At 50.6% G+C, this 542,955-nt stretch overlaps 174 protein-coding genes and 2 non-coding genes across 176 annotated transcripts in view; 84 read left to right on the top strand and 92 right to left on the bottom strand.

Moving 5' to 3' along the window:
- The window catches only part of J4E78_008957 (uncharacterized protein), a gene marked incomplete at both ends in the record, with an annotated part of 2,739 nt that extends 235 nt beyond the window's left edge, over positions 1-2,504 (bottom strand). Inside the window, one exon of the mRNA XM_049369555.1 lies at positions 1-2,504. This exon is cut by the window's left edge and continues 235 nt beyond it. Coding sequence (XP_049218879.1) covers positions 1-2,504 — 2,504 coding nt within the window.
- Positions 2,505-3,343: 839 nt separating this feature from the next.
- Positions 3,344-5,053, top strand: J4E78_008956 (uncharacterized protein; the record flags this gene model as incomplete). Its single annotated transcript, XM_049369554.1, has 3 exons — positions 3,344-3,346; positions 3,412-4,908; positions 4,964-5,053. 3 exons carry the CDS (start codon positions 3,344-3,346, stop codon positions 5,051-5,053), a joined length of 1,590 nt encoding a protein of 529 aa, XP_049218878.1.
- A 665-nt stretch (positions 5,054-5,718) lies between these two features.
- Positions 5,719-7,137, bottom strand: J4E78_008955 (uncharacterized protein; the record flags this gene model as incomplete). Its single annotated transcript, XM_049369553.1, has 1 exon — positions 5,719-7,137. The coding sequence occupies one exon, from the start codon at positions 7,135-7,137 to the stop codon at positions 5,719-5,721; it is 1,419 nt and encodes a 472-aa protein (XP_049218877.1).
- Positions 7,138-9,808: 2,671 nt separating this feature from the next.
- Positions 9,809-11,459, bottom strand: J4E78_008954 (uncharacterized protein; the record flags this gene model as incomplete). Its single annotated transcript, XM_049369552.1, has 2 exons — positions 9,809-11,422; positions 11,451-11,459. 2 exons carry the CDS (start codon positions 11,457-11,459, stop codon positions 9,809-9,811), a joined length of 1,623 nt encoding a protein of 540 aa, XP_049218876.1.
- A 1,476-nt stretch (positions 11,460-12,935) lies between these two features.
- On the bottom strand, positions 12,936-13,797 carry J4E78_008953 (uncharacterized protein; the record flags this gene model as incomplete). The annotated part of the gene is made up of 2 exons (XM_049369551.1): positions 12,936-12,994; positions 13,596-13,797. The coding sequence occupies 2 exons, from the start codon at positions 13,795-13,797 to the stop codon at positions 12,936-12,938; spliced, it is 261 nt and encodes an 86-aa protein (XP_049218875.1).
- Positions 13,798-16,312: 2,515 nt separating this feature from the next.
- On the top strand, positions 16,313-17,190 carry J4E78_008952 (uncharacterized protein; the record flags this gene model as incomplete). Its single annotated transcript, XM_049369550.1, has 3 exons — positions 16,313-16,449; positions 16,505-17,006; positions 17,077-17,190. The coding sequence occupies 3 exons, from the start codon at positions 16,313-16,315 to the stop codon at positions 17,188-17,190; spliced, it is 753 nt and encodes a 250-aa protein (XP_049218874.1).
- A 576-nt stretch (positions 17,191-17,766) lies between these two features.
- On the bottom strand, positions 17,767-18,823 carry J4E78_008951 (uncharacterized protein; the record flags this gene model as incomplete). The annotated part of the gene is made up of 4 exons (XM_049369549.1): positions 17,767-17,780; positions 17,812-18,291; positions 18,313-18,598; positions 18,653-18,823. 4 exons carry the CDS (start codon positions 18,821-18,823, stop codon positions 17,767-17,769), a joined length of 951 nt encoding a protein of 316 aa, XP_049218873.1.
- Positions 18,824-19,239: 416 nt separating this feature from the next.
- Positions 19,240-20,505, bottom strand: J4E78_008950 (uncharacterized protein; the record flags this gene model as incomplete). Its single annotated transcript, XM_049369548.1, has 1 exon — positions 19,240-20,505. One exon carries the CDS (start codon positions 20,503-20,505, stop codon positions 19,240-19,242), a length of 1,266 nt encoding a protein of 421 aa, XP_049218872.1.
- Positions 20,506-20,964: 459 nt separating this feature from the next.
- Positions 20,965-22,323, bottom strand: J4E78_008949 (uncharacterized protein; the record flags this gene model as incomplete). The annotated part of the gene is made up of 1 exon (XM_049369547.1): positions 20,965-22,323. One exon carries the CDS (start codon positions 22,321-22,323, stop codon positions 20,965-20,967), a length of 1,359 nt encoding a protein of 452 aa, XP_049218871.1.
- A 3,002-nt stretch (positions 22,324-25,325) lies between these two features.
- On the top strand, positions 25,326-27,140 carry J4E78_008948 (uncharacterized protein; the record flags this gene model as incomplete). The annotated part of the gene is made up of 6 exons (XM_049369546.1): positions 25,326-25,641; positions 25,691-25,869; positions 25,918-26,024; positions 26,075-26,200; positions 26,251-26,340; positions 26,393-27,140. 6 exons carry the CDS (start codon positions 25,326-25,328, stop codon positions 27,138-27,140), a joined length of 1,566 nt encoding a protein of 521 aa, XP_049218870.1.
- A 6,781-nt stretch (positions 27,141-33,921) lies between these two features.
- Positions 33,922-36,848, top strand: J4E78_008947 (uncharacterized protein; the record flags this gene model as incomplete). Its single annotated transcript, XM_049369545.1, has 2 exons — positions 33,922-34,066; positions 34,120-36,848. 2 exons carry the CDS (start codon positions 33,922-33,924, stop codon positions 36,846-36,848), a joined length of 2,874 nt encoding a protein of 957 aa, XP_049218869.1.
- Positions 36,849-37,300: 452 nt separating this feature from the next.
- Positions 37,301-38,464, bottom strand: J4E78_008946 (uncharacterized protein; the record flags this gene model as incomplete). The annotated part of the gene is made up of 1 exon (XM_049369544.1): positions 37,301-38,464. The coding sequence occupies one exon, from the start codon at positions 38,462-38,464 to the stop codon at positions 37,301-37,303; it is 1,164 nt and encodes a 387-aa protein (XP_049218868.1).
- Positions 38,465-44,187: 5,723 nt separating this feature from the next.
- On the bottom strand, positions 44,188-46,038 carry J4E78_008945 (uncharacterized protein; the record flags this gene model as incomplete). The annotated part of the gene is made up of 1 exon (XM_049369543.1): positions 44,188-46,038. The coding sequence occupies one exon, from the start codon at positions 46,036-46,038 to the stop codon at positions 44,188-44,190; it is 1,851 nt and encodes a 616-aa protein (XP_049218867.1).
- A 3,903-nt stretch (positions 46,039-49,941) lies between these two features.
- Positions 49,942-56,076, bottom strand: J4E78_008944 (uncharacterized protein; the record flags this gene model as incomplete). Its single annotated transcript, XM_049369542.1, has 5 exons — positions 49,942-51,121; positions 51,173-51,776; positions 51,824-53,250; positions 53,296-55,905; positions 55,994-56,076. 5 exons carry the CDS (start codon positions 56,074-56,076, stop codon positions 49,942-49,944), a joined length of 5,904 nt encoding a protein of 1,967 aa, XP_049218866.1.
- A 532-nt stretch (positions 56,077-56,608) lies between these two features.
- J4E78_008943 (uncharacterized protein) lies at positions 56,609-57,779 on the top strand (the record flags this gene model as incomplete). The annotated part of the gene is made up of 3 exons (XM_049369541.1): positions 56,609-57,122; positions 57,173-57,690; positions 57,741-57,779. 3 exons carry the CDS (start codon positions 56,609-56,611, stop codon positions 57,777-57,779), a joined length of 1,071 nt encoding a protein of 356 aa, XP_049218865.1.
- Positions 57,780-59,854: 2,075 nt separating this feature from the next.
- J4E78_008942 (uncharacterized protein) lies at positions 59,855-60,850 on the bottom strand (the record flags this gene model as incomplete). The annotated part of the gene is made up of 2 exons (XM_049369540.1): positions 59,855-60,382; positions 60,443-60,850. 2 exons carry the CDS (start codon positions 60,848-60,850, stop codon positions 59,855-59,857), a joined length of 936 nt encoding a protein of 311 aa, XP_049218864.1.
- Positions 60,851-61,887: 1,037 nt separating this feature from the next.
- Positions 61,888-63,308, bottom strand: J4E78_008941 (uncharacterized protein; the record flags this gene model as incomplete). Its single annotated transcript, XM_049369539.1, has 2 exons — positions 61,888-63,165; positions 63,300-63,308. 2 exons carry the CDS (start codon positions 63,306-63,308, stop codon positions 61,888-61,890), a joined length of 1,287 nt encoding a protein of 428 aa, XP_049218863.1.
- A 2,265-nt stretch (positions 63,309-65,573) lies between these two features.
- On the bottom strand, positions 65,574-67,332 carry DML1 (mtDNA inheritance, partitioning of the mitochondrial organelle; the record flags this gene model as incomplete). Its single annotated transcript, XM_049369538.1, has 4 exons — positions 65,574-65,841; positions 65,936-66,501; positions 66,552-67,211; positions 67,261-67,332. 4 exons carry the CDS (start codon positions 67,330-67,332, stop codon positions 65,574-65,576), a joined length of 1,566 nt encoding a protein of 521 aa, XP_049218862.1.
- Positions 67,333-69,563: 2,231 nt separating this feature from the next.
- On the top strand, positions 69,564-71,513 carry J4E78_008939 (uncharacterized protein; the record flags this gene model as incomplete). Its single annotated transcript, XM_049369537.1, has 2 exons — positions 69,564-71,021; positions 71,067-71,513. 2 exons carry the CDS (start codon positions 69,564-69,566, stop codon positions 71,511-71,513), a joined length of 1,905 nt encoding a protein of 634 aa, XP_049218861.1.
- A 730-nt stretch (positions 71,514-72,243) lies between these two features.
- On the top strand, positions 72,244-74,163 carry J4E78_008938 (uncharacterized protein; the record flags this gene model as incomplete). The annotated part of the gene is made up of 2 exons (XM_049369536.1): positions 72,244-72,264; positions 72,325-74,163. The coding sequence occupies 2 exons, from the start codon at positions 72,244-72,246 to the stop codon at positions 74,161-74,163; spliced, it is 1,860 nt and encodes a 619-aa protein (XP_049218860.1).
- A 98-nt stretch (positions 74,164-74,261) lies between these two features.
- J4E78_008937 (uncharacterized protein) lies at positions 74,262-74,972 on the bottom strand (the record flags this gene model as incomplete). The annotated part of the gene is made up of 1 exon (XM_049369535.1): positions 74,262-74,972. One exon carries the CDS (start codon positions 74,970-74,972, stop codon positions 74,262-74,264), a length of 711 nt encoding a protein of 236 aa, XP_049218859.1.
- A 1,189-nt stretch (positions 74,973-76,161) lies between these two features.
- On the top strand, positions 76,162-78,822 carry J4E78_008936 (uncharacterized protein; the record flags this gene model as incomplete). Its single annotated transcript, XM_049369534.1, has 1 exon — positions 76,162-78,822. One exon carries the CDS (start codon positions 76,162-76,164, stop codon positions 78,820-78,822), a length of 2,661 nt encoding a protein of 886 aa, XP_049218858.1.
- A 4,595-nt stretch (positions 78,823-83,417) lies between these two features.
- J4E78_008935 (uncharacterized protein) lies at positions 83,418-84,569 on the top strand (the record flags this gene model as incomplete). The annotated part of the gene is made up of 1 exon (XM_049369533.1): positions 83,418-84,569. The coding sequence occupies one exon, from the start codon at positions 83,418-83,420 to the stop codon at positions 84,567-84,569; it is 1,152 nt and encodes a 383-aa protein (XP_049218857.1).
- Positions 84,570-90,598: 6,029 nt separating this feature from the next.
- Positions 90,599-91,013, top strand: J4E78_008934 (uncharacterized protein; the record flags this gene model as incomplete). The annotated part of the gene is made up of 2 exons (XM_049369532.1): positions 90,599-90,719; positions 90,775-91,013. 2 exons carry the CDS (start codon positions 90,599-90,601, stop codon positions 91,011-91,013), a joined length of 360 nt encoding a protein of 119 aa, XP_049218856.1.
- A 377-nt stretch (positions 91,014-91,390) lies between these two features.
- J4E78_008933 (uncharacterized protein) lies at positions 91,391-92,247 on the bottom strand (the record flags this gene model as incomplete). The annotated part of the gene is made up of 2 exons (XM_049369531.1): positions 91,391-92,105; positions 92,165-92,247. The coding sequence occupies 2 exons, from the start codon at positions 92,245-92,247 to the stop codon at positions 91,391-91,393; spliced, it is 798 nt and encodes a 265-aa protein (XP_049218855.1).
- A 306-nt stretch (positions 92,248-92,553) lies between these two features.
- J4E78_008932 (uncharacterized protein) lies at positions 92,554-93,642 on the top strand (the record flags this gene model as incomplete). Its single annotated transcript, XM_049369530.1, has 1 exon — positions 92,554-93,642. The coding sequence occupies one exon, from the start codon at positions 92,554-92,556 to the stop codon at positions 93,640-93,642; it is 1,089 nt and encodes a 362-aa protein (XP_049218854.1).
- A 1,110-nt stretch (positions 93,643-94,752) lies between these two features.
- On the bottom strand, positions 94,753-95,336 carry J4E78_008931 (uncharacterized protein; the record flags this gene model as incomplete). The annotated part of the gene is made up of 2 exons (XM_049369529.1): positions 94,753-94,859; positions 94,934-95,336. The coding sequence occupies 2 exons, from the start codon at positions 95,334-95,336 to the stop codon at positions 94,753-94,755; spliced, it is 510 nt and encodes a 169-aa protein (XP_049218853.1).
- Positions 95,337-96,276: 940 nt separating this feature from the next.
- On the bottom strand, positions 96,277-97,344 carry J4E78_008930 (uncharacterized protein; the record flags this gene model as incomplete). The annotated part of the gene is made up of 1 exon (XM_049369528.1): positions 96,277-97,344. One exon carries the CDS (start codon positions 97,342-97,344, stop codon positions 96,277-96,279), a length of 1,068 nt encoding a protein of 355 aa, XP_049218852.1.
- A 1,419-nt stretch (positions 97,345-98,763) lies between these two features.
- J4E78_008929 (uncharacterized protein) lies at positions 98,764-100,469 on the top strand (the record flags this gene model as incomplete). Its single annotated transcript, XM_049369527.1, has 2 exons — positions 98,764-98,854; positions 98,905-100,469. The coding sequence occupies 2 exons, from the start codon at positions 98,764-98,766 to the stop codon at positions 100,467-100,469; spliced, it is 1,656 nt and encodes a 551-aa protein (XP_049218851.1).
- Positions 100,470-100,755: 286 nt separating this feature from the next.
- J4E78_008928 (uncharacterized protein) lies at positions 100,756-101,723 on the top strand (the record flags this gene model as incomplete). Its single annotated transcript, XM_049369526.1, has 2 exons — positions 100,756-100,792; positions 100,855-101,723. The coding sequence occupies 2 exons, from the start codon at positions 100,756-100,758 to the stop codon at positions 101,721-101,723; spliced, it is 906 nt and encodes a 301-aa protein (XP_049218850.1).
- A 1,193-nt stretch (positions 101,724-102,916) lies between these two features.
- J4E78_008927 (uncharacterized protein) lies at positions 102,917-104,432 on the top strand (the record flags this gene model as incomplete). Its single annotated transcript, XM_049369525.1, has 3 exons — positions 102,917-103,093; positions 103,544-104,221; positions 104,289-104,432. The coding sequence occupies 3 exons, from the start codon at positions 102,917-102,919 to the stop codon at positions 104,430-104,432; spliced, it is 999 nt and encodes a 332-aa protein (XP_049218849.1).
- A 1,250-nt stretch (positions 104,433-105,682) lies between these two features.
- On the bottom strand, positions 105,683-106,721 carry J4E78_008926 (uncharacterized protein; the record flags this gene model as incomplete). The annotated part of the gene is made up of 3 exons (XM_049369524.1): positions 105,683-106,328; positions 106,379-106,543; positions 106,603-106,721. The coding sequence occupies 3 exons, from the start codon at positions 106,719-106,721 to the stop codon at positions 105,683-105,685; spliced, it is 930 nt and encodes a 309-aa protein (XP_049218848.1).
- A 2,174-nt stretch (positions 106,722-108,895) lies between these two features.
- J4E78_008925 lies at positions 108,896-108,981 on the top strand. Its single transcript has one exon. It is a non-coding gene; the product is annotated as a tRNA-Asp (tRNA).
- A 1,202-nt stretch (positions 108,982-110,183) lies between these two features.
- J4E78_008924 (uncharacterized protein) lies at positions 110,184-112,655 on the top strand (the record flags this gene model as incomplete). Its single annotated transcript, XM_049369523.1, has 1 exon — positions 110,184-112,655. The coding sequence occupies one exon, from the start codon at positions 110,184-110,186 to the stop codon at positions 112,653-112,655; it is 2,472 nt and encodes an 823-aa protein (XP_049218847.1).
- Positions 112,656-113,235: 580 nt separating this feature from the next.
- J4E78_008923 (uncharacterized protein) lies at positions 113,236-114,958 on the bottom strand (the record flags this gene model as incomplete). The annotated part of the gene is made up of 2 exons (XM_049369522.1): positions 113,236-114,824; positions 114,874-114,958. 2 exons carry the CDS (start codon positions 114,956-114,958, stop codon positions 113,236-113,238), a joined length of 1,674 nt encoding a protein of 557 aa, XP_049218846.1.
- A 2,636-nt stretch (positions 114,959-117,594) lies between these two features.
- J4E78_008922 (uncharacterized protein) lies at positions 117,595-119,222 on the bottom strand (the record flags this gene model as incomplete). The annotated part of the gene is made up of 2 exons (XM_049369521.1): positions 117,595-118,739; positions 118,793-119,222. The coding sequence occupies 2 exons, from the start codon at positions 119,220-119,222 to the stop codon at positions 117,595-117,597; spliced, it is 1,575 nt and encodes a 524-aa protein (XP_049218845.1).
- A 2,170-nt stretch (positions 119,223-121,392) lies between these two features.
- Positions 121,393-122,571, top strand: J4E78_008921 (uncharacterized protein; the record flags this gene model as incomplete). The annotated part of the gene is made up of 1 exon (XM_049369520.1): positions 121,393-122,571. One exon carries the CDS (start codon positions 121,393-121,395, stop codon positions 122,569-122,571), a length of 1,179 nt encoding a protein of 392 aa, XP_049218844.1.
- Positions 122,572-123,115: 544 nt separating this feature from the next.
- Positions 123,116-125,902, top strand: PAN3 (PAB-dependent poly(A)-specific ribonuclease subunit 3; the record flags this gene model as incomplete). The annotated part of the gene is made up of 5 exons (XM_049369519.1): positions 123,116-123,755; positions 123,808-123,867; positions 123,917-124,111; positions 124,164-124,264; positions 124,352-125,902. The coding sequence occupies 5 exons, from the start codon at positions 123,116-123,118 to the stop codon at positions 125,900-125,902; spliced, it is 2,547 nt and encodes an 848-aa protein (XP_049218843.1).
- A 766-nt stretch (positions 125,903-126,668) lies between these two features.
- J4E78_008919 (uncharacterized protein) lies at positions 126,669-127,667 on the bottom strand (the record flags this gene model as incomplete). The annotated part of the gene is made up of 3 exons (XM_049369518.1): positions 126,669-127,058; positions 127,130-127,506; positions 127,556-127,667. The coding sequence occupies 3 exons, from the start codon at positions 127,665-127,667 to the stop codon at positions 126,669-126,671; spliced, it is 879 nt and encodes a 292-aa protein (XP_049218842.1).
- A 909-nt stretch (positions 127,668-128,576) lies between these two features.
- DRS1 (nucleolar DEAD-box protein required for synthesis of 60S ribosomal subunit) lies at positions 128,577-131,053 on the bottom strand (the record flags this gene model as incomplete). The annotated part of the gene is made up of 2 exons (XM_049369517.1): positions 128,577-129,329; positions 129,380-131,053. The coding sequence occupies 2 exons, from the start codon at positions 131,051-131,053 to the stop codon at positions 128,577-128,579; spliced, it is 2,427 nt and encodes an 808-aa protein (XP_049218841.1).
- Positions 131,054-131,896: 843 nt separating this feature from the next.
- J4E78_008917 (uncharacterized protein) lies at positions 131,897-132,995 on the top strand (the record flags this gene model as incomplete). Its single annotated transcript, XM_049369516.1, has 2 exons — positions 131,897-132,739; positions 132,789-132,995. 2 exons carry the CDS (start codon positions 131,897-131,899, stop codon positions 132,993-132,995), a joined length of 1,050 nt encoding a protein of 349 aa, XP_049218840.1.
- Positions 132,996-133,804: 809 nt separating this feature from the next.
- On the bottom strand, positions 133,805-135,779 carry J4E78_008916 (uncharacterized protein; the record flags this gene model as incomplete). The annotated part of the gene is made up of 5 exons (XM_049369515.1): positions 133,805-133,882; positions 133,976-134,096; positions 134,144-134,258; positions 134,310-135,577; positions 135,625-135,779. The coding sequence occupies 5 exons, from the start codon at positions 135,777-135,779 to the stop codon at positions 133,805-133,807; spliced, it is 1,737 nt and encodes a 578-aa protein (XP_049218839.1).
- Positions 135,780-136,789: 1,010 nt separating this feature from the next.
- Positions 136,790-137,967, bottom strand: J4E78_008915 (uncharacterized protein; the record flags this gene model as incomplete). The annotated part of the gene is made up of 3 exons (XM_049369514.1): positions 136,790-136,868; positions 136,922-137,765; positions 137,820-137,967. The coding sequence occupies 3 exons, from the start codon at positions 137,965-137,967 to the stop codon at positions 136,790-136,792; spliced, it is 1,071 nt and encodes a 356-aa protein (XP_049218838.1).
- Positions 137,968-138,580: 613 nt separating this feature from the next.
- J4E78_008914 (uncharacterized protein) lies at positions 138,581-139,518 on the top strand (the record flags this gene model as incomplete). The annotated part of the gene is made up of 2 exons (XM_049369513.1): positions 138,581-139,321; positions 139,375-139,518. 2 exons carry the CDS (start codon positions 138,581-138,583, stop codon positions 139,516-139,518), a joined length of 885 nt encoding a protein of 294 aa, XP_049218837.1.
- A 329-nt stretch (positions 139,519-139,847) lies between these two features.
- On the bottom strand, positions 139,848-140,460 carry J4E78_008913 (uncharacterized protein; the record flags this gene model as incomplete). The annotated part of the gene is made up of 2 exons (XM_049369512.1): positions 139,848-140,291; positions 140,353-140,460. The coding sequence occupies 2 exons, from the start codon at positions 140,458-140,460 to the stop codon at positions 139,848-139,850; spliced, it is 552 nt and encodes a 183-aa protein (XP_049218836.1).
- A 704-nt stretch (positions 140,461-141,164) lies between these two features.
- Positions 141,165-142,462, bottom strand: J4E78_008912 (uncharacterized protein; the record flags this gene model as incomplete). Its single annotated transcript, XM_049369511.1, has 5 exons — positions 141,165-141,414; positions 141,464-141,495; positions 141,549-141,849; positions 141,901-142,366; positions 142,438-142,462. The coding sequence occupies 5 exons, from the start codon at positions 142,460-142,462 to the stop codon at positions 141,165-141,167; spliced, it is 1,074 nt and encodes a 357-aa protein (XP_049218835.1).
- Positions 142,463-143,452: 990 nt separating this feature from the next.
- Positions 143,453-145,509, top strand: J4E78_008911 (uncharacterized protein; the record flags this gene model as incomplete). The annotated part of the gene is made up of 5 exons (XM_049369510.1): positions 143,453-143,797; positions 143,850-144,565; positions 144,628-144,801; positions 144,892-145,067; positions 145,163-145,509. 5 exons carry the CDS (start codon positions 143,453-143,455, stop codon positions 145,507-145,509), a joined length of 1,758 nt encoding a protein of 585 aa, XP_049218834.1.
- Positions 145,510-145,973: 464 nt separating this feature from the next.
- Positions 145,974-147,066, bottom strand: J4E78_008910 (uncharacterized protein; the record flags this gene model as incomplete). The annotated part of the gene is made up of 3 exons (XM_049369509.1): positions 145,974-146,449; positions 146,506-147,015; positions 147,063-147,066. 3 exons carry the CDS (start codon positions 147,064-147,066, stop codon positions 145,974-145,976), a joined length of 990 nt encoding a protein of 329 aa, XP_049218833.1.
- A 620-nt stretch (positions 147,067-147,686) lies between these two features.
- Positions 147,687-148,457, bottom strand: J4E78_008909 (uncharacterized protein; the record flags this gene model as incomplete). The annotated part of the gene is made up of 4 exons (XM_049369508.1): positions 147,687-147,712; positions 147,773-148,180; positions 148,240-148,300; positions 148,347-148,457. 4 exons carry the CDS (start codon positions 148,455-148,457, stop codon positions 147,687-147,689), a joined length of 606 nt encoding a protein of 201 aa, XP_049218832.1.
- Positions 148,458-150,441: 1,984 nt separating this feature from the next.
- Positions 150,442-151,651, top strand: J4E78_008908 (uncharacterized protein; the record flags this gene model as incomplete). The annotated part of the gene is made up of 2 exons (XM_049369507.1): positions 150,442-150,751; positions 150,810-151,651. The coding sequence occupies 2 exons, from the start codon at positions 150,442-150,444 to the stop codon at positions 151,649-151,651; spliced, it is 1,152 nt and encodes a 383-aa protein (XP_049218831.1).
- Positions 151,652-152,199: 548 nt separating this feature from the next.
- On the top strand, positions 152,200-153,974 carry J4E78_008907 (uncharacterized protein; the record flags this gene model as incomplete). The annotated part of the gene is made up of 2 exons (XM_049369506.1): positions 152,200-152,400; positions 152,460-153,974. The coding sequence occupies 2 exons, from the start codon at positions 152,200-152,202 to the stop codon at positions 153,972-153,974; spliced, it is 1,716 nt and encodes a 571-aa protein (XP_049218830.1).
- Positions 153,975-154,192: 218 nt separating this feature from the next.
- On the top strand, positions 154,193-156,469 carry J4E78_008906 (uncharacterized protein; the record flags this gene model as incomplete). The annotated part of the gene is made up of 3 exons (XM_049369505.1): positions 154,193-154,749; positions 154,804-155,882; positions 156,045-156,469. 3 exons carry the CDS (start codon positions 154,193-154,195, stop codon positions 156,467-156,469), a joined length of 2,061 nt encoding a protein of 686 aa, XP_049218829.1.
- An 835-nt stretch (positions 156,470-157,304) lies between these two features.
- J4E78_008905 (uncharacterized protein) lies at positions 157,305-159,256 on the bottom strand (the record flags this gene model as incomplete). Its single annotated transcript, XM_049369504.1, has 4 exons — positions 157,305-157,516; positions 157,569-158,146; positions 158,335-158,537; positions 158,588-159,256. 4 exons carry the CDS (start codon positions 159,254-159,256, stop codon positions 157,305-157,307), a joined length of 1,662 nt encoding a protein of 553 aa, XP_049218828.1.
- Positions 159,257-160,200: 944 nt separating this feature from the next.
- Positions 160,201-161,315, top strand: J4E78_008904 (uncharacterized protein; the record flags this gene model as incomplete). The annotated part of the gene is made up of 2 exons (XM_049369503.1): positions 160,201-160,735; positions 160,792-161,315. 2 exons carry the CDS (start codon positions 160,201-160,203, stop codon positions 161,313-161,315), a joined length of 1,059 nt encoding a protein of 352 aa, XP_049218827.1.
- Positions 161,316-161,988: 673 nt separating this feature from the next.
- Positions 161,989-164,442, top strand: J4E78_008903 (uncharacterized protein; the record flags this gene model as incomplete). Its single annotated transcript, XM_049369502.1, has 2 exons — positions 161,989-162,708; positions 162,787-164,442. 2 exons carry the CDS (start codon positions 161,989-161,991, stop codon positions 164,440-164,442), a joined length of 2,376 nt encoding a protein of 791 aa, XP_049218826.1.
- A 464-nt stretch (positions 164,443-164,906) lies between these two features.
- J4E78_008902 (uncharacterized protein) lies at positions 164,907-166,145 on the top strand (the record flags this gene model as incomplete). The annotated part of the gene is made up of 3 exons (XM_049369501.1): positions 164,907-164,956; positions 165,011-165,446; positions 165,534-166,145. The coding sequence occupies 3 exons, from the start codon at positions 164,907-164,909 to the stop codon at positions 166,143-166,145; spliced, it is 1,098 nt and encodes a 365-aa protein (XP_049218825.1).
- Positions 166,146-166,966: 821 nt separating this feature from the next.
- Positions 166,967-168,576, top strand: J4E78_008901 (uncharacterized protein; the record flags this gene model as incomplete). Its single annotated transcript, XM_049369500.1, has 2 exons — positions 166,967-167,649; positions 167,700-168,576. The coding sequence occupies 2 exons, from the start codon at positions 166,967-166,969 to the stop codon at positions 168,574-168,576; spliced, it is 1,560 nt and encodes a 519-aa protein (XP_049218824.1).
- A 197-nt stretch (positions 168,577-168,773) lies between these two features.
- Positions 168,774-169,532, bottom strand: J4E78_008900 (uncharacterized protein; the record flags this gene model as incomplete). The annotated part of the gene is made up of 1 exon (XM_049369499.1): positions 168,774-169,532. The coding sequence occupies one exon, from the start codon at positions 169,530-169,532 to the stop codon at positions 168,774-168,776; it is 759 nt and encodes a 252-aa protein (XP_049218823.1).
- A 642-nt stretch (positions 169,533-170,174) lies between these two features.
- J4E78_008899 (uncharacterized protein) lies at positions 170,175-170,760 on the top strand (the record flags this gene model as incomplete). Its single annotated transcript, XM_049369498.1, has 2 exons — positions 170,175-170,426; positions 170,494-170,760. 2 exons carry the CDS (start codon positions 170,175-170,177, stop codon positions 170,758-170,760), a joined length of 519 nt encoding a protein of 172 aa, XP_049218822.1.
- Positions 170,761-170,920: 160 nt separating this feature from the next.
- Positions 170,921-171,964, bottom strand: J4E78_008898 (uncharacterized protein; the record flags this gene model as incomplete). The annotated part of the gene is made up of 1 exon (XM_049369497.1): positions 170,921-171,964. One exon carries the CDS (start codon positions 171,962-171,964, stop codon positions 170,921-170,923), a length of 1,044 nt encoding a protein of 347 aa, XP_049218821.1.
- Positions 171,965-172,769: 805 nt separating this feature from the next.
- Positions 172,770-174,335, bottom strand: J4E78_008897 (uncharacterized protein; the record flags this gene model as incomplete). Its single annotated transcript, XM_049369496.1, has 2 exons — positions 172,770-174,276; positions 174,328-174,335. The coding sequence occupies 2 exons, from the start codon at positions 174,333-174,335 to the stop codon at positions 172,770-172,772; spliced, it is 1,515 nt and encodes a 504-aa protein (XP_049218820.1).
- A 1,010-nt stretch (positions 174,336-175,345) lies between these two features.
- J4E78_008896 (uncharacterized protein) lies at positions 175,346-176,030 on the bottom strand (the record flags this gene model as incomplete). The annotated part of the gene is made up of 2 exons (XM_049369495.1): positions 175,346-175,561; positions 175,629-176,030. The coding sequence occupies 2 exons, from the start codon at positions 176,028-176,030 to the stop codon at positions 175,346-175,348; spliced, it is 618 nt and encodes a 205-aa protein (XP_049218819.1).
- Positions 176,031-181,145: 5,115 nt separating this feature from the next.
- J4E78_008895 (uncharacterized protein) lies at positions 181,146-182,219 on the bottom strand (the record flags this gene model as incomplete). Its single annotated transcript, XM_049369494.1, has 2 exons — positions 181,146-181,825; positions 181,979-182,219. The coding sequence occupies 2 exons, from the start codon at positions 182,217-182,219 to the stop codon at positions 181,146-181,148; spliced, it is 921 nt and encodes a 306-aa protein (XP_049218818.1).
- A 918-nt stretch (positions 182,220-183,137) lies between these two features.
- On the top strand, positions 183,138-184,716 carry J4E78_008894 (uncharacterized protein; the record flags this gene model as incomplete). The annotated part of the gene is made up of 2 exons (XM_049369493.1): positions 183,138-183,581; positions 183,631-184,716. 2 exons carry the CDS (start codon positions 183,138-183,140, stop codon positions 184,714-184,716), a joined length of 1,530 nt encoding a protein of 509 aa, XP_049218817.1.
- A 410-nt stretch (positions 184,717-185,126) lies between these two features.
- J4E78_008893 (uncharacterized protein) lies at positions 185,127-186,075 on the top strand (the record flags this gene model as incomplete). The annotated part of the gene is made up of 3 exons (XM_049369492.1): positions 185,127-185,222; positions 185,274-185,849; positions 185,908-186,075. 3 exons carry the CDS (start codon positions 185,127-185,129, stop codon positions 186,073-186,075), a joined length of 840 nt encoding a protein of 279 aa, XP_049218816.1.
- A 1,166-nt stretch (positions 186,076-187,241) lies between these two features.
- On the top strand, positions 187,242-190,730 carry J4E78_008892 (uncharacterized protein; the record flags this gene model as incomplete). The annotated part of the gene is made up of 3 exons (XM_049369491.1): positions 187,242-187,903; positions 187,953-190,353; positions 190,404-190,730. 3 exons carry the CDS (start codon positions 187,242-187,244, stop codon positions 190,728-190,730), a joined length of 3,390 nt encoding a protein of 1,129 aa, XP_049218815.1.
- Positions 190,731-191,637: 907 nt separating this feature from the next.
- Positions 191,638-194,081, top strand: J4E78_008891 (uncharacterized protein; the record flags this gene model as incomplete). Its single annotated transcript, XM_049369490.1, has 2 exons — positions 191,638-193,230; positions 193,296-194,081. The coding sequence occupies 2 exons, from the start codon at positions 191,638-191,640 to the stop codon at positions 194,079-194,081; spliced, it is 2,379 nt and encodes a 792-aa protein (XP_049218814.1).
- A 132-nt stretch (positions 194,082-194,213) lies between these two features.
- J4E78_008890 (uncharacterized protein) lies at positions 194,214-196,642 on the top strand (the record flags this gene model as incomplete). The annotated part of the gene is made up of 2 exons (XM_049369489.1): positions 194,214-194,221; positions 194,476-196,642. 2 exons carry the CDS (start codon positions 194,214-194,216, stop codon positions 196,640-196,642), a joined length of 2,175 nt encoding a protein of 724 aa, XP_049218813.1.
- Positions 196,643-197,193: 551 nt separating this feature from the next.
- Positions 197,194-198,276, top strand: J4E78_008889 (uncharacterized protein; the record flags this gene model as incomplete). The annotated part of the gene is made up of 3 exons (XM_049369488.1): positions 197,194-197,242; positions 197,422-197,732; positions 197,857-198,276. 3 exons carry the CDS (start codon positions 197,194-197,196, stop codon positions 198,274-198,276), a joined length of 780 nt encoding a protein of 259 aa, XP_049218812.1.
- A 1,753-nt stretch (positions 198,277-200,029) lies between these two features.
- On the bottom strand, positions 200,030-201,205 carry J4E78_008888 (uncharacterized protein; the record flags this gene model as incomplete). The annotated part of the gene is made up of 3 exons (XM_049369487.1): positions 200,030-200,831; positions 200,884-201,145; positions 201,193-201,205. 3 exons carry the CDS (start codon positions 201,203-201,205, stop codon positions 200,030-200,032), a joined length of 1,077 nt encoding a protein of 358 aa, XP_049218811.1.
- Positions 201,206-203,585: 2,380 nt separating this feature from the next.
- J4E78_008887 (uncharacterized protein) lies at positions 203,586-204,609 on the top strand (the record flags this gene model as incomplete). The annotated part of the gene is made up of 2 exons (XM_049369486.1): positions 203,586-203,590; positions 203,742-204,609. 2 exons carry the CDS (start codon positions 203,586-203,588, stop codon positions 204,607-204,609), a joined length of 873 nt encoding a protein of 290 aa, XP_049218810.1.
- Positions 204,610-205,018: 409 nt separating this feature from the next.
- J4E78_008886 (uncharacterized protein) lies at positions 205,019-206,056 on the top strand (the record flags this gene model as incomplete). Its single annotated transcript, XM_049369485.1, has 4 exons — positions 205,019-205,025; positions 205,240-205,291; positions 205,410-205,993; positions 206,034-206,056. The coding sequence occupies 4 exons, from the start codon at positions 205,019-205,021 to the stop codon at positions 206,054-206,056; spliced, it is 666 nt and encodes a 221-aa protein (XP_049218809.1).
- Positions 206,057-207,793: 1,737 nt separating this feature from the next.
- On the top strand, positions 207,794-210,084 carry J4E78_008885 (uncharacterized protein; the record flags this gene model as incomplete). The annotated part of the gene is made up of 6 exons (XM_049369484.1): positions 207,794-207,798; positions 207,902-208,240; positions 208,715-208,747; positions 208,801-208,905; positions 208,962-209,739; positions 209,800-210,084. The coding sequence occupies 6 exons, from the start codon at positions 207,794-207,796 to the stop codon at positions 210,082-210,084; spliced, it is 1,545 nt and encodes a 514-aa protein (XP_049218808.1).
- Positions 210,085-210,714: 630 nt separating this feature from the next.
- Positions 210,715-211,767, top strand: J4E78_008884 (uncharacterized protein; the record flags this gene model as incomplete). The annotated part of the gene is made up of 2 exons (XM_049369483.1): positions 210,715-211,374; positions 211,462-211,767. 2 exons carry the CDS (start codon positions 210,715-210,717, stop codon positions 211,765-211,767), a joined length of 966 nt encoding a protein of 321 aa, XP_049218807.1.
- A 160-nt stretch (positions 211,768-211,927) lies between these two features.
- On the bottom strand, positions 211,928-214,791 carry FOX2 (bifunctional hydroxyacyl-CoA dehydrogenase/enoyl-CoA hydratase fox2; the record flags this gene model as incomplete). The annotated part of the gene is made up of 4 exons (XM_049369482.1): positions 211,928-212,715; positions 212,766-214,193; positions 214,243-214,579; positions 214,630-214,791. 4 exons carry the CDS (start codon positions 214,789-214,791, stop codon positions 211,928-211,930), a joined length of 2,715 nt encoding a protein of 904 aa, XP_049218806.1.
- A 3,325-nt stretch (positions 214,792-218,116) lies between these two features.
- J4E78_008882 (uncharacterized protein) lies at positions 218,117-219,346 on the top strand (the record flags this gene model as incomplete). Its single annotated transcript, XM_049369481.1, has 5 exons — positions 218,117-218,383; positions 218,473-218,498; positions 218,561-218,970; positions 219,105-219,142; positions 219,203-219,346. 5 exons carry the CDS (start codon positions 218,117-218,119, stop codon positions 219,344-219,346), a joined length of 885 nt encoding a protein of 294 aa, XP_049218805.1.
- A 2,354-nt stretch (positions 219,347-221,700) lies between these two features.
- J4E78_008881 (uncharacterized protein) lies at positions 221,701-222,823 on the top strand (the record flags this gene model as incomplete). Its single annotated transcript, XM_049369480.1, has 2 exons — positions 221,701-221,892; positions 221,945-222,823. 2 exons carry the CDS (start codon positions 221,701-221,703, stop codon positions 222,821-222,823), a joined length of 1,071 nt encoding a protein of 356 aa, XP_049218804.1.
- A 275-nt stretch (positions 222,824-223,098) lies between these two features.
- J4E78_008880 (uncharacterized protein) lies at positions 223,099-225,598 on the bottom strand (the record flags this gene model as incomplete). The annotated part of the gene is made up of 2 exons (XM_049369479.1): positions 223,099-223,650; positions 223,709-225,598. 2 exons carry the CDS (start codon positions 225,596-225,598, stop codon positions 223,099-223,101), a joined length of 2,442 nt encoding a protein of 813 aa, XP_049218803.1.
- Positions 225,599-226,097: 499 nt separating this feature from the next.
- Positions 226,098-227,500, top strand: J4E78_008879 (uncharacterized protein; the record flags this gene model as incomplete). Its single annotated transcript, XM_049369478.1, has 2 exons — positions 226,098-226,406; positions 226,454-227,500. 2 exons carry the CDS (start codon positions 226,098-226,100, stop codon positions 227,498-227,500), a joined length of 1,356 nt encoding a protein of 451 aa, XP_049218802.1.
- Positions 227,501-228,518: 1,018 nt separating this feature from the next.
- Positions 228,519-229,565, top strand: J4E78_008878 (uncharacterized protein; the record flags this gene model as incomplete). Its single annotated transcript, XM_049369477.1, has 2 exons — positions 228,519-228,523; positions 228,560-229,565. The coding sequence occupies 2 exons, from the start codon at positions 228,519-228,521 to the stop codon at positions 229,563-229,565; spliced, it is 1,011 nt and encodes a 336-aa protein (XP_049218801.1).
- A 3,584-nt stretch (positions 229,566-233,149) lies between these two features.
- Positions 233,150-233,917, top strand: J4E78_008877 (uncharacterized protein; the record flags this gene model as incomplete). The annotated part of the gene is made up of 1 exon (XM_049369476.1): positions 233,150-233,917. One exon carries the CDS (start codon positions 233,150-233,152, stop codon positions 233,915-233,917), a length of 768 nt encoding a protein of 255 aa, XP_049218800.1.
- Positions 233,918-236,583: 2,666 nt separating this feature from the next.
- Positions 236,584-237,842, top strand: J4E78_008876 (uncharacterized protein; the record flags this gene model as incomplete). The annotated part of the gene is made up of 6 exons (XM_049369475.1): positions 236,584-236,752; positions 236,803-236,989; positions 237,039-237,183; positions 237,233-237,401; positions 237,453-237,725; positions 237,778-237,842. 6 exons carry the CDS (start codon positions 236,584-236,586, stop codon positions 237,840-237,842), a joined length of 1,008 nt encoding a protein of 335 aa, XP_049218799.1.
- A 1,021-nt stretch (positions 237,843-238,863) lies between these two features.
- J4E78_008875 (uncharacterized protein) lies at positions 238,864-239,577 on the top strand (the record flags this gene model as incomplete). Its single annotated transcript, XM_049369474.1, has 1 exon — positions 238,864-239,577. The coding sequence occupies one exon, from the start codon at positions 238,864-238,866 to the stop codon at positions 239,575-239,577; it is 714 nt and encodes a 237-aa protein (XP_049218798.1).
- A 153-nt stretch (positions 239,578-239,730) lies between these two features.
- On the bottom strand, positions 239,731-242,231 carry J4E78_008874 (uncharacterized protein; the record flags this gene model as incomplete). Its single annotated transcript, XM_049369473.1, has 3 exons — positions 239,731-241,083; positions 241,138-241,815; positions 241,866-242,231. The coding sequence occupies 3 exons, from the start codon at positions 242,229-242,231 to the stop codon at positions 239,731-239,733; spliced, it is 2,397 nt and encodes a 798-aa protein (XP_049218797.1).
- A 2,001-nt stretch (positions 242,232-244,232) lies between these two features.
- J4E78_008873 (uncharacterized protein) lies at positions 244,233-245,414 on the top strand (the record flags this gene model as incomplete). Its single annotated transcript, XM_049369472.1, has 1 exon — positions 244,233-245,414. One exon carries the CDS (start codon positions 244,233-244,235, stop codon positions 245,412-245,414), a length of 1,182 nt encoding a protein of 393 aa, XP_049218796.1.
- A 280-nt stretch (positions 245,415-245,694) lies between these two features.
- Positions 245,695-247,569, bottom strand: J4E78_008872 (uncharacterized protein; the record flags this gene model as incomplete). Its single annotated transcript, XM_049369471.1, has 1 exon — positions 245,695-247,569. The coding sequence occupies one exon, from the start codon at positions 247,567-247,569 to the stop codon at positions 245,695-245,697; it is 1,875 nt and encodes a 624-aa protein (XP_049218795.1).
- A 2,905-nt stretch (positions 247,570-250,474) lies between these two features.
- On the top strand, positions 250,475-251,939 carry J4E78_008871 (uncharacterized protein; the record flags this gene model as incomplete). The annotated part of the gene is made up of 4 exons (XM_049369470.1): positions 250,475-250,587; positions 250,636-250,701; positions 250,763-251,540; positions 251,649-251,939. 4 exons carry the CDS (start codon positions 250,475-250,477, stop codon positions 251,937-251,939), a joined length of 1,248 nt encoding a protein of 415 aa, XP_049218794.1.
- Positions 251,940-252,759: 820 nt separating this feature from the next.
- On the bottom strand, positions 252,760-253,461 carry PYR1 (Orotidine 5'-phosphate decarboxylase; the record flags this gene model as incomplete). Its single annotated transcript, XM_049369469.1, has 1 exon — positions 252,760-253,461. One exon carries the CDS (start codon positions 253,459-253,461, stop codon positions 252,760-252,762), a length of 702 nt encoding a protein of 233 aa, XP_049218793.1.
- Positions 253,462-253,817: 356 nt separating this feature from the next.
- On the top strand, positions 253,818-254,618 carry TIM23 (Mitochondrial import inner membrane translocase subunit tim23; the record flags this gene model as incomplete). The annotated part of the gene is made up of 3 exons (XM_049369468.1): positions 253,818-253,825; positions 253,887-254,517; positions 254,571-254,618. The coding sequence occupies 3 exons, from the start codon at positions 253,818-253,820 to the stop codon at positions 254,616-254,618; spliced, it is 687 nt and encodes a 228-aa protein (XP_049218792.1).
- Positions 254,619-257,028: 2,410 nt separating this feature from the next.
- Positions 257,029-258,083, top strand: TIF35 (translation initiation factor eIF3 subunit g; the record flags this gene model as incomplete). Its single annotated transcript, XM_049369467.1, has 3 exons — positions 257,029-257,045; positions 257,193-257,977; positions 258,034-258,083. 3 exons carry the CDS (start codon positions 257,029-257,031, stop codon positions 258,081-258,083), a joined length of 852 nt encoding a protein of 283 aa, XP_049218791.1.
- A 361-nt stretch (positions 258,084-258,444) lies between these two features.
- J4E78_008867 (uncharacterized protein) lies at positions 258,445-259,394 on the bottom strand (the record flags this gene model as incomplete). The annotated part of the gene is made up of 3 exons (XM_049369466.1): positions 258,445-258,772; positions 258,828-259,191; positions 259,247-259,394. The coding sequence occupies 3 exons, from the start codon at positions 259,392-259,394 to the stop codon at positions 258,445-258,447; spliced, it is 840 nt and encodes a 279-aa protein (XP_049218790.1).
- A 1,525-nt stretch (positions 259,395-260,919) lies between these two features.
- Positions 260,920-264,070, bottom strand: J4E78_008866 (uncharacterized protein; the record flags this gene model as incomplete). Its single annotated transcript, XM_049369465.1, has 5 exons — positions 260,920-263,240; positions 263,289-263,379; positions 263,481-263,759; positions 263,804-263,896; positions 263,948-264,070. The coding sequence occupies 5 exons, from the start codon at positions 264,068-264,070 to the stop codon at positions 260,920-260,922; spliced, it is 2,907 nt and encodes a 968-aa protein (XP_049218789.1).
- A 383-nt stretch (positions 264,071-264,453) lies between these two features.
- Positions 264,454-264,885, top strand: J4E78_008865 (uncharacterized protein; the record flags this gene model as incomplete). The annotated part of the gene is made up of 4 exons (XM_049369464.1): positions 264,454-264,469; positions 264,516-264,533; positions 264,586-264,692; positions 264,742-264,885. The coding sequence occupies 4 exons, from the start codon at positions 264,454-264,456 to the stop codon at positions 264,883-264,885; spliced, it is 285 nt and encodes a 94-aa protein (XP_049218788.1).
- Positions 264,886-265,012: 127 nt separating this feature from the next.
- Positions 265,013-265,806, bottom strand: J4E78_008864 (uncharacterized protein; the record flags this gene model as incomplete). The annotated part of the gene is made up of 2 exons (XM_049369463.1): positions 265,013-265,665; positions 265,713-265,806. The coding sequence occupies 2 exons, from the start codon at positions 265,804-265,806 to the stop codon at positions 265,013-265,015; spliced, it is 747 nt and encodes a 248-aa protein (XP_049218787.1).
- Positions 265,807-266,264: 458 nt separating this feature from the next.
- J4E78_008863 (uncharacterized protein) lies at positions 266,265-267,177 on the top strand (the record flags this gene model as incomplete). The annotated part of the gene is made up of 4 exons (XM_049369462.1): positions 266,265-266,396; positions 266,450-266,564; positions 266,644-266,822; positions 266,872-267,177. The coding sequence occupies 4 exons, from the start codon at positions 266,265-266,267 to the stop codon at positions 267,175-267,177; spliced, it is 732 nt and encodes a 243-aa protein (XP_049218786.1).
- Positions 267,178-268,471: 1,294 nt separating this feature from the next.
- Positions 268,472-271,737, bottom strand: J4E78_008862 (uncharacterized protein; the record flags this gene model as incomplete). Its single annotated transcript, XM_049369461.1, has 5 exons — positions 268,472-269,733; positions 269,779-269,789; positions 269,838-270,574; positions 270,641-271,020; positions 271,671-271,737. 5 exons carry the CDS (start codon positions 271,735-271,737, stop codon positions 268,472-268,474), a joined length of 2,457 nt encoding a protein of 818 aa, XP_049218785.1.
- A 6,996-nt stretch (positions 271,738-278,733) lies between these two features.
- Positions 278,734-280,443, bottom strand: J4E78_008861 (uncharacterized protein; the record flags this gene model as incomplete). The annotated part of the gene is made up of 1 exon (XM_049369460.1): positions 278,734-280,443. The coding sequence occupies one exon, from the start codon at positions 280,441-280,443 to the stop codon at positions 278,734-278,736; it is 1,710 nt and encodes a 569-aa protein (XP_049218784.1).
- Positions 280,444-280,804: 361 nt separating this feature from the next.
- J4E78_008860 (uncharacterized protein) lies at positions 280,805-281,055 on the top strand (the record flags this gene model as incomplete). The annotated part of the gene is made up of 2 exons (XM_049369459.1): positions 280,805-280,810; positions 280,879-281,055. 2 exons carry the CDS (start codon positions 280,805-280,807, stop codon positions 281,053-281,055), a joined length of 183 nt encoding a protein of 60 aa, XP_049218783.1.
- Positions 281,056-284,380: 3,325 nt separating this feature from the next.
- J4E78_008859 (uncharacterized protein) lies at positions 284,381-287,944 on the bottom strand (the record flags this gene model as incomplete). The annotated part of the gene is made up of 1 exon (XM_049369458.1): positions 284,381-287,944. One exon carries the CDS (start codon positions 287,942-287,944, stop codon positions 284,381-284,383), a length of 3,564 nt encoding a protein of 1,187 aa, XP_049218782.1.
- A 670-nt stretch (positions 287,945-288,614) lies between these two features.
- Positions 288,615-289,872, bottom strand: J4E78_008858 (uncharacterized protein; the record flags this gene model as incomplete). Its single annotated transcript, XM_049369457.1, has 3 exons — positions 288,615-288,978; positions 289,038-289,376; positions 289,625-289,872. The coding sequence occupies 3 exons, from the start codon at positions 289,870-289,872 to the stop codon at positions 288,615-288,617; spliced, it is 951 nt and encodes a 316-aa protein (XP_049218781.1).
- Positions 289,873-290,361: 489 nt separating this feature from the next.
- Positions 290,362-291,702, bottom strand: J4E78_008857 (uncharacterized protein; the record flags this gene model as incomplete). Its single annotated transcript, XM_049369456.1, has 2 exons — positions 290,362-290,469; positions 290,557-291,702. The coding sequence occupies 2 exons, from the start codon at positions 291,700-291,702 to the stop codon at positions 290,362-290,364; spliced, it is 1,254 nt and encodes a 417-aa protein (XP_049218780.1).
- A 566-nt stretch (positions 291,703-292,268) lies between these two features.
- On the bottom strand, positions 292,269-293,956 carry J4E78_008856 (uncharacterized protein; the record flags this gene model as incomplete). The annotated part of the gene is made up of 4 exons (XM_049369455.1): positions 292,269-292,886; positions 292,931-293,413; positions 293,459-293,729; positions 293,778-293,956. 4 exons carry the CDS (start codon positions 293,954-293,956, stop codon positions 292,269-292,271), a joined length of 1,551 nt encoding a protein of 516 aa, XP_049218779.1.
- Positions 293,957-294,175: 219 nt separating this feature from the next.
- Positions 294,176-295,228, top strand: CDC21 (thymidylate synthase; the record flags this gene model as incomplete). The annotated part of the gene is made up of 1 exon (XM_049369454.1): positions 294,176-295,228. The coding sequence occupies one exon, from the start codon at positions 294,176-294,178 to the stop codon at positions 295,226-295,228; it is 1,053 nt and encodes a 350-aa protein (XP_049218778.1).
- A 224-nt stretch (positions 295,229-295,452) lies between these two features.
- Positions 295,453-297,004, bottom strand: J4E78_008854 (uncharacterized protein; the record flags this gene model as incomplete). The annotated part of the gene is made up of 2 exons (XM_049369453.1): positions 295,453-296,691; positions 296,996-297,004. 2 exons carry the CDS (start codon positions 297,002-297,004, stop codon positions 295,453-295,455), a joined length of 1,248 nt encoding a protein of 415 aa, XP_049218777.1.
- An 822-nt stretch (positions 297,005-297,826) lies between these two features.
- Positions 297,827-299,185, bottom strand: J4E78_008853 (uncharacterized protein; the record flags this gene model as incomplete). Its single annotated transcript, XM_049369452.1, has 1 exon — positions 297,827-299,185. One exon carries the CDS (start codon positions 299,183-299,185, stop codon positions 297,827-297,829), a length of 1,359 nt encoding a protein of 452 aa, XP_049218776.1.
- A 984-nt stretch (positions 299,186-300,169) lies between these two features.
- Positions 300,170-301,680, bottom strand: J4E78_008852 (uncharacterized protein; the record flags this gene model as incomplete). Its single annotated transcript, XM_049369451.1, has 2 exons — positions 300,170-301,125; positions 301,212-301,680. 2 exons carry the CDS (start codon positions 301,678-301,680, stop codon positions 300,170-300,172), a joined length of 1,425 nt encoding a protein of 474 aa, XP_049218775.1.
- A 1,207-nt stretch (positions 301,681-302,887) lies between these two features.
- On the bottom strand, positions 302,888-305,031 carry NOG1 (Nucleolar GTP-binding protein 1; the record flags this gene model as incomplete). The annotated part of the gene is made up of 3 exons (XM_049369450.1): positions 302,888-302,929; positions 302,985-304,830; positions 304,949-305,031. The coding sequence occupies 3 exons, from the start codon at positions 305,029-305,031 to the stop codon at positions 302,888-302,890; spliced, it is 1,971 nt and encodes a 656-aa protein (XP_049218774.1).
- A 470-nt stretch (positions 305,032-305,501) lies between these two features.
- On the top strand, positions 305,502-307,231 carry J4E78_008850 (uncharacterized protein; the record flags this gene model as incomplete). Its single annotated transcript, XM_049369449.1, has 4 exons — positions 305,502-305,633; positions 305,686-305,965; positions 306,347-307,123; positions 307,188-307,231. The coding sequence occupies 4 exons, from the start codon at positions 305,502-305,504 to the stop codon at positions 307,229-307,231; spliced, it is 1,233 nt and encodes a 410-aa protein (XP_049218773.1).
- Positions 307,232-307,383: 152 nt separating this feature from the next.
- J4E78_008849 (uncharacterized protein) lies at positions 307,384-308,151 on the bottom strand (the record flags this gene model as incomplete). Its single annotated transcript, XM_049369448.1, has 1 exon — positions 307,384-308,151. The coding sequence occupies one exon, from the start codon at positions 308,149-308,151 to the stop codon at positions 307,384-307,386; it is 768 nt and encodes a 255-aa protein (XP_049218772.1).
- A 623-nt stretch (positions 308,152-308,774) lies between these two features.
- J4E78_008848 (uncharacterized protein) lies at positions 308,775-310,404 on the top strand (the record flags this gene model as incomplete). The annotated part of the gene is made up of 5 exons (XM_049369447.1): positions 308,775-308,846; positions 308,898-309,033; positions 309,084-309,267; positions 309,319-310,133; positions 310,187-310,404. The coding sequence occupies 5 exons, from the start codon at positions 308,775-308,777 to the stop codon at positions 310,402-310,404; spliced, it is 1,425 nt and encodes a 474-aa protein (XP_049218771.1).
- A 420-nt stretch (positions 310,405-310,824) lies between these two features.
- On the bottom strand, positions 310,825-312,690 carry J4E78_008847 (uncharacterized protein; the record flags this gene model as incomplete). The annotated part of the gene is made up of 1 exon (XM_049369446.1): positions 310,825-312,690. One exon carries the CDS (start codon positions 312,688-312,690, stop codon positions 310,825-310,827), a length of 1,866 nt encoding a protein of 621 aa, XP_049218770.1.
- A 2,963-nt stretch (positions 312,691-315,653) lies between these two features.
- J4E78_008846 lies at positions 315,654-315,757 on the bottom strand. Its single transcript has one exon. It is a non-coding gene; the product is annotated as a tRNA-Glu (tRNA).
- A 1,109-nt stretch (positions 315,758-316,866) lies between these two features.
- Positions 316,867-320,490, bottom strand: J4E78_008845 (uncharacterized protein; the record flags this gene model as incomplete). The annotated part of the gene is made up of 1 exon (XM_049369445.1): positions 316,867-320,490. One exon carries the CDS (start codon positions 320,488-320,490, stop codon positions 316,867-316,869), a length of 3,624 nt encoding a protein of 1,207 aa, XP_049218769.1.
- Positions 320,491-321,188: 698 nt separating this feature from the next.
- On the bottom strand, positions 321,189-324,417 carry J4E78_008844 (uncharacterized protein; the record flags this gene model as incomplete). The annotated part of the gene is made up of 2 exons (XM_049369444.1): positions 321,189-324,064; positions 324,111-324,417. The coding sequence occupies 2 exons, from the start codon at positions 324,415-324,417 to the stop codon at positions 321,189-321,191; spliced, it is 3,183 nt and encodes a 1,060-aa protein (XP_049218768.1).
- A 2,055-nt stretch (positions 324,418-326,472) lies between these two features.
- J4E78_008843 (uncharacterized protein) lies at positions 326,473-328,034 on the bottom strand (the record flags this gene model as incomplete). Its single annotated transcript, XM_049369443.1, has 2 exons — positions 326,473-327,789; positions 327,843-328,034. 2 exons carry the CDS (start codon positions 328,032-328,034, stop codon positions 326,473-326,475), a joined length of 1,509 nt encoding a protein of 502 aa, XP_049218767.1.
- A 419-nt stretch (positions 328,035-328,453) lies between these two features.
- Positions 328,454-329,713, top strand: J4E78_008842 (uncharacterized protein; the record flags this gene model as incomplete). Its single annotated transcript, XM_049369442.1, has 2 exons — positions 328,454-328,703; positions 328,755-329,713. 2 exons carry the CDS (start codon positions 328,454-328,456, stop codon positions 329,711-329,713), a joined length of 1,209 nt encoding a protein of 402 aa, XP_049218766.1.
- Positions 329,714-331,624: 1,911 nt separating this feature from the next.
- J4E78_008841 (uncharacterized protein) lies at positions 331,625-333,606 on the bottom strand (the record flags this gene model as incomplete). Its single annotated transcript, XM_049369441.1, has 6 exons — positions 331,625-331,989; positions 332,055-332,385; positions 332,453-332,960; positions 333,019-333,081; positions 333,132-333,354; positions 333,402-333,606. The coding sequence occupies 6 exons, from the start codon at positions 333,604-333,606 to the stop codon at positions 331,625-331,627; spliced, it is 1,695 nt and encodes a 564-aa protein (XP_049218765.1).
- Positions 333,607-334,809: 1,203 nt separating this feature from the next.
- On the top strand, positions 334,810-335,579 carry J4E78_008840 (uncharacterized protein; the record flags this gene model as incomplete). Its single annotated transcript, XM_049369440.1, has 3 exons — positions 334,810-334,888; positions 335,074-335,424; positions 335,485-335,579. The coding sequence occupies 3 exons, from the start codon at positions 334,810-334,812 to the stop codon at positions 335,577-335,579; spliced, it is 525 nt and encodes a 174-aa protein (XP_049218764.1).
- Positions 335,580-336,755: 1,176 nt separating this feature from the next.
- On the bottom strand, positions 336,756-337,520 carry J4E78_008839 (uncharacterized protein; the record flags this gene model as incomplete). The annotated part of the gene is made up of 1 exon (XM_049369439.1): positions 336,756-337,520. The coding sequence occupies one exon, from the start codon at positions 337,518-337,520 to the stop codon at positions 336,756-336,758; it is 765 nt and encodes a 254-aa protein (XP_049218763.1).
- A 25,483-nt stretch (positions 337,521-363,003) lies between these two features.
- J4E78_008838 (uncharacterized protein) lies at positions 363,004-363,403 on the top strand (the record flags this gene model as incomplete). Its single annotated transcript, XM_049369438.1, has 2 exons — positions 363,004-363,014; positions 363,076-363,403. 2 exons carry the CDS (start codon positions 363,004-363,006, stop codon positions 363,401-363,403), a joined length of 339 nt encoding a protein of 112 aa, XP_049218762.1.
- A 2,100-nt stretch (positions 363,404-365,503) lies between these two features.
- J4E78_008837 (uncharacterized protein) lies at positions 365,504-369,746 on the bottom strand (the record flags this gene model as incomplete). The annotated part of the gene is made up of 4 exons (XM_049369437.1): positions 365,504-366,163; positions 366,215-366,963; positions 367,014-369,449; positions 369,506-369,746. The coding sequence occupies 4 exons, from the start codon at positions 369,744-369,746 to the stop codon at positions 365,504-365,506; spliced, it is 4,086 nt and encodes a 1,361-aa protein (XP_049218761.1).
- Positions 369,747-370,210: 464 nt separating this feature from the next.
- Positions 370,211-370,759, top strand: AIM41 (Altered inheritance of mitochondria protein 41 mitochondrial; the record flags this gene model as incomplete). The annotated part of the gene is made up of 1 exon (XM_049369436.1): positions 370,211-370,759. One exon carries the CDS (start codon positions 370,211-370,213, stop codon positions 370,757-370,759), a length of 549 nt encoding a protein of 182 aa, XP_049218760.1.
- Positions 370,760-371,760: 1,001 nt separating this feature from the next.
- Positions 371,761-373,411, top strand: J4E78_008835 (uncharacterized protein; the record flags this gene model as incomplete). Its single annotated transcript, XM_049369435.1, has 3 exons — positions 371,761-372,693; positions 372,739-372,820; positions 372,867-373,411. 3 exons carry the CDS (start codon positions 371,761-371,763, stop codon positions 373,409-373,411), a joined length of 1,560 nt encoding a protein of 519 aa, XP_049218759.1.
- A 706-nt stretch (positions 373,412-374,117) lies between these two features.
- Positions 374,118-376,077, bottom strand: J4E78_008834 (uncharacterized protein; the record flags this gene model as incomplete). The annotated part of the gene is made up of 7 exons (XM_049369434.1): positions 374,118-374,624; positions 374,683-375,018; positions 375,064-375,470; positions 375,520-375,692; positions 375,746-375,769; positions 375,817-375,887; positions 375,934-376,077. 7 exons carry the CDS (start codon positions 376,075-376,077, stop codon positions 374,118-374,120), a joined length of 1,662 nt encoding a protein of 553 aa, XP_049218758.1.
- Positions 376,078-377,970: 1,893 nt separating this feature from the next.
- J4E78_008833 (uncharacterized protein) lies at positions 377,971-378,698 on the bottom strand (the record flags this gene model as incomplete). Its single annotated transcript, XM_049369433.1, has 2 exons — positions 377,971-378,583; positions 378,634-378,698. 2 exons carry the CDS (start codon positions 378,696-378,698, stop codon positions 377,971-377,973), a joined length of 678 nt encoding a protein of 225 aa, XP_049218757.1.
- A 1,959-nt stretch (positions 378,699-380,657) lies between these two features.
- On the bottom strand, positions 380,658-382,568 carry J4E78_008832 (uncharacterized protein; the record flags this gene model as incomplete). The annotated part of the gene is made up of 4 exons (XM_049369432.1): positions 380,658-380,962; positions 381,839-381,998; positions 382,045-382,280; positions 382,328-382,568. The coding sequence occupies 4 exons, from the start codon at positions 382,566-382,568 to the stop codon at positions 380,658-380,660; spliced, it is 942 nt and encodes a 313-aa protein (XP_049218756.1).
- A 574-nt stretch (positions 382,569-383,142) lies between these two features.
- On the top strand, positions 383,143-383,999 carry J4E78_008831 (uncharacterized protein; the record flags this gene model as incomplete). The annotated part of the gene is made up of 2 exons (XM_049369431.1): positions 383,143-383,557; positions 383,665-383,999. The coding sequence occupies 2 exons, from the start codon at positions 383,143-383,145 to the stop codon at positions 383,997-383,999; spliced, it is 750 nt and encodes a 249-aa protein (XP_049218755.1).
- Positions 384,000-385,331: 1,332 nt separating this feature from the next.
- J4E78_008830 (uncharacterized protein) lies at positions 385,332-386,040 on the bottom strand (the record flags this gene model as incomplete). The annotated part of the gene is made up of 2 exons (XM_049369430.1): positions 385,332-385,463; positions 385,522-386,040. The coding sequence occupies 2 exons, from the start codon at positions 386,038-386,040 to the stop codon at positions 385,332-385,334; spliced, it is 651 nt and encodes a 216-aa protein (XP_049218754.1).
- A 501-nt stretch (positions 386,041-386,541) lies between these two features.
- On the top strand, positions 386,542-388,599 carry J4E78_008829 (uncharacterized protein; the record flags this gene model as incomplete). Its single annotated transcript, XM_049369429.1, has 3 exons — positions 386,542-386,735; positions 386,789-387,900; positions 387,950-388,599. The coding sequence occupies 3 exons, from the start codon at positions 386,542-386,544 to the stop codon at positions 388,597-388,599; spliced, it is 1,956 nt and encodes a 651-aa protein (XP_049218753.1).
- A 3,478-nt stretch (positions 388,600-392,077) lies between these two features.
- J4E78_008828 (uncharacterized protein) lies at positions 392,078-393,193 on the bottom strand (the record flags this gene model as incomplete). The annotated part of the gene is made up of 2 exons (XM_049369428.1): positions 392,078-393,039; positions 393,190-393,193. The coding sequence occupies 2 exons, from the start codon at positions 393,191-393,193 to the stop codon at positions 392,078-392,080; spliced, it is 966 nt and encodes a 321-aa protein (XP_049218752.1).
- Positions 393,194-393,498: 305 nt separating this feature from the next.
- J4E78_008827 (uncharacterized protein) lies at positions 393,499-394,526 on the bottom strand (the record flags this gene model as incomplete). The annotated part of the gene is made up of 4 exons (XM_049369427.1): positions 393,499-393,626; positions 393,679-393,966; positions 394,014-394,047; positions 394,095-394,526. The coding sequence occupies 4 exons, from the start codon at positions 394,524-394,526 to the stop codon at positions 393,499-393,501; spliced, it is 882 nt and encodes a 293-aa protein (XP_049218751.1).
- Positions 394,527-395,097: 571 nt separating this feature from the next.
- On the bottom strand, positions 395,098-399,054 carry J4E78_008826 (uncharacterized protein; the record flags this gene model as incomplete). The annotated part of the gene is made up of 3 exons (XM_049369426.1): positions 395,098-395,190; positions 395,277-396,687; positions 397,703-399,054. The coding sequence occupies 3 exons, from the start codon at positions 399,052-399,054 to the stop codon at positions 395,098-395,100; spliced, it is 2,856 nt and encodes a 951-aa protein (XP_049218750.1).
- A 1,030-nt stretch (positions 399,055-400,084) lies between these two features.
- On the top strand, positions 400,085-402,457 carry J4E78_008825 (uncharacterized protein; the record flags this gene model as incomplete). The annotated part of the gene is made up of 1 exon (XM_049369425.1): positions 400,085-402,457. The coding sequence occupies one exon, from the start codon at positions 400,085-400,087 to the stop codon at positions 402,455-402,457; it is 2,373 nt and encodes a 790-aa protein (XP_049218749.1).
- Positions 402,458-402,666: 209 nt separating this feature from the next.
- Positions 402,667-403,191, bottom strand: J4E78_008824 (uncharacterized protein; the record flags this gene model as incomplete). Its single annotated transcript, XM_049369424.1, has 1 exon — positions 402,667-403,191. The coding sequence occupies one exon, from the start codon at positions 403,189-403,191 to the stop codon at positions 402,667-402,669; it is 525 nt and encodes a 174-aa protein (XP_049218748.1).
- Positions 403,192-403,773: 582 nt separating this feature from the next.
- On the top strand, positions 403,774-404,405 carry J4E78_008823 (uncharacterized protein; the record flags this gene model as incomplete). Its single annotated transcript, XM_049369423.1, has 2 exons — positions 403,774-404,128; positions 404,224-404,405. 2 exons carry the CDS (start codon positions 403,774-403,776, stop codon positions 404,403-404,405), a joined length of 537 nt encoding a protein of 178 aa, XP_049218747.1.
- Positions 404,406-406,471: 2,066 nt separating this feature from the next.
- EXG1 (exo-1,3-beta-glucanase) lies at positions 406,472-409,000 on the top strand (the record flags this gene model as incomplete). Its single annotated transcript, XM_049369422.1, has 4 exons — positions 406,472-406,532; positions 406,583-406,768; positions 406,819-407,942; positions 407,999-409,000. 4 exons carry the CDS (start codon positions 406,472-406,474, stop codon positions 408,998-409,000), a joined length of 2,373 nt encoding a protein of 790 aa, XP_049218746.1.
- A 915-nt stretch (positions 409,001-409,915) lies between these two features.
- Positions 409,916-411,949, bottom strand: J4E78_008821 (uncharacterized protein; the record flags this gene model as incomplete). The annotated part of the gene is made up of 7 exons (XM_049369421.1): positions 409,916-410,337; positions 410,497-410,769; positions 410,822-410,891; positions 410,942-411,288; positions 411,347-411,414; positions 411,469-411,567; positions 411,618-411,949. 7 exons carry the CDS (start codon positions 411,947-411,949, stop codon positions 409,916-409,918), a joined length of 1,611 nt encoding a protein of 536 aa, XP_049218745.1.
- Positions 411,950-413,473: 1,524 nt separating this feature from the next.
- Positions 413,474-415,263, top strand: J4E78_008820 (uncharacterized protein; the record flags this gene model as incomplete). Its single annotated transcript, XM_049369420.1, has 4 exons — positions 413,474-413,477; positions 413,531-413,677; positions 413,729-413,918; positions 414,402-415,263. The coding sequence occupies 4 exons, from the start codon at positions 413,474-413,476 to the stop codon at positions 415,261-415,263; spliced, it is 1,203 nt and encodes a 400-aa protein (XP_049218744.1).
- A 453-nt stretch (positions 415,264-415,716) lies between these two features.
- On the bottom strand, positions 415,717-416,732 carry HPT1 (hypoxanthine-guanine phosphoribosyltransferase; the record flags this gene model as incomplete). Its single annotated transcript, XM_049369419.1, has 4 exons — positions 415,717-415,768; positions 415,839-416,267; positions 416,343-416,449; positions 416,700-416,732. 4 exons carry the CDS (start codon positions 416,730-416,732, stop codon positions 415,717-415,719), a joined length of 621 nt encoding a protein of 206 aa, XP_049218743.1.
- Positions 416,733-417,444: 712 nt separating this feature from the next.
- Positions 417,445-420,669, bottom strand: J4E78_008818 (uncharacterized protein; the record flags this gene model as incomplete). Its single annotated transcript, XM_049369418.1, has 1 exon — positions 417,445-420,669. The coding sequence occupies one exon, from the start codon at positions 420,667-420,669 to the stop codon at positions 417,445-417,447; it is 3,225 nt and encodes a 1,074-aa protein (XP_049218742.1).
- A 1,302-nt stretch (positions 420,670-421,971) lies between these two features.
- J4E78_008817 (uncharacterized protein) lies at positions 421,972-422,546 on the bottom strand (the record flags this gene model as incomplete). Its single annotated transcript, XM_049369417.1, has 3 exons — positions 421,972-422,286; positions 422,346-422,459; positions 422,514-422,546. 3 exons carry the CDS (start codon positions 422,544-422,546, stop codon positions 421,972-421,974), a joined length of 462 nt encoding a protein of 153 aa, XP_049218741.1.
- A 1,518-nt stretch (positions 422,547-424,064) lies between these two features.
- J4E78_008816 (uncharacterized protein) lies at positions 424,065-425,004 on the top strand (the record flags this gene model as incomplete). The annotated part of the gene is made up of 2 exons (XM_049369416.1): positions 424,065-424,888; positions 424,971-425,004. 2 exons carry the CDS (start codon positions 424,065-424,067, stop codon positions 425,002-425,004), a joined length of 858 nt encoding a protein of 285 aa, XP_049218740.1.
- Positions 425,005-426,017: 1,013 nt separating this feature from the next.
- J4E78_008815 (uncharacterized protein) lies at positions 426,018-426,964 on the top strand (the record flags this gene model as incomplete). Its single annotated transcript, XM_049369415.1, has 2 exons — positions 426,018-426,135; positions 426,213-426,964. The coding sequence occupies 2 exons, from the start codon at positions 426,018-426,020 to the stop codon at positions 426,962-426,964; spliced, it is 870 nt and encodes a 289-aa protein (XP_049218739.1).
- Positions 426,965-427,308: 344 nt separating this feature from the next.
- J4E78_008814 (uncharacterized protein) lies at positions 427,309-428,195 on the top strand (the record flags this gene model as incomplete). The annotated part of the gene is made up of 3 exons (XM_049369414.1): positions 427,309-427,432; positions 427,485-428,070; positions 428,123-428,195. 3 exons carry the CDS (start codon positions 427,309-427,311, stop codon positions 428,193-428,195), a joined length of 783 nt encoding a protein of 260 aa, XP_049218738.1.
- A 193-nt stretch (positions 428,196-428,388) lies between these two features.
- Positions 428,389-429,480, bottom strand: J4E78_008813 (uncharacterized protein; the record flags this gene model as incomplete). The annotated part of the gene is made up of 1 exon (XM_049369413.1): positions 428,389-429,480. The coding sequence occupies one exon, from the start codon at positions 429,478-429,480 to the stop codon at positions 428,389-428,391; it is 1,092 nt and encodes a 363-aa protein (XP_049218737.1).
- A 763-nt stretch (positions 429,481-430,243) lies between these two features.
- On the top strand, positions 430,244-431,824 carry J4E78_008812 (uncharacterized protein; the record flags this gene model as incomplete). Its single annotated transcript, XM_049369412.1, has 2 exons — positions 430,244-430,303; positions 430,358-431,824. 2 exons carry the CDS (start codon positions 430,244-430,246, stop codon positions 431,822-431,824), a joined length of 1,527 nt encoding a protein of 508 aa, XP_049218736.1.
- A 182-nt stretch (positions 431,825-432,006) lies between these two features.
- Positions 432,007-433,074, bottom strand: J4E78_008811 (uncharacterized protein; the record flags this gene model as incomplete). Its single annotated transcript, XM_049369411.1, has 1 exon — positions 432,007-433,074. One exon carries the CDS (start codon positions 433,072-433,074, stop codon positions 432,007-432,009), a length of 1,068 nt encoding a protein of 355 aa, XP_049218735.1.
- A 1,075-nt stretch (positions 433,075-434,149) lies between these two features.
- Positions 434,150-435,160, bottom strand: J4E78_008810 (uncharacterized protein; the record flags this gene model as incomplete). The annotated part of the gene is made up of 1 exon (XM_049369410.1): positions 434,150-435,160. One exon carries the CDS (start codon positions 435,158-435,160, stop codon positions 434,150-434,152), a length of 1,011 nt encoding a protein of 336 aa, XP_049218734.1.
- A 979-nt stretch (positions 435,161-436,139) lies between these two features.
- Positions 436,140-436,935, bottom strand: RPL17 (60S ribosomal protein L17; the record flags this gene model as incomplete). Its single annotated transcript, XM_049369409.1, has 4 exons — positions 436,140-436,295; positions 436,343-436,530; positions 436,654-436,867; positions 436,933-436,935. The coding sequence occupies 4 exons, from the start codon at positions 436,933-436,935 to the stop codon at positions 436,140-436,142; spliced, it is 561 nt and encodes a 186-aa protein (XP_049218733.1).
- A 416-nt stretch (positions 436,936-437,351) lies between these two features.
- On the top strand, positions 437,352-438,653 carry NOP1 (Small subunit processome complex component; the record flags this gene model as incomplete). The annotated part of the gene is made up of 4 exons (XM_049369408.1): positions 437,352-437,368; positions 437,610-437,837; positions 437,891-438,300; positions 438,349-438,653. The coding sequence occupies 4 exons, from the start codon at positions 437,352-437,354 to the stop codon at positions 438,651-438,653; spliced, it is 960 nt and encodes a 319-aa protein (XP_049218732.1).
- A 316-nt stretch (positions 438,654-438,969) lies between these two features.
- Positions 438,970-439,502, bottom strand: J4E78_008807 (uncharacterized protein; the record flags this gene model as incomplete). Its single annotated transcript, XM_049369407.1, has 3 exons — positions 438,970-439,023; positions 439,072-439,278; positions 439,326-439,502. 3 exons carry the CDS (start codon positions 439,500-439,502, stop codon positions 438,970-438,972), a joined length of 438 nt encoding a protein of 145 aa, XP_049218731.1.
- Positions 439,503-440,382: 880 nt separating this feature from the next.
- J4E78_008806 (uncharacterized protein) lies at positions 440,383-441,255 on the top strand (the record flags this gene model as incomplete). Its single annotated transcript, XM_049369406.1, has 1 exon — positions 440,383-441,255. One exon carries the CDS (start codon positions 440,383-440,385, stop codon positions 441,253-441,255), a length of 873 nt encoding a protein of 290 aa, XP_049218730.1.
- Positions 441,256-441,995: 740 nt separating this feature from the next.
- J4E78_008805 (uncharacterized protein) lies at positions 441,996-445,025 on the top strand (the record flags this gene model as incomplete). Its single annotated transcript, XM_049369405.1, has 1 exon — positions 441,996-445,025. The coding sequence occupies one exon, from the start codon at positions 441,996-441,998 to the stop codon at positions 445,023-445,025; it is 3,030 nt and encodes a 1,009-aa protein (XP_049218729.1).
- Positions 445,026-445,143: 118 nt separating this feature from the next.
- On the bottom strand, positions 445,144-446,149 carry J4E78_008804 (uncharacterized protein; the record flags this gene model as incomplete). The annotated part of the gene is made up of 5 exons (XM_049369404.1): positions 445,144-445,154; positions 445,249-445,417; positions 445,466-445,597; positions 445,713-446,083; positions 446,143-446,149. The coding sequence occupies 5 exons, from the start codon at positions 446,147-446,149 to the stop codon at positions 445,144-445,146; spliced, it is 690 nt and encodes a 229-aa protein (XP_049218728.1).
- A 2,051-nt stretch (positions 446,150-448,200) lies between these two features.
- On the bottom strand, positions 448,201-451,026 carry J4E78_008803 (uncharacterized protein; the record flags this gene model as incomplete). Its single annotated transcript, XM_049369403.1, has 6 exons — positions 448,201-448,830; positions 448,886-449,091; positions 449,407-449,793; positions 449,843-450,009; positions 450,066-450,343; positions 450,457-451,026. 6 exons carry the CDS (start codon positions 451,024-451,026, stop codon positions 448,201-448,203), a joined length of 2,238 nt encoding a protein of 745 aa, XP_049218727.1.
- Positions 451,027-452,049: 1,023 nt separating this feature from the next.
- J4E78_008802 (uncharacterized protein) lies at positions 452,050-454,178 on the bottom strand (the record flags this gene model as incomplete). Its single annotated transcript, XM_049369402.1, has 5 exons — positions 452,050-452,241; positions 452,290-452,484; positions 452,596-452,977; positions 453,362-453,776; positions 454,079-454,178. The coding sequence occupies 5 exons, from the start codon at positions 454,176-454,178 to the stop codon at positions 452,050-452,052; spliced, it is 1,284 nt and encodes a 427-aa protein (XP_049218726.1).
- Positions 454,179-456,975: 2,797 nt separating this feature from the next.
- On the bottom strand, positions 456,976-457,648 carry J4E78_008801 (uncharacterized protein; the record flags this gene model as incomplete). Its single annotated transcript, XM_049369401.1, has 3 exons — positions 456,976-457,232; positions 457,292-457,433; positions 457,562-457,648. The coding sequence occupies 3 exons, from the start codon at positions 457,646-457,648 to the stop codon at positions 456,976-456,978; spliced, it is 486 nt and encodes a 161-aa protein (XP_049218725.1).
- A 2,223-nt stretch (positions 457,649-459,871) lies between these two features.
- Positions 459,872-463,552, bottom strand: J4E78_008800 (uncharacterized protein; the record flags this gene model as incomplete). The annotated part of the gene is made up of 1 exon (XM_049369400.1): positions 459,872-463,552. One exon carries the CDS (start codon positions 463,550-463,552, stop codon positions 459,872-459,874), a length of 3,681 nt encoding a protein of 1,226 aa, XP_049218724.1.
- A 3,851-nt stretch (positions 463,553-467,403) lies between these two features.
- Positions 467,404-468,669, top strand: J4E78_008799 (uncharacterized protein; the record flags this gene model as incomplete). The annotated part of the gene is made up of 4 exons (XM_049369399.1): positions 467,404-467,747; positions 467,798-468,099; positions 468,150-468,229; positions 468,289-468,669. The coding sequence occupies 4 exons, from the start codon at positions 467,404-467,406 to the stop codon at positions 468,667-468,669; spliced, it is 1,107 nt and encodes a 368-aa protein (XP_049218723.1).
- Positions 468,670-469,818: 1,149 nt separating this feature from the next.
- J4E78_008798 (uncharacterized protein) lies at positions 469,819-475,500 on the bottom strand (the record flags this gene model as incomplete). The annotated part of the gene is made up of 3 exons (XM_049369398.1): positions 469,819-469,929; positions 469,982-474,930; positions 474,981-475,500. 3 exons carry the CDS (start codon positions 475,498-475,500, stop codon positions 469,819-469,821), a joined length of 5,580 nt encoding a protein of 1,859 aa, XP_049218722.1.
- Positions 475,501-476,747: 1,247 nt separating this feature from the next.
- J4E78_008797 (uncharacterized protein) lies at positions 476,748-483,057 on the top strand (the record flags this gene model as incomplete). The annotated part of the gene is made up of 2 exons (XM_049369397.1): positions 476,748-481,923; positions 481,973-483,057. The coding sequence occupies 2 exons, from the start codon at positions 476,748-476,750 to the stop codon at positions 483,055-483,057; spliced, it is 6,261 nt and encodes a 2,086-aa protein (XP_049218721.1).
- Positions 483,058-483,444: 387 nt separating this feature from the next.
- On the bottom strand, positions 483,445-485,233 carry J4E78_008796 (uncharacterized protein; the record flags this gene model as incomplete). The annotated part of the gene is made up of 2 exons (XM_049369396.1): positions 483,445-483,870; positions 484,091-485,233. 2 exons carry the CDS (start codon positions 485,231-485,233, stop codon positions 483,445-483,447), a joined length of 1,569 nt encoding a protein of 522 aa, XP_049218720.1.
- A 623-nt stretch (positions 485,234-485,856) lies between these two features.
- Positions 485,857-487,423, bottom strand: J4E78_008795 (uncharacterized protein; the record flags this gene model as incomplete). Its single annotated transcript, XM_049369395.1, has 2 exons — positions 485,857-486,275; positions 486,325-487,423. The coding sequence occupies 2 exons, from the start codon at positions 487,421-487,423 to the stop codon at positions 485,857-485,859; spliced, it is 1,518 nt and encodes a 505-aa protein (XP_049218719.1).
- Positions 487,424-488,716: 1,293 nt separating this feature from the next.
- Positions 488,717-489,643, bottom strand: J4E78_008794 (uncharacterized protein; the record flags this gene model as incomplete). Its single annotated transcript, XM_049369394.1, has 2 exons — positions 488,717-489,141; positions 489,196-489,643. 2 exons carry the CDS (start codon positions 489,641-489,643, stop codon positions 488,717-488,719), a joined length of 873 nt encoding a protein of 290 aa, XP_049218718.1.
- Positions 489,644-490,338: 695 nt separating this feature from the next.
- Positions 490,339-492,312, bottom strand: J4E78_008793 (uncharacterized protein; the record flags this gene model as incomplete). The annotated part of the gene is made up of 1 exon (XM_049369393.1): positions 490,339-492,312. The coding sequence occupies one exon, from the start codon at positions 492,310-492,312 to the stop codon at positions 490,339-490,341; it is 1,974 nt and encodes a 657-aa protein (XP_049218717.1).
- A 1,099-nt stretch (positions 492,313-493,411) lies between these two features.
- J4E78_008792 (uncharacterized protein) lies at positions 493,412-495,068 on the top strand (the record flags this gene model as incomplete). Its single annotated transcript, XM_049369392.1, has 3 exons — positions 493,412-493,925; positions 493,972-494,910; positions 494,959-495,068. The coding sequence occupies 3 exons, from the start codon at positions 493,412-493,414 to the stop codon at positions 495,066-495,068; spliced, it is 1,563 nt and encodes a 520-aa protein (XP_049218716.1).
- Positions 495,069-495,155: 87 nt separating this feature from the next.
- Positions 495,156-498,189, bottom strand: J4E78_008791 (uncharacterized protein; the record flags this gene model as incomplete). Its single annotated transcript, XM_049369391.1, has 2 exons — positions 495,156-497,947; positions 497,994-498,189. 2 exons carry the CDS (start codon positions 498,187-498,189, stop codon positions 495,156-495,158), a joined length of 2,988 nt encoding a protein of 995 aa, XP_049218715.1.
- Positions 498,190-499,046: 857 nt separating this feature from the next.
- Positions 499,047-500,866, top strand: J4E78_008790 (uncharacterized protein; the record flags this gene model as incomplete). Its single annotated transcript, XM_049369390.1, has 3 exons — positions 499,047-499,152; positions 499,227-500,162; positions 500,217-500,866. 3 exons carry the CDS (start codon positions 499,047-499,049, stop codon positions 500,864-500,866), a joined length of 1,692 nt encoding a protein of 563 aa, XP_049218714.1.
- A 432-nt stretch (positions 500,867-501,298) lies between these two features.
- J4E78_008789 (uncharacterized protein) lies at positions 501,299-502,651 on the top strand (the record flags this gene model as incomplete). Its single annotated transcript, XM_049369389.1, has 1 exon — positions 501,299-502,651. One exon carries the CDS (start codon positions 501,299-501,301, stop codon positions 502,649-502,651), a length of 1,353 nt encoding a protein of 450 aa, XP_049218713.1.
- Positions 502,652-503,968: 1,317 nt separating this feature from the next.
- J4E78_008788 (uncharacterized protein) lies at positions 503,969-505,069 on the top strand (the record flags this gene model as incomplete). Its single annotated transcript, XM_049369388.1, has 1 exon — positions 503,969-505,069. The coding sequence occupies one exon, from the start codon at positions 503,969-503,971 to the stop codon at positions 505,067-505,069; it is 1,101 nt and encodes a 366-aa protein (XP_049218712.1).
- Positions 505,070-505,900: 831 nt separating this feature from the next.
- On the top strand, positions 505,901-506,834 carry J4E78_008787 (uncharacterized protein; the record flags this gene model as incomplete). The annotated part of the gene is made up of 2 exons (XM_049369387.1): positions 505,901-506,062; positions 506,118-506,834. 2 exons carry the CDS (start codon positions 505,901-505,903, stop codon positions 506,832-506,834), a joined length of 879 nt encoding a protein of 292 aa, XP_049218711.1.
- A 370-nt stretch (positions 506,835-507,204) lies between these two features.
- J4E78_008786 (uncharacterized protein) lies at positions 507,205-507,929 on the bottom strand (the record flags this gene model as incomplete). Its single annotated transcript, XM_049369386.1, has 2 exons — positions 507,205-507,827; positions 507,881-507,929. 2 exons carry the CDS (start codon positions 507,927-507,929, stop codon positions 507,205-507,207), a joined length of 672 nt encoding a protein of 223 aa, XP_049218710.1.
- Positions 507,930-509,046: 1,117 nt separating this feature from the next.
- Positions 509,047-510,939, bottom strand: J4E78_008785 (uncharacterized protein; the record flags this gene model as incomplete). The annotated part of the gene is made up of 1 exon (XM_049369385.1): positions 509,047-510,939. One exon carries the CDS (start codon positions 510,937-510,939, stop codon positions 509,047-509,049), a length of 1,893 nt encoding a protein of 630 aa, XP_049218709.1.
- A 2,307-nt stretch (positions 510,940-513,246) lies between these two features.
- Positions 513,247-516,679, top strand: J4E78_008784 (uncharacterized protein; the record flags this gene model as incomplete). Its single annotated transcript, XM_049369384.1, has 3 exons — positions 513,247-513,409; positions 513,466-515,249; positions 515,297-516,679. 3 exons carry the CDS (start codon positions 513,247-513,249, stop codon positions 516,677-516,679), a joined length of 3,330 nt encoding a protein of 1,109 aa, XP_049218708.1.
- A 1,004-nt stretch (positions 516,680-517,683) lies between these two features.
- Positions 517,684-519,429, top strand: J4E78_008783 (uncharacterized protein; the record flags this gene model as incomplete). Its single annotated transcript, XM_049369383.1, has 3 exons — positions 517,684-517,890; positions 517,943-518,958; positions 519,009-519,429. 3 exons carry the CDS (start codon positions 517,684-517,686, stop codon positions 519,427-519,429), a joined length of 1,644 nt encoding a protein of 547 aa, XP_049218707.1.
- Positions 519,430-520,186: 757 nt separating this feature from the next.
- Positions 520,187-520,609, top strand: J4E78_008782 (uncharacterized protein; the record flags this gene model as incomplete). The annotated part of the gene is made up of 1 exon (XM_049369382.1): positions 520,187-520,609. One exon carries the CDS (start codon positions 520,187-520,189, stop codon positions 520,607-520,609), a length of 423 nt encoding a protein of 140 aa, XP_049218706.1.
- Between the last annotated feature and the right edge of the window lie 22,346 nt (positions 520,610-542,955).

Here is a 542,955-nt window from a genome sequence, read left to right as displayed (position 1 = left end):
TCTCCGTCTTGGGCGTCGGTGTGATCATGTGCAATGGCCGGCATCTCTGAACCCTCTTGAGCAAAATCCGGGTCGGCGTCCCACTCAGGATTGTTTTCCAGATCCAGGAAGTCGTCCGTACCGTTCACATCGTTGCCATCCGTCACATCGGCGCCAGCAACGTTGAACTCGTCTCCATTCATAAAGTCCAGATCTGCCTGTTCGTCCAGGTCCTGGTACTCTTGGGTGGCGAAGTCTTGGTTAGTGTCGCCGTTGTATGCGTCTACACCATAGTCATCTGTTCCATCCGCTTGAAAGTCCTGGAAGGGGTCTTCTTCGTCGAAGGCTTGCACAAAGTCCTGGTACGACTGATCATTGTCGTCGTTGCCTTCGGTCTGGTCATGTACTGCTCCGCCATGAGGGTCTTCGCCGGCTTCCGCAGCGTTCTCGGCGGCATTCTCATTGTGGCTGAATGAGCCTACGGTGGAGCCATGTCCATCTGCGTTGGCAGATTCATCGTCTTGGAGCGTCGCGGACGAAGGCGAGGGCTCGTTAGCCGAAGCAACTTCAGCTTCCTTGACATCCACGGCCGGTTCGTCTTCTTCGTCACTGTAGTCAATCAGGTCATCTTGCTCCTGCAAGCGAAGGGCTTCCGATTCGGCATCGGTCTTCTCGCTCGGTTTGGGACTCTCTTGTTGAGGTTGCTCTACAACTTCCTGAGGCTTTGTGGACACGTCACTAGGATTAGCAGCTTGCACACTGTGGCTTTCGTCAGGGGCCGGTGCTTGCTCCTCTTCTGGCAAATGTGCAACCTCAACCTCCTCGCGCTCTGCATCCTCCACGCCATCACCCTCTTGAGCATTCTGCTCAGTGGACTCTTCGTTTTGATCAGGCTCATCGTAAGAAGTATGATCGACCGATGTGTGCTCCACTTCGTGCACATCCACTCCCTCGCCGTCATGGGCCTCTTGCTCATCTTCTGCTTCCTCATGGTCATGCTCGCCGCAGTGGGCCTCTTGTTCATCATCTTCTTCGTTGTGGTCACCCTCGCCGGCATGTTCTGGTGCCTGTGCTTCAGCATTCGCAGACTCCGGCTCCTCAACATGATCGCCTGCTTCTTCTCGCTGCTCACCGTACACTTGATCCTGCTCCTGGGTGTCCCACTCAGTGGGCTCATCACTTGAAGCCCCAGCAATCATGCCAGCGAAATGTGTCTCACCAGCGATAACGGCAGCCTCAAAAGCAGAATAGCCGCTCCCTTGGTCGGCATATTTCGCAATATCTGAGAGCAGAGTAGCGAAGCGCGGTCGCAACATCAAGGAGATATAAAAGGAGTCTGGGTTGTTGTTGCCATCTTGTGCATGGAGCGAACGGTAGTATCCCACAAGACGCTCAAGCGAAACAGCTACACATGCCGTGTTGTCTTCGAAGATTTCCAGATTCTGCAAGTGCTCAAATTTGAAGCCGATCTCTGTCTCGTTTGACACATCTTCACACAGGGACATACGGCATGCTTGGAAGAGGTCTGACAAACTAGCCTTCGCAAGCGAGATGTCCTGAATGAGCCAGTCTCCACTGTTGTCGTAGTCATGCTGTTTGAAAAGCCAATACTCTTCGCCATGGAGGTTCACGGTGACAGATGGAAATTCAGATGAGTCACTGTCATGATGCTCGCTGTCATCAGCAGTAGCTTCCTGTTCATAGCCGTGGTGTGTCGAGTCTTGATCTTGGGTTTCACCATCTGCATGTTGTTCCTGGCCTGGCAACATGACACCGCCGTCACCATCATCATTCTGACTGTCTTCTTCGTTGTCGTCGACCGATTGCGGGTGGGGTGAGGGTGCGGCTTCATGCGCCGCTGTGCGCATCGGGCTGTCATCAGCTACGGTCTGGGGCTCTCGGTGCGGGCTGGGCGACTTGTTATCTGCAGACATGGGAAGTAGAGCTTGCAAATCAGCGGGTATCTCATCTTGCTGTTCAGTGATCTCCTTAGGCAGTTCGTCATGTACCGCCTGCGCGTCCGAGTAGTAGCTTGCGTAGCTTTCGGTTCGCAGCCACGGTGAACGTAGCTCGGGGTTGTGGTAGTCATCGCCTTCCTCTTCGGAATAGTCAATCAGGTCGTCATCTTGATGCGATGTGTTGGTCTGGATCGGGGGGAGGTTGACTGCGGCAGGCTGTGGTGACTGTGTAGGCTGTGCGGATTGATCAGGCTGTGCGACAGGTTGGTCAACAAGTGTGACGCCTTGATCTTCCTGGAAGCTATAATCCTCCTCGATGACGTCCTCTTGGTCGACCATGAAATCGTCCTGCTCGCCAGGTGCGGCCGGAGCATCCACGTCGTTGACCGAGGCCGCATCGTTCATGGACATTTCTTCGTCCTGGGGCTGGGGAGGCGGGGGGTCGAGATCTAAGTCGATGTCACCATCGTCGAAGTCGATGCCGCCATCGTCGGAATGTAGATCCATGTTGTCGTCGTCGGCAGTTGAAAATGCAAAACCTGGTGTTGTGTGTGCTGCGGCAGCCATGATATGCGATCAGGGGTGCAAGTGAGGCGTTTGCAGGCGTTGGTTTGTCGGTCGAAACGCGTAGAATAAAAGGAGTGTGGGAAGCGCGTCACAGCTAGGTGCGAGTCACTAGGTGGGTGGCGATGCAGCAAACCGGGGTTTGTGGTGATTGCGCAGCGTCGCTCAGAGGCTAGAAGGGCATGGCGATGAGTTTCGCACGGGATTTGCGATGGTGAGAGCCTGTACTCGGTGAGGATGAGGAGGCTTGTCTGGAAATTGGACAAAGGAAGCACGGTGGTGTTCGCGCTAAGATGGGAAAGTGCTTTGGCGCAAGCGGGCAAGTGGCAGGTGCTAACGTGGTTTCACTTACACCTGACGCGGATGCACTGTATAGTTTTTGAATGTTGCTGCTCGCGACGGCGCAACAGATATATCGTATAGAAAAGCGGGAGAAGTAGTCAAGTCGCGGCTTGCAGGTGTTGTCAAACAGGCCAGCGGAGGGGAAGCTGCGTCAGTGAGGATTTGCCGCTAGGCAGACGGAAGCTGCACGTGACTACAGGTGTCCACTTTGGAACCTCCAGGTGTTGCGACTGGTGCAGTTGGGCTGGCTCAGTGACCTGTCCAGCTCGAGTCGTTTTCTTGATACAGTCGTGTCGTGTTCTTGTTTCTTCGTATTGAACACGTCTTCTCGCCCTCTGTAAATACAAAAGGCGGAATTGTGTTCCTTAGCAACTTCCTGACGGACAATATTCCCCTCCACATTCGACAACGCGGCCTCAAGTCCAGGGACATTGTACACGAAGCCACCACACCCCAAACAGCGCCGTATACTCTTGCGACCCCTACAAACTCTAGACACGATGGTATGAGACTACACAGAAGACAATTGGGTGCGCCTCCCTCCACTACACCAAGCTGACGAAGCCAGGTGGTCCTCGCAGCTTCGATATGCACCCGAGGCGGCAAGGCGGTCGTCTCCCGCCAATTCCGCGAGATGCAGCGCTCCCGTATTGAAGCCCTCCTCGCATCCTTCCCCAAGCTCGCCGATAGCGGAACCCAGCACACGACCTGCGAACAGGACAACGTGCGCTACGTATACCAACCCCTCGACGAACTCTACATGGTTCTGATCACCAACCTACAATCCAACATTCTGCAAGACATCAACTCGCTGCACCTGTTCGCCCAGGTTGTCTCTTCGATATGCAAATCCCTCGACGAGCGCGAGATCCAGAAGAATGCCTTTGAGCTTCTCACTGCCTTCGACGAGATCGTCACATTGGGTTACAGGGAGAACCTGACCATGAGCCAGATCAAGACATTCCTGGACATGGAATCGCATGAGGAGCGCATCCAGGAAATCATCGCACGGAATAAGGAGCTCGAGGCGTCAGAAGAGCGCAAGCGCCGGGCCAAGCAGCTCGAGATGCAAAGGAAGGAGATGTCAAGATCCCAGCGAGCAGGTGGAGGCATGGGAGGCGGTATGGGCAGCGGAATGGGCGGTGGCATGGGCGGTCGTTCACCTTCGTATCCCGCCTTCACACCCAGCGTGCCTACGACCAACGTCACCGACACGTACGACAGCTACGAAGCCGAGAAGAAGAAGGCCACCAGTAAGCCGTTGGCTCTGGGCAAAAAGGGCATGCAGCTCGGCAAGAAGAACAAGACCAACAACATGTACGAGCAAGTCACTGGCGAACAGGCGCCAGCAGAGGAGGAACCGCTCGTCGCACCCAAGCCGTCTGCTCCCGCTGCCGTCGCACCAGCAAGTGCACGCCAATCTACCTCGACCGATCGCGAGGCCGTACACATCACGACCAACGAAACCATCTCCGCCCGCCTAGATCGTGAGGGTCTTCTCAAGTCCTTCGAAGTCAAGGGCGAGATGCAACTCAAGATTACCGACCCATCCCTCACGCAAGTCAAGCTCGACCTGGCCACTGGTGACACTCGCGGCGCACAGTTGATGACACATCCCAAGGTTGATAAGGCGGTCTTCAGGAATGACAAGGTTCTTCAGTTGGCCGATACAAGCAAGGGCTTCCCTTCCAACATGGGCATAGGAGTCATGAAGTGGAAGCTCGCACCACGACCCGACGACATCTCCGACCCACCTATCACCTTCCGCGTATGGGTCGAGGACTCAGGCAACATGTACAACATCACTGTGGAATATGAGCTCACCGGCGGTGACTCATTGAAGGATGTCACCGTCACTATCCCATACCAGACCGATGAGCCCAACGTTTCGAGTTTCGACGCCGTATACGAAGTCAGTGGCGACAGCATCGAGTGGAACATTGGTGCCGTGGACGATGCGAACAGCTCCGGTAGCTTCGAATTCGAGGCCCAGGCTGGCAGCGATTCTGAGTTCTTCCCAATGAACGTCCGGTTCAGCAAGGCTACACCATTCGTGGACGTCGATGTAAGTCATCTCCTCTTAGATATTGTAAAACTCCAAAAGCTGACAAACATGGCAGGTCTCCTCTGTAACTCTTCTCTCCATGGGCCAGGAGATCAACTTCTCCAAGGACGTCAAGTCTGTTGCTGAGAACTACACAATCTCATAGAAGTCGGAATTATACGGTGAAAGTGCTAGAGTTGGACGATCAAAGAGCTAGTCGGAATGTCATATCGATAGCTCTCACTCCTGGAGATGACTGCTCAGATAGACGAAGCGGAATGAGAATACTTACACTGACCACTGCACTTTATGTGATTTCTCTTCCTTCACCCAACCACTGAACAAAACCCTGAACATTGAAGCTTCTCCGTCAAGAAAAAGATATATCTGCAATCATCAACACACAAGGAAGAAAGAACCATTATTTTTAGATATCTTGATTCATTCTCAACACCTTACGACGCTACTATCTACTCTCTCAAAACATCATTCTGTATCTATCTGTTCACACTGTCTCCATATCTCCTCCAACCTCGCACAAACGTAGGTGTACGTGTGCATGGTATATCATTGATTCAAGTAAGCCTCCCCTGCAATGCGCTGCTAAGTCGCTAGATAATCGCGTCGATGGTATCTGAAAACGTGGGAAAAGAACAACAAAAGCCGAATGCTGTACATGAAAAAAAGGCGTATCTGGGAAAGGCGAAGACGCAGAGATCTATTCGGCCGTAAAAGAAGCTGGAAAAGGCGGATCTGTCGCGAGAAGATATGCGCAGGTAAATATCGCGGACGTGGTAAGCTGTGCATCGATGCCGTAGACGGGGTTCATGTTCAGATAACAGCATCACCGAGGAAGGCAAAATCCTCCATAAGCGCATGCACACCACTCATCGAACTCTCCCTCTGCACACTAATCGTGCGCTGCAAGCGCTCCGTCTCCGCAACGACCGTCGACTCCGCAAGCGTAGTCTTACTCCCAACGTCATGCTCGGGCAGACTATACTGGAAGCCAAGTCCAAAGCAAGCCGCTTGGCGCCTTGACGAGCGCCGCGACGACGCGTCAGAGTGGTGCGACGCGACTTTGAAGAGGTCGGAGCCGAAAGTCGAGATGCGGAGTTCGTTGAGTTGGGGTGGGGTGGAGAGGCGGTAGGGGGATTGGACGTCTTCTTCTGACTCTTCTTCTTCTTCGTTGTCGGTGGTGTCGGTGGAGATGGTTTGGATTTCAGGGACCGTGGACGTGTGTTTTGGGGAGGTGGCTTGCCGGGGTGAGGCGTACGAGTAGTGGATTAGTAGGCCTTGGGGCGTGTCGATGTCGCTGTCGTTGCTGGTGAGGGAGCTGAAGGTGGGGGAGAGGATGGCGTCGTCGTTGTTATCCGAGATGGGTGAGTTGTAGCCGATGGAATCGTTGCTCCAGGTGGAGAAGTGGCTGCGTGCTTTGTCTTGAAAAGACACGCTGAAGTTGTCGAGACGCTCGTCGTCTTCGTCTTCTTCGAACTCGTTTTCGGGCTCGCTGGCTGGTAGTTCACTGATTGTGGCTCCGTTGCATGCGTAAAGTGGTGCAGGTATCAGGTAGCGAGGAAGGGCTGGAAGCTCTTTGTCGAGTGGTGACTGTCGAAGATTTGTGTTTTGGTTGCCACCGTGGCTTGAGGTAGGTCGCTCATTAGACATAGGAGCACCGAGGAAGGTCGACGGGCGTGAGAGTACAGGCGCAGATGGGGTGTCATCCTCCACTACGCGATCCTCCACTTCGAAGTCTTCTTGAAGCTTAGGAGACGAAAGCCAAGGGTCATTAGAGAACAGGTAATGCTGGGTTCGCCTTGTGTCGCTAGAGTTGGCACGAAGGCGACTTTGCTCGACCTTGAACTCGCTTGTGATCACAGTTGAGGGAACGTGCGAGCGGCGACGCCTGGTAGGGCGCTCATCAGGAGTGGGCAGCTCTGCAGGTCCAAACAATGAGTCGTGGACGGGATCAACAGGATGCGATGCCAGCGGGGAGAACTCCCTTCGGATGTTCGGTACTGCGCGCGACGTTGTTGTGGTGGGTATCTCCACCTCTCTGATAGACTCGATTGAGGGTCGGTACACGGACAGCGGAATGAGGTTGAGCTCCTCTCCTCCACTGACAAGTACTGGCGCACTGATGTCTAGCTCTCTGGTCTTTGACCCGCTACGATTCCTCGAAGCGGATCGTTTCGATGCCAACTTCTCTTTCAGAACCTTGAAGTCTGGGAAGATGGGAGTAGACGGCATGTAGGGGGATGCTGATGCGCTTCGGGCATGGCGCACTACATTTGGAGACAGTAAGCCTTCTGTGGGTGGATGCGTCGCCGACTTTGGGGTCCAAGGTGAAGGTAGAGGCAAGGTGTAAGCCTCATTACTGCTACCTGACCTCGAAGGTAGTCCAGGCCTTAGACTCGCAGGTGGTACCGGAGTCAGATACCTATCTTTGGGGTCGCGTGTGAAAGCGGAAGAGGTATCTGAGATGCTGCGGCTGTGTCCCCCTTCGCGGGGCACATCCAGGACATTAAGGCGCTGCCCTGGCAAAAGAGGGCAAAATGTCGTTGACTCCTCGGAAGGATTGTGGCATTCATCATCCTCATCGACCTTGTACTGCATACTGTCAATAAGTACATTCATCCTGCAGTGTAGCTAACTTACGTAGTACCAGTAAGTCCCACCCATCTTGAGAAGTCCGTCTCGCTTGGGTGTTTGTTGGTCTAGATCTCCGTCGCAAATGATATCGGAAAAGGTAAAGCAGCCTTTCCAGATATTTCGGCCCCCGCGTATGTCGAGTTCTAGTGGATAGGGTCGCGAAAAGTTGTCCCAAGATCCAAATAAGACGACACTGCGCAGTGCAGCCGGGCAGTGACTTGATGCAAGAATAAGTGACTGCCTTAGAGTGAGGCACAGAGGGGGTAGACATACAACAGAAAAGTGTGGAGCGTAGTGTTGTCCATGGCCATTATGTCGGGTTAACCTAAGCTGATAACAGCAAGGACTACCGGCGTTGAAGCGCGTATGCGTCTAAGCCCTGGCCACCTCTGATGTGTCGCATAGAATCGTGGGTGTCAATTATAGAAGTGCATGCAGGTCGGTGAGTTGGATGTTTTAGCCTGCTCCTTCTGTATGGTCGCGTCGGCGAAAAGTCCAGCCAGCAAGTGAATGATTGGTGCGCAATAGCAAGCGTTTGGAGAAAATGCTGAAACTGGCCTACTGCGCGTATGTATGATTATGGCGAGGTTGACTAGGGACGTCGCAGTCCGAGGAATCAGATCAACTCGGAGAATTTGTGAAGCAAACAGAGGCCGGTTGTTTTATGCAGCTCGTCACCGGCAGACAGTAAATGTTGGAGTGTGGGGACAGAGCCTCAGTCGCGGTGGTTCAAGATTGGTCGGATTGGCGCCTGTGGATGGTGTTGGTGTGTAGCGTGGAGGATGCAGCCTCAGCGCTTAGCATAGACGTTCAAATCGCTGAAATGTCGTTTAGGTGAAACACGGTATCAGGAGGGGTCCAAAAGCGAGTGAATGCTGTGTAATTTGGCGTATGAGAAGAGAAGAGACAAAAAGATGGGTCGCAAGTCAAAGATGTAGTTCGGTACTAGTCGGGCAGGAACCAAGCGGATGACAGCCACTGGCGCTTTCTTGCTGTGATAGGGAAAGAGTAATCGTGAGGGAAGAATCGGAGATGCAGCTGAAGAGTTGATCCCAAACACGCCAAATGCGAGGCGCATTATTGGGCTTATGTCATGGGCTTCATTGGCCGCCAACGCTGGCCGAAGAGGAGACACTTCAGCTCCTTCATTTCCTCAGCCGTCCAGTCCATCTGCGAAGATTTGGAGGGAGCTGGGGACCGTTGCAAAGTAAGGGACCGAACCGCTAGTTGCTGTTCTCCTCACTTGACAAGACCGGTTGACCAGCATCATGCCGCGCTGCAGTTTCGTAAAGGCACCGGATCTCGACATCGTGGGTTCAGGACATCGGCATCTCGTTTTCGGGAGCAGGAAGCAGATCGCACGGCAGCTCCAGTTCCCCTGTCGCAAGCAGCCAACGGCATGCCAGACACGACTCGATTGAGCGCGCGGTTACTGCTGCGACCGCCACACGGCCGCTTAATTCGCGGGCCCCTGACACGATCGTCGGAGAAGATGAAGCGACCCACTCACAGCCCTGCCATCTTCCACGAGGGCTTCCGCGCTAGATTCCTTCAGCTTCCTTGGTGCATGCAATCGTTCGAGCATGGCGCATAACCAGGTGCTGCATGGTTTGTCGTTGCTAGGGGAGTTCGTCGTCCGGATCCTTCTTCGTACCTTACAACAGGTATTCGGTGCGCGAGAGAGCGGGGGAACCACCTGAGCACCTGAGTACCTGCCATCGCGACAAAACCAGATTTTAGTGCGACCCACTGGGCACCGAACTCTTCGAACCAAGTTTTCTCAGAGAGCGTCACAATTCCGACACAGCTCCTAGCGCCGGTTGCGGCACAGCCTTGCAGATAGAAGTGGAGGCCATCGCCAACCACGACCGTCGGAGAGGTGCTGCATGCTTTGGAAACCCCGGGGCTGGTTCCTAGCGGCATCGGTTGCACCGCGATGACGGCGGATGAGCTATCATTTAGCGATATACAGCAAGCGAGCGCATGTTGTTTTCTTTGCCGCAGCGTATACAAGTTTCAAAGAAGGGTTATGCAGTCATAAAAGATCTTGCTTATTTCATCGCAAAGGGTTGGTGGCTGAAGGCGGCGTGTCCAGGCGCCGAGGGCATGCAGGGCAAAGTTTGAGCAGGAACCAGCAACGTGATACGACAGTGATGACTAGCATTGCATGCGAGATATCTGACAGGCTTTCAAAGCTTTGCACTCCCCAGCGCATGCATGGTGCATGTATGACCAGCATCTAGTCCTTCCGTCTAACCCTCCTCAAAGCCTACTGAAAACTGGTTTCGAGAATCTCAGGCTTGCGCTCCTCCAAGTCCAGTATCATCTGTCCAAACAGCCCATTCGCCCACGAGAACCACTGCCTCGTCCAGTCACTCTCGTTGAAGCTGTTGATACTCTCGTGGATCAACCCCAAGCCATCCGTACTGCTCACTATCTGGGCTAGCTCATTCACGATCTCGGCCTCATCGTCACTCGTGAAGATGCGAACAATGGAAGCCATCGGCCAGGCCATGCCCGGTCCCTGATGTGGCCCACCAATGGCGTTGATCACGGGACCTCTCATAAAGTAAGGGTTCATGGAGCTGAGCACGAGATCGCGCGTGTTCGCATACGTCTCCTCGTTAACTGGGTACTTGAAGAACGGCGCTGAGAGGAGACCCGGGATGTTGGCGTCGTCCATGATGTTGCGCCCACCGAAGCCATCGACCTCGAATGCATAGACCTTGCCGTATACCGCGTGGTCGACGGTTCCGTGCGTCTCGATAGCGTTGCGCACCGATTCTGAGAGCCCGGACATTCTCTTCGAAAGTGCTGCAGAGTTTGTGTTATTAAGTTTGCCCATAATCTCAGCCGTTGGAGTAAGGTATGAGCTAAACATCATGTTGGCTGGGATGTAGAGCTGGTAGATAGTGGCATCGTCGCTCGGTCGGAACGCGCTCCGGATCAAGCCAGTGCCGTTGGCAACGGGGTTGCCGATTCCGTCGTTTGAAAGAGTTTCGGTCGCTCGGGTGGTGGTTCTCTCCCATGTATATGGACTCTGCAGCACTGCTCCGTCTGCGCCGTAGGTAGGAAGCATCATGTCCTCGGCTACATCCAGTACCGCTTCGACAGCTTTCACCCACTGGAACTTGCCAAAGAAATCGACGTCGCCGGTTTTCTCGTAGTAATCGGCAGATATCTGTAGAAATGCTGCAAGCGAGTCGAGCTCATACTTGCATTCGAATACGGTGCTGTTGTCAATCTTGGGAAAGACGATATCTTCGTTGGCAGAGTCGTTCTCTGCCGGAGGAACACCGCTTTCGGGAGGCGGTTGGAAAGAGTTGCAATACGGCGCTGCAAGTAGGTATCGCGCCTGAAGGTTGATGACTCCCCGGTACAAGCTGGCGATTGAGTTGGGATCGGTGCTGGCGTTCAACAGCGGTAGGTAGCTTTGTAATTGATTCGACGAGTCGCGTAGCCACATCGCGTTGATGTCTCCAGTAATGATGAACGTCAGCTCCTCCTCTGTGTTGTTTGCAGCGTAGCCCTTCCATTTGATGGCCGTGTCGAGCGTGTTGGGATAGGCGTTCTGGAAGAGGCGGTACAGGTCCGGATCCTTGATTACATTTTCCATGCGCGCAACAGTATCCTCCAGGCCTTGCGATTTGAAAGTTCGACATTCTTCGGACGGCCGTTGGTAGGCGAGCTGGTTTTTGCCGGAACTCAGAGGTTCATGAACCTCCAACGCGTAGTCCACGTATTCTGGACATTGCGCTGAGATCAGCAACGGTATATTGGAGAGCGCGCCGAGGACCATGAGGTTGCGCATCTTGTCGGATGATAACAAGGCAGTCTTGAGGAGCCAGAGAGAGGTACCGAAGACAATGGACAGCGAGGACCGCTCTAGAGTATATGTTCGGGGCTATGACGGCACACATGGATCGTCATGGTCACCGACTGTCTTTGCTCCATTCGCTGCCTGTTCCTCCGAATTGGAGGTACCCCGCTTATGGATCTGGTGAGCATCGACAGCTTGGCAACGGATGCAACATTCACTGAAGCTATTCGATGGACCCACGAGGTCGAAAGCACGGCGACGTCATTTAGCTCGTGAGCCGGGCCGAACGGTCAGCGGACTGGAAATTGCTATTCAGAAGAAGAAGGTATCATGAGAGCTCACGGATGTGACTCCAGGTACGTTGTTTGTCGATTGACTCCAACGCGTAAAGTGCCGGCAATTTGCGAGGTCATAGCTGGGGTGCATGGAGGTTTGACGATCTGCGGGGTGGCTGGCGCACCAACACCTGCAACGAAGACATCTAATTTCGCAACACGTTTCTGAGTTTGACAGAAGAGCGATGCTCGAATAGACTTTTTGGAGTATTTGGAAATGGTTAATGACTTGCTTTTGACAGCGTAGACATAGGAAGCCTTCCAAAGTTGAGTGAGAGCGCTCTGTGCCTATGTGCCACAACAGGCTAGCGCGCCTACCCCAAGGAAGTGGACCGAAAGAACGCTGAGCTTTCAACGCTCTATCACTAGCCTCGTAAAACCTCGCGCTTCCCCATATTTCCTCCATCACGGTCTCCGCCTGGAACTCGAAACTTACACGAACTTTGCCTGAACTCTAGAAACGGACATGATGAATGTCGATAGATGCAAACCAAAGTACAGCGCATCCTCTACACCCGCCGCCTTCTTCCAATCACGATAGCATGCATGTGCCCAAGTCTTGCTCATCTCGAGACGCAATGGTAAGCTGACACCCTCAATTGGCGCGCGCGATACCGGCCGCATTGAAGATACTAGAGAGCTTGATGCCATACGAAGCTTCTGTCTTTTTGGTACAGCTGCAATAATTCCTTCTTTAATGAGCAGTCCAGAAGAGTGCCGTTCTTCACCTAAACATCTAATCGACTAGCATGGTCCAGGCGTTAGCCCACAAACCCTGACTCAAGCGTACCTGGATGGAAGAATGCTCCACTGGGAATGTAGAGTAATCATCATCTTTGTCCTGCGGTGGGTTCATCCATAGAGCGGAACCTTGCGGCCTGTGGTCGAACACAGCTGATAGCTCATCGCTGCCCCAGACACGGAACGGCTCACAAGGAGTACAGTCTGGACTCAAACCAGCGTACAATTAGACTTTCGGACCCTGTGCATATCAGTAAACGACTGCAAGACTCAGCTGTGGCTGTGGCTGTACCCAGCTTCGTGGGCATCTCTCGGCCGTTCGGAAAACGGAATCTTGGTCGTCCGAAGAGGCTTCAGTGGCCCAATCCGTCTTTCGTGCTGACATCTGAGTCGTTTCCATGCTCGGGAAACATGGCAAGAAAGCACGGATATCCCTTGCACGTCTTGTGATGTCGTCTGTCAAAGTCACCGGGGTGTTGCGGTTTGGTACCAGTTCACGCTCATGGCAACGACCGCATGCGTGGTAGAGTGAAGAACTTGCACTGCATTGTTCGGAACACTACATCAGTCAAGAGGTATAAATCCCTTGGAAACATCAATCTACCCTTATGGAAACCATGTCCCGGAACCCCGCCCCAGAACTATCTGTCCGTCTCGGACCACCCCGCTTTCCCGGGAGGTTGACAGTATACTGATCGTGAAGTACAGATTTTCCCCTGTCGATCAGTGGCTTCGCAGCCACTTCTCTTCGATCGTGAAGTATCTGGAGGAGGAAGGCTTCGACGAGTGGGGTCCGTCAGGCCGGGAGTGGTGGTTGATCCGTCGAACGCTTCTTATCACCCAAACAAAATTCCGAACATCTCTCATGAGGTCTAATCCAATACAATTGCAAAAGTAGTGCCTCTCGGTCGTTTCGTAGTGTCGCGTCGCTGTTTATCCTGTTGTAGGGCCTCACGCCCTCTCAGGCCGCATGTGTTGCAGTCTTTTTCGGCATCCACCTCGACGAGGCTGGAGGGTGCTCGTTTTCTCATCCGTACGTAGTGTTGCTACCGCTTATTCAAGTCAGCTTGAGGCTACGTTCACAGGTGAAGCGACGTCATCTTACCTTGGACTCATCGGTGCGTGACCTAGGTTGGACTGAAAGTAGGGCTTTGGCATACCCAGCTGGGGTAGCTTGCGCCAACTTCGTTCCCGCACTTCTCGCATATAGGAGTCTTGCTCTGGGCTTCTGTGGAAACGTCTTGAGTCATCTTCAGGCTCTCCGCCGTAGAACCGGTAGACAGCGAAACCGCAGCAGACGAGCGCGCCTGCTCCGAGGATAACGAGGAATATGATGAGGGCTGGGGCGATGTCGAAGCCCATGTTGTTTCTTTTCTGAAGATACATTGTGACTGCGGAAGAAGGGGTATATGCTGTGGTACAGAATCTCGTGCGACGGGAGCGGGTGATATAGGGATGGAGTAGTGTTTGCTGCGGTGACACGCTCACGATCAACAAAGGTAAGGCAGAGAGTGAGCCTAATGCGCGGAGGTTCCGGAAGCTGCAGGAGTGACAAGAAAAAGACCGAGGGGATGGTCAGCGTTGCGCTGACGACGACGAAATAGTATGGTGTGATGCGGCAACGTCCCACAGACACCGAGTTGCGAGACCCTGCGTGCCACAATCACTTACCTATATACCGTTGCACCTATCGCTTCGGGAACCGCAAGGTCTTCCAGATCGTGCGTCTGATGCGAACCAAAGACCCAATCGGTTGCTAGGAGGATGCGACCCTTTCACCATGCTATTGGCTGCGTCACATATTCACGTGCCTGGGCAGCCAGTAAAGCTGCGTTACCCCACCTATCGACCACGTCTAAGACCAGTTGGCACTCGGAAACGCGTAACACCCCAGCTTCGTCTGCTGCGTAGACACGCGTGGAAGTGTGGTTTCCGGACAGCCCGGGGAGGCTATGTTGGCTGGAAGGTTTCGGACCTGAACTTGGCCCGACTCTTGGAGCCTCTGGTTTCCTTAGCTTTGTATACTGCGATATGTCCTCCTTTTTCTTCTGCCTCTGGGCGCAATTTTGATGCGAATATTTCTGTCTTTTGGGGCTGTGAATGTGAATGTTCGCTGGGGACGCCTGTGGTGGTACGGTCTTACTTAGCCTTGGTGACGCGTCATCCGCACCTTCCAGGCATGCCGAGCGTCAGATTCCCCACCTCCTCAGGCCAACAGCGAGAGCATCAGCTTTCTTATATGAAGATGCGACACTCAGTGACGCAAACTTTGTTCCTGGACGATGCGCATCGTTCGCCGATCGTGAGGCACGTCAGAGCGACAAATTTAGCATAACAGCGATGACGTCGCACCGTCCCTCGCGCCCGCCCTGACGATCCCTTGAGCCCAAGCTTATTACACCTTCGACGTCCTTCTTCTGGTCCTCCTCTTTGACACTCTGGTTGTTGAGATGAGATTTTACTGATTCCCATGGTTGCGATACACTGAAGCCAATGCTTACATTCGACACGTCATCCTCTTTGACGCAGATGCGCATTCTTCAGTAGCAACACATGATGATACCCAGGTATGCGCTCCAGCAAGGGCGGGCGTGGTGGGCGCGCGACGGACGCAATGGTTTCAAAGACCGAAGCGCCAGTCGCGCCGGCGACGTCCATCCTACCTGACGCAGCAAGAGAATGTTAATGGGATCTCTTATCGAGAGAGATTGTCGATGCTACCTTCCTTCTGTTGAGTCTCCAGGTTAATCTGTTATGGCCGGACACACACCGAGCGACGAGATTCTGGACCTAGAATTGGTAATGGACATTTACACCAATCAGCGTATCTACTCTTCGAAAAGACATCAAGAGACGGAGAAGTTGGGCAAACCAGTGCTTAAAGAATCGAGGCTACATCGTGGTAGGAGTAGATGGAATGCCTTTCTAGATGAGTTGCACTTCGTGTGACCTGAGACGTTTCAGAGATGCACGCATCGATCGCCAGCCTTGTGCAAGAGATGCATCGCCACAAAGTGGGTTGACGTTCGGGTTTGCGGTCCGTGATTAATCTATATACATTAAACGCCCTGGGTTTTGACGCCACCGGATATAATCGACTCGGATGCAGCAACACTTGCAGCAACACTGCAAGTATGTCCAAGTCCCCACGGGGTATTAGTTACACTGCATTTCGGTAGCCGTAGGGCTTACATTATGACTGCCGTAGATCCGTGCTGGTTCCCGTGAGCTGCTGAGTTGCGCCATCAGCGGAATGTTAGGCATCGCATCGTTACTCTCGGCTGTTGAGTACCTGAGCATGCAGCTTGATACAACAACGACAATATTCTTCGTTGAGTCCCGTCAATACACCGAGAGGTCCACATCGCCCAGAGTTTAAGTAAACAAAGTACCACAACGTAGTGGCTGAAACTCGCACGTGGTTGGTGACCACCTGGACGGCGGCAGTGGCCGCAGCCGAGGATAGATTGCCCATCACCACTTCAAGGACAGCACTGCGTCTCATAAATTAATACTGGAGTCATTGAAATTCTCCTAGCCTATCGCAGTGGTTTCACGCCGTCACCAGACTGGAAACACCGCTGGGCTTCCAATGATCCAAGAGCTCGACGACCAGGGCGTGTTTCCACGAGCGGATGGCGTTCAACTCAGAAACCAGGTCGACTCGTGCATGGAGATGAATTTTTTGATTGCAAGGCTTCGCCAATACCTGGTCGTGGGAAAACGTGGGCGCCAGTAGAAGGCCACTAGAAGACTTCAGAGGAGTATATGAAGGGGCGTTAAGTCCCAGGTTGAAGTTCACTCTCGACAGCAAGCCCATCACTACACAGCTTCAATAATCGCTTCTTACAAGTCATTCACTTCGAATACCATCAACATGCTCTCTTTCCTCCTCCTTCTCGCGCCCCTTGTGGCAGCCCACGGCCACGTCGACAAGGTCGTTGCCGACGGCAAGGAATACCAGGGCTGGAACGCTGCTCTCAAGTACCAGACCCCCATTCCCGCCACCGTAGGGTAAGTGACTCTGTACGAACTGCACGGGAAACGTACACTGACTCAGTCCCAAAAGATGGCAAGCCGACAACCTTGACAACGGTTTCGTCTCCCCCGACAGCTTTGGCACTGCCGCCATCGTCTGCCACAAGCAGGGCAAGAGCAACGGTGCCTACGTAACCGTCAAGCCCGGCAGCAAGGTCACCTTCAAGTGGGACACCTGGCCAGTCAGCCACGTCGGCCCCATCCAGGAGTACATTGCGCCCTGCAACGGCGACTGCGGCTCCGTCAGCCCCTCTGACCTGAAGTGGACCAAGATCCAGTCCAGCGCCTGGAAGTCAGGAAGCAACCCAGGAAAATGGGCTACTGACGACCTCATCGCCAACAACTTCGCCTGGGACCTCACCTTCCCCAACGTCGCCCCTGGCAACTACGTTGTCCGCCACGAGATCATCGCTCTGCACGCTGCTGGCCAGACCAACGGCGCCCAGGCGTACCCCCAGTGCGTCAACTTCAAGGTTGAGGGCTCTGGAACTGCTAAGCCCAGCGGCGGTGTTGCTGGTACTAGCTTGTACAAGGTAAGATCTCCCACTCGAATCGTACCATGCTTGGGTGCAATATCGAACATGTGCTAACGAGACGATTTAGGCCGACGACGCTGGTATCAAGTTCAACGTTTTCCAGTCCTTCACCAGCTACCCCGTCCCCGGCCCTGCTGTCAACAAGCTCGCCAAGCGCCACCCCAAGGACCTCGAGTACTAGATACGAACACGAATAATGAGATATGAGATGTCTGGAAGGCATGGGATGAGATGAGTGGTTCATGGGTACATACTTCTTTTGTGTCGCTCGTTAAGGCTTGCGAGACAGTGTATATAGAGCATTGGTGGAGTGTATATAGCATTTTGGAATCACATTGCGTTATCTTTGGATCTTAATGCTGCCGGATAGCGCTCAGCGCCCTATGATTGTGTATGTGAGGACCTGATTAGCTACGTGATAATCTTCAATCGAAATAAGCATAGTGAAAACTGGGAGGAGATAGCTGCTGAACTAGGTCAAGAAAACTGTACAACCTGTCAAAAGAAAACACTTTTCGCCCCATAGTAAGTCCGGTTCCCTGCAAGTCCTGACATTCCCGTCACGCACAAAATACACTCAATGCAGCTAAACATGGCCGACAGCGCAACGCCCCTCCGTCTGGGCACTCCCATAAGCCGAATTGGGCCGCACTTCTCTTTGTATGACATTGTGGACAAGGCTCGTTTTGATACTCGACGTGCTTCCATCCAAGGTCGATACTCTCATCTCTGAGTCGCTCTTCGTTCCCAGGACCACCTACTTCTTGGAGTCTCTGAGCGTGAATTCGCCGGGCTTGCTCACGGGCCATGTGCTTTCGGAGGCCTGATGTCATGGACTCCTCGAGTTTAGGCTTTTTAGGGGCCGTTTCGTCTTGCGCATCCTCCCTATCACCGGGGACTGGCCGCTTCAGCGACATAGAGAGCTCTTGTTGACGACGAAGTCGCTCTTCAGCAGCCTCAGCATTTCGCTTCTGAGCGTCAGCAAAAACCTTGGCCTGCCTCTCGTCGGCTTCGCGTTGCTTTCTGGCAAGCCGTTCATGTTTTTGACTTCCTTCCTGGTTCGGTTCTGGGGATTGCTCGTCGTCGATTTCGCTTGGTCGGGGTAATTCATCCTGTGGTTCACCATGGTCCTTAGCGGAGTCCCTTCGTTTCTGGGCTTTTTCCCAGTCAGCTTTAACTCGCGCCTCTTCCTTAGCTCGCGCCAGTCCTTGTCGTCTTCGTTCCTCTTGTAGTTGCTCTTGTACGCGCCGTACTCCCTCCTCTCGCCGCTTGACTTCCTCCTCTTGTTTTCATTGTTCCTCACGCCGTAATTTGTCTGCTTTGATACGTTCTGAACGTAGTAATGCCGCCTCAACAGCTTTCTCCTGGATTTTCCTCGCCTTCTCCCTTTCAAGCTCGGCCTCCTCTTCGAGTATCTTTCGCTGTCTCTCTTGAACTCTTGCCTGGCCGCGTTTATTTTCTCGTTCAGTGGCTTCCCAAGCCCCCAATCGCACGCGATAGACATTCCAAGCGCCCCGTATCTTGTGGTGATCTTTGTCGTATCTGGCCCTTTCCTTGCTGCTCTTCAGCGCCTTCCACGCAATACCAATCTAGACATAATACTTAAGTCAAGTAAAGGTAGTCAACAATGTGTAGGTACGTACGTTCTGGAACAGTTCCGTGCTGGGTTTCGCGTCGGCGAACTTGCTATCCGGATGGTGAATGAGTCGCAGCCTTTTGTATGCTGCATCTACTTCAGCAGAAGACGCACTCTCATGCACGCCGAGCAGTTCATAGTAGTCCAGGCGGCCAGGTGGTTTCGGTGGCCCGTCCATTGTGTAGAAGTATTAGAGGCAATAGCTATGTTGTGAGATAGACGAGAGGTGTAAGGATATTAGAGTGTGGTGTAGGAAGGATACCTAGAGAGCAAGTAGTAGAGTAGTCTTATATATACGCTTAGCGTCTCTCCTAATAGGCGGTCAGGGAACGGTCTCTTAAAGATGTAAGAGAAACAGGTAAGAGGCGAGAATGTTTAGTGCAGGTAAAGGTCGGCAAGTATAGACTAGTACACGATGGAATAGACATAGTAAAGTAGTCATGTTAACATGACATCTAAGGTGAGCGTACAAGATAACTTTTTGCGAGTGTTTCTCTAACAAGATATAAAGATTAGCTAGAGAAACAGACAACGGTAGATACCTTCTACCTTTACCTTCAGTGCCCTAGTACACCTCGTAATTTACCTTTACCTTTACCTCTGCATCGGATGATCACCAAACTGACTTCGGTTCCCCATCTGCACACCGTGACTTTGCATCTCTTTACCGTAGTCCATTACTTCTTCCTCCCACTTCTTCAGCGCGTCCATTCCTCCTCCTCCGATAACCTTCTCGACAGCGCCAGCAAGCTTCATCGCGTCTAAGGCAGCCTGGTTTGTACTCGCCGCTGTATGTGGTCTGAATCCAGCAAGTGCATCGCCAAGCAAGAGTACTCTACCGTTCTCCAACAAGGCAGATGGCGCGATGACATCTGTGATGGCTTGTACGAAGGGTACCTCAGTCTTGTTGACAAGCTCAGCGAATTGTGGTGGGAGTATCTCATTCGCGAGGGCCTTTTGCCGTCTCCATACATCTTCTTTGATTCCACCCGGCGGTAATGTGATGTGATGTCTCTTCCCCTCGTTGTCTGTCATGAGCTCGACGTGCTCCGGCGATTCTTCCTTGTAGTTGACGTACCAGACCCAGTTCAGCAATCGCTCACCAGGTTTGGTTGTCCCGCTTTTCCCTGGTATAGTATATGCTAGTATCTGGATACCCTCGGTGTGGTAGAATGGGAACTTCTCGACGAAGACATCGGTGGCAGCCTGTGAGACTTGCGTTTCGGGTACTGTGCCGCGCCATGCTACGTATCCGGCGTATGTTCGCTTGACGTCGGGGAAGTATTCGGCGCGTATCTTGGAGCTGGGACCGTCGGCTGCGATGACGAGGTCTGCTTCGGTGGAGAACGTCTCTCCGGATTTGTGTTGGATTGTGATCTTGACGGGCTCTGAGAAGTCCAATCCCGGAGATGATGCTGGTTTTGGTGCCGCAACACTCGTAACCGTACACCCATACTCATACGATGTCTTTCCCTCCCCTTCTTCCGTCGGGGGTACCTTCGCGTAGTCGGTCTCAGTACCATCGTAGTTGGTTCGTAGGAGGTGGTACAGCAGATCCCAGCTTGTCATGCGCTGCTCCTGATTGTGACGGCTTATGACATGGCCTTCTTTATCGAGATATAGCCGTTGATGACTCGGGATTGTCAACGTGGTTTGACTTCGGTCGTGCGCTTTGAAGAACTTTTGTACGTCTTGTCCGGCCACCACACCAGCGCCCTGATCCTGCAGAAGCGGCGTCGGATTGCGTTCGAATATCCGGATGTTGAGATCCTTGCGAAGGCGCTTCAATGCGACACCAGTTAGAAGGCCGCCTAAAGATCCTCCTACGATCACTATATCTTTGGGCTTTGCTGGCGCCATGGTGGTACCTAGATATGTTGCGAAGCGTCGAGTCTGGGTCAGAGCGGTTGAGGTTGAGCCTCCAACGCAATATGGTGGATGCTACATTTTGAGTACTGGGTCGATCATGATCTGCTCAAGGATGCAGCCTTGTATTACCGTTCGATGACATGTTCGAGGATTCAGTCGACGCGGGTGCCGGTCAAACATCGCAACCAACGGCAAGCCTCGGCAGTTGAAGCAGTGCTTATGTCATCATGACGCGCACTTATCTTCCACTCTCACCCGGGCCCTCTCACGAAGTCAAGGTACGCACACACCGACTGATAAACACCTGGTCCCTTATGCAAATGTGATTCTCGCGTCTTTATTATCATTTATCATTTATGTCTACAAAGCAATAACAGCTTACGCACACCTGGGTATCCGCCAAAACAAGAACTGAACTAAAAGCTAATACAAATCATCTCACACGCAACGCTAAACCTCCTGAAAGACCCTCGAGGGCGATGCAGAACTCATCGTCACCTCTAGCGCACCGCGCGCTTCGCTCTCTCTCGCCAATTGACTCGCGAACTTACTCTTCGCACGAATCGCCGGACCCTTAAAGTAAAAGATGTATACCGGAAGACAAAACAGCGCTGTCAAGCCAAACAGTACCAGATACGACCTCTGGATACCTAGATTGCTGTACATGGGCTTGGTATAAAGCGCACATAAACCCGCAAGCAGATCTCTCATGAAACCGTTGCCACCAGTCGCAGACGCGCTGTGTGGTCCGTAGGCGGCGACCATGTAATCGATGGACGCATAGTAGATGGCGAAGTTCGCGACTCCAATGAGGAGAGTGGCTATTATGACGCCGAACCAGTGGAGTGGCGGCCCTGTTGCGACGAATGCGCAGATAAGCAGCCCAGCAGGGAGGAGGGTGACGAGCCATAAGAGTGGCTTGAGACGTGCCTCAGGTGCGAGCTGTTCGCCCCGGCTACGTCGAGCGTTGTGGCGGGCGATTATGGGGAAAAAGGTGAAGTAGCCGATGATGTATGACACGGCTAACGCGACGAGAGCAAGCGAGATCTGCGTAGGCGTGAACGACCATTGTTGGAAGACGTAGCCGAAGCTCTCGAAGAAGGAGAATATGAGCGCGTCGGCGAGACCGCTCAGCAGCGACAGGAAAAGCACGATGGGCTCAGTCAAGAGCAGCTGGTATGGTCGAAACATCGTGGTGGCAACTTCCTTGTAGTGCAGCCTGTCTCTCCAATTCTTGTCTTCGTTCGGTCCCCGGATGTTGAGATTACCGCTCTTCCGCTCCTTCTTCGCAGCGTTGTCGAGCATCACAGGAGCCAGAGTCTCTTTGGCAATGACCCCGTGAAGCAGCTGGGTCGATACTCCAAGGATGAGCTGGATGTAGAAGTTCCAACGCCAATTCATGAACTGCTCGAGTGGGCCTCCGATAATCCCTCCGATGACTGCTCCTAGACAAGAGAAGAGCGAACACCACAAGACAGCATATTGCTGCTCATCTTTGTGGTACATGTCACCGACCATGCCCATGGTGACCGATCCACCAGCCGAAGACAAGCCGCCCATGATCCTGCCACCGATGATTCCGGCAAAGCTATTGGACGTGGCGCAAATCAGGACCGAGATGTTCGTCAGCCCAAGAGAAGCTTGCATGACAGGCCAGCGTCCAAATTCCTCAGAGAACGGCGCCCAGAATTCGCAGCCGAACGCATATGCGACGAGGAAGGCAGTCATCCCCAACCGGGCGTTTGTGATGCCGAAGTAGTCGTTCAGCAGAGGCACGGCGTTGGAGTATACCGAGGCGTTGAGATTCATGCTGATCTGACAAAATGCGACCACGGTCAAAAGGCACCACTTTCGTTTTGTGGACCAAGCGTGCGCAGTGCGTTCGGGCGAGGTGTGTTCGTTGAGGATGATGGTGGGCGCGAGGCTGGGGGCCGAGCGTTGTGGCGCCAGTGTGGTCGAACTATCCAAACTGGTACGCGACTGCGCTGGGGAAGAGTTGGTGGAAGTCATATCAGAAGACATGAAGTTTTCTGTTGCTGTTATTTGTGTGTGGTGTATTGGATTGTATGATAGTAGTGTCTTGAGATAACTATCTCAGAAAGGGTTCACTGAACATGCGAGATTATATACTAGAACAGTAGGATTTCACGATGGATACTCAACTTTGGATCGTCGTGAGTCACGTCAAAGTACTGTGGTTCTGTGGTTTTGCTCATCATAACTCATCCTATGGGAGAGGGTACATACTAAGCGAAAAGCTGAAGACCGACCACATGCACATCACAACCATGGTACGCAAGTAACATCCAGTAAGTAGAGTAGAACCGGCATCGTTCGTATATTCATTCCACGATACTGCTAAATTGTAAGTATTTGCTGGTAATGCACCATGGGTGGGCGTAGTGCTCAGGTGGGCGTGGACCCTGAACGTCACCTGACTTCGTCTTCCGGCAGGAGAGTAGTTGAGACACGGTTCCAAAGAAGAGTAGCAGGTTCGCTAAGTGTTGTGTTCAAGATCTTGAGTAACAATCTCTATGCTCAGCGAGTGTCTCTAGTACCAGCGATCAGTGCCCAGTAGGTAGCACTTTGAGTTACAGCAGTCTTGTACGCGAGAGGCCCGCTTCCCCACGAAGCAGTATCTCCATAGATCCAAGACCATGGCCTTTGTCCTCATTCTATACAAGGAAAGAGATGAACGAGTCTGCAGCCTACATTAAGATGAAAATATGCAAAGTAGATGATCTAACGTCAACGTAGGCTCTAGGGTGTTCAGAAAATTTCCTGAACGGGGTGGGCGCATGATATGATGTCGCGCGGCAACGACACAGTGATCGGAGATCCTGAATACGTTGCCGGATTGATGAACTGCTCATAGAAATGTCACAATGTATTCTTTATAATGCGTGGCAATGACGGTAAGATTATGTTTGTGTTTAGCAAGGTTAATTCGAGACCATTTTAGTACATGACACCAATAATACTAGACGTGCGGAAGTCCGTCGAACGTACACAGTACTTAATCAGTATGGTTTCGGTAATGACATATGATCTTGTTGAGTGTGAGGCGAACTCAAAGTCAAAGTGTTAGCGCGTCAGCGCGTCATTTCGCCAATGCCACATAACAACGGCAGGGGGTCGGGTTCGCGGGTAGGTACACCACGATATGTAGCAACCCAGCCTAGAACTGTGTTTACACGTGAAGTAATTGGGCCTCGAGGTCGTACAACACTCAATCTCTCGACCGCATCCTTGTACCTGATCACGTTCGCAGAAACCAGACGGAGATCCCGCCCTTCTCGGTCGGATGCTGCATCGATATTCAGGTAACCGTAATTACGCGGTCGGCATGCTACTGGAGGTTGCAGCCTTCGTTATCGAAACCATACATCCTTCATGGTGATGCGACATGCCGATGGCCGGAAGGCAACGACACCCTGCCGCCACGGTACAGCCACAGTGGGCATTATGTCCTCCCGCACGCTTCCCCGCACTAGGTGGATATGGTCGATCAGTAATGCGTGTATCTTGGCTTGAAGGTTTCCGCGGCTCGTTGCATAGTCGACATGTGCGGAGGTACATCCTCAAGCGGACGGCGTGCCCGATGGACAGCTTGTGACAGCTACGTTGAAGCATCCGCGACAGGAACATAGGTGGCCTTCTAGAAGTTTGACATGAAACCTCTGAGACTGACAGAAGTGTTGAGCATGACTGGACGTAGCGCGATGTTTTCGAAGCCGCGAAGGATAAAAGAACGCATGAACGTCAGACTTTCTGCCGGTCAATGGGAAGACGTGCGAAAGCAGAATGAAACGGGAGTACTGCATGGATATTCCTGTGTACACAGAATCGAGCTGCGTCAATAGTCCAAGTGCTATAGTCGCAGAATTCGGCGCGTGCGGTGCTGCAACGCGGCCTGCGAAGGGTAGAGCACAGCACTGTACCTGCAGCCGCGGCATGCGGTCATTGCCGCCAGAACGAAGCGTTCGAAATTGGAGTTACAACGGAAGGAAGCGGCGTGATGGTATCTTTACGCGTGTGTAGCGATGGAAACGCTTGCAAGCACGAAAACGTTGACGTTGGTGTGATGGTAGGAGCGAATCCTGGGGTACCTGGGAAATTGCTGGAGTGCCGAAACCTCCGATGTCTGATCTCGGCATGCGACGATCCAGCCCAGCACGAACCAGAACATGATCTACCCCAACTTCGACACTCTTGTCTCACCGGGTTTCCTACCGTTCACACATCAGTGGACTGCATGCTGACCGGCATGTTTGGAGGCGGACGTCAAATTGCTCTCCGCGGTCGCAGCCCGACAAGGTAGCAGCCTGTACCCCCGTGGTAGTCGTCGTGACACATCTCTACGCCATGGCGTTCACGCGTTCTGCTGCAGTCCTGCAGAGGACGCGATCCCTTCCCGTTACACTAAGAACAGTGACTAGCCCTGGTGGCTCAGTATCATCCGACCCTGCGATACACCTCTCATCGAGCAATCCCTTGCCGCTCAGGCCTCCCCGAGCCGCAGCTAACCTCGCCCTGTTGTATCTTTTACCAGACCCGACCCATGTGCAGGGCAGTTCTAATACCTCTTACGTCTTCCCGCTCTCCCTAGCAGTTGTGTGCCGCCCTGTTCGCCGATGGACATTTGGCATAACCTGTCCCGCCCCCTCGGTATCAGCATCCTTCAATCCTTCCGCTACACGGTCCCACTTTCGTTCTGTTAAGTAAGAGGAGGAGCCTGACTCTCAAATCCTCATACTTCACTGTCAATCGAAACTATCACTCCCGCTTGGTCCCCACACAGCATGATCACCATGCCGCCTCTGTTGCGCCCACGAGTACTCGATGGCACAACAAGGGCCAATCTCGACCGTCTCGGTGTCGCTTACATTGTTGTCGCCGTATTGTACACGCTGATACTGAGTGTCGAGCTTTTCTTCCTCCATCGACGTAGGGAGGCTTTTTGTTTGCAGATACGGAATATCAAGATCGTTTTCGCAGCGGTGCTTATGCTGCACATCTATCTCATCCTTGTCCTACTCGTCTATCCGTGGAACGGTCTCTTTCCATGCTCAGCCGAGTTCTGGATTATGTCAGTATTTCTTCCATCTGGCATGGCATTCTTCCAAGGTAAGTTTGAGGTTCAACGCAAGGTCCGATGCATACTAAGTCCTCACAGCATGCAATGCCAAGGTGCTCACAGCCTACGAGAGCCAGCGCCGTATGACACGCAACTTTCTGGAGGGTGCGCGCAAGAAGCGGATGTCGTATACCCCACTCGGCCTTCTCGAAGCGTGGCGCGATCTCGATGCGGCGAAGAAAGTATACTTTGGTACTTTGGTTGGACTAGTCCTTTCGGTATGTCATGTTGTAGTGCGTCCATGTGTACACCACTGACCGCAGCAGTTCCTGCCCGCTATCATGCTGTTCTTCGGTTCTCGCCGCTTTCACGATGCGTACGGTTTCTTCGGAGTTCCTACTAATTACATTGAATGCCGAAGAGGAGGTGAATGGTATGTTATCATAACGCAATTGCACGAGTCTTTCACTGATTGTGAATCAGGATTCCGTCGATCTTTGTGCAGCTATTCTGGACAATGATGGTTGGTCCGTGGATACTATGGAAGATCCGCAACATCAAGGACGTTCACTCGTGGGCCTGGCAAACGAGACTTGCCATCATTGCTGGGTACGTTTGTTCGCATCGACTTCATTCCATCCTGCTTACATTGCTTTCAGTCTTCCAGGAACGCCACTTTGGATCGCCTTCACGTACTCAAAGATGCACCAGATCCAAGACATCAACAAGGTGTTTGCACCAGCCGGGTGGTAAGTGAAGTCGCCTTCTCTGACCCGTTTCTTAGCTGACACCCCGATGTAGGTTTATACCATCACTGGTCGTTTGCCAACAGGTTCTCATCATCATACCACTGCGAGACGCACTGAGGGCCCAACCGAACAGACGATCATCAATCTCCGACACTGATTCGCTCACCTCCAACCACTCGCAACTATCCGGGAAATCGACTACCATGATCTACACCAAGGAGATCAAGGCCAAATCGTCGATGCAGACACTGGAGTTCACTATCGAGCAGAACATCGAGCCCCTCATCGCCTGGGCTGCTGCACGCGAGTTCACAGCCGAGAACTGCATCTTCCTCCGTGAAGTGCGCAACTTCAGGAAGAAGTGGGGCAGCCTCAAGGTTGTTACCACTGCTCAACGGCGACAGATGTTCAACGAGGCGTCTCTGCTCTTCTACACACTTATCAACCCCTTCACCGCCGAGGCTCCGATCAATATCGAATACAAGATCTTCAAAACTCTACAAAACATGTTCGCCGAAGTGGAGTTCGACCCGTATATGCCGCGTGCCCAGACACCAGAGGAAGCTAAGTCACCCGTCGCCAGAGACAATGTCGTATGCCCATGGGAGGACACATTAAGCCGGCCAGCGAGTATCGACTCCAACATCACCTCGTCCTCAACATCGAGCACCAGGTCGATAGTCCCGAGCGAGTTCACAGAAGAGGTGTTTGACCCCGCCTTTGAGAGCATCAAGTACCTCGTCTTCACCAACACCTGGCCGCGCTACGTGGAGCTCGCAGGCAAGCTTCCGTCGGCATGATTCAATGCCTGCGAATTATCGAAGCCTGATTGTATCAGTGCCTTGTAGAGCCACACATCTCATTTCCTTAACACTTTTGTCGATATAAAAAGGGTACACAGTCCTTATACACCACCACGCAAAGCGTGGCTGCGGTAATCTCAGTCTCTACCATAATCATTCTCCGGATAAGAATGCTGTTATATAGTTTCCTTGGTTCGCTTCTCGATAGAAATACCCTCAATGACATGGCGCATCTTCTTCTTACGTTCCATCTTGGCTACGTCACATCTTTCCACATGTGTTACTTCACAACGTTCACTCACACCGACACAAACATGCTGTAGCCTAAACAGCAGGCGCCTAAACGCCTGACGATCTAGACAGCCGTGGATCGTGAGGCTTGTTTGCCGCTCCACCCCTTCCATTCATGCGATGAGCAGCATACGCTGACATTCCGGAACGACAACGATCCTGCTACCTGACACATAGCACGTCAGGCCGCGTTTGACAGGACCCCTTTCGGCCGGCTCTTAGCCCTACACGCCAGTTTCGACGTTGTTTTGACAGCTGAGCGGGGCGACCCAGCCAACAACGGAAGTCTACCAACTGTAGATCGTAGATCGCTCTCACACGACTCGAACAACCTCACGATGCTGATCGTCATCTCATCTCACAACGTCAGCGGACTCGCCGACACAGCCAAAAACTCGCTATCATCCCTCCGACTTCACCAGAAAGTCTCATGCCCCGCGGGCGGGGGAAATAACTGCCGCACAAAGACCGTTCCTGGCTTCGCTAACGCACCTCTGCGACCTACGCCGCAGGCCCCCAATGTACTGCTACGGCACAGCACCTGGGCACCACGCCACCAACAGCGCCTTTCCCTCTCTCCCTTCCGTCCATCCCTCTCCTGAGCGAGCATAAAGACGGGTCGCGTTGCTGGGACTCGGCATCTGAGATTATGCAGTGGGCGCGTGCGTTGTTCGGATGGAGAGAGATACCGGCGCTGTGGTTTCGCGTCTTGGGGCGTTGGGTGTCGCAGGTTGTGGGTTTGAGAAGGGACCGGGACCGAGAACCGGGATTATGGGCTGCGGAAGAGAGAGGATGAGGTTCAGTTAGTGACTGGAGACGAGTATAGGCTGTTGTGGTTGTGATAGTTGTGTGAGTTGGTGAGTGGTTTCGCGTGTTGTTTGTAGGAGCTGCCCGGGCGGTGCCAGCTTCATCGTGGCCGCAAGCACGTTGAAGCTACGCGCGCTATTGGTATCGGAGAAGCAGCTGTAACGGGCCTCTCAATGTCCGCTGCAGAATCCTGCGCACGCGTTGCCCATGTGGTGGTGCCGATGTGGCACGGTGGTTGGCAGGAAGCGCGATGTGCAACGACTCGGTATACACGCTAGCATGACTCATGGCTCCTTCTGACTGCGCGGTGCCTCAGCGTCCAACTCCATTGCCAGTCAACTTCCCCTCATCGTCATCACCAGCCATCGACGTGATTTAGAAAGTCATACATAGTATTGGTAGAACTGGGTCATGTATATTGGAGCATTTGCGACACCTCGCCTGCTCACTTCGGAACCGTACCTATGTACACAAATGCCTCTTGATGAGCTTCCCTTCATCTCCTCCACGTCTTCTCCGTCTCGCATCGCCATTCCACCACTCCACATCTCTAACCCCCCTCGCCTTCCTCACATGATGACGCAGCCACTACTCTCTTTCTTCCTCCCTTCCGCTCGCGATCTCTGAGTCGGCGCCCTTGTCATCGGCCGCGGGTACGTTGGCTGAGCCTCCGCGGTGGCCCGATTGTGGTTATCTTGAACTGGACGTTGGCTGGGCTGGCTGGGTGCCGCTGATGATTTCAAAGGATCTTCTAGACCAAGTCGGAAGAGTCCGCATTGCCAGCAACATCCATGCTTGCAGTTCTTGCACGCCGTAATGCGTGTGTGGTCTTCTTGAGATGCTCCGTCGCCGGCGTTCGGGGTGCCGCAGGTGCAGCAGTACCAACCCATCGCGGGATCGAGGCTGGTGCTGGGCGTGTGAGTGGTATATGCTGGGATCAGCTATGCAGGTAAGCGACACGCAGTACGCTGCTGTCTTAGTGGATGCTCAGTAGACGAGTTAGTTCCGTGAGTTGGCGTATAAGAAGATATAGAAAGAGGAAGCAGTACAACGACGACGACGGCTTTATGAGAGCAGAAGCATCGCGCGCATTCACATTGCGGATTGCAAAGTCAATTGGCTTGTTACTCTGGAAGCTGCTGCTAATGTCGGCGACGAGCCATGCGCATCCATGGGGAACGTGGTGGTGATATACATCTGACGGCCATTGAAGGAATGCTCATAGCACGATGTCTCAATCGTAAACCCAAGATTGATCTCATTATAATTCGTCAACACTTCAAATCTGACCTCCACTAAGGACGTCAGTCATCCAGCTTCTCGAGACGTCTTCGCCAGCCACGTGACTGAATACATCACCGCCCTGCTCATTCTCATTGCACGACACATCCGGATACCAACTCCTTGATCTTCTTGTTCCTTTCCTTTTTCCGCTCTTCCCTCTCGTTCAGTATTCTCCTCTCCGCGCGCAGGGGCTCTTGTGCTTTGTCCATTCGCTCTGCCTCTTCTCGAACCGCCCCGGCCCTTTTCTGGCCTACTTTTCCCCATGCGCCTATCGATTGCGTCGAAGTGTAATTCGCGTCGGCTGTCTTGGAGGGAGGAGCAAACGTATTGTGTTGCGGGTGTTCGCCTTCTCGGCATGAGAGGTTAATGTGGATGTCTTCGTTGATGCAAGTGCACTCACTCATTTTGTTTCACGCCCGGATATCCGATCTTGTGGCAGAGACCCGGTTCACAATGTTGATAACGCCTGTAGGCTCACGTAGCGACTTTCGAGCGAACAGTATAATCGCCAACGAGGGGGTATGCCGACAAGTACTCGCAATAGAATCTTGGGTTCGTAGGACTACCGTTAAATGGTACACTGTACGGATGTTACAGCAACAGTTCTCTTAAATACTCAAGAATACCGTTGACCAGTCACTGTTGGCTGTCGACACCATCATGATGTATACACAATACGAGTCACCACCTCACAATGAGTCCAATCCTCCTAAGTCTCCCACGCTCGAGTGGTGCATTGCAAACTACGCATGTCTTTCGCCCAGTGCGTGATGCTCATAATAATCAGATACAGACTCATTGCATATGCTTTTCCAACGCCTTCTCGGCCAAATTTGTTGCAGACTGTGGGTACGCTTGCAACCTGTGTTTGACGAACGCTCTCAAACCGACTTCCCAGATGACGAACACACACCAACAGTCACTGAGTTTCGGACTCTCTTATACTTGAGTATGACGTGTTTAGACCCAGTCACTGTCAATACTCACGACCTCGATGAGTAATGAGTGCATCGTCATCCGCGCACGAGCCAAAGGCTCGCCGCATATAAGTTGCGGGGTGCCTCACAAGAGCTCTTCGATCTCACGGCCAGCCCTTCGTCTTCTGGGTATTATCTCCGCATCGCAAAGTCAACAAACACGTTCTCATAAAATACTGCAAGCTTTCTTCACAATCATGCATATGTATATTCCTCACTGACTTGTAGTTTACCGCCCTTGATGCTACTACCGTCCTAAGTCCACAGTCTCAACTTCCCTGTCTGCATTCTAACCAGTTCTTCTACCATGATCCTCTTCCTACTCCTCTCTTCATGCATTCATGCAGACCTTTCGCTTGCTATCCTACTTCTTCTTGAAGAGACCCTTCACCTTGTTCACTGCACCTTTAGGACGAGGAGGGGCAACAGTTGGTGCATGTGGCCCGCAACCGGCACAGCGCTGGTGAAAGCACGGCTCTTGTAGCACGAATGTCAACGCGGGGCATACGGCTGTCGTCAATGGAATGGGGTGTTTCCCACATTTGCAACAGTTCCACCATGTCGTCATACTTGGAGAGGCTGATACGGTGGGTGAGGACGGGAGGTCGTATATGAAGTGTGGAAGATAGATAGGTCCGAGTCTGTGGGTTCTTAGTTTCACGTTCAACGTGTTAGAGTGGTCGATAATGAAGTACTCTCGCGTAGTATTGTTCGTAGTGCTGTGCAGGGGGAGTGCGTATTTGTTGGAGAGAGTTGCAGCTCCCGAAGACTCGGTAGTTCGTCGCCGATTATTGAAGGATGTCGATCAACGACGTTGGGAGGTCGGAATAGGCGTGTATGTGTATGTGGGTATTTGTTGTGATGGTGCAGGCTGTTAAACAAGATCTTGTAGATCTGGAGATGATGTGACTATGTGTTGGCGATAAATCTAGGAGAATAGATATCGACGCATAACCTTATATAACCTCATGGCAGTGGCAGATTCACATCGTGTTGCTTCACGGACACATCGCCATCAAGCATCAAGTATCAAGCATGACAACTGTGACTCAAGCCGTGTTGTGACTGCGATGCAAACCTGGAAGTGCATAAGGAATGCGCAAACCAATATCCTCATAGAAAAATCGCATTGCCGTGTAAATTACATGATCTTCCATCACCGTTGTGAAGGCGTTCGCAGTCTCGGGTGGTAGTGTTCGCGCATTGTTATGAAGACGCTGCGGAGGTCGCAATCGCCCTTTCGATACTCACATGCACATGTCGCCGCGAGAGACTTATCTTCAAGTCACGCGTTTGCCCTCTTTTGTAAGCCATCTCTTCCCGTTTGTTATTCTATCCCCCGTCTGATTGAGCCCTGCCGGGCAATCCGACCATTGCACATCAACGCCTGAGTAATCATTCACATCCAGGAGGTAAGTGTTCAATACGGGAGCTATCACACTTGGCAAGCAGCGCCTCGTAGGGTCTCCAGTGATGATCGACTGTTTTGGTATTGTGGTTGATGGAGGTTCCTGCCTTCTGCCGCGATCGAGGTATGAAGTGGTAGAAGTTCCTGAAAACTAACAACCCGATCCGGCCGCTACCCTGGAAGTCAGGGATGCAAGTGAACTCTGCGTCTTCTTCCTCTGTCGATATGATGTGTTCTAGCGAAACTAACGGCAGTGTCCAGTCGCGCTCGAAGATTGGCAGAATGAATCGTAATAGAAGTCGAGTCGGGACCTGGCGCACCAGCTTGGCAAACTCTTGATCATCTCGGACCTCATCTCCACGAATGGTATAGCTGCGCAGGGTAGGGCATAGTTCGGGAAAGCAGACTCCTTGAGTAAATAATGTAGTCAGATCCTCGTCGCAAATTCTGTCGAGCACAATGCACAGGCTCGTCAAATGCGATGCCCGAATGCGGAAGTCGGAAACTTTTCGGGTCCTCAGTGCAAGTGTTAGATGACGAAGGTTGTCGTAGCTCAAAGGAATGAGGCTTTCAGGGATGTCGCCAGTGTGTTTGAAATTGTGTTGGTGTTCACTGGACAGGAGGTACATAGATTCGAGTCTTTCTGCCAAGTGTGTATCTCTGAGGACGGTTTGAATGATCTGTATAGCTCATCAACACATGTAAAGGACCCCCAAGCAGATGATGGAGGTAAAATGCAGGCAAGTATTCAAAAATGACCATTGGACGGTTGAGGAGTCGGACTTACGTGCATAGGGTCAACAGCCTCGCTGTAAACCGTGCCGACCCACGCCTTTTCACCTGCATCATTAAATGTAAGGCTGAGGCTTGCGATGACACAAACCAGATGGCGGATCTTGGGGGCCAGGCGAATGATTGCGACCAGTGTTTCCGAGCGGGTATCTCGAAGCCATGCGCAATGCGCATGAAATTCGTCTCTTCGAGAATCGGCGATGACACTCAAGTGATGCGTGTAGCCTTCTTCCGTGAAGAGATGGTAAGGTGAAAGAGTTAGATATGTGAGCCTAGTCGAGATTTCAGGTAACTCGAGAAGGGCAGCTAGGTTCCGCAATGTCCCTTCTTGGCACTTTGTTGGGAGATCTTCCAGGATCCAAACGAAGGTCTGCCACGCCGCCGTACGTAGACGTCGACAGGTCAACCGAATGTTGTAGATGTCGGGCCTCTCTGTTTCGTTCCAGTAGTCAGGGTCGAGACAAGCGAGATTTTTATGGCGTTGGCGAGGTACGAGGTATGCGAAGATTTGCTCATGGATTTCCAACGGCAGGGTTTCGAGGCTCGTCATGCCGAGGGAGAGCTACTTCGGTGTTGGCTACCGGGTTGAGGCGATCAGACTACACAGAACTTTGTGAGTGACAAGGAAGATGATGGCTCGATGTGAGAGGAGTGTCAGAGTCAGCTCCAAGCTGTGGACGTTGCAGTGCCCTAGGTATGGCGTGCAGATGCAATGCCGGTGTGCGGCACAGCCCTGCTGGCAGAGTCATCATGCCAAGAGGTGGCATGTAGCTTCGCGACTGAACTCGATCGGATCTCGCAAGAAGCGCTTTCTCGGATGCTCTAGCATTGACGCGAGCTCTAGGTGGACAACGTCGAGTGGAAGCGCTGGAGGTCATGGTGAGGTGGTAGTCACGTGGATGATGATGAAACAGGGTTAGACATACGGGGAGGCAGCTGCGCATCAGCTCGGATCAGCAAACATCACGTCGGCCATCCTCACGCGTCGAGACATCTCCAATAGGACGCCCAGCCTCGCTCGAGTCGCCCCTTCCTCGCGCACCCTCGCACTCCCTCGCGCACTGCCAGAAGCACCGCGGGCATCGCGCGCACCTTTGCGCCTGCCCTCTCTCCGCCGTCTGCACGCCGCGCCGCTGCCGGTCGTGGTTCCCCAGGCCGAAAGCCCGTCCCACCGCCGCCCCACCGCGAGTCGACGAACTGCAGCGCCGTCACCACCATCATGTCCGGCCCAGTCGCAGTTGCCCGCCCAGCGCAACCTCCTCGCCTGCGCCGCGAGTCTCAGCGCCCGGGAGTTGCGCGCACTGCCACGCGCCAGTCCAACATGGAGGACGAGGGCGCGAAGCACGACGAGGCCAGGAAATATGGTATATTCACTCTTCGCTACCGCTTTCGGCACACGCGCTAACATATCTCGCAGTCTACACGCAGCAAGACATCCTGGCCAAGCACAAGGGCAAGCCGCCGTCGCTCCGTGTATACCTGCACCCCAAGCACTTCCGCCTGAACGACTCCCAGGAGACGCTGTCCTACCAGTCGCCTATGCGCGAGCTGCTGCAGGCCATCCGCAACAAGGAGGTGCCGCACAACATGGTCGAGGAGCTCTACGAGTTCAACACGCCTTGGTACGACGACTGCCTCATCGTTGAGCTTCACGACTACCGCTCGGCCGGCGTCAAGCCCAAGGATGACACCAACAGCACTGGCGAGGCCGGCACGAGCGCCTTCTCTATTCATAATTACAACAACTTTATCACACCCTCTCCATTCGCACCCTTTCCAGCCAAACAGGCCGATGCGAAGGCCGCCCAGGCCAACGCGCAGAGCAAAGACGGAGAAACCAAAGAAGACAAGGAGAACATGCCCGCTCCTGGTCAGAACGGGGCTCTGACCAAGCAGCCAGGCATCGCTAAAGTCGGCACAGTGGTACTGTTTCCAACGCAGCAGTCGCGATTGGCCGACATGCAGCTACTGGCCACCACGCCGGTACCAGACATGGCTACCCTCAAAAGAATGCAAGCCCAGGGCAGAGCTGGAGGCATGCCGCCGACTCCCATGACGGCAGTACCCTCCACGCCCACCTTTGCGAACGGCCCAAGCCCGAAACGCCAAAAAATGGTCCTCGATGATAGCAACGTACACGAGTTCGAGGCCGAGTTACTGAGGGCCACCTGCCCACCCCTCTATTTGGAGCCCACTAAGAGCTTCGGTGAATCGCTCGCACTTATGGATGCCATCACACATCCGAACAACAAGAACCCCGCCCCTCCACGCAAGACTCGCAAGAGGACCACCGCCGAGCTGGCTGCAGACGAGGCAGAGGCTCAGGGTCTACAGCGCTATATGTTGGCGGGCGACGAGTACCAGAGCAATATGACGGCCACAGCCGCCGGCAACGACGACAACGCTGTGCGCGCCGCTGCCAACTCCCAGACATTTGCCCGCTTCAAGACCATTGCTAACATCCGCGCAAACCATGAGGAAGCCGACCGGAGGAAGAAAGAGGAAGACGCTCGAATTGCTCAAGCTAAACGCCAAGCGCAGATGGAGGCTGAGATCCAGCGGAAGAGAGAGATCGAGAGCAGACAGCAGGCCGAACTCGCGGAGCGTCAACAGCAACAGGCTCTTCGCCAGCAAGCACATCAAGCACATCAAGCACAACTGCAGCAGAACCAGCAGCAGAATGAAGCCTTGCGAGCCGCAGCCGCAGCACAGCACCAGATGTCGAACGCGGCAGCCATACAGGCTACTCAGACACCTCAGTCGGCTACACAATCTCAGTTTTCGCCCACCATACGCCAGCAAACACCGATGGCCGCCGCTGCAGCCTCGCCATCACTTGGTGGGCAGGCTGCGCATCAACTTGGTGGCACCCCGATGGTACCTACCGCTTCGAACCAGGCCATCAACAGTCCTGCTCGCCCACCATCTGCCGTCTCTAATCACCAGAACATGATGCGCTCCGTCAGTCAGCAGCAGAACTTGAGTCGCACAGGCACACCGCACATCGTACAAGGAACGCCTGTAATGAATGCCTCCATGCCGAATCGCAACATGACGCCGACCCCGAGTCGCATGGGCCAGGGCAGCCCATCTATGGCCATGCAAGGGCAAACGCCAATGATGATGCAGACACCTCAGCCAGGTCACAACATGACGCCTGAACAGGCTCAGCAGATGCAACAACAGCGTCTGCAGCAGCAACTTCGCATGCAGCAAATGCAGCAAACAGGATCGCCAGGTAACCAGCAGCAACAATTCCAACAGCTGGCATTCCAAAAGGCTACGCAGCAAATCCAGACTCAGGGAGTTCCGCAAGGCCAGAATCCGCAGGCATACCGCAACCAGCTCGCGCAGCACTATTTCCGCCAATTGACCCAAAATCAGCAGCAAAGTCAACAGCAAATGGCTATGCAGAATATGTCACCTGGAGCAGGCATGCAGCAGAATGGCATGCCCAATAATCAAGGGACCATGACTTTTGCTAACCTGAATCTCCAGCAGATGCGCGCGCGCTATCAGCAGCACAAGCAAACGGTCATGCAGAACTACGGCCAGAACATTCCTCCCCAGGTCATGCAACAAATCCACCAGATGGAAATGCAAATCAAGCAGCGAGAGCAGCGTGAACAACAGATGCAGATGGCACATATGCAGAACAACATGGGCGGCCAGATGAACGGCGGCCAAATGAACGGCATGCAGAACGGCAACACCCCCAACCCCATGCAAATGCAACAGTACCAGCAGATGCTCCAACAACAACGTGCAAACGCCGCAAACAATTCTCGACTCCTACAAATGCGACAACAAGCCATGGCAAGCGGTGGCCAATTGCCTCAGGGCATGATGGGCAACATGAATACCATGAACAGCATGCAAGGTGGCGGCATGCAGGGCATGAACATGGGTAACATGGGCAACATGGGTCAGGGTATGAACATGGCGCAAATGAACCAGATGAATGGAGGCATGGGCGGCATGCAGGGCGGACAGATGAACGGCGGTATGCAGGGTATGCAAGGAATGCAGCCCATGAACCAACAGCAGATGACCCAGATGATGATGATGCGTCAAGCTCAGCAACAAGCCCAACAGTTGGGACGGCAGGGTGGACAGCAAGGTGGGGATATGGGATGGACCGGGTAGTGCCTTTGCCAGTCTCCCCACCTCTCCGCTCTGAGCTTGCACGCACAATCCCGTCTCCTTTCTCTACATGGCTGCACGCATCATCACGGACTTTTGGACTATCAAGCTGTGGATTAACAAGGTGTTTTGGGCGCTGGGAAAAGTGTTTGGTGTGCATTCTTTCTAAAGATACCCCCGGTGTTGGGTTGGTTATTTTATCTTTATTACTACTTACGATAATCATGGAAACGGCATGTTTGGGGTGCATTCGGGATGGCGGATTGGCATAATTGGGTGGGTCTTTGGACTTGTCGTTATTATCCTTGTCTCTTGCAATTGTATCTGTAAGGCTCTTATCAGAAATCCCATATACTATCATGATCTTGGCGTCTTCTTTCTGACGTGCTTCTTATAGACAATCCTACTATACTCGTGCTGTACACCTTCAGTTGTATCTTGCGTCATACATCACCTCACTTCTTGCCTTTTCCCTTCCTCTTGCCCTTCTTCCCACCAACGTTCTCCCACTTTTCCCCTGCGACGCTCTCGCCACCCTTCTCACCCTCATCCAACACGTCCGACGTACAAAACGACAAACCCATCTTACACGCCTCACACGCCACAGCGCCCCCCAGCGGACAGACAAACGCATACAATTTGACAGTCTTGTCGCAAAAGTCACACGCCAGAGAGCATACTTTTAAGTCCCAGCCAAGCTCTACATACTCCCCTGCGAGATCGGGAACCAAACCAGCAGACGTGAGAGAGTTGGCGTAGGAGATGTGGAGCTCGCGCGCCCATGTTCGTGCTATGCGGGCGCGGCGTTGTTTCCACTTTGTTGGATCGCAGAAAGGATCACTTGAATACTGTGGGTGAGAGCGAGAGACGTCTCGGGTCCGGCGCGCCTTATCATAGGCTTCCCGCTCCGCGATGAGTTCCTTCGCTTTGACTTCATGCTCTTTGCGTGCCACTTCTGCGAGCTGGCGTTCCTCCTCCTCTTTCTCTTGCGCTTTGGTCTCGGCTTCCTGCTTCGCAATTCTTTCCCTCGCTTTTGCTTCCTGCTCTATGCGGGCCGCTTCTGCGACTTTCGCTGAGCGGGCTTCTGCTTCTTGTATTTTGCGCAGGCGCTCTTCTGCTCGTCTGCGTTGCTCGAGTAGAGCGTGTAGCACCGCCCTGCGCGATTGCTCTGCTAAGAGCACCTCTCTTTCTCGTCGTATTCGCTCACGGCGAGCCTCTTCGACTAATACCTCAGCTCTACGCTTTCTCTCATCTTCTTGGCGCCTTATATTTTGTAGTATGCGCGCTCGTTCTTGTTCAGCTTTTACAAGCGCCTCATTCTCCAGTCGTTCGTATGCTGCGTGAGCGCTGCGGTAAGAGAGCCATTGCCATCGCACTTGGTAGTACAGTACATCGTAGGTGCCTCGGGCGAAAGGGTCTTTCAAAACGTCAAACGCTTCTCGCGCCTGTCTGAACTCGGCGGCATCCTCGCTCTCACAGGGCGCTTTCTTGTCAGGATGGTGTAGTAGCGCTAACTTGCGAAACGCTTTCTTGATCTCTGCTGCTGTAGCGGACTGCGGCAAGCCCAAGTTGAAGTAGTGGTCAGGAGTCTGTGGCGGTATAGGCTTGTAGTTCGGCATCCTGGCTGATGCTTACGTCGCCGCTCTCGTCTTCGTTGCTTTCACTCTTCCTCCCGAAGGTATGGCCTTATTGCAGTGCTCCGCTGTGCGTAAAGTGTTAGCCTCGCGCGCATCCGCGACAGTATGCGAAAGGTTGTTGACAGTTCGGCGAGGCCCGACAAAGGATTAGAGATCAGATATTTGGAGAAGAGTGCAGCCTAGTCGATTCGTGTCAAAGGTCACCCACGGGTGGGCCTTTGACGCGCGCTCACGTGCAGGAAAGGAAGGAACCTTGGAACAACAAGGAAAGAGCAACCGCGTGCCGCCTATCAGAGCGATAGTAAAAACCGTTACCGCAAACCCCGGAAACGTGAGTACTTTACTCTCATCTATCTTGCAGCCAACTATTTCCGATACCACATCCTCGTCGTCTTCGTATGTCTAATCTTTTTCTGCAACTGAAAGACGCCATATAACAACGCCTCAGCCGTCGGAGGACAACCCGGAACATAAATATCCACAGGAATAATCCTATCCACACCCCTCACCACACTATAACTATAGTGATAGTACCCGCCACCATTTGCGCAACTTCCCATGCTAATCACCCATCTGGGCTCTGGCATCTGATCATAGCACTGCCGAACAGCAGGAGCCATCTTATTGGTGACTGTGCCTGCGACGATCATCACGTCCGCCTGGCGAGGGGATGCGCGAAAGATGATGCCGAGTCGGTCTTGGTCGTAGCGCGGCGTGGAGCAATGCATCATTTCGATGGCGCAGCAGGCGAGGCCGAAGGTCAGTGGGTGGATGGAGCTTTGTCGAACCCAGTTGAGTATTTGATCCGTGGTCGTTCTGGAGTCTTTCAGTAAGTGTTTGAGTATGTCTGGGAGAGTGGCTTACAGGACGTGTTCCACTACACCCCTGGGTTTGGCGACGGCTGATGGGAGGAGTGTCTCGCTGCGCTTTTCATTTCGCTCTACGGTCTCGTGACGGTGGGAGCTGGTAGATATGCTATTAAATGATGAATGACTGAGTCGAGGACTTCTGAGGTGAGGTCTTGGTGTAGATGCTGGGCACTGTCAGTTTGATTGATTCAAGATGGAAAGAGTGGCATGATACCGAATGTGTAGTAGCTTCTCTGACTTAGAAACCTTCGCAGCTTTAACATGGCGACATAAAGTATTTGAAAGAAGCAGACTCATTCTTGCAACAGGAGTGCTGATACACGACGGTATGGGGAGAGCATCGATGCTGTGTCACGTGGTCGGCCCTTTGCGGTAAGGTGGCCGCAGTTAAAGCCCACATGGGCGGAAAGCCCACATCCTGAAAACCCACATTCAACCTTGGAAAGCCCACATCATGGGCGGCCGCGTCAATAACGAAGAGCCAGTCAATGCCAGACGCTATCGATACGGACGCAGGTAGCACATCCTATAGATGTAGCACGTGCAACAAGTTCTTTTCGAGTAACAGCCACCTGCGACGGCATGAATCGGCTCGTGAGTTCACCATGCGAACATGCCGCTTAAAGCTTACTTAACGCCAAAAAGATACTCGCAATCGTCTAAACACCTGCAGCTTCTGTAATCGCACGTTCGTCCGCCAGTAGGTTTTCGCCTGTGTTGGGTAAGCTCGTGAGACATTGACGTTGACCTTGCTTAGCGACGTCCTCAGAAGACACTCAAAGTCATGCCAAAAGCGAGGCGAGCACGATGAGATAGCCTCTGCCAAACCAGGACGACGAAGCCGGCTCAGAACGACCGAAAACCATGCACAGCTGTTACACGAATATGCGCACACTACCAGTGCCAGTCATTTGAGCCGCGATACCACGGCTGGAGTGGAAAACGCTCAGAGTCTTCCTCCCTGTCCCATCACATTCCTATATCAATATACAGACCCTCGTCGCGAGTCGATACTCAGTGCTTTCATCGGCGATCCATTGACTGTACGGTCGTCCAGAAGTCAAGAAAACAACGATGCAGACCATCAGCTTTTCGACAGGGATGTGGCACTCTTCGGCATCTTCTCAGACTTCTTCGTGTACAGCGATATAGACATCAGTGCTTCGATACCACCGGCACCCGGGAGACCCCAGACGACCACGCTTCTCCAACCTAGGATCGACGAGCTATGTTCTCAGCTCTTTATTTATAGCCAAACATGTCGAACGCCACACTTCAATCCCGAAGGCGCTTTCCCCGTGGTTGCCGCGAAAGCAGTCTTCACAGCAGAAAACTTCGAAGAGTGTATCTGGGCTTATTTTACCGTCTTCCATCCCCAGCAGCCACTCATTCACTGGCCGACATTCGATATGCATAAAGTCTCGTTACCCTTGCTCCTTGCCGTCGCCTTTGGAGGATCGGTACATTGTACACCCACAGACGGCGCCCTATCATCTCGTTCCTTCTTCCATCTGGCCGAAGATTTCATCTTCGAGCATCTACGCGATGTAGTCGCAAAACCCAATTTCGGACACGATCCCCGCGCTCTGGAAGCCGTCCAAGCTGCATCACTCATAGTAGCTCTGCAGAGTACTTTCAACAATGAAGCCACGCGCAGCCGAGTCGAAATATCTAGACATCCAGAAATCGTCGCTGCAATGAGATCGCTCAAGTTGCTCGAACCAACCGTCACTGTGAGGTCTCAAAACCACGTACCGGAGTGGAATGCGTTCATAGCCGAAGAGTCTAGAGTGAGAGCTGTACACTTCATCTTTGCTATGGATTGCATGGCCACCTTCTTCTTCAGCTCGGTTCCCAAGATCGCTATTGCAGAGGTCTCTCAGACGCTTCCGTGCAACGATGTGCTTTACGATGCGGCTACGGCTGAAGATTATGCTCGTTTACGTACACAGTCGAAACGCTTAGCGAGACCGAAGCCCAGTATCAAGCAACTGGTTTCTGCGTTGATGAGCGAGGACTGGTCCGATGAGCAGAAGAGTCCGCTCATTGACGTCCTTGAACATCGGCTGCTCATGATTTGCATATTCGGTAGGTTTACCCATCTGCATCGTCAGCATTCGTGGTCTCAAGCTAAAGCATAATTGCAGCACTACATTCCATCGTATTCGTATCGCGAGCCACTCTTTTGGCTCCGATGGTACATTCTAATCTAACCCGTGCCACGAAACGCTGGAAAGAGCTGTGGGATGCTCTACATGCGAAACGTGAAGCAGAGGAACAAAGACTGTTAGGCTTTGTCAAGCATGGACTAGAGATATGGTGGGTGACATGTAAATATCTCGAACTGGCACATACCGGCGATGTCCAGAGTCGCTATATGGCGCTCGCTCCGACGGACTCGTTGGTACATCTACATGACTTCTTAAAGCGGTATGCGAATTGTGTGGAGAGGTAATGTGGGTAGATGAAGACAAGACTATAACGAGAAACGCGCACTGTGTTATGATCACTTGCTAAGAAAATAGCAGCCATATATCCCCCACGCATCTACTTGAAGCAAGACATCAACGTGAAATTGATCATGTTGGAGATGTATCATAGGTTTATAGGTGAGAAGTACACTACAGTACCTTTCCCATCAACCTTCATCCTCCTATCCCATCATCCAACCCCCTAAACAAAAACCAGCGCACCATCCCTATTACTAATCCTCTCATCAAGATTAACCTCCCTCATCCTCCAATGCCCCTGATACTCCAACTCGCCCTCCAACCTCTGCCCCCCATCCGCCAACCGCATCCCCCTCGCCGAACTCCCAAACCCACCACCCCCACGACTGCTATTGCCACCGGGGACCTTGAGATTCTGGCCCGGCCAAATCTGGTCCGGGTTAGTGATATTGTTGTGGCGAGCAAGATCCTCGTAGGAGCAGTGCGAGAAGCGTGATGCAATGGCGCGGAGCGTATCGCCTTGTTGGACAGTATACGTGTTTTCGCTGCCACCGCCGCCGCTGGAGTTGGAGCCTCCGGACCAGCGGAAACTGCCGCCGTCGTTTTCGAGGATGCGGTTTAGGGATATGGAGGAGGATTGGTAGGAGCCGTCTGCGCGGCGGCATTGGGCGTGCAGCGTGTAGTCGCCATGAGCGTCGAGGCGTATGTCGCGCGAGGAGGCGCTGAAGTTGCCGCCGAAGTCGCCTTGCGTGCGCTGGTTGTTGGTGTCTTGGTGGTGTTGGATGGGAGGGGGGCCTTGGTGTTGCTGTTGGCCGTATTTCTTGCGCTTTTCTTCCTCTTCTTCTTGCTTCTTCTTTTCTTTGCGCTCGTCCCATTTGTCTTCTACGGCGTCTTGGCCTTTGTGGCCTGCGAAGGCTCCTGCGAGGGCGCCGATTACGGTGCCGGCTACGCCGTGGCCGGCTTTACCACCGAGGGCATGGCCTCCATAGCCTCCGGCTGCTGCACCCGCGAGACCGCCCATGACACCACGGTCACCTTCTGGGTCGCCCTCGCCGCCGTATTGGTTCTGATGACCTTGGTTCATCGAGTTGCGACCGGAGTTGGATGAATGGGCTGCGGCGGAAGGGAGTTGTTGGTATTGAGGAGGTGCCGCGTCGTAACCTCCTTGTTGACCATAGGACTGAGGGCCTCCTTGACCACCGTAGTATGCGCTGGCAGCACCATGGGGCTGCTGTTGGTGGTGAGGAGGCTGCTGGTGTCCACCGCCGCCATTGTAATTGTCTTGTCCATAACCACCTTGTTGTTGGTAACCGCCTTGCTGTCCGTATCCGCCTTGGTTGTAGCCGGAGCCGTCGTATCCAGACATGATGTTGTGTACGAAGGAATAAACTTAGATCTTGATAACTAGGTTACAATAGGTAAGGTTGAGTGTATCGCGATTTGACTCGAAGATCGAAATTCAGCGGGAGCGGGAGGGTCATTTAAAGTTGAAGGTAAGGTTCTCGACAACGTCACACTGTTTGGACAAGCACGATCCCCGCCGAAGTAGCACCTTCTTATTTATACACACCCATGACACAATACGATGCAAGTCGCGACTGCAGTGAACCAGCCACAGTGTCGTCACCGCCACTTTTCGGCGCCAATGTGGGGATGCACTGTGTATTGAGTTGGCCGAGGGTCCACTTCACGTGGTGTCGGCCAATCATTGGCGTGCACGGATAGGTCGGCGGTGTGCCCCTGGTCGACTAAGCCACATATCGAGAACGTAGGACCGCGATTACGTGGACCTCCGAACAAAGGAAGTGGGGGGAGTGACGACTTGAGTGGGCTTAGAGGTGATGAGTGAAGGTCTGGATCAGTAGCCTGATCAATACCTGAGGCTTAGAGATCTACCCTTGTTCCCGATCAGTAAACACCAAGAAGACCAGTAGTTGCAGTGTGCGAGCAGATGAAGGAGATAAGGAGAAAGGACGAACTTTTGGTAGATGATATGCGACTGTTATACACAAAGCTACGCTGAATATCTACAAAGACCCTGACACGCTAGCAAATGCATCGCTCATAAAACGCCGATCAGAGATTCAAGGAGAGACATGACAAGTATGAGACGGTGACATATTGGACAAGAAGTAAAGCATTAAGTAGGAGGTATTTACAAAGAAGTGAACAATGCGGATGATAAGAAAGGTAATGTTTTGGTATAGTTATGTGAGTTCTCGACTGGGTAGTAGACGAGAGAGATGATGTACAATGTACCCGGGTGTGGTTTGCCCAAGGTGGTCGAGCATAAGCGTCGTGCACGATGCGGTGCGATAGTAGGCGATGAACAAGGAATTTGTTAAGCGTAACGTTGCCAACAGTATCGTACATTGACCAAGGCCTCTTAGTATGTGAAGGCCTCCTCAATGAAATCAACGCTACCTTGCGTAAGGAACGGTCGAACCGCATGTCTTACGCCATCCGCCATACCGCCCGACGCGCACACTGTGACAGCCATAGCACCGACACGGTTCTTGACCTCTTCTTCGATCAAGGCCGCGTGTTGCGGACGACCACTGTACATCTTGACTGTCTCACTGCTGCTCTCAACGCGACCCTTGGGTCTTGAGATGAAAAGCTTGATGCGGAGACATTGCTTGCGGCCCTTCATGCGGAGGACCTCGTCCATCCAGGGCCGTACCCACTCTAGGCAGTCGGATGTGGGGACTGTCCAGATCAGGACTATTCTTTGTGTTGCGGTGGTTCCGTTGTTGTAGCCGTTGACGAGGTGCTTCAGGTACATGACTTGGTGGGTGATGCCTACACCGCCAGCGAATAGTACTGCGGTTCCGTAGGAGTCGAGGCTGTGGTGGCCGCCATATGGACCTTCAATGAAGCCAAAGGTGGTGAATTGCTCGTTGGGGCTCTTGCAGGCCTTCTCGTACATGTGACGGGTAAGTCCAGTACGCGCACGGCAGACCAAGCTGATTTGCTTTGACTTTTGGGGACGGCCATGCATCGCAAGGACATCGCCTTCGAGCATGGGCAGTGTCATCTCCTTGGAATCTGGGGTGAGTGTTGCAGCCCACGCGACAGAGAAGGGATGCGAAGACCAGAGGGAGAGAGCTGGCATCCACATGTGCACGTGGCATCCTGGGCGAGGAGTCCATTCGCGGACCATGTTGATGGTCAGGCGAACGGCCTCTCCGGGCATGGCCTCGACGGTGATTGATGATCTTTGCCTGAGGCCGATGCCGTAGTAGAGGATTGAGGCCCATCGGCAGGCCCACTCGGCAGCCCAGAAGAAGAAGACCAGGTGCATCCAGGGGACTTGCGGGAGACTGTGCAGCTCCAGATGCTTGTAGAGACCGAGAAGCGCAGCGATGACGCAGACACGGTGAATGTTGAGGAAGGTCTCGTAGAAAGCGTGGCGGAATGGCGACCATGCCTGGATACCAAGGAAGGTAAAGGCAACGGTTCCGACCATACCCCAGCCGTACGAGCCCTCAGTGTGGAGAGCAGCTGTAACGGCAGGCCATCCTGCTGCGAGCTTGGTGTTGTACAACCAGGCAGCAGTGTGAACGATTGCTTCTGCAATGGTGATTCGCGCAGCCCAGCGATGGAACAGGTTGAAGTCATCGTACGAGACTTGGAGGAGGGTGATGAGTGGGTTGTTGCGGAGGGCGAAGAGGACGGTGGGGATGAGGTTGAGGGCAGCGAGTGTTCCTGAGCGTCCACGGAGCGCGGCGAGGGTCTCCTTGTGGTCGAGGACCTTGTAGGGGAGAGCCACACACCAGGCGACGTTCAGGGCTACGTAGATGACCAACATGATGGTGTGCCATCTGCCAGGCAGCGTTCCGTTGTCGATGGCGCTGCTGATCTGAAACTGAGCGTTGTGCTTCTTCTTCCATAGGGGTGCCATCAGGACATGGCGGTTGAGCCACGGCCACCAGCCTGTCCGGTTGACTTCCCAGTACTTTTGCTTTGGGTTTCCCATGGCGCTCAGATGACGGCTGTGTTTCCACCACATGTTTGATATCCGCAGGAGAAGGAGGATGCCGGAGATACCTATTAGCAGGTATAGGAAGGTGTCGACCCACATGTAGTTGCCGACTTGGTCGACACCCTCCAGACCGTACGAGTACTTGAGATCATCGAACTCAGCGGCGTCCCAGTCTGAGAGGAAGTGGCGCTTGGTCATTGGCGCGGTCGGTTGGGCGCCACGGAGGCGGAGGAGATATCTTGTGAGAGACATGTCTCGGGTATTGTGTTCGGTTGTTGAGTAGTACAGGTCGCTCGCGAGTCGGTGCTCACGAGGGTTGCTAGCTGCTGGTTCTCGGGTGTGCGAGGCTGTGTGATGCGACGCGATCGGTGAATTGTGTTGCGCACTACCAGGTGCTGTTTTCGGTGACGGTAGGTTCTTGAAGCAGGAGTAATGGCGCGACGTCGTTGTCAATGGACCTATATCCCACGCGCGCTTAACGAAGCGGCAGATGTTGACAGTGTGGGGCGAGGTTGGGTCGTGGTCACCGTGAATACATCACAATGTGTCGTGAAGGAGCCGGTGTGTAGGCACAAAGATTGAGAGAACCGACAGTGCGCTGCACGTCGAGGTGGTGAATGGGGTGGTGGTGTTGAAGACGAGACGCGGTCCAGTCCGGTGGAATTAGTCGACAGAAGCGTGAGGCGGCGATTGCGATGTGCAGTATCGATAGCGATAGTAGCGACGGTGAAGGCGAATAGGGCCGAGGAAATCGAAAGCGACGTCAATAGACTTTGTCTTCACTAGGGGCTGAAGACGGGAAATAGGGGACCAGAAACCGGCTCGAAGACAGTGTGAGAAGCGAATGTAGGCGGGTGTTCAATGTTGCCGTAGCGAGTGAGCAACAGTTGGACAAGAAACGAAGGTATGGAAACGACACGACAAGGGACGGCGAGCGTGAGGTCAGAGGGGGAGCGAGGGAAACAGTGGATATGAAGTTCGCAACATGGGAGGGTTGGTGAGGGCCTGGCAGGGGTTGGGAATCGGAACAGGCGGATGATTGGCTCCGCTGCGCCCGGACAGTCTAGGCGCTGAAACGACACGAAGGAAGCCGGCCACTCACATTGGCGTGCCTGGATGCGCCATGAAACCAAGCCTCAGCTCACCGTCTGTCCACCGCCAACGGGAATGGCCGAGTGCCTGACGGTGGGACCTGAATCCAGAACGATGCCGAGTCCCGTGCTGTGCGACTGTCGACGGGATGGTTGATAGTTTACGCCTGATGGCTGATCAGCTGACCTGTCCATTCGCCCCAGACACCACCAGACACCACCAGACACGCATTCGTCCTATCGTCCACTCTCCAAAACCTTCATCCCATCTCTTCACCACCATCCCATGTCCGCCACACCCGCTCCCATAAATCACAATCAGCCGTCCAATCTATTTCTGCCAATACGGGAGCCAAAGCAAGGTCCCTCCCAAGACTTGTGCGGCTCCAGAACTCCGGCGCCTAAAGTAGCCGCCCCAAAACAGAACAACAAGCGAGTCAACCTCATCAACAACCTGGGGAAAATCATACCCATCGGTATTGGTAAAACGGCTTTTGCACGCCTCTCATGCATCTTGACATTTCGGTCAGGCCGCCGAGGCAAAATTGTTCCTTGGTGCCGCCACGCGCTGTCCTGATAAAATCTCCACTGTGCTATTGCGCGAGCGCGAACCGGAGGAGGATGAAGAACCCTGCGCGCGAGTCGGTGTCGGAGCAGCAGTATGATGAGGCCCTGAGTTTGAGACGCGAGGGTTCTTCCGTCTTGTCATGTTGGTTCGGTCGTCGGGTGAGTCTCATGAGCAGCTGTCATGTGAAGTTCATGCGATGGCAACAATCCATGCGCTCATCGAGACTGCGCCACAACAAAGAAAACACGTGCAATGCCGCGGCTGCCTTTACTCGACCGACCACACGGTCCGCCGTCACTTCCTCCTAATTATTGGCAATGCTAACCCTATCACCGCATCATTTCATTGAATTTCACAGCACTCACCTCATCTGCGCGACAGCAATCCTGCCATGAATCACTAAGCCCGCAGGCTGTTATCGGAAATGACTTGCGACAGTTCTCACCCCGAGCGACTCGCGCCTTCCCGTGCCTGATGCGATTCAGACTGACACCAGGGTCCCTTCCGTCTTGCGATAAGATTGAAACACCAAGACACCAAGACATCGGTTACCCGGGTCTCGGGAACACGCCCCTCGACAGCGAACTCAAGTTTGCCCAGTCGTGCTAGGCAATAAAACCAAAGATTGGCCTAATGATCGCCACAAGAACCCTACATGATCTTACACTGCGGTCGTACCATTCTCAGAACACTGCTTCTACTACGATAATCTGCCATTTGGTACCTCCGACTTGGTGTTGCTTGCATGAGCCCCGCCGTGTTGTTGCCCCTCCGTTCTGTCGTGTTTCAAACATGCGATAGCTTCGGGACAAACGCCTCCTTCCGTCATCGCTCACGGTACCTCGCGATAACGTCGAAACAGGCCTCTTTGCGCCCGTCTGCCGTGAGCAATGCGCTGCCCCGCCGGCTGTCAAACAATAGCGCCTGTCAAACGGCGTAACGCCCACATGTCCGATCCTTCGGCTGCGCATGAACTCCGTACTATACCCACAACACACGAGAGGAAAATGCTGTCGCAGGTGAGGTCCGGAAAAATTATTCTCTTCCTCAGGGTGACTGTTCACTGCGGTTTCACATTACTCAAAGCGCCGAAGAATCTAGTTGCGTCAGTAGCTGCGCGCCTCAGACGTGCTGCATACTGCATCTACACCTCGCATTCGCTTTCCAGTACTGAGTGCCCAAAATTCGGTCCTACGCCGTCATGGCACCAGCTACCAAGAAAGCCAAAATCCAAAAGCAAATTGTAGACTACAGAGCCTAGATCTGACCACCTGGTAGCCGATCACGAAGTCAGATTGAAGATTGTCCCTCGAGCCGCTGCACGGTCTTGTCTCATCTCATCTCATCGCATATCCAAGACACCCGCAAGCGTGCGCTATACGGCCCTTTACTACACATGCTACACAAACCACAACAAACACACGATCGCATAGACAGGTAGGTATACATCAAACCTCTCTTCACTCCGATCACGATGCTCGTTGCCACGTTTACTTTTTCCAAACCACCGTTCTCACAAGCGTACCGAACTATCGTATTCCACAACACCCACCCCACTCCCAATCCACCACGTGCATGAACACCGATAACAAAATCTGAAAACTCGGAAGCCGGAAAACTCGATCGATGGAGTTCGGGTCTTCGCGCTACCCGAACACCATCAAATCCATCATCTTCACATCCTGCTACCTGTGCGGCGGGTACAGTAGTACGTTGTAGTATATTTCCCAAGAAACGGACCGATGAACTCCACTACATACAATCCGATGCTTCCAGAACGCATTGAAAATACCAACCCCGCTTCACCTTTCATTGAACCCACCAACAACATGGCCACCTAATCCAACCCAACCTAACCTAACACCCTCCTAGCCACCCGCCAACGCTGTCAGTGAGATCAGTGTCATGTCCCACCACCAAACGAACCTGTTTCCCGCGCTCCCTCCCATGTCGGAAAAGCTTGACACCCTTCTGAAACACCGCTAGCGAAATGACAGCAATTGCAATCCTGTGTGGAGTTGGCGTTGGGTTGGGTTGGCGTTTACGGACGCCACAGCGTCCCTCATCAGAAGCAGGTTGGCGTGCGCTCAACATGAAACGCGAAGGTCCTGCAGGACCAAGACTTTTTTGCAAGACGGCCTCGGTGGGGTTGTCGGTGAGTGTGAGGTGTTGGTGTTGGAATGGACTGGGCTGGAGCTGGAGAATAACCGTCTTGACTTTGGGGCGTGGGAGATGATGAGTTGGGAGACGGGATGGGAGCAGGATGAGAATGGTACGGTGGAGGTGGATGGGTACTTGAAGGAGCCCCAATGTCGACTTCGACTTCGACTGCGACTTGTTCCTTCGTATCGCGCCATCATCAACATACCATAGCTCAACTGATGCCTCAAATGCCCTGATCATCCATCATCTTCATCAAACACCGCAAAAACCCAACATGACACTAACATGAACACAACAACTCACATACGCTAGTTCATTCATTGTTACCACCCACTACTGCGCATGACTCCCCCCAGCAGGCCCAGGCCCGCCAGCGAAATTCATCTGAGCCAGAACATCCCTCCTCCAACTATCATCTTCGCTCTCACTAGCCGTAGAATCACGGTTCGCAACACGCAAGCCACCGCCTCCACCGCCGTTCCCACCCGCTCTGCTATCGTACGAGCCATGGCTGACGTATCGCGTGACTTCCTCGCCGCCGCCTGCGCCGTATCCCGCGTTGTAGCCCTGGCTGTGTTGCGAATCCATTGTCCAGGTCTGTTGTTGTTGGTTCTGCTGTTGTAGCATATTGGGATCTTGTGATGCGTTATCGTAAGAAGAGTAAGGCGTGCTATCGCTGTAGAAATCTCTGTTATTCCACGTTCCGGGGTTGTTTGCGTCGTCCGAGGGTCCTGGGCGGAGTACGTCGGGTACTTGGCCGCTTAGGCCACTACCACTAGACTCGTATTGTTGCTGTTGGGGATGGTATGCGTTTTGGTAGTTGCCAGGCTGGTGCTGGTGTGCGTTTTCGTGGAAAGGTCCGGCTCGGTCAAGGGGAGAATAGTCCATTGCCCCACCGTCGTGCAGTTGTAGGTTGGGGAGGAAGGACATGCGGTTGTCTATTGGGGTGCGGTCGCTGGGGTCGTGGAGTTCGACACCCTGGTACTGGCCGCCTTGTGGGTTTTCGGGTATGCTTTGTGTGTAGACGGAAGATTGTTGGCCTGGTTGTGGGGTCATGCCAGGGCTTGTTGACAGCTGTTGCTGTTGTTGTGATAGCGAGAGGCTGTTCATCGTTGCTGTCATGCCGAGCAAGCTGGGTGCCCGAGTGGAACTTGCTTTCATACTTGCTGGTCCCATCCGGCCCATGCCTAACATGCTTCCGCTCATGCTGGCGCGGCCTGCACCAGGCTCTTCGCTGATCATTTGCGCATCCGAGCCGTTGGGATCGCGGATACTGTATTGCGCGATTGTGCGCATCTTCCTCGTCACCCAACCAGCTAGAATCTTGCCTCTTTGTTTCTCTCCGAGCCTGGACCGGTGGAAGTCTCCTTTTTGTACGAAAGATACGATATCGATGACGAGTTGATGTTCGTTCAGAATGGCGTTCACGATGACGGGCACCATGCTGGCGAGGAAGTTGCGACGGAAGATCTCCACAACGATGACCACGAGGCCACCTGCTTGAAAGACGGCGCTGGAGAGAGTTAGTATGTGTAGAATGAGAAGATGTTTGAAGGGTACGTACCATCCGCCAGGAACAATATTCCGGTGGCAGCGCTCAACAGACTGCTCAATGTCCATCGAGAAGTGATTGAGACCGTTGACTTCAAAGGTATCACCAATGCTGCCTAGAACAAACAACACTTGCATATCGACTGGCGCACCATTGGGGCCTATCGGACGTGTGACGTTGTGTAGGAAGCCCAGATCTCCAGTGCGGACATATCGTACGTTAGGGTCTCCGTCGACAGTCCTGCCATTGAATCGCTCGGCATCCAAGCGTTCTTTCGAGCCGTAGAAGCTGTGTGCGTTCGCTTCTGACTGAACCCAGATCTCACCATACTCGCCGACCAGACAGAGCTGATTTGTCTCCGGGTTCACGATTGATATCTGTGTACTAACAGGAACCATACCCGAGTCCTGGACTAGTAGAGCACCGGGTTCAGTGTCTGGGTCGACAGGCATGATGAGACCTCTTCGGAGGGCCCCAACATCGAGATGTAGCTCTATTGGTTCAATGCACATGTATGACCGCGATGCGACCATGGGGTTCAGCACATGTGAGTAGACGGTGTTTATCGCTGTCCGGTCGAGACTTGCTGGGGAGAAGTGTACTCGTACGCGCTGGTCTGACAGATGTTAGTGACCATATATTCATCAACATCGTAATACTTACAAACATCGACACGTGGCCGACCGTCAGTCGCAATCATGAGGTTCTTGAGCTCGTGCAGAGCCATGTTCTTTCCAGCGCCTCGTGCAATAGCGTGATCCAACATTTGGCTCGTCGCATACGCATCTTTGATCTTGTATCTCGACAAGGTCTGGAAGAGGATGTTCGGATTTTGCGCAAAGTCGACAGGCGAGACGAGGTATGTCGGTGCTGCAAGGAAGATACCCATGACGCAGGTGTGTATGAAGCCAAGTCCAATGGTACTGCGCACACAACCGAGAACCGGCCTCGTGCTCGTCATCTGACAAGTTTCTTTCTGGACCTTGCACAACGCCATGATCTGGCTGTGGCCCAATTGCACAGCTATGCGTCGTTGATCAGGTGTCCAGTACGTCCATACCAGAACTGGGAAACCAGATTGTATCCAAGCGGGTCGTATCGTCAGCTTAAGATCGCGACAACCACTAGACTGCTTAGGTGGTTTTGTGGTATTGTACATGTTCGGTACGCTGATCTTGAGGATGACTGCTGACTGCTTGATGTGTTGCGATACTTGCTTGACCTTCATGAGGTGGTCAACATCAGCGTTGACGAGAATAGCCTTGACTTTGAAATCGGCAATGATGTGTAGCAGTGCAGGAGCATCTTCGTTCAGCCTGTTCTGGTCAATTGGTGCCATGGGAATGCATACAGCTCCAAGAACAAAGCACGCATGGACAGCATAGACAAAGTCTTCCGAATGCGTATACATCAGAAGCAGGTGGTCACCGGTCTGAACCTTGACCTTGTTCTTCAGGTACATTGCGACACCTGCAACCTTCTGGTCGAACTTCTTCCAGTTGACGCCTTTGCCCTCTTTGCCGCGGCCATCGACAGTGCAGTAGGCGAGCTCCTCAGCCTGCCGTGATACACGCCACTGCATAAGGTCGTGTATGTTGGAGAACTGGTTAAGAGGTGTTGACGTTCTATCGTCAATCACGACTTCTCTGTGATCCACTCCGGAATATTGCTTGTCCTGCAGCATGAGGAACTGCTGGCGTGCCATCGATGCCTCGTATGACCACATGCCGCCAGCAGGGTCGTCGCCTAGCGCGATGTTCTGGACTGACCTCTCAACACCAAACTTGACGTGGACGCAGGGTAGTGAGCCATTGTCGAACTCTCTTCGGCAAAGCATGTTTCCAATCTCTCGTCGACCATTCTTAATGACTCGGGGAAGCGTATTTGGTGCTGTGATCATCACACAGTAAACGCGTAGGTGATGCTCTTGATACAGCACTTCCATGCATCGCTCAGATAATGAGTCCAAGAAGGGAATGTCAAGCTGTTGCGGTGGCCCGCCTGGGTTGGTGGGCGCAGTCGATGCGGCTTGTGTTTCGATAAGGATGATAGGCAAGTATTCGCCATTGACGTACGAGTCGAAAGATGAACTACACGGTGTTAGTTTGATCACGCGTGGATCGAAATGCACTTACCAGTCGTAGATCTTGGGCACCGCCTTCATAATGCTGGTGACAAGATGCTGCACGAAGAAATATCGGTGTTCGGCCTCCAGCTGACCATGCTCTACCCATTCGACGCGTTGTCTGATACGATCCTCGTACAGGCCCAAGACGAAGATTTTGCCTTCCACTACGCATCCGAGTAATCCAGTGCGTAGGAATTCGAGTTCGAGCAGTTGTGGTGTAGGGCTTCCCTCTACGAAACGATATGGCCGGGCGTGGAATATGGTTTCCGTATGCTTCTGCAGCTGCCAGAAACCTCCAGATAATGATGGCGAGTCTACCCAAATCTCTCCTATCGAGTAAGGGGAGCACAGAAGATTAGTCTCTGGGTCTACGACGGCCAGCGTCGCATCGGGTATCGGGTAACCAAAAGCGCCAACTCTCATAGTGCCGGGCTCGTTCACACGCTTGCTCACTTCCTCTCCTATGGCCAAAACCACGACTTCATTCAACTTCAATGCTTCCTTGTCCAGCAAAATCTCGGTCAATTCTGTTGGGCTCTTCTTTTTCTTCTCCTTGGTGTTGTTCGTTGTACCCCCACCAATAAGACTAGAATAGCCATTGGCTGCCGCGGCTTTGTCGTCGACCTCGTCTTCGTTGTCGGATTCCTCTGACACTATGCTCAATGGACATCCCATGCGCTCTTCGCCGCCTAGCCAATCGCGTACTGATATGATCATGCCACCGTGTTCAGGCAAGCATAACATAGGCGCAATCAGCTCTCGTGCTCTGGGATTCCGTAGGGGCCTAAAGTAACGATCTCCAAGAATCTCGTGGAATTCGCAATCGACAGTGAGTGTGTCAATCAAGCATATCTTAACTGAGCCAAAGTTGGGTTCCGTGTTCTTCTTGAAATTACGAGTAGCCATAGGATCCTGTTGGTAGTTGTATGCAGCGCGCTTGAGACCCGGGTAGTCGGCGATCAGTATGTTCGACTTGTACTTGGTAATAAGGTGTGCGTATAGGCCAGGTGTCTCCATGGTCGGCGTTTCCAGCCAGACGGTAGTATGACCACCATAGACGGCGAATAGGACACTCAGGATGAGACCAGCGCTTTCACGGGGGTCGAGGTAAGAAAGAATGACTTCGGTAGGTGCTCTGTTCTGTACTGGCGCGACAAATTTGCCGGATGAGTCTCTCAAGTTGCCGTTGAAAGTATCCTGACTATTCGGGTTGTTGGCGGGTATGGTGCTGACCATGGCGCTGATGCAAGCCATCTGATGCATGATGGTGCGATGGCTCAGTACAACACCACGCAAGTCGCCGGTTGGCGCGCGAGAGAACTCGATGTATGCTACCTCGGGCACTTGCAGGGCGGGCGTGTCGTCATGCTTCTTGGGGTGGTAACTTCCAAACTCGTTCGTCTTCCACCATTCGACGCCACTCGGCCACTTGAGACGATTCTGGCTAATGTCACGGTGGAAGGCTTTGAGGTTGTTGTCCGTGGTCAGTGCGAGATGCGCTTGGGTTGTGGTCAAGAGGAGGATGAGTTTCTGATAGTCGTCGACGCTATTGATGGGAACTGCTACAACGCCCGCGATGAAGCATCCCATCAAAGCCACGACAAACTCGATGATTTCCGTATCCCTGTAGACCAGCGCCACGCGATCGCCCCGATAAAGATTGCTCTTGTCCCTAATAACTTTGGCGACCTTTTCGGCGCGACTGGCCACCTTCTCCCAAGTGATGGAAGCCGTTTCTTTGCCCTTCGCGTCTAACACCCAGAAAGCGGTAGTCCTCGGCTGTGTACGAGCGCGGTAGCGTAGTACAGCACCGATGTTGTCAAACTTGGACATCTTGATGTTGTGGTTGTGAGGGTCGTATACGTCGAAGGGCAAGTCCCGCGGTTCCAGTGGCATCATCGTGTCTGCAGCGCCCACAGGCAGATCGCTTGGGTTCATCATGGGCGGTGGTATCGCAGCGGTCGGGGAGAAGGCGTCGCCCGTCGAGTAGCGGTTCGGTCCGCCGTACGAGTCGCGCTGGTCCTGCATCTGCTGCCCTGTGAAGTCGGAGAAGTAGCCCTGGTTCACGTCCAGCATCGTGCTCCTCCTGCTAGCCTCGCCTGGCGACCCATAGCCATTCTCAAAGCCTTGCTGGGTGTCCGGGTTGAAAGCGTAGTTGCCCATCATCGTGGGTTCGCGCGAGTAGGTGTACTCGGGCGTCTGGGGTCGGGGTATGAATGTCTCGCTCCCTTGCGACAGCTGGGAGGCATTGCGCTGCAGTGAAGTTGTGCGCAGGCCCAATTGCTTCTCCTGGAAGCGCCCTACTTGGCTCGGTGGGTATGCCATGTATTGCGAGTTGCCGCCAGCGGTGCTCGTCGAAGAGCTGGGGTAGTGCATCGACGAGCCCATAGTGCCCTGCGGCGAACTGTCATGGTACGAGTCGGGTCGTGGGAGTTCGATGTGCGGCGTCTGTTGGGTCTGCTGTGGGTTTGGCCCAGAGAGGGCGGCGAGGGATGCGCTGCGGGAGCCTGAGCCCTCGCTCTGGGCGGGGCTCTGTCCGCGCAGGTCATGCTGCAGTTGCGCTGAGAAGTCGGGCCCCAGGTACTGCGAGAGGAGCACTGTCTTGCGCTTTTCGTAGCTGTGCGACTCGTTAGCGCACGTGGGGGAGGATGCGAATGCGACAGCGGCAGTAACCGTGAAGATAGATGCGGGAGGAGAGTACCAACCCCTTCTGTGTGATGTCGCCCTCCTCGAGTTCGTGGTCCAGCTCCTGCAGCTTGGCCTGCAACTCCGGGTTCGTCTCGGCCATGGTGTCTCTTTCCTCCGGCGGCGCAGTCAGGTGGAGCGAATGTTGTTAGGCTATGCGGTGGCAATCCGCGACATGCTAAAAGTAAAGATACGAGGCGCCGTGAGCCAATGCGAGGGGGTGAGGCAGAATGCGCGCGTGAAGAATGGCCAAAAGGGAGTCCCAGATTGGAATAGACCCTGTTGTCGAGTGCCTGAAAGCGCACATTGGCCTTCAAACAAGTCAGGTACGCAGGCCACCACCGGACATCCAGTATGACGTTCCTACCCCAGAGCAGCCGCGCCTTCCTCTTGGCGCTCAGTGCCCTCCTCACTGGCCGCCTTAGTCAGCCGTTCGTCGCTGCCCCTTGCGCGTGGTGGTACCTGCTGCGACATGTGGGTTTGCGCGTTATGCCTCGGCTCGAGGAAGCTGAAGGTGTGCCGGGACGCGCCCGAGTCAAGTAGAGTAATCACGAGCACGCTCTCTTCTCATCTTCTCCTGGCCAACTATCGCTAGACCTCACTACTTGCTTGTCCAGTATCCATAATCCGAGACCATGGCGACACTCATCCGCCCGCCGCCCATTGACCAGTCGCAATCCGAAATCGAAAATGTCCTGGAACTGACGCAACTGTCCGACATCGACCCTGACCTCTTCACCAACACGCGTCCACTATGGCATCCCCCGGGTGCGCGCGGCATCTTCGGCGGTGCTGCCATCGCCCAGACACTCGCTGCAGCCCAGAAGACGGTTGACCCCGAGTTCACTGTGCATTCCATGCACTGCTACTTTGTGCTTGCCGGCAACTCAGAGATACCACTCATATACCACGTAGAGAGAGTACGATCAGGAAAGTCCTACGCAACAAGAACAGTGCAAGCGCGCCAACGGGGCAAGGTCATCTTCACGACCACTATGAGTTTCGTGCGCCAGAACAGTGGAGGAGCGAAGAAGGTCGAGCATGTGGTCCCAATGGCCGATGTGCCAGGCCCAGAGGAGGACTCGGACTCGGAGATGCATCCCAGCGGCCACAGTCCGTTCCAGAGCCAAAGACTGGCGACCGAGAATGGTGAGTGCTTTCACATGTCAAGCGTCACAGCCCAGCCTAACCCCCTCCAGAGGACTCCGACAAACCTCACACCAAGAAGTGCCGCCAATGGGTGAAGGCACGCGGTCGCATCTCCCCCGCCGGAGGCCACGAGGCCCACCTCTCCGCTATCGCCTACATGTCCGACAGCTACTTCATCGGCACCGTCGCGCGCGTCCACAAGCTCTGGCGCTATTCCTCACAACGCAAGAGTGCCGCTAAGTCCAGCATCGGCGAAGACGTGCTCAAGACACTGCTGGAGATGGACGATGCCGAGTTGAAGCGTCAGTCCGTCAGCGAGGCAGACATCAAGCGCATACAACGCATCAAGAATGGAGAAGACCCATCCAAGGTTGCGGATGACGTGCCAGAGATCGGCATGATGGTCAGTCTGGACCACACCATTTACTTCCACAACCCCCGTACCTTCAGGGCCGATGAGTGGATCTTCACCGAGACTGAGACGCCCTGGGCTGGCGACGGTCGTGGACTAGTCTTCCAGAGGATGTACACGAAAGATGGAACCCTTATCGCGACCTGCGTACAAGAGGTAAGACTCCCAGTATTCAACCATGCAGTCAGCGATGCTAACCTGAACAGGGTCTTATTCGACTTAAGCAGAACGACAGCAAGTTGTGAAGACGCAGTCATGTTCCGGTCTTCTTATTTGCGTTCTCACCCACCCGCTTGCATAGACTTACATCCTTTATTGATAGATCAATTAGACCTGACCTGACTCTTTGATATCTCGCTCCCTTTTTGCACGCGTTCCCATGAGTCTTCTTACATACCCAGGTCGGCCCGCTTTCAGCGAACAATTATGACGTGCTTCAGCTTACCCGCTTGATATTCACGTGACGACCAGTGCACATTGATACCCACGAATGAGTATCGAGATCACGATGACTGGATGCGACCAACGAGAAAAGGTCTAACGATCTAGCACACGTGTTACCGTAACCCGTTGGCCCTAGAGAAGCAGAACAAAGGACCAGAGCTCACAGCACCCATAGCCCCTTCCGTCGGGCCCAGGAATGAGGACTGTGGCTTCCGTGGAACCTCACGCCCCACACCACGCACGTGCGATGAGCGGAAGCAAAGGCTAGCGTGGCTTCCTTGACGCATACTTAGGATACACAGTCGCCGCTGCCTTCTTGACATGACGCTTCCCATAGCTTTCACTCCTCGATAGCGCGTAGCCATCCTCACACAAACTCACTCATACGACGCATCTCACTATCGAGCCCGCTCGAAGCATGACTACCGACACCTTCTTGCCCGTGCTTCGGTGGGTATGTCGCAGGACTCACATACAACATGGGTGGTGACTACAGAGTACGAGTGGGCGTCGGGCTCTCGCTGAGCCTTCTCCTACGAGGTCATGGCTCTGTATGAGTCGGAGGCGAGTATAAATTCTTACGTTCTTGATGAAGATGTGTTTCCTTTCTGCACGCAGAGTCCGGTGTTTACTATCATTGTATACAGGAATTACGAGCAGCTACAAGCGATAATCGGCACAGCACGACGAACCTAACACTCATCGACTGACCAATTGAGAAGAACGAGCTGCCAGATTCACAAAACCTCGCAATGGCGGAACCCCAAGCAGAGACCTATTCATTTCACTCAAAGGAATGGTTCGATGCAGTTCCGACAGCAGAACAAAAGGATTTCTACAAAGGCCCTGCGAGTAACTGGATCACGAGCAGTTGGCCCAACATCACTGGCGATCCTGACTATGAAGCTGCTCGTCGCTTCGGACATACGACTCATCCCGGTTGGATTCGGAAATTCTTCGCGTGGTCTTTCGACGGTGAATGGCAGGCATCCGGGACTATCGAAGACGAAGCGACTCTCAAAGAAAAGAAGAAGAAAGCCGTCCTTCTTCCGAGCGTTCCTGGCGATTTTGCACCCGTTTCAGACAACCAAAGGGTAATGAGCTTTTGGGTCTCTAGCGATCCAGATCGCTTGGGCTTGAGGATGATCGATTCGACAGGAACCATTCCACATTGTGACATTCAACTTGGACGTGTGTAGCAATACTGGCTCCGAAATTCAAGACTGGGTACTGACTGACCGCAGTGTTCGTCGCCTGCAAGATGTACGAAAAGAGAGAACAATGGATCAAGAACGACTTTGAGTGCCAGACAATCACGCGAAAAGAATTGGGCCTCGAAAGGTACATAACTAGTCGCGAAACTGAAGGAGACAAAGACAGAATCAAGGCATTTCTAGACAGCGTGGAGAACGGAATTCCAGAGATAACGATCAGAGGGCGACGTCATGAGCGGACGTCAACACCAGAATTGGCGATACTGACAACGTTCACGGCAGCTAACACGTACGAATACTTCAATGGGCTCCATCGACCTGAATAAGGAGCAGTGATTCTCCGCCCCCTGGCTTCTGGTCACATCTTACTCTTTCTTATAGTGTGGCAGCATGTTGCGATACTGTCTTTACCGAGTTGCGATCTCCTATGATATGTTTCCAAAAACTAGTGGTACCAAAAGTTGAGACGATAGACCAGCTGTTTCCACACCGTCTTTACCGAGTTGCAATCTCCTATGACATGTTTTCAAAATCTGTTTGCACCAAAAGTCGAGACAATAAATCAGTGGTCGCCATACGCGCTCAACCATCGAAGCGAGATCGGATCTTCATGTTTCAAATTTCATTTCATATAATTCATTACTCGCACCATCATCATCATGCTAATTCGTAAAATCCTTCTTCGGCGCCTCCCCCTCTTCCTTCCCACTCCCATACTTTCTCACATGCTCCTTATTCGCCCCCTTATCCTGTTCAAACTCCTTCAACTCAGGCGCACTCATATGCTTAACCACATTATCCGCCTGCCACTTCTTAAAGCTAAACCCGACCCCCTCATGACTATAATCCTTATCATTCGCCTGATCCTTATGATACTTGACCTGCATAAACTCCGTATCCGCCGTGTCAGGATCCAGACTCAGCGATACCAGGCCCGTGATGGTGGCCGTCTTTGGGATGAGTTTGAAGGTCCAGGACTGCTTGTTTTTGAATTGGATCATTTCCGAGTCGGAACGGATTACTTGGTAGGATTCGTTGATGGAGGCGTTGAAGAGTTTGGGGAGCGCGAACCATTGGCCGGCCATTTTGTAGCGGTCGTTGGCGTAGACGAATTGGTCGTCGTAGACGCAGTCGGGGGTGTAGCGTTTTACGCGGGTGATGGTGGGTTGGCAGGAGTAGAGGGCGATGATCTGGGGGGTGAGGTGTTAGTTTTTATGTTTGGATAGGTGATGCAGGAGAGGTGGGCTTACATCGTCGACTAAGGCCTGGCGTTGCGGGCTGAGCTTGATGCTCTTGCTTGGGTCGGGCTCGTAGTCTTCACTCGTAGCCGTCTGTCTGGGCTCAAACTGCTCGCCGGGCGCATCGCTCGTCTTGGGGAAACCTGAGTTCGCACTGCTGACGATATCGCCCGTGGCCTGCCCGGTCGTTGAAGTCGACATCTCTGCTCTTTGCTGTCCGGCTGCTAGTCGTGGAGGCGGGTTGCTACCGCTTGGATTGGACTGCTGCTCTGCGTTCCAAAGCTGCACGGTAAGTGCTTTCTGAGGATGCTTAAGGGCGGGTTTACTGAGAAAGTTCTTGAAATTGGTTGAAAGGAGCTTGGAGCGAGAGCCACTGGTTGCTGCAGGCATGGAGTTTGGGTTGTCGGAAGCGGAATCCATTGACGCGGTTGTGCACTATATACGTGTTGTACTATGTTGACGCGTGCATGCGTGAGCGTAAGATGACGACAGTGTTAATTGACAGCGGTGCTAGATGCGGGAGTCGATGATTCATGGACTCGAAGATCGGGAGATCCAAATGTTCACGCGCGCGTTTTGGTGTAAGGAAAAGGATGGGGGGTGGGCGCCGTGACCTGCATCTTGATCTGGGCCCTGACATGGGATTTCAGGGCAGATTTGTGGAGAAGCGTTGCGTATGCCATGGGATTTGGATGTGTCGAGGGGTGCGGGTAAGGCTGATCGGCATCTTTCGGGTGTTGCGGCATGACGTACGGTAAACTTCCTTTTCAGGCAACTTCGGATTGCTGTCGATGGCGGTGTTAGCGTGTATACGCGCGCTGACCCCCTGGAGCGATCAGCCTGATCCGGCCTGCCAGCCTCGCAGCACCTGCGCGCTCCCTACGCGTCGAAAGAGCCAGAGTGACGATAACGATTTGAGTCGCCATCAACGTGAAATACGGAAGCCACAAACAAGCTATACAATGGAAAGCAGCGCAATCGACTCAACCAACAAAAAGCGCGTCGCGCAAGTCACGCACTCAAATGTACTTTCTCAGAAGCCGGTTAACCTCGTGATAGATTACTACTACAGTTACATGAGCTATCTAGATTCCAATCAGAAGGCCACCGTCATTACTTTTCGTTCGATACATTACTCCAAACCATTCCGCGCAGTCTCGTATCGCAGGACACTGTAATAAATGCTTGCTGATAGGGCGCATACAAAACGCTCATAGCCAAGTCATGTGACGCATTCGCCATGACCGGGCCACGCCGCCGAAGAAGAGTAGTAAAGGTCATTAGTGATTACAAGAGAACGTCGTAATGCGTTGCCCGTCTATCCTCCGTGTGCCCGTGTCGTCGTTGTGTGGGGGGATTAAAAGGGGGTTGGGTGAAGTCTTGCGATGAAGGAGAGTAAGAAAAGCGAAAAGTGTGCTTTTGTACATCTTGTACAAAGTGTGGTAAGAGTCGACCGCTTAGACGAAGTAAGCGAGAGCGGCAGCACCGGCCATGAAGGCAGCGAGGGGCTTGGTGGAGCTAGCAGCGCCAGTGTACTCAGGGTAGCCGGGGGAGGTAGCGGATGAGGCGTGTCCCATGGATGATGAGGCGGTACCGATGGGTGTGGAGGCGTGGGAGGAGGCAGGGGGAACAACGACAGTGGTGGTCTCCTCAGCAGGAGGAGGAGGGGCGTATCCGGAGGAAGACGCCTCGGGGACGACGGGAGTGGAAGTCTCCGGGATGGGGACAGACTCAGTGATAACAGGAGGGGGAACAGCGTATCCGGAGGAAGACGCCTCGGGGACGACGGGAGTGGAAGTCTCAGGGATGGGGAAAGACTCAGTGATAACAGGGGGGATGGGTACGGACGAGGTGACGACAGGAGGGACCACAGGGTAGGTGGAAACCGCTGGGATGGGCACAGACTCAGTGATGACGGGAGGAACGACTGGGTAGGTGGACACCTCCGGGACAGGTACAGACGAGGTGACGACGGGAGGGACGACTGGGTAGGTTGAAACCTCCGGGACGGGTACAGACGAGGTGACGACGGGAGGGACCACAGGGTAAGTGGAAGCCTCGGGTACGTAAGGAGTGGAGCTGGGAGGAATGACAACAGTCGAGGTGATGGTAACCTCAGTGGTGCTGGAGACCTCTGGCACGTAAGGCTTGGAGCTCGAGTATGGCACGTAGGGCTTAGAGCTCGAGTACGGCACGGTGATGGTCTCAGTCTCCGGGCAGGGAGAGCTGGAGCTCACGGGTGGTACGTAGGTGGACGTAACGACCGGGGGAGTGTAGGTAGAAGTCACAACCGGAGGAGTGTAGGTCGACGTAACGACAGGAGGAGTGTAGATTGACGTCTTAACGGGGGGAGTGTAAGTGGAGGATGGCACAACAGGTGTGCTTGACTCCGGGCACGGGGTGCTGGAACTCGCGCGCGGGGTGTAGATCGAAGTCGACGTAACGACCGGAGGAGTGTAGGTCGATGTCACAACAGGAGGAGTGTAGGTCGACGTCTTCACCGGAGGAGTGTAGGTGGAGGACGGCACAACAGGGGTGCTCGACTCCGGGCAAGGTGTGCTGGAGGAGACATGGGGGACGCTTGAAGACTCATGGACCGGGTAGCTGGAGGTGACGACAGGCGGGACGTAAGTCGAAGAGGTCACAACCGGAGGCATGCTGCTGCTCTCTTCCTCGCAAGGAGTGCTGGACGCCTCGTAGGGCTTGCTCACAGATGGAGAGGCACCGTATCCGGACTACATATTGTTAGAGCTGAACGCTTCAAAAGCTAACAGTACTTGTGTTAACATACAGAGGAAGGCACAGCGTAGCCGTCGCTGCTGGAGGCGCCGTAGCCGCCACCGTAGGGAGCAGCGTAGACAGCGCCCACAAGGGCCATCGTTGCCAAGGAGTATCTCATCTTGTTCTGACGAGAGGTGTTGGATGTATTAAGGAGTAAACAGTATTACTAGGTAATGGGTGCGAAGCGAAAGTAACAGAGCAACCGTAACGAAAGAGCTGCTGTGTTGAAGATCGAAGACTTGATGAAGCTTGAGAGGCACGATATATGAGACTGAGGAGGAATGCGAACCTAATATACTCATTAGAAGAGGCGGGATCTTCACACCCTACCAGCCTTCTGCTCTGCCCTACCCATGGGAAAGCCACAACAGGGTCGCATCCACGCACGACGGTTGAGGGGCTCCGAAGTAGTTCCCCACATTCATCCGGACGTTTTTAGTTCCAAATCACCTCAAGTCGATCACGTTCGTAGTCTCGGCCATACCACGGGATGAGGCTCTCTCAGTATGGCAGGCGTCTCTAAGAACGTTTGCTGGCCAAGTTTACCCTAGCAACCGGCTGCAAAAGATCGCTAGTCAGCGAACGACTTACCTAAATCGTAGCTGCATGCATAAGGCTACCAGGATAATCGGCGGTTAGGAGAACACGACGCCCTGCCTTCTCATGCATGCTGACTTGGTGACCGTTTTGGTAGCCGCAGAGGTTGGAACTTACAGCTGTATTCCAGCCACCCCACAAACCAACGGTGAGTGGCAGTGACATAACGTTGTCCAAACATGGCATAAGTCTTCAGCCGCACCAATGAAACGCCATCGAACCGTTTTCCTGTATTCAATGTGTCACCGGGTAACACGAGGGTCATTCTGTGAGTCCGAAATCCAAACAACCAGGTATATTTGCGCGGACTGCAGGGCCGCTAAGACATCGTGGGCTTTGGTCTGTCGTGAACACGAGCTGTGCACCAGCACAGTGGGACTTCGGCTGACGGCGGTCTCAGTGGAAGCTTGGAAGATTGTCTATACTATTGTCCTAGCATGATAGCGATAAACAAGCTTCCTTGGGCGTATTGTTGAGAAACTGTACAATGTTGCGACCCTGCACTGTAGCAAGGATTATCTTACATCATCCCGAGAATTGCGCGTGTATTGGGACGCGCTGACCAAACTTTCCACCTCTTTGCACGCGACAGAACTGTAGTAATGAGAGTTGTGCATGGCGCGGACTCTCCTCCGTTTGTTTGCCGTCCTTGGGCGCATGGCCGGTCTCAATCAATAGCTTTGAGCGTTTGAACCGGCCACTGTCAGGAGCTAAGACGGTGGCTTGCAGGCGTGTTTATTGAAAATCCAGGGTGTTTCCATATCGTGAACTTTTCGGCGCATTGCAATTGGCGGACTCATTGGAGGCTGGTAGTGTCCCAGCCAGACTGCTGCAACGTTCGCATGCCTCGCTACCCCGCGTTACCCCGATCAGTGGGCAATCGCAGTAAGAATCAGAGTTTTCCTGACTGTCGTTGTACGACCGGCTGCGCGTCAGCTTACGGCAGCTGTAGATAGTTCCTGCAGCAGCTGCCGCCGCCGTTCGGAAAGTCATGAGCTGATTGCGACTGGCCCCAAGCTAGCAAGGACGCCCAGCCGTATCGTGCATCGCAGTCAGATTTGGGTTCCAGACGACCGTTGTTGTGGTGTTCGGGCGAGCAAGAGCTGCCGCGCACACCTGCAGTTTAGCTACCCGGCGCTTCGTACAAGCGTCCGCGAACGCGTAAAGGTTCAGCGGCAGGCTCCACCCTGCATACGCGCGAGGCAGTAAAACCTTCACCAATATCACCAGGTCATGTCTTGGCCCACCAGCAGATCGCGGCCTTAATCCCGCTCAGTCCGAAGTTCGGCTTGCGATCAGGAAAGAGAGGTCTCTTAACAGCGCAAAACTTGCAAAGGGTTGCCCTGGCGATCAAGCCCGAACTGCGGCGTAACGAAGCACCATGCATAACGACTTGTTCAGTATGATGTCAGTATGGGGTTTCGTCGCATGCTCTTCCTAAGCCGAGCTCGATGGGGTCTGATGCCTTCCACGTTCGGGGTTCCCTGTACCGTCGTGGCGGCAGCTCAACATCCGTCAGATGTCGCAGTGCTTGCTCAGTGATGAAAAGTTCTTCGAGCACAGAAATTCCGGCCCTGTACATCCGCTACGAATCGCGCAAAGGTATGTGTTGTATTGGTGTCACCAGAGTGTTGTGTCGCAGATCAATCGGTCGTGTCTGACGGTAATATCCTTGTGTATTGAGGCCGGGAGCAGACGCGCTGTCATTTCCATCAAGACACTGCGCGCCAGCCACGCGTGAAAAAGCAGGCTCGTTGCAACGCGACTAATCGTCGTCATCGCTTTCTGATCCACTATCCCAGCCTTCATCGTATTCTTCCGCGAGGGCTTGTAAGCCGTTGCATAGCGCTTCCTTTTCTTCAATGCCGCCCATTCGCTTGACGATCTGCTCGACTGCTCGGATCTGATCAGCGACAATGGTACTTGTCGTCAGCCCCGTGTGTACAGCAAGCTTAGTGGAGTGACCGGACCCTACGTCCAGCATCGAACGAGGAAAGCTGTCAAGTAGAGGAAATAGTAGCGGTGCAGCAAATCTGAAACGCGTCAGCCTGTATTCCACGTTTTGCGCCCAATTTGCAAGCGCCGATAACACAATATACACATCGTTGGTGATGAAGTGACACATACCTTTGCACTGCTGGTCCACTATCGAACCTGTCATGAGGATCACGTTCGTTATCTTCAGACAGGGCCCACTCTCCACGAGAAGCCTCCGCTCGCCCAAAAACGTGCTCTTTCTTTCCTCTCCTGGTAGCCGTCCTGTAATCGCGAGTGAAGGTATCAATGTCGAAATGGCTTAGTCGATCGTCGCCCTCACTTGTCTGCCTTGATGTCATGGAACCAACCTTTTCCGCTTTCTCGGCTTCATCGAAAGCCTTATCAGACAGTACCTCCGGATCTGCAGCACTCATCTCGAGCTTCGCTATACGTCGTTTCCCGGTACTGTTGATAGTGTTTTCCAAGTCTTGAAGCGTTCCGCGTCCGCCCAAAGATGCTCTCAAACGTGAGGATATGGTCATGCTTTCCAGACCCATGACTTGTAAAGCTGCAATATGCCAGGGAGAAGTTACATCTAACGATAGATAGCCCGGTAATTTAGCAGGGCTGTTTGACATCGGGACGTACACTGACGACTGTTCTCCAAGTATTTGAAGAGATCGCGCAGAGTTCGCTACTTGTTGTATGCGTCTTTCCTGCTCCATGTTAGTCTTTACTCCTTTCCAGAAACTTGAATAGAACCTACTCGAGGGGTCGATGAGTTGGCACCATGGTCACCTAAGCCCCACGTCCAAATGCTCATCTTGCCGTACTCGTCTCTGAGCCTCTCGAGCCATCCCGAAGCCCAACCGCCCCAGGCGTCATCAACACCCGTGAATATCTGGAGCCCTTGAATGCCATCACATTCTTCGACGAATGGTCGTAGATCTCTGTCAACCAGATCTACTTCCCTTTCAAGCTTCTCGAAAAGCTCCATGCCTACGTCCCAGCTCTCAAAGGGCATGAGCTTGTCGTTGACGTCGAACTCCGACAGCTGGACAATGGACTTTGGATGATAGTAGACACGGCTATAATCTGACCAGTATCTGACAGACGATGTGCTGAGTGGGGGAGGCTGTAGGCCGGCATCGAGGTGCTCTTGATAGGTGGATTGTGGGATAGTCTCTGTTGCACGCTGTACAACAGGCTTCGATGGCCAGACACCGTTCTGATCTAATATGCTTCTGTCGTCTTCGGCCTCGTACAGGGCATTGATCTTTCTCATGCTACCAAAAGCACCTTTGAGATCGTATATGAGCGTTCTTGGCGTGAAAGTATCGGACCCATCTGGAGCAACACCCGGCCTAAACAATATGTCATGATTCACAGGTGACTCTGGCTCGGGCGGGTATGTGAAGTAGGACTCCTGCGATAATATTAGATGAGGCGGCGGGACGCTAAAAATCGCGACTTACTTGTGTGTTCCAGAAGTGAGTGCCCAGGTAGTTGCTCTGCTTGCCGAACTGTAAAGTCACGATTTCGTGCATGGCGACGAATGAGTAGTAGTCTGTTCAAGGGAACGGATACATATACGATGCGTTGCTGTTGATGTACGAGCGAGAGATGAGCTGACTGGCGATGGTGCAGACGGAGATAAACGGTGATTGGTGAGATCAAGCTCTGTCATTTGCCCCGCACGTGCACACGCGATGAGGAAAGAGCGATACCCCACCGCGACGTCCCAATCCACAACCTATTATCATAAGACTCGTTTTCTTTTGGCTATATCATGCCTTGGAGGTGCACACCGTGTTCCAAATTAACATAGCATAAATAGTGTTGTGATGGTATCCTCATGGTATGCTATGGATGTTAGGTGCGATAATGAAAAGGCCATGTCTTGATGAATCTTTCCGTAGAGTCCGTGAGGTCTACGAGGTCTGCAGGCCGATCATTCTAGATGCTATTGAGAGCAAATCGCTCGCTGAGCTGGATGACCATGACCAGGGAGGGCGCAAAGTACTGGCGGTAGCTAAACCCTGGAAGCTCCTGCTAATTACAGAGCGGTTCAATGTTCAGACACAGAACTATCAGAGAACTCATTAGCGGGCATGATGAGGCGGGCAAAAGATCGGGTTTGGGGTGATTTACACATAGTCCATTCGGAGTGTATAGTATGAAGGTACGCCTACCAGAGATCGAAAGGCGCTCTCTCATCAATCACGAATGTATCAGGTAGACCCATGCACACTCTCCACCCATGTTCATCACATCGTTCCCTCTTCGCTCGCCAAATCGTGCTCTCGTTATATAACCGAGCAGGTGGTATCGACGCTCAGCTGGAACTTGGTATCGTGTCACGAGTATGCCTGCGCGCTTGCAAAACGATCGTGTTCTACGGCTGCGAGTGCGGTCTGCGAGATGATCAGTGTCCCGGCTACATTTAGTGCTCGGTCTTCAGAGAAAGCTTGGGCGATAAGCCCTCTACCGTCCACTTGTCTGGCACGTAGCATCCATCAGGCAGTTGCCCGACTGTAGTCCATGCCATGTCCTACGACAAGCCAGCGGCAACTGTGTACTACAGGAGCACTTACAGCGGCGCGTCGCTACTCTAGCATGTGCGGAGACCAAGGCCAAACGGCAGGTCGTCTCCACGGTAGTGCGTACCCTGTGCAGGAGAGCAAGCTCCTCAAGCCTATAGCGACAGTGGCTTTTCTACGCGCCTAGCCGAAGCATCGACCCATAATCCCAGCGACATGGCTTTGTATATGCCCCGAGACCTGTTCTAGGCGGGTTGCGCTGGCCAGCTTGCGCGGAAGTTGTCATTCTGGTCCAGCTGCACTGTCGGCTGCCGAACCGACACAAGGTTCCCGCATGTCATGCCCCATGTATGGTTGTAGACCCGCCATTGCGGTCTTTGTCAACACAGGGTGGATCTTGCGGTGTCCACCCGATATCGCGACGTATCAGAGGCTGTGTCCCGTTTGTGACAGGTCGTTTCGACGTAGGTGTTGAGCGCGACGCGTCTTCGCGCACAGTAGACGCGAGCGAGACGCGCCATCGGTAGTCACAGCGAGTTGTCGTCTTTTCCAAAGGTCCGGCGTCCAATACGAAGGATGGTTCGCCTGTATATCGTACGTCATTCGGCGGTGTGAAGGGGGGTTTGATGTCCTTTGGTGGTGTGCCTGCCCGAAGTGCCTGTCTTTCGCGCTAGCGCCTACTCGTTAGCGCGACAGGTATCCCGCTCCAGGTCGTTTGCATCTCCATCACTTGTCTCATACACGAGCACATTCGGCCTATCACAAGATCGACTTACATCTGGCATCACTGCAATGTCTCAGGATCCCTGGCGGTCAGGCCTGAACGGCTGCCTTGACGCGTCCGATGGCGCCCCCATGTCCCAATTGCCCTCTCTTGGCACTCAGATTGCCCGTCACCAATTGTTTGTAGGTGACTTAATCCAAAGTCGCGGGCACCCGTTGTTGTGATGACGAAACTCAAACTTGCGGTCACCGTCCATTTTAATTGACTCAACCTACTGCTTCTGCATTACTCAATTCGACCCTGGCATGCCTGATCTCTGCCACTCTCGCACTCTGGTCTAGTCACCTCCATTCTCTGGTCCTGACGAATCGCCCACGAGTTCAGCAAGTCTTGAATGAGAATATTACAGATACAAGAGCTGACGTTTTCGACTCATCACTCTCATCGAAATCACTTCCCCCGTATCATGCGCCAGCCGACATATCCCCCTTCGCACCTCGCCACAAACCGTACCATGGTCTCAGACAGCAAGCCGAGTTGCCATTCCAGCGGAACAAACAACAAGGCTAAAACATTCCCTGTACATCATGAGGCCTTGACAAGACTTCGCGAGGTCCTTCCCGATAAGCTTTGGCCGGAGGTGCGCCCAGCACTCTCAGAAGACGTATCATTCGGCAAAGCAGAGCTTCAACACGGGAGGGTACTGGTCGGCCACGTCGACCCAGAAAAGAGCCAGGGACAGGATACTGCGGAAGAACGCGCCTTGTGGGCTCATCTCTGGAAGATTGATTGCAGAGGAGGTGCTGTACTCAGCTTCTATTACAATACCCACGAGGAGCTCCGGATCGGCGAGCCAAAGTTCCGCAAGGTCGAGTTCCAGAAATGGTGTTGCATGATCGCTACAGATCAGTCACCTGTAGGCTCTTCTGGTGGCGAGTGGGAGAAGCGTCTCAAGACGGTCGTGAAGATTGCTCTCCTTGGAGGTGGATACCTGAACCCAAAAGATTATACGTTTCCAGACCTGGCAACAATCATCAGTGTCATCAACAAGCGCAAGCCTACCCACCAAGCCAGTTCTTCTTCAATGCGCAACGCCAACGGCAAGCGACCGTCGGAGGGAGACTACCTAGACAGATTCATCGAACAGATCATGGAACCTGAGTCTGAGGACGACTACTTGGATAGAGACAACGAGGATGGTGCACCCCTGGCAGATTCTAGCAGTCCTGCCTACGCTCCTTCTGCAAAGAAGTCTGGTATGAAACCATCTCATATACAAGAACTACAAGAGGCATTTCCGCCTACAGTCTGGCCACGTGTTGAGAACTGCAGTGAAGACATCGGCAACATTTACCCTGGAAAAGTCTACCTAGGATTTGTGCCATCTGCAAAATCGCCGAGTGGTTCACCAAAGGAGGTGTGGGCGAGGGTCAAAGGCAAAGCGTCCGTCAAAGGAGAAGCGTCCGCCAAAAGGTCTGGACACATTCTGTGCTACTGGAACGACGGACGAAAGGCAAACTTGAGGGATGAAGATCTCGTTAGTAAGATAGATTTCGACAAGCCTTTTCGATATCTTGGAGACCCTGAAGCACGCGACAAGAAGAAAGACATACGCGATCCCTGGCGGGCCTCGGTAGCCATTTGTGTACGGGCAGCGCTCGTCCACGCGGGAATGATTGACGGAGACGAGCTCTCAATCCAGACTAAAGCACCACGAGCCGCCGAGATCATTCGCCAAAACCGGAACAGACTCGACACCAGCACCGCAAGGCCCGCTGACGTAGAAGCCTCGGACGATATTAATGCTCCATCCAGTATTGATGTTATTTACAGTTCTCCAAGCATCCCGATTGCAGACATGAGGCCCAAAAAGCGTCGTATGGCCTCTGATCACGAAGCTGGCAATGATGCTAGAGATTCAGTCTCGTTGGCCACGACACCAGCCCCGAGAGGATTTTCGACCGTAAGCTCGGTAAGTCACTAAACAACTCCTAATACCCTTCTAACTCTCGATCAGATATCGCCGTCGATACAATTTCTCAGGAGAGCTCGTGAGACTGGGCCAGGATCTCTATCTTACGAGCTTGCCGCTTCCAAGAAGAGATGTGCGACTCTCGAAGCCGATGCCGAGCGACAAAAGACAGAGAACGAACAGCTTCAAGAACTATGCAAAGAGAAGACTGTTGGCGCTGTGACTCTGCGAAGTGAGTTAGCCGTCGCCCGCGAGAAGATAGCAAAACTCGAGCGAGACGGCGCGGAGCTACAAGCGGAGATGGGCAGTCTCAGGAAGTTGAGACAAGCGCATGTAAAACATGCTCAGCCCATTCTACTCGAAGTCATGGCTTTCGACATTGGTGATCAAGATGGAACCGATCCAGAAACGGCAAACCGAGACGCTAAGAGGCAGTACGTCGAGACATACGGTATTGAAGTTGAAGGCAGAGCGCTGGGAGATATGGCTTGAGTGCGTCTAAGAGTTCTGACAACTCAGCGATCCTGACGATGCTACTCCTATTTGGTTGTTGCTTGCTATGCGCAAAAGTTGTGGTCCTTGGAAGCGCTTCGGCTGTTAGTCAGGCTCTATGTGCCTATACATGACACAGCCGATTCTGTGTATACAGCCTATACAGCACAGTCAGCAGGTGGTGGAGTTATCTGTATGTAATTTTCCTTTTCAGGTCGCTTTCCAAAAGTGTGCATTTACTACTTCCTCTCTATCCACTATCAGGACAGCATTTGGCTGAGCCCGTTTAGTTTCTCAGGACCGAGCAGGCTGTGTCATTTGTATGGGCACAAAACAGTTTTCGGATTAATTTGCGCAATGCAGTGAATATATTTCTCGTTTGTTATGATCTCCCAGGTACTCCAACGACGCTAGCCGCGTTGGTCACACAGTGCGCCCTCTTTCGTCTGCTACAACTTGTACTGTATGGAGACTACGCTATCAATCTGATCACGCACAAGCACACCGGATATACAGTCGCGACAACACAGAGTCTTGTCTATAGCGCTTTATCTACTCAAGTAGATTGTTACAACCTAGAGACCAGGTAAGTCCCTTCTTCCAAGGTTTTCTCAGACGCAAAGCAACACCCCAATAAGCTGAACTACTCTGTAAAGTACAGAGACAGGCGGAACATCAAGGATGTAACGCGATAGCAGTTACTAACTACTACATAGAGCAACTTACCCGCATGGCGCCCACAATTCAAGAGGTTCGCAGACTAGCGCATCGCGACATACACTCAGCTCATGGAGGCTAACAGTTATATCAGCCCACTAAAGATGTACGCATCAACAAAGCGGTACTCAAAGACCAGCAAAACAAGCACCCGGCCGTGCTCGCGAAGCTACGCAACGCCATCCCAACCGACTGCTATCCTACAGTAGAAGCCTCACAACAGGACATATACTATGGACGTCCATTCTACCCCGGTAAAGTACTCCTCGGTACAAACGATGGTACTCGCGTGTGGGGCTATCTGCGCCGGATAATGAGTAATCACAAGACAACGATGGAAGTACACTACGAGGACAACCGCGGCGGCGACAATACGGATCATACACCATTTGCGCAGTCTCAGTTCGTACCATGGTGTCGTTTTATCGCAGACGATGCGTGTCCACTTGGTACTGCAGCTTGGGAGGAGCGATTGAAGATAGTGATCAAGATCGTGATGTTGGAGGCTGGCTACTCGGAAGCCACGGTATCTGGTATACCCGCCGACCTACTCACATCGATAAGGAAAAATGTCGAAAAGGGTCGAAACAACGTATCGCAAGCAGCTAGGCCAAGTATACGATCGTCGGCGGGCCTAATAGCAGCTCCTGTTGCATCGGCTTCCGCCCCCAGGCACACTGTTGAGGCCAAGAACAGTGTCGCACTCAATATATCGAAGCCTCAACCGCAGAAGACTACAGCGACACACTACATCAAGGTACTGAAAGATTACATCCCCACCGACCATTGGTTCCAGACGCGTCCCATGGCGGCCCATGAAGAACGAGCAGTCACCTTGTTAGAGCCAGACAGCAAGGAACACTTCGCCCTATTTCCTGGTAAAGTCCTCCTAGGTCATCTCCGTGACGCCGAAAACACACCAGTATGGGCAGCGTTCCGCCATCCCAAACCCTCTGCCAAAATACAGACACTGTCGGGACCGTGGCGCATGTGCTTCTTCGATGATAACCTATTCGAAGTCGCACTGCCCGAAACACTAGACGACGCCATTGAATTCGCGCCTGCGTTCCAACTACTCACTGAGAGTAAAGACAACGTCGGTACACGCAAGATCTGGTTTGCTAGAATCAGCACGTGCGCGCGTGTTGCGCTCATCGACGCTGGACTCCAAGACGACGAGGGCTTTCAGACTCGAGTAGACGCACGGCCTAAAGAGCTGGCAGCAGTGATCAAGAAGGCGTGGGCGCGACTACGACGGACACTTCAGGGAGGCGGACGGGAAGAGGCTTTGCCGACGCGATACCGCCAGTACCGTACAGCAGACGCTTCTGCTGTAGGCGCTATAGCACATGGCCAAACACAAGCGCCTACAGATACCCAACTCAGGAATGACGAACAGCAAGCAGAGTCGCCCCCTGGAGATCTCATCCAAGATCTCATCGAGATATCCGAAGACGAAGACGACATCATGGAATCGGGCTACCAACTCCGCGCATCCAGTCCCTGGCCCACTTTCCCGAAGCGCGAGCTCTTCACCCCGGCGCCCGTATCTTCCGCCATGAACAAGAAACAAAAGATCGCATCGTCCGACCGTACCTCTCTGCTCGACTTCATCAACCTGACTACTGCCATCGACACTCCGGATACTGCTGCGCTCGAAGAACAGGTCCGCGCATTGACTGAAGCCAAGATATCTCTGGAAGACACTGTTTGCGATATGAAAGTACAGATCAACGACTACAAGACGAAGAACCATGAGTTGCAGGTGTTCAAGGCGAAGCATGTTGAGCACTGTCAGGCTGTGATGCTCAAGTTGCTAACGCAGAGGAATGTGCGGAACGGAAGTAGCGAGGTGGATGCGGAGAGGGATGCGAAGACGGAGTATACTCAGGTCTACGGTATTGCTATTGTGGAGGACATTGGAGGAGATTGAGAAGAGTACTGTTGACTGTGTTGATGTAGACTGTATCGATGTCAAGAGTTTGGATTGATGTCATGGGAAAGTAATGTCTTGTTCACAGAGGTCTCCGCTCAGAACCCACCAAGACCATCATCGCTATCTTCGTAGTCGTAAGACCAGTTATGATTAGCGTCTCTTTCCACCCGCTCTTCTTTACTACCCGTCAACTCCTTCCACTCCCGTTCCTCCACCGCTTTCCCCAGCCCAATAGATAACTGCAAATCCTCGTCCTCCCCCTCAAGCGCATGGTAGCTCCACACATAGTCCACATCCGAAATACAATGTGGTTCATTCACAGCGCCAATGCGGCATTTTACTTTCAGTAGCTCGACTGCAACTACTGAACCTTCTTCGCCAGGGGAGGCAATGTTGGATGCCGAGTCTATCCGGCGGAAGGGTAGTTGAACTTGTTGCGTTTGCGGGGTTTCCGTAGCCTCGGTTATGGGCTCGTGTGACACGGTCGCACGCTTGTGGCTTGGGGATTTGGAGGTCTGGAGGCCGGTGACGAAGTAGATTGGCTTGTTTTGTTGCGATAGCTTGCGGAGAGAGTTTTGTGTGCTGGTGTCGTTGCGTAAGGTGTCGAAGAGTTGCGATGCGTCGGTCAGGGTCATGTGGGATGTGGACTCTACGTCTTCTTTCTTCGAAAGGGCTGCCTTTTGTATGCAGTCGGAAGGTACTGAGGGCTTGATGGTGTCGGAGGAGGGGCTCAAAGGGTTGGTAGTGATCTGCCCTAGGGCGATGGATTTTGATGGTAGTGGTTCTGGAAAATGTAGAATCGACATGTTTGGAACAGATCTGTATTGAGATTTGCGGTTGAACTGGGTATCTTGTGTTAAATAGAGAAGTGTTGCTGAGACTAAGACGGGGAGATGCAGGACATTCAAGTATAAGAGCTGGGAAGGACCAGCGGTGAAGTTATATTTCGACGCTGTGGACTTGGCCCAGTCTTCAATCGCACCATGACATAACTGATGCTGCTCATGCGTTAGCATAACGTCTCTGCGCTCGATGCTAGTTCTGTGTGACGTCGGTCATTCGTCGTCGCCCTGTCGTCGGTCGTACGGGAAGGGATGATCATTCGGCGCGAGAGTATAGCTCGGCTAACAAAGGGTTATGAGGCCCAGTATTTGCTCCACTAAGGGTTAAGTTACTCAATTGGCGAACAAAGCCCGCAAACTTGCGATTGCGTTACTAAGATGCAGCCGGGGTGGTCTGATGGTGATCGGCTGACTTGTTCCTGAGTGCGATCCGACCTCGGGCTCGGAAGGCTAGATTGCATGCATCAGCGGGAGGACGCGGAGCCGCATGCTAAGATTTTCCAGAGATTTTGGAAGATCGTTTCGCGAGGAGCTGCATAGCCATTGAACTCTTCGTGAAGAGATACCACACGGAACCTAATATGCCGTGGGTATCTCGTAGGGCAAGAAGGTCCACATCTTGCGTGCAACCTTCCGAAACCAGAAGAACAACAGCTATCGCACTGGCAAAAGCGCTCGCGTGTCAATATACGACGATAACGAAGGATGGATATTGAGATTGCTGATAACGAATGTGTGCTATAGTGAGCCGCTGCCTCGGGATGGTTTGCAAAGGATGAGGGGTGATTCGTCATGTGAAGAGCTGACTAAGGACGAAACGTGGCGTCGTGGCGCGTGGGCGAGGCCTGGCGTGACGCGATCGACATGACACGCTCTTGGACGTGACATTTGCCCTTGGTAATATATGCGTCGCGCTTGCCGTCATTGCACCGTCGTCGCCTACAATAGACCGTCGCTCGTCCGTCCTTGATATCGAGATGAAGCTGGGTCGGATGACTGGGATGGTCGGCCACGAATGTCGCTGCTTTCGGCAGCGGGCGGAAAGCTGACACTGCCACACTGCGGGAGGAGCATGTACCGTAAACATGACAACGCCAACTTTCGGGCCACTTTTGCAGCCCAGACACCTACCAATTCCTACGGCTAGCCTGCCATGGCAGAGACATCCATAGCCCCTACCCACCACCAGCGTCGCCAGAGTGCCCTCGCCGACATACAATTCGCCTCTATCGTCGACGATGACCTCACACCCTCCGAAGACGAGTCGCCGGAGGAAAGCGCGTTCGGGCTCGAAACAGCACAGTCAGCAATTGGAGTCAGTATAGGAAAGCAGCAGACGCGTCTGACTTCGCCGAAAACGCCGGCTGCGGAAAAGGCTGCTGCCCTAGAGGACACGGAAGACGGAGCCTTTTTCGAGGGCTGGCAGGAAGCTACCGATGCCACACCGGAACTGAGAAAGACGACACCGCGTCCAGAACCGAGCAAAGATGTTCAAAAAGCTGACGTGAGGCCGAAACCCACGCACACATCGAGCAATGACGACCGCGAGCGGCAATCCGACCCTCAAACGCGACTTCCTTCACCATGGCGAGCAGGACCGAAGACATTCCACAAGGAGAAGGCGGGCGACCACAGAGCTACACTCCGCGAACACCTACAGATTGGAAGACGGCGGGCATCCTCGAGCGGCTCCATGGGGGACACGATGCGCAAATACATGCCCTTCACCCTGCCCACGTCCATCACCAAATCCTACAAAGACATGCACTTTTCGCTCCCGAGCTTGTCAGCACTTTCGCTCGATACCGAAAAGCCACGCACCTCTGACAGGCGGAGGAGAGATACCTTCGCCAGTAGCGGACCAGCCCGAGACATACCACAGCAGGATGGCGCCAGCCATTCCACACCCAAAGAGTCGAGGAGCGCATCGAGAAGCCTCGTACAGGTACCACAACATCCCAATACCGCTCCGATACCCCAACGAGAGTTCAGCGACGAGAGCACCGATACCCTACAACCGTCCCCTAAGATTTCGAGCGACCGACCGGCGCCTAAGTTACGGCGGTCCAATTCCGAGGGCTCTTTGCTCGTATACCGCACAAGGTCTTTTGCGTCTTCGCTCGGCGACGACACGCGCTTCGAGAGTGTACAAGAGCAGGTCAACAGTAGGCTGAAGGCCCTCAGAGACAGCTGGCAAGACTCGAATTTCAAGCTGCCAAGCCCTTCGTTCCCAAACTTCAACCTATCGTCCAGCAGCGAAATATTCAAAACCCGCAACGCCAGTATAGCGTCTAGACTCCGCGAAACCGACAACGTCCGCGCAAACGAGCCTGCACCGTCCGCACGTCGCGACTCGATAAGGAAGAAGCGCCTGCCGTCAAAGGGTGGGGACAGCGACTTTGAGCCACATCCGTACTTCACACAAGCTTTGCAAGAGCTTGAAGGAGACTTGGTTGTGTTGGGGGGCTATCGAGGTTCCATCTTGCGCTCAGCCGAACCGCCCCATCGACAGCTCTGGGTGCCCATAAAAGTCGGGCTGAACCTACGCAAGGTAGACTTGGAGGTACCTTTGGACCCAGACGCGGATGAGCGCATGGAGGAGAGCATTATACCCAGCGGCATGCTGACCCATATCGGCCCTGTCGATATAGCCAAGCGCCTGTTCAAGCGTCTGAATGCATGCGATAATGTCAAGGATGGTAAACTCAGGGTCCACAACTACGGTTATGACTGGCGGCTTTCTCCGCACTTCCTCAGTCGACGGATGATACAATTCTTGGAGTCGCTGCCCTGTAATCAGCCAGGCGTTCCTCCAGAAAAGCGTGGCGCCGTTATCGTCGCACACTCATTAGGCGGCCTGATCACGCGTCATGCTATTAACCAGCGTCCCGATCTAGTAGCCGGTGTTGTATATGCCGGTGTGCCTCAACGCTGCGTGAATATCCTCGGTCCATTCCGCAACGGCGACGATGTCCTCTTCTCCTCACGCGTGCTAACAGCACAAGTAAACTTTAGCATCCGAACATCCTACGCTCTTCTGCCTCTCGATGGAAAGTGCTTCATCAACAAGCGCACGAAAGAAGAGTACCCTGTAGACTTCTTCGACGTAAATACCTGGAAAGAACACCGCCTCTCACCATGTATAGCAGCACCTCTGCCCCGCCCCGAACAACCCAAAGACAGCAACTTCAGCGTTAGTGGCCTGATGAACGCCGTCTCCTCATCACTCCCAACCTTCTCCACTCGCAAAAGCAGCACTGCGAAAGACGCAGCCGACGTAGCTCGTAACGCCGCGAACAATGTCACAGAAGGAAGCGCAGAACAAGCAGGCATGGGACCACAGATGGGCCACGAACACAACATCGAGACCTCCAAAGAGCCGAACCCCGCGACCGATGTCACGATCCCTTACGACAAAGCCGTGGAGTATCTCGCACGAACCCTCGCTGAAGTCAAAGCCTTCAAACAAGAACTCGACCACCGCCCAGAACACACAACGTCGAACGCATACCCACCCATCGCACTCATCTACGGCAAGTCCACACCGACGGTATATGGCGCAAAGGTAGAGAGTAAAGAAGCCATCAAACGTGCAGACGTGTACGACGAGCTTGCCTTTGCGAGCGGTGACGGTGTGGTGCTCGCTCGTGCGGCTATGGTGCCTACTGGGTATAGTGTAGTTCGCGGCGGTGTCGTCTCGAGCGACCGCGGTCACGTCACGCTTCTCGGTGATTTGGAGGCTGTAGGGCGGTGTCTTTGTTCTGTTGTTCATGCGAGGAGGAATGGTGTTGGGATGGGGGCTGGGGCGCGGTGAGATTATAGAGGCGCCTACACATTTCTACCTAGAGTCAATGAGATTAGATCAAGTTCATGGATACGGTGCTTCGTTTCTTGTTATGTGTGGATGTGTACTCGTACTTCGATGCAATATCTCTGTGCTATGTAAAGGCAGCAGTCTTCTTGAGCAAAGTGTATGATCCTCCCGCCAGAATCCTCAACAGCCCTGACAAAACCACACGCCTCTCGACCGCCATCACTCAATCTCGTCGCAGCAAACAACGAAACCACGCTGGTCTTTGCCAAGCCATCTGCCCTTCTCCAACAGTCGCGTTCCTCGTGTGTCTCCATCGGCCCTTCTCTCGGCGCAATCCCCTCGTACAGAGGCTCGCTGGGCGTCGCGATCTGCGAGTGAACGGTGGAGCGGAGCGGAAGGCGGCTACAGGCGATGCGACGCGACGGACGGTACGGGCGGGCCATCGTGTGCGCGGCGTTGTTGGGTTCGAGTTCGTAACGAAGTCATGTTTTGGTAGTAGGTGCACGTACCTAACTGGCTTTGTTACGCCCTTGATGTAACATCGTCTCGTGGTCTTCGCGCTGGGGTCTTGACTAGGAGTCTTGACTAGGACGTGTAGATGGTTCGGGGATCGTGGAGGGTTCGCAATGGTGTTGCTTTTTGTTAACTGCTGAAAACTTGGGAAGACCTGGAATGTACATCTTTTTTGAACGGGAATGAGCGTTCGAGAGCTTCTGAGTGGAGAAGAGATGGAAAGGCATCGCAAACAGATGTTTACTTGAGGACTTCGATTTCTCTTGATGATGCTGACGTCAATCGCGCCAGTCTTGCCGTGTTCAATGACCAAGCTGATGATTTCAAACCAACTCAAGAAAGACGTGGTGGGAATTCCAAATCTATGACCTTCGACTGAAGGGTTCCCCCATGTTGGGGTTCCGCAGTAAATCGCTCAGTTCCAAGGCCGATACCATTCTGGGCTCATGCACTTAAGGAAAAAGCAGAGCTGGTTGATGCAAGTTGCTATAGTGCTGCGATTGACCATGAGTCACAGAGGATTGCTGCACTCGAATCGAGTCAAGGAGTACATGTGTAGTTAGTAAAGGGGGATGTTGATCATATTGCTCAGCTCGATCGAGATGTGCTGAGCCACACACATCGCCATTCAGCACCTCGTGCGAGACACTAGACTTCTCTGTAATGGCATCGCGTCTTCCCAACCACGGCATGGACGACTCGATATTCGAGAGCACTCTATCGTGACGAAGTTCTGCAGTCTGGTACATCGGCCATGTCATGTAGCACTAACTGATCCCTATAGGCTGCGCTTAGAGTGTCAAGTCAAAATCTACCCTGGAAACGCGCATGCCGCGTGACGGAATGCGAACAGAAAGATCAGCCGGTGGGAACAGTTCCGGTGGTGCGCACAGCCAGATCCATGGATTGTTGCGTGCGAAGAGGTCCTTTCCGTTTGAGGCTAGTGTGCTTGGCATTGCCCGTTAGGCCATCTGGTACCGTACCCCAGCCTTCCGCTAATCTCACTCGGAGCCTCCGTCTTCCCCATCATCGCGATCACGTCGCCAATCGCTCTATCTACCCCATCTGGATCAATTAGCAGCAACAGCTCCTACTGAGATCGATTTCAACCAACTCAGGTTCGCTGCAGCGAAGCGAGATTTCGGCCTCATATTCGTCACGAAGTCGCGATCCTTCATTTAAGCGCGCGTATGCAGCTCTGACCATCACGTCACATCATCAACCAATCCTGGACTGTCACGCGATGATGTGCAGCGGGGATAAAACTGTCTCGTCGGGGATGCGGTAACAGACAGTGCACTCTTTAGCATTCCGCACTGGTATCAATGCGGGGGTAAGGAGCTCGTGGCTTCGGTCGCGTCTGACGGCTGGGGGCCAGCCTCCAAAACTTCGCTTTGCCTTGTTTCTTCAAGACGAGTCATGATCAGATGCTGACAAGCCATCCACGTAGTCATACGGCACATCCGAATTCTTGGGAATCGTCTCAGATGCGCAGGTGTATACACGCTAGAGTACGGAGTTATTCCGAAAGGACTCTGTACCCCTCCGATATCACAGCACCACGCGTCATTTCTTGCTGGTACCGATACACTGCTAGTTTCTCGTGCTCAGCTACTGCTCGATCGACCAAGGAAAGTCACTCCTTAACAAGTTCATCTCACTGCTGCTGCTCATCGCCTATTCGATGGACAACCAGCCCTGACAACAATCTGTCCTGTCGTCGATTGACATCTAGGCTTAATTCGTGTGGGAAGAGCCTCTCAGGCGCACAAATTCAGCACGCCTCGCAGGGGATGGCTCAACATGGCCCTACCACAACGGAATCCTTCTGTCGATGCATTCCCCTCGAATAATTCCCGTTAGCGTCAACGGAGATATCGTCTTATCGTTCTTGCTGAAAGCGGAAGGTGGAGAGTGCAGTCAAACGCTCGCAACAAATCTAGAGCAGCCCACACACGTGATGGGCCGGTTCATGCGTGGCGTCGACTGGCCAGTGACGAAGCTACCGCTTCTCGCGAGTGTCAATACACGAGCCGCGCTCCTGTTGAATGCCGTCAGATCAAACACTTGTGAGTGGCGGAGGACGCATGATCGTCTCGAATAATCGACCACTCAAGCTGGTCAACTCACCGTCACGTCCAGGGTAGGGGCCTTCGGCTGACGATTCAGAAAGCTAACCTTAGTCTACCTGCGGCACGCGCTTCCCCCGCGGCTGCTCAGACCAATTCTTTGCATTCGCTCGAAATTGCCATCTTGGTACTGGGTCCTTCGATACGACACTTGGGGCCGGATGTCATCCAAGCCCAAAGACCCACTGCTCCCGCTTTTACAGTCTTTGTAGTTTGGTCCGCTACCCAAACTCTAGGCCACAAGTTGACAAGTTGTGGTATCCATGTACACAATCTAGCTGAATCTGGCTGGTTCATTTCGCACACAACGTACGTCGATAACCTCGACTCCCTGTCGTGGCCCAAGGAACAGGCGGCCAATACGCCGCTCAGTTGGGCTTCCGCGACTGAAGATGAGATCAAGCTGGGGTTGTAAAGTGTCGATCAGCTGCTGACTCGAAACGATCTCCGCTACGATGATGGAGCCCCCAAACTGTGCCGCATTGCAGCTCGTATCGCATCGTCACCTTATGCAAGATTGCAGTGATTCCTTTCAGGTCAGAACTACGGTGGAGACATGTATCTCACGAACTGCTTCTCATGGGACTGCCAGGTTGTACCTCATAACGATCCAAAATATAGGATCATTCACGTTGACTCTGCAGGTTTCCAACTCGAACTGGGCAAACATTCTAACACGAGCGCTTATGGCACAGCGGCTACTGCTCAACTCAGTACAGACAGTTACATCTCCACACCCTTTGGGATTCAACATATTTCAGGTCACGACCAGGATTTAATCATAGTACGGCGCGTTTGTGAGATGCCAACTAGCTCGAGAGATGTAGAGGACCAGACACTCCCACGTTGACCACTGCCGCCAGCTATCGTGGTGAGAATTGGTTCTAACATCATCTAGAATAGGTGGAGTTGCAAATAGTATGTGTGGCTGTAGCATACGCCTTTGAAACAAGTTCGCCGCAGCATCAAAGAGCTTGGGTTGAGCACGGCCTCCAATGCAGGAAGCCCAGGTTCGTCTACCCCAATTGGTAAGCGACGGTAGGTCCCTGCAGCAGCGACCAGTAACCAGCTGTCAAACCCAACACTTCTATCTTCGTCACAGGCGTGCGTCTTCTGCATTCCTAAGGACTCACCACGGTTAGCTGTATACAACATCCGCACTCTGGGCGCTCGAACCATCTTTGCCACACGTCAAAGCACGTATCTGACGCTGCCCCACGCTAAATAACGGTTGAGCAAAAGCCACCAGGCGAGCGCACCACACCCACATCGAGACCCTGATCGGATGGATCTTCGTGGCCAACTGAAAGCTTAGCCCCTGCTGCTTGCTGTACACATTTGAAAGGGTGCCTACCAACCACCATATTAGAAGCGTGCGTCTGTCGGATGGGGCCTTATTCAGGATATTGGAACTCGATGAAGAGCAACTATCAAGAAAAACATGAGGCACTTTGCGACTAGGATACATGCCTGCAAAACTTCGGTCGTCTAACAAAGCCCGAAGCGTTCAAGACTCAAGTGCTCGACTACGCCGTACACTAGCTCGTCTACCCATGCTAGCTCGAGCCGTTGTTCGTTCGCGGTCAGGCTGTGCACGCACGCAGCGGCATGCTGGCATCGAGTACGCCAAGTCGCTCAGGTACCATCCTGCTGGGTCTGTCGTTTTCACCGATCGTTAGCATTCCTTTCTCTGCTGAACCCTATGAACCACTCCTCGGAGCCTGTGGCATGGTTGAGCGCTCGCTATTGCATCTGATCTATATTATATTGGCGCGGTCCTGCCAGTGTAACAATCAGCCTCAGGTCTCACATCCACCAAGCACTCTACCATACTCTTGTCTTTATACGACTCTCACATTGTTCATTGCATATTCATATTCTACCTACACAGTATGTCTATGTACTCGACACCTGTGAGCATCACTGACTGAGCATTAGTCTTACCACGCCATCATGGAGCAACGACGTGTCCAGTCCTTCACTTCGAGCCCTTACCAATACGTGGTGGACTATCCTGGATCGCAGGATCTCTCCCGATGTGATTCGCATGAGCCTATCCCCATGAAGCATGGTAACGGATCGTACGATGAACGGATGTCTTTCCACCACCTTGCTCGCGAGACATCAACTACGCGATCATTGAGCGCTCCGATAGACGCCTTCGATCCATGGCTACTCGAGGGACCAGGCTGTGGCAGTCCAATGTCCACAAGTTCTTCGATAAGCCACAACGAGAGCCTTCCCACGCCACCTTACACCGGCATGCCAATGTACGATAACGTCGAAAGCCCGGCATTCCATCATGTTCGCTCTCCAGTCAACCACGAAGCCTGGGCAGCAGAACCAGAACATGTCTGGAGACCGAGTTACCCTGACCTTCCCACATGGGGCTCGCAACAGTTTTCGTTGCCTTACCACGGTGGTCCAGCCTGCGATCAGATGTCACTGCAACCGGTTCAGCAATACGTCCCTCACTCTGGTCCTTCAGTAGCCCCGGCATACATTCCCTACCACGCGCCAGCTCCCTTTACTACTGCCAGGGTTGCTAACCCAGGGCCCTTGAAGAAGGAACTGCCTAGTGACGCTGGGCACAGTGACAAGGAAAGCGACTCAGAATCCGAAGACTCTGAGAGCGATGATGAAGCCTCGTTGCACGGTTCGTCATACTCGTCCTCCCGGCGGTCTGGAGCGAATGCCAACGTCATGAAGCTCGGAAAATGGGGCGAGAATCCTGCTTCGTATCCCCTCCATCACACGCTTGACGTAAGGCACTGGCAATGTCCTCTAGACGACAAGGACCATCCTGGAGTCCCATGCCCAAAAAGATTCCAACGACCGGAACACCTTCGACGCCACGTCAGGACTGTCCATGGCAATGACAGGTGCCACTTCTGCAAAGTGTGTCCCAAGACCTTCTCTAGGGGTGACAACCTTCGTGATCACTACTGGACGCACGTGAACCGTGGAGGCAGAGCAGGGAAGAACAACAAGATGAGCATTCCTGAGTTGAAGGCAATTCTCGGTCCCAAGGAGCGGCCGCTCATCAGACGTCTCAAGATGAAACTGAACCTGCTGAAGGAAAGGAACATGAGAGCGAAGCTTTGATTGAAAGTAGTGCGCTTCATGTCACTGCTGATGATGTTTACATGATTTCTTCTTCTTATTTTACATTACTTTTTGAGGGTACCTGGCGCTGGGGAGGCAAGTCATCATCGTGCTTCGGCATGCTTCTGTACCATTTCTTCTAATTCTCCACTGTTCATAGATCTCTTTAGCGCGCATAGCTGTATGAATGACTATAAAATCTTAATGAACACCTTGCTGTCTTGTCGCAATCTTGACCCTCCTAGGTGACACCTGAAAGGCCAGAAACAGAGTTTTCGACACGCCCACCTAATGACCAGTTGAACAGCGCCTCATGAGGCGTTTCGCTTAACATTACTCGTTATCCGGCCCCCAACACCGAGGATGGATTTCAGCGTCTTTCGTTGCGCCTAGCGAGTCGTCCCAGCATGGCAATCATCGACGACTTGCGACAGCTTGGTCCGACTACACGCTAATGCATCATTCTGAACTGATTCCTCGATCGAACATGCATGGAAGGAATAAACATCGGTCAGAAGATCACATACAGCCAATCATATTTATTCGCAGAAAAAGATTGGGGGCACCCTCACCGATTACACACAGCCCCGAGGACAGGGAGAGGCGATATGCAGGTGCTTGTCAGCGGAAAACGCCCGGTTCGTTAGATTCCGTGGAGAGGAGAGACGTGCGGTTTTAGCTAGCTCTCTGACTTGCCGGATAGATGAGCACACTGCATGGCAGCAGGGTTGTACCCTGTGAGGGATGCCTAGGTAAGCTGTCAATGCTCTGGCGAAAGCAGGAGTGAACTTCCAGGAAGACGAGTTCCCGCGCACTGACCACGATCGAAGGATGATCTTTGACTGAAGGTGTCCTGTACGCTGTATGTGGACGTTAGTGTCGTACGATTTACGATTCCAGATGCGATCTTACGATGGGAGGAATACCAATCCAGATTGCAGGTCCTTCACCGATACTTGTCTCCCCGCATCTGGCAAAGCGAAATTGTAATCGCTGAAAGTCTGCATCTCCCCAACCTCAACCTCGAGAATGCGTTGAGATTGGGAATGCATGCTCACCGGAACAACATCATTGGATCGACCAGCATAATCGCGGTGAAAGAAAAGACACTGGTCTGCCATTGCGGTTCGTGCGCCGCTCGAATCGACGTATGGGAAGGCATATCAGTTTTCCGCGCGCCGCAGCGCTTAGAGGAGCCAACGAGAGTGCGGCACAGCAAGCCACAACCCGGCGCAGCACCCCTTCTCAGATTAGAATCTGCAATTCACCCGCATTAACCGCCTAGTCTGAGGGCTCACTCATGCACGCAGAGTAGTCTCGTGCGGAAGTAGGGCATCGCACAGTTGTTGTAGGAGTAGGATGCATTTGTAGTAGAGAATGACAGGGTTTCTATTCCAACGGCGACGTCACTGGCGCTGTAGTCGCATGTCTATACGTGGAGCTTGTGGTGGACATATTGGAAAAAAATGGGCTGCGAAGACTGTAAGAACACACGTACATAGGATCAGTCTGGCGAGGGAGGGGGCAAGAGCGCCTCTGGGCCACACCATGATACGTAGGAAGGACAAAGAATGGCGTCTACTTCTGGTCACCCACGAAGCGCTTTGTCCAGACATATTTGCTGACATGAAAACACTAAAATGACATATTATAGACGCGAAACATCGAGTAAGAACGATGATACCCAACACGTCCTTCACACCCCCAAAAAAGACCCCAACAACAAGCACATCCTGATGTAGAGCGACTTTGCCGTAGACGTACAGTTTCTGTTGAAAATATGTCCGAAAGCGTCGAAAATATGGGCAGCTCACCTATATCGCCTTCCCAATCCGAACTGACCGCGCTTCTGCGCTACCTGCTGGCAGATGACCCACTACCCCACACTCGAAACTGACCTTACAGATTACAACAGAGAATTCCAGTGATTGGCCGTTCATCGTTCGACACAACACCCGCTTCACCGTTCGGCCCGGGGCTAGATAGGACACTGCCGGCCCTTTGAGTTGAGGCAGGTACCGACCGTAGCTTCAACTCATCATTGCCCTTGCATACGATGGATTCACACAGTATGCGGGCTTTCTGTATGAGGTTTGACAACCATCAGAATGATGGTTGGGCACGCGCGCATCTCCAATCTTCCACTGAGCCCCAGACATGCGCTGAGCATGATGCAGCAAGGCCCAAGCTCTTGCATGATTCGAATCGAGATATGATCGAATCGAACGCATCACACCAATCTTGACTGGCTGCGTAAGTCTGTGCCCCGCCCAAGTCCAAGGCCTCCAGGTAGGAGGCAGCATCTGCACATGAAGCCTCTGTACATGGGTCGACTTGCTACACACCACTAGCTTGAGCTGTATTGGCGATCAGTACCTCGCGCGACATGCGGTGTAGATTTCGTGTCGCACCTTCATTGAGCCATGATGACTTCTTCGATGCATCCTGCAACATCATCATCCAACTCCCCGCTAGCGATAGCTTCCGCTGTGATTGCCGGGATTGCCGCGCACCCGTTTCGTCACGCCTTCGTAGACGGCGTCTACCCCTCAACGAGGTAATGATCCTGCGCTCTTCCTTCCCCTCTAGCGTGTAGTACGGATCGTCTGATCAACATCTCCTCGCTTGCAGGAAGGCGGTCGATAGACGCATCACTGACGAAAGGACAAAGCCCTTGCGTAGACGTTTGCAAAGACGTTCCATGCTACGCATGCAGGCGGGCAGTCGACCGTTCGGCGGCCCGAGCAGAGTTGGTGGAGGAATGCCGGTAGTGGCTGCCAGTCGTAGTGGTCCAGTCAGCCGTGTGGTCTTCCAGACCTTCCAGCTTATCAACGCTAGGAAGTGGACTGTGCGACTCCAAGTTTCTAGCCTTCCAGAACAATGATATCTGCTAAGCTGTGAATTGGAGCTTAACAATAGAACCAACAATTTTTCTCGAGGTGCGATGACGTTCACTGTCCCTTGTTGCTGCAATGGATGGCTCATGTGTGTATGGGCAGGCGTGCATGCGACACCGCCTGCTTCGCCTCCACACCTCCTCGTCCTCAATCGTAAGGTCCAACACACCACCTCAGCTTGCAGCACGCCAACAGTGCTATTATTACCACCGCATGACGACTATTGTGATACAATACGTTGAGATGATGCTGATGGAGGTGGAAATGACCATGAGCTGGGAGACGTTTCTTGGACACTGAAGGACGTTTGCGTGCCGACGGGTAGTCCAGTGATCGGTGTGGTCGATTATGTGCCGCTTCCCGGCATGAGAGTTGTGCTGTGATCGAACGATAGATTCGGGCGCATCGATGTTGCGATGATTCGCTGCGTTCACGTTTCGGGGCAGGCCCATGTTGTCCTTCGCTCAGCCGCGATGGCACTTTGGCTACGCAATATAGAGGACTTGACGCTACGAAAATTCGGAAGATACACTGTGCAACGATGACCTCCTGAGTGTTAGGCCTAAAACCTAAAGACGGATTCCAGGAATGCCACAGCCTTCCCTAGAGCCATTCAACTGATGACGAACTCTGTATCCATGTAGCTTGATCTGTCTTGGAGGAATTCCCCCTCCATTATTCCTTCCACGTAAGCAGCATCGACAATGATGTACGTTCCATCATTCTGTGGTCTTAAAACCAGTGGTAGGAAACATCCAAAAAGGATACACAATACATCACCGCTTTGAACTTCCATACCCGCAGATGCAACATAGCCGCTTGTCGTGGTGAAAAGACACCCTTTCCAACGTGGGTATATACTAAAGATGCTTATCATGTGACGGTATAATGACTTCGCAATGCTGAATTCTGGATCCTCGGCCAGACCCCTCTTTTCTTGAGAAAGCATATGTCGCCAGGTGTCGAGCGCTGAATACCGCTGTAGGACTGTCCATTCATCCACGACAGCTTTGGGCATCGGTTGCTTGATGCGCGACTTCAGGTTGTCCATACTCCGTCCATCTAAAGCGACACGCCAGACGTCCCCTCTTTCCACCTTTGCGTTGACCTCGTCTGGCGAGAAGCGCTTACTCCATGCTTTTCGAGCGATATGAGTAAAGTCTTGTAGTGTCTGTAAAAGCCAGGGCACAAATGCATTCAGGTGCTGACGGAGGAAGCGCATGTAAAACATACCATTGTGCTCATCCTCGGCCAATTCGCTGTAGCAATCGGTAAAAATTGTCTGGGATTCTGCGACCGGTCCAACGATGGCGCCAGTAATCTTGATAGTACCCGCCTGCGCGTCATGTTGAACGCCAGAAAAACTGCGTCCAGTGCTTGCGCCTTCCTGCACTAGGTCGTAGCGGCGAAACAGACCGTACTTGAGGCGGGTGGACAGCAGGAGTGTACGCTCCGTGAAATCGTGGGCCCAAGAAGGCTTCTCAGTGAAATTCACTTCAGATCGCCGTACCACAATGTTCAACAAGAATTCCAGGTCTTTCCGCTCTTTCATAACTTCGACGACGGCTTTCTGGAATGCCCACGTAGATTTCTGCGTATAATCAGGCTCGAAAGGTTCGAGTGGTTGTCTTTTCACGAGACCAAGAAGAGCATATACGAGATCCCGGGGATCGGACGCCGATCTTCCATATGACGCGTATATAAGATCCTCCAAAGGTATCGTCCCAGAGAGCCGGTAACGCTGGTAAACTCGTGCGAACTTTGAAACTGGAAGTTCATAAGGTCTCTCGGGATGACGAACTTGACCTAACAAGTTCACACGTTCCACTAGGTCGAAAAGACTTGCCCACGAGATCTCTCGAGACCCCCAGAGTACGAGCGAGTGTTCGTTGGCTACTACACCTTCTTGAATAGTCCAAACACGTTTCCACCACTTACAGTCGAATAAAGGTTCCGTTCTAACTTTAAATCTGATCTCTTCCTTCTCGATACCCTCAAAGCCCTGGTTTTGCAAGCGTTCTAGATAATCCATAACGTGATTTATCGCTTCAATCGACTCTTCGTCACTCATCCAGAGTTTCTGATCATTGGAATCCCTCGTACGCGAGGGTACCTTTGTACCCAGCCAGATAAGCACCCTTGACGCTGACGAATAGATTTGATGCATCTTTCGGACTTGCTGAGACTTCTCTTTTGGACTGCTTTGGTCGATACACACCGCATCTATCCACAAATCTCGTGTTCGATCTGTATATCGTACGCGTCTCAGAACGGAAGCGAGGTTGAAGGTTATCACCAATTCGTTATCATTGACCTCGAGCAATTCTTCTCCTGGTCTCTCCGCCCAAACATACGAAATTGTTTCATAGACTGGCGGAGTTGGCAAGAACTGTGCGGTGTGGAGCTTGCCTCGCAATGGCGCATTATGATCGGATGCTGGAAACAGATGGAAAACGCGTATTTGTGAAAGGCCATCGTCGAGCGCCTGATAACGAAATGTATGCGCCATATCGCCGGTCTGGAAGTCACCTCGCGCACCGTGGACATGCGGGAGGCGTGTGGATGGTGGTGCGAATGTATCCTCTGCAACATACATGGGACCCCGCTTTCATTGGATGAGACGGCGCTAACCAGAATGGGACGAGATCCACTACACGTCCAGTCGCTATTACCATACCTTAGTATATGTACACCACGCATGGACACTCACATTCACGCAAGCAACCGAGAGAAGAGTACCGAGTCTGATACATAGGCATACAACGTTAAGTTCGTCGAAGAAAGACTCCGGAAGTCAGACAATTTGAGTCTACATGAACTTTGAGCAGGGCGACATCATCACCTCCGACTTGTTTGTATACTTCAAGCTAATCTTGAGATCACACCTCAACAAGCCTTTGAATACATGTATGCTGTTGAATCCTGTGATAGCTTATGTAGATTGTTCGCATGTTCGTCAACATCCTCCACGCTACCGTGACGAGAGTCAGTCGTAGTCACTCCCACGCAATGTCACTTCCACACAGTCACATACACACATTCACACCAAAAGACTCACCACCATGATCAAAACCACTGCGCGCGCTACCATGTATTCTTTATTACCAATATACCCTTCTTCGGATACTGCACATGCCCCGGACAGCGTCCACAATACCAAACGCTTGCATTGAGCAAACTGCTGTCGTCAAGAAGTCCACATTGAGCAAGGAGGACGAGGCAAAGGTAGAGCAATTGTCGGAGCGGATTACCGGTGAGTTTACTGGCCGCTTTCTATATCGAATTCCTACTAACGTACACGTCTGCAGACATTCTCGGCGAAGCTCCGTTCGACGAAAATGAAGAGTCGCCATGGCCTCAAGAAGAATACGAGGTTGGAGTCAAGGGGAAGGACGGCCAAAACATCGCTGTAGTCTACATCGTGGGCGGCACAAAGAAGGAAAAGCGGAGAGGTCCGGTTGCGCCGGACGTAGTGACCGCCTACGAAGAACTATTCAAGGAGATCGAAGCCGAGAAGTCTTCCAAACAGCAACGTCATACTGTGTAGTTTGTGGCTACAACAAGCCGATATGTTGGGAAGGCGAGTTCGCATGGTAGACTTTGTTGCTACAACGAGGGAACAGTTCGCGAGGGCGAGTTTGTGCGGTGGGCTTTACGGCGACAAGGAGGTGAAGGGAGGGGACATCACACGCTGCTGAAGCATGGAGACGAATTCGAAGCTTGATAGCGACTCGATAGACTGGGTGATGCTACGATGTATCTGTCAACCTCAATGTTAACTCATCCTACGAGCGGTCATAGTGACTCACCGGCTTCAAACGGTGACTCGGTATTTCGTGAAGCTGCTTGCTTGGGCGCCATTATGGCTTGCGCCGCGTCTGAGTCGCAACAATAGCGTCATGACTTCGCAGTCAAAGATTTGTACTACCATCGTCCCCGCCCTCTGCCTCGATCGCGCCAGTCATCTCCACCTCCTCGTCCCCCTCTGCCCCCTCTTCCAAAACCTAGCTCTCGATCTGGTGGCGCTTCGCCTCTCCTCCATTCACCAAAAGGCACGCCGCCTCCACTTAATCTCCGATCGTCGAATCTGCTTCCACCTCTACCACCTCTTCCGAAGCCGCCATAGTCTCCCCGTCCACCGAAACCGTTCTCACGTGGCCGTCCGCCATATGGTCCTGAAGGCGGTCCTCTACCCGGTCCAGAGAGCGGCGGAGGTGCAGCTGGTACACTGCCATCGGGTAGCGGCGGGAGGATGGCGCATGCCACATAGTCGCCTATCATAAATCTGACGTCCCCCAGTGTCTTGTCTGCGTCGCCGTCCAGCTGCTTGAGAGCCTCTGTGACACTTCCTCCCTCAACACCCTCCATATCAATGTCCTCATCTCTTGGTCGCGCACCCACAATGACGGAGCCTATGTCGCGTGATATGAATCGCCCTGGCGCGCCTGGTCGGTTGGAGCCTTGTATGTCTGGGTATACGAGTCGAAATGCGATGCGCGATCCAGCGTACGGTTGTGGTAGTAATGTTGGTACTGCGCTCAGGAGTAGTGTGCATAGCTCGCGCAGACTACAGCTCTGCCATGTGTAGATTTGGACGTTGGTTGGGAGACGTGGTAGTGTTGGGTCAAATTCGTCCAGTCTTTGAGCTATCAGTACGTGTTTATTTCATACAATCTTGAGACTAGGAGCAATGCGCACCTATGGAACGAGTTCTGCTTGAAGAAAAGGCGCAACAGGAAGGGCGTCGTTGTTTGACGGTCAATCTTCGCGGGAGCCGCCATTGTGAGGTCTGCAGCCTTGTGGACTATCAGGCTAGTCAATGTATGAAGATTTTTCGAAATTCGCAGGCACGTAGCGATAATTCGCTAGGAAAGTCGTGAGGAGGTGACGTCAGGCGCAAGATGTGAATGTGTTTGGAGAGTTTGGGGAGGAAGGAACGCGACCGGGACGCGGAGAGCTCCCACTAGCGCCTTCCTCGGCACGTACCTTCCACTGGAAGGCGCAGGTGAGCCTCCACGTCGCAAACAACACTGACTCATCTTCAACACGTCGACTCACTTTAGACCCCGAACATCACAGTCGCCAACATGGATTTCGCAAAGTTGATGTCCGCACATATCAAAAAGGGCAAAGACACAGCCTCACCAGCCGAACCGACCGAGAAAAAGTACCTAAAGCGCAGCGAAATCGAAGCGCAACGGCAAGCCGCATACGTCGCCGAACAAGAAGCCGCGGAGAAGGCACGGCGAGAACGTCACGAGAAGAAGCGCAAAGCCGAAGAAGATGAAGCCGAGAGGGAAGCCGAGCGCCGGGAAAAGCGCATGCGCATGGCCGAGGAATCAAGACGCATAAGGGAAGAAGAGGAAGAGGCAGAAGAAAGACAGCGGCGAAAGCGGCTAGGACTTCCTGATCTTCCACCTAAGAAGAAGGACGGCGAGGGAGATGGCACACCGGTCCCCGAAGACGAAGACATCGAGGACGAAGAGCTCGTCGCAAAGCTGAGAGCCCTCGATGAGCCAGCGCGGCTATTCGGCGAGACACACAAACAACGCCTGAAGCGATACAAGAAGCGCGTCGGTGCAGATAGCCTAGCAGCCATCATGACGGACGGTCCGATACCCACAACACTACAACTCGTGCCGGAGAAGGACATGAAGGTCAGCCCCCAGGTACCCAAGGACAAGGAGGGTCGCGAGTTTCTGTTCAGACAGTTGGCGAGCTACTTCACCATGGTGCTGAAAGAATGGGACCTCACGCTCCTACGTCGAGACCCCGAAGTCAAAGAGAGCTACCAAGGAAAACAAGCCTACGCAGCCATGGTACAAGCGCGCGAGAACATGCGACCACTGTTCAAGAAGCTAGAGAAGTCTGATCTTCCAGACAGTATCGTCGAGCCCGTTGTGGAGATTGTGCACGCTGCACAGGAGCGAAGATACGTCGATGCGAACGATGGTTATCTACGTCTCAGTATCGGCAAGGCGGCGTGGCCCATTGGTGTTACCATGGTGGGTATCCACGAGAGAAGTGCGCGAGAAAAGCTGCACGAGAGCGATAAAAATGCGGCGCATATCATGAGCGACGAGATGACGCGGAAGTATCTGCAGAGTATCAAGCGATGTTTGAGCTTTGCGCAGACGAGGTGGCCGCCTACAGATCAGCTGCAGCTTATGGGCTAATCGAGTTGATGGATGAGCGACGATTTGTAGGTAATCGAATCACTGGTTACATACCACTGCTTTACACCATGATGGCATCCTCACGTACCTTGATCTTCGTAATGCGGCTGTCGAACTCGAACTTCTCCACTTCACCACGAAGTTTCGTATCTTCCTGTTCCTGTTGCGCACTCCCGGCTCGCAGACCGTCCAGCTGAGCGTCTGTGTCTTTGCCCCGTTTGCGTTTGTGGAGGAGAAGGGAACATGCCTGATCCGGGCTTAGCATCATAACGTAGATGGCTGTGAAGACATGATGCATGCGTAGCTGTTGCTTGCCTTGTTGTCGGCCTCTTTCGCCGTCTCCTTCTCTCCCTTCGGTATGATCTCAGCCACCAGGACTTAGGAAGTCTTATCAGGGGATGCGGAGGCACTTGTGATCGGGGTCGCGCCGTTGCACCGGGTTTCTGAAAAGAGGCACACATATCCTACTTGTGTAAGCTTAGGACTAATCGCTTCTTGTACAGCGCAATGCTGGATATTATACAAAAACTCGTACATGGAAGTAAGGAAATGAAATGAATGACAAGTTTGGAGAATACATTTGCTTCCAACTTCTATCCTGTATCCTCCAGTATTGATTGACGCGAAGCTATCGTGTCAAACTCCCATCTTTTGTCGAACCTACGAAGGATGACTTTTCACGAACACCTTGACTTCTTTCAACAGATCCTTGTAAGCCCTGTCTTCAGATTTCACCCAGCCACCACCCTGCACAATCTGAATGCCTTTGTCCTTTCGCTTCACCACTGCTTGATACGGCCGGGATGACCCTAGTCTCGACTCCATCTTTATACCATAATAGTCGCGCCTCTTCCATTCTAGTAATTCGCCTGTATAGTGGTCAACACACACTCTCACAACGACCTGTGAACGCATACTCAGAATCTCCTCTCTTTGTAACAATCTCTTATAATATACTTTGTCCTTGTTTTGCTGGGGTGCTCGGAGCGGTGCCACGCTTTCGCCAAGATACTGTTTCTCAATCGCTCTATCAAGACGATAAAACGCTAATTCCGGGGTCTCGCGATGGCCCCCTTGGTTGCTGAAAAGCTCCTTGTTGTCACGATCATCTCAGACAGTGGCGATGAACTCGTAGAACGCGTGAGGGTGTGTGTCCAGGACAATCTCTGCGCGGTAGTTGTTCTCCGAGGTCCCCGGGGGCCACACCTTTGCCACAGCTAAGTGAGGGTTCAGTAGCTGTAATATCCTTTTCATTTGCAACACTCACTTCCTTTCAATTTATTTAACTCACGTAACTCATCAGGCTGTCTCAAAATCTTGGTCTCGGCACCAAACGTCGGTACGCCTCGAGCTTCAGAAATGAGGCGTACCTCCCACTCGTCGCTATTGGAAGATATTTGTTCCAATTTCACGGCCGGTGCGGGTATTCTTAATTTGGTCGCGTTCTTGATCCTGCACTCGTTGACCTGCTCCACGACCTTTTCGATGGATATCTCGGTGGAAGAGACTGACTCTTGTGTCTCAGTCGCTTGCGGGATCTCCACCGGAGAACTTTCGAGTCCTGGTGTCGCGAACGTAACGGAAGGTGTAGGTACTTTTCCCCTGCGTGCTTTTATATTCGGAGCACTAGAGCTCGGAACATCTGCGTTGTCCGTGATTACGGTCACAACGAGTTTGTCGTCGTTTTCTGGCATTGCGACGCGATGGCTGGCAGTAGATGTTTAGTATCAGCCTCGTTGCATAGTCAGTTTTTGGTGGTAAAGCAGAAGATTTAGAGCAGTCCGTTTTCGCGTTTTATACTGACACTGACTCTTCTCAAGAGCTGTCGCTGGTAATGACTTCCCATTTGTGCAACGAGAGCCGTTCATAGTCATATAATTGATTCATACGTGACTCCAGGTAACTTTTCTTGCTTTCAAAGACTCGACGCAGCGATCACCGTCGATATGAGTATACAATTCAGATAGATGCGGGCAAGGAAGTGTCTTTGGCGAGTCCGCAGTTTGTGTAACATGAAGTACATGACTCAGAGGCGGTGACTTCTGCTACTTGGTCAGAGCCGAACACGTCGTCACTGAGACCTCGTTGCGATCACCATTAATGCCCGTTGGTATCCTGCCATCCGCAATAGATGCGTCGCGCGTAAGCAATACTCACGCGAACAAGAGTGCACACCGTATACACACCTCCTATGGCTTCTGATCGACTAGATTTACGAAGAACTTAGAAATGGATCGGACAGACACTGCCTTGTATGGTAATCTCAGTGCCTTCCGCCTCTTCGATCAAACCTGTCTATGAAGACCTTCCAATGATCCTTCGCCGGCTCAATCTCACATCTAAGAAGTCTTCAAGTAGTCTCGCCACTTCTTTGCATGGACCTGAAATGAGGCGAAGCGCTCATAGGCCGGCCCCGAGCGCAAACGGGAACATCTACGCTGGCTTTAATCCTGTAAGTAATGGATTAGATGAAACATACGATACATTGTAATACAGCGACGTCTAGCAATAGTTGAAGAAATGCATATTGACATCAAGTAGCTGTCTCAATTCCAGTCCAACATTAGATTATAATGATGATCCAACCCCAGGACCTGCTGAAAGGCCCTCCTTTCCCCCGGCCAATGTAAGTTACTACTGCTTCCTTCGTCTATGACCTGTTGCCGGCTCCACATGGAGGCCGAGCGGAAGCTTTATCTTCGGCTGATAGACTTTATTAATTTGCCTGCTCAACCAAATCTGGGCACTTACTACGGGTTCATATTTATCGTTCTCAAGGATGTCCATTTCCGTTTCTATCCATGTTCGAACGTATCTCCATGCATCAATTTCTGTTGGGCAGTATTCCCGATGAACATCAGTCACTTGCGGTCTTCCCCTCGGGGCACGCGTGATGATGCCAGCCCATGACCTTCCTGTGCGATGGGACTCTCGCACTTCGGATTTGTATGTGTATTTGTATTTGCGTTTAGCGGGACCATTTGCACGTTTCTCCAACTCCTTCTCGTAGTCTTCGACTTCACATCGTACCCTCAGGATGTTCATAAATTTGACCAACTCAATTATAGCCTCGTGTTCACCCACTTCGATGTATCTGGATTTGAATTCTTCATTTCGGTAATCGAGAACGGTGTTCGTAGTATCAACAACCATGGCAATGAATCCGACGTCAGGCTGGTGGCGTCGCTCGATGCGTACGGAGAATCCAGGTAGAGGTAGCGAGCCAAAAAACCGTGTAAGTAGAACTACTCTGATCAGCTTCATGATTTGTACAAAGTATCTGAGAACCTCACTCGACAAATCTCTAAACTCGTCAGGATATTTCTTAGATTTAACCAGGTAAGCACCGTCCGTGGATCGTTGCAGTTCGTCCTGCATCCAACGCAAGATGAATTCGCTGGCGGCGGTCTCGTTGTCCAAATCCTGGACAGTTCCCTTCGAACAGCTGGTTCCCCTCTGATCTCCGCCTATAATCTCTGCCTCCCAGCCTCTCTTGGTCGGTGCGATTGTCATTTCATAGTGAATGCCTTGTGGCAAGTTTCTCAGTGAATCGCGACAGAGGCTGGCCTGGTTCATGTTGTCCTCGACGTGAAGCACATCAAGCAATCCTCTCATAGCTAAATCTCGACCCATCTTTAAGATTTCTGCTCTGTCCTCGAAGATTGTCTCGCGGCTGCTGTCGACGACATCGGCGTGGAACATGTTTTCGTGGGGATGGTACGGCCGGATACGAACAGTATAAGTGCCGGTGCGTAAAGGGAGTCCTCGGACAAGAGCTGCGACTCGTTAGCTGAGCAGTCCTTGTCCGGGTAGGAGGGGATCTACTTCTCATTTCAGCCGCTTCATCGGGGTAAGCTACCTCGAGGGTAGAAGGGTCGAAGTTCACATGGATGTTGTTCCGACGTTCGTCTGCGTCAGTGATGATGTGTGCATCCATATCGACGATTCAAATTCTGGGAATATCGGTTGCCGCTCAAAGACCTGCGCTTGGGAATGTGTAGGAATCGTCAACTAAGCGTTCGCCTTTGGAAGTGGTATGCGGGTTGCATGGAGCGAGCCTCGCGAATGATGAAGTTGTGCATACTGCATCGTGACTCCGAAGCCAAACCCGTAGTTCTCGAGACCCTCTGGGCGCTATGTTGTCATCGTTTCGAATCACTCATGTATGCGATAGTGACTATATGCTATGTATGGCGAATGTGAAGGAAGAACGATTGATGCGTCATGTCCGTATGTGTCGATTGATGCTCTGTCGGTGGTAATACTAAACCGTGCGTCGCATGACTCCACGTTGACTGTTTCTGCATATGACTGAGTCGAAAACAAGAGGCGACACCACCCGTCTCGCAACATCTTTTCCAAGTCCTCAGATAGCTGCTTTCCGTCAACATGTCATGTGTGCGTCGGTGTCTACCCAAGTAGCCCTTGCCCCATACGAAGGTCCCACAATCAAACCTTCCGAGCGGCCCGAGCGGGCAGGTTGCATGCGACAAGCTTCCCAAGCTTTTTCACGCAATCTCGCCATCCGCGATGCGAGCAACAGAGGGGTCGAAAGAAGAAAATACTGGAGTTAGGATCTGGGTGACTGACGCAAAGTCACAAACTCAGCCGCACCTTCCGCTAACGTTGGGCTTCTTCCTGACAGGCCGGACCCCTCACGATGCAACCTCGCCACACCTTCAGCTCGCCGCCGATGTCCCAAAATAACCACGCAACGACCGCCACGCACCCAATCCGTCGGAGCGATGATTCTTAAGCTTCTACGGCCATCGACCGGCGCGAGATCTATGCGCTCATAGCGGATGCGAAGAGGTAAAGCGCCCGCATCTGGGCGATGGTTTAGGCCTGCGCACGCTCCACCCCGTAAACGGCGTCATACCTCTTCGTGTTCGGTGATGTCGGCTCCAGCTTCACGCTGCAAATTTGCTTAGCATGGTGGTACTTGTACATCACCGTGCTTTAAAGCTCGAGGCTAGGGTAAGCGTGCTTGCTAGGAGCTGAGGGTGAGATGGAATGCTTAAAGTCAGCCTTCGGCCTTGTCACGGCAGGAGCTATAGCCTCGAAACATAGGACAAACAACACCTCCGAAATCAAAGAGAAGGCATCATGGTAGCAACTCATATGTTGAAGGTCTTGTTACCGGTCGCTGCGTTCGCGAGCTATGCTGCGGCAGAGCAATGCGCTGGTGGTGAATGGGATGTCATTGTCGTTGGTAAGCTCACAGATCATCCAAAATCTGACATCAAAGTTGACATCCTCCAGGTTCTGGTCCAGCGGGTATCGTTACAGCGGACCGCATGAGCGAAGCCGGCAAGAAGACTCTACTCCTAGAGCAGGGCGGCCCGTCGTACTACGTGACCGGCGGTCGTGCTCGCCCAGAATGGCTAAATGGAACTGAACTCAGCCGTGTTGATGTTCCCGGGCTGTACAAGTCCATCTTCTCGAATTCCGGTGAAGGAAACTTGACATGCGCGTCTGATGTCGTCAACGCGTTTCAAGGATGCACCGTCGGTGGTAACTCCGCAATCAACGCTGGGTTGTTCTTCCAGCCACCCGCGAGCGATTGGGATCGCTACTTCCCCCAGGGCTGGAAGAATGACGACATGCAATGCGCAATCAACAAGGTCCGAGCGAAACAGCCAAACACAGACAGTCCTTCAAGAGACGGCAAGCGGTACTTGCAGAGCGGTTACGATGCTGCGAAGCAATGGCTCGTTGATGGCGCGGGTTTTGCAGAGGTCGGCCTGAACGATGGCATCGAGAACCACAACAAGACCAAGGTGTTCGGCCACCCGATCTGGTACTACGAGAATGGGCAAAGGAGCGGTCCGGTCAAGACATACCTGCAGTCGGCCCTGGCTCGCTCGAATTTTGCCTTCCAAACTGGCACTAAAGTCTTGCGTGTTCGTCGAGAGGGCGACGTAGCGACTGGCGTCGACGTTCAGACCAACGGTGCCGAGAACTCTTCGAGCATCTGCATCAAAGAAGGCGGCATGGTTATCTCTTCAGCTGGTGCTCTCCTCAGCCCTCAGCTGTTGATGTGGTCTGGTATTGGCGAGGCAGCGACATTGACAAACCTCTCGAAGAACGGTCATGTTACAGTTCCTTCTCAAGACTGGATCAACAACACCGCTGTCGGCAACGGTGTCTTCGATAACCCAAACACCTTCATCGAGCTCCAATCTGATGAGATTGCCTCGTATGCTTACGACTACTCCAACCCACCGCAATCCGACGTCGATCTATACCTCAACGAACGATCTGGTCCTTACACGTTCGCTTCCCAGACGAGCGCCTTCTGGGACTACATCCAGCAAGGCGATGATGTAGTGGGCTGCCAGGGCACCATTGACTCTGCCGGAGCAATGGGCCTCACGCAGAACGGAACCATCACACTCAACGTCTACGGCACCTCTGGTCTCCGATCTGTCGGTCGCGTAAACCTTGATGCCAGAGGCATCGCGCTTCCCTCATCAAACTTCTACGCCGACCCCCGCGATGCGACCGCTATTGCGACGTTCGTCTACAACATCTTCCAAGCTCTGCCGGCTACTCTCAACCCGCTCAACGTTGCAAAGAACTCGACTATCGAGCAGATTGCGACTTATCTGACCACGCCAAGCGCGTTCACACTTGGCAACGTACAACATTGGAGCAGCAGTTGCAGGATGGAGGCCTGCATTGACACGGATACGAAGGTTATCGGGATGCAGAACTTGTTCGTCATTGATGCAAGTATCGTGCCGCCTCTGACCACGAACCCTGTTATGGGTGTCATGATCGCGGCGGAGAGGGCTGTTGAGAGGATATTAGCGTTGAGCAAGTGAGCGCATGGGGTATAGACTTAATTAATTTACGAGTTTCATTTCACCTTCATACAACGCGTTTCCTTCCATGATAACTGCCGAATAGCTATGTCCGGTAACTCCTTGCATACCGGTATGATCCTAGTTTGCATCCTGTGCCATACCGAGTGGGGGCCTAGTTTACGTCATACAACATCTAGTTCTGCAGGACTATATACACTGCCATCACACGTACCCTTCTCGAGCGTTGAACGAACATCTCGATATTTGCTACTTTGTATCACTCCTGAATCCAGCAAGACTCATCATGTCCAAAGATTTCGGTGAAACCCGCGCCTCCAATGGTACTCAACCTTCACTCCAGCCTTTCCCCATCGCCAGTACGCATCTAACACACATCTGACAGGCTTGAATTTTGTCGCCACAGACCGTCACGACACTTACCCATACATCTCCCCGTCCAACTTCAATCTCCAAGGAAAGCACGTCTTGATCACCGGTGCCTCAAAAGGCGTCGGCCGTGCCACAGCCCTCAGTTACGCAAAAGCAGGTGCCTCAGGCATAATAATCGGCGCACGATCCGACCTCTCCACCGTGGTCAAAGACGTCCAAGCCGCAGCCAAATCCGCAGGTCGCTCAGAGCCACAAGTCCTAGCACTAGATCTGGATGTCACCAGCAAAGACAGCGTAGACGCTGCTGCTAAGCTCGTCACCGAGAAGTTCGACGGTCGACTCGACGTCTTGATCAACAACGCGGGCAGTCTCGCCTCTTTCGCCGGCATCCCAGACACCGACCCAGAAGAATGGTGGCGCGACTACGAAGTCAGCGTAAAAGGAAGCTACCTCGTAACCCGCGCATTCTGGCCGCACCTCCTCGCCGGCTCCAAGATCATCATCAATATTACATCCATCGGCGCCGTTATGGTTGTTCCGCAGAGCTCTTCGTACGGGCCCGCCAAACTGGCTTCACTCCGGTTGACCGAGTTCATTGACCACGACCACGGGGAGGGTAAGGATGGTATGCTGGCTATGGCTGTACATCCGGGAGGCATACAGACGGAGTTGGCGCTGGGTATGCCGGGGCACATGCATGAGTGGCTTGTTGATACGCCGGAGTTGGCGGGCGATACGTTGATGTGGTTGGGGGCGCAGAGGAGGGAGTGGCTTGGTGGAAGGTATGTTAGTGCGTGTTGGGATATGGAGGAGTTTAGCGGGAAGAAGGAGGAGGTTCTGGAGAAGGATTTGTTGAAGATGAGGTTGGCTGTTGGTCCGTAGGTGGGAGGAATTGGGAAGGTTCGGTGGCAGAAATCTTCATCTTGTTGTGTGTCGATGTGACTATGTGCCAGATTGGCTTTTTCTCTTCGTCTCAGATGCCTTGCTCCTGTAGTCTGCCATCGTGAACAATGAGCACCGTAGGAAAGGTCTATCAACCTGATACTAGTAAGGTAGGTACAGCGAACCGAGGTGTGGGACTGCAGGAAAAAACTTGAATCTCCGTCGTTCCTTCTTCTCTTATTTCAGAGATCTAGAAGGTACCTCACAGGTATAGCAGCGTTCCAATAGATTACTACGTACGAACGGCACGACGTAGCAAGCCGTGGTGTCGAGCGGTTTTGTTTGGCGCAGGCGTTCTTAGATTGCGAAATGCAGCCATTATATGTCGTGCTTTTAGCTGCATGAGTAGCTGTGGCTCAGAGTCGTCAGAAAGATAGGCCTAAAGGCGCGCAATAATAGTATCCAACGATAATGCGCGCGATGCGCAAACGGCACTGGAAAGGGATAGAGTTTGGGCGAGGGACCGTCGGCACCTCGGGCATGGCCATGCTAGTGAGGGGCACGGCACTCCCCACTACGACACCTTCCGTCCACCAATCCCGCCAGTGACATCATGCATGCTGCTAGAAAACACCATACGAACCCTTTTGGCCAATTCCACCCTGGCATCGGGACAGGGCAACCGCATTACCTGCATTGCCCTCACGCCACGTTCGCGGGTGTGACTGCCGCCCATGTGAGGCGTCCATCCGGACCCTTTGATTGAAGCTGCCAACACTGCATGGTTGGGTCCGCTAGTACCTGTTAATCCGTGTTGCCGGTAGGGATTGCTGCTCAACGAACAGCAATTGTGGGCTCCATCTAGCAATCGTTGATCGGCGGCAGTTTCTGTCTGGGGCTCAGGTATAAGAATCTGCTAGTGCCCCTCTTACTTTTCGCGGTAGGTGCGTCGCTGTTCAGCTTGGAATATATCTGGACTTGTTCTTCACCAATCCCGCCGACTGTATTTCTCAGTCGCCTCCCTAGGATACTTGGAATACAGATCCTACCAGAGTCGAGAAGCCGCGACGATGACGAGCAAGCCTATCTTTGTGGCTACTCATCCGAGGGCCTGCTCGACGGCCTTTGAGCGGGTATGCTTGGCTTCGCCGTATCTCGCCCAATTCTGGGTTCTGACAATCTTCTAGGTGTTCATGACCCGTCACGACACACTGCAATGTGTTCACGAGCCTTTCGGCGATGCCTACTACTTTGGGCCTGAGCGCCTTGCTGAGCGTTATGAGAATGACCCCAAGGCCAGGAAAGAGTCTGGTTACGAGGACAGCACATACAGGACCATCTTTGATCGCATTGCGAGAGAGAACTCCGAGGTTCGTTCACTAATGCTTTTTCATGTTTCTCCTCAGCTTCGTACCATTTCCCCTCACCTTTTCGTTCCTACGCATCCAATCGATATCTTATATTCGCAATCTCGTCATCTTGGCCGCTATTGCGTGTTGTGTGCCTCAGCCATCCGCCCGCCAGTCAGATCCCAATCAACCCCGCCCCTACTGCGATCATCCCACACGTTCTTTCGAGCCTATCCTGCACAATCTCTCGGCCTTTCAAAGCGAGCGCACCAATTTCAATGAGTCCAACACGACCCCTCGGCTTGGGAACCTCAGGAATGTGGTCTTTCACATGCCCGAAATACCACCGAAGCATTCCGCTTCCACCAACTCTTATTGCCTTGACTTCAGCCTTACGACAGCCCATTTGACGAAGACATCGGAGGCGCAAGATGCAGCCTCGTAGAAGAAGTCCATGCTCACCTCTTACAGGGCAAGCGCGCTTTCATCAAAGACATGGCCCAATACTGGATTCCTCCCGTCGGCAAGCCCGCGACCATTGCACCATCTCTATCCAACTACCGCCGCGGCGTAGGAACAAACACCACCGAACTCTCGCCTGTCACCACTCGTAGCGACCCTTCCAAGCCTCCCTACCCATACGACACCAAAGGCGAGCCCAACAACCCGACCGTTATTCCGAAGGACTTGTTGGCAACCTACCACTTCACCTTCCTCATCCGCCACCCGAAATTCTCCATCCCATCTTACTACCGCTGCACCATCCCACCGCTAGACAAAATGACTGGCTTCTACAACTTCCGTGAGGATGAAGCCGGCTACGACGAGCTCCGCCGCCTGTTCGACTACCTGCGCTCTGAGGGCCAAATCGGTCCCAAGTTCGCGGGTCAAAAGGAGGTCGACGCCAACGACCAGGCAAACGGTCACACCGGCGGCGTCGAGATTTGTGTCATTGATGCAGATGATCTACTCGACAACCCATCCGGCATGATTGAGGCATTCTGCAAGACGACAGGAATCGAGTGGGACCCGAACATGCTCGTATGGGACACTGAGAAAGACCAAGACAAGGCCAAGGAGGCGTTCGAGAAGTGGAAGGGTTTCCATGAGGATGCTCTAGACAGTGATCGTCTGAGGGAACGCACACACGTAAGTTTTGACAAGCTATATCATAACAGGATCAGTTGGAAAGAAGACATTTGCTAACAACGAGTAGAAGAAGGAGCCAAAGAGTGACGAACAGCTCTTCGCTGAGTGGAAGGAGAAGTACGGCGAGGAGGGCGCGAAGCAGATTCGAGATACTGTTGCCGCTAATGTTGAGCATTACGAGTACCTGAAGCAGTTTGCTATCAAGCTATAGAGGATTGTAAGGAAGGGAGGACGGACAGAAAGGGTATTTCAAGGCTTCGAATCATTACCAAAGCGTATGGTAGATGATAGACTTAGAAGCATACAATAGGTCGAAATAGCGATAACGAGTTCCATTAGCAAAACACGCATTCGACTGTTATTCGTGTAATTCTCTGCGATGTAGTATGATGTACGCTCCAAAAGCCTTTTCAACCTCTACACCGCCACAGACCTTCACCAGACGTCCACACTCGCCTTGCCATCCAATCTACCCACGCGCTCGCTTGAACGTCAGCTGACCCGTCCACCCTGCATCGCGGATACGTGCTTACGCTTACCACCTTCATCTCGCATCTAGAACCCCGCCACAATACCCATCTGCCCAAATAACAAGAGCCTGTTGCGGTGAGTCTCCCCGCCATCAAATCAATCCAATGCCGTATCGCGGAGAAAGCCGCGCAACGAATGGTTGCACGATAAGAAACATGACATAGCAACATAGCAACAAAGCCGGATCAATGTGACAGACCCCCCATGTGCCCAAAGATCACCGAGTCGGCCGCCCCGCCAACATGGCATGCCGGTTTCCCGATTAGTTTCCCGATCATCTCCTGAGGGTTACAGAAGCGGCGGCCCCGAGAACGTGATTATGTGATTATGGGACGGGGGGCTGTTGATAAGGCTGCTTGTGGTTGCAGATGCGGTCGTTGCGATAGGGGGCGATTAGCCTCGTTCTGGGGTACGGGAAAGGAGAATGGGTGTTTCAGGATGATGAGGTTGTTCTTTGTGTGTGTGGATGAGGCCCGAGGTGGTGGACCTTGGCTTAATATTTAGGAGGAGGTTTGGGGCCATGAAGATAGGCAGCCGAGGGAGGCGAGTGGTGCGAGTGGTGCGACGGTCGATAGAGACGCTGGTAGTATTGTTGACATCAATGGAAGCAGGACGTGACAGCGACCAAAGCACGTCGGTTGTAGTAAAATCGATTCCAACTAGATAATAGTAAGAACAACACAAAAACACAAAAAATCTACTCCGCCATAATATGCCCCAAAGCAATCATGCAACATGTACATCGTCCCCCCAACCTCCCAGATAGTCCCAGTATAATGATAGAAATACACAAAGGTATCAACTCCGCGAAAGAGAAACTCCAAAAGCGCCGAGCCCGGAACACCGACGCTTATCCGTGTGCGTAGAGAATGCGTAGTTTTGCGTGAAAGGACGATAGAGATGAGAACCAAGCCTAAAGACAAGAGGTGATCATACGCGTATTTGACCAAGTTCGATCTCGCGCCTCCGTTCTTCCCGGCTGAGGTTGCGCGAGTGACTGCCTCGTCCCTCTGTACTGGAAGGGCGGTTCTCGCTTCGTCCGCGGCCATATTGTGTCCATTGTTCGCTGAGACTATCGGGTCTGCTGTCTGACCGGTCGCGGCCCCAATCGCCATGTGTTTGTGCGGGCGTGCCCACCAACTCCTGACTGTGCTGGTGCCTTGCCTGTTGTTCCCTGTCTTCTGGCAGGTCTATCCTGAAAGTGGTGTTTATGTCAGGACTCGGTCGCGGGTCTCCTGATTTGAGGAGGAGAGCCATTTGCTGGTTCACGCGGTCGTCTTCGGAGTATAGGGCGGCGGGTGGCTGCGAGGGCGAGCGCATGGCGGTGGGGTACATATTTGGGATGAAGTTGTTGTAGTAGTTTTGGTCGGACCAGAGGTTCTGGCGTGTGTCGGTTTGGCGCTTGGACTTGACTATGCGGCGGTATGTCCAGAGGAGGAGGGAACTGTAGAGGATTGTTCCGGCGGCGCTGATGACGGTGCCGCTTATGGCGGCATTTCCCCAGTGGTAGTTGGGCGAGGAGACGAAGTTGTAGGCTATCGAGATAAGGCCGAGTGCGGAAGATGTGAGCGCAGGTCTACACATATGGTTAGTATTCCGCTGTTGGTGGAGGCATGGAGGCCTTACAGGAAGACGCCGTCGGCTTGGAAGCGCTCATTGCGACAGGCGAAGCAGAGCAGTGCTGTGAACGAGTAGCCGGCTGTAAGGAGCGCGACAACGAAGACGGATAGGACTGCTCGGCTGAACTTGAGCTCGTAGTCTTTTCTGTAGAGGCCGGGCAGTATGAGGTAGCTTCGAGGCGTTAGCATGCTTTCGTCTGGGCCGCCTCGAGACGCATGGCAAGCACTCACCCTCCGAGTATCATCCATGACGCAGCCAGGGCTATAAGGCGCCAGTACCACGGCGTGCCCTCTCTCTTCTCATGGCCCGACTCGCTGATGTTGTGATAGCTCTTGTTGCTAGAGCGCATTGAGTCGGTGGTTCGCGCCTTGCGCGGCGGGGTGCCTGGTTCGCGTCTCGGGTAGTGCCTGGCGTCTCTGCTATGACTCTCGCGCAGTGGGAGCGAGTAAGCAAGAAGACGTCGGCATGCAGAGCAGAAGCGCGTGAATGAATAAACGAGTGACTGTGGCAAACGTCGAGTCTAGTTATTGTCGAATTCCAGAATGCGATATGAGCCTCACTGGCGCCTGGCTCTCTGCTATTCAGCCTGACGCGGTGCAGATCGCTTCGGTCCGTCAAGTGCAGGTGGATAGCCGGGGCGAAGCGGCAGGTGCACGGCGCAATGGTTCCAGCTGGTGGGAAAAACAACAACGAGCGACCAGGACAAGATGCCGTTCGTTCTTATTGAATAGCAACAAGAGCAGAGCAGTAGCGAGCGAAGACGTGGGCTGAACGGGCGGTGGGAGAAGAGGGCGCCAACGTGCTCGTACTTCGCTGAGGCGGAGGACGCCTGCATGCCCGCTCAGCCACTCGACGTCCTGCTGAGCATTGCTGCACCCCTGCCGACATGCCCCCCGTAGATCAAGATGGCAGTGAGCATCTTCAATGCAGTGCATTTGACATCGCAATAAAGACTTGCTTGTTGATCAGCGGCTGGGCCTCTCGTCGCGACCATCGCGACTTCTTCCGACGCTCCAACAACACCATGAATCAAGGCATCCAGCCCGCGACTCCGCTTCTCTTTGTCTCTCCCGCCTGCCCAGGGCGACCCCAGATTCCAGAACGCATCACCTCCAATTCCCAGCCAAGCCCTCTGCCCATGTCTGCTCAATCTCGCTGACCCGCGCCGCACCTTGGGTAGTGCAGCTTACTCTATGAGCCACCGCTTCTTCTCTGATTTGCCTGCTTCCATCCTTCACTTTCCCTTCTGTTGCAGCGCTAGCGAACCTGTGCTCTCCGGTAGAGACTGTTGCCGGTCAGACATGACGTCGTCGCTCCTATCGCAATGGGAAATGTTGCGACCTCATCATTGACCTTTTGTCATGGTGTTGCGAGTTGTTGGCGGTATGAGTCGGGGTCATGGCACGGGCAGTCTGCCTGGGTTGGTGTCTACGCGGTTCCGCCTACAATAGAACAACTCGAACGGCACAGCGTCAGACTATTGATCTTGAGCAGAAGCGCATCGCGTCTAGGCTCTGTTATATTACAGGACGCTCTCTCGCAGATTTGAGAGATTCACACACGTCGCGTATAAGTCGCGTACAGCAACTTTAGGCCTACAGCCCATTGCATAGCCTCGCGCACGTAGTAACCCAGCGCTACATCGTGGCATAGTACAACATCACACGCCACGAGAATGCTGTTCCACGCCGATAGGACACGGCCTGAGCCGACGGTTCAGCCTCCACGATACCCGGATGATGGTGACGGACATGCGCGAATGGGCGTCAACACTGCCTTTTCTGGCAAACATCTTGTGCGCGCTCCCCTCCCCACCTAGGCAGAGTTGATAGATCTGCATATCTCGCAATGAGAACACACTGCACCTTTCGTAACTCAACTTGAATTCATACAATGACGGAGCGTTCCCTAGATTTCCGTTCTACACAACACACGCATGCGTATGTGACAAGATGCGGTATCATTCGCGATGCTGATCCGTGCACCTGGTTCGAGCTGCAGGGGCAGCTTCCAGTGCCTCACATGGGCATGCGTGTCATCGGTAGAACTACACCGCATCTTACCTTACACACCTATCATCTTATCATCTGTGGTTCGTTTTACGATCTCACTGCCTGAAGATTCGGGATCATTTCTTTCGGGGTCTCCACGAAGAGACCCGTCGGCGCTTCGGGTTCAGGGGCAAGACACTTGCGTTGATGTCGGGTAATCCGAAGAAGAGTTGGTATGGAAAAGATGTAATGATTGGAGTAGGCACCGGGCATCGATCTTGTCGCTGTTGTGATGTTGTGGGTGTTTGTCACCGTTTGTGAGTGCCGAGAATTTGGGGCTGGGAATGCAGGTGCCACCGGTCCGGTTCATGCCCCACCTGCACGCGGGAACCACGTCTTCTTTTTCACTCGATAACGTCTGCGTAGACCAGCACAGCTCAGCGTCGGAGGTAGAATCAAACGCACAAATTCATAAATTTGATTGTTGATATTACTTCCATCGATCCACCTACTCAACCATCTGGTTGATCAATCTTCAGTAGTATAGTGGTCAGTATTTCCGCTTGTCACCTATCAGGCAACTCGCGGGAGACCGGGGTTCAATTCCCCGCTGGAGAGCTCATTCTTTTTGGATGTTTTTGCACCTGTATGGAACATAAGAAGGCACGATTGAGGTGAGAGTTGGAGCTTGTGGTTCGCCTCTTCCAAACCTCAACCACTGCAATCCTCCACCATGCCGGTCGCTACACAACGTCGGCCGCCTTTTCTCTTTTTACCATCAACAGTATTATCTGAAGATGTCGTCGGATCCCAGAGTACTTCTGCAGCACACGCGATGTGACCCGGCATGCCACATTTTGCTGCGCCGTGCTGACGAATGCCACTGCATCTGGGCAGCTTCTTCACTCCATCGTCTCCTTTGGCATCCCCTCGTCGGCGCATCGACACACACAAATCCATCCGAACAGTATTGTTGTCACGTTCGGACACGAGGAAGCGTTCTTGAGGTTTCGTAGGTCTCGTCAGCTGCAGCTGGTCTTCCTATATGGAGGAACCTTTGGTCACACACCCAGCATGTAGTTCAAACTGCCGAGCACTCCATGGCATGTCCTCGATACAATGCGGTTTACGTGTCTCTCCGGCGCTAAACGAAGTAATAGCACCTTGAATTCGCCCTAGTTCTAAACCGATATGGATTTCACATCCACCGCAGGTGAATCATAGCCACCGCGATTACACACGATGTTGACTATACCAGACGCAGTCGCTTGCAAGATGATGCGGCTTCTATGAGACTCAGCCATGACAGTCTAACTCAAAGTTGATTTGTCTCTTTACAGCTTCGAGCGCAGAGAGACGACATATGATTGGGGACACCGCCTTGTCCAAAAGTACCTGGCGAGTGCGGACTAGTCTACCATCCTGCAGGTAGTCGTCGCGTTGTCAGTGAAAGCTAACACCCGTCACCTGTTGTTTCATTAACGCATAGTCGGGTCACGGTCTAGCTTTCTGTCACTACCTCAAGCACGAGCTCCATTCACGCCTGGTCTGAGCGTTTAGTGGAGTTTTACACGCCTGTTCCATATAAACACCCCCTTTTGGTGAGCAACTCTTACTACACGAGCTCTCTCCTCAACTTTCATAAGGGCAGATCTGAGCAATACTTTTATTCCCACCCATACGGAGCAACTGGTTTGTTTCACACTCAACTCACTTATTTCAGAACCCTTTGTTCATAGTCCTGCCGCAACTCAACCAGGCCCAGCTGCACAGTAACAAAAGTCGAAAGCTTTCAGCCAGTCACATACGCAGTTAACAAGATGTCTGCTATTGACACTACCCCTGATGCATCTGGTGCGGTCACCGTTGACAGCACTAACACCAACACTCCTGTTGACGCCAAACAAGAAGCTCTCCAGAAGAAAGCCGCCGAGAGCGAGGCCAAACGCATTGAGAATCTTGCGATCCAGCGGAAGAAGCTCGAAGCCGCTAAGCAGAAGGCCGCGCAAGAGTTGGCATCCAAGGGCAAGAACGCAGTGCTCAAAACCCAGCCTAGCCGACCTACACGACGACCTGTGAAGAAGAACCGGAAACCGCTTCTACCTCCTGCCAACCGGACTCACGAGATTGAAGCGACTATTGAGAAGACGAAAGCTAGCGCTGAAGAGAAACGTCTTGCCCCTCTGCGGATTGTACGCCCAAGCTACAGCTACAGCGACATCGTCGAGCAGCGCGTCGTAGACGGTGTAGTTGAGCGCATTGTGCATACCAACCATCCTGCGCATGAGTCTTGTGTCGCCCACAACCACGACGATGGTATCGAGCAGCGCATGGCAGACGGCGTCACTGAGTCTACCTTACAGTCCGCTGATGCGCCCGAGACTGTTCAGTCTGACACCGACGTTGAGTCAGATAGGGCCACGGAACCCTATACTGAGTCAGACGAAGACGCTCCTCAGCTAGTACAAGAGCTTGCCTCTCCAGAGCAGGTCACTGTCCTTGAAGACGACGACGACTTTGCCGAAGCTTCCAGTGTTACTACACTACCCCAGATCTACATCACTGCTCCGATAGGTGATGCGGATGAGGAGCCTTCGATGACTGAAGATCTGGCTGAGGCAGTCGACACGTCGTCCGAGCCGACCAAGGTGACTGGCGCTGAAAAGTCGACCTGTAGCCCTTCGGCGATCCTGTCGATGCCCAACTCGGCTCTTTACCCTTCGCGCCTATCCCGCGACGAAGAGGCTAAGTTGGTCGCCATGCACGTTACTCCCATTGTACTGCCGGTCGCTGAAGCCAAGCAGCAGAAGCTTAGCAAGGCTCAGAAGAAGGCCGCTAAGACATCTGAGGCATCTAAGGAGGTGGCCACGACGAAGTCCGATGTGGTTCAAAAGCTTCCCGAAACCGGCTATGCCCAAATTACCTTTGATGATACAGAGCCCAGTGTAATCCCGGATGAGTCTGATCACGTTGCTATACTGCTTGCCAGGCCCAATGGCTCTGGTGTGACCACAGAATCTCGCAACCTTCACGAGAAGCTCGTCGCGCTTCATGTCGCTCCACCTTCGCTGCCAGTCACTTCTCACAAGCAGCAGAAGACTCCAACAGCCAAGTCAAAAGCTACTAAAGCTGATCAGAAGAAGACTGTCACTGTTGAGAAAAAAGAGCAGAAATTTGTCGCTTCTTTTCTTTCCAAGCCTAACGGCCCAGGCGAGACCAAGGAGGCGCGCGGCTTTCATGAGAAGCTGGTTGCGCTTCATACCACTCTTGTCTCGCTGCCGGTCACTGCGCCCAAGCAGCAAAAGGCCTCAAAGAAGGACCAGAAGGCTACTAAAGCTGAAAAGAAGAAGATTGTCGCTACTGAGAAGAAAGAGCCTGACTTTATCGCCTCTCTACTCTGCAAGCCCAACGGTTCGGGTGAGACCAAAGAAACTCGCGACTTTCACAACAATCTTGTGGCTATGCATGTAGCGCCACTCGAAGTTTCGGTATCCATACGACAGAATAAGGATAAGAAAGCTGAGAAGGCCAACAGGTATATTGAGACTTGGACCGCTGACCCCGATGCCGTTGATGCAATGTTCATCAGCATGGTGCCTCCCATTACCGAGGAGCCTATCTCTGCTGTCGAGGAGCTGAGTACAGACGATGCAACGCGCGACGAGCCGTCTGTCGTCATTGCGACTCCTAACCAGGGGTTCTGGCAAACTGTTCTTTCCAAAACACCTGCCAACGAAGCCACCACCGTCGAGCAAACGGTAATCATCCCGGACTCCGCCCCAACCACCACTCCTCCCACCTCCTCCTACGACGACTCATCCTCGGAGTCCGACACCATCAAGTCATACAGCTCCAGCCACTCCACCCCATCCATCCGCCGCGCAGCCTCAAAAGCACGCACAACCTTTCTCGGCGCCACCTCCCTAGAAACCTTCATCACCACCCTCGACTTCGAACTCTGGGACGGCACAACGACCAAAGACGACATTTGCGAGGCCTTCGCTTCCTTAGCCGGTCACCCCACAACCACAACAACTAGTCTGAATACCGCTAAGATCCAGCGGAAGATCAAGTTGGGTAGTACTTCACTATACGCGTTCCTGCGTCAGATCACGTTCATGGAGGATGAGGTGACGGTTGTGGGGGAGGTGATGAGGGTGTTTAGGAAGGCAGCGAGGAGTCAGGTGACGGAGACGAAACTGGAGGTTGCGCTGTGGCTTGCGGAGGAGACGGATGAGGGCAGTCAGCGAGGCAGGCGGTCAAAGCGGGCTTCGATGGCTGGTGGGGTCTAGGTGTGATGTTGTGGAGGTGGCTTGGATGCTCGCGATATGGGCGTGGGCTATTTGGCTGCTCCTTTCCTTTTCCTACCAAAAGTCATGCACGGGTGTTTTTCATTGTTATTGTCATTGTTATGGGGCAGGTTATCATGGTTTGAACGAGCGAGGCGTTGGGGACGACGTTTTCATATTACTATCATCGCTCTAGGGTACCGAGGCTAGTCCTCCACATCGGTTGAGCTTTAGGCTTTGACTCACCTGGCGCCGGGTTTGAGTTGGCTTGTCGCTCCCTACTGTGGATATTCGCTTAGCTATCCCAAGAGGCTGATGATCTTTCGGTCGAAGTTAGGCTTTGTTTTAGGAAACATAGGTATCAATTCGACTGTAAAAGTTTGCATGTCTGATGGAAGTAGGGTGTAACCAATGCGATCGTAAATGTGGCAGTTGTAACCTGTTGGTATATTAAGAGATTGTTAGACGTGGACATGCATGAGAAAAGGTTCTTTGTGTTCATAACTTCATTCATATACATCCAGCAACACTATTGATGTGTGCGATGCTATATACAGGGTATTCATACGACTGCCTCAGTGGCCTAGACCTTCTGCTCCACGCGGTGGGTCTGCTGCTCAGCGCCACCAGCATTCTCCATCTGGTACTCAACAGCCTTCTCACCCGACTCATCCATAATCTCAGCCATGCCACCAGAACCCTTTGTAAGCTCGGCACCCTTGCGACCAATAAGGTGCCAAGGAAGGTTGAACATCTCGTCGAGAGATTCGAGCGACTTTCCAGAAGTCTCAGGCAGGAAGAAGTACACCCAGACGAGACCGACGGCGGTGACGCAGGAGAAGAACAGCATAGTGCCTCCGTGGGTCATGGAAATGAACATGAGAGGTACAGCCTTGGAGTTACCGTACTGGTTGACAAAGTGGAATGTCATGGCGATGGAACCACCGAGAGCACGGAGACGGAGAGGGTAGATCTCGGAGTTGATGAGGTACTGGATCGAGTTCCATCCGAGCGCCCAACCGAAACCGGAGAAGTAGATCATGACGATGGCGCCCATGGCAGCGTGCTTTTGGCTGGAGCTCTGGGGTACGCCATCGGCAACACCGGTGTCGATGAGTAGGAAGATGGCCATGTAGAGCATGGATAGGAGTTGGAGTGTGATACCGGTGGCGAGAGAGCGCTTGCGGCCGAGGAAGTCGATCAGGAAGAAGGCGCAGATCATGGAACTGACAAACTTGACAACACCGAAGATGGCTGTGGCGAAGAGCTTCTCTTGTTGACCGCTGGTGCCCATCATCTCAAAGTACTTGGGAGCGTAGATTGTGATAGAGTTGGCGCCCGACCATTGCGATAGCAGCTGGGACAAGACAGAGAGCTGAAGGCGGTAGAGATTGGCCTTGCTGGAGAAGAGCTCACGGATGGGTCCGAGCCAAGATGTACCCATAGTGGCTTCGCGTTCGCGGTTGAGCTGGTCGTTAATGTCCATAATCTCCGAGGTAACGTAAGGGTGGTCAGCGGGGAGGTTGCGGAGTTGTGCGAGGTTGTCGAGCGCCTCCTCGTGGCGGCCGACCTTGATCAACCAACGGGAACTCTCCTTGGCGAACCAAGAGAGGGTGAAGATGAGACCGGCGAACATGATGTGCATGCTGTTGGGTACGAGCCATTGAGCATCAGTGGCAGACGAGATGTGGATGGAGGAGCCCCATGATGCGAAGTAGGCAAGCATAATACCGATGTAGACTGATCCAGCGAAAGCGCAGACACAGAGACCACGGATGGCCCGGGGCGCAGTCTCAGCCAGGTAGGTAGGTGCGACGACGGTGGTCTGTCCGATGCCGATACCAGCAATGAAGCGGCCGGCGTAGATTTGTCCAACAGATCCAGTGATAGAGCTGGTGAGGAAGATGACGATGCCGATAACCCAGACAATGCAAAGTTGGCGAGTAGCCCAGAGACGACCAATCTTGTCGGTGATGAAGAAGGCAATCAGGGAACCCAAGATGGAACCCATCTGTACCATGGATGTGATGTTCGATAGGAGCTCCGCGATCTCGTGCTCGCTCTTGCTGCCGTCTTCTTCGAGTCCGAACTTGCGTTTGAAGGGGTCGAGTTCGGCTGTAGTACCGATGAGGCCTTCGTCGATACCACGAGCAGCGCCCATGAGACCGAAGACTAGGACGAGTTAGTTGGGTAGAGTCTAATAGGAGGTGAGATAACTTACCGAAGACACCATACCAGAGACGCCAGTTAAGGCTCTCCTTGGGAGTGTGCTTCAAGTTCTCCTTCCATGGGTTCCAAACGACCATGATGGGCGATATTGGTATAGGTAGATCGAAGTAAGGTCGTGATTGAGCTGCGGAACCTACGTCTGTCGGACAGGGAGGAAAGGCAGTGACGACTCAATCGTACAAAGGCGCATGTGCCTCTTATACTTGAACTGATGGTGGGGTACGAGATGCGGAGATCCTAGATGCAAGGCCTGTTAAATCACACCATCCATGAGACCCCAGAGTCAACCCCGGAAGCCTCTACTCCACGTTTGTCCATCGCCAGTAGCGGTCGGCGTCGGTCTTCCGAGCCAGGAATGCCGGATGACCTTCCCAACTGTGGTTTTCCCAACGTTCAATAGGTCGACCCGTCTCGTCGGCCATTGCAGGCGTTGAAACTAACCCTTGCGCAGTAAGCGGACCGCTGATCGTCTGATCAATTACCGATCAAGCGGCCACGCCGGTCGCCTCTCGTGTCTCTCACGGCAGCGCCATCTGCACGTAGGTTACATGCCCAGTAAGGAGGCGGAAAGGTTGGCAGGCTTAGGTGGAGAAAGCTTCCTTGTTCGTGCGTCTTGTGGAGCTTGGGGCCGAGCTAAGGACGAGTCAAGAACCTGGCCACCACACGATGGGAACCCCGCATTATCCCCCAAACGCTCTCGTGTCCCGGATTTCTCTTGGTCTCCCACGTTAGCTGTCAGTCGAGGAAGAGAAGCTTGTCAAGCTCCTCGTAGCGGCCGGGGAGGTGCCGTAAATGCATGCCGCGCTATTGGCTGGTACCATCCCGGGAAAATCTCGCACGCGGGATAAATTACTACGCTATTCTGACGCTGCCTCGCGACGAGACCGTTCGCCGGCAGAATTATGACCGAGAGGAGCGTCGGAGCAGGGTGTCGGCTTCTGAGGTCAAGCTCCTGGACGAGACCTCGTCTCGCGGCGGTGTGTCGACATAAGCGATGCGGCTCCAACTCCTTCAGCCTTTTCCAGTAGCGCCCGCGTTGTGACTACCCCAAATGGTATCCCGTCCCTCCAATGCATATGCCGTGTGGACTACACTATCGGACATAGATACGGCGCCTGCAGGATATTCTGGTAGAGCTAACGGTGCGCAGGTGTGAGAATGTGTCGCTTCTTCGGTCGCTCTGGCGCTGATACGAGTCCTGGTTGTCGGAGCCTCTGATGGGTCGTAGGACAATGATCCGACTCTTGGCTCTGTACTTGGCTCTGTACCCCAAAGTCCAGCAGGAAGGTTGTATTCTGCCGTAGTGGCAGCTGGATCGTTGAACCCACAACGGCAAGCACAACATCTCCAAGCGCTTTGTTGTCTTGACGAAAGCCCAGACCGCGGGGGTTCTTCTTGTCTCCACAGAGCTTTGCATTCGCAGTGCATCGTGTCATGCGATGCGAAGAAACAGACAGGTCTAGAGGTGTGATACGTCCACCACCCCCGGTCGGAGCTCCGAGGGTTATCGGTGCGAACGCAGGCGCTTTGACTTGGGGTCTCCACACACACGAGGTGCGCGTGAGATGGTTAGCGAAGACCAAGATTGCCATGCCTTCACCAAGTGCTTGTGAACAGCGCAAGCCGTTGTGCCAAAGGACGCCCAAGTGCTTGTCCTAGACGTCAACAGAGCAACATTCTTGCTACATCGTCTTTCTCGTAGGCATCATCGAAGTCATGTCCTCTCCTCTTAAGCGCTGCGATAAATTTGAGAATCATGCGGGCATCCTTCTGGTCCACAGCGGGCGAGATTGATCGGCTGGTCGGCGATGCCAGTGGGTCTAATCCTTCCTCTTATGCATCGTGTATACAAACGGCTACCGTCGAAGCCACAAGGATCCAAGTGTCGGTGATTGCCGTGCATGAGACATCTACTGAGGTGGTGTTGTGTTCAATCCCCGTTGCCGGCTAGGTCGCCCTCAACAGACATTGGCTTTCGTTCAACACATCTATCCAGACATCGTGTGCGTATGTCCGCGGGCGGAGGTGTTGAATAATCGGGTGGATACGGACGCTGACAAACGCCTCTGAACTGATTAGCCGCCTTGGAAAGCATATGGGGTGGAAAGCACGCACTTACGAGCTCATTGTGGGTATCAACCAAGACGGACCAAGGCGCCAATGTTGGGGATAAGACCCATTTATACGTCTTAGAAATACAACAACTGATTCAAGCCGTGCGGAGAAATGAGACCCGGGGTACGAGGTTCACATGTCACTTTGACTGGACGCCTGAGGGGTCCAGTACGGTTATCCGGAACTAGTTGTGGGGAGAGTGTGACTGAACGTTAGATCTGGGGTGATGGGAGAATGTCGGTGTGTTGGCGGCAAATGAGATGGCGAGATGTCTGTAGGCGGCAGTTAAGCGATGAAGCACGTGTTAGCATTGTGCCCTGGCCCTGAGGGAAGTGTCGACCAGGGAGTAGGCGCGATAGAGTGAAGGACAATCTAAGGCAGGTGCGATAAGACTACGGCTGCGCAACAGTGCGCAATTATCAGCACATCGTGCCTTCGATTCAGAATTTGGATACTTGTAGTTTTTTTTTCTATGCCTAAGCTGCCTAGGCATCGGATCAACTGCAACATCATTGACAAGGCGATAGTGTGCCGTGATGTCGACATCGTGCCCGGATTCCCGGAAAAGGCAACCGCGGACCCTCTGTGCCGAGCTCGCTCAATCCTCCTCAGAGTCCCCCTCAGCATCCTCTTCCTCCCCCACAAACCTAGCCCGCTTACTCGGGCTAACCTCACCACCATCCTCGCGCCCTCTCTTCTCAGCCCTAGGAGTGTCTTCCTGCTCCTGCGCCCACAGTGCCAACTCCAACTCCTCTATCAAATCCACATCATCAGCTACACCCTCCCCTTCAGCCTCGTCCCTGTTCCTAGACTGCTCTATTGCCATCTCTAGGCCCTCGTCAACCCGCGACGCGCGCTGTCGGTAGCAAACGTTGCCGTTCTTGCTGTGTTCGTGGTATCGCTGGCACCAGGCGCCTTCGGTGCTCTCCTCGATTTTGAGCGTGAGGTTTCGTCGGACCATGCGCAGACTTGTTTGCAGGATGTCGAAGAGGAGCTCGGGGTGTAGAGCGAAGCCCTTGCGCGTGACTTTCCCGATGATGTGCTCGGTCTTGTCGCCGCCCAGGGCGAGTGCGTCGGCCCAGAGGAGTCTCGCTCCACATCTAGGTGATGTGTATGTGTAAAGCAAGTTGAGGAGATCAGTATGGACCGACGTAACATCTTTGTCAAGTTCAGGATCCGTGACCTCCAAGTCGTAGTCTCTAGGAAACTGATCAAACTCCGCCGGGATATTCTTGCCCTTCCGCCACGCCTGTTGTGCGACTCGCTTGCGCCGATTGAGCGCTCGGTTCGGGAGCCAGATCTCCTCTGTTTTCTCTTCTTCTGTTTTCTCGTCCTTTTCCTTATCTTCTTGAGCTTTTTTGCGTTGGTCGTGGAACTTGCGGATCCATGTGTCGGCTACCATGTCGCAGAGGTCCCAGAACTTCTCTTGGTAGCAGACAATGTATAGCTGGGTGAGGGTCTTGGCGCTGTAGGGTAGGGCCTGGTATGGGTTGGCGGCATCGGTGAGGCCGGGAAGGTCGAGGCTGATTTTGTCGTTGCTCTTGAGGTTGCTCAGGATGAGGTATATTTCTTTGTCTGCTATGAACGGGGGAGGCACTGCAGGGGACGCGAACATCCCGTATTGTTCGACTGATTTCCTAGCTGCGGCGCTAAACGGCGTGGAGTTCTTGGGCGGACGACCTCTTGGCTTTGGTGTCTTTGGTGGCTGCTTGATCTGCTCTTGGGCCTTGTGTGTAACGTACGCTGGAATGAGGTCAGCAATCTGTGATCATAACACAAGAGAGAGGAGCACTCACATGGATCGCTCGCCATAGACCCTCTGCCATCGTTTCTAGCATCTTCCTCAGCCTGATCAATGAAGGCATCGATCTCGCTACCCTGAGCCGCGTCGTACTGGTTTGGCTTGTTGACTGCTCGTCCGGTGCGAGTTGTCACCGGCGCCGCCTCTCCGGATTGCTGAGGAAGGTCGTCATCTTGATCTTCGCTCGCGCCATATCCCGGTGTCGCGTCGCGCTCCTGCGCTGGGCTGTCCGATCTTCCCACCGAAGGCTTGAACAGTAGCTTGGGTCCCGGTCTATCGGGCGCAGCTTCTGGCGCTGACGGCGCTGGGGTAGCTGACTTCGAGGCTCTGCCTTTCGGTCGGCCGCCACCACGACTACCACCTTTGGCGCTACCGCGAGGACGTCCCGGCGGCTTTCCCGTCGTGACTGTCTTCTGTTTTCCCATCGAGCTGTTGATGAAGGTTTCCTGATGATGTGAACCCGCGGTGAGGTCGATGAGTCGCTAAGTATGTGATCGGTCTGCGGTTGAGAACGAGGGAGTAGTTGCGTTGGTGTTACAGACTAACCGTTGTAGAAGAGAGAAACTAAGAGAACCTTCGTAGCCTGTTTTGCTAAACTGTAGTGAAGGTGAGCGGTTATCGCTCGATGCGTCCAGGCACGCTAGGCTCCGAGACTGTAGAACAATAGGACGAGCAGACATGCGACAATAGTGAGAAATCCAAAGCGATGCAACCCCATTGGCATAGTGAATACCGAATAGGCACAGGAGCTTGCGCGCTCCCGAAGTGAGAGCGAGATTCTGACCTCTGACAGACACGTCATCAAGACCAACGGTCGTGCGCTTTCATCACCATAGTATTGAGAAGAGGAGAAATTGATCTACGCCACTCTACAAGAATGGAAAGTTCAATCAAGGTCTATCATGTGCAATGCCCAAAGAATGAACGAAGAATGGAACCAATAACAAACCTAGAAACCAAATTCAGCCCCCGGCCCGGGGTAACCTTCGCGTCTCACCTGCAACTCCTTCTCTTTCGCCTCATACCTCGTGTAAAGCCGTTCCGCTCTCAAGACGCACTCCTGACAAAATATAACGCCGGAGTCCTTGTTGAGAAGAAGTGCCAAGGGATGCGTCGGGCAGGGCTTGTCAGACTCACAGTTCTGACCACAAGGTTGCTGAGCAACACAGTAGACCTTGTGGCCACAATGTAAATTGTGCTCTTGGAGATCTGGATTGGGGAACGGTGCCGCCAATATGTTGTCGACCAGGTCGTTCGGGATCTGGAGAGCCGCTACAATTTCACCGCGTGTGAGGGCGAGAGAACGTCGACGGTATTTCTGGAAGAGGTAGTGGTCTACTGGAATTCCCTGACAGACTTCGCAATAGAGAGGTTCTTGACGCGGCCGAAAGTCAGTGGCCAGGATACTTATGTGCCTTGGACTAGGAGAGGATGAGTTAGCGATCGACAGAAATTAAAAGCTTCGTCGATAACATACGCCGTAAATGACTTTACGAGGGTCTCTGAGAACTGTGGGTTGGCCCCATTTATGGGGTATCGGCAGTTGCTACCGCATCTCGTATCCGACCCATCGATAACGACAACATGGCCGCAGTCGAGGAGGTGAAACATGTTCGGCGCGGTTCGACCGTGGTCGTCTACAGTGCCGCTACATGGTCTGATCGTCCGTATCGCACTTGTGACCCTCTCGACGCTGTCTTGTGGTGTGTCCCGCCTTTGTTGCTCCGTTAGAGCTGGGGCCCAGGGCATGTTGAAGGGTAGCGAGGTTGTAGATAGCGGGTAATCGTGATGGTTGATAACTTTAGAAGAGGATTCCCTTAGTACAATTGTCTGTCGAGCGTCCAGTAACAATATCGATAAATGCTTGCGGGGCGGTTGTTAGACAGCCGAGTGACCACAAGGTGCAAACGCGCGTACGAATAACGTGAAAGTGAATCGAAGAAGTGGAAAATCAGGCAGCAAGTCCGAGCTCCCCAACAATACTCTTGCCTCCAGTTTCATTTTCGCGACAGCTCTTGACTAACTTTCGAACACCGCCGGAAGTCGCAATGGCAGCGAATCAAGAGGAGTTCATCCGCATCGGCTTGCGCGCGACGACAAGCAGCGATGATACACCGACGCTGTGTGCAATCTGTCTTGATGAGCTACAGTCGGGCCAGGAGGTCGACGAGATTCGCCGTTGCGGCCACACTTTCCACAGACATTGCTTGCTGGCCTGGCTCAACTCATGGAACACACAACATAGCAGCTGTCCGAACTGTCGCCTGCCGCTCTTTCCGAGTCGCCACCCTCTACCTGTAAGCATTGTTTACAGAAGTAATCCACGCGCATTCACTAATCGTGACGACGCAGCCACCTTTGAGTGATGTCGATGAACAAGGAGATCTGGCGGGCCTATTCACGAGCTTAGACGAACTAAGTAACACCGTGTCCATGCTGGGAGACACTGTGGTAGCTTTTCGCAACCACAACAACCTACTCCTGAGCGAGCTTAGGCGCCATAACCTTGATGTTCCTGATGCATCGCCAAGCGATCCTCGATTCCGACGTGCTTTAGAAGCCGTTCACGAGTTGAAACCGGTGCCTTCATGTATCATGCCCGACCCGGCAACAGGCGAATACACACCTATAGAGGAGCGTTATCGCAGACTAAAAATCTTGGAAACAGACCGAATTTCCGGCGTCGCTCTCGAGGACCGCTGGAGGAATCGCTCTGCCTTCGTGCGCGACCTGGAGCGATTGGAGCAGCTTCGTCTCCATCTTGGTCCCCAACCGGCTTCAGACAACCGTCCCGAGCCAGGTCTAGACCAGACAAGGTTGCTTATCGAATATGGCGCCCTCTTGAACAAACTCATGCCTGACAACTGGCACTTCACTCCCGACGAGACCGGGGCTATGCGCAGCGAATGGCTAAGAAGTGCTGTTGTTGGCAGCTTTGATCGGGAGCTCCTGCAAGAGACAAGGTTGTTCTCACTTCTCTCGATCGCAACTGAAAGGGACACCAGGCAAGCGCTTGAGGGTATTTCGGAACGAGCAGTAAGGTTTATGCTTGCAGACTACAGACACAATTGGTTTGTGAACGCAGGCATTTTCCGTCACTACATGGCCAGCGAAAGCCAGTTTGGTGGATCATCGACTGTCGTACCTACACCACAGGCGTTCATGGTAGAACGTCCAGCACGACAGCGAGAAGTGTCTTCGTCGCGTCCGGGCGAAGGTAGTAGATGGCAACCCGGTATGTCGCCGTTCAGGTCCTCGGCCGCTCAGAGCCAGAGTATGAGAGTTAGTTGGTTCGATGAGATGCCGCGTGGAGCCAATGCAGAAGCTCTGCTTGACCCGGAGTATCTCCAGTGGCGGCAAGGGCAGGGTGAACCGTCAAGATTCAACAGTCCCATAGCCGTGGGAGGAGCAAGCCGTACCATGAGTGCTGAACCTGTCGCTGCACAACAACAGACCCGGCCCGTCGTCAATGGGGGTAGCAGTACGTTCACACAACTGCCTCGTACACCGGACATGGACGAACTTGTGCGACCACCCCAGAACAGAGAGCCAGATCTCCACCCGGAGCAGATGAGTCAGCGGGGAGAAATACATGAGGCCATCTTCAGCGAGCTGCAACCGCTAATCCCTGGACCCCAAGCGCAAACAGAGGCATCCAGACAGTGCCCTCGCCAGGCCATTCACGACCGCAGCGTGCAGACCAATGCGAACGCCATGGGTGCTCGGATGATTCGCATATTCCGACACACTCTTCATCGACGCCGGTCAAGGTAGAAGAATACATTGCAAACGGCGAAGATGGAAGTCATGAGGGAGACGGAGGGCGTTTGAGTGAGGAGTCAAAGGTGTGGGCGACAGACGAGATCAGGAGAGGCGAGGGACATGAAGGTATAGTGACCTGCAATATTCGTGAAGAGACGAGTTCCAATGCAAGTAAGGCCTCGTGTTCAGTGTCTGATGTTGACCTCAGGTGATGTCGTACCTAGGTGGTGATGTGTGAAGCATGCCGAGGGGGAAGTCGGATGACTGAGCGGATGACTAAGCCACCAGCTGCAAACGCGCCAAACAACAGGGAAGGCGGCTGTTCGCTGATAGGTGTAGCCCGCAGCTATCACACCTCACTCACCCAGCGCGCCTGCTCGTCTAGTCTGCCTCGACATCTGGACTGTGCCTGCTAATGGAGACGCGGCTGCTGCTCCTACAGGACGCTGGACTCGCTGGGGGTGGCTCATAGCCCGCAATTCCGAAAGGTACCCATCCAATTGTCCCGCCCCAAGCATGCCACTCTCGTCGGCTATCGCGAAACATCCCGCCCGCCATGTCTGACGGCGGCCCTGGGCACCTCCAGCCGCCGTCTCTCTCTGCCCACGACGTGTCGCCGCTGATGGGCTCGCTCTCTAATGTGCTCGCAGGAACTTCTCACCACGCCGGCCACAGGTTGCCCACCATTCAGCCTGCATCGCCGCCGAACAAAGGCGCGCCGCACGCTTCCACGACGCCCCCGCGCCCTGCCTTCTTTTCCGTAGCCAGGGGCCACCCACATGCGACTGCCATTGCCAGCTCTGGCTCCTCGACTACCGAATCTTTCTCCGAGTTGACGTCGTCGTCGTCACGGGACTCGCTTCCCAATCCCCCCGGGCGCAACGCCCCTACCACGCCCCAGAAACAGGCGCGCACCACCAGGCGGAAACACTCGAACAAGTCCACGGGCCGATGGAGTAGGGGAGGCGGCTCGTCAGATGATACCGGCTCCGACCGCAAACCCCCCACCTCGCAGCCCGTAGAGCCCGCGCAGAGCGCTGCTCGCTCACCCCCGACTGCGTCCAAGACGCGCCAGCACCCCTCTATTGCTACCAACACCGCCTCGACGAGCCAGCCGCGATTCATGGCAACAACCTTTGGCGGTCCTTCGGGTGATTCGCGACGGGGAGTCGTCTCTCCTCGCCCTAAGGGACGCGGTATGACGCAGCCACACCCTATACACATGTCAAGTCTGACTGGCCCATGCAGAAGCGAAGAACACCCTCTGCCGCAATGTCACCATCTACGGACACTGCCGGTACGAAAACAGTAAGTGCTGCTGGCCGCACCTGCCGAATCCTGTGGTGACCCTGTCTAGCCTGCCCCTACATCCACGACACCCTCAAACTGGGCCAGAATGAGAACGCCAAAAAGAGATTCAATGTCGACTCTCCCTCCTTCACGCCTCTGCAGGCGAGCACCAATGGATCTGTGACCCCGTCCTCTCGCAGTGCCGCCATCTCCCCCAAGGCAGCCAATGCTGCAGTCTTCACTCCCAAATCGCAACGCTCCGGTGAGTCCTGAGCATTCGCAAATGACTTCTATATGCATGCTGATCGTCTCAGCCGTCACCACCCCGCATATGCACGCGAAAGAACCCGCCATTGATTGGAATTCACATGACTTCCAAGATTTTGTCCCGCAGTCTTTTGAGGGTCAGCAGATGGTGCGTGGCTTTACTTGATATATCTGTCTTCAATTCGTGGCCTTGTAGCACGTTCTTACATCCAGTTCTCGACTCACAACGCCCTAGGTGGACCCTAATGTGGGCTACGATCCTTTCAGCACACCGTCCAGCATCTCTACCCTGGCAGGTGCAACCCACCAAGCTGCTACCATCAACCCGTATGCACAAGATGCTTCGACGACGTATTTCCAGAACGCCAACGCGTTTCAAACTCCCGCATACCATCTGTACTGGCCGGTAGGGCCTCAGCCGACGGGTCTGCTTGCTTACCAGCGCACTGCACATGATTTCTTCATACCTGACGCTCTTCGGGAAGAGTTGCAAAAGAAGGCGGATATTGCACGTCAGGTCGCGCCGAATAGTACTTTGCCGGTCATTGAGCAGTTTCACTCCTTGTTTTGTTTAGACATGTCACCCCAGAAGAACACGGCTCCATTTGGGTACGCCAGCTGGATCTACAAAGCTGTGTCAAGCAAAGATGGCAAGACGTATGCGCTACGCCGCCTGGAAAACTTTCGCCTTACAAGCGAGACTGCAATTCGCTCCGCCCAGCCATGGAAACGCGTTTTGAACGGCAATGTGGTTACAATCCACGAAGCATTCACTACTCGAGCTTTTGGCGATAGTTCTCTAATCTTAGTCACGGACTACCATCCAAATTCGAAGTCACTTGCTGATGAGCATTTCAAGCCGGTGCAGCGTTTCCACGGAAGGCAACCTGCATCATCGCACGTACCGGAGCAAGTGTTATGGGGCTACATTGTTCAAATTGCATCGGCTCTGAAGGCCATACACGGTTCGGGCCTCGCAGCGCGCCTCATCACGCCTTCGAAGATACTATTGACTTCGAAGAATCGGATACGACTCAACGCATGCAGTATCATGGACATTGTCCAGTTCGACAATGCGCGTCCCGTGCCCGAACTGCAAGCAGACGACCTTGTTCAGCTAGGACGATTAATACTTTGCATCGCAAACAACAACGCCACAGCCCATTTGCAGATGCAAAAGTCGATGGACTATATCACTAGAAGCTATACAGCCCGTCTGAAGGAATGCGTGCAATGGCTGCTTAACCCCCAGCCAGCAACAGGAGCTCCGTCGTCTCCCACAACACCAGCGCCGATGCAGAAAGACATTGACACCTTCCTGGGAGGTATTGCCGATCAATTTGCATCGGTCTTCGACAGCGAGCTACATGCCCAGGACACGCTTACAGTGAACCTCGGAAAAGAGTTGGAATCGTCGAGACTGGTCCGTCTGCTGGTCAAGCTCAATATGATCAACGAGCGACCCGAGCTAGACGCTTCTCAAAACATGCCCGGCAACAGCGGCGCAAACCCGTCTTCGGTATGGGCAGAAACTGGAGAGCGCTACTACCTCAAGCTGTTCCGCGACTACGTCTTCCACCAAGTAGACGCCAACGGACACCCAGTCACCGACCTCGCGCACGTCCTCGACTGCTTGAACAAGCTCGACGCCGGGACCGACGAGAAGATACCGCTCGTCAGCCGCGACGAGCAAAACGTGCTGATAGTGAGCTACCGCGAAGTAAAGCGGGCACTAGAATCAGCATTCCAGGACCTGGTCCGGGCGGGACGTGTTTCGGGGAAATAGGATTCCTCAACCCCCAGTCCACCCGGCTAGCAGCATCGTTATGGATGGACGGAAGAAAAAGGGTTTCTCATTAAAGGGGCTGCGGCGAGACTTGGGTCGCAGAAGGACACAGACGACGCGAATGTGATTGTTGTTTGTGAGAAAGACACGATTGGATGGACAAATGAATTGGAATGGGTTGGAGAGGGGCTGTTGGAGATGCTTGCATGAGTTGCGTATTACTGTTGTATCGAAGGAAAACGAGATGGGGATAGTAGGGATTAGAGGAAACACGTATTATTCATAGCACAATGAAAACGCAATTCTAGCTTCACATCACATCTGTTTGTAAGAGTCACTTCCATCATCCAGTAGTTCAGATATATACAGCAGACGACATATTATTATACTGGCGTACAAAGGCCTTGTCAAGACTTTGATCTTTTTCTTTTCTCCGCGCCGCAAAGCCTGGAACCATCTATAGAGGCAAAAGAGATGAACACTCGTACAAGATAAAAAGCTAGAAGCTTTAAAAAAACGAATGAAGAAAGTTGATGAAGCAGACAAGTGAAGTCGCAAATCACTACAAAATGAGTAGGTGAAAACAAGAAAAGAAGGAAAGATGAAGGGAGAAAAACCGCATACAGAAGATCTGATCTGTACACATGCATGCCCGCCGAAGATAACCCCCCAGGTGAGCGGTACTCCTCATTACCCACGAGTCTGTCTGTCCTTTCGCCAGCTCTGGACTTCAGACCCGCTTGCGTATCCGATAAGAAGAGAACGTCTATTGACTCTTCTTCGCGCCCCCCTTCCTAGGCAAACCCGCCTTCCTTCTCGCCTCGCGATCACCCTCCGCGAGCCACTGGCTCGCCTTGACCATCTGCACAATGTTTATCCACTGCTTGACCGCCATAAAGGGAGCGGAAGTAAGCATGCAGATCCAGGGCACAGTCGAGTCCATCTTGTTGGCACGAGCCATCTCCATGGCTGCGGCGGAGAAGGGGCTAGCGAAGAACATGGAGGGTTTGGGAGCAGCGGGCGAGCCGGGCTGGATGGACGAGGGGTTGTTGAGGTCGGAGAAGAGGGTCGGGGAGAGGAGGGGCGAGCTGAAGGAGAGGAGGTAGAGGGCGATGAAGAAGATTTCGTTCATGGCGCAGAGGGTGAAGAGGACTTTCTGTGGGTGGGTTGTTAGCATATGGCTTTGCGATCGTGCTACACACGAGACTCCCAGTTGAAGTAACGTACGTTATTAGAGTAGTACTGCTTCAGCAACCAACTCCTGCTCTCATTTACGTTCTTGTGGCTCTGGCCGCTGCCGCCCATGCTCAGCGTCGCGTACATGTGCATGTAGTGGCTAGCCAAGTCGAGGGAGATGAGGCCCTGGAAGACGATGCTGAAGCGCGGGAAAGCCTGCGCCAGGAAAACGAGCAGACACGTTGTTGTACACCTGTCCGTCACCATGTCGAGCACAGCTCCAAACTTGGTGCTCTGTTCGTAGGCTCGCGCGGCGTATCCGTCGAGCGCATCGAGCAGGCAGGATATGCTGTAGAGGAGGGTGCATGTGCGTGGGTGGAGGGGCATGTAGTAGAGCGAGATCAGGGCGAGGAAAACGCGCGAGTAGCCTGTGGGATGGTCAGCTCGTGTATGTTGAGTAGAAAGGGACGCGCTTACCGATCAAGTTTGGGATGAAGAGGAATATGTTCTCGTACGCGCCCTCCTTCTCCGCCTGTGCTGGCCGTACCGCGGCGCCGTTGCCGTTGGCCTGTGTTTGTACCGATGCCATGGTGGTCGAGATGGAGTACGATCCGTCTTCCCAGTTATCCTCAATGGAGACACTAGCTATAGCTGCGTGTCTTTGTATACACGTGTACCCCGCTGCGCTGACTGCAGAGAGTGGAGGCTCGTATGCGCGCTCTGCTGATGCTCAGAGCACTAGGCAGCAGGTGCTCGTATGGGATGACGTGCAGCTGTGTGAAGTCCAGCGCTGGGGCGTAAACGGACGGAATCGTTCGGAATGGGCGTGCAGGAAGCCAACAAACGCTTTGTCGGGCTTGCAATAGCTGTTGAAGCTGTGCGGGTCCAGACCAGAAAGTTGTCGAATGAGCCGCCGATAAGCCGAGCTGATAACGAAACCCTGTCGCGAATGCAGGTGCTTGGTAGTACGGCTGCCAAAAAAGTAAGACCGAGATGGACGAGAAGGCGTAGTTAGAGGTGTTGGAAGGAGCGTACGTGTCAGGAAACTGGTGGAAGCAAAAGTAGTTGTGCCTGGAAATTGAGGTACCATAAATCTGCCATGTTCGTCCGCCAGCTCCCGGTTACCCGCCTAGACCGAAAAGGGGGTGAGCTTGGCATATGAGGTCAATCGCACATCAGTTCCGTCACCGGACCAAACGGACCATGTGCCCTCATCAGCAATGGACATTGTGAATTTATGGTTATTGTTTTCACACCATCTGCATGGCCTTGCTGCTGACGGTAGTATCTCATGTTTCATGCAGAAGGGCAATACAACAGTGGGGAAGTCTTCAATGAGAGTCTGCTTGCGTAACGACCTACGAATATGTCTACGTATTCGTCAACCCTCTTCATGTATTTTGTATCTCGCACTCTTCATGTACCTTAAGAGGCAATGAATCGATAAATCGTGATCAGAGGTATCATTAAGCTATGTAATCACTCCCGAATGAACCACCTACTCCTTGAAGCCCTTGAACGACCCGGTCTTCGCGGCGATCTTCTTCGACTTAGCCTTCTGGTGAGCCTGCTTCTCCTTCGCTTTGCCAGTACTGAGACCACGATCCGCCTTGCCCTTCTTCCAAACCTTGCCTTCTGATCGGACGTCGTTCATCTCGAGCTTCTTGCGGTCTTTGCCACTGAGCTTCTTCCCCTTCTTGGCCTTCATGGCTGCTCCGGCAGACTGGGAAGATCCGTTTAGTGCAGCAGCACCCTTCTCTTTCTCTGCCAACTTGTCCTTCTCGGACTCGAACCACGTGCGCCTTGGCCGAGACTTGATCTCATCTTCGTGCTGGATCAGGTTCTCACCTCGCTTGAGGTCACGTTCTGTGACGCTCATGGCACGCTCCTCTTTCTCTTCGGCGAGGACCTCCTCAATCTCGCCTTCAAGATCCTTGATCTTCTTCATCCACCTGTCGGTTTCTTCTACGGGTACTTGTCGACTAACAACCTTGGCGCCTTGGTCGCGCGAAGCCTTGACGGCCTGCTTGACGACTTTGCGGTCAGGTTCTGCGGCAAGCGTACAGGCACGACCACTTCGTCCTGCACGGGCGGTACGACCAACACGATGCATGTAGATATCGTGACTTTGCGGTGCTTCGTAGTTGATGACTACCGCGACGTTCTTGATATCAAGACCACGCGAGGCGACATCGGTAGCCAATAAGTAGGCGGACTTGCCTGATCGGAAAGCCTCCACGGATTGAATACGCTATGACTGTTAGTATTGCATCAAACGTTAAATGTTATTGAGTTGCTTACCTGCTCTTGGCTCATGTTACCATGGAGCTCACTAGCTTTGAGCCCACAGAGAGCGAATACAACGCGCACCCTATGCGCTTCCTTTTTTTGCCTAAAGAAGATGATGACCTTCTCTGTGTAGATCTTTTCGCAGATATACATCAAATACGCAAGCCTCTTATCTTCCTTGCCCTGCCTCAATCGCACGAACTCTTGCGTAAGACCTGCTACAGTGTGCTTCTTCGCATCAACCATCAAACGTACGGGCTTGTCCATACCGATACGGATAAGCTTGTCGACTGAGCTCGTCATGGTAGCGGAGAACAGCATAGTCTGTCGTGATTTCGGAATAGTCGTCAGAATCTCGTTCAGTTGGGTCTCGAAACCCTCTTCGAGCATACGGTCGGCTTCATCGAGAACAAGAATCTCGAGATGCTCAACCTGGAAGGCAGCTGTGTTGTGCATGTGATCGATGAAACGACCAGGTGTGGCAATCACAACATCCGGTCGGGTCTTCAGCACAGCCTCTTGGTCGCGCGTTGAGAAACCACCAGCCATCAGTGCGAAAGTGATATCGGTGAAGGACGCAAGCTTGGTCGCGACGTTGAAACATTGTACCGCCAACTCACGAGTAGGCATGAAGATGGCGACGCGAGTGGTTGGAACCTTCTTTGGTCGGTAGAGCAGACGTTCGAGGATAGGAATGAGGAAAGCGGCCGTTTTACCAGAACCAGTCTCGGCTCCTCCAACAACGTCCTTGCCTTGCATAGCAATCGGAACTGCTTTGTTCTGGATAGGCGTGGGCTCGGTGAAACCAACAGATGCCAGACCTCGTAGAATGGGTCGTGAAAGCGACATGGCTTGGAAGGAACCAGTACCGCCTTTGGCCCCCTTCTTCTTCTTGATCTGCACGCTGTCTTCGGGGGCGAAGAAAGCGGCTGCCTTCTTCGCCTCGACGGCATCCTCTTCCTCGCTCTGATCTTCATGGTCTGTTTCGGCGCCCTCAAGGTCCATGGGATGTGGTACATGCGGTACTTCTGCTTCTTCGTCTGAGTCGCCCTCCTCTTCGCTTCCACTACCCTCAGCCCCTGAAGCCTCCTCCTCGTCTTCCTGGTCTTCCTCCGAGTCGCTTGCTGCGCCCATGCCGAACCCGTCTTCAGCCATGAGCTCGTCGTCCTCGCCGAAGCCCTCAAAGTCGCCGTTGACAGAAGCCTCGGGCGACTCCGTTTCTATGACTGCTTGTGCGCTCTTCTTGTTCCGTCTCCGCTCGATAATGTCGTCGACATCGACTGCGGTGCCCTTCTTCTGCGACTCCTGCGCCACTGTGCCATTGTCGTTGCCCCAGCCGTCAAACTCCTCCACGAATCCAGTATCTATGTCGCCGACCGCAAACTCGAAGTCGCTGGCAATGTCGTCGTTCTGTTCGACATCTTCAGTCGGTTCTGGCATCGCGTTGTCATCTTCGATTTCTGGAGCGGGCTCCGCTCCTTTCTTTCCCTTCTTTTTGTCCTTCTTCGCTTTCTTCGACGCGACGTCTTTCGGCTTAACGTTGAGATCAGGGTCTTCAGTATATTTCCTCTTCTTTCCAGCGCCAGCTAGTTTGGCCGTTGCTGCAGCCTCGTCGGCACCACCGTCGTCGGACACATCCTCGTGGTCGGAGATGGTGAAAATAAAGTCGTCGTCCTTAGGCGCCATGGTTATCGTGCGACGACACCTCGTGCACTGGGGTAATTGCAGAGATAGTTGAGCGTTCTGCGTTTGCAAGCGTCGCAAAAAAAGTTCGGGCTCGGGGGATCTGTGCTCAGCGCACCCCTGCAGCCTAAAAGTGGGGTCGCTGCAGCCGTCGCGACTGCGAACAGCTTGGATCTCCGAGTCGTGGCAAACATCACTCGGACGTCTACATCATCTTAGATTCTACTTAGTTATTAACATTTAGTGGTGTGTATGCAGCAAGATACACACAAAATCTAGCCACCAGGATGCTCGCTAGCGCGTTGATAGCGCGATGACAGCCTACCAGGCATCAGAGACGTTTGCGACAAACGAACATGGTCCAATGACGACTGACGAAATGCGCCAATAGATGACACCAGGTCTCACACTGAGGCCGTTCTCTCATGTGATATTGTATAGGTCCTGATATAATACTGCTTACTACTGCTGCTAGCCTTATCCAATAAGATATCTAGGTATAGGCTGAGCAACACACCCATTTGTCTGGCTTAAGCGTCCACGGTACCTATATGCCAAATTACAGATCTCAGGCTACAATCTTCCTACTAAACGGCTGAGAAGTTTCCCGTGAGTCACTGCCTGCCAATTGAAGCCAGGCATCCACAGCGCCTTCCGGTTCCATACCGCCAACCGACGTCAGCTGCAGCCTCAGCCTGATATAACTAGCCTTGTCAGTCACGATTCGGTTGAGGCTCCTTCTATCAATACCGCGCTTTTCACTCTCCAATCTACTTTTACTTGGTCGCTGAATCACCACTAATCACACACTCGTACCACCACCCTCACTGACCACCTCACTCCACCATGCGTCGAGTGCCCCGAAGAGCAGCCGCACCCACCCCAACCACCCGAGTCCTCCGCTCGCAAACTAAACAAGCAGCTTCAGAAGCCCACGCCACCAAAGTCACCAAGCCCACTAGGAAGCGTCGCCCACGTGTAGATCCCTGGGCAAAGAAGCGCAAGCCAAACCCCAACCCCAAGCCGCGCAAGCCACCGCCAACCCACTTCACATGCCGTATCTGCATCGAAGAGCAACCCACCGATGAGTTCGTCAAATGGGTACCACCGAAGCGCGGCCGCTGGCAGCAACACCTAGACGTCCCCTTCACCTGCATCGCCCACCTAGCCCGGAACCCCAGCAAACGCAAAATCGACCCCGTCTGCAAGACATGTATCGGCAACTTCCTCTCCGCAAAGATGGACACGCTCGGTGTACGCCAACTCGGCGCCGGCTGTCTAGAACCCGGTTGTACGGAGCCCTGGGACCACCACTTCATCCTGCGCTACATGCCTCCTGGTGATGCGCTCGAGAAGTTCAACATGGAGATGCTGGAAGTGTGGAAAGAAACTGCGAGTCCCAAGCCCATGACCTGTCTCTCACCTACATGCACTGCGATTGGTCTGCCAGATGCGACGGCGGCTGGATACCCGCAAGTCGCGTGCAACGACTGTGCTTTCCGGTCTTGCGCCCAGTGTCTTGTCCCGTGGCACAAGGACGTTACGTGTGCGGAGTATGCGGCGAAGCATGTGGATGAGAAGATGAGTGATGCCGAGAAAGAGACGCTCAAGCTTATGCAGGGTAAAGATGGGAAGAGGTGTCCGAATTGCCAGTTGGTTATCGAGAAGGATGGTGGATGTGATAGCATGGTAAGACCCCATCTCCCACTTCACGATGCTTTGCTAATTTTACGGACAGTTCTGCGTTGGTTGCCACAAGTACTTCAACTGGGCAAGCGCCGCTTCAGCGTTGACTGGCGCTAAGAAAGCCGAAGCTCCTTACATCCGCGACATGCCGTACTGGCTTCACGATGGTATGGTCGTGTGCGAGATGGACGGTATCAATGGACTGGACGGTACTACTGGCGCGGTTGCTGCGGCCCCGGACAGCATGGTAGAGGGATGATGTGCAATGTTGAATTGGCGAGGTTATGACTGTTATGGTTACGAAGGGAAATGCATTATCCACATGTTATGTACTTGCGACATGGGTCCCGGCATGGAGCGTAATGGGTTTGGACAGATGTTGTTAATGTCCAACAGAATATTATAGAAGAACTTCAGCACATCACAATCACTCATACACAACGATACCGTCCATGGATCTGCCAGAGCACTTAGGCCCCAAATGGTGTAGATTTTTGGTTGTACAGAGTTTGCGTATTAGTTACAGAATCCCAGCTCGCAGCCACGAGTTTCCTCTCTTTCCCGGTGTTTGTAAAGCAAATTGATCGCTCCCCCTCGCTCTCTGTGACTCCAAATCGCGCGGACGAATACCACCTGTCCCGCTCGTCATGAAACGCCATGTGAATGCATTTTGAACGCCAACCAACGCCAACTGCAGAATGGGGGAGGTGATGCATTATGGTAAAAGTGGGTGATCAAACCTTCTTGTAGTGTTTTTGTGACGCGCTCTGCGGCGGATCTTTTCCTACTTTTTTTTTTCTGGTTTTGTTTGTTAGAGGCCCTCGGATGTACGGATACGCACCTGCACCTGATGCGGCGTCGGATCGCAAGTCCGGAGGCGTCTCTAGTTCGATCGATAAAGACCCGTGTAATCAGGCAGGCAGGTTGCTAACGAGCCGTACCTTTGTCGGCGCGTGAGGAAGCAGCCGGAACTGAAGAGAAGAAGAATGTCAGAAACCCCAAGAATATCAAGTGAATGATGGAGAGTATAGAAAAAGCGAACATGTGCTAGCTTAGCTGAAAGCGAACTTATGCTGCCGCTGGAGTAGCGACTCCATTGGTAGCCAGTTCGGCCTGTCGACGCTTTGCTGCCGAATGCTCGCTGTCCTGTATTAGCACAATCGTCAGCATAATGGCGTAAGATTACTCTCGGGGCGCGGGTGAGCGTCGAGAGGATTTAGTGAGGCGTGAGTCACGCACGTCAATGCCTGTATCGGCGAAGTGGCGCTTAGCACTTTTCGCGTCCTTCTTCTTCTTGTCTTTGCTAGGCTTCTTTGGTCGGGTCTCTCCTTCGACGAAGACATCATCAGGAAGCGCAGTGCTGACAAGTTAGCAATTGCCTTGGAAATGGATGAGCGTTATACTCACTTGCGCGTATGGACCACCTTGACCGACATCACTTTATCATCGTAGAGGTCGGAGTCGGTGATGTAGCTCCTGAATTGACTCACTGGGTAGGAGATGTCGAGCGACTTGGTAGCATCTACACCAAAGGTTAGCTGTGCAACATGCTGGATAGTTTCGACAAACGTACCTGGGGGCAAAGTAAGACCAATGTAGAAGGTCGTCGTGTAGATGATGTGTGTCTCGCCATTCGCGGGCTCAACACCCTCAGCAGGAACTTCGGACGCCGGAATCATATACTCGAGGGAACCTTGCGTGACCTCGTGGAACTGATCGTCTTTGCAGCGGTGGAAGCGTTCAAAGTAGTGAATGTACGGGCGGGCGGTGTCGATGCCCGTTTGTCCATCGTCGATGCCTTTGACGATATGACGAATCTTCGACTGTACCAGTCCGGAGAAGGTCGAGTTGGCTTCCTTAGTCCGACTCGCGGCAACGACACTGAGGTAGTATTTGTGGTCTTTGGTAAAGAAGGAGTGGCGCTCGAAGAGTGAATCCCAGTCCTTGGCGCCCGAGAAGATATGCTGTAGGATCTTGTCCGCTCGCCCGAACTCCTCCTTCATGATTCGCAGCGTCGATGGCATCACCGTATGTGTAGCGCACATGGAAGGAAAGGCGGGTGTGATGATGGGCATGAGGTGGGCGCGATCGCCGCCGTAGACCTGGGGATTCCACACCCGGAGACCCAAGTCGCCCTCTTCGATGTGCTTTAGCATAACAGGTCGCGGCCAGGTCCATTTGTACATCAAGCTGAAGAACTTGGAAACGATAGTAGCGCCGTTCGCCATGGGATACAGCTGGCAGATGCGCGCAACCATGATAGCCCACGCAACTCCGCCAGGATACCCGAAGACTGCACCGTAGATGCCGCGGCGGTTTGACCAGAGTTTGATGGCCCTCAGCGCGTGTCGAAAGCTGACCTTTTGCGGCACCGCATCCAAGAGTTCGTTGGTGACTCGTGTGCCGTTCACACTGCGTGTTGCCGACTCGCCGAGACCTTCCAAATCTTTCTTCTCGATTGTCTCCATTGTTCTTGGTATCGACGATCTCTTCGGCAAGGACGCGAATAGCAGGTCTATGCTCACGCCGCGATATTCCATCTTGATAATGGGGACAAAAGCATCTTCGACGGGCACGAATTCGGTGATGTCTTCGGCCTTGGACATCTCTCTGAAGGTCGGAGGGAAGTTTTTGAAGAATTCGTCGATGGTCACGAACTTGGGCGCGACAACGAGTGTATCGATATCCGACGTGGGACCGTGGACGCCGAGAGCGTAACTACCGAAGGTGAAGATCTTGCCGCCGGCGGCATCGAGGACAGGCTGCTGCACACCCTTCTGTTTGCCGACGCGACGGACAAACTCTTCGACGACCTTCTGAATGTGGTCGATGACCTCCTCCCTGCGAAGATTAGCTTGGCGCGACTACGTGTTCAGGGACTGCCGTACCTCCTGCGGTTGCCCTCGGGAGTCTCGAAGACATTCTCAGTCTTCAGCGTCTCGATGAGTTTGTCGTTTAGCCGGATATCGTGTTCAGTCGGCGCGGCCTCTGATATGGCGCTGGTGACTCCAAACTGCCGGGTGGGCTTCTTCTGGCCGTCCATGGTGAAGGGTGAGAGAATCGGGGTTGAAAGAGTCGCGCGACTTCGGGGGTGCTGCGGCGAGCTGGCGCGGAAGAAGTCGCAGTCGGGCGCGTGTCGGGGTGGATTGTCGTGAGAGACGGCTGGGAAATGAGTGTAATAAGAGATTCAGCGCTCCCACATGGCGACGCGACCTTTCCCGAGTTGAAGTCTGGAAAGTAAATGCACAGCGATCAGAAGTCGAGGATGCATCCGTCTTTCGAGCAGCCCGTTGCCAAGCCGCTAGTGCGCCACTGTGGCTCAACCTGGAAGCGGCGGCATTCACCCGTCGCCATCGCAACATTGGCAAACCTTGCCAACTCAACATCACCATCGCCTAACATGGCGAGACAATTACCCTTGCATCTCTCCCACAAGAGTGCACTAGTGCTATTGCCTCCCGCTAATATCGCTGCACCTATCGAAGGCGTCCGACGCACGCACGACAAGAACTTCGAGCGATGGCCTGCGCATATAAACCTGCTATACCCTTTCCTATCGTCACCTTCTGAAACTAGCGGGCAAGGCGAGGACTCGCACTCGTCTCTCAAACCTGACATACGTGTCCGTATCGCAAGAGCCGTTCAAGACATACGATCATTCCACATAACGCTCAATGCGGATCCACCCGGGTTCTTCAGCCACGGCAAAGGGGGCAGCAAAACAGTCTGGCTAGGTCCTACTACAGACAATGTCCAACGGCTTCAAGCAGTTCTGCAACAGGAATTTGCTGAAGTAAATGCAGATCGGCGGCCCTTCGTCCCTCACCTTTCTGTAGGACAGGTGAAGAGTGAGGTCCGCCTGGATGAACTCCGCACACTGATTAGAAAGAGAATAGCGGAACATCTGGATCACAGCCCAAATGATGAATTCATGCCTGCAGCTTTAGACTGGCACGTTGATCAAGTATGTGTTATTCAACGTAATACCTACAATGATCGTTTCAAGGTAGTCGAGACTATCAAGCTATAAAACCAGTAGCATTGTTTACGAGATCAATTCTTCGAAAAGAACTCCCGCATTTGGTTATCCAGCCATTTCACGTCTTCCGTCGACTGTCCTGGTCCGCCGGCCCTAAGTTGCTTGTCAGCTTCACATGTTCGATACATTCGGGAGAAAAAACACACCAGTGGCCCCAGATAGACGGGAAAACCTTCAATGTTCCCACGCCTGGCTTCATGTTCTGAACCTCGATTTCTGAATCTTCTGGTGGGAAATACAGATCTGTCTTCGCTGGCAGGACAAGTGTCTTCGCCTTGATACCCTTCATCGCTTTCTCAAAATCGCCATTATACGGTTCTTGCTGCGAGCAGTCACCAGCTTGCCATGTATGCGCCATGACCAGCATATTCTCTGGGTCTTTCGAGAGTGCCCAAGCTTCCCAGAAGTTGACAAGAAAGTCGTCCAGATTCTTGAATCCAAGCGTGGGTGCTGTCTCATATAGCTTCTCACGATAGAATGCTTGTGAGAAGCCCCAGCCAGCATAAACGCGTCCAAGAGCCTTCAATCCGACCTCTCGGTTCGAGGATGCGAATTGCACTGTTTTGCCTTGAGCAGCCAGAAGACTTGGCTTCGCAACTCCGGCTGAACTTGTTCCTATTGCAGCGTATAAGGCGCTCTTGACGCCTTCTAGGAAGACCTGGTTATGCAAGCTCGTCTTTGCACTTCCACAGAACGGGATTGCGAGGTCCATAAAGTCGGGGAACTGCGTAGCCCACTGGTATGTCTGTCCTGCACCCATGGACCAGCCAAGGACTGCACGAGCATGCTTTACACCAAGATGTTTGGTGACGAGCTCATGCTGCGCTCTCACGTTGTCGTAGAACAGCACTTCTGGAAACGGGCGCAAATCTGGCATGTTGGATGGTGAAGATGACTGCCCGTTGCCGAATAAAGCAGGCATGATGATGTAGTATTCAGAAGGGTTAAGTGTCTTGTCTGAGCCCGTGAGCCAGATATTGTCGGATATCGCTACATCATCGTGTTAGCAGCTGCCCAGTAATGGGTGCCTGGGGCTACGCATACTCCCAGAATACCATGTTGGGTATATGATAGCAGGTAGCGATGGATCGCCTAGGGTCTTGTAGGCGATGAAAGCGTCTGGAATCTCCCCACCCGACTTGAGCTTGAAGTTGCCTAGCTTGTAGGTTTGGTAATCATCGTTTGAAGACATTGTGGGGTTCAAGAGAAAAGGATGCGACGTTATTTCAGACAGCTATAGGAGCGTAGGTCTCGTTTATCACCATTTGAAGACGTGCACATTTACGCGGCCTATCTATCGTCTTCATGCCCCTCAGTACCAGCTTCCGTGGTAGACCCTGCCACTAAGCTCTGGCATGGTTATCGTTCATGGCGGGGTAGCTGAGAGACATGGTGGGGTACATGACGTTAACAAAGCCGTCCCTTGCGGCAAATCGCCGTGTGTACCCGTCAGAATGGCCATGGACAAACCTTCTATACGGGCCAGAAACATATATCTTCTAGCAGCCTCAATGCAAATAGAACTTCTTAGTTCCAAGCGGCCTACCAAGACCCGTACAATGGCCGCTCGAAGAGCCTCGGTGGGCGTTCCGCGGCCGCCCTTGTGTGAGTGCAGGCTCGGAATTATATCCGCCATTTGCCGTAGAGCACTTTTTTGCGCGATTGATCATCTTTTACTAAACGGCAGTTGCACCCATAGCTAGGTATCGATATAAAAACATCGTTCCCGTGATCACCATTACAGCACGATTCGCTCACCAACAATTCTTTCCCCAAGCCACAACATCCAAACTACAGACCTCATCATGGCAACCGGTCGAGCAGATGCCGAAAAGGAAATAAAGCGCAACCCACACGGCGACTTCAAAGCAGTCGAAGCCTCGCGCCCACCCTTCGACACAAGCTCCTCCTTCCACTACACACAGACCCCGAAACCCAATTGGACACCTGGTTCCGGTCCCAACGAGCCCTCGAGCTTGCAAAAAGCGCACCGGTCCATCAACCCCTACGAAGAAGGCCGACCCGTAGTACACAACTACAAGCTGCTCATCTCCGCCATCGTCCCCCGCCCAATCGGTTTCGTCTCAACCATCAGCGCAGATGGAAAAAGCACGAACCTCGCTCCGTTCAGCTACTTCAACCTCGTGAACCACGACCCACCAATGTTCGTGCTGGGATTTGCAGGCGGCATGGACAAGGCTAAGGACACGCTCAAAAACCTGGTTGATACCAAGGAAGCTGTTATCAACATCATCACGGAGGAGTACGTCGAGGCGGCGAATTACACAAGCATCAATGCGCCGGCTGATGTGAGTGAATGGGCGTTTAGCGGGCTGCATGCCGAGAAGAGCAAGTTTGTCAAGCCGGATCGGGTCAAGGAGGCCGTGTTTAGTATTGAGGGAAAACTGGTGAACACGGTGGAATGGACGAGTAAGAATCCTGCTACGCCAGATAAGAAGACGGGTGTTACTGCGTTTGTGGAGGGTGTCAACTTTTGGGTTCGGGAGGATGCTGTTGATGAGCAGGGTGTGCTTGTTGATCCTGCTGTAAGTATTGAGTGTGAAGATTGTGGGTGTGGAAGGTTGCTAATCGTGCACAGGTTCTCAAGCCGATTTCTAGGTTGGGCGGTATTACGTATGCGAGGTCGACGCAGGCGTTTGAGCTGCCGAGACCGGAGTACGAGGAGGTTACTAAGGATCCTGAGGTTGCGAAGTTGGCGCAGCCGAAGGGTGAAGGTCAATAGAGAGTCTTATCGAGGCCGCAGGGCAACAGAAATGTACTGTGTGCATGAGAAGAGGGAGGCGCATAGATCTAAAGGTATAGACGAGTAAATACATGGCCAATACAAGAAGACATCACTCAATGAGAAGAGCGTTCTGTCGTTCGCAGCTCATAACTATGCAGAAAAGAAGCAGAGGTATCATAACTAAAACTCGTCTACAAATTCGGATGCCGTTCCGCCTCACGTGGAAATCTCATCCCTAGCCAAGGGCAGCCCAATGAAGAAATTTAAACGACCTGCCCTGTAAATCCCATCTCCTCTAATCCAACTTCAACCTTTCGTCCCAACGCTTACAAAGCCATGACACCGGCGAATGCGGCAGCAAAACCAGCGCCCATCACGCCAACCACGTTGGCCACGGCGGCACCGGTTCCGGTCGCAGACGCACTCGCACCTGTCGCAGACGCACCACTGGCACCCGCTCCAGTGGTAGTAGCAAGAGTGCCGTTCTCGCCGAGGATAGCCTGGTTGACGAGCCTCTGAACCTCCTGGTTGTACTTGTCGTAGTAGCTCTTCACATCGCTGGGGAGCGCGCTGTACCAGGCCGGTGTCTCGGAGAGGGTCTCGAGTGCGCCGACTTCGGTGACGCCGCTGGGAATCGAGTATGAAGCGGTAGCAACGAAGGATTTGAGACCATCGTGAGCGGATTTGGCGGCAGCGAGGTTGGAGGCTTGGGTGAGGGATGCGAGGCCCGTCTCGACTACGTTCAACACGGACGAAGCGTAACCGTCGATCTTAATATCGTGGATCAGCATTGATTACACAAGGTAATGGGTGGGGTAGACTGGAACATACATCGGTGAGAATGTTGAGGTTGGTGGGGAACGGCGTGGTGATGATAGCGAATTCTGCGACAGCAGTGCCAGCAACGGCAGTGAGGAGAGCGAGGTTCTTGAACTGCATCGTAACGGTAATTGCGAAAGTTGTGGAGAACGTTGGTAAAGAACAGGTGAACAGTGCCGTCTAAAAGTTGAAACTAAGATCGAAGAATGCAAGAAATAACGATTGACAGAAGCAAGAGCGAGGACCTAGGAGCAACAAAACGCGTGGGAGAGCAGGCAGCATCCACTTTATGTATACTTCAATTTGTGCATCAACACCCGAACGCGTATACTCCGCCACGAAACTCGGCTCCAGCGCATGGGTAATAATGTCGTGTCAGCCCGTCATCTTCGCTGTCTTGCGCCATGCCGTGGTATTTTTGTTTTTAGTAACGAAAACCGTTGAGCGCCTTGCAGGTAAGCTGAAGATCTGTCAAACGGTGCCCCCCAACATGATCGTCACGTCAACGCAAACCATCAATCGGGGGACCCACAAGCAAAAGATCAACGACACGCGTTCGATGTGCAAACTGCAATGAGGGCCACAATCTCAGGGTGTTTCGGATGATATTCAGGGGGGCGGTTATCTTGGATTCGGTGCGGGAATGTTTGGGACGGCCTAGGCCTCGTTTAGAGTGGGTTGCATTAGGGCCCACTTTGGCCCGAACAAGCTTTTTCCCTCAATCGACCCAGTGAGCTGACAGCGAGGCCTCCCACTAGATCTATAAATACGCTCAACACAATTTCACAGCCTCGATATTTCGAGGCGACGATTTCTCACTTCGTCTAATCAACCTCTCGTACAGCTGTCGTAGTTGTGATGCCTTCACCGCTCGACTTCTTTCCTGTGGTTTCGCGTTCATCGCTGGAAGAAATGCTCTCGGCTTGCGCGCTTTGAGGGGGGCTGCTCTTGCTTTCTTTCCACCCTAGGAACCCGAAACCGATGATGACGACGAGCCAGTATAGGTTGTATGAGATGACGGAGCCGTAGGTCGCGCTGTTTTGCCAGCCGAAAAGGGAGTTGAAGATACCCCAACTGAGCCGATGTTAGCGAGGAAACATCTGGATGAGAATCCATCACTTACCCGCCATCGCCGTTTTCCAATGGTGAGCAACACTGGTGTAGCAGTCAGCACATGATCTCCGGCTACTGTCAGAACAATGACCTACGTTGACATGCCACACGCTCTTCCTGATATCGTAGCTACCAGGACCGGCACCGGCTTCTGCAGCACCCTCGCCAGCAAGCTTCACCCAGGCATTCTGTTCGAGGTTCCAGACACCTTTGGAGAACAGACCCGCTGCAACCAGGTAAAGGAAGCACGTCGAGATGACGAGAAAGATTTGTAGAGAAGTCTTGTTGCCGCCCTTGTAGATGAGGAATCCGACTAAGGCACCCGCACCGAGACCACAGAGTACGGCGAGAGGGAAGCTGGTCGCTGGTGCACCGAGTCCGACACCTGCGATGAACCTGGTGGACTGTTCAGTTCTGCGATGCAGGGGCAAGACTGAAGTAACTTACAGCACTGCTTCAATGCCTTCGCGAAGCACGGTAACGAAAGGCAGGATGAACATGGCGTACTTTTCCGACCATCGCTTCAACCTACCCTTGATGGGTAGTTTCGAATCCTTTTGCTCCAGTACCTTGGAAATCTTCACACGCCATTTGTCTTGAAGCTTGCTAACGCGGAGCAGGGCAGCTCCCATCATAGTGATGATGACACTTGCAAGGATTGCGAACGCGCCTTCCCAGATGTTCTCTGCGGCTTCGAAGGCATTGCGTCCAGCAGTGTAGAAGGTGCCAATGACGCCGGCGCAGATGACCAAGCAGATCAGAACACCTGCCCCAACGCCATACCAGACCTGGCGCACGAGTCGTTTGTGGACTGTCGCGTCATGTTCAGGGCCGAGGGTTTGCTTGAGGAAGGCGAGGAGCACAGAGACAATGATGCTGGTTTCCAGACATTCGCGGAAGCAAATGAAAAAGACTTGCTCGACGTTAGCAATGACGGCGTGGTCTGCACCACAAAGTGGAAGCCGACTGTTCTCGCATACATACCTGGCACAGCAAAGACGTTCGGCATCTTGAGGGACCTTGGAACCGTAAAAGTTGCGTGGTTTGTTACCCTCACTGGGTATTTGATAAAGAACAGAGGACGGATCTAATCAGATGGGTGGACATGCAGCGACTCCCGAAGCTGAGGGTGGCTAACACGTGCCTGCCGTTCGTGTCGATAGCGTTAGACAACAGCCGAAGTTCGGGCATGCCCGCGGGCACGACGACCCTGCCTCTTAATTTGAGTTTCTCCCGGTATCACGACGGACCGATCATGCTTCAGCTTTGTGCTGCGTCGGCTGCGACTCCGACTGCGATATCTCTGGTTGTCGTTTCCTGGCGATAGGCAACTACACCCGACCTCAGTCCCATTTCTCTGCTCTGTTTCCGACGACAGATGCTCCAACGCCTTCTCCAACCTCCGAGTTATCTGATCCGCACCTTCACATGCCCAGCACGCCAAATCCAACCAAGACTTCGTGGCGCGGACTAGCGCAGGCTTATTGGTCCTTCGGCGCCGTCGCTTACCCCATACCCTGGCCGATCATGGTCCAGATTATCAGATGGACCGATAACACCCGGTGAATGTCACCCCACAGCAAATCAAGCTCGATAAACTCGCTAGTCGTTACCCAAGACGTGGAAAATTCAATCTGATACTGGGATGATCAAACACGTCAGGCCGAGGTAAGTCTAGTTCGTGAGGGAAAAACACAGAAGCCCCGCTTTGCGACACTTTGTGGCCGCCTTCAGACCGTCGAGAACATGGGCTCATGATCTGATAACTCGGCGCCGAAGCATGGGGGCTTGAGATGGTGGAGGCTAAATGCTTGGAGACTCTTATCTGATCTCCGCACGTCGGATCTTACGTCCTGCGTCTGACGAGAGTGTTCTTGCATCGGCACTAACGTGGGTGTAGCACATGAACTTCCTTAGTACAGTCGTACTCACAGCAGCCTGATCATCAGCGACGAGGTCCGACTGCATCTGATTCTCAGCACTCGCCTCGTGCGCCATCATGGCACTCTCACTATCGAGCCTCCTCCTTCCGCTCTCCCTACTACTATCAGTCGCTACCTGCGCGACCGTCACATATGACTTCGACATAGCATGGACTTATGCGAACCCCGATGGGCAGGAAACGCGCCCGGTCATTGGCATCAATGGCCAATGGCCTTTACCACCCATCGTAGTCACAAAAGGCGATCAAGTCATCGTCAACGCAAAGAACTCTTTGGGAAATGAGTCGACGAGTCTGCATTTCCATGGCTTGTACATGAATGGAACTACGCATATGGACGGCCCTGTTGCTGTCACCCAATGCGGTATCCCTCCGGGCAGCTCCTTCACATACAACTTTACCGTGAGTTGCGCTGTCACTGATGGATAGTTATTGCAGTCTTTAACCTGACTAGGTCGACCAACCCGGCACATATTGGTACCACAGCCATGAGCGCGGCCAATACCCAGATGGTCTTCGTGGCCCTCTCATTGTGCATGATCCCGAAGACCCATTCAAAGATCTCTATGACGAAGAAGTCGTCATAACACTTTCTGATTGGTACCACGATCTCATGCACAATCTCTTGGACGAATTCATCAACATCGCCAATCCTTCCGGCGCGGAGCCCGTACCTCAAGCCGCATTGCTCAATGACACTCAAAACTTGACTGTCGCCATTCAGCCAGGAAAGACGTATCTCTTCCGCTTAGTCAACATGGGTGCGTTCGCTGCCCAGTACGTCTGGTTCGAGGATCATACCATGCGCGTTGTCGAGGTCGATGGCGTATACACGGAACCCATGGAGGCAGATATGATCTACCTGACCGCAGCGCAGCGGTACAGTGTTCTCGTCACTGCCAAGAACGACACCAATTCCAACTTCGCTTTTGTAGGAAGCATGGATCAAGACCTGTTCGATGCTATACCCGATGGACTGAATCCTAATGTCACGGGATGGCTTGTCTACGATGATAAGAAGGATATGCCTGCCGCGAAAGAGATATCAGAATTTGAGCCTTTTGATGATTTCGCTTTGGTACCACACGACAAGGAAGAGCTGTTTGATCATGTTGATCGTTCCATCACCTTGGACTTGAAGATGGATAACCTCGATGACGGGGCGAATTAGTGAGTCGCCGATCTCCTGTCCCATGTTTATACTTGGACTACCAAGAACTGACATACGCCAGTGCGTTCTTTAACGACGTAACCTACGTCAGTCCCAAAGTACCCACGCTGTACACCGTCCTGTCCACCGGCTCCAACGCAACAAACCCCACCATCTACGGCAGCAACACAAACGCATTCGTCCTTGCTCAGAACGAAGTTGTGGAGATTGTGCTAAACAACGATGACCCTGGAAAGTGCGTATACCGCTCTAATGTGCCCATCATTCTCTCTTCATGCCATTTTCGAACTGAAGATTATGCATTCATACTAACATCCACTCCCAGACACCCCTTCCACCTCCACGGCCACGCCTTCCAAGTCGTAACCCGCAGCGACGACGACGCAGGCTTCTACGACCCCACCAACACAACAACACCCCCTTCAACACCCATGCGACGCGACACCGTCCTCGTCCGACCAAACGGACACATCGTGCTCCGTTTCCGATCTGATAACCCTGGTAAGCAACTCACTCCCACGCACCAAAACCAACCTTCCCATCAAGACGTTATCCATGCGCGATCCCATGCTTCCACCTACTAACATCCCCCCAAGGCGTCTGGCTCTTCCACTGCCACATAGAATGGCACGTAGCCTCCGGGCTAACCGCCACCATGATCGAAGCCCCGCTCGCCGTCCAAGCCCAGCTCTCGCCTTCTTCCTCAAACGCAATCCCACAATCGCATTGGGACGTGTGTGAAACGGGTCATGTGCCCACGCAAGGGAATGCAGCGGGCAACACGGTTGATTACGAGGACTTGCGGGGTGAGAATAGGAGTCCGGGGCGGTTACCGGAGGGTTTCACGGCGAGGGGGATTGTGGCGTTGGTGTTTAGTTGTTTGAGTGCGTTTGGCGGGATGGGGGTTATTGGGTGGTATGGGTTGAAGCCTATTCAGGGGTGAGATGGGAGGGGTGGGGTGGGGTGGGATGTGAGTAGATTTGAGGGAGATGTGATACCAAACAGATAGGTGTGGATATAATAGCTAGCATGGCTTACAGCTTGAAGATGTTGTAGGGTAACGAAGTCTCACTGATGCGACATACTCTCATACAGCGTTAATGGATGATACTCAGGGAAGCAAGTGAGCAATTGAGTCTGTTTATGAGGATACTCCGGTGAGTAACATCATCAACAGACTCAATTGCTCACTTCCTTCCCTATTTATTATCTATTACCCTATATCACCACCTTTGTATGAAACCTTATACAGCGGTAATGGATGATAATTAGAGAAGTAAGTGAGCAATACAGTTTCTCCTCCAAAGTTTCATCCTGATATGAAAATTTACAGGAGAAACTGTATTGCTCACTCACTTCCCTGATTACCACCCATTACCTTATATCACCCTCCCCTGCATCACCCCCTCACTCCTCCCAATAATAACTCCACATATCCGTCCCCATAAAATCATCCGCATAACTCCTCCCCTTGCTCCCCGCAGCCGCTCCCGCAGCAACAATCAACGGCAAAAAGTGCTCCGCCCCACCCCGCGGATGCATAGTATAAGCCCCCGGCCAACTTCTCCAATGCTCAAACTTGCGTTCCCTCTCCTGCTCGCTCTCCGTCATAGCCGCGTCCGTAACAGCACCACTCCACTCCTTGTTCAGCGCCTTGAACTCTGGGTTCCGTGACGTGCCATCGAACATGAGACGCAGGTTGTGGAAGGTAGCGAAGCCGCTGCCGATGATGGCGATGTTTTGGGTGCGGAGCGAGGAGAGGGCGCGGCCGATGGCGTAGGATTGTGTTGGGGACTCGGAGGAGAGGACCGAGAGTTGGATGATGGGGATAAGGGCGTTGGGGTCGATGAGTTTCATCGGGACGAAGACGCCGTGGTCCCATGCTGTGATGGTGTTGTTAGAAACTGTAGGTAAAAGAGAAGGTTGAGGGAGGACATACGTCTTTTGTCGTCTTTCTCACACTCGATACCGGCGTCTTTGAGGGCTTGTGCTACTTGCTCTGCGACTTCAGGACTGCCTGGCGCGTCATGCTTGATCTCGTAGGACTCTGGTGGGAAGCCGTAGTAATCGTAGAGGAGCTCGTGTTTGGAGCCGCTGGATACGGTCACTTTGCTTGTGCTCCAATGTGCCGTTACCAGCACGATGGCTTTCGGCGCTTCAGGCGTCCCCAGTTTGAGTATCTTGGGTACCTTTGTCTTGAGCGACTTGGTGATGGCGGCGTGCGAGGGGTCGCCGAGTAAGGGCATGGGGCCGCCGCCGTGTGAGAGCGAGATGACGGGTGCGGGACGCGTCATATTGGAGCTGTAGGACGAGATTGGGAATTGCTGGATTCCTTGGAGGGGATTGAAGGTCGTGTTGCTGGATGAGAGGTCCGCTGATGTGGTTCGTTGGAGGCCGAAGATGGTTGCGAAGAATGATGAGGTGCGCGTGAATCTCATGTTCCTGGCAGCTGTAGGGACTGAAGGCGGCATATATTCATGCTCAGAAGGAAAGAACGCATTGTCGGTCTCGGCATTTGAGTTGTCAGCGTACGAGTCGTGGGCGTGGATGGCATGTTGGGGGTTTGTAAGATGGGGTTGAGAGCGCGGAATTTCGCCGTGATACAGCTTTGTGCGGCTGGTCCGTGTGCCTGCTTAGCACCACAACGCCCGCCGCACGTACAGCAATATGCAGATACGAAATACTACCCTCTTTTTTGCTGCTCTTTGCATTCGAATATACAGGGTATAGAAGACAAACGCGACAGCAACCATGCCCGTAAAAGAAGGTACAGCAATCACGGCACGTTCACGAACACACAGAAGTGGAATGTATCATCGTTGATTCGACCACGCGAAGAGTGCGTGCCATACCCAACAAAAGACGTCAAAAGCCCTCATAGCCTTAACACCGGGGTATCAATCGTCATATCATGCCATACCATCCACCCAGAAACTCCTTTCGCCAACACACAACCCATTATATACCCAAAGGACACACAATGCTATCGTGCGCAACCCAGAAACTCCTGTTGATGTAAGAATGCAGTTCACCGATAAGTACAGTGACGTGGCAATGCCTACCATTTGCGTGTGTACAACGTCAGGAACCAAGAGCGCCTGCAAGAAGTGATGAGCGTCTCTAGATGTCGTCTTCCATCTCGCCGCCTAACTCACTGTCAGTATTGTTCAACCAGGTCTCAAGGTTTTTGAGGTGGGAATACTCACCGAGACCGTCGCCGCCGTCGGCGGAGTTCTCCGCGGACTTGTCCTTGACGACTTCTTCCTCAGAGGCGGGCTCCTTCTTGGCTGCCTTCTTTGGGGCGTTGGGGCCCTTGACGGGAACGCGCTTCTTGGTGGGGCCCTTCTTCTCTTTCTTGGCAGGCGGAGCCTTCTTCTTGGAGTCGGACTTCTCGGCCTCAGACTTGTCAGCAGCAGAGGGAGGAGCAAGGTCCTTGGTGCTATCTTCAGCGTCATCGGGAACCTCGTCTGCAGCCTTGCGCTTCTTAGTGACCTTGGCGGCAGCAGCAGGCTTGGAATCACCACCGGCAGAAGCAGGGGCGGCGACACCGGCTTGTCCTAAGTAGGCGGCGAACGAGGGATGGGCCTCGAGAGCCTTCTTCTTGACCGGGGGCCCTGCATGATGAAGTATCTCATTAGCGTAGTTCATATGCTGCTGACGTTATATGACTTACACATCTTCTTGAGGGAGCCAGCGGTGTTGCCTGTAAGCGTGGCCATCACATCGTAGTCGAACTATTCAGGTTAGTACACAATAGATGTGATTCGTAATGTGACATACCTTGTCGGGAGCAGTAGAGCTCAGGAAGGCTGCGGCCAGCAGCTTGGTTTCTTTGTCCAAGAATCCGGAGAGCAGGGCCTCACCCGCAACGACCTCTTTCTTGGGAGGCATCTTGACGATGTATGTGGGAGTAGTTTTGATTGAAGAAGGAAGAAGTAAGCTGCAAAGCGCGGAGTTTGGAATGAAGCTGTTGGAAGCTATGGGTAAAGGGAAGAGGGAAGGAAGAAGGAAAGTTGTTGTGAGGGAATAAATGTGGGGTTGTTATTGTGGAAGAAGACGCAGTGAAGTTGGAATTCGCGCAACGCGCAAACGGGAAATTACCTCTAGGTTGTCAAGCTCGAATTCCGACGCTCTCATTCGTCGAGTAGTCGTACTTCCATTGCTGTTGCCTATTCGAGGTGAGGAAAGGTATGGTAGTGATGGGCAACATGAAGGTCATGTGTGGACCTTCGCATGGCAATGCTACGGTGACTACGATTGAGTACCCACGAACACCAGAACATAGCCAAACAATACTCACTAGGGTATATTTTGATATGAGTTGACGTGAGTCGAAATGTATATCTTCAGGCTGTTGTAAGAATAGTCGCAGTACTGCTACACCATATCGATAGAAGAAACATGCCGCCACATTAGAGACCTGTAGAGATTGGCATGATGAGTTTGAGACGAGTGGTATGTTGTTTAATAGTGATGCTTTCGTGAAGAGAAGAGACGATGGTAAGCATACTGAGATGAACATCGAAAGCCGTGGAGACCTACAGGCTTGTTGTGATGGAAAGAGAAGTTGAACTGAGGAACGACGTAGCAGACTGGCAACCTACAGACCAGACAATAAGACACCTTTGGATTTGTCAGGAACGCCCATTTGACGCGTGTTCTGGGCTTCTCATTTCCACATGTTTTCGTCAGCTGTAGAGTTCACGATCCGAACAAAATGAAGCCGAGCGAGGGTTCCTTGGCCTGATATCGTTTACCACTACGGCCATAACAGCGGCGGGATATCTATCCTTCCGAGGCGAACGCAGCACCAAAGCGACGGGAAGCAATATCAACAATCAAGCAACGGACCGACCAACTCATCAGAACCGGGGATCGCGATGCGGGCATGATACGACGTCGCCTCTGGGCCCCACTTTCCGATGGAGCACACGCAGGCAGCACACGAATCGGGACTGTTGGCGAGCTGCAGGCGTGCAGCCGTTGCCAAGGTCTTGAGTCGACGTGTTGATATCTCGGAGCGGCGCAATTGAGGTTGAGCAATTCGGCGAGGAGGCTGCAATAATCGGATGACAGGCGTAACGTTGCGGTGGGGTGTCTGGCAGCACTACGGTGGCGCTTGAAGCGTTGGCTACGGCATGGTGGTTTACAGCGGGATGGTGGCTGGGGTAATGACAGGAGGAAGCGACATGCAGTCGGTTGGCAACGCTAGCAGTATGGCCGAATAGCCCTGAACGTGAGTAAAGCGCCGGTCAGGAGGCGGTGCAGGATCGCGAATACGAGGTGGTGAAGCGGATGAAGTGGTTAAGAGACAGCTGTTGCAGGCGGAGGGAAGTGGAGGCTCATCCGGTCAGTGCAGAGGTGCATGGCTAGGCCGTGGTGCAAAGAGCGGTAGCCGGGCAGGCCGCAGCTTGGGTGGCATTTCTGGCGTCTATGGGCGGTCGCTGGCTGCGGTGCATGACGGTTTCGGTTCGAATGCGCGTCTAGACATGATCTGCGACCAGCGCTGAGCGGGCCGTGCCAGGAACAGGCGCAATTTTTGTGCGCACTGCCTGTCGGCGCCCGCGTCCTCGACCTGCGACGACGGGACCGTCGACGTTAGCCTTCCATTGCTATATTTCTGACTTGGCTGCTATTTCCCCTTCCTTCCTGGGTGGCTTTCTTTTTTGTATAACACGCCTCATCGCACCTGCCGATCTGTCCATCGCTCCTTCCTCCGTCGACAGCAGTGCCCCTCACCAGAGACATCCCCGCGGAGACACTCGCCAAACAACACCACGCTGCCGATCCATTCCTTCACGCGCGTTGGCTATATATCGGCCCTTCTCAAACACACAAGCCAAAATCCGGCGGGCGTCCATCACCGATCGCCGTCATGTCTTCCCACCCGAGCCTCACCAGCACGTACCGTGCGCGCGCCTCACTACCCACGACCGGGCCCTTGGCTTCATACCTGCTGAGTCTCATATCCGTCAAGCAGACGAACCTCTGCCTCTCCGCCGATGTCGAGACGTCAGCCGAACTCCTCCAACTGGCCGAAGATGTTGGTGACTCAATCTGCGTGCTCAAGACGCACTGCGACATTGTCGTCGACTGGTCAGACAGGACAGCACAGGCACTGAGAGAGATTGCCAAGCGGAAATGGTTCCTCATCTTCGAAGACCGAAAGTTTGCGGACATTGGTGGTATGTCATGTTGGCTCGTAGGATATTCACTGGCGGGGCAGTCTCTAACACAGCACAGAAACCGTACAGAAGCAGTACACTTCTGGACACCACCGCATTGCGCTCTGGGCCGAGATCACCAACGCGCATGTCATTCCTGGCCCAGCCATCGTCACCGCGCTCGAGAAGGCTGCCGATGCCACCATCGCCAAGTACAACACGTCCGTAAACACCGAAATCTCTGCCACACGGCAAATCAATGGCCTCGACGACGATGATGACGAAGAGGACGATCAATTCATACAACAACAACGAAACTCGGCGATTGAGTCACCCATCGAGATGGAGGGCGAGGAGAGGCGGCTGAGCATCAAGGCTGCCGACCGCAAGCACAGCGTCGTCAGTGTGACAACCTCGATATCCATGCGGACAGAGAGCATATCGCCGCGTCCAGAGCCAAATGCCAATGGAGAAGAAGTCTTCAACTTGGACGTAGCAACAGAGCTCATCCGACTTGGTCCACCACCGTTCCTCCGGTCGCTTCTGTTGCTTGCCGAGATGAGCTCTGAGGGCCACCTCATGACACCCGAATACCAGAAGCGGACCGTCGAGATCGCACGCAGCCGTCCCGAGTTTGTCATGGGCTTCATTGCGCAACGAAGCTTGAACACTGAGCCAGAGGACAACTTCATTACCATGACACCGGGCTGCCAGCTCCCACCGCCAGGCCAGGAAGGCAAGAAGCTGGGCGATGCTCTAGGCCAACAATACAACACTCCTCGCAAGCTAATCTTCGAGCAAGGCTGCGACGTCATCATTGTCGGGCGAGGCATCGTGCGCGCACAAGACCGCAAGGCGGAGGCAGAACGATACAGAAAAGCTGCTTGGTCAGCCTACGAGGAAAGGATCAAGAAGGCGTAGATGACTTGCCTACGCGCTATCTACTATAGCTGATATATACCCCTGCGATTCGCAGTTAGCATGCTGCCTGGAGCATTTGTGTACCTTGGTGCCTCTTCAACTACAGAAACATCAGATACAGGATATTTTGGGGGCGTTGGAGGTCATTTCCACATACATGAAAACGCATATCACGGCGTTATGATTGCTGGCTCACGTATGAGAATACAACACCACCGTGCATGCACGCGGCATTGGATTACGATTTATGCTCCCAAGATGACCAGATAACCCGTTGTGCTGCCATCACACATGAGCATGGCTTGTTGGCCAGTGGTATTTTCGAACAAAAATGTCATTACTTGCCTAGCAATGCCGCGTGTCAAAGTTTCGTGAAATCATATCCTGTCTATTATGGGTAATCTAGCAGCTGCGTCGTATCGCACATTCACGAATGCCTACGTCGCGTGGGTCCAGGCGCGCGGAGATGTGTGGGGAAAGAGTCGGAGCTCGGTCCTAACGCCAAAAAGTTCGCGACTCTTCTCTCGCATGCGCATGCGACAGCTTCCATGTCACTCTACTACGAAGCCGCGGCGGTCCTCGCAAACACCGAGAACACAGGCGGGTCTCTCAAGTCGCGTATATACGGCAAGAAAGATCTGAAGAGCACACCAGGCCAATTGTTTGCGCTCATTGCGGAAACGTCAAAATGGTCCATCGTGCTCAAGGATGTGATTGAGAAGACCAAATTGCTTGCTGAGGAGAGGAAGGTGGGTAGTTTACTAGCAATATTCTGTGTCGCATCCTGATGTTAATGTGTTTTAAACAGCTTACGCCAATCCTCGCTCTCCTTCTTACCCACGATCTGTTGCTCGCAAAGAACGGTGTTGCCGCAGCCGCCAACCATGTCCTCAAACTTGCCATCACCAGACACAAAGCCCGTCTGAGCGCCGAGCTCACGAAAGCCCGCATACGATACGGATACGCGACCATAGAGGCATTCAGGGAGGCTGTGAACGATGGCGAGCTTGAGAAGGATGAGGGTGATGCGCCCAAGAGCCGCCATCCACGCTGGGTGCGGATCAATACCGTCAAGACGACGTTGCAGCAACAGCTATCGACCACATTTGCCGGCTTTGTCAAGACTGAAGATCTGAGCGAAGTTCTTTCTGCGCCTAAGAAGTCGAAGATATACTACGAAGACCCTAACATACCGAACTTACTCGCGCTACCCTCCAAGATCGATCTGAGCAGGTCAATCGCGTATACGAAGGGTCAGATCATCTTCCAAGACAAGGCTTCGTGCTTTCCAGCCTATCTGCTAGATCCGCAGCCTGACGATGGCGATGTTATCGATGCTACCGCGGCACCAGGAAACAAGACAACACATCTGGCAGCTATCGTATCTGACCGGAGGCGACCGGGTGAAGAACAGAAGGTCATTGCATTCGAGCGCGACAAGGGTAGAACCTTCACGTTGCAGAAGATGGTCAAGCTCGCATCAGCGGACAGCATCGTTCAGGTCAAGGGTAGTAGCGACTTTATCGCTGCGAAGCCTGGATCCGACGAGTATGCCAACGTCGGTGCTATACTGCTCGATCCCAGTTGCTCTGGTACTGGCATAGTTGGGCGTGACGATGCGATCAAGATGCATCTACCAGAGTCACCAAACAGTCGCCCAGCACCGCAAAAGCCTGAGAAAGGAAAGAAGCGGAAGAGAGACGACGAGCCTAAGGAAGCTGACCCTTCAGCGACGCTAGACTTGGATATGGATGAATCAACACCTGAGGAGACGCCAATGCACGGCAAGCTAGCCGAGCGACTGACAGCTTTATCATCCTTCCAGCTCCACATACTCAACCATGCTATGCGATTTGAAAACGCGCACAAGATCACGTACTCCACATGTTCGATACATTTCGAAGAGAACGAGGGCGTTGTCTTCCAAGCACTGGCCTCTTCTGTCGCAAGAGAACGAGGCTGGTCCATTCTCAAGAGAGATCAGCAAGTCGATGGGATGAAGAAGTGGCATAGACGCGGGGTGTGGGAGGACGAGAAACTGGAGATTGATGTGGATGAATCTTTGAAGAATGACGTGTTGGAAGCGTGCATTCGGTGTGATAAGGGTACGGAAGAAGGCACAATGGGTTTCTTCGTGGCTGCCTTTGTCAGGGATGGCAGTCCACATTCGGCACCGATCATGGAAACTGCAGCTGCTGAAGATGAAGATGAGGAATTTAATGGGTTTAGTGGTGATGAGATGGTTCAAGAGACACTAAAGCCTGTGGAGACACCGGCAGCTGAAGGGACTGAAAAGCGGAAAAAGAAGAAGCGCAAACACTGAGATGTATGAAAGAAATAGGAAGGCGGTCAACTCTAATGGCAGAGGAAAGGGCAGCTGGTGCCAGGACCCTCAGACCTTGAATCAGTACGAAAGCCACTCTTTCACTACACCATTCAATACACTGGCCGTACCTATTCCTTCTCCGCCAAACCCTTACCATTATTCAATGCAACACGGCTCAACATCCTGACTTACCCCAACGCACCAGTGCCAACACCATGACACCCGCCCTCCGTGACAGCCTCTCGAGCCCCCTAACCATATCCACAACCCACACCGCCGCCACCTTCCCGGTCACACCCCCCGTCCACCCGGACCTCTCCCGCCCCCGCCTCAAACAAATCGCCCGCTGGATCCGCGACGAACTCGACCTCCGCGTCGCCCGCGACGGCCCGGACGTCCTCCGCCCAGACGACGTGCTCACCCTGCACGAAACGCTCGTCGCCCTCCGCCAAGCGCAAAACATCACCATCTCCGTCCTCCGCGCAACCGGCATCCACAAAGCCGTCCAAGACGTTGCGGGCGTGGCAACGCGGTGGCCGAGCAGGTTGTGCGACGACTGCGACAAGATTGTAGACAGTTGGACGGCGAAGTTTGGGCCGTTTAGCGAGATTCACCCGTTTTTGTATGGGAGGGGGGGTCGGTTGGAGGGGATTGCTAGTGTGAATGAGTATTCTAGGGAGGCGTTGCTTAAGCGCTGGGCGGAGACTTGTCCCGAGAAGATTCATCCGAAGAGGAGCCATAAATTGGGGGATTTGGGGTTTGTGGCTGGGACGTAAGTCCATTCCCTCTGTTTCATCTCCTGTAGGTGTACTGATACCTATTGCAGGTGGTGGATCAACCCTCTATTCGCACACCATGCTGGCATCATCGGGCTTGAGGCATGCGATGGCGGTACGACGTACGACAAACACGGTGCATATGCTCTTCTACTCAAGGATACGGGCGAGATTGAAGCTTCGTCCGAAGAACGCTTTACCTATCGTGTTCCGCAGAATGACAAGGGTAAGTTCCGTCTTACCTCTGCTACACCCAAGAGCCGAGATCCTGTGAGGGTACTTCGCAGCCACAGCATCAACAGCGTCTGGGGACCAAAAGCAGGTGTGAGATACGAAGGCTTGTACAGCGTCCGAGGCTGGTCCATCAAGCAAGCCAAAAGCAGTAACCTTGCTGGTGGGCAATGGAAAGAAGGCGATATCCTATTCGACGTCCTGTTTGAGAGGACCGACTCAGTGCCCATGGCGGTAGTCACCAAGCGACCCACAGCAACCGAAGTCGATGATTACGCCGAGTACAAGCGTCTCCGCAAGGTGAACCGAGACGGTAAACGCAAGTCACACAGCACCCTTCCCGTAGGCGCCAACAAAAGCGATTTCTCAACCCCGCTCAAGACAGCACCACCAGTCACACCGCACGTAGTCCCCAAACCCCTCCCAACAGAACCCCCACCGTTCGAACCCCGCAAAGGCATATTCAAGCACCTCCACTTCGACGAAGAAGCCCACGTCCACGTCCTCGACAAAGAAGACGTCATATCCCCCAAATCCGTCCCCGAAGCCGACCCCCTCACCTCCACCGCTACAATGAGCAAAAGCAACACGCTCCTCGTCCCAGCTAAACCCAGCCGCACAAACACTCACAGCAAAGCCGATGTATCCACAACAGGCGGCGAACCGCGCAGACACGCCAGTCCCGCGGGTTCAAACGCCAGCAGCGCTCATACCCACGCCTCAGCTACCACTTTCCCCGGCATCAACATCCGCGAAGTCGCACCGTGGATTGACTACGATGCTGACTTGTCCTTACCTTCGCCTCCAGAGGACTCGACGATTGTGCACCAGCGTCCTATCATCACTCAGTCTATCGCTACTGATTCTATCAAAACGAGTATTTCAAGGGATACGTTTGGTACGCCGGTGGAAGGGGATACGTCGAGTCCGGTTGGTGGTGGTGGGAATGGGAATGGGAATGGGAATGGGAGTATCGATGGGGGCAGGCACGGGAGAAGGGGAGATGTCGAGTTTGGGGATAGTCTTAGTCCGCATGGACATGGACATGGACATGGACTAGGGGTGGGGAAGAAGGATGGAGGCAAGAGGAAGAGTATTCTTGTGAGGAATCGGAATCCGGTGGGGAGGTTGTTTGATGGCGTTGTTGAGGAAGAAGAAGTGGATGAGAAGGCAGGGAAGTGGAATACTGTAACGACACCTCCTATGTTCCACGACTTCGCCGACGTTACCTCCCTGGAGGACCCTTTCATCGCGAATCCTCCTCCACGCATATCACGACGACCCAGACGGCCCTACGCATCAAGTCTGGATCTCATCTCGCGATCTCGCATCCTGACGCCTGTGGGCAGTCCTGTCTGTATCCTCCATCCTGAGCGCGTACGGGAAGTACAGAAGGAACTCGACGAGTCAAAGTCAGAAATGGAGTTGAGAGCCATAATGAAGAAGGTGGATGGTGTGGAGATGGGTCGTTGGCGTTATTTCTAGACATCCGTGAAGCAATCCTACTATTATCTTCATAGAGATGGAGATTCACTCACTCTCAGCAGCGACAAACCCTGTCGATCTATACATATACGTTCCGAATCTATTCCTACTCATTCACATCTCTACCTCCAAACCTCACTCATAACGTCACGCCCTTACCTTGGTACCCTAGCGCCAGTACATCCAACCTTGCGAGGGTCCAGTACAATCCAGTCCAGCCCGTCCAGCCCGTCCCAGAGCCCGCCATGCCAGGTCACTGGAACCACATTGCATTAGCGGCGAGCGGGACTGTCTAGCGGAGACGCTTGCGAGCACCGGTCCCATCAAATATTTTCGCGGCTGTGCTGCGCTTAACTACAAATGACGTATGGGTCGGGTTCACTAATCACTGATTGAGATGGTCCCGGTATTGGCCGAAGATACAGCGCCGGGGCCTGATGGGGGCGGAAATGGGAACATGGAGCCTGCTTGCGACTTTGTGGACTGTGTGGGCTTTGTGGAGGTAGTGACATATCGTGGACATGGGACTGTGGAGGCGGCGCGTGCATGGTGCCGTTTTTTCCGCGGGTCCGATGGTCAAGCTTTTTTTGCTGCTTGTAGAGATGGGGAGCTTGACGTCAAGCTTGTGAATTCAGAGGCCCAGACTTACGACCACTTTGGCTAGACATTAAATGATGAAGTTGGTCTTGAATGCTCAAAGAATGAATTGGGGTATCGAATTTACTATCGCGGAAATATACATGTGGATCAATGTTCGCTTTAGGTGTTCGTAGCGAGACAGGAGACGGCTCATTAATCTGTTCCGCCTCTTGTGTCATCTAGATTCTGATGGGTCTTAGCGACTGGCCATGCTGGCTCTCCTAGCCTCGAGCACGGCATCCTCGTGAGTGGGAGGTCCCTCGTAGTTCTTCTTTCCCCAGACGAAGTACCAGATGGTGGAGATGACGACGACGGCGGCAAGAACGACGGAGGCGTAGTTCATCGACGCAGGGGTAACCTCGCGGAAAGTGGGCATGCAGAACAGAGGGGTTGCAAGGGCGGACCAGGCTGTTTGTTGTTAGCGATTGCGCCAGGACAGCGAAATAGTGATGTAACATACCAAGGGCAACGACGTTGCAGAACGTGCCGAGCATGCCGAGATGGAACGCGCCATCCTTGACCTGCTTACGGCCAGTCATGAGCGAGACAAAGATGGGGGCAGCGTAACTCAATGTCAAGCAAATGACACCAACACCAGAGAAGGCGTTGAAAGCGGCGGCAGCACCGAAGTAGATGAGACCGAGAGCGATCTGGACCACCATGCTGAGCATCATGGCGTTGACTGGGACATCGAGGTTGGTGTTGACGACCCTCCACAGCTTGTAGCCGGGAATGGCACCGTCACGAGAGAAGGCCCAGGTAGCGCGAGACGCAGCTGTCGTGCAGCCGATACCGCAAAGCAGACCGAGGACGAGGAGGGGAACAAGAAGTCCGATGGCACCAGCGGAGGACCCTACGGCTTCCTTGATGATGACAGGCGTAGGCTGGCCGGACAAAAGACCTGCGAGCATGGCTTGGTCGGGCAGTACGAAGACGAGAGGGATAAGGAAGACGAGGCCGGCAACGGTGTTGAACGCGACGGTCGCGACCATGGCCTTGGGGACTTGAGTGGCAGGTTCGCGAACTTCTTCGCACATGCTACGAATGTGTTAGCGTTTGGACAATTGTTGTTAAGAGTTACCGCTTGTAGACACGTATAATGTCGCGATGGAGTGTGTTGCTTGGGATGTCGCTTAGGAAATGTCGCATGGGATAGTCGCTTGGGAAAGTGCATTGGGCAAGGAAAATCTGCTGCAAGTTGCTTGGGCAGAATAGGGGAGGCTCACGAGATGATCATTCCGGTCGATGAAGTCGCGTAGGCTGCGTGCAGTAATCCGACCATGAAAGACCATCCTGGGATCCATCCGGAGTTGGAGGGGTCGAATTCAGTGAAGACGTATTCGGCGCTGTGGCGACCATTTTTCGCAATGGCAAGGATGCAGACGATAATGGCAATCACACCAGCAAAGGTCCAGAAGATGGCAAAAGTCTAGATATCTGTAAGTAACACATCCGGTAGCCGTTTTGGGGGAATCTCACATCCAACCATGGTAGGTACTTGTTTCCAAAGGCAGACACAGCGTTGCAAAGAAGTGTGATGCCAAGGAAGATAAGGAAGACCTGGTAGGGTGATCCTTCCATGATACCAACACCAGGTTCGCTTTCGTAGACATTGACGCATGCCACAAGGAACAGCGCGGTAGCAAAGTTGACGGATAGAGTAATGGTAATGTTGCCAACTACGAAACACCAGCCACAGATCCACGAAGCGATTTTCCGATAGGCGGGCGGCGTGATCATGAAGGTCTGGTAGTAGACACCACCACTGGTCGGGTAGACACTGGTGATCTCACCAAGGGATGCGGCGACTGCGAGAATGATAAGCGATACGGCGAGCCATCCCCAGATGATGTTGGTGGGACCTCCGCCAACTACAGGGTAGTAGAGGGTGGTAGCCAAGCCGTAAGGGACGGAAGCCAGGACAAAGGACATGAAGGCCACCTGGAGAGTGGATCTTGATCGGATCAGTTCCGACTTGTAGCCCATGGCAGCCAGAAGGTTGTCGGCATCAGCGGGAACGACATCGTCTCCGGATCCAGAGTAGGTGTTGCCCAGCTTGGTCTCTTTCTCGGGCGCGCCGTTGCGCAGAGAGTGGTCGTGCTCAGCGGCATACGCATCTGACTGCGTGCCGTACCTGTAGTCGGACATGAGGGGCGTGTCGCTTTGGTCCTGGGTCTGGGGGCCTGAGAGAGAAGGAGAGTTGGGGAGTTGTCGCAAAGCAAAGCTCTGGGACATGTCCCCAGCGGCGGATCAGCGCAGGCTTTGAAGGGCTGCAGAGGCACGTCAGTCGGCGCATGGTCCAGGCCCGCTAGCCAGCATGTAGACAAGTCGCCTTAGACTACCCACCCGAATTTCAGATGGCAACAGACGCGGAGCTTGGCGGGCCAATTGCTGGTGGAGGGTGGCCGGATAGGGCTGTTTTACTGCGCCGAGAAAATCACCGACTGAGTGGGAACTACAGTCTAATGCATCCGCGTTCCGTCGCCTAGGTGTTGAGGTTTTTTCTAGAAGTGGGCCAGAAGCTGAGCCGCCGTGTGCCGACGAGCAGCCGGCGATGAAAGGACCCTGACGTGGTCTTTGGAGGTGCGCACGTTGCTGAGCCTCACTCGGCTGTTGCAGAGTTTGCAGGGCAATCGCAGTGAACGCGTGGGGTGATGTTACTTCTATTGCCAGTTGCTGGCTTGCGCGCCAATGGGGGTCGCCGATGGCTCGAGATTGGCGTCGTAGCGGGCGTCCAGCGGGCGTCCATCTCGGCACACGATCCGTATTCGTGGGTAGAGTCCGGGGCACTGGTCGCGTGTGCATAACGCGCTGAAAAACACATGGGAGGCGTTTGCGGAGCCAGCCCAGATATCGAGATAGGGGTGAATGGAGATGTCAGTGTCGGCGTGCCAGAGTGGAGTCGGCTTTTGATGCTGCAACTGCCCAGCGCATTCCCCTCGCTCCTTCGCTCCTTCCGTTGACGACGCGCCCTAACATGTCGCATGCGGCAGTAGCGGACCCAGGTGCCCAAACTTGGCAGTATGAGGCGTTCCATGGCCAGCATAAAATGGCGATAATGGGCGTCTGGAGCAGCGCCAGCCTTGCGCCGAATGCTGTGTAACTGTGTCGCCATGCATCACGAGATTGTAGCCCTTGAGGAGCATCAGCAGCCCCTCCCCATCCACGGATTCACCTTCCCAGCCTCCACAACCCACAAACTGACAGCGTACAAGACCACGTCGACTCGTGAAGAGCTCCACTCGCGCATCCACGATGCAACGATAATCATTACTACCACCATTAAGCTTGATGCCGAAACATTGCGCCCCAGTGTTACTCCGAACCTCCGCTATATTGCCATATCCGCGACCGGAACAGACCCTGTGGACCTGGACGCCTGCCGGGCCCGCAATATTCGCGTTACAAACTGCCCGGGGGCAAACCTCGACGCGGTTTCGGAACATGCCATAAGTCTATACTTTGCATCCAGAAGGCGCACCGCCTTGCTGGATCGCATCACTCGTGCGCACCCCAGCGAATGGAAGACGGCGGGTAGCGTGAAGGACCACATGCGCCTGCCGGACGGCATGCCTCCGATGACCTGCAAAGATGAGGTTATGGGCGTTATCGGCTATGGGGGCATCGGTAGGTCCTCATATCCTAATCAGGATGAGAAGTCCTGCGCTGACACGCGGTGATAGGCAAGCGAATAGCTGCGCTAGGGCAAGCATTGGGCATGCGCGTACTTATCGCGAGTCGAAAGACACCAGCGACGCCTCCCGTAGACACCGGGCTCCCAGCCCCTGACGCCTCTGACGACCGCATACCCTTTGACCATGTGCTCCGCAACTCCACAGTCCTCGTCCTAGCTCTCCCGCGAACCCCCGAGACGCTCAACCTCATCTCTACTCCCGAGCTCGAGAAGATGCATCCGTATACCGTCATAGTCAACGTCGCGAGAGGCGGCATAGTACACGAAGCTGCTGTAGTGCAAGCCCTGAAGCAGAGGCGCATAGCCGGTTATGCGACCGACGTATACCAGGTGGAACCTCTTGGTGGACCTGCAGATACCCCACTGTTGGAGGAAGACGTGAAGGACCTCAACATTACTCTGAGTCCGCATGTGGCATGGTTTTCGACAACGTCGATCAAGAACCTTGGTGAGATATTGAAGGCGACTGTAGAGGGCATGGTGAGCGGCAACGAGATCAATGCCATCCTGTAAACGGAAGATATCGCATTCGGAGGATCCCCAAACACGAGCACATATGCTCTCGTGGGGTACCTTCATCATCAACATTGACGTCCGAAATCCAGTGAGAGTTATACGCACGTCTAACACTGGCCATGTCCGCATCAAAGGCTCTTGCACTTCTACCAAAATCCTCACATCTCAGGCATGTCCCTGGACCATACCTTATAAGCGTATGGTCGTATCAAGGCATAAACTTCAAAAGGTATGCGAGTTGGTCAAGTGTGGTGCGCGGTTTTCGTACATGTTTTTCTCTCTTTTCACTTTCACTTTCACTTCAAGACGTGTGTTTTCACTGCGCGTGGTTCTTTCGCGTTTCGTTTGACGTGCTCCACTCCACATGCGTTCCAATGGATGCCATTTCGCTACCGTTCTTTTCATACTGGACGCCCACTCAGAGCATGCCAATCGATCGAAAAAGTCTTCAAAACTGGTACGAGCGTCTCCTGTCACCGCTCGTTGTGCGACAGGCGGAGTCTGTCGGCCCGTGGCACTGCAACCGTCCCCTTCGTATGAGACCCTTCGCATGAGAGCGACCTCCCGCACGCGCCCCCTTCCCCGTCCAGACACGCGACAGTCCTGACCGATACCCCCGTCTTGTGGATAAGGTCAGCTTATGGTAACAGCATAGACCCCACTGCGCAACATGGCTTCGTCGGGCGAGAGCTCTAGCGACTGCTCCTTCGAAGGTTTCTACACCAATCAAGATGACCTTTGGAGCGCCCATTACCTGTTCCCTAAGATCGGCAAGGAAGCCAGCGAAGAATTCGTCCAATTCTTTCGGGATCGGGGCATAACAACGCCTACGCTAGACGATAGCGCCGAGCAATATCTCAAGCTGCAAACGACGCTCTGGAAGAAGCCCTCTCGCGTTACAAAGCCAGGCCATCAGTCTTTGAGGTTTATGGACGCTGCCCAAACCTATCGCTGGAGCTGTGATCAGGTTCTCGCTGAGCATGCAGAGCTTGTCATACAGCTCCTCGAAGGAAGAGGATCCGGAACACGATATCAAATAATGTGCGACGTCGTCTTCATCTTCAATGACAATTCCAAGGAAACCTGCGGCAACCCCTCCTGTCCGGATACAGAGAGAAAGGCCACTGGACAAGCTCAACACTCTCGCGTCGTCACACTCGAGCCGCTGCTTGACTGGGGAACTGTTGAGCCGGCCTCAGATGTCATCGTAGCTGCCGGTAGGATCTTTCCATTTCGCCGCAGCGGACCAAGGATGAAGGATCCATTGTGGACACAGGTGGTTAGAAAGCTGGTGTCTCGAGGTCAGCAGCTGCCCACCTACTGTCTGGGCTGCATCGGAGAGCTTGTTGACAGGCATGCGGAGGTGCGTCTCGTCGAACATCCTCTATATGTATGTTACGGCCGATTACCCAACGTCATGACAACCTTGTCGCATGCATGAAAGCATTTACTGACTTTGTCTACAAAGGGGCTCTTCGATCAACCTCAAGGAGCTGGACACTTCCACTCCCTAATCCGGCCTATTCGGCGTCCTACATCGAAAGAAGATTTGTACGATCTGAGGGAGGGTGACGACTTGAAGGACGATTGGAGCGTTGAAGGGCTGGCCTGTTCAACTACTGGCTCGCTATACCTGGATGGCGTCACAGACGAAACTCCGCATACAGAGCCTGTTGATTACACGTCTTATCACAGTCTCAGAATCTTCCCTACGCTCAAGGATCGCGAGGCCTCATGGACAAGTGCGTACAATGCCCTCTTCGTTGGGGACAAAAGGAGCGCTGGTGAACCGGTTTCTCCACAGTGCTCTCCACGCTCTTTCACAACTCCGCTGGATTCAACTAGTCTCAACTGTGTCTACTCCCCACGCCCATCCTTGAGCTTCCCTTACAACACCCCGCCGCCGACTCCTGATACCCCAAAGAAGCGCATCTCAAAGACGCGCATCTACGTCCATCGAGATCCGGAGTCTGTACAACACGAAGATTACGAAAAGCTCGGCAGTAAGACACTGCTACCAGACAGTATCCCGGATTTCGGCAGTGGTAGTCGCAGGTTCGGTCGCGACGTCGATAGTAACGCTGTCCGCGGCTTCTTCACCAATCACCGTATAAAGCGAGAGAGTATGGCCGCAGCGAAGGGCACCGACATCCGCAACTTCTTCACGGTAATAAATCCTCAGGGTCCCTCGACACCTCAACGCGCGGTCAAGACCAAAGACATCGATGGCGACGACACGGACTTGAGCGATGTACCATCCGACATATCAGAACAGGAATATGACCCAGATGGACCGGGCGGCGAGTATACGCCTGCGAAGAACAAAGGCAAAGCATTGTCAAACAAAAAAACGCCAAGCCCTCCGTCAAAACCCTCAGGCAAGAAACACTCACCGAAGGCGCCCATGTACCGCAAACGCGACCCAGCCGCTGATTATACCGCGCCATTTGGCGTCACCAAAGAAGCCTTCGAAACCCACCTCCAGCATCTTCCCGCCAAAACCGACCTAATCTGCTCCTGCCGCAAACCCGCTCGCACCAACGAAGTCCAAATCACGCAATGCATGAACAAGGACTGCAGAGTGCGCTGGTACCACAAGGACTGCCTCGATAGGATCGGAAAGTTGAAAGCTAGACATGGAACGTACTTTTGCGAGCAGTGCCAGAACGAGAAGTACTATGCAGATCTATCTCAGGCCAACGGATGGAGTACGAAGAAGTTGGTGCAGAATGAGATTGGGATGCCGTTCACAGGACAAGAGGTGGCGGGCACGTTTGGTAATACCGGGGACTTCCAAGCTACGGAGAATCCGTATGGTTTTGGGACGTCGGCTTCAAGTGCGCTATCTCCATCGGCTGAACCTTTCGTCCCGAACAGTGCGGCTGCTTTGAGTCGTCTGGCTGTGGGCTCTGAGCCTTCTCTTGGCCTGGCGACTTCGCGGCCGTATTTCGTGAACGAGGCTTATACCCGGGGACAGGATCATGCATGTATTGCGGACGAAGACTATGATCACGCACAGCTGTATGGATGTTACCCTGAGAGGTGGGATGAGGATGGTAATGACGGCGATGACGAGGACGGTTACGGTGAAGATGAAGATGAGGAGATGGATCAGACATCATAGGAGAGCTTCATGGAGATGGTTGGATATACGGTTCACACATACGATGCGAGTCGCTGCTTCCGAGTTGTACCTAATGCCTGAATTACACGCCTAAGTTGTACACTAGGATATACTGTGTCGGTAGGAATCATGTTGAAAACATTTAATGCCGTTCTCTGCGTGATGCCAGATTCACGGACATGGATTTTGCAAGATGGTAGACAACCCGAGATGTTGAATGTCAAGCGCGTCCGGACGAAATGCGGAGGAGCTACGAATGGCGTCATGCATGCCACGCGACAATGACGCGACACCAATCGGCTGTACCCGCTTTGGATGCAGGCTACGGAAACAGCGGAATGTACAGTTATTCCGCTGTTTGATATATGAAACTGGTACGCATTCGCTATTTTGAGTAAGCATCTGATTGCTCACCGTTCACCGTGCTGACAATCCTCCGAAGTCGCGTGCCGTACTGACCTATCATGGCCACCTCACAAAAGCGCATCGGCCTCATTGGCCTGTCTGCTAAAGGGTACGATCGCATCGTTCCTGAAATGATGAGCATCGGTAGTTGACACAACACCAGATCCTGGGCATCGAAGTCCCATCTTCCCTACCTCCAACGCAACCCGCACTATGCGATCACCGCCCTTCAGAACAGCTCTCTCGCTTCAGCTCAGGCTTCCGCCAAACAGTACTCTCTAGACTCCGTATCCACGCACGACTCTCCCAGCTCAGTCGCCCAGGATCCTAACGTTGACATTATCGCTGTTAGCGTCAACGTGCCCCAACACTATGATCTCATCCGTCCGGCTCTGGAAGCGGGAAAAGACGTTTTCTGTGAATGGCCTTTGGCTCGCAATGAGAAAGAAGCAGAAGAATTGACGGCGTTGGCTAAAGAGAAAGGTGTTAGGACGATGGTGGGCTTGCAAGCACGCCAGAACCCATCAATTTTGAAGGCGAAGGAGATTGTTGAGTCGGGGAAGCTGGGCAAGATTTTGGGGACGACAATGTTCGGTCATGTGAGTTCTCATGTCTACCCTTCCGAAACTGACTGAAAAGCATATGGTCTATGGGATGAACAAGCTTGCTAACGCAGAAACCAACAGGGCATGATATTCGGCGGCACAACTATGCCCTCTTACATGTACATGCACCCCGTGGAAAACGGCGCAAACATCCTCACTATCCCCTTCGGCCACGCCGTTGACGCTCTATGCTACGTCTTTTCCAGCGAACTTCGCTCCATTTCCGCTGTGCTGTCGAACAGATACCCCGAGCTCGAGCTCGTAGACGAGAACTACAAGCCCCTTGGAGAAAAGAAGGCGAAAACCTCTCACGACTTCGTCTCCATCACCGCAGAACTCATCAATGGCGGCGGAAACGTCGACGTGACATATGCGCCAGGTTTTTCACGCACCGGACGGGACTTTTACTGGGAGATCATCGGATCCGAGGGTACGCTCGTGTTGGAAGGACCGAACGGACATGTGCAGATGTTCCAGCCTACAGTCAAAATTGCCCTGGGCCAAGAGGGATTGAAAGAGGTTGAGGTCGAGAAGGCTGCAGACCCTTCGTTCAATGTGGGTAGGGCTTGGGATGCATGGGCTGGAGAGGGCAAGGGTAGTGTTACGACTTGGGAGGAGGCTGTCGTGAGGCATAAGATGATTGAGGCGATCTATCGGAGTGCGGAGAAGGGAACGAAGGAGAACTATGTGTAAGCGGCCAGATCAGAGGTACATCTATAGGTATGTGTAAGAAGACCGGAACAAGAAGTTGATAAGATCGGGACAAACAAATAGAGTTTAGCGTCAAAATCCTCGGCTACATCCCGGCCCAACGTCTTCATCGCATCTCCTCAACCATCACCATCCCTCCCATCGCCAAAACCTTCGCAATCCTCCAAAGAACCTCACTCATCATGTGCACTAATCCCATCCCCAGGAATCTACGATCTTAGATGCCCCCGCCCCACAATGCCAGACCGACGGCCCGCCAAGCCAGCGCTTGCCTCGCTTCCACTTTTCGTTACGTTATAGTTAACAAGGCCGCACGAGCGATCCAGTGAACTTAGTCAGGCATGTTATGAACCGTGATGTCAGCGAGAGTCAGGTTTTTGTCTGCACCTCGCATGGTGATCGCCGAGCAAAATGGGGCGAGCTTGTTGTTCGTCTCCATACTCCACTCAACTACCAAGCTTCAGACAACATCGGTTTCTTGGGTTTGGTGCTTGTGAAAGCTTATGGTCTGAGAAGGTCTTTTTCGGCTCATACGAATCCTGAGATCTGGGGTCTCATTGTGAAAAGAACCAAAGGAAGTTTCTCGGGCAAAAGGCGCGTGCCGCTGCGGATAGCTGCATCTACGCGTCTGGTTACATGAGTCGCACTCGAGCTACAATAGCATATTACCTGTGATTGGACTGGGAAGGTGTGTGTAAGCATTGGGTGACTGCTGCTTAGTCGCACCCTCGCCTCCAACAACCCGACTTATAAGCCAGACCCGGCAACGCTAGGTCCGTCTTAGCCGTGGCCTCTACTCCATCATGGCTTCTCCAACACCGACTTCGACATCTTCGACAAGTCTAAGCTCTCAGACGACTGAAGAAAAGCGAGATCATCGACCGAACCAGGATATATCAGGAGCATCTACACCACCGCCCACCTCAAAGTCCGATCCTACATTCATCACCTGGACCTCACCAACGGACCCATCCAACCCCTTCAACTTCTCTCCGTCGAAGAAATGGCGGACCACCCTTCTAGCCTGTACCATGACCTTCGTCGTCCAAGTCTCGGGAACAATGCTCACATCCGCCGCCGAGCAGATCAACACCAGCTTCGACGTCAGCGATGAAGCGTTTCCGCACTCGTACTGGCCGGTGTTAAGCTGGAACCTAGGAGGCGCCGCAGCACCATTGCTAGGACTACCTCTAATGGAGAACTTTGGTGTGCGGTGGAGTTACATGGCCATCTACGCGGTATTGATCATCTTCATCATTCCGCAAGCGCTGGCCAAGAACTTCGCGACGTTGATCATAACGAGGATTATTACTGGGTCGTGCTCGGGTGTCCTTGCGAATATCACGTCGGGGATTGTAAGCGATATCTGGAGGGATGGGAGAGCCAAGAGTTTCGGGACGTCGCTTTACATTTTCGCATTGCTTGCGGGGCTTAATATGGGGCCTGTGTTTGGTAGTTTGGTTGTACAGTATACGACTTGGCGATGGTAAGTCATGCTTTAGTTGCTACGCGGGGCCCTGGCTAATTTGGACGTAGGATCTTTCTGAGTCAAATCATCTTCTACAGCGCTCTTATGCCGGTACTGTTCTTTCTTCTCCCAGAGGTGCGACCAGATGTCATTCTCGCCCAGCGTGCACGTCATATTCGTGCCAAGACTGGGAAAGAGGTGTATGCCCAGGCCGAGAAAGAGCACACAAGTTTTGGCGAAATTCTCAAAGAGACGCTCGTTCGACCAACGCGTATGCTATGCACTGAAGGCGTCGTCCTTTCCTTTGGGCTATGGAGCGCTTTCTGCATCGGGACGGCCTTCATGTTCACGCAGTCCATCGTACAAGTCTTCTCAGAGCTGTACGGCTGGACATTCTTCGGCACAGGCCTCGTGCAATCCGCCGTCGTAATCGGAGAGCTCATCGGCCTCATTGCATCTCTAATCCAAGACCGCGTCTACTTCGCATCCGCGAGACGCAACACTGAAACCCCAGGGCAGCCGATCCCAGAAGCGCGACTTTATCTCAGCATCCCAGCTTCGTTCATCGGTCTGAGTGGTGGACTGTTCTATTTCGCATGGACGTCCTACTCTTCCATCCCGTGGATCGTACCCAGCATATCGCTCGCTTTCGTGGGCTTCGGTATGTTCTGCAGTACAGCCGGAGTAACGACGTATGTGGTCGATGCGTACGCGAAGTATGCTGCTAGTGCTATCGCGGGCATTGCGTTTCTGGAGAACTTTATGGCGGCTTTCTTGCCGCTTGCGACGCAGAGTATGTATCGTACGTTGGGATTTAAGTGGGCGAGTAGTTTATTGGGCTTTATCGCGTTGGCGTTGAGTTTCATTCCGTTGATTCTGTTGAGGTTTGGGAAGAGCATACGTGGGAAGAGTCCGTTTATGAGTGAAGCGGGGTATGGAGACTGAGTGTGCTCAAACTTTTAGTTGATGGGAAAGGAGAAGACACAATACAAGGTATATCTTTGCATAATGAATATGCTCATGTGAAACGTGTGAGTAGAAGTGCATAAATGCCTTGGTCATAAGATGTGTTGGAGTGACGTAAAGCAGAAGCCCACATGCGGAGGACGATTGGCGTACCAGATGGACCAGATGCGACACCTTCACTTCATTGCCGGAGCCAGCGCAATCGCAGAAAACCTCAGGTCTCCCCCTTTCTCAGACTCAATCCTCATCAAACGACCAATACCCTTCTCCAACGCAGCCGGACTAAGCACGTCCTCGTCCTCCCCCAACACACCCCGATCAAGCGGACCCATGCGACCGCCTTCAAGTTCCCACAGATGTCCATCTTTCGCCTTGACGAAAGCCACAAAATGCTGACCTGTATGCGCCTCCTCGATCTCTGCAGGCGGGGCAGAATCTCCCAGTTTCACGGCGTCTGCGTGAGCCTTCTCGAACGCGTCGGAGTCTTCGAGCACTTTCGCGCGCTCCCAGATGGGCTTTGGTAGCGCGTCTTCGCGGATCTGGGCTAGTGTTGAAGAGGGCTGGATGTGTTGTGCAGCGTCGCTGTTGAGAAGGCAGTGCACAAGGCCTATGCTGCCGCAAGCATTTCCTATGGTCTGCTTGAACCATATGACGGGTTCGGCGTCGCCTTTACCCTCGTACTCGGTCTTGTCCTTGTCTTCTGTTGTTCGGGCCTCGTCCCAGGTAGGTGTCAGAGGGATGATGACAAGTAGTGCTACCGCTGGTCGCGGGATGAAGCTCAACATGTCGGAGTCAGTGAGTGAGTAGATGTCGTAGAAAGAGAGCGCTGTTGTGTCCAGACCGAGGTCTTGAGCCAAGTGATTCATGACTTCTGGATTGTTCTCAAGGACGTTCCACATCTTCTTCGGCATCTTCTGCGGGGTCTCTTGCGACATTTTGAATGTAGTGTTGGTTGTTCAGAGATGCTGGGGGTTGAGTTGAGCTGGCTGCTGGTGTTTAGTAGACTTCAGGTGTGGAAAGGTTAGTCTTGATGAATATGCTGCTTCCTAGGCAGCGATCAGACGCGTAACAACGACATTCAGTGACAGGCAGCCATGCAGGTACGCTGCAGGTAAGTGGAAGGGCGTACAGGGCGGACAAAGGTGGGGAAGGATCAGGCCCGCCAAAAAGGGAAAGGCCCCGCGCTAACCCTGAGTTAGGCGCGGCTGGCGGGGCATCAATCAATCCCCGCGGTGGTAGTATCTCATCGAAGTTCAGACAACGCATCATCTCACAAACTTTACGTATGAAACTGCGTTGTGGGTACGTGATGTCTTCCTATAGTTGAACGATGTTCTCCCGCAGTCATCTATTGGCGCGGACATCCGAGCAATCTGTAGGGGATACATGTTGCATCCGCCGGCTCTCCGCAGTAGTGAAGTCCAGCGCTTACATTTGAGCCTCTTCATCCACCACACTTCTTATATGACTGACCTAGAGTCTCTCCGCGTATCTCAGCTCACCTTTACCTAACAAACCAGCGAACAAGATACTCAAACTCTACCTCATCACTCCAGATTCCCACTTTCGAGCCCATCATGGACGACGAAGCCCGACAAGCAATGGCCAGCATGAAGATGCCACGCCGACCCATCAACTTCGTTTCTGCGAAACAAGGCGAGATACTCAAACTAGGCCAAATCACTTGCAGAGTCATGGAAGATGGATCGCGAACAGACAACCGCATAGGCTCCGCAGAGTTCACACTGCCTCCAAACACACCTGGACCACCAGCACACTGGCATGAGATGCACGACGAGACGTTCCTTGTTACCAAGGGAATGGTTCGAGTACGTCTATACCTTTCCAACATTTCTTTCCTGCTTTACCGGACCAAATCGCTAACCCTCAACGCAGTTTCACGCACCTGACGGCGCCATACAAGACGCCTACGTCGGCGACTACGTTACCGTACCCATTCGCGCACCCCACACCTTCTCGAACCCTACAAACGAAGAGTCCAAGTTCTTCAACACTTATACCCCCGCGTTTTACATCGATTACTTCAAGACCCTGGCTGAGATAAGTAAGACGGATGAGAAGATGATGAAGGAGAAGAACATCGAGGTCATGGCGCGGTATGCGACACTGCCTGCAAAGGAGATGATGGAGGAGAAGAAGTAAAAGCCGAGGACAGCCCTTGCGGATTGATATAAGAATAGTGCTAGGAATACAATCATGCGTATGCGGTACGCAGGAAAAGGCTACAAAAAGACGCCGGAGCTATCAATACAATAAAGAAGTCTCCACCCAAACACCGCCAGGGCCAGCCCAGCGCAACGTCTCAAATCACAGTCGTATCCCCCTCCTCATCCACTCTACAGATACTGCACTCCTGATACAACTTTGCGCAAAACTCCCTCACCGTCATGTCAGCACCCATATCCGTCCCAATAAGATGGTTCTTCATGCAATACCACACCCACTGCCCACCGCTCGCCTCATCTCTCCTCAGATAGTTCTCGCCCGGGCTCCACGTATCCAAACTGAATGTTATGCCAGTGAGTTGCGGCCCCCGCGGCACGGTGTCAGAGTACTCCGTGCCGAGCATCTTGAGTGACTGGGAAGCGTGGTACCAGATCCAAAGCGGGTTCCAGAGGGGATCGCCGAGGGCTTTGGCGTCGAGAGTAAAGGTCTTGACGTTGGACATGTGTTTGAGTTGCTCGCGCATGCGGCGGCCGAGCGTCCAGGATGAGGATGTCATGGAGCGCGGGTCTGTGACGCCGAGCATGGACGATGTTGTGACGAGCTTGAGGGAGCAGTTTTGCACTTTGGAGAGCAGGTCGGGGGAAATATTCCATACTCGGTTATCCTGTGTTGATGGCGCTGGGAATGCAGATGGAGGGATGGTTGTGGCGGGCTTGTATGTCTGGGGCGTGACGCTGAAGTGGAACGTCTTGCGCTTGCAGATCATGTCCATGTATTCGGAGTACACTTGCTTGTTCGCTAGGAATATCCATTTACTTTCGTGTCGCACGGGCGATGATGTAGATGTGGATGTCCAGCGCGCGGGTCGCATCCAGTTCAGCGTCGAGCGTTGGATCTCGTTGCGCGCTGGTGGCGGGTAGATGGGGTCGTCAAGGAAATGCTCATACACCATATCCCTCAGCTCTTGTGGTAGGTCCAGGAACCGGAACGGCTTCTTGTTTTGGTATTGCATTTTGCGGTACTTTCTGAAAGCGACGAAGCATAGTAGGGGAAGTAACAATGCGAGGAGGGTTATCCAACCCTTAGGCTCAACGCCAGCAATATTGTAGTCTGCAAGCCATGGCTGCCAGCGCGACAGCTCGCTCGTCTTTATCGATGCGGATGCCATGACGATGCTCATGGTAAAGTGTAGGGTGCCGTGTAATCGAGCGTGCCTAGCACGCTAGCGGAATACGTGCGATGCGAGGAACACGATGGTGCCAGGGGCGCTGTCCAGCTTCCCTCACACAACAAAAACAGTGCGGGACTACGGGTATCGCGCGATGCTGAAACAATAGTCCTGCCTTCGTATACGGCAGTATCCAATCGCCGAAGCGTTCTGATCGGTCAGACGACAACTCCGAAGGGTGCCGCGTTGTTTGGCCGCTCGCACAAAGGGATCGTGCGCACACGCGTGATGCAAGACTGCGCGATGAGTCGAAATGAGATGATGGGTGGAGGTGCAAACAAGGGAGGTTGTGGAGGAATGCGCGAGGGGGAGATTCGCAGCTGAGTAAGATAATCAATACTGATGCCTTGCGGATACGACTGATGAGGCAACCTGAAACGGGTCGCCTTGCGCCGCAGCTGCTAACAACGACATCGCCACGTTGACACTATCGTCAGGCGGCACCGCGTCAGACATCCATCATCTCCGTACCTGACGCACGTGTTCGATCATAGGTCGCGCATATCAACGACGAGAACAGGAAAGGCACTTATTCGAAGATGCGCATGATGGGCTTTGTGTACGTAGAATCTCGTTGTTCTGCCAATGCCTGGCTCAATGCACCTTGGAGGAAGGTGTATGCTACCTAACACGATGCCAGTCGTTCGATCAGACTTCCAGCGAGTACCTCTTAGGTGTCTCTTAGTGCCATCTCTAAAATGGCTATGTCCGACGCTCAATTTGAGCAACTGAACGCCGGCACGCACCCTACTGTCGATCACTCCTTCCTTACCACCACTGCCACACCGATAGTCTCGAGGAAGCGAACTTCTGCAGACTGCTCAAGACGCTGCTTGAACCCAATATCATCTCCATATCCAACTGAACACACAACCTCAACTCGTTCCAGGTCTGGAAAGTCGGTCTTCGTCAGCTCTCCTAGCCAGCTCGCGAGCTTTGACTTGCGGTCCCCGTCATCTGGCCCTGGAGACCTAGGATGGGTGATGACTAGAGTTCGAATGCGACGAGGTAACAGCTGAGACGGATCGGATCCAGCGAGACGCTGGAAGTTGTGACTATCCACCAGGCCACACTCAGCAATCTGTATTCGTCGTAGCTGTTCAAACTCACGAACGTCCAAGCGAGTAGTTGAGGTGTCGGCGAAATGTACAGGCTCTGTGTACGTGAACGTCAGTTTCTCGACTGAGCGTGCGTGGCACACCAACATCTGCACAGCCTCTGGGCTGAAGCAGCCAGTATTTCCGAAGGCTGAACAGCCGAAATGGTCTACAGTACTCCGAGGAAATTTGGGGTGACCCAAGTCCCGCAGATAAGAACCCAAAGTCAATGTATGGATGTTTGGGAGATGAATGAGGAAGATGATCGCTCCCACGAAGTCGTTGTTCGGAGCTCCAGGTTCCATTTCCAGTGTGAGCGATGTGATATTGGGAGCTTTTGCAGTGTTGCTCGGTCTCAGTAGCTTGGCCTTGATGCCTATGCATAGGGTATGAAGCGTAGGTAATGTAACGACCGCCCAGTCCAGATGACCATGAGAGAGGCAGATAGACGTAAGCTTCGAGAAGCAGGGTAGTTCCACAAGCTTGTGTATGGGGACTGGGAGTCTTCCGAAGATGTCCTTGTTGATTTCACGTACCGGACGACCAGGGTGCTCTAACTCGGTCCTGCAGGTATAGTCGTCTAGAGCGGTAATAGTCAAAGAACGCAACTCGGTAAGACGAGCCAGGAGATCGCAAGCGAGTTCATTCTCACTCACTTTGACTACATAGCTTCCAGGCTTGATCATTAGGCAGACGGGCGACACGCCGGAATACATTAGCTGTGGATACTTGACATGTGTCGAACGCGGCAGGAACCACAAGTCCTGGACTTTGGTCGCCAGATGAGGCTTTTGTTTGATAGTCCAGAGAAATACTGCGAGACCAGACTTGGTGGGGCGGCCAAACGTAGACTCGTGTTCCAAATCGTCGTAGGCTGGACGAAGGTCGACAACGCGGTAGAGGACATCTTGCGCAGCCTCGGTGTAGCGCTTCGAGGCGCGTGCCAACGAACATAGACCCTTGTAGTCCAGACTCTCAGCCACTTGTATCAGAGTCTCGACGGCGCATCTATCGATATGGCACTTGCCAGGTGTCGGAACGGAGGGGTCTTGCATCGCGAGCATACCGAGTGCGCTTGAGAGGTCGGCGTCGGGTGTCGAGGTCACTGACAACGCGGTACCTGAGGCGGGGTTTGAGAGACGATGCAGAGACTGATGTTGGAAGTAGCTTGGTAGTGGTAAGTGGTGAGAGACGAGGCGCGCTAGTGGTAGCAAACACGAGGGCATGGCCTAGAAGGGAAAGTGCGTTTGCACACCTTGTTCACCTTGTTCACCTTGTTCACCTTGTTCACCTTCACCACGGGATACGAGCGGCAACTACGTGGCAAGATACTTTTGGATATCAAGCAAGAGCCGAAAGACATACATATGACCAGATCAAGTTGAGAAGGGTGTCATTTCTATTTACAGTCCGGGTTGAGTTGAATGGTATCAATGTGGAAGAGTGATTACTTCACCACCGTAGATTTTCCGAAATCATTCCGAGAGAGGAGAGTGTAGCCACGAGCCATCTCCGACTGAACCCATCTTTAATGCTTCTTTATACCGTATCGGATCTCTAGCACATCGACACGTCGTGAAATATCCTCTAACTCTTCAGTCTGAGTGTGGGTTTGCTCTTTCATCTTTCGAGTTTGCTCTTTAACCTTTTGAGTTTGCTCTTTGATCTCTTTGATCTCTTCAATCAACTTCTGTTGCTCTTCTAGAAGTCTCCGGCGCCGGTTGCGAATGCAGATTGCGGGCCCCATACCCCCGTATGCCATAGACAGAATGAACAGAGAAGACATGTTGCAGTTCTCTAGTGTTGAAACGTTGGGTGTTACCTTTTGGGTTAGCAGTATACAGTGACAGAGGTGAAGTACCTACGGATAACTCGATTTCAGGCGATGAGTAAGAAGGGCTTTCTAGCAGTAGCCTTTCGTGCGTATGAGCAGTGTTCGACGAAGAACTTTCCTAACGGAAGGGGACCCTGTTCAAATACTAAGGTGGGTAGATCGGGTGGTGCTGTTGCCTACAGCCTATGTAAAAAAGTGTAATATGTTAACCATGGTACACAACTACCAAAGTTGCATCAAGACCTTTCGCGAACCTCAAGCACGGAAACCACCACGGAAGAGTCACGTTATGGAAACTCTGTAAAGACAATGCGTTCATTTCTTAGACATTAGAAACTACCAAATTATTAGGTATTATCCTCAACAATTACTTCTTTCCCCTATCACTGTCCCGAGGAAGGCTTAGTATCCAAGCTGACCCCTAACAGCACCAGCAACGAACTGCGCAGTGTGGGAGTCAGTGAAGAAACCCTTGGGGTTAGCTACAATCTGCTTGACGTGGAAGCCATCAGCCTGGTCCTTCTGGGTAGTTGGGTTGATGACGCCAACAGTGAAGGGACCCTTGAGGCAGCCAACGGAAGTACGGCGGTCATCGGGGCCGGTAGGGTTGGGGAAGGCCTGTGAGATGTGCGTTAGTAATCGTCTCAAGTATGCGTAATGCAAGAGGAAAAGGAGGCAAACTTACAAGTCTGGGTGGTCCAGCCTTGCCCTTGACAGCCTCGTGGATGTGGGTCGCAGTGAGCGCAGGGGACTGGTAGTCTCCAGTTACACCGCTCAGGGTGATGTTGTAGCAGATGGTGTTCTCAGCGATGTTGATGCCGTATTTGAAGAGGCCCTTGGCGCCGGGCTGGCCGGGTGCAGGTGCGCCGGTGTTGGCGATGACCTGGTCGGGTGTGGCCTTGACGACGTATTCGGCGTCGAAGTAGAAGAGCTTCTCGTTCTTCTTCCAGCCGTTGTCCTTAGCGTTCCATTTGGCGTCCCAGTCCTTCTTGCAGTCGGTCTTGTAGTCGTGCTTGCCGGCAGTGGGAGCGGCGAAGGCAAGGGGAGCGGAGATGAGAGCGAGGAGGGCGGGGGTGGTGAAATGCATGTTGGATGTTGTGTGTGTAGCGGAAGCTGTTGAATGGTATGTGGATGTGGTGAGGAGGATGTGAGATGCTGATGAGGAATAATTGAAGCTATCCTGTGCGGTCCTTTATACACATACGGCTCTCCACTTCACCATCAGAGCTCAACTTCATTTCCTTCTTGCCCTGGCCCGATGACATCGGTGGACGACGCACTGCAAGCATGGATCGGTGGTAAAGACTCTTGGAGATGGACACTGGTGTCTTGGTGAAATCTTCAACGTAGGTTTCGCCAAGTCAACAGCATGATTTGAGATCATTTCCGCCATGGCCGAGCCCGTACATGCAATGTAAGGCGTGACCCGCGGTATGGGTAGTGGTCTTGGTATCTCCATTTTGCTGACAAGAACTTAGACGGAAGGAGTGAACCCCGATGCGAGGCTGCCGCCTGCATGAATCTGGCCAACGAGAGTTGAGCCCATCAGAAACCTAGCATGTGTGCCCAATGAGCAGAGCGCTCGAACGTGCCGTAGAAGACGCCGTCCACCGTCTTGGTAACGGAAGATCCCATACTTTTGCAAGGCGAGCTTGCATCCATCAAGCCCACGATCGCCCCCAAGATATCGCCTAGCTATCTTGGTGCGGGTAGAGTAAGATCCGTAGTCTTACCCCAGCTCCTGATCGGGCTTACTCCTTCACCAAGTCTTCCTTTTTGAGCCATGATCTACCTACCCGCGTGGCTGTGCTGACAGAAAAGGACTACATGCCCAAGGCGCTAGCTCGCGTTGGCCTTAATGTCGACCAAACGTACTCGTAAGGCGCTATCGTTTCCCCAGAGAATTGAAATAGACCTTCGGGTCTCGATTGATGTTGACGTTGGTGTCCGCAGCGGAGAAGTTTAGTAAACTTCCTGGGTACTCTTGGCTGCAGCGCCGTGGGTGCCCCGGAAAGATGCCACTCATCACTGACTTGTACAGTATTTTGGAGTAATGTTGGTCTCCATCGTAATCTGCTGTAATGCCGTGTATGTGTGGTAAACTGTCAGACTTTAGTTGTGATGTTCAGGAAGAAGAAGCTCCCGGTGCTTCCAGCTGACAGGATGACATCACCAATGTGCCAATGCCAAGACCCACCCGATAGCGGCCTGTTCTCCGCCTTTCCTCCTCACGCTTTCCGCGCACTACCGAATTGACAAGCCGGGGACCGGATCTCTAGCAACACGACGGCCCAAATGCCCAGACAACGCTGCTCAGCCGTACTGGCGTCCTGTTACGTTTTCTTTCAACGATCAGAGCAAAACTTCAAATGATCAATCGGCCTTCGCCAACAAGTGCATGCATTATCACTACGTATCTTTTGAAGAAACCGACTCGCTTGGGAGGTTCAAGGGCCTCTAGTTTCCTACGTGAGGGCTGAGAGATAGAATGAGAAGGATGCTAGCGCTAGATGTGATACACCAAGAGCTTGCTTGGTTGGAGACAAAAAAGAATCTAGAAAAGGACTGCTGGTTTCAGGAAGGGAGCAGTCTAAGTCAATCACAACGCCAATAGTTCACGAAAAGCATGTTAATATCAACAGAAGATTAATATCAGCCTAAGAATGTAGCTACGTAGACAAACCGAAAACTCTCAGATCGTACCTCTCAGCTCTCTTCATCCTTCCGCACTACTCAAGCGATATCGACACAAGACAGATGAGATATCAGCAGATCACTAAATGCGCCAAGCTCGAAGACATCGATCGTGCTACCCCTAGAAAGCGACTGCGCGCGTTGGAACTGCAGGTGAAGCGGGTGTCCTTGGTGATGGAGCCACGGAGGCAGGCAAAGAGCTCTGCGACGAAGCTGAAGAGCCAGACACTCCAGGGGCGAATTCTCTTGGGAACCATCAGGCGTTCCATCGCGACAATATGCCAATTTTCTCTCCTCTGAGGACGCTTACAACAACTCATGCGCCTTTCGGTGGGACAACGCCACGGACGACTTGATCTGGGGTCTCCACGAGGTAATGTTTAGAATGGCGTATGCATCTGCCTCTGGTAAGTACTGAAAGGCCCCATAAGGTCGTCTCACCCTTCCTTCACAATATGGAAATCTGACAGGGGTATACAGATAACGAGAGACAGGCCCTGCGTTGACGTGGACGTACACAGGCAGTGGTTTAGTGTACAAAGCATAGTACTTGGCGTTTTGGATCGCCATTGGCTCTATGCTAGTTGGCTTACTTGCTTCGATGAGTCTACTCTGGGGCTACTGGCATCTGAAAAGGGAAGTTAGCCTGAGTCCTGTCGAGACGGCCCGAGCACTTGCAGAGACTGTTCTCTTGCCGCCCTCGGGTAGCCATGATATGACTGTTGAACAACTGTTGAAGGAGTTTGGTGATCGAAAGGCTAAACAAACAGTGACCGCGGGAGTGGTGTGACGTTTGTCGGGTGTTGAAACTTGAGCTAGATTTGTATCCAGACAAGGAAATGTGTAGAAGGCTGTGAACAGTCACATCACTGTCGCGCGAATATCTCCGTTGGCACGACGATATCATACATCCCACATCAGTCGCTATCTCCTCTCCTACGTCGCGTTACTACTGAAATTCCCAATGAAGACAATGAGTACAGCACAGTACGCTGCGGTCGCGGCGAAGAGCTCGGCTCGCTTTGCCTTTGTGAGCAGACCCATCGATGCGGCGAACAACAGTGAGAAGACGATCAAGAGGCCGATGTTGAGAAACGTGCTGGACCGAGTGTTGTTCCACGTTATGCGATACATGATGAAGACAGGTGTAGCCAGCAGAAAGATGATGATGAGTACAACAACCAGAATAGCGATTTTCTCGATCCGGTCATTATGCGTGTATCTCAAATATGGATCCTGGAATCCCTTCGGCGATGTATTGATAAACAACTGATGCCGAGGGGTTAGCATGATTTCCCCCTAATACGCGATCAAGATACTCACCGCACCCATACTCTTAGGTAGTTTGGTAACGGCATGGTCGATCCAGCTATCAAGCTTCCCAGATTCATCTCTTGGCTTCAAAGTGACAAGGTCCTCCTTCATTTGGATGAACAACTCTTCTTGCTCGTTGGACAGGGGTTTGTTGTTCCAAAACCATCTACGGGCGTTTATCCAGTCCCGGTCGTTGGGTCGCTGGAACTCAGCTAGCTCACGTGCTTTAATCAATATCTTGTCGTATCTGAGGAGCCTATCTTCGATTTTGGCCAGGAGTACGGTTCGTTTGCTAAGGATAGGGCTATTGAACCCCTGTCCATGTTTTTCACCATCCACTATGTGGCTTGCATTGTTGCTTGCTCCATTATCGGACTGACTTGTTGTTGGACGTTTTCGTCGACCTTGATACTCCTGTCGAGCAGCGTATTGGTCAGCAATTCGGGAGCTGACGCGCAAATTCTCCATGGAATCGTTGGAGAAGGCATGATCGTCGTCCAAATCTTTGAGTTCCTCCTCAAGCTCGCGTAGTTGTTCCTGAAGCTCGAGGATGACGCGGGAATGAAGGTAGCCGAAACCACGATAGATGGATTGGCTCGGATCACTTGATTGGTACGCTGCTTGTAAAGGGTAGCCTCGCGCGTATTCATCTCCTAGAGGCGTGCTGATATCAGCTGAGCCATCGCTGAAAGCTGCTCAAGACGCACCAGGTACTGGCAGAGTTTGTCTGAGTATGTCATTGATTTCCTTGAGTGTTGGTTGCTCAGGTGCTATCAGTCGCCGTCAGCTAACTCGAACCCACGATCAAGTGCGACAATGCAGCGACCTTCAGTCCCATTTTCTAGTTCCATACCTAGGTAAACCAATTGAGGCAGTGTATTCAAGGAGGACGAGACGCGAAAAGAGAGAAGAATAGGTTTGCTTGGACGCTGAATGCAGCTGGGGTTCTCGCTTAGGTTGGTAATGCAGTGGCGTAGTGGGCTGACAGCCTGCAGATGCGGGACTCAGACACGGCGGAGGTCCTTTTCGTAAATCCATGCACCCGCACGGTACATCGTCCCCTCGGAGCTCTTAAGTTGATACTGGATTCTTCCCGATTTGTACCGCGAATCGATGACACTACATTCAGATTTGTCGCAAACTCTTTTGCCGTCGACTATGGTTACGACCCTCGTGCTGACCTTGTCTCCCTTCCTATATGCTGCAGTTCTCTGTGCTGCGTTAGCCGTGTAACATCAATAGACTGTCTGGCATAGTACTTCGGCTGCATAAAGATCTACTTCACTACATGGTACGCAAGACATCCTCTCAAAAGTGGTGCTAAATTCGTTCGAGGGTATTGAGCAGATACAACAAGGGCTGCTAAACGTGTCAAAGCGATTGACAGTAGGAATACCGCAGGACTCGTCTCTGACAAAGCCGACTGAACAGACTGTTGCGGGACGTCGCTTCCAAATCTATCGAGTGGTCTACCAACAAAACAAAGGTTTATAACTAAGATTGCAACGGGGGTGAGCTGACCCCAAGCTAATGTTGGTGCCAAGGGGGCTAAATCAGTCAGCTGAACCGGTGAGACCTATGTGTGCGCTCAGCCGCAAGCCAATCTCGGATAAAGTGGTGCTTCGTCTGCACTCAGCTACGGTAGTAGCCGCCGCATATGCATACGTGTACAAGAAATGCCATGGAAGACTGACGGCTGGAGTAATCAAGATGATTTAGCGGCAGTACACTGTCAGGAATACAAAGCAGTGCTATTGTCTCATGAAGAAGCGTTGAGTACACTAACACAGATCATAATGGAGACATTAGCGATGGCCACTATCGTGCTATGCATCCAACACTGAAGACGTCGTCTAGCTCGCATATCTCCCAGTAGAAGATCTTTAGACAACGCGATAGAAGACGAAGAACAAACACGCTCATGACCGCTGTAAATGCAATACAAAACAACTCGCTCGAACGCTTCGCTACAAAAGACAGACAGGAAACAACAAATTAAGCCTCCGAGATGTAATCGAGGAACGACAGCATGCATGGCCGTGAGATGAGACGCATACAAGAGAGAGTTAGGAAAACGCAAGCGGGTGTCCTCAAACGAATCTAGTCGTGATAATATCCCGCTGAGAAAGAAATGTAATGATGGAAGGTACGAACAAGCGTACGAGTATGACGAAGAGCCAATTTGGGGCAGATTTTAACAACACCTGCCACTCTTGCTCTTCTGCGCCCGATTGATGTCTTCTTCCCAATCTTGCTGATGTCCAGCGACGTTGGGTGTAGTAGGGAAGCCCAGCCAGCTCCGCCTTTTGTCACCTGTGCCTAAGCGGAAGCTTCCGTTACCCGTTCCAGGGTAATCGAAGTAGCCAGCCACATTGCCGTTGTTGTCCATGGCAGGGGTGACACCAGCCATGGCGTACTGCCGTTGTTCTTCCTCGAGCTTCTTCTGCTGCTGTTCCACCAGCTTGCGAGTGATGACGCGAAAGACTTCGTCTACACCCTCGCCATCTTTGGCGCTGATCTCGTGGCAGCAGTCCCAGCCCAAGTCTTGTCCCCAGAAGCCGCTCGATCGGTTGCTCTGTGGTGACGCCATACCGCTGTGGAAGGCTGCCGGTACAGAGCCCCAGCCGCTTGCTGCAGCACTGTGTGGTTGTCCGTTCTGTGTGGGGTGGAGGTTCTCGGCGACGTATTCGATGCAGCGCTCAAAGGGCACTTTTCGCTTGGTAGGGTCTTCGGCTACGACGTCTGACTTCGTTCCTACCACATGGAGGATCACGTCCTCTCCAAGGTTTGTCTTGAGTTCCTTGAACCAGCGGCCCATCTCCTCGAACGAATATGGATCGGTGATGTCGTAACATAGTACTGCAGCATTTGCGCCTAGAGAAAATGTTAGTTCTGCGCTGAACGTTTGCTCATAGTAGACCGAACTCGGCTGCCGAATGTGGGGTATCTAGATAGTGGAAAGAGACCCGATGTGTATTGCGACAGAATATGAGACTTGATTCGGCGAAAGGAACAATACTAACGTACCCCTATAATACAGCTTGGATATGGACCGGAAGCGCTCCTGGCCTGCGGTATCCCATATCTGTAACCGAACCACGGTGGAGGTGTCGATATCCACAACCCTCTTTGTCAAGAAGGAAGCACCCACGGTGGACTGTGTCGTGGGAGGCGTAAAAGCGTTTTTGACATATCGGTGGACGAGAGAAGTTTTTCCAACTCCTTGGCTACCGAGGACCACGATCTTTGCTTCCAGACTGTTGGACATATCGCCGTATTACGCCAAATCTATTTGTATACGTCGGTGTTGGCGGTGCAGGGATGGGGCGGCAAGCGGTGTTGTGGGGTCCGCTCAGATATGCGCGGTCGCGGTGCCTCGGAGCAAGAAAGAAAGGAAATGCGTGGGAGGCGGCGGGAGAACAAGTTGCATGGCGAGCAGTGAGAAAGAATCGCCGGCAGATGTGAGAAGAGGCAGAGGATTGACGTAGAGGGTATCTGAGAATATTAGGCAGGAGGTGAGTGCCCGAATGACAGCCCAGCTGCGTTTGGCGCTTGCACCGATTCTCTTGGCTAGGGGAGCCATGTGACAGGCGCCTTAAGCCAATGTGAATCAGATCTGAGAAGGGTGCGTCCCAGATGGGAATGTGAATGCCCATCGTGATCGCAGCCCTGGGGACTGATAATCATCCAGGGGATGACGCGCCATGTTGATGCTGTGTGTCGGGCAGTCAACAATGCACGTCATGCCCAGCCAGCTGTCTCTTCCCCGCGTTTCGGAGCAGCACGGAGTCTTCCACGCGACCGACGAGAACGTTAATACCTACCCCAACTCAGCTCCCTCAACGAACGAGAGTCCCTGGCCAACACATATATCCTCAAGAAAACCGCCTGCGAAGGACCGAGACGGGATGCCTAATGCGACAAGCCCGGAATCGATCTCGCCACGAGCTCATGGGCTAGGGTGCTAACTCAGATGCGTCTCCGCGACCAGCATCCGAAGGCCGCGGGGATGAATGTACCGAGCTATTACCCCAAACATGCTGCCGTCACCAACCTGGCCCTTCCGCTCGTCCAAGCCCTCTAGTGTCTGGAAATAACCTAGATCGGCTCCATATATTTTCTGGCCTATCTTCGCGTCTTGATTACCTGCCCTTCAACATTTCGCGCTCAACACACCGCCGCCACGATGAACCACGACAGCAACAACACCCAGAAGGTGAAGCTCACCGGCGAGCAGGTCGCCCAGCACAACAACGCCGAATCATGCTGGGTCATCATCCACGGCCGCGCCTACGATGTCACCGAGTTCCTGCCTGAGCATCCCGGAGGCCAGAAGATTGTCTTGAAGTATGCTGGCAAGGACGGCACTGAGGCATTCGAGCCAATCCACCCGCCCGACACGCTCGACAAGTATCTCGACAAGTCCAAGCACTTGGGCGAGGTGGACATGAACACCGTCAAGGAAGAGGCAAAGGAGATTGATCCAGATGAGGAAGCGAGGCAGGAGCGCATTGCGCGCATGCCTATTCTGGAGCAATGCTACAACTTGATGGACTTTGAGGCCGTCGCGCGCAAGGTCATGAAGAAGACGGCATGGGCATACTACTCCAGTGGTGCCGACGACGAGATCGTACGTCTCTCTCAACGATAACCGCCATTGCCCGAGCTAACTTCGACAGACACTACGAGAAAACCACAGCGCATTCCACAAGATCTGGTTCCGACCACGCGTACTCATCGATGTCGAGAAGGTCGATATGTCCACCACAATGCTCGGCACCAAAGTCGACATCCCCTTCTATGTCACCGCGACAGCGCTGGGCAAGCTCGGTAACCCAGAGGGAGAGGTCGTCCTTACGCGCGGCGCACACAAGCACAACGTTGTCCAGATGATACCAACACTAGCGTCATGCTCCTTCGACGAGATCATGGACGAAGCAAAAGACGGTCAAGTCCAATGGCTGCAACTGTACGTCAACAAGGATCGGGAAGTCACAAAGCGCATTGTCCAGCACGCCGAGAAACGCGGCTGCAAGGGTCTCTTCATTACAGTCGATGCACCGCAACTCGGTCGTCGCGAGAAAGACATGCGAAGCAAATTCGACGATGTCGGCAGCAACGTCCAGAGCACCGGCGGCGACAATGTTGACCGGAGTCAAGGCGCCGCACGAGCCATCTCGTCCTTCATTGACCCGAGCCTCAGCTGGAAAGATATCCCGTGGTTCAGGAGCATTACCAAGATGCCTATCATCCTCAAGGGTGTGCAGTGTGTTGAAGATGTTATTCGCGCTGTCGAGGTTGGCTGTGACGGTGTTGTCCTGTCCAACCACGGTGGTCGTCAACTCGATTTCGCTCGCTCCGGTGTCGAGGTACTCGCAGAGGTTATGCCAGTTCTTCGCGCACGCGGCTGGCAAGATCGCATCGAAGTGTACATCGATGGCGGTATTCGACGTGCGACAGACATTATCAAGGCTGTCGCACTCGGCGCCAAGGGTGTAGGCATCGGTAGGCCTTTCCTTTACGCCATGTCTGCGTACGGTTTGCCAGGTGTCGACCGTGCTATGCAGCTACTGAAGGATGAGATGGAGATGAACATGCGCTTGATTGGCGCTTCAAGCATTGCGGACCTGAACCCTTCGATGCTCGACACAAGAGGGCTCAGCATGCACACTGCTACCGTGCCTCATGACACTTTGGGCATGAATGTCTACGACCCGCTCATCGGCCCTCAAGAGAGTGTTGTGAAGGAGAAGTCCAAGTTATAGAGGAGCTTGTGATTGTATTGTATATATATCTAGGCGCAACACATTTCTTCAAATATGGTCAATCGATCCTTACAGCGGGATGCCGTCTTTGAACCAAGTCAAAACATTTTTGGACTATCCATCCATCCAATATGTGCCATTATTCACAGCTCTGCGCTATCAAGTATGCCCATGTGGCATCCTTTGTCCGCATCGTGACTACGCGTAGACGCGTTCGGCGAGTGGGGAAGGAGCGCCCGGTGAACCTTCCGATCGTCAAGCGTCCTTGAACCACGGGTCGCTCTTTCCACTTCAATCGCAGCACGCCTCGACCATTCACATTATCGCAGCTTATTATTTCACATATCCCCGCCTTTGAATCGCCTTCGCATCATCGCTTTTACTTTTTGATTATATCTTGATATTATTCCATGGGCGCTCCTGACGTTGCAGCGCAGCCCGGCGCTGGCTGGGACGAGGCGCAATGTACAGCAGCACTCGCGCAACTGGAGCAGCTCCAGGCGCAGGTGAGGATCGCATGCCACCTTCTCTGGATAAGTTATGTTAATATGCGATAGATCAGCGACATGCGCCTAGCCATCCCCCGCATCATCGAGCCCTTCCACCGCCCTCGCAGTTCCGCGACGTATAAACTCTACGCTGACGGCGTACTCGGTTCACAGAAGAACCTCGATTCCCTCAAGAGCCAGTGGAAGTCACCAGAATTACAGAGCACGTTCGAACACGTCAAGCAGAGCCTCGGCGCAAATGCGGATTTGTCGGAAAGCGTCTCGATACCTTCTCATGGCTGGACGGAAAGAGCACGGAAGGCGAAGGAGTCGGCGAAAAATCAGGGAGGGGACAATAAAGAGGATACCGGTGCTATCGTCACTGACGAGGATATCGAGAGGATTGTGGTCGAGTTCAGGAAGGCGCATCCGAATCTCAAGGTGGAGACAAATGATGAGGATCGCAGCATCCAGACACGCTTCGTATCCGGCTCCGTCATGTTGAAATTCCGCGTTGGCATCGAGCGCGACACGAACGGACGGCACAAACTCAACGCAGAGTGTTTGGGGACTACGGAGCCCTTTTTAGCTATCACAAGATGTATTGCATCACGGTCGAACTCAGATGATTTGAAGTATCTTTTGGTATGTACATGGGATTGTGTGGCATGAGCATGTTTTGGGTGGATGCTAATTATTACAGGATATGATTGCTGCGTACAAGACTGTGAAAGGAACGTCGTGTGCTAAATGCGGAAAACTTCTGGATGACTCGGCGTTGACGCCTACTGCGCGACGAAGTAAACAGGTCGCTGGAACGACTGATGCTCTTGAAACCGTGTGGGAAGCTTTTCATGAAGGCTGTATCTGAACAGACTCCGAAGATGAATCGTCTTAAGCGAAGAACCACTGCTCCCCAAGTTCGTTCTCGGGTGGCCCACCCCGATTCGCTGGCAAGTGTTGCGCATCTTGCCACCAGATTCCGTCCATGTACCGAATAGCTTCGGGGAATGTATTGTATTCCCTGTTCTTGTATGGTTCTGATTGCCAGACCGCATCCGTCCACATTCGAGGGTATCGCTTCACGTACTTTCTGGTCCGGAAATCGTAGGCCTCTTTCCGCGAACGCCCACCTGACAACATACCCCCTTCTGTCCAGGGAGCAAACTTCGAAGCGCGGAAGCCGAGCTGGTGAGGGCCGTCGAGGTGGGTGTGTCTGGTCCATTGAGCCCGCGATGGACGGTTGGCCATGAAGTCTTTCGGATCAGCCGCACAGGTGACGAACATATCGGGGCCTTTGCCTTGGAAGATATCTTTGAAGCGTCCTAATTTGGTACCCTTTCTACCGTCTTTCGGCCAGATGAAAGCTTTCGAACTTTTCACATTATGTAGTTTTCGACCGTCTTGATACCATCCATTGGGCAGATCGGGATGACCTCGAGAGTATTGGGCAGGTCCGTGTCTCCACGGCTCTGGGAGAGGAATACTGAAAGATGGTAGATAAGGCAAACGTCCGGCCATATTGTTAGGGAAGTGTATTGCTAAGAAGTGATGGCAGTGTTTCGAGATTATCTCGAGAAGTCATCGCTTTTGAAGAGCCCATGTAATCAGTCGTTTGCTAGCGCAGATTGCAGAGACAAGATCGTCATACACCGCATGGTAGAGCTTGAGCGTGTGTATAGTCGTTTGCGTGTCGCTACTACCTAGCATACAAAGTTTTATATCATTCGGTCATGCACCCGCTCGCATTTGGCTCATCTTTGGAATGCCAGGCGTGGCCATGCACCTGCTGTGCCAAATTTCCATCAAGCATGTAAACCCTCCTCGCACCGGGTTGAGGTAGAGCATGCACGTGGCAGAGATCGTATTTCAATCTCGTGGTGCTTTGAGAAGATGATGTGGTACTAGTCCTTTCACACGACGCGGTACCTGAAAGACAGGGATCGCGAGGGTCCGAGCTCTCAAGCTTGAACAACGCGATCTCGTTTCTCCAGGTTTGTTTTCGGGACCATCAACAACACCGCCCAATACACCACCATGTCGCTTTTCGGCAATCTTGGAGGCTCGCAGCCCGCCTCTACTGGCGCATCCGGCGGAGGACTGTTTGGCACAGCAACGGGCGGATCAGGCGGTACTGGATCAAGCTTGTTTGGCAACCTAGGCGGCGGTACTTCGAATGCGCAATCTGGTACGACACAGGCACCAAGCTCTGGAGGCTTAGGAGGCGGACTTTTCAGTGGATTGGGCGGAGCAAAGCCAGCTACGACCACGACATCCTCACTGTTCGCTGGCGCCGGATCGACTTCGCAGCCGCAAACACAAACGCAGCCCAGCAGCCTTGGGCTGTTCAACAACACGGCGTCGCAATCAACAACCAACAACGCGCAACAAACGAGCGGATTCGGTCAATCGTCTCTCTTCGGCGCTACCTCGAACCAGCAGCAACCCCAACAACAGCAGCAGCAACAACAGGGCACGTCACTGGCCCAGGCAAACGCTGGCACCGGTCGCTCAGCCCACTTCGATAATTTGCTCGAGCGTGGGCGAAAGCGCAATGCTGGCGAGAATGGCACGACCAACTTCGACGAGCTGCCGTCCTTGCAGTTGGGCCTTGGAGACATCGCACGCAAGGTGCGCAACCTGGGCGCTGGCGGTCCCTCAGCCGACCAGGTCCAGGATCGCTCACAGGATCGCGCTGCGTAAGTTGAACACGATCGTGACATGTTATCTTATGCTGACTGCTTCCAGACACTACCTACTCTCCGCCTCAGGCGTGAAGATGGGTAGCACCCTCCACGACCTCAACCAATTCTCCTCGCAGAGCGTCCTCGCAGCTCCCGGTCAGGCACAGAACCTCTTCGACAACGACGTTGACGGCTACATCTCCAACCTGCACTCGCAATCGACCCTGGCGCTTATCCAGGAAGGACTCGAGCAATCCAAGCGCGACTTCGACACGTTCCTCGAAGACAATGTTCAGATTGAATGGGACAAGCAGAGGCAAAGGATCTACGAACACTTTGGGCTTGGCCGACAGAGCGAAGACATGGCAGCATCTCAGAGCGGCGCATTCGGCAGCACAGCTCGCGGAGCTTTTGGACGTGCAACAGGACGCAAGGGTCGTTCCATGGGTCCCAACGGTGCATCTGTCAACGGACGATCGACCTTTGGAGCATCTGCTGCTGGACCGCCTGTTCTCGGTGCTTCCCAGAGCGTGCTTGGTGGGCGCGATTCGTCCGACAAGTCAGTCATGGGCGGACAAGCTGCTCCTCAAGATCGATACGCTCGCGACAAGCAGGAGAAGTTCATGGAAGAGGTCAAGAAGCTTAACGAGTCCAGGCTGCGGGAGAGTACATTCTCGGTACTTCATGCGTTCTCCGATGTAGAGAAGGCTGCCGGTACAGAATACTCAGACCATTTCACACGCGCCTACGGAACGCTTATCTCCATCACCGGCGAGAAGACCGAACTGGAGGCCTCCAACCCTGGCTCGAACCAACCGAGGGAGCGAAGTTTCGCCAAAGACTACTTGGACGAACAACCAAACTCTGCTGCTAGCGTTCGCATGCGCAAGCGTATACTCGATGGGTCTCGAAAGTACCTGGAAAGCAGGTTCCTGGAACAAGTGGAAGATGTTCTGCGGAGAAACCCTGCAGAGGCGCTCGTTGGTGGTGTTCCCTCTATGCTCAACAAAATCCGAGGCTTCGTGAGAGCAAAGGCTGCATTCAAGGAGCTTGGCGCAGATACTGAGCTATTCCAGCGAATAGGCGAAGCTGGCGAAGAGTTCCCCTGGATCATCATATTCTTCCTCCTGAAGGGTGGTCTTCTTACCGAGGCTGCTGAATATGTACGAGAGAAGAGGAACTTCTTCCAGAACACCGACCGAAACTTTCAGGCAGCGATATCCCAATACGCCAGCGATCCGGACCGAAGACTGAACCCCGATACGCAACAGAAGGTCGCTCACACACATGCCCAGAGGACTCGCTTGAAGACGCCAGAGGACCCTTACCGAATGGCTTGCTACAAGATCGTTGGTCGATGTGACATGAGCAAGCGCAACCTGGAGCCGATCAGGGAGAACATGGACGACTGGGTATGGCTGCAGTTCAACCTGGCCCGCGAGGGTAATCGCGCTGAGGAAAATGCCGGCGAGATCTTTGGCTTGGAAGAACTGAGAACAGTTATCAAAGACATCGGCCAGCGCCACTTCATGAACGACGACGCTGAATCATCGGGCGGCTATGGAGTTTACTTCTATCTCGCTACCCTGGCTGGTCTGTTCGAGCCAGCTATCAACTACCTGTACTCTCACAACTACGTCTCTGCGGTTCATTTCGCGGTAGCTCTAGACTACTACGGCCTCATCCGCGTGTCGGACTGGACGACTGCAGGCGGAGAGATCATGACCTTCACTACTCGACAACAACCACAGCTTAACTTTGGACGCATCGTCGGCCACTACACAAGCGACTTCCGTGCTGCACGAGCTGATGCTGCGGCCGACTACTTGGTGCTGATCTGCATGAATGCGGATCTACCAGGCGAAGCAGGCCGACAACAGGCAGAGCTCTGCCACGAAGCTCTTCGCGAACTTGTTCTTGAGACACGCGAGTTCTCTACCTTGTTGGGTGACGTCAAATCCAACGGCGAGACGACACCGGGTCTTATCCAGGAACGTGTGCCGTTGCTCAAGCTAGATGGCGAGATGGGCTTGTTGAACACCATTACTAGCGAAGCCGCGAGGATGGCAGACGACAACGGACGCATCAACGACGCCATTCTGCTCTGCCATCTTGCCGGCGAGTACGACAGTGTCGTAACGATCCTGAACCGCGCGCTGGCTGAGGCACTCTCTGTAGAACTCGGTCAAGAGCCTCTCCGTCTGGAGCCGTTGAAGCCGCGTCTGACAGCTGCCGAGTCACAACAGCAGCAACAACAACGAACTGATCTGACTTCGTCGAGCTTGAGCATGCTGGGAACAGACGATCCTGTCGAGCTCGCGCAGAAGGTTCTTGCGTTGTACGACGCGAACAGCCTATGGTGGAGGAAGGTGTCGCAGATGAACCGCGACACAGTTGGAATACTATTCCAGCTCAACAACGCGAAGAAGATCATTGAAGCCGGTGACTTCATGGCCGCACTCGGCGTAAGTTCTCCCATCTCCGTTTTTCACGATCAGTCACTAACATTCCGCAGCAAATCGAAAACCTCCGCATCCTTCCCCTGTCCGCCAACGGCAATGTCAGCGACATCCGTGCCACCGCCAACAGCTTCAACTCATACCCACAAGAGATCTCACGCAACATTGGCAACGTCCTTCTCTGGTGCATTGGCTGCTGCTCGAGACATCGTGAGCGTCTTCTGTCCGGACAATTCGAGGACAAGATGCGTAAGGTTCTCGCTGATCAACTTCTGCAGAAGGCAAAGGACCTCATGGTCTTTGCTGGATTGATCAAATACAAGCTGCCACCAAGGGTGTTTGAGACGCTGGCAAGGGAGGGTCAGGAGGTTGGTGCTTTCTAGAGCTGAAGTGGTAACGATAGATGTTTGCAGGTTGGAGTCTTTGGATTTGGTAATGCAGTCATAGCATGCGCTTGGAAACGCTTGGGTTCGTGAGGAAAAGGTGATTGAGCATCTGCACAGCGATTGGACGCGTTTGGTTCGACATAGAGTGATACCTATAAATCATTGTAATTCGCGGCCAATCGTACCTCCCTGTGATCGTGATGCTGGGACGCCTTCGCCGGAAGAGGCCGCGTGGGGTGATGGCTAAGAAGAACATGTCACAATAGTCGTACGGTGACCCTGGCGCAGGCAATGTCTCGCCATCTTGGCCATTGTTGGCATGCAACCGACACCAATTCAAGCGACGAAAAGGTCGTGCGATGCCAGGAACGTGCCGGTGGCCGGTGTTGGAGTTCGCCAGACGATCCTTCGAGGCTCGGGCTGATCGGCGGAGTGGTGTGACCCCACTTGACGGACCGGGGAGCTCTTTTCTTTTGGAGCTCCCACGTCATATGCGCGCGACGCCGCGACCCATGCTCCGACTCCCATCACCTTATCGCCAGTTTGAGTAATACCTACAACTGTTGCCTATGATACATAAACTCCACGTAGAGGCCATCTAATCACCAACTAATCGTATTACCTCTGCTACTCACAACCACCCAGGACTCGGCAAAGCTACCCCTCCAACCGCCGTTGAGACCTGAATCTTCCCAACACGTAGGGACCCGCTTCTTCTCGGCGTCTTAACTTTTCCAACTAGACAGGTGAATCCACATTGACCTCATACTGACCCACGGCCAAATATCTCTTCGGACCTTCGCATCCAGCTGCGACTACCTCCAGCCTCCACTTACTACCTCAACTTCAACCTACACCTCTCACCCCGCCTAATACCCCAATCAACCATACCCAGACTCACAACATGGCGCCCACCGAGATCCCGCCGCCCCTCGATGGCAAGAAGAGGCGCATTGGAGTCATGACCAGCGGAGGTGACGCGCCCGGCATGAACGGAGCGGTACGCGCTGTAGTGCGTATGGCGATTCACAACAACTGCGAGGCCTTCGCTATATACGAGGGTTACGACGGTCTAGTCAAAGGCGGAGACATGATCAAGGAGATGCACTGGGAAGATGTCAGAGGCTTCCTGTCAGAAGGTGGTACCCTCATTGGCACAGCACGATGCATGGAGTTCATGCAGCGCGAAGGCCGCCGGACGGCCGCGAAGAACATGATCATCAAGGGTATCGATGCGCTGATTATCTGCGGTGGTGACGGATCCCTGACAGGTGCTGACAAGTTCCGCGCGGAGTGGCCGGAGCTGCTGAAGGAGCTGGTGGAAGAGAAGCAGCTCACACAGGAGCAGGTTGAGCCCTTCAAGCATCTGAACATTGTCGGTCTCGTTGGCTCCATCGACAACGACCTTTCCATGACCGACGCTACCATCGGCTGCTACACCTCGCTCGGACGTATCTGCGAAGCCATCGACTCAGTCGACACCACCGCCGTCAGTCATCAGCGTGCTTTCGTCATCGAAGTTATGGGTCGACACTGCGGTTGGCTCGCACTCAGCGCCGGTGTCGCAACAGGCGCCGATTTTGTCTTCACACCCGAGAACCCACCAAGCGAAGGCTGGCAGGAACAGATGTGCAAACAGATCAAGAAGCAGAGACAAATGGGCAAGCGGAAGACTATTGTCGTAGTCGCCGAGGGTGCCATCGATCGCAACCTAAACAAGATCACCTCAGAACAGGTCAAGGACATTCTGGCGAAGGAGGCGAAGCTCGACACACGAGTGACCACTCTCGGACACGTCCAGCGTGGAGGTACACCCTGCGCCTACGACCGTATGCTTGCGACACTCCAAGGTGTCGAAGCTGTTAAGGCGGTATTGGAGGCTACCCCCGACACACCCAGCCCGGTCATCTGTATGCAAGAGAACAAGATCGTCCGACGGCCGCTCCTCGAGGCTGTTGCGCAAACCAAGGAAGTCGCTGTAGCCATCGAGAACAAGAACTTCTCAAGGGCCATGCAGCTCCGTGACACCGAGTTCGAGCAGCAATACCAGGCCTACCAAATCACTACCGCACAAGATCAGCCAGACCTACTATTACCAGAGAACAAGCGCATGCGTGTCGGTATCATCCACGTCGGAGCCCCAGCTGGAGGCATGAACGCAGCGACCCGTGCTGCGGTTGCACACTGCATCGCCCGCGGCCACACACCAGTCGCGCTCCACAACGGTTTCCCTGGCATAATCCGCCACCACTCTGATGAGCCAGTTGGTGCGGTGCGAGACATCAAGTGGATTGATGCTGAGACCTGGGCCTCCAAGGGTGGATCTGAGATCGGAACGAACCGTGGGCTCCCTAGTGAGGATCTCGAGACTGTTGCGTTCGTCTTCAAGAAGTTCAAAATCCAGTCACTGTTCGTCGTTGGTGGTTTCGAGGCTTTCACAGCTGTTTCAGAGCTGAGGAAAGCACGCGAGTACTACAAGTCTTTCAAGATTCCTATGGTAAGTGCATCTCCTGATAACGCTGTTTCAATTCCAAGATGAGTAGTATGCTAACTCGACTTTAGGTCATTATTCCTGCCACCATCTCGAACAACGTCCCCGGAACAGAGTACTCCATCGGTTCAGATACCTGCCTGAACGCCCTCATTCAATACTCCGATGCCTGCCGTCAATCGGCATCAGCATCTCGTCGCCGTGTCTTCGTTATCGAGACTCAAGGTGGTGAATCAGGCTACATCGCAACTGTCGCTGGTCTCAGTATCGGAGCTATGGGCGTATACACTCCGGAAGAAGGCATCAGCCTCAAGATGCTCGATCGCGACATTGACCACCTCCGCGAGGTCTTCAAGAAGGACAAGGGTATCAGCAGGTCTGGCAAGGTAATCCTAGTCAACGAGAAGGCATCCAAGACCTACAACGTGCAAATCATCGCCCAAATGATCGCGGAAGCCGGTCAAGGTAAATTCGAGTCCCGTCACGGTGTACCCGGCCACTTCCAACAGGGCACCATTCCCTCCCCCATGGACCGTGTCCGCGCCGTCAGGTTCGCCATCAAAGCCATGCAACATCTCGAGAACTACGCCGGCATGGACCCCGACGAGATCGAAGACGACTCCATGTCTATCAGCGTCATCGGTATCAAGGGCAGCAAGCTCCTCTTCTCGCCCATGGAGCAAGTGGAGAAGAGGGAGACGGAGTGGCACCGTCGCCGCCCCAAGCATGAGTTCTGGATGGCGCTCAAGGAGACGGTTGACACGCTGAGTGGCAGGCCTCAGGCGCCTGTTAACCCGGATGATATCGCTACGTTGGCTGGACGGCCGAGGGCTACGAGCAAGGCTTATGGGTATTAAGGTGTGGGGGCGCGGGTTTTAGTGATTGTGACGACGGAGTTATGATTATGAAGTATTTGTAGATAGATGGATATAACTTTCCTATGATAATGACTTTGGAATGACAAACGATTAACACTCATCACCAGTACCATGGAACGGTTCGCTTAAACAACGGTTTGCCGGGGTTCGTAGGGATGGTCGAATCCATACCTAGGTACTCAACCATGGTAGCCAAGTATGACTCTACTGTGAAGACAGTACTAGGGAACATCTTTTTCCTCCAAGGCTTCTGCATTCACGATCCAAGACCACGGAGATTTACCAAATCGCGGCTGAGCTGAACTTCCACTCGCACACTTAAACCGGAATTGACGCCGAACAATTTCAGCACACCACCCCCTAACTGCTCTAGCTGCGGTAAGCTCCCAACTGCAGCAGTACGAGTCACGATGAGCGAATTCCAGTACGGGCTCAAGGACAAGTTCCTCACCAAGGAGGAACTCTACGAATTTCGTTTCCTCACAACTGTACTGGCCTGGACGAATCCTCTTGAGAAGAAGGCCACCGTCAGTACGAATACTACCGATTTCGGGCATTCAAGCAACAAGCTATACCCGTTCGCAGAGAAGCTTACCAACTTGTTGGTCCGTGATGTGGAAGTTGTCGCCGTGACAGCATCAGACGCAGGAGAGATTCTGTTCCAAACAGTTTGCGATGACAGCGGCGTATTGCTCACAGAAGATGAGACTGCCTCTGAAGCGGAAGAAGAGAGCGAGCCAGATCCTGCAGCGGCTGCTGGGTATGTGCAGAGCCTCTGCAATGAACAGCGAAGCAAGACGTTGGACGAGCAAGAGCATCACCCTGCCCTACAAGTCCATATTCCATTGACTACTGCCGATGATATGGGAGACTCAATCGGCTGTTGGTTACTTTCCAAGACAGAGAGACATCTGGAAGGAGTGACGCATCCCCGGACAACTGTCAGTTTCTCTCAGCATGCAGCCAATCTCGTGCACTTGATCAAGGCAACCTACGAACAAACATCAAAGGGTACAGCTGCATTGGCCAGAGACCAGTTACGTAACTACGTGCTCTTGACCTCGACCGCCAAGATAGCTTCGCGCATCCAGAAAGGCAGCAAAGACCGCAACTTTTACGACTATCTAAGCAAGCCTGGCGGTGATCTTGATGACTTCATGCTGCAGGAAGGTTACCACTTCAGGTCAGTGCTTCTGAGTACCGCCCGCGATGTTCTCTACTCAAACTTTACCGAAATCCAGCGGAAAGTGATCGTTGCAACGATCGGGTTTCTGGAACGTCGGTCATCCGCCAATGCAGACAAACTGCCCTGCCGTACTCAAGAGGCACTGGAAAATACCCGAAAAATCATCAAACCACTCACCCAGTTCAAGGACCTCCTGAACACCGGCGAATCGACTGTCTACAACCAACATACTGCTAGTCTTTTGCAGGACATTCTTAGTGCTGTGCTCGACAACCTAGTTGCCTGCTTCGAGTGGCTCGCAGCTGCACTGCGAAACGCACAATTGTACAAGAGCAGCAATTACGACGCACTTCCAGGAAGTCCCGCAAGCGACGAGATTGCACTCGCAGGTCACTATTTCGATCATCTTTCGAAACAAGCAGGTCTCTGGCTTGATGTTTTGACACAGTTCAAGAAGGCGCTCCGCAAGTACTTGTATACAAACCTAGGGCTTTTGAGAAAGGTTCATATGATAAAGAATGCAATGAAGACCGGCGACATTGCTCAAGATACCGAAGGCCTCGCTGGATCCTCGACCCCACTTGAAAAGCAACAAACGATCGACCCCGAGTTCGAGCAGCTCGACTCTCTTGCCGAGAGGCAGCAGTGGGAGCACGCAGCCATGGCATGGCTGGATCTGATATGTTTACACTGGATAGCGATCCTGGATCTCCGGAGTGAAGGCAGACAGGCACCCCGCAACAAAGTCCTCAGGACTTACTGGCAGCAAGCGAAGTTCCAACACTTTGAAACTCGTCAAGAGCACCAGGACAGGAGATTGATCACAAAGGGTTATCTGGAGAACTTCACATTGCCATCTGGAGAGAAGCTCACAACGGACGAATGCCAAAAGATCAGAACATGGCTGCTAAGAAATGGCGATGGCTACTCCGCAAAGTTTGAAAACGAAGAAGCAGAAGCTACAAACTTCACCGGTACCTACCACTGCGAAACAGTCCTACTGAGTCTTGCCTTACTAGCCAAGAAGCGGGCTGACATCCTAGACGTCGATATCAATTCTGCGTCTGCACCACTAAGCAAGGCTCACCTGCAGCTCCCTAGTAAAACAACTACGGATGCACTAAAGGGTAAGATGAGCGCCCTACCAGTATCGCAGAAGTGCTGTCCTACTTGTCATGCGCTAGTCGAATACTTCATTGAGAATGTAAATCCAGCTCTGGTATACCCGGGTAAGCATGAGGTATGGTCAGCGGCAGCACTTCCACCGTGGATTCCAAGGGAAGCGGGTCAGGTGGTTCTGCGAGCTGCCCGGAAGGCACTGCGATGTCGGTTTGACAGCATACTGCGAGGCTGAGCTTGACTCTTGTATAAAGCGCGATGGGCGTGTTGTATCGTAGAGGTAGTATAGACTAGCAAGAATTAATATGATTGTAATCGCTTGGGTCTTGTTTGCTAGAGTGTTGGTTGTGGTGTCACAATAGTGTAGTTGTCGCGGTACTGTAAGCTATCGCAGTACTGTAGTTGTCGCAGTAGTGTAGCTGTCGCAGTATTGTAAGCTGTCACACTTTTGCAGCTGTCGGAGTAACGTAGTTGTCGCAGTGTTGTAGTTGCTGGCATGGCTAATAACTCAGAAAGATGCCGTTTAATTGGACTCGCGGACGAGTCGGACGGATTCTGCACAATCTTAAAATGCTGTACCTCGACTTGACGTGAACGAGTTTAACGCACCTTCAAGTGAATATCGTTGACTTCCATCCTGCGAATGTTACGACCACGAATTTCTGACACGGCAGACGGGCGGTGTCTGGCAAGAAGCTGACTAATATGACGTACCCCTCCAACGCGAGCATAACCTTTCCGATCCGTCCCGACACATGAACTTAACCCACCCAAACAACAGTCAAGATGAGTGAATTCAAAGAAATGGTCGTTATTCTTACCGGAGCTTCTCGAGGTATGTACCTATTCACTAAATTCTCCATCACCTCGCTTTCTGTTCTAGTCAAAATATGCATTACACTTCTGTGGTCTGCAAACCTCCCAGACGTGTAAAAAAAAGCTACACGTGCAAGCGTAGTCAACACCAACGCAGACTCTCATACCGCCAACCCCCTTACTAATCCACTCTCGTAGGCATCGGCCAAGCCATTGCGCACCACCTCCTCTCGCGAAACCACAAAGTCGTCCTCGTCTCGCGGACTGAATCTGCCCTATCTGCCCTCCAATCCCAGTATGGCAACGAGAAAGTAGCTGTACTCGCGGGAGATATGGCGGATGCTTCGCTCGCGCAGAAAGCGGTTGATATGGCGAACGAGCGGTGGGGACGCATTGATTCGCTGATTGTAAACCACGGAACGCTGGATCCGGTGAAGAAGGTGGCGGATAGTAGTGCTGGGGAGTGGAGGAAGGGGTTTGATGTTAATGTTTTTAGTGCGGTTGGTATGGTAAGTCAAAGTCTCGTTCTGTTCTATTCATCTCTCCTCCTGTCAACGATGCTTACTCAGACCTTGGACATCAACATTACTTATCCTGGCCTCGTGCAACAAACTAACTCTCTGCTCCATCTAGGTACAAGCCGCCCTCCCCTCCCTGCGCAAAACCTCCGGCACAATCCTCCTTACCTCTTCTGGCGCTGCAACATCCGCCTACCAAGGCTGGGGTTGCTACGGCGCGGGTAAAGCCGTCTTGAACCACCTTGCTCTCACGCTCTCCGTCGAAGAGCCTTCCATTACTACCATCTCGATTCGTCCTGGCGTTGTAGACACAGAGATGCAGCGAGAGATCCGCGAAGTGCACCACGAGCGCATGAGCGAGAAGGACCGGACCAAGTTCAGTGGATTGAAGAAAGAAGGTGGATTGTTGAAGCCCGAGCAGCCGGGGTATGTTATGGCGAGGTTGGCTGTGGCGAAGGGGGAGGATGTTAAGGGGTTCAATGGACAGTTTTTGAGCTGGAATGATGAGAGTTTGGGAGCTTTTCAGCAGGATTAGTTGGTGACTTTTCGTTAGTTACATAGTGATTATCGTCACAATCAGTACACTTCTTCTAGCCTCAGCCAGACTCATCTTCCTCTTCCTCTTCCTCTCGATCTTCATACCGAAAGTGCTTGGCCGCTCTCGGAAACAAGGTCCCCTCCCTTTCTATATGCTCGATAATCTCCCTTTTCCACTCCAACTTAGGCGTCCACACGCTAACAATGTGATCAAGACTGAACACCCATCTCAGCATATCTGTTTGCTCAAGTGCCCTTGTATAATGCCAGTATAGATGCACTTCCGCTCCTGCAGCTTGGAAAGCAGTCCAAAGAGGAACTAGGATGCGAAATAGCAAGTCCCATTGCTTCAGTCGGATCTCGGTCTGGATGAATGTGATGTTGAGTTTGAAGTCTTTCTTCCGGCGAATACCTTCAGTGAGTTGCGTGAAAGCTTTGCTGAGTTTGTTTTCATCGATCGTCCAGGGTAGCCACACTTCAGATCGCTCCTGTGTAAGATATAGATCCATTGCCCTCAGATGCTCTGCGGGTAGTACACCAAGTTTAAACGCATCTTCGTGCAGTATGGTATGCATTTGTTCAGGACATCTGACCAGGAAAGCGTGTTCATGGTGCGCAGAAATGCGGTAGTACGCCTCCAGGGCCTCTCGGGCCGTGTCCAGGTCGACGTATGCAGGGTTTATGACGATGGGCTTGGTGTCACGCGGAGTACGGCCAATCTTGGGATGCATGTGAGCTGTCGTCCATCTAAAACCGTGTCCGATAGTAGGACTCGGAGACATATAGCATGATGCCAGTCGGTGATAGTTGTCATCCCAGATGTAGTCGTATATCAAATCACGCAGTTCCCGTGGTAGGCAGGCTTGCATCTTAGTAGCGAGGCAAAGACAAGATATCTGCGCATGTGTTTGAGCGACTTGATCGAATGAGCTGCCGCCGATTGATTAGTAAATTGATAAGAACACGACATGGTGTTGACATCGCGTACCCTCCTCTGGACAAGCCCTGGGCGCGCATTGCTTCCCTTTTCAGCCCTTGTAGCCTCCCGTTCTCGCTTTCGTACTCCCACTTGCTGTCTGCGCGTTATTACCGACATATGCTCCGCACTGAACTTACTGACGATGTATGCTTGCTCATAGCCGCTACGATTCTTCTCCTTCCCTTTTCCCTCTTTCCTATGTCGCTGAGCGCCTGGAGATAGCTTTCTATCATCTCGTAGCGCATGACATGCTGGGATAACCGCCTTTCTGCAGCGGCCAGTTCTATCTGCAAGCCAGCCTCGCGCCTTTGTAGAAAAGCTTGTCGTTGTGTAGCCATGACGTCGGTTACGTGGTTGTAACGTAACATCGTGCAAAACACCGAAGTTTGAGTTGCGACACCTGAGAAGCTGGAACGCTAGTCCTAAAAGGGCGAGGTTCCGTTGCTAGTACACGAAAGACCTCGGGAGCGTATTTCCAAAGGTAATTACACAAACGCCCAATCCCAGAGGTGCAGCATCGCCCGGGGTGGTTGTTTTGATAACGGGACCTCGCAAAAGATACTCTTTTGACCGCGGCATCGGGGCATATGCGGTGGCATCAGCCGCATGATAGTCAGCACTAGCTCGCGGACTAGTTCCAAGGTTATACCGAGGCGCATTATCTTGCAGACGTAATCAATCTGAACCATGTACTCTGCAGATAGGGAAAGATCATAGGCGTTGAATGGGAACAGAGAAAGATGCATCAAAATTAACTACGTAAAATGGTTCCTCATAGCTTCGACTTGGACACGATCATAGAGTTGCCAATGTTCAACCACTTGACCGCATCTGTGACGAGCTCATCAACAATCTCCCTCGCGTTCTTCCTCTCGTTAACAACGGCAGCGACCTTGCCCATCAGGAACGGCCGCGCGTTGTCCATAGTCTCGTCGTCGAGGTCATCGCCCATCTTCTCGAGATCATGCTCAACAGGCAATATGCCCTTGGCAGTAAGGTCCTTGATCTCTTGTTGCCTGTTCTCCTCCCAGTTCTGGACGTATGGGTTGGTGCGGATGCGAAGTGGGCGTCCGGTGAAGATGATAGTGCGGATGTTGTCGTCCCAGCCAGCTGTGCGGACGGCTTCTTGGTGGGCCTTGGGCGCACCGGCTTCCTCGGAGAGGACGAAGCGTGTTCCTACCCAGACACCGGTAGCACCGAATGTGAGCATAGCAGCGAGCGACTGGCCGTTGTAAATACCGCCGGCAGCTACGATTTGTACCTGCTCGCCGGTCAAAGGCGACTTGTGGCCCTCAACCATCTTGACCGCTGCTGGGATGAAGATGGATGTGGGAACATCGCCAGTGTGTCCTCCGCCCTCGCCTCCTTGTGCGCAAATGATGTCGACGCCGATGTCGAGGCACTTCTTGATATGCTTGGGGTGTCCGATCATGTTCATGTAGAGGATTCCGTGCTTGTGTAGCTTCTCGACGACGGCCTTGGGTGGGACACCGACGGCGGAGACGAATAGTTTGGCGCCGGAGTCGATGATGATGTCGACGAGCTCGTTCAGCTTGCCCTTGGTGTAGTCGTAGCTATATGCCGTTAGTCCCGTGCCTGGCATGTGATGAATCGGCCAGTACGTACTTGGTCTTGCGCGCGCTGCCTCCGACCTGAGGAAGGAGCAGGTCGATACCGAATGGCGCGTTCTTGTCGTTCAGGTATCCCTTCAACTCGGCGATCTGCTCGCGGAGCATGTCGGGTGTGTATCCGACACCTCCGATGACACCGAGACCTCCAGCGTTGGTGACGGCGGCGGCGAGCTTAGGTCCAGCAGCCACGTTCATGCCCGCAAGCATGACGGGGTGCTGGATCTTCAGCAGGTCGGTGAGCTTGGTGCGGATTTGCTCTGAGGTTTGTCAGCTGGGCACATGTGAATGAGGCGTGGATGCGTACGTGGTGAAGCCATGATGACGGTATGGAGGTTTGCGGTTGAGAGAGGGAAGATGCGAAGTATTTCAACAGCAAGAAAGGAAGACGAGTGGATCGAGGATTCGGGCGAATTCTTAAGGTTTGAGGAGTCGGGCCCTTTCTTATGGTTGAGGAGTCCTGGTCGACTCTCTGTAAGCCGTGAGCCGAGGCACGTCGCATGTCTCACGCGGAGAGCGCTAACTGCATATAGTCTAGTGCCATCCGGGGAAGGCCATCGGCATCGCGCGCCTGCCTCTGTCTGTCCCACCGCGTCACATGCTAACATGTTCACTAATGCATCCAGATGTTTAGCCACGCTCAGGGCCGCCCCATCACGGTGTCCACGCCGTGTAGCCCTCTCAGTTGACGCCATCCACAGCAAGGTCTCTAATCGATCGAATTTTCACTCGTCACCCACTCAACGCCAGGAATGTGATACACCCTCCGACTCGCGCGTTCCGCGCGAGCTTCCATCGCAAGATGTGCGGAAAGTGTTTTCTTATAAGCCTGTCTACCGTAAGAAGGAACTTGCCGTCGTTGCTTTGGGGAGCAACATGGGCGACAGAGTGGCCATGATTGAACGTGCATGCAGAGAAATGGAGTCAAGTGGAAAAATAAAGATCGTACGAACCAGTAGTTTGTGGGAGAGCAAAGCCATGTACGTACTCGATCAAGACAACTTCGTCAATGGTGCCTGTCAGGTATGCTAAATAATGTCCCTTCTTCCAAACGTCAAATTCACGCAAACAGATAGAAACCAGTCTGTCACCAAACGAACTCTTAGACGCGCTTCAGAAAGTTGAGAATGACATGGGCCGTGTCAAAGTCATCGACAAAGGACCCAGAAATATTGATTTGGACATTTTACTTCATGGAAACGAGAAATTCTCCAGCGAAAGACTTACGATCCCGCATGCGTTGATGTTCGAGAGGCAGTTCGTTCTACGCCCTCTTGTTGAGTAAGATAATCATCTAGCTGGCCAGTGAAATGTTGCTGATCCTCTCTAGACTTTTGCGCAATCAGCGTGAAGATTATCCATTCTCGAATCAAATCAAACGCCATTTCAAAAGACTCCTTAAATCAGAGGTGCCGCTGGTGCCGCTGACGCCACTTGGACCAGATCTCTCCCCAATATCGTCTTCTCGGATAGCGAATAACACGAGGATCATGTCTATCCTGAATGTCACACCGGACTCATTCTCCGATGGCGGCCAGAACTACAATATTGATGAAGCAACCCTAGCGAACACCATTCGCCAACACATCTCGGCCGGAGCCACCATCATCGACGTAGGCGGACAGTCAACACGACCCGGTGCTGTCCAGGTCTCCGCCGACGAAGAGCTAGCACGTGTCATCCCAGCTGTAAAGCTGATCCGCTCAATGCCAGAGACAAACAACATCGCAATCAGCGTCGACACATACCGCGGCAGCGTCGCCGAAGCGGCCATCAACGCCGGCGCGGACATGATCAACGACGTCAGTGCAGGTACCATGGACGACACAATGCTCTCCACCATGGGCAAACTCGGCTGTACAGTATGTCTCATGCACATGCGCGGCACGCCGGAAACCATGGCCAGTCCTGAAATGACATCCTACCCCGACGGCATCGTAGAGACCGTAGGCCGCGAACTCGTCGAGCGCGTTATTGCTGCGGAAAAGGCGGGTGTCAGGCGTTGGCGCATGGTCCTCGATCCTGGAATTGGCTTTGCGAAGACAAAGGAACATAATCTTGAACTACTTCGCCGACAGGATGAGTTGACGAGGTATCCGGGTCTAGAAGGCATTCCTTGGCTTGTGGGCACGAGTCGGAAGAAGTTTATTGGGGATATTACGGGGGTCAAGGAAGCGAAAGATAGGGTCTGGGGGACTGCTGTTGGGGTGGCAGCGGCTATCAGGGGTGGTGCGCATATTTTGAGGGTCCATGATGTTAAGGAGATGGCGCAGGTTGCGAAGATGGCGGATGTGCTGTGGCGCACGTGAACATGACGCGACGCGACAATCTTCCAACGATCTTCGCTCTCGCCCTCATTTAGTGGGAGGTTTCAGGCGTCATCTGTGTTGTTGATTCCGCTCCACGCGGTAGCGCTCCGGTTGGTTCCGAGTCCTTCATGAACGTGGTTGTCGACTCGCTTCCACAAAGCCTGAACCAAACAAAGAATACATGGAAGGAAAACCTGTAGCCTCGAACAACAACCCACTTCTCTTTACCCTCAACATCAAACATGGCGGATTTACGTGAGCTCCATCAAGAACTACGACGCGTCCAGGACCGAGTCTTTCAGTAGGTGGTTGACGTACTACGTCGCCGCTCATCTTGGCTAATTTGTACAGGCTCAAACGTCGTCAGAACGAGTAAGCACGTTCATACTAGATGCTGTCAAAGATTTGAAGGAAGCTAATGGTTGACTCAAGTGAACTATGGATGGCAAGTAGCTACTCTTGGAGTGATGATGATTGGAACGAGTGGACAGCGTGAGTTCTTATGATTACGAGAAGATGCAACTTCACGGTGAGCAATAGCTTACAGACACAGTCTGAACAAAGAACTGGAAGCATCGTACGAGTCACACTCAAAAGCCTGGAACAAACTTTACTATGCCAGAATGCACGACCGGCTACCGCGCGAGATCCGAGACATGATCAATGCCGAATTCTGGGATGAAGACTACTTGAAAGGCTTTGAAGGCTTTGAGGTGGCCTGGAAGGCTAAGGAAGAATCCACGCATTACCACTGTCCGGGGGCCAATCGTATTCTGCGCATCTCGCACGTCGTCCTACCAGACTACGTGGGAGTCGAAGCTGCAAAAGAGAACGTCCAAATGTGGTATGAGAACTACGGAGCCATGAATTCCGGCCACTGCACCTGGCTCGTACTCGGCAGCCACAACATAGGTGAACAGCTAACGAGAGCTATATGCAAAGATACATTCGGGGTGGGCTTGGATCCAGCCACTGCTCTCCGAAAGATGGTTATCGAAGTTCCCGACACCTCTCTCGTGCTAGGCCACGAGCACTCCGACTTTAAAGACGCTACCTCACGTCAGGACGCGTTCAATCTTCTCCTTCGCATCAAGAAGAAGAGAGGATTCAAGCTCGAAATCAGAATCTACCACGATTGCATTCGTCTCAACATGTGGCCAGAAATCCTTGGTCTCCTGCAACCCATCGTTAGGGTGTTTGAGCAGGAAGGAGCCCACGTCAGTGTTCAATCTGATTATGATCCTAACAGGACAGATAGCATGGATGAGGACCCGGGTGTTAATACTGATATGGAACACCTGATCAGGACATACGATCCGACGACTTGGGAGCAGAGCATGAAGCCGGGTTTAATCGATTATTTTGAAGGGGTACGCTGCTTGCAACTCATCTATGTGGTAATATCTGACAAGTAATTTAGGTCGGTGATGAGTTACTCAGACCATATCACCGTTACTATCGGAGTGAAGAAGACAATCCAGGCTCTGATCCTGTTGTCGCTGCTTGGGAACAATCTCTTGCGCCCTATGGTAGGCGGTAAGAAGGGTTTGCTTCGTTTGGGAGGAAGGATGCATGGCTATCACTGCGCGGATGCATGCCAATCTAAGATTGTAGAACCACGAACAAAAATGAAAAGATTCGTACACGAGGCGTTCAATAACCGTGAGGCCACCCGTGAAGTACGTGTAAGTGGGGCAAACCGCGAATCTAGCGCGACTTCGCCTTACGAACATGATGATAATCTACACTTCAAGACCTCCGAAGAAGAGTAAACGCTTTTGACTCGGACTGCCATCTTATCTTCTTTCGCGCTATACCACCACCATGAAAAGTTTGTACGATTTGGAACAAGATGTGCGCGATACATGTAATAGACTGTTCATGTTCGTATCTCCATCCTCATACACTGCTGCCTGGACTTCAGAGAAGCTGACCTGCCTAACTAGCCTGAAACGCGCAAAAGCTGCTGCGGAGGAGAGGTAAATGGCAAACTACGGAATCTCATAGACATGCAAGCTAATGTAGCATCTAAAGGGAGCGTACAGCAGCAAAACAAGAGTGGCTATCAGCAGCGGAGAAGAAGACGGAAGTGCAGGCGTAAGTGACCGCCAGCTGTACCCAACTGTTTTCATCGCTGACGTTGCCTTGTACACAGCGAGCTCGATGCATCCTGTGAGCAGTTATCAAGAGCCTGGAACAGGATGTGTTCTACTAGGATGCAAGGGCTACTGCCTATCGAGCTTCGCGAGATGATATATGCACAGATCTGGAATGTGGAGTATCTCAACTCCGCAAGACAGCCAAGGCAGCAGTCCGGTCCTCCTGGCCACTGCGATCCGAGGTGCCATACACATGTCGTTCGGCCCGACTTCATGGGCAAAGAGACAGCACTGGAGATAGTGCGCGCGTGGTACGAGACAGCAGCTACACTCACACCAGACACCTTCACAATCTCCGATATCCGGGAGTCGATCAAACAAACCATATGTGAAGACCTGTGCCAAGTCGGCCTAGACCCAGCAACTGTCCTCCGGACTCTCACCATCAATTTCGACGAGACCACGTCTAGGCTCGCTAGTCCGTATTGCAAGTGGCCAGACGCAGATACACGGCGGAAGTCTTTCGATCTTCTCCACCTGATCAAGAAGAAGACTGGATTTCAACTCAACTTTCGTATATGCACTCCCAAGTTCCGATTGAATTGTTGGCCCGACTTCTTTGATCTCTTGAAACCGATTGTCAAGATATTGGACAACGAGGGCGCTATCGTCGACGTCCAGGCTATACATTGCAGTCGGGGTCCGCATCCCTTACCGTACGTCTATGTGGACTTGAACAGCATCGTTAGAGGCTATGATCTAAGCACATGGAAGCAGGGCGCAATCGAATATCTAGACTCGGTAATACTAGCCCTCTCGTTATCATCATGCGTGTCCGGCGCTGACAAGCAGAGTAGATCTGTGAATGTCGCATTAGGAATCAGAACAGACATTATCGAGGGGAGGACGAGCCGGATTACAATCCAGACGATGGGCAGGAGGATTATTGGAACTGGGATTTGCTCGAAGACACAGGCTTACGACCTTCTGATTTTGATAGAGGGTTGTCGAGACAGAATTGTGGTTGTGATGGCTCCGGGAGGCGCAGGTCGTTTAAGTCAGGCTTATAAGTGGTACGCGATGTTGGAGCTGTCATAAAGCTGTAGGCTGCAGGGAAGTCCTAGAAAGGAAGGCGGGGACGTAAACGTTAATGGATGGATGCGGAGTCTCCTTCGGTAGTTGCAGCTCGCTGCGCTTCAGGGTTGTTGCTGAGACAAGGGATCGGAATGTTCCGAGGTTGCGGCTGTGCCGCATGCCCGCAGTTGACAAACGTACAATAATCCCAACCCTTAACTTCTTGACCTCCCCCCGAGCGCCATACGTCTCACACTCCCCACGCTTCCCACAGTGTGAGCTCATCGCCATATACAGCCGCAACAATGGATACAGACCTGGAATCAGCGCTGGACTGTCTGCGCGAGTGAGACGGACTATTCGGCCCCACTTCGCTCTTGTGCTAACGAGCTGGCAGCATCAAGCGGAAGGACCTCGATGCTCAGAAAGAGTATGTGAATTCCAGAAATTCTCCAATCTCTAAAACTGTACTAAAAACTGCGTCAGGGTCAACTCAGTCAAAGATGAAATCGTAGCTACTAATGCAAAGCTCGATGCGTTACAGAAACAACGCAAAGAGTTGACGAAAAGGAAGATTGATGCGCTTCTCCGGTAAGTGCATAGAGCTCGGAAACTTGACATTATCCCCAGCTTAATGTAGTTCTACCCACCAGGAATCTTCCGTCAGCTATCCGGCGGTACTCTGCAGCCTGGAGTCTTCCATTCTTCGAAATGTTCCAACAACGTCTACCGCGCGAGCTCCGAGATATGGTCTATGCGCACATCTGGGACAGTAAAACTCTGGCCGATACAAACAGAAGTATGATACCCATCATGGACTCTCGTTGCCGGAGTTTGCGGCAAGACTGCAAGAAAGCCATGACGACGTTCGTCGAATCGGATGCGATTGACGGCTGCCATCACAACCTGGCACCATACTTTATAAAGCCAGTTTTCGTCGGGCAAGACTCTGCCCTTGAAATGATCGAAGCTTGGTATAGTCGCTTGGCTCGCGGTAACGACTACTATGCAATGGGAATACATGTGACTGACATACCGTCTTTCCTTCATCAAGACAAATTTCATGTTGGTCTGAAGCCTGCAGCTATTTTGCGAAGGCTAGCTGTCGTTTTGAACGCTGATTCAACAATCGCGATCCTCGAAGAAGAATCAGACGGCGAGCATGTTTATAAGCTCCACTTCAAAAGGCTTCTGTCTATCGAGAAGAAAAGGGACTTCACGCTGACTCTTCGGGTCCTCCAAAAATACATTAGGCTCAACGTTTGGCAGCGGATCTTCGACACATTTAGGGATACAGTTGTCAACTTTGAGAAAGCGGGAGGTCGTGTGCGGGTCCAGTTCGTGTACGACAGCTTCTACCCACGTCGAGTACCGAAGTATGATATGCTCCCCGCTCTGAGACATCCAGAATCCAACTGGCGAGAGGATGCAGTACGCTTTTTTGACAATGTAAGATCTTCCCGTCATCCATATCCTACTCACTTCATCTGACCATATGCGTGAACCAGGTTACACGTCTGTGCGACATACACAGGGCTTATCGTATCGAAAACAACGACGATTATGACCCCACTTCACGTCCCGAAGATGGCGATACTCCTTACGGGACGGATGAAGACATCTACAGCGATGAAGGCGATAGCGATGACAGTGTTGAAAGGTATCGCCATGATGGTCGAGGAAATTATCCAGGTGCAGTGTCTTCGCCACGTCAGTACGGAAGTGACCTCATACAATGGAAGAACGACTTGCTAGAGGATCTCGAAATGGAAGAAAGTGAGGCAATCAAAGACATGTACGAATACTGGGAGAGCTTCGACGCGCCCAGCTGGGTGGGTGCCTCCTCCGAGTCTGAGCACTTAGATGGACCTGGGTACGACCCAGATTCAGGTTCCGATTGAGAAGGCCGGAATAGCATCACGTGATTACTTATCTCACTCGGGTTTACTACCCTTACTAGTTAGCTCCTCAGTCATTTCAATACATATGATGCTACATAAATCTCTCGCGACCATCAGACGTTCGTGAATACTGACATATACCATGTTGTATGGATGATATACTGCGGCCATCTTAATAGTGCAGGGATTCGGATCTTCGGAATGCTAGCCGGTCCGATGCCACTAAAGCGCGAGCGCCTATCCACCGTGCCACCTCATATTCTTAGCGACAAGACTTCAACCCCCAAGGTTCATCCGCATTGATCACGCCACCCAAAAACAGCCATGGAGAGAGCAGCTATGATCGATTGGAAGCTATCGGCTGAGTCCGCAGTGCAGCGGCTTCGCGCGTAGGTCTTTGGGCCCTGTCAGCACCTCATGTCAGATCAGTTCTAACGTAGTTGCAGCATCAAGGGTATGGAATTAGACGCGAACGATACGTACGCAAAGCTCCTAGAGCTTCACTGGTGCACCTTGTGCTGAATCCTCCCAGAATTCGTACAGCTACGCGAACTATCTCAGCATTGAGAAGGCAGATCAAAGCATTAAAAATCGAAGAAGCAAGAGCGCGACAGCGCAAGAGAGACGTCCGGCGCGAGTAAGTCTTGATCTCTATGAACTCGAGCAAAGACCTCATACAAGACTCCAACACAGACACCTTCCGTTAGCTCTCTCGGCGTTCACCGCCTCATGGAGTCGCCCCTTCTTCGAGCAAATGCAACGGCGTTTGCCTCGTGAAGTTCGCGACATTGTATACGCATACGTCTGGGACGACAAGACACTGAAAGATACTCGTATAACATATCATCCTAAGTGGAATTGCTCTGGGGGCGACATAGATTGCGACACTCTAGTAAAAACGCATCACCCGGGAACAGTGGACAGCTGCCCTAAACATGGACAAATTCCATACTTTATGAGACCTGGATTCGTAGGGGATGCATCGGCCTTGGAGATTGTCGAATTCTGGTACAAGTCGATCTCAAGAGTAAAACCCGACATATGGGAATTACGAACCACAGACGAACTCGACTACGTTATCCGTGGCGACGCCTTCTCTGTCGGTTTGGATACTACAACTGTTGTGCGCAAGTTGACACTCAGGCTTACTACCGACGGATTCCTAAGGAACAAGGGCAAGGACACCAGCGAATCGAAACGAACTGTCGACGCGCTGCTCCAGATAAAGAATAAGGCGAATTTCAAACTAAGGCTGCGGTTGGAGCAGTCATACCTCCAACTCAATCCCTGGTTCACCGTCTTCGACATCTTCCGACCCATGATCGAAAAATTTGAGGAAGAAGGCGCGGACGTAAGGCTGCTTCTTGTCTACGCCCAAGATCTTAAACCGAAATTGGTGTTCAACATGCTCCCCGCGTTGAAGAATCCCGAATCCAACTGGAGAGAGGAAGCCGCTCGTCACTTCGACAGTGTAAGCACACTAATTCTACATCGCTTGCTGCCTCACACATAGTGACTTACAAACATATAGGATTCCCGCGTACGCGAGCATCACAAACACTATCGCATCGAAAACGACGCAGACTACGACCCGCGGGAACTTAAGAGCAGGGACTACAGCGAGGACGACTGGGAGTCAGACGATTACCTAGGCTATGAAGAAACTGACTCTGACCGCGATGAACATGGCAAATCTATTTCTCCGGAACCTCCATGGACCCCTTATGAGCCGCCGCGATATTATGGAACTATGTTTAGAGAGGATCAGATTGAAGAGGGGTATGAGCTGGATAGCGCGAGTGAGGGGGATGACTAGAAGGCAGGAAGCTTGTCAATTTGTTGAACTGGGCAGCATTGCTCGTGAAGCTTTAGTATCTTTACAAGAGCTGCGTTCACTATAGATATGTACTTTCTGAAGATACGAGGAAGAAGACATTACCTTGCCCGATTGTGATCAGATACAACATCGTAAGAATAATAACGCATGTCAGCCAGCGAAGTAGCGCAGAGATTCCCGACGTCATGTCGTCGCAACGCTAGCTGTTCCGACGCCACTAGAGCGCCTTCTCACTTCATGTATCCAGCCACTGTGCGTCAACTTCCACTATGCACTCACCCGATCAGGCTGTCTAAGTCCAGCCATGGAGACGGCAATGACCGATGATCCAAAACCGCTGGAGGAGCTCAGCCCACGGACGCGCATCCGACGTGAAAACGAAAGATTGCGTAAAAAGTAAGCTCTACATGCTCAGTAGATCGCGACGTTAATCTGATATGACGTCTACCAAATAGGTACCGTCCCTTGGTGAAAGCGATATGCCGTGTCTGCGCAACATGGAACCTTGCTTTTTGCGAACAAATGCAAGCGCGTCTCCCCTTGGAACTGCGCAACATGGTGTACAAGCATGTATGGGACGCGCCTACACTTCAATCAACACAAGGTTCAATGGCCTACCTCGTCCACCGCCGGTGTAGAGGCGCACGTAAAGGCAAGGAAGAAGAATGCCAAAAGGTGGCTTCGACGTACGAGCCAGGCACAAGATACACCTGCTACCTGCATCCCTGCTACCTGCATACCTGGACCCCTTTCTTCGTCAGGCCGGGATACGTGGGCCAGGAAACAGCTCGAGAAGTTGTGGAGGCGTGGTACAAAATCATCGGTACAAGGTGGCCTAAGATGTGGAACATAGGGGACCTTATTGAGCTTCAGCACAATATACGCAGGGATGTGTTTTTCGTTGGCCTGGATCCGACGAAGTTCCTTCGCAGTCTGACGCTTGACCTCCATGTTGAGAGTCTCTTCACGAGTCGTGACGGCGAGTCGACTCAGGATTGCATCGACTCGCTCCTCAGCATCAAGCGCAAAACCGACTTCAAATTGATCATCCTATTGAGGCAGAGGAACATTAGCTTCAACTCATGGTCTACAGCTTTCAATGCGCTGCGGCATGTAGTTACTGTGTTTGAGGCCGAGGGCGCACAAGTTGAAGCTACTTTTACCTATGACAAGGAAAGTCTCTGTCCGAAGATTACCTGGGACTTGCTTCCTGCGCTGAAGAGTGGCAATGACGCCTGGCGCGTGGAAGCAGAACGTTATTTGAACTCCGTAAGTGCTTGTCTTCATCACTGTCATCATCTTCACGCACACAAATACACACACACACACACTAACACGACTCTTGAACCCAAACAGGACAGTCGCCTTCGCTCACGACACAAGGTCTACCATCAAGCTAGCAACATAGCGGACGTGGAACATTCCGACGAGTCGGAGTACGATGCTAATGATGATGTCGAGCCCAAGAAAGACACTCTGAGTGATGACAGCGACTTCAACATGAGCGACTCCAACATGTATAGTTTCATTAACGCTCTTCCGCATTTGGGTCGAGGAGACCCTTTTTACGGGACCTATCTTGAGCCGCATGACTTCAAGCCTCCTCCTCCTCCCAAAATACGCCGACCGGCGTGGGAAGACCATATACTGTGGAACGAATAAGGTCCTTGTGCGGAACGAAAGCGGTGGTCATGGTTCAGGCTTTTTAAGTCGAACGCATATTCTGGAAGATGAACTCATAACATAAACACTACATATATACAACAAGGCATCAACACCCGTCAATACCTATAAACCTGCCCCCTCTCATGTTCCTTCACATCTACAACTTACTCCCACCCCCCATCAACTCCGCACCAGCCCCACTAATAGCCAGCTTACCCGTCTCCTTAACCTTAGTCTGGAACAGCACGGTATTACCCACCTTCCACATCTCAGTAATCAGTGTCTGACCCGGCAGCACAACACCCGCAAACCTGACCTTGATGTTCTTGAACGGACCATACGTCTGCAGAACGTGTTTACCGGAGATACCAAAGCTGCACAAGCCGTGCAGAATGGGTGTGGGGAAGCCGCCAGCTTTGCTGAACTGGGGGTCGATGTGTAGGGGGTTGAGGTCGCCGGAGAGACGGTAGATAGCAGCTTGCTCCTCGGTTGTGCGTTCCTCGACGACGGTGTCGGGGGCGCGTTCCGGTGCCTTGTGGATCTTCGTTGCGGCGCCGCGGTCCGCGCCCTTCTTCTGGCCGCCGAAGTTGCCGGAGCCGCGGATGAAGACTGTGCTTTCGTTGTAGAAGATCTCCTCGCCTGTCTTCGCGTCCTTGGTTACGCTTCCGTATACCACGAGCCCTGCGGCGCCCTTGTCTACGACCTCGACTAGCTTGGGTACGGCGACGAGCTTGGCTTCGGTGGGGATGGGGAACTTTCGGATTTCGAGGAATTGCTCGCCGTGGAGGAGCATGCGGGGGTCGAAGTTGGGGACGATTTCGTCGAAGGAGAAGGGGGGTTCGGCGTTGAAGGGGGGGACGACACCGAAGGTGGGGATGACTTGGAAGTTCTCGTCGCCTTCGTAGACGAAGGGAAGGTCGGTGCGCTTGGCGCCGATTCCGAGGTCTGGAGATAGTGTTAGTTGTAGTTCATCTTGCGGAATGAAGCTGACTTACTGTAAAGAATGACATCCCTCTCGGTGTACTCGAAGGGTGTGCCTTCAGCCTTAGCGGCCAAGGCCTTCTTCTGAGCCTCGAGGACCTCCTCGTTGCTCTTGGTGGGCTTCTTCTCCTTCTTGCTCTTCTTGCTCGTGTTCTCCATGTTGGCCATGATAGACTTGAGACCGCTAGCGTTGTCGAAGGGGTGGTCGGCACGGCCATCGTCGAAGTTGGTAATACGTTCCCATTGGGAGAGGACAGCCTCGGGAGTGAGCTTGACGTCCACGGGGAAGCCGTGTCCGCCAGAGCGTTGCCACCTGGTCGCCGCAAACCAACCAGAACCCATCTCGTATAGGCCACCTGTTGGCTCGGGAGCCTTGTCGGAAACGAGGAGAATGACGAGAGGAGCGTTGTAGTCGGGCTTGAGGGCCTGTACAACCTCTTCGGGGAAAATGCTGCGGGTCATCTGAGTACCGGCGTTGGGAGCAACGGTGTTGACGAAGATGTTGTTCTTCTTGCCCTCAAGAGCGAGGGACTTGGAGAAACCGAGGATACCGCACTTGGCTGAGGCGTAGTTGGCCTGGCCGAAGTTGCCGTAGATGCCGCTGGTAGAGGTGGTGTTGAGAATGCGGCCGTACTTCTGCTTGAGCATGTAAGGCCAGGCGGCCTTGGTGCAGGAGTAGGTACCGAACAGGTGAACCTTGTGGATGATGTCCCACTGCTCGTCGGTCATGTTGGCAAACGCCTTGTCGCGCAAGATACCCGCGTTGTTGATCAGGATGTCAATGCGGCCATACGTATCAATGGCGGTCTTGACGACAGACTCGCCGTCCTGAACATCGCCCTTGTTGCCAACAGCCTCTCCACCAAGCTTCTGAATCTCCTGGACGGTGTTGTCGGGGTTCACGAGATCGTTCACGACGACCTTGGCACCACGCTTCGCCAACTGCAAGCAGTAGATGCGACCGAGACCAGCACCTCCACCAGTGACAAGAGCGACCTTGCCCTTGAAGTCAAGGGGCTCGCCCTTGGGGTTGGGTGGCAGCTGGTTGGCATGCTCGAGGAGCTCAAGCGCGTTCGCCGGGCCTTGTGGGTGTTCGGCCTTGGAGAAGTCGACAATGTCCTTCCACTTGGCTGGAACAGCTTCGGGTGTGAGGGTCTCGTCTGCCTTGAACAGAGCACCAGAGGCTCGCTCCCATCGTAGCTTGGCGACGTGACCCGCGCCCGCCTCGAAGATAGCGCCAGTCTCGGTAGACGACTTGTGTGTAAGGACAGCGACGAGCGGGACAATCCACTCAGGCTTCATCTTCTCCAAAACATCCGGAGGCATGACGGTCTCGGTCATTCGGCTGGCGGCGATCGGGGCGACGACGTTGCAGAGGATGTTGTACTTCAAGCCCTCCTTTGCGAGTGTCTCGGTGAAACCGACAAGAGCGAGCTTGGCAGCTGTTGAAGTTAGCAGACTATCATTCCTTCACAAGACGCATGTGCATACCAGAGTAGTTTGTCTGTCCGAAAGATCCAAAAAGACCGGCAGCAGACGCAGTGCTGATCACCCTTCCGTACTTCTGTTTCCTGAAGTATGGCCACGCGGCATGCGCGCACTTGTATGCTCCGAGGACGTGGACCCGGTAGATCAGATCCCAGTCTGCCTGCTTCATGTTCTTGAAGCTGACATCGCGCAAGATACCCGCATTGTTGATGAGGATGTCAATGCGACCGAATGTGTCGATAGCAGTCTTGATGATGGACTCTCCGTTCTCGACCGAATCGTAGTTGGCGACCGCCTTTCCGCCAGCGGAGCGGATGGTGTCAACGACCTTGTCTGCGGCCTGTCGGGTGAATTAGCAGTGAATGAAGGACTAGAGCTGAAGAGACATACCGCTGAGCCCGCGCCCTCGCCCTTGAAGCTGCCGCCCAAGTCGTTCACAACGACGTTCGCGCCGCGACTGCCGTAGAAGACAGCATACTCGCGACCGAGACCACCACCAGCGCCCGTGACCACAACGGTCTGGCCATCATATCGCAGCTCCTGCGCAGCCATGATGTGTTCTCTGTGCTGTTGGAAGAGGCTACCCCTTCGTTCTTTCGCGGAAAGAAGTTGCGCTTGAGGAATCTCCTATGCAAGCAAGCAACAAAGGTATTTGTAAAGTCAAATGGGTATCAGCAAAGATCCCACGGTAGAAAGGTGCAAGATTTGGAAAGTGTGAGGATGAGAGGATAGGTGGCTGGATGCGTGGAGGATGGCTCAAAAGTAAGGTCGTTCGCGATCTGACCCGGTCGTGTCTCATGAAAGCAGCCGAGCTGTTGATGATGACGAGTTACCTCGGTCCCGACGGCAGTTGGTCATGTGTGGGGATTGCGCACCGTGCACCTCACGCTTTCACATGTCCGCGTCTTGCTCCCCATCATCAGCTGGACGAGTCCGGGGCATCACATGATAGTGATTAGAAAGTGCGCAATATTACACTCGCATATTCAGAGCGTGCAGTCTTGGCTGGAGAAGTTCGAGGAGATGATGATTCTTGAGCGGATGTGGGGCTGCGAAATGGGCCGCGTGAGGCCCGAACACGTATCGTACGCGTCCTAGATATCGCGATATCGTGGTGTATTGGAAACGGAACAGATGCGATGGGGGATGTGTCTTTCCATCACAGCTGTACCATGCACTGCAAGTGACGGTTTCTTCGTCTTGGTTATGTTACCAGAAGATGGGCGTCCTACCCGAACAATACACCGAATAGCCCACTAGCAACAGTAGTATGTCCAGTACAGAGGAGTTCGTAGACCTCTTCATGCTGCGTGATGGCATTCTGATCGACTTCAATCTACTAAACGTCGCTGAATCAGATAATGTAGAGCCTGCTGTTGAACTTGGGTCTTGTCCGAGGCCCGCTCGTCCAACGCAGCAAGCCCGCGAAGTCAAATACCCACACGCCAGGCCCAAACCTTATCACCCGACTAAGCACAGTCGACATCATCGATCCTTTGCAAACACGATTCTCCTCCAGGATCATTGCAACCCACTCAACATCTGCACTATGCCGAAGGCATTGCGGATCCAGACCCTCGTCGTCACCGCTTGTTACCGGCCATTTGCTCGCTCGCTCAAAGTCAAGCCCGAGAGACTCCACAGCGCTTGCGTACATGAGCGTCCTGGGTACCATTCTTGCTACGCTGGCTCCCATCATGCGCGGTTCGGCCCGTTGACGGACTTGACCGCTGTAAGTATTCGCGTACCTACCTTACCGAGCGTTGAGATCTTCTGTAGTGCACCTATTATATGCCGTGTTTTATTACTGTCATTGAGTAGAGGTGTAAGGCGTCGAACTAGCGTAGTCAAAAGACTTGTAGACACTGAGCAGGGGAATGTGCGCCGGACGCTACCATGACCGACATCACACCGACTACCACATGACGGATATCATATAGTGAGGCAGACGACAACATTCTGCTCAGTTTGTGGCCGGACATAAATTTTGTAACTCTTTGAGTCGCGTTTTTCGGTCGACACAAGTGCCCCAAAGTTCTCGTAGGAACAAGCCGTGAATTCTTCCGGTGCAAGTGGAATGGTTGAAAGTTTCTGCTTTGTGGTGGCTACATGATGCACTACTTTCTAATGCATCGGAGTCGATGACAAAGCCGAATACTGAATGGGCAAAGCTCGCGGGGAGGCGTTATAGGAGTAGTAATCATCGTCGACATACCAGCCTGAAGAATCATATGAATGCAGATTTTCGATGTGCGATTGTGGGCACGAAAACCCCCACAGATGCGGGTGGGTGTAACCCGTGCGTCTCGAGACATCTTCCTTGCTTGATCCGGGTCGGATGAACTTTTCTCTTGTCACGAAACAAATGCCTGTTGATTTCTGGTCGAAATCGACATCTGAAGGCTACGTTTTTGCTAGAACGCCTCTGCTATCAGCGTTATCCAGATTCTGGCGCCCCTGAGTGATCAAATGACAACGAGTGTCGCGTCAACAGACCGTATACATCTCGACAGGCCAAAAGTCGTGTGGGGGGCTTGGTCCGTCTCCGACGACTGTGCGTCTCTGCATACATGTGGAGTTTCCATCGCATCCATCGCATCCATCGAATGTGCGTGGGCTGTGATGCGGAGGTGTTGATTGGCTGTTTCCCTTACGAAACCATCGGCGCCGTGCGAAGTTGTCGTCCTTACGTTAAAAAAAGTCGGAGAATATTGCGCGGCATGCTCTCTGCCTAAACATGTAGCTGGCCGAGAGTAGGCTACACTAAGCCTATAGTTATCAACCGGCAGCTGTCATGTTAAGATCCATGGATCAATGAACGCACAGGGCAGCAGGATTGCAACACCTGGCCCGTTAATCATCGAAGATTCTGATAGCCGTGGCGACAATGGGAACCCCTAGGCGCTGCGTCCAGTCATAACGTACACGTCCAACAGCCACAGGAATGACGTTGTGGCTTGGCTTTGATGGGCCTGTATCCCGAGGCCATGTCAGCGGTGTCGTTTTTCGAGAAGACTGTCAGCGGGGCCATCCGTCCGGGCATGCACCACGTGCTCTCCAACGACCGAATCTATGCACTAGCGCAGGCAATGCTTGCCTTCACGGCGAATCGCTTCTGGTGTAGCGGAATTGCTTCCGGTGGCATTTTTGTCTAACATGAGTAGCACAGATGTCCTAGTGAAGAAAATCCAGGTAGGCGGAGGTGGGCCTCTCCCTGTCTCACCTGACGCTGAACACTTACCACATATGCCGATGTGTCAAGAATTGCAGCGAGCCAGATACGGGATTTGATGATGCTTCGTAGCAGTATGACTGTGAAGGTCTTTGGATGAGTCCTTTGTACGGGAGACGTGGACCCCTGATTGCCAGTCCGCAGTGGCGACACGCCTCGTTTTGATCCGACTCTTAGCGAGTAGGATGTTGAATGAAGCAGTGAAACGATCTGCTCATCTTTCCGCCTTCCAAAACGGATACTGCTCCCGCCGATGCAGTAGCCTCCCTAGCTACATATGTCACCGAATCGTGGGGACTATCCTGATGCTCAGAAGCAAGCTGGAGAGATAGCGCCTGGTTTTATGGAGAGCGAATGTGATCAACCTTGGTCATTCGTGATTCGAGACTTGCGGCCACTTCGTCAGCCTGCTTTTAGTGACGTTTCCTCTCGCCACGATATCGGATAATTTTGCGCCTTTACCGAGCTTGTTGCCAGCTCACAGCGATATGCAGATCGCAAGGTCTACAGCGTCGGGCTATCGTCGTGCTGTTTCCATGAGGTCCGCATCATCGCCATCATACACCACAACTCGTCTTGGGCCGCCCGTTCCATCGTTTGTTATTGTCTGCGTATCCTGCCGTGTTCTTTGAGACGTGGGTAACAATGAGCGAAGATACAGAAACAGTTAGCGTCCACGGCCGAGAGTTCCAAAGAACATCCCTCGACGAGGGTGTCTACTACGCCCCGGTGGCCTTCGACGACCGCGAAGAGAGCAGACTGACAGCTCAGCACGAAATTGTGTCCCGTATCTTCGGCGATGGGCTGTTCTCCCCTCGAATACCAGTGGGGGAGCCCGAAGCGATATTGGAGTGCGGCTACGGCGGTGGAGACTGGGCTGTCCAATGCGCAGATGAGTTTGAGGATTGTGAGGTGCGTACTTGACCCCATGACAGCCATATAAGATGAGATTGGTACTTCCAATGTGGCTCGTATCGATCGTAGCGCATTAACAGTCTCAGGTAACTGCTCTTGATATCTTCCCCATGTGAGTTAAGCCTGTACATAGGGCATGCGGGTACGAAAACTGAGCAGTCGTCCCATGTCTAGGCAGATGGACCGACCCGAGAACCTAGACCTGGTCGCTCATAACCTCAACGATCCTCTTCGTGATCCCGAAATATTCAAAGCGAATCACTACGATCTCATCCACTCGCGGTTCGTGTTTCCAGGCATTAAGAGCGGCAGATGGAATGGATACATCAGAGATATGAGGTTATTGCTACGGCCGGGAGGTTGGGTGCAGATAATGGAGTATTTGCCGATTGTCCAATCACACAATGGACGTCTTACGGACCAGAATGCTGTGCGAAGATGGTGGCAGGAATACCAGGGCGCCATGGCGGACATGGACCGTGACCCGCGGATAGGTCGACGATTGAAGCGGCTGTTGCTCGACAACAGATATCGAGACGTCGAAGTCGACATAGTGCAGCTTCACATAGGTGACTGGTCGAAAAGTGAGTCTCCCGTTGTAATCCACCTTTTCAATGTTGTCCGATCGTGGGAGGGAATGGATCTTTCATTGCGGTTGGCCATTACCCAGTACTCCGAAACATCCTACTGAAGAGCAGTACTGACAGTCGATATACAGATGAGACCCAAGCTAGCATCGGTAGAGACTCTGTCGAAGTACGTATGGGTCCCAGTTGTAGAAGGTGGGTATGTGCTGACTACGCGTCATCCGTCCAGATGATTGGTGACCTCCTTGAGTCACTTGGGCTGTGGCCGTTCACATCGAAACTGGATTGGACAGCTGCGCAGTTCGAAGACCTTATGCGGGAGGTTCGTGCAGAGCTCCAGAATGTGGAACTGAACCTATACATTGAGTTGTAATGATGACCCGTCCTGTTTTATGGAGTATGTCTAATCCGCTTCTAGGTATGTTGCCAGGGGCCGAAAGAGCACTCGGTGATATCGTGTGCGTTGCCTCGCATCAATGTGGGCTACATAGCGTCTAGTAGATGCCGCAGAACGTATGATAGTGCAGCTTGTGCACCCACGAGGTGTAGAGGGTCGGTCGACATAGGCGGTAGAGAGAGATTCTTCCTGTAGTAGTCAGACTTTTATGCTCAGATTCGGGTAGTGAATGCGATTGTACCTTATCCAGTAGCTGTCAACAGGCTGCCCTCAAACTAGCCGGGCTGATGTGCACTTCAAACGTCCTCCAAACATTCACAGTTCCAGGTTAGAATTCGTGGTGAGGGTTCCAGTCGTGCCTTCGGTTCCTTCAAGCTTCTCAACTCAAGGCAAACCTGAAGCACATTCGTCACTGCCTCCGGCCAAGAGACGGCGCCGATTGCAGGAGCTATTCCTTTGGTCGACGCAGCGGTGCTGCCGTGCTATGCCATCACGGATCTGTCGAGTTGATGACAAGGAGACCGGCGCGTGATTGTAGCATCGTGGAGGCTGTCTCCATTGCAAATAGTCAGCTCCAGACCGCGATGAGGGACTGCTGGTCAAACAGAAGATGGGGCGAATCGGTAGATAGTATGCAGCAGGGGAGCACAGCATCGGCACGGGTGCTGCGATACATGCACAGATGGAATGAGGATGAGAATTTGGAAAGGTAAAGAGGGTTAAACACACGAGGGAAGGTGGGGCGACTGAACAGGGACCAGGCTATGGGACGCTAGAGGCCCTGGAGAGTGAGGGTTCGTCGTGAGGAAGGAACCACCACGCTCAACACAACACCACCTACGTCAACCGTCGAGATTGCGTCTTTGATCCCACGGATCGAGAAGGAAGGGGGTAAACACAGCCGTCCGATGCAAATGGGATCTAATCGGTACCTCTCCTTGCCTGCAGCCCAGTTCCCCGACAGTCTGGTACCGAGATACGCGCTCTAATGGGGCGCTTTCCTGGCTAGACGCCAACGCGTTTGCGACTTCGCGACGAGACAGCCGAATGCCGCTTCATCAGCATCGAGTCCCCTCAATTGTGTCAGGCTTCGGCTTGCCGAAGTTTTCGCTACATGAAGTCTCTGCTTTCCCGCTACAGACTCTATACGGTGTTGTTCCCATCTCAGCACTACCGCTATCGACGTTGGACTATCGAGTGCTTTGGTCCAATATGGTTAGACGCATCCACCAGCGATAGCCTGCGCAAGACGCGTGCACCGGGGAAGCGGGCACGTGCAAGGAACCAACGGCTTCGAGGCGAGACACCTCCATGTCAGTATTGGCGTGCACAAAGGTTGTCTCGTCAAGATGTCGATCCGCATTCAGTACACGATCTGAGCGTCCTAGCGACAGATCGAAAGTGTACCAGGAAAAACAAATCCTCGGCCTTCAGCTCCAGAAGAAGCATATAAAGACAACACACGATCGGGCCATCTTCCGATGAGACAGGCCAACACTTACTTGCGCCATTCTTCTAATGCACCCCTTCCACGAAGTGTCCGAGCAAGAACTTAGACATTGGAATGTGCCCTTCGTACCTCCGCAGACTGTACACATGAACCAGTGTGAACGAAATGCGGCACACAATAATCTCGCTCATCTCGCCGAACTCTGGTTTTCACTGCGATCCCAGGTTTTGTGCATCGAGACCTCGGCTGGAGGAACATTAAGCACGCTCGGCGGCAACCGACCGACACACCAGAACGTTATGAAGCAACAACGACGTCACCACACATCCCCAGATCTAGTCTGCCCCAGACCCACCAGCCACGTGTGATCTCAACGCATTCATGGATGGTCGCAACGGTGCCTTAGGATGACAATCCGGCGCGTAAATTAGCGATGACATATCGAGCATCACAGATCGAAAGCTGTCAGTGTATCGCTGACAAACATCAACACAAAGACCACGGTCAATGCAAGTTCATGTCAAGAATGCGACGTGTCTGTTATTGGCCCAGGTTTCAATCTCCGGTTCATCGACACCAGCCTCTGATCGAAAATGCACACCTGTTTAGCCTGATCCCAGACCGTCCACACCCGTAAAGCGTATAGCTCCCGCGACCGGCATCATTTCCATGAACAACCGGGCTCGCGTCCCCAATTTCCCCGCGTACCAGCTGCAATTAATCATGAAGTATTTGCCGACCTGGATTAGCCCCATGTATCGGCGGAAGGGAATCGTTGGTGCTTTGGAGGAGTCCCGCCCGCCTCCGCCTATTTAGCGATATAAGTACCTGTGTATGTCTCGGCGCAAATTTTTGTTACCGACAACCTGGCTGTCTCATAATGGTGTCTTCTTGGTCGATTCGATTGCTCGTCGCTAACTTAGCGATTACTGGGGGAGTCGCAGGGGGCTGGCGCGATGGGAAGTTCAAGACGTTGGTGACGTTTGGCGATAGTTACACGGATGAGAACCGACTGGGATACTTTATCAACAACAATGGTTCTGCACCACCTGTGGCATGGCAACAGCCTGTGGTAAGTCAATCGTCAAGCATAATTGCCTATCAACTTGTGCTAAAAACACCAGGGTCTAGCAACAGCCTCCGGCGGCCTTTCCTGGGCGCGATACGCCAGCATCTACTCCAAAACCAACCTCTACAACTACGCCGTCTCAGGCGCCGTATGCTCCAACGAAATAACACCCCGCTACTTCTCCGCCATCGACGCCCCCTTCCCCGACATCGCGGGCTACGAACTCCCCGCCTTCATCGCCGACTCCACGGCCACCACGTCCAACGGCACGCAATTCTTCACCGGCAAGCCCTCCTCCACCGTCTACGCAATCTGGATCGGCACCAACGACCTCGGCAACGGCGCCTTCCTAACCGACAGCCAATCCCCGAACAAAACCGTAGCCGACTACATGGACTGCATATACTCGCAAATCGACCGCCTGTACGAAAACGGCGGCCGGTATTTTGTTGTTATGAATCTTGCGCCGCTTAACCTCCTGCCTCAGTACCAGCAACCTGGCGAAGGCGGTCTTCAGTCGACGCAATACTACCCCGACACCCCCGGGAAAAACCTAACAGAAGTTCATGGCCGCATGCAAAACACCGTCGCAGCTCTCAACCAAGTCTACGCCTACCGCACGCCTTTTGCCGCGGAGATTGAAGAGCGCTGGGAAGATGCCAAGGTAGCTTCCTTCGACGTTAACGCGCTCATGACGGATATGTACTACAATCCGTCTAGCTATTTGAATGGAACGGGCGCGCCATTGAATGTCCAAGGAGTGGAGAGTCTGTGTGATGAGCAGGGAAGTAATTGTACGAGCACGGATAGTCCGGATAGTTTTATGTGGTTTGATCCGTTGCATCCGAGTGAGCAGACGAGTAGGGTTGTGGCGAGGGAGTTTGTGGGCGTGTTGGGCGGGAAGAGTCGATGGGCTAGTTATTGGGGGTGTTAGGAGGGTGTTGTGGAAGCTGTAAAGCGTAGAGGGGGAAAATGAGCAACGTACTCAATGTTGATATGATAATATACGATCTATACTTATCTTACAAACGTGATCTGTTGCTGTACCCCTTCTTTTCAAAACGTGAATACGCCAACCCGCTATGCTATGCCATGCCTATCAAAACAACAACCCACCCAACCCCCTCCCGCTATGCTATTCAAACAACAATCCATCCCCATCCACCATCCCATCCAACACAGATACCCCAAACTCGCTCTCAACAAAACTTAGATACTCCGACACCACCTCTCCAACCCCTTATCCCCACCCCTAACCCCCCTCAACACCTCCCCCACCTCCTCCAAACTAACATCGCACCTAACCATCCCAAACGCACCCACAGCCCCTCCCGTCAAAACCGGCATGCACAACCCCAGTTCCACAAGCCCCTCCCATTCGCGCCTCGCCACATCCTTGCCCCACACTTTACTCGCACCACTGCTACTGCTCAGCCCGCCTGCCGCCGATTGAATGCGCGCGCGGCTGGCGAGGGTGACGTATTCGTCGTAGGCCATGTTGAAGTTGCACGTGTCGGAGTCGTGGATGATGTCTAGACGTGCGGCGGCGATGAGGAGGGAGAGGGAGAGCTGGGAGAGAGAGGGGATGAGAGTTAGTTTTGAGTCTGGGGACGAGAGGGTCGTGGTGGGTTGGAAGGGCGTGGTGGGGGAGAGGGTGGCGGTGGGGAGGAGGAAGGTGGTTAGGATTTTGGGGACGGATTTCGAGAGGTAGAAGGTTGGGGCTAGGTGTGTGGTTAGGAAGGTGGGGGTTGAGAAGAGTTTCTGGGACGGAGGGTTAGCTTCGTTGTGGTTTAGTAGGGAGTGTGTGGGATGGGCTTACGGAGATGTTGGTGTTCCATTGGGATAGTGCGTCTTCTTTGGTGTCGCCCTTCTTCCCCTTCCTGGCTGGCGTGGTCTTGGTACCGCCTTCTAGTATACCTCTTTCCTCGACGCTCAATTGCTCGGGCTGTATTAACAAACACGCTTTGCATGTTTCTTGGAAGGCGGTAAACGTTGTTGCCAATCTGAGATGCACGTAGCGGTGGCTGAAGCGACTCTTGACACGCTTCTCGAGACTGTTAGTCACGTCGATGCGTGTTGTCAGTCCCAAGACCGCGATGGGCGCCTTTCGTGACTGTGCTATATCGAATAGATTGTAGAGTAACGTCTGGCGGGGGTGTTGAGCGAAGAGGTCAAACTCGTCCATGACGAAAACGACGGCTTTGGCGACTTCGTCAGTTACCTCACCAGTCTGTTCGGATGGGTGAGAAAGCAGAGCGAGCAGCGTCGCTAGCGTATCGGCATAGTTCTTTCCCGGGCCGCTCCCATCCTCCTCGATGTCCATCTCTTTCCCTAACTGGCGCCAGATCTCACGGAGTGCAATCTTGTCGTCTGTGTGGACAAAGCCGTTCAGCCGGACAACGTGGTATTGACCACCGTTGTCTTTGGAGACTTCGGAAAGGACTTTGTTGACGAGTGCCGTCTTTCCACTACCCCGGGCTCCGATGACGAGCATTGAGTTGCCTTCACCAGCAGTAATAGTATGCTCGACAAGCTGGTGCACAGACTTGTACTCCTCGTCTAAACCAACCAAAGGCGACGGACGTTTGCCGTTGATACGCTCCATGACGATGGTTTTTAAGAGATCAAGCTCGCGGCCCGGTGCAATGTCGCTATAGATGGTCGATAGAGCGAGCTTCTCCTTCTCCTTCTGTGCTGATGTAGGCTTGTTGAAGGGACTGGGTTCCGTGGGGTCCAGCAAACTGTCCAAGATGCTGTTCCCATCTACCTCCATATCATCCTCGTCATGGCCATTGACCTGCTCTTCCGCGTTCGACCAGCGTTCCTCGTCGTTGTTGGCGATGTGATCGGTGCGGTTGAAGCGTCTTCGTGCACTAGCGGTAAGCTTTCTGTTACTTGTGGGAGAGCCATCGCCGAGTTCGTCCTCGCTTTCTGGTATGGTTGTTTGCTCTGCTGCTGGTTTTCGTCGCTTGGTGGACTTGGAAGGCGTGGCTGCGACTGCCTCTTCCGACTCGGGTTCTGTCGCTGCTGCCTTCTTTCGTGTACTGGTAGCCGGCTTTCGTACGGAGCGTGGCTTCGAGGTCTTAGCGGCTTTGGTTTCGTTCTGCAGCTCATCCGTCTCATCCTCCTCGGGGATAGGACTAGGGTCTCTCTTCTTGCGCGCACTCGCTCGTGGGGCAGCTGGTTTGCGCGCCGACGCAGCTGGCTTCCGTACAGCCTTTGCAACTTTTGCAGGTGCGATGACATCCGTCGATGCCTCTTTCAAAGCGGCCCGACTTGCAACTTCCGCCTTTGTAGGTCGCCCCTTTCCTCGCTTCGGTGGAGTGTTTGTTTGCGTCTCCTCCTTGTCCTGCGCCGCGATTGGGGTGTTCTCTTTGAGCGCTTTCTGCGAAGGTTTGCGGACCCGCGTTGGTCGTGAGGATATTTCGACGTTCAATGCGCCCTCGATGTCATCGTAGATGTCAATCTCTTCTTCTGCCGCACGCTTTGTCGCAGTGCCATTTGTTGCGCCCTTCAGCGCCCGGCCTTTACGCACTGGCGCTGGCTTCTTTTCCACATTCTGTTCAGAATCGCCGTTCGTATTCGTCGTGGTTCGGGCTGCAAGCCTGCCAGAGGCTTTCCTGGTTGACGGCTTTGTTGACGGGCTCGATTCGGTGCGCTTCGGGGTGTCGAGCTTTCTCCGCTTAGAAGAACGTGGCGATTCGTCCATTGCGGTACTTGGGACGTTTTATTATCGTATATGTATAGTTGATGGCTGTTCGTTATTGGGAATGCATCGTGATGGTCGTATGCGCCAAACGCTTCGAGGTGGTGAAAGCGCTGGTCAAGGCGCGTCTATCCACAAGTCGCGTCGCGCTACAATTCCGCTTCCCGCCCGGGCGCCCCTGCATCATCCCAAGAGCCATCCACCCTCGCTTCTCCATATGCAGACGAGCACCAAACACCACACCAGCCGAGCGCCAGTACTAAGCGTACAATCCATATCGGACCTTAGACTGAGTCATCATGGCTCCGCAGTCGGGCTCTTGTCGTGACTTTTGCGCTTTCCGACGGGCCCAGGGCCTCAGAGCCCCACTCGACCGTACATCGAGCACGCCCTACAAGTGATTCCCAAGCTAACGGCGTTACTACTTATCTCAACATACCATGGAGACTGTAAATAAGTATGAGTCTGCTGCCATCGATTCAACATCAAATTTGAGCACTCAATGGCTTCAAATCATACCACCCAGGTCGATTTGACCACTTACCCACAGCAGCCTTCGGCGGCGACAACGGATATCGAAATACTACGCCAACACGAAGATGACGATCAACGTCTCAACAGTGACGATGGCTTCTCCCTTCCGCCCACCGATGGTGGTAAGGATGCCTGGCTCTGCCTGTTCGCCTGCTTTATGCTTGAAGCGATGATCTGGGGGTTTCCTTCCTGCTATGGTGTCTTCCAAGAATACTATGCTACTAGTGAGGAGTTCTCCGGTCAAAGCAACATAGCCGTTGTCGGTGCTTGCGCAATGGTATGTTCTACGAATCTTGGTTGGTTCCCATTCTGACACTCCTTTAGGGCATCATGTACATGGATATCGCGTTCTGGTTTGCCGTGCTCAAATACTTTCCCAAATTCCGCACCTGGGCCACACCAGTCGGTCTAGTTATCGTTTGTCTCTCCTTGGGTCTCGGATCTCTGTCAACGAGCGTAACGCACCTTATAGTCACTCAAGGCATCTTGTACGCACTCGGCGGCGGCCTCGCATGGACTCCAATTCTCTTCAACATCGAAGAGTGGTGGGTACGCAGAAGAGGCTTTGCCTATGGAGCCACCATGGCTGGTCTGGGATTGAGCGGGGCCATCCTCCCTCTTATACTCGAATGGCTCCTACACTCATACGGATTCCGGACAACTCTACGAGTATGTGCGCTCAGCTTCGTGGCCCTCAACTTTCCGATAGTCTTCTTCTTCAAGCCTCGACTTCCACTATCGCAAACATCGCAGTCCAGAGGTTTCGATCTGTCGTTCTGGACTTGTTCGAATTATCTGATCCTGCAATCCGGCAACATCATCCAAAGTCTTGGCTTCTTCCTACCAGCAATCTATCTACCCACGTTTGCTCGGTCTATTGGCGCAGGTAGCATCGAAAGTACCGTCACTATCATCCTCGTCAACGCCGCTGCGTTTGTCGGATGTCTATGCATGGGTATCGCTACCGACAAGTACCATGTGACGACCTGCCTTATGGTCTCTGCGCTGGGGTCAACAGTCGGCATCTTTCTCCTGTGGGGGTTCTCTACATCACTAGCGCCATTGTACATGTTTTGTATCGTCTACGGTGCCTTTGCTGGCTGTCAATCGAGCGCCTGGAGTGCAATCGTTGCAGACACTCAAAAGAAGCGCAGAGGCGCGGATTCTGGCTTCGTATGGGCGTGCCTATCAGCTGGGAAAGGAGTAGGCAACTTGTGCAGTGGTCCGCTCTCAGAAGCATTGCTACATGCTGGTGATTGGAGTGCAGGCTTTGCTTATGGCAGCGGATATGGCGCGTTGATCGCCTTCACAGGTGTGACCGCACTGTTGAGTGGCTGGGGATATGCTGCAAGGAGAATTGGATGGATATGATCCGATGCCTCTGGATGCCTGACGTAGTTCATTGCCGAGGTCTGCGTCCCGCACGGCAGTACGTCACACATCACGCCGTTACTACATTTCAAACACCAAGCAGGTCTCCCGATGCTCAAGTAGACGATGTGCCCGTTCCTGTTACAGAGCAACCATGGTCGGCATCTGGTTGCGCCAATCAGCTAGCGACATGCCCTCTTGGCGTCGAGGTACGCGTACGCCTGAAACAGACCCACCTCTACCATCAACATGCGATCGGCCCTCCCGCTCGCATCTCGACCTCTCCCTCGAAACATGTTGGCTTTCTACCCAATCTATCCATGGCCATCGCAGCCTTGCTTTTACGCAAATTACCGACTTGGCCCTTGTCACCCACCTGTTTACAGCTTTGTTTTATAGCGCGCACAACGATTCCATTGGAGAAGGTCATGAAACTCCACAGCGATCGGCATGAAATCCCCATACTACAATTTACGAATCAGGCCATGCAGACGCGCTTCCTGGCTAGACCTGCAGAGATTGACCTACCAAGCCCGCGCCGCCGCGTCTTCGCAATGTCTTGATCGATCTTATCTGTAACTAGCAGGTGGGCGCACAGACGCTTGCTCATAGTGATTCTCCCAGCTCCAGCAACTTCAAACGACTGGGCAATCTGGGGGCGGCGGGCCCGCGGGTATGCTGGTTTGAGATGAATTGAGTGGTTGATCATGGGTAGATCATGGCCTGGAAATCTCCGAAACGAAACAGAAGAATATATATCTAGGGCTCTCTGGCCTCAGTTTGTTGGATCATCAACACAGTTCTTCACAGATCAGTTGTCCAGCACTCTTTCTCTCTCTTCCTCTTCCTCATTCTCTTACACTTCGGGCAGGCCTTTCTTTGCTCTACCCAAGTTCACTCTCTCTAGATATCCTAGTGGTATATACATTCTTTTTGGCTGAGCCACTATCTTTACATTTCAACACCTTCAGCCTCAAAACATCCACACGGACTTTCACACGCTACTACTTCCATCAAGATGAAGTACTCCGTCCCCGTTGTCCTCGCTCTCTCGAGCAGCGCTGCTGCCTTCCCCCTCGGCGACTACCTCGACGCCATCTTCGGCACCAAGGACACCCGTCAGGCACCTCCTCAAGCTCCTCCTGGCTTCCCTTCCATGGGCATGCCACCAATGGGCTCTCCCACCCCAGGTTTCCCTCCCATGGGTCCTCCCATGGGAACTGGTGCCCCAACACCTGGCTTCCCCCCTATGGGCGCACCAACACCTGGCTTCCCCCCTATGGGCCCTCCATCCGGTCTCCCTCCCATGGGCGCACCAACCCCCGGATTCCCTCCCATGGGCCCACCCATGGGCACCGGCGCCCCAACACCCCCCGGCTTCCCCATGCCCATGCCCACCGGCGGAGCCTTCCCAGGCGGTCCCGGCGGCTCCAGCAACATGCCCCCCTCTTGGCCCGTCCGCGCGCGCGCCGCCCGCAACCTAGCCATCGACTACCAGCTCGCCCCACGCCAAGGCGGCGACCTGCCCCTCCCTTCCTTCTCGCTCGCAGACCCCGAGAACGGCGGCGCACCTACTCCCACTGAGTCCCCCTCCGGCGGCGGTGAAGAAGGCCCAGGAGGTTTCCCGGGACTACCCACTCCCACGCCTGGTGCTCCCGAGGGCCCCGGCGGCGGATTCCCAGCGCCCACAGGCGGATTCCCGGGTCTGCCTACTGGGGCGCCTGAGGGACCTGGTGGACCTGGTGGACCGGGTGGTTTCCCGACGGAGCTTCCTTCTTTCCCTATGCCGACTGGTATGCCTGGTGGATCGGGTGGTTTCCCTGGTCTGCCTGGTACTGGTATGCCTGGTCTGCCTACTACCATGGAGACGATGACGCGTGGACCTAAGCCAACTGGTATGCCTGAACTTCCTGGTCAGGAGGATGGTCAGCAGGGTCCTGGTGGTGACAACGGGTCTGGTGGCTGGTGGAGCTGGCTTGGTGGATTGTTTGGCGGTGGTAAGGGAGACGGCGAGGGTGCTGGTGCTGGTGAGGGTGAGGGTGCTGGAAGTGGAATTGGCGCTTAGATGCCCGATACCTCCTGACATTTGGATGATCAGAGGAAGGAAAGAGAGGATGAAGACGTCTTGATGGCGCGATTGGTTTCGATTCTTGTCAAAATACTTTACACTTTCACTTTACTACAAAGAACTCATACATGCCAATACGGCAGAATGACAAACAAACAAATTATCTCAGCATTTCTTCCACACCATGTTCTCAAGTGTCTTCGATGAACTCAACCAAGTATCAAAGGTGAAGATAAGATGCAATTATCTATATCAACAACATACATACCACAATGTTAAAGAACGTAAATCATCAAAATTGACCGCCGCCGTTGAGGGCAGCAATCGGGTATCTCAGAAAGGTAGGCCATGCCTACATCACCATCCTCCTCCTCCACCACTAACTATGCTTCTTGAACTTTTTTAGGGTTCCCGCACCATAATCTGTATTTTTTGCGTGACGGTCGTCGGGTTGAATTGACGCCTCCCAGATGCATATGCTTATGCTTTGTAATGCTTTCACTTTTCTTGACAGTACCTATTATAACCGAATTGCGCCGAAATGTGAGAAGTCGGAGAATTTTGCGCTTGTTGAAGTGCACGAGTCCTGTTGAAAAAGGAACTCTGTTGCGTATGTTGTTGAAGACCGAAGTGGATGTGGAGATTGTCCGAGGGAAGCTCCTCAAGAGTTGGGTCTTGTTGTGTTGAATACAGTGAGACCGGGTGTCGTTGTAGAATCCAAGCAAGCCTAGTTGGACATTGCAAGGCTCCTCATGCCATTGGTGACCTCGACAGCGGCTGCTTTGGCAGCGTCGATGAGGCTTGGGTTCTCTTCTTTGCGAGGTCCAACTTTCTCGCCGTTTGTGCCGTTCACGTTGCTTTCGCCGTTGACTGGCTTCGCTTCCTCTCCGTTTGTGCCAGGCACGTCAACGCTGTTGGGGTCGACCAGGGGCTTGTCCATGTCCTTGACTTCTAATCCGTCGAAGATGGGGAAGATGCCGCGAGTGGCGTGGAAGTCGTTGTGTACTGTAGGATTTTAGTTGACTGAGCTTGATGGTTAAGCGAATATACTCACCGATGTTCAGGAGGTACCAGGTGTCTACAACATCCTGGATCACGTAACGTGAAGGACTGACACCAGCATGGCAGTTGGCCCACTGCTGTCCGAGACGGTAGAATTCGTCCTTCCAGGCGAGGAAGCTGACTGTTTCGACAATGGTTGGCTGCACAATCTCCTTGCCTGGGAAGACACCCCATGTAACAGCATTTGGTCCTTCGTTGGGAGCGTTCGTCTTCAAGTCGCCATCCTTATTGACCGCGTAGTATGTGAACTCAGGGTCGCGCTCGAGACGTGTGATGATCTCCGAAATATGCTCTGGAGAGACAAACACTTCTAGGTATGCCTTCTGGTAGACGTAACCATTGCGTGGACCCCAACCAAAGACAGGGTCCGAAGACTTGGCTCCGTTGACAGCAGGCTGGGAGTTGATGGTCAGGAAACCACGACGGTTCAGATCGATGAGATCATCCGTGATCGATCCCGCTTCAGTGGTGATGGGCTGTTCACTCCACGGCAACGAGTCGAGCTTTCCCTCCATGTAGCGTACAAAGAGTTCGGACAGATCCCTAATCGACATTGGTGTGCCCCATAGCTTGATGTTCTGCTCATTGGTTCCCTTCAGACCGATGCCATATGAGTCCAATTCACCGAACGCAGGCGAGCGAGAATCTCCCCAGCGACCGTTCGGGAACTCGTCCCAGTCTTGTGTACGTGCAATGTACGATCGGTTGCGGTTGCGCCAGAAGATAGGTCGCACGTTCTCGTCGCGTCGGTTGAGAGCCAGGGAAGGCCGCCACGGAAGGGGCTTCTCTAGCGGGGACTCGGGGTCTGGTAGGAGGTCTAGTTCTTCGAGGACCATGCGGGTGGCTTGTGCGAGGTTCATGGTGTAGCTATATGGGAATTAGTCGGCGATCTTCTACTCTCGAGCACCTACTTACAAGTGCAGATGTATGATACCAGCATCGATCAGCCGCCGGCACATGTCTGCGACCAGAGTCTTGCCAACTTCACGGACTTCGACGTCGTCGTTCTTGACAGGCTCCAACGCCTCAGTCCAGTTCTTGGGGATGTTGCACTTGGTCCATTGGGCTCGGCGTAAAAATGCCGCGTATGTGTGGATCGGCATGATACCAGGAATGATGGGAACGTCGATGCCCTTGGCACGAACCTTCCTGACCCACTCAAGGAAGAGGTCGGTATCGTAGAACATCTGTGTGACAATAAAGGTTCCTCCAGCATCCACCTTCTCCTTGAGATGGTCGATGAGCTCATCGACGTTGTCATTGTCGTCGCTTCCTTCGGAGTAGCCGGCCACACCAATGTCGAAATGGTTTCCGTACTTCTCCTTGATGTATACGACGAGGTCCTTGGCATAGCGGAAGCCACCTGCTGTCGCCTCCCACTTTTCTCTCTCACGCGGCGGATCTCCCCTCAGGGCGAGGATGTTGGTGCAGCCGGCATTGTATGCGTCGCGGAGGGCGTCGTCGAGCTTGGACTTTTCCATGTCGGTGCACGTGAGGTGCATGCAGGTTTCGAGGCCGTAGACGGATTGTGCGACCTTGACCATTTCGCAGGTCAGCTTGGAGTGGCGGCCACCGGCGCCCCAGGTGAGATCGATGAACTGTGGACCGAAGCCATGCATGCGGTCCATGCGGTCGTAGAGGTTTTGGACCCCCTAGATGGAATTAGCTTCCTGCTCCTTGTGCGAGGGACATCGGGGTGCGGCGTACCTGTGCTGTCTTGGGCGGGAAGAATTCGAAGGAGAAGGTTGGCTTTCCCTCCTCCCGCGCCTGGGCGAGTTTCTGAGAGATGTGCATGATGGAGAGGTGTAGGACTACTAGAAAAAGAAGAGGGAGGAAAATGTAGAGTCTGCGTCAATTCTCCCGACGTTAGTGAAATGTATATGAGAGATATGCACCCCGCGGTGGAATTCGGGAAACGTGCAAGGATGCTGCGTACTGCGGTGTTGACGAGCTATCCAAAGTATCGTTTGCGGGCCCAGCGATCTGCGAGTGTCCGCGACATGTACCACTGCTGTTTGCGGTCGGTCAGTAGGCGAGAGGTGAGTGATGCGTTGACTCGGGATGTACAGTTTTCCTTAGCGGAAGGTCGACGTTGAAGCGGTTAGCGCAGTACGGAGGCACAATCGGAGCCCTCCAGCCCTGCCAAGCGTGGCCCATCTTCGGCGGTCTGCCATGGCTGCTCTGGCACCACTGGACGATCCGGTGCAGGTGGCTATACGTAACATGTGCATGCGGTGGGCGCGCGTCGTCACAGGAGATGCAGAGAGCGCTTGGGCAGGCCGCAAGGCGCGCATATTATAATGTGGCATTGAATGTGGTAATGGATGTGGCATGGAGCCCCACAAACGTGTCCCGTCCCACACGAGCTCCCCTCCACCGCTGGTGGCCGAATTGTCCCTTCCCCGGGTTTACCCTATGCGGTAACCCCGGATCATCATCGTTGCGCAAGAGTGTGTCTAGGAAGCTGCCAGACGCTCTACAAGTAACATTATTCATACACACATACACAGACCGCAGCTATGCCGCCCATCACGCGCCCCCGTCGCATCGTCGGCGTCTCGCTGAAGATGTACTTCGACCTGCCCAGCACCCTGTCCTACGTCCGCGGCGCCTTGCAGCTTGACGGCGACGCCTGGAACTCGCGCATCGATCTCTTCGTCATCCCCGACTTCGTCTCGCTCACCGAATCTGCCCGCATCCTCGAGTCCTCGTCTATCATGCTTGGCGCCCAAGATACCATGTGGGAGGACAAGGGCGCATACACCGGTGAGGTCAGCCCACTGGTGCTGCGCCAGGCAGGTGCGCGCATAGTAGAGATTGGACATGCGGAGCGGAGGGCCATATTCGGCGAGACAGACGAGACGGTCGCGAAGAAAGCCGGTGCAGCAGCGAGGAACGGCCTCATACCGCTTGTGTGCATTGGCGAGAAGACGCACCACAGCGTCGCATCAGCAGCTGTCGGTGCAGCTATACAAGAGTGCAAACCCCAGGTCATGTCAGTGCTGGCTGCCGTCCCAGACGACACTGAGGTAATCCTGGCCTACGAGCCTGTCTGGGCCATTGGCGCAAAGGAGCCCGCCGACCCCGACCACGTTGTCAATGTTACGAAAGAGCTTAGGAAGCTGGCTGCTGGCAGAGCGGGCACCACAAGAATCGTCTACGGAGGGAGTGCTGGCCCTGGCACCTTCGCGAAGATTGCCGAAGGCGTCGATGGCTTGTTCCTGGGTCGTTTCGCGCATGACATTAAGAATCTCAAGAAGGTAATCGAAGAAGTTGGTGGAGCTTGAGGTCGCTATGGATGACCATACGGCCGTTGAAGCTCTCATTCTTTTTCGCATGAATCATTCAGCGGGGGATCGGAGTCGGGGAAGGAGGAACAAGGCGAACAAATCAGCCGGGTGAGATTACTTATCTTCTCATCACCACCATCCATCTCGTCATGTGCGCAGGTATAAGAGAATGACGTGCCGGCTTGGTACTTTCTCTCAAACTGATCCATCTCATCTTCTCTGAGAGCGCGTGCAATGCACCTTCCTATTCTATCAGCACTTCTGTTGACGTTGCATCATGTTGACTGGCGCGGAATACATGTCCATTCGCAAAGACAGTATCCAACTAATGACTGCTGAACGCAATCTGCTCGATTCGATCATCGGTATGTTTCGCGATCATGGCGAACAAGTTTATGACAGTCGTTCGGCACTAGGCAGGAGCGACGCGCACCTGGCCATGCTGAGCAAGTACGGGGTCCCCAGGAGCAGAAGGTGCGAACGACGACGAGGAGACTTTGAGCCATCGAACATCCGAATGTACCGACGATCTGTATCTCCTTGTACCTTCTCACCAGCTTTCGGCACTTCAACATGGAAAGCACCGAAGACCGAAACCCTCCGAAGGCTACCCACATGAACTTTCAACGCCGCATGATCCACACTCCGCATAGGACTCTTAGTCGCAATCTCGTGTTACGTTCTTCGGATGCCGATTTCGGATGCCGGTAGCCCATACGCAGTGGAAGCATGTCCCGCAGAGCAGATGCATGCTTTCACGATGGATAAGGCGATGCAGATTCTATGGACACCTTTGTGCTGGACCGGAAGCGTCGTTCCCTGTGATCGCGAAAAGCCCGAATCCCTTCGGATCAGAGGGGTCACGGCATACGCCGCTAGAATCCTGGGTCGCGGTCTTACTGGGATGCTGATGGCTCGGATCCACGGAAGATGCGGTCTGCCTTTTGGACACCTGGCAAACTTGCCTATTACCGACTAAGAGGTTGCGAGCGCGTTAATCGGAACGAATTTTGGGAATCGTCGTGCGACGTGCGGTGTGCGGTCAACCAGGTTTTCATTTCGAGTGCGACTGGAGCCTGCGTGAAACAATGCAACTCCCCGGAACACTTTATGCGATATGCCAGCCTCGATTCACTCCAACCACGAGCCCAGTGTTTGTGCATCTACCTATTCCCGGGGCTTGGTTTCAAAAACCACCAGTCTTCCCCCATCGTAGGCTGGATTGGGTTAGGCGGGCTTACTCGCGGAATCAATCCGCCGCCTACCCGTTTCGTGGTCGGATGAGCGCAAGCTACTCGCCAAATGCCATACGCTCGATACCAGTCACCAGATTCTGAAGCCACCATGCACACCTCGGTAGTGGAACGCGGGGGCTGGCTCTGGGCCCTCCCTTGCAGTTTGACACCAACTGCGGAACTGATTTATCGACCATAAGATGCACATGCAACCACAACAGCTTCGCCGCACGAGGCCGGACTGTATATGTTCTGGACTGAGTCGAAGCAGTTGGTCGTTCTCGTCACACAGATCTGCAACTGCCTCAATTGCAACGTTGCACACGATCGCACTTTGGAGCCACACCATCAGTAATCGATGTCGCCTACGCGACTCGTTTGCGAGACGTCAAAAGGAACCCTCATGCGCGGCTTCAGAGATGCCGTGGGCGACATGACGTTTGGAAATAACGCCTGCACCACTCATCCGGATCTAGCGTTCCTAGTACGCTTTCCCCGCAAAGTCAACCCCAATAAGTGACGGCCCGACGATCATTTAGCTCCAAAGTCTAGGCTCCGCACACATCCCCAGCTTTCGCGTGCTTCATCTCCACTCGACTCCGCAGAACCGATCTTATTTCCTGCAGCTGCAGATCCCTTACTGGTTGTCACTGAGTCGGATCACGATCACGTTACAACGTTCAATGCGTACCATTTGCATTGCGACCGTTTTGGGCACTAGGGTCGCCGAGGTCTTGCCAATACGGCGAGGCTAAGAGTGTGATCAATTGTGTTTCACGAAGAAGCATGCTTATCGTGGAGTCCTCGATGGGAATCTACATCTCCAATCGCCCATTCAGACGCTCGTTATCATGCACTCTTGGATAAGCCCCGACGGTGTTATAGGCAGAAGGTCTGGGGTGTGCAATGTGACTGCGCGGAACGCCACTGTTGTTTCTGGGGATGCGTCGCCAGGGAAGCCACGTCCGCAGCTAAGGATGAACTCCTCATGACTCCGGCGAATCAAGACCTGGCCGTCCTTCGAGCTCTGGTCTGGGCAGATCTGCCCTCCCGCCAATTCGACTACGTGCATCAGGTCCAACGCGGAGCCGCAGCGGTTGGTCCTCAAACTCTTGTTCTACCGGGGTGGCCTGGCTGCACCTGCCACCTACTTGGTGATGATCCCTTGCTTTCGTCCGCGGCTACGCTTTCTTGGAATTGGAATCCGTGCCTCAAGGTTTGCGGAGCACCATCGTTACGTGACCTACACTCTTAATGAAGATTGTCTGCCCACCTATATCAATCCTATCCTCCATCTTCTAGCCTCCTATGTCACGTTACGAGAACTCTACAGCAACTACCACTTCCTCCACTGGCCATCATCACGAAACATCCTCCTCTAATACTAACTCTAACGGAAGCGGTCTATTCGATAACCACATCGCCTGTATGACTTCCAACCACGACCACAAGTACGCAACAAACGACGCCCATCTCGGTGCGACTACGGCTCGGGACGCGGAGACTCTATCAGCTGGATCAACCGCGAGAAACGAGTCGACGACACGAATGATGGACAACCCCAACGCTTTGGAGAAGGACTTTTCTCGGCAAGATGGTAAGACACTTTTGCGACGCGTACTTCTGAATTCAGCTGACGCTCTCTAGCTTACGGCAATGGATATGGAGGACACGCACACCTCGATGCTTCGGCCGACTCTGGTACTGCGCTGCATCAAATCCGAACAGCAGGTAGCATCTCCATCTCGCCAGAGCTTTTCGAGAAGCTGTACTTGTCACCTCCGAACAAAGTAAAGGGAGATCTGCGCAAGACGTTCGGTAACCCAACACCTCTGTAAGTTCTCATTACACATTTCGAGTTCGTGGTTGCTGACATTGCATAGCGCTTTGATCGGTTTCTTGTTGTCGCTGCATCCATTGAGCATGACCCTTATGGGATGGCGAGGCGCTGGTGGGAGTGGATCTGCAAGCATCGGGTGGTATTACTTCTGCGGTGGTCTGCTCATGATCCTCGGTGGCCTCGGTGAAGTATGTTTGTCCTGAAACTTGTAACAGCAAACACTAACCGCTACCACAGTGGATTCTCGGCAACACCTTCCCCTTCGTTGTCTTCTGCTCTTTCGGTGCCTTCTGGCTCGGTTTCGCCGCAACTCTCCAACCTTTCTACAACTCATACGCCGCATACGCAGATCCAAGTGTCGAAGGCAGCACAGGTCTCGAGTCTGTGGGCTTCAATGTCGGTCTTGGTACGTTGCCTACAATATGTTTCGGAATTGCACCTCTAACGGTTGATACAGCATACTTCCTCGTCATGATGGGCATTCTATGCCTCGTCTACCTCGTCTGCTCCATCCGCACGAACCTCATCTTCTTCCTCATCTTCTTCACACTTGTACCCGCCTTTGGTCTCCTTGCCGGAAGCTACTTCCAGCTTGCCAATGGCCAAGCTGCTCTTGCTGTCAAGCTCGCTGAAGCTGCTGGAGCTTTCACCTTCGTCACGTGTATGTGCGGATGGTACATCTTCTTCGCCATTATGCTGGCTAGTGTCGACTTCCCATTCGATCTACCTCGTAAGTTGACTATGTCTTGGTCAAGTTCAGTTCGTCTGCTAACACGAAACAGTTGTCGATCTATCCAGCGTGGTGAAGGGCGCCAGCGAGAAGCGCAAGATTGACCATATGGAGTAGACAAGACCTCGATGGTGTATGGTCGAAATGCGGAGCATTGGATATGGGAGTGGCAGACAAGTGGAGATATCAAGAGTGGGTCAGATACCAGACGAAAGGCACGCTACACGCGTCAGACAGTCGAGACGGTGATACTGTCAGTGGCCGATCAGAGTGTGAAGCTACGCTTTCCCTTCCATCATGTGCCAATGCTACGGGTAATATTTATAAGTTACGCACGAAATAGTAATTATGCAATTCACGAAATCATATCTCTCCACATGTACTAACTCATCTTCATGTCCAATGCATCGTCACGATCCAAGAAATGGTCGCGTGTCCATCGCATGACGAATCCCACCAGCTGGCGTCGGGCTCGCCCGAGGCATTTCGATCCTGCAAATCTCACGACGACTAAACGATCATTTCAGCCATAGGATTAGGGAACTCGAGACACAATTTCCGCGAAAGCATAACATCGCAGCCTCGTTCTGGTCGACACGCCGTGTCGCATGAAGCCCCATGTCACAGAGTTGACAGGTCTGACACGTCCGACCCCGATTTACGGGTCCGCCAACCAACTCCTTCAAGCGAACAGATGGTACGTGCATGTATACATATAACCAAATCGACGAACAACATATAGGTCTTTTTGCTAACCAGATATCTGATATCCAACGACCTGCCCAAACTCGCATCCAACTTCCCCTCCTCCCACGCTCCCGCACCACACGTCACCACCATGATTTACCCGGTGGAAGCAGCCCCCATGCATGCCACACGGCACACCACATCCACATCCACCAGCACATCAACCCGTCCGCGGAGGCGAAGTAGATCATCAAGTCGCTCGTCCGCATCCCAAAACTTTTCGCGTCCACATTTGCAACCCATACCGCGGAAATCTGCTCCAGCCACGCTTCCCCTTAGAGCCCTCACAGACTCCTCCGCTCCAATCGCCCAAACCATCATTATAAAACCAAAACCACATCATATCCCTTCTACTACATCGAGATCGAGATCGAGAAAACCTCCACACAAAATGGCAACCTATTTCCTCACGGGCGCAAATCGCGGTATTGGATTGGAGTTTGTAAGGCAGTTGGCTGCGAAGGGCGACAACACCATCATCGCGGGCGTACGCTCGAAATCAGGTGACATTGCCGAATTAGAAGCGATGAGCAAAACCAACCCCAAAATCCACATCATCGAATGCGACGTCTCTTCGCTAGACTCCCTCTCCTCCATCGAGTTCCGCGTCGCAGAAATCCTCTCCAAGAGCGGCGCATCACTCGACTACCTCTTCAACGTCGCCGGCATAAACGCAACATCCAGCGACACATCGCTGACGCTCGACCCGAAAAGCATGAACGAGCACATGCAAACCAACGTGCTCGGCCCGGCGAAAATCGTGTCTTCCTTACAAAAATACCTCGCCCGCGGCGCTACGGTGCTGAACATGTCGTCCGGGCTCGGTAGTCTGACTGTTGCGACGGATATAACCAAATGCTGTACTTATAGTATGAGTAAAGCGGCGTTGAACATGTTGACGGTGCACCAGGCGAAGGATTTGAAGAAGCAAGGTGTAAGGGTGATTTGCATGGATCCTGGGTGGGTGAAGACGAGGATGGGGGGCGAGGGCGCGATGATTGAGGCGAGTGTTAGTGTGGGGAGTATGTTGGAGGTTGTGGGGGGGTTGAAGGAGGCGGATAGTGGGAGGTTTTTTAGGTATGATGGTGTGCCTGTTGCGTGGTAGGTTGGGATGGGGAATATGTGTTAGAAAGTGGTAGAGGGATATGTAGATAGCATGTTGGACATGGTAGTCTGAGATAATCGTGGATGGTATCTAAAGCGACAGTGTACTACATCCTTCGTGCCTCTACCTCCGTCTGTAAAGCGTCTTTCATATCTACTCCGCCACAGGGCACAAATCGTAGTTACCAGCGACGTTGTTACCCCACCATTGCGGAAACGGAATCGCCGGGCCTCCCGCACCAAACACAGCAAACGACAAGATGAACAAACAAGTCAAACTCGCGCCATCAAACGCACCCGCAATCAGGTACGAGTAGTCCTTGAAGATGCGGGGACGGTAGTTCCTCAGGTAGAACTGTGTGAAGAAACCCACAATCGTCCAGCTGAGAAGCACGCACGTCTGACTCTGATTGTAAGGAATGTATCCCGCGTACTGAATGAACTGGGGGAAGTTGATCTCGCGGAGGGAAAAGTTACCGATCTTGGGTACGAAACGAACGAAGATGCGGTGGGCGAGGACGATGGCCGCCCCGATGAGGAGACCGAAGGGGACGATGGAGTAGGCTTTTCCTTGCTTATACAGGTACGCGGCGAGGGCCCAGGTGGAGGCGTTGGTGTTATAGGACTGGATGTTTGCACCAGACCACGACGCGTTACCGTCGGTGTCGGCGAGGAGGTGCTTGTTTCCTGTCACGATGGAGATCATGACGGCGTAGTTGATGAAGCCGCCCAGGACGGTGCCGTAGATTTGTGTCATGAACATCACGCGGGGCGGGATCTTGAGGTATTCGCCTAGTTTCAGATCCATGCTGAGTTGCACAGCGCTGTTGATAACGTTGTGAGACCACGCGGCGAAGTACATGTTACCGATGGGGCGACCGGGGAGGATCAGTCCGGCAATGACCTTGGACAGGTTGTTGGTTGCGATACCGTTACCGAAGCGGGCGTAGAGGAGGGTGCTGAAGGGCGAGATGATCGTGCCCATTACCAGTGCGATAACGTAGGCCCAAACGGGGAGAGTAACATTCTCCTTGATCACGACGACGAGACCGAGCACGAAACTGACGACGAGTACGGCTAGGTACCACCACTGTGGTGCGTCCTTGTAGTGCTTGGCCATGTGCGCGTGGTGAGGATCGTCGAACTTGCCCTTTTTGGCATCCTTGAATGCTCGGACTGTGTCGCCGCCCCAGAAGAGCACGATGTGGGCGATGAGGGCACCGATCGCAGCATTGGCCATGAACATGGCGTAAGCGAAGGTGCCTGTAATTCTCGGCAGGCCGTATTGAAGCAGAGCCTTCTCGTCCAGTATGCCATCGATGAAGACGCTCTCGCTTGGGTACTGCTTGCCCTCCTGGGTCAAGAGACGTGTTGACATGAAAGGCAGGTCCTTCGAACCCCAAGCGTTGCCGTAGTAAATGCCGAGCATGATGAAAAAGCAGAATACAAAGCCGGCAGCTTGGTGGAGTTGGAGCTTGAGAGGAAGCGACGACTGGAAGGAAGTGATCTGTAATAGCGATTAGTGTCTGCAGGGTATGAGTGTTTCGGAGCGCCTTCTTACGTATTGCCAGTCAAGCGAAATGCTGAACCAACCAAGACCCTCGTTGTTTGAGGCACCTCCGAAGAGGTTGGTAAGCGTAGCCGCCGTGTTTCCAGTCGCATGCATGGCAGCCAGACAGGGGATCGAGATAGAGTTCAACCAGGGGAAGATGTATGCAGGGAAGAACTCGTAGACGAACATGCAGGAGAAGGCAATCCAGAACCATCGGAGAGGCTTTGAATCTTTGACGCTCTGCCAGTGGAGACCTTGGAGGACCTTGACTGTAGGAAGGCTGCTCCAGTAGACCGAGTCAACGTGCCATACGCAGATGGGGCGCATGATACCGCAGATACCGTATCCAAAGAGTCCAATAGAAATGGTGCTGAAGATGACTGTGACAGGGCTCAAAGGCATGTCGTAGAAGAGGTCAGATGCAGCGAAGACCTGACTGGCGGGAGCAGCAATCGATGCGGAAGTGGCGGTGATGGATGTGATGGCATGCTCTTTCAAGTTCCACTCGCCGTGGTTGAAGAATGACATGATTGTAATCCACATGGGCGCCTTGCCGACTCCGCCCTTCTCCCTCCACCGAGCCTCGAACTTGTCTCCGCGGGGTAGTAGCTTGACCCATCCCCTGCCAAGGAAGTAGGCCATGAGGACGATGAAGGTTCCTTGGATGGTGACGAGAGTGGGTTTGAACTGGTTTCGTCAGCATTCAAGGTACGTAGCCTGTGGAGATATTGACATACCTGGTAGATCTGGTACACGACGGCTTGGAATCCGGACAGAACGGTGGCCAGAAACAGACTCCGGAAAGTCAACGCAGGCACAAAGTCGTCTCGCATAGGCAGTAGATAGGCTGCTGCGTCGGCGCCAGTAACGATGACATGGTCCTCACCGTCGCCGTCCTTGTCGTGCCCATCGCCGTCGTACTCGGGAAGAGCGGCCTTGATCTCAGGGTCCAAAGGGCCTTTGATGTCGATGTCTCCGTCGTGAGCAGCATGCTTCTTTTCGCTGAAGTCGTTGATAGCCTTGTGGCTGGGAAGACTGACGACCTTGCCCTCGACGGCGTCGGGGCGGCCCATAACCATCACGTCACCAAGAGGAGCTGCCATGGTTGCGCGCGGTAATGGTTTGGTTCATTGTCCGAGCGGGGAGTACTGTTACTCAAATATACAACTGCTCACGTGCTCTAGTGCAAACGCGTTATCGTGGCCTTCACCTGTGTGATTGCGGCGAGGTTGCGCGCAATAGCACGTCAGATAAGGCCCCTGTTGCAGGAGCGATAGGACTGCCACTCCTAGGTTTGAAAGGGCAGGTGTCCCATGTCAGGAAGCGGCCGAATACAGAAGGGTATCTAAAGATCATGCAAGGCGATGTTGGTGGCACGGCAGGTAACCTAACTGTGCAACCCGTGGGTCCTATCACTTCTTCCCTTCGTATTCTAGAACACCCGGCATATCAGAAACGAAGCCTGCAACCGTATATTGGGCAGGAAACTGCGGGGATAACGAGGTCGTGCCATCCCATGTCGGAGATGCCGTTCCAAAGGGGATGGCCTGGCACCCTGTTGCAACGCCAGGCTGATAGCGATCTATACCTAGGTAAACAACGGAATGGTGTCGCCACCAGGTTGAATGGCATCATCCGCAGACACGATATCGAATGCGCCCGGAAGAAGCATTCGCCGTGCTTATGACCGCGCGACAAGCCAATCGCGGGCAGACCTGGTGTCGCCGAACAATTGCAATGCAATTTAGGGAAGTTTCCTCGGCGTTCGTGCGACAGACGATCCTGTCTCGTGCGATTGGGGCGCTCGTCGTTTGGCGTTGTCCTCGAGAATGCGACGATAAGCGTTGCCAAGTGGGGGTGGCGCCCGCTAGGTCGTGCTTGTCCATCACAAGATGAAGCCTTGGTGGATTGAAGCACGCAGATGTGGACGGCGTTCCCGCGAGCAGCGGCGTCGTGGACCAGAATGCGGCAGTCAGGCCCGCAGTGTCGCCGTGGTGCGCGAAGATAAGCTGCCGAGTCCCGGGATTCCGTTAGGCTGGTTTCCGGTCGATGCAACGCCCACCTCCATGATTCTTCCACGAACAATAAGACATTTCAATAAAGTGTAAGAAAAATGAGGTTTGTCGCAAAGAAGAGCGTCCAGCAGTGTACTTAAGATGTAGTACTAGGATAATCTTTAGTGCTGACATCCAGGCAGCCATCTTGGCATTCTTACAGGCTGACTCATTTCTGCAGGCAAGCGCTCTGCATGCAAGTCATGCGATATAGCAACGAGCAATCAACATACCTAGGTAGCCAGTATAGTCCGGTTTTCAATGCGCATGTATCCAGGAACCCATTTCTCGGAACATGTGTTGCAAGGTCGTAATTTAATGAACCTCAAGTTCGTCTAGCTCATCAGCCCACTGTCTCAAACGCTGTTTAACTCTTCGAAGCACCCTGTACATCTCAGTAGAATCAAAGCGCTGTATCCTCCAGTCACAATGTCTTCCAGTCGATTTACAGCTTCTACAGCAGGTCTCACAACCTAGATCAATCTCAAGTACGTTCCCGGTACCTTTCAAGGGATGCCCGAGCTTCTTGTGTCGCACTACGTATACCAGGGAAGTCTTCTAGAAATCGCTTCTCTCCACTGCTACAGCCTATAATTCATTTTTGCTAAGTATATGAGAGCTGAGCAACATCCCATCCAGAAGTGAAGTACACTAGTCTCCATCCAGTGTACGCAGCCCTGTCGTTGATCCAACGCTCTATTATTCTTGTCGTTTCAAAAAGGATATAGCGAGTTATTCGAGAGGCTACTTGTTATGCAGATTTCTCTGCTGCTGCTTTCCAGCGCACTTTTGGCGGATGGCGATTCTGGTAGAACATACAAGCACAAAACTATTTCACTCAGCTGTCTCAAATCTTGAAGAACATGTGCGTCATCGGCTAGTAACCTCTACACCATTCACTACGTCTCCAGGCAAAACATACATACCCACAATGCTCTAGTCACTTCTCACACCTTCCCCAAAGTCCGAAACTTTCTATCAAAACGCTTTTTACAAAACTCTCCTGCGTAGCCGTTCGTCCATCCGGACCTCCTCAACTCCAACACCACCATGTCCTCCACGCACGAGCGTTCCATCCCCGGCCTTTCCGCCCTCTCCCCCACCGTAAACCCCGAACAATGCTACAGCGCCCTCTCCTTCTGCCTCCCCACCTCCCTCGCCTTCGCCAAACGCCTAACCTGGGAGCAAACCCCATGGATCCCCCACACATTCAACCACAAATCCGCGAACCCAATCGACGAAGCCGACGCGCACCGCATCGCCATCTACCTGTCCCTCCACGGGCACTCGGTCACGGCTCGAGACGTGCAATGCGCCTTGCTATTCGGAAGCACAACACCCGATCAAGACAAGATGACAGAGGGAATGGGATCGTGTCCGCAACTCTTCGTTATCTTCCCCCACGCAAGCATGGTTCCTTGTATCGACCGCGAATTCCTCAAAGTCTGGCACGACGACATAGTGAAACCGGCGTTCGATCATGCGTGGAAAGACTCTGGTCTCGCGTTCGTATACGGGTCGTCATTAGACACACCAACCCGCGTCTTGCCTCCAACAGGCGTCCGCACGTCACGCGACGCGTTTCCAGCATCTGGCTTCCTCGAGCGCCTGGGCAAAGGGAAGACCGGGGCTGTGCGAGACTACTGGCCTAGCTGGACGGATGACTCGTGGTATCTCGGGCTTGAAGGGAAATATACGGGTACACGGACTGCAATATACGACACAGCCTGGGACGCCATAAAGGGCATGTTGAAGGACCATCCGCAATTATCGTCGTACCAGGATCCCATCTTGCTGGCGATGTCGAGGGGAGTGGTGCATGTGAACCCGAGGCTGAGTACGAAAGACAAGTACAGGTATGTGGCGCAAGAGTGGGATCGGCTTGTTGATTCGCGGTTCGTGAAACAAGGGAGTTTCCAGGTGGTTTTTGAGACAGTTGTGGGTAATACGCCGGAGCCGGACGACTATCTTGAGGACGAGGAGATGTTGAGGGATGAGGACCTGCTGGATGAGGGGGAAATCAAGAAGATTAGGGAGAAGGAGGAGATGTTGAAGAAAGAGGAGATCCTAGCGATTGAGAAGATGGAGGCCGATGAGCCGGTCGTGACAGCTGGGCCGGTGGAGGCGACTTTGGCTGTCGAAGAGAAAAGCGAAGGCATCAAGAGGAAGGAAGACTTCAGAATACCTACGAGTGAGGACGAGTATCGCAATAAGCGGAGGAGGACGGAATAGCCTGGTTCGGCCTCTTTGTCAAAGAAACGCTGCAGCCGAAGAAGTGAACGCGGTCAGAAGAGAAGCGAAAGAGTGAGAACGTAAAATGTAGGTAAAAAGTTCATCAAAGCTATCCAAGCTTACCATACAACGCCAACCAATGCAATACTCCGGCTACGCACTACCAAAATGCGATAGCGATGATGAGGTGTTTCCTCACTCATGTCAGATGATACCAGCGATCCTATTTACGCTGTTCATCGATCCTAGCCCTAGCCCCAGCATCGTCCTCAACCTTCTTCTATCTTGGCTTCGGCCGCCGGAACGGATGTGCCTCAGTGTTGAACACCCAATCATCCAAGCTAATCATGTCCGGTGTGCTGAAGATGAGGTAGAAATACTTCAATGTCTCCGCTGTCCAGAAACTCTCCATCTTGTTCTCAATATTGTCGTCGCGTGTGTAGGGTACGTCGCCCACACCAGGAACGGATTTGTAGGCCCGGCCTGGAGCTTTCGGCGCTACGAAAGTAACGTCTCGGACTTGTCCGTTGGCATATGGCGTTCGAGTTGCGGCAACGATGCTGGTGAACATGTCCCACGCGTCATCGAGATACTGCCGGTCACCAGTGATGCGGTACATGATGAAGACGGACTCGATGGCTTCGGGTCTGAGTAGATACCGCTTGTCGCGGATGTTGGTGAAGCCAGGTGGGATCTTGTACTTTTCCACTGCATCGTTGAAAGATTCGACATATTTGCTGCTATAATGATACAGCGCACCCTCTTCCCAAGCCGTATGGTTCCACGGACAGGTTTTCCGGGAGTCGCAGGCGACCATATCGAATGTCTCGGGCATGATGCCAGTTTGTGTGGCGGCGTAGGCGTATATGCATCCCTTGGTAAGCTTCGCGCCGAGGTCCACGTGGTCAGGGTCAGAGAACAGGCGGCCTGCCAGACCGAACATGCCGCCAATGAAGCACGTAAGATGTTGCATGGTTGGGTCGAGTTTGGCTTCTTCACCGTGTGTGAAGACATCGCCGCACAGGAGTAGGTCTTCTCCGTGGAACTTGTCAGGTACCATGGGGCGGAACAGCATGTATGCGTCAATCATCTCCGCAGAGTCGCGATACAGCTTCTCATACGCAGGTTCCACCCCGCCCAGCAACGCATGCATCTTGGGGAAGTATTCATACGTGCTGTCAGCAAGCGCGCCGATGGAGAAGAAGCGAGATTGATTGAATTCTTCTTTCGCAGCATTCACCATAGTTGGCCACAAGCCAGGAAGCCTCGTACTATCCTGTGCACGATCCATCATTATGGTAATTCTTGCAACAGCGTCGTAGTACTTTGGCTCCGACGTAACCTGCGCCAGCCGCGTGAACTCCATGGTTAAGCTGCCGAGACAGGCAAAGCAAATGTTGCTCTCGGCGGAGAAGGCCAGCCTGGGTACCTTCTTGACGCCCTCCACATTCAGCCAGCCCAGTGGTGTATTATTCGTTGTGTCAAACGCTCGATACAGCATCTCTCCAAGTTGTATCGCCTTCTTAAGCAAGATAGGCTTCCCGCTCATGTCGTATGCGCTCAGCAGCCCGCCGAGGTATCTGATAGTCGTTTCGAAGACGCTTACGGTGGTCAAATTGGTCTTGCCGAAATCTATGGCCGCGACGGCCTCCACGGCCTCTTCGAATTCTTCTTTGAGTCCCATGATCCACAGCGTGTCTAATGAATCGACGAGTGTGGCACCCCAGCCGCCAAACGACTCCTCACCCTCACCAGTAATTGGCTTAAGCTCATCCTGTGCCCACGCAAACTTCTTGTAATTATTCCAGCTATGCCTGAATTCGTCTCGCACGGCGACTCTACGTTGTTCCCTCTGTTTTCTTTGCGCGTTTGTTTCGGGGAAGTCTTCGGACTGGACGCGCGGGAGTTTACGAGGAGCGGTAGTCGGCAGCGGTATGTAGGACGTGATCGTGTTCACAAAAGGCGCTTCTCGCCAATCATATGACTGCTCGGATTTGATGCGCGCGAGACTCGATCCATCGTGCATATACGCTTCGTGCTCTTCGAATGCGACAGCGAGCGCATCGGTGGGCTGCGCGTACAGCCAGTAATACCCGCCGAACGCGACGGCCGAAAGAAGCGCATATATAAGGGTTCGCTTATGCTGTCTCGACATTGGCCGCTGGTATGGCACCCCGCGGGGCACTTTAATCCTACGCATTGTGAGATAAACGCGCAGACCTGTAGTCTCTCATCGAATGTACAATGGGAGAAATGGTGTCGTGAGAAGTAAGCAGCCAACACCAAGTGGGTGGCCTGAATAAGAGGGTATGCGATGTAGTCGGATTAAGGTATCATGCAATGATGAGGAAAATGATGCCGGGTGTGGTGATGCCACCAAAAAGTGTGTTGTTCATGAAACCGCCATGGTGAAGCCGGCGCAAGGACACCTCTCCAGTGTGGAGGGATGTAACGGAAGTGACCCATCTGCCAAGGCAAGCTCCATTGCCGATCAAACAGAAAGTACAGGTCGAAGCACTTCCGGTAACCGTAGCGCCAGAAGCGACTATAGCACGTGTCGGCGAAATATATGAAGGTGCGTACAAGCGACGGTGTACTCTTCGCCGTGAAGCGCATGTGTTCAGTTGTGCCGGCGCGCTAGAGACGCGTTGGTGCATACGTGTCCGTGCATCTCCTTGCCCTGCTTGCAGAGCTGTCACCATTGCATTCAATCGACCAAGAGTGTAGATTTCCGTGTAAATTCAATTTTCTGCATGCTAATAAGGACGAGAGAGTTGGCTGCTGATGCCGTTGTGGTGACACTGAGGCGAGCTCTCTGCATAGGCTCTGTGCGTCATGAGCTTGCCCCGAAACGGCTCTTTAGCACGTGACGTCAGCAGAGGGTCAGGCCAGCGACGACGTACTGATGCCAATTCCACTTCGTTGCCGACACCAAGTCATCTACATTGAGCACTCCGACACCGAACTCTGTGAGCTTAAACCACAACATATCTCTCAAATTAATTGGCCACACTGGAGTATGCCAGTATCTACTCTGCAACCCCGTCTCCTGTACCATCTCAATCTGGGTCTTCAAGATCTTCTCTTGCTCTGCGCTCAGTTGATTGAATCAAATCTTACCGATAGCATCTTTGAGACTGATACTGACGTAATACGAGTTCGTATTGTTGAAGGTAGTGTTACCAGCAGAAAAATCGTCGAGCTGAGATCCCCGTCCCGCAGACTTCACCATCCTTCGTGGAGTGAGCGAACGAGACTTTAGCAACTCCAACAACTAAGAAAAGGTGAGCATAAAATCAAGGGATCTCTAAGTATATTTGATCTATCTACCCTTCAAACACGCCAAATCATCGTCCAGCTTCAAGAAGTCCCCGCCATCTTGATACGCCCTGAGGACCCCCGAGTTACGATTGTGTACTTGGCTGACCATGCGGTCCATAGCCTCAGTAGTCTGCTCCTCGAGAGTCTTCTCATTCGCCTCTTTGGCCTCTTGACGAATTCCATGAAGACGTTTGAGCCAATACATCCATCTCCACGGGGTGAAACCAGTCGGTGACCGCTTTCCGAATTCAGACTCAAGGAAGTGCTGCCCACCCTGCCCGATGTGACTGGGACAATCATTCCAGGAGAGTTCAGAGAGTTGGACAAGAACGTGACCAGCCTCTTTGATCCATGCACACACGGACGGCATGAGCTGCGTCAGATCGAGAGTCGAGATCGTCTGGTGTGTAGAAAGTTCGTCTGGTTGACCTCCCTCGATGCTGCTTCTTCCCTCAAACGTAGAGCAGAACAGCAAGAGAGCGATTTGGCAGATTCGATCCTTGCTAACGCGAGTCGACGCTAGCTTAGCCAGGAAGGATGCGAGGTTAAGTCGCTGGGCGTTCTTCAAAGCCGCGCAGTTCTCGATCCAGAATCCGGTCATGTCAGTGGCTAGAAAGGGTAGATCTAAAGATTGGTGTACAACGTCAGTGTGTGTCTCACATACAGTTCGAACGGGGATATTACTAACCGTTCCACACCGTTCCATCGACTGTTCGCGCAATGTCGATACCGTAGTGCCCAGTAGCGGGCCTGGTCAACGGCCCCAATCCCTGGATTCGCACGATGTCGAGGACCAAGCGGTCCTGTTCGCGCGTATCATACGCCGTGTGCACAGCAACTTGGTAATACATGTGCCACGCAGAGTGCATGTGGTGCACAAGAGAGTCTATACCATCTCCTAAGCTGCAGTATCGCTCACTGACAACCCCGGTTCGATTATAGAAGGCTGTTCCGCGGAGTCCGTCAAGCTCCCCACGCGCGACGTCTTCGCGAACCATTAGGATGTCATGAGCCACATTGTCTAGGTGGTTGAGTTCGGGAGGACCCTCTGGTGAGGGGCTCAGTAGAGCATCACGGAGGTGATGCATGTCGAGTTCGCGGTTGTGTTTGTATCGTTCACTGAATGAGTAGGATACAGAACGAAGGATAATGGAGATAGGAAAGCGCTCTTGGACATGCCTTTGAACCTCGTCTTCTTGTCACAATTTGGGTGCCTAAAAGAAGTCTCCGAACCTTGAAGATCCTTCTCATCCTAATGCAACAGCGTCACTGCTCCACGGTGTATTGTCTCCGATACGCTGATCTCTATTGCAGGTGTCTGCCTTGCCTTACCTAAGTAGGGTTTCCAGCGCATGCCGCCCCACATCTGCACTGTGCCGCCAACGGAGGATGGTCTGCGGTCCGCAAGGACCGCTGTTCTACTATCTTCGCTAGGCCGGTCTCCGTTGCTAGCGTTTGCGCCTTGGGCGTAGAGTAGTACCGGTGTATGCTCAAAGAATGTCTGCACGTTGCTGCCGGCTGAAGTCTGCAATCGGTACGCGGCAAGCGGGTTGCTTGGCATGGGGAAGCAAGGGACACGCGTGTTTAATCCTTTTGAGACGCGCTAGAGACGCGTCGTGCGCCCCCATCCCCTCGCCAACTTTGTGACGCTCGCACTTCCACACCCAAAACTCCCGCGGGTTTGCACAGCACGCATAGACAAGTGAACTCTTCGATTACCATTTCTTTGTTTTCCAGCTATGGCCCGAAGGACCAAACCGAAGTCTAAGCCAAAGGCGCCCCCCGTTCATTCTGCCAATTCCCCGCCGGTCCAGCAGGACGATGTCCAGGCCGCGTACCAGACCCTCGTGGAGTAAGACCACCTACGTTAAGGAAACCGCGGAGACTGACATACGTACAGCATTCGCAGCAAACTCGAGGCCCCAAAGAAGCGTACCGCAAAACAGCAAACGAAAATCCTCAAAGAGTCAGTTTCTCTCGTCGTACGAAACCGAAATTGCGTAGACTAATCACTAAGTTCGCTTTAGAGAATGGCCGGCCGCTGTCACAAAATACAGCGAATTATGGAATCTCCAATTCGCCCGTGAGATAGAGACTCGTCTACCGACCGAACTGAGAGCGATGATCTTCGACTATATTTGGGATAACAAAGCATTCAAGTATCATGAAGAGTCGATGCAATACCGTCTCAACCCTGAGTCTTGCCGCAGCGACGTACCAGAGTTACCGCACTTCATTCAAAGCCGCTTCATGGGTTTGAAAATAGCCCACGAAGTTATGGTGAAGTGGTACGAGGTACAACCCGACCGTAGCGATTCTGGCAGCTATCCCGACATTGATGGCCTTGGTCCAGTTGAATATATCACCATAGCATCAACGGAACGAGTCGTCTGTCAAGATATTTGGGATGTTGGACTTATTCCCGCAGATGTTTTGCAGTCACTGTATGTTTGTCTTTGGGAATCCAATACAGACATCGATGCAGAAGGCGAGACGCTTGTCAAGACCCTGATGAGTATCAGGAAGAAGAGGAATTTCAGTCTCCATATCGAATTGGTTCAACAGGAGGTCAGGTTAAACTTGTGGGTCCCGTGGATCGAACTCCTGAGACCTGTTCTCCAGGCATATGAACGCGAAGGAGGGCATTTGCGTTTCAAATGGGGGCATCCGTTTAACAGGTACGACGACATAGAGTTTGACCTCACCGAGGTGCTCAGAGATACGAGTGGAAGTGAACAGTGGAGGCAAGATGCGAGAGAGTATCTGGACAGTCTGGATGACTATATCCTCAAGGAATATCACGAGGTAGGTGCTTATTTGACCTCCCGATGATGACCTATAAATGAGTCCTCGAACCATGCGATCAACCCCTGAAAACGCAAGTCGGTAGCTAATGCTTTAACCGGTATCTAGGATCCGTGGATCGCATTTTCGGAACGCCATTACCTTATCGAGAATGAGCCAGATTATGACCCCAAGAATTATGCTCATCCTGCGCTCAACACTCCGCCCGGCTTCTATCCTGAATCATCAGAATACAGCGATAGCGAAGATGATAGCGAAGATGATGCTAGTCAAGACGATGCTGGCGAAGACGACCCCAGCGAAGAGGACTCAAGCGCAGACGACGCTAGCGAAGACGATGTCAACGCGGACGATGCTGGCGAACATGACTCTACTGCGCAAGTCTCTACTACGGATTAATCTGTCAAACATCCTGTCGAAGCCATTCAAGTGCAAACGGCATCAGCTCGGACGAAGACGACAAAGACGACAAAGACGACAAAGACGACAAAGACGACAAAGACGACAAAGACGACAAAGACGACAAAGACAAGCCCGTTGTTTTCGATCCCAGCGAAGCCGGTTCCAGCGACGATGAATACATGGAGAGGAAGCTAGCGGAGTCTATTCTCGGGACGCAAAACATAAGAAAGATAATAGGCCATCAAAGAGATGAGTTTTGCGGAGCAGGTACGTCGGAGTCAGGCCAGCTATCCAGCTTGATCTTGTTATGGAGTGCTCTTCTGATTCAGACGGTTCGGATTCAGACGATTCTTGCCCGTCAGATCTCTCGAATTGGATGCAGATATGCATAGTCACCTCGATGCATGGATTTTTTAATACACGAATATTCCAGCTTTTGAAGGCTTTCTCCAAAAAGCTGGAATATTCGTGTATTTAAAAAATTCATGCATCGAGGTGACTATGCATCTTGTTCGTTTAGCCAGGAGCAATGATATAAGATACCCACCCTTTGTTGAACGCGTGTAAAATTCTGTAACTGTACCATAGAAGTATAACAATAATCAATGTGTCTTCTTTGATGTAGCATCTTACCCCGATGACACAGCCGTTTATTGTTATGAGGATCGCCTCACGGTCTCACGGAGTCAAGAAGAACATGTGGACTTGAAATGCTTGCAGCATTGACCGCAACGCATGCGGAGTATTCTAGCAACCGCCCATTCCCATCTCCCATACTCCCATAATCATAACTTCGTAAACGCCCCACCAGATACGCCTAATCACTCGCCTTATACTTCTCCCGGTACTCATCCAACCTCTTGAGATCCTCCTCTCCACCCAAGCTCCTCAAATACTCCACAACATCATCCAGCGTCAAGATGGCCAGCACAGGAATACCGTACTGTTTCCTAACCTCTCCAATCGCACTGGGTCCCGGCTTTCCATCGTCATCAGTCGCCGTAGGCATCTTCTCCCGCCTATCGAACGCCACGATAATGCCCACAAGCTCACCCCCCTCCCTCTTAATGATATCAATAGCCTCTCTAATCGCCGTACCAGCCGTAATGACATCATCCACAATAACAATCTTCTTCCCCTTCAGACTCGCGCCCACGATGTTGCCTCCCTCACCATGATCTTTCGCTTCCTTGCGGTTGAAACTGTAGCTCTTCTGTCCGTATTTGGCCATGTCCAGATCTGCGAGCTTGTCGACTGAGGCTGCTGCGAGGGGAATGCCCTTGTAGGCTGGGCCGAAGAGAATGTCCCATTGGAATGAGGGGTCGGAATCGCCGTGGTTCTTCAGTGTGTGTGCGTAGGCTGAGGAGATGGAGCGGAGCAGGTCGGCGCGGTGGAAGAGGCCGGCATTGAAGAAGTAGGGTGATATGCGCTTGGACTTGAGGGTGAAGGTGCCGAATTTCAATGCGCCGGCTGAGACGCAATCTTTGAGGAAGTTTTGCTTGTATTCGGGGAGCGCCATGGTCGGAATCGTTGTTGTTTGTCGTTATCCCGAAGTGGGTGAGGCTGTCTGAACTTTTCTTTCCGAATCTCGTTCCTTTCCGAGCTCGGAAGCAGGGAGGCTTCGAGAAGGTGGGCCGTGCACAGAGACCGTCATTGCCCAAGTTGCTTCGCCAGAACTTTTCGTGAGCATCACGAACGCCCGCCCCACGCTATCCCATACCCGCGCATCTGCCACCTGCCTCTTTCTGCTGTGTCTCCTTAGCTGCGTCGGTCTGATAGAGGTTTTTCGGGCGTCTGGGGGATTTTGTTCGTGCGGCTGTTGACAATCAGGCGCAACATTTCTTTACGCCGCCATCACAACCTGACATCTTCAACATGACCATGTATGTATAAACTTCAGTATCCTGCGTCTTCTCAGTCACACCAATGCTAATCCAATGCTAGCTGGGACTCCATAACCGGACGCAAGTCCAAGGAGACCGCACCCGCGCCCGCCTCGCCCCAAAATGGCGACTTCGTAAAAGAAGACACCTTCCAGCCCACACCCTTCGACCCCAACACGGCCATTCAAAACCCCTCAGAATTCCTGCTCGACCCCTCACAACTGCACCCCCTCGCCGGCCTCAACCAAGACACACTCGACTACCTAAACCTCGAAGACAGCGTCCTCTCGGACCTGCCCGGCGCACAATCCGCTCTGCCCTCACGCGGCTGGTCCGACGACTTATGTTACGGCACGGGCGTGTCGTATCTGACGGCGCTGACGATAGGAGGAGCGTGGGGTCTAGCCGAGGGCCTGCAAAAGAACCCACCCAGCATGCCCCCACGGTTGCGCATCAACGGCGTGCTCAATGCGATAACACGGCGAGGACCTTTTCTGGGAAACAGCGCGGGCGTGATTGCTATGGTGTATAATGGTATGAACAGCACGATTGGGTACTACCGCGGCAAGCACGATATGAGCAACAGCGTCGTGGCGGGCGCATTGAGCGGCGCGCTGTTCAAGAGCACAAGAGGGACGAGGCAGATGGCTATTAGCTCGGGTATCTGCGCGACTGTAGCGGGAGGATGGGCGGTACGTTCAACCAATTCTTGGTACTGCTATAACGAAAGCTAACAGCCCACCAGATAACACGAAAAGTCTTCTTCGAGCCCGACCTAAAACAAGTCGATTAAAACCGAGATAAAAGCGATTGCGCCCAGCAACAAATACCAATTTACCGCTTCCCTACCGAAGTAGGTACAGCGGCCTATTCTCAACTTCTACTACGTTCGACGTTTCTCCTGCATTTACACGAATTCGATCTTAGCGCATGCGCATCCCTCCTCCTCACCACTCTGCGGGCCCTGCCCAACTTGTACATTAAGGCTGGCGTTCATCATACGGGAGGATAAGACCCTGTTTCAACGGAGGGATTTAGAAAAAGGTCTTGGTGTTGGAATTGGGTTGGGACCAGCGGCCGGACGTTCTTATTGGACGATCTCGGCTGTTGTACTGTGTACGTTTGTATGTGTATGTAGAGATGAAGTGATGGAATGGAGATAAAGTTAATGACATGTTCAATCAAGCATAATCAGCATGCTTTGCAGATCTCCTACCTTCTAAAGTCTACCTATCTCAATCATCAACCTCGATCCCATTCTCCTCAGCATACCGCCTCCAGTCATAAACCGGCTGCATCCACATCTTCCTCGTAACACTAACCCGGCGTTTCCTCGCAACGCCCACACCAACCTGCTTCATCACAACATCATATCCCCAGTCCAACTCCACCAACTCACCACCCTGCCCCCTTACACAAAGTTCAAGACACCTAGCAAACCAGCTCGGCACACCCCTCACCCTCACATTCTCAACAACCACACTGGGAAAAAGTCCCACGAGCGGTTCAAGCGCGAACATAAAATGCGGTACATAAGGATTCGTTTCGGGAGCTCGCTTCATGAACCCAGCCATGTCCATCGCACCCAGATACCCAAGAGGTCCATCATCCACATCTTCCATCCCAACTTCCTTGACATCCACAAGATCAAGACCATCAACCGCAACACTAATCTCGAGTTTCTTCAACAGAGACTTTTGATCTTTGTCCTCGGCGTGAAGAGTAAGTTGCTTGATGATCTGCTGCAAGCGCCCCCTGAGCCGATTACACGGCGCGGCCGTGCTATCCCCCGAACTGATGTTCAGGATAATACGCAGGTTTTCTATATCACGCAGTGTGTGTACGTTGAGGCGGCGGGGATGCAGTCTGAAAGGGCCGAAGTGCAGTTCGTTGGTGTATTGTTTGGAGGTGATGACGAGGGTGATTTCGTTGGTGTGGAGGAAGAGGGCTTGTGGGGGTTGTTGTTAGAGGATGAAGGGCTGGATCTTAGGGAATAGATTGGAGGGAGGGAGGGAGGCAGGAGAGTTCGTATTCTGACTATGGAGCCTCAATTCAGGGATTCGTAGCTTACCTTTCGCTTCCTGTGCCAGGGTCTTCACGCGTATCAACGCGGCATAGTCGGATAGCCTGTTGCTGATGTGCTGGTTACCGTTCATTTCCCTTTCATAATGGTTCTCCCAAGGAAGCACGGCGCCTATTGGCCGCGTCTCGATAATCCATTTCGGTTTGTAGTTGGGTTCTTCGGAATACGGTCCCCATCTGAACTTTATGCTCTGGTTTCGAGGAAGTACGTAAGTGAGGACGTGTCTCTGTAACTCCAGTGGGAGACGCTCAAAAGGAAAGGTTTCAGCATGTCCCGCTTCGTTCATGATGTTGTGCTTAGTAAATATGGTGTTCCAGTGGTTGGTGATGCGCTCAGAGTTGCAGACTTCTATAGACATGTCGCTGGGCCGCTGAGGCTTGCTATACGCTGGACAGCAATCAAGACGGTGTAACAACCGCCCAGCGCACTCTCATACATACACACTTCCCCAGTCAACTCGCCCTAGTATTCTTACTGCTCCATAGTATAAATGCAAAGTTACGCAGGGTTACAATAGTGTGTAGAGATATCCTGCTGTTACCTCTAGCCAAATAGATCAGATCTATAGCTACCTGAGTAGAACGCTGTTTGCGATGGATTGAAAGCCGCGAAGACATACTATTCACATGCTCTTTGCTAGATTATGATTCTACTAATGCGACTTGCCCGAGCTACTGCTGTGACTCATGAGCGTGCCAGAAATTGGAATCCAGAACTACCGACGCAACATGAATGACTACGACTGTTGCTAGTATACTATACCTAAGCATGAACAGTGACTCAGTTCATGACTGACACCTGATATTGCAACAGACATGAAGCTGCGCAAATCACTTGACGATGACTCACCAACCTACAAGAGGTGCACCCATCCATGTAATCGAAAATAAAGTAACTCACTGCTCGAGGATGTAATGAAGCTTTTTGAGCGTACCATGGTTGGACGAAGCTGGTGAAAGGGAGTGATGAGTCGCAACACCTATTAGCGCGAAATCTTGGCGGCGCACCGCACACATTGAATTGCCCCACCGGCCGCCGCCACTTCTCACTTTCTGTATCGTAAGGGACCCCGACTACCTACCCAACCGACACCCCCGACAACACAACCACAACTGCAAATATGTCCAAAACTGCAGGGTGAGTTTATGCGCACCCTTTTTCGGTCTTTCTACGCCTACATCCTCCCATGCCGCCCCTACGTCGCTCCAAGCCGCACATCAAGCCACGAGCTTCTGCATACATCTCTCCGGGTTCTAGAGCATCAGGCTGACAATACCACTACAGCCGCACCGACTGGGCGGAAGAAGAAGATGAGAACGACTCCCTCACCTCCCTCCCACCCCAACAAGTCATCAAGAACAAAGACGGCACCGAAACCGTAATCTCCTACCGCATCGGCGAAGACGGCAAGAAATACAAGACAACACGGCGCATCAAGAAGACGGTCGTAAAGCAAATCGTAAACCCACGCGTCGCCGAACGAAAGCAATGGGCGAAATTCGGACAAGAAAAGGGCAAGCCCGCCGGCCCCCAAACAGACACCGTCTCCGTCGCCGAAAACATCGCCTTCCGCCCCGTCTCCAACTGGAAAGCCAGCAACGAAGATAAGGGCGACGAAGCGAAGAAGAAGGCCGAGCTCAAGAACGCAAAGATCAAGTGCCGTATCTGCCAGGGCGACCATTTCACCACAAAATGTCCCTTCAAGGATACCATGGCCCCCGAAGGCGATGTCGCCCCCGCGGAAATGCCAGACGATGCGCCCGGCGGTGCAGGAGGCAGTCTGGGCACCGGCTCTGGCGGCTACGTTCCTCCTCATCTGCGTGGCCGTGCGGGCGCAGGCGAGAAGATGGGCGGCAAATTCGACCGCGACGATAGCGCTACTCTGCGCGTTACCAACGTGTCTGAGTTCGCCGAGGAACAGGATCTGCGCGACATGTTCTCCAAGTACGGACACGTTACTCGTGTTTTCCTGGCCAAGGACAGGGAGACGGGTCGCGCCAAGGGCTTTGCGTTTGTTAGTTATGCGGATCGGAGTGATGCTGCGAAGGCGTGTGAGAAGATGGATGGATGTAAGTTTTGGAAAAAGTCTGTGGTTTTGGGTGTTGTTGCTAACTTTTGTGATCAGTCGGTTTCGGACATCTTATTCTCCGCGTGGAGTTCGCTAAGAAGGCTTAAGTGCACGGGAAGGGCATTTGTGATGGCGATATGATCATTGCAATTTGGCGTTCGGGGTAGTTTCACGGGCTATGATATCTGTAGATATGGGTCTCTCCGTGCTGGACGATAGCTATCGTTTGTGAATGCAAACGAAGCTGCTTCTCATGAATATCAATGATAGAGTGCTCGCTTTGAACTCGGATCCACACATCGACCACCATCAGTGCACTATCACGTCGAGTTCAAAACACTAGCATTCACTCAATAATAATAAACCTAACCAACAAGTCCAACCACCCTCCAGCAATTCAAGGGTACGCAGCATCCATCACATCATCTCTCTGACCCTGACCAGCCGATGACTCAAGACCCGACTCTTCTATCCTTCAGAGCCCAGATTCCATTGCACCCTGCCTCTTCCAGGACCCTGGAACTGGCCGATTGGCACCGGCTTAGGCTGCTGAATAATATCGCTGTTAGTCCTAGGGATCGTTTGAACGACTGGCTTGGGAGTGTTGGCCGTGGTGTGAAAGACCGTGTCACTGCTGCCTCTAGGGAGCTTGGGCTTTTGGATGTGGTGAGGCGACCAGGGCGTGTTGAAGTCGTTGACGAAGGGGGTTTGGGCAGGTATCGACGGGGCGGGCGGTGAGAACTGAGGTGATTGTTGCATCAACTGTGGTGAGCCTTGTGCGTAGTCGATGAGGAGGCTATGTTTTGTGAGTATACCAAGGTCAGGCATCATCAGAATGCGAGTGGTCTTACTCCTGTGGTTGAGCACTGCCCCTTCGACTTGGCTGCACACTGCTCGCCACACTACCTCCACCCGCTACACTGCCCGGCGCACTCCCGTACATTGCTGCATGATGTGACTGTGGCGTGGCGGGCAACCATCCACTACTCGTGATGCCCTCGGCGTCCATAAGTCGCTGGAGCAGATCTTCGGTGATGACGAGCAGGTGTTCCATTGCACCGAGACGTGAGTCCTCTTTCGCAGAGCAGCAGTGTACGTAGGATCTACTCGAAGGATTGTGCTCGACGATGCAAGCTCCAATTTTTCTTGAGGAAGTCGGAGCGAAACTTATCACGTCTAGACAACGATTCGGTCCATATATCGCGCGCGCGTTCGCTAGTATAGGTCAGTCACCCGCGATAAAGAGCATGGAGCCAAATTAGGTACATACCGAGTACTCTTGTCCGCGTGCTTTCCAGAGAGTCCTCCGAGTCTTTGTCCTCCATGCGATGCAGAATCTGGCTCGCCGTTCGTTCCAGCGCCAGGCTCTCGTAACTGCCGCTCTTGCCGTGCTTCATTTCTTTGAGCGTCTCGATCATAGCGGTCAGCCGTCAATACCCGAGAGAGGTTCGACTTCTTGGATTTGTTCGACTGTCCCGATGAAGATGCGGTAGAGTCACCCGTGTCTGCGCGCCTGATAGGTCCGAACTTGTCGAACGTCGTCAGTTCTCTGGCGAGGTTCTTGAGGGAAGATGTTCGAGTGAGATCTGAATTCGAATTTGTACGACTCAGGGCTGGTGAAGTTCCAGCTGATCTTGAACCGTCAAGTTGGCGGGTACCCCTGCGCTTTTCGAGCCGAAGTTGATGGAGTCTCTCTTCCTGATGTGCGGCTTCTTTTGTACGCTGCTCCTGTCTAGCAAGATAGACGTCCCGAACGCTGGTATACCGGTCTAGACGATGAGGATTCTTGCTATGATATGGGTTAAGCTGAGGTCCTAATGCAATTCTCTCCGCAAGGGTTGGGGGAAGAGCTGGCTGCGAGTGTCTCCTTGACCGGCTTGAAGTTTGGGTAGAAGTTTGAGATGCGCTCGACGTGCTTGATCTGATCGAGATGGGTCTAGTGCCGGATCCTGTGGAGTTAGCTCTCGCTAGGCCGGGTCGCCCGTATGGGGGATCCAGGATGGTCGTTTCTTGTATGGTTGCGAGCTTTAGGCTCTGCCGATATTGTTCTTGCCAATACCAGGCTGGAGGTGCGCAGGAACCGCAGGTAAATGGGAACGTTGTTACGTTCGCGAATCGGCCCTGCTGAAGTCTGCTGTCAACTCTGATCTCACGACCTTCACCATGAAATTTGGCGCGCACCTAACGTGGAGTGGTCACCTTCGGTGCCGACGAACTTCAGATGAAGATACAGATCTGTAACGGTATATGGGAGAAGCGGAGAAGGTCGAGCTAGCGTGTGCCGGGTGGTAACAGGTGTTCAAGGTAGTGTTGCTGGCGGTGGGCCAAAGGATGAGATGGACACTGAGGTGATAGGTGCTCAGAGAGGATGCTGTTCGATAGCCGAAAGGCTGTGCCTAGGTATTGGTAAGCGCTCAGCAATAGACCAAATTGTGAGTGACGAGGAAGCTGGTATGACGAAGTTGTTGTTTGTTGGGGCCACGATAGGTCGTCGCTGCCATCCGATCGACGTCTTGCACTCATTGTTAGCCAAGAAGGAGCGCTGCCAGACGTCACTTAAAGTGCAGGAGCGAACGTCGATTTACTGCAATCACGTCATATGGCCAAAAGTAGCCAACCGGCGATGACGAAACGATGTGAAGTATAGAAGTAAACGGTATCTAAGCAGATCTGAACAATAACCCCCACTCTGTTCCACCGATGGTATCCTATCCTTCCGTGTCCCGATCTTCCATGCAAATGCCCACACACTAACGCTTCAAGTACAATTATGCTATTCGATACACACTACACCACGCACCCAAACACACCACCACTATGTTACTGAAACCGGGAGGCGTTAGACTGAACCGTGTGGAGAAGAAGCGCAGAACGTGTGAGTGGCTCTGTAGGCTTCCGTGCGTCCACGTTCTGGAACAGAGTTCGTGCTTCGGCATCCAGCGTCTAACCGGAGAACCTGAACCGCGAAGCTTCCAGTCTACCGAGGCCTTCGCGGGGCGCAACGTTTCGGCGGCGGTAACTAGTGGTGAAGTCTTGTAGGATAGTCCTTATCATCCTGACATCGCCAGTTTGGATACGTTGTCGAATGTTATTTAGGAATCGCTCGCTCTCTTGAGGTGTGATACTGCCTTGAGGTAACATGCCAACGGTACTAGCTACCCACTGAGCGACCTGCTCAGGCATAAGCTCGAACAGGTCGAGGAGCACGCCAGAAGAGTCCGCGAAGCAGCCCTCAGGGAAGCTGTACATCATGCCAGTCATGATGCGCTGGACTAGTTGAACGCCAGCACCCATGACAAGTTGCTTGACGCGGTTCCGCAGTTGCTCGGGCACTTCGTGACGCGTGTTGTCGAAGCTAGATGAGGGCGAAGAGTTGCGACCGTATCCAAGCAAGTCGCGTAGGAAGTGCAGCACTGCGATGATGGGATCCTCCTTGAGCAGTGTCAGGGAACTGCAGGCTGCAAGGAGAACAGTGTCCATGAGTGGTGACATGATCGATTCTGAGGGGAAGTAGAGTGCCATGTCGGCGGCAAGGCGGAAGTAGTCCTCGATGAGGTCAGGAAGTTCTTCTGGGGGCAGGTCGCTCAATATCCGTAGGAAGGTCTTCGCTTGCTGCTCGTAGAACTGGTAGACGTCGTTTGCTAGACTTGGGTCGACATCGTCTACACCCTGCGAAAACTCCCGCACTATCGACGCCGTCGCCCATAGGAAGCAACCCTGCCTTGACTTGTCGAAGCCCTCAATCAACTTAGTCGCGAGATCTGGTAGGAGTGGACGCATGGCTGTACGGTAGGAGAGCACCATGTACCGCCAGCATCGACAGACACGTTCGAGGATAGGTATGCTTGCGTTGAAGTGCGTGATCATGTTAGCGAGAGTAGGGAATATCTCTTGGCAGTACTTGACAGCGGGATGTTCTTGACCGGCTGGAATCTCTGGCCTGACCATCTCGAAGAAGATGGTCAAGAGATTGATCTTGTCGGCGATTAGCTTTTGATCCGCCTCATCCTTTGCTTGACGCGCAACTTCGATGAGGTGAGCCATGACCGGGTCGAGGTAGAGCTTGAGTGTTGCTAGAAGCTGATCGTTGGGTACCCTAGCGACTACTGACGCGACACCTTCTGTAATCTCTTCCTGACTGCTGATCGGCAATTTGTTGAGGTTCTTCGCATAGAATTGTTGAAGAGGGCCAACAAAGTTGACCAGCAGGCTCGCGCAGTCGTTGCAGAAGAATTTGAATGATAGCGCAGCGGCTCGGATTACGTCCTTGGCAGAATGATCGAAGGCTGCCATGATGTAATCCAGTTGTAACTGAAGCGTATCGGGGTGCTGTGCGGTCCACTCGGTGTATCTTCCCAGAGCCATGACAGCCTGGAAGCGTAGCTTGTGGTGGTCGGGTATGCCTGCGATGAGGGGGATCAGGCGAGGTAGCATTATGTTCTCGTCCGGAGGTACCATGCGACCCATAGCCCTAACAGCGAACAAAGGCGCTTCCAGCTTCTGCCACTCGGGCACGCTGTTTGCACTGGCCTGAGCGCCATATGTTTGCACCCATTGTTGCATGAGGTCGTAGGGCTTTTGAAGACACTCGACGACGCCCATGACCTCGCAGCAGTCCTTCAGCACATCGCCCATCTGATGACGGAACTCGCGGAACTTTTCTTCCTGGTCGCGATCGCCCTCGAACAGATCCTTCTCGTCGCCAGACTCCGGCTTGGGGAACTCCAGGTGACCAATCATGATGTCTACCAGCTTAGAGTAGATATCCATGCACTGGTTGCGCGCTTCGGCATATTTGTCGATGGTGAGATACTGCTTAAGATCATACCAGAACTTGAACGTGTGAGATATGGCATCCCTCTCCTTGTCCAATGCAGCTGTCGCAAGTATGGCTTGTACTAGGGCGCGGAAGTCGGTCGGCAGGCGAGCGATAAGAATGACCCACGATTCTCCAGCCTCGGCGAATATCCTGGCGATGCCCTTGAACTTTTCCGTATCCTCCTCTTGAGCTGCCTCGGCGAGCTTGGTTTGAAGGTTGATGACCTGGGGGTAGAGAACCATTATCGACTGGAGGGTTTCGTCGACATCTCTGGTCTCCGCGATCAGGGCGCTCAAACACTCAACAGCGGCCTCAAATGGATCATCCAGGGACAGATCCTCGACGATGATCTTGAGAAGGGGGGAGTTTATGATGGCATCCAGTGGTATCTCGCGTATCCAGGAAGTGATGCAGTTTAGTAACTGTGGGTTTTGCGCGGCAGCGGCTATTCAAAGTCAGTGGAAGTGGATTGAGAGAAAGGCTGTAGACGTACGGGAAGATGTGCCATATCGTATGAGAAGCTCCAGGGCTTGTTGGGCGTTGTCGTCGATCAACTCGGCCGTCCTCATAGTCAACTCGTGTTCCTGACCACCACATATTAGACTACAACTCTACTATCATATGTCGACGCCGCGGGGAATAGTTGCCGTGGGCTGATGACGGGGCGCGGCTCGTTCGGACGTACTGTGAGAGCGATCTTGCGTCCATGCGTGACTTCTTCGGGGAGAACGCGGAGGAAGTCCAAGACGCAAGGGAGCGTTGCTGGATCTGAGCCGAGGGCGTTGACAACGTCTTTGAGGACATCCTTCCACTCGGTCATCTGTATAGCCAAATTCGCCAGGCACACGCATAGCTGCAGACGTATGGGCTTGGGTCCGGCGTGGAATGTCGCCAGATTCCGCATGATGGATGCTCGGAGCTCTGGCAGCTGTGCGCGAGGCACTTGGTGGAGGTCGTATACGATCTGACATGTTAGAACAGCCCAAGCACAGAGTAGTGACGACTCACCTTTCCCTTGAGTGTAGTAGCAGCAAAAAGCTTGGCCGCGGCATCTGCTGAGTTTGCCTCTAGCATAGCCAGTGTGGTTGTCCATGCCTCTTCCTGTCACATATCAGCCCCTCATGCTCCTGAACGCGTGCCCATGCTACGTACCGACTTCTGGAACTGCTCCAGAAACTGATGTGCCTGCTCTTTCTGCGCGCGATCCGCCTGCGACGACATGGTGTTGTGCGCCGCCAGCACAGGGTCGAAGACCTGCTGTCCGTTGGCAGCCATGGTGAGGGAATTGGGCGTGGTAGTGGGGGGACGGATGCGGATACTGCTCGGAGCAAGGCGGCGGGGCGTGGATTATATTGCGCGCATCAACTGACTTATTACCAGGGTGCAGCGGAAGGAAGGTGCAAGCGGAGAGGAGGCAGGCAGGGCGGCAGTTGTTGTGGTGGTGGTGAGTTTGTTCGGAGACGGGAAGTTGCGTTCGGTCGCATAGTCAAAGCAGCACGAAGATCCCCACGTTGGTGCCAAGGCGTTTGTGACCGCTCAGGTCGCGCCAGAAATGTTCCTGCAACCACAGCTCTCCTCCGAGCCTCTCCCCACATTGCGCCCCGACTCCGCCCCTACGACTACGAGAAATACCGGAGACGCGCATTTACATCTTCACAATGACTGGACGTGGTGGTCAGTATATCTGCGCTGCTTGACGACGACTAGCTAACTTGTGCAGGCCGCGGTGGAGGAAAGGGTACGACAGCTCCCATATGCATGCGCCGCGACAGCAGCTAATAACTTTCCAGTTCTCCTTCCTCCTATCAACTTCATCTTCAAGCTTCTGCAATCACGGGCGACCATCTCGGTATGGCTGTACGAGAACCTGGGCATGCGCATTGAGGGAAAGCTGAGAGTACGACTGCCTAACTACCTCAATATGACTGCTGCTAATAGTTGTGTAGGGTTTCGACGAATTCATGAACCTCGTTATCGACGACGCCATCGAAGTCACGCTCGCGAAGAAGGACACACCAGAGGAGAGGCGCAACGTCGGCCAGATCCTGTTGAAGGGCGACAACATCTCTCTCATCCAGCAACTCCAATAAGCGCGAACGCCAAATCACCCCCGCACAGTCGCAAAGACACATAATGGACACGGCGCATACGCCAGGCTGGGAGGAAGACTGGGCCATGTAGTGCGGACGATCTCATGCAAAAGTTTGTGGGACGATATCAAGGCTCCCCGCGACGGAGCTCGCCATCACCAGTGATCAAGGCGTCCAGGCGGAAATCGGAGGCGTCCATGGGAACCGACTCGTTTGGTGGCAGGAACTGCTCTGTTAACGAGAGGCCAACTTCAACTTGGTTAGTTAGCCCTCCAAATACACAATACCAGTAGTTCTTACCGCGAAAAGGCATGCGCGATACCTGGTGACAGCGCGTCAAGAAATAGTCGTAGAAACCTTTGCCGTGGCCCAGCCGGCCGAACTGCGAGTCGAAAGCCATACCCGGCATGACGATCAGATCAAGGCCGGCACTCAGACCATCAGTCTCTCCATTCGTGATGCCAATACCACCAAAGCAGTTCGCACGTGACGATATGGAGTCTTTGCTTGGAGTTGGAATACCCCATTTGTCGGCTTCCAAAGATTCAAAGTCTTTCATCGACTGCAGCTCTACCATGTCCATGATGGACTTGGGCTGGCCATCTTTGGGTGCGTCCAATTTATAAGTGTAGGGAATGAAAACCTTCTTGCCCTCATCAAACGCATTGCGCACGATCTCGCTCGTGGATATCTCACCGCCCGGCATAGACAGGTAGACGCTTATTCTGCGCGCCGCCTTGTACTCGGGCATGGACAGTAGGGTTTTGGTTGCATTAGATGCTTGGGAGCATCAGTAGAAGCAGCAACTAGACAAACACATGACGTACTTTGCGTAGCAGCAGCCGCTTCGGGAAGGCCTTTCAAGATGTCCCTAATCTTGGATCGCAATTCCTTCTTGACAGCTGCTAGTGATGCGGCCATAGCGTCTTTTGATTGCAAGCGTAACGGCGTTCCAAGTGTACAAAGATAGCGCCGGTACTCCGGATGTCGAATCTGGTGTTGTGGTACTGAGATGGGATGTAGCAGAGAGCAACAGATGTCCTGATCGCATCGGCCAATATATAGGGAGTCGTCGCAAAGCAAAGAAGGACCCAAACAGCTAAAAGATCCGCTGCGGGTGCGGGCGATGATGTCGGGCTTGCCCACCGGAGGCCGGTGATGATCTGCAAGTAGCCGCGTGATCCCTGTCGATTGGACCCAAGCCAGGAGGCGGCGACACTCAAACATTCCCAAACATCCTCCCTCAACAACCACCCACGCCCGCCTCATCTACCCACCCACCCCTACGCCCTCGCCTTCGTGCACCCACGCTCGCTTCCGCACACCACCGACCGTCCACACTCGTTCTCTCACGCCGACACCCGCACACCGTACGCATCATGTTGTCACGGATAGCCGCCCTACTGCTCTCAGGAGTCGCAGTCCTGCATGCGCAAGCCCAAACTGCTGCCGTTCCTGCAGAACTCGTCGGCACATGGACAAGCAAGTCGAATTCGACCATGACCGGACCTGTATGCGCTTCTATCCATGTCCGCAGAGGAGACAAGACTAATCCCCCGTATAGGACTTCTACGACCCTGTCAACGAGAAATTCACCGAGCCCAAGCACACCGGCATCAGCTACTCCTTTACCGCGGATGGCCATTTTGAATCGGCATACTACCGCGCAATCGCAAATCGTACGTTGCCCGCAGTCACCCCAACACTACCCGGATAGACACCATAGGATAGCAGAGCGTTCGCTGACAAGCCTTACAGCCACCAACCCCAAATGTCCCCAGGGCATAATCCAATGGCAACACGGAAGCTACGAGAAAACGGCAGCGGGCGGCCTCGTCCTCAAGCCCATCAAGGTGGACGGCAGACAACTATACTCCGACCCGTGCCAGTACAAGACCGCCGTCTACACCCGATACAACGCGACCGAGAAGTTCAAGGTATGTCGAGATGCAGAAATCCAAATATACCGTACTGACCCATCGACAGCAATACGAATACGTCGCCTCAGACCAGTACCACGTAGGCACCCCGCGCATCACGCTCTTCAAATCCGACGGCGCCCCCATGATGCCTCTCTACCTCGCCATGAAGTCACCCAAGATGCTCCCCACCACGACACTCAACCCCCTCGTTACCCAAACCGCCGCATCCAAGAACTCCAAGCGCGGCGAACTACCCATGAACCACGAAGTTATCTACGCGCGAACAACCGGTGCCGTCAGGGCTGACCAATGGTGGTGGTTCGGTGTCTTCATGACTGCTGGTGGAGGATTCCTCTACTACTTCTTCTAAACGTGACGAAGAAACGGCAGTAGTTGGGGTAAAGAAGCCTTCGCGCAATCGCGACGACTTACGGGGTTGGGCGCAATATCGGAGTTTTTGGCATAATTAAGATCACACGGCAACGCAGCATAATCCTTGTTTCATCTGGATCTTCACACGACATGATTCTTGCTGGGTGTTCAAAGAAGGAAGAGAGGCGTTTGGTGGCATCCAACCTATCCCATCGGACACGAGTCATCAAGATATCAAAAACTCATGTTCAGCGAGCAGGCGCGATTTTGGGGTCTTTTTCTTTTCCGGGCGGCATATGTAGACAAATTTACGGTTTTTTTATCAAGTCCACATGCCTTTCGCATCCAATCTCGATGTTTTGCTCGGAAGATATGTCTGTGTGTTTGTAAATTGGGTAGGCTGGTAAACTGGTATGCTAGGTTGGTATTCCCAGCCGATGGGGCCGATCCATGGATGTCAACAAAAACGCACGCAAACGACTTCTGCTGGTACGCTAATGTCGTCTCTATATGCAAACTTATCTACACTATACATGTCCATCGTCCTGACAACATGACAACAAGACAACAAGCTAACGTATATCTTAACCTCAGACTTCCTCCACGCTTTCTAAACTTCACGATTTCAATGGGACGGATGTTCCAGCCTCTGCGATGCTTTTCCAAGGTTTCTTGTTCTTTTCTAAGATGATGGGTGTATTGTATTGTATGGTATCGTATTGCATGGTATTGTGTGGGGTTCGTAATGAGTCGTTATTGCGTTAGGCGTGAACTGAGATTATCGCTGGAAAGTAAATCGGTAAGAGAGGTTTGTTGGATGACGAGGAACCTGCTTGAAGCAGGAGGTGTATGTGAGAGCTTCCGGACAGAAGACGTTGCGTTGGCGTGGGTTGGATTATATGCTCTGATACCAAAGGATGCACGGCGAGACATTGGGTGATGTCGTGCTTTTGTTGGGTTTGGGAAGTTGGTATGTTTCGATGCGCGTGTGTGTGGCGTGTAAGTCCTGTTGTTTCCTAACAGGTAATGAAAAGGCAGAGGGGTTCTCTGCGCGTGTTTTCCAGAGAAGGGGTTTTTGGTATGCTGATGAAGCTGGCGATGTTCGCTCCCTGCGTTCTTGGTCGGCTCCGAATTCTGTGCCTCTGGCGCCTTCGATGAGAAACTATCCAGGTACAACGCGACCTGCTTCCCGTGTGTCCTCTCTTCCTCTTGCGTTCTTAGCTTGAGTTATCCACCCACATCAAACTCTTTCTCTCCCCCATTCCATAGTCCCTCCTATCCTCCCTCCCCCCTCAAAGCCCAAACCTCTCCATTCCCACCCTAAGATCCTCCTCCGTCCCCAAAAGATTCATAGCCCAAGGCGGCCTCTGACTCTTAACTACAAACCTCGTCTCACCAATCTCCTGCACCCTCCCCTCTTCCCTCTCCTTTCCTCTCATACCCTCCCTATTAACCTCAGTCTCAACCTCCTCCCTATCCACAGGCTGCACCTTCTTAGTCCGTCTCTTATACGGCGGCCCCCTCCCCATCTCCGCCGCCTTCTCCCACGCCGTCTCACACCCTTTAGCAATAATACCCGCGCTCGCCCACCCCGTTTTCTTGTCTGTTTCGAGCAGACGCGTAATGAGCCACTCGCGCTGCCGCGGGTCGTGAAATGTGATTCCAGCGAAGAAAAGAGAGAGGGTTGATTCTGTCAAGACGGCGCCGAGGAAAGGGGAGAGGTCTGATGTAACGGGCATGCTGACGCTAGCCCATATACGGCCGATGAGCATGCAGTAAGGTGCTGTAACGGAGGCGCAGACGCCGGCGGCCATTTGCGCGGCGGGTGGCATGCCAGGGTGGGATCTCAAAAGGATGATTTTGGAGAGATAGGCGAGGCCCCATAGGATGGATATGTCGTAGCTTCTGTGAAGAATGGCTGGGCCGAAGGGTGTCATGTTTCCACCGTGTTCGTGGGGCCGGCCTCCTGGTACGGGTGGTGGATAAGTGTCTTCTGGTAATGGAGCGAAGCCTTCGCTTTGTTCTAGAACTCGTAAGACGGATGTGTGGGCGTCCATTATGGTTTCCCATTCTGAGACTGCTTTCTCGTATAGGGTGGGTAGGTCGGCGTGTTGCGGATTGGGTACGTTGGGGGTAGGGGGTGAGCGTTCGTAGTTTGGGTTTTCGTAGCTGGAGAGGATGGGGCCGGGGCCTGCGGAGGGGGCCATGCCGTAGAAATTGGGCATGGGTGGTGGTTGGCTTCGGGGTGGTCCTCCAGTCGATCCGGGTGGTGGGCCAAAGCCAGGTGGTGGCTGTGGTGGTCCTTGCCCTGTCCATCCTGGCGGCGGACCTTGCATCTGAGGTGGAGGTCCTCCAGAACCCGCATGCATTTGTTGTTGACCAGGTGGGCCGCTGGGAGGTGGTCCCATGCTGCCAAAACCGGGCATACCTGGGCGAGGTCGCCATCCTCCATCCGCTTCCACTTGTCGAAGTTTGCGAGTGCGGTCTCGAACTGTAAAATCTGCGATACGACCTAGGAGAAGAATGATGTGATCGTGGGAGCCGTAAAGGGCATCTGTTCGGCCGAGTGGTGCTCTTGGGGGACAATCGGACCATTTACGGTAGGGGTTACTGTTGAATGTCAGTGGAAAGTTCTAAATCCAGGCCAGAGTTACTCACATGAGACGATGGCCGCTCACGATGCTCTGGTAAACATCATGCCTAGCATATGACCAGTAAATATCCTGCAGTGTCTCGAAACTTTGCAAGTCCAGTTTTGCGGGTATGCTTTGCCTCGCGTCGTGCCTCGCGCCATTGTCCTCAAACACCATTCCAAAGTCGTCGTAATTAACCTTCTTCCCCACTATCGTGCTCACAAGACCTTGATCTGGCATCAAAGCGCTGTCTTTGAGCCTCTGGTCGAACTGTCGTTGGTCAAACAGCATCTCCGGATTCTGGTGTGGGAACTGTCGTTCCATCGCCGTTTGCGCTGCTCGCATGCGTCTGTACTCTCGCGTGAGTGACCGGAAGTCGAGCTCGGTGATTAGGCGCTGGGCACCGACGAGATGTGTTCCCCATTTCACATGTTCTGCCGTCCAGACTTCGTAGAAAGCCAGGAGTAAGGAAGTCGCTAGTGTGTTTGTTGATAGACGTTTTGTAGGGTTGCCGAGAGAGCGCACGAGGCGTTTAAGTGAATATGCATAGTGTTTGTAGGACGGCGTTATAGAAGCACCCTGCAGTCTTGCGATGTGCAGGCTTGCTAGCGCTAGCATGGCGTGTAAAAGTCCTTGGTGGCTCAGAGCCTTCAAAGGTAATGTATGTGTCCATAGTCCTTGCTGAGCTGGGTGTGTAGTGCTTTCGAAGATGAGAGTGGGATTTCGGGGATTTCGTTCGTACATCGACAGTGTAGGTCCGGTCTATGATATGTTAGTAAACACTGCCCAGTTCGGTAGATCACAATCTAACGATCCCGTCAAACTTACCACATGAATGTAGTGCGCGAAAACCCTCGCAGTCTTGGGATTGCGCAGGGGGCTTGCTGCATACTCCGGTCTATAGTGCGACAGTAACCCGTCGTACAAGAACGCATCGTATCGTCTGATTCCAAGCTCATTGTAATTCTCGAGGTGTATGCGACGTATGTTACTGAATTCCTTGCTCGCAAGTAGGGCCTGCTCGTCCTCGACTGTTTCCGCTTCAAACATCTCTTCGTCCGATTGAACGTCCCAGTAGTCGTCGTCCTCGTTTTCGATCGCGGCTTCGTCGAGAACCTGCGTAGGACTGACATGATCGTCGACATCGAATCCGCCGAGGAGAAGTTGCGGTTGAGATCGTTGCTTTCGTGATACGGCGGTAGGTTGGTCTGTATTCACCACTGGTCAGCCTGGAAACATTCACGGACATGTACAGATAATAAAGAGTAGCGTGCCGTCGCACCGGGGGTGACTTAAGCAACCCCAGGCTTAGAAGACATGCACGAATTTATGGATTGACAATGGGTTGGGACACGAAGAGAATAACGATAGTCATTGGGGTATATGAGGTTTTAACTAGACACGAGACATACCGAGGACAGGCTGAGACATATACTTTACATCTGGGGTTATATCATGAATGGGCATCTGCACAGGAGGATAGCTTGCATGACTGAAGTCAGCGTGAGAAACTGCTGCTGGGTAATTGTGAGTTCCAACGTGGCTGAAGCTCGGGGGGCCTCCTTGCGGGGGGTGTACGGGAGCATGCGGATGACCATCGTATCTTTGCATGCCCGGTGGCGCTTCCGTGTAGTGAGGATACTGGTCGCTTCGCGGTGATACACTCGAATAATCCCGATAGGAACCTTCGGCTTGTTGGCTATCAGACCGGTAGGATTGTGGATAGTGTGGCGGGGGCTGAGGGACTGCGGCTTTTATAGCGGGTTCGTGGCTGTAAGGAACCGAGACTGGTGGATATGGCGCGCTCTGGGTATATTGAATGGGCGGTTGAAATGTGCCGTGCGAATCGTGCCTATACTGTGTCTGTGGGCTGGTGTGCATAGACTGAGGGGGCGGGAAATATGAAGCGGTAGGCGTATGACCATGTGGAGGGTGGTTTGGCGAAGAAAGCGGCTGTTGGTGAAGAGGTGATGGCAGAGGTTGTTGATGAGGCTGTTGATAAGCCTGATCGTGTGTGTAGCCATGGGTCACTCCAGGGTAAGCTTGTGGGGGTTCCAAAGGCCCTGAAGTTTGGCTCGCGTCCATGTGGGAGAAGTCGAAGCTACCGTGCGGGCGTGGCTGGATTGGACCAAGCATGCCCTCTTGCATGCCGGTAGTTGGCTCGGGCCCTCGATATGATTGATTGCGTGTGCCAGGAAGCATGGAGGTGTGATATTGGATAGTGCTGACAACGCCTGGGTGATTCGGCCAGTCGCCAATTGGTGGTTTGAAGATGACTCGTTGGTTGTAGCCCTCGCACTGGCGTTTGGACTTTATGCAGTTGTTGCAAGTAGGTCTCTCTTCACCACACTTTATGCGGCGTTTTCGGCAGGTGAGACACCCAGTTTTGGTCCTCTTTCTCATCTTGGAGTTGGTAGCAGACCCTGAGAGGCCTGTTGGTGACACATCGCCCGGGCCTCCCGAGATTGGAGCGGGCGCCATACTGTCCATGGGTTCGAGTAGAGATAGAGGTAACAACAAGCGAGTCTGTAGCACTTAGTACGAAGCTACAAGGCCATATAAGGGACGGAAGTCTGGGATGACATACCTGAGTAATCTTCGATCCTGAGAAATGGGGGCACAAGATCGGCGGGCTGATGTTGGTCCGCTTGGAAGCGGGTACGGAGCCAAGATCGATTAACCTCGCAGCAGTGCCGATCTGAATGGTTGAATCCTGCGGGGCGCCAGTGACGAGGCAGTCAAGCTTCACGGGCGACTGGGTTAAAGATGAAAGTGATGGTGTCGTCTTGTAGGAATCCAGGGCTCAAAGGCAAGAACAAATCTACTCAGGGAGAGTCGATCATTCAACCCACGGGAGCCATGTGGAGCCAGGGCTTCAATGTTAGTTATAACGAAGTGGGGAGCACGCACCAGGTGTCAGAGGCCGCTGGGAAGGCCAAAAGGGGAGCGAGCGGCAAGCCCGCCGCTGTTCGTGGGTACGGAAGGCTGTACGTAAAATGATAGCGCGTCCACAGTACCTACATCAGGCATGGAATGGCCATAGGAGCAAAGGTGTTCTAGACTAGAATGGGAACTATACTTTTCTGGGGAGCGACAAGGTACATGGGGGTTGGATCAGGGTGGGCAACTGGAGTCGGATGCAGAAACAGCGGGTGCGGACACGGACTTGGAGTGTTCAGAGCAGGGCAAGAAGTCAAGTTCGATTCGGCAGCTGTCGTGCGAGGTCTCGTCGGAGTGCGTGCCAATGGACCGGGGGTATTGAAGGGCTTGCGCTAGGAGAGTGGGAGAAGAAAATTGGCGGCTGATCAACGGATCTGATGCCGGGTAGGCTAATGAGGGGGGTATGATGTTTTGCGTTGGACGTGGGTTCCCAGCCAATCTGCCCGATATAGACACTCGACTGGCGAAGCGATGGGGGTGCTTTGGTTGCGAGCGTTGAGAGATGGACGGCGGGACGTCGGCCTGAGGAGCTAGCCTGCAATCACTTGGTGCGCTGCCGAGTTCGGAAGCGGCCACGATGCTTTGCCGAGGATCCTCACCCTTCTCGCTCCCACCCACTGCACGTCGGCAAAGCAACCTCTTTGACACTTTGCTCCACCCTGAAGCGTGCTTTGCCTGCTAGCCGCTTGGGCAGCTGTCATCAGCCTCAGTCGCGTGGAGGTTGCGTTCGTGTGCGGAGCCTGAGTGGAACGTGGGACTCGGGCGACAGCTGGCCATGCTTCTGTTCCCACGACACAAACCTTATTCCGCGCAAAAGACATTCCGTGTGCGACGCGTCTTCACGTACATATCATCCCAATCCATCACAGTGACTGGCCCAGCTGGAGCGGACGTGTACTCGCCCAGTTCACCAGCTGTGGACATTGCCAATGGCCTAGCTAGCCGCTATTGCTGCCAGGCCTCCAGGAATCGCGCAATTGCCACGGTGGTCTGCTCTGATTGCCTCTGATACATGGCTCTATCACTACCAGAAGCGGCATGGTGCTGATCGACTGATGGCGTCGTCTCACGCGCGCCGGCCAACGAGCTTAAGCATCCGCCAATTAACCTATACCATCAACCACCCTACCGGACCTTCTGTTTGGTTTCGCGCGTTTGATTCACCGAGCACCCCGGACATATTTCGACGTCACTGGCACAACTGCTGCTAGAGTGGCCGGCATGCAAAGCATCTTCGCGCTGGTGGCGGCTCAGGACAAGCTGAGCGGAATACCAAGCTCCGTAATCAAGAGCCATTGCCGCGGGGGCCCGCGCTTCTATTATGATTTTCGTCCAGGAATCGCGAACCCGACAGCTGGGCATCGTCAGCCTCTGATTGTGATGGCTCCCTGCCCACGAGTCGACTGCCTCGTCGACTGCCTCATTCAGGGCTCAACGGGGTCAAGGGAGTGAGGTACCTGTGTGCTCGGCGCTATGCCTCCTCATGCCATGTGCTGATGAGCGTGCGGAATGACGATCATGTGGACTTTTGTGGGGCTCGGAATACCTCTATTTCCAGTAATGGCCGCTGAACTTCGCATTCGACATCGCGGGTACGGATGCGAAAGAGCAGCCTCACCCAGCACGCTAATGCAGCATCTTCACACCACGATTGCATTAGTGCTGCGCGCATGCACGACTCAGGGTTGGCAGAGACATAATTCTGCTTTGTTTTGTTTTTCAAAGTCAGTGTCAGACGTTCACCGGGAGAACTGTCTACTGGTCCGCTCGGCGCAGTCGCGGTCTCTTGTGCTTTTTAGTCCTGGTATATCAAACGGGTCACCGGTTCGACGGCTGCGGGTACTCTTCCCGGTTATTAAAGGATCAGATGAAAAGGAAGACGTGCAAATACAGTGACCTTGGGCGTCATTGTCAAGACCCTACAAACAGGAGTTGAGCACAGGTTACCAAGGCTCTGGACCCGAGATGCTGCACCTCACATTTTGGCTGCAAAAGCAACCACTTTCCGAGTCATCGGTATGTCCCGATCATGGCTGTTTACGGAAGTGACCGAACTATAAAGCCAATTTTAGACAAGGCTCTCCAAGATAACGGGATGCGGTTGAGTTGCGGTTGAGCTTGCGGCGTGGTTAACCGGATCCGGACAGCCATTCGTGGATTACTACACCGGTGACGATCCGACGGAAGCACAGTTTGCAATTGCAATCGAGATGCAGGGGTCGAAAGAGTTCTCTGCTGTGGCTGCCACGAGAAACGGAACAGCATTGGGCGTGTAGTGGTAGGTGAACGGCGACTACTGGAGGCGCCTTGCTTCAATGGGCTCACCTTAGCGACCTGGACCCTAGATCCAAAGCTTGATTTTCGACATGGGCTGATGCCATATCTACGCCCCTCATCCGCTTGCCATTCTCGACAAGGGGATTGACAGCACTCCCCACATTTGCTAGTCACTTCTGTAAGTTATTGCGAAGTGCACGTGATCGGATAGAGGCGCTGACGTCGTGTTAGGGGAAGTATACACGACTCGCATTGAGAACATGCACGAAGTGATGCGGACATGCTCATCCGCACACCCACGTCTAAAGTGGTTCCTTCGATGTTCGGTTAGACATCTGCCATGCCGGGTGTTACTCACGGCTATTGACTGCGGCTGATGAGTGCAGCAAGGCTTTGTTCGCGCCTGCAATCTGAGCATCTCTTCAAAGTGACGCGGTCGCATCAGTTATCTCTTGGAGTGCTGCTGATGCTTCAGTACTCTGCCATCTCAGAGGTGTGCCCTTACATATGACGACAAGATCAACTCAACAAGCCAGTAGCTGCAACCATGCACAAATTTGACCCCGCAGCCTATATCCACTAGAGAGACGATAGTTTCAAGGTAGTTCCAAGGTAGTTCCTGCGCGAAGTTGATACGCGGTCGTCGTTGTTTGTCGCTACCTTCTCAAGAGGAAGAATCAACATGACATGGCAGTAAAGTAGCAACGGCTGATATATCAAGCTTGCTAAAGCACAGTATGCTCTCGCTCACCGCTGTCCTCAAGCGCAGCCACAGGATACCGTGAACCATCTCAGGGTTGTAGCTTGCGCAGGTACACCTCCGCCGTAACGGAAGCGTTTACACGACACTGCTAGTGCAGCGACACCTGCAGCCATACAGCACTCTACATTACACGAGCGGATTTCTCCCTCACGGCTAAAGCGAAGTTTCCCGACGCCACTGTCCCCGCCACCAGCCGACAGCGTTGCCTCTTGCGAAACGTCCTTCACTGCACATGGCTTCCTTCCAAAACACCCGATTTGTCGTCATCGACCTAGCAACTAGCATGTTCCTACCCCAGGTTCTGGTGCTCGGGATCCTGCCGAAGGAACGGGGCGTATCCGAAGGAAGCTTCGGTGACATTGATCGGCTACCCATGTCAACGATCCTGGTAAGTTGCATGCATGTCATTGTAACGACACGCGGTCTTATACAAGGAAAGTATTTCGCAGTCACGGCACTGATATTATTAAAAGTGCAAGTTCTGGTTTTGCAATGGGGTCTGGCGCGATGGCAACAGCCACTGCAGTTTCTTCTGTCAACTTTCTCGAATGCCGACAATATAATAGCGCCACAACGCCAATTCCTTCACATACGACCATAGGATCTTAAGACACAGCGCTTCCCGTTCGCTCAGCAGTACTTAAGCAAGATACCGGCGGATTAGTACTCGGGTGGGTGACCACCGGGGAATCCCCGCTGTTGTATGTTTTTTGCATTTTTTTTACCATCGGCAAACTTTACTGAGATGCTTCTCTTTTTCCAACCTCGTCACCAAAAATTCACTCCGCGGCTGATATCCGCGTATCCAGCGTATCCTATCTGGTCATCGCATCGAGACGTCCAGCAAAACAACCTGCATTCCACTAGCCGTTGCTTCTGCTGCGAACTCCTGACGAACTTCGCCACCGAGGCGCAGACTATTACTTGCTACTGCAACTAGAGTTGTTATGCATAGAAAAATGTTTTTTGCTTCTCTACATTCCTTTTGGCAAACACGTCCGGCAGACGTACCCACACCAATCCAAACCGACGGAGCTGAAAATTTGTGCAGGGCGACATGGAAGTGACGTCTAGACCAGAAGGAATTCCAGCAAGGCGGCGAATGAATACAGTATACAGCTGACGTTACGTGGTTTAGTCAAACAAGCTGCGTTGTAGTCGTTTTCTATCGGCCCGTCGCATTATCTTTTCGTACCTGCATTTCTCCACTTCTTGGAAGGGAGACTACAACATGCACCTCCTTCTAATCTTGACTAGTCTCATCGATGAGTACCGAAGTACGTTGCCGTCAAAGTACGTACGTATGCTACACTTGCTTTTACTCGGGTCGAGAGCCTGCCGGAGTCGCGTCGAGCGTTACCCGACCATCTCCCAAGCTCTCTATGTACCATGGCGTCGATCGTCAGGACCCTGGTTCGCTCGTAAGATCGTTCATATCTTATTGGGTCACTCGTATGGGCAATGCGACGTACTGTTTGACGATATGGTGCTGTGTGGTGTTGGTTCTTTACGACTCTTTTTCGGCGCTTGGCGGAGATGCTAAGTACAACACCAATCTGAACTAACTCATCGGTTTACTATTCTCGAACATACAGCGCGAGCAGCATGTTTACTCAGCACAAAATATGACATCTGGATCGCGCATGACGATCCTGTCGATCCGCGCTTCGTAAGCCTACAGTAGCATCCTTCTAAATTACCCCTCAGCAGTTCAACCAAACTGCAGAAGGTCGGGTGCGGTACCAGAGTCAACAAGTGGAACGAACTGGGCTGATCGGTGGGAGCTAATCTTATCTTGTGAGGAGCGAGCAGATCTGGAGTGACGACCATCCGTACGCGAGATGCTGGGAGATTGTTTCGAACGTGATGTCGTATTTCCCTGTTTCGTCGCATGGATAGGACATGAGAAACCGGATTGCTGAGTATTCAAAAAGGAAAGGAGATCAATGGCTTTGTTGTAGAACAGTATCTAGGTTACAGTAGATAGGCAAGAGAAGTAACACGTGATCTTCAGTCTTTGGGGGAAATTGAATAGCATACCTCACTACGACAGCATGCTATAGCGACGAGGATAGACTGCATAGAGCGCGCTGCTGATAAGCACATATCAAAGACACCACTTCACCTTTTCCCAACATCCAGCAACTCACCGTCACTCTCCGTTCGTCACTGCCACGCCTCTCTCCACATGTCCTCCTCCTAGACTCATAGCAAACGCCCATACCAACCCTCCTAGTATTCAAACACTACCCACTTCCCACTTCCCAGCCTCTACAACCTTCAAGCTCACCAAGACCTACCAAAACACAACACCATGGGCTGCATACCATCAACCCCCAAACCCATCACTGCCCCCACCACTAACCCCTTCTCTATACCCCACCCTGATGCCATCAAATCTAATGCCACTAACGACCCACGACCATCCCGAAGAAGTCCAATCTACGATCCACCCGCGTACACGGATGCCAGTAAGCTGAGGTATAACCGCGGAAGTAGTGGGGTATATAGAGGCGCATCGGGGAGTGTGTATAAGAGTAATCGAGTGTCTGATGCGACGGATATAGGGGGAGATGGAGGCGGTGACGGAGGTTTAGGTAGTAATGGGCATAGTCATGGACATAGCGGTGGACATGATAGCGGACACAGTGGCGGAGGTAGTGGTGCAGGAAGCTAAGTGCTGTGAGCGATGAAATTTGATGAACGATGGAGATGGTAGGGAGCGAAGAAATAGTGTAATGGGCCTCGTTTTGTTATTGAAGCGAATCTGATTTTGGGTATCTTTGCGCCGTTGCTGGTGAGCCAGCCTTGTACCTCTCCACTGTGCTTGCGACATGTGGTGGGCACTCATGAGCCTTTCTCGTCTTTATGTTGTCCTTCTCTTTAATGTGAGATGATCTTTCCTCTGCTTTCAGGCATTACCGTGTCATGACGACCCCCCTCACCGCATCATACGAAACGGATGCCCCTCAGTGCTGAAAACCCAGCTATCCAAACTCGCAACCTCAACATCCGAAAACGTAAGCCAAAGATACTTCAGCGTTTCCGCAGCCCAGAAGCTTTCTTGCATATCAACCCACTTATCCTCGCCCTTTGACTTTGTATCATACACATCGGCAAGTTGGGCGTATCCAAACGGCGCTTTGCAATGCTTTTCCATAGCTGAGAAAGCTTCCCATGCCCATTCGCGATATCGCTTGTCGCCTGTTATGCGCCATGCGTAGAATAGGCTTTCCACATACTCAGGCCGGCCTTTGTATGCTGGTTCTAGTGCCCAGATACCGCTAGCCATCGCTTCGCGCTCCTGACGGGCGGTCTCGGGGATAAAGAGCGGGTCGTCGTATCCGAACTTGGGTATCCATGCCCATGTCTCTGGACCGATCTTGGTAGGTGTGGAGGTATACGAGTGGCGGCAGCCTTCGAGGAGCGCGAGCGCGAAGGTACGGAGGTAGGGTTCGTTGTAGAGTCGGGATGCGAGGAGAATGGTACCGGGCGCGAAGCAAGCGAGATGTCCTTGCTGGTTCTCATATTCTTTGTTGTATCGTCCGATGTAGAGGTGTTGCATGTAGTGGTCGGGCGCTGGTGCGGATCGGGAACTGAGGTGTTTGCGTAAGGAGTATGCCGCGTCTGTGAATCGGTGTTTGTATGTGCCAAGATGGGGATCTGTTGGTGGTGCTAGTAGCGTCATCTTGACGAGATATTCGTAATATGAATCGTGTCCACCATCCCAGTGCCTCTGGCGCCCCACTGGTTCTCCTGTCATGATGTCGACAGGCGCGTCAACCATGCCTGGCCACGGTGTCTTCCACTTCGACCATACAAGTGGTGCCCACGCGTTCGTCGAGTTTTGCGTGTATGTCAAGTTGCCAGTCAGCCTGGTCAAGACGCGGTTTTCGAGGATGGAAGAGCCAGTTCGCGCAGGGCCTATAGCGGGGTGTTGGTCGTAGCCGTGTTTGGTTGGGTCGTCGCTGAAGACGAAGGAAGGATCTGGCTCGCCCTGCTCTGTCTCAAAGTCGACACGAGGCCATGGCATGCCTGTAGGGGTGTCATATGCTGGAGCAAGCTTCCCCGCTAGGGTTACAGCGTGTTCCAGTACAAGATCGCGTGCCTCTTCGCTCAGTACGTCTTCCGGAATGAGCCCGGTGTCATACATGTCCACAATAGACAAAAGCCCGCCCAGGTATCGTATCGTGGTCTCAAATGGGTCGACGAGGTCCTTCGCTTCGTTGAAGTCGATAGCGAGTATATGCTCGAGAGAGTGCGCCAGCTCGTCCCATAGCCCCATGAGTGCCAATGTGCTCGCGGAGTCCACGATGAAAGCCCCCCACCCGTTCCTAGATGACGAGTTGCCTCCCGAAACAGGCTGGATATCATCGCACCCCCAGGCGTTCTCCCTGTACTTCCAGAAGGTATATTTCATGGCATCCCGCACGCTCTTCGCGCGTGCCTCGTCCGCCTTGCCCGTTCCATTCCAATCCGCATGTTGTATTTGTGCGCCAAACTTCGGTATGTCCCTCTCTCGAACAGTCGGGTTCTGGAACTCCTTGATGAGGAGGTAGAGGGTGATGACAATGATGGCCGCGAGGAGCTTGAACGACGACTCGGGATTCCGCTCGAATTTGGACTTGCCCCAGCGGCGGAAGCCGGGCATAGTTAAAGAGTGGTGGAGGCCTTATGGTGCTGGCGGAGGCGCTCAAGAGGCGGGTGGTAATAGCGCGCACATCTGCCCAGGTGGTCTCAGGGTGCGGAGTGGGTGCGGAAGTGCGGCGATCGATGTTCAAGGTTCCAGGCTATGAGGCCATGCTTGGCTCGAACGGGATGACTATCGCGTGGTGAATGAAAGAACGGTGTTCAATGCTAATGAGTGAATGTACGAGACGAGTTTACACATGTGAACGCTGACGTCGTGTCGCGCTCGAGTCTGAGAGCTGCTTCAGGCTTGGCGCTGAGCCCTCAGCGTCGTCATCGCGAACTTTGCGACACCAACGCGTGTGCACATCCTCATCCTCGACATGGCTGTCTGGCAGTACGTGCGCACCCTGCATATGTACGTTTTCATCACTAACATTGATATAGATGGTTCAAGAACATACCGCCCAAGACGCGCATGATCATTGGCGTGGGCGTCATGGCGTACGCGGGCGCTGGCCTCTACATATCCGACAAGGCTGAGGAGAAATTTGGCCTTACCCCGACCGAGAAAGATCGAGAGCAACTTCAAGATGTGATACCTAAAATCTCAACTATCGAGAAGCGGACATAGTAATTCACCGCATCGTGTTACTATGAAATGCATTGCTTCTCAGCACGCGGCATTGCAGACCTGGTATGGAGCAACTATCTTTCCGACTCGTGGAGACGGTGAAACAAAGGCTGATGGTTCTCAACCAGATACACAGCCTCATTTTCGCCAAATAGCCTCGGCGTGTCTTGTCGTAACGGAACATCTTTCCAAAGTAATCATTACTTCGCGAATAAATTAATCATACTCGCAACGCCACACTTCTATTAGCCGTCTCTGAACCACACTCCAGAGCTTGACCACTAGACACTTAGAGGACGACGACCGAGGCTGTGCATGGTCGCGAGTATCAACACGGCATAGCGTCAGGAGACAAGACTTACCGATGAACTGCAGCTGCCTGCATGCATGGCGCAGTGCATAGGTACGACAAAATCCTACCACTTGCCCCAGCCTTCTATCGTTCTTTTAACGCAGCCTGATTCTATTCATCGTGAGCTTTTGTCGTTCGTCGATAAGACATGCAACGTCACCTTCGTCGCATCAATGGAACCTTCACCAGAGAACGAACACCGCCAACCAACGAGACCCGGATACAGCAGAGTAATAAACGCCTGCGGTCATTGTCGACGAAGAAAGTTACGATGTCTTGTTGTCTCGGCCGACACTCAAGGCCGATGTAGCAACTGCATCCGTCTAAAGAAAGAGTGCAACTTCATGTCCGAGATTGAAGCGAGGCGCAACCGGAAAGAGCGCGTGACCTTAGGAGAAGAGCGCGTGACCGTAGGAGAAGAGCTCGATAAGCAAGCCCGGGAAATCGCAACCGAATCATTGGTCAACAGCTGGAGCTACTTCCGTACAGAAGAGGCAAGAGGAAGGACTCCAGTTGGCTCCAACGCCACTGCGCCCATTCACTACTCCGAGAATGAAAGAACACGATCACAATCACCAGCAGGTAGCTTCTACCATGGCGACTCCCCGGCCCGAGATATGTCTCCTATCGGGCGGCCAGCTCACTCTACTGGTCCTGCTTTTGACATAGAAGCCTTCTTGTCTAGTCAGAAGACCTTCATGGATGCAGAACCTTCCGAGAAAACCTCCATACCTTTAGTTCGGAGACCGCGTCGAGCTGTGGAGGATACGTTGGGCTACCAGTATACCCCTCTGCTGGGCGATGAGATCCGCCTTCTCCGCATTAGCCCTGCTCCATTTGAAGATCCGTTGTCTTGTTCCTTGAAGATCGTTCCCATGGAACCGCTCACAACAACGCTCCACGAATTCCAGGCACTTTCGTACGCATGGGGTGCTGATACTCCTTCAAATCCTATAACCCTCAGCGACCTTCCTAGATCAGGCGAAGACTCATTCACTACCGCAGTGACGCAATCCTACACGTACTTAGTTCGAGACAACCTCTACGAAGCCTTGCGACACGTCCGTCTCACGGATCACTATTCGTGGATTTGGGTAGATGCTTTGTGCCTCAATCAAGATGACCAAGCCGAAAAAGGCCAGCAGATCCCCAAGATGGCTGACATCTACTCAAATGCATGGAACGTCATTGCATGGCTTGGAGGGGACGAATTTACTCCATGGAGCCTCAAGTGGGCCGTAGAACTGGTGCCAGACATCTTGAATCTCAAAACCCTCGATACCGACCTGCGAGGAGAGAACCCCAGCGAACACGTACTTCGCTCTTGGGTCGCTTTCGGTAGAATTCTGCAACGGCCGTGGTTCAAACGCCGGTGGGTTATTCAGGAAGTAGCATGTGCAAGGAGATTATCTGTGCGCATAGCCGACCATATCTTGAGCTGGCTGGATTTTGCGGATGCTGTGGAACTGTATTCGGATAACATCGACCAGATGCGAACACTATATCGCCAATCTTCGCTATACGAAACCGCTCCTAATGCTTTGGACTGTATCGAATGTTCACAGGCTGTAGCGCTGATGACGTTCTCGCGCAACATTTTCCGAAAGTCGACGGATTCATCCATGGTCTCCAGATTGATGAACTTGGAGACGCTAGTCCTGGCAGCCTCACCTTTTGCGGTGTCAGACAACCGAGATGTAGTCTACGCCTTGTTATACCTTGCGAAAGAGAAAGAACGCGTTGTTACCGCGCAGGTTACAGTACTTGATGATCACCCTGTTTTCACGTCTGATTATTCAAAGCATTCAGTAGACATCTTTGGAGAATTTGTCCGGTATAGCATAGCTACTTCAAAATCTCTGGACATCCTGTGCCGGCCTTGGGCGGATTGGCCACGCGTCCAACGTAGGATCCTTTACCAGGGACGATGTCTGCCCTCATGGATTGGAGTAGCTTCGTTCGAAGGTGCTCGTCGACGCCGCTTTCGAGCCTCTTGGATGGAAGAGTCATACGAACCTCCTTGTCGTACACGACACGTGCCACCGGAGAACCTGCTAGGTCCAGTTGGCGGTCGGGTCTACGATGCGTCTCGCGGCGTGGCCGTCCAAACTCATATAACGTCATCGGAAGAGCAGATGGCCTCTGCAATTTCAAGCAGTTCAAGTCATGAATTCGACGCCGAGCTCAACATGATGCCACCCCTGTTGCGACATCAGCCAGGATCCGACCTTGTGCTTCATGCCAGAGGCATGATATTGGGCAGAATCACGACCGTTTCCCCATCACCCACCAGAAAAGGGCTACTCGAAGACGAATGGCTTAGGACGCTTGGATGGCAGGGAACTTTGGAACAGGATATAGACGAACAGCTTTGGAGGACTCTCGTTGCGAACCGTGATCCAGAGTCAAAAGTTGCCCCTACGTGGTACCGACGCGCATGTGCGTTGGCACTTACGAAACTTGATGAGTTTGGTAATCTAGATACCACAGCCTTGATAGCCGATCCATCGCAACCAGGTACACTGGTGAACTACCTCAGACGCGTAAAAGAGGCGACGGAAAACCGGCAATCTTTCCAGTGTGAGAATAGCGACAGCGCTCAGCTAGACACCATCATAGGTTTTGGGCCGGAACACTTACGGCTTTGGGGACGAAGAGAGATGGTTTGTATTTTGTACGGATCGTCGGTGCCGGTCATACTCCGTTGGCACGAAGACCGGGATGGTACCACTGTCGCGAGACTCATCGGGGCTTGTTATGTTCATGGGCATATGGAAGGAGAACTCTTTGCTGACTTGAGCGAGGAGGAGATCCAGAAGAGATCGACAACGTTCAACATTCATTGAAGTTTGCTGGGATCTTCACAACACAAGCTAATGTACACACGAGATCAATAGATCTTCCCTCACATCACACAAAGATGACAAACAAACACCTTGGTCTATGTTCTACCCGCCTCCTTCATCCTGTCTCCTACTTCCATTCCTCCGGCCACTTATCCTTATCATTACTATAATCCGGCAATTCGACGCTCTTCTTATCAATCAATCTTGTCTGTGGAAACAATTGCTCTTCGCAAAAGTTCTTCAGACCCTCCGTGTTCTTTATAGCGTACTTTTTGCGCTGGTCAAACGTTCCCAAGCTTCTCCAAAGCCTAATCTCTTTCACACTCGCATCAGTCAAGGGGTCCTCAGCAGCCCAGGTCTGAAACGTCTTCTTATATATGCGCTCGACACAGCAGCGTGCGATGTGCGCCTTCATCGATAGCAACGTCTCTCCAATATCGTCAAGCAGTGGTTTTCTCACTTCAGATGGAAGTTCCTTGACCCAGAGGGCGAGATCAGACTCTTTCATATCGCGGAAATCCGGGGCTTCGCCTTTGCGCCTTTTCTTCGCCCGTGCATCTGCTTCTGCCTGGGCACGCTTCCGTTTGGCACCCGTAGCCGTATCTTCCGGCTCGTCTTCAACATCAGACTCAGACTCAAACTCTTCCTCCTCAGATTCAGAGAGTCCATTCAAATCTCCAGGGTTGAGACTCTCAGGCTGGGCAACCACAGGCTCAAAGCTCGAATTTACCGAGTTTCGCGCCACTGCTTCGTACACGTAGCTCTTGGGATAATAACTGGAGACTCCCTTGAATGAGATGTTACCAAGCTCTTTGACGCTCTCATTCAGCTTCGCAACCATTTCGTCGACCTCTACTTCTTGACGCCCCTCAAAAATTGGATGTTCCAGCCAAACCTCCATATCCGCTTGAGACAAATCTTCGTACGTGCTGAACAGCTTCTGGAGAACAGATTTCTGGCCCCAAGTGTCCATTGGACGTGTAGTTTCGGCAATTTTGGACGGAAGCAGATCGACAAATTCTTCAACTTGATCATTTGCCATGTGCGTGAAGTTTGCAATTTCTTGGGCAAGCATACTGTTGATCACGAGAATGTTCGGGAGCTCCGGCTGAGGTGGAGATTGCTGGCTTGTAGCCTTTGGATGGGTTGAAGTTTTCGAGGGTTTTGACGGCTTTGAAGGCTTCGAAGTCTTCGAAGTCTTTGCAGGTTTTTGAGATCCCGGAGGCCCTTTGGGTCCTAGTGGACCTTTTCGTCCCGAGGGTGTTTTTTTGGCGGTCGATACAGGCTTGCTAGAGGTCTTCTCATACTTCTCCTTCATCCGCTTCAAGATCTCTGCCTGAGTGGGTCGGATGACCAGTCTGCCATCTTTCGCGTAGACGTCACGTTTGGGAATTTTATCCTCAGAACCTAGCGTAAAGACATTGAGATCACGGATCCAGATACCAGCACGGTCTTTCTCATTTTTGAACGTCCCACCGTGTTTCACGAAGAGGATGGCCCTGTACGTGTAGTCGTTTGATAGTTCTCCAATTCGTGGGTCTTCTCGAATCTCTTTTGTCGCGTGCTTCATGAGCGTGGCGTGGTCGATCGTGGCCCACTGGATTGTTGTCGGATCTGGTTGTGCAATATTAGATGCATCATTAGGGCCGGATGAAGGCTGACCGGCGTTTGGATCATCACCTCCATCAACTTCCTCGCCGCCTCTCTTCCTCTTCTGTCCATGTACCTCTCGATACTCACGAGGCGGCCAATGCAGTGGACTCTCTGCCAAATACGGCAGCTTCTCCATCGCATCACCCTGGTAGTAGTACCACGTCAACCACCATCTCGCGACCCCCAGATCTTGCTTCCCAGCTTCTAACATATGAGGATCGCTTGCGCGCCATTCATCGACATCCCTATCCGTCATGTCTGCGAATTCGCCAATGAACATGCGATACAGAAGTCCACGGGCGACATCATAGCGAGTGACACCCACCGCATCTTGTACGACCTTCTGCGCGGTAGGATGCAAGTTCTTGACCCAGATGTCCACGCCTGCATTGGATAAAGAAGCGAACAATGGCAGAGCCAGGTCCAAATAAGTCTGGTCTAGACGTTCTGCGATAGTTTCAGATGTCCAAGTTTGAGAGCGTTCTGCGAACGTGAAAGCATGAGAATGAAGGTAGTCTCTGAGAACCGCCGCGTTTTCGCTTCTGAAGCTACCTTTAAATACGCTGTGGAGCACCGCTCTGGACGTTTGAAGGGCAAGACTTCTCGAATCGTCGACCTTGAGGAGGTCGTCTTTGTATGTCGCGTACCACGGTTCCGAACTGTCCATCTTCAGTTGGTCGAATGCGGGTAGGTTATCCTTGCTGAAGCCTTTAGGGAACTTGTATTCCGGATTCTTGGTGAGAACTCCATGCTTTCTTCGTTGGAAGTTGCGCGCAATGTCGTCCTGGTTTTCTTTGAACGCCTTTACAACTTCATCCAGACGATTTCTGGAGTATGGCTCGCCTTCTTGTAAGTACATCTGGTACTGGGCCCGCGAAACTCCGTCGTGCTCGTCTGGCCAGCCATCGTCGTCGCCGTCACTACTGTCACCGTCACTGCCTGGCCCGTTTCTTGAGCTTCTGTTGTCACCTGGCCCAGGTGGAGTCCTCCGATTTGGATTCAAGGACGCGACCGCATCGCATAGTTGACCAGTACTAGGAAGACTTAGGATCTGCACAACGCGCACACTCATTTTGTACGGCAGAACGTTCTCGCCCAAGTCCTTGTCAGCCTCTTTTCGAATAATCTCCTGCATGTCTCTGCGTGTTTGGAGCGAGTTGAACGCCATTTTTTGTGGGTGCTTTCTCCTATATCTCGAACTGAACGCACTGCAAAGTCCGCCCGCGTCGGTGAGGAATCTCGGGTTATCCAAGATGTACTTGAGCATGGCGTAGACCCAGGGCCCGCATGCTGAGCCTTCGTCACCTCGGTAGCTGTTGTCCTTGGTATCGTGAGGGACGTGTTTGAGTGTGGCTGCCGTGAACGCTCCTCGCTCTAGCTCCATAACTTTGTCATACCCGCAGAGAATCTTCCCGGCGACCCACGCAGGATGTGGTTTATGCATGTTGTGTATGTACCAATGCTTGTTGCGTTTCTGTTTTACGTTTAGGTGGCCGTCTAGCCATCTGGCATCATTTCTCTCCTTGTCGATTACCATGAAACCCCAATGAGTGCCACCGGAAGAAGTCATCTCAGGCTCACTTTCTTGTTGCACTTCCGTGTTGCCATTTGGGTCTCCTTCTTTGTTGGTAACCAGCACCTCAGCTTCTTTGGAAACCTCTTGCCTGACCTGCTCTTCCTCTCCTGTCTCCCCTTGGTCTTTAGCTTTCGCGGTTTTAGCTCTCCATCTCATGATCCTTTTTGCTGTGCGCTCATCGGCCATACCATCCGTCACAGGTATAACAATCCATCGATATTCCTCTTGCTGCATAGCCTCGTAAATCGATAGAGCATCCTTTTTGAATCTGTCTTTGTCGTCAACACATAAGCCGATACGAGCAAGTATGATGCCAGCATTTGTTGGTACAAAGAGGATATCGGTTCGTTTCTTTTGTACAAGAGTTAGCAGAGCCATAGCCAACTCTAACTGGTGTCCTTCCAGCCAACTATGATGACGGTCCGTTTTCGCGGTTGCAACGATGTTGACAAAGTCCTCCATTGTGACTGCAAGAGTATTCCCTAAATGAGGATAGTTGATATAAACTTGGTCTATCCATCTTTTTATCACGGCTTCGTTGGTTTCTGGCACGGGCGCGACCGGTGCAGCGGGCGCAGCGGCTACCGCAGGAGCTGGGGCACCTTCGCCATTATCGTTACTGGCCAGCGAGCCCTGTTCGCCGTCTGTGGACATGGCAGTCTCGGTATGATCATTCGCCGTGGTATAAAGTAGGATAGATTGCTAAGGCTTTGGACGTTCACGAACACGGGTAGCACTCGAAGAGGATATGTAGCATCTTCCTCGAGTTCTTCGAACAAAGCCGAAGACACTTGCAAAAAGGATGCGGTGCAATGAACAAAGACACCAAGGTAGATAGCAACACCCTTTGTCGAGTATCGGACGACACCATCATTGTCCGAGTCTCTTTCATGTCCGTTTTGGGATGGCAAGATGAGCAGCTGATCTAGTCGTTAGCGAAGACATGAGGATAGTCGCCTGTAAGAGGAAGTAAACATTGTGAATCTTCAATTAAATAGCTATCGAGATGTTTGATCTGCTATGGAAGTGTCAGCTACAAGACCAAGTCCACGACGGTTATAGACGAATGCCGGGAAAGTGGTAAATACCGATCCATGCTGCCGGTACCCCCTGGCACCTTTGTCATACCCGTCTATCTCCATTGTCTTGCCGGCTCTGGCGGCACAACCTGTCGGTCCTCTGCACCTTCCCTAATCAAGTTTGCCGGATCCGTGAACGGATTTGCATGCGCTTCTAGGTCCTCGGGCGACGCTTGTGATGTCGCGGTCTTCGGCTGCTGGCCTGGGGTACTATCTATGAACGTGAGACCGAAGTTGTTCAACGGAACGGGCGTCGCCTGAGCACTAAGACTCGAAGAAGGAAAGTCGTGAAGGTTTTGTTGGGCGGGGGTAAGGGAAGAAGCGCCGCTGAGGTCGTCTAGTCGCATCGACTGTTGCGCATCCGTCTTGCGGTTGATGTATGCGGCAGCGAGCGCGAAGCCGAAGTAGATAGCCATGCTGATACTAATTAGCTCATTTCCCCAACATCACCATCCATGTATTATCATAAAACTTACCAAACCGCTCCCAACATGCCCAAAACCTCACAACCCCGTTCAATTCCCTTTGCCCATCTACTCCATCTATCCAACGTGTACATCGTCTTATCGTACTGCCAACACGAATCCCTAGTGAGAGCCACAGTGTGCTCCAAACTATAATCGATCTTGCTACTGGGGAAAGTATTCATCCAAACAGTGCCCAAAGCGACCAGCACGAAGTAGACGGCGAGGCAGGTGGACCAAAGCATGCCAGCACGGTTGGAGATGCGTGCGGAGCGGTAGTGGCTCCGAAGAAGAAGGAGGAGATCGATGACTAGGAGAAGCGGGTTGAAGATCAGGATTGCTATGATCGTGCTGCGAGGATGTTTGGTTAGCATATCCTCATAGATGGGGAAGTACGACAGCAAGACAAAACTTACAAAATCCCTCCCCTTTCCTTCCCACTCAGATACTCGGGCCCTATCAGCCCCGGGTCCGTACTATTAATCCCAACATCCATCCCATGCCAGAACCTTTCGCGATCCACATTCGCATACAGCACCGGCAACGTCTTCACGACCTCAGTCAACACAATTCCATACGTATCCCCGTATATCCCATACTTGGTGAAGTCAAAGTTGCTACCGGCATCCACATTCAAGCATTCGACTTCGCTTTGGGGAGAGGTGAGTAGACGGTGGGCCATGGCGACGCACAAGCCGAGCTGCGCGACGGCGAAGAGGATGGAGAGGAAGAGGAGGATGTCGGTTGCGAGGCCGGTGCGGGAGGGCCAGCGGGTGGAGCGGGAGTGGGTGAAGAGGGTGAGGCAGGAGCGGGCTTCCTTGAGGGGGTTTGTGCGGGGGCGCGCCATGATGGCGTTGTTGGTGGTGAGAGGTTTGTATTCTGGTGTCGTTCTTTTGTTAGTGGTGGGTGACTGGAATAGTTATCTGGAAGTCGAAAGGACAAGAAGGAAAGGTGAGCAGGACAGGATTTATCCATCCCTCAATCTCTCAGGGTTTGTGGTGTCGTCTTCTGGTAGCGGTACAGTGAGTACCGTGGGTGCGACGCCGGAAGCGAGGGGGAGCCATGATACCATCTTCAAATGTGAGAATATGGGCTTATCGCATCTCTGAAATGAAGCAACGACGATAGCGTCGCCGAGAACCCACGCGAGGCGAACGAGGAAAGAGCGACCGGTCGGAAAGGTATCAACTTAAATTGGCAGCTACATAGAAACATTGATCGGGCTCGGGGCTTCGCAGGGGGTGTACATGCTTGCGTAAAGCAAAAGGACAAAAAGGGCTCATGACAGGGTGACAAGGAGATTAAGATCGTAATCAAAAGAGGTATTGCAAGTTGTTTACATGCGGCTGCGATAGGGCCTAGGGACAGCCGGCTGGAAGAGCCTATCCGGCAGCCTGTTTCCATACTGATCGAAGCGGTAGTCCTCCTTTTGTTCAATCCACATCTGCCCAGCAAGTTAGCCTTGTGCTAACAGCTAGAGCTTGCTACCGTAGGGGCGGGGCGGGTAGCCAGCAGTGTTGTAACCACTCACCTCGCGGTCGGCGTAGTTCCTGTCCAACGGCACTGGTTGTGGATTTAGTATTTCTTCGTCGCCAAAGCCCGCGTCTCCTTGGAACCTACGCGAATAGTGCGCTGCACCAATGGGTTGCGGGGCGCCGTATTCGGCGTACGCAGGGGCTCGAGGGCCGTACTGACCTGGGCGTTGGGCGCGCGCGTTGCTCTGCATCCAGGAGTCGCGCTCGGGGAGACGGTCCTCGTACGATTCAGGGCGGCGGCCGAGGGGCTCGGGGAAGCGCGGGTTGTAGGTGCCTTGAGTCTCGATGGGGTACTGAGAGCGGTAGTGGTCTTCCTGCTGGTAGCGCTCGTCGTAGTGCGTCTCGTAGCGGCCGTCACGACCTTGCTGTTGTTCGAAGTGGGCGTCGTAACGGGGAGCAGGGCCGCGGTCGTCGAAGTGCTGGGGTCCGCGCTGGTGTTCGTCGATGTACACGTCGCGACGCTCTTCGTAGTGAGCTGGGGGCTGACGGTCGCGCTCAACCCAGACATCGCGGTGCTCCTCTACGTGTCGCGGCGGCGCGCCATCACGCTCGACCCAGACATCCCTCTCGATGTGCGTCGTGTGGGCGGCCTGGGGTTGGGGCTGGGGCTGGGGAGGCTCCTGATGGATGTCGATGTCGATGTGCGTCTCCTTGGTGGTCGCCTTGGGCTTCTTGGGCTCCTCGACTGGCTCCAGAGCAGTCAGGTAGCCGATGACCTCGCTGAGACTGGAATGCGCGATGGCGAGCTCCTTCTCCCGGTTCTCGAGCTTCTCCTTCTCGCTGAGCAGCCAGTAGACGCGGTGCCGCATGCCGATGCGGCGGCCGTCCTCGACATCGCCGGCGACGCGTTCCGTGTGCGGCGTGATGTTCTCAAGGGCGCCGCGCACGTCGCGCATGCATCCGTAGACCCACTTTGACTTTTCCGGGTTGGCCTCGAGGATGTCGTGGATCTCGCGGATGGACAGCAGGCGTCGCACTTCATCGAGGTCGGATCGGACGCGGCCAATGATGCGCACGTAGACGGCGTTGGATGGGCCAACGTCGCGGACGCGCTTGGCCTTGGTGAGGAACTCGGCGAGCTTGTAGGCACCCCCAAGGGCACCGGCGGCAGCACCGAGCGTGAGGATCTCTCCTTTAACCATGACGGGCGGTGAGGTGGCAGCTGCTGGGAGCTACCGGCTTGGTGAGGGTGATGTTCAATTGAGTGAAAGGGTGCCTGCGTCTCTGCCTGTACCTGGCGCGAGCATCCCGCGCAGGTTCAACCGGCGTGGAAAGTGGGGATAGGCGCTTTGGTGAGGTGTGAAGAGAGCAGAGTTGTTGTCGCTCAGCTACTCAGGGCAGCATTGACAGGGGCCGTAGCTGTTTAGTGTTATTCGGGGGCTGGGTGCTAGCCACATGGAGGCGCTCTAGCCTGCAGCTCGTCACTCCTCGCGACCAACCCGAGGTCTGAACTCCCCCAGAGCTCCACCCACGAACATGTGGCTTCCATCGCTTGCAACCGACGAGCTGATCGTGTTCATCGCGGAGATCCAGAGCGGTGAGGACACACGCTGGCCTCGCCCAAAAACTGCCATTTGTCTGCGGTAAACAACATCTCCACGTCTTGTTTACTCCGTCCTGATACGCGCCTGGATCATCCCAGCTCGCCATGTCAGCTCCACTCGACAACGCACCGACCTGCCTGAAACTTGACACTCAAAACCTTGCTTTATTTACCGTATTTCGCAATGAACGCGCGAACTTTGGGGTCGCTCAAACTCAATTCACTGCCCTCTGCATCCAGCAGCTCGCGGTCCCTGTTCTCCAGCTCCAGCTCCATCGCCTTCAACTGCTCGTCCAGTTCCGGGTTGGTCAAGCTAGCCTGGTGGAATGGTGCGTGCTTATATAGCGCACTCAAGATCGCCCTCAGGTCGGTATCTGCTTTGCTTGTTCGTTCGGCAATTACATCATGAGCCGACGTCGCGGTAGATTCGTAGTGGCTCTGCAGCTTCTTGCTCCGCTCAAGCTGAGCTTGTTGCAGAGTATCCTGCAGGCTTTCAATGTTGTCGTGACTGAATGATATGCCCGCATAACGAAGCGCGTCTTGCAGTGTTACCGGAAGGTCGAGCGATGATGTAGGCTTGAGCTTCACCATGGGTGTAAAGGCCGACGTGTCAGACCTCATGCGCTTCAACACCGGCGTTCCAACCGGTGGGTGTGTCTCTGGTATACGCTTCGCTGCTGCTGCTTGGACGTGCGCGAGTGCTTGTTGGAACTCGTCAGTGTCCTTTGTGCCAGTAGTGACTATGTTGAGACGTTTGCCCATATACTCGAGGGTTGACAGCACCTAGTCTGTTAGCAATATTCCAATGACACTTGAGACGTACTTACATAGTTGAGCCAAGCCGTTCGTGCCTGTGTTCTGTCCCTATCCTTGCGCTCCTTCATCTCAGTCATTGGCTTGCGTATCTCATGCTCGACCACCATCTCAGCAACAGATGCGATCTCGGAATGAAGCTCTTCCAACTCAGCCTGGAGTGCGGCCTTCCTCTCTTCGAGGTCGTCCTCTGCTTCTGCAGTACCGTTCTGGGAATGACCCGATGCATTCGTGAGGAACACAGTATCGACGCGAGCTTTGATCTCCGCTGCGCGGAAAGAGATAATGGCCTTGCACCACTGCTCCATCGACTTCTCGTCCTCGCTGACTTCAGGTTCGGTAACAATCTGCGATACCAGCTTAGGAAGTCGGCTCAGAATTTGATCGTCTGATGCAAGGCGCTCTGACAGGTAACCTTTGAGTGTTGACCTTTCAGAATCAATTTCTCGTTGGGCGTCGGTCATCTGCTCCGTGACTGATGCAACGACGTCGTCGACCTACTCAAGTTAGCGAAGAACCATCTGCGGCGATTTGCGACTCACAGAGACGTCTAGTCGAGTCTTCTCCTGTCCCTCCTTTCTTCTTCTCTCGTTCCTTGCATGCTCGACATCCAAGTTAGGCTTATCGAGAGCTTTGAGCTTCATCAACGCATCTTTCTGACTTTCTAAAACTCTGCATTGCTCTTCAATCGCAGTGGTAGAGCTCTTAAGAGATTCAATCGCTGCAGCAATTTCGTGGTCCAAGATAGGTCGGATGGGTTCACCGTCGCTTTCATACTGGTGTAAGAGACCCTTCTTCTTCAAAGTCTGGTACCTAGAACTTCAATTAGCAAATACCGAAGTACAGGGATTTCGCACTTACAGCTCTAGCTCTTCTTTGCTCAGTAAAGTGTCTTCGTGGAGGTACTCGTCGACCCACGCCGCAGCTTCGTGCTTTGTATCCGCATCCTCGAAACCCAGAAGAATGTTGTCGAGATCTACCTTGAGGCCTCGCTCTTCCACCACATTGAGCAGATGGTGAGCTGCTTGTTCTTCTTCCATACTCCCCACTTCTCATTCGTGTTCTTGCGGTGTGGGTGTTTTGTGGCAGACGCGAAAGCAGTTAGGTCAGCGACATTCGATACGGCGCGCCACACGAGCCACTCGCGCAGTCGCGGTTCACGGCACCCTTCGTGCCTTCCCAACGCGCTCGCGACTTGAACTTTGACTCCAGACTACCCTCCTCCAAACCATACTCCAACTCCCCACCAGACCACAAAAATGCCTCCCACCGCCCTCGAACCCGTGATCACCCCCGAACCTTCCAAAGATACCGCCAAAGAAGCCTCCATCCAACCCACCCCACTACCCACCACCGCCATGCCATCCAGCAACCCCACCCACGAAGAACACCAATACCTCTCCCTGATCCGCGACATAATCCAAAATGGCGAGCACCGCCCCGACCGAACCGGCACCGGCACCCTCGCCGTCCCCTTCCCACCCCAAATGAAATTCGCCCTCTCGCGCCCATCCACCGACCCAACGCAACCACCAACCCCCATCCTCCCCCTCCTCACCACAAAACGCGTCTTCCTACGCGCCGTAATAGGCGAGCTCCTCTGGTTCGTCGCGGGCAGTACGCACAGCAAATCTCTCTCAGAAGCGGGAATCAAGATCTGGGACGGAAACGGCAGCCGCACCTACCTCGACAGCGTCGGCCTCTCCCACTACGAAGAAGGCGAATTAGGCCCCGTCTATGGTTTCCAGTGGCGGCATTTCGGCGCTGAATACAAGGGACATGCGGAAGACTACACAGGCCAGGGTGTCGACCAACTCGCGGAGATCATCGATAAGCTCAAGAATAAACCGTATGATAGACGGATTATACTGAGTGCGTGGAATCCGGCGGATATTAAGAAGATGGCGCTGCCGCCTTGTCATATGTTTGCGCAGTTTTATGTTAGTTTTCCGGGACATAAACAGGGTGAGGAGAGACCGAGGGGTGTGTTGCATAGTCTGCTGTACCAGCGGTCCTGCGATATGGGTCTTGGGGTGCCATTCAACATTGCGAGTTATGCGTTGCTGACGCACATGTTGGCGCATGTGTGTGATCTCACGCCGGGCACCTTTACGCATACGATGGGGGATGCGCATGTCTATCTCGATCATGTGGACGCGTTGAAAGTGCAGTTGGAGCGGGAACCAAGGGACTTCCCGGAGCTGAAGATAAACAGGGAGATTGGAGGAAGTATAGACGGATGGAAGGCTGAGGATTTCGAGGTACTGGGGTATAAACCGCATGCGAGTATCGCGATGAAGATGAGTGTGTAGGATATATATGATGTATGATGAATGTAGGAGTATGTCTGCACTACATGCTTTTACACCAATACTGTACGTTTGCACGCTTGTCATACACATTCTAACATGCAGTCACGCTATGAACGCTACAAATCCAACGTAAATACATCATATGTATGGAAAAGAGGAAAAGTCATCTCAACCATCCCCACAATCACCAGAATCCCCTTTTTATCCCCACCAACCCCATCCCCCTACGAAGGCATCTCCTGCGGCTCACTCCTCGGCCCATGATTATGCGCATACTTCGTACTAGCCGGCAACTCACTCCTTACAGTATCCGAATCAGGCGCATCCACATACTGCGCATCCACATGCTGCGCGTCCACATACTGCGGTGGCACAGCACCATACATGCTCTCTCTATTATACGGGCTCTTTTCTCCATTAGCAAGCTTAGTCGCCTTCCTCTTGCGCCACCAGAAGGCTGCAAAGCCGATCAGCGCGAGAGCAACGAGGCCGCCGATTACAGGGCCTGCTATCCATGCTTTGCTGGGGGAGGAGGAGTCGTTGTTGTCTTTAGTAGCTCCAGATGATGAGGAGGGCGACGAAGAAGGAATTTCCTCATCGAGAAGAACGGCGTACGTAGCGCCTGGCTGCTCGCTAATAACACTGGTTGTGTTTTGGAGGTAGCAGTTGTTGAATCCGCCCTTCAATGTCGAGTCGAAGAGAATGGCTTTACACCCCACGTTCTCCTCCGCACAGGCATCCATACAAGCCGTAATATTCTGCATATGCAAACTCGTGATATTAGTCCCCGGATTCAACCTCCCACAGTGAACCTCAAAGCCCTTAGCATCCGGCGTGCCCGCCGCCGCGGTATACGATTCCCGGTCTGGACATTTCGTATCGATCTGGTCAATCTGCGTCATGACTGCTGAGTGAAAGAGGATCGGTCCAGCGCCTACGTCCAGGCTATCTGTGTATCCAGAATCGTCGCCCGTCTTGAGAATGCAATTTGCAAACCCGATCACCATAGTGGGATTCCAAGACACAGCTGTGCAGAGCGGTTGCTGATCGACGCATATTTGCATGCATTCATCGAGGGATTCGGCGTGGTGGAACCATTGATAGTTGCCCTCGAGATGTGGATACCCGTCAAAGTCTGCTACGTTTGCCTTGATCATCTGCCCGCAGTGAGTGGTATATTGCATGCCGTGGACGCCGGGGAGGGTGTTGGTAGAAAGATCTGTATGCGGACATGTTTCGTCGAAGCCTTCCATTTCGCTCCTCTCGATGAGGGCAGTGTACCGGTGGGGGTTTGGTTCGAGGAGATCGACGGTCGCGCTGCTGTTCTTCATGTAGCAGATGTTGTCAGGATCGACCCAGAGTACGCCGAAACATCCTCCGCCGGGGCCCCAGAACCGTGAGCAGTGTTCTATGCATTCTGCGAAGCTGTCTAGTTGAATGGCTTCGGTTGGCGCGTCTGATGTCTATTAATGATGATCCTTCTTGGAGGATATCGCGTGATCTGCTGCTCACCATTATTGCGTATGTTTTGATCACAGTATGTGGTGTAGTTGGCGCCGTTCAGTGTCGTAAATGGGCTGCCGCATCTCGCAGGAGTATATTGCCGTGCTTCGAGGGCGCGATTAGATACATATTCTGCTAGACCTGCTCTTGTATCAGTGAGCGTCTTGTTTACTACCACCCCATCTCCACACTTGCAAACATACTTGTAGGTGAAGCAAACGTCGTAGTCGCTAGCATCAGAGCTAGTGAACTCCACATCCTCACGTCCAGCATACTAGTATATCCCATAGTCGAAGACTCGTGCTTGTACAACAGTAGGAAACGCGACAATACGAGATCCGGGGATCGTGAGTATACGATACAAGGTTAATACCAGGTTGAACCAAGTTGTACCGATCAGGCACGTTGCCAATAGTAAGCCATGGGGCGAAGTACAGCGGTTATTGAAATTGCAACTAAGGCCTCCAATACATGGCATCATGATGGGGGCCAGAAAGTCTTCCTGTAAGACAATGCACCTCATGTTAGAGGTGGGATTCCGTTGAATCCTACGACATGGCTTGAGGGCGCAGCGTCCGCGGGCATCTCGAATCATCGGGTGGTTGGGATTCGCCAGGATCATGAGTGGTGTCGACGAGAATGACGGCGTTGTGCTTGGTCAACGCATTGTTAGGCGGGTGACGATGACCCTTGAGATGCAGGGCGTTTGCAGGGATTGGGGAGTATGATCCACTTTGGCGTATGAACGCACCAATGGCGGATGGCTTCGTCGACGAGCTAGAGAAGGCGCACTGCGCCTTGCAGAGAACAACAACTGCGCACAAATGTTGATGTACGAAGTCGTCATGTCTCACACGCAGTGCTTATCTGGGGGGATTCTAGGTATTGTTGTATGTTTTCTGCTCACGTGTTGAAACCTTTACAAATACGCTCTTATCGGACTAGCCTTTTGGTGTTGCATGTGCACAGCTTCAAATCCTCGGTTCTTGCACAACAAAGGGCTGTAGTAATAGATTGCTTGTAAAAGTAGTAGAGCTTCTACTCGCTAACAAATGCAACGAACAAGGCGACAGACTTTGCGGAACGACTGTTAAACTAATTTCCACTGTAGTAGGATACCACAGTTCTAAACGTATTCGTAATCGTCTCCAAAGTGTGAGTATGACAACCTTGCGGCACCTTCACACCGTCAAAGCGATCCTTAATCCAAGCAAGATAGTCATGAACTGTGACCATCGAGGCACCCAAGTGATCGACCTCTGGGTACAAAAGTAGCGAAACACGAGACTCTGGGTAAGCGCTGCAAGTACGGTTGAAGTCACTCCTGGTGTTGACTGCGTACACCAAAGCGTCGGCGGTGCCCTGAACAACAAGCATGGGTGCAGCGAGAGCGTAAGGGCCAGCGCCATTGTAACGCTTTTGCCAGTCGACAACATCTGGATGCTCGTACCAAGTAACCTTCTTGAACATCTGCGCGCTGGTGAAGTTGCCGTATAATGCGTTCGCAACAAGAATGCAACCTTGATCCAAGAGTGGAATGAGATCGAGAGCGGCATCTGTAAGGTATTCTTCGAGATGGAAGGTGTTGGGAAGGAGCAGTGCAAGCGATTGCAGAAGTAAGATGGCATTGGCACCACCGAACGGCCCACCGTTGGCTCGTCGGATAGACTCAGGGAAGAGGTCAAGAGGACGGAGCGCAGGGGAAGCGGCGACAGAGCCTAAGAACTTTCCTGCCTTCAGCAGCTCTTCTTGATGGGGCATCGCAAGCCGCTCGTTGGTTCTCCAAGCTGACATGCCACCTTCACTGTGGCCGACAACTACATATTCCTTAGAGAGCAAGTCGCCGAGAACCTTGCGGGCAGCAATTAATCCGTATACGGCATCAGCTGCGTGCAAGAAGCCCGCCTCGTACATGAATCCTTGAGGAATATCTGAACCTTGACCCGAATAGTCGGGCGCAATGACAGCATACCCAGCAAGAGCAAGAGCATACGGCCCTCTCCATTCATAGTGCAAGTCTTTGTTGTTGGAGGGTGCACAGTTGCGAATTCTACCAGCTGTGCCGTGGGTCCAGACTATGGTATTCAGTAGTTCGTTCCGGTTTGGCTTGCTGTACGGCAACAGCACGAATCCAGTAGCCGGAATAGGGTTTCGTTCAATATCTTCGGTCATGTACATGAAGCGCGCAAGAGACATGCCGGTTGGTGCTGTGAATTTCGTGTTGCTGTCGTTGCGTGAGACTGGTTGCCATCGCAGTAGGGCGCCTGGCTTTGCTCCAGTGGTGTTAGCCGGGGTGGTGTAACATTCGTCTAGCGTTACGTTCTTCGACACCCATCCTGAGGACTCGCGGAGGAGGGCTTCTTTAAATCCTGTCTGGCAAGCCGAGTCGCATGACTCTTGTGCGCGGCTGGCTCCAAGGAGGAAAGCTATGAGATGAGTATAAGATAGTCTCATGTTGAAGAATGGAAAAGTGGAAGGAATGACTTTGCTGATGCCCAGGTGGCATTAGAGGCTACATCAGGGCCCTATATAATATTTCGATTGATACAGCATCGATATCGACGCGCGATATGCCGACCATACTGAGGTCAGGTGCAAGTATGCACTAGACACGAAGTGCCGGCGGTACTTCTTGTTTGATCTAGCGGGATGCATGACATTGCGCAAGCAAAGAACAGCCGAGAGACGCTCCCGGATAACGTCGTTCTTAGCCCTCTTCCGATGCAGCAAACTCGATCTAAAAGGTCGATGTACGAAGTTAGTGTATGTCTCGCGCGCAGTTCGTACATACATAGGAGGTTTGACCCTTGCCAGATACCCCATATTTCGGACCAGATGTTTCACTATGCTCTATTACTGGTAGTCTCGCCACCAATGCGGCTGGAATTTTACGTATAATGTATACGCAGTATACGCAAGTTGAATGCTCAGCCAGGTTCGGACTGTGAAGGCACCGGCTGAAGAACTAATGTGTTTGTGCCTACCTGGGTACGAAACAATGGAGTGTGCCTTTGTCTCAGACTGTGGTCTGATCCTGATGCGTGCATACGACGCAATGGCACTTCTATCCCAGTAACGCACCGCCCCTGCGCGACTTTGAAAGAAGAGACTTGACAAGAAACCATCGGCCTTGACCACAAGCGAGCGTATACGACGGCCATGAGGTCACGTAGAGACGTGCAAGCTCTGGAAGAACTCGTCTACTACAGAAAACTTCTCTCAGATAGCGACGTTAAGAGATCATCAGCACCATGTAACGTAGCGGACCTTCGAGGTCGTAACGACTTTGCTACGACGCGTGTACACAACAGCACAGTGCATAGGTGTGCACCACTGGCTCGGGCGTGCTTCGTGCCGTGACAACGCATCGTTGCCTACCTGGGTAGCGCCATTAGACGTCGCTCGGAAAGAAGCAAAACTTCCAGCAGTATTGATTGTTCACGAATACTCCTCTTCATCAAAATCACCAAAGATCCAATGCTCTTCGAGCCTCGCTCGTTCTTCGTTCGACTCAGCTAACTCAAGCGCAGCCGCCTTGAGCTTTCGTTCACGTTGTCTAGTCTCTTCGTACTGCTCTAAGGGTACCCATCCCTCCGGGCCGATGCCAACAGCATCCCTACAAGCCTGGAGCTGCTCGTCGGCTTCAACCTGCGCAGCATGCAGACGCTTACACTCGGCTACCTCGTGTTCTGTGAAAGAAATCGGGCAAGGAACCTTCGAATCGCCTCTTGCGCTCGATTCTGGGGCGGTAATACTCGACCAGTTCTCCGTTAGATAGATGAGATCAGCTTTCAGTGTCACATTATCGCCTTCCCAGGGTTCGCTCGCGTGATCAAAGAGTTTTCGTCTTATTATACTGAAGTCGTGGGCTAGGGCGTTGTAATGAATCGGGTTTAGTTGTGCAGTCTTTGCAATATAGTAGTAGTGGAGTTGACGCCGGCGTAGGAGCACGGCCTGCTCGAATTGTTCCCTCTCGCTTAAGTCGTCAAAATTGGGTGGTAATTCTGGCACTTCAAGCGATTCTGAAATGGCGTCACCGTAATTCTGGAGGCTATTTGGGATACCGCACTGCAGGAAGAGCGGGAGTATTGCGCAGTGTTGCCAGTCAATTAGACTAGTGATTTCAAGTTTATCCGAGACAATTACATTGTTTGGTTGGAGATCGGGATGTCGTAGTGTCGGCCGGGCAAGAGCTTCGTTGTCATGCGGAATGAGATAAGACGCAATTTGCAAGTATCTCTCCAGGCTGACAAGATGATCCAAGGGCGATTGCTTTTGATAGTTGTAGATTTCTCGCCGTAGATGTTGGAAGGGGTGAAGCGGTCGACCGAACTTCGTCAGATATGCGATTTCTTTCTTGGCCCCAGCAATAAGTGCCGATGTTGGATCTCTATCTTTGGAATAATTAGTTGAGATGGCTTGTAGCAGATGGTCAACAAAACGTGGATCTGGCTGTGTAAGTGGAAGAGCTAGCACGTACGTGGTCCGCGATAAATCTGGAGATCGCCCCGTTTCCCATACCACATGCGGAGCCTTGTGTCAGGACCAATGCAAAAGTCGCCATCGCGGGCAGATTTGGCGATAGGACCCTCGAATTTATCGAATCCAGCTGGCAAGTCCTTGGTGTGATACAGACTACCGCTTGCCTGAAACTCAAGATCAAACAATTGAGACTCCAGCTCCACGAGTTTAGTGACGACGGCAATCCGAGCCTTTTCAGACAGGTCAAACCAAACGTCACCCAAGTTCGTGCCCCGGATATACTCCATGAAGATGTATTCGGTACCAGCTGCGTTCTCCGAGGTAGCTGAGTAGCTGTAGACCTTGGGGACAGGTATACCGTGTAAACGGAGAAAATCCATCGTCGCGACTTCGCTGGCTACGACCAGGTGCTTCGGCTCTGTAACCAGGTAAGGAATGCGTCCAACAAACTGGAAGCCGTCACGCATCGTGATCAGAAAGGTTCGATTGAAACCCCCTTCAGCTAGTTTTTCGAAGGAAGTCACGTCTTCTACGTTCTGATTGACAGCTGCAGCCGCGAAGCGCTTGAACTCCGATACATCAAAGACGCGTCTTCGTTCAGAGTGCTTCGAGGCGTCATTCCAACTTCATTCCATAGTCAATATGAGCCATGGCTGTGGTGGAAGGGTTTGACAAACATCCATCGCCCTGATGTATATTCGAATAGCTCAGCGGGTTCGTTCGTTGAATAGTAAGCCAAAGAACGAGTCGATCTTGAGCCGAAACTTCCGGCTCTCGAGGTTTGTACCGTCCGTGGAAAAAGACGACAGAAGCCATCGGTGAATAAGCGACCACTGGAGTTCCGATAACACGCCATAACACAATCGCGCAGTGGAATAGTGTAGCGCAGGGGCAAGGATTCGGTCGCTGCAGCGGATGCGGATCAACTCAACCGGAACGCTTGGACTACTTGGCATGCACTAACACCGATAGCGCAGAAATCCCAACGAACGGGATCTAGGAGATGAAAAGAGGAGGTTGGAAAGTGAGGAATCTACGCGCCCTCACGCGAGACGGGACTGAAGGATTTCGTTGTGCTTACGCTCATCTCTACCTGCGTGTTGCCCTTGCGCGAAGTTGCATCGAGCAGCTAGTAGATATCGGCACCGTACAGTGAAACCTCTGCGGCATTCCCTGGAGTCATTTTGCGGTCGTAAAACATCGTGGAAATGTGATCGTGGGTCGGTGGTTGTCGCAACTTCAGAGCGCCTTCCAAACCACGCTTTGAAGGATCGGTAAGCAAAAAGCCTCGGCAGGGCGTAACAAGGCTGAGCGCAGGGTCATGTTATTTTCGCCCTGCAGGATCTCACCACCACGAGGGTGCGGCAGGCTTGTGCCGTGATCTTGCTGTGTAGTCTATGTCCAGTGCCTTGGGTGTGCAGATCGTTGGTGTTAGGCCGGGCAATAGCTTCACGTGTGTCAAGCCTTGAACCTGGAAGCCTGCCGGGCATCACCAGCTTCAACGAAATATTGCGCGATCACTTCGCTCGAGATAGGGTAGTGATGGAAAGAAGTATTGCATTACCACGCTGTCTTCATCAACAGCGAGTTGGTATCTAATGCATCCCAAACGCCAGCCATGATTTTTCCCACCTGCAAACACGCAATGCAAGAACGCATAAGACCCCAGCCCGCTTAACGGTGACTGGTCTTTCCGATACCACGCTTTCCTGCAGTCTAGATAACTGTTAGCAATTGTGCTGAAAGGTAGATGGTTCGGAAGCAAACTTACCAAATGCTTGATCAAAGAACCAGTCTGGTGCCTATCGGCCTCACCCTGCCTGGCCATCCTGTTCATCTTCTGCTGCGACAACTTCTGCAGCCTCTCAGCCTTGGAAGCGGCAACCTCATTCGTAACACCATCGTTCCTCCTGTTGGTGCTCTGGCTGCGGCCTCGGCTCTTGGCACGTGCAAGCATAGCAGCACCAGGCGTATCGACCTCCATAGCATCGCCACCAGGAGCCTCTGATCTTCCACGAGCCAAGCTGCGGCCTCGCGCCTCTGCCTTTGCAGTCGTACGCTCGACAGCCGCTGAGGGATCGTAGCCGAGACTCTCCAGATGTGTCTCCATCTTTGACATTTGCATAGCCTTCTTGGTCCTGGGAATGACGGCCCTGTTCTTGAGACTCTTGCGCATCTTGGCCTCGTTCCGGATGAGTTGCCTCTTCTCACGAATGAGCTCTGCCTTGTACCTGATGTCCGCTTCCTCTGCGTCTTCAAGGTCGTCGTCGGAATCGTAAAAGCCCTCACCCTCCAGCTTCTCCTCCTCAGCTTCGAGCGCAGCAAGCTTGGCCTCGATGTCAGGGTCGATGAAGTCGTAGACGTTCTGGCCCTTGAAGACCTCAGGAATGCGGTCGTGTTTCCACTCGTCGTTCTCGAGCATGTAGTTCTTGCGAAGATCGATGTTGTACACACCAGCGCCACCGTCTGCCTCTTCCAAATCACGCTCCAGGAGCGGCCTGTCAGGGTCTTCCTTGTCGTACTTCTTCTTGTTGAGTACAGCCTCTGGGATGGAGGTCTCGCGAGTAACGCCGCCCAACGGCTGGGCAACGTGAATACGGCGAAGCAGCTCACCGAGACGACCAGAAGGCTCACCGGCGCTGTTGGTACCGGCCTTGAGCTTCTCAGCGTTACGGGCAGCGATCAAGCGATCGCAGACTGAGTTTCGCACAGCCATGACACCCTCAGTCGTGTTGCAAGAGAGCTCGAGCATCTCAACTTCGCCGGACTTGAGCATACCCTGTAGCTGTTCCTGGGTCTCGGGGTCGAGCTGGTTCGGGCGCATAAGATCGATCTTGTTGATGACGATGGAGATCAGCTTGTTGGCGAACAAAGGCTTGATGTTGTTGAAAAGAGCGATTTGCGAGGCAACGGAGTAACCGCACTGCTCGCTGAGATCCATGAAGTAAAGAATGTGGGCGCGGAGATGGGCAATAGCGCAGATCGACTGATGTTCGATAGTGTTCATGTCCTCGAGTGCGTGGTCCAGGATACCGGGAGTATCGACGGCCTGGAACCGGAGCATCTTGTAGTCGAAATGTCCGACATACAGACTCTTGGTGGTGAAGGCGTAGGGCTGGACCTCGACATCGGCCCTTGAGATGGACTTCAAGAATGAAGACTTGCCGACGTTGGGAAAGCCGGAAATGACGAGTGTGCGGGTGTTGGGGTCAATGGACGGAAGACGACCCAAATGCTGCCTGACCTGCTCGAGGTAGACGAGAGGGTCCTTTAACCTCTTGCAGATGGTGGCCATGCGACCCAGCGCCGCCCTCTTCAGCTGCTTGCACTGGAAGAGAGATTGTCCGTACTTGAGAAGACGGACATAGTCGCGCGCAACCGTCTCGATCAGCGACTTTGCGGTCGAAAGCTGACCAAGCGCAATTCTGAAGTGATCCGCATCGTATAGGGTGTTGAGCAGATCGCGGTGGAACGGGTGGATGTCGGCAAGGCGCGGGAAAGCCTCGATGGTGGTGGAGAGGCGCTCGGTAAAGGTTTCGGAGGTGTACTTGACTTTTCGCGTGTAGAAGGCTCGAATTCTGCTGATCTTGAATCCAGCACGAATCTGTGTCGGCAATCTGGGTTGCAGTCAGCTTTGTCATCCTCTATGCGATATGCATTGCGCCTGCGAAGTCGCAAAGCGCCGGGTGGTAGAGGGAAGGCGCTTTGCGCAATTGTGTCGAGGAAGGCACCTACCTCCTCTGGGTCCTGGAAAGCACGATGTCCAGAAACTCCTGGCTCGTAGGCACAGCGGGGATATCCTTCCACTGGGTCTTCATTCTGGCGATTGCGGTATGTTGATGTCGAGTAGAGCCGTCTGCGCGTTGGAGAGACTTCAGGGCAAAAAAGTTCACGACGCTATCGATACCGGTGGGGAAAATAGTTCGCCTCGCCGCCGCGCTAGTCCCGCATCCAATGCTAGCGTCGTTTGTCCGGGCAGTTGCACCCATTCATCACGCGCCTGACAACACCGTAGCCCACATTTCCACTACTATGTTCTCGAAATCACACAGTACGTCCGAGCCGCAGGACTCGGCACTTTTGCCTAGTCAACATAACAGCACTGCCCTTATGGTAACTTACAACTATGAACATATGTATACTTCGGCGCAACTAGTATTGACCGCCGGCCTGTTCCCAGGGCAGTAACATCTGGAGCGGCTGATGGCGCGAGCGATGCCTTCCGCGTCGAAGTGTCCAGCTTCTCTTTCTGTTTCTACCATCTCGATCATGTTCAGATGAATTCATGATGAACACCACGGTGAAAGAAGCTGTCGCCCGCTGCCAGTTACCAAGCTGCGCGTGGCTCTCTTCAACTAATCTGACAAACCTCACCAATGTGCCACCTCTCTTGCCAGATTCGGATCTTTCGGGCATCGGAGTGAGTATCAAGACTTAATCTATTATCACTTCGCCTAACTCCGGTACGATAGGTCATCTTGGGTTTCTCGATCTCAGCATACCTCACATTACTCCTACTCATCATCCACTACATCACTGTCCACAACGTCCACCAAACAAAGAGCACAGCAAACATCCGCGTCAATGCAGTCGACCATCGATTCCTCACTTTTATACGCTCACGTATCTTCTCATGGACCCCCAGCCGACGCTTCCAGTACGCCGTTGAAAAGTCCGTCCTCATCCTTAGCGACCTGAACCTAGTCACTGGCACCGCGATCCTCGTCGCCGGCTACTCGCAGTTGAGATGTGGTATCTCAGCATATCATTGGCAAATGATGGTCTTCATTTCGTGGTTTGCCAGTTTCGCTTTCGTGTCTGCTACGGCCTTTCTCGAAGGCTGCTCTCAGACCAACAAAAATATGCGGCTTGTCAGACTGGTCTTTATGGTTCTCCTTGCTTCTTTGTTGATTGCTGCTTTGCTTCCGACGGGGTCTAGGATGTGGCTCAATGGGTATCCTGATGATGGTGAGGGGTTCTATCCTAGTTTGAGCGCTGTTTGCTTCTACAAAGAGCTTGGTATGCGGTCGTTCTTGCGACGAGGTCCCAAGATCTGGTCTATGATCTTCTCGGTGGTTATCGTTGGTGTGTCTTTTGTTCGGTGTGGTATACAACTACTTGACCGAGATGGAGATGTGTCCCGCACATGCCTTCGGACCTTACCTGGAACGAAGTTCAAGCAGTTCCTCAGCTTCCTGGAGAGGAAGACACTACCTCCTACGATTGAGGCCTACGTCTGGCACCTACCATACCTACTCTCATATGCTGGCTTCGTAACCGTCCGGGTCTCCTACGATGTCTTCGAGTCAATGCTATTGGAGATCCTCTGGTTGGCATTTGCAATGGCATGGGGAACCATCAAAGTCTGGGATACACGCGCCGCAGCCTCATGGAACTATGACGGCTACAACTTTACTCTCAACCAGAAAATTTCTGAGGAGAATTCCTGGGGGTTTGGCCAGACTTTACCGTTAATCCTGCTTCTACTACCACTTCTCTCAATGGCCCAGGCGTACCTTGATGACGACGCAAAGGCTCAAGAGACCCTGCGAACGGATGAGGACACATCCTCCCCGCCTGGAACGGCGGCGACCCAAGAGATGGAGGATCCGAGCGCTGTAGACCCAGACCCGTTCGTGCCTCAGAACTGTAATCGGCTTGTCAACCTTCCAACATACCCCTACGAGAGCTTCGCCTCACACGACTGGTATCACGATCACCTGGTCCTCCTGGTCTCACAGATCATCATGATCAGCACCGTCGCGCTTTTCTTTCTCACGCGCTTAGCAGACATCTTCGGCATCTCCTCCATCCTACGTAGTAGGCTCTTCGTTATCTGGATCCTAGCTATCTTACCGCTGGCGTCGTTCATTCACCTGGCAGCATGGTATCTTGCAGCTTTAGTGGTCGGTAAGTGGCCTGGTGTAGGGAGACGGTTGTCCAGAGAGAACGGAGAGGAGAGAGAACAGACCAGGAGAGGGCAAGTGGTGCACTGGATATGGCGAGCGGGACTCATAGCAGGGTGCTTACTGTTCACGTTCTTTGTCAGTTTGGAGTCGGCCGGCCCGAACTCGCTGTTCTCGTATCTGAGATGAACTCAGGTAATGCTATATCAGGTTCATTCAATTAAATCGGTATCTCTATCGTACTACCCACTCAATCTTGAAGCTTCAGTCTAGAACCTGGTAATGAGCATCTACCGGATTCTTCCCATTAATCGTAAGAACATCCTGTGGACACGCACTCATCACCACAACTACATCCCTAAGTGCCTCGAGCACCACATAGTCTCCTGCCTTCGTCTTCGGCTCTTCGAAGCTAATGCCTCTCTGCGCTCCCTCACCTTCCTGCGTGATAGGAATGTTCATAAACAAATTGAACGGATCCGGGACTCTGCACCCCATCTTCGCTTGCAGGTCTTCAATCCCTTCCTTCTCCTCAGCCGAGAGAGACGAAGATGAGCTCAGCGCGTGTAAAGCATCCCAGAAGTTGTCTGTGCAAGACTCATGGTATCCATTCACGCCCAGCTCACTATACCGCCACCGATCACACGCCGCGACCAAAGTGTCGTGTACACCTGGACTTGTATCTTCCACCAGCTTGACCATCGGTGCCCTCTTCTGACTGACCATTACATCACCCACTGCAGGCGTCACTTTCAAGAGCGTTGCCCGGCAGTGGCACATGGACATGTATTCGGGGGCGCTGGCAGCGGCATTCGCAGTAGCAGAGTACTTGGACGGCGAGTCTGCGGTCGCGTTTGGGTAGAGTGCTGCTTCGACTTTGGAGGACGCGGTAGAAAGGCCGGAGGAAGGAAGTGCGAGCGCCCAGGTATCGACAACTTGGTTTCCGTACGTGTTTGTTATCTTTATCTTCTGCCCGGCTTTGACGAGGGTGGCTGCTCCGCGGCGGGCGGGGACGGTTTGGAGGGAGGTCATGGTGGGGAGTTGTGGGATGCTGTAGTCTGTAGTCTATGAAAGTCGATATGTGAGTATGCAATAGACCCAAGCTGCTACTTGGGGGCAGGTGAGGTATGCCATCATTTGTATATGCATACCCCACTTGTGCTGTCGCGTCAGGTCGTGGGACGGGAAGATAGGGAGATAGGAAGACCGCGTCCGAAGCCTATGTCATCCTTCGAGCATAGACTAGCGCAAGAATGGTGAAGTCTTTGTAGTCGCCAACGACAGCTCTGGGTCGTGTCTACAGTGTAGCGATCGAGTTCAGGCGCGCGAAGTGTGCGCGTAGCACCGAGTCGCAACCATGGTTCTGGCCTCGGGGGCGTCTCTTAACCACGAATGTGGTTTAGACGAAAACCTATATAAGCAAGACAGAATTGAGCGCAAAATATTAATCGAGAGTCGTTTGGTGAAAGCGAAAGTAGAAATTGAAGTTGCGACATCGAGGTACCACCTGCACCTGCAATCGCGCGTATCACGTGTCAAGAACGCGGCTTCCTGGAAACGACACCCTAGCATTCCCGAGCGCCGCAACCCAAATTATCCCCACCACAGCTCGACTCCTTTACCGCCAACCCGCACCATTCCTACCCACTCCCACCATGGCTGCCCTCGCCACCAAGACCGAGTCGCAGAACATCTTTACCAAATTGAAGTCGAAGCCCGCGAACAAGGTACGTCTTGCAAGTAGACACATACTCGGTCAATGCCTAACACATCCCTAGATATGCTTCGACTGCGGCGCAAAGAACCCAACATGGAGTTCCGTACCCTTTGGCATCTACCTGTGTCTCGACTGCTCGTCCAACCATCGTAACATGGGTGTCCACATCTCCTTCGTACGGTCCACCAACCTCGACAGTACGTTTACTCCGTCATGGCTCTACAATACGCATACTGATTGAGGGTAGTCTGGCAATGGGATCAATTACGAATCATGAAAGTGGGCGGCAACGAAAGCGCCACCAAGTACTTCCAGTCGCACGGAGGCTCTGCTGCGCTCGCGAGTAAAGACCACAAGGCCAAATACACCAGCAATGCCGCCACCAAGTACAAGGAGGAACTGACCAGGCGCTGCGCCGCGGACGCCAAGATGTAAGAACCAATTCTCTTACATGGTAAGCTGGGCTAATCCGATCCTACCAGGTACCCCAACGAGGTTGTTATCACAGATGTACCCGAAGTTGGCACCGACGGCACCAACACGCCAGCCAACGACGAAGACGACTTCTTCTCCTCATGGGACAAGCCCGCCATCAAGCGCCCGTCGAACCCACCCTCGCGTACCGGTACACCCAAGATTGGAGGATCACCCTTCCTGAAGCCTGGCGCCAACGGCAATGGAACAGACCGCCCCAAGTCGCCACTAGTTGGTGGTGAATCGAGCACACCCGCTGCAAAGCCCGCTGCCGTACGAAAGACGACCGCAGGCGCTGCGCCGAAGAAGAACATTCTGGGAGCCAAGAAGAAGGGCCTTGGAGCAAAGAAGGTGGTTGCCGCAGATGGAGGCCTAGACTTTGAGGAAGCAGAGCGAAAGGCCCGTGAAGAGGCTGAGCGCATCGAGAAGTTGGGCTACGATCCCGAAGCCGAAGCCGCTGAGGCCGCAGCGGCCACCAAGTCGAAAGCCCCCGAAGCATCCGCCATTGTCTCCCCGACCCCCGTATCACCGCCACGAGGCGGTTTCGGTTCCACTTCCAAGACCGAGCGTTCTAGCCAGGATATGGAGAGGTTAGGCATGGGTGTACAACGTCTAGGCTTTGGACAGGTGGGTGCAGCGAAGAAGGCTGCACCGCAGAAGAAGATGGGTGGCTTCGGCAGTGTAGGCAAGCCTGCGCAGGATGACGGCGAGAAGTACGCGCGAGACAAGTTTGGCACACAAAAGGGCATCTCAAGTGACGAGTTCTTTGGACGCAACGCATTCGATCCTACTGCCACCGCGCAGGCCAAGGAGAGATTATCAGGTATGCAGCATACGTGAAAGCATTTGCGTCCAACTATCTAACTTGCTATGTAGGCTTCGAAGGCGCGAGCGCTATTTCCTCCAACGCATACTTTGGCCGACCTGAAGACGAAGTCGGCGACGAAGACTACGGCGACCTCGAAACCGCCGCCAAGGACTTTGTCCGCAAGTTCGGTCTTACCGCTGGCGACGATCTCGAGAACCTAACGAACATGCTCGGCGAGGGTGCGACGAAACTGCAAGGCGCTGTCCGGAACTACCTCAACTCGTAGGATGACTTTGTGGATGATGTTAGGGCCGAATACGATGGGCGTGCGGCCGTGTACTGAACATAACGATCCGGTATACGGAGAGCAGGGCGCATCACCATGTGCAAAGCTTGTCGCAGATGTCGAACAACAGGTGTGGGCGCTTGGTGCATTGCATGGAGCGGGCAGATGAAAGACCATGAAGCGTGGAGTTGGCCGTACATTTCTATTGCGCTGGAGACGTGGGCTTGGGAATGGGTGTTTGGGAGTATAGACAAACGCAACTAAGAGTCCCTTCAATTCAACCTCGTAATCTCATTCCTAGCATTATCTAATGTGTAACTGAACGCCAGACATGAGCATCTAAACAATGAAGTGAGCAAACATGTCCAAATCCAACACAAACACCAATATCCCCATCCACCCCTCCGCATATCCAACCAATCAATCCTCCCTATCCCCCCAAACATCAGCCTCCTCCCTCGCCACAGCATCCAAATCAATCATCCCCTTCCCCCCGCCACTTCCTCCTTCGTCGTCACCTTCTTCCTCACTACTACTCTCCTGCCCCCTTGCCTCTTCCCTGCTCATAGACCCCCACCCCGCATCTTCATCCTCGTCGTCTTGCGGAAAAGCAGGGGACACAGGGACGAAGTCGTCCATGAGGTTACTCGGGAGACCGGCGGGTGCGGGGCGCGGATGCGAGGATGAGGGTGGGGAGGGGGAGAGGGGCATCATTGCCATTTCTGGGTGGTTGGATAGTGGTGGTGTGGAAGGGCGGTTTGGGGGCGTGGTTGCAGCGTGACGGGAAGAGGACGGTTCGGCTTGGGGAGGTGGATGTGGAGAATGAGAGATGTGGGGTTTGTTGCCTTCTTTTGAAGAAGGTCGGGGGTCTTCTGTTTTCCTCATCTCCTGCCTCGGTGTCGTCTTGACAGCAGGAGAAGTATCGACTTGTTGTGTAGGCGGCAACTTGGCATGATGCTCCTGCTGCTGTTGCTGCGAGAATGGGAAGATGGAAAAGAGGCTTTGACTCAGACTGTGTCTATTCGGTCCGCTGGGTCTTTGTTCTTGTCGCAGTGCTTCTTCCCTGGTTCGGGGTACGTTGGGTGGCGGATGCGATGCGGAGTGTGAGTGCGAAGGAGCCTTTCTGTTGGACACTGGACTGGGCGGTTTCGCAATTGTGGCTTCTGGCAAGGAGGCTTCGCACATTTCGCAGGCTGTCAAGGCGGGATCGTTGAGGAAGGTGCAGCGTGGGCATTGCTTTTTGAGGTCGGGTGTCGAAGGACGGTGGGATGGGGCGAGTTCCTGGGGTGGTTGTGCCTGTGGTCGGGGAGGTTGGCGTGGAGGTGCTGGCTCGTTCTGGGTTGGCATTTGGTAGCCTGGACTGTATCTCTGCGCCGTTCTTGAATTTGCTGGCGCTGTGTCCCGTTGTCGGCTGGTAGACGATGTGCCTGCGCTCGCTCCAGCGTTTGGATTCGGGTCCACTGATATCACTACCTGTACGTCTCGCTTCGTACCACACTTCATACACTGACACTGCCGTACAACGCTCTTCGTATACGTATCTGTGACCTCGGTCGGTGCATCGAACCGGATCTCGAACTTTCCTGGCTCACCGAAGCCTGGCGTATTTCTGTCGTTTCCTCTCCCTTTCGCATTTGCATAACCTGCTCCTTTCGCCACGATTGGTATAATAGGGTCAACCGCTCCAAAGATGAGATGGTCCACAAAGGGAATCAACATTAACCTCCCACTGTTCTTGATGTGGTGATCAATTTCCGGACGGAGTTGGAACGAGTCGATAGACTGTAGAACGCGGAAGTACTTGTTGAACATGTCGCCGTACCATTGGCGTGCCTGAACACCCTGCTGCAACAGATCTTTCGCGATATTCCGCGGTGCAGGACTTGGCCAAAGTGCGTCGATCAAATGCTTCTCTTTCAGCGCCTTCCTCACCATCAAGTCTAATCTCGCGCATTCATATAGTCTCTTCTCCAGTCTTTCGTGCAACTCGTACTTTGCGAATCGAATAACCAAGCCTCTTACGAATCCGGCATCGAGGTTCCATTTTCTTGTAAAGTAGTCTAGAGATTCCAGATCTTTCTGCGCCTGCGCGTTTGCGGGCCGGACGACAAGCGGTGAGAGTTCATGGCCCATGGAAATCCATCGTTCGGTTTGTCTTGGGAAGGCAGTTGCTGTAGACCAAAATGAGCGAATGGGGTAGTACTCGGCTTTGAAGTAGTTGTAGACGAAGTCTAGGAAGTCGGCTTCTGTGAGCGGCATTGCTGCGTGGCCGCGTGGGATGTCCATGGTGGATGATGATTGTGGGTGGCGAGACGCGTAGAGGTCACAATCTTGGAAGGTAATCAAAGGATCATACGTGACGGGAGATGAAGACTTTGGCCGTAGATGTGAAGGTAGTTGAAGCGCTGTCGTGCTCTAGTGGCCTGAGCTATGCGGAATGTTGCTGCCTGGATGGAGTGAAAGATTACGCATACAGGGACAAGGTAGGAATTAACAAAAGTGACGATGCCTATTTGAAGCTGCGCCACAGCATGTGATGTGTTAGAAGCGCTTGGAAGTCCGATCCATGGATTGCTCTGCTTGTTCTTGTGACTGGGTTGCTGGACACGCACGTCATTGTGTGGCGGTGGCTGTGCTCGCACCTTCCGCGTCGGACCTGAGCGCCCTCTTTCTCGGCATTCCAGAACTCCACAACTCCACAACAACACGCTCGTCCCATTTTCGCAACACGCCATCGACACCCATAAAGATGGGGTATCAATGCGCACTCACCTGGCGTCGGTATTTCCGTCTCTGGGGAAGAACGGGATACTGCGCAGATGCTTAGCTGGCGGGAACAACGAGATCGGGCTTTCGACGCAACCCGGAAAGGATTACGGAGCATCATAGCCAGAACATCTACAATTCGACTGCCTTTTCTCATGGAAATACCTCAACCTTATCCGGGTCATGCCGTCTGGACATAGCCCAGCCTTGTCAGGGTCATATTGAGGTATCCCTTATATCTGCGTGGAGTATTACCTCGGCGTGGTAGACAATCCGAAGGAACTGACCTCTTGAGAGACCAAGAAAAAGCCTCAGGAACGGCACATCTAGAATAAAACTCTCCTTACCTTGACGACACTAACCATGTTTGAAGGTGGTAGCATAATCGTTCTAGCCCAAGTCTTGCGCAAGGGTCCGTGGAGGTAAGGGTTGATCAAGGGATTTCCTGTCCAAATACGATCTGGCTGATCGGTGTGCCGCATCTTACTTTCGAAGTTCTCCGATACGTGGAACCCCTCATCATTTATGTTGGAATCGGTGTTTTGGCCCTGATAAGAGGCTGTCGACATTGACGCACATGGCTCGCACGGGGTATACAGCGATCTACCTGGAGATCTCGGCAGCCTGCTGCAAGTGCACCCGCATGCGTGTATCTAGCACACGCCCGATTACTAGACGCCGTTGACTAGTTAGGAGGCGGGCGAATACACTTATACTTGGCTTGGTCCCTCATTGTCGCACAATCACATTAACCGTCCCAATCCCAAACTGATCTTCGGCGGTCCATATGTACAATGTCTACAATGTCTACCACTACAACGGAGAAGGACGAAAAGCCAGAGCGGCTCGATATGTCTGATGGTTTGCAGATCGCTCAACCTGAGACATATCCCGAGGCCGTCAACCGCTACTCTGCCAACGGCGATACGAAGCTACCACAAATCAACGATGATGACGATGGTGGACGCGGCCGTCTGCCGCGGACGAGGTCATCTCGCCTGCGGGGTTCTCACGACATTCTTTCGTATCGCACTGCATTGGACAGCGATCAGGACCAGGCTCCTCACATACAGGTCCCTCCTGATATGTGGAAGAAGTTCTTTGCTCATCGGCGACGTAAATACTGGTTTACCATCGCCATGTCATTTACCATTGTCGCTGCACTCGTCGGCACTAGTATTGGGGGAGGACTTGTGGTGCAAGAGAAAGCCGACAAGTAAGACATGGTTCTAGTTATCCGTCATTGTCTAATGCTTGAGTAGGAAGGCCGAAGCACTTGCAGCGGAGCAGGCGGCGGCGAGTTCGAGTATGGAGCTGTTTCCAACACCTACATCGGCGAGTCCATCGGATATTTCAGCGGATGCCCCATCGGATACTCCAACGGATAGCCCAGCGGCTGCGACTGAAGACACGGGGACTTACTACAGCGCGAGGCCATTTGGCGCCATCCAGTCAATCAACACAACATGTCCATCCACGCTCCTCATCTCAAGTCGACTGGAAGGCAAGAAGTCCGATATTAGTGGTCGGTATACCTACAACTGTCTCGACAGTACCAACATCCTCGACACCATCCTCATGAGCTTCACCGCATACACCCTGGAGCAATGCGTCGACGCATGTAGTCAATACAGCGCTATGAACGCAAGCAGTGTCTGCAAAGCCGCTGTGATTAGCTCTGACTTTAGCGCAAGGTACGAGACTGAGAATGGAGCGAATTGTTGGCTGAAGAGTGGGAGTGGGGATGCGAGTACGGGGCAGAATGGGTATACAGCGGCGGTGTTGCGGGAGGATTGATCGAAAAAGAAGATGTTTTGTCTATCGTTCAACATTGTACAGATCATTACCGGCGTTTCTCTTTGTTCATATGATGGACGGCTTAGGTTCCTTTTTTGCAGAATTAGCGATCGTTTGAAGTGACTCCGTCACTACCTGTTCTATACCAATACCAGTCGTTATAGTTTTGTGTTTCAACAGCATTCCTATCAAGGAAGCACTCTGGGGCCTACGTTGACGTGAGTTTGCCTAATTTGCATGTTGTCATTGATGTAGGCTCCAGATCTGTGTAGGTTTTCCTTGCATCAGGTATGAGTGTGGGTGGGCTGCTTGTTCGCTATAGTTAGCATGAAGCCGGTTTACACTTCAGGCAAGTCTCATTTCAGTGCTCTTCCATGTTAGAATCCATGAGATGACGCAGGCTGGCGATGACTAAGAGAAAGTCGCCTGACCGTGGTAGAGCAGGGATCGTGGTAGGGTAGAATCTTTCCGGTCGTACCTGCAAGTGACGTATACTCAACCCGGGCAGTGACTTCACATGTCGCTAAGAGCAAAAGAGAAGTGACTTACCATGTTCCAGAGGCTGTGCAGGTATATGCTCTGCCTATGAAGCGTCCTGTGGGTCCGGGCAAGAAGTATTAATGGGCAAAAAGATATACCAACCCACTCTCGAACCCAGAAAGATGCAAAAAGAGCAAAAGAATTGTTTCCGACACCGGGAATCGAACCCGGGCCTTGCCGGCACTGCGCTGCAACAGCGAGCTGACTCTGCGATGAGAGCGGCAAATCCTAGCCACTAGACCATATCGGAAATTGATAAAAGGTAGAAGAGATACAGGTATAATAAAGGGAGTTACGAAAATTTGACGTGGCGACGATGAGGTTTGACCATACTTCGTTGGGAGGGTCGGGGGGTATAGGAAACTACACTGGCAAGCTCGTGGAAGATTCTGACATGTCGATAGTGATGGCGGGGAACTTTTCTGCAGACCCCTGAATACCCCCACTTCGCGAAATCTCTACCACCAACATCCCGGAGGTACTGCGGATATGCCACAATGCAGTTCGAAGCCGCTGGATTCGCCGTACGAGTGCTTGGAACGATATAATTGATGCAACACATATGGTAAGCCAGTGCGGTAGGGCTTTACTAAGCTACACGGCTCTATGTACATCTCGATCAAGATCTTCGACGTGAGATGTCTGCCAACACCTCGCAATATCACACAGCAGTCTTTTGCAAGGAAGCATCCCGGCTGTTGCCTGTGTTAAGACGGCGCACTACTTTGAACGACGTTAACTTCGTCGATGCGACTACTACTATATTTCATGACAATAGCGAAATCGATTTCGGCATCTCGATCTATCAAATACGTCTACAACGTGATAAGCCTAGGATGCTTTTCGGGCGCATAAATTTAGCGTTCTTGTAAAATTTGGCTAGCGATGGCAAAGCATCTATACTTTGCCGAAAATCAAGATTGTTCGAGAGCCTCGCGATGGAGACTTGCTAAACACACGGCGGTTGCCGAACTTCGATTCTTGGTTCGAGAGTACTGCTGCAAATTGGCCTCCTCGACATGTCACACTGCAGCAGTGGTATCGTGTGGCTCTTCCTACAACGACATCGCGGCCACCGCGTTGAGCAACGAGACTAAACACCCTAAAGCCTATGTTGACTCTAGATTGTCTACATTGTATATAACTATATTGATGTAGGCCCCTGAGTAGCCAGCGTCTTTCTTGAATGAGGTGCACGAGTGCTTGTGCAATTGAGCCTTGTCATTATACCAACACCACGGTACAGATATTGGACAGTCCCTCCCATCTCAATCTCACCATGTCAAAACCACTCCGCTTCTTGATCTGCTCACACAAACCATCCTACTTATCCCAATAACACCCCATCTATCCATCCCCTCACTTACCATTCCTATGCACCCCAATAAACGTCCTCTCCCCCCTATACATATGAATACTCCTCGAGAAATGATCCTCCTCCTCTTCCTCCTCTTTAATCCACACGCCATCCACCAATTTCGCCCTAACCATCTCCTCCCCCTTCCCATCCACCATCTCCCCGTCCACCCCCTCCCCAGGCAAAACCCCCCCATCCCTCGTCCTCCCCTCCGCCATCCTCACCCCCACAGCCTCAACCACCGTATCAAATCCAGCCTCCACATCCTCCTCACCCCACGGCAGACTATCAACATCGATCTTACTCTCCCGGCCGAGCAAACACATGATAATAACCATAGCACCCGCTTTCGACATGACCTGATTATGCTGTTTACACGCGTCATCATTGCAGCACTCATTACACCCCTCCAGACAATGACAACTCGTAAGCCTTTGACACGCCTGCTCAAGCAGCGTATCGATAAACTCGAATGCCTTTGTACTAATCCCGCTGCCGCTAGCACCGCCTTTTGCGTCGTAAAAGGTAAGTCGCGCCGGTCTTTTGCGTGTGGATTCTTTCGCCAGGAACTCTTTCTCGGGGACTTTGCATTCGGTGCGGACGTCGCCGGGCATGCTGATGACGAAGTTGGGCATGAGGGATAGGACGGCGTGTTCGGCGGCGTGGATGCCCGCTGCGATGTTCAACCTCCTCGACCTCAGGATATCCAGCGCGGATTTGGGCACGTCGAGCCACATGCCCTTGCTAAACAGTATGATAGGCGGATTATCAACCTGCACGGCATCCAGAATCCGTCTTTTCTTATCAATCTTGAAGAAGCCATACACGACTTGTTGGATCTTGATAGGCCCGTAGAAAGCTTTGGACCTGGAACCGGGGATACGGCGGATAGCTTCTGTTTCTACGGGGTCGATGTCTGTGTAGTCGCGTTGTTGGGTTGTCCAGTCTACCTTTACATATTCGACTTTTGCGAGCATGCGCTCTTGGCTGAATTCTTTGACGAGGTAGGTGTTTCCTTGGTGGAGGAAGATGCCGCCGTCGTAGAGGGTGAAGAAGGCGCGCGAGGCTTCGAGTTCTTCGAGTACGGTGTTTTTGCCGTGGGTTACGTCGATTATGGCGAAGTGGTCTTCTTCCGTGTCGCGGATTGCGACTGTGCGGGAGGGTTGGGGGAGGAAGCGCGTGTTGACGTGGTAGAAACCTTCTTTGTCGCAGCGCATGCGCTCTCGTGCGATTTTGGGGAGGAGAGGGCCGAAGTAGGAGGTATCTACTTCGACGTTGATGGGCATCTCGTGAGCGGCGCATTGTACGTGCCCTTCCAGGACGAGCATGTTTTCTAGGTCGACTTGAAGTGCGCAGTTGGGTTTTGTGAAGATCTCGTCTGGGTTCGACATGTAGTACTGGTCGGTAGGAAAGCAGTCGCCGACTAGTACGGATAGCGAGTCTTTGTTTCTCCTTCCAGCACGACCACTTTGTTGACGCAGGTTGGCGATAGTATAAGGAAAGCCGACTGTAACGACAGCGTCCAGTGAACCGATATCGACACCAAGTTCCAACGCACTAGTAGCCACGATACCACAGAGCTTGCCGTCGAACATCTCTCGTTCGATCTCTCGTCTGTCTTGCGGTGTATATCCGCCTCGATACGACATAACCCGAGCAATGACCTCCGGTCTTTCCAGATTGGTAAGTTCGGTCTTGATAGCAGCAAGTAACGCTTCACACTGCTTCCGTACACGACAAAATGCGATAGCTCTGACGCCCCTCAACATCAATTGACAGAACAGTTTCGCCGTCTCCGCCATACAATCGCCGCGTCCAGATGTAGGGTCACCAGGGTCCTTGAACGGCGTGTTCCAACACAAGAACTCTTTACGCCCGGAAGGAGATCCGTCAAAGTCCGTCAGTTTGACTTCGTCAACACCGAAGATAGTCTTCATGTGCTCTTCAGGATTCGCGACTGTAGCCGAGCAGGAGATGAACTTGACATGTCGATTGCCCAACGCCGCGCATATCCTGCGTAGACGACGCATGATGAACGCCATGTGTGCTCCAAACAGTCCGTTGTAAACGTGCAGTTCGTCCACCACTACGAACCTTAGGTTCTGAAGATACGTCCGCCAGGCATCTTCTTGCGGCAGGATAGTAATGTGCAGCATATCCGGATTTGTAAAAATGATGCGTGCCTCATCCCGGATGTAATTACGATCACTCATCGGCGTATCGCCATCAAATGTCTCAACTAGGACTTGTTCAAACCCCGGCATAAACCGCAACAGCTCCTTCATACTCTTCCTCTGATCCTGCGCTAGCGCTTTCGTCGGAAAGATATACATAGCCCTCGTATTAGGTTCTTGTTCCAGCTGATGCAAGACCGGTATCTGGTAGATCAATGATTTACCAGAGCTTGTCGAAGTAGACACAATGACATTATGCCCGTCATAAAGATTGTTGATAGCCTCCGCTTGGTGAGCGTAAAGCTGAGTAATGTTCCTCGTGTTATACAGCGCATTGACGAGGTTCTGCGACATGGCGAAGTTCAAGTCGCCGAAGACAGCTTCTTGTGGGTCGAAAACACGGTGGCCGTCTGGCACGATCTGCCCAGTGTACCACTCCATCGTCTTGATCTCGTTCAAGATATCAGGAATAGGCTTTCGCTCCGCGGGTATGGAAGCTGGTATGAGCGCTCTATCCGGACCGGGTGTAGAGTGCCGACTCGCAGCCTCCACAGGAACAAATGCTTTTGAAACCTCCATAATCTTCTCAACCGAATCCACCCCCTCCTCAGCACACTGATTCAAAAACGCATTCACCGCCGACGTAAACTTGACATTCCTCTTCTCAATCAAATTCATCATCTGCTTCTGACTATACACCGGCATCTTGAGATCCTCATTCCGTAACTTCGTCGTAGCCTTCGTCGGTTCTCCCGTTTTCTTATGTTGCACCTGGCGCTTCAAATCACCGTCGATGAATTCAAACAGCAGCACCTCTTTATGCTCGCCTTTATCCGGTTCGGGTTCCAGTATCGCGAAGTCGGTTGTCCGTCTGCCGTGCAGATTATCTTCTGAACCCATCAAGTTGATTTGTAGCATTGCCTCGTCAACGTAGGCGAAGTTGATGGCTTTGGGTATCAGGGCGGTGATTTGCGCTACATCTTCGATAACTAGCTCTCGTTGTATGTTCGCTTCGACGGTGCTGCGCAGGTTTTCGAGGGTCGTCGCGAGGTGCTTGCGCGTGCAGAGGAATGTGTAGACGAGGTTTACGGCGCGGTGGACTTGGGCGAGCTTCGTGAAGTGCTCTGGCCATGGTATCGACGTTTCGACCAGGGTGGACGAGTTGTTGCGCGCAAGAGCTGGTTTACCGGCACCAGTCTTCTTGGGCGCTCGCCGCGGCTTCTTTCCTCCATCGTGTGTCTTCGTGGGGACGCTCGTAGTGGTCGTGGCTGGGTCGGGCGCGTTGGGATCGATCATTGAACCATCCGGTCCAACGATCCTGTGAACCTCCTTCACCCCCTCGCCTTCTGCAGCTGACGCCGCTGTAGTCGCTTCCTCATCATTATCTCGCGATTTCCGCTTTCGCTTTCGTACAGTCTGGTCCGAGACGGTGGCAGCCTTGAGTCGAGGCATCGTGGGGACGTTGTTATGGACGCAGCGCCGGTGGTAGGGAGCATTGTTTCACAATCAATGACGCAATGGCGCAACGGCAAGAGTGATCGTGCACCTGGGGGAACTTCGCTTCGGCGTCGAATTTACTTGATTAGGGGGTCTCAAATCACGTTCTTAGCTGTGCATCTGACCTTGCACACAAATCGCTGCGACATCTTACAAAAAGACGCGATCCTCGCGTCGCGCGTCGCCACGCTCTCACGTGCGCTAGACTGCCGCGTGGGCTTTTCTCTGATCGGGCCCACGCATTTCACAACAAACATTTCACAACCACATCAAAATCACCTCTCTCGCGTCAACACTTTCTGAAAAGAGTCCAAGATGCATTTCCACACCTATCCCCAGGGTATATGGCCAAAGAAGATCAGCATCCCGCCCACATATCCAATCCACCAAACCCACTTCATCCAAGTAGCCACTTGTTTGTGTGAATATACAGAAGAGGTATCGAACAAGAACAGAAAGATCGAAACAACAAGCACACTCCTCGCTAGAATGCAGTGATATCAGAAAAGACAGACCAGGGAAAACCCATCAACAAACAACAAAAAATAAGCCATTACATCGTAAATGAGAATAACAACAACATCGCCTCGTCGGGCAAATTTTTTTCATCAGGAGAAGGGGGCGACTTAGTTGCCTAAGCGCTTTCGCTGTGCTCACAACGCCCCACCCGCACCAGGAAGAAGCATCTCGATGCACTTCGTCAGCAGATTGCTCGCCTCATGCAACAACTCCCACCTCGTCTTCTTGAACATGTCTCGCATGATGATGAGCAGACCGAGACAAGCATTGCGATTAGAGGTTTTGCTAAGATCTTCCGGTGACCGCACACCACCAACACGGTTGAGGTAGAGAACCATATCCCTAACCTTATCATCATAGGTGGGGAGCTGGTATGGTTCCTTGACCGGACCATCGAGCGCGAAACCATACGACCACACGATCAATGTGGCAAAGTACAGCACCCATGGTCGGTTGAGGAGGTAGTCGTCGCGTGCGGAGTAGGAGAAGCCAGCCGTGGACGGCGTGTTGGGGTTCAGACTGTGGTCTCCGGCGACCATGACGTTGGAGAGGAAGCGGAGGGCGTAGAATGTGGCGTCCCGGGCTCGGGCAGTGGGGGCCCACATCTCCTTCATCCGACGTTGCGCGCCATTGTAGTCTTGCGGGGTTATTGACCGCCCGAGCAGGCGGGGTGCGCCGGCGTAGATTTGGCAATCGACAATGTCGACGTGCATGGCCATGTGTGCCAGGTGGTGGAGCACGGTTCGGGACTCGAACACGTTGTCATCGTCAACACCTTGCGAATACCCGTATGAGCTCGAACTAGGGCGGTCTTCGGATCGGTTCAGTGAACTGTCGAAATCTTGCTTCCAGAAATCAAAGGCCCGGGTGAGGGAGCCCCGCCATTTGTCGCGTCCGCCTAGTGCTGTCGTCACACCAAGTGAGCTGACTTGCAAATCTCGCTGATTCATGTGCCATGATACGCTCAGCAGACCGGCCATGAGGATTGTGCGTCCAAACGAATTCGTCCGTACCGTCTGCCCATTGAGCGTCTTCTTAAGACCGTCAAGGAAAGACATTGGTTTAATGCCATTCGATGTGAGGGACTGCTCGACTCGTCCCACTTCAGAACTACTCGTTGCAGACCAGAGCGCTTCGTCGCATGGCAGTGGAAGTCGCATCTCGTGAGCGACCATGACAGCGCTGTGGCCGAACATGGTAGCGTGGATGCTGTCCATGACGAAGGCTGCGAATGCTGCCCTCCTAGTAGCCTCATTCGTGATCCAGTGGTTCCACCATTCGTCTGGCGTGTTTGCTCCACCGATTCCGTTGCTCTTTCCATCTTTGACACTAGGAGGCGAGTCCATTGCTGACCGTCCGATCAGCGAGCTTCCGCGCCTCATAAGCGTCAGTGTCGTGGCATGATGGATGTGCGCTCGTTCGTGTAGCGGGCGCGTAGAGTACATCTTCTCAAACGACTCGAGGAGGAGCAGGCCTTGGAAGATCCATAGCTTAGCGGGTGGACGAAAATCAGCGTCCATAAACAGCTCCCAGCGCAGGTGCCACGCCAAAAAGTTAGCCAGCGAAGCACAAGCCTGTGTAGTCTCTTGACCGTAGTTCTTCTCCAAACAAGACGCTCCGAGACACATGATGGCGAGCAACAGCAGCTCAGGACACGTGCTTGCATTGAACGTTGGCTTGTGGAGGATTGGTAATTGCGGGTGGAAATGTACCCAGTACGAGCTGATGTACGTTTGCATCATATGCAAACTGAGTACGTGCCGGCTGTCGTCTTTGTCACCCTCCATGAGTTCCTCCTTCTGCTTCTTGACTGGCGCATGATCTGTTTCGTTGAAGCGCAGATGGATGAGGTCAAGAAGGTCTTTCCGCTTCTCTTCTGACAGGGCAGATTCGGGAAGCGTGGTGTCTAGTATGCTATGAACAGCCATGGGATGTGCAGGCGGTGCAGGATTGTTCAGATAGCCGGCGACTGAGGGGTCATAGTTAAAATACGGAGCTTGAAGGCCAATTTGGGATGACGCACCAGCTACGGGGTTTACTCCGCCCGGGTAATCCATGGGCGATGCGCCTCCTGGGTTGAACTGATTGTCATTGAAGAGCCAGGCGGCGAAGTCGTCGGCCATGGCGAATGGTGACCGACTGTATCCATTGCCACCAAACATTGGTATGGCATACGCGGGATTCTGCTCCATGATGGCGTCAGAGACACCCTGCATTCTGTTGTCTATTTGAACTGTAGACTCAACACCATTCATGGGCGTCTGTCCAGAAGTGCCATTGTAGAACTGGTTCTCTTGTTCTCGAGGAGCAGGGGTGCCGGTTGGCTGAGGGTACTCTGGTGGAGGTAAGGAGGAGAAGGGAGGAAAGTTGTTTTGTGATTGATACGCACTGGCGCTGTTTTGGTAGCCGGTCGAGGGCGCAGAGGGAGTATACTGGGATGGTGTAACGGCAGAGTTGAAGGGTGAGCTCGAGCCATACGAGCTGAGATTGGACGTCTGCGCGCGTAGATCGGGCCGGGTGAAGTTCCCATTACCCACATGTGGGGAGTTGTGGAGAGAGTTGCGACCTCCACTGTAGTTGCCCAAAGCGGCCGGACGCGGTGGGGGTGCAAAGTTTCCAGCGCTCTGGGACTGCATGTCGTAGGGCTTAGCTTCTGAGCCACTGCGGTACGTATCGTCGCTCACTGTCCTCTGCAGCGAGTCTTGCCTGCTGAGCGTGGCAGTCGAGCCTGGCGACTGGAAGTTTGGCGGCGACATTCTGCTGCCTGGGCCTGCGTTGGAGGCTCCAGACGGCGGAGACTGCATGCCGAGTGCCTTCTGTGGCGGTGCATTCTTTCCGCCCAGTGCAGCCGTCACAATGGGGTTCAGATTGTGCATGTTGAACGTGTCCTTGCGCAGCAGCTGCGAGCCTCGCGCCGTGTGTCTCTCCTTGTGGCGCGCGCAGAGGTCCTGGCGGACAAAAGATCGGTGGCAATCGGGAAAGTCACAGTGGTAGATTTGCTTGGGGTTGTCTGTCTACGTTAGCTGGGTGAGGCCTGCGGGCGCTGCTGCACTCACGGTTCAGCTGATGGCGGTAGAGGTGCTCTGCGCGGGAGTAGCTCTTCCCGCAGCCCTCGTGCGGGCACTCAAACTTCTTGTCGAGGCCCTTTCTGCTGCGCCGTCTCTTTCTCGAGGAGCCATGGCCGTCACCCTCGCCCTCGCCGCCGGATCCGTCTTCGTCGCGGTCGCGTCGGCGGCCACGGGTGTCGGCGCTGTCGGGGGAGGCGGGGGTGGGAGGCTCGTTTGCAGGGCCAACCGTGGAGTCCATCTTGTCTCGGAACTGCGTCTGGATCTTGCCCAAATCCGACGCGTGCGCAGCATGCATAGACAAGATTTGCGCCGTCATTGCCAGCGGGTCGTCAGGTGCAATGTCGTGTGTCGCGACGCTGGCAGACAGTGCGCGTGTGTAGGGCTTGGGTGGACGTTGTGTAGCCTGGTGGCGGAGCGACTCGTGTGCGCGGTTGCCAGATGGTGTTGATGTTAGTCAAGAGGCGCTCGGCCATGGGCGTGCATGCTGCTTTGGGAATCACACGGCAGGCGAGATGCTGGGGCGGGCCAAAAGCGACGGCGTGGGCTGCGCAGGTCTTAATCGCCGCGATCCTGGGCGATGACCTGCAGATAGATGTTAGAGCCTCTGGGTGCGTGTCGTCGTGGCGAGAACCCTGGACGGGGAACGTGGGGAAGAGCAGCTCGTCGTGGGAGGCAGCAGGACGGGCGCGGGTAGACTTGTGGGAATGGAATGGAGAGGGCCGATGCCGACTTGGGACGGCGACTAGGACTGGCTCTGGCTCTGGCACGACTGGGGACCTGTGACCACGCAGACCGTCCGCAGTAGCCGCGATAAGAATTCAAGATCCCGTGGCTGTGGGTAATGTCTAAGCACCAGCTGGCTGAAGTAGTGAGGGGTAGCTCGCAGCCTTCCGACGACTCCAGCCTCCGCCGTCAGCAATTAACTTTCTGAATGCACTCCAAGACGCCCGTCTGGATGCTGCAATACTGCACCTACACCTGCAGCCTGCTGGACCACCAGAATGTGGAGAAGCGAGCCGGCGTGGGACTGGCAACTCGGGCGTGGGGGCCGCTGGAGCGCAGCATCTACTCGACCTTCTCCGACGGCACCGTCACCACTTCTCGTAAACGCCATTGCAGTTACTGGTCGATAGCAGCGCGTGCCTGTTCATGCACCGCAGACTGTGCACCGCCGTATGCACAAGGCTGCATCAAGCATGCGATGCTGCACGTGGAAGCATTCGACTCCTCCTCCTTCCAGGCCCGCTGCCATCCTGCCCACTTCTGAGACTGTTGATATCTCTGCATCGCTTCACCCATCTCTAGACCCTGATTTACGCCCCTCTATACCTCTCTACACCTCGACCTGAGCCCAACCCGCCCAACGCGCAACTAATTTCCACACCTCATCACACGTGCGCCACTCGCACCGCGCTGCTCATTCGCCAGCATTTACCCAGATGCTAGTGCCCACTCGGCCCGTCGGCCACCAATTGATACTTGCAGCCTGGACGCCCTACCCCAGGATCGTCTTGCCGCGCAGCGCGACAAAACACGCAGACGCATCTACGGTCCACTCCCGCCAATGATGCGCGGCCCGGACGTCACCCTCTTCTTGCGGCACTCGGAGCCCGGCGAGCGTCGTCGCATCGGTATCCGCATTTGATTAATTTTGCATATACGCATTGATTTATTCGGAGGAATGTCAAGACGGAACTTGTCTAATTGAGCCTCATCAGCCCTATCTGTCATTAACACCGTGTGACGAGACAGTTCACGCAGTGCAACATGGAAACGTGGAACGACCAAGCCGGGCCTGTAGCCATATTCGCCCCCAACCGCTGGACCAAGCGCAACGAGACAATTTCTCCCATCCTTGTCACTACGGTGCGCTTTACCGAGCGCCTCTCTTCCGCCCCGGAGAATATGCAGTTTTGCTTTGCTTTGCCCTTCCTTCATGTTTCAAGGCCAGTATATTGCCAAACTGGGCAGGAACTTCCCTGGTCCGAGTCTATACTTGTCTCGTGAGCTGAGATGGATCCTCCGCGGAGGCTATACACACGCGCTAGCTGAGCCACTCCGTACTGGTTGGTTCTTGAAGCTGGAGGTAAAGCCCGAGGGCATTAATGCATGTCTGTTCGATGAAGCCCCGCTATCACTCATCTGAGATCCCAACCATCAACAGATACTAGTATCTAGTAATGCGGCTCCCTTGAGCCATATCATGCCGTGCGTGATATCTATGTGTGCTGATGCAAGTGATAGCATCCCGATCTGCCCTGCCAAGTCATTATTCCGTCCTTTTCCTACGCCTAATGTACACCACGGAAGCTTTCTGAAATACCACCCGTTGAGCCTTGCCCGTGATAACCTAATCTTGGGCCTTCGCACCACCCTCTTCGTCAGCCGACTCTGCAGCAGAATCAACCTTCTTCGCCTCCTCTGACCCTTCAGCATCTGGCTTGCTATCATCTTTGGCTTTAGTGTCGTCTTTTGATGGTTCATTTTCGTCGTCTTGGGCGTCCGAAGCACTGGCCTCAGCATTCTCAGTAGTCGCTGGCTCTGTGGCGGCATCTGTGTCTTTCTTTTCTTCTTCCTCGGTCGAGGTACCCGCTGCCTTCTCCTCGCCCGCGCCTTCCTTGGCTGCTTCAGTCGTGGGATCCTTGGCATCTGCTTGTGTTATCTCTGCAGCTTCAGCCTCGTCCTCGTCTTCGTCCTCGTCATCATCTTCGTCATCATCATCTTCGTTGTTATCTTCGATAGCCGTGACGTCCCCATCACTGTCGCCTTCCTCCTCTTCCTCGTCCTCCTGTGCCGATTCGAAGATTTGGGTGACTGGTCGCGCTTGAAGAACTGGACGCTCCTCTTCCTCCTCATTCTCCTCTACAACTGTTTGAACAGCCGTGGCTCCAACTGATGGCGAATGCCTATGTCGCTTAGTTGTTCCAGCTGTTGATAGTGAATGATCAGACATTCCGTCTGCCAGTGTGTTACTTGAAATCTCCGATGTCGAATCAGAGGGCTCTCGCTTCATAATCAGAGGTGGTGCTGACGGCTTGACCTCTGTTGATGGCTCAATGCCCTCGGCCTCAGGAGGGATGGTGTAGTTGTCCTCCGGTACCAGACCGTATACATCGCAGACCGTCTTATAGAATATGTATAGGCCTGTGCGCCCCTCGACCTTCCAAAATACTTCTCGGTGCGAGTACCATGCGTGCGCAAAGATTCTGTATACGCGCCTGAAGATGTTGGTCAACTGGCGCATTTGCGAGTGCTGCGTTGACGAGTCTGTGCCTAGCGCGAGCCGTGAAGGAAAGTGCTTGGGTGATGTGAGGGTGTTGGCCGCCCAGTCGAGCGTGTGGCAGCAGTAGTCGATGGCACAACATGACTTTGGCGGGTCGTGTACTGCGCAAAGGTACTGCCACTCGGAAGCGCGCATCTCGGGACACGTCAGGGACGAGCATGGTGGGTCGTCGGCGAAGAGGGCGGTAATGATGGAGTTGACCTTTTGTATGAGGAAGCGGCAGAGTTCGTATAGCCACAGCGTCCTGTCCACATTGGCGGGTGATTGTGCTATCTTCAATGCCATGTTTCTGTCTACTGGCACAGTGCCGTTCGAGCCGGCGGGGTGCGTAAGCGAGTGGTGGAGGGCTTTGAGGTGTTCTGTAAGTTGGAATGCCGAGTCAATCTGCGCATCTTGTCAGCCAGGCGCTATCTTTATTGGAGTATGCCTCGACGTACCTCTGATAACTCTACCAGCGGCGGCCCCTCTGCCATATCCTCCGCCTTGGTCCCCGGTCGTATTCTCCGTTCGGCGGCATGGTCGAGATTGCTGAAGAGCTTCTGCTGCTCTGGCGACGCGGATACCGGCGAGAGCTGGTCTTCTGGGATGGGCGGCGGGCTGGGAAGGCGCGGCGAAGCGGGCGACGTCATGTTTGCGGAATGATGGGTGGTAGTGAGTGAATTGCGATCACAGTAGACGTCTGGCGACAGGTAGGCGGGGCGGCGTGTGTTGTTGATACCTGGAGCTTGCGGATGCAGGGCATGGGCAGGGGTCTTGTCAACTAGGAAATACGCGACGGCGCTAGCTTCATCGCGCGTCAGTCGCGGTGGACCATTTTTCTACATGACTCTGCCACCCCACGACGTCATTGCCGTCTCTCTTGGCCTCCAAAATCCCGAAGTAGCTGCGATTAGGTAAGACGTTATGGGTGCATCGTGTACTTTAGGATTGCACATTCTTACGCACCTACCTCCAGATCATCTGTTCTAACTCATTCTAGAACTGTATCTTGACGCTCTGGCACCCCTCCTCGACATTCGAATCACTATCTAGGAACAGCTTGCCGGTCATGGATGGAAACGTATCAGACGATGAAGTCCCCACTCTAGTCCAACCAGAGACTAACACCAAAGTCCTCAACGACCAAGATGAGGAAATACCCAATCTTGTGGCGACCTCGGAGGAGGTACCCCAGAGTAAAGTGCCCATCACCATAGTTACAGGTTATCTTGGTGCGGGAAAGACGACTTTGCTCAACTATATTTTGACTGAGCAACATGGAAAGAAGATTGCCGTCATTCTGAATGAGTTCGGTGACTGTAAGCTCGCCTTCTACCAAGAATAAGACATCACCCTAACAGATGGCTTAGCAATTGACATCGAAAAACAACTCACTGTCTCCGACGCAAACTCTACATCCGCCCAACCCGCTCCCTTTGTGCCCCTCGCAAACGGCTGCATATGCTGCTCTGTAAAAGACATCGGCGTAGCAGCCATCGAGAACCTAATGGAGCAATCCGGCCTATTCGACTACATCCTGCTCGAAACAACCGGCCTAGCCGACCCCGGAAACATCGCACCAATGTTCTGGCTCGACGATGGCCTGGGCAGCAGCATCTTCCTCGACGGCATCGTCACCCTCGTCGACGCAAAGAACGTGCTAAAGAGCCTAGACGAAGGCCTCGGCGACGAGGAAAACATTGAAGAGAGGAAGAAAGCATCGCATGACGAACACGGCCCCCTACTTACAACAGCACACTTGCAAATCAGCCACGCAGACGTCATCATCATCAATAAAACCGACCTGGTCTCTGCGCAAGAACTCGAACAAGTCACCGAGCGAATCCGGTCGATCAACGGCCTCGCTCGCATCAAGACGACGACGAAAAGCCAAGTCCCGCAGCTTGAAGGACTGGTGTTGGACCTCCATGCCTACGATGAAGTCACAGACACAGATCTGCAATTCGCGAGTAAAGGACATAGCCACCTCGACCCCACAATCACCACTTCAACAATCTCCTTCCCGGCTTTAATCCGCGACCAAGTCGACAAGTTCGATCTCTTCCTCCGCACTATTCTATGGGAGGAGACGCTACCGAATGAAACTGCACACAAGCCTTTTGAGATCCATCGCTTGAAGGGACGCGTTCCGGTCAAGGACGGCAAGATACTTCTCACACAGGGTGTAAGGGCCATCTACGATACGAATGAGTTTGATGCCAAGCCCGAAGATGGGGCGCAGGAGTCGAAGTTGGTTTTGATTGGGAGGGCTGTGGATCAGGAGGCGTTTAGGCAGAGTTTGGTGGCTACGTTGGGTGGTGGGCAGTGATTGAGCCTTTGTGTTAAGAAAAATGAAGGGTGGCGCAGTCTGACGGCGTTGTGGATGTGCTGCAGATGCCGCAAATTAAAAGTGGGAAGAGCGAATCAAATAGATTGAGAAATTCTGCCTGGCAGATAAGGCATGGCATTGCTCAGCTTGACAGCTCAGTAGCCTTCTCGTCAGCGCTAAATATTGCGAGGCAGTGGCAGCCTTGTAGAGGACCACTACCCCGCGTTGCAACATTCCTTCAGACTTCGACACAATCAACTTCTACTGCACCGTCAGAATGCCTAAATACACTTACCAACCTCTCGACAAGCCAGATTCAGAATTCAGGCTCCTTCAAATCAGCAAAGATCCTCTCACCCATCAACCGCGATGCAGCTTACAGAGGTACAGCCTCACAGAATGTCCTGCCTATACCGCTCTATCATACACTTGGGGCGAACCGACGCCAACCCATAGCGTAGCCGTCGACAGATCGGACCTGGAAGTGCGCCAAAATCTCTTCGACTTCCTAAACGCCTACATTACTGAGGCCTGGGGCATGGACAATACCACAAGGCCAGTGTTCTATTGGATCGATCAGATATGCATCAACCAGGAGGATTTAATTGAGCGTAGCGATCAAGTTCGCGTGATGGACAAGATCTATAAGCAGGCGAAGATGGTGCTCATATGGTTAGGGTCCGAACCAATGATGATTGAGGCTGTGCGTCGACTGCAAGACAAGGAAGATTACGACGAGTGGGCTTTTGCTACTCTGGCATCCCACACGTACTTCTCACGGATATGGATCGTTCAGGAATTTGCGCTCAGCGTGAACCCACCTCTCTTTGTTTGCCTGGGGATTGAGCTAAGTTGCGATCGTGTACGCCGTACGAGTAGAGAGACACCGCCAATTTTACCGCCAGCTGTCTATTCAACCATTATATACGAACGTGGTCGAGAAAACCGTACTCTGAAAGATTGTATCCGGTTACACTGTGAGAAGCATTGCCATGATCCTCGCGACAAGGTCTACGGATTGTTAGGACTCACACCTGAAAGATGGCGAGTGCGTGTCGATTACACAAAAGAGGTTCTCGAGGTATACTTCGATGCGGTGGCGGCTCTGTTCGAAGAGTTATTCGACCACAAAGATCCAGAGTGTGTGTATTCAAAACGATCGACAGATACGGTCAATTTACGGAACTATCGCAACACGCTTATTATTCTAGCAAGAGCGATGGGTCTCTCCTGGAGATATCTTTGTGGTCTTCATCCATTCCTCGAATATATTCAAGCCGCATACTTGAACACCAAGATACGCAATGTCCAGTATACATATACGGGCCGCATATACACTAGGACATGGGCGCAATTACCTTCTGAACAAATCCCTGCGCCAGAAGAAGAAGTCGAGGTCAGTTGGGGATCCATCACAGCGACGAGGCGAAACCCGTTGATGCGCGACATTATCCCAGAGATGGGCTTGCAGTTGGCAGGTACGACTACGGAAAGTAAGGCTGAGCAGAGTGACGATTCTGTATCAGCTCGAGATCGCTGGTGGTGCCAGCATGAAGGTAAGATGCATTACTTTGATTGTTGGGTTTCTTGGTGAGTAGCGGAATCGTACCAAACAACAGGGAGAGAAGAACCACTCAGATAATGTCACGCTTTGTAGATTCTTTCGCTCATGCTCCTGTTACTTCATTACTTCTTGACTATCCCTGTATCTACACGAGATCAATCTCTATACCACTAGAAGCAACATTTATCCCACCATAGCGAAGAGAAAGAATGCAAACACCACATATATTCCCACAGCGTCATCGAAAGAACTCAAATGATTACAACCATCAATTTGCCACTAAAACTAATCTCAACCCCCAATCTCACCTCCTACTCAAAACCCTTCCTCCATAGGCGACGCTGCGCTTACACAATACCCTTCTCATTCCCCACAACATTCGTCTCATTCCCACTCGACGCATCGCCATGCAAGTACGCCGCAAGACCAATCTCATGATTAATCTCCGCCATGCGCTCCTGATCTTTGAGCGCCGCGCCCTCACTGCCAAAGATGGTGTCCATCTCCTCGAGCGTCAGCCGCTTGGTCTCAGGGACAAAGAACCAGATGAAAGCTGCTCCAAGCGTGGTTACGAGCCCGAAGAGGACGTATGTACCCCAGGTGATGTTTTCGAGCAGCTCGGGCGTGATTTGTCCGATGATGAAGTTGTTCATCCAGTTGGAGGAGCCGCCGAGGGCTGTGCCGTAGGGGCGCGTGGATAGGGGCCAGATTTCTATGAGGCGGAACGTTAGTACAGACTCAAAAGACAAGTGTCGAGCGAGTGGAGAGACAGCTTACCGGCGATCAAAATCCAAGCACAAGGACCCCAGGAGTAACCGAAATGGATGACAAACAACCAGACCATCACAACGGCTGCCCATCCCGCCGCACGATGGTTCCCAAAGTTTTCATAGTTCTTCGCGAGAATGACGGCGATGACGAAGTGGGAGAAGGCCATGCCGAGGGCTCCGACAGCGAGCACGGGTTTACGGCCGAGCTTGTCAATGTAAAGGACTGCGGGGATGGTGGCGAGGAACATGACGATGCCGACGACGCCTGTCGCGAGGAGGGATTGCGTGGTTCCTTCGAGACCGATTTGCTCGAAGATTTGAGGCGCGTAGTAGAGAACCTGGGAAAGGGAAAGTCAGCATAAGTTTCGAATGCAGAACATCAACGAGACCCGGTATTGTACGTACGGCGTTGATACCAGTCCACTGCTGAAAGAACATAGTGACAGTCGCGACAATAACCCTCTTGAACATAGCCTTTGTCTTGAAAAGCGAAGCAATAGCAACAAACTGGAGTTTGAAGATGTTCATAGTAGTCTGCTCGCGAAGATGCGGGAAAGCCTCAGCAACACTGCGCTTTTCGAACATGGACTGGGCCTTGATTTCCAGGAATTCCAACTCGATGAGCTCGTGGTCGGCGGGGAGATTACGGAGAGAGGCCAGGTTGCTCCTCGCTTCTTCTTCGCGTCCATGGTGTACCAGCCAACGTGGGGAGAATGGCATCCATACCATTCCGATGATCAGGACGAATGCTGGGACAAGCTGAAGGCAGATGGGTACGAGCCATGCCGCGTTGGATTGGGTCTCGAGCGTAGTGCCTCCGATGTAGTTGGTGCCGTAGTTGATCCAGAAACTGATCATGATGCCGAAGGTGATGGCAAGTTGTTGCAGTGCAACCAAAGCACCACGAACCTCACTGAGACGCATTAGCATGTTGATCAAGTATTAGGATATCTCTCTTTGGATACACTTACGGGGGCGCACATTCACTGTTGTACATAGGTACGATGACAGAAAGACCACCGACTCCGATACCACTAAGATTGATTAGCAAATGTTGAAGGGTTTGGGTTGATGTTTTACTAACGTGATGAAGCGACCAGCCAGAATCTCTTCATGACCACCGGAAATCGCAGTAATTTGAACCACAACACCGATGATGAAGATTGCTGTAGCGATCAAGATACCGTACTTGCGCGACATTGCCTCAGCAACAAAACCAGACATGACGGCTCCGAACCAGGCTCCGAGTTCCAGGATAGCGGTCAACCATCCCTTCTGTGTCGGGTTGTCAACGTAGCCGTCGGTTTCTGCTCAATGTAAGCGCAAGCTGATGGTGGAAGTCGCAAGTACGTACGTGCTCCGAAAGACGGCATAGCCAGAATTCCACTGAACATGCCCTGGTTGTATCCGTACAACACACCTCCAAGACAAGCGAACAAGGCGATCAGGAAGACCTTGCCGTTCTTCACAAGAGCCCTAGGACCACTGGCGCCCATCAGAGCCTGACGCCTTTGGAGCGCGGCATCAAAGCCAGATGCACCACCGCCGCCTCCAGCCATGATGAAGCTCGATTACCGATAATCGAAACGCTTGAAGAGTTTGGCGAAAGTCTTGAACAAAAGCCGTCTGAGTATTACCCCAGATTGCCAAAAAGCTTACGGTCCTTTACTCGGAGACCCCAGGCTTATGTATGGGGGGGCCACCGAAGCCCGCACCACCATGTGCATAATCATCCAGCACCCCGGTGGCCGTACCGCAGCACTGTGGGGAAACAGGCCTCCATACTCTTTCCAGATCATCGGTAATAACAGCTGTTTAACCCCTTAAGCATACCAAGAGGAAACGGCTGCTGGGCAGCATGTTAAAGACGGCTTGAAGAGCGCCAAGCCAAGGCTTCGAGCACACTAATTGGACACGGAAACCGATGTAAGCATCCACCATTCTTGGCAGTCATGTGCCGTTCGTGCTTCATCCGCCGCTGATGTCGTTCGGTTGCTGTGGGCCGGGTGCCAAGGGCCATCCGACTAAAGCTTTAGGCTAAATTGCTGTCATCAGTGAATTCGTAGCAGCGGAGCGCCGACTTGACGAGGCTCCGAGGAATCCTTAGACGGTTGCGACGGCAGTTTCGATAGCGCGATCGACTCGTGAGAGGTACGGACCATTGTTTCCACACGTGTAGCATCATCGACTTCCAGATGTGGTGGCAACCGAATCTTAGAAATCAGGTGTGAAGGCTAAAGGCGGAACGCTGATGCACGTAGAAGGCATACCGCGCTTGGCATGGCGCTCAACTGATCGCGAACAGCCAACCCGATGTCCGAGTTGTATAGCCATTCTGACGAAAGACTGGTCGAAGCAGGAAAGTGCTTTCCGATGAACAGTAGTCATGTTTCAGGCATCGATCTCCTAGAGCTGCAGCTTACGCGGAAGCAGTTCGCATGTAGTGGCGGAAGCCTTTGGTCTGGCACGGTTGGCAGGAGCGCGATCGACCCGCATTGGAACTTCGCGGAAAATTGATGAGAAGCCCATCAAAAATTTCCGGTTGTCGAGTTTGTCCATTCGATTCGAGTTGGGCGTCGTGGGTGCCCAAGTGGAGTGATGAGAGACGGAAGCCAAGAGTGCGGCCCCATAGGTATGGGGAAAGGGCCGTGGATGCCCCACGCGCGAAAACGCGTGCGACGCGCTTGCCAACAAACGTGACTTTACGACAACGACCAACTTCAACCCACGCTGCTAAACATCGAGCATCGGATCATACAAACATGGCGGTCTCAATATTCCAGCGGAAGCGCGACTTTATCTACCTCGTCTTCTTCCTCGTGCACCTGCCGGTGATGCTAGGTAAGTACCGAGAAGGAATATCAAGGCTGGAGGCTCTGTCATGCTGCAATAGCATAGCAAGATTACATACACGAGGGCCCGATCTTTTGAATCATTTCCTCTATCAGTCGTTCCGATGCTTCCGGACTTGATACATCAAACCACCACACACATGAATGGCCTGACCAATACTAACTCAACAACAGCCTTCGACTTGACAGCCTACTACCCAATCCAAATAAAGCCCCTCTGGATGTCGTCGCTCCGCGACTGGTACATATCCACATACGGCGACCGTTTCTTCTACAACGCCCCAGCCTGGTTCCCCGTCCTGACCTTCCTTGAACTTGTCTACCACCTCCCTCTCACTCTCTGGGCCATCCCTGCCTTGCTGCGTAACGATCCACGCGTTCCTCTCGCTCTGCTAGTCTTCGGTCTAGAGACGAGCTTGACGACGTTGGTTTGCCTCGCGGAGATGCTGAGTTGGGAGGAGTTGACGTCGGTGCAGAGGGGCGCGCAGGGGCTGGGTGGTATGTATGGAGGGTATCTGGCTGCTGGTACGTTCTTCGATTGGATTCTGGAAATTGCATGAGGGGAATGTAAGCTAATGCGATTAGGTATCTTCATGTCGCTGGACTGCTATGCGAGGCTTGATCAGATGATTGCGAAGCAACATCGAGGACTGGAGCCGGTGACGAAGAAGAAGTTGTAGAACCGCGGTACACTTGCGGGGGATACTCAAGGCTATGACGATAACTGTACCCAGCTGTCACTCGGTATACCCGGGAGTTTGGGTCGTGTACCGTTGCCTGAAGTTTAACATCGGACATGAGCGGTGCACTGCAATCTTTAGTGTAGAAGAGGAACAGCGGTGGTACGAAGTACGTAGTGCGCTATAGTCGATTAGCGATGGGTGCACACCAAGGCTTTCTTACCGAATGTAAACCAGGCGAAGAGACGAAACAAGAATAGAGAGGAAAGGGTCTGCTCGATTCAACTTTATCCACTAGACACGAAACTACACAATACGTCACTTCACTTGGGAACGGACACACGGGAGTGATTTAGTCATAGTTAGCATTTGAAAAGCACACTAGTCCTACACCCATCCGCCCAATTCTGACCTAATGATACAGTACAGTAGCGTCGTTATACCCAAGCGCCACGTGCTCCAGCAGCATTGGACGCACCATTCCCGCAATACCGATCCCAAAGTGTGTGTCTACCGTAACGCCACACCCGTAACAGCCCTATAACATATACCAACCGCCGGTCATAATCGTAATCCCTGTAGCCTTCATACGTATCCCAACGCCATAATAACACACAAAAAACACAGCACAAACATGCCAGCGAACAGACGTTATCTCAACACCCAAACGACAATAGAAACGCAAGGAAAGAGATGTGAGGGGTAAAGCCTCGTACGACACGTCCGTTTTCGTGGACAGCGCTGATTGGAGGACATGCCACTGCAATCTACCGTAAACAGCATCTGACGAGTTTTGTCCGGCTTCTTGAGCGACTCGACAATATCGGTAGTAAGACAGCGAGGGTGTACAGACTGCACAACAGACTGGTTGAGGGAACCATTGTAACACATGGCATATGCGACTGGTTATGGACCGCATATATCGGTCGGCTGCACATGTGTTATCGTGTTATGCGTCTGATGTGGTACAAGGCCTTGGTGGGTTCGTCTCGGTAGGACTTGGTCGTGTCAACGTCGAGGATTGGCCGGGCTACGTTGAGATGCGCGGAGGTGTTACTATTGAAGGGTGGAGAGAAGTAACTTTTGCGAGACAGAAAAGGATCGTTTTAGAAGACGCAGGAATAGATATGGAAAGCAAAAACAACCCAGGAAACGCTGCTATTTTTTTTTTGTATGTTAGTAGAATATTTTGACGATCTTCTCATCGGCCTGCTCTTCAGCCAGCATCCATAGCACGTTGACCTTTTTGGCCGTACCGCATCTCTCTTCGAAATCGTCACCTAGCTTCATTATGCAGCTAAAAGCCAGACTCCATCCGTTGACACCAGCGGCGTAAAAGGTCTCTGCAACTGCAGCCTCGCGGCTACCACACTTGACAAGCTTGTAGATCTGGCGGCCGTTGAAGTGGGCGCCGTGAATGAAAGGATCGGCTGCTTGGCAGGTACTGAAGACTAGACAGTAGACGAGAGGTGTGCTTTCAAGTGCTTCTGACTTGGCCTCAGTACATTGGTGGCATGTCCCGGTGTCGTAGCCATCATCCACAGGATGATCAGCAACACACTCGAAGATGTCGTCGTCGGTCGGTGTCGTCATGGCAGCTGATGCCCATACTTTTGGCGTCTCAAGACTCACTGGTCTGGCATTGTGTAGAGGGAGTAGTTCACCCGGTGCCCGTCGGTTTGCCTCGAGTGTCTTGACACTCCTAAGAAGCGCTTTGGTAGGCTTCTCATACCAAATCTCAGAGCTTCCGTACTTGATGAGCCATTCATACTCCTTGTAGTCTGCTGCACTAGCCGGATGAAGTGTCATGAAGACATTGCGTCTGAAGGGCCCGATGCGGATTACGCGGCTGGCGAAGTCGGAGATGGACTCGTTGGAGTATTGCACTTGGATGAACTGGTTCGGAGTATGCACTTCTTCTCCTGCACTGTATGGGTTCATGGTCAATGCGGGTGGAGGGCCGGGTGGCGGGGGCGGGGGCTAGTATTGATCAGCAATGCATTGATCTGACCGCGTTCTGAACGTACTGGGGGAGGAAGTGCTGAGGTCATCATCGGAACGTTCATGAAGTCAGGTAAGCCTGGTGGAGGTGGAGGCTGCTAATGTCAGCTTACGATCATTCCGCAATAGGTATATGGTAGATCGCATACAGGAGGTGGAGGAGGCGGCGGCTAAGATACACAGTCAGATCAAGTTCTCGTTCTCTGGTATGGTTTCAAACTTACTGGATGAGTTATCTGAGAGCCACATCTTCCAGGGCCAAAGTGACAATCCATCGGCGGCGGCGGTGGTGGTGGTGGAGGTGGAGGGGGAGGGGGAAATGAAGCAGCTTGTCCTGCATCTAATTCTCCCAGACTCCTTTCCTCATGCTCTGTCATATCTTCACTCTGTGATTCCGAACCGAGAGACCAATCCGAGTCTTGACGTTGTCGTGATGACCCAAACTCAGTCGTCGGCTCTTTCATATCCTTCTCTATTGGTATTGATGGAAGACTGCGTTCGGAAGAGCCTTGTTCAATTGGAGAGGAAGTCGTTCCTAGACCAGGACGAGCGTCTTGTTGATAGGGATTGAGGTTTGCTTGTTTGTCGTTTGGTCTAGAGTTCGGAAGCGGTCGGGATGACGAAAGAATTGGTATTGAGGGTGGGTGCTCAACAAAGACAATCTCGTCTGATTCCATCACGTAGAGCTATGGCTTCAGAAATGAGACTGATAGCTGAAGGAGGAAACAGTTCTGGTATTTATGAAGGAGGCCGTTGTACGGTATCAGTCGAGGACACGCGCGAATGACAAAGCTGGTTGTGTAACTGAACTAAACGACCCGGAGTTCGGGAAGCTGAACGTAAGTAATGTGCGCGAGCCAGAGTAGACAAATTCGTGGTGAAATTGTGTTGTGTGCCTTGGAAAAAGCAAGCAAGGCGTAGGTAGATAATTAATGTGCCTAGTGTCTCGTGGACCAGAATCGGTCGCTGCGCGTCAAGTCGGCTGGCTCTACAGCCCTTGCAGAAGAATCGGCGATTGAAAGAATCCCGAATATTGCTTCATGCCAGGTATGTGGCGTCGACCAATTCGCCAAAGTTTGACCTACACAGGTAGCACCGCAATTGCACACGTACGACTTCAGCACAGACCGCTTAGACTATGCCCTCGAGGCCACATCTGTCTATTCCCATTGATTTGATGCCCCAGAAGCAAGGCCAGAACAGTGCTGTACAATGTTACGCAGAGACGCGAGGCTTCGTTTAAGATAATCCTGTATGGCCCTGTCGTCGGTTGCCTCACTTCGGGTGACTCTGTAATACCTAACTTTATCTTGGGCCATACCCGGCTGTATGTTCGCTAGCAAGGGAACCGAAGCCGGCTAGTATATCTGCAGCTAAGACAGCGTAAGTATGATAATCGTGTACAGAACAAGGCTCGTTAGCACTCGAGCGAAACCCGAGCCAATAACCACAGAATTGGAATGAAGCGGCCCTTTACAGCCACTCAACTCTTCTGCGGGTCCGCACGCATGCTTGGAAGAACACGTGATGAGTATTAGCATATTCGAATCTACCTGGTGAAGTAAGTAAGAATACCTGGGGATAATGAGATTTCCCCTTCTCGAAAGAAGCGGTGAAGAGATAGTCCTCTTCTACTATCTTGTAGAAACAAGAAGCTGTCTGATAGGCTGGCTACGAATTAACCTCGAGGGTATTTGATGCTTGGAAGTCAAGCCATGCATCTCGGTTCGTTGCGTAGCGTCGTGATGCATCTTATCCGTCCTGTAGAATGCAATCCCGATACCTGGGTCGGCTAGATACAGAAGAGGGGCCGATTGTGGTCGGTGCGCTCTTCGGGATCTCATCATCTTATGGACCAGAAAATCGTAGATCGATAGCGGTCCATGGGTGACAAGAAGCTCGCCCAAGAGAGGAATGTGCGCGATTGCCCTTCACCTTCGCACGATTGATGCCCAGCCGCCCTTGCAAACTTTCCATGGATGGTCATGCATACGCCGACAGCCACATGCAGTCCAGGTCACACCGCAGTGTCGCTTCCTGATGCTAGTTGCTGTCACCACGTCGATGACTCGATGTGAGAGAGAACCCGCAGGTAACTGCGTGGAGCTCCGATGAACGTAGTCCTGGTGAATTCTCTGTATCTCGGCATGCAAATGTGGGAGCAGGCTACTCATTGCATGCAGGTACCAGTTGCTAGCCGAGGCAAGGCTGGGATCCTCGAGGCTGACAGCAAACGAGTATTGTTTGCGATCTTCCAGGCACCAGTGCAGGTTTACAAACCCCTAAGTTCGAGGTCCAGTCAGGATTCCCTTGCGACAGTCTTAGAATTCTATCCTGCCTTGGTACAGTTGTGACTGAAGCCGCAAGTCTTCTGTCCAGGATGGTATTGCCCAGGGCCAGGAAAAGGCTTGACGAAGTGTAGCCTGAAGTGATCCAGGAGGTCCAGATCCCCGTTTAGGCCTCCAGGCAGATATCCGGCCAAGCTTGCAAAGCAAACCGACAAGGAAGTAAACCAAAGAAGAGAGAGAGAGAGAGCCAGACAGTAGGTAGGATTGCGAGTGACTTTATAGACATGGATCCCTGACATCCAAAAAGATCAGGAGATCATGGAGACGCTCGAGAGGCAGTACGGGAAGAGAATGAAGCTAACGAAAGTCGAGAACGAATAGAGTGAGGCGCATATATGTGAGGCATAGCGATCTTCATGCTGGGCATGCTCGATTGGGCAAGAACGAACGACGGCGAAGATCGTCGAGAGTATACCGTACCGCGTAATAGAGGTTTTAAGAATACGTAATGTTACAATACTATTATTAAATAGCTATCTAATAAGTGTTTATAAATATTAAAAAATATTAGAAGGCTATTACTAAGTATTAGATATTATTAATTAATATATGTCTAGATTACTAATAGATATTAAGATAAAATAAATACTATAATTATGTTAAAAGCGTTATATATCTAGTCTTAATATATATTATAGTAAATATATAGTAATTAGCTATTAATTATAATATATTTTAACACGCGTTATATATTATAGCTACTAAGATTTATCTATAATAGTTAGATATTATCTATATATTAAGAGGCTATTAATATAATATTAGCCTTTAAAATATCTTAGTACCTATTATATATTATAATTACGTTAGTAATTAACTATAACGTATACTAGGCTATAGAAATATATTATAATATAATAGCTATTATACTTTAACTAGTTAATATTATAGCTTAAGTATAAAGATATCTTAATATAGCTCTAATCTACTAGCTACTAAGAGTTATATATTAACTTCTATATTTTAGTCTACCTAGAGTATTACTATATTCTATAATTATCTATTATATATATATTATAGCGTAATCTACTAGACGCTTTACTATAGTAATTAATCTATTAATTTAACTTCTAGTTAGCTATACTTCTTCTCTAGATATTTACTATATAATATAGCTTATCTTAAGTTTTTTTTAAGTAGTAGCTAAGAGATAGAGTAAAGACCTAATAGCCTACTATAAAAGTAGTTTCTAGACTATCTCTATATACTAACTTTACATTCTAAGTACTTAAATTCTAGATTAGTTTACTAAGAACTTTATAGTTTAGTAGAATATATTAATTAAATAAGTAGTACTTAATATAAATAAGCCTAGTAAAGTTTAGTATTCTATCTCTTATAATATAGCCTTATAGCTATATTTCTAAAGTAAATAGGTATTATATAGTAGAAAAGAACTAAAAAGTAAAGTAGAATATCTGCTTAGAGAAATAGTAATAAGAAGTAACTACCTATATATACTAAATATACCTACTAGTGTAAGAAATATTACTTTAAGATTATAAGTATAATTACTATATATCTAAACGCCTCTACTTTCTAGAAAATAAAATATTATTTAGTATATATAAGTAGATAGAACTCTATTAATATAAACTAAACGCTAAAATAAAGTTTATAAGGCTATAGATATAGAGATAAATAAAGATAAGAATAGTATATTTAGTAGAGCTAAATTAAAGTATACTAACTTAAGAAAACAGAGCTTTATAAAGAAGAAATTACTAAGCAGCTAGTAGATAGTTTTAAAACTTCTACTTTTTCTTTTTCTTTGTAATAAATACTTTATTATTAGATGTAGCGTAACTATTATTAAAGATACTAGATTTAATAGATAATATATTAAAGCTAGGTAGCAGCTTAGTAACACTAAGAAGTAAATTAGTATTATAATTATGCGCGTTAGACTTCTTCTTAGCTTTATACTTTTTAGATATATAGTTTTTATTAAAAAAGAACTTATAGAAGCTAGACTAATACTTAATAAAGTCTTTCTTCTAGTCTTAATTATAGAAGGTAGCTAGTAGCTTTACTTAAGTAAGCTACTTCTTTTTTTAAAGTAAAGCTAGCTTATAGTTATTCTTTATATCTATAATATATTTTATAAAAGCTACTAATAATACTATAATATCTATATTATTATTAGTAATATTATTCTATATATAGAATATATGCTAACTTACTATAAGCCTACTATTATACTATAGAAGTACTACACTAAAGGTTAATATAGTAATAAGTAAATATAAACACTAACTTAAAGTTCTTAATACTATATATATTAAGAAAGAATTTGCGCACGCGCTTAGTATTAAAAATCTTACTTTTTAGATACTTACTTTCTTTATCTAATTTAAAGACTCTAAGTATATATACCTAGAAGAATTAGTAATAACTTAATAAATATAATACTATAACTTATATAAAGTTATTTAATAGTATAAAATTTCTACTAAGTTATATTCTACTAGACTCTATAAGCTCTAAGCTTTAGAATCTAAGTATCTTTAGAATTTTACGTATACTTAGAAAATACTCTATTTACTAACGCTTAGTAAGTATCTAAGTTAAGAGTATTTAGAAAGTAGATTCTAGTTAGCTTAGCTAAGTAGTTAATCTAAAGCTAAAGATCTTACGCTATATTATTATAATTACTTCTATTATAAAAGCGCTTCTTACACTTACTAAAAACTTATTACTACTATAGAGTTAGTAATATAAAGTAATAAAGGCTTAAATTTTTACTACTACTTTCTTCTTAAGATTATTAAAAGTAAAGGTCTAAAACTTTCTCTTTTTACTATATAACTTAAGTAACTTCTTAGTAGCGCTAAAGTTTTTTTTACTCTTAGCTAACCTAGTTATCTTATCTAGTAACTTATTAACTTTAGTAACGCGCTTATTATTATTCTTATTCTTATTTCTAATCTTTTTTATCTTATTCTTAGCTTTATCTTTTTTATTAACTTTTTTCTTTTTTTTTTCTTTCTCTTCTTTAATAAATAGCGTTTTATTTTCTACTTCTAGAGTTAGAAAGTAGTAACGTTCTTAGCTCTTAGACTTCTTAACTTTTACTATAAGCCTAGGTAAAAGTTTTTATTACTTAGAATTATTAAATAGATATTCTAGACTAGGCTTCTCTTCTATAGATAGTGTTTAGAATAAAGTCTATTAAGAGTTATCTTTAGTAACACGTAGTATAGATAGTTTTAGCTTAGCTATAGTTTTTATATAACTAGTTTATAAAGCGCGTACTTTTAAATCTAATACTACTTTACCTTTAGTAGGCTTTTTAGTAGAAGTAGATAAAAGTTTAGTTAACCTAGATAAAGTATTAAAATAGCTCTTCTTCTTAGAGGTAGTAGTTAAGTGCTTAGTATTAGAGCTATTTTTATATACTTTTTTTAATAGTATAGTAAATTACGTACTTCTTTAAGAAGCTTAAATAGTAACTTTTATAAGTTTATTAAAGTTATTATAGTATAGGTAGTACTTATTAAGTTTATTAGCGCTTAGGCTACTCTTAAAGGTATTACTAGTAGAGAAACGCGTTTAGCTAAGTATAGTTATAGTATATAGAAAAGATGTAAAAAAAGTAATTAGTAAAATAAAAAAAAAGTATTATAAAGTTAATAGTAAAGATAAGAATAAAATAAGAAATTAAAAGTTAAAAGGTAGAGAAAGTTTATAGGTAGTAGAGGCAAATATAGGCTTAGCGTAACGCAACTAGGCACTAGTAGCTCTATACTTTATCTAGTACGTTAACTCTAAATTCTTAAACTATTAGTATTTCTATATTATTACTATACTACGTACTCTATCTATAATCTATATCTACGTAAGATTTTATATTATAATATTTAGCTTTTTTATATATTATAATATAGCGCTGCTCTTTCTTATATCTTAGCTTTATTACCTATAGCTAAATTCTTTAGCTATTATCTTCTAGTTATAGGCGTAACTTTATAGAATTTTTTAAGTACTATATAGCTTAATAAAGAAGTCTCTAACTATATTATTTACTACACGCTATAAGTTACTATATATTTTTATTATCTATCTAGGTATCTAAGCTACTTATTACTATTAAGATTACTAGAATTAGGCTTTTACTCTACTATTTACACTAATATTATATTATTTTACACTTTTAATACCTATCTAGCTATTTAGATATAATATACTCTAGAGGTTCTTAGTTATTTATTTTATTTATAATTAGCTATTAAGATTTAGCCTAGAGTATATATATTAGAAGAGAGAATTTAACTCTTTTACTCTACTAGTAACTTTTTTATTAACACTACTTCTATACGCGTATATTTTTACTTCTAATATAACTAGATAGCTAAATAGAAATATTTAGCTAGTCTAAAATACTAAGAATTATAGTAGAAGATATACTAATATATTTCTATATCTAGTGTCTTCTCTACTAGCGCTACTTATCTCTATTACTAGCTACTTTACCTCTATTTTAGAATGTTATATCTTTCTAAATAGCTTACTCTCTACTTAGACTACTTCTATTATCTTTCTACTTCTTTCTTTTTAGATCTAGAGAATATTACTAAATATTCTCTTATACACTTTTATATAACTTAGTCTTTTTAGGCTTATTTTTAGTTTGTAAAATCTATTCTAGACTACCTCTCTAACTACTAGACTTTCTTTTCTACTCTATTTATATTTATATTTCTAAGCTTTAATCTAGTATTTATACTTTAGCTCTAAGTATCTAAGTTTAAGATTATATTATAGTTTATAGGTCTACTTCTAAGTTTATATTTTATAATTTATTTACTTTATTTTTAAGTATTTAGCTAATCTTTAAAATTATATATTTAGACTCTTATAATACCTAGCACTAGTTTTTATAATCTACTTCTTCTATTATATTATAGAGTTTTATTCTATTAGCTTAACTTTAAATCTAATTAATCTAAATATAATAATATTTAAAAATAATTAGAAGTTTTATCTAGTTATAAGAGTAAAGGTTTTAGTTAGAAAAATATTAATATAAGCTTAGATAATTCTATTCTATTAACTAAGAGCTATATTACTATAGACGCTATATAGATTATTTAAAATATTCTTAGTCTAGTAAATTATATTAAGAGTAATATTATATTAGATTCTAATATAATAGGTATAGTAGAAGAGACTAAAAAGAAACTTAAGGCTATACCTAAAGATAATTCTAAGCTAGATACTAATAAGATAGAGATAGTAGCTATAGAAGAAAATAAAAACTATATAACTAGTACATTTAATAATAAAGATTCTAGTAAAGAAACACTACTTAAAGAGTTAGCTACACTAAGGTAAACCTCTCTTCTTATTAACTCTAATCTAATTAAAAGCTATATATACTCTAATAATCTAATAAATAAAGTTTTATATTATACTAAGAACTTTAAGATATTTAAATTTAAAGTAGTAGTTACTCTTTACGTTAATAAATAAAATATTAGTAGAGAGTAATAGGTTAATCTTATAAATATACTTAGTCTTCTTAAGAATATTCTACCTAAAGTAGCTTATTTCTTTAAGTAGGTTAACACTATAAAGTAGATACTAGATAATTAACTACTTCTTCTATCTATAAGAAGCTAAGAACTAGAGCTTAACTAGACTCTTTTACTAACCTACACTAATAATAAAGAGAAGATAATACTATTTAATATAAAGTACTTCTTTAGATATCTTTTATAATCTTAGGCCTTAATAAGCTGCGCGTATTTTAGTATAGCGTATTTTATTAATAAGCTATTAGAGTTCTAGCTATAAGAATATAGCTTTTATAAACTTTATAGATTTACTTAGAGCTATTTTCTTACTTTAACTTTAAATATCTCTATCTCTAAAGCTACTAGACTTTACTAAAGCTACTAGACTTTACTAAAGCTACTAGACTCTACTAAAGCTACTAGACTTTTTAAAAAAGATATTTACTACTATAAGCTAGTACTATTTAGTACTAGCTTCTACTAGCTTTCTCTTTCTCTTTCTATATAGATCTAGCTAGACTTTTTCTCTTTTAAATTCTATATCTACTATTTTTAACTCTAAATATAAGCTATCTTCTAACTAGCCTACTTTTCTACGCGTAAAGTCTACTTTATATAATAGTAGACTTTATAAGTATTTTTACTTACTATAGGCTTCTAGCTTTAATAAAAATAAGTAGCTTTTACTTATTCTTAGTTATTATATAAAATTATAGCTTTAGTTACTAGCTCTTTACTAAGTTTAGCGCTTTTAGATAGTAGAAGAGCGCACTAGAATTTTAGCGCTCTAATTACTACTAGCGTAAGTTAGATTTAGACTCTATCTTAGTATACTATTAAATAAAAAAAAATAGCTCTCTTACTATAGAATAGCTTTTACTACCTAATAGTCTAGAGCTATAGCCTTTACTCTACTTATCTATCTACTTTTACGCACTTACGCGTATACACTCTATTTCTAGCTATAAACTTTTAAGTTTAGTAAGCTAGTAAATTTTAGAAATTTTATCTATTATATAGATAAGTACTTACCTACTACTACTTTAGGCTACTCTACTTTTATAGTTTAAGAACCTATATAATTAAAACTTACTTCTCTTTACTTATATACTTAGATAGAACTCTTAACTAACTTTAACTCTATTCTAAGTTATTTTTTATAAAGTTACTACTAATTTTTTCTACTTTTTTTAAAAAGTACTATATATAATAGCTAATACTAGTAATAAAGATAAGTTCTAGCGTAGCTGCAGCGTTTTTACGCAGCGCTAGATATTCTTTAATAGCTTTCTTTCTAAAGGTTATACTTATACTAAAATCTACTTTTAGTTTTATAGCTAGTTACGTAAAGCCTCTATAGTTTTCTACTTAGCTCTTTTTACTTTTAACTCTAAAAACTTTATAAATACTAAATAGCTTACTATTAAAGTTACTAAGAAGCTTTAGCTTATTACTAAGATTACTAAGAAGTCTTAGCTTATTATTAAAGTTACTAAGAAGTCTTAGTCTAAAAGCTATAACTTCTTTTATAGGCTTAACACTACTAGTTAAGCTTATTTTAGTTAACTCTCTTTTATTAAGTCTATTAAAGAGCTTTTTAGCTTTAACACTACTAGCTAAGCGCTTTTTAATAAGTTTCTATCTTTAAAAATAGCTTTTAGAAAGCTACTCTCTTTAGCTACTCTACTCTACTACGTTAACTCTAGTATTAACGTAGCTTAAAATATTTAGAGTTATATAATTAAGTTACTAGATTTACCTACTAAAGTTCTAGATTCTAAACTTTTCTACTTTTCTTTTCTATTTCTAGATAAGAATACCTTATAGGCTAGCTACTCTAGTACTTTACTCTCTTACTTTAAGCTAGAGGTTACTACTCTTTAGCTTCTTACTATACTTAGCTATTTTAGTAAATAGCTTTTAAGTATTAATAATTTATATATATTTTACTTATATTCTATAAAAGCTATCTAGAACTATCTTACTAAGTATATAGCTAAGTTTAATCTAAATAAGTAAACCTTTCTAAGCTTCTATTTTATATACCTACTAGAAGCTACTAATCTATTTATATTTTTTACTTTAGACTATAACTATCTAGCTACTCTTACTTTTAAACTCTTTTATACTTTAGCTAACTATACTTTAGAGTATTATAATACTAAGAACTACTATACTTACTTAAGTAAGAACTTTAAATTACTTTAAAAAAACTTTAAGAATATTTCTATCTATTACTTTTACTTAATTATATAGCTTAATAAAAAGCGTATTTAGTATAATAACGCTACTAATAACGCTAAGACTTAGTAAGAGTAAGCTACTAAGCTTTTAGCTTTACTTACTAAGATAAAGAATATACTAGATTTTATCTAACATAATACTCTTTTAGAAGAATAGATAAATTTATAGCTTTTATAACTTTCTTTATCTTTATTAGATAATTTATCTACTTAAACGCCTTTAGTTATACCTATTTCTACCTCTATAGAGGCCTCTCTAGATTTTACTTCTAAATTTTTATCTTTAATTATATAACGTAGTAAACCTACTTCTACTACCTAGCTCTCTTCTTTTACTTAGCTAGTATCTATAGTTACTAAAAATAATAAATTTATTATTATTAAAAGTTAGGTAGTTATTCTTCTACCTACTTTTTATAAAATAAAGCGTTTTATAAATAATATATAAGTTTACGTAAACGCTAATAATAGTAGTTTATCTAAGCTACGCCTTTTTAAGAGTAACTCTATATTATTAAACTTATTTTTTTTAAGTATATTTACTTACTAGATAGCTAAGAGTAAGTAGTTCTAAGATCTTAAGACTTAGGCCTAATCTATCTACTAGTATACTAATAAATTAGCTTATATTACTCTTTCTTCTTTAGAATTATAGTATAGCTATACTTTCTCTACTAAGATAGAGTACTTTCTTATTCTATATTAGACTTAGAGTAACTCTAACCTCTTTGCTATAAATAAAAATAAGATATTCTAGCTTTAATATCTTTATATACCTATTAATATTTAGACTAACTCTAAGGCCTAAGCCTCTTTTAAAGTTAACTTTAGTATTCTAGCTATAGATCTTTATATTCTCTATAAGTTACGTAGTATTAAGATTATAAGTAAGCTTTATCTACTACTATATTATAGCAAATATAAGGTGTTTAGAAAATACACCTATATTAAGATTACTATATAGAGTTACTAGACTGCGTTTTATTACTCTGCTTTGCATTAATATTCTACTATAATAAGTAAGCTTCTATTACGCTACACTAATTTTCTTAATATATTATCTTAAGCTACTTCTATATTAGAGGCCTTCTATTAGCTTCTAGAGTCTATTATAGTCTATATATATAACTTTAACTATACTTCTAGAGTAGCTTTCTATAAGCACTTTTAAAATTATAATTACTATAGTTCTACTACTACTAATAACACTACTATAGTAGAGAGTTCTAAAGTAAAAAACACTTCTATATATTAAGGTATAGATTAGCTAGACGCTACTAAGCTAATCTTCTTAAAGTTTTATACCTCTAAGCTAGCTAATAATAAGCCTAAAGTTTATTTTACCTATTACTAGCCTAGTTATATTACTTATAATTACTCTAAAAAGTTTAAGAAAGAACTAGTTAAAGCTACTTAGCGTTAAGCTAGGTTTTTTCTAGAGCCTAACTATAGTAATAACTAGTTTAACCTTTCTAATATAAAAGACACTTCTAAATTTAATTTAGAAAACTACTAACTCTAGAAGATAAACTACTTTTTAGAGTTAAACTATAGCTATAGTAAAATACTCTAGCTAAGTTATTTATAAGCTTTACTACTTATAACACTAGTGCGCTGCTTTAATAGACTTAGGTCTAGTAGTAGAAAAACTACTACTTAACTCTAAGCTTTACATAATTTACTTTTATATTTACTACTAGCTCTAGCTATATTACTCTTTATAATTTAGAATAGTTTACTTTTTCTTTCTTTATTAGCTCTACTCTAGTAGTTTCTTATAAGTATAAAACCTTAGCTAATAATAGCGTAAATAGTAATTTTGTTTTAAAGAAGTTTTTAAACTAAATCTACGCCTTTACTTTAATTCTACTATTATAATCTATTATATATAAGAGCTATAATAGTAAGGCTACTAAATTAATTACCTACTAGATTAAATTCTTTCTTAAAATAAATACCTATGTAGAATATATAACTACTTATATAGTAGAATCTTATAGTTTTTTTAATCTTATACTTAGGTTTAAATAGAGAAGACTCTACTAACTTAAACTTAATTACTATATAAGAATAATTAAATTTACTAACTAGTACTATTACTAGTTATATTAGCTTACTAGAGTTATACTATTAGTTATTTATAAGAAAAAAAAAATAGACTCTATTAGCCTGCTAGATTTCTATTATACGTATAACTCTCTAGAAGTAAAAACTTCTTCTAACGCCTAGCCTTCTAGTTATACTAGATAGAATTTTAGTTTAATAAACTATAGTATTACTATTAAGAATATAAAGCTTCTACTACTACTTTAGTTTCTTAGTTATGTAAAGGTTTCTCTTAAGCCTATAGATTCTAAAGTACTAATACTACTGCTTAAGCCTACTTCTAAAATTAATATTTAATAAGTTTTACTTAAGATAATACAAAAGCTATATAAAAAGTAGAATTTAACTATTTACTTAATAGCTACTAGAGAGCTCTAGAACTTTTAATTTTAGCGCGCTGTAGTAGATAAAAACTATACTAAGTTTATAGATACTTCTACTAAAGTTACTCTTAAGAATATTTTAATACTAGAACTTTTTAAGAAATATACTAATTATATTCTAGTGTTTAATAAGGCTACTACGTCTTAGTTACCTAAGTATTCTAAGCATAACTATAAGATTAAATTACACTCTAGAGCTAAGATTTCTAATTACTATCTATGCCTCTTCTCTAGCTAGTAAAAAGACGCTATCTAAGTATATATTATTAAAATAGAAATAAAGAGTTTTATTAGCTCTTATAGCTCTTCTACCTATAACTTTCTACTTATTATTAGTAAGTCTAATAGTAGTATTAAAGTATATATAGATTTCTAGAACCTTAATAACGCTACTATTAAGAACTAGTACCTAATTCTTTTTTTCTATAAGACCTTAGCTAAGCTAAATAAGACTACTATTTTTTCTAAATTTAATATTATTTACACTTTTTATTATATTTAGATAAAACCTAGTTCTAAGTAGCTTATAGCTTTTACTACTTAAATAGGCACCTATAAGTATAAAGTTATACCTTTTAGCCTTTATAACGCTTCTATAACTTTTTAATAAGCTATTAATAGTATACTTTTTAAATACTTAGATTAGTTCTATACTACTTATCTAAATAATATTCTTATCTATTTAGAGACTATTAAAGAGTACGTTATCTATATTAAGAAAGTTTTAGTCTATCTAAAAGAATAAAGCTTTTATATTAACTCTAAGAAATCTAAGTTTTATATAAATAGAGTTAAATTCTTAGAGATAATTATTACTAATAAGAGCGTAGAGATAGATCTATCTAAAGTAGAAGCTATTTATAACTAGAAGTAGCTATAAAGTATAAAAGAATTACTAGCTTTTCTTAGCTATATAGGCTTCTACTAGTAGTTTATTAAGCGCTACTTCTCTATTACTTTTTTACTTACTAAGTTAATTAAGGCTAAAGTTATACTAAATATTAAGAATTCTAGTAGTAAAGCACGTACTATTTATAACTTACTAGTATAGACCTCTAAGTATTAGAAAGCTTTTAATGTACTAAAAGCTATCTTCTATAAGAGTTTAGTACTTTAATATTTTAACCTTTCTAAGCCTATTTATATTACTACTAATATATCTATATAGGCTACTAGTAGAGTTATAAAGTAACTTAATAGTTAGAGCGTTCTATAACTTATTACTTTTTTCTCTAAGAAATACTTATCTATAGAATATAACTATAATATCTATAATCTTAAGTTTATAAAAATTATCTAAGTATTTAAAAAATAGAAGCCTAAACTTATAAGTTCTAGCTACTTTATTATAGTAGTAACTAACTATAAAAACTTAGAAATATTTATAACTACTAAGACGCTTATCTAATATTAGGTCTACTAGTTTTTATTTTTATTCTAGTTTAACTTTAAGATAACCTACGTACTTAGTATTAAAAATATTAAAGCTAATATACTTAGTTACTAACTCTAAAACGTTCTTTTAGACTCTAAAGATCTGCGTTATACTATTACCTTAATTATTCTAGAGCTAAAGACACTTTTACTAGGTATATAGCTAGTAATTACTACTACTCTTTATACGCTAGCTTTTACTATATAATCTAATTCTTTTTTAAATCTAGAATAGTAGTATATTCTTTATATAGTTTTTACTAATAAGAATACTATTTTTAATAACTTAGATACTCTACTATCTAAAGGCGCTTATAATTCTAATCTTTCTACTTATAAAGATAACCTCTACTCTACTAAAGACCTTTTAGATACTACTTATAAGAATAACTCTATAGCCTAGTAAGCTTTTACTACTATTAATAGTTATAATACTAAACTTTCTAAATAGTTTTATAAAAATAGCTACTATTTTAGTATAGCTAATCTTACTTCTATTAGTACTAGACGTAGCTATTAAATTTTTATTAATTAAACTAGGCTTTATATCTCTAGAAACGCTAGACTTTAGAAATAGATTTTTAACCTATACTATAATTATAAGATTACTAGTTATAAAAGTCTTTAGTTTACACTTTATCTAATATATAATTGCTACTACTAGTTTAAAATAAGCTAGTCTATTATATAGTATTATAACGCTTATACTACTTATAAATGTATAAAGAGCTTATAGAATAGAAAGTATAGCTACTTATAGCTACTTTCTATTCTCTATACCTAATAGTTAGATCTAACTATTAATTTTATTTAGAACCTACTTTTATTCTACCTTAATAGTAGAAAGTATTAAAATATTTTAGTTATTATTAATTACTTAACTAAATAAAAGCTCTTCTACTCTACTTATAAATAAACTACTTATAAGATCTTACGCTACTTTATAGATATATTTAAAAATTATAAACTACCTCTTACTATTATATCTAATTATAGTACTAACTTTATAGCTCTATTTTAGAAGTATATCTACTAGAGGTTAAGAATTAAACGCGTTCTATTTACTACTTACTACTCTAAGATAGATAGGTAAACTAAGCACGCTAATTAGTTTCTTAAGACTTACTTATAGTAATATATTAACTATACGTAAGATAACTAAGCTGTTTAGCTTTATATTACTAAGTTCTAGATAAATAATATAGTTAATTTAAGTATTAGTATAACTTTATTTTTTATAAACTTAAGCTACTACCTCTATAGTAGCGTCTACCTAGTTAAAGATATTAAAGCTAATCTCTCTCTACTTACCTAGAACTAATAATTATAAGCTAAGAAAATAATAAACTACTATAGTAACTTAGTAGCCTATTTAAAGAAATAACTTCTATAGTTATAGTAAGAATAAAGTACTTAAGCTAATTCTACTTACTATATAGTTCTACTATACTCTATTAGTAATAAAGTCTATATAAGTATAACTAACTAGTAAACTAAGTAGTATTCTAAAAAACTTATATATTAATAGGCTAGCCTCTACGTAGTTATCTATGTTATCTATAAAAGGTATATATATAAATTAAAGCTTTCTAATAAAATACTTTAAAATAGTATATTTTTAGTCTTTTACTTTTAACTACTACGTTTATTAGCTACTAAAGCTTTTCTTAATTAAGCTTATACTTAACTAGTTAGTGTAGAAGTAGTAGATAGCACTAGTAAGTATTATAAAGAGTAGCTTATAGATTTATTTAAGAATATAGCCTTACTAGAAGTAAATAAAATCTAAGAAGAGTAGGCTTATTTTATTAAGTAGACTAATTTCTTTAAAGCCTTCTAGCACGTAGCTAGTAACTATCTTAGTTACTATAATACTAAACTTTTCTACTAGAAATTCTCTAATAAGCCTAAACTTTCTAGCCTTAATATACCTTTAGACTAGACTCTTCTACTTAAAGATATTAGTAATTAGAAGCCTAATTACGCTAGTAGTAATAAGATTTTAGCATAAAAGCTTCTAAAAAAGTCTATATATATAAAAGGTAGAAGCTACTTTTACGCCTACTACCTAAACTCTACGCTATTAATATATACTATATCTAATTATTAAATAGCGCTATAGTTAACTATTAATTACTTAGTATCTCTACTCTACTATCTTAAGTTTCTTAGAATATAGCCTTAATTAAAATACTATTTCTTATAGAGTATAGAAACGTTATTTAGCTTAAATTTTATATTCTAGAGTTAAAGTAGTAGAAAATACTTTAGAGGTACGCTTTTTTATATAAGAAACTATATAGATATATATACACTTATACAAACTATAAGCTATATCTAAGAATTTTTAATATAGTTAAAATTTTAACTTTTTTCTTTATTTTTTCTTTTCTTTTCTTTTACTATTAGTAAATCTAGCTAGAGAACTAGCTATAGCCTTTTTAAAGAAAGAGGTATATATAAGAATATAGCTTCTATAAACCTTATAAGTTTACTTAGAGCTATTTTCTTACTTTAACTTTAAATATTTCTATCTTTAAAGCTACTAGACTTTACTAAAGCTACTAGACTCTACTAAAGCTACTAAACTTTACTAAAGCTACTAGACTTTTTAAAAGAAATATTTACTACTATAAGCTAGTACTATCTAGTACTAGCTTCTACTAGCTTTCTTTCTCTCTTTCTATATAAATCTAGCTAGACTCTTTTTCTCTTAGATTCTATGTCTACTATTCTTAACTCTAAATATAAGCTATCTTCTAACTAGCCTACTTCTCTACGCGTAAAGTCTACCTTATACTAGTATTCTTAATTCTAGAGTAGGTCTAACTAGACTATAAGTAGTTAATTTGCCTATATATAGAGTAGTAAATATATTAGATAAGTTATTCTAGTCTTAGATTTTATCTAGTATTATAGTACTATATTAAATAGTAGAAAGTTTAGCTATATTACTTTTATTAGTCTTAATATAACTAATAGCGCTAAATAAGATAGAATATATAGAAAGGTAAAACTCTTTATATAGCTAATTTATATTAAGAGTTAACTTAAAGAAACGCTATAAGCTATTATAGATAAGGCTTCTATAACTAACTTTATTAGCTTTACTAATAATAAGATCTTTCTTATAGAGAATAAGCCTAATATATAGATACTATAATTAGCTCTTATCTATACTAAGCTACTTATATATCTTAACTACTACTATATAACTCTAATACCTAGTAATTCTTCTCTCTACTTAACGCGCTATATTATTTAATATATTATTTTATATAACTTTATATCTATTTAACCTCTAGCACTTACTTACTTACTTTATAAAGAGTTAGAACTAAAGATATATAGCTAATATATAATTACTAGAAACCTTAACACTATAGCTAAAATAGTATAGTCTTTTCTATATACTTTATTTATTAACGTATTTAGTTTATACTAGAATATATATTATCTAATATCTAGAATCTACGCGTAATTTACTTTTATAAATAAGCTTAACTACAAATATTAAATTAATATATTTTCTATCTTATTAGCCTCTTTTACTATAAAGTAGAAAGACGTAGTTAATTTAATAATGTATCTAAGAGAACTAGAAACTAGTATTAAGGTAAAACTTAATAATAAGTTAATAGTTATAATATACGCTTTTTATATTACTTACGTTAGTAATATACTATAATAGTAAGTAAATATAGACTATAAGAACTAAAAGGTAGAGTACTACTACTAGTTATATCTTATCTTCTCTAAGACTAACTAAGATATTAATATTAACTATAATATTATTATATATAGTTATTACTACTATAAGACATAGCGCGTTTATAATAAAGTAGAGAAGATATTATAAAAAAACTATAATAATACCTTCTAATTACTTAGTTTTAATAATAAGCTCTTTCTATTATCTTATATTTATAAAGCACTATATATACTTATTATATTCTCTAGTAATATAGTCTATAGTAAATTTAAAGAGATAGCTTACTAGGTTCTTAATATTCTCTTTATAGACTTATTAAAACCTATTTTCTATAAAATATTTACTACGTAGTTTACTACTATAACTCTACCTCTAATATAGGCTTATATCTAGAATATCTATTAGTATATTAGCTTTTTTTTAATATAAGAGTTTAGTAGAGCTAGTATAATTACTCTAGTTATACTATAGTAATAGCTTAAGAATATTTATCTCTACTCTAAGGTTCTAGCTACTATTAAGTAGGTTCTTAAGTATACTAAGAATACTTCTTCTTACACTAGTATTAATTTTATTATCTACTACTATATAACTATTATATAAATAAATATAGTTATTATAGAGCTATATATAAGAAAGAAAAACTAAGTAGAACTACTATCTTTAGTTATTAAAAGCTAGTAAAAAATGTAGAACCTTATTAATATTACGTTTTTTACTTCTAGTAAGGCTATTTACTCTATATCTAGCATAACTTCTACTACTAGACTAACTATTATACCTCTTAGTTCTTTAAATTTAACTTACTATAGCTTATATAAGTAAACTCTAACTTAGAGAGCTTAATACGTAAATAAATATAATAACTCTAACGTAGTAACTAGTAATAAAGATATTAATTTAAATAACGCTTTATTTAGAGATAAGAAAGAGATATACGCTACTATAGTAGATAATACTTTCTAGAGAAAGAAAAGTGTAAAGTCTAGCTAAAAGAAAAAGTAACTTAATACTTTTAAGAAAAAGAAGTTTATACTAAATATTTATATAATTCTATATATTATATCTATAGTTAAAGAGTTTAGCTTAGTAAGAAATGTAATAATATAGAGTAGAGAAAATAAGTATAAGTAAGTGTTTTCTTAGTTACTATCTTATTTCTTTTATCTATTCTTAGTAGCTATTAGCTATATTATTTACGCTATAGTTATAACTATAACTTTTATAAGAATAATAGCTAATATTTTATAATAGAACTTTTAAAGATAAAATTACTAAAATAAATTATTATAATGCTATAGTTACGCTTCTTAAATAGAAGTAGCGTAGATAGACTATCTATCTAGTATTAAGTAGTATATATAATATAAGCTACTCTAAACTAGCTAGTTATTTAAGTAATATTAACGCGTATTATCTATTACTTCTCTACTATCTAACTACCTTTAGCACTTAGCTTAATTACGCGTAAGAAAATAGTAATATAGATAGTTAATATATATAAAAAGATAAAGCTTATAATACTTCTACTATTTAGTTATAAATTATGCTAAAGTCTCTTTATATACTAGCTAACTTTATTCTCTTAGTCTATACTTTCTATAAGCTACTACTAAAATATCTATTTATCTAACTATTATAAGACACCTATTAAATTAACTATAATAAACTAAATATATACACTTTTAATTATAGTTTACTTTACTAGACTTAGCGCTTAAAGTTTAATAACTTATAAGTTAGAGTTACTATAGTATAGATATAAACTAACGTTACTTTAAAAAGCGCTTTTATATAGTTACTACTATAATATCTAGATTTATCTAAATTTAAAGAGATATAATTAGTTAAGTTACTAGAATATTTATATATCTTAGAAAAGGCGTACACTAGATATTTATAGTTCTTAACGTTATAGAGAGTAACTTTACGTAATAAAGTATTATTAATAACTTCTAGAGTCTAAGCGTTAATAGTAATAAGATTTTATTTACTCTAATCTTTACTCTTTCTAGAAACTATCTAATTATTAGTCTTCTAAGTATTAATACTCTTCTAATCTAAGTAATGCCTATAATTAAGCTAGACAGCTTTTAGTTAATTAATTAAGATATCTACTATATATAGTATTTCTTAAATATTACCTAAGTATAGATACTACTTAATAGTTTAGTATATAAGAGCTTAAGTCTTAATATAATATATATCTTTCTTTCTTAACTTTATTCTCTTCTTCTAGAACCTTTTACACTAAGCTAATTACTTTTACAGCGCCTACTAATATAAGCTATATTATCTATTATAATATCTTACTCTTCTATATATAAGCTATAGATCTAGATAGTAAGACTTTCTTTAGTTAAGAATAAAGGCTTAATAATAAGTACTTATTCTCTACTCTAGATAATAGCTTTAAGAAACTACTATTAGTAATAGTTACGCCTTAGGCGCTAAAGTAGTTTTAATATAACTAGTATAGTATATCTTTATAATAAGAATATAAAGTTATAGCCTTTAATTTTTAAAAATCTACTATAGATAATAGAGGTTTAGTAGTAATACTAGAGACTAACTAGACTATTACTAAGGCTAATATTATAAAATAGCTTTTAGTTTATAGTAGTAAATACGTAACACCTTATAATATATTATATTATTACTTATTAAACTATAGCGTAATTAGCGTAATATCTCTAAGATTATAATAGTATTATTATAATATTTAGAGCTTTATAGGTGTAAACTTTATAATATATAGCTAAAGAAAGAGCTGCGCTACTAGCGCTATAGTAGAAGATATAAGAATATAAGCTAATAATTATTATATTTCTAGAATTATACGTAAAAGTAATAATTAATAATTAAAGTATATTAGTTAACTTCTAGGTATATTATCTTAACTTAGAGTAAGAGAAGTAGGCGTAGTAGTTAGAACGCGCGCTCTACTTATAGCTACGTAATCTTTTATATATATAACGTAATATAGAGTATTATACTTTATATAGATAAGACTAAAATCTTATTTCTCTAGTATATTTATATTCTTATAATACTAGAAGATATATCTAAATATATTAGATCTCTAGTATATAATTTAGTGCTATTACACTATTCTATCTATTACTACTTTTTTCTTTATACTAATTCTATTATCTATTTTATTTTACGCTCTATGCCTTATAGCTAAGAAAGGTATACTCTAATAAAGATATTTTAGATACTTAGATTTATTCTATTCTCTTCTTATAGATATATCTACTATCTTTTAATATAGTAACGCTAATACCTAATTATTAATCTAATATACACTTTATAGCTAGTAAAGCTAAGATATTAATTAATCTAGCTCTTCTAATTTGCTACTTCTAGAGTAGAAGACTTAGCGTAGCTACTACTAAATTCTAATTATTACGCTAAGTAGTAAAATATTCTATATCTAGTAAGAAAATATAGGCGCGTAGTAAGCTAACGTATAATAAAATCTAGATCTTTATCTAGTAAAATAGCTATTAACACGCTAAACTAAGGCCTAAATTACCTAAGATAGGCGCTTTTACTACTACTTATAAGCGTATTAACTAGTATAATAAGTATTAAAATAACTAAGTTTAACTTAATACCTATTATTAGTTATATTTTCTATAACTTAAATTAACTAAAATATATACTTTTACTATTACTATTAAGCTAAAACTTATAAAAATAAAGCTTAAAATAGCTAAGTCTAACTTAGCAGCGTCTATTTAAATAGCTAGAATATTAAAAATATAGAAATAGCTAAGTCTCTAGAAGCTAGAATATATAAGTAGATATTTTAATATCTAAGTAAAAGGCTAACTAAGCTACTCTTTTCTAAGTCTAGCTAAATCTTCTTTAGCTTAGAATATCTTCTCTTTTTTAGCCTTCTTAAACCTACTTATTACTAACTCTTATACTTTTTTTATAAATTCTCTTAATATACTTTATTATCTACTAGTATTCTTACTAATATAGACTTATAATTTTATAGTAAATTCTAACCTTTTTTAACTTTTTCTAAGCTAGTCTAGACTTTACTAGCTAACCTTAAGTACTTTATATTTTTTTATCTCTAGCTAGAGTCTAACTCTTACTTTAAGTAAGATTATTAATAATAATATTCTTTTTTTATAAGTATCTTTCTACTATAATATTATTAATATATATAACTTCTAACTATAATATCTTATACCTAAGACTTTAACCTTATATTATATATTTCTAACCTAGTTTATATATCTAGTAATAGCTTCTATACTAAAGATAACTTATATATAAATAAGTTAATAAAAGATAGAATAATAGCGTAATAAGTGTAGCTTAGACTTATATAAAGAGTAATAATAATATAGTAGAGTATTAGATAATAGTATAATAGGTATAGCTTAAATTTATATAGAAAGTAATAAGAATATTAATAAAGTAAATAGTAATTTAGCGTAGTAATTATAGCTTAGATTAATTAAGTAGATATTAATCTAACTAAAGAATATTAGTATAATTTATTAATTAGATATTATACTAATAAAAAAGAGAAGAATAATTATACTTAATAAGTAAGATTAAAGTATTAATAGATTTATATATCTTAGACCTTTACTTTCTTAGCTAGTAGACTAATAGGCTTTATAGCTACGCTAGTAGTAGACTACGCTTATTAAGATTAAAGTAGTTTACTAGATATATTAATTAAGAATAGAGCTAGAGAAGAGAGACTCTTCTTAGAAGTAATCTTAGCGTTATTACTATCTTTATTAGTTTTAGCCTTATACTTATAAAAAGTAGCTACCTTCTTAGTAGTAGTAGACTATAGAAGGTTAGTAAAGTTTATTAAGTTATTACTATTACTTACTTATATATAGTAGAATATTATACTACTTTTTATTACGCTAGCTAAGTACTACTTCTTATTAGTAGTAGCTCTAGCTAAAGTAATTATAACTTATATAAGTATATAATAATTAGATAATTAAGCTTATATAAGCTGCGCCTTTTACTTATAGAGTATTATAGTCTTCTTAGAAGTAATCTTAGTATTATTACTATTTTTATTAGTTTTAGCCTTTTACTTATAAAGTATTATAGTTTTATAAAAGGTTAGAAAGGTTTACTAAATTATTACTATTACTTACTTACGTATAGTAGATAGAATATTATACTACTTCTTATTAGTAGTAGCCTTAGCTACTAAAGTAACTATAATATATTAGATAGATAATAATTAAGCGCTATAGTTACTATAATATAAGAATATTATTTCTAAGTATCTACTACTCTATAGTTATAACTTATATCTAGTAGTTAATAATAAACTATTAGTGTATACTTAGCTAGGCTACTAAGGCTAAATATTATTAGTATATACACGTAGTATTATTAAAAGTAAGAACTTATAAGTTTTAATAGTTTTATTCTCTAGATTCTCTTTAACTTTAGAAGTAAGTAACTTCTTCTTCTTTAGATAGCTATAATCTTTCTAGATATCTAATAATTAAGCGTATTATTATTATTATTATTATTATTAGTAGTAGAAGTAGATATAGAAGTAAAAGAAATAAAGGTAAGTAAATAGTAAGTAGAGATTTACAGCGCTTTAGAGTCTATACTTATATTATTAGCTATTATCTAGGCGTAATAAAAGTAAAAGTAAGTATAGTTTATAAATACTATAGTAATATATATAAAGTTACCTAATAATTAAATAGTAAGTAATATTTCTAGCTAATAGAGTATAACTATAGTATAGACATTTTAATAGCTATAAGAATAGTAAGAAAAAAAATAGAAAAGTGTTATAATAATAGTAATAGTAATAGTAAGCTATACTAATAAGTAATCTAGAAGCTCTACTATAGTAGATATTTACTATAGTAACTATACACGTTTTAGTAAAGTATAGTATTATTATAATTAGCTACTATAGTAGCTATTAGTAACTATTTAGATATAAGTAAGATAAGTAAAAATAAAATAGTAAAATAATAAATATAGCTAACTAAACTAGAGCTTTAATAGTTCTATACTAGATTTATATACGTTAATATTAGTACTATAAAATACTACTCTAACCTCTTTTTATCTAGAAAGCTTATCTTAAATTAACTAATCTACTATATAATACTAATATATTCTAAGTATACTAGCTTAATTATACTAAGAATACGTTTAAATAAACTAGTTTTATATTTACTATAGTATACTAAGCTTTCTATCTCTAGTTAGTATAATAATATCTTCTAGCTTTAATAATAGAGATAAAGTAAAGCGCGCACTTAATATTAATACTAAGTTACTATTCTTATATAGTTTACTACTTATAATTCTTTACTATAACTTTTACTTATATATATATAATAAGCTTTATAGAGACTAAAGATATAACTATAATCTTACTATAGAATTAGTAATTCTAATAATACGTTTAGTACTAAGTATACTATAATATTACTTTACGTGTAATAGAAGAGTAAATATAAGCTTACGCGTCTTTAAGTAGAGATTATTTAGACTTAGAATTATATAGTATAACGTAGTAGTACTAGTATATTATTATATAATATTATAAAAGTAACGTAATATAGAAGGTTAAGTAGTATTATAATAAGAATACGCTAGTTTATAGTAGTAGGTATAGTCTAGAGCTAAAGTAGCGTAAGCAAAGCCTTTTATAACTTTTAGAATATAAAAGAAGTAGCGTAATAAAAGTATTACTATTCTTATTATAGTTATAAAAGTAGAAAAGAGCTAGTAGGTATACGTGCTTATAAATAAGCTAGATCTCTAAGTAGAATAAGTCTAGAAGTAGCTATCTAAAATACGCACGTAATATAATAAATTAAATTAAACTTTAAAATCTATTAGCTCTTATTATAATAATAAAATAGTATTATAATCTTAATTACTATTAGCGCACTTTATAGATAATAGCTATATATTATAAAATAATATATACTATACACCTATTAATTTATAAGACCTATCTATTATATTTTTATATTAGTAGTTAATATTATATAGTAAGTTAGGCGTTAGACACGTTTTATTATTTAATATATGCCTAATAGCTATTTAACATTAATATTTACCTAATATACTATTATACCTTAATATTTAATAGCACTTTAACACATATACTAAATAATATATATCTTTAACATTATAGTAATAGATAAGCTTTATAATTCTTAAAATGTATTATGCTTTATAATTTAATATTAAATAATATTGCTATTCTGTCTGCCTTACAGATCGCTATCGCGCAACCTAGGTTTGGCGGTATAGTACGTTGGGGTGATGATATGACGGTCGAGGGGTGCAGCGAAGATAGGATGATGCAAACTCAAGGCAGGAGGATATGATTCTCAAACAAAGATTGCAGGACCTCGGAGCCTACTCCAGGCAACCTTAGAACGGCCATGTGGGTTCACACGTGACAACATCACGACGCGCCTGGCGCCAAGCCGTTGAACCTCGATCCGTAGCGTCATCGCAAGCTCGCAGCTCGCGACACCACGGCGAAGCCATCTCCACATCACGACATCCACTCCCTCCAGACGCCCTCTACTAGCCTCGAAGCTCGAACGTCACCTGATCGTCGCATCGCCCCCGGCAAATCCCCGAACGCCATCTCACCAGCGCGTCAACTCCCAAACCACGACCTACAATGGCGAATGGGTCAGTTCCGCGATCCGCTTAACAAAGCTCTCCAGCATACCAGCCACTAACATAACCCCAGCTGGGCACCAATCATCGGCCTCATCGTCACCGTCATCTTCTGCGGCGCCGCCTGGTTCCTAGCTCCCAAAGGCGAGAACCAAACGTACGTTTCCACCATCTCTTCGTCCAGCACCAAGTCACCACCCAAATCACCACCCGCACCCCCAAAACCATGTCTGCGCGACGAGAATGAGAATGCGCGAGAGAAGCTTCTAGCTGTGTGCAAGAAGCGCGGCGCAGGCGATGGAAGACGAGTCCGTTTCAGCAATGAACATGAGAATGAGACGAGCGAGGATGTCAACATCAACGACAGCGAGCAATCTCTCCCAGTCCCAGTCTACAAATAAACCGAGCGCTTTGAGTTGAGATGCAAGGAGCACGAAAGACACCTTGGGCTAACTCAATCGGACAGGGTCTGGCGATCTACACTCGTTCTCTCTGCCGCGGCCATGTATATCATGTGGGCGATTACTTTCCTCGCACAACTCCATCCTCTTATCTCGCCTGTACGAAACGATTTGCGACCGGAATACAATGGAGGGCGTTAGCGAAGCTCGACTGGGGATGCTAGACGCGAGGGGAATATGCATGTGCACGTTAGGGTAATGATGGCTTGGGGTGGCCTGGATGATGCGACAGACAGAAAGTGCTAGGGCGTATACCGAGAGGGATGCCGCATGCTCTAGCAACTGCGTCTGTCTGGCAACCTCTATCTGAAGCCATCAGTGGAGGACGACGAGAGCAGTGCATTACCGAATAGTTGAGCGCATGTGTATAGTTGGTCATTTTGGCGTAATATGGAGTCTGTCGACTTGTACAAATATCAAATGGGGTATCATTGCTTGCAACCAGAAACGCTCACTCATGCCCAACTTTCCCAAATCCCAACATGCCTTCACGAAACACTCACGAACCCACCTACCCACTCCCAAACACCCCCCAAAACAGTCCACTCCCCCCAATACCCCTCCCACCCCGTCCCCAACCCCGCCGCCCTCAAAATCCCCCATCCAACCGCCGTCCTCAGCCCCGCCCCTATCCCCACCAACACACCCGCCCTCACATACCCACAATCCATGAGTATCTCCAGCGCCGCAACATTATTCACAATAACCGCCCAACTCACCGCCGTAGCCGAGCTGGGTAAATCGTAGTCCCATATAATAAGCAGTATAGGAAACAGTTTCGTGCAACTGCTCACCAGCAATGCAGTCGATAGTGGTGTAGGGGTGTCGAAACTGGGTATACATCTCCGCCACAAGCGACGGAGTGTCGAGCTGGGGAGGCGCGTGGCGTCGAAGGCGCAGAGGAGGCGGATGGGGAGGTGGAAGGCTAGTGTGCAGAGGGTGACGAGGCAGAGGAAGAATAGGTATTGGAGGCCCAGTGGGTGGGCTTGGAGGACTACGGCGTTTGTGATGCCGTCGTGGGGTGCGACGAGGGGGCTTGTTGATGTTGTGTTTAGGGCGGGTGAAGAGGGGGAGTAGGGTGTTGGGTGGTAGGGCGATGTAGGTGGGAGGGGCAGTTTTTCGATGCGCGCCCAGGTTAGGTAGACGTCGAAGAGGAGGAGGAGGATGCCTAGGCGGAGGATTGATCGCTAGGGTCATGTTAGTCACTGTTGTCTTTTCCAAATATCTTTCCTCGCTCCCATAGCATTCCAGGCAACGTCGATTGCCAATACGTACATCAAACCCCAGCCGTCCCTCATGTTTCCCTAACCGATTAAACAGCAAATGCCGGTACACCTCCGCTTTGATCAACACGAGGTCGATGAACAGCACGACGAAATCGTGTTCGACGTATTTGTCCGCGAATTTCTTGCATACGGGGCATTGAGTTAGCCGCACGCCTTTGCCGAGGGCGCGGTCGTCGGCTTTGGAGTAGGTTGTGTAGAGTGTGCGCACGGGGGTGCGGCATGAGATGCAGATAGGCATTGTGTGGAGGATGTTAGACGGGTGGTTGAAACTGGCGAGGGGATTACATGGCGTGGCGATTCGGATAGGACTGTTGGCTTGTCGCAGTGGGACGTGTGGGGTCTGGGTATGGAGTGCGCGTGGGAGTGTTGGAGAAGATGCGCAAAGTGACGATGATTGGGAACGCGCATCGATGCGGCGTTAACGTGAACGCTAAAGTCCGGCAAATCACCAATTCCCAGCTTGTCACCTTCCAAAGCCTCATGAATTCTTTTACACTATCTTTCCATTATAATACTTCATTCAAGAATACACTAGCCTTGATTATGCTCCGTCTTCGTCTTATGTCCTACAAGATGGGTTCAAATGCTTTTTACGCCAGTCACCCCTCCCAATACTCATGCAACCTATTCAACGCCTCGCGCTGCAAGAATGCTAACGAAGAGAAACAACCCAAAATACACAATCATCGCTTTCTGTATATCTTCACAACGCTTCATCCGTGGCTCCCTCTGCTCCTCCTAAAGTTACGTCTTCTCAGCGCGCAGCTTCCTCAAGAACGGCACTTAGATCCCGAGCACGTTGGATCCATGCCTGGTCGTCCATGTCGCGCCCCAAAACGTCGCTGCTCAAGATAATGCGCATCACCTCTGCAAGACCAATGGCGTTCTCAGGACCGCCAAATAGTGCGCCAGTTCGTCTGCTTACTGCACCCCATTGTTCTACAAGATAGATGATCCACTTGACGAGAAGCTTCCGGTTTCGGCCAGCGAAAGGCTGTTCTTGCGCATACCACAGCGCTTCCAGTGTGGCAACCAGGCTTTCGAACGGCGCGTTAAGTTTGAGGAAAACGTCGATCGGCCATGTAAGATTGCTGTTGAGTGCGAGGTTCTGTGCATTCGGCGCATTGGCATCGTGTACGTAGAACTCGAGGTCGTACTGGAGGAGGAGTTGTAGGACGATATTGACGGGGAAAACGTTATCGTTAAGGTTGGTTCGGTGACCAAGGTCCTCGACCTTCAACGCGACAATCTCCCAGGGCGCGCCCTGTCGGTCGGCGAGCGCGTTCCGATGTGTTTGGTCGATGAGGTTAGTCCATGTCGACCGAATGTCAGGTACACTGCGGTAGTCGGCGGCGTGGTATATCAGTAGGCAGATATCGTAGTATGCCGCTTGGTCGGCGTAGTCGTGGTAGAGCTGGAGCATCGTTAGTAAAGGCATCCCCAATGAACTTTCATCCAAACTTACTTCGTCAAGCGGGTGGATCTGGCCGTTGAGGTGGGCGATGACATCCTCTCTCCGTTTACCGGAAAGACGCTCGTCGCCTTTGATCCTCTGTAGCACATCGTCTTGAATGTTGGCAATGTCTAGGTGGTCGGTGATGTTTCGCAGAAGCTCCTGTCTTGACTGCCTGTTGCGGACTCCATTCTCTGCGAAACCGTTCATCCGCGTCGAAGCATTCGCCTTTGCGCGCGACAAGTACTCAATCCTCTTTTCCAGTGTCAAGGGCAGGGTGCTCTTAGCAAGTTGGTATTGTGTCTCAGCAGCGCTGAGGTAGTCGTTGTAGTGGGCGTAGTAGCGCCACAACAGGTCCGCATGCGCGAGGTTCGTCTCCGAGCTTTGGCGCAGGTAGTCGACAACGAAAGGAGAGTTGATTTCAAGCAACCGCTCAGCCCAGCCGTTTTGCATGTACCAGTCGTACAGGTAATTTTGGAAGACCTCGTCGTCTGAGTTGTTGATTTGTTCATACGCTTCATGCTTGCGACGCGTGACCGGGGAGATGACACCGTCGGGCACAGGGCCCTGGGTATTGTAGGCGTGGTCTACAGCTTCGATGACCTGGCAGATCAATGTGTAGCAAGAGGCACGCTTGTCAAAGTATTCTCGACGCGCGTCATTCGGATCGACGTTCTGTTCGCTCTTGTCTCGTACCCAAGACAGAGCTTTGTTACCCCGGTCCCACTCTTGCGCCACCTTCAAAGCAAGTCTAATAGCACCTAAGTAACATATTAGTAGTGTCGAAGAACGGAGTGTTAGATAAACTTACCCGCATAGAACTCGAGCTGAATGTACTGATTGACTGTAGCAGCCAGGTTTTCGTAACTCAGACTCTTCGCCACTTGCTCAAACAATCTCAGACTGTCATTGAGCAGGATGCGCCCGCGTTCGGCATTCGCACCAGAATCGGCGGCCTTCTTCAGACTCTCCTGTGCCTTGAAGATGACGACGTCGTCTGAGCTACAGAAGCTGCCACACTTTCTCCGCAGGGCTTCAGCAACAGATTCGACGTTAGAACCCTTGGCGATGTTACGGTTCACTATGGCCTTGACCAACTCCCTTGCAAGCTCTTTGCCCTCTTTGACAGAGAAAATGCCTTGGAAGGTGAGCTGACGCACTCTCCCCTGTAACTGAGGATCCGGCAGAAGAACCAAAATGTCTTCTACGCGCTCCTCAAATAGTACCAGAACGAAAGATATGCCTTCAACGATGTTGTTGATCATCTGCAACAAGCTAGTAAGCGCTCTGTTCTCGCCCTGAAGCTCAACCTCTTCTTGTCGCGACGATGCGCGTCCAAGCGCTTCTGGACCGGCCAGACCTTCAATGAAGGATCTGTTTGATTCAAGGAACTCCTGAAGTTGAGCCAACGAGCGTTGCACTTCCTGCAACTTGGTGATCGGATGTGTCGATGTGAGAACTGGCCCGGTGGGAGTGACAGCCTCCGTAATGATTGGCGTGTTCCAGATTGAACGGATGATGCGTGACACGTACATGGCGATACCATCGTGTCTTGGTGAAGCGCGGACATTCTCCACACTTAAGCCTTCGACGGTTGCGCTCTCTGTCAAATGTGCTTTGCCGCCAAATTCGATGAACACCCTACGAGCGAAGTCAATGACCTCGGGATCAGTGACCTTCGCGATCCGCGAATCGGGTCCCACGTCCGAGCCTTGACCGCACGCAACCGCCAGAGCGGTAGCAGAAGTCTCAGCCAGGCCGTATTGCTTCGCCAGCTTGCGGATGTCGCCTTCAGCACCCTCGTGACCTCCATTCTTCACAATCGAGGCGAAGATATCGACAAGCCTCCTTCGTCGAACTGTTTCGATACCGGCGGATGTGATGATGGCGTATTCACTAAGGGGTTTGTCGAACTGGGTCGAAAGCTCGTTGCCAAATCCAAGCGGTTCATTCCTCGCTGAAAAGGGCTCTGACACCAAGCCGATATCCTGCACTCTGCCCATGAGTTCTGTGAACACACCGGTTTCAGTGTATCGCGGGGGTTCTGAGCTTTCGCGCTGGCCCAGCAATCCGGAGTGTGGTGCCGAGACGAACATGTGGTGGTTCTGATCGTTTGGCGCTAGGAGGACGAAAGAGAAGAACGCGCCGGGCGCGTAACGGGTTGCGACAGTTGTCTCTCTGAGGTATCTCGACTCGAATCCAACCGCAGTACCACCCTGGTATGGCTGTACCTGAGTCGAATTGCTCTGCTGCGAGGGTTGACCGTCGTTAGGCGGGAAGCGGATGTGTCGTAGCTGCATGCTGTTAGGAGCGCTTGTGCTGTTCGAGTTCCACTGCCCTCCAGACGTTGTGCTCAAATACAGCCTACAGCCAGAGGATGTGATGGCCATCAGAGACAAGTTGTCCGCTTCGGTGCTAGATATGGGGGTTAGGCCAATAATCTGCATCTTGTCCAGTACACCAGTGGGCCGCACAATGTGTCCGCACATTGTCTCGATTTGTGTTCGTGTCCGGGTGAGGGAGCTCTCCAAGACGTTGGGCGCGCGCATGTAGTAGACCTTGATGGTGCCGTTGGTAGAAAGCGTGTATAGGACGTTCCGGGTATCGTCAATCACCATCTGCTGAATGCCAGCCTGTCGCGTGGGTCCGTAGAATGGTAGCGTGGGTAAGCCAATGGAGGTCGTTACGTGGTTCGTCTTGCTGCACTTGCTGGAAAACCACTTGTCCTCCTGCTGGTAGTTCAGCTCGTATACGTCCTCGGTCTGGCCGTCACCAAAGAAGATGCGCCCCGTTGTTGACGAGCCGGCGATCGCGGTCACGTTGATCTTCCTGACCGAGGTTGATAGTCCCGTCCGATACATTGTGATGCCATGAACGCCTTCGGGTCCCCGCTGGCATTCGACCGCTATCAGGAAGATGTCGGATACGGTTGCGACTACAAGGAGGTATTCGATGGTGCCAACAAAGACACCGGGACGCGGCTTGACGAGCTTGACGCATGTGATGTTGCTGGGTTGCTCTTCGAAACCGACGAGTTCGGGGTTCGGATGTGTGTAGTCCCAGAGGTAGACCTGGTTGTCGACGACGACCCAGGCGTGGTTGATTTCGGCGAACAGGCCCATGCTCGTCGACATCTGCGTGTGGTCCACCTGCTCAAAGACGGCTTCTGGGAGTTTGTAGGACCGCAGTTTCTGGAAGGGCGCCCAGGCTGGGCTGTTGGGGATCTCATACTCGCCAGAGATACCCTCTACACGACCTTGTTAGCATCTCACCCAGCTTCTGCCGCTATACCTGACTACTCACGTCCAATGTACGCCTCTAGCGCGGGAAACCTGTTATCCCGATCCAGCATGCTGTTTATGGTCCGCGATGCGCGATCGATGGGGCTCTCGGCGGGCGGTGCAGGCAGCGCTTGCTGTTGCTGCGGCTGTGGTTGCGACATGGAGCCAGTTCGTGTGAAGCCCGGCCGGTTGGGCGCGGGCGTGTTGACGAAGGCGCCGGGGGTGGGGCGTTGCGGCGTCGCGGGCGCCATCTGGAAGGCCATGATGGATTGCGTGTAGAGTCGAAGGGATGCGCTGGTCGTGGCCCGGGTGAGAGCGAGCTTCAGATGGAGGCTGGGGGAACGCGCCGGTGAGATGGCGTGCACATGAGCTGCGCGCGGATGCGTCGATGGAATAAAATTAGGAAAGGCGCGCCGAGAGAAAGATCAAAAAGGTGCTCTGGCGCAATTGCGACGCTGAGGCTCAGGTACAAGCTGCAAAAGTGACGGCGGTCCACAACAAAAGAGATGCTTGGCGCGCAGGGATGCTAGCTGTTCGCGTCTGAGCGCGTTGGTAGTCCAAACTTTTGTGCTTTCAACCCTCCATGTTTGGCTGACCACGATTCGTTGCTCAACATATTCGCAAGCCAGCTCATTACATACACCGTCTGTGGTCGCTCCTTCTAGTTGCAATCGCACCTGCCTCATACGACTTCTACACTACAACGCAACAACACTCATCGCCCACCATGTCATTATTCCGCACAGCAATGCTGCAGAGGCAGCTTTTCACTCCCGCCCGCTCTCTATGCGTTCGCTACTCGTCTACTTCCACGTCGGAAAATTTCGTACTTCCTCGCCTGCAATCCGACCTCAAGACGGCCATGCGCGCGAAGAACAAGCCTGCACTAAACACAATCCGTGCACTGCAAGCCGAGATCATCAACGCATCAAAGACTGCCAAGCCAATCGAAACCGATGGAGCCCTCTACTCCCTCGTTCAAAAGCAGATCAAAGCCTCTTCGGCCTCAATTGAAGAGTTCCGAAATGCCAAGAGGGAGGACCTGGTCGAGAAAGAGCAGGCGCACTTGGATGTGCTGAAGGGCTATGCGCAGGAGATCCCGCTAGTGGAGAACAGTGAGGTGGACGCGTTAGTCAAGAGCGTGATCGAAGGACTAGAGGAGGGCAAGAGGAGTTTTGGCAGCGTTATGGGTAAAGTCATGGGTGGTCTCAAGGGAAGGCCGTTTGATCTGGAGTATGTCACCAAAAAGATTCAAGAAGCTGTTGGAGCCAAATAAGCCATTATGCGCTGTGCGGGATTGGACGGGTTGTAAAACAACTGTACATATATCATGTAGACTACGGACTCCTCTCCAAACGAGGTAACGAAAGAGACGGCCAGATTACGACACCGAAGAATATCCGTCATCGTCGATTATTGCTTTTCCGTGGGGTTAGCAGATCCATCATCACGGTACACACGTTCTTTGCGGGGTATCGCTACCATCGGTCTGTAAGCCCCCAGAACGTGGCAGCGGTGACAACCCAACATCGAAAAGTTTCGCCGAAAGCGTTGGAAACGTCTGTTCCCTTTGAAGCCCAAGCCGCAGCGTTGCAATGCTGTGAGCAACCGTGGCTGAGGCTGCGCTAGGCGGTGAACTGCGCCGCGGTCCGCTTCCAAGCTCGTGCCCTGACGTCACCGCTTGTCAAGACTTCGTTCTGCGGACATGCATCCCATCCAATACGGCCGACGACCAGGAACTCAAGGTAAGGATAGCCTGGCGTTCTCAAAGGCCCTTTGGGCAACAAGACCAAGTATTTCCTGTCCCGATCATGGCGAAGAAGATGTCGAGATCTCACATGACAGCGGAAAATGCCCAACTTCAGCCCGAGTCCACATTGATTCACATGAAACTGAACCATGGGGAACTCCGCGACAAATGAGAAACCATGTAACACCAGGGGTGCGTCCCTCCAGTCATGGCGCCGGTTAGCGCCCAGTCCAGATGCAGCCCTGGCATGATGCGCGAGCGCCGATGACGAAGCCCGTCGCGAATCCTGCATCTAAAGTTGGTCGCACCCACCCACCACCAATTCTCCGGCAGGCTTTGAATCCAAGACACTTATATTCTCGTGTGTCCGCTTGTTGCGCCGCCGTCAGTCTGTCGCATTCCCGTTGCCGTGCTTCCTAGCGCACACCTTATTCTCTTGTGACATCTTCCGACACATAACCGGCAGCCCCGCATCATACCTACTCCTACATCACCACCCATCGACGAGCCGCACCTGACTACCCAACATGTCGGCGTACCGCTCTTCAACGGGCAATCTGGATCGCTTTGACGAGCCGCCTCGTGGCGGTCCCCAGCGATGGGATCGCGACAGGTTTGAGAGCATGCGAAGGGGGCCTCCTCCTCCGCCACCACCGGGCGGAAGTGTGGCTGGCGGTAGCAGCCGTGGTGGTCGCGACGATTACGATCACTACCGCTTCCAAGAGCACGATCGTTTCCCCGGAGGCCATCGTGACATTGATTTCCATGAAGACCGCGCACGCCGAGGCCCCGCTGTCATGGAGAGAGAACGCTACCACGAAGAAGATCGTTTCGACCGCCCTCATCGCCGCGCGCCCTCTGAGATGTTCCACGAGCCGACTCCCTCCGAGATTGCCAACCAAGCACTTGCCCCCTACCGCCGCAGGTCCGTCATCGACAAGGACATTAACATCGATATCGACATCAATGAGCGCCGGCCAGCCCCTCGCCCGCCCAGGCCGTCACGGCCGCAGTTCATGCGCCGTCAATCATCTCTCGACACTTTTGACCGCAAACCCCTGCCGCGCTATGGCGACGTAGAGAGGTACGAGAGATACGAAGACCACGAGTGGCGTCCACCAGCCAACGTTCCCATTCCACTTCCCATTCGCGAGCGTCGACGATCACCACCTCGTCGTTTCCACGAGGAAGATGACTTTGAAGAGATACGATACGACGACCGTGGCGGAAGGGGCCGGGAACGAGAAGACTACCGCGAGGTTGAAGTTCACCGCGAGAAGAGCCGAGTCCGAAGAAGCAAGAGCGTAGCAGCCAAGTCAACACGCAGCTCTTCTATCTCCAGCTTTGAAGAAATCCAGCCTTCCCGAGCCACCTGGGGCAAGAAGGGCAAGACGAGACTTCCCAAGCGCCTGGTCAAGAAGCAAGCCGTTATCGACCTGGGCTATCCATATGAGGAAGAGGTATGCCATCCGCACGCATTATTGGAATGTCACTAATTCTAGCAGGACGACTTTATCGTTGTTACCCGAGCACTCGAGAAAGAGCACATCGACGAGGTCATTAAGATCAGCGAGAACTACAAAGAGGGTACGTATCCGCCAATATTCTTACAACCCTTCCTAACCGTGAGCAGAGAAAATCACATACGTCTACGAGGAGAAGGTGGAGGACGCCCCACCGCCACCACCCTCCATTGCACCACCCGCATCAGTCATCGCACCTCCCCCACCACCCCCTCAAGAATTCCAACCTCCGCCGCCCTCCGTAGTCCACGCACCTCCTCCACCCCCACAATCAGTTTACCAACAACCCCCACCCCAAGTAATCTACGCCCCATCCCACCACGCGCCAACCGTCTACGCCCCCTCAGAGCGCGCCCCCTCCCCCTCCATCCACGAACACGAGCGCTACGTCGAAATCGACCGCTCAGCCGCCATCCACGGCCCCGCCACAGCCTTCCTCCCCGAAGGCCGACAACTCGTGCGCCGCGACGACCGGCGCTCCGAGCGCGAAATCCGCGACGAAATCCGTTTCCTCGAGGAAGAGCGCCGCATGCTCAAGTACGAGCGCGAGGGCGACCGCGAGTATGAATTCGTTGAGCGCACGCCCCGCAAGGAGGTTATGCGCGTTGACAGAGACCGGAAGGGTAGGTTAGCCCTTGTTCGCTCGGCCCATTAGCACACTTCTTTGAACGGCTCGTTGATTCTTCTGGTAGTTCTGGTTCGAAAGGATAAACCGAATCCTAAGATTGTGGCGTTGGCTATGGGGGCGCTTTCTTAAGCTTGGGGTGATTCAAGATTTTGGTGTGGAAAGTGGTCAGAGCATCTGGATGCTTCTGTCTCGAAGTTGGATGTGGATGGAGATGGGGCTGTTGGTGCAGCATTTTCTTCTTCGTGTCTTTTTGATAAGTTACGGCCGGTTATTTGGATTCTTCTTTATCTTCTTCTTTTCTCACGCTCTATTGCACATGAGTACTATTTTGGCTTGAAAGGCGCGCATATACAGGCAAATGTCATCATGCTATGAGTTATGTATGATAACGAATGATTATGATCACAACTTTTCGTCCCAATCGGTGTACATTGAGTGAAGTTTAGAAAGGTTTGTCTAAGCTAGTATAGAGAGGCATTGGCAGCTCTTCGAAGCCTCATAGATATGAAGAACAAGGTACATCATATTGTTCTTAGGTTATGTCGGGTTGATGGTATGTTCAGTCTATCCCACGCTTTTTGGAAGCTAAACCGCAAGCCTCCACGTCCCAGAACTTTTTACCCAACATTTCCTGCACACAAATACCAGCTAATGCCATGACCGAAGCGTTCCTCTGGGGCGTCCCATTGCACATAGATCTCGGAGGTGCCAGATAGCCTCACTTCGAATCCCCTCACAACACGTGAGGATCCACCTCGACAATCGGCCCAGTATACGACTTCTTCGCAAACAGCAAGTAGTAAGCCACACTAAACGCGGCCACCGCCCCCGTCACCACACCCGCCCAATTCATATTTACTAGATCCGGATGGGGCTGGCTAGGCCAGAAGCTGAAGAAGATGATGAGAGTAAGGTAGCAAATAGCAACAACGTTATTCGCAACTCCCCACGCGCCCTTGAGACGCCAAGGGCCCCAGGTCAGACTGCGGTCGTACGCCTCGTCCACTTGTGCTTCGTTGAAGATGGTGAGCGATGAGTCCGGGTCGTCTAGGTCGCCGCGGACGCGGCGCCAGAGGAGGAGGCCGATGGCGAGCAGGTAGGAGAGGTAGAAGCCTTCTAGGACGAGGGAGATCGTGCCGTTGAAGGCGGCGCTGTTGCCGATGTTGATGAGGGCGAGGAGGGCGGCGAAGACGGTTACGACGAGGATGGAGACGACGGGAATGGTGCTTCGTTTATCGATCTGCGGGGTGTTAGTGAATGCGTTTAGGCGGTAGCAGTGCAATGAGACATGAACTTACCATGCTGAGAGCGCGAGAGAAAGGGAGGCCGCGGTCTCGGGCAAACGACCATGTCATACGCGATGCAGCTGCAAGGCACCCCATTGCACTGCAGAATTCGAGTAGGACGATGATTGCAACCATGACTGTAGCACCGGCCTCGGAACCGACAGCCTGTGTGAATATGCGGAGGAAAGGCGCGGTTGTCGCTTCTTGGTCCTTGAGTAATTTTGTGATATCGTGGGCGCTGAAGAGAACGGCGAAGAGCATTCCTAATGCCAATGTGCCGTTGATGACGAGACTGAGAAGCATGGAACGTGGAACGTCGGTGCTGGCATTTTTGACTTCTTCAGACATCTATTCCATTAGCAGGGGCAGACAGATTTGGAGTGTTGGGCTTACGTGGACGACTGAGTCTGTTCCGACGAATGCCAGAGCATTGCCCTGTAGTCCCACAAAGAAGGCCAGAGCCTGCGTGCTCCACCTTCCTTCATTATGAAACATCGTGAAGATCTTCTTGGCCGAATTGTGGCTCGATGGCAGGTATATCAATGGCACCAGAATGCCAAAGAAGCCAAGGATGTGGACGATGAGGACGACAACTTCGATGGTAGGAAGCGCTCCGCTTATGAATACGTTGATGAAGACACACAACAGCAGAATACCCCAGAGGAGTAGTGTGCCGTGCCAGCCTTCGCGGACATATGTGCCCCCGAGATCGTTGAGACTGACCAACTGCAGGATCAAGTCGGCTACGAAGTAGCATACGGAGGTGAGTGCTGCGATCCAGCCGATGACAGTGAGCCAACCTAACATGATCAATATGATTAACATGGCTCTGGAATTGGACGAACGTACCAGTCACGTAACTGAGGAACTTCCTGTTTGAGCGCGGCGCCAGTAAAGAGACCCAATGATACTGGCCACCAGAAGTCGGGACGGCGCTTGCAAGTTCACCGATGCAGACGAAGACGGAGAAGTTACCCAGCCATATGAGAATGAAACCGTAAATGAGACCAGCAGGTCCGCCACTGTGATGAACGTGTCAAATGCTGTCGACTTCTGGTACAGACCAGGTACTTACTTTTGGAAGCCTATCGAGAAGATACTGCCATGACGTCAGCGGGATAATTGTTGTCAGTCACGTTCACTTACACGAGCAAAGTCTCCCAAGTACACATCAGACCGCAAGAGAGACCAGTCATCGACACCAGTCCGAAACGGCGCTATCATGATCAGACCGGGCAGACGTGTTGTGAAAACAAAGCATACCTTCAACACCTGCTTCTTTCCCACTTTCGCCAATTCATATCTGTCGTGATCGAACTGCTGGCCTTTGCCTTCCGAAATGGAACCCCGGCCCCTCGGCCGCAGAGGCTCATGGTTGAACCTCTGTAGTTCGATATGCTTCTCCATGATAGCCTTGGTTCCAGCTTTTCAATCCGCGGCGTGTTGAGCAACAAGACGGATACGACCGCAGTACGTAGTAACAAATGTCGAGCAAGCAGGCAGACCAGAAAAGGAAAGAAGATACCCAGAAGGTGTGTCGTGATACAGGACGCATGCAATGCAAGTAAATCTCGATATATATCTCTTCCAGAGGTAACGTGCGCCATGTGCAGATGTTCACGGGTGGATGCGGTAGTACGGTGATCGCCGGCAAAGACGGTAGTGAGGTCGGTCTAGGAGGCGGTCGCTCGGCAATGCAACTAAGCGTCCGAGTGAAAGACACCAAGCCAACGTTTCGCACCGCAAAGGCAGTTGTAGGCTCTCTGCAGTGACGGCGGCAGCTCGCAAGTCGACGTATCGCACTGCAGTCGTAGTTTCAGAGGGCACCCCACAGTGAAACGGGCGTTGATTGGTGCCTCGGTCGCACACCATTGGGTGCCTAACCTGCGGAAAGCGGTGACATGCATTCCTGCAGACCCCTTGTTCGCATGCATTAAGTGTGGTAGAGGCGAAATTAACATTCCCCGGTCTTCGCGTGTTTGTCAAACGGCATGGTCGATGCTGGAACGGACAGATGCGTGTTTGCACCAGGGCGTCGCGCTTTGCATATGCCCAAGAAAGAGGCGTTCGTACTTCCCCAACTCAGCAGTAGATCATGATGGCTTTCAATCGCGAAAAGGGGTTCAGAGCGTCATTCCTCGCTGCATGTCACTGGGCGTGCAACATTGGGCCGCCGTCGTCTCCCCTCGGCATGCTGATCGAGGGTAGAGCATGCGGCATGTGGTCACAATAACGGCTGTCATACCGTTGTAGTCGAAGGCATAGACCTCCCGGCAGATTGTCCGTGGCACGAATTGGACGATGAGCGGTGCGGTGGTTAGGGAATGAGGGAAGACGGAAGGGGTGGCTCCGGGGTTCATTCCATCTTGTGTGACGCTAGTTAGTAATCGACCGCCCATGTGGGAAGTCGCCTCCTCCATCCGTGCACGCATTCTCAACGGCTATCATGACGCATCGCGATATCTGTTCCAGCATTCCAAGCGAGTCGTGTGGTGCTATTGTGTCCTAAAGGTTCCATGCGAGCAGAGAATGCGTTACCTGAACACAACCAGGCCGATCTCAATGTGGCGGCCAGCTATTCTGTCCCTTGCACAGAGTCCACTACAATCACCTGCACGCCTCAGCGTGACTCTCAGACATCGTACTATTGTCGGGAACCTGCGCAGATGCAGTTCACGCGTGTTGCATCTCGATCTACTCTTAGAGGCTGACATATGCAGCCACAGGCATGCCGCGTTACATCTCCTAGTAGAAGTCCAAGTGCGGCATGCTACAGGGGGCGAAAGCCCAAAAAGGCGCACGACTTCCTGTTGACTGGAGCAAGTGTGGGGCTAACTTGAATGCCGGACTTGGTATCGGGCTTGACTCACCTCGCGTGCAAGTTAGGCTCATTCAAGGTTCTCTAGCCTATGAGCAATTTAGACTGGGTACTGGCAGCTAAGTGGCATGTCAGTTCTAAACCTTCAGACGGATAGTTGCAATTGGAACCAGCTCAATAATCTTCAAGGCTGGAACCCGTGCGTGAGCCACGCGACGATTGGCACTGCAAAACGTTCGCACAGCTTCACAGGCCCACGGGGATACCACATCGCCGGAGCATCGACTGTAATCTCACGCGTATGATGTCACAATACTCACTCGTTTCGACGTTGACACTGGTCAACAAGCATGTCGTAAGTCTTTTGATACAGTGAAGGAATCATGGAGATCGTGCAGCATTGGGTTCGTTGGATTTCAGCACCAGATCCATGGGTATAGAACTCTTGATACTGGCGCAAAAGCACCCCTAACGAGCGCATATCATCGCAAAATCGCAATCTCATCACTGGAAGCATCGCCACGCTTTGCTCCAACGTCTTCCCACTCTGCGCTAACAACAGTGGTCTTCAGGATCTTCGAAAAGCTTCCCGTACTTGCAGTCTCCCATCTTTTGTCATCCCACCGCTTCTCATCCACATTCTTGTGATGTACAGCTGTTATCTCAACATCCATCTCACCGTCGGGTCGCGGAGGGCCTCCAGGGATGCCCGATGCAGAATTTGCATTTGTCGTCCTATTGTACGAGCGCATTGGCAGAAAGCGTTTGAGGCCGCCACCTTCCACCTGACTCTTCCGACTATGTTTCGTTCCGCCACCGACTTTGGAAGCGATGCTGGAGAGCTGATACGAATTGCTTTTAGTGCGCGAGTAGCCGTGCTCTGGGGTCGCACCTCGGTGTCGTATCGTGTCGGTACCGTAGAGACCTGATGGAACGTGCTCCAGGAGCGGTCGTAGGTAGGGTACGCATGATGTTAGGATGGTGATGCACTCAATGATCTGGGTGAGGAGTGTCCATGTCCAGAGGTCTTTCGTCGGGTTGGGTGAAGCGAAGCCGTGGAGGAACGCCATTTGGGCGGCAGTCGCTGCGATGTCTCTGTGGCGCGTTAGTAGAAGACTACTATGATAGTTATATGCAAAACTTACAGTGATCGTGCGCCGAAGAACGTCAGGATCGTAACTTTCTTGCTCGTGCTCATTTGTAGGGTCATGATTACGTGAACCGGGAACAGTATGAGTGCCAGATCCGTCAGTATGTTCACGACGCCCACGGACTGCCAAAAAGCGGCCTCCTCGAAGTGTCAGCAATGTCAATGAAGACGGCAGTGTTCTTACATACCAAGTCGAAGCATCTCCCTTCTCTCTTAAGGAAGCGCCATGGCTCTTCAGCGCCGCACTGAAACGCAGACACAAGTCCTGACAGAATGCTCCACGAAGCGATGAAGACGGTGAGTAGCAAGCCTAAGGTCCGATGTAGTTTTGATGCGGTTAGAATCTTTAGCAGCGAGATGATGGACAACTTTGCGAAACATAGAGTTGCGATGTAGAGCAGCTTGTTCGCATACTCGGCCTACAAAAGAACTTAGCAGGATATCAATGTAGTCGACGGTCACTAAGCCGCTTACTTTCTGATACGCCAAGATCTGATCCTCGGTCAACAACAGGATGTCTCGTCCAAGGCCATTACCTGCCTGGACACTAACAGAGACACCAGAACCAATAGTCGCAATCTGGTCCCCGTCGGTCAGCAAAAGCGGGATTTGAAACGATGATTCATCTAAATCAAACGTGACGTACCAAAGCCAGCAAGACAAAACCATCGTCAATATCTAAGTTCCGCCTCAACGCACGCTTGGTAACAAGCCTAGTCAGGACCGCCAACGCGGAGGTAATCAAGAGAACCCACGTAACCACATTGATGTACGGACCGACATCCGCGCTGCTTCCCGGTTCGCGCGGGAGGGGATGATGGGAAGAAGCAAAAAGAGATTGCGGCATCATTGCATCGTATCCGAGGTTAGAATGGCTAGATACCGACGAAGTGAGTGCGCCAGTAATAGGTAGCGAGGTATTATGCGTGGCCTATCACGCGCAGGAATAGACAAGGGAAGGCGTGCAAACAGGCCGTTTGTTCGTTTGTATAAAGGTGGAGCTCATAAACGCGCTCAACCGTCTAATACCGACATGACGTGCAAGCAATGTGAGATTGCGAGCTGCCACCGTGTAGGTAACCTGCATTGAGGGCTCGCTCACAATCAACATAGCACACGCTGTCGTTATCCGCCTTTGATATTAGAGCGAGACACTTGCAAACAAGCGAAGTCAGTTGGATTGTTAGTAGACCGGGGGAAAGGGGTCTGCTAGACCAGGAAGCGGCGGTACGACGTTGCGCAGGTGTAGCCACACAGAGGGACGAACATGCAAGGTCGACCAGACGCTTGTGTATCCTCGGTTGAACATTCTTCTGTTTCAAAGAGGTGTTTGTGCTACTGCGCCGGAAGTTCGGGTCAGGTTAGGATTTGCTGGTATGTTAGTGAAAGGTATACGTCGGAAGCTACGGGAGTAAGCGGCGGAGGAAAGCCAGTATGTTAGCTCGCTAGCTACAACGACACTCGTCATCTTCCGATCGCTAATTAGCTCACTCTGGGATCTTCTACCGTGGTGTGACCTTTGTGACACACCAGGCTCGGCAATGTGTCAGGACTGTACGTTGCCGAGCGATTGATGGTCAACTGGCCAATGCCGTCGTGAAACATTTGCCAGCACATATTTTGTGCAGTGTTCCATTGATACGCGAGCTTGCAGTGGGGCGGTCGCTGCAGTGGTGGCGCTGCCCGTCAGATGATGGCTACTCACAGGTTGTTGCATGAAAAAGGCCGTGGAATTAGCCAAGACAGATCGGAATGTGCAGGGCTGAGCAACTAAGGTAGAGCAGTAGAAATCTCGAAATGAGTCGTATTTGATCATGTTGCTATGGCGGCCTTGGCGGCTAGAGCGACGACGCATGCGGGAAAAGGACTCCACCTCTTTCGTATGCGCAAGTAGATGGCATAGTTGTCTGTAAAAGAATTCCGGGGGCTACACTTCTTAGCTAGATCCTAAAGAAGCGAAGTTTCAAGCGCATATTTTGGATGATCTCACTTCCTCCATGTACGATTTCCGACAGCCTCCTATGCAGAGTGACTGCCACCAAGTAGATGCTTGATGAGGTCTTTGAGCTTCGTGATGTCCTCTGGACTGAGGTGGCTGATATCTCCGAGCGTCGGTTTGCCATGGTCGTCCCAACCGACATGATGATCGATGGGAGCCGGGTTTCGGGCGACTTCGTTGATGTCTGGCACGGCCCGGGCAACGGGATGCAGGGGTGCTGGAGCTGCAGCGATGCCCATCGCGAAGGCAAGCAGCGGCAGTAGAGCGATAGTAGCGTGCATGGTAGATAGTTGGTAATTCATATGCTTGGTGAGCTCCTTTGGTTCTGGTCAGCGTCAGTGGGTATACGCGCCCGAAGCCATTCTAGCTTACGTCGAAGATAGTGTGTGGGAACAGGATGAAGGTGGTGCTGAATTTGCTGTTCTTCACCTCGAAATATATGTGTCGACTGCTACGTACCTCAGCGTAGTATTTTCGGAACTATTACTTCTCGTATGTAATCATGTCATTCCGAAGTTTCAGACGCGCATGCCTTCGGCGCCGCTCATCCACTGTCTATGATTGCCTTACTCCTGCCAGTGTCGCACTGCGCTTTTTGTCTTTTCGCCGCACGGCCATTGTAACAATGCAGTCGACCCGGGCCGATATAAGGAAGCGTTGACGGCATGGGATATCGGTTGACCTTGGAGTTGGCTGCGAAATTTGCCTGACGCTTTTCGTGGTCAGGGCGGATCTGAGGTACATACCCTTCCGATCCATGGCGTTCGACCATTAGTGGCTGATGCTGATCATGTAGTGTAGCCTCCATCGATATTAAGTCGCATGTTCATCGGAACTTCTGACGATAAAGTGGTCCCTGCTACCACGATCAAGTTTCAAAACAGGTACATTCGTATTTTAATTGGCGCAAACGACCAGGAACGCTCCCGCACCAGTCATGCCTAAGGTGTATCCCATCCACGACTTCAGAAAACCACGATTTCTTCTTCGTCACCATACAGCTCATACGCGTCTTTGTGTCCATGATACTGGAAATAAGCCTCTTGGAACTCCCGGTAAGGCGAACCCGGGGGACAGAATGCAAAGTTTTCCAGTGTGTTCGTTGCTTCGCGATAATCGTCAAACTCGTAGCAAGCATGTTGGTCAGGACGCGTGGCCCATGCGATCAGCTTGTCCCAGTCACGACACTGCCGAAGCTGACCTTCGCCCGATTGATGTGTAACAGGGGCTGGTATCGGTGTGTCGTCCGCATTACACATGATGTCCTGCCGGAGTCCGTCAAGGCAGTGGTAGATGTGAAGAAGATTGAAGGGCTGTGGGTTGTCGTTATGCTTTGACACAATGGCTTTCCGGATGAGTTTCTGATGCAATCAGCGGATGAACACAAAGATCATCATGTATACGTACAAGACAATGCAGATCGTGGATTCCTTTGACGTAGTAGATGCTTCTCTCGGTATCCCATGGAAACCGAGTAGAGTTGGGTAGACCGACACGTTTTGCGAATCTATCGTCAAGCGTGACTGCCATGGCATTGGTGTCAATAGCGTCCCATGCCCCTTCCATATCACTATCACTGGCGTTCGGATGCCAGTACTTTGTCGTCGCGTGATATGGCACAGTAGTATCGTAGGCTAATCCACCTTTGATCTTCGTGAGCTAGCATCAGACCGATCAGGCTGTCACTTACTGTAGTTGCTCTTAGCTGGACTGTGCGCAATTCGAAGCCTTGCATTGTCCATCACCAGGAGAATGTTTGCTGAAAGAGAAAGCAGCAGGATGGACATGTACGCCACGAAGCTGCGCGTGTTGGTCGGGATGATCTCAGTACTCTTAGAGTTCCAGGAAACGCCATCCTTCTCTTCTAGCTCTGCTAGGATTTCTTCCTGTTCATCGCTGCAGACTGGCGCATATGCTGGAGGTCGCTCCATTCTTCGATCCGCTTTGTGGAGTGAATGTAGAAAGCAAGCCTCCGCGGCTCCATAAGACGGAGCGCGCTCATTGGGTGTCACAGAATTCGCCTCGAGTTTCACAAACATACGTCGCAAGCCCGTCCCGACAACACCATACCCCAATCGCACCGCTCCGAGCGCGGACCATGAATGAATAGCGACGCGACCAGCCTCGGTCCATCGTTACATCGCCGAGAAATCTGTCTTGCGGCGCCCGTACGATCGAGGAAGGTCGCAAGCATCTGGAGATGATGATAGCGATACAAGTGCTACCGAGTGGCTGGATGTGTGTAAAAGTGAGGGGCTATCGGGGAAGGTGTGCTGGGGCAAAAGGGTGTTACTTGCCAGCCTCGCCAAGACGCTAAATGTGTCGACGGTACCTTCCTTGTTGGGCAACTTCACCCTAACACGGCAATCTACGATGTCCAATACTTGGGTCAAGCTATATCTCCGATTGCGCTGTCAATGCGCAGCGGCGGCGAGGTAGCGCACTTGCAGACTACTTTACCTGGCCGATGTCGCCATGGCTTGACGCAATCGCCAATCCGCTGCCATGGGACAACGATACGTGATCCGGGAGGCAAAGACAAAGCAAGAGCTGGATGAGATGCTGGATGTTATCTGGGCTGCGAACTACACACCTTATGAGCCGTTCATGCAACTGTTCTTCCCGGTCCTTGGCTACACGAGCGCCCATCGCGACCTCGCCGTCGCCGAATCAAAACAACGCTTCTGGAAACAACACCAAGAGGACAATTCCAGCCACTGGTTCTACGCCTTCGACACAGTTACTAACAAGACTGTCGGTTGCTCGCAATGGGTAATTTCGACTGTCAACCCATTCGCTGCAGGCACACCAAAGTTGACAGCGCCATGGTGGCCCGAGGGCGAATATCGGAGCTTCTGCGAGTCAATACTCAATCAGGTGTACAGGCCGCGAGCGAATTGGATGACGCGGCCACACTGTGGTAAGTGGAGCATTTCCTTTCCCCTCAAACGCGCTATTTCCGGATGAAGAAACGTGATTGTGCGAAAAGTCAAAATGATCTTCTTCCCGTCGCTGACTTTGTATTAGCACTCAACTGGATGGCGGTAGACCCTGCCCATCGGAATCGCGGTGTTGGCTCTCTTCTCATGCACGTTGGTATCACACGCGCGGACGGGCTTGATCTCGAATGTTGGATGGAAGCTTCTGCCATGGGAAAACCGCTTTACGACAAGTTTGGTTTTCAGTCTCTGCTGAAGATTGCTTTCGACAACGAGAAGTCGGAAGCGAGCGACGAGTGGAGGAAGTGCGCGCATGAGCTCACGCCTCCGCCTATCTTTGCCATGTGGAGACCGAAGAAGTCGTCTGGGGCAGGCCCCCAAGGAGATTTCCAACTGCCGTGGTCGCTGGGCACCAAATCATGAGGACCTGAATCTAAGTGGTCGGAAGAGATGGTAGTACCGCCGATGAGGAGCGTGATGGTGTATGGAAGGAATGCAATCAAGTCGAGCCATCGGAGAAATTAAGCAGAATCAGGCGTTAGCTTTATGGCCGAATGGGTACCCAGCAGTTGTGTTAGAGGAGCGAATGGAGTACAGCACTTTGCCTGTGTGAAGCATGAGCGGAGTGAGTTTCGTAGATCATGGCATTGAAGAAGGATGCATACCAATAGATGTTTTTGTTGATTGCGCTTGCCACCATCACGTTCATCCATGGCTACGAGTAGGATTTCGTACACACTCTCGACCGCTGGGTATGTTACCAGCTGAAGTATGCCGCTATATTAGCCTTCGTTAGACCAAGAGGGTAGACGGGCGCACCTTAACTCGCCCTTGTGTCATCTCCTCGTCCCCCGCCATGACTTGCTATCCGGCAAGCTGGCAACAGTCAACGGAGTATTTGTGACTGCAGCCGACACAGATGTTGCCGAGCTCCTTCGTCTCCCATCTTCTTCTGCATCCACAGCATACCCACACGCAATCGGGCACCGGTTCTGCGCCGGGATAAGGAGTGTGCTGTAGTATCGGGAGCGCTGAGTTTCGTTGTTTCATGTCAGAAATTCCTTTGGCGTGGCGCTGGCGCTGGCGGAGAATTGTGATCGGAAGACTTCGAGTGTGGTTGATGTGTCTGAGTTGGGCACAGTGTCGCGTCGCTTTCGAGCGTATTGTGGATTAGAAGGTGTATCTAGAGACGCCGATGCCGTGCTCGATAGCAAACGCGCAAATGTGCTCTGAGACCGGACACGTGCCTTCTCGTGGGTTCTGCTTGAAAGGTTGTTGGCATTGTGACTAGTGATGTGAGTGATGTTGAGTGATAACGTAACGCGCTGTGAAGCAGTGGTTCAATGAATAGTGAAGAATCGCTTGCCTGTCTGTGTAAGACCAGTACCTAGGTTGCGGTTGTCAAAATGAAATGTTAGTGAGAAGAAAGAACCGACCATCACGCCACGCTTCACACCTTCCTCTTAGATGATGCACCTTGACTACGCCTTCTACAGTCCATCTTTCCGTTACCTTGGCTCTTTCTACACGTTATCGAGAGAGGAGTGTATTTTGTTAATTGTCCGTGCTATTTGTCGTTCGTGGTAGCCGCCATCTCCACATGTCTTCGCGACACAGTATCGTACACTAGAAACTCGCTCGGCTTCATGGAGGCGAGCTTGAGAGGAACCTAAATGACTATATTAACTTACAGAGACAGGAGCTTTACCTCCTGGAACTAGTTCTGCGGCGCGGTACCGTAGCCGCGCGGCCCGCTCAGTCCCATCCAGCCTGCAGCTTCTGAATTGCTTCATCCTCAGACACAACATCTGCCATCTTTGCGTTGATGTCAGAAAGGTTTGCTTTGTGGACAGCGGGCGATAAGTCACCGCATGCTTCTCCAACGACCTGGAATGATGATTAGTGACGTTTACAGGGACTCATGCGTTGCCGAGTCGATCCGCACCATTGGTCGAAATCCAAAGCACATGCAATCGAGGGCAGTCGCGCGGACGCAACCACTTGTACTGACACCACAGATTATGACTGTATCGACGTTGCAACTTTGGAGTTGCGCAGCCAGATCGGTCCCGAAGAATGCGGACGGGTAGCGCTTGGGGACGACGACTTCACCAGCGGCGGGCTCTAAACCAGGATACCAACTTTCAAGGCCGTTCCCGCAGCCGACTTGGAACAGCTTGAGTAGAGGTACTTTGCTGTAGAACAGGCCCGCATCCGACATGTCCGGCTTCGTGTATTCGACTCGCGTCCAGATCAACGGCGTTTTGCCTTGGCGGGCGGCAGAGACGAGTTTTGCGATGGACGCGGGCGCCGCCGCAGACGCAGGGTTCGACTTGGTGTCCAATGGGCTGGCATCGTTCCAGTAGGCGTTGCAAACATCGACAAGTAGCAGCGCCGGACGTTTACCCCATCCTATCCTCCCGGCGAAGCCATCCTGATAGTCGCGATGCGCTTTCTGGGTCATTTCGTCGTGGTTGTGGCACTAGAGGTGAGTCATGATTGAAATTGGGCGGAGAAGAGCGAGGAAACTATGACGGTAGCGTCGCGCCGCTTGCTATAGCCAGCACTGGAGGTCATCACCATTGCCGTCCATTCAATTCGAGGCGCAACGTTGACATGACGGACTTATCAGCACTGGTGCCGGATGGAGCTTCGGAGCAGTTCCGCCAGGGCAATTAGGCGGCTTTCACGCCCCCAGACCGTCGGGAGTAAGCAACCGGTTCCAAGCGGACCATCAATATACCGACATATACTACCCGAGGTATCTTGATCATTTCGCACCGCCACATAGACGGGCCCTCGGCGGAACCCATTTCAAAGGCTCTTGTGCTGAAGTTGTTCCGATGCAATGGCTTGCGGCATTGCCTTCCGCCCTGTCAGCATAGCGTTGATCTCTGGTGCACCCGTTACGCGCGTTTGAGGGACTCAATTCACAACTGCAGTTTGACCCCGGACTTGGCACCACATGATCGGACTTCCCCACATGAGCAGCCTGGGTACCCAGCCGGAGGCCGATGGCTCTCCTTCCCCCAAGACTGCCAGTTCTGTCCCCGCCATGGACGCAAAAGAAGGGAGGATAGGGAACGCCTTTGCGTGCGAGCGCTGTCGAAAACACAAGGTTCGCTGCGTTCCATCTGACACGCCGGCTCTCTGCCAGAGGTTTGTTTACCCCAGCCATATTTTTGCTCCACATGGAATGACACGTGCTCCAGATGCCAAAAGGCAAGAGTCGAGTGTGTGGAACATGTTGCGCGCAGGCGGCCAGCAAAGGCGCGCAGCGATGGCCAAACACCCACCAAGCTGCGCGACTTCGACAAGAAATTGGACAAGTTGTCTGCTATCGTTGCGACAATGGCGCCGGCTCCGACACAATGTAGTCTGCCATCGGTAGCCACCATCCCATCGCAACTGTTGGACTCCACACAGCAAATGCCGACGCCGACACCAATCACCGCTCCGCCTGTATCGATGCCACCAGCTCCCAGGACGTTATCACTCCCCGCTCATGCAAACCAGTCCGAAAGTTCGGCGTCATTCTGGGAATCAATGAACGACACACTGTCTTGCCTTGGCCGACTGGATCCTGTGATCAGATCGATCAGCCTGGTGCACATGCAGATGCTGCTCGACACGTATCGCAGCATGGTCGACTTTTTCCCCTTTGTATCCCTACCGAGAGACGCCCGCTGTCAGGACCTCTTCCAGAGCCGGCCGATGTTGATGTTTGCTGTGCTAACAGTCTCTTCTTACGATTCGGTCCCGCTTCAAAGAGCACTGAGCCTAGAATTCCGTAAAGTGGTCATGGTCCGGATAATGAAAGGCGAAAAGAGTTTGGACCTCCTACAGGGACTCTTGGTCTTCATAGCCTGGCACCATCACTACATGGATGTCCAAGCTGTTTCGATCACGATGCTTCTACAATTGTGCTTGGGTATCGCACACGACCTGGGTCTGGACAGTATAGGGAGGACTGTGAGGAGTCCTCTACAAAAGGAAAGCCCGCGTGACAGGGAAGCTAAGCGGGCTTATCTGGGATGTTACTACTTATCTTCCAACCTGGGTCTGATGGAGCCAGTCAAAGCAAGGACCATGACGCACACCAGCACACTCCGGAACTACGCTTCGGAACTGGCCTCTTCGTGGGAAAATACGTCAGATGCCGTCCTTCCAATACTAACCGATGTCTGCCAATATATGGAGGACGTGGAGGAGACTTTCCGTAACCAGTCAGAGCAAGCAGTGGTGGTTCGTACACAAGTCAAACGACTGAGCGACAAGTGGGAGAATATTCGTCTTGCATCCAAGCTGCAAGCGAAAGACTTCAGTAAGCAGTCACATCACTGTAACGTTCGCAATTGCTAATTTCTGACTAGCAATACTGCAATGGCTACAGCTTGCAGCACGCATACACCTGTATCGAACGGCAGCTTCCATCGATCTCGTAGATCGCGATAGTACACCGTGGGCTTCGGGCTTCCAGCTATCACTACGCGTCACCTTGGTCCGGTCCGTCGAACAGTTCCTTGACAACAGCACAAAGCTCCCGACCAAGCATTTCGATTTCGTGTCGCTGATCGACTGGCTCAACCTGATCAACACAATCACCAGCTTGAGCAAGTTGGCCATACACGCCTCGCCCATGCCAGGTTGGGACGCTAGCGAGCTCCAAATAGCGAAGTCATTCGACTACTACCGCGAACAGCTATCCTCGCAAATGCCTCGCCCTCGCGATGCTCAAGACAGTCAAGAAGACGCGTTTGAGCGCTTCCGACGCATCACTTCAGTCATGCGACTAGCGCTGCACGATGCAATGGGCAGGGGAAGCCCGAACGGCAACACGTTTGAGCTAGCGACAGGCTCGGGACGGACTGTGTCTCTCCTCCACAATCTGTCACTGCCTAAAATCAACGGGAGTGGTACGACCAATGGAGTGGAGAAATTACCGAGTTTACGGGACGTGACTCCGTCGCTCGATATTACCAGCACCGATTTCCACTGGAAGTTCCTCATGGGCGCGGTCTGAGGGAAGATATGCCAGAAGCCTTGTGCGCCCACCATATGGGTTCTGGCAGTGGTTCGATATGTTGTCGCGATTATCTTCGCGATCAGCCTCGAAACCGGTCACCTCCACATTCCGGTCGCCGTGACCACAGGTTTCCACATCTGCATCAAATGCCGGTGCATATTCTGCGGTCCTTCTCCGGCGGCATTATTTTCCCAGGAGAGACGATCGCGCATTACCGACTGACCGGTGGCTCCGTGTCGGTCCTCCCATCCAATGTCCGTCCGTGCCGAGGCCCAGTCCGCCGCACGCCTTCAAGGCACTTCCAAGGCAGTCCATCGGGCTGAATCCACATTAAAAAAAGTCACTTGCGCGCCTCCGAACTTCTATATGTGTTCTTGCTCCGCAATTCTTCCGTAATTTCTTGCGACGGCGCGGATTATTCCCGCCTCTGATTGTTAGCGTTGAACTACCTGTCGCTGTTGCATCTCTTGTTACTGTCGCTTATATACCCAGCATCAATTATCGCATCGAATATAGATTCTCGAGATGTTTCTGAAGTGTGCCTTTGGCTTGTGAAAGTCTGGACCTGAGTTGAAGCCAAGTTTTCTCACATGGAGCTGTGAGCGAAAGCATCAGTTTATGCGAAGAGGCGCACGCCACAGGCGTTGTCAGACGACCTTTCTCGTACTTGTCGCAACCACTCAACTTTCAGCTGAACAGTGAGGTTTGAAAAGATATATGATGGGTAACTCTCAGCGACTATGACTTGATGATCATGTAGCGACTTCTCAGTCAGAAATCACCTCGTCGATAGTAAGCTCACTGCTCAAGTCTGCGTATCACTGCTCACCATTGCTGTTCATAGCCATATCCTCCGTCTACACTGCACATCCATCCTCCTAAGTTGTCCATCATACAGGAGAAACGACTCGAAACGCCAGTCATGGGCTGCATGTCAAGCAAACTCGCTGGAGCAAAGCACGACCAAGACGGATATGGACCCAACCCAGGGAAGCCTCCTGGCCCTCCCTACATACTTTCCGACGGGACAAACGCCAGAAATACATCTGGTAGAATGTACTACGGTGGTGGCTATGGCGGCGATGGCGGAGGGTATGGCGGAGGAGGAGATGGTGGAGGTGGTGGTGGTGGTTGATAACGACAACGAAAGACGCGATGCTTCCATGTTCTCTTGACCTACTTGCTGTCTTGTGATTATTCTTTTACCTTCCATAGGTAGCAATCTGTATGTGCTTTCAATGTATCAGCCGCAACTACAACAATGACCTCTTTCTCATCCCTTCCATTATTTAATGAGCGGATTTAGTTATCGTGTATATCGTGCGTGTTGCGTGAGTCGTGAGTGGCTCGTCGTTAATGGGTCATCGCGGTACCATGGGGGAGAGAGGGTGGGGACCAACTACAACAATGACTTCCGCCTAGCATAGCCGCCTTCTCAACCGTGCCTCATATCCGCTATGGCACAGCCAAGAAGTATGAACATCCCTCAGAACTGTCTTTCGAGCTTGTCCTTAACCTTCTCAACATCCACGAACCTCCGCAGTTTCATTCATCGACTGTTCCTCTAACTACTACTGACATCGTCAGCGCCTCCATTCGGTCGTCTTCTCTTCACCGCAAGCACTCGAGATAGTGCACGCACATTCACACTATTCATTCAAGCTAGAGACTACCAAGCCATGGGATCTTTTCTATCAAAACTAAATCGCGAAGTCGAACGCGTGAAAGACGAAGTAAATCATATATCGGCAGTATATGCTGCCCGAAGAAACGGTGAAAGAGCCCGCGGGTATTTCGAGGCTGCTGCTGCATACCCAGGCCAAAACAGATCGTATGGACGCTACAACGGAAGACATGATAGGACCACCCCGTTTTATGATGGGGGTGATATGCACGGCAGGGAATACAGTGGGTTGGGTAGAGCAGACAGCGGGTTTAGTAACGGTGACGGTGGTGTTGTAGGAATGTCTAGTGAGGGTAGAGCGTCTGGTGAAGGAGGTGGAAGTGGAGAAAGAGACTAGAGATAGTTGGGTGCACACGAGCTAGAGATTTTAAAAGACAGAACGTGGAATGCGTGCAGTCAGGGCTCTGGGTACTGGCAGAGTTATCTTTGTGCTGTTATTCAAAAGCTCAAGGTCACCGCGGAACATGCTCACATTGTGTGCTTCACTGCGATCTCTTCCATTGTGCACGTATAAGACGCACACAAAAGCTACGTGCCTCCCATACTCAAAAGCTCCGCTCATCATACATAATCATACAGGCTTCCCATTCTCCGCAGCCAAAAAGTACCTCCAAAAGGAACAGTCCATCCTTTCTCTACCCGCTCAAAGCTCCACATCTTTCCCCCAAACTCTCACCATGGGCTGTTCATCCTCCAAACCAATCCCCAAACCCGTCTCCAACACTCCTACCGCAAACCCACCAGTCCCTTCCCCCACGCCCACCAAGCCAGAAGCAAAGACTCAGCCTGAACAATCAGCACTGCGCAATACTCCCACCCCTCCATTCATCACAGCACCATCTACTCCTGTTCCGATAAGAGGACCTTTGGCAAGCAAATATGGGTATTACGACACGGGGTTCACGTGGATCAGCACGCGGGATAAGATGATGGAGTGATGGGTGTGCTGGAGTAAAGGATACTGATATGTGAGACTGAATACAATGAGTGCTATATGAACTAGACGATGAGTTAAATGTCTTTTGATGTCATTAGGTCTAAAATATGAATCACTCATTCTCATACTAGTTTCTCAAAGCATCGTTTCGCTCATTGGAGATGTGAAGTCATAAATCGAATCTCTTCACTAACCACAGTGAATTCACACCTTATCCCTTCTCTTCTAGTTCGCGGATCCCTTCTCTTCTAGTTCGCGGAAGCCTACTTCGCACACACCATCGAAGTGCCTACTACCAACCACCATCATCACCAGCCATCGACTCCCAACCTCCATAATCAACCATGGGTTGCACGTCTTCCAAATCCACAGAACCGCTCCCTGTCCCTCGGCCCATCGAAACAAACGCCACTGCTCATGTCACCACACCTACTACTGAAGGCCCTAGCACCATCTCCGACATCCCACACCCACTGTTCCAGCTGCCTCGAGCGACCATACGACAAGTCACGCCGGACGCCCCTGTCCTGACTAACGCCAAGATACACGATACGCAGGCTGGATCGAACAACGTACCGTACTACGAGAACAAGCTATGGCGTCGAGGATAGGATGTAGAGGAAGAAGTTTGGCATTCAAGTTGAGCGTCATTCGTATTCGAGAAGAGCCATAGAGAATACTACAACAAGAAAGAAAAGCTAGAGTAGAGAACCATCCCAGCGTAACAAACCAAGCCTCGACAAAGAAAGCCCCCTAAACATATCTCATACAAGCCCAATCATACAGAAGGAAAACTTCCCAACCCATAAACGCCGCGCAATGCAACACACACCAATCCTGACCCACTACCCATCCTAATTATACCTCCTACTCTTACTAGCCCACTCCTCCTCCCTCCTCGCCTTCTCCGCCTCCAACTTCTTCAACTCCCTCGCCACACCCCCACTAGCCCTCCACCAAACATCCGTACCCGTGCGAATCAGCCTCTCAGCCGCACTAACCGGCCCATCAACCGCCGGCCTAACATCCAAGAAGAAAACCGGTTGTTCGTCTGCCTCTCCCTCCCCCTCCGCTTCTGACGCCTCCGGCGCACCCTCATAGTAATCAATAACATAACGAATCTCTTTACACCCCTTCTCATTACAACGCTCGACAAACCAATCATGGCGATCAAACGGCGGCGCCGTCCCGAATTTCTCCGGCATCACGTAGCCCAGCCACTGCATAATCGTTGCTTTGGGTGTGGGTTCCGTGGGGCGACCCGTAAACCTGAGTAGTTTCGGGGGCTGAACATCCCTATGATCCCACGTCGTCGTATCAAACGGATCTTCATGCGTGCCCAGTTTGAAATTCGCGACTTCCTCGCCTTGCTTGCATATCTCATACCCTTCCTTCAACCCTCTCGAGAACCTTCGTTCCCAGCCCATGATCTCCGCCCACGCGCCCTCGTTGAGGAAATTGTGCACGCCGACCATGCTTTCCACGGCTGTGATGTCGGTGTCTGTGTAGCCTTTGCGCAGCATGGCGTTGTACATTTGCTGCGGGGAGGGGTACTCCCAGAGCGTGCCGTCGCCTTTGGGGATCGTGGAAGTCTCGCGGTCGAGGGGGAGGTTGACGGATTGGGTGGAGGCGCGCTCGTTGGAGAGTTCAGAGAACATGTTGTTGAGGGGGTTGAGGCGCGAAAGGAGGCCTTGCTTTGGGGGTGGCTCGGAGGCGCTGGTGGAGGCATTCTCAGGTGGGACGTAGGGACAGGCGCCGGCGGGTGTCTTCTTTTCGGCGACGACGGGCGGGACGGGTTTCTTGTGCATCGGACATTCTGGCTGGGTGATTGTTAGTAGTGATGAGTGTGTATGGGGACTGGAAGGGCGTACTGGAGGTTCCATGCTGCTCATGCTGCCTCGAGGCATGGCGTGCGGCGCAACACGTGCAGCAGGTGCGGCGGGTGCGGTGTCTGCCCAAAACCAACCCATGGTGAGGATTCGTATGGAAAGAGTAGTACGGCGAAAAGAAGAGGCAAGCAAAGGTATATAGGGCTGAAGAAGATGTGACGGGTGGCGGAGATTATCGGGAAGAACAATTTCGTGCAGGGTCCTCGTCGTCATCGCTCTAAGCACGTTAGGCGTACTCCGATTGGCTCGACACCTCAATGTAGTGAAAGTCGATTTGGAAGCTATATTTGGATTTATTTTGGGTTATGTTCTTGATATCGTACGCATACGCGCAAATGTTTTACATATCTTGATCAAGACGCCTTGACATGTGCTTGATCATATTCCTATGATCCTGCCGCCTTCGCCGCCAACTGACCAGTGCCCCGCGAGCTGAAGATAGCCATGATACCAAAACTACCATAGAACAGAACCATGGGGTACGCTACCAGTCCCCGCATGGAAGTCATGCGCCCTACGAGATGTGTTAGTTCCCATCAAAAACCCCATCGGAAGGCTCGACTTACCAACAACGGTGAACATGGAACTGGAGCTGTAGGAACACCATGTGATGGCCAGGCTGGTCAGAAGGTATCCAAATAGCCCGTCAAGCGGCACAATGATTCCAAACATCGATACCAGAACGAGAGGGAGCAGACAGTATCCGAGCACCGATGCTGATCGTGGGAACGTTAACGAGGAGCCGAGATGTGAGCCATGTGGGTGACCGTGGTCTCCTGGTGCCGCTTCGACGACAGGCGGGGACATGAGCGAGAGGATCTGGTGGAGAAGGATCGTGCCAACGAACGCCAGGCCTACTTTTGTTAGCTACTGTCTGTCTTCAAGGAATTATTTGGCTTACCGTAGATGTAACCGAAATGAAGCTTTCCAGACAACTACCCCACGTTAGCTCTCATCTCTTTCTTAATCTCGTGTCTCATACCAGTAACGACGTCCCAAAGATCAAGAAGAAAAGTATCGGCCCTGCCACATCGCTGTCGTCCATAATATGTTGATCGATCCGACCGAACGGATTCAGCACAGCCAACGTCTTCATCTGTATATGCCTGAAGTTCACTCCCAACTCTTCCAGTAGCGGCGGCTCTCCATCATATCCTTCTGTGCCAAAAGCTGCCAGCCACCCCGTCCGCAGCCCCGACACACCCATGCCCATCTGCCCGCTCACACCTGGTGCAGCGAACCCCGCGCCATACTGTGCGGGATACGCTTGACTCGCCGGTGCGCCGTAGTTTGCCTGAAACGGTGTGGAATGGCCAGATACTGGTTGGTTCGAAAATGAGGACGGGTAGAATTGGAGGTTTTGCGCATTTCCTGCGCCGTATTGCGGGTTTTGTCCGTAGCCGTATTGCGCCATTGTGTGATATGCGAGTGTGCGAGGTATAGCGACGAAGAGTAAGTGTCAGAATGTAGTGATCTGGCGTTGGGTAGGTCGTGCAGCTGGTGCCTGGCGGAGGTGGAGCGGACGTGTCCTGGGGAGATGTGGTACGTGGAGCGAGAGACGACGTCACCGGGGATATTTGCGCGGAAAGGACAGATTGCGTGAAACGGGGGTATTGGGATTGGAAAGCGAGGACTCGCGCGCTGAAGTGGGAAGAAGACAATTGTTTGTTTGCAGTGTTGAGGCTCAATCTGGCAGCCACATGTCATCGTGTGCATCGGCCCTGGCCAGCCGTCCACAGGCCGATGGGGGCTTGGCAGCGACACGAGGATCAGAAGCAAAGCTAACGCTGTGACTATTTGACAACCACGTCTAAGCTATAGTTCTATGAAGCTTATGAATGTTTACTCGTTACGTTTCTCATCCTCAACACGGGATCAGCATAATAGACGGGGGTCCGCTAACTGGGCCGATATTCTGGCGAATATAACGCAACGGCTTGAATCCCTCCTGCATCACCCAGTCCAAACCAATAACCGTACCCTCTTCATTGCGTACGAATACCAGGAGAAATTGCTCGTAGCTCGAGTAATCCACCAGGCATCTTGTCTCCATCTCGTCGCTCGATCCAGGTAAAAAGCTAAACGTGTGGGACTGGTAGTGTTCCAGGAGATGGCACTGCGAATCCATGCCATTCCGTTTCATCTCCAATTGATCTCTACTTACCTTGTATACATCAATAATCCCCTGTATGTCATTGTTCCGGTACGTCCCCTCAAGGCTTTCGAGATGGGGACATGGCGTATTTAACATGCGGTTCTTCTGCAGATCGTTTTTCATCTCGGTATATCGGTTCAGACTACTGGTAGATAGCTTCTCCGCCCTCATACCGAAATCCACTTCCGGGGTCATATTGAAGAGTGATTGGATGAACATCTGAGCAACGAGATCAGAGCAGTCTCCAGCACTCTGCGCGTTGGTCAGGACGACCACAGCGGATTTGGTCTCCGGAAAGAGATAGATGGAGTTGAGATATCCGGTCACCTGGCCTCCGTGGTATAGTGTCAGCTGCGGCCGCGATCCTCGCCCGATGACATCGTCTCTATTTGGGCCGTTGGTAGACAACCACCCAAGTTGTGTCGAGGGAATCATGTGTCTTGCCCATCCAAATGCGTACGAGTTCTCGTTGGTGGTATCGTCCGTAACGGGTATCTTGCGAGACGTGATCTGGCTGATTCGCCTTAGCGGGTTTGCCGATGTGCTTTGCGCGTCCGTATGGTCGTTGTGGTGTACTGCTTCGCCTTGTTCCGTGTTGAGACTCAATCCCTGCATGGCCTCAATGGTGCCCTTCTCCGTCTCCTCCTCTTCCAACCGTTCCATTACTGCTTGCGACCAGATGAGCATTTCCGGAACGTTCGACCAAATCGCCATTGCAGCTCCACAAATAGTCTTGTCTGAAACTTGAGGCATTCGTAAACGTACTGGTCGCCTGTCGTGCAAGACCGTATGCCCCTCAGCCAGATTTCCACCCTCGACTTTCCATCGAGAACACGTCGATCTACTCATTCCGAGAGGCTCAAAGATTCTCTTCTTGACGAACCCTCCCCAGCCATCCACGGCATCCTCGCCGCCTACCGCTTTAATCACTTTACCCACCAGAGCGTAAGGCCAGTTGGAGTAATGGAATCCGGTGCGAAATGTGTCGTGAACTGGCATGTTGGCAGTGATATGTAATAAATCTTCTGGAAGAAGCAGTTCTGCGCCTGCTGCGCCATACCACGCGATGTCGAGCTGTGGAAATCCGCTGGAATGAGAGAGGGCTTCTGATAGACTCATGTGTTTGCCTATGGCAGGATCTTTGTTCTGGGTAAAGGGTATGTATGTGGATAGCGGTTCGGTCCAGCTCAGTTTGCCCTCGTCGACGAGTATACCACAGGACGCGGCGATGAAGGCCTTAGTGAGTGATCCGATCATGTAGAGAGTTGAATTGTTGACCGGGACATAATTTTCGTTCCCATCAGCGAATCCTTGGCTGTGCTGGAGGATGATCTCGCCTTCGTGGAGGATGCCGATGGAGATAGAAGGACATCCGGTGATTTTCATCAACTTCCGGACTTGGGGTAGACAAGCCCGTACTCTATCGCAGCATCAGTACAAGTCCCATCATACTATCGGTGTCTACAGAGTGACTATACCTTTGCTTTGCTGCGGTAGGATCCATGACTTATCCGCGGATTGATAGTGATAGCGATAGAGCGACTCCCGTTATGCGAAACACTGGAGACAGATAGCTTTACTGGATAAAGTATCGACCGAACAATAAACGCAGGTGAAGGTAAGGAAGTCGAGGACAAAACTGCGGACGTGTTGACGTGCCGCGGATAGGCGACAACACAAACAGGCAGGAGCGTGTCTGCCGAAACGGGCTAGATCGACCACGCCCATATCCTGCATGATGCATAGGTGAAAGAAGGAACGAATGATCACACAGCGAAGCCGCACCGCAGATTCGATGCTAGACAATTGCGCATGCTAAGTTTCAGTTGCATATTTCGGAGAACTAGGTTCGGGAACCGTGTCCATAGATTTGAGGGGGGTATCTAATCCTAATGCTAAGAGGGGAGGGAAGTCATCAATCATCAATCATAAATCCAGCCATAGCTGTGGTCGCAAGCGATACGTTTGCTGTTGGCCGAGGAGGTATCCAAGCTCTACTCAAGCGACGAAAGCCAAGTTCAATACATCTCCCTGGTCCTTCGTGAAGTATAGTTGCACCAGTCGCACTGTAGACGAGTTAGTTGATGTTTACACGCCTCATCGCACCATACTAACCAGAGTGTCAGAAGACGCGTCGTTATCCTCACGGCAATACTCGTTGTTGCATTTCCTGCAGGTGCGGATGAAAAGCTCCTTACAGCTTATGCAGGTATGGCCACAGCCAAAACAGTCACGTCTTACGCCGATAACCTGTGTTTTTTCACGTCAGCATACTTCTTGACCAAAGAGTGAGCACATACCTTGGCGCGCAAGTGCCAGTCTCCAGGTGCAATTATCCAATATAGCCAGGCTCCGGGTTCCGGAATCCAACTACATCGTAACGGCCTCAAGGTAGCATCGCTGCTCGCGCGCCAAGGTAAGTCCTTCATCCCCACATCCCGTCGCTACCGGCTCCGGCCATCATTTCCTCACGGAGGCAGTGTTCCACGCAGAGGCCCATATGTACCTTGATGGTTTGCTTGGGGAGCAGTTGACTGGTCCCGTCGGGTTTGAAGCTCTCGGTGAGCTCCGTCTGCTGTAGCTCCGTACGCTGGGCGGTAACCGATCCAGTGTAGCAGTTCTCATCCCACCATTTGTGACATCTCTCGCACCAGCGTCCTTTCAGGCAGTCCTCGCATCGCACTATGAGAGGTGGAGGGGCGGATCCGTCGAGAGTGTGTGGTATCTGCGCGGCGCGTACGGAGGACCCATGAAGTGGTACCGGACTGAGTAGCGGATGATGCGACGGACTGGAGTCGCCAAACACTGCCGGGCCTTCTGGAGAGGAGTGGCATGTCTCGCAGCCAGACGGACCTAGCGCTACAGTGGCTACTGTAGGCCGCAGGAACGAGGATGGATGGGGTGCGCCATCTGCAGTCGCGTCTCTGACGTACGCCTTGCTTGGGTCATGGCGTGGTCCTCTGCACAGAACGGCGTCGAAAGCGATGATGCCTTCGCACGCCTGGAGAATCTCTGCCCATTCCGGCGACGGCCGCTTAGGTATGATCTTGCCAGAAGACTGGTACCACTTGTCCTCGGTCCGCGCCAGTACAGCTTCCAAGGCCTGCTGCGACTTCTCGTTCCATTGCGCCCCTATCTGCGCCCCTTGTGAAGTCGTCACGCCCTTGGGAATATGTGGGGAAGGCTTCTTCGTGACGGGCGACGCAGGGCGCGGTGTTCGATCGCGGGTGCCAAAGATGTAGATGCCTTTGACTCGAGGGGTGCCCGCAGGCCTGGACGGTCGGACCGCATATCGCAGGTATTGCTGAAGCTTCCTCTCGTTCAAATGTTTGGCTTCGCGAATCGAGAGTATGCGGACGTTGAAGCGTTCCTCAGTAAGCAGTTCCTTGACCAGTTCGGCTGTTACGCTGAGCCCGTCTAGTACGAGTGTGTGGACATTGCGCAAGACGTGCAGCTTCTCAAGTCTGTTGAAGATATGACGTAGAGGGCCGCTGTAGAAGTCATCTTCGGTGAGGGCTTCGTCCATGCGCTCAGCACGGAAACTGGTACCGCTGATATCAACAGGCCCATCGAAGGGTACAATAGCAGACTTCACCGGAGAGAGATCCAAGTAGCGAAAGGCCTCTGGCGACTGGAAGACAACATGGTGTAGGGATTTGCAAGTTCGCGACAGGTTACGGAGAGCAGATATTGGCAGGTACGGGGCAGTTTGGCGCAGGATCAAGGTGTTGGAAAGCAGGTCCGCCAGGGATGTAGGAAGGTCGTCACTGAAGGTAGAAGGGCCCATGGTGAGGGCTCGGGGAATGCAACCAGAGAAGTTTGGCCAGAGGTTAGATGGGTACTCACCGAATCTTTATTACACAGCGCGAGGGCAGGGCGGAGTAGCACGTGCCACTGATCTGACACTGCAGGTGTGTGTTGGATGAGCAAAAGGAAAGACTAATCGAGGTTGAGACGCTGCAGGAGATGGGGTTGTGGGTGCGTGGGATACCGCCGATGCTTCGTTCCCTGCGGCGATCGCAAGCGCAAGACCCTGCCAAGAGGCGTATTAGCAGGACACGAAAGCTTCCTGCATAGGACCTGCACGATCAGGCCGCGATGAAGCATAGATTGGAACACGTCTTGCAGCCAAGCCCGCGCTGCAAGTCTTGGTGGTCGAGTGGAAACAGGCTAAAACAGTCGCTGCGAGATGTCAGGTAGGCGACGCGACGCGCAAAGCCGCCGGGGGATGTTCGCCCCACGTTGGCCGCTTAGAACATGAATCGACATATCGAAACTCACCGGAGCATTGGCATGGACGACACAGATATGGTTTAGGTGCCCGGAGAGATTCTCGCATCTTTGTTGAGACGCGTACTTCTGTTGATCAATTACGATGAATTATGATCAATTGTTCAAACACGTCTACACATATATGGGCGGTATGTTGCGAGATACTCAGGTATGCTCGTGGCTCTTTCGGTGTGTCCAAGAAGCTTAGTCACCGTCTCGCAGCTGTATCGGGAAACCATCGCTTGCACTGTGAAAGATGGTAGACCAAATATAGAATATACATGACGACTACGATTGGTGAAACTAGACTTCTGCTGTATACTTTCAACGGTGGCGGCATCTTCACGCGTTGCCACGCGAGGGTTATCGATAAGCCAAGCGGGCCGAGGCGAGAGCAGCGCGATGACGCCAGGCATTCACAGAAGCTTCGAGTCGCGAGGCGCATATGTCAGCCATTCCACGCCTCTGAACTACGACGTACCATCATTCATGTGTTCCCACCACTGTCATTACCTTCACCTTTCTGTACCTGACGCAATACAACCATGGACCCGGAAGCAGAGCCAACAGAGCTGAAGTGGTCCGCGCAATACGAACTCGCTCATGCGACGCGAAGCACGCTACCCGGCGACAAACTACTCCTTCCCCCATCAGCGTTAGAGCAGCTCCTTGCCGCGGCACCTGTCGTACACGTCGATGCGAATCGACCGCACATCACCGCATTCGATCCTTTCAACCCGTACACCTTCAACGCCGAGCGCCACGCACGAGCACAAACGCAGGACCGCTTCCAGCAGCTGCCTCATCCGCTTACCTTTCGCTTGGTCAATCCGGATAATGGCAGAGTTGTACATGCAGGCATACGCGAGTTCTCCGCAGAAGAGGGCGAGGTTGTCTTGAGCAGTTTCCTGAAGGGGGCTTTGGGAATCAGAGAGCAATCTGCAGAGCCATCGAGAAATGCCAGCCCAAATGGCCAGGATGAAGATGACGTGGCTATGTCGAATGGAGCAATTCCTCTGGGGACAGAAGGTGCTGCATCTACAAAGATCACAGTACATGCCAAGCAATTACCCAAGGGCACCTTCGTAAAGCTACGGCCTCTCGAAGCTGGCTATGACCCGGAAGATTGGAAGTCGCTACTGGAGGAACACCTGCGATCCAACTTCACAACCTTGACGAACGGAGAGGTCCTAGCTATAAACGGTGGTCGAGGAGTTGATGGCAAGCGCGAGGAGTTTCGTTTCCTCGTAGACGGCTTCAAGCCCGAAGGAGAGGGCATCTGCGTGGTAGATACAGACCTGGAGGTGGATATCGAAGCGTTGAATGAAGAGCAGGCACGCGAGACGATGAAGAGGATAGCTGCCAAGATGCACCGCGCGCCTGGAACATCACAAGGCAGTTCCACCGGCGGCGCAGTCGACATATTCAACGCGCAACCTGGACAAGTGCTTGACGGCGAGTACGTCGATTACGAATTGGCATCCTGGGACCGATCTCAGGGGTTGGAAATCCTGCTAGACGAAGTAGAAGATGGAGATGAGATCGACCTATATGTCAGTCCGTACTCTTCCCGACAAAGAGTTCGCCCACGAGAAGACGAGCATGTTTTTGCAAACATAAGGAGTCAATATCCGAAACGCATACGATTACAGCCTACAAACATCGAACTAGAGGACGCAGAAGCTGTATGGATCTCAGTTCACGCATATCCGTCTGAATCACCCTCAAGCACGCCCAAACCCTTCCGACTGAAGGTGTCGATTTTCGACCCCCAGACAGAAGCAATGGATGGGCTGGACGAGGCTCTTGAGAATGCAAAAGCGGTGGGTCCGGACGAAGTGATCTGCAAAAACTGCCAACAAGTCGTGCCTAAGGGATCGTTGTTCTTGCATGAGAACTTCTGTCTAAGAAATAACATCCTTTGCCCCCAAGGTTGCGGTCAAGTCTTCCAGAAGCGTTCTCCAGCTTTTCAAAACCATTGGCATTGTCCACACGATACCTTCAGTGGCAACACCACATTGAGCCACCAGAAGCACGACGCTCTCTACCACACACCACAGATGTGCTCAACATGCGACATGGAGTTCCCATCAATGCCCATGCTCTCTCATCACAAAACAACCGTATGCCCCGGCAAGCTAATCCTCTGCCGCTTCTGCCACCTCCAAGTCCCGCAAGAAGGCGACCCCAACGACCAATCCCCCGAACTCCTCCTCTCAGGCCTCACACCCCACGAGCTAGCAGACGGCGGCCGAACAACCGAATGCCACCTCTGCAACAAAATCGTCCGCTTCCGCGACATGGACACGCACCTCCGGCATCACGATCTCGAGCGCCTATCCCGCCCCCCACCCCGCTTATGCCGCAACGTAAACTGCGGCCGCACCCAAGACGGCGCAAACAAAGCCGGCGACACCCGAGCCGGGACGCGCAAAGGTCAAGGCCCCGGTAACGAAATCGGGCTCTGCAGCGTCTGTTTCGGGCCTCTCTACGTCTCGCTCCACGACCCAGAAGGCAAAGCCCTGCGTCGCCGTATCGAGCGTCGGTACCTCTCCCAGCTACTCACCGGCTGTGGGAAAGCGTGGTGTAAGAACGAGTACTGCCGTACTGGTCGGAAGAACCTAGGCCAGGAAGATAAATCCATTCCGACTAAAGATGCTATTCCGCTTGTTAAGCCTTTCCTGCAGGGAATGGATGGGAGGGGGTATGAGACCCCGTTGCACTTTTGCGTGGATGAGCGGACGCAGAAGTGCAGGACGTTGGCTGAGATGGTGGCTGCTGAGAAGGGGATTGAGGGGAAGGGTGGTTATGGGTTGGAGTGGTGTGTTGCTGCTATGGAGGCTGAAGGTGGGGATTTGGACAAGGCGAGGAGTTGGCTTAAGGGGTGGGCGCCGCAGAGGACGGAGGCTGGGGTGTGAGATGGAAGGGTTTGGAGTGTTTTGATGAGGTGTTTGTAGATGGGTGTATAGAAGTATGATGGATGGTGGTTGGAGTGTATAGACTAGATTAGAGAGATACCCAGTAACGATGTCAACGAACTTGTATAGGCCTAGAGCACGGCAAGGCGAGTCATACACACATGCCACACCTCCACCCCATCCCATCCCCCATCTCCGCATCAAAACCCCTACAATTTACTCTTCCCCCCCTTATCCCGTCCCTCCCTCTCCGTCTGCCTCCCCATGTCCTTAGTATCACTCGTCTCCGCCTTCAAACTCGCCGGATCACCAAGTTGCGTCTTGTTCACCTTGTTTCCATCGTCGTTCGCAAGCGTCCCTCGTACTTTCTTGCTGTGCGGCAGATCCTCCTTTCCTTCCTCTTTCTTGCTACCTGCACTCCCGCCGTTGCCAATGGCCTTCTTGTCGGCGCCGCCGGCTGATGTGCCGGATTTGACGTAGGGGGCTGAGGGCGTGGGTGCGCCGATGGAAGAGGTCTCTGAGGATGGCGGGGATGAGGATGAGGTTGAGGACGAAGACGAGGAAGAAGAGGAGGGAGCGTCGTTTGAAGGGAAAGTCTTGCTATCGTCGTTTTCAGGCTTCAGACTAACGTGGTCGCCGAGACGGGGAGTGGGTTTATCGGAGCTCATGGCTTCTTTGGTCTTTGGGTTGGATAGTGTGCCGCGGACGGAGGAGGAGTGGGATGTGTCGACCATTATTGCTGACCAGGGTAGGTTTTTGTTGTCCAAGTTGTCCAAAATGTGTAATGTATGGTATGAAATCACGATGATGTTTGACCGCGGAGTAAGAAATCTGGGGAAAAAGGGCTGGTTATGACATCTAGACCTTACCTGTACCTCGGCAGCTACGCAGCTACATCATTGAGAGATAGTGCGTGCTTTGGTGGTGGGAATGCTTGATGGAGTGTCTAGCGCGTGGGCATGACGTCTTGCATTGTGAGGCGCGTTGTCACATGAAGATCTTCGTGATGCTTTTGCGCGTTTTGGATTCTTTCAAATTATCCTTCGATTTGAAGTCTTTTTGGGACCCATTGATCGCAGACCTTGGAGTTGAGTTTTTGAAGTGTTGACGACTGTTATGGTCATGAACGAATGAGGTTGCCCAGGTGTGCTGATGGCTTACAGAGCGGTGGAGCTCTAAGCTCCCCACAACCCGTCCTGCCGTTACACCTCGGCATCTTTGCTACCCCAGAGTCTCGCGAGCTCCGCAGTCATGTTCTCAATGAACGCGAAGGCAGCACACGCGATTCACACTGCAAACACTATCAATGCGCCATCATGGACGCGAAATATTCCCACTTGTTGTCTGTTCCCTGGGCCGCTGCCTTGATCAACGACCCCAACTGGACGCCGATGGAGACCAGCTCGCGGTCAGTAAAGCCATCAGGGGAAGACTCCTTTTTCGCAGGAACGCTTGGCACTGATCGCACAATAACAACGCTTCTGACGTTTCGTCCGAAAAACGAGGAAACAGGCGACATCGCGTACAAGGAGATCAGAACCATTGTGGAGCTAGGCGATGGGCTACAAGGCTACCCACGGATCGCACACGGCGGCTTCCAGGCAACGTTGCTTGACGAGATGTCCGGCGTCTTGATCGGGACGGTTATGGAGAGAAAGGCGCAAAGGACAAGTAAGGACGGTCGCCGCGCGCCTGTCGCAAGCTACGTTACTGCCTGTTCGTCTATACCATGCATCAACACCGAAACACCAGCTGAGCACAAGCAGATCTTAACACTACCTACAAGAAGCCAGCGCCAACCCTGCAGACGCTTCTCTGCACAGCCAAGATCGAACGAATAGAAGACGGCGGTCGCAAACTATACGCTCGCGCGACTCTCGAAGACGGCAACGGTACGATATACACCATCGCCGACGGCATGTTCATCAGACTTTCGACCAAGCTATGATACCTCTAGATGATCATGCGCTCTGCACGGGAATAGGCAGTGACCCCACAGTACTACTATGTGCCACGGAATATGCTAGAGGCACCTGTTGAGATGTCTGGGCATTCGGATACCAAACTCGACAGTACATGGGCCACCACAGCGCGTACTACGCTTGTACATGAATACAATATCTCATCTGCAAAGTCGCACCGCTCGCGTGGCCATCTGTCATGTTCGCTGCCTGTCGGGAGTTTGGTTGCACGGCATCGCGCAACACGACTGCCGCGACCCTGCGCAAAGTCTGAGAGACGGCGAGCTGTCGCGCACCTAAACGCGCATCTCAACCCCTTTTGCAATACTGAATGCTGGTACACTACGATTCCAACCTACGACTTTCAAGGTTTCGTTCAAGATACCCTCTTAGGCAGGCGTGTAAAGAATCGCTTGAGCTATTCACCTGCTCCACCACGAATGGGCTGTCCGACTTTGACCGAAGTTACAAGCGTACATTCGCTTGACCTCCTGTATTGCACATTCTATTACTTTTTCATCGACTTGATGCTCAGATTTTGCCATGTGCGAAGCTACTGGGTCGGCGCCTGCTCTTAGTGGCAGATAGCCCGAAAGTGTAAGTCGAGTCTAGGCACATGACTGGTCATAGCCAGATTCTTTTAATCTATCTACCCTGACCCACATGATCTACCCTGTGCATGACCGTCGCCTAGGCCCGGCTCCTGTGCATCTGGGGTATTCGACGAGGCGCTTGCGATGTTGCAATCTCAAAGCATACACCTAGGAAATTGTCTCCAAACATGGCGTTCGGCCGACCTCTAACCAGCAAAAGCTCCACGATGCCCAGACCTAGGCATGCCCGAGTCTGCAAACGACACTACACTCCGTGGCCAACGTTCACGCGCCTGACTTCGCCGCCGTCATTTGCGATCTTTGACTGGCGCCGTTTCAAAACAAGTCTGTTCCAATCAGGCAGGTCAAAAGAAAGGTGTCGGGCTTGCCTTCACGTTGCTTGTCTCGCGGAAGCCTCACAAGACTCTCTGCATTCACCGCATCACAACTATGGGTGTGAAGTGAGTGCTCTGACGTCTAAGAGACTAACACATGAGCACGCGCGCTTGAGGCTTATGCTGCAGGGCAAGATCATAGGGCAGACTCATGCAGTGCGACGCATGGCATTTCTACCCAAGACTACCCCACATTTAGGCTTCGTGGCGAACTACTGTTGACGGCGCAAATCTGGGGTCTTTAAGATTCATGACCGCGGAGCCAATTGCCGGCTTCAACGCTCTGGTCTTGGCACTAGCGTCCGTCACATGCTTCCAAGGTTTGGTCGGTGTTTGCACAGTCACTGGACAGCGCTTCAACGGAAATAATATGCGTAGGGCCGTCCCGGTGACCAACGCTGCATCGAGGTTAGTTGCATATCCCCTGAGTCTTCTTACAACTTCTGCTTGTAGCTCACCCATAGCATGCGTTGGGCAGCACGCTGGATCACCATCGTCATCCTCTATTCACGTTTAGATAGCCACTGCAGCTTCTAGATTTAGAGTAGATCACACTGCTCACGAGAATAGAATACGTTTTATTCGACTTACCAAACAACAACAAACACCCCTCGGAGATTGGGCTTGAAAAGGAAGGGCGCGTACCTACACCCTCCCTTTCCCCAGACTATGTTACTCAAGCTAAGACATCTCGAAGCCGGGACCGAAGTAAGCTATGTAACCCTTCAAACGGCAACGGGGGTAGCCGCCTAGTGAGTTAGTCTTCGACAAGGCCTTATGACCTCCTAAGTGGTAGACGGTGAGTATCTCATCACCGGATGTTGCTAGCTAGCCAGTCGGCACGCTTCATGGGGAGCAGATCTCCAAATGATCGCGTGGGTGTATGGTTCTTTCTCCTATCACGCACTGCCACGACGTGTAGCAGTGAACAAACGGGGAGATTAAATAGGCATCATGGTCTCCCTCTGAGACTTCTTCTCGCTACTACAGTCTACACTCCTTTGTACTCCTCCTCTTTGTGTTCTCACTGAACATACCATTATCTATTGGCATATACTCACGGCTATGCATTTGTCCTTCTTGCTCGCCTGCCTTGGTGCAGTTGGCATTCAGGGTGCTGCTATCGGTAAGCAATGACTTTTATCCCTGAATAGTTGCGTTACTGATACACCACAGCACGCTTCCCCAGACAGATAGTAGTGAATGATACCGAGCCTACCTCCAACATCAGCAGCATCCAGGGAGTTGCTGCTATCACGGATGGCTACTGGCTGAACGACCTCTCCGGCAACGGAAGAGCTGCCTTCAACGCCAACGGTGCTTACAAGGTCTTCCGTAACGTCAAGGAGTACGGAGCAAAGGGTAAGCTACTTTGCTTTTTGTGTTTCAGTACAAATCTAACACTCCCATAGGCGACGGTGTCACCGACGATTCTGATGCAATCAACCGTGCCATTGCCGACGGCAACCGTTGCGGTCCCGGCGTGTGCGACTCGGCTACGGATTCCCCGGCCGTCGTTTATATTCCTTCTGGAACGTACCTCATTGGCAAGCCTATCATCTTCTACTACATGACTCAGCTTATCGGCAACCCCCGAGGTCTTCCTGTCTTGAAAGCTGCTCCTACCCTTCAGGCTATTGCTCTCATTGATGCTAGTCCTTACCAGAACAACGGTGCACCCGGCTGGACATCAACAAACATCTTTCTGAGGCAGATCCGCAACTTGATCATCGATGGCACAGCTGTTGCACCAACCAGCGGCTTCCAGGGTATCCACTGGCCCGCTTCGCAAGCCACGACCATCCAGAATGTCAAGATCCGCATGACACAGGCATCGAACTCAGTCCACGCCGGTATCTTCGTCGAGAACGGATCTGGTGGCCACATGGCTGACCTCGACATCGAGGGTGGCTTGTACGGCATGAACATTGGAAACCAGCAGTTCACCATGCGCAACGTCAAGATCTCCAAGGCCGTCACTGGTATCTCGCAGATCTGGGACTGGGGCTGGTTGTACGCTGGTCTTACTATTAGTGACTGCGGAACAGCTTTCTCTATGAGCAACGGTGGCTCGGCTAACAAGCTTGAGGTCGGCTCTGTTGTTATCATCGACTCTGAGATTACCAACTGCCAGAAGTTTGTCGATATGGCATGGACTCGTAACAGCGTTCCTACTGGTGCCGGACAACTCATGCTGGAGAACATCAAGCTCAACAACGTACCCAACGCCGTCGTAGGAAACGGTGCTACTGTTCTTCAAGGTGGTACATTCACTATCCAGGCTTGGGGTCAGGGTAACAAGTACGCTCCCAATGCCAACGGCCCGGAGAAGTTCCAGGGAACCTTTACCCCTGTTGCTCGTCCAGGAGGTCTTTTGGATGGCAACAAGTACTACGCCAAGTCGAAGCCGCAGTACGAGAACCTCAACTCTGGCGACTTCATCAGTGCTCGCGGCAGTGGAGCTACAGGTGATGGTCGTACCGACGACACCCAGGCTGTTCAGAATGCCATCAACAGGGCTGTTTCTTCGAACAAGGTACGTCCCCTCTCAATGTCACCATCTTCTATCTCAAATCTAATCATACCCCAAAGGTCCTCTTCTTCGAGCACGGCGTCTACCGAGTAACCAACACAATCTACGTCCCCCCCGGCTCCCGCATGGTCGGCGAAACCTTCCCCTCAATCATGGGCTCCGGCTCCGTCTTCTCCAACAAAGACTCCCCCGTCCCCATCATGCAGATCGGCAAGCCCGGCGAAAGCGGCCGCATCGAATGGTCCGACATGATCGTTCAAACCCAAGGCGCCACCCCCGGCGCCATCGTAATCCAATACAACCTCAACACCGAGCGCGGCTCCGGCCTCTGGGACGTGCACACCCGCATCGGCGGCGCCAAAGGCACAAACCTGCAAGTCGCGCAGTGCCCGTCTACAGTCGGCAGCGTAAAACCCGAATGCATGGCCGCCCACACAAACGTACACGTAACCAAGGGCGCCAACGGCGCGTACTTCGAGAACAACTGGTTCTGGACAGCCGACCACGACATGGACGACGCGCGCAGCACGCAAATCACCATCCTGACGGGTCGCGGCCTGCACGTCGAAGCCTCAAACGTGTGGCTCTGGGCCAACGGCGTCGAGCACCACGCAAACTACCAGTACCAATTCAACGGCGCATCCAACATCTTCGCCGGCTTCATCCAAACAGAAACACCATACTACATGCCCACGCCCGACGCCTCCAACCAACCCTACGGCACATCCGCTGCCTACTCCGATCCCGTATACCCATCCGGCGCCTCCGCCTACGGCCTCCGTGTGCTGAACTCAAAGAACGTGCTTGTCTACGGTGGGGGTTTGTATTCTTTCTTCCGCAATTACAGCACTAGTTGTTCGAGCGCGGATGCGAGTGGTGGGGCGCGGATATGTCAGAATCGGATTCTGAGTATCGAGGGGGATTCGAGTGTGCAGGCTTTTGCGCTGAGTGAGGTGGGCAGTGAGTGGATGGTTACGGTGGATGGGGTGGATAAGGCGAGTTGGAGGGATAATCTGAGTGTTTATTCGAATACTATTGGGTGGCTTGGGTATAGGGTTTAGGGTTGAAGAGGAAAGTTGGTAGGGGGTTTGGGGTTGAAAGGAAGAAGATTGTATATATGGGATAGAGGGCGGTGTTTGGTGTTTTCGGGGGGGTTGTTTGGACGGCTGGTTGACCACGGTCGCTATCTTTCTGTCCGGATAGGATGGAATGGAGTCTTGGGTTGTATGCTACTGTTGTAGTATATTCTTTCTTACTGAATGCAAAGGATCAAAACTTATCGGTTCTTCGTCTCTCTCTCTACTCACTAATGGTCTATGTGGCACCCCACATTTAGTAATCGTCGTTCTTCGAATTGGAATCCGTGATCCGAACCTCACTCGCTTCGTTTAGCTGATCAACATCGACGTCACCTGCGCGTCAGGGTCAACCTTCCACACGTGCGACATCGGCGACCACTGCATGTATTGTACAACGCGGTAGTCAGGGGGTTACTCGTATATGCAGTGCTTGTAATCATTGGTATGTAAAAGACACCAGGTAATTCACAAGTAACCGAAGTTTACATTGCATCCGTACTAACCCTCATGCGGGGCTAGCACACACAACCTCCAACCGACCCATTCGGACTGCCACCATACAAAGTGGAATGTGGAGTCAATCCATCGACACTCAAACACGTAATTACTCCCTATCAATGAGCAGCAATACCGAAAGTCGTCACCACCCAATGCATGTACATGTCTTTATGCAAGCAGCTTTTTTTCGATAAGAATTAGGGAATGGATAAGAAAAATAGGAAATGGAATATGGGTAGACATATCCAGACGCTGTGATGAGGATATGGGAATCGAAAAATGTGGATCTCATGTCCGGAGCGGGACTCGCTGAACGCCATACCAAACGCAAAGACACAACAGAATAAATGAAGTCGCGTGACACAACAAGAGTTTGCGTCGGACAGGGGAGTATGATCATCACTGCATGCGTTTTCGCTTACGCACGTCATCTGCTTCATCCTCCTCACTGCGTTCCGCAGTTTCCGCGGGGTTGAGGAGCGAGTGGACATTGGACGCCATACTAGATCGTCGAGTAGGTGGTCCAGTGTCGAGGCCTTTGAAAGGATATCTAGCTCCCGGTAGTGTCCAGCCAGCATCTGGATTTAATGTCGACGGCATGTTTTCATTTGGCGGTGGAGGAGAGCCGTGTCTTGACTGTGCTTGCCGTGGACCGCGGGGTAATTGATATGATTCCAATGCATCACGGAGCTGCTGGTCACCACCTCCGATAGGTGGATGGCGCGGTGACGAGGGCCATTGTGTGGAGTTGTAACCAGAAGCGTAGGGCGAATTGACAGCAGGGTTGGGTGGCTGCGGTTGCCAACCGTGTAAGCGGATATCTGCCGAGGTGTGCCGCCTATATAGATTATACGGAGGGGACAAAGTGCTTGGCAAGTTGCTCCCCAGGTTTGCACCTCCCGGCTGCTGGACTTGTGGTGGAGGAGGTGGGGGTGGCTGATGGGAAACTGGGGTTCTGGCTGAAGATGGAGAGTAATTACCCGTGCCTATTGAACCGTAACGTCGCGGAGAAATTGCAAGATGGGCCGGGATCGGAGCCTTGTATGGAGCTTGCCGTGAAACGTTCGCCAAGGATCCTCTCCGCGACTCTGTTAGATTGTCTTGTGGCATTTGCCGGGGTGAAAGGGGTGGGCCGTTGCTGCTGTCTACTTGCATGAAGTAGGATTGGCGTGCGGAGAGAGGTGCATCTTCTGGTGGCTCCAATGCTCGGAGCATGTCTGTTTGTCGAGCAATTTCACGCTGCATCATAGCGACTGGAAAAGTCAGTGTGTGTCGCGCAGACAAGGTTTGAGCATTGACGCGTACCATCCCTATGGATAGGGTTTTCCGGGTCCGGCACCATTTGCATGATGAGGTTTGCAAGGTCCTGATTCCACTGTATAATCTATTAGCTGTTGTGTATTGAAGTCTAGACAATCGACTTACTTGGTGGCATTTCATCATGCCCTCGGCTAGCACCGAACTCCTTTGAGTGAGGTATGCGCATGTGTCTTCTGATCGCTGCATGCGCGCATGCATGTCATGGAGGTTGTATTCGAGACTCTGGAGACGTGACTCGACAGGGTCCGGCATTGGGTCGACCGCCTGCCCAGCTGGTGGGCCAAGGGGCATTTTGGGCGCGGGGAAGGACTCGCGATGGACGAGGGCATGTCTAGAAGCACGTCGCTTGATTTCGCGCAGACCGACCAGATCGCCTCGCTTGAAGTTTCCGTTGCCGTGCTTGAACTCCCAAAGCGGAGTGTCTGGCGATCCAGTGTGGAAAACGTCGCTCACTGCAGCGGTACAGTCAGCATGGGATTATGGCATGGCGGAAAGAAATTGGACACGTACCCTTGTGGAAGCCGTACATGTTCAGCTGGCGCACAAATGAGGAAATGTTGGTGTGCTTGAAGTAGGACCTGGGATTTGTTAGCCAGAGAGCCTGGAGCGGCTGTGGCTTTAGGTGTACGTACGAAAGGACTTTGGAGAACTCGCTAGAGGGAGACATGACGAAGCTCTCGTTAGTGCTCGCCCAGGAGATGAGGTGCTGGATGCTCTGGTCTTCGAGCATGCTGTGTCGTGTTAGTGTCGCATCGCGTGCGTACTGTTGCGGCACACGTACTTGTATAGCTTGTGTATGAAGGCCGTCTGGACGACCTTGGGCTGTTGTGCAGCTGCGGCAGCGCCCACTGCAGGCCCTGTGCTGCCATTGGGAGGCGAAGTGTTTTCCGAATCGCCGTTTCCTTCTCTTTGCGACGGCAGCTGGAACGAGACCGATTGGGTGCGCTCGTTGGGCGGGCCCATGGTTGACGACGAGGGCGTGATGTCCATGGAGTCCCGGGACGCCGCAAGCCTCGGGCTGGACGAGGGCAGGATGGGAATCGACTTGTGCAGGTTGGGATGGTGAGGGTCGCCCGAAAAGGGACTGCGGCGGGCCTCTGCGACAGAAGCCATGTGGGCGATGTGGAGAGCAGGCGTGGTGTTGAGGTGTCAGGCCTGCTGCGTGCGTGGAGACGGGCGCACGGGGGTCGTGCAGGGGAAAGGGAATTGAGCAGCGTGCGATGGGCGCAGAGATTCAGAAGTGTCTCGAAAAATGCTTGAGGTCGGGTGGATGCAGGGTCCCGACTTGCGGTGGCAGCGAACGTGGGTGGGCGGAGAAGATGCGGAGGAGCATGCGATATGTGTGGCCGACGTCGCCGCAGAAGCTTCGAATCGGCGGGCGAGCGTCTTGGAAGCTTCCTAGGCTTGGGGATTTCTTCTAGCGCCTGCGCGAGCCGTAGAAATATGGTTCCAGAAAAAGTCGGCGTGGCAGACGGTGCCAGTGGTCCTTTGTCGGATCGGGAGCGGCCGTCGCTGAGGAATAGGAGCTCGCGCAGTCCGAGGGGCAGGTCCGAGCGCTGAAGACGACGACAATTCCAGATGCTCCGGGATACTGTGTTTGAGCGTGCGAGGCTTGGCGGAGGGAGGAGGAGACAGGTTCGTGGGAACTTGCAAGCTGCGAGGCGCGGCGAGATATGCCGGCGTGTCGCAACACTGGCTACGGACGGAAAGGAGGTCCAGGCACGGGGCGTCGAGGGCGGAACGGTAGCGCTACCGCTGAGAATACTATGGGGGATCGCGATGTGGGAGCGTGCTGCGGGAGCATCTGAAGGCCTTTGCGCACCACCAGCCGAGCCAAGTGTCATCCAACGCTGAGGGGACACATGGTCATCTTCATTTATCTACCTATCCATCACCGCCCTCAGCACTGTGTAGCTCTAGGTACCCCAACGCCCGCTGACAGACCATGGCCCGCCGTCCGGGTTTGCTGCCATGGTAGGGCAATGGTATGCAGCTCACGGCAAAGACGTCGCTCCTTGTCGACGTTGCATGTGCCCGCGACCCCTGCCCTCGGCCAGCTGCAGGTCGAGACACTGAAACATTGCTCGACCATAATAACCCACCGCTAATATCACTATAACGCGAACTGTTTCTGCTGCGGGGTCAGCATATAATGCGCCTCATATGCCTATGCTCCTCCCGAATGCCCGTGATGCGGCTGCGGATGCGGAAGGGCAGTGACACAGACTAGAATACCGAACCTTCGCCAGAGTTGCCTCAAACGCTGCCGGGCAGCTGAAGCCGACTGACTCCCTTGCCCATGGTCAAACATTGCTAGTACGACTCGCGAGCATCTGCGCCATCCTCGGCTTTCACGCGTGGTGTAAGCCAGGGGAGGGTCCAGGGTCTGCAGGCAGCCTACACGCACAGACCTCCTTGGATAAACGTCAACCACCAACCTTCCTTCGAGTCAGCCTCGACCGACTTTCCCCAGGCCAACCCAGGTGCCGTCAACGCAGAACGTTAGCTTTACCCCGACGCTACCACCTGCCGTCACCGCACCAGTCTATCACCGACCGCTCGGGTGGCGAGTCGCTATCCTATCGATAGCCCTGCCTTTGATCGGCAGAAAAAGCAGCATGACTACCGACTTCATCGATGCGTTTCGACGCATGCATGTACATGAGAGAGAAAAGGCACTCACGGCTCTAGCAGCTGAATTATCACCGTATGAGTGGAGGACACTCCACGCCACGACAAGCAGTCGTACCTTCCAATTCGACGTCATCGGCAATCTGCCCGTTGAGCTAGTGGCCCAGGTGTTCTCGCATTTAGACGTCGCTGCTCCTTACCGCTTGCAAAGTATCTCAAGACGATGGAATCACACTCTCCAGAGCTTATATGTTATCAAAGCAAGTCTCAACAGTTGGTACCAAGGTACTGTCAACTTCCAAGATGCCGACCACGCTCTATGTCAAAAGAAAGCCCGCAAGATCAATGCCTTTCGTACCGGCAAGCCGCGCAAAGTCTACAAGATAACACCCAAGGACAGTATAGATGATATCTATTTAGCAGGAAACAGTCTCATCTGGCAAAGCCTAACGTACACTCCGGAAAACCGATCGCGAAATGTTTGCGTCCTCGATCTAGCTACATGGGATCTTCGCTTCCTGGGTGGCGAAGGCCGTGAACGAATTATCGACGTCTATGTATCTAGTGAGATTGTGGCGCTAACAACCTGGGCGAACATCTGCTATGTTCACGAATTACATGGCAAACGCGGTTGCAAGAAGTTCAGAGTACCAAACAACAACTATTTCGCCAGCGTTGCCTGTCGAGAGCGCACTGTCGCATGTTACCATATCGACTCCGGGTTTGCATCGGTGTATATCTGGGAATACGACTCCCAGCGTGGAAGATCCTTCAATATCAACTTTGAACCCGGTAACATGTTTTGGGGGACCGATGTCGTGTAAGTAATCTTTCTGGGGTTGCTGAGCGGTGCTCGTATCCTTTGAAGCCAATGAATCCACCAACACTGGGATCCTCTATGCATTCTTTGCACGTAAAGCTAATCCGAGTCTAGCGAGAACGAATCACTTGGCATTGCTCCTATCATACAGCCTGCGACCCAGACAATCATCTTGTTTGCCAATGCCGCACGTAACAATGACGTTCCTTTCCACCAACAGTTCTTCGCGTTCGGTCGCTACACATACAGCGGGGAGTGTCTCAGCACACACCACGCAAACCTCCACGGGGTAACTTCTCTCTCGTATTTTTCCCGTGATCCAAACACCTTTGTCCCAGTCGACGACAAGCAGAACATACTGTCGATAGTCATGCGAGACACCAACGGCAAGTCATCGTTCCTAGTACGATTCAACGAAGAAGAGATGGAGATGAGTGTATGGGAGGGTTCCCGGCTATACGAACACCCCGAATTCACCGATACCAACGGTGCCATGGCGTGGTGGAAGGACACATGCTATGCCGCATTCTGGGACGGGGACGTCGAAGGCGAAATGCGTGACACGATTGCTCTTATGGATGGGAACGCCGACAAGCATGACATGAATGCGGTTGAGGGCGCCAGTGCCGGCAAAACCTACAAGCTCATCGTGTCTGAACTAGTGGACGAAGAGTCACTCGATCTCGATATCAACGCACCCGTTGTTATGAACGAAGACTATGTTATCAGAAACGCGGGGAATAGATTCTACATACTCTGTTTTGACGACGACGATGAGGGGAAGAAACCACAGGAGAATGGATCGTTCTTTGATCTGGGAGAGCTTGAGGTATCGAAGGGTATGGATACGTGGTTCGATCAACCACATTACAAGGGGTGGCTACAGTCTCGGCCATATGCCCGTGTAAAGGAGATCTGGGGGCCGGAGCTGGAACGACGGAGGCAGGAGCTTTCATTATCTTCAGAAAGTGACTAGTCATTGAGATATAGTAGTGTATGTGTAGCAAACCTTAGAGATGCCACGGGGATTCTAGCAACCCCTAGCAACGCTCCATACAGCAGGACACTAACCAACTCCGAATCCTCTACTGCGCCCTGAGTGACTGATCTATATCTCATACCTCGCACGCCATAGCATCCAAGATCTCTACTCCGATCAACCCATCACTAATCAGTCGATCACTAATCAGTCGACCATGACCGACAACGAAACTGAACTGTCGGATGACTGACTCGTTAGATTGGCACAATCTTTCATGTCAAGTCATATGCTCATTCAATACATCTATCTTGCTATCCAATCCCATTCAAACTCCAGTATATCCCATCCGTCCGTTACATGCTATCGATCGAATGCCGTAAATGTGACGCATACTTTTCTCTTTCATCGTCATCATCTCCCTTCTATCCTTCCTCGATGGAAAAAATCCTATTGCTTACCCTCCTGCTCCCTCGAAAGACGGTCATGCTCGTCAATGTCACTATGAAAAACGTTAGCACTTCCTCAAAACCATACCAAAAACGTCAAAAAGACAAGTGAAAAATACGTACGTAGCCTCCCAAGGATAACAAATCCAAACATCCCCCACCGTCCTCGCCGCACTATACCTCCCCTTGAGAATCTCCTGCGGCAACGCCCCCTTCTTCGCCTTATCCTTATTGTGCAGCACAAAGATACTGAAGTTCGTCTTCTCGCCTTCACGACCCAGTTTCTTGACCGCGGCTTCTACATCCTTCTCCAACTCCCTGACCGCGTATTCAAGTGTAGTTCGTGTATCGTCGACCTCATCGACGATGAGCACGTTCTTGCCAATCAGATTCGCCATCTCGAGAGAAGACAGGTCGAGCCATTGTGTGCGGGTTACTTTTGTTCCCGGGGTCTCGACGTCTTTGTCTGTGGTTGTGGGCAGGGTTTCGTAGAGGGAGAGGCCGATGGCTTGGATGGGGATGTTGGGGCTGTTTTCGCGCTTGAGGAAGGATCTGTCAAACAAGTATGTCAGTTCTTGTTGTCTGGTATGTACGGTGTTTGTACGTGTGGGTTTGGGGATATAATACCGGAGAATGCGCGCGGGGACGTAGCCTCCGCCGCCGATGGCGATCATGAGGTTGGGCTTGAAGTCATTGAGGATTTGGTCCGCGGCTTCTTGGCACAGCTTGTGCACCTGTGGGGAGGGGGGTTGTTAGCTGTGGACTTTGTGCTTTGTTTGCTGCGCGATGTTGCGCAAGGGTTCGATTGTCGTGGTCGCATGAATAGCATACGAATCGACTCTCCAAAGTCGCTCTCTACGATATCTGCATGGCGCGATACCAGCCTCGCGTCGTATACATCGTGGTGACACAAAGACACCTCACGCGCGTGCGTGCGCGGGGTGTCTGATCGCATGTGTAACAATGGACCTCGAAAGAACGTACCTGGTTGTATGTGACGTACACCTTCTCGACCATTTTCGCGGTAGTATTCTGAATAATATCTCCAAGTGTAAAGAGCGAAATCAAAGTTGAACGGAGGAGTGGAATTGTTTTTGCAAAAAAAAGTCTGTCCGCCCGCGGGAGAGTCAAGAAATGGTTACCTACTTAGGTAGGCAAGGCTAGAGCGGCGTACGCCGAAAATCTATGGTGGGGGATTGGTGCCCCGCAATCTGGGACTGGACCAATCAAGTGAAACGTGGTTGTGATTCACATGCGCGCCTTGGTTCGTGGACTCTTCAGCAGCAGGTCTTCATTCACAGCAAGCACATGCAGCAAGGTCGAAGTATTTCTAAGCAGGACGAACAGGGTATATTGATTGACTGATGAGGGTCATAACATCGTAACCATTACCCAACAAAAAGCACGTCCATCTGATGCGATGCTATGCTTGCGACAAGCACTCCCGTCTCCATCCCTTCTAGCTCTCTACAATCCTTCGTTCAAGTTGAAAAGCTTTCCGCCCGCAAAAAGGGTATATCGTGATTATTATACAAGAAGGTAAAGCAAAGTAACCCAGATAGACCACCTTCTCTTTTTTGGTAAAACGCCGGACGATGAGGAGATAAAACGCTGCAAACGTATATGTAAGTGAGAAAAGCACGGCCGAGAAACGTTGGACTCGTGCTGAACGTTCAGTTGGTTGACTGATTCTTTGTTGATGGTGTGGGCGGAGAGAAGTCTGGCTTCTTCACTTGATGCCCATTTGGCGGAACTTGCGGGATGCGCGACGGCGCAGGCGGTTCATGCCCATGGCCTTCCTGAGGCTGTCCCGATCGTCGTCTTCATCTTCTTCTTGTGGTACGGTGAGCATTCGTCGACCGTTTGTGGTTTTGACCGACGTCTGGTGCGCCAGGATGTTCTGTTCACGCCAGAACATGCGCTTTTGGTCAATGACGTTCTGTGATAGGTTGCCGAACCCCTTCTTCACGAACGCCAGGTCGTGCAGGATGTTAGGGTCGAGGCAACGCCTGGGCAGTGTCTGGACTGCCATGAAGATTTCGCCATCGCCAGGACGGTACTTTTTGATTTCTGGTTCACCCAGCTTGAAGATGGCAAGGGCGTAGCGGTAAAGGGCACGGGGTCCTTCGTAGAGGAAGGCGTCCCAAACGCGGAGTACCGTTTCAATTGGCAGCACACCAACGAAGATGCTCATGAACCAGGAAGTGCATGAAAGAGCGACTGTGGGCTGGCGTTGGAACTTGGAGTTGGGGTGAGCGTTGGAGCCGGCGCCGCTGTTGATGAGATCGGTGTCGTTAATTGATGCCCATACCTTTGGCAGGTAGTCCTTGATCAGCATCATCAGGACATTGACCTCGGTGTTTGCCAAGCTGCGAGCGTGAGCACCAGGCAGATGATTTTGCGTGATGATTGTGAGAAGGATGAAGACCTTCTCCTTGTCCTGCTTCAGGAACAATAGAAGAAGGCCGGCAATGAAGTTGAGCGACTGGCAGTAACCAATATTGGGGTTGTTCAGGGCGAAGCAAGATAGGACTTCGCGCAGGTCCTGGATCAACACGGGTTCGTCGTCAGACTCGCCGTCCAGTAGATCAGTCGCTGCTTCCGGACGGAAATGGATGTTGTCGGGGAATGTCCTGTCGAGATCGCGCTCAATGGCATCTTTGTCGTCTTTGTTGAGCTCATCACGGTTGACGCGAGCTACCAGAGACTTGTACAGGCCGACATTTTCCTTTCGCGCAAGCACGTGCTGACCGCCAGAATAGTACCACCACATGGCACCTCTCCACTCAGGAGGGTAGCCCTTGCGAGCATAGCGCTTGACCTTCTCACACATCTCAGGGAACCTGGTAGGCTCATTCGTTGACAGACCTTGCTTGGCCATCAATGAAATCCATTTGCCTCTCCGGCGGGAGATGTGGTCTTCGTATTTAGAAGCCCATGCGTTGTACTCCTGCACGTTGATCTTGTCGGAAGCCTTCTTGAATCCATAGCGATCTCTCTCGGTAGGGGCAGCCGTCTTTCGCAGGCCAGGTATTACGGTGGGAATTTGGCTGGGAGGTGCCAATGTAGGGCCTCTCGGGGACTCGGGCTTGCTCTTGGCTGTCGTGAGCTGAGACATCATGCCAAGATCGAACAGTGCGCTCTTTCGGTCGAAGACACTCGTGGAAGCGCGACGGGGAATAGCCTCGTCTTCGTCCAGCTCGGGGAGCGGCTCAGATCTTTGCATAGGCGGAGATTGAGGAACATGAGAACTGGCAAGAGATTCACTGGAAAAGGTGCGAGGAACACTTGGTCTCTTGCTGTGTCGCTTGGAGTAAGCTTCGATGTTGGCCCAATCCTGGCGCGACATTCGCGATCGACTTGGGGGTAATTGTGGAAGATTGGAAATATCACGACGGATATGGTCTAGCTGTGAGCGGCTACCCATCGATCTACTCGAGCGGTGGCCCTTGGCTTCCGTGGTTCTGAGAGCAAGAGCTTGCAGTGTGACAGACACACGCCTCGGTGCTTCTTCACTTGCTCGTTTCACTGTGCTCGATCGCTTCTTTCTGGACTGTTGCGTTGCGGCCTCGATTGTTCGTGGGGTGTATGCAGCTTGGAATGGGCTGACCTGTACCGAGGGCAGTAGTTCGATTCGCAGCGCCTTTCGCTCTGTAGGATCGAGGTTGTATACCTCGTCCACATCCGAGCCGGAAGGAGGACGGATTGTCAATAGCTCCTTGGAATCCGCGTTGCGTCCAAGTTTACTGTGCGTCGAAAGGCGTGTCCGGTCATCCCATTGCTTGAGGCTTTCGTTCGATTGAAAGGAGTCTAGGGAATCGAAATCGCGAGAGGGCGTTTGCGACAGCTCGGGGAGTTCCGCGTCAAGACCTGCTGGCGAGGGGCTGTGCATGTCTCGTTCATCCTGCTCCATGATAGGACTACGCTCCTCATCTTCCTCATCGTAGTAGTATGAATCTAACACATCGCCAACAGCGTCTAGATTCTCATCCTCCTCGGCGATTTCCGAAGTCAGTATTGTTTCCGGGGAACCGTCGCGTTCCCGAAGGCGTTCCAGACGATCTCTCGATGGATCCCGGGAATAGACGCTGTTGTGTCGATCACTGGCGATGGAGCTCCGTGCGGTGACGATACTGCTTCTTTCCGTGCCACTAGTTTCGAGTACACTGGAAGACGCATTGGTCCAACCAGATCTGAAACTGGCCCGTGGTTCCTCACCACGAAACGGTCGAGGTGGGGGAGGGTAATAGTCAGTGTGAGACCAGTTCGGAACACCTCTGTTCGGCTTGTAGGTGCCAGATAGATTGGAGCGTTCGTTGCCTCGGTATTGGGCGTAGTCGGGGATCGAGGTCACGGATCTCAGAGGCGGTGTTGGATGGAAATTTTGCGAAGAGTTGGTCATTCCACGGGGCCTGAGAGGGGAGCTGGGTGAGCCAGACAGGTCTTCGTTGGAAGAGTCCCATGATGGCCCGGTCGAATTGACGGGATTGCTAGCGAGCGGGTTGAAAATAGCGCGTAGGTCAGGCGAGCGAGGGCCGCTGTCCTGGCGGGCCATGGCAGGAGCCATTATGGGAGACATTGGGGCAGATGCCATTCCCGCTTGCACGCCGTTGGGAGGGGGAGGGACGGCGGCATGGCGAAGTAGGGAAGGAGCGCGATGGCGCTGGGAAAAGCCGGGGGAAGGCAGTGCTGCAAGCGGAAGGGTCGGGCTGTCTGCAGGCGAGGGACTGTAGGCGGGCCGCTCGTAGGGTGGCGCGTCTGCTGTGTCCATCTGGAGCTCAGCTGGGTGCTTGGCCCGGTGCGCTCCAAAGCCTCTTCTCGCTGCATACGGGAGCTGTGGCTGCGGCGATGTGGGCGGCGTGTATTCCGCCGTGGGAGAGCGGTAGGGGACGTATGGCTCCGGCTCGGCTGCTGGAGAGACGCCTGTAGCGACACGTAGGAGAGCGTCGCCCATGGCGTGGTGAAGGGGTGCGGGTGTGGTGGGCGTCGGCGGGACGGGCGCTCATTCGACCGGGGAACAGGACAGCTCGGAGGTTGAAATTCGCGGTAACATTCTCGGGTGCAGCACAGGTGTGGGCGGTGATTATCGTGAATCGGGTTGGTGGAGGCCTGCTCTGGGGGCGCGGCGGCGGGTCGACGTGGGCGAGCTCAGAGGTCTCGGTGTGTGTGAATGGGGTCAGGTAAAGAATGAGGGCATGCGAAGGATAAGGAACGTGACGTGCGGCACTGGCGCGGTGCAATCAGACGGTGGTGAGGGATGGGTGCCTGCAACGTGTAGCAGGAAAGTCTCCTTCAGCTCCCGCGCCTGGATCCGTCCGTTCACTGAGTCGCTGCCAAGACGCGGCGCTTCCCTCATCCCCGATTCCTGTAGGCTGGGAGGTCGCGGGCCGGTAGGAGCTTGGTGGACCTCAGCGGGCGTGTCAGAGGAGTTCGTTACTCTGACATGCAACGGCACAAATTAGGAGAGTTGCATAAGCGCTGCAACAGGTACCGACCGCCCGCCGCCTCGAGCAGGAATTCGCGAAATTGACGCGCTTTGGACGAATCAGAGCCGCCGGGGATATTCAGCCCGGGTGCAATCATCACGAAGCAATACACCGTCGACGGCCTTGTCTAGTCGGTCTTGTGCCCTGGCGACAAGTCCTCGCAGCCATCACATATGTTGGCCGGCTCTCTCGGATTACATGAATGCACTATTTGCTTTGCTGGAACACTTGCGAGGCGCGTGCCACACGCTTTGTTGCGCTTGACTCGCTAGCTTGGCCCTGCACTCGCTGCCAGACTGCCAGCACTGCGCTCGAGCACCACTCGCATAGAGAATAAACTTGGACAGCTGACAGCTAAGCACGCAGCAATCTCAGTTGGGAAGTGCACTAGGCGTCGAAGCCTCTTGCGGGCTTCGAGAAGGAATTTCCCAGGCTCCCCCTTGTCCTGCCCTGCGGCTCGCTTCTACAGCACTGGCACAGACGACGCTGGGAGATTGGGACATGACGACATGTTGCGGTTGCACTCATCTTATTTGGCGAGCCCGAGTAAGTCTACCCTGCATAATCGCCCGATGCCTACCTAAGCTGCGGATGCATCGCGATCTGCAAAACATTGGATGCTTCTTCGCCCACACCGGTCAAGACGTGTTCCGTCCGCGTGCAAATTTCGCCGAACGCCAAAGATGCAATATGTATCCGACGAGCCCTGTGCGACTGCCTACTCTAATCGATGCCCATATCCGCCTGGCCGGTAGAGGACCCGTGACCCCTCACTTGGCATAGCGCTTGACCCAGTCCTTTACGTTCTTCTCAAACTCCTTGCGGTTCTCCCGGTACTCGTTGGCGATGGACGGCTCAATGGCGTCGTCCGGGTTGGGCTCGATGAGCAGCGTCTGGATGAGGCGCAGGACGGACACCACCTTGTTTGGCGGCTTCCACTCGTCAGCGCGCAGCAGACCCAGGCACATGGACCCCTTGTCGTCGTTGCTGACGTTGGGGTGGTAGATCTTGGTTCGGAAGCTGACGACGGGTGGCTTGAAGGGGTATTCGGTCGGGAAGGTAATCTCGAGCTTGAAGTGGCCGCCCTGCAGGCTGTTAGCAAGCGCTACCCACGCCGCACGGAGGGCGCATGGATCAAACCTACAGCGTACGCCGACTGGGCTGGCCCGTCCATCAACACCTCCCACTTGGTCATGTTCTGCTCGTCGAAGTTGATCTTCATACCCGGCGGTGTGTCAGCCATGCACTCGCCGTACTCCTGTGGCCCTGTTAGTATGATTACTTCTGCGCCGGCCTCCATATAGTGGCTTGCCTTCATAATACGCTTCTTCGCTCCGGTGCTCATGTTTACGGTTGGTTGAGTGAGTTGGTTGTAGGTTAGGCTGTCTCGTGCAAGAGACTCTGGGACTGCACCGGGGTGAGCGGTGTGGTTAAGTAGCCAGGTAGGAGCTGGTGCACAGGTAAAGGAAGCGCGGATAGTAAGAATAGCCTGCAACACCGTAACTGCGCTCGTGGGTAGGCGGATGCAGTGCAGTGGCAGGTGATTGACGTGAAAAGAGGGTTGTAGATGTGGGGAAAGTTGCCTATGGATGACGAGGGACCTCGATTCCTTAGTCAAAGCTCCGCACGCGGCCCGGTAGACGATCGCCTGCACACGTTCTGGTAGCAGGATCACGCTAGCATTCACACGCTGCCAGTTTCCATCTCTGTCTCTCTTCAAAAGATGTCTGCGACACGTTGTGACTCCACTTGACGTTCGAGCAACGTGACGACGTCATACCATCACCAAGGAACACTCGTCTCGGTGCTGGTGCCTCATTCGCGAGTGCCGAACATCAAGGTGCACCCCCGTCCTGATATCTTATCAAGCCGCCCCGGTCCATACCGCACGTATATCTCCGAGACTGCACATCCTCGCGATCCGTCTAGAACACGTGGTTTTGACCGCTTGACAAGCTATCGTGTTTCAGCTTGGGCCTGACAGCAACGACAGCTTGCGACAGGCACGCAGGCAGGCTTTCACGCTTTCACGCACCATCATAGCGCATAAGCGCTGCATTATACTTCGGAGCTCCGAACTTACTTCTAGGTTCTGTCTCCGTCGGAGGACGTCTTCCTAAACTTATGCGCTATGCAGGGCTGCAAGACTGGAAATTGGGCTCATCTCATAGGCACACTCACTTTTGTTGTGAGTCACCGACTGCCCAACACCCAGATCACGTTACATCGCGACAGAGACGCGACGCGCACACCTGACGGCCCGATCAAAACGGCTCTGAATTCAGACACCGCTTCCCTGCCCATGCTAACTTTTTTCTGCGCTCCATATTGACGTTGCTAGGTCCAACGTCATACCGCTTGCCGTTGATGCTCGCTTATCGTCACTCCTCGAGCCAGAAATCCATCGTCTTCCATGTTTGGGAAAGCCTCGAATGAGCACTCACAACAATCAATGATGGCGCCTCGCAGCCTGACATCTACTGCAGCTCGCATGCAGCAATGGGCGAATAGCGATAACAATCTGCGTGACACAGCCCAGCGTGCCAGCGCTAGTTGTCCCAGGCGACAGGGGCGGCGACTTGGCATCGCCAGTATTTAAGAGGCCGCAACCCCACAATCTTCAGCCTTTACGCCTCACGACAAGCTTGAGTTCGACAACCAAAGCGTGCTTTATCTTCACCACCAGTGTTGGTAGACTCGCTTAAGCTCTTCGGATTTTCAACGACTTTTCTCTCCCGAAAGGTTTGCGAAATCTGAGAGTTTCCGGAGCTCCATTTCTCTTACTTGCTGCTGCGTCACTAACCTGTCCACTCTTTACGAGAAACTTCGTCGCTCGCTACTTCGATTCCGCTCTTCGGTCAACATGTTCGGCAAACGCTCTTTCGCTAGCTCGAAGGAGAAGGACCGCTCAGGCAAGATTACCAAACAGCCGAAGAGATCGTTCCGCGATGCGTCCAAGCAGAAGGTGATGGTCGAGAAGTTGGATGCGCGCAAGGACAGTCCAATGATGGACGGTGGGTCACCATCGCTCACCTCTGCCATTGTGACAGTGATCGTTGGTTCCGACCAGCGACTGTTCGCTGCGCACGAAGACGTCCTCTGTCATTCCCCGTACTTTGCTGAACTGCTGCGGGGCCAGTTCTTCGAATCCGCTAACCGCCGCATCGATCTGCCCACGGAGGAACCTGAGATTTTCAGCTGCATCCTCGAGTACCTGTACAAAGGTGACTACTATCCGCGCCTTGTCCACGACAAGCGACGCCAAACCTGGATGCTCGAAGGTGCAGTTGCCTCACCCGACCCAAACAAAACCGGCGACCGCGCAGCCGCCGTCGAGCCAACCTTTTTCCACTCCGGCGTAGGCGACGTTATTCTGCGCGACACAGCCGTGTACTGCGCAGCCGATAGCTACGGCCTCGAAGAGCTCAAGAAGCTCTCTCTGCGCAAGCAGGGCCTGCAGAGCGGGATCGAGGTCGGAACCATCTTGCGCAGCGCACGCTACGCGTACGAGAACACGCCGGACAGCGACTCTCGGCTGCGCGCTCATTACCTCGCTCTGATTATCCGCAGTCGGAAAACTTTCAAGCGTAGTGGCACCATGCAGATGGAGATGGAGATGGGGGGAAAACTGTTCTTTGACCTGTTCGTGGCTATGTGCAATCATGTCGATGATCTTGTGGACGCGAGGTACGCCTTGCGCATCTTTTCTGTTCAATTCCTGCAAACTGTGTTTTCCCGTGATGTTAATTTCATACTGACAAACTCGCAGCGCCAGCGCCCGCGGCACTCCCAGGACCATCTAAAGACCTCTGATTCGCACACCCACTTACCCGTCACCTTAACACCCGCAAACAAACACACACTCGCATACAACACCGGAGTACACACCAAGTTGCCAAACCATACTCCGCTCGCACACCCCAAATTGCCGACCCGCGACAAAACGTGAAAACAATCACAAAAACACGGAGTAATACCCATTCTCCCTGCTTTCCCTCGGCGTACCGTTGTATCATCCCAACTCATCTTTATCTCATCTTGCTCGCTCTCTTTAACTAGTGGAGTTTGCTCACCCCCATCGCGTCCCCCTTTGGCCCTTAATTCCAACGAACAAACAACATCAACGAACCTATTTCCCCCTTCTCTGCTTGCAAAGAAGGAGTACTCGACGACGACGAAACTGCGTTTCCTTTGTTTTGTGCTTTTGGGAATCAAGGCTTGTTGTACGAACATATCAAAGGGAATAAGAAGGGGACATTTATTTTCATGACGCATTGGTGCTGCGTGGATTAGGAAGACATCGTGCTGGAGGACACCGCTCTCTGGTGGAGACGTGTCCGATGCGGTGACTGATTGGTCCGGACCGCTTGGAATGGAAGACTTACTGTGGAGGGTTTGGAGCGGTGGTGGTAATGAGAAATCAACTTTGCCGCCGCTATATATCGTCTTGATGTTGATGTGATGCTTGATACGTCCTCTTCTCCTTCGCCCTTCACGACTACCCAGATTCTACTTTGGCTTCATGCTGATGTAGACTGCAAACTAGTTTAGTTTCTTCACCGTATGAGTTTCTCTATGTTTGGAATGAAATTAGGGTAAACATCGCAATGCCATCCGCTGGAGGCCGCCGTTTCCCCACGTGGCGGGCCCTGCATACACCATCCCGCTGCTGCCCCACCGAGGGGCAGTTAGGTAGCTCTGACGTTTGGAAGCTATACAACACAACACAGCTTCAGCATTCTCCACCAACACACTGAATCTCAAAGCTCTCCCCTCACAACAAAAGCCGTCGAGGAAGACGACAAACACAATCAGCATGGCCGCCGTAAACCTCAAAGAAGTCCACGACTTCATGATCACCATCGCCAAACAAGCCGGCTCGCGCATCACCTCCGCAACACCCACAACACAAGGCTCAGGCTCAAAGAAGAACTGTACGTAGCACCTCATCATCCCAGAACCCGATTCAATCCACAGGAAACCTCCCATACTAACCCTCCTCACCCCACAGCCGTCGACCTAGTAACCGAAACCGACCGCGCAGTCGAAGCCCTCATCTCCACTTCCCTCTCCACGAAGTACCCAGATTACGCCTTCATGGGCGAAGAAACCTACAAGCCAGGCGACACCCTCTCCGCCGACCCCACCTTCATATGCGACCCCATTGACGGGACCACAAACTTCGTCCACCGTTACCCCTACGTCAGCATCTCTTTGGGGCTCGCCATAAACCGGGAGCCGGTGGTGGGAATCGTTTACAACCCGTTTACACAAACGCTGTACTCAGCGATCAAGGGACAGGGTGCATACTTGAATGAGACGACGAGACTGCCGTTGAGCGAGCCGACGAAGTTGGATGGCTTGAGCAGCTGTTTGGTAGCGGTGGAGTGGGGGAGTGATAGGAGTGGGAATGATTTCAAGGTCAAATCCGAAACCTTCAAGAAACTCGCTGCTACAAAGGAGAATGGAGGGGGTATGGTGCATGGACTGCGGTCATTTGGTTCTGCGGCGCTCAATCTGTGTGGTGTGGCGAGTGGTGGGTTGGACGTTTACTGGGAGGCTGGGTGTTGGGCGTGGGATGTTTGTGCCGGATGGGTCATTCTGAAAGAGGCGGGCGGCATTATGGTGGATGCGAATCCGGGGAATTGGGACCCGAAGGTGGAAGGGCAGAGGTATATGGCGGTTAGAGGAGGAGAGGGGCAGAAGGAGATCGTTGAGGAATTCTGGGGGTTGGTTGAGGGAGCTTTTGAGGTTGGTACGTAGAGAAAACATTCTTAAGGTCTTGTAGACTTCTGGGATATTTGATTTCGACAGGTTTATGGTTCTCTCTCATTTGATGACCAGACTGTGTTGCCAAAGACACCTGGTTTAAGGCAGCCCGGGAATCTTACTATGTATGCATTCAGCTGAAGCTTGAAGCGAAGGGACAGGAAGGTGAGCGTTCTTTCTTGACGCGACCTCGGGACGCGTCCTTATCTTAGCGCAATCTCATACCTGGGTAATACATACCTACGTCATCGGAATCCTTCACCCAGAGCCTTGTATTTCACCTCTTGAACTCCTATTGCAAACATCACAGCATTCGTTCTTTTATTCATACCACCAAGATGCCTACCATACTCGTTGTAGGCGCAACGCGCGGCCTTGGTGCGAGCATCGTACAAAAATACGCAGCAGACGCGAACAACCATGTTCTAGCGACCGCGAGGGCGTCAGAGCCTCCAGAGAACAGTGGGCCAATTCCTAATCCTCTGAGATGCTACATCAGACTAATTCAGTATAGCAAACAACATAACATACATCCCCAACGTCGATCTCGAATCCCCACACGTCGGCAGCGATCTCGTCCACTTTCTTGAATCAAACCACATACCACATCTGGACATCGTCATCATAACAGCAGGATACTTTAAGACAGAATCGCTTGAGGAGCCCTCGTTCTCCGCGCAACAGCGCATGTACACCATTTGCGCCATCGGCCCCACCATACTCGTCACCGCCCTTGCAAACTACAACAGCACCCTCCTCTCTTCGGCATCCAAGATTGTCTTCGTCTCATCCGAAAGCGGCAGTATAACGCTCCGGCACGAGTCTGAAGGCGGCGGCAACTACGGTCACCATGCTAGCAAGGCAGCACTCAACATGTGCATGAAGCTGTTGAGTATAGACCTGAGAGATAGGGGTATTGCGATTGTCTCTGTTCATCCAGGCTTCATGCGGACGGAAATGACTCGTAATGTGGGCTTTGATAAGTTCTGGGATGAAGGAGGGGCGGTTGAACCTGAAGTTGCGGCGGAGAGCCTGGTGGAGTGGGTTGAGTTGTTTGATATTAGTCATACTGGACAGTATTGGGCGCCAAGGGGACCTGGGTAAGTCATTGTTGATCTGAGATACATGGAAGTGAGCTGACAGGGTGTCTAGTGATATTGGTACTGCTGAACCCGTGTTGGGGCCGAAGAGCAAGCTGTCTACTCCTCTTCAGTTGCCTTGGTGAGCGGTCTGGGCGAATGAAGATTTTGGACCGCTAGACATGATGACTGATGAATGATCGATATCGTCAAAGAAGTTAGGGACGGCGTTATGAATGATACTCTAAATTATAAACTAATGTTCTACATAAATGACTTTTCCAACGCCTCGCTCCCAAAACTCCACTCTAATCGAAAAACAAAACGCTATTCACTATGCTAAAACACCCGGAAATCAGCGCTAGAGTCAGTCGACTCAGTCCTCGCCATGCTCGCACCATCTTCTTTGGTCTCTTCCTTGGTCTCTGCCGGAATCCACTTCTCCGCATCCCCCAAGCGATCCGCCGTAAGACCCGCAGAGCCCGGATTGCGCATACCCGCCTCCAACTGCCTCTGATAACTGATCTGCCTCAACCTCTGCGCTTCCTTGGGGGTAAGCTGCAAGTAGACCTCTACACCAAAAGCGTGCAGCGCAAACGACACCCACAGCGCCATACCGAACGCCGCATTCAGCGCAGCCCCCGTGTTCTCCGGGCCTCCTACCGCAAACGTCGCTGCGACGCTGGAGACAGCCTCTGGATCCGTGCCGTTGACAAAGGCTGCGCAGGCAGGGTACGAAGATGCTAGATCCACGTTACCCGCGACTGTTACAGCGAGCTTTGCGCAAGACCAGACGACGTGGTAGTTTTGCTTAGCGATGACCTGCGCGGCGATGATCATGACAAGTCGAGTCGTGATGATGCTACCGGCGTAGAACCAGCCTCGCAGCATCCACGCTCTGTGCTGCTCAATCTGAAGTCTCTTGACGTTGATGTAGCTGACGATGAAGCAGCCCAGCGATGCCAGTCCAGCGAGTCCAACCCAAGCCTGTACATCGAGCCCGCCGCCGAATGCATGCCGTGCGATCATCAGTGCGCCAACGAGACCGACGATGTACAGCAGGAGTGCAGCGTACCCGCCGATGCGATGAACGATAATCCACCTCTTTCGAATAAACGGCGTGAACTGCAGTACAGCGAGTAGACTAGCGGGTAGCACGCCAGCGAGATGCAACAAGATTCCGATTTTGTACTGGCTGAAGTTGAGGTAGTAGTAGCATTCTCCTGGTGCGGCGCCGTTGCCGCTGGAGCTGGGGCCTGACGAGGGGCAGAAGTTGCGCGAGAAGTCGAGGTAGGAGACGCGGGCTAGGGCGAAGCCGACGAGTGCGCCGCCGAAGATGAAGTAGAGCCAGAAGTTGTAGGTTTTTGTGAAGCCGAGGGGGTGGATTATGCGTTTGGTGAAGAAGTTGGGGGAGGGGGTTGAGGCGACCATTGTGATGATTGATGTCGAAACCTTGGAGAGGAGTGTGATTTGGTAGGTAGTTGTAGTATAGTTGATGGAGATGGTTGACTTTTAGTGCTTGAGGTAGAAGCTGATTGAAGGTAGTCGAGGTGATGATGGTTGCTGGTTGTATGCCATCTTCGAGAGAGATTTGGCTTCATGTTATACCAGTTGACCACACACTGTGCAGACGATCACCATGCCGTATTGAGAACATTTCGCGCTGGTATGCAGGAGAAGACGTTTTGTCAGCGGAAGGTACCCAGCGCGCAGTGACCCCGCAAAGGGTACCCCATGCGACAGGAATTACCTGACCGATGATTAAGGCTTCGATGCGATCGCAATGGTAATCAAGAAATCGCATGGCTACTTCGATTTACACCGAGCTTTCTGCGGTGAAAGCTGGGGCCCCTCTGCAGCAGCGCGAGTTGTCGCAGAATCAACTGAAAAGGGTAACGCGTGAGAGACTGTCATTGGTTGATTGAGATGACATAGTGGAACGCCTGATGCTTAACAACGTGGAAGTCATACAAGCCACCTCCCAAGCATTTCGACCGTCGTCATAGACAAATGCGCACCAATCAATAGCTAGCCCTAGAGCTACTACAGGCGCTTCACAGCCCTACGAGACTGCGCTTCTTTACCGTTACGCTAGCAGGCAGACGATGTATGTCCATATAGGGAACATTCTGCGCTGAACAGGATTGACAGCGGACGAAACTCATCGTGCATGCGCCGACTTTAACTTTCCGAGATGGTGGGAGTTCCAGGACGCTCCAAAGGCTGCGTGACATGCCGAAAAAGAAAAAAGGGCGTAAGTGCGAGCGCCTACGAGCAACACCCAAGACGTGAAGCTGATGTGTTTTAGTGCGATCTAGTCCAGCCTGAGTGCGGTCAATGCAAAGAACGCGGGATAGCATGCGGAGGCTACGACTCGGACCGCATCTTCATCTACCAAAAAGGAAGCGGACCTACCCGTCCTGCACCAAAACTAGGACGCCATGCGACGCCTGAGAAGTCTCCCGGACAGCCACCTCGGCAAGGCATGCAGATAATGCAATTCAACCCTGTATCGACTCCAGGAACACAGAAAGCATGTTCCATGTCGATACCAATCATGCTGCCTGATGCGCTCGCGAGATCCGCTTACAGCGAGAAGACTATGGCGACTTTCTTGAATATGTACAACCCGCAGGGCGTTATCCACACCACCAACACAGACGCAAAGGAGTTTGTTAGCTTGCTTCCCTTGCTTAGCACGCGCGATGAAGCATTACAGATGGCTGCTCTGGCAGTTGGCATAACACAGCTTGGGGTAACTTCGGATAACGAAGCTCTCACGCGGCAAGGAAGGACACTGTATGGGAAAGCGCTCAAGGAAACAGCCGTGGCTTTACAAAACCCCGCTCGAGCGAGTAGCGAGTCGCTGCTTGTTGTACCGCGAGTCATGGCTCTCTTCGATATGCTGTTCGGCGCGGAACCGAATACGACCAACCAGGCGAAAAGCTGGCTCAGTCACTGTGAAGGCGAGCTAGCTATGATAGTCAGCCGTGGTCCGGAGATCTTCGCGGAAAACGACGCAGCGCATAGGCTCTTCACTAATGCAAGATACCGACTGCTTGGTCCTGCCATCCGCGGCAGGAAGCCAACCATACTCAACGAGGAAGAGTGGAAGACGATACCTTGGAAAGGGCGGACCAAGTCATCCGACGACGTTCTCATCGACATCCTCTGCGGTATACCCGAGCTTCTGGGCGCTATAGACAAGTTACAATTCGGAAATCTGAGCGAGCAAGAAAGAGAAGGTTTGCAAGTATACACCATAGCAAAATGCTGGACACTGCATTTCGAGCTCGAAGCTTGGGTCAATGCAGAAGCGAACGCCATCTACACACCCGAGATTGTTAGCAACGCAACCCCAATCACCTTTCCTAGCATAGACATTGCTTGTGTCACTGTACGCTACTGGTTGACAGCCCTCTTCCTGTACTCCACGCTCGACGTCGCAAGTGGCATCGATCTTTACACCGATACCTCACTTTCGCACCCTGATCGCCCGCATCCTCGACCGTTTGCCCGGATGATTATGAAGTCAGTCGACTACTTCCTCCAAGAGCAGTTCGGTGTGACAGGTATCATGGCTATTTGGATGCCGCTAGGCAATTCGCTGTTCTATTTGAATAGAAATCGGATCCCTGACGAGGAATACATAATGAGCATCATGCGGACCTGGCATAAACCCAAGCTGCCGAGCACGATGAGAGAGTTTTTGAAGAGTTTTAGGGAAACGGTTGATTTTAGGACTTTGCTGGCGAAGCCTATGAGCGAGTTGTGAATGGAAGTCGAGGCGATCCGGGCGACCAAAAGTTCAAGTGACATATATACACGCAGTGAAGAGCCAGAATGGTCATGGGATGAGATATACAAGACATTACAATTATCTACACACCAGTCACACTGTCATCAGCGATAGACCAACACCATCGCTATGCACACAAAAAAGCCCCATCGCACCACTCAATCCAACTCAATGATCCCCGGCCCAAACACCGTCTTCTCAGCAACCTCCCCCGCCCCCGCAAAAGCATCCGCCCCCATCGTCACCGCCGCAATCGTCAACCCCTCCATAACAAACTCCTCAAACGGAAACTCCGCCTCAAACATAACCCTATCGTCTTTCATCTCCACATTCTGCAGCGCTTTGACAACCGGCACATTCTGCCCATTGATCCAAACCAACTTGAGCATATCAATCTCAAACATACCCGCGTCCTTCATCGAGAACGAGAACTTGATATTTTGGGTTTCAGCCTTGACGTCTTTTGTTTCGACCGCCAACGGCTTGAAGCGCTTGAGCGGGATGGTGTTGATATTCGGACAACTACCCTCCACGACAAATTCTTGGATAGCAGTGAAGGCGAAATCGCGGGATGAGGATGTGAGGAAGGGTTGGGCGCTTGGTCGCTTCTTCTGCTCGGCGCGGAAGAAACCTTCTTGGGAGCCTTCGTTTCCTATTACGGATGCTACCGCGTGTACGAGACCGAAGTCTTGGGAGCGAGCGAAGAGTTCGGAGACTTCTTGTAAAGTGCCGAGGACGAGGTCTGTAAATGTTGCTGCAAGTGCGATGGCACCTTCGTAGTCGACGACGGGGAAGTTGTATTTGCAGCCTTCGATGGGGGCGTTGTTGAAGTGTTTCAACGCGTCGTTGGCGTTGAGGACGTGCATTTCCTCTTGATTTACGATGGCTTTCAGGGATTCGATTATGTAGCCTTGGCGGTCGCCGAGGTCGTAGCCGGGGAGTTTGTTCGTCACGTTACTCATCAGTTCGGTGAAAAATGCTACTTCGAAGAGTTCGTTGAGCGCGATGAGTTTGAGGTTTGTGGTGCCATCGGGGCTGAGGGTGGGTGGCGGGGGGCCGTTGGGTAGGGTGCCGTGGCCGTCTTTTTGGATTTGGAGGACGGCTTCTTGGGAGGGGTTTGGGAAGCCGTTCACTAGTGGGAAGGGAGCGTAGTCGCGCTTTGCGAGTGGTGCTGCGGATGTCAAGGTAATTAGGAGGCCTGCGGTCGGTATTATTGAGAAGCGCATGTTGTGTGGTGGTTGGATGAATGAATGAGAGTTGGGTGATCGATACAGGGGAGGAAGACGTATATCAGACTGGATACTGGAAACGAAACAAGGGATTTGATGTGATACTCTGGAGCCCAAGGCACATGTTTGTTGTTATACATCAACCGTCCCCTCGTATCGTCTCTGGGTGCTCAGGTCAACGGATGCAGCTCTTCCTTGACTTAGCCTCCCACCCTGTCCCACTATTCCCATCTGACATTCGCGCTGCACCTCGAACTTCTTTGATGTGGATAGCCAACTAAAGCAGTTCACGTCGCGCCACATGTGTTCGGCAATATTCGTGTCCGATATGGATCTCCTGCGCATCAGGACGGAATAACCGCCAAGGCTCAAACAGGGTGAGGCTATGCAGGCGACAAAGGAAACAACATGTGCCGGTACAGAAATAGACAACTGAACGTATTAGTCGCGGTTATATCCCGTAAGCGCCGTGGTCAAGAAAAGCTTATCTCGCGTTTGAGAAAGCTTGGTCAATACTTTGTTTGAGGTGGTAAGCAGATGGTTCTCCAGGCTTCAGTGTCTCGAGTGTCGCAGCAAGAGGAGCGAATCGGATCATAGCTCCCGGGCCAAAGACCCTTGGTTTTGTGGGTTCGCATCGAAGTAGTTGGTGTTTGGGTGGTTGACATGGAGTGTTTGGCTCGTTTCGACAGATCTACAATGGCTTGGCGTGAAACGTGGGAAGAGGCACGTCGCGACGCGACATACGTTTCTTTCGGCAATCTGTCTACAGCAGCTCAGTACTCCTTCGTGAATTCCTCTAACTATCCTAAAATGTTCCTCGGGCTTCGCAGTTGCATCTTCATTAGTGCAGTATGTGCGCTAGGTGATGTAGTTATCGTGAGGGTATGCAGTTGGATGGAGGGAATGGTTTCGTGAACTTTGCCGGATCCGGCCGGATATTTGGTAGCCGCGCTAGAAGGCGCGCAACATGGCACCAAGACATTTGAGTCAAGATCATTACTACATGTTATCGCTGATATATACGATTCGCTAAGGTATCTACAGTTAAAAGGAAATGATTCATATACATCGTTCAAAGCATCGTAAACCCGGCCGCGCACAACGACAATGCAGCCATCAAACCAGCACTGACCCTCAGCCCGCTCGCCGCATCTTCTTCAGCGCCCTCACCCTTTTGTCCCTCCTCAAATCCATTACCCAGGTACAGAGCACCGAGCTGAGTCAAGCCGCCATCATCATCAAACAACGCGACGCCATCGCCTGTCCATTCATTGGCATCATCTGTCCTGAAAGCACCGAACCACGAGTATCGTTCAACGTAGTCCAGCTGATCGAGATACGGCAGTGTCCGGTTCATCATGCCGACGGTGTTCTCCTCGTCCTGTTGCGGAAGCGCCATCTCGGTGATCCAAAGCTTCAACGGCTGATCCCTTGTCGAATTCGTGTTGTAGAACTCATCCAAGGTGCCTAGCCAGCCTGCCAGACCATCAAAAGCGCCGTACCAATGTACAGCGACGAAATCTGCCGGGCAGCCGTTTTCTGAGTCAATGTCGTAGCAAGACTCATTGAATTTCCGTAACCAGTCAAGACCATTTGGACTACCCGTCGTACTGGGATGGCTGACCAACCAGTTCCTGCCACCTTTGTCGCCATTCCGAAAGGGCACAACGAAGTCGATATACGCTTTTGCAGCATCTTCAGGCTTGATGCTGCTACCGCCGCTTCCCTCGGTGCCGTCTGGTTCGTTGAAGGAAAGAAGGTGCTTGCTACTTTGGGGCAAGCCTGCTATGACGCGTTCGGTATTGTCGTCTTCCGTGGCGTCTATGCCGTGAATCATAGGCACGAACTCTAGGCTGTCCGCGGGAATGAGGTCGCTGTTCGGGTATGGTGACCAGTTGTAGTACCATGCCAGTGGTGAGTTATCGGAAGTAAGCAGCCGATTGTCCGGTACGTGTGAGTCGCCAATGAATGCGAAACCGCGTTTTGAGTCTTGCGCGTAGGCGGCTGTAGCGAAGAGTGCGTAGAGAGAGGCGAGGTATGGGGTTTGCCGCCTGTGGCGAGTGGATTGGTGTAGCCGAGCCATGATGGTAGGTGTAAGGTGAAGACTGGTATGCAGCAATGCACGTAAAAACGACTGCCGTTACCGGTAAAGAAAGAGATCAATGTAAAAGGACGTTTGACAACAGATAGATCCTAGTCTATACATGACTACTTATCTTTCGACACATTTTGTGGCGAGGTACATGCCCATGCCTGGGCTTGCTGGGCCTGCGTCATCGATCGTGGGAAAGTTGGCTCGGAGCAATTGCAGCAAGGCAAGAGGTCGTATCTGACCGCAACTGACTCGAAGGAAATGATGTGGGATTTGCAGCCAGCCTCATCTCAGATATTAGCGGCATGCATGCTTAGCTGGCCGTTGGGCCTTGCTTAGCTGGTATTCTGGGTTCGAGCTGCCAAAGTCCACAATCACGCTAACGCATGTTGAGACTAGCGCAGCCTGCGGTCAGCCCCAGGCACACGACGGGAAATCTTAGAATCTCAGGGTCTATCGATGCATGTGGAGGCCAATTCGGACATGCGTTCATATTTGGTCAAAGCAGCCTATGTTCCTCTACGTCGTACCGCAAATTCACTCTAGTAACATTCCTAGAATGCTTGGTCGGACTTACGAGAACGTAAACAAGCAGCGCGTTCCTTCAGAGCTCGTTTTGAGGACGCGTAAAAGACTGACTCCGTTGTAAGAAATAGCATGTCGATGACTGCAGCCGGACCTAGGGAAGGATGTACCGCTGGAATTATCCAGCGTCCTGTCATCGTAGAGCAATCAAATACACTGGCGGACATCGTGAACTTGCGACTTGGAAGTCTCGGCTTTGAACATTTGGGAACAGGCCTTGGCCCTATTTATTTTTACGGACCAGACACCGCAGAAATCGAAGTGCCATATCATGAATACATGACGAGTGTGGAAAGACCCTGAATATTCATCGCTCATTGACTCCCAAACCGTGCCCATGCCTTGACCGTTTTCTTCGCCGGAACATCAACTTCCCCTGCTTCCTCTACTCCTCAGAAGCAGTGATGGCCTTGCGGACGGCACGGCCACGCTGCCTGGAGTTCATACGGCGCTCAAGGGTCTGGTTGGACTTCTGGACAACTTCGGCGGCCTCGGTGAGGATGAGCTCGATGTGGGAGGGGTTGCTCATGTACGGGTTGATCTAGGTATGTCAGAGGGGAATGCGACTGTGGGCCGGTGTGTACATACACGTCCGTGAGCACGGTAAGTGCGCCTTCGCTGCTTGGGGGCCTGGTTGACCTGGATGTGCTTGATGATCAGGTTGCTGGTGTCAAGACCCTTGGTGTCGGCGTTGGCCTCGGCGTTCTTGAGGAGACCGATGAGGATCTCAGCGGACTTGACGGGCCAGCGGGCCTTGGAGACACCGAAAGCCTTGCCTGCGGAAGTCAGCCCGTGTTCCTGCAATTGCCAACATAAATCCATCTCCAACACCCGATAGCTCCTCCTCCCGTACCGAGTTCCATCTGCGCATTGTGCGAATCGTGGGAAGGGCTACTCACCCTGAGCAGTGCGTCCAGTGCTGCCGGCGTACCGCCTCATGGGGATAGCCTCCTTGTGCTCCAGGACATTTCCGAGGTAGGTAAGGGCGCGGTCGAGCTTCCAGCCGTTGACAGCCTGGGCGGTCTCGCGGGTGTTCTTGAAGGATACGCGGAGGTAGCTGCCGCGGGCGCGAGCAGACTTTGCGCCGTCAATGGAGGAGGCACCGTAGCGAACCTGCAAGAATTAATTTCATGTTCGTGCGTGCAAGGTCCGACAGTATATCGCGACGGGCAACGTACCATTTTGTCGAGTTGTGCTGTTGTTAGTAGTGGACTGCCGACGTGGTAGGTAATTTCGACGACTTCTCGAGCGAAAGTGGCCTTGATGACTAAGTCGCAGACCCAACCGAAAAAAGCCAAAGTCGCGCCCACGGCATTATAGCGGGCCGCTTGCGCCTCCCGCACGTGATTGGCTGCGCAGATTTGGCGCTACTTTTGAAAAAATGTAGCTCTGCGAACTTCAAAGCTGCACCCATCGCATCTACCGCGACATACCGTACCCACAGCCACTTCAACGCGCACAGTCAACGCGCATATAGTGGAACAGAGCACCCAGAGGTACATGGACTTATATTTGTACTCTGCCATCTCAAGACTAACCTCGCGCAGTAGCTTTCGCATTCCATAACCTACTCGAACTATCCCGACAACTTTCAGCAATGGCTTTCACTCCCAGGTACGACTTCCGCAAGCCTCGAAATCCCATCGCAATATGAACAATGCGCGAACCGCGGCACGTTGAGCAAGATGTGATTGCAGATACTACATATCTCGACGTCTGCTCGCTCAGCATGCGCGCTCCACGCTGCGGAGAAGCTTGCTCTTTCTGAGCTGTTTTTAGAACGATCCAGGAACTGCGAGCTTCTCCGTGCTCATACACGAACATTTATCTGCAGCGCAGTTCTAACTTCTCACAGAGGCGGTCGTGGCGGCGGCGGACGTGGTGGATTTGGTGGTGACCGTGGCGGTCGCGGTGGCTTCACCCCCAGGGGTGGACGTGGTGGCTTCGGCGGAGGTCGCGGCGGCGGTGACCGTGGCGGCCGTGGTGGTGCTCCTCGTGGTCGCGGAGCCCCAAGAGGCCGTGGTGCGCCCCGAGGAGGTGCCCGTGGAGGAGCGCGCGGAGGAGCCAAGGTCATTGTTGAGCCGTAAGTTAAGACGACTCGAAAGCGCCCAAGACAGCTACTAAACACCTCTCTAGCCATCGTCACGCCGGTGTTTTCGTCGCTCGCGGAAAGGAGGATCTCCTCGTTACCAAGAACTTGACCCCCGGCGAGTCCGTTTACGGCGAGAAGCGCATCAGCGTTGGTGCCAGCACCGCGCCCAAGGACGGCGAGACCGAAGCCCCCTCCAGCACAGAGTACCGTGTCTGGAACCCCTTCCGCTCCAAGTTGGCCGCTGGTATCTTGGGTGGTGTCGACAACATCTACATGGGCCCTGGCTCCAAGGTTCTGTACCTCGGTGCCGCTTCCGGAACATCAGTCTCCCACGTTGCTGATATCGTCGGACCTGAGGGAACCGTCTTCGCTGTTGAGTTCTCGCACCGCTCCGGTCGTGATCTGATCAACATGGCTACCCACCGCACCAACGTCATCCCCATCGTTGAGGATGGTATGTACTTCGCGTTCCATCTTTCTGACATTCGCTAACAATTCACAGCCCGTCACCCTCTCAAGTACCGCATGCTCGTCGGCATGGTCGACTGCATTTTCGCCGACGTTGCCCAGCCCGATCAAGCCCGTATCGTCGGTCTCAACGCCGGACTCTTCCTCAAGGTCGGAGGTGGTATCGTCATCTCCATCAAGGCCAACTGTATCGACTCCACCGCTGCCCCAGAGGCCGTCTTCGCACAGGAAGTCAACAAGCTACGAGAGATGGGCATCAAGCCCAAGGAGCAGCTCACCCTTGAGCCCTTCGAGCGTGACCACGCCATGGTTGTCGGTGTTTACCAGCGTTCGCAATAGACGGAATGTTGAGCTGCAATGGGCTGACGGCGCTTTTCTGATTTCAAACGATTGCATGCATGTGGTCATATACCTGTACTTTGACGGAACTCGGTGTTCACTGGCGTCAGGAGGGATTTGGTTGTCGTGTTTTGATAAAAGATCTATGGATGCGATTTTTACGTTCACTCAGGTGTAATATGGTGACATGATTGATTCTATCCATCGTCTCTGATCTCTTGCTTTCCGTTCCCCGGCTCCCCGTCTTTCAAAAGTTTGCGCATTTCGTTTGAAGTCGCCCCTTCCTCAACCGAATCCACAGGCAGGGATATTCCACCTACCATCCTCTGACCCCAGCGTCGATGGCGAGGGCAAAGAGCATGCCGCAGACCTACGAAGAGTTAGAATTGTCGATACAGGCTCTACCACGAGGACTTACCGGTAGCAGAAAGAAGGAAGACCAGACCAGTAGGTGGCCTTCTGGGATTGCAAATCGTATCGCCGCACACATTGACAGAAATACCGGTACGTAGATGCAACCGAGTATGTATTGGAGCCCGGTGACGGCGTCGTTGTCGAGTTTGTATTTCCTGGAGATCGCGTCTACGTGTACAATGACGATGTTTGTAAGGAGAAACAGAGTGATCTGAAATGTGTTAAAGCGGATACGAATTTTATCTTCAGCGTACGTACCGGAATGAGCACTAGCCACGCCAACACCGCTGGGAACTTGTTCTCGCTGGTCATGTTGAAGAAGGCATCCATCGCGAACCAGACGTAAACCATGAGGCCACACATAAACTTGAGAACGTCTTCAGCGACCATGGCGTGGACGCACTGGGGGTCGGTGGCTGTAGAGGTGCGAACCATGTTGCAGGCGTGTTCGTGGTGGTGGTATTTGTAGAGTTGACGGGGAGTGTATGAGCAAGGAAATTAATTATAGTGAGTGCCTTGTTGAGTCTTGGTTTGAATAAGATGGTAGCGACCTCCTGCCACGTGGGCTCGTTACCAGGCGGTGTCGTTGGACTGAGGCAGTCGCTACCCTCTCACCACTCACTTTTATCTCCTCGAATGTTTCGACAGATCGGGAAGGGGCGGCTATACCCCAAATGTTACTTTCAAGCTGGCTCTACTTCATTTATTATGCCGCGTCTCATTTACAAAAAACACTAAACACACTAGGTCTACGTTTACGCCGGATCTTTCTATCTACCTTCTATCTAACTTGACCTATCATAGTGCAGTCTGCATGACTGTCCAGGGTCTTACTTGTATGAGGTGGCCGTATGCTCAAGATACTGGGCTTCTCTTCACCCAGTGTATAATGAGCCAAGGTGGCCCCAGATTTCACGAGAATGAGGATAGGTATCAAGTACTGGTAACATTATGTCACTTGTCCTGCTAAATGCTTTTGATCATCGTACTTCAAAGGTCTGGTCTATGGTTAAGTTGTACTCTAGTCGTACTACATTTAGAAGGCAAATTGTCTTCCCTTAACAAACTGCACAACACAACACAATGTAAGTTTTGGCCTAGAACTTTAAGTAAAGGTAAGACCCGCAAAATTGAGATCCTGGTAAAGATTTCCGATTTCAAGATATCGTGCAGCACACGTCGTGGCGATAAACGATGTGTTGAGGCGTGACGTCAGAGCAACGTACTTAAACAAACAACACCTACGCGAAGTTCACACCCCGCGAACACGTCTCCATACCAAACAATACCAACTCCACATTTCAAGACCCTCAAGATGGCAGGCCAAGCACCGGCACCCGCGCTATACAAGAACATCATTATTTCAGGTGGTGCACGAGGCATCGGTCGAGCATTGACTCGGATGATGCTCGAAGCTGGCCACCACGCCTACATCTTCGACATCGACGAAGAAGAGCTGGAGCACACCACCAAGGTCCACCTCAAGCAGTACTACGCCGACGGTAGGCTGGGTTCGGCGCTCTGCGACCTTCGTGACGTCGAAGACATCCGTGCCAAAGTCAAGGAGGCGGCCAAGTTCTTCAACGACCGCATTGATGTGTTGATCAATAACGGCGGAATCGCGTCTCCGCAGTGGAAGGATGGCAAGACCATGGAGGACCTCTCGACCATCGATGAGTGGAAAGCGTACATCGACACCAACCTCACTGGTCCCTTCGCCATGTCACAAGCTTGTATCCCCTACATGAAAGCCCGAGCATCTGATGTTGAACACGGTGCACACATCCAGAACGCCAACAACTCCAGTCCTGCAGGCCCATGCATCATCCATATCGGCTCCTTCCGTGCGCATCAGTCTGATCCGAACCAGGAGGGCTATGCTTCGAGCAAGTCAGGTCAACTTGGTTTGATGCACTCCATGGCAATCAGCCTGGGTAGCCTGGGCATTCGAGTCAACCTTATCGCCCCCGGACGCATCAAGGTCGCACACGAGAGTAAGGAAGGCGATGAGAACGGGGCTGACTGGGCAGGCCAGATTAGTGAGAAGGACGTCTCTGATCACCCGACCAACAGGGCTGGAAGGCCGAAGGACATTGCTGATGCTGCGTTGTACCTCATCGACGCTGGCTTTGTGACTGGTCAGGACATTACTGTTGATGGTGGAGCACTCAGGAAGAAGAATGCCTAGAATGCGTCAAGCGAGAGTGTTTGAGGCGTACGGAGATTCAACATGAGGAACAAAAATTAGTATAGTTCAGACGAACAATGATACCCGATGAAAACAGCGTCTTGATCAAGATGGAGTGATGGACAGAAAGTTAATGTGTCGCGGAACAAGTCCGCTCGGGTTTAGTTCGCACGGGCCCCTACTTCGCCTAAATCTAGCCTTGATCGTTGACGCATCGCGAAAAGTGACGCGCATCATTTCGACTCGTTGCACGCGCTCTCTCACCCTGATGCTTCCAGGGTTGTACATAGTTGCTTCTCGTGTCATTCCTTCCCTTCGTCAAGTTGGCTTCCATAATTAGCGCCACGGAGCGAGCTACGACCATTACGACTAATGTCCCATTCTTCGCATCGCGCCCACGATACGGTCGGCCCATAGCCCATACGAACTTCGCTGCCTTTACTCTCCGCTCCAGAGCTACTTCTCGGTTTCGCCCATCCATTCGAACGTTTTCGAAGATCTACCGCTTACCCCTCGATCCTCAACCAGTTGCATCTAAACACACGAAAAGCGGCAAGGCGAATCACCTAGCAGAAGCGAAGGTACTCACACGTCTGATATATCAACCCCCCAAAGCTCCAATCGGATCAGCCTCATGCTCCCTTACGCAACCGCAGAACCTTGAACTCTCCGAGCCCAAGAACAAACATACAAAGCCTCCTGCGGAGTTCAATAGAACCGAATTCTTGAGAAGAAAAGACATGTCGTGCAGCGTTGAGGTCGTCACAACGCCTACGGCTGATACGCCGGGAACAACGCTCGTGCTGCGGACGGCAAGCAAGCACTATGTTTTCGGCAACCTGGCAGAGGGCACCCAGCGGGCGATGGTGCAGCAGGGCACACGTCTGCTGAAGGCGCAAGATTTCTTCATGACAGGCAGGACAGAGTGGAAGAATATGGGTGGATTGATTGGCATGATGCTCACATTGGCCGACTCGACCACCAGCTCTTACACCACCGCCATGGATACCTTTCGTCTGGCTCAAGAGCGGGGAAAGAAAGGCGAGGCACCCGCGAAGCCGCATTTCGACATATATGGGCCACCAAATCTGAAACATACACTGGCAACGTGTCGGAGGTTCATATTCAGGAAGGGCATACCCATCAATGCGACCGAGTACGTGAAGCAGTCACCCGAGAAGGACGGCAATGGCACGATAGTCCCGACGTGGGAGGACGACAATATCAAAGTTTGGGCTCTCTCAGTAGCGCCTGTCAACTCTGAAGTCGATGCGCAAGCGGAGGCTGATTTGGAGGCGCGGCGACGGTATTTCGATGAACACGAGAATACATTTGACGGACTCCAGGCTCCCGAAAATGAGAGCCCGGAAGACCGCGAGTTGAGGTACGACCGGATACGGACAGCGACCATCAAGTACATGTTCGATTCGAATTGGAAGATGGATACACTGGCAGAACGCCACATTTCTGAGGTACAAGTGCCTGCTCAAATATTCATTCGTAACCCCGATACACACGGCTTCTCGGCCTACCAAGGTCCAATGCCAGGGGGCAAAGAGCCTCTTCCTGACATTAAAGTCTGGACCCGGACCCCGTGGCCTGGCGCTATGATTCTAGCGCTACCACCGACCAGGCCACTACCAGAGTGTGTTTCGTACATCGTGCGGTCGCATTCAGCTCGTGGTCAATTCGACGTCGCACGCGCGAAAGCGCTAGGTGTCAAACCAGGACCGGATTTCGGAAAGCTCACCAATGGCATATCGGTACCGAACGCGGACGGCGAGATGATTAACCCAGATCAGGTCATGGGCGCTGATAGGCCCGGTCAGGGTATCGCCATCTTGGACATACCCTCAGTTGAATACATTGAAAGCACTCTTCAACGAGAAGAGCTTAGCTCTCCAGAGGTTATGAGTGGCATTCGAGCTATCGTTTGGATGCTTGGTCCAGGCGTCGCAGGTCACCCAGATCTACTCAATTTCATGAACAAGATTCACAACGTAGAACACGTAATATCCTCTCTAGATACTGCGCCGAATCGTATCGCGCACGACTCGGTAGCAGGACAAGCTACGCGACTTGGGCAGATTGATCCGTCAAGATACCGCACACCCGTTTTCGATAATACTACTGTACCGCAAACAAGTATATACAGGACTGGCATGTCGACAGCATCGCCGTTGCCCTCCGGAGCCATCCGCGCTGACCGAGGCTTTGGCTTTAATCTCATGCCGCAGTTTGCCACAAAGAAAAACACTATATCTAGTCTCTTCGTACCCGATGAAGTGGCACTTACAACGCCGCCTGAGGTTCTCGAATTGGCTCAAAAGGCTCAAGCGGAGGTCAAAAGCAAAAACAGAGAGATGCAGATATGGAGTAAGCTACTAGCGCGTCGTGACACCGAGGTAACGACACTCGGAACAGGTTCTGCCCTTCCGTCCAAGTACCGTAACGTGTCTTCCACATTGGTGCGTGTTCCTGGTATCGGCAACTACCTCTTAGATTGCGGGGAGAACACATTGGGCCAGCTTTCAAGAGTCTTTCCCCACGAGGAGCTTGTCGATATCTTCAAGAATCTGCGTATGATCTGGATCAGTCACTTGCACGCCGATCACCACCTAGGCACAGCATCAGTAATTCGTGCTTGGTACCAAGTAGCACACAATGCTGTTCCAAACCCCCAGCCCCTGGACCCTTCCGCGAGCAACATAGACCCTAGCGCATACGGTCTTGCTGTCGTATCCCACAGTGGTATGCTCCAATGGCTTAACGAATACTCAGCCATCGAGGACTTTGGCTACAGTCGAATTCTTCCTCTTCAAATCACTCCCAACGAATATCAGAATGGCTCGAGGTTGTCTATACTGAACTCGTTCGGAAAGACACCATCTGAGAACGCGGCCATACCGAAAAAACAGTATGAGAAACTTTTTGGTTTCAATGAAATCCAAGCTTCCAGAGTAGCACATTGCCACGGTGCCATGGCTGTCTCAATTACATTCCCACGCGATCCGGCAGACCTTGAACAAATCAAGCCACTCAAGGTCAGCTACTCAGGCGATTGCAGACCAAGCGGCCACTTCGCAAAGATTGGAGCAGACACCACAGTCCTCATCCACGAAGCGACTTTCGACGATGAACTCCAAGGCGACGCAAAGGCCAAGAAACACTCCACCACCTCCGAAGCACTCGGTATCGGCGCGGCGATGAACGCGAAATCCGTCGTCCTCACGCATTTCAGCCAGCGCTACCAAAAGATCCCCGTCCTTCAAACCGTCACGGATGGCGAGGAAGAAGACCCTCTGCTCAACCCCAAAGAAGTTGCCGAAGACGTGCCCATGGAAGACGACGACGCCGAAGTCGACCCCACAACCGAAAACGCAGACAACATGGACATGCACCCCTCCATTCCCTCTTCCACCGCCACCCCCGCTCCCGGCCCCGCAAAACCCATCCCATCTCTCCCCAAGGAAACCTCGTCTTCGCTCCAAGAAAACGCCCGCGTCATCAAGGTGCGCAACAAGGATATGAAGGTCGCCATTGCATTCGACTACATGCGCGTCAAGATTGGCGAGATCTGCGAGATGGAGAACTTTAATGATGCGCTCAATGAGTTGCTGGTTAAGGATGAGGATACGGATGCTGCGTTGGAGCCCGCTGCGAATGGGAAGGGGAATGGGAAGAGGGCGAGTGAGGACGATGGGGAGGGGAAGGGGGGGAAAGGGAAGAAGGCGAAGAAGGGGAAGGAGAAGAGTAAGAGAAATAACTGAGGTGGATGAGTGATGATGGTGATGGTGGTGAAGAGATGGGAGGAAGAGCATTGCTGGCGCTTGGCTGGTGGTGCGAGATGTATGTATGATTGTAAAACACGAACCCAAAGAATCATCACTATTCTTCCCCTGTGATGATGTTAAACCCCCACGGTCACCACATGACATTCCGCCATACACAGAGCTCACACAAAATGCTGACCATTCTCACCCCCATGCCTACCTCGGTTGCGCGAGAAGCCCGTCTCCCTAGCGTACCTGTAGATGACATACCAAGCCAGGAACGTGAGTGCCGTCAAGGGCAACGTGATGGCGAGGTAGGTCTTCAATCCGCCAGTCTCGATGTTACTGTTGCCGTTTTCGTAGGAGACGATGTTGGTGCTCATGAAGGTCTGGGTGGGGTTAGCTGGGGATGAAAGTGTATATGAGGGTGAGCTTACGGCGATGAAAGTCGCAGGAAGAAAGAACAGAGTCACCGATGTGATGATCTTCATGGATGTAGCTTCTTGTCTCGTCTTGTTTGCTGTTTCTTCGTTGGCTTTGACGCTGCGGTATTGGAGGGTGTCTTTGAGCTGGTGTGGTGTTAGCGCGAAGGTACGGAAGTGTCACTCAGTGTATCGTTCCAGCTTGCGCTGTTTGCGCGCGATACTTATCCTGGTTTATAAATGCGATGGGATGACTACTTACAAGCTCCTTTCGGTTCGCCAATAGCTTCAGCAGCGACTCTAGTTGAGGGCGTGAGGATTCAAACTCCTTTATCGTTTCCTCGACGCGCGAACGGAACCATGGCTCTGCCTCGCTGCGATAAAACGTGGTGAAACTCCTGGTATTCCCACTATAGTAATCTTCCTTCTCTTGGTGATATGAGAAACTCTTGATGACTTTGACATTCAGTTGCGCGATAAGTAGCGCTTCTTCAACCTTTTCTTGCAAAAGCTGAACTTGTTGGAGGTCATCAAATGTCAAGTCCGATTGACGAGATCGTTCCAGTTCCGGGGCTTCATTCGCTCCACAGTGCCGTTCTTCTGTTGAGATTCCCCGCTCGGGGTCATTTAATGCTGCAGATATTGGGTAGTCCTGGTTTTGGGAGCTTGTCAAGTCGTTGAAAATGCCAAACTTTTCATATGGCCGTGTGCCCGTTGCCGAGAGTGGATCAGGAAGACTCCCAGCTTTATATTTATTGTCTGGCACAGCATTACGAGATTTGTACCCCGATGGAATCTGGTGGCGATCATTGCTGGGTGTGTGGTTCCCTACGAATAAACGTTCTTGGGGCAACGTATAAGAGGTATTGTCTTGAGGTCCATCGCTGAGACGAGCGAAAAGTACCTTCTGTGTGAGGCTCTGAGATCGTTCTTCCAAGTCATCGAGATACCAGCGCCAATTCTCCCCTGACCATTCGATAATCATCGAATGTATTACAAGGGCCATGGCCCGCGCATCTTTGCTTTTCTTTTTGCGTGACATTGTTCTTTGAGCACAAGCTTGGCTGATGCGGCTTTCCAGAACACGATTACCCTTCACTATCACCCACAGCGCGTTACTTGTATCAGGATCGAATGTTTGATATACTGCGACCTGTCGCACAGCCCAAGGCAGAGGGCCAGCACTGTCTCCTTGTTGTCTTTCCACGGCCCTCAGATTATGAAGACGTATATCACCCCATTCTGTGTCAGGAGCTCGGTTTGTGAGTGTACCTGCCCACAACATGGTTTTAAATCGGTCCCTTCTGCAATCGCTGAACAGGAAGCCTTGAGGATGAGGATGACGTCCAAATGGAAATATGAAATCCAGAAACGACGGTAGGACTTGGTGGTAGGTAAACAAGAACATAAGCATTTCCAGGGTTATCTTTAGTGGAGCCCCGTCATGATCAGCGTGTAGAAATCTTGGAAGATGTAAGGATCAAAGTCGTACACACGTTGAATGGACTTACATAAACCGGCAACGAGACTTCTTCTGCTCCATCTGAGAAGCTTCTCCGAGTTCGCGCTTGACATCGCCGAGGCTGTTCCAAACTTTCGGGATCGCGTCTCTAAGGTTCTCAATACCAACGCATCAACCAGAGTTGAAACAAAGGATGCATACCTTTAATCGCATGAGTGAGATCCAGGTAGCTCACAGAAGCTTGTGTTTCATCCACGAATAGACGGTCCTTTTGATGCTGCAATCTGGTATGATACGCTTGCAAGGTGTGAGCACCTAGATCGGTCTCCAAAACGTTTGTTGGGTAGCGCAAAAAGTCTTCGTATGATTTCACCAGTGAATCCATCTTGGCAGATCAATACGATGAGTGGGCAGACGAATGGGTGTTGTGTCTTATATACATGACGTGCTACCCCAGTCTTCCAGCTCAGCCTTCGGAAGATCCTGGCGATCATGCAGTGACTGAGGCAGTGAGGCCCTGCGAGCGCCACCGATAGCCAATAAGAGAGATTGTGTCCCACAGCACATCAAAACGAGGCTATGTGCCTGAAGTCCACGAGAACTCACTTTTGCGCCAATGTCCGAATTCTCAATGAACTGGACCGAGGATGAGGTCAACACACGTATTAAGAGAGGGACACATTGAGATGGGGTAGGAGAGTATGTGGAGGATGCCCGCCATGACGGAGCGGCATGGGTGCCTACCGTGCCACCCCCACCAAGGTCCATCGCATCACCAAAAAGTTGATACCGTCAAACTTTGACTGGTCAAGTATGCAGATATCATTGACTGTCTGTTTCTGGCTGTTGCATGTAAATTACTGTAGATTTCCTGCTGCCCAGCGCGTCGAGTTGAACAGTGAGTTCATGGAGTTCGTCACGTCTAACCCAAATGCAGCGCCGATGTCGCCAAACGCCGTTTTACAATGGGTATCATGGCCAGTAACCCTCAAATAGCAAGAAGAGAAAGAAAATACATGGAGTAATGCTTAGGCGTCCGGTGCGATTCAACACGCTGTCCGAAGGGGAGAAAGCGTTGTGTAACGTTGGTACATCGCGGGGGGTGCTCCCACCTGCACATCACGCACTCGTCATCCGCCTGGATTCTGGTATATGTCGCCACCTTCTTTTGATTCTCGCGCGCGAGCCGTATGATTTTTTTCCGGAGCGACTCTGGATGAGGACTCTTGGATGGTAGACTTGATCGTGGGTATGTGAGTCTCGAGACGGTTCCTGAACGAAGCTTCCTTCAGCCGCTAGGCTCGTTATCCCAGGAAGGATCAGTACTCGCGAGTAGCATCTTGAAGACATTGCCGGTAGAAGGTTCCGTGTCGACAATGTCTATGGGAACTTTGTAGTGCTTCAGTTCATCGTTGTCGAGGATCTCCAGGCGCTCTTTCCCGGTCTCATCATCTCCAAAGCGGATGAATTGGATGCCAACATGCTCAAACCTGCCAGTTTCAGCAAGGTGATGGGCTAGGCGGGTGATGTGTCCTTGTATGACTGAAAGACAATGTTGACCTGGCGACCAAACACCGTCGGTGAGAATGTAGATGTTGACTGGGGGCTTTTCCACTACTCGTGGAGACCCGAATGTTCGCTTGTTTGAGGGAGTTTGATGCTGGTTCTGGTAGTATTTGGGAAGAATATCGCTCAGCGCAATACCCATCTGACACTGACCATTGGGTTTCACCTTCTCCAATCTTTTGGTGAGTCCTTTGCGATGCTTCTCACGACCATTAAGTTCGCGACTATTGGCGAAATGTAACTCGATGCCGTCTCGATCCATGGGTTTGACAAGGTACGCTAGAGCCTCGAAGACGCTTTTGACTTCACCCCAGTGTTGCCGCATTGATTCGGAGTCGTCAATGAGAAAGATCTGTGGGAGCTCCGTCAGCAAAATCGCACAATTCCATTTAAGCTCATTTAAGTACCTGGTCTCTACCATGCAGTCTATTTAGCCACTCCTCGCCTGGTAGTGTGGTGTATATGTGCGCCTTCTTCTTTCTTATGTGCTCCAGAACCTGAGCAATGGAAGCTGAAGGACGGGTTTCCTGGCGGACGGGCGCATTGGGCTGCGGAGCAGCACTATTGATAGGAGACAGCGGACTCCAGTGCGTCTCATGCGTAGTATCAGGAGCTGGACTGTGAGTATCGCGCCTCGGTATCACTCCCTGTCTAGTCATCGATGCACCAGAAGTTGGCCGAGGAGAACGATCTCCACTGATGGTTGTGCGTCTTTCTGGAACACGATCCGGGTGATGCCCATGTACATCGCTGGGCACCGGCCTCGAATCCGCGTTCACAGTAAAGCCTAAGCCGTTCGTCATGCTTGGGGAGAGATTGGCAGGCACCGAGTGTCGAGTGTACTTGTTCGATGCGTGAGGTCGCGTAGGTGTATCGTGGATTGGTGACTGAGCTGGTGGTGTCGCTAAGTCTATTGCTCGCGTAAGACCATCGTAAACTGTCCCCGCGTCCGGTCTTTTGGTCGGATCTTGCATCATCATTCCGCTGACAATAAGCAGGACCGAGCCAACGACGTTGTCTATGTTCGCTCGGCATCGGTAGTTCACCTCCTTGTGCATGTCGCCCACCGCGGAGAGTACTTTCGTAGTATCGTGAAAGCAGCCGCTATAGCCTGTATTCCTGAGTGTCGGAATAGCATCAGCAGCTTCTACTCGTCGGTAATGGTAGTCGTCCAACCCTCTTTGGCCAAACACAGACCATACCGCGGCTTCACTAATCACGCAAGCCAAGGCCCAGATATCCTTAGCTGGGCGAGCTTGCTTGATGCTCTGTTGTCGAGACCTGTCGGTCTCCCCGCGGAAGTATTCTGGCGCACCTTGAACGTATGTTAGTCGAGGCAAGTCTCAAGCTTGACGTTGACATACTGTACATCTTCGTTCCGTGCACATCACGAAGTCGCGTCTCGTCCGACTCATCCGCCACCACAAACCCGGCGAGACCGAGGTCTGCCAGTTTGAACGAGACACTATACGGGCTGTTCCCGCGGACTTCGGAAACGAGAATATTGTCCGGTTTGATGTCGTTATGTAGTCTTCAAAGGTCAGTTCGCAGTAAGAAAACGGGAAACCCCCGCTGTTTTGCACGTACCCGACTTTGTATGAATGAGGATTGTGCGGATTCGGAAGGTGATGTATGCATGCTATTGGCTTGATGAATTGTATGAAGTTTTTCCAGAATTCGAGGATCTCGTCTTTTGTTGTCGGCGGTTCGGTTCGTTCGAAGAAGTTCGTGAGTGTGCCGCCGCTCACATATTCACGCAGTATGTTACAAGTTTCACCCTGTGTCCATGAACCATAGAAGCGGGCCATATGTTGCATTGCATCTCGGCCACTCGGATGACTTAGTAGGGTTCGGTAGGCTTCGACCTCATTGTTGTGCAATTTGACATGGTCCGATAGGCTCGATTTCAAGATGAAGACGTTGGTAGGGGGTAAATTCACTTGATCCTTCGAGAGAAAAGAAGTCAGTCGCTTGCTACAAATGTGTTGACTTGTGCGCGCGCACGCTGTTGACCTACTGCGACAAGCTGGTTGTACTCCTCAAACACCTCCACTTTGAAGATGATCGCGTCCACACCCTCTTTCAAAAGTTCTTTTTGCTTGAAGGGCACGACCATATTCTGGTGTAGCCATGTGTCGTGCAGCTGGTCGAAAATGAGCCGTTTCGGACAGAACTTCCACTGTGCTTTGTAGAACTTATCGAATATGTCTTGGCAAACGTCCGGCCATGCGTGGCAGGTCAGAAAAGGTAGTCCTGCGTCTGCCATGTGATCGTGTTGCACGAACATTGGTAGGTAGATACCCTTGTTTATCGAAAGTAGGATTGCGAATACAGCTAGATATCTGGTTCGGACAGGATCCTCAAGGCCGGTGGAGCTGCCTACGTATAGCAAGAGCCGTCGCAGTCTTTCCGTAGTAAGATAGGACCGAAGTCTATCTATCGATACGATCGACCGGGTGACCAGTGGCAGGTGCTCAGCTATAGCGGCCGTCGTGCAGTCGTCTACGTGCTCGAGGAAATCGGGGAGTTCGCGCTTGTCGTACCCCATAATGGCTGCTGAGGACGGTGCGCATCAGGTATTCTCGGTTGGCGCGAGTCGCGACAGGTATAGGAAAGGTTAGGAGGGGAAAAGAGGCGGTATGAAGTTTGCACGTAAGCTCAATGTGAGGTTGGAGCTTTTGCAAGTATGCGCGGCAGGCTGAAGCCAGGGCCCTCGGGGGTCTGCTCCATGTCTGCGCTAAAGCGAGCAGGACAGGACCCCGCCCGCAGCCTCAAGCCACACTCGACCGGACCTGCATCAGCTGCATCATCGTCCTTCGTTGAGCGTGCCATCGTTCATCTAGAAAAAGAAATACTTTCTGGCAGGAGATGTAATGAGAGGAAATAAGAGTTATCGCGAACAAAGGAGAGGTGACAGCAGGAAAGTTGGCGGCCACGCGGCTACGCGGCTGAGCGACTGTGACAGCTACTGTCTACAAACCTACCACGATAAAATTACTACGATTTAAAAGGCTGCGCATATGTTTTTGATAAGGATTGATCGATAATCGGAGGTTTAATGACAGGATAGATCTGCCCTGTGGACACGACGTTGGCTTTTAGGTTGAACAACGTGGAACCGCCAAGACGCATCGGTCCGCTGTTGACCATGGCTCGAAGCCCAGGCTTCATGATACGCTCGCAAGTTTCGACGGCTTCTACAGCGATCCTGATTCTGGAAACCTCGGCTAGATCCTTTTGGACGATCGGATCAATTCTCAGATCTAACGGCTCTCATCTCGAGCTATGCGAGAAGACAAACTCATCATACGAGCGCATGGAGATCTGAATAAACAGGATCACGATCTAAAGTTGTCTAGAAATCTAAGAGTCTAATGTACAACAGAGGACACATCGTCATGGTTCCCATTCCTGCTGCCCTGGTAGTTTAACGCCGCAGAAATGAGACTTCCCAAGAGACCACCCACATACCCGAAAAACAACATTGCAAAGACAAACCACACCTTTTACCAACAGGGAATGAAAGCCAACGCATGTAACATAACTGACTGACACGCAACACAATAAGAGATCAGGCCTCCCCAACTGCTTCGGACCGATCGTTCGACCGAGCTTCCCTTCTAGCGAAGTAATATATGAAGTACCATGCGACAAAGGTCAAAGCTGTCGCAGGGAGAGCAATCATGAGATATAGTCGGAGACCTTGCATTTGCAGATCTTGTTTACCATGTTCGAAGTTAAGAATGTCAGTGCTCATGAACGTCTGGAAAGCTTTAGTACGTGTATTCAGCATGTCATACCAATCACTTACGGCGATGAAGGTTGCTGGAAGAAAGAAGAGGGTAACGGTGGTGATAACCCTCATGGAGACGGTCTCCTGTTTCGTCTTCATGGCAAGATCTTGCATCTTCACGGTCATAATCTCCATGCGAGCCGCGGATTCTCGAGACTCTTTAGCGTAAAATTCGCTGGCTTTAGAGCTTCGGTGCTGTAGTATACCGCTCATCTAGAATGCAATATTAGCATATGCTCAGTCGCTCGCTTCGATGGATGTGGCCTTGATGCATCCCACTATCCTCCTAACTGTGTGATGATGCGAGAGAGTACGGGTACTTACCAAGTTCTTCCGATTAGCCAGAAGGTGCAGCAGTGTCTCAGTTCTTGACTGCAGCATTTGCATGTCTTTCTCTACTCCAATTATACCCTTGTTGAACCGATGAAGATTAGCCTTGCAGCCATCCTTCAATTCTTGAGGGAAGTCGGCATGCTCTGCAACTTCATCGTAGTGCAACCTCAGTTGCTCAAGAACTTCAGTGTTCAGCTTGAGCACAAGCATGGCTTCTTGTGCCTTCTCCTCAATATGCTGTATAGCTTGAAGGTTCTTGAAAGTGAACTTGTCATCCGTGTCTGCTCCGCCATCGGAAGACACAGAGGGTAGCTCTGGCGATACCGTTGTTTCAGGGGATGCTAGCAACGTCTTCTCGTCTCCGAAAGTTGAGCTGCTGTTGACTGTATTAGATCGCAAAGGCCGTGTTAGCAATCTGCGAAGATCATTCACGGCCGATTTCCAACGTTTCGCATCGGGCGAAGTGCTTGCTTTCTGTGCTGACGCCCAAACACTGCAAGGTTGGTTATCAAAGGTAGTCGTAGTGGTGCGTGTATATGTCTGTGGGCTTTCTCGCAGTGTGTTTGACCGTGTCCAGGCTTGTCCTGTCAGAATCGGACGCAATGTGTGAGATCGTGACAAGCTGGCAAACGGGCCTACGCTGGTTTTTGGGCTCATAATCTTTGGCGATGACAGCGGGGATGGCTTCCTCTCGACCTCGAGGGCCGAAACACCTCTTGTCAAAGCTTGCAACTTATCTTCGAGATAATTGACATACCACCGCCAGTTCTCTCCGGACCAATTGCACAACAACAGATGTGTTTGTAGTGCGGCCGCAAACGCATTACTGCGACGCTTGAGGGGATTGCCGCTTTGTGTTGACTCGTCAGACACTTCAGTCACACGCTTCTGGATTTCTTTGTTTGCCTTGACGATGATCCAGAGCATTTTCCCATTTTCCACGTCGAAGGTATGGTATACAGCGCACTGGCGGATGGACCAAGGTTCTTTTGATCGAGGTGGCGTCGGTTCCACGGATCTCAGATTATAGCTGAAGCGAAGATCCCTGCCCGAGCGGCCTAGGTCTGGTAGCACACACGCCCTGTCATAAGACGCTAACCGGTACTCTGCTTTCAAGCCACTGAAGTGAAAGTCTTGTGCTTCTTCCTTCAGCCCGAAAGGAAATACGAAATCTAGAAAGGAAGGAGAGACCTGATAGATTGTACACAGAAAGCTGAACATGTCGTGCGTGATCTTCAATGGTGCCCGAGCATGGCCAGCTGTCAAGAATCTGTCATCATCAGCTGAGTCTCTAGAAAAAGAAAAAGAAAAAGCCAACTAACATGAAACGACATCTCGGATCGGCAGCCTCAGGTGTTAATGAGTGTCTACAGCTAAGTATGAGTTCCAATTCTCGTTGGTTTTTGACGCATGCCGGGCTGAAGCCTTGAGTGGGGTCAGTACGTCGAAGATTGGCCAGTAATAGAGTGCTTACGATTGTCCAGTTCGCGATAATCGAGGAAGTCCACAGCTACCTTCTCATCTTTGAACAGAAACTCGGATTGTGATTGTATCCGAGATGCGTATCCAGCCATACTATGGCTAAGGGCACATCGTTGTGTGAGATTCTGAGGATAGCGTCGGAACTCCTTGCATGATGAAACGAATTGATCCATTGCAATTGCATCGAAGGTCAGTAATGAAACTGGAAAGTGCCTCACTAACAAAATTGGGTAAACCAAGTTATATACCAGCACTAGACATGACCGCAGCACCGAGTTCCAAGTCCGGTGTTGCCCTCATCGCCACGACATCCTGTCTAGCTAGCCCCGCGGCAGACTATCATGCAGCCCGCCCCCACAAGATCGTTGCCAGCATTTCTTGTCAATCATCTTCCCACCGTCGACCTGCAAGCGTTCTTCGCTGATTCTGCCTCAAGGTCAGAATATGTACAATTTCTGATCACACAATAATTCATACCGCATCCAACTTCTTCGGGATTCGGAACTTGTACGTATCATTGATGACCTGCACACTATTCTCAGCACATATCGACACAAATTTCAGGATTTCCTACTTGAATGTAGAAGTCACCCGAACCGTGCAGCTCGCTCAGGTATTTCTGCAAATCTGCCTGATCAAGACGATAGACCGGAAAAGTATCCTCGACGTAAGACATTGCGTAGGAGGTGTACGATGGGCGGATGAGAGTGCTAGGGTACGATTGGTATTGGAGTAAACGGATAGAAAAGGCTATACCGGTGAGGTCTGCGACATTCCTGAGGTGCACTTTAGGGACCTATGTCCTTCGCGCATTCGCGATTGCCAGATATACCATCAGGCTGGACTGCACCAGTACGTGAGGCTCTGCTTCACGGAATTCATCGCGAGTCCTCCAGCTTCATGTCGCGAGGCTGTCGATATCGCTCGGGTCCAATTGACGAATGGCTGAGCTAGGCGTAATTGCTCAACATACTGTAATGCATGCACCTGCAACATGAGAGTATGAGATGACATGTAGTAGGTTTTGAATGGTCAAACCTGCAGAACCGGTGAACTGCATCGACTGCGCCTCGCAGCCTTCATTGCCTAGTGCGTGACCCTATTGGCGAGGCTCAATGTGAGCAGCACGAGGGCGGAGACGAACGCCATTGTGACCTCAGCAGATGTCGGGGCAGACTCTTACATACATGTGAATATATGCATCAGCGGCACATTTCCCCGTTCAGTCGTGTCTGAGACGCATCACATACAAGGTCTGCTGAGGTTCACTGCCTCGACTTCGCCTTCCAAATCGTGGGGGTCCGGACTGGACTGCCCATGGTATAAGAAGGGTGGACCCAGCACATCGACTAAGATCTCATGAACTTCTGGACAGAACGAGATATCAGTATATCGGAATGGTGTTGCGGCAAGGGGATGGACACAGTCATCTGCATCTGCGGAGTATGTCCGCTGTGTTACGGGTATGACGGAGCTATGTACCTGGGTACCCCGCTAAGAGTCACTGCCCCACCAAAATTTTGATACTGTCCAAACTTTGGCTCGTGAACTGCGCACATGTTCTCAGCCTCCAAGACTATATAACACGCTTTAATTCTTCCCAATAAAGAGGGCACGATGTCGAAACCAAAAGACCTACGCAGTCTCATCGACCTTACCAAAACCACACAAGCACTTCTCACCCACTACCAATCCTCTCTCGCGCCCACCAAAGATGCCGCTCCTACGTCCGAAACCGAGATAGCAGATCCTCTCGATGTTATCAGAGCCTCGACTAAGCTCCTCAAATCGCATACGACGACGCTCTCACTCCTCCTCATCAACCCGCCCCTCACACCCTCCGCGATAATTGCGAAGATAGGCGATGTGACCTCGGGTCCACTCAACAGCATGGTGACTGCGGCTTCGTATATACCACGAGAGGGTCAGAAGGGCGATATCGGGGACATGATGCGCACAGAAGTCAAAGCGCAGGTACGGAGATTGCTGGGGACTTGGGGAGAAGTTCTCGCCATGATCCTGAAGATGGCAGAGAAAAGACAAAGCGCAAAAGGCAAAGACACCGGTCCAACTGAAAGCGAGAAGCAAGAAGTCTTGTCCTCGACTGGTGTATTATGGGATGTATGCGACGCGCTGCTGAAGCTATGCGAAGACGGCGTTGTAGGACTAGTAGTCAAGAAAGCGCAAGAGTACCGCGCAGTCCTACTCGATGCGATCGAGGAACTGAAAGAATGGGGCGAAGACGTGGACGACGACGATGACGAAGCAGAAGGCAGCGACGATGAAGATGAGATCTTCGGCGCATCGAATAAGATTGGCAAGGACAACAAGGAGCTGAAGGAACTGCTGGATACCAGTGTCAAGAAGCTGAAGATGATTGGTATGCTCTACCAAGCACTCATCAAGAGGAGGTTGAAGACTTATCCTGCATCGTCTACGCTCGAACCGACCGTCACAACGAACGGTGCGACCCCGCCGCCCTACAAAAAGTTAGATGCGCTTGTGAATACCCTCAAAACGATACCTGAGACGGTCGACGATATTGCAGGCGCGTTCTACGATCTCGACGAGGACGAAGCGAAAGAAACTTTGGATAAATGCTGTGGTGAGGCAAACAGCGCAATTGAGCTGGTCAGGCAGAGCTGGGCTGGCGAAGACGATGAGTTCACGGCATGGTCTGGCAAATGGGCGACCGCACTCGAAGCTGCGTGAACAAAGGAACATAGCCCGAGCCCAATTCAATATCACCAACCACTCGCGCACAGCGTCAGACACTCAGCGATTCAAACGAACGATACGGTATCAATTGCGATATACAAGCGATTGTCGCATTACAAATTCCTAATCAACCAACGCGCCCTTCGCATCACACCTCCAGGTATTCGACATCTACAATCCGAAGACAGCAGCCATACCCATGGCAACGACACCGTAGCTAGCAAGCTTGCCAGCAGCAGCGTTCTCAGTCTGCTCTGCGACACCAGAGCTGGTGGGCGACATGGAGCCGCTCATGGTGGGGGATCCGCTCATCATGCTGGACATCATTGAGCCGGTCATGGAAGCGCCAGATGAGGGAACGGCAGTGGGGATGTCGGAGAGGGTTACACCGGCGGCGGCACAGAGGGAGGAGACAGCGGGGGCAAGGCCTAGTAGTCGCGTTAGATATGGACGAAGATGATAGGTATGTAGGGTATGCAAAACGTACTGGAGATTTCACTCTGCTCGCATCGCTCGGGTGCGCAAGTGAGGAGCGAGTTCTCAATGGCAGAGCGGCCGCTGGTGCACTGGCAGTTTGTGTCTGTGACACCGCAGTTGGAGCTGGGGAGGGCAGCGACGAAGCAGGGGATCTGTTGATTGTTGTGTTAGTTGGTGATGCTACATGAGATGTGCCATATCGCGATCGCGATCGTCTTGATGTGGAGATGTGGGCTCCGCAGTCCGATCCGATCTCAATAGGGGAGGAAGGGCAACATACAGCGCACTGGGGGATGCCGCTCAAATCCTGAGCACCAACGAAAGCGAGCGAAGCCGCGACGGCAAGGACGGTAGCCTGGAAACGCATCTTGATTATATGGTATAATATGTATTGGTGATGGTATTCGATATGTGAAAGACGGACTGGAGTGAGGGAATGTCGAAGTGAGATGGAACAGGGTTGAGCGAGAAAAACGATGGGACGGAGAGGGGGTCTATGTACTGATTTCGATTCTAGGAACCAATACCTTGGTCCAAGCCTGCTCCCTAACGCAGCAATAGACTCGTGGAGATTAACATTGGAGTTACCCGGTGATCGTCCCCAGGGATTGCCGCGGTTTGTCGCAGAGCCTTGGTATGCAGTTGACTATCTTCCCCAGTACCCCTCCCTGGGCGCTGTTGGTTTCCTTGATCTACTGCGCCTTCGATCGCACCTACGTACTCTAGAGGGGTGTATCTCGTCGAGTTACGGGCGACGGATGCGCAGCGAGAGCTTCGCATAGGTGTGTACTGTGCCTCGGAAGGAGGGTTAGGTTGCAGTTAGAGTTTGGGATGGCGCCGAACTTGCGGTCCTTTAGCGTTGGCTAAGCGGCGTGCTGGCACAGCTGTGGAGATGGATGGTGGGAGGCGGCCTTGCTTTTCTCTGCTCTGCGCAATGCGACGGTGCGATTTCTTGTCGCCGGCCCAATCAGGCGGCCTGCGGAGCTGTGTCAGGGCTGTTTTGGCAGGCCCTGCGCCTGGCAATCCAGACCTTTTTCTCTTGGTTGTGTAGGGATGTTGTACCCGATAGAACACCACAACGGCTTTTGCTGACTTCTCCTCTTTTTCCTCTCTCACATCACGCTTGCTGACAGCCTTGTTAAATTGCTTTTCTGTTTGCACAGCGAACGCTTTGGGGGACATGCGTTCTTCGTGCGGCACCGGATACCGACCCTGCGTTAGACGAAAGTATGTCCCCTTGGCGTGCGGATGGGGAAGATGCCGTCGACGGTTCCAATGGCACGGTGGCGTAGTGCACCGCTACGGTAGACTGGACTTTGGACGTGGAGCTTCCATCATCGAACGCTTAGTCTTTTGGAGTAACATCTTGCGCTCCGCTACTTAAAATTGTATGTACATCATTGAATGTCGACAAGATTGCACGGAATTTGATGCCACTATACCGCTACCAAGAGCGCCGGGTTGTGTTGCTGACGTCCTGGTTCCGACAAAGGAAGGCGACGCGTGAAAATGGATCGCAAGATGCAGGTACGCGATAAGCGGCATGCAGGCCTTAGATCACTGTCCCCACCAACATCCCTTTTCCCCTTCCACAGCACTTCAACCTCCCTGTCATAGAACTCTCGCTCACAATCCCATTGTTATCTTTCACCCTCTTCCGAGTATCGACGATCGATAAAACCTCGTCTCGAGCCGAGAGTTCGTAGTTTATCTTCCATCGCGACGATCCCAGGTTCTCGAATCAGCGCACGGCCCTTCTCGCGGCATCTGAAACACAGGGCTCGTGAGTCGCTCGCCTATGCAAATGGACAATGTCGTCTCATATTCCTTTTGCATGGTGATGAAATCATGCTTTTCTGCATGTTGCATGTGAAGGTGTCAACGCCGTTGACGCTGCATGCATTCGGCAGCGATGAAACCGGAAACGTGGCACGGTACATAATCAGTCCAAACAACGTGCGCGGGGGTTTCAGACATATTGCGACCGTTGTCCCACGTCCAACAGTCGCCGCTGGCTGCTGAGGTCTAACAGTGATGATGCGATTGGTTTCGAATCAGTGCTGGCGGAATGAACTCTGTGCATAGGATCTGTTGTATGAGGCAATTGATTGTATTCAACACCACGAATTGGTTGACGCGAGTCTGGCAGCACGAGCTGAACCGTGAGCCTATGAAAAGGCTGTAGTGACTAGCAGTACATGAAGACTCCGATAAACATGCAATCCTCCCGAACCTGACTCTTACTGAATGTACTCAAACTTGTGTGATGCTATTGCCAACCTCCAGAAACACCGTGTCCAGCCCGGTGAAGGTTGTAATCTAGCCAGAACCCTATCGTTGATCGTAAAATGAGATCTTTGCAAAGAGAAGTCGCAGTCGCAGAACGGGGAGGTATATTGCTAAGCCGGAAGCCGAAAGAGATTAAGGAAAGAAAAGGCCGTGATCGCAGACACGGCGATCCGTGGACCGAAAGTAGACATACAGAAAAGAAAAGAGATTTCCAAATGTGCCAAAGATTGAAAAAGAATCGCTTTTGATCACGAATGTTGAGGTGCTGACAGAGCAACAGCTCGTATAGCTGAGGTGTCGTTTAGAACATGCCACCCTCCATGGGCTGTTGACCGTTGGTAGGACGTGGAGGTGACCCATTGCGTCCAGTGAAGCCGTTTTGAGGCATTGCTGGCGAGGGTCCCATTTGGCTTTGTGCGTCTCCGCGCAGGCTCCTGCCTTCACTTGACGCCTTGCGCAGTCTACCCTTTGGTTGTTGCGATTGGTTCATCACTGCGTCGGACGAGTTGGTGCGGAGTGGTTCAGCGTAAGGGGCTCGAGGTCCATCCATTCCATGCTGAACAGCAGGATCATAAGGTGATGGTCCCGTTGGGCTTTGGCTTTGGCTTTCACCGCGACCAAATCCGAAACGTCGCCTCATGGGGTTGATTGGCGGAACAGGGGGAGCACTGTTCTCCATGCCATTCTTTAGAGAAGCACCAGCTGGAAGGTTGATGGTATCAATCGAAGACGTTGTGGAAAGGAACACCGGCTCCGAGATCTCCGACTTCGCGATGGACTTCTTTCGTAGCACTCCAGTCTTGGTCAACGGCTGCACGGTACTTGGGTTGAACGCGGCAGCGTTGGGTGTAGTGGGGTTTGAGACAGGAGGGGTGTGGTTGGCAGAGAACGGAGGCACTGGGGATGTTGGGTGCGAGAAGCCATTGCCGTTGGCACTGCTGAAGCCGCCTGGCGAAGGCCGGGGCGAAATAGGGATTCCCGGGGAGAATTTCCCCCCAGGAGGCAGACGAGTGTTCTGGCCCGGTCCAGCGTTAGTCTGGATAGGGTGCAGATGCTTCGACTCGAAGTAGTTCGCCGCGGCAGTCTTGCTGTTGCTGCGCGATCGCATGCGACCTTGGGAATCCAGCGATGGTCTCTCAGAAGGAAGTGGAGGCGTGGGGTGAGCAGAGTATCCAGGCATTGATGGCATTGTGTTTGCAGGATACGCGCCGCGGGTGCCATCTGCCATAGCCTGGTCCAGGTCATCGCGGTATTGATCATGGCGACTCCGGGAACGGCCTGACGATGTTCCAGAGCTCGAGCGCTCTCGCGTGGAGCTTCTGGTCGATGCCTGTGGAGATCTACCCGATGGACGACCAGTGCGGCTGCTCTCGGTTGCCGATCGTTGGCGATTCTCGTGCTCCCGCTGTGCGTCTTGTTCACTTTGCTGCAATACTCGGGACTGCTTTGGTCGCAGCGCTGGCATATCACCCTGAAGACCTACGAGCGAGGTGCTGCTGACATTCGCTGAACTTCCTCCAAGAGCAAGCTTCCTTACTGATTTGTTGGAAACATCAACTGTAGCAAAAGATTCACGGCTCGACTTTGCACGGAGCATGTTCAAAGCTGTCTTCAGTCCGTTGGATGGGCCCGCGGGTGCTGGTGCTGGACTTGTTGAACGGCCTTCGGCCTTAGCACGGAGATTCTCCTGTATCAAGCGCTGCCTGTGAGCGAGGTCTCGTTGGAAAGCTTCATGGTCGGCCTCTGTCTCGTTGCTCGCGACACGCTCATGGGCCCTTCGCGGAGTAAGATCCCAGGGAGCTGCAGGGTTTGGTTCGGTTGCGCTCATGATCAGTGGTGTGGCGTTTTGTCCGTTGGCCTGCTCGTCAGAGTTCATCTTGACGAGTTCATCGCGGTAGGGGTTGTCAATGTCGTCCAGATCCCATGGGTTAGAGTGGCTGTATGTTGAGGGAGCTGGGGTAGCCGATTCCGACCCCGGTTGGCGGCGCTGGAAGCCAGACCCTTGTGTATGAATGGCGAGCCCCATAGGTGGGCTCATCATTGGAGGACCTGGCTCACCATAGTTGGAAGAAACATTGCTGACGTTGCGAAGATGCTGCCTAATCATTCCACTCAGTCCGCTGCTCTCAGGACCCAGTGTTGGTGAGTCAACCTCGGTACCGTCCAATTTCACTGTCTCGTCGGGGCGTGGAGACGCCTCTTGGGTAAGAGCAGGGCTGTACGAAGGAGGGCCATTCGGAGAAACCTCTTCCTCCGATGTTGTCCGCGAGCGGAATGCGGGATGCTCGAACATTGAGGGTGCGGGTCCGGTTGCTACGGGGAGATTGTCAAATCGACGAGTTGGCTCTGCCGCGCGCGTGGTCGGCGGCCTGGGAGCTTCATCTTCTGCTTCGCTGGAATCTGGGGAACTGAAGAAGGTGGCCTTGTTGCAATTGTCTGGAGAAGCTGCTGGTTGGCGTGGAATGGCTGGGAGGCGCTGGGTCGGTGGCGAAGTCGGGGTACCTGGGCCTGCGGTTCTCATCTGACTGGCAGCAGCTTGAAACCTGGAGAAGGCAGAGGGTGCTTGAGCTGGTTCAGCAGTTGATTCAGAGCTTGACCGTTCGTTTGCGTCACTTTCAGCTCGCTTACGCCTTTGCTGCTCTGCACGCTCTCTCAAAGTGGGCTTACGAGGCGGGGACCTCTCGGCCTTTTGAGGTGGTGTTGAGCGCCCTTCTCGGTCCTGCTGCATATGGCGCAAGCGCTCTGCATACTGCTCCTCGCTGAACGCCGCCTTGGGTTTGTTGAAAGCACCCATGGCAGTCGCTTTGCCCCGATCGTTGGGCTGAAGTGCAGCATTGAGGGTATGAGCTTCTTCACTGTCACTGATGACGGGACTTGTCAATGCAGGCGACTGCGGGCGGGCGAGGACGGGGCTCGACGCGCCGGAGGAGTTGTTCCTGCTTATGCCGGGGTATCCAAGCGCGTTTGGGCTGTCTGAGCGGAAGGCGGGTGGTCCCCGAGCGAACCGGTCATTCAGGTTGGTAGCAGAACGTGCCTGAGATATAGGAATCGGTGGCGTTGATCGTCCGGTTGGCGCACGTGCGCGCTGTATGGAGTTGAGACGGTTCATAGCTGAGGACTGTTGTTCCTGGATTTGCTGGTCCAGCCCTTGGTCGTAGAGTCTCCGTTTCGTCGTCGATCGGCCTAGATCTGGAGATGTCATCGGGGCACCTGCTGGGGGAAACGCCGGCGAGGAGGCTGATACCGAGTTGGTGCCCTGTGACGCTATTGAAGTCGCGGCTGTGGATGTGCGGGTGTTCAATGTGCCTGAGTTGGTGGATGACGAAGTCTCCCTCTTACGGCTGAGCTCAGTAGGGCTGGACGGCTCAGAGTTCTGGCCGTCTTCATAATCCGACTGCTGCCTCAGCCTGTCCTTCTCCTCTTGTCTGAGCCGTTGGTATGCTGACATATTAACGTCGTCGTCGTAGAGTGTCCGTCCGGTGCCCTTGGCGTTTGTATTAGAGATCATGTAGATCTTTTGTCGTCCACCGAACAAGACGTTACCCTCGCCGGGTCTAGCTCTGCTCATAACGCTACCAGAGCCGTCGTCATCTCTACTGCTGTCGAAGGAATTGGTCCGTTCGCTTGCGAAGGGCGGTCGAATGGAGCCATTGAGCGAGGAGACTTCAGCTATATCGGAAAGACCCCCTGGAACGAAGCCAAACTCGTGGAGCCGCGATTGGCGTTTCGGTTGTAGTACACTGTCGTCGCTGGCCTTGCCAATCTTGGAGTCTGGGTCGTCCTGCTCTCTCAACATGCTGAAGCGGGTGGACAGGCCAGGCATGATCAGACTTGTCCGGAAGTCATCTGCTTTAGGCAACGCGAAGTTGAGATCGAACTCTGGTTTGGGCTCTTCCTGACCCTTCTTGCCCTTCTTCGTCTTCTTTGGGGCGGCGGCCGCGTCCTCGGCGCCATCCTTCTTCCTGTTCAACCAGCGGTTCATGATGGTCTGGCAGTTATTAGCAAACGTATAAGTACGCCGCATTGCATCCGGAGTGGGCGAGAGGCAATGGGAGGGCGCCTTGGCAATGGGGATGGGGAGGAGTGTAGTCTTACTGGCAAAAGTGATTAGACTGGATTATAGCGACGACTGTGCGCTGACCAATCTCGACTGTCGTGTCGCTGGGGTGAGCGGGAAGGCGCACTCGAGCGAGGAGTGGGGAAGGTGAGAGCAAGGCGACTCGGGGTGGGAGGAAAGAGCAAACGCGAACATGTAGCGGGGCCAAAAACAACAATAGGGCGGTCACGGGCGGTCTTTTTCGAAAGTGTGTCCTAGGCACAGTGGAAAGTAATGTCGGCAAGAGGCGAAGGAGGGAGCGAGCTGGAGGTGAAAAGGAAGGCGTGCAGCGATTGCAGGCGGGATCGGGCGCGCTCGACTCTGGATGGCTCGGTTGGCGGCAAAAAGTACAAAACAATAGATTATGGCAAAGGTTAAGGAGCGTGTGTAGCTGGCAGCAAACAGGTGAAGGAGTGAATGCACGCGCGCTGCGGAGTGCTGGCGTGGTGGTAGAAAAGAATGCAGAGAGCAGATCTCCCGACCGAAAAGAGGCTTCGAGGAGCGGGTCGACGTGGGTATGCACTCTTTGGGCCTCTGGGGGAGTGACAAGCACTCGCACATGGGACCAGGATCAATTTCCACTAGCCTCATTTCCGCGTCGCGCATGGGCGTCGCGGTGCAGGGAGCAGAGAAGCCATAGAGCGCGGGCCAATATCCGCTCGATAGGCTGACTGAGGTCGGACGGCCAGTTCCAGTATTGCGCCGCTGAGCCCAAACCCGCGCCGTCCCAGGGGATGCGGGCGACTGGCAGCGCGACAGCGTCGACGACGAAGATACATCGACGCGATCCAACGGCATTTGCTAGCGCCCTCTGCTGCCTCGCCGCTGCCTCGCAGCTCGTCAGACATGCTCCTTCCGCGTCACACGTCGCGCCTGCCTCGTCACTCGCGTCGCAGAGTCATGCCTTCCTTTTGCAATAACAAACTTTGCCTCCCCCCACAGTCTGAAAACCACGACGCACGACCTTATGATAGCCCTTGGCCCGCCCTTTGCAGCTGCCGCAACGACAAAAAGTATCATGAACACTGCGAGGGACAACGCGCTCCGCTAGCACCCCGCCCAATCAGCGCCCTGCCCTGAGCGGTACCTTGCAGGCGTCGGGAGGGGCTGGTCCATCCCTGCATCCTCGATATCACCGCGCCCGCGACTTGCTTTTCTCGTCGCGCCACGACGCATCGTCAGCTTTGCCTCTCCGCCCGTCAGCGCTGCAGCGTCGACTCCATCTGCTGCCCAATCACTTACCTCACACATGGGTAGCCAAAGTATGCGGGGAGACGATCCAGAAGTACCAAACGCCCATCGCGTACCTGAAGCCGCTAACCTCGGGACGTACAGTGAAGCGAGCGAATCACCCAGCTCCCTAGTCATGGTCCCGGTGGCCTTTCGCTGTGTTCCCCTGGCCTAACCGCCTGGCGCTGTCATACCTCCCCTTTCCATGTACTACGGTAAGCGCAAAACTATGCTCCAACACTCCAACGTTCCAACATGTCCTCTTGATCGACTCTCGAGGAGCAGGATTCAATTGGTCTTGTGTTTTCGCGATACGGGGCCCGGCCAGACTCGCATCCGGAGACCTGGTCCAACTGTCGTGTCATCTCCCGCGTGGCCGTCTGTCTACCGTCAGGCCGCCCCTGGCAGCTGATCCGAACGGCCATCCTTCCCCTTCTGTTCGGAACGTTGGACTCGCATCGGCAGACTAAATGCCGGCAGAGTGAATTCCTCGCCGTCGGCGAATAAGGCCAGCCGGCTGTGCTGTAACTCAGTCCTTGCTGAGCTTACTGCAGATACCTGCATCTTCTTGCTGCATACGCAACCGCCACAGTCAGTCCGAGAGCTTCTGCATACTAAGTTCTCAGCAAGTTTCAACCTGGATTCCGAAATGAATAGCCCGGGCTGGACCTAATCGATTGCATCGGTGCCACGAGGTAAGCAAATTGCCCCTCACCCGCCGCCTGCCGTTGTACGCTGAGGATGATCATCTCCAGCCCGTCCGCGAAATTGCTGTAGGATCGGCGCCACTCCAGCCCTGTGAGACAGCAGTATCTTATTCGCTAACACCGTCCCGTCACACGCGACAGGGACGCGCCCACGGTATTTACATGTATCCTATTCAGCGCCATGTTGACAAACGCCTACGCGCTGGTACTTTTGCCCACCACTTGATCAGGTTTCAGATCTGGCCCAGGCACCGCCCTGCTAACCGACCCCACGATTGTTTCATGCTTCCGTACACATGTCCGTTGAACGCCTCACTGCGGTCCGAGCAGCCATACACACTCTTGCAAGCTCCACTACCCAAGCATCATCGCTGCAAACCAGCGCTGCCGTTATTGTGACAGCGGGTCAGGTTTATCAGGCTGTGGCCTGTCGCATGTAACGACAAACTCCAAAATCTCACCCTTCCGCATTTCTCTGAAAACTTGAACCCTTGACGAGTTTCCATATATACATAGAGTTCGTCTGAGGGGTAAGCAGTATGATCAGTCTTCCGGACCTCCAGACTTGCAAGGGAAGCTGCAACTCTCGTTGGCGTCGTCGACGTCACGATCATCTTACGTATTCTCCAGTCACGAAAAACTGTTTGCTGCCAAGAACACGCGCGAAATTGACAATGCAAATTCTGCTCCGGTTCCAAGGCTCCGGCAGCATCTCGCGATCGATCCGTAGATGAATCGAAACTTCGAAAGTATATCCTTGCCGCGGAGACCGAGATGACAAAGCTGTTTAATTTCCGCCGATCATCCGGACAACACCCTTCGCTGAGCAGGGTCTTGCTGTGCCAGTGCGGAGACCTTGTTTGATCACAATCTAAGTAACGCGCTCTTGTGTGTGATGATCACATGGCGTGACCGATGACAAACTGATGCCCAGAGTCCGCCGAGAGGGGTTTGGGTTATCCGGATTACAGCAGTCTACTCTATCATTACAGTGCGGTTGAGAACTTCAAGAAAGAACGATCTCCAAGCTACGTGTATACGCTCCCGACTTCCGCTCTTCGAGCTTGCACACCAGCTTCTGCTTCAATTCGCAAAATTCATATAACCACGATACTGACCTTTTGTACGGGTTTACCAAGTTGCTTCACTCGCGGTGACCTGGGATGCGGACTGTCCGCGATGTATGAGGATCCCATATCCAGTCATATCTGTAGCTATCGCTGCCTATCGCGTTAACGGGAAAACGCTGCCTTACTTTGGTCTTGAATACCTCGAAGTCAATTTCAAAAATCGCGGCTAGCTTCTGCCGACAGCTTTCTTCATATGTTCATCGCGAACATGACGAGCAGGGAATGTTCTGACGTCCAGATTTTTGAAGCTTTGTATAGTTCACACACGAGTATAACGAGCACCAATACAATGAAGAAGCCGAATACTCTGCAGTCTACATTGGTAATAATGTCAAAGTTGGCAAGTTCTTAACGCAATGCAAGCTTCTGGATTACTTGTCGCTATCCTTCGCTGGAAGTGAGTATTCAATGGCTTTGCTGGGATGGGGCGTGAGAGACAACAGGTATCAGCAATCGTCCCTTTCTCATCGGCTGATGTGGAGCTACGTCACTACGCACTCTCACTCTCACCTTCACTCCTACATGACCATTTCTCGCTTGCTGGGACTTATTTACTGGCGGAGTCTTAAAGCGCCCGCCTTGCTAGAGAAATTACCCTTGCGTTACTCACCAATGTTCCTTACACTGCCTACCTCCACTTTTACACATCACTCTGTCTGCATTTCCTCAGATGTTGTTCGGCCACCTCTTACCGCTCGCAGCCATTGCTACTGCAGTTACAATTAAGCATAAACCAGATTCCGACTATGTCTTCAGCTGTGGTCCTCCCCTCCCCTACCTCGCCAATGGGTCGCAGGCCACGAGCTGGGCGCAGTATCTTGACGAGATTGGCGACGATCTCGACGGCGACGGCCAAGGTGCTGTGGATCATTTCGGTGGCCCCATCGGTAAGGCGCCGTTGAAATGGCCTCGCAACTCAGAAAACATTGCTGTTATCCCTTACTGCTACTTCGACGAAAAAGAACGCGAGTCGATGCACGAAGTTATCGAGGCCGCCATACAATCGTGGATGACGTACGTGTGTATCCAGTACGACCTTTGATCGTGGACTGATGAGCCCTTAGTTATCTTGGCAATCCGGGAAAGGAATCCGGTCACGCTATCAGTTTCGAAGAGTGGGTCGACAGTGAAGGAAAGCCAGTGATCTGTTACAAGAAAAGCGGAACCGACTTTTTCCATTGGAACCCAGATCTGCCTCACGAGACCTTGACGATCCAGGTGGGAAAGGGGGAAACCGGTTGGACGGCCAACGCAGGTCTAGCGGTTGACCAGAAGAGTCCTTGGAGGAACCAACTGAACGGCCCAGAAAGCGGTCGTCTTGTGAATGTGGAGTGGGCGGCTATGCACGAACTGGGTCATGTCATGGGTTAGTATTCATCTACGAGTAAGCTACCGACAAAGGCTAACAAAAGGCAGGTATGGCACACGAACATCAGCGTAGTGATCGAGACGACTACATCGTGGTCAAACCCGAGAAAATCGGCGACTTCGAAGAGGTAAGTATTACATTCATCAGGCCGCCAAAACGAACACAATCGTTACTAACGCTAAGCAGTGTTACAAGCGCGCCCGCGAAAAGAGCTCTCGAGTAACCCGAGAAAACGTTTGCACCTCACTCAGAGTAGCGCTACGCAACAATTGTGCATGCAGAGATTGGGTCAAAGGCATGGCCGAGCTCTATCTCCCCCTCTTTACCTTCGACAAATACGACTCCGAAAGCATTATGCATTATCCTAGCGCCATTGGGGGTAAGCCAGAGAAGTGTGAGCTCTACAGCGGCGAGGAGGATACGGCTGAATGCCCGATTCAACAGTACAAGAACTTTGAGGATCATAGCCAAGGGACTACGAAGATGACGCCGAACTTGCATCCGTCTGCGCAGGATATAGCGTGGGTTAAGAAGGTATATGCTTGGGATGACAAGGGTGAAGCGTGAGGTGCGACGAAGTCATCCACTGCCGTCGCAATGTCTTCGACCGCTGCATATAGCTTCGAGCGGCTATGTGGGGACAGCTTTACAGGAAATATCCGGTCATACTGAGGAGTAATGGAAGAAGTACGTATCCACAAGGTAGCAAACGATGTGACTCGAAACGGACTGTGCCTTTCACATTTGCTAGCTCATCTGTGTCTGACTCTATCTCACGATAACATAACTGATTACCAAAGCAAATTCTCGCATCAGCAATACTCAAATAATGCAATTGCCACTACACGTATCTTCTCGCATCTTGAGCAAAATGTACAAAGTGAAAGAAAGTAACAGACAGCAGACATATACTGAACGACCAGTAACAAGCGCGGGTACGCAGGATCCTGTATTACGACTAAAGCCACGATACGTCATACAAAAACCGTCAACACCACATCCGCTACGAGGGCAAGCGTACCACCCAGCCCTCTCTTATACACACCCCCCCCCTAGCCCACTCTAGCCCACCCGCATCCCCATCCGCGAAGTCACCTTGCTATTAGACTGACTAGCCCCACGTTCCCAGATTAGATTCCCACGCTCCCAACAGCAGTAACGGTCTTCCCAAACCCTTACTCAACGACCTGCACGCTACGTAAGCCCATGCAGCTACCCGCTGCAGGTCAGCCTCAACTGCATGAGGCGGCAACCGCGTAAAACGGCTAACAGCGGGGCTGCTACCAAGAAACCTATCTTCGAGTTGGAACCCGAGCTCAACAATATGCATGATGTACCCTTCTTGTGGAAGAGGGTTTATCTGTTGAGGTTATCTCGGGATGCTCGGGAGATAAAGAGATAAGGAGATGGAGGGTAGAAGGAGTAAGATAGGCAGGAGCACGCGACGACACGCGGACAACTCATCGTCATCACACATCGTAGTGAAGGGGGGTTGTTTGAACATGTTTTTGTTGCATTACAATACATAAATCTCTTGCGAACCATGGACATATCTAATCTTGATGCGCCGGGGGACCCAAACACGCCACGTAGGGGAATAATGTCCTTCTAGGAAGGATATATGAACCGTTTTGCCCCTTGCTCCAACTATACTACCATGCATCTAATCGTTCGTGAATATTGAGGGACATCGCCCGCCGGTGTTGACACGTATATTTAACATTGCGCGATCGCGACGGAAACAGCCTGGTCGTCCGAGTGGCTGATGCTGATGTTGATGTTCTTGACACCGACGCGCTTGGCTTCTTCGTCGGCTTTGCCGTAGAGCTGTGAATGCGTCAGTATGGGGTCTCAGAGTTGAGTAATGATAGAAACATACCTGAACGGTTGGCGCGCCAGACTCGTCGTTGATGATCTCGATATCCTTCAGCGGAGCGCCGGCGCCTTCACCCTTGACACCGAGAGACTTGAATACAGCCTCCTTCGCTGACCACTTGCCTGTGAAGCTGGCTTGCGGGTTTGGTGACTTTTGGCAGTATGCGATTTCCTTCTCGGTGAAGTTACGCTCGATAAAGGTCTCGTTCTCAATGTTGAGCGCACTGAGGCTCTCAACATCGACACCGACCTTGCTGTTGGAAGAAGCTGTGGCTTGAGTGAGCTGCTCAACCATCTTCATCGTCTCTTGCGCCTTCTTGTCCTTCTTGGGAGCAGGAGTCTTCGCATAGCTGTATGTCGAAGTCTTCTTGTTCATGGTGACACGCGCTTGCGGGTTGAGGAAGACCTCCTGCATCTTCTCATCCTCGTACGGCGCCTTGTCCTTCGCACGGAACATGGTGTTGTTGATGAGACCATCGTGGAAGTATCGGTAGGCCCTCTTTTGGCGAGCCTCAACCTTCTGCTTGTAGGCAGCGAACTGGTGGTGCTCAAGCGCGGCAAAGAGGTACTTGGGGTGGATACCGATAGCTTGAGTTCCCTTCTGTCCGAAACCGAACGAAGTAACGGAGAAGGCCTTGATACCATCGGTCTGGATGGCCTGCGATGGGTAGACGATGTAGTCGTATTGCTCCATGATCTTGTCGACGTTATCGGCGTTACGGTTGCCAGGCACAAGACCAGTGTTGAGCACCTGCAAGCAACCGTTGAACATCCAGGCACCGGCAGCACCCTTGGGATGACCAGTGAGGTACTTCTGCCAGATACCAAGCAGCGCATTGCCCTTCTTACGGCCGAGGTGGCGCATCTGGTGGTTGATGACGTCGGACTCGTTCTTGTCGTTCGCAACAGTGGAGGTTCCGTGGAAAGAAGCGACGTCGAGATCGTCGATAGTGAGGCCCCAGGTAGCAAGTGCACCGCGAAGAGGAGCGATGCGTGAATCTTGCTTCCAGAAGCTGTTACCGAGACTGTTGAGCGCGTCCTTCTCTTGTCGCTTGGCTTCCATCTCGATGTTAGCAGCACGCTCCTCGAGATAGGCGGCCTCGTCGAAGTCCTCGCCAGTAGCGTCCTTCATCGCCGCGACTTCCTCCTGAAGGTAGAGGACTTCCGACTCCTGCCACTGCTTGATCTGCTTGCGGCGGAGGTCCATCTGTCTCCTCCTGTACTTGATGTCAAGAAGAGGAGATGGGAACTTGGACGGGTTCTCTCGTGCGGTGGTCAATACACCCTTTCCTGGAGCAGGGACGGAACGACCAATCTTGTCGGTTGCTGTGGCCGTGAAGCCGAGGATACCGTAGATGGGGACTCCCATGTCGAGGGCGAGCTTGGCGTCCATGATGACTTGCATACCGCAACCTTGCGATTCCATGAAGCCATTTCGGGTTGTGGTGGTAGGGCGTGACATCTCCTTGGGTGTACGTCCGTGAGCGAATTCGTCTTCGGCGTTGCTAGTGGCCTTCATGTTGGCGAATTCGTAGGAGCCTTCCTCTTGGAAGTCATCGAAACCACCAACGAAGCAGACACGGGCCTTTCCTTCGACGATGGTGTCGTAACCGATATCGAGAGACTCAACAGCGGTGGCGCAAGCACCGACGGGTGTCTTGATAGGTCCAGTGGATGAGATGAGCAACATGTTAACCCAGGCGCTCATAGTGTTGATGAAAGACTCTTGAAGAATATCCTTCTGGACTGGCTTGTCCATGAATCGGTCTTTGTACATTCCTCGAAGGGCGGTAGTACCACCAATACCGGAACCGACGCAGTTACCGACTTGAGACAAGTGGACATATTGGTAGAACTCGTATGGGTCGGTGATACCACTGGCAAGCAGACACTCGGCCGTGGAGACAAGCACGAAGAGTGTGACAGGGTCGACTTGGGAGATGATGTCGTCGGGCACACCGTACTTCTTTGCATCCCAGCCAGTCGGGATTTGACCAGCTACGAGACGGTCGAAGCGAAGAGCCTTGGGGAGGAGGAGTGTAGCTCCCTTCTTCATGCGGACAGTGTACTCGCTAGACTCTTCGATCGCAAAGATCTCAACCTTGTCACCATGCTCCTTCTTGAACTCCTCTGCAAGCTCCTTGGAAGCCTCGAATGGATCGAGATCCTCCTCAATCTGGATCTCTTGCATAAGCTGCTTCTTCTTGGGGTCGTAGCCATTGAAGAGCTCGGGCTCGATAAGGCGGATACCGGCGTGCTCGAGAATGTACTTCTCGTACTTGGGCTTGACATCCTTGTCGTCGATTGGCTCGTTGGTCTTGGCGTCAACCCATCCGGAGTAGCTCTTGCCCTTGAGAGGACCGTTGTGGTTCTTGATGAGACCCATGATCCAGGCCATCTCAACGCATCCCTCAATGGAGAATTCGCCGTACGCTTCCATCTCCCAGCGTGTCCTGGAGTTACCCCAAGGACCGACCTCAGAGAAACCAGTGACGACGACGACCTTCTCAAGGTCAACCATACCCTTAAGGTTATCGTTGAGAGGCTTGACCTCTGTGTCCCAATCAGGTAGGGTGGGGAAGTCGAACTTCATGTTTGCACGTGGTTCAATCGTGGCCTTCTTGTATAGAGCCTCGCTGGCCTCGCCGTTGACAACCTTGTTCTCGATGGCATTCTCCTTGATGACGGCGCGGCGGATGTCGCTCGTCTCTGTGAGTTCCTTGCGCAAGTCGGTCATCAAGTCCTTCAGGTTAGGAATGTACTGGAAGCCGCCGTTAAGGTCAGCCCATACAGGCTCGACCTGGCAGAGGTTGACGATCGGTGGCGCCATCAGACCAAGCAGATTGAAGGCCATCTCCTGCTGAGAGAAGGTGCGTACACCGTACTTCTCGATACCCTCAGCAACGATGTTGTTGGCGCCCATCAAACCAGTGCCGCGAGTCCAGCCGATGACGGCACCGCAGATGGTGAGGTAGTTGCCCCAGCTTTCAGAGTGCCACCTCGAGAACAGTGTCTCGAGCGACATCTTGGATTCTGAGTAGAGACCATCGTTACCGAAGGTTCCGTGGTTGGGCGACAATGGCAGAATGACTTGGGCTGGGCGGGTCTCGTAGCCGTAGGCCTGCTTTTGCTTCTTGACAGCTCCAAGCATGCGCAACAGGTTGGTCAACATGATGCGGTGAGCGAGCTCAGACTTGGAGTCGATGCTGTCAATTTCGCGGCCATTCTCTGGAATAGCAGCGAAAGGAACGATGAGGTCGAGATCCCATCCAAGGCCCTTCTTGGTGTCGAAGATGTAGTCGACCAAAGCCTCAACATCTTGGTTGCTGCCCTGGTTGAAAGGCACAACAATGAGCTGAGAGCCGCGGGCGCCGTATCGCGAGTACATGGACTGGTAGTACTCGGTGACCTCCCGGGAGAACCTGGAAGTTGTGACGACGACCTTGGCACCACCGCTAATGAGACCCTGAAGGACTTGCGCACCGATAGAGCCGGCACCAGCGCCCGTCATAAGAGCGTACTTGCCCTGGAAAGTGACACCAGACTTGGCGGCATCCTCTAAGCAGTCCAGGTAGACGCCAGTCAGCTTCTTGCTGTACTCCCAGCCATGGTCATCCTTTCTCTTGAGATGGAGGAAGGGAATTGTCTCGACCTTGCCCTGCTTAGCAGAAGGGTTGACGCGACCGTTGCGACCCCTCTTGCCGCTAGCAGCCTTGCCATTCTCGCTTGGCATGATCTGTCCTTCGTTCATTGACAACGAACGGATGACATTGCTGTAGAGGCTCTTGATCTGAAGTTGCGAGGATTTGGAAAGCTTGTGTTGTTGCTTGATAAGCTTGTAGATCCTTTGAAGGTCGTTCTGGACCTTGGTGCGGTTGCCGTACTCGGACAGCTTTCCGCCCTCAGCCATCTCGCGCACGTAATGCTCAAGCTTGCGAACGCTCGCTCTTGGCGCTTCCTTGTAGTTCATGTTGCCCTTGGCATCAATCTCTAGGTGTGGCGCTGTGGGTACTGCGACATCCTTGTAGACCGGAGCCTCGTTCAAGACCTCCTTGCAGTTGTCGATGAGCTGCTGACCGAGCTCCTTTGCAAGCTCATATGTCTCACCGCGCTCAGTAGGGCAGTGGTCCATGTGGTATTGCATGAAGTCGAGAAGGAGAGGGTTCGAGCGGTTCATGATGGCGATGCAGCGACTAACAATTTCACGGTCGACTGCCTTCAGCTTGCCAAAGATGATATCGTAGTACATGGTGAGAGCGTCCTGGCGCGCCCAGTTCCACGATGAGTCGTAGACGCGCGCCTTGAGTGGTGTGAATTGGGGCTCGATGCCAGAAGCGTAGAATTCGCCGTGCTCCGTGTTCCAGAGGTCAAGCTGGGCCTGGAGCGCAGATTGTGCCTTTTGTGAGTCGACGAACGACTTGTCGCCCGCACGAAGATCGATCTTGAGGTATCGCGCGAAAAGTTCAAGCTGCTGCTTGAACAATTGGCGTTGGTCCTTTGTGAGCGCGTCGATCGCCGCGGGGTCCATCATCATGCCACCACCCGAACCACCAGCGTCTCCGCCGGCTGTAGGAGCAGACAGGCTGATTCCGGCGATGCCCGCGTATTTGTTCGCTTGCTCATCGAGGAAGGCCTTGCCGTCGGCTTCTGAGGCAAGACGGGCTGCTGGCTCGTTGGTGATGGCGAGCAGCAAAACTCCGTCCTGTCGCCCTTGGGCCAGTCCCCATCTTGTCTCGAGGTGTTTTCGCACGGCTGTGATGTTGAAGCCACCAGGCATCTTGGCGGACACCATGCGGGCAATGAGGGACGAGGACTGCTTGCCAAGCTGACCATTGAAGGTAGCCTGCATCGAAGCACCGAGCTCGTCGAGAGGGGTATCCTCGGGCTTTTCGGGAGTTGAGCCAAACTCCTTGCCCAGGTCTCCGAGGATTTCGTTCTGAAGCGTGGACTTGCCTGCGAAGCTTGTTAGTCACAGTTTTACGCTAGACGTGCAATTGACGGACCTCCGACTAAATCCTTGATGGCTTTGCTCAGCGGAATGTCCATGAGCGGCTTCTTCAGCTTCTGAGCCACCAGTGTCCGCAGAATGTCGGTGGCTGTGACGGGGGCATCTGGCACCTGGGCTGCGGGCCCGGCACTCGGTGGTGGAGGGGCTGCGGCGGCGGCGGCAGGTGCTGAAGAGGCGGGCGCAGAAGAGGGCGCTGACGAGGCCGCCGCGGGGGCCTCTGGTTCCTCCTCTATTGGGTCTACATCGTAGTAGATGTCCTTGGCGTCCTTGTTGTAGCACAGGATCTGACGCTGCAGCGACCGCGCCGCATCGTGTCCTTCGTATTTGCTGGCGAGGGTGCGCTTCGCCATGACACCGAGCGTGTCTGCGGGGCCGATCTCGACGATGCGCTCCGTCGTCTTCTCGCCGAGGACGACATCCTGCGTCTCGATCCACCTGACGGGCGAGGCGAACTGGTATGCGAGCAGCTCAATGAGCAGCGTGTGCGAGAGCTCCTGCTCGACCTCGGGACGCATGGCGAGGAAATGAGGGAGCAATTGGCGGAAAGGAAGGTGGTTGAAGCTCAACGGAGCTCAAAGGGTATCTCTATTACAAAATAGAAGACGGGTATCGTGGGTCTAGGGAGGGAGGAGCGGCCAGGAAGAAGACGCGCTATTAGGTGGGTGGGTAGTGTATAGTGCGGTGAGAGCACGAGAGACGATTCAAGGGTCCGGGAGGGGTGCGTTGGCTCCCCGCGAACGCAAACTTTCTTCTTCTTCGCGAAATAAGTGAGGGAAGGGTCAGCGGGCGTTGCAGGAACAGGACACTCAACGCATTGGCTGTTTATCTCTTGTTGGACAGCAGCACGCGGCGTTGATATGGCCGGGCGTTGAGGATTTCTCCCGCTTCGGGCTGGCGGTACTAAAATTCCAGACCCCTGCGACTGCAGCTCGTTACTGCTTTGGCCGGTGCTCAACGAACTAATCTCGCCTGGAAGAAGATGGGCTTGCGAGCGAAGAACAGGCGGCCACCGCACGAAGGGGATTGCGGTTCGACTTGCGAGTGGGCACCAGCCTCGCACGGAAACTTGGAAACTCGGCCCACCGTGTCCTCAACAGCTGCGTGGGCGCGGATAAGCGCATGGCGGCGACTTGTTGAGTGCCTCTGCCCCAGCATTTGTGTAGGAACATACCGCAGACCCCTGCCGCCGCTAGTGACCCATGATATGCGGGCCAAATCTGAGCTCCTCTCGAAAAAGTCGACCAAGACGGCGCGACCATAACCACGCCAGCGCACCGCTTCCGACCCATTCCTCACCTCCTCCCCGCCCAATTGCATAAGCACTCCCTTCTGATTACTTTTCTTAAACCCTGGGGCCGTTCGTAATCCTGCTGCCTGCGGTATTCTCTCCACGCCCCTCGCACACCGCACCGCACATAGCAAGGGAGCTGCTACACATTACTAGCAGTACGGGCCCTATCCCAGCACACCGGCCAGATTAGCTTCTGTCTGAGTGAAGAGGTACGCATCGAGTCTTTCTTGCGAGCAATTCAAGACAGCTGTCTTCCGGACGTCTTTTGGCCCGGGCCATTGCGTCGATTGCATCGCTCCTTCCCCGCCATACCAGACGAGAGCTCACACTGCTCAGACGCTCCTTCCTGCCCACGTCGTTCCTTCCACACCTATAATCTGTCCAAGGTACGCGCCTTCCGTTGCTCGTCACTCACCCCCAAATACCTCCGACACTCAGCTAACCACCTCACCAGTAATCCCTCACTCCGCCATGTACGGTTCCGGCCAGCAGACGGGCATCTCCACGCCCCGCTCTGCAGCAAACCTGCGCCCGCTCATCCTCTCCCACGGCTCGCTCGAGTACACGCTCCTCATCCCGACCGCCCTCCACTTCAATGCACAACAATTGAGGGACACGTTCAAGTCGACGCTCCCAGAGCCCACCGACGAGCTCGCCCTAGACGATGAGCCATCATCGGTGGCGGAGCTGGTGGCGCGATACCTTGGCTTTGTTGCGAAGGAGGTAGAGGAGGGGGAGGACCCTGACTCTTTCGAGGAGGTGCTCAAGCTCGTTCTTACCGAATTCGAGCGTGCCTTCCTCCGCGGCAACGAGGTGCACGCGCTGGCTGCATCTCTGCCCGGCATCACCGAGAAGAAGCTGGTCACAGTCCGGTCATACTACGCTGCTCGCGCGGCGGTAGAGAGGCCGATCAAGCACCACGAGTCCGCTCTCTTCCGCGAGGCTTCCGACGAGAATGCCTTCATCTACGCTGTTCTCGGCGGCCAGGGCAACATCGAGGAGTACTTCGATGAACTCCGCGAAATCTACAACACCTACCCCTCATTCGTCGAGGACTTTGTTGCGGCCGAGGCGCAACATCTCCTCGTCCTGTCGCGTGACCCACGCGCTGAGAAGCTCTACTCCAAGGGCCTCGATGTCATGCGATGGCTCAACAACCGAGACTCACAACCCGATACCGACTACCTGGTTTCGGCACCTGTCAGTTTGCCCTTGATTGGGTTGACGCAGCTTGCACACTACGTCGTAACGTGCAGAGTGCTCGGTAGCCATCCCGGCCACGTACGCAGCCGCTTGTCTGGTGTAACCGGTCACTCGCAGGGTGTCGTTACAGCCGCCGCTATCGCCGAAGCTAAGAACTGGGAATCTTTTGAGCGATCTGCCAAGAAAGCCATTGAGATCCTCTTCTGGATCGGTGCGCGGAGTCAGCAAGCCTTCCCCAGGACCTCGCTGGCACCGACAGTCTTGCAAGACTCGGACGAGAACGGCGAGGGTGTACCCACGCCTATGCTTTCCATCCGTGATCTCTCAAGAAAAGCAGTCCAGGATCACATTGACGCGACAAATGCCCATTTACCCCAAGATCGGCACATTGCCATCTCTCTAGTCAATAGCGCTCGCAATTTCGTAGTGACTGGTCCACCAATCTCTCTGTACGGTCTCAACCTTCGTTTGCGCAAGGACAAGGCCCCGACTGGCCTGGACCAAACGAGAATCCCCTACACTGAGCGCAAAGTGCGCTTTGTCAACCGCTTCCTACCCATCACTGCTCCTTTCCACAGCCCATATCTGGTAGATGCGACCAAGCAGCTCGAAGATGATCTCAAGTCAATCAAGATCTCCACTGCCGATCTTGGCATCCCCATGTATGACACACATACAGGCCAAGACCTTCGCGAGACCGAGAGTGATAACATCGTGCCTCGTCTTGTCAGCATGATCACTGCCGACTCGGTCGAGTGGGAGAAGGCAACTGTCTTCCCCAAGGCTACCCACATTCTCGACTTCGGCCCCGGTGGTATCTCAGGTCTCGGAGTGCTCACCAACCGCAACAAAGACGGTACTGGTGTCCGTGTTATCCTTGCGGGTGCCATCGACGGACAGAATGCCGAAGTTGGCTACAAGCCTGAGATCTTTGACCGCGACTTCGACCATGCTGTTAAGTACGCTGTCGACTGGGTCAAGGAGCACGGACCGCGTCTTGTCAAGACATCCACTGGCCAGACCTACGTCGACACCAAGATGAGCCGCATGCTTGGTTTGCCTCCAGTGATGGTGGCTGGTATGACGCCTTGCACTGTTCCATGGGATTTTGTTGCAGCGACCATGAACGCCGGCTATGAGATCGAACTTGCCGGTGGCGGCTACTACAATGAGAAGACTATGACTGAAGCTATCACCAAAGTCGAGAAGGCGATTCCTGCTGGTCGTGGTATCAGCGTCAACCTCATCTACGTTAACCCTCGCGCTATGGCCTGGCAGATCCCCCTCTTGGCCAAGCTCAGAGCCGAAGGGGTTCCCATCGAAGGTCTTACCATCGGTGCTGGTGTTCCATCCATTGAAGTAGCCAACGAATACATCGAGACCCTTGGCATCAAGCACATTGCCTTCAAGCCTGGTTCCGTCGAGGCTATTCAACAGACCATTAACATTGCGAAGGCGAACCCTACCTTCCCGGTCTTGATGCAATGGACTGGTGGTCGTGGTGGAGGTCATCATTCCTTCGAGGACTTCCATCAGCCCATTCTGCAGATGTACAGCCGTCTGCGCAAGTGTGAGAACCTGATTCTCGTCGCAGGTTCCGGTTTCGGTGGCGCCGAAGACACATACCCATACCTCACCGGTCAATGGTCTACCAAATTTGGATACCCACCCATGCCATATGACGGATGCTTGTTCGGCAGTCGCGTAATGACGGCGAAGGAATGCTACACATCAAAGATGGCCAAACAAGCTATCGTTGACGCCCCTGGTCTTGACGACGAGGACTGGGAGAAGACCTACAAGGGCCCAGCTGGAGGTGTCATCACTGTTCGCTCTGAGATGGGTGAGCCAATCCACAAGCTTGCCACTCGTGGTGTCATCTTCTGGCATGAGATGGACCAGAAGATCTTCAGTCTCGACAAGGCCAAGCGTGTCCCCGAACTGAAGAAGATGCGCGAGTACATCATCGAGAAGCTGAACAAGGACTTCCAGAAGGTCTGGTTCGGCAAGAACAAGAAGGGAGAGTCGGTTGACTTGGAAGACATGACCTACACTGAGGTTGTCCAACGTATGGTAGACCTCATGTACGTCAAGCACCAATCCCGCTGGATCGACCAGAGTTTGAAGCGCTTGACTGGCGACTTCATCCGCCGACTGGAAGAGCGTTTCAGCAAAGCTAGCAGCGAGTCACTCATCCAAAACTACGATGAGCTCAACGACCCCTTCCCAATGCTTGAGAAGGTCTTCAAGGCTTACCCCGATGCCGACAACCAGCTCATCAGCGCCCAAGATGTGCAACACTTCCTGTTGCTCTGCCAACGTCGTGGACAGAAGCCTGTACCGTTCGTTCCCGTCCTTGACGAGACCTTTGAGTTTTTCTTCAAGAAGGATTCACTCTGGCAATCCGAGGATCTCGATGCTGTCGTTGACCAAGACGTTGGCAGGACATGTATCCTTCAAGGACCCATGGCTGTCAAGTACTCCACCAAGGTTGACGAGCCCATCAAGGAGATCCTGGATGGTGTCCACGAGGGTCACATCAAGCTCCTTATGCACGACATCTACGGCGATGACGAGTCCAAGGTTCCCGTCATTGAGTACTTCGGTAGCAACCTGCTAGCGCCACCCCAGGGTCTAGAGGTCGATGGTCTTACCGTCTCAGAGCTTGAGAACAAGGTCATCTACCGCCTCTCCGCTGCTCCCAACGCCACAATGCCAGAAGTACACTCATGGCTGCAACTCCTGGCAGGCTCCAGCTATTCATGGAGACATGCTTTCTTCACTGCGGACATCTTTGTGCAGGGTCAGCGTTTCCAGACCAACCCTACTTCCAGGGTCTTTGCTCCCACACCCGGCATGGTTGTCGAAATTCAGAACCCCAACGAGCCTGCCAAGACTGCCATCATCGTCAAGGAGCTGCACCACGGCGGCAAGCTAATCAAGACCGTCGAAGTCAGCCTCACCAAAGACAGTGAGATCCTGCTCAACATCTACGAGGAGCGTACCGCCATTGGACACGCAGTCGCATTGCCTTTCCGCTTCACCTACCGTCCTGACGTAGGCTACGCGCCTATCCATGAGGTCATGGATGCCCGAAACGACCGCATCAAGGACTTCTACTACAAGATCTGGTTTGGAGATGAGGCATGCCCATTCGATGCGTCAGTCACTTCACGCTTCGATGGTGGCCGCGCCACTGTAACAAGTGAGGCCATCAACGACTTCGTCCACGCAGTCGGAAACAAGGGTGAGGCCTTTGTTGACCGACCTGGCAAGGAAGTCTACGCCCCCATGGACTTCGCCATCGTTGTCGGCTGGAAGGCCATCACCAAGCCTATCTTCCCTCGCGCAATCGATGGTGACCTTCTCAAGTTGGTCCATCTTTCCAACGGGTTCCGCATGATCTCTGGCGCTGAGCCCTTGAAGAAGGGCGATGTTCTCGACACCACTGCACAGATCAATGCTGTCATCAACCAGGACTCTGGTAAGATGGTAGAGGTCTGTGGCACCATCACCCGCGATGGTAAGCCAGTGATGGAAGTCACTAGTCAATTCCTCTACCGCGGCGCATACGATGATTTCCAGAACACGTTCCAGAGGAAGGTCGAGAAGCCCATTCAGCTCAACTTGGCTACCAGCAAGGACGTGGCCATTCTGCGATCAAAGGAGTGGTTCAACTTTGAGGAGCCTGAGATCGACCTGCTGAACAAGACCTTGCTCTTCAAGCTCGAGACTGTCGTGCGATACAAGAACAAGACAGTCTTCTCTGACATCGAGACTCAAGGAGAGGTCTTGCTCGAACTCCCGACTAAAGAGGTGATCCAAATCGCTTCCGTGCAATACAGCTCGGGCACCGCATACGGCAACCCCGTCCTCGACTACTTGGAGCGCAATGGAGCTGCGGTTGATCAGCCAGTGCTGTTCGACAACGCTATCCCACTTCACGGCAAGGCACCGCTTCAGCTCAAGGCACCTGCTTCCAACGAGAACTATGCTCGCGTCTCTGGCGACTACAACCCCATTCACGTCTCACGTGTCTTTGCTAGCTACGCCAACCTACCTGGTACGATCACCCACGGCATGTATTCCAGCGCAGCTGTCCGAAGCTTGGTAGAGACCTGGGCAGCCGAGAACAATGTCGGTCGTGTTAGGAGCTACCACGTCAACCTCGTGGGCATGGTGCTTCCCGACGACATGCTCGACGTCAAGCTTCAGCACGTCGGTATGGTGTCTGGTCGTAAGATCATCAAGATTGAAGTCAGCAACCAGGAGACCGAAGATAAGGTCCTCCTCGGTGAGGCTGAGGTTGAGCAACCCACTACCTCCTACGTCTTCACTGGACAAGGATCGCAAGAACAGGGTATGGGTATGGAGCTTTACAACAGCAGTCCCGTTGCCAAGGAAGTCTGGGACCGCGCCGACAAGCACTTCATGGACAACTACGGTAAGTCTGCACCAATCATCTACATCATACTGTGGCTAATTCACAACAGGCTTCGCCATCACCAACATCGTGAAGAACAACCCCAAGGAGCTCACTATTCACTTTGGTGGCCCAGTCGGCAAGGCTATCCGCCAGAACTACATGTCCATGACATTCGAGACTGTTGCTGCGGACGGCTCCATCAAGTCTGAGAAGATCTTCAAGGAGATTGACGAGAACACCACATCGTACACCTACCGGTCGCCGACTGGTCTGTTGTCAGCGACTCAATTCACACAGCCTGCTCTGACACTCATGGAGAAGGCATCGTTCGAGGACATGCGCGCCAAGGGTCTGATCCAGGTCGAGAGCACATTCGCTGGGCACTCTCTCGGTGAATACTCCGCTCTTGCGGCCATGGCTGAGGTCATGCCTATCGAGAGTTTAGTCTCAGTCGTGTTCTACCGTGGTCTTACCATGCAAGTCGCGGTCGAGCGTGACGAGACCGGTCGCTCCAACTACTCCATGTGCGCTGTCAACCCCAGCAGGATCTCCAAGACCTTCAACGAGCAAGCTCTCCAATACGTTGTCGAGAACATTGCCGAGACAACCGGATGGCTTTTGGAGATTGTCAACTACAATATCGCCAACATGCAGTACGTTGCTGCCGGTGACCTCCGCGCTCTCGACTGCCTTACTGGCGTGACAAACTATCTCAAGCAACAAAAGATCGACATTCAAGCGCTCATGCAGACTCTGTCGCTAGAGGAAGTTAAGAACCACCTGGTCGAAATCATCAAGGGTTGCGCCGAGCAGACAGAGGCCAAGCCCAAGCCGCTCGACCTCCAGCGTGGCTTCGCTACCATCCCGCTCAAGGGTATTGACGTGCCCTTCCACTCGACCTTCTTGCGATCCGGCGTCAAGCCCTTCAGGTCTTTCCTTCTTAAGAAGATCCACAAGACCTCCATCGACCCTAGCAAGCTAGTCGGAAAGTACATCCCCAACGTGACTGCGAAGCCATTCGCGTTGACCAAGGAGTACTTCGAGGACGTGTACAAGCTCACCAACTCACCCAAGATTGGCAACATCTTGGCCAACTGGGAGAAGTACGAGGAGAGCGGCAAGGAGGAGACCAAGACCGAGGCTGCTGCGTAAAAGCATGTCGGTATGTATGCATAGACAGATAGATACGAGATTCCTTGATTGGGGCGTTTGGCGGTTCAACAAAGTAGATGATTGGCCATTTGATATCCAGGTTGGAGGCTTCGATGCTGCTCTCTTCTTATGATGATATTTAGTAATTCATTCGTTCGAAAAAGACTTTTACAAGCTATACTTGACAGGTGTAGAAAAAGTGTGAATATTCGTGAGATGACGCTTTTCCACCAGTTCGCCAACGTATGCTAGCTTTTGCGAGCCCCAAGCCTACCCTACGACAACCCTAAGAGAATGAAAACAAATCGAAAGAATGCGCTATTCAAGTCAATCACAAAAAAAAAAACAAAGATACACAATGAAAGCATCATCATAGAAAAGAGTGTTTTATCGGAACAACCCCCGTTTCCTCGGCGTCCTCCCCCCATCTGCCGTCACCACCCCCTCCTGCACCGATCCCTCCCTCGAACTCCCCAACGCGGGCATAGTATGCGCATGCACCAGCGGCGGCGCCTCAATATGTCTCTGACCCTGATACGGCGTGTTGTGACTCTGATATGGCGTTCCTTGTAACTGCTGCTGTTGCTGCTGTTGGTACGGCGGTAATTGCTGCCAATTCTGCTGGTAGCTTTGCTGGTTGTAACTATCGTTGTAACCGTTGCTGATGACTCTGTGCGGTGTTTGTGGGATGAATTCGTTGGGTTGTTGGTGGTGGGGTTGTGTGTGGTGGGATTGTTGTTGCTGGGAGCGGAGGAGGCCGAAGGCCCAGTTTGAGAGGTTGAAGCCGCCGAAGATTATTATGGCTGTGAAGATCTGAAAGGAGGGGTTAGTCTGGGTTGGGGTATATATTTGGGGGTTAGTGGTGGTGGGTGTGTTGGAGGCTGTGGGGTTGGGTTTGGCTGCGCTGAAAGCAATTACAGGACTGGGTGTAGTGGGTGTGCGAATGTGTATGCACACAATCAATGTGCTCGCGCCGTTCGTGGACAGCTCCATACACAGCGACCGCCGGCATACCGAGAAGAATGCAACATACCATAGACTTATAACTAAACTCCTCGACAAAAGAGTTGAAGATCATAGCAAACGTCTTCGCCGTCACCGTCGCTCTTGCAACTTTCTTCGGATCACGGTTCATGCACGTCTCCCAGACACCACATGCCCGCTCCATCGCCGGCACGACTTCCTCCGGCCGACACCGGTTCCGGTTGTATTCAATGGCGCATCCGGCGATTTCAACCATGACCTCCGACGCGTGTTTGGAGGACTCGATGTCGACGTCGGTCATGACGCCCGCCCAGGCGGAGTAGACGATGTAGATGAAGAGGCTGCCGAGGAACATGTTGACGGTGAGTTGGAGGTAGTAGGATAGAACGGAGGGGAGGTTGGGGTGCGCTTCCACCCACGAGAGGAAGCCGCCTACGCTCATAGCGAGAGTCTGCTGGACGGGGCCTGCTTCTTTGGGAGGGACTTGCGGTCGTCTTTGGAGTTCGTTGTCGGAATCTTCGCCGTTGTCGTCGTGTACTGTGGCGCGTTTCTTGGACCGTGACCGCTCTGACCGGCGCTTGACTATGCGGTTCTCGGCTTTCTTGGAGTAGTACTTTTGCGATGCGTCCTTGTCTTTTTCCCGCTCTCTGTCCCGCTCTTTGGTGGGGCTCGGCGTGGACATGAAGGTCCGCTTGAACCAGCTGTCTCGCCGCCCGCCCTTTGCATCGCCGTTGCCTAACCGCCCCATCTTGCTCGCCAATTGTGTGTCTGGCGTGCCAGGGTCGCTGTCTACCTGTGGTGTACCCGGTGTTTCCCCGCCGGAGCTGAAGTCGAGGTCGTGTGAGGGCGTTCGCATAGACCACGGGCTGGGTTGGATGTGTGCGGGCACCGAAGATGCGGGTGTAGATGGTAGCGGCTTGCTGGGATCGCGGCTGAAGTATGTCATGCGGTTGTCGGGGTCGCGCAGCCGATTCGGTGTCGCGAAACCGTTTTTGGAGGGCGAGTCTAGGACGGAGTGAGGACCTGGCTGGCCGAAAGAAGGCCCTGAAGTCAGCGGTTGTGTTTCCCCATGTGTGTTTCGTCCGAACGCGAAAGAGGGGCCTGGGGACTCACGCTTCTTTTGTTGGCTGGCAGCGAGGAAAGGCGATTGAGCGTCGATGGGGCCTGTTTGGTTCGTCCACTCAAAGTCCATGGGCGTCGTCGAGGGGCGGTGACTTCGCGACATGATGTTTGCCAGCGAAATTACGGGACAGGTGGAAGGTTCGGTTCGGTGCGTGCGTCGTGGCGTGTTGCGCTGTTGTTGATCAACACTTGTGTGTCTAGGGTCACAGTTGCGGACTTCCGGCACTAGTCTCGATTCGGCTCACTACAGTTGCAACAATGTTGTAGGTTTGATTGCCACTGGCGAAGAGAGTACTGTTATTTTGTATCTAATCACCAAAGTGAGACGTTCGAAACATTGTGAATTAACCGAATGCACGAGCATGTCTTAGTGCTTCGGGAGGACGCCTAGTAGCAAGTCACCCTCTCTGCCAGCTTCCTTAGAGTTCATAGAATTTCATGGTAGTAGGTATAGTACAGTGAAGATCAGAATGCAATGCCTCTGAAAGGCTCCCATATGAACAGAACTCCCTAGAACAATGATAGCCGCCTTCTCCTGTTAGGCATCTCTCCTTGCCAAGTAGGTGGCATGACGGATGAGACTCCAAGTGATTCCGCAAGCAAGCACAATTCGTCGTGCTGAATTTTTACGCCGTCATCTCCAATCTGACACCTCTCAAAACAGCTGTGTCTCAATCGCTGACTACGCTCCTTCTAGGCAGGCGTAAGACCAACCTGTGTACCGTTCATCGAGGCCAGAGTCAGTGTGAGACCCTCTCGCCATGGACCTGGGTCTCGGCTCTCCATCGTCTTGAACTCCTGCACCAAACGCACAGTCACGTAGCTCGCCTCGGTAAGCGCGTATTGCTGGCCGAGACAGATACGCGGGCCGCCGTTGAAGGGCAAGTATTCCCAGCCGGGACGGAGTGTCTCCCACCTCTCAGGCTTGTACTCGTCTGCGTCTGGGCCGTAGAGGTCGTGGCGGCGGTGCATGGTGTATGGTGAGTAGCCGACGGTCGTTCCCTTGGGTACGAACAAAGGTGCTTGGCCGTCTGGGCCACCACCTCGGGGCAGGACAGAGTCGCGGATAGCAAGGCGAGAGTTACCGGGGACGACTGGGTGGAGACGGAGTGCTGGACAGAATTAGTATAGCGATGGGATCAGCTCGATGGACAAACTTACATTCGTTGAGGCACCACTTGACGTATTTAAGGTTCCTCAACTCCTCATACGTCGGTGTGCGACCTCCCAGTGCCGCAACCTCTTCCCTCAACTTGGCATAAATATCAGGCCTCTTCGCAATTTGGAAGAACATGTTGCTGAGCAAACTAGCAGTCGTGTCACGTCCGGCAAGCAGGATGTTGATAAGTTCCTCACGAATCCGCTTCTTGTCGGTAGTCTGCTTAGCTACTTCTTGAATAAAGTAGTACTTGTCGTCCTTGCCTCCAGCGCTCTTCTCAGCATCCAATTCTTCCCTGAAACGGAGCGCATCGTCGACGAACTTGTCGACGTAGGCGTGGCAGATGTTGATGGCCTTCTTGCCCTCTGGGTTCTTGCGGAATCGGTCGAAGATGCCCCAGCGGGTGCGGGTCGTGATGTCGTCTTGTGCGGCGGTGAATGCCTTGCTGAAAATGACGTCCTCGTTGTTTTCGTCCTCCTGGCCGATCATGCGGAGCGAGTTGGTGGAGTGGTTGAAGAGGAACTCTGTTGCGGTGTCGATGGTCAAACGGAAAAAGAGCTCTTGTAGATCGACAGTAGCGCCATCCTTGGGGATATGCTTGAGCATAAGCTTGAAGTGCCTCTCGAACGCCTCGATATCCGCCACTTGATCGCGAGCGAAGTTGGGTCGCAACAAGTGACGGCTATTAGCCCATCGCTCACCATCCGCGTTGAAGATACCGTGGCCCAAAAGAGGAGTAAAAGCACCCTGCCTATGACCAAAACCGTAATCCTTGAACTTCAAACTCAAGATCGTCTTGACGTTCTCCGGCTCACACGTCGCAATGAAAGGCATGGTAACCAGCCTGTTATGGAAAGTGTTACCGAGCCGTCCAAAGCGCTTTCTGTTCTCTTCCAGCAGGATGTGGTGCTTGCTGTTGTATGCCATGACCTTCACATTATCAATTCCGAAAATAGGGTCTTTGTGGAACTGCGCCGTGCAGGGCTGGCAGCCATTCTCTTTCTTGAAGCGCTGGCGCGCGAGGTAGAGGGCAATACGGGTGTATAGGATATAGGAGATGGCGGCTCCCGCAACGATGAAAAGTAGTGGCGATTGCGCCATGGTGTCTGTAGGAATTGTGTTGTTGGAGAAAGGTAGTGGTTTTCGGAAAAGGTTTTAGTGATGACGTCGAGGAATGTCGATAGTGTAGCCGCGTCTTCGTGGGAGCTATTTGTATGCCTTCGTCAAGGCAGTCGCGTTTATTCCACGAGGTGTTTAACCGGTGCCTCGCAACGAACCCAGTTGTTGATGTGGAAAGAGTGATTGCAGGGTAATAGACACAGCCGCTGTCAGGTCCGCCTTGAATCCACAGTACGAAGCGTCTGTTGCTGTGCCAAGTCCAGGTAACAGACACCCAAGTCCTCTTCCCCTTGTCTTACGTCCGTATGCAATCAATGTCTCTGTTCTTACTCGCAGAAAGATTTGTCGTGCGACTGCTCGGCCGAGGTCCGATTAACTGTTCGGTCTCCGTCGTTGTTCCGCACTCCGCAGTGCTGTCCAATAATCCCGGTATTACCACCAAGAAGCGGATGGTCGTTCAGTATAGCCACGGGCTTGGCTGAGTAATCCCAAGGTTTGTCGTAAAATGTCAACACAGCAAAAATATATCACTACCTAGTCACGGGGCCAGCCACTCTCTTATACCACCAACACTCGTCCGAAATTCTAGGGGTTCCACAAGGCCATCGTCTAACACGCCCACGGCACACTTACAATTTGAGCATTCAGCTCCGGACACGGTGCAAAGCGGCGCCCGACTGCTGAGGTAAACGCCCATTCGGAATGGAATGCGCTCGCGGAGGCTAGAGCATAGCGTGCGTAGGTTTTCGGTGATGCCGCTGCTGCACCATCCCTGCTCTGCCCCGTTACCGAGGCTGATTCGCGGGGGTCGTGATTCGCCAAATCTGATACAGCAGATCTGCGAATTCGCATGTTGGACCTAAACGGGTTACTGCCCGATGGTGTTGTATGCATGCTCGGAGGACTCGGAAGTTACTGTAATGAGGTGGGATGGGTAGTCATGTGTTGCAGGCGAGAAGGGCATGTTGCTTGTTGCGGGAATCATCAGAGTCAGCTAGCTAGAGGGAAATCATAGGTCCATAGGGAAATTGTTACAATGTAACACAGGCTACGATAGTGTGCACAGTCAGCTCATAACTTTAATTCGACGCTTTCACTTGAATTACGACGTATATAATGTTGCTACATGCCAATGTCTTGAGTTGCTGATGGTGAAGTCGATACACGTCACCCGCGTGCGCAAGCGCAAAGCCCACGTTTGGGTCTGTCCAAACGGCCCGCTGCACGAGGCAGACTCCACTTCACATGCTGCCTCCGAGGGTACAGCGTGGATCACTAATCCGATGAGATCCACTTCATGTGATTGATCGTTTCCTTCTCTAGGTACTCATATACCTGTGTGTAGTCTTTGCACACGTGCTTCGCATCCCAACCGTCACTCCCACCTCGATCTTCTCCATGCTCGTCACCAGGGAAGCTTGTCGCAGCCCCTTCTAGCGCCACATCTCCGGCGCACATTATCGCCTGTCTAATGTATTCGAAGCAGTGGTTGATATGCCATGGCATCTTGACGGGATTTGCAGACACAGGTGACGCGACCATGAGCTTCATGGAGTTGTACGCGCCCAGTATAGTGTAGAGGCAGTGCAGCTGATGCGTCACGGACGTGGTGAAGACGGTGTGGTTGGGATAGTCGTGTATCGGGTGTGGGAGGTTCGAATATTCGGAGGGGTTCTTCACGTTGACGTAGCCCAAGCCCTCTATGGAGATCGTCAGCACTGTTGAACCTCAAGAAACCAGAACGATGTACATACCTGGTACGATGCTTAACCATGCATGCTGTGTCTCGTTGCTCCAGAACTCCGCCGCATCTTCTGGGGCGAACACAGAACTGGGCTTGAAGCTCACAATCTGTTGCGAGAACGTTGGCGCAAATCCTGTAATGTCTCCCGCGAGCTCGTATTGATGGCTTTTCGCATGCTTTTGCCATCTCTTCTCCACCAGCAACCCCACAATGACGAGGAGAAGCGCCGTGTCCAGTATCCAGCGATAGCCCTTCAGCCTCTTCCACGCCGTCTTGCGTCTTCGTCTCGGCCGGACTGCATCTTCTGTGTCCCAGTCGTCAACCTCCGTACTTGAATCCGAGTGATCGTCGGTGTTGCGTAAGGCGTTGTATCGTTGGTCGGGCTTTAATGGGTCGTTGGTCGCGAAGGCCATGATGGAAACGTCGTGAGTCGACTTGTGTGGTGCGAATGCTGGCATTACTGTAGCTGTGGTTTGGTAAGGATAAATGGGTAAGCGCGTGTATACAATGGCGTTGACGCGGCATCGTCTTCATCTGCTTTGGTGCTCAAACGTATACTGCGACGCCAATCGTTAGATGATACGTGATCCGGCTTGGAGGACGACGATCGGCAAGCCGAGCCCTGGATCATTAGCATAGATCAAATACATTATTAGAAGTATCAGCTTTCGGAACGCATTGTAACAGCATGCGCGTATATGTACGGCGTGCTGCATTGCATGTCATCGCGCAAGAGGCAGGCACGAGTGGCAGACGCGCCGCGATAGATATCAGCGCAGACATTACGATGACGCGAACTCAGATCGAAGTTCAGATCGAAGGAAGAAGGCAACACAACAATTTCGTTCATATTCATGGTAGAGTTAGAGGGTTGGCGTCGGTGACGATGCTTTGGACGCGATGACGCTAATCGGAGTCTATCGATAATCACGCCAAGGACTCCCTAGCCCACACCACCTGCCACTGCATTCGGCATCATCACCGACCACCCTCTGACCATGAGATTGAGATCAACGCGCTCCGATCCGACTCATACTCTACAGGTTATCGATGCTCTTCGAGCGAAATTAGAAGATACCATCGCCACATTACCTCCGGCCCATCCGTCTGCTCGGCCAGCATCAGCCAGCATCATCCACTCGCCTTCGCTTCCTCACTCCACGATTCGTATGTGGCGTTTATTAGGAGTCTGCTGTGGTGGATGAAGGATGGAAGGTTCGCTGCTGTTCCTGAGCGCCTGTGCGGCATGCTCCTTGACGGTCGGCAACGTCACCGTTGAAATATCCTCGTCAGTGAAGAGACCGAGTGCCTCAACAGACAATTCTTTTCTGCGCGATGGTGACCGTGCTGCTGATGCGGCATGATTACGCGCGTGCATGCGCTTCTTCCCCAGCGACACAGAATCCCTATGAGCAAAGAGTTCTGGCGACACACCGCCCGAATGTACAATACGAGAGTGCGCGATCGTGACAGAGTCGCGATGGTCGCGGAACTTGGTGTCTGCTTCTTCGAGGTTCGAGAGCTTTCGGATCATTGGTGATGGCTTGGTGATCCTTCCTCTGGTATGCGGGATCTCGACGCTGGGGACGACAAGAGAGTGCTCGGAGGATGGCGATGATCCTGCTACTGGGGCGTGCGTCGGCGTTACTTGTAGAGCATCTCGAAGTGACAACTCTTCACAAGACGCGCTCCTGGTCAGCGGCGCGCTTACGGGGCGTGATGAGACGCTAGAATGTGCACCGCTTGTGATTCGGCTGTTTGGAGGTACTGTTGCTGCCAGGTCTTCGTCGTCGTCTACTGCACAGTCGTAGCGAGTGGCTCGACCATCATCATCAGGGAACACCACAATGGTGGGCTTGAAGCTGTCTGATGGGCTATTCCAGGTTCCCGACCATCCTGCGAGCTTCGAGTTGACTCGGTCAAGGCCACCACGTTTGGCGCTTGGGCTGGCAGTTTCTAAGGCATGACTTGCTGACGAGCTTCGTCGTCCCCGCGTCCTGATGGTATGCTCTTCTGGCACATCGTCCCAGATTACCTCATAGCTGCCACTCTTTGTCTCGATGATTTGCATGGTGGGTGTTGCTGGGTCGGCGCTGTCGTCGTGGGTGAGACCCTGCGCGTCCCACGAGGGAGCTATGGCGATAACATGTACGTCTGTCCGTGTAGTAGCTGGCTCCGCTGCAGCGCTCTTTGCTATGTTCATCGTGTTCGGGCATGATGGGCATGACTTGACGAGTTCTGTATGATTGCTGGCCGACCTGGAGCTCTCTCCGGTATCACTTGCTAGAGACCGAGTCGAGACTTCTTCCGTGATGGGTGCCGGGGGTAATGAGATCGATTGCTTCGAACCACTTTCTTCGAAATCGACAGTCTTCACGCGACGCAAGGTCTTGAGCTCGGCGTTGATGCTTTCTTGTTGCAATCCGGTCGGTGGTGTGGTTGTGGTACTCTTCGCTTTCTTCTTTATACATGGCTTCAGCTTCGCATTCCCATGGCGCGTCTTTGGATTTGCAAACGCTCTCGCTGGGTCTGGCTCTGACTTTGAACGCACAGCAGTAGACCTGATGGGACTTGGCCTTGCACCCTTTTTGATCTGGTTCTTATTCGGCTCGGGGGTTCGAGATCGCTTGGCCATGGGCTTTGTCTGCTCAACGAGTTGCTTCTGGAGGCTAGCAGACGAAATGTTCGGATCATGGTACTGAGATTTTAGTTCGTATCTGGAGTTGCTGATGGAGCGCTGAGAGCCAGGGCGTGGAGGCCGTAGCTGGCTACGTGTCGGAGATGGGGTCGGACGGGTTGTATGGCGCCCATCCTCCTTCGAGCGCACCGCCTCCAACGCGGCAATCGCAGTCAAGCGCCCATTTCGTTCTTGGCTCGGTATGACCAGTTCGCTCGCAGATCGTTTCAGCGACCGTCTAGAACTCGCCTTCGAGGGTTGACTCGCTGACATATCAGTCCGATCGTCGCTCGTCGTCTCGGCATCATGCGAAGTTGTCATTGCAAAAGCAGAGTGAGGTTTGCACTCTTGATCAGGTGTACGAGGAGGAGTGTTGGGGGTTGCCTCTTTATCGGTTGTGAGGTACGAGGTGAGCTTGGTGATTAAGCCATCGCCGGAGGTCCCAAGCATGGTAGCTGCAGATTACGATGAGTACGTCAACCGGACAGTAAACATTCGTCAGCGTGTGGATCGGAGTGTGAAAGGCGATGGCAAGTATCGTGATATATAGATCGTGACGTAGGAAGTTCGAAAGTCAGTGATAAGAGGATTTAGGTGACGTTCCAGTCGCGAGAAACGTGTGTGCAGTAACAGCCAGGGCAACTGTGCAATGGAAAGATCTGGACATGCGGAAGGAAAGTTGCAACTTGGGACGGGAGCTCTTACCCTCCACAGAGCCATCATGTTTTGGCCTCGGGAAGTTGCACTCGCATGAGCGATAGCTCAATCGCACTGCCTTGAACAGGCAGGGCATGCTGAAGTCGAGATAAAAGAATGCGAATCAAACTCCGGTTTCTAGAAAGATATGTGGAATCAAGCCACCGTTGACGCGATACGGCTCATGCTCTTCTGCAGCTTGCAATGATTAGGTATCCATGAAGGCAAAGGCGACTTCTCGCGTGTCAACCCCTCAATGACGGTCGACTGAACACCACTCCCGGTACCGACCGAACTGGGCATCTCACTCCATTACTGATTCCGACGTCAAAAGACGGCTTGAGTGTACTCTCTAGAGGCTGAACTATGTTGAACTAAGTACCCCCCCGCCAATGTCGCATGCCCGATCGGGGATAACGCCTGCCTCGGCACCATTTCCGGTCAGCGACTCACATCATGTTCTCGAGAAACGTGCGCATCCATCTCCACGAACCTGCGTCATTATTGGGGAATCTACAAGGTGCTTGCTGTCCACTGCGCACGCTGGTATGACTTAGTGACATCCATGGCAGAGCATCTCTTCCTACATGCCGCTTCTTCGACGCCATTTGCCTGGACTCACGGCTTCTGCGAACGCCATGCCGCTATTGCATTTGTACCCTCGTCGGTCGCAGCCAAACAGACAGCGCACGTGTGTCTGCTGGTCTGAATATGCATCAAGATAGCCTCGTGTGCCTGGCTGCCGGGTCGCGTCATCGCGGGATCATCCCGGTCCTGACGGGCATGTATATAGGCTGTTGACATTCTTCAGAAACCATCTGCTCAGGCACGCGACAGTCTACCACCCTTCGCAATGTTGTTTGTCGCTTCGCTCGGCGTTCTGGCGCTCTCTGTCAACCAAGCTTTTGCTGGTCCGGTCATCACTCGAGATGATAATGCTGCTGCAGCAAATGTCACCACCTGCAATGGCAAACTTTACACCTACGAACAGCTAGCAGGTTATGGAAAACTTGTCAGCGATGCTCGTGACAAGTTCGGCGACACGATTGGTGGTATTGGAAGCGCCATTGCATTCGAAAAGAAGTCGTGGAAGTACAAGAAAGGCTCCTACCAGGGTGTCGTTTGGGGTCTGCCTGACCGCGGCTGGAATACACAGGGTACCCAGAACACTCAGACCCGCATCCACAAGTTCAGCGTTGTCTTCACACCGGTTGAAGCAACCCTTGAGAAACCGGTCAGCCCGAACTTCCAGTTCTCTTACATCGACACTCTGCTTCTCACTGGACCTGATGGTACGCCCTTGACTGGTCTGGATCCGACGGAGACCATTACGTACCCTGGGTTTCCCACTCTTCCTTTAGCTAGATGTAAGTTCCACAACCTTATATCAATTAGCAGTACTGATAGTTGCAGACACTGGCAACGGCTTCGGCCAAAATGGAACAGGTGGTGCTCGCGTTCCGCTAGACACCGAAGGCCTTGTCCTCGGAGACGACAAGACTTTCTGGATCAGTGACGAATACGCCGCGTACGTCTACCAGTTCGATAAGAAGGGCAAAATGATCAAGGCTGTTCGCACCCCCGAGGCTCTTGTTCCCCGCCGTAACGGAACTGAAAGCTTCAACGCAGCTTCTCCACCCATTTACGACCCGGATGTAGAGATCACGCCCGAGGATCCCGACAGTGGCAGAGGCAACAACCAGGGCCTGGAAGCTCTGACTGCCAGTCCAGATGGCAAGTACCTCTACACCATGCTCCAAAGTGCTACCATCCAGGACGGCGGCAGCTCCGCGAAGAAGCGTCGCAACACTCGCCTTCTCAAGTACCGTGTCAAAGACGACGAGACCAAGCTAGAGGCGGAATATGCTGTTCAGCTTCCTGTGCTGCCAACAGGGCGCGTCGCCAGCCAGTCCGAGATGCACTACATCTCCGAAACCCAGTTCCTTGTCCTTGCGCGCGACTCCAACGCTGGTCACGGAGCAGAAAGCACGTTGTCTATTTACCGGAACGCGGATGTAATCGACATCTCCAAAGCCACCAACGTCGCAGGCACAGCGGCCGATGACATCAAGGGACAAATCGCGAGCAAAGATGGTGTATTGAAGAGCAGCATCGTGCCTGCTACCTATTGCCCATGGCTGTCCTTCAACAACAACGACCAGCTCGGCAGATTCGGTCTTCACAATGGCGGCGAGCAAGATGCGAATCTGCTGAATGAGAAGTGGGAGAGCTTCGCTATGTTGCCCGTTGACAAGGACGATAAGATTGGCAGGAGCGAGAGGCAAGATGAAGATGAAGGAAAGCAGTACTACTTAGTGTCCTTCTCCGACAACGACTTCATCACTCAGAACGGTACGATACATTTACTCGTGTTCTTACGCTCATGCTAACGTAACGCAGGATACATCAACTTTGGTCAGAACAAGTACGTGGATGCATCTGGTTACAACCTTGACAACCAGGTTTTGGTATTCAAGGTCAAGCTTCCCAAGGGAGCGAACCCTTTGTAGATTTTCATAGATGATGTGCGCTGTCGCCAAAATCTCCATGCATAATGTACAATTCATTCACTACAGCTACATGATTCGACTACACCCTCATTCCGAGTCTGAGGCAGAGCTATCTTCCTCATCAGAAGAAGACATCGCAACACTATCCCCAGACTCCCTTTCACTTCCCATATCCCTATCTCCAAGATCACGCACAACCTCATCCAATCTCTCTTCGATGACGTCATCCATGGTACGCTTCTTCGGGACGAGGGACATGGTACAACCTCCTCGAGAGTTGCGACTCGTGGCGGCGGAGTCCCTCCTCGAGACACTAGCAGAAGTGCTGGCGCCCTCAACCGCATCTGAGTCTCCAATTTCCTCTTTCGCTTCCTGTCGTTTCATCTTAGCTTCTTGTTTCCTGTCGAGCTCACTGTCTACCCTCTCTATAGCGAGCTTCAACGCCTCTTCTGCTTCGTGTCCCTCGGCGACAAGTTCGAAGTACACCTTGGCACACATTTGGTTGTGGCTGACCGGTTCTCTCTTCGTAGCAGCGGTTTTGCCTATCTTGTATGGCTTTCTGGGTTTCCATACGGAGAGGCCTGGTGCTTCTTGGCGAACCACGACACCCGACGGGAGATAGAAGTCCATATCTTCACTTTTGCCCAGACTAGTCCGGCCGGCTCCACATCCTGGACAGGTCTTCTTATCGCCCACTAGATAGTACCGTCCGAGACCATGGTTGACGTCGCATCGCCAGGCAAGTTTCTCGTCTGCTTTCTGCTTCTTCCAGTAATAGCAGTCGGGGATCTCTTGACCGTGTTCCATAGTGGTCGATCCACTAGGATGGGGACCAAGGTCAGGCTCTGGCTCTGGTTCTGGCGTCGGCTCGGGTGTTGGCCCTTTCGGCCGTACCTTTGGCCGAAGGTAATAAACTACTGCATCGACAGCAATCTGCCGAGCCACTTCTTCAGTCGCACCAGTACCCACGGCCTGCCAATATGCGTCCTTCGCCACAGCATTGTGACAGGGTCGGTCTGACTTGCGAAGTCGAGCAGTCTGCTTGCTAGGCTTCCAACGCATGTCTGGTGCGGGTTGATGGTAAAAAGACCTCAGTGGCATGTAAAAGTCCATCTCAACAGCATGGTTGTCACCGAGCGAGGTGTTACAGCCTCGACAGTTCTTGCGATTCCCGGAGTTGTAGTAGTGGCCCATTGCATGTTTGCAACGACATCGCCACGCGTACTTCTCATCCACTGAGATCGGCTCAAAGTAAGCGTTTGGAGGAAGGTGTTGATGCAGTTCCAAAGTCGTAGATCCACTCGGATGGAGCGATAGTGGCTTGTTTGCCAACGGACTCTTCACGATTGACTGATTGGTCGATTGCTTGCCTGGCTTGGGTGCAGTCGATTGCTGCTGGGTAGAGTGACTTCGCATGACTTGCTTGTTTGCGGTTTCGTTCTTCCTCCTCCTCTTCTTTGGGGGCTCTGAGGATGTCTTGTCAGATTCAGAACTGCTAAACGACCCACCAATATCTTGTCGAAGGATCTGTGGAGGAGAGCAGGAAGAGGACTCGAGAGTATTCATGTCTGAGTCTATTGGGAGACATTGCGATGCACGCGAATCAGGAGTGGTAGTTTCAGTGGACAGGCTTTCACTGTTCTGCTGTGATCGAGCGGAACTTCTGGCTTGCTCTCGAAGTCGCTCTCTAGCTGCGATGGCTTCGAGCTTCTTCTGGTAGTCGTCGTTGGCGGTGGGACGAATACCCATAGACATGGCTGCTGCAACAACTTGCTTGAAGTTCTGGAATGCATGATCGAGAGCCTGTGGTGGGTTTCCCCACTTAAGTGTCAGCCGGCGCTTGTGATCATTGATCAACCTGGTTCGCCAGTGGTGTACCTTCTCTACGTGCTCGGTGCCGTTGCTTTGCTTGCATGCACCGGCACGGTCACTGATGGGTACTCCAGCATCATGGGAACCGAATAGATCTTCGTAACGAGGAAAGGGTTGATGGGATCCCTCTTCCTGTGCATCATCTAAAGACAGGGCATCTACAGGGTCGTGATACAGTTGCGTGAGATCTGACAGTATCTGAGGCTCTTGGTGAACATCAGCCGCCTTTGCTTCGTGACCGATATCGAGCGGAGTGCTTGTAACGGATTGAGGGCCGTGGAAGTCCGACATTGTGGCCAGCTGCGGGAATGGAATCCAGTTCCGACGAGATGACGCCAGTCTGTCATCTCTGGTTGCTGCTCCACACATGTTCTGACCTTTACGCCTCTTGGATGTTGAGAGCTTGACAGCACGACCGATGGGCAAAGTCATACTGAAGTTCTCCTTTCGAAACAGTGTCTGGGATACAGCATCAAGATCTTCCAATGGACCGGCCTGATAGCCAAGTTCGTACTCCTTGGTTGAGTATCGTACCATCGTAGGATGTGAGCTGGTACGGTGCCAAGACACGTTGACTCTGTCTGCTACAGGAAAGAGATTGCCAGGACCGTACTTTGAGAATGGTTTGGTGTCGAGAGCATGTGGATCGAGGAACGGCGCGCCGTCCATGCCGTCTCCAGCGAGAAGGTGTACAGTGCGGCAATGGCCATTCCAGATCATTTTCTTCGTGATACTGTTGATCTCATGTGATACAGACTTCATGTACTCGACGATACTTTGGCGGCCGCTGTTTGCATCTTCAGAACACTTGGCGAGGCGGTCGGGATGCAAGGCATGTGCTATGAAGTTGTTCAGAAAGGTGGCTTCGTAAGTCTTCTGGCTAACTTGGTAAAGCACGTAGTTGATGTAGTCGGACTTGGAAGGTATACGACGGTTCAGATGAACACCGGCACGAGCTCTTTGAACACGCGTAGGGTTCTGAAGGTTGTCATTGCTGTTTGAAGGAGCTGAGAAATGTAAGCGAACAGCCTCTATGCAGAGCAAGCTTCTTACCAGCTTGGAGTGTAAGACCACTGGGTATCCGGTGTTGGTCGTATGTTTCCGATACGAATAGTGAGTCTTCTTCCTCGTAAGCGTCCGCGGTTGGGTTGTGATGAGTTGACTGGGGTGTAGCATCGATGGGTATTCGAGATGGAGCGCCGAAAGAGCCGTCGCTCCAGTCGATTTCATCCTCGTCAGCGTATACCATGATGTTAGAGTAGGTAAATGAAGTTATGAGCAAATGATAGATATCGATGTTCAGAGATAGAATGATGGGATTCGAGAAGGAAGAGAATGATACTCTGATGACCTCGCCGCATAAATCCTGACGCGAGTTGGGCGCATATGCAAACAAAAGACATCATTCTAGCGTGCGAATTCAGTCATACTAGAGCCGGATGTGGATGTTCAAGATTCAAAGAAGGAGCAAATCGAATGCATGTGCAGCGTTTGTTAGAGACCGGAACGTAGACGGCCACCCAAAAGCCGCGTCTTGGGTCCGATGGATGGCCGATTTCGAGGAATCGATCCACCATGTTAGCGATTGAATGATGCTAGTGGGGGCAAATTTGGGAATGCGGCCTGGACAGGAGGCTACTGTTCGTTTGATGCCGAGGAATGCTGGAATGTCCGAGCTGAGCGCCAAACGCACTTTTGGGCGCCGAGGACATTGAGTGACACATAATTCGAAAAGACGGTAAAGTAGATACGAAGCAGTCATGCCGTAGACAAGGTCAGTGTGCGCATTCCAATCGACTCACACAGGCTATGCGTAGTTGAAGTCATAGCCGACTGGACGCGATGCCGACATACATGTGCGAGTGCCGGTCGTCATTGCGGACGGATTTGTGCACTAAGACGATAGCGAGTAAACACGGAGTCGCGAGTTTCGACCTTGTAGGTTGGCCGTGACGTGCAGCGCTGGAGTTGTGGAGTGTTGAGTGGAGGTGAGGGCTGGGGCAGCTTGGATGGCGGCGCACGGGCCAGTGGACCCTGAAACTATGTCGATGTGGCATTTCGAGCATCTTGAGGCCTCGAGCTCCAATTGCTCTCTCCACATTCAAAATGGGAAGGAAGCACGTGTCTTCGCTAGCCTTCATTCTCCCCATCTTAGCCAGTACCGCAGATGCGGCGTCAGACCCCGCCCGGCCGCGGGGTGTCGCTCCGGAGTGTAAGTTGCATATGTCACAGCTCAGGGAGAGCTTCCGCATAGACGCTGGAGTATAACTGATAGTCAATGTGCAGTTGCAAAGTACTACAAGGATGCCGAGACATTCACTTGTATCTCGAATCCGGCCATCAAGCTCCCCATTGCACGCCTGAACGACGACTACTGCGACTGTCCCGATGGCTCTGACGAGCCAGGCACCTCGGCGTGCGCCTACCTCTCGCCCCTCTCCCCACCACAGCCCCTAGGCTTCCAGGGCAAAGACGTCAACGCTACGCCTGCTCTTCCTGGCTTCTACTGCAAGAACAAGGGCCACCAGCCGAGCTACATTCCCTTCACCAACGTAAACGATGGCGCATGCGACTACGAACTATGCTGTGACGGTAGCGACGAATATGAGCGTGTGGGAGGCATCAAGTGTGAAGATAAGTGTGCAACAATCGGGAAGGAATGGCGGAAGGCGGACGAAGCGAGACAAAAGAGCCTGACTGCTGCGAAGCAACGGCGGAAGGAGCTCATCGCCGAGGCTGGTCGTATGCGGAAGGAGGTCGAGGACCGCATTCAGACACTCAAGACGCAGATAGAAGGTGCGACTCTCAAGGTCGACGGGCTGACCAAGAGCCTCGCCGAGATCGAGAGGGCCGAGCGAGGCAAGGTCGTCAAGGGCGCAGGCAAGGGCGGCAAGATCACAGTGCTGGCCAGCCTCGCCAAGGACAGAATCCAAGAGCTTACCGATAACGTCAACCGCGTGCGAGACGAGAGGAATGCGGCACAATCACGGGTTGAGGAGCTCGAGGGCATGTTGAAGCGCTTCAAGGAGGAGTACAACCCCAACTTCAACGACGAGGGCGTGAAGCGTGCCGTGCAGGCCTGGGAGAACTATGCTGCGCAAGAGCGTCCGGGACCCAACAACGCTCTAGACCGCGACCTCGATGAGATTCTCAAGCCGGACTCTGAGAGCGCCATCAAATGGGACGAGTTCGAGACAGTCGAAGAGTCTGACGTGGAGCTCCGTAAGCAGTATTTCCATGACGCATCCAAAGCTATCTACTGACTATCGCACGCAGTATACAAGTTTGAGGAGTACCTTCCCGACTCCATCCGTAGCTGGGTTGACAGCAAGCTACGCGACTTGCGTGTCGCGCTCATCGAGAACGGTATCCTCGCAGACCCCACGAGCGGCGACGCTCCCGAATCAAAAGCCATCACCGACGCCAAGTCACAACTCGACTCCGCGAAGAAGGAACTTGAAGGCGACAAGTCGGAACTTACAAGACACGAGGAGGATCTCACCAAGGATTACGGACCAGACTCCATCTTCCGCGCCCTCAAGGACCGCTGCACCTCCACTGACTCTGGCGAATACACATACGAGCACTGCTTCCTCTCAAAAACCACTCAGAAGCCCAAGAAAGGCGGTGGTCACACTGGCATGGGCAACTTTGCACGCATTGAGTCCATCACCGTCGATGAAGAGCTTCCTGCCGATGGCAAGGGCTTGGGCAGTGGAGAGAGGATTGCAATCAAGTATGAGAATGGCCAACACTGCTGGAACGGCCCCAATCGAAGCACCATGGTCATTCTGGCGTGCGCCGAAAACGATGAGATATGGAAGATCGTCGAGGAAGAAAAGTGCGTCTACCGAATGGAAGTAGGTACGCCTGCAGTCTGTGGCATCGATGTACAAAAGGCCGCGCCGGCGCACAATGAGCTGTGAAGAACCGAAGTTACGTAGCGACAAATTGGGTAGGAAGACATGACGATGTTCTGGAACATGTATCGTTGTCTTTGCTCACATCATTTGAAGCGCGTTTGGAGTAGATAGCAACACGATTATCACCAGTTAGCGTGGAGTTTATCCATCCCCAATTTCCCCGCTTTCGCACCTTCCCGCCTCAGCTAAACACGTCATCCACAGCAGGGTCCCCTTCGGGACAATGATATACACTAAGCGACACTGAACTTAAATTCATGGGAACCCAGGTATGCGGCTTAACATCAGCTTACTTTGCGCACCAGTCCCGCGGGTCGGGTCCGGCAGTTGATTGACAATGATCTTCGGCCCGTATGAAATAGTCAATGATATAAGACGCGGCGTTGCGACACAGCGGCAGAGATAGCGCCTTAAACAACCAGCAATCATAGAAAAATGTCCGCAAACGGGTCAACTACAGCAACCTTCCAGAACCACAATGGTCTTCCGATCGCGATCATTGGCGGCGGACTTGGTGGTGCCGCGCTCGCCATCGGTCTTCTCAAACATGGGGTCAAAGTGCACATCTACGAAGCCTCTCAGGCCTTCGCTGAGATAGGTGCCGGCGTTGGATTCGGTGCTAACGCCACGACTGCATTGCACCTTATCGATCCTCGATTGCTGGAAGGCTACATGAAACACGCCACGATAAACACAGACCCTGAACGCGAAAACACCTTCAACACGATCAGATGGGGTATGGACGAGCGACGACCCAATGGAGCCAAAGCTGGAGATCTCGGTTTCCATCAGACTGACGCAAAGAAGACACCAGATGCGCCGACTGGATTTTGTATGCGAGGTCGGATACACCGGGCGCGTCTGCTCGATGAGATGGTTGCGTTGCTTCCCGAGGACATAACAAGCTTCGGCAAAAGCTTCCAGAGTGTCGAAGAAGTGGGTGCTGGTATGCTCAAGATAAGCTTCGCCGATGGAACGACTACTCTAGCTAGTGCACTCATTGGCTGCGATGGCATTAAGAGCAAGGTACGAAGCTTTGTATGTGGTCCAGATGTGAAGCCAGCGTACGCTCACGAGGCCGCGATAAGGGCTATGGCCCCAGCTGAAGTGGTTAAGAGAGCGCTAGGAGAAGAAAGGGCGCTGAACGGTACATTGTACTGTGGTTATGGGGGAAGTTGCATCACCTATCCTGTCGACCATGGCGAACTCATCAACATGGTTGCCATGCCACACGATCGATCCCTCACCAGCACTTGGGACCAGGATGACTGGATAGTACCTACGAGTGCGGACGAGGTCCGTGAAAAGTTCAAAGACTTCTATCCGCCACTCATCGATCTTATTGCGAGGCATACTCTACCGTCGAAATGGGCACTACACACTCTTCAACACGATAAGCCATACTTCAAGGGCCGTGTGTGTCTACTGGGTGACAGCGCACACGCCACGACGCCTCACATGGGAGCTGGAGCTGGCATGGCTATGGAAGATGCATTTCTCCTCAGTCGCTTAATAGCTGATGTCGGAACTTCTGATAATATTGAGGCTGCTTTCAAGGCCTACGATGCTGTCAGACGACCGAGAACACAGGAATGCATCTCACGGAGTATCGAAAACGGTCTAGCATACAACTTCATGCTTGAAGAGGTAGAAGACGATATGGATAAGATCGAGCAGAAGCTCAATGACAACTGTCGGTGGCTTTGGTATGGGGATTTGGAAGAGCAACTGCGCAGGGCGCAAAAGATACTCAAGGAAACAAGCGGACATGATGTTAGTCAGCTTTAGCGTGCGCGTTGTCCTGTTCACGCAACCGTTCTAAGTTCCTACAATCAATTGTTTTACTTCGTTACAAGTCCAGATGTTGCCTGCCGATTTGTACATTGAAGTGTCGGCATTCGCTCCTTCAGTTTGACGATCCAGGCCAATGCAGCTTACGTCATAGGCCCGAAGGTTTCGGCGATACCGCCGCTCCCGCCAACAAGTCCCGTCTCCTGCTAAGTCCAGGTACCATCTCGCTTCCAGCGGCTACATATCTCTATGCGGCCCCCGGTGTCTAGCATTACAGTATAGTGTTAGGCATTAAGATTACACTAATTATTTGTCTAGTTCTAGAGTATCTTTACTACTATTATAAACTAATTATTCTCTATTATAAAAAAGTATCTTCTACTTTTATAGCTTTAATTATAATTTTAGTAAAATTTTCTTTATAGTATTATTATACTTTTTTTAGCTAAAGTTACTTAGTACTTTTAGTTAAAAGTAAATTAAAAAAATTATTATACTAGTATTAAAAGCGCTAATTATAAAGTTATAGAAGTAAGTAAAAGCTTTATATTTCTACTTTATAAAGATATAGACTTTTACTAGTATAGTTACTATAAAATATATAAAGAAAAACTTAGCTTTAGCTTACTTATAAATTAAAGCTTTTATTTTATATTAGTATTTTTTTTAGTTAGACTTACTAGTATTATAATAAGTAGTAACGTACTTAAGTATTTTATTTTACTACTAGACTAAGTTCTAGAATAAAGTAGCTAATTTATATTTTTTATATATAAAGTTACTAGCGTTAGTAAGTATATAAATTAGCTATATATTTTTTATAATAAAAATAATATTTAAAGTATTATAAAGAAATTTAAGCACTACTTATATAGAATTTTATACTTTAGAAATAAGTAACTATAGTATTATAGAATTTATACTTATAGTATAGCTATCTTTACTACTACACTAAGAACACCTATTAAATAATAAGTTAAATAACCTAAATTAGACACCTAGTATCTCTATGCGGGCACACTTTACTACCTAAAGACTAGATAATCTTTAGGACAATGCCCCTCAGGGTCTACACCGGCGTGGAACGCCTTGGAAAATTCTACGAGCCAAATACCGCGCAGATGCCGAGATCGACCGAGCGCTGATTTCAAACCATCGGACGGGATGTGATTAGTAGGGGCGTATATAGCCTTTTTGATCTGTCTAAGGTCTTGTTGCTCAAACCTCCCAGCTGCTGTTTTTTTGTTTCCTTCAATATCTTCCTACATGTCCGAACTTTCGAACCTACCAAAATCAAACTCCCACAACACCAAGATGTCTGCAGACCGCCTCTTCCAGCCGCTCAAGGTGGGCGCCATGGAGCTCAAGAACCGTATTGCCATGGCACCACTGACGCGTTTCCGTGTCAACGACGACCATGAGATCCTGCCCATGGCCGCACAGTACTACGGCCAGCGTGCTTGCGTACCCGGAACTCTTCTTATCACCGAGGCTACCTTGGTCTCGAAACAATCCGGTGGCTACCCCAACGTACCCGGTATCTACACACAGTCTCAGATCGACGCTTGGAAACCAGTGACCAAGGCGGTCCACGAGAAGGGCTCGTACATTTACATCCAGCTCTGGGCCCTTGGACGTGTAGCGAACAAGGACTTTGCTGCGGCCAACGATATCACTATCAAGTCTTCCAGCGCAACATCTTTAGGCGAGGGCTACGCTACTCCCAAGGAGATGACCGTTGAGGACATCAAGCAGAGCATCTCCGACTACGCACAGGCAGCCAAGAACGCCATCGAGGCTGGCTTCGACGGTGTAGAAATCCACGCTGCCAACGGCTACCTCATCGATCAGTTCCTGCAAGATACCTGCAACAAGCGCACAGACTCCTACGGCGGCTCTGTTGAGAACCGCTCCAGGTTCTGTGTCGAGGCTACCCAGGCTGTTGTGGAGGCTGTTGGCGCTGACAAGACCGGCATCCGGCTGAGTCCGTTCTCCGAATTCCAGGGTATGAAGATGAAGGATCCCCTGCCCCAGTTCACAGACATCATGAAGAGACTAGATGCGTTCAACCTTGCCTACCTCCACCTTGTCGAGGCCCGCGTATCTGGTAACGCAGATGTTGAGGGCTACGACTCTCTCGACCCTCTGCTGCCTCACTACTCTGGCAAGCTGCTCATCGCTGGTGGACTCAAGGCTGAGGACGCGAAGAAGATTGTTGAGGAGCACAAGGACCGCGATGTCGTCGCAGTGTTCGGACGCTACTTCATTAGCACACCCGATCTTGTTTTCCGGATAGAGAAGGGCATTGAGCTTACTCCTTACGACCGCGATACGTTCTACGTTCCCAAGAGCGAGAAGGGATACATTGACTACCCTTTCAGCAAGGAGTGGAAGGAGGCGCACCCCAACTTGTAGAGACTGCGCAACAAGATACCCAGTAGCATTTGCGTGTTTGGTAGAATAATTGGACAACGATTTGAAGACGTACCTGTGTAATGGCTGCTCTGCTCTACTTCGGTCTTGCGCAATTTCGGATGTAGCCGTTGGCACGTCCTCGTACTAACGCATGTCAGCCCCCATCTTTACTGCCGTTATTGCGCAACCTGCGGGTCCTCAAAACACACAACATCTATATATTTGCTGGCTCTAAGAACGGAGGTCGGGATGCGCAACGGCATATGAAGGACATGGACCCCGATGGCACGCAGAAAGGATGCAATCTTGTGTTGGAGCCCGGTAAGCACTCGCGGTAACCGTCACAACCCAGCGTAACAAGTGACGTAGATGCGAAAGTACGCAATGCCACATGTTACGTGCGCCGGAGCAAAGCTCGGTAGTAGGTTAATATATTTGGCGGGAGTTCATCCGGGGTAATGATCCAAGACCCCTGATTCCCTGCGGCTACTCCACATCAATCCCTTAGTACCTAACCTCAGTTGGAACAAAAACCTCCATCGCCCGACGAAAGCAGTAGGTACGCCGTTTCAGTCGCATGTCATTGGAGAAGGAAAAGTGTTTTGAAACAACGCACGAACTTCATCCTCTCACATGCGCATAGCCGTGCCTCCTCGCTTCGGAACTTTTAGATTGACCACCTTAACATCCGTTCATGTCGGCTAGTATTCACGGGGAAACAACCTCGAAATGTTTAGCTCTGGCGACGATCGTGCGATGAGTGTGGTGTGGGTATAAGAAGGGGAGGAGGGTGCAGGAATCTGTGTGTTGCGGACACTCACGACACTCACGATGCACTTCTCCACTTCAGTACTCGGCAGCATTGCTGCGCTCTGCGCAACTGCCAATGGCGCTCTTACTCGTGTCAACGACTTCGGAGCGAACCCATCCAACCTCCAGATGAACATCTACGTTCCTGCCAAGGTTGCGGAGAAGCCTGCGATCATCCTCGCCGTACATCTTCCCATTCCATCCACTCGCAACGATCGTCACTCTGACATTTGAACAGCTGCACTACTGCGGTGGCACCGGCGAAGCCTACGCCCAATCGACAAAGTATAACAGCCTCGCCGAGCAAAAAGGCTTCATCAACATCTTTCCCTCCACCAAGAAAGACAACAACTGCTGGGAAGTCAACACGGCCAAGGGCCTCTCCCGCGATGCCGGCGGCGACAACCAAGGCCTAAACAACATGATCCAGTACACCATCAAGAAGTACAATGCCGACCCCACCAAGGTCTTCGTCACCGGCAGCAGTTCCGGATGCATGATGACCAACGTCATGATGGCTACCTACCCAGACGTCATCGCCGCAGGCTCATGCTACTCCGGTGTCGCAGCGGGCTGTGTTGCAGGCAGCCCCGGTGCCAGTCCCAGCACCGCAGACCCGCGATGCGCAAACGGTCAGGTGATCAAGTCGCAGGCTGAATGGGTTGCTCAGGTCAAGGCTATGTACCCTGGCTACTCTGGCAGTTACCCTCGCATGGCGACTTGGCACGGAACTGCTGACTCGCTCGTCAAGATCCCTAACTTGGGCGAGCAGTTGAAGGAGTGGAGTGGTTTGCTGGGTGTTTCGTTCTCGAAGAACGAGACGAATACTCCGCAGAGTGGGTACACGAAGATGGTCTATGGTGATGGGACGAAGCTTGTGGGGTACAGTGCTCTCAATGTCGGTCACACTGTGCCGGTGCATGAGGCGGAGGACCTCAAGTGGTTTGGACTTTGAGTGGAATGATGAGACTACGACACAATTTGTTAGCCTAGTCTGAATGTATATATCTTTGAACGTCAGTGTGAATATGATTTTTCCACCTCTTAATGTTCAAGCGTCAGAAACGACATTCCCGTGCTGTTATTCGCTCGCATGCTGATGCGGATTTGCGAACGCTGGAATGGAGAAGCCCTTGACCAACGCATCCTTCCGCAGACGCGGGACGAGCTGCACATCCAAATCTTTGCCATCCTGTTGCTGTGAAGGTTTGTTCTTCGAAGTCGCGATAAAATCAAGGGTCCAATATTCCACCTTGCGATCGACATGGCCTTGAATTAGTAGTTCGAAAATGGGGGTATATTCATGACTTCGTGCCGACCTTCAACTACCTCATGACAGGCGGTCTTGCCTCTTTATTGAATGCCATCCTACTGCACAGCCATTCCACCGCCTCCTGCACACCGGTCCCTGTGAGCGCACTGCACGGCAGCACTCTACTGTCTCTTACATTCCCACCCTTTTCTCCCTCGAACACTCTTCTCACAAAGCCCTCTTTGATCCTCACGACCTCGACGCAGTCTTCGCGATCTTGCTTGTTCGCTAGTATCAAGATAGGCACGCCGCTGGCATCTTCATTCGCGAGTACGCTCTCCAAGACCAATTTGCACTCATCCAACCGCCCAATATCTTCTATGCTTGCTGCGTTGTTCGCGCTCATGTCGGCTAGCGTGGCGTTACCCACATCACTGCTGTCTATAACGAAGACGATGGCGTGACAGCTGCTGTAGTATGATTGCCAGAGCCCGCGCAAGCTATGTTGGCCGCCGACGTCCCATATCTTGAGGTAGATGGGTGGATTTGGAGGTGGAAGGGCGATGGTGGCGACGTTTTGGCCGACGGTGGGAACGGTCTTGAGGTTCGGGTGCGAGGCCGAGTAGGTGCCTTTTATTTGCTCGAGGAGCGTCGTCTTGCCGGCATTGTCGAGGCCTAGGAGGAGAACGGAGTACTCTACGGTTCGTTAGTTTTAGTGCGGTGGGTGCATCGAGACTGGGGATGCGTACCTTCCTTACTTGTCGCATGGAGATATATCGACTTGAAGAGGTGATACATGGTTTGCGCGACGCGTTATGTCGACGCGCGCTTCACATGGCCGGCGGGTGAGGGTCTACGGCGCGCGGTTGATGGGGAACGTGTCATACCGTCGCTATCGATAAGCACCATCAGATACCTATACTCCGGAACCTGGCCTTCGTCATCTCAACCACAACGTCTGCAAGGGCGAGCAAGGCAGTGTGAGTATTGAAAAGTCTTGAGACATATATACATATATATATGCTAACTATTACAGGAACCTACGGGCGAGCCAAGCAGAGAACCCAAGCTTAACCAAAAAATCCTTCTCTCGATGTCCTAGAAGTCATTATGTCTACGCCATCCGCAGCCTGGCCCATCGCCGACACCACCCTGACCGAAAAGCTTCTGGACCTGATCCAGCTAGCAACTCACTACCACCAAATCTCGAAGGGCGCCAATGAAGCAACCAAAACGTTGAACCGAGGCACCTCCGAGCTCATCATCATGGCTAGCGACGCCGAGCCCCTCGCCATCACACTTCATCTTCCACTCTTGTGTGAAGACAAGAACGTGCCCTTCGTCTATGTGCCCAGTAAAATGGCACTGGGACGGGCCTGTGGCGTGGGTCGCTCGGTTGTGGCAGTCAGCCTCACTAGCAACGAGGCGAGCGATCTGATGGGGCAGATCAGGGCTATGAAGGATGCGGTGGAGAGGATCGCGATTTGACGATGAAGAGCGGGTCTGGAAATGGCTCGGCTCTGAGTTATCGAGTCCTGGTACTGGTTCGGGATGGGGATGGACAGCAGGTCTGCGCGACGCGAGTGCATAGTAGTTCCGGAATACGCTCTTTAGACATATGAATGCCAACACTTCCTCCGGATGTCGAATCGTCTCTGAATGGCGTTGATGTTGTCTTGCAAGCTCGTTATGTCCCGCCTTTCTCCGTTCCGTAATGTGTCGATGTTGGCATTCCATCAGATAGATCGTCGGGAGAAAGAACGTGGCAGGATAGTAGCACACTATGAAAGCTATAGCACATCAAACAGGACTTGAACTACGCAGGAGCTCTACCGTCTACATTCGTATCATACCCAGGATCTGACAAGATGTTGAGACAATGTAGGCTTCCGAGTACAGTTCCAGTTTTTTCTCATCAATCCTCCACCACTTTGTAGCCCTCAGGGTTCTTTTCGACAAGTTTCGCCCATGTCGTCTCATCTCGGAAACCATCACGCACAGCCTTCCAATCGTCATCCGGTCTTGCGGAAGGCTTGCTGGTTTGTGGGTCGTTGTAATAGTCCTCCCAACGCTGCAAGAGACTCATTATCTCGGAAATGTCTTCCTCTATCCCTCTCCCCATGCGTCGTTTCCCTAGCTCTTCCGGTGGTGTGTACGCATACACTCTGTCCGGTTCATCACCCCATCTTTCTTTCATCACTTCGCTGATACCCCGGAAAAGATCTCGAGGAGTCTTCCCATTGTGGTCAGTCAGCGTTGGATTGGCGCCACACCTGAGGAGAATTTGAAACAACGTATGGGTTCTGACAGGTGACTCCGTAGTAGCCGGATTACACGCCCCGCGCAACGCTTCGGACGCGACTTCATGTTTAGCATAGGTGGCCAATAACATGAAGATCGTTATGTCTACGCCATAACGTGCGTAGGCCAAGTTCGGCGCGTCTACACGGCTTCCATGTTGTAACAGAAGCTCTATGCATTCGATTCTTTGTTCGTCCGGTTCATATGACATCGCATGTGACAATAGTGAGTCATGGTGGCGGTTCTTCACGTTGAGCATACGCTGCAACATTGCTGCATCCGTTTCTAAACTAATCAATCTCTCAAGATCTTTCGTTGAAGCCTTTGTCACTGCCTCTTCCGCCTCGGACCAGTCACGTCCACCACAGTGGATCAAGGCCTCTCTTATTTGACTTCTTAGTAAACTCGCGCGATCTTTCTCAACTTCCGCTTTGTCAGCATCATACTCAGGGTCGATGAACGACGGGCTTTCAGTTTCGTCGGTCTCTGATGGCGCTATTTCTGATCCATCGGCGCGGACTGCCATTTCATAAGTGATGATAGAGTCTAGATCCTCTGGCTCATACTCATATCCTTCGTGTAGAATATACTCCCACATGTTGCCTGTGCGATCAGGATCAAAATCCTGATCCGCTGCGAATGTTACCGATTGTCGAAGGATTATAGAGATGTCAACGTTCAGAGCAAAGAGAAGCTCCAGTGTTTCGTCATTATCAAGCGTAGAGGAGCCAATGACTCCATGAGTCAGACTGAGGGTGTAGTACCTTGATGACAGCATGTCTTGACGGTCGTCCAGGATCGTCTCTACCCAATACTCGTCTAACTCCGATTTCCAACCCAGTTCGAAGATTCTGCGGGCATTTGGATGCCTTCTTGATATGACTGCAGGATCTATCAGCCGGTAAGCAGATTTTGCTTTATGCTCGTTGATGGCAAAGCGTAGTAGTGAGAACTCGGCGGTCTGTGATTGGATACGTAGTGCTCTCCATTCAGGCCACAAGTGCTGCAAAATCTTCAAAACACCCACTTTTTCCCCGAGGATAGCGACTTGGAAAGCTCGACGCACAACGTCTTCTGTGTCCATGTGAGTTTGTGGAAGACGTTCCATGATCCAGCGTACGGCCTCGAGTGTGCCCGTATTACATGCAACTTCCAAAGGAGTTTCAGTGGCCGAATTCTTGAGAAGCAAGGGGTCGTCTTCGATCGAGTCCCGAGTGAAGTTGAAGCGTGTTTTGACTAGGATATCGGTGTTATTGTGGCGAGCAGCCAGATGAATGGGATAATCGCCATCATCATTGGGTTCATCCAAAGGAGCCCCTTGGTCTAGACAGTCGATGATGCCGTCGGGATCATTGTAGGTAAAGCCATCCATTAGCTCTTGCCACAGCTTCTTCCGCACTACAGGGTCGAGTTCCAGGGGCGGATTTAGTACCCTTTCAACCAAGCTTTCGTCTACCAAGAGATGGTCTGAGTAGTCCAGTCCCAGATGGAAAGGCCATCGCTGCATGATCCAAACCCAGGGTCTCCAGCTCTTCCTGATTGGCTGTTGGTATGCCTGGCTGATTGGTAGTCCACTGGGTGTGGCGGTCTGCGCACGTTCATCCACGCTCTCAGCAGTGAATAGCCTCCAGATGGCATATGCAACATGGCAAATGGCAACAATCGCTATGATGGCATTGGCACTTTGCCCCCACTCGCTTATCAAACTGTGCCAGGATTGTTCGATAGTATTTGTTCCACACAGGATGTTGACTATCGATAGTCCATGGAGCAGCACAAATGACCAATAGATCAGATAGTTTGTTGCTAAGGTGGCTGGTAGTGACCTCCAGAGAGCTGTGGCTTTAACGCGTGCGCTTCGTGTAGCATTGTTCTTGTTTTCGATCTTGTTCAGGCTCGATGTGAGACGGTAGGCTACTTCACATGGTAATACTGATACCGCGATGCGGAAAGCCAAGTAAATCCAGTATGCTGCCGAATAGTGCTGGGACGACGATTGGTGCGTTGTAGAGGACTGACACGGTATCTTGTCACGCCGGATGTATGTGCTGAAAGCTATAGCCTGCACAATAGACGCGGCAATCTGCGTCAAGAACCCAAAGCTAACCAGCTTCCGAGCAGCAAGCACGTCCTTATCCGAGAAGGCCATCGATACCGAAGCACTAACTGCATCAATGCTAGAGAGAGCAATGACAAGCTCCTGAGAGTTCAGTCCCTTCCTCCCCTTGGCAAGATTGATCGTGAGATAAAGCAAGTCTATGCCATGTTAAACCCAGAATAGCCTTCAAATTTCTTCGCAACTTACTTGCACACTGAGCCATGCAAAGTTCTTTCGCACCTGAAGTATGTGCTGTGAAATGACCTAAGATTAGTACCAGGAGGAGTACAAGACAAGGTAGAAAAAGGCCAAGCAGGACACCAATGCCCCCAACATCCGGATTGATTTCGTGGTTTTCTTGCAAACAGGCTTCAGATCTGCTGTTACCGAGTAACGGTACAACAACCAAGGCAATTGCAGCCAGTATCGAGCAGATGACTGGTCCCGCTTGGAGGAGCCGAGCACGCTTTCTCGATGTATCCTCTGCGACAATCCCGTTCTGTAGGCGTATCCTGTTCAAGTAGACAAGATGAACTGTGTAGGCAAGTGCAACCACGCTCGTGGTCACGAGGAAGGTATTCAGGAGGTCCATGTTCCGGTACGGTTGGGACGACAGAAGCTGATGAGATACGTCAGGGGGTGACTTCGCCTGCGGAAACCAGGTCTGAGATGCGGGAGGCCAGGAGGGCAGTCTTTTCAAGCATGTTCTAGGTTCGGGTCGAGAGTGCGGCTGAAGCTCGCGTTGGGCAGTTTCGCACTGCCCCAAATGTGACTGCATCTACGGCTGTGCCAGCGCATTGCGCCAATGGTGTCATTGGTGGCAAGAATCTGTGTTGCGTCTTACTGCATACACGTTGTTCAATGTTAACAAACAGGCAGTTCCTAAGACGATGTATACTTCTGACTGATCTTTCCTGTAGGATGCGAGACGGATTGTAGTCACCCTTGGTGGAGTCTGTAGAAGCTAACGGAAGCAATGCCCGCTCAAGGGTGGTACACGTGCCCGACGACACGCATGTGACATTGGAGCTGGGCTGAACGCTAACCTTTGATGACACTAGTGTGTGGAGCCGCATGCAGGCGTAGATATCGAAATGCTCGTTGTTCTAGACTGCAAAGGATCTAGCTATCTGGGCGTTCGCGCCTTGTTCTAGCAGCAGCAGATGTGTTTTCTTATGTCGTGAGTCTTGGGAGGGTGTAGGATTGGGACGTTGGGGTGCAGGAGACTACCTTAGTACTACTTCTCCAGCCACCGCTCAGATGACATCATGCCGGCACCGCCACGTTCAGCATAGTTTCAAGTCACTAACAGCGACCGTTATTCTAGGCGGTTCTTGAGATTGACATTCAGTTGCCGCGGAAGCCGTGAATTACGTGCAGCTTGCCTGGGCAGTGGTTATCTTATCTGGAGCAGGGTGAGACATTGGGCGCTAAAGTCATGGATCGCCGGGGAATGGACGTCTAACAGGGTCATCTGCAGCTTTGCTCCCACCCACTCGCACACTCCAGAGGGGCACGACGAGCGCGGTAATGCATCTTTGCCCTTGCCTAATAGCTGTCATTGTACGGCGGCAGAATCGTGACTTGTGCGGAGAGCCACGTAGTTTGAGCATTTGAGCTGTGACCACAGCAGCTCCCAAAACAAGGTTGAACTACAGATAGTCTGACAGCCTGCCCTTGCCCAACCTCACAGCTCCCTCGCACAGCGACACCACCATGGAAGATCGCACGCCCGCCGCGGGTAAAGCGAAGCCGTCGCCCGAGACGTCGCGCCGCAGCAGCACCTATGGCACCGGCAGCGACACGCCCACCCAGAGCGCGACGCCCAGCGACTCGGCGCGCCGACGGCCGCAAGCCGCCATGCAACCCTCTGGCTATGGTACGCGCATCATCTGGCGACCCGGGGAGGATACCATGATGCTAATTCCACTGCAGGCTCCATCACGTCCGGCATCGAGCGCCGCCAGCAGGCCGCCGCGACGGCGCACGAAAGCTCGACCAAGCCCAAGAAGCCGCCCATGAGCCGACGCGCTACGTCGTCCAAATGGCCGCAGAAGGGGCAGGAGTTCAGTGTCGACGACGCCGAAGAGGAGGTGGAGCTGGACCAGGCCCAGCAGGACCAGCAGAAGAAGCAGCGACAGACACTGCGCCGCAAGCCCTCGACCGTCCGCCGCCGCACCGCCGCGCCCCCGCCCAACCTAGCCACCATCGACTCGACCGAAGACGACGAGGTCGAGCAGGAGAACGCCGGCCCTCCGACCGGCGGCGATGCAGATGTGACGCCCTCGTCCAGCGAGGAGACGGTACAAGCTGAGGAGGAGGAGAGCGGAGGCGGCGATGAAGATGACGACCTGAGCGACGCCGAGAGCTTCACGCTGCGCGACCGCCAGGATGCCATCAACGTCACACATCCCTTCGGTATCAGGATCTGGAAGCCTGCGCTTTACAAGAAGGGTCGTTCGGTCCAGCGCAACGCTGAAGAAGACATCCACTCGTCACCCGGCCTCTACGTCAGCCGATGGCTGCTTCTCTTCAATATCGCCTGGACCCTCGTATTCGGATGGTGGCTAGCTGCTGTTGCGACTGTGGGCGGTCTGCTCTGCGCGCTCCTGGGCTTCAACGAGAGCTGCAAGGAGTACTCGCATTTGCTTTTCGCCCTAGCCGGCTACCTCTTCTACCCCTTCGGCAAATACGTCAAGCTCATGCAGGATGAGGCCTACATAGAAGAGGACGAGGGCGAGGGCCGCAGCATCAGCGAGTACGAGCAATGGCAGAGCGGCGACATCGAAGAAGGACGTCTGTTCTTCGGCCCAACAACTGGCACAAGCTCCTTGATCGGCCGCAGACGCAACAGCGTAGATTCCACAGGTGGAGAGACGACAAGCCTCCTCGGTCGAGATGGACGTGCCAATGTCAACCACACCGACACGGCCAACACTAAGAGGAGGCTTTTTGGCCGCGGCAAGTGGAATCTTGGCCGTGTCGTCTTTTTCCTGTTCTTCTACGGCTTCCTCACACCCTCGTTGTTCCTCGTCTCGGCTCTGTGCTGGTTCCTCGTCTTCACTATACCTATGGGGAAGACTACCCTGCTGTTGTTCGATCATCTGCGGCGTCATCCTCTGGCGCTCTCGTTCCATTCTGACAACGGCAACGTGCGCCGCCCCGGAGAGTCGTCATCGATCCTGCTCTGTACCTACCGCGCAGTCGGTATCAAGTACTGGAAGTACACCATTGACGGAACCAACATCTTCCTCATCAACCTCCTTGGCTTGGTCGCCTTCACCATCTTCGACTACTTCGTCTTGGCTGAGGCCTTGGAGATGAAGTTCTGGCTGACGGATCAGTTCCTGTTGTTCTCCCTAGCACTGTTGTCAATCATTCCGTTGGCATACTTCATTGGTCAGGCCGTGGCGTCCATCTCAGCTCAGTCCTCGATGGGCGTTGGTGCTACTATCAACGCTTTCTTCTCCACTGTTGTCGAAGTGTTCCTGTACTGCGTGGCCCTCAAACAAGGCAAAGCTCAACTTGTCGAAGGTAGTATCATCGGCAGTATCTTCGCAGGTATCTTGTTCTTACCAGGATTGTCCATGTGCTTTGGTGCTCTCAAGCGTAAGACTCAGCGTTTCAACGTACGATCCGCTGGTGTCACTTCAACTATGCTACTATTCGCCGTTATTGGCGCTTTCGGTCCGACATTGTTCTACCAGATCTATGGAAGCGTGAGTATAGCCCCATTCCACGTCGATCCTGTGCTAACCAAAACCAGCACGAACTCAACTGCCACCAATGCGTGCACTCGAATCACCACGTTCCCCTTGAGCGAGACTGCCGTAGATGTTACTACTCACAAACACCAGCACTCAATGATCGCTTCTACAACGAAGCTGTAAAGCCTTACACCTGGTTTGCGGCTACTCTGCTGTTCTTCTCCTACATCATCGGTCTTCTGTTTACCCTTCGTACTCATGCAGCGACAATCTGGACGGAGCCAGATGCTCAAGAGAAGAAGATACTCGAGATGAGCGCCAGCAGTCTCAGTCAAAGCGGCCACATGGACTTTCCACATGCGTCTTTCGTCAGGCAAGCGACAGGAAATTCCATATCTCGTGCGCACATACGCGACAGCCAGCTGTACAAGCGTATGGTTAGCCAGACTTTGCAAGAAGTTGGTCTTGGACCTGAACACCATGCATCAGACACCGGTCGGCCTGGATCCAAATCGGATAGCAACACACCGCACATGGTACCGCCAAAAGAGAGCGACGCTGTCTCGCACCACTCTTTCCACGTTGAGGGGCTTACAGATGATGCTGCAGAGTCACTTGCGCGACAAATCACTGAGATCGCGGCAACGACGACCGCTTTGGCGACGCGTGACGTTACCAGGGCTCCTCGCAAAGCAGCTCAAATGGCCCATACATCAAACAAAGCGCACGCAGAACGCCCTGTTCACACACGAACAAACACAGAGGCTGCGCCCGAGGAGCTTGATACAGCGACTGGACATGCTTCTGGCGGACACGATGCGCCGAACTGGAGCCGTCAAAAGAGTGCTGCTATCCTGCTGACTGCGACCGTCGCATATGCCATCATCGCAGAGATCCTCGTCAATACCGTTGATGGTGTTCTCGAGGGCTCTGACATTGACGAGAAGTTCTTGGGTATCACGCTCTTCGCACTGGTTCCCAACACGACTGAGTTCCTCAACGCCATCTCGTTTGCCATGAACGGCAACATTGCTCTTTCTATGGAGATTGGTTCTGCATACGCTCTCCAAGTGTGTCTTCTCCAGATTCCGGCTTTGGTATTCTACAGTGCCATTCATACTGGGTACATTCCCGCTCAGGACGTTGCCAGCCAGACGTTCACGCTCATCTTCCCGCAATGGGACATGGTTACCGTCATCCTCTGCGTCTTTCTCTTGTCGTACATGTACGGCGAGGGTAAGAGCAATTACTTCAAGGGCTCTATTCTTATCTTGTCGTATCTTGTCGTCATTGCCGGCTTTTACCTCTCCGGATTCAACGATTTCCAGAAGATGGGCGTCGATCCGATGGACACGCTGGCGCTTGGGGGTTTGGTCGAGCAGCAGGTGCAGTCTATGACATTCAAGACACCTGGAAGAGGTCGCAGTGGTGTGGCGTACTGAAAAGCTTTATTGTGATATTGAGGTATGGAGGGGGATGTTAAGAAGAATGTTAATGAGTATTTGCAATGGGCAGGTTTCTGCACAAAAGGTACATAGCGCAGGCGTTTGAGGAAAACTTTATATTGGGAATAATTAGTTATGAAACGCACAAATAGTGGCACGACTGCCACGTAATCGGACATGAAGATGCTCTGTTGATCTGTGAAGTATAAACCATATTGGGCTGCACGCAAGTCGAGCGGTGATCGATGATTAGCCCATGCAGCGTGCAATGTTCTTTCGGTGCGGCACCAGAGAAAGTATATGCATGAGCTCCTAACTCGGACTGCTGACAGAAACTTGATCAGGATCTGTTTGAACATCGTGTTTCGCATAGTCGTCTACGTGAAGCCTATAGATCAAAGACACATGAAGTCGGACCGTAAAAGCTGCTCAGCCATGCAAGTGACGACGGCTTCACAGCATCCTGCGATGGGCGTGCAAAGTCGAGATGCGCGGAGTGAGGCGGGTATATCTTACAGGTCACGATGCGACGAAGTCCGCAAGTCGCAGCGCATGGAGTGGGTCCCCCGGGCGATCCAACGTGGGAGGATTGGAGAGGAGGGTGCGCGCACATGGTGCGGCAGTCTCGGAGTGGCAGATTACAGTGGGTCGCCGGCGTCAGCGGGCGTGTGAAGATCAATCGATACGCCATGGCCGTCCGCGCCTCTCCGTCGAGGCTTCAATCGACCCTCGCCGCCCCGTCTATTTCTATGTCGCGGTTTGGTGTTCGCGCGCGATATGGTAGTGCGCAGTCGCGGGATTTGCTTTGTCGTATACTCGCTTTGAACCACCTGGGCTTGGGACGCGCGACAGCTGAAGCCACACCCCGCGCTCGAGATCTTCTCTCCATGAGGCGTCGGGCCTGGTGTGCTGGTCATCGATAAGGCCGACGGTCAGCCGTTCGCTGCTGAGCGAGCGATATTGCTACCCAGTGTTGCATCATACACAGCATAGACCCTGAGATGCTGCTCGTGCGACCGCGCCGCCTGCCGTCGCGATTGGCGTGGCTCTTGTTCGCGACCGTCGCCACGGCCACGATATCCTCGTCTAACACGTCTACCGCGCGTACAAATCTTTACGACGGCACTCTGCCGCTCACTAACGCTCAGGGCGACGACGGGACCAGGATAGCCGACCTGATCCCATTGACTAAGGATGCCGCCAACTCAGTTCGTCAAACACTATTCGTCGCATAGCCTTCATGCACTGACAAAGCACTAGGTCCAGGGCAATCTGTACAATACAAACTACACCAGCGTCGTCGGCATCTCCAATGACGAAATCGCATACATCAGCTGCGATACCACCGACTACAACGGCTACGAATCTGCGCAGGGCGTCTTCGAACAGACCTACTTGCAAGGCAACATCTCGGCAGTGATACTGTATAGCAGGACGTCAGACTACTGCAACTACACTCAGGACAGGACACAGGTCATGATGGACGAGTTCGCCATATACTCGATGACGAACAGAGCGGACTCAGCAAAGGTGCGCAACGACATCATCGACATGCCGGCAGCCATGAAATACTTCGTTCAAGTCAAGGCACGGGATGAGGGAAACAACGACTCCGGCAACAACGGCCAGTACGGTCAGCAGAATCCCTTGGGACCTTCGCCTTCGACCGCCGTCGCCATGATCATTCTGTACAGTATTACCGGCATCATCACGGCATTGTTCCTCGTCATTATCATCACCGGCGCCGTTCGCGCGCATCGCCACCCCGAGCGATACGGCCCTCGAAACGTACTCGGACGACCAAGGCAAAGTAGGGCAAGAGGACTGGGACGAGCTATCCTGGATACCATACCCATCGTCAAGTTTGGCGAAAAAGAGCCGGCCAAACCTGCCGATGTTGAACTGGGCTCGACAGCAGAAACACGGGATGTGAGTGGCGTGAACACGGACGCGGAAGCGCAAGCGAGCTCAGGCACGGCTGCGACCCAGCACGACACGGCTCCGGCTTCTGTGCCTGGTGCGACTGAGACAGCACAGGTCGTAACATCAGACCCCGCGGAAGAGCAACAATCCGGCATCGCGCCGGCACAGCCTGTTGCTGCAGGTGCGACAACGGGTACCGACAATGCTTCACCGGACGAAGGCCTAGGATGCTCGATCTGTACCGAAGACTTCGAGAAGGGTCAAGATCTCCGTGTTCTTCCATGCGACCACAAGTTCCATCCAGAATGCGTGGACCCATGGTTACTAAACGTGTCCGGCACATGTCCATTGTGGTATGTTAATCCTCGACGTCACACACAGATATTGTACTAATCTCTACTAGCCGGGTCGACCTCCGCCCAGTCAACTCGCGCGATTCAACGGGATCGCAAGAAGATGAGCTCGCTCCCCCTCTCAACCCCGAAGGCGACACTTCCCATCGCCGCCGTACCGCGCTCTTCGACATACTGTCGCTCCGTCAACGGCCGAACGCCTCGCCCGAAGAGCGCATCTCTGCTCTACGACGACTAAGAGAACAACGGAGGAACCAAAGCGGTGATGTCGCAAGTGGCAGTGCAAACGCGAGCGCCGAGGATGTCGACGGCGCGCGCGATAGGAGGAATAGGCGTATCAGTGCCCGACTGAGCGATGTCTTCTCTGGTCGTTCGAGGAGGGAAAGGGCTGATGAGAGTTCAGCACAACAAAGTGGGCCAAGTAGGAATGAAGCGGAAGCTGCTCCTGGCGCGAGTGGGCCTACAGCTTGAGCGGAGGATGTGGATTGTATACGAAAATGATGATAGTTGTACAGAGTATCTGTATTGGCGTTTAGGATCTCGCTTTCCCAGGTCAGGGGTTTATGGGTTGCGCATCGTACGGCGTTGCGGGATACCAGGTTGTCTTGGGTAGCATGCATTCGCTATGCTCCAGGATGCTAAATGCTATTTGTTGTACTACCCATTCTACTTGTTGCGGCCCGGTGCTTCTGTCTTCGTGATGCGTATCCTCACTTAGTTTATCTGGAACGTGTCTTAAGCGACCGTCGTTGATAGCTGAACTCATATCAGGGGGTGGTGCGTAAAAATGAAGGACGCAACCCTCTTAGTACTACGGTGGTTTCTTAGCTGTTGCTGCCAGGCTTTAGTGATGATCAGAAAGCAGATCAGACAGTGAAGTTACACATCCCAAGCCTTAGACGTCCACAGTCACTCCACTTCTTCACGGCCAGGCTCTTCACAACCCCCTCTTTGGTTCATGGACAATTAGCCTACTGCATATCGTCCAATCCAATCCTATCGACGGATGCAAGCCAATGCATGACATGCCGGGGAGTGAATCCTTCTTGGATTGCCAAGTGCCAACATGATCGCGATCAGCACACATGACGCGGTTCCAATGTCGATGTGGCTGCCCAGGTGTTCACCGGTTCTGACATGCTTATCTGCAGCACAACTGCAATACTGAGCGACGACATTTCTCTCAACTGCGCACATCGAAACTTCGTCAGCTTCGCGAAATCAGACAATGGCTGCACATACTCCCTCAGAGCCGACTTCGCCAGAGCCAGCTCCGTCCGATCCACCACCAAACCAACCCCACACCTTCGATCGCAACACACCCGACCAACAAGAAATCACCACCATCCTTGCCAAATTCAACAAGGATCCTCTTGAACTGAGCGTCATCTCCCTGGGCAAAGATGGAGTCCTGCGAAATCTATCGGCGGATCGTGCAGTCCTTGATGCTGTCGGATTGAGCCCGCGGCTGGTGAAAGCGTTCTTGGACCGCGTCCCTCCAGACTACCGCGCGCTCACGCCAGAACTCGAAGATGTCGATGGGTCGAAGGCTACGTATGAGGAGATGTGGCACCCGGGTCCAGGGCTACTGCCGCGACCTATGGGCGAGGAACAGAAGAAGCGGGCGTTGGCGAGTTTGGAAACCAATTAGCGACAGGAGTTTCAAATTAGCGATAGCACTTGAACAGATGCTAACAACATGTATCTTGGCCGAACCTCTTTGATACTACAAGCTGTAGAGTGCAACTGCCCATACCTAATGAATCCAAATGTATCTCCCACGGTATACGGTGGTTGTTTACATGCAGTTTGCACCACTCGATCTTTGCTACGTATCCTAGGCCAACAAACCTTGCTTAGACATATTGTTGTAGCATCGGTAATTCTCGAACGCGCAGGACTTGTTGCCGTGCTGACGGCCTAATTGGTTGGGTAAGCTCCAGTTTGGAAGCGTCGTTCAGCCTCTCTAGGCAACAGCACTACATAAGTACACGCAGAAAGTTCCGCACACCGAAATATACAGTCTACATTCAAGACTTGCGATCTCCAGTTCATTCTGATCGCCAGGGTCACACTTGCGATTTGCATGTTCTACCTAGGTACCTAGGTAGGTATAAGCATGCCTTGGAAATAGCGAGACTTCATGAGATAGAGTGGGTGGCAAAGGTTGAGAGCTATTTGGGCGTAATGGTTAGATACGAGGCAGCGACACGTCGTGTGTGTAACACCAGGTAGCTAAGCGACTAATCAATGATCGCGCAGCCAACGTAAGCACGATAACATCTATGCATGCCCAGTAACTCATGGTCAGAGCTGGCTCTACCATATATGCTTTCACACAAATCTGCACTAAGCTTTCAGAGCGGCCGCCTCTGGATAGGTACTCATAACACACAGCGACATTTTATCACCTGGGCGCCCTCTCGTGGTGGCGGTTCCAGCGTACATAGGTCCCATCTGCGCGAGTCTACTTACCACTACAGTTACAGACACAAGCCCAATCGCGTGGCTGCTCTCACCCAAAGGTTTAATTTACTCGAAACCCTGGGCTGATATAACAGATGAGGCTCAGGATGGCTGCAGGCTTTGCAGGATCCTGAAGGATTTCATAGATCAGGCAGATGAAAAGTCACGAGCTCGACGTAATCGACTTCAGGGCGCCGCCGCTATTGTCTCAAATACGCCAGAGGAAGAAAGAGCAGTTCGCTTCGTGCTACGTCTATCAGGAAAACATTTGATGATCAACACCCCGGACGATGTTTTTGCGGGCACTTTACAGTACCGAGCGACAACGAATTTTGGTACAGTCACAGCCTAGACGCCTTGTCGCAGCTGATAAAGTCATTATAGGTGATCTTGCGGCGAAGTATCTGCCACAGGCAACTACCAAGTTGAATCGAGGGGACCCAGTGACCTTCGGTACGATTCGTTCGTGGATCGTGGAGTGCGACCATCGGCATGACGATTGCGCGAGCCTCCAATCCAGTCTTCCTGCAAGGTTGATAAATCTCTCCAACATTTCGGCCGAGGAACGAGACCTTCGACTATACATCCCCAAACATGGGGAAATGGGACGTTATGCAGCACTGAGCTACTGTTGGGGCTATTCACAACCAGTCACTACAAGCGAAAAGAGCCTGTTGCGACACTTGCGCAAGATCCCGTACGACAACCTTCCGCAAACGCTGCAAGATGCAGTCAGAGTTACCAAAGCTATGGGTTTGCAGTTTCTCTGGGTCGATGCCTTGTGTATCGTACAGGATTCGGAGAGCGACAAGCGAACGGAGATAGCGAAGATGGCCGAGATTTACCAGAATGCATGTTTCACCATAGTGGCCGCTTGCTCAACGAGTTCGGCTGAAGGCTTTCTTCAGGTGCGGGATGGTCTGCCGCCAGCCCTGGAGATACCAGTGGGTTGTGGGAACGGTAACGTCGGCAGCATTGCTCTGCTGCCAACATACGAGGGCCCCAGGCATGAACCTCTACATGACAGAGCCTGGACTTTGCAAGAGATCATCCTCTCACAACGCCTTTTGATCTTTGGCAAGAACTCCGTTGGATGGAAGTGCGAGCAAATGGATCGTGGTATACATGGCTGGACGGACTGGAACGGTTACTGTGCATCTACAGGCTTGACGACCATTCGCTTCGCACCAGGCGGCAAAATAGTACGTCCATCGCTGAGCTTTTACTCAGCCAACATCAGCTCTTTCAACAACCCTTCATCGTTGGCTGAGACACAGCCGTACATTTTTCGACTTTGGAGAGATGTTGTCAAAGACTATTCGACTCGCTCGATGACAAACGAAGGAGACAAACTCAGCGCCATAGCAGGAATGGTGGCGTACTTTCAAGAAGTTATAAAGGACACGTACTATACCGCTAAACCTAGGTTGCGCAATAGCAATCTGTAAGGCAGATAGAATAGCAACGTTATTTAATATTAAATTATAAAGTATAATACATTTTAAGAATTATAAAGCTTATCTATTACTATAATATTAAAAATATATATTATTTAGTATATATATTAGAGTACTATTAGATATTAAAGTATAATAGTATATTAGGTAAATGTTAATATTAGATAGCTATTAAGTATATATTAAATAACAAAATACATTTAACGCTTAACTTACTATATAATATTAACTACTAATATAAAAATATAATAAGTAGGTCTTATAGATTAATAGGTGTATAGTATATATTATTCTATAATATATAGCTATTATCTATATAGTACACTAATAGTAATTAAAGTTATAATACTATTTTATTATTATAATAAGAGCTAATAAATTTTAAAGTCTAATTTAATTTATTATATTATATACGTATTCTAGATAGCTACTTTTAGACTTATTCTACTTAGAGATCTAGCCTATTTATAGACGCGTATACTTACTAGCTTTTTTTTACTCTTATAACTATAATAAGAATAGTAATACTTCTATTATACTACTTTTTCTATATTCTAAAAGTTATAAAAAGCTTTACTTACGCTACTTTAGCTTTAGACTATACTTACTACTATAAACTAGCGTATTCTTATTATAATACTATTTAACTTTTTATATTATATTACTTTTATAATATTATATAATAATACGCTAGTACTACTATATTATACTATATAATTCTAAGTTTAGATAATCTCTACTTAAAGACGTATAAGTCTATATTTACTTTTCTATTATATATAAAGTAATATTATAGTATACTTAGTACTAAACGTGTTATTAGAATTACTAATTCTATAGTAAGATTATAGTTATGTCTTTAGTCTTTATAAAGCCTATTATATATATATAAGTAAAGATTATAGTAAAGAATTATAAGTAGTAAACTATATAAGAATAGTAACTTAGTGTTAATATTAAGTATACGCTTTACTTTATTTCTATTATTAGAGCTAAAAGATATTATTATACTAACTAAAGATAAAGAGCTTAGTATACTATAGTAAATACAAAACTAGTCTATTTAAATATATTTTTAGTATAATTAAGCTAGCGTGCTTAAGATATATTAGTATTATATAGTAGATTAGTTAATTTAAAATAAGTCTTCTAGATAAAAAGAGATTAGAGTAGTATTTTATAGTACTAATATTAACGCGTATAAATCTAGTATAGAACTATTAAAGCTTTAGTTTAGTTAGCTATATTTATTATTTTACTATTTTACTTTTACTTACTTTACTTATATTTAAATAGTTACTAATAGCTACTATAGTAGCTAATTATAATAATACTATACTTTACTAAAACGCGTATAGTTACTATAGTAAATATCTACTATAGTAGAGCTTCTAGATTACTTATTAGTATAGCTTACTATTACTATTACTATTATTATAATACTTTTTTATCTCTTTTCTTACTATTCTTATAGCTATTAAAACGTTTATACTATAGTTATACTCTATTAGCTAGAAATATTACTTACTATCTAATTATTAGATAACTCTATATATATTACTATAGCGTTTATAAACTATACTTACTTTTACTTTTATTACGCCTAGGTAATAGCTAATAATATAAGTATAGACTCTAAAGCGCTATAAATCTCTACTTACTATCTACTTACCTCTATTTCTTTTACTTTTATATCTACTTTTACTACTAATAATAATAATAATAATAATAATATACTTAATTATTAGATATCTAGAAAAGTTATAGCTATCTAAAGAAGAAAAAGTTACTTACTTCTAAGGTTAAAGAGAATCTAAAGAATAAAACTATTAAGATCTATAAGTTCTTACTCTTAATAATACTACGTATATATACTAATAATATTTAGCTTTAGTAGCCTAGCTAAGTACACACTAATAGTTTATTATTAACTACTAAATATAAGTTATAACTATAAAGTAGTAGATACTTAGAAATAATATTCTTGCGTTATAGTAACTATAGCGCTTAATTATTATTTATCTAATATATTATAGTTACTTTAGTAGCTAAGGCTACTACTAATAAGAAGTAGTATAATATTTTATCTACTATACGTAGGTAAGTAATAGTAATAATTTAGTAAACCTTTCTAACTTTCTATAAAGCTATAATACTTTATAAGTAAAAGGCTAAAACTAATAAAAATAGTAATAACGCTAAAGTTACTTCTAAGAAGGCTATAATACTTTATAAGTAAAAGGCATAGCTTATATAAGCTTAATTACTTAATTATTATATATTTATATAAGTTATAATTACTTTAGCTAGAGCTACTACTAATAAGAAGTAGTATCTAGCTAGCGTAATAAGAAGTAGTATAATATTCTACTATATATAGATAAGTAATAGTAATAACTTAATAAACTTTACTAACTTTTTATAGTTTACTACTACTAAGAAGATAGCTACTTTTTATAAGCGTAAGGCTAAGACTAATAAGAATAATAATAATACTAAGGTTACTTCTAAGAAGAGTCTCTCTTTTTTAGCTCTATTCTTAATTAATATATCTAGTAAACTACTTTAACCTTAATAAGTATAGTCTACTACTAGTGTAGCTATAAAGCCTATTAGTCTACTAGCTAAGAAAGTAAAGGTTTAAGATATATAGATTTATTAATACCTTAATCTTACTTATTAAGTATAATTATTCTTTTCTTTTTTATTAGTATAATATCTAATTAATAAATTATACTAATATTCTTTAGTTAGATTAATATCTACTTAATTAATCTAAGCTATAATTACTACGCTAAATTACTATTTACTTTATTAATATTCTTATTACCTTTTATATAAATCTAAGCTATACTTATTACGCTATTATCTAATACTCTACTATATTATTATTACTCTTTATATAAGTCTAAGCTATATCTATTATACTATTATTCTATCTCTTATTAATCTATCTATATATAAGTTACCTTTAGTATAAAAGCTATTACTAGATATATAAACTAGGTTAAAGATATATAATATAAAGTTAAAGTCTTAGGTATAAGATATTATAGTTAAAAGTTATATATATTAATAATATTATAGTAGAAAGATATTTATAGAAAGAGAATATTATTATTAATAACCTTACTTAAAGTAAGAGTTAGACTCTAGCTAGAGATAAAGAAATATAAAGTACTTAAGGTTAGCTAGTAGAGTTTAAACTAGCTTAAAAAAGATTAGAAAAAGTTAGAATTTACTATAAAATTATAAGTTTATATTAGTAAAAATACTAGTAAATAATAAAGTATATTAAGAGAATTTATAAGAAAAGTATAAAGATTAGTAATAAGTAGGTTTAAAAAGGCTAAGAAAGAGAAGATATTCTAAGCTAAAGAAAGTTTAGCTAAACTTAAAGAAGAGTAGTTTAGTTAGCCTTCTACTTAGATATTAGAATATCTACCTATATATTTTAGCTTCTAGAGACTTAGCTATTTTTATATTTTTAATATTCTAGCTATTTAAATAGACACTACTAAGTTAGACTTAGCTATTTTAAGCCTTATTTTTATAAGTTTTAGCTTAATAGTAATAGTAAAAGTATATATTTTAGTTAATTTAAGCTATAGAAAATATAATTAATAATAGGTATTAAGTTAGACTTAGTTATTTTAATACTTATTATACTAGTTAATATACTTATAAGTAGTAGTAAAAGCGCTTATCTTAGGTAATTTAGACTTTAGTTTAGCGTATTAATAGCTATTTTACTAGATAAAGATCTAGATTTTATTATATATTAGCTTACTACGCGCCTATATTTTCTTACTAGATATAGAATATTTTACTACTTAGCGTAATAATTAGAATTTAGTAGTAGCTACGCTAGGTCTTCTACTCTAGAAGTAGTAAATTAGAGAGGCTAAGTTAATTAATATCTTAGCTTTACTAGCTGTAAAGTGCGTATTAGATTAATAATTAGATATTAGCGTTACTATATTAAAAGATAGTAGATATATCTATAAGAAAAAAATAAAATAAACCTAAGTGTCTAGAATATCTTTATTAGAGTATACCTTTCTTAGCTATAAGGTATAGAGCGTAAGATAAAATAGATAATAGAATTAGTATAAAGAAAAGAGTAGTAATAGATAGAATAGTATAATAGTACTAAATTATATACTAGAGATCTAATATATTTAGATATATCTTCTAGTATTATAAAAATATAAATATACTAAAGAAATAAGATTTTAGTCTTATCTATATAAAGTATAACACTTTATATTACGTTATATATATAAAAGATTATATAGCTATAAGTAAAGCGCGTATTCTAACTACTATATCTACTTTTCTTACTCTAAGTTAAAATAATATACCTAGAAGTTAACTAATATACTTTAATTATTAATTATTACTTTTACGTATAATTCTAGAGACATAATAATTATTAGCTTATATTATTATATCTTCTACTATAGCGCTAGCAGCGTAGCTCTTTCTTTAGCTATATATTATAAAGTTTACGCCTATAAAGCTCTAAATATTATAATAATACTATTATAATCTTAGAGATATTACGCTAATTGCGCTATAGTTTAATAAGTAATAATATAATATATTATAAGGTATTATATATTTACTACTATAAGCTAAAAGCTATTTTATAATATTAGCTTTAGTAATAGTCTAGTTAGTTTCTAGTATTACTACTAAACCTCTATTACTTATAGTAGATTTTTAAAAATTAAAGGCTATAACTTTACGTCTCTATTATAAAGATATACTATACTAGTTATATTAAAACTACTTTAGCGCCTAAGGCGTAACTATTACTAATAGTAGTTTCTTAAAGCTATTATCTAGAGTAGAGAATAAGTATCTATTATTAAGCCTTTATTCTTAACTAAAGAAAGTTTTACTACCTAGATCTATAGCTTATATATAAAAGAGTAAGATATTATAATAAATAATATAGCTTATATTAGTAGGCGCTATAAAAGTAATTAGCTTAGTATAAAAGATTCTAGAAGAAGAGAATAAAGTTAAGAAAGAAAAATATATATTATATTAAGACTTAAGCTCTTATATACTAGACTATTAAGTAGTATCTATACTTAGGTAATGTTTAAGAAATACTATATATAGTAGATATTTTAATTAATTAACTAAAAGCTATCTAGCTTAATTATAGGTGTTACCTAAATTAGAAAAGTATTAATGCTTAGAAGACTAATAATTAGATAGTTTCTAGAGAAGGTAAAGATTAGAGTAAATAAGATCTTATTACTATTAACACTTAGACTCTAGAAGTTATTAATAATACCTTATTACGTAAAGTTACTTTCTATAATATTAAGAACTATAAATATCTAGTATACGCCTTCTTTAAGATATATAAATATTTTAGTAACTTAACTAATTATGTCTCTTTAAACTTAGATAAACTTAGATATTATAGTAGTAACTATATAAAAGCGCTTTCTAAAGTAACGTTAGTTTATATCTATACTATTATAACTCTAACTTATAAGTTATTAAACTTTAAGCGCTAAGCTTAGTAAAGTAGACTATAATTAAAAGTTTATATATTTAGTTTATTATAGTTTATTTAATAAGCGTTTTATAATAGTTAGATAAATAGATATTTTAGTAGTAGCTTATAGAAAGTGTAAACTAAGAGAATAGAGTTAGCTAGTATATAAAGAGACTTTAGTATAATTTATAACTAAATAGTAGAAGTATTATAAGCTTTATTTTTTTATATATATTAACTATCTATATTACTATTCTCTTACGCGTAATTAAGCTAAGTACTAGAAGTAGTTAGATAGTAGAAAAGTAATAGGTAATACGCGTTAATATTACTTAAATAACTAGCTAGTTTAGAGTAGCTTATATTATATATACTACTTAATACTAAATAGATAGTCTATCTACGCTACTTCTATTTAAGAAGCGTAACTATAGTATTATAATAATTTATCTTAGTAATTTTATCTTTAAAGATTCTATTATAGAATATTAGCTATTATTTTTATAAAAGTTATAGTTATAACTATAGCGTAAATAATATAGCTAATAGCTACTAAGAATAGATAAGAGAGATAAGGTAGTAACTAAGAAAATACTTACTTATACTTATTCTCTCTACTTTATATTATTATATTTCTTACTAAGCTAAACTTTTTAACTATAGATATAATATATAGAATTATATAAATATTTAGTATAAACTTCTTTCTTTTAAGAGTATTAAGTTACTTTTTCTTCTAGCTAGACTTTATACTCTTCTTCTTCTAGAAAGTATTACCTACTATAGTAGCGTATATCTCTTTCTTATCTCTAAATAAAGTATAATCTAAATTAATATCTCTATTACTAGTTACTACGTTAGAGTTATTATATTTATTTACGTATTAAGCTTTCTAAATTAGAGTTTACTTATATAAGCTATAGTAAGTTAGATTTAAAGAACTAAAAGATATAATAGTTAGTCTAGTAGTAGAAGTTATACTAGATATAAAGTAAATAGCTTTACTAGAAGTAAGAAACGTAATATTAATAAGATTCTATATTTTCTACTAGCTTTTAATAACTAGAGATAGTAGTTCTACTTAGTTTTTCTTTTTTATATATAGCTCTATAATAACTATATTTATTTATATAATAGTTATATAGTAGTAGATAATAAAATTAATACTAGTGTAAGAAGAAGTATTCTTAGTATACTTAAGAATCTACTTAATAGTAGCTAGAATCTTAGAGTAGAGATAAATATTCTTAAGCTATTACTATAGTGTAACTAAAGTAATTATACTAGCTCTACTAAACTCTTATATTAAAAAAAAGCTAATATACTAATAAATATTCTAAATATAAGTCTATATTAAAGGTAGAGTTATAGTAGTAAACTACGTAGTAAACGTTTTATAAAAAATAGATTTTAATAAGTCTATAAAGAGAATATTAAGAACTTAGTAAGCTATCTCTTTAAATTTACTATAAGCTATATTACTAGAGAATATAATAAGTATATATAGCGCTTTATAAATATAAGATAATAGAAAAAGCTTATTATTAAGACTAAGTAATTAGAAGATATTATTATAGTTCTTTTATAATATCTTCTCTACCTTATTATAAATACGCTATATCTTATAGTAGTAATAACTATACATAATAATATTATAGTTAATATTAATATCTTAGTTAGTTTTAGAGAAGATAAAATATAACTAGTAGTAGTACTCTACCTTCTAGTTCTTATAGTCTATATTTACCTACTATTATAGTATATTACTAACGTAAGTAATATAGAGAGTATATATTATAACTATTAACCTATTATTAAGTTTTATCTTAACGCTAGTCTCTAGTTCTCTTAGATATATTATTAAATTAACTACGTTTTTCTACTTTATAGTAAAAGAAGCTAATAAGATAGAAAATATATTAATTTAATATTTATAGTTAAGCTTATTTATAAAGGTAAATTACGCGTAAATTCTAGGTATTAGATAATATATATTCTAGTACAAACTAAATACGTTAATAAATAAAATATATAAAAAAGACTATACTATTTTAGCTATAGTATTAAGGTTTTTAGTAATTATATATTAGCTATATATCTTTAGTTCTAACTCTCTATAGAGTAGGTAAGTAAGTACTAGAGGTTAAATAGATATAGAGTTATATAAAATAATATATTAAATAATATAGCGCGTTAAGTAGAGAGAAGAATTACTAAGTATTAGAGTTATATAGTAGTAGTTAAGATATATAAGTAGCTTAGTATAGATAAGAGCTAATTATAGTATCTATATATTAGGCTTATTCTCTATAAGAAAAATCTTATTATTAGTAAAACTAATAGAGTTAGTTATAGAAGCTTTATCTATAATAGCTTATAGCGTCTCTTTAAGTTAACTCTTAATATAGATTAGCTATATAGAGAGTTTTATTTCTTTATATATTCTATCTTATTTAGCGCTATTAGTTATATTAAGACTAATAAAAGTAATATAGCTAAACTTTCTACTATTTAATATAGTACTATAATACTAGATAAAATCTAAGGCTAGAATAACCTATCTAACGTATTTACTACTTTATATATAGGCAAATTAACTACTTATAGTCTAGTTAGATCTACTCTAGAATTAAGAATACTAGAACTCTAATAGCTTATTAATAAAATACGCTATACTAAAATACGTATAGCTTATTAAGGCCTAAGATTATAGAAGATATCTAAAGAAATACTTTATATTAAATAGTATTATCTTCTTTTTATTATTAGCGTAGATTAGTAAAAGAGTTTAGTTAAGCTTTAGTTTTTAGCTTCTTATAGATAGAAGAGGTAGTTAATTATCTAGTATCTACTTTATAGTGTTAACCTACTTAGAGAGATAAGCTACTTTAGGTAAAATATTCTTAAGAAGACTAAGTATATTTATAAGATTAATCTATTACTTTTTACTAATATTCTATTTATTAACGTAGAAAGTAACTACTACTTTAAATTTAGATATCTTAAAGTTCTTAGTATAATATAGAACTTTATTTATTAGATTATTAAAGTATATATAGCTTTTAATTAGATTAGAGTTAATAGAAGAGAAGATTTACCTTAGTGTAGCTAACTCTTTAAGTAGTGTTTCTTTACTAGAATCTTTATTATTAAACGTACTAGTTATATAGTTTTTATCTTCTTCTATAGCTACTATCTCTATCTTATTAGTATTTAGCTTAGAATTATCTTTAGATATAGCTTTAAGTTTCTTCTTAGTTTTCTCTACTATACCTATTATATTAGAATCTAATATAATATTACTCTTAATATAATTTACTAGACTAAGAATATCTTAAATAATCTATATAGTGTTTATAGTAATATAGCTCTTAGTTAATAGAATAGAATTATCTAAGCTTATATTAATATCTTTCTAACTAAAATCTTTACTCTTATAACTAGATAAAACTTTTAATTATTCTTAAATATTATTATATTTAGATTAATTAGATTTAAGGTTAGGCTAATAGAATAAAACTCTATAATATAATAAGAGAAGTAGATTATAAAAAGTAGTACTAGGTATTATAAGAGTCTATATATATAATTTTAAAGGTTAGCTAAATACTTAGAAATAAAGTAAATAAATTATAAAATATAGGCTTAGAAGTAGATCTATAAACTATAATATAATCTTAAACTTAGATACTTAGAGCTAGAGTATAGACACTAGATTAGAGTCTAGAAATATAGATATAGATAGAGTAGAAAAGAGAGTCTAGTAGTTAGAGAAGTAGTCTAGAATAGATTTTATAAACTAGAAATAAGCCTAAAAAAGCTAAGTTATATAAGAGTATATAAGAGAATATTTAGTAATATTCTCTAGATCTAAAAAGAAAGAAGTAGAAAGATAATAGAAGTAGTCTAAGTAGAGAGTAAGCTATCTAAAAAAATATAATATTCTAAAATAGAGGTAAGATAGCTAGTAATAGAGATAAGTAGCGCTAGTAGAGAAGACACTAAATATAGAAATATATTAGTATATCTTCTACTATAATTTCTAGTATTTTAGGCTAGCTAAATATCTCTATTTAGCTATCTAGTTATATTAGAAGTAAAAATATACGCGTATAGAGGTAGTGTTAATAAAAAAGTTACTAGTAGAGTAAAAGAGTTAAATTTTCTTTTCTAATATATATACTCTAGGCTAAATCTTAATAGCTAATTATAAATAAAATAGATAACTAAGAACTTCTAGAGTATATTATATCTAAATAGCTAGATAAGTATTAAGAGTATAGAATAATATAATATTAGTGTAAATAGTAGAGTAAAAGCCTAATTCTAGTAATCTTAATAGTAATAAGTAGCCTAGATGTCTAGATAGATAATAGAAATATATAGTAACTTATAGTGTATAGTAAATAATATAGTTAGAGACTTCTTTATTAAGCTATATAGTATCTAAAAAATACTATAAGATTACGCCTATAACTAAAAGATAATAGCTAGAGAATTTAGCTATAGGTAATAAAGCTAAGATATAAGAAAAAGTAGCGCTATATTATAATATATAGAAAAGCAAAATATTATAATATAAAATCTTACGTAGATATAAGTTATAAGTAGAGTATATAGTATAGTAATAATATAGAAATACTAATAGTTTAAGAATTTAGAGTTAACGCGCTAAGTAAAGTATAGAGCTACTAGTATCTAGTTACGTTACGCTAAGCTTATATTTACTTCTACTACTTATAAACTTCTTTTATCTTTTAACTTTTAACTTCTTATTCTATTTTTACCTTTACTATTAACTCTATAATACTTTCTTTATATTTTACTAATTACTTTTTTTTATATTTTTTCTATATACTATAACTATACTTAGCTAAACGTGTTTCTCTACTAGTAATACCTCTAAGAGTAGTCTAAGTACTAATAAACTTAATAAGCGCTATCTACGCTATAATAACTTAGATAAACTTATAAAAGTTACTATTTAAGCTTCTTAGAAAAGTATATAATCTACTATACTATTAAAAAAAGTGCGTAAGAATAGCTCTAATACTAAGTACTTAACTACTACTTCTAAGAAGAAGAAAAGCTATCTTAATACTTTATCTAAGTTAACTAAACTTTTATCTACTTCTACTAAGAAGTTTACTAAAAGTAAAGTAGTATTAGATTTAAAGGTAGGCGCTTTATAAACTAGTTACGCAAAAACTATAGTTAAGCTAAATTTATCTACACTACAAGTTACTAAAGATAACTCTTAATAGATTTTATCTTAAATACTATCTATAAAAGAGAAGCCTAGCCTAGAATATATATCTAATAATTCTAAGTAATAATAAAAACTTTTATCTAAGTTTATAGTAAAAGTTAAGAAGTCTAAGAGCTAAGAATATTACTACTTTCTAACTCTAGAGGTAGAAGATAAAACGCTATTTATTAAAGAAGAAAAAGAGAAAAAAGAGAAAAAAGCTAAAAAGAAAGATAAGGCTAAGAAAGAGATAGAGAAGCTTAAAGATAAAAATAAAAATAATAATAAGCGCGTTACTAAAGTTAATAAGTTACTAGATAAGATAACTAGATTAGCTAAAAGTAAAAAGAACTTTAGCGCTACTAAAAAGTTACTTAGGCTATATAGTAAGAAGAGAAAGTTTTAGGTCTTTACTCTTAATAATCTTAAGAAAAGAGTAGTAGTAAGAATTTAAGCCTTTATTACTTTACACTACTAACTCTATAGTAGTAATAAGTTTCTAGTAAGTATAAGAAGTACTTTTATAATAGAAGTAACTATAATAATATAGTATAAGATTTTTAGCCTTAGATTAATTATTTAGCTAAGCTAACTAGAATCTATCTTCTAAATACTCTTAACTTAAATACTTACTAAGCGTTAGTAAATAGAGTATTTTCTAAGTATATATAAGATTCTAAAGATACCTAGATTCTAAAGCTTAGAGCTTATAGAGTCTAGTAGAATATAATCTAGTAGAAATTCTATACTATTAAATAACTTTATATAAGTTATAGTATTATATTTATTAAGTTATTACTTATTCTTTTAGGTATATATACTTAGAGTTTTTAAATTAGGTAAAGAGAGTAAGTATCTAAAGAGTAAGATTTTTAATACTAAGCGTATACGTAAATTTTTTCTTAATATATATAATATTAAGAACTTTAAGTTAGTATTTATATTTACTTATTACTATATTAATCTTTAGCGTAGTACTTTTATAGTATAATAGTAGGCTTATAGTAAGTTAGTATATACTTTATATATAGAATAATATTACTAATAATAATATAGATATTATAGTATTATTAGTAGCTTTTATAAAATATATTATAGATATAGAAAATAACTATAGACTAGCTTTACCTTAAGAAAAGAAGTAGCTTACTTAAGTAAAGCTACTAGCTATCTTCTATAATTAAGGCTAGAAAGAAAGCTTTATTAAGTATTAGTTTAGCTTCTATAAGTTCTTCTTTAATAAGAACTATATATCTAAGAAGTGTAAAGCTAAGAAGAAGTCTAACGCGTATAATTATAATACTAATTTACTTCTTAGTGTTACTAAGCTACTACTTAGCTTTAATATATTATTTATTAAATCTAGTATCTTTAATAATAGTTACGCTATATTTAATAATAGAGTATTTATTATAAAAAAGAAGAGAAAGTAGAAGTTCTAAGACTACCTACTAGCTACTTAGTAATTTCTTCTTTATAGAGCTTTATCTTCTTAAGTTAGCGCGCTTTAATTTAGCTCTACTAAAAATACTATTTTTATCTTTATTTATCTCTATATCTATAGCCTTATAGACTTTATTTTAGTATCTAATTTATATTAATAGTGTTTTATCTACTTATATATACTAAATAATACTTTATTTTCTAGAGAGTAGAGGCGTTTAGATATATAGTAATTATATCTATAATCTTAGAGTAATGTTTCTTATACTAGTAGGTATGTTTAGTATATATAGATAGTTACTTCTTATTACTATTTCTCTAAGTAGATATTCTACTTTATTTTTTAGTTCTTTTCTACTATATAATATCTATTTACTTTAGATATATAGCTATAAAGCTGTATTATAAAAGATAAAATACTAAACTTTACTAAGCTTATTTATATTAAGTACTACTTATTTAATTAATATATTTTACTAAACTACAAAGTTCTTAGTAAACTAACCTAGAATTTAGGTACTTAGAATATAAGATTAGTATATAAAGATAGCCTAGAAACTACTTTTATAGTAGACTATTAAGTCTTTACTCTATCTTTTAGCTACTACTTAGAAAAAACTTAAGATAAGCTATATTATATAGTAAATATCTAAAAAAGAAGTATAGCTAACTAGATATTAAATAAATAGATTAATTACTATAGTAAAGCGCTTAGTAGATTACGCTATAATATATATATAATAGATAATTATAGAATATAGTAATACTTTAGATAGACTAAAATATAAAGATTAATATATAATCTCTAGCTACTAGTAGATTAGAGCTATATTAAGATACCTTTATACTTAAGCTATAATATTAACTAGTTAAAGTATAATAGCTATTATATTATAATATATTTTTATAGTTTAGTATACGTTATAGTTAATTACTAACGTAATTGTAATATATAATAGGCACTAAGATATTTTAAAGGCTAATATTATATTAATAGCCTCTTAATATATAGATAATATCTAACTATTATAGATAGATCTTAGTAGCTATAATATATAACACGCGTTAAAATATATTATAATTAATAGCTAATTACTATATATTTACTATAATATATATTAAGATTAGATATATAACACTTCTAATATAATTAAAGTATTTATTTTATTTTAATATTTATTAGTAATCTAGATATGTATTAATTAATAATATCTAACACCTAGTAATAGCTCTCTAATATCTTTTAGTGTTTATAAATACCTATTAAATAGCTATTTAATAATAGTATTATAATATTACGTATTTTTAAAACCTTTATTATATAGTATAGTATATTATAAGTTTATAGAAAAAATATCTATTATATAAACTATATTAGTAGGTTTATAACGTAAAGTAACTAGTAAAGACTAAAGCTCTATTTTAGTTATAGATAGCTTTAGATAGGCCTATTACGTTTTATATAGAGTATTATAAGTAGTATAGCTCTATAGTTAATATTATCTCTTACACTATTACCTCTATATCTCTAACTACGCTCTTCTCTAGCGTTACTAGTAGAGTCTTAGTCTTAAATAGAGTTATTAGCTTAGCTTATCTAAGCGTGTTTACTAAGAAGCTATTATCTATAGAAGACTTTACTAGATTTAGTATAGACTATAATTAATATATAGATAGAAATAACCTTTATATAGAAGTTACTTATTACGTTATAACTACTACTAAACGTAGACTTATTTTAATAGAAAAAGAGTTTGTCTAGAGCTTAATTCTAAGACTATTTAGTAGAATAGATATATATAAGTGTGTTAGGTAGTTTAACACTACTATCTAGAATCTAAAGTAGTAGTAGGTTATTCTCTACAAAGTAGAGTCTTATATCTAAATAATATAAAATAAAAGTATAAAAGCTAATTAGTTAAGCCTATAAGATTTAATTAGCTATTTAAGATAATATAATTATAGATATTAGCGTTTTATAAGCTTAGTATAGTAAGTTAATATAATACTTACGTTAGATTACTACTATAAGTAAAGCTAATAAATATTAAAACTTTAAATAGCTTAGAGAGTTAGCGTTATATAATAAGCTTACTATAGTAATCTAATATAATATATTATATTAATCTACTATATAGCGTCTAAAACTCTAAATAGAAGTAAAAAGATTTTAGATAAAAGTAAAATAATACACGTATAGTATAAGATATAATATAATTACTTGTATAAGTAAGTATATAGCTAATAAAATTCTACGCTAGCTAGCTAGTATAGTAAGCTCTAAGAGCCTATTACACTAGCCTTTATAAAGTCTTTTAGCACTATATATAAAGCTATTTCTAGATTTTAATAATTATATAAACTATAAAGATAATAAGAAAGAGAGACTATAGTATTATAGCGTAAACTATCTTCTTTATAGTAAAACCTAGTTACTTCTTATAACTTTAATAACTTATTAACTAAATCTATTACTAAGAATTACTAAGATTAATAAATTTAGATAATATATTATTATAAACTAAACTAAAATTTATAAAAACTAGTTAGTACTTCTAATAAATAAATATAGAACTTAAGCTATTAAGAGTAGCTTTTTAAAAGTTTAAAAAACTAAGTATAATTATAGTATATATATATAGTTATTATAGTAGAAGACTAATATAAAGAATAGTAATAAGATATAGTTTAGTAACTCTATATAGTAATTATTATTAAGTAAAAATCTAAAACTTAAATAGTAATACTTATAGCTTAAAAAGCTATTAATTCTAAAAAAGTAGAAACTATTACTAGTACTCTAGATAATATATAACTAGAAAATTTATTTACTTTTTAAAGTATAGTATTAAGTAAGCTAAAGCTTATAGCTTTAGTACTACTTTTTCTAAAGTATTTAAAGCTTCTTAATCTTTTAAGCTTATAAAGTAGCTATTTTAAGAATACTTTATAAAAAGATTATAATACTAAATACTTTATAAAAGATCTTTAGAAGAGAATAATAATCTAAAGATAAATACTTATAACTAATAAAGTAATATACCTTAAAGCTTTATAGTTAGAATATATATACTAAGAGTTAAGTAATAGTATACTTCTTTTATTTTCTATATTAATATATCTATATACTATATTAAGCTAAAAATATAAGTAGCTTAAAGCTAATACTTAAATAAGCTTTTAACTATAGTCTTATTTTTTATAAATTCTTTTACTAATTATAAGTTAATTTCTAATCTTATTACTAGTAATATAAATTTACTATCTAACTAAAGCTTAAAACATATTATTTTCTTACTTATTAATTACTGTTCTTATTACACTACTACTATTACTATAGCTTTTATAAATTACTTTAAGTCTACTAAAAAAGAAGTAATTAAAGTAGCTATTCTAACTACTATTTTTATAGCTATTTTATATAAAGTTATCTAGAATATAATAGATTATATTTTTTATACTTTAAGAAGTAGTCTAAAGTATCTAAAAAGTAAATTTAAAAATACTATATTCTCTACTATATCTATTAAAGATTTTATAAGTAATTTTATTATTATAAAACTTCTATAAGTATATATATTTAAAGTTAAACTATTTATTAAATTACTTACTAATCTTACTATTAAGAAATATCTTATTAGTAATATATATATACTCTTTTATAAACCTAAGAAAAAATTTACTATTAATTAGCTTTATTATATTACTAAAAGAATATTTAAAGCTTATACTATTTATAGTTATAAAAAGAGATAAGCTCTACTATAATACGTCTTTTTATATAATAGAAACTATAGAAATAAAACTAAGACTACTTAAGTAATTTATAAAGACTTTTATATTAAAAAATAGTTTAAGATAAGTAAAAAGCTTAATTCTATAATAGAAGAGGTTTTTATACTACTTAATTTAAATATTAATTACTTATACTAAAAGAATTATAAAAGAAAACTATTAAGTTACTTATTAAAACTATTTTAATAGAATATATATTAGCTAGAAAGCTAGATAAAATATAGCTTAAAGATTATTTAAAGAATAACTTAATAAAATCTATAAAGAAAATAAATCTATAGTAAAAAGATCTAATAATAAAGTAATAGTTTACTTAAAAGTAAAAATATTATAGCTTAGAAAGAATAAAATAGTACTTTTTATTTCTAATTTTATAATAGTAATATTATCTAATATAAATTTAAAGATTTAATCTTTTATAAATCTATAAGTAGTAAAAAAATTAACTACCTAGTGTAGTATTTTAGAAGAAAGATTTAAGCTATACTTAATTTAGTAGAATACTAAATAAAATAAGTAAAAGATTATATTAACTTATATAAAAGCTAAAGTTAGTAGATTTCTTTATACTATTATTAGTTATTTTCTACTTTAACTAAGTTAAAATATTTTTTAGTTAAACTTATTAAGATAATTTTATTATTCTAAGCTAAGTACTAAGTATAAGTAGAAATCTATTACCTACTACTTATTATAATCTCGAATTACTTAATTAATTATACTAAGTAAAATTCTATATAGCTTTAATACTATAGTTTTAGAGATATAAACGTAGTAGTAGTATAATAATTCTAAGAGAATCTATATAGTAGTAGAAACGTAATTAGTAGAAAAGTTATAAAAGTAAGTTAATAATAAAGTAACTTAGTAGAGCTCTAGTAAGTATAGTAATATAACTAGTAAGAGATTAGTTTTATACTAATAATTATCTAAAAATCTTATAAACTATTTAAAGTACTAGCGTAGTATTAAAGAGTTAGATTTAATCTACTTTAATATATTTTTATAGAAAGTAACTTATAAAATAGAAAAAGCGTACTTTAACTAAGATCTTAGTATATATATTCTAACTATAACTTTAGAATATATTACTTTATTAGTTATAAGCTAATAAGTATATATAATTATAGTATAATTCTATTAAAGTATTTAGAGTTAAAATCTTTTTATAAAGTACTTTAGTATTATAATAGCTTTATAGCTAGCTTAGATTTAGAAGCTTTAACTACTTTTAAAAAGTAGTACTAAGGCTCTAAGCCTTTACTTATCTATCTCTAAAGTGCTAAAACCTTTAAGTATATATTCTTTAGTATACTAATAATAAATAATACTTTTTTAAAACTAGTTTATAGGCTATAGAACTATAAGTTTACTAATAAATAGAAGTAGTAGAATTTACTTATTACTTAGTACTTAGTATATAGATTAATAATTATATTTTATTATTATAATATAAGTATATCTATATAAATACTTATAATAATAATAATAATTATAACTTATCTTTTTCTTATTTCTACTAATACGCTTTACTTATCTTATTTTCTAAATTAATACTTACTCTATTTCTTAATCTTTCTAATTCTCTATTATTATTCTTTTTTATTTATTATTAAAGTTACTTATTATAAGTACGCGTGTACGTATTTATATTAGTTAGCTAATTTAATCTTATAAGTTATTCTAGAAGATAAGAGAAGAGCTTATATACTTATAGAAAGAAAAGCTTATACTTATAGAATACTAGCCTTTACCTAAGTAGAAAAACTTAGAAAGTATATAAATAGAGCGCTATTTAAGCTAGCTATAGTAAACTTAATAAACTACTAATACTACTTAAGCTTTAGATTTAAGCTATTTATAAAGCGCTAGTTTATACTATATAAGTTTTTTACTCTTTACTAAAAAAAGCTTTTCTTAGCTATATTCTATACTACGTATTATAAAAGCTTAATATACTAAATACTTAAAATAATATATACTATAAAATATTATACTAACTTAAAGAAACTTAAGTTTAGCTAAAAGGTATTTTAAAAGTTTAAGTAATAGTAGACTTCTTTAAGTTAAAGTATAAACTAAATAGTAAAACTTACTAAGATACTAGTATATATAAAATATATATTTTTATTAAAGTAGCTATTTTAATATATAGTAGTCTTAAGAATCTACTATATACTTTAAAAACTTTATAAAAAATATTACTTTATATATATTATTAGGCTCTATAACTATAGTAGTTTTCTATCTTTATAACTATAGAAAGATATTATATATATTAGCTTATAAAGTCTTTTACTTCTATAGTTTTTTTATAGTTATCTAGAGTTTTATAGTTTTATAACTAGAGCTAACTACTAATAATTATATAATAAAATTATATTACTACTTATGTAATATAATATATATAAGACTATATCTAGATTTTAGATTAATATTCTCTTACTACTTACGTAGCTAAAATAATACGTAATAATTCTTACTAGCTAAAAATACTATTCTAAAGTAGTAAATACTAGTACGCCTAGCTTTAGTTACTAATTTAGTATTTAGCTTTAGTTAGTAAAACTTTAGTAAAGCTCTAATATTAGAAATATAAAGTTCTAAGAATATAAGCTTAAATAATACTTTTTTCTCTATACTAAAAAAATAAATTTTTAAATTACTTTATTAGAAGTTATAAGTATAAAGTAAAGTACTTATTATAACTAAGAATTTAGAATTTAAGAATAGAAGTATACTCTAATAAGTAAAAGCTTAAGACTCTAAAAAAAAAAAAAAAAAAAAAAACTAAGCTACTTTACTTTAAAGGTCTGCTAGTAGATAGTATTTCTATTTCTTTTTCTATACGTGCTATATTAACTACTACTAAAGTAAATTAGTATAGTATATTATATTATATTACTACTATAGATAGAGCTATCTAAAGTTTTAGTAGTTTTTAGTTTCTACTTATAATAGTAAATTCTTATATAAGTATTATATTAATATACTAGATATATATATTAGTTAATATCTTCTATAATCTTAGTAAATTATATACTTAATATAGCTTATTATATATACTTTTAGATAGACTATCTAGAACCTTTACTTTTATACTATTAAGCTTAGTCTTAGAAGGTTTTTAGATATATTAAATCTATGTAAATATTTATTTTCTTAGAATAGATATAAAATTTTAAAAATATAATTATAAAGAATAGTAAAGTAGAGTTATTTATTAAAATACACTACTTCTATAGTATAGACTAAATATCTAGAATACTAAGTTTAAGTTTTCTATTCTTTTAGCTAGTAATATTTCTTAAAGTAAAAGTGTACTCTTTCTATCTAATAATAAAACTCTACTAAACTTAAATCTTTTAATAAAAATAGATAGAAGAATAAGAAAAGCTAGTAGATAAAACCTTTTACTAATTTAGTCTACCTATAATATTCTTAAAAGGTTCTAAGTATATTTTAAAAATATTAAAAAACTTCTATAATATTTACTAAAATAGTTATTTTCTTAGGTTTTAATTAGATATAATATAGGTAGAGCTTTCTTAAGATACTAGTATAAAAAGAAAAAGATTATATTCTATATTAAAGATAGATATACTAAAGATACTTAATATTTCTATTAGTTCTAATAATATATTTTATATTTTGTCTTTTAGATAAAATACCTCTATCTATTTCTAAAATTAAATTTAATTAAATATAATTACAGTAATAACTTAAAATTTTAAAAAATTAGCTACTAGTTATACTAATCTTTTATATTATAATTAAAGTTTCTTTCTTAGATTTAGTTTAAGAATAATTATTTATATAAATAGAAATACTAGAATTAAAAGATTATAGAATAGTAGAAAGAAAATCTATACTACTATCTATATATATTACGTAACCTTATCTAAATTCTATAATAGTTAATTATAAAATTTAACTAAAGTAATAATCTATAGTTAGTAACTTAATAGAGTAATATTATTATTAATCTATTATTAAAATACTTTATACCTATTATATATAATTATAGTAGTATAATAAATTTTCTTTATTATACTTAATATTAATAT

The sequence above is a fragment of the Alternaria triticimaculans genome (genome assembly GCF_023758025.1).
Source record: "Alternaria triticimaculans strain BMP 0046 chromosome Unknown scaffold_17, whole genome shotgun sequence".
Classification (NCBI taxonomy): domain Eukaryota; kingdom Fungi; phylum Ascomycota; class Dothideomycetes; order Pleosporales; family Pleosporaceae; genus Alternaria; species Alternaria triticimaculans.
This window is presented reverse-complemented; position numbering and strand designations above follow the sequence as displayed.